This window comes from Homo sapiens, chromosome 3 (assembly GCF_000001405.40).
Source record: "Homo sapiens chromosome 3, GRCh38.p14 Primary Assembly".
In the NCBI taxonomy this organism is placed as follows: domain Eukaryota; kingdom Metazoa; phylum Chordata; class Mammalia; order Primates; family Hominidae; genus Homo; species Homo sapiens.
This window is the reverse complement of record NC_000003.12, coordinates 113,705,575-114,210,508: the sequence shown is the minus strand read 5'-3', so window position 1 is coordinate 114,210,508 and position 504,934 is coordinate 113,705,575. Positions and strand designations below refer to the sequence as shown.

Here is a 504,934-nt window from a genome sequence, read left to right as displayed (position 1 = left end):
CTAGATCCTTGAGGAATCGCCACACTGTCTTCCATTCAATGCTCTCCCTATCAAGCTACCACTGACTTTCTTCACAGAATTGGAAAAATCATATGATCTATTCTAAGCCTCCATTGGCCTGAAAGGGAAACAGTTCATATTCAATCAGTTTGAGGGTCCCCCAATCAATTTCAAGCATAGACATTGCCATCTCATACTCTCAGATTAATTATGCTCTGCAGGACTAGAAAATACACATTCATTATTCTTCTCACCACCATCCCTGTGATGAGGATGGTAGAGTAAAGACAATGAATGGGAAAGACATGTATGGGTGTGTGGGTGCAAACATAACATATACGCATACATATATAAACATAATATGTAAACATAACATTAGCAACATCTCCTTCAGCATCTAGAACCCCCAACCTATAGGTTACAGTACAACTGATGGGGAGAGGTAGACTTAATGGATGGGACTACTTTCAAGAACCTTGTGAGGGAGGAGAAAAACCCTCTCCATTATTGTAGACAAACAGATGCTCTCAAGTTGAGCGAGATGAGGGGGCTCAAAAACATGACATGAACAACTCTTTTTCTTTTTCTCAGACAGAGTCTTGCTCTTAATGCCCAGGCTGAAGTGCAGTGACGCCATCCCAGCTCACTGAAACTTGGGCCGCCTGGGTTTAAGCGATCCTCATGCCTCAGCCTCCCAAGTAGCTGGGATTACAGGTGTCCACCATCATGCCCAACTAATTTTTGTATTTTTAGTACAGATGGGGTTTTACCATGTTGGCTAGGCTGGTCTCAAACTCCTGACCTCAGGTGATCCACCCACCTCGGCCTCCCAAAGTGCTGGGATTACAGACACAAGCCACCACCCCCAGCCAAACAACTCTTAAAGTAACTTGAATTGAGAGCTGTTTTCAATCATTGGAACAGCTGCCAATGTGAAGAAAGAAGCAGAGCAACACTAGGGTTTGTTGGAAGATATTTCCAACAAAATTGACCAGCAATGGAATGGGTTCTTTGCAAGGATGATAGAAGCTCTTCAACACTGGAGAGAAGACTGTGATAAGATAATATAATTTGGACTAGAGTTCTTCTACCTTCAATGCTAATTGTTTATCATTTTGACACTAAAGAAGAGATTTATTTGCCAAAAAGTCTCTTCTTGGCATTACCAGGTATGTATAAGAGTAAATTGCCCTGAGATAGAAAAACAAAAGCACAAAGGAGCCTCACAATGGGCCAGCAGATAGGAGTTAGACTGTACAGCATGGACCAGTGCTCCCACTGGGAGGTTGCCTGGCCAACTCAGGCACAGTATCTTAAGAGGCTGTGGTTACCTGGGCCCAAGCTGAGCTGCTGTCAGTATCCAAAAGGTCCAGTCTTGTGATCTGAAGAACAACAACAGGAGACTCTGGACAGCAGAAAAGGTCCATCCCTGATCTGAGTTCAAAATAAGGGTGCAGTTATAGCCAGGAGTAAGCATGCTAATAAGAAACCCAAGCTATGGTCTTTAACTGTTTTAGATTCCATACCCCTTTGAGAGTCCATGAAAGTTATGGCCCCTCTCTGCAGGAAAAAATGCAATTTGCACAAACATACATCATTGTGCCTATAATTGCAAAGACTTCTTTGAACCCCATATAGTCCATTCAAGAAATACAGGTTCAGAACACAACGCACCATCAATACTTTTTACTGATGTTGATGATGATAGATTGGATTTCTTGTATGAACGAGTGCCAAAAGCCTGATAAATGAACACTGAGGTTTTAATCCAGAAAAATTCTAAAGTAGGAAGAAGTCATAACGTATTTGTCCCTCTCCCTAGTACCTTTCTGTCCAATGGAAGAACCTAGAGATTCCAGAGAAGAGGTAAGGATATCTCAAGATAGCTTTTCTGTGCTCCTAAGGGAGACTAGAGTATAGGCTGAACCCCATGACTCACAAGAATAATCCAAAAGGTCAACACACAAAATTATTTTCAATAAACTTCTCATAACCACAGTCAGGTTGACTATTCCCATCCCAAATTTAATTCCTTCTTTAGGTTGGCCCATGTCTGCTGTGCCCAAACAGGTCCAGAGAGAGTACTTGCCCCATTATCTTCTGTTAAAATGTCTTTGCTTGGCATCTAAACCAATTTAATGTTTTTACTTAAAAAGCAGTAGATATGAAGCGTTAGTTATCTATTGCTGCATAACAAATTGCCTCAAAACTTAGCAGCTTAAAACAACAAATATTAATTATTTATTAGTATTTTTATAGGTCAAGAATCTGGGCACAGCTTAGCCAGATGCCTGTACCCCAAAGTCTCTCACAAGGCTATAATCAAGGTGCTGACCACAGCTGTGGTCTGATGTGATGGTTTAACTAAGGGAGGACTGATTTCTAAGCTCCTCACATAGTTGGTAAAATTCAGTTCCTCACAGTTTTCTGGACTGAACACCTCACGTCTTCACTGGCTGTTGGATGGCCAGAGGACTCCTTCAGTTGATTGACACATGGGTCTCTCTATCATGTTGCTCACAATGTGGCAACTAGCTTCCCTCAGAGTTAACAAGCGAGAGAATGAAAAAGAGCAAGCACGATGCAAGCCACAATCTTTCACTTCCTAATCTCAGAAGCGGCATCCCATCCCTTTTGATATATTATATCTATTAGAAATGAGTCATTAACATTCACCTCACACCCCAGGGGAAGGGATTACATGAGGGCATGAGTATCAGGAGGGGAGAATCATGGAGACCCTCTTAGAGATGCCCTATCATATGTGGATTCAAATTCTGGCTCTGCCACTTATAGTAGGACCTCAGACAAGTAACAGTCTCTCAGCCTTGATTTTCTCCTCTATGAAGTTAAAGCAATAATGCGTAATTTGCAGAGTTGTGATGAAAATTAAAGATAATAAATATAACTCCGACAACTCAATTTAAAAATGTCAAAGCACTTGAATAAGCATTTCTCCAAAGAAGATACACAAATGGCCAATAAGCACATGAAAAGATGCTCAACATCATTCGTCATTAGGGAAATGCGGATCAAAGCCACGATGAGATACCACTTCATAACTACTAGGATGACTACTTTTTAAAAAAGGAAATAATAAGGAATAACAAATGTTTGTAAGGATGTGGAAAAAATGGAAATTTGTGCATTGCTGGTGAGGATATAAATTGTATAGCCCTCTGGAAAACAGTTTGGCTATTCCTCAAAACATTAAACATAGAATTACCTTATGACCCCGCAACTGCACTGCTAGGTATATACCAAAAAGAATTGAAAACAAAGACTTAAACAGATACTTATAAGCTAATGTTGATAGCAGCATTATTCACAACAGCCAAAGGTGGTGTGCTATGGTTTGAATGTGTCCCCCAAAGTTCATGTGTTAGAAACTTAATCCCCAGTGCAACAATGTTGAGAGGTGGGATATTTAAGAGATGATTAGGTCATGGGGCTCAGACTTTATGAATGAATTAATGCTGTTTTGCAGAGTGAATTATCTGGAGAGTGGGTTACTGAAAAAAGAATTAAGCCCTCTTTCTCTCTCTAAGTGAAATAAATCAGACACAAAAGGACAAATATTGCATGATTTCAATTATATGAAATATCTAGAATAGACAAATTCACAGAGATTGAAAGTATATTAGAGGTTACCATGGAATGGGAGAAGGGAATAATGGGGAGTTATTGCTTAATGGACACAGAATTTCTCTTTGAGATGATGAAATGATTTTTGGAAATTGTGATGGTTATATAAGATGGTGAATGTAATTAATGCCATTGAATTGTACACTTTAAAATGATGAAAATGGCAAATTTTAAATTATATATGTTTTACTACAATTTTTAAAAATTACGAATATAGCAGGTGCTTGACAAACAATCATACCATCAGCAGAAACCCATGAAGGCAATCGTTTGAATGCCTTGAACTGTGTGGCCTTGCCAGATATGAGATGTTAAAGAGATTGTGGAGAGGATGAGGGAGGTCAAATTTTCTTCCACCAATAGCTTCTTCCTTGGTTGACATTTCTAGGATACCACATTTTCCATAAATACCTAGCTCTAATCTGAGAAGGAATAGGGGAGAGATTACTATATTTCCTGTGATAGTTTGGGGGATATACGCTCATAGTTTCAGGTAAAACTTACACAAAAGCAAATTTTGCCCTTTTAGATCATCTACTTTTCACCTTAGTTGCCCTCAAGATTTGATGTGATTTCACAACGTGTTTTAAAATTGCTCAGCTGTTCTTCTATAATGGCTACTTACCTATGGCACTCTAGACCAGTGGCTCTGGCCTTGAAGCCAAGTACCCTGGAGCTTGGATCTCAGCTCTGAAGCTTCCTGAGAGAGTGATTTGAGCTGGTCAACCTCTCTATACTTCCATTTCTTCTCTGTGAAAGGAAGATAACAATGCCTGGTTCATATGATATTGTAAGGTATGAATGAAATAATGCATATAAAGGATTTAGAAGTGGCCTGGTACATGTCACAGTGAGAAATAAATGGCAGCTAATATGATTTCAGAGCTCTATCAATCACTTACCAAACCTTTTAAATATCTGTCTGTGGAACTTTAAATGAGGGAAGAATTATTTAACTTTAGTTTCTAAGTATCTGATGAATAAAATAGATCATTTCCCATTTCTTCATTCAAACATTAATGAATGCTTCCTGTGTGAATGCCATTCTACTTATGCAGTCTTGCTTCATTCGTATGATAAAGTGAGGGCAGAATTGGGAGGTGTAAACTGGATAATAGCCATGATTGAAGTCACTGTGAGAACTAGATGAAATTCCTAGAGCAATTAAAATCTTCCAGATTCATTCTAGTGTCCAGTTCACCTTACATTACAAATAGTTTTGAAAAGCCAGTAAGACTGTGCCAATATCTTTAAATAGAGCACACTGATTCCTGAGAATAAAGAAAGAAGCATTGTCATGACTAAGGACTTACGAAGACCAAGACTGTTCTTTCACTCCTGGGTAGGAAATAAGACTCATTTGTGTGCTGTTTAGGACAATCTGTTTGTGCTGTTTCGGATAAGCTAGACTAGAAGGCAAAGGAACACCTGTTCAAATTTTGTGACAAATGAACAGGTAGCCTTTTCTTTAAGATTATAAAGAAATAGCAAAAGAAAGTTGCTAAGTTGAACATATGAACTCACCTAGGTTCTGAGGGCCTGCCATGAGCCTTTCCATCTTAGTTCAGATTTCTCCCACAGGGATAATTTGAAATTATTTTAAAACAGCTATTGTGGTAGCCAGTTTCATGTGCTGATTATTTCATGTTAACTGATTGTAATCAAATCATTGCTTTTCTTTTAAAATATTCTAATACACTATCCATGATTCCTCCCACCAAAATATTCTGAATTAAAGACCATTTGACAATATTTACCCTAACTTTTTAATTTCTTCTCCTCAGAATGCAAAATATGCCTTCTCATACCATAGAGAAAACTCTCTTCTAATTCATTCATGCAATGAATTCAATAAATATTTGTTTATACAACATATAGCTATTGAGTGCCAAGGGGAAAGCAGTGATATATTCTCCCTCCACCCCTCTTAATAAGTATAGAGGTAAAAATAATAAAGGAGGAATGATCATCAAGCTCCCACTTGAATGATTCCAGTGATAGGCAACTCACTATTTACAAGAGTTCAAACTCAGTATTGACAGGTTTTATTACCAAGTTATTTCTAGTTACTTCACTGAGCTGAGTATAGAAGAGGCTTAGTTCTAATATAACATCTGGTAAAGGTCTCCTAGTCAGGCAAAAATCAGGGACCTTGTCAGGCAAAAATCAGGGACATGGCCGGGGTTATCCCAATTCATATATAGAAGAGACATACTTTGGCACAGAGGCAGAATTCTCTACAGTTCTCTCCTGGCTCTAGCTGCTTTTCCACTCCCTTGAGACTTTAAGCATCTCTACACTAGTAACATGGATTTCCAATATAACTAAATAGTGTATACTTCTTTGTTTTGGACTGAAGTATTGAGAAAGGGACAACCACAGTATGTCAAAGAACCCATTCCAACTCATATTTTACAGTAAGCTAATAATTGTCAAGCATATGTTGACAAACTAAAGATGAGTAAGCAAGAAAAATTACTGGACCTTTATAAAATTTCTGCGATTAAAAAGAAAGGAATTTGCTTCCAATTTTGGTATGCCAAAGCAAGGTCCAACCAGACTGATTCTCCTACAGATAACAGCTATAAACTTCGCACAAAATATAAGAAGTAAACTATCTGAAAGCCTTGGAGAGTGAATAACAGCAGGTAGACTCTGGAGGAATGTTAAAACTTGTAAAAAAGGAATAGGCACACGATGAATTTCCCGTTTTTCAAATGGTGTTGAGCAAGCTGCAGTCAGCAACTGAAGGCAAGCTGCAGTCAGCAGCTGCTCAAAGCAGCTAAAACTACTAGAAAATCATAATCCATCTAGTCTGAAGAATGAGAGGACAGTCCTGGGGAAACCACAGCCATTGAAAATTAAGGAATGAATCTCAGAAAAGCAGTCAGAAAGGAGAAGCTCTACATGCTGTGTATAAATTCTGCCTAAATCTCTGGTTGACTCCTGAACCATATCTCTGTGGAGCAAATTCCAACTAAAGACAAAAGAAATGAACTGAGATTTGAGTTGCTACCTAAAAAGCAAAGTTTGCATCTTGGGGGTGCAATCAGGTCAACTGCCTAATAAAACAATGCCAGTGAAATAAATATTTAGAAGAATGCAGCAGAATCCACACCTATACCATTCACAATGTCCAGAATAAAATGCAAAATTACTCAACATACAAAGAATGAGAAAAGTTGACTTGTTCTCAAGAGAAAAAGTAATCAATGGAGACCAACTCCAGGATGACCCAAATGTTGGATTAGCAACCGTTATAACTATACTTGATGAGGTAAAGAAAAACAATCGCAATGAATAAAATGATAGGAAATCTCAGCAGAGAAGTAGAAACTATATTTTAAAAACCAAATGTAAACTCAAGAACTAAAAAAGTAAACATTTAAAAAATTTACTGAATGGACTTAATGGAATTGAGATGACAAACAAAACAATCCTTTAACTTGAGATAGGTTAATAGAAATTTCCCAATCTGAAAAAATAGAAATAAGAAAAAAAATTGAAAAAAATGAACAGATTTTCAGAAACCCATGGGACAATATCAAATGGCCTAACATACATGCAACTGAAATCTTTAAAGGAGAAAAGTGTGAAAATGAGGCATTAAAATTTTGAAAGAGTAATGGCCAAAATTTTCCCAATTTTGGTGAAAAACATAAATTCACAGATTCCACCTTAGGCAATTCAGTTATAAGCAGAATAAATACAAACAAAGCCATACCTAGCAGCATCATAGTCAAACTGCTGAATACCAAAGATGAAGAGAGAATAATTTTAAAGTTCCAAAAGAAAAATATAAACTCAGGATTCTATATTCAGCAAAAATATCCTTCAAGAAATAAAGGAAAAGAAAGAAAATTAAAATAATTCATTGCCAGCAGATGTGCACTGTTAAGAAAGTATAAAGGGAGTTCTTCCTGTCGAAGGAAAATGAAACCAATTTTTTTTTTTTTTAGTCATATGAAACGCATTTTTTTTCTTTTTTTCCAACTTTTATTTTAGGTTGGAACATGTGCAGGTATGTTAACATGGGTAAATTGTATGTCACAGGAGTTCGATGTACAGATAATTGTCACTTCAGTAATTAGCATAATATCCAATAGGTAGTTTTTTTCATCCTCACCCTCCTTCCGCCCTCCACCCTTAAGTAGGTCCTGGTGTCTACTGTTTCCTTCTTTGTGTCCATGTGTAGTCAGTGTTTATCTCCCACCTATAAGTAGGAACATGCAGCATTTGGTTTTCTGTTCCTGCATTAATTCACTTAGGATAACGGCCTCCAGCTCCACCCACGTTTCTGCAAAGAACATAATCTCATTCTTTTTTATGGCTGCATGTCATTCCATGGTGTATACGTACCACATTTCCTTGATCCAGTCAACAATTGATGGGCATCTAGGTGAATTCCATGTGTTTGCTATTGTGAATAGGGCTGCAATTAACATACTCATACAAATGTCTTTACAGTAGAGCAATTTCTATTCCTTTGGATATATACCCAGTAATAAGATTACTGAACTAATTTACATCCCCTCCAGCAGTATATAAGCATTCTCTTTTCTCTGCAACCTCTCCAGCATCTGTTACTTTTTGACCTTTTAGTAATAGCCATTCTGACTGGTATGAAATGGTATCTCACCATGGTTTTGATTTGCATTTCCCTAATGATTAGTGATATTGAGCATTTTTTCATAGGCTTTTTGGCCACTTGTGTGTCTTCTTTCGAGAAGTGTCTGTTCATGTCCTTTGCCCATTTTTCAATGGGATTGTTTTTTGCTTGTTGATTTGTGAAGCAAAATCTTAAGGAAGGAACGAAGCACATCAGAAATGGCAAATATCTGATAAATGTATAGGACTATGTATTCCTCTTAATTTCTTTAGACTACATATAACTGCTTAAAGCAAAAACAATAATAATATTTTGTTAGGGTTTATAATGTTTATAGATGTAATACATATAGTAACTAAAATATACATTATAGGGATGGGAATAAATGAACCTACATAGTTAAAAGAGTTCTACATTTCATGTGACAATATTAATTCTAAATAGACAATGAAAAATTACAGATGTATATTATAAACCCTATAGCATCCACTAAAATGTAATACAAATAGATACAACTAAAAACCTAATTTATCAACTTAAATGTAATTCTAAAAAAATATGTAAATAATCGAAAAAAGAGACCAGTCTAACAGAGAAAATGTTGTCCTCTTTGAAGGAGAAATTTCCCCAAAATGTTCTAGTTTCTTTTGTAATCCTCAAGAAAGAACATTGTATCTCTGAAACTAAAACCAATAATACAGAGAAAGCAATATAAAAGAAGACTTCAGGAGGAATTAAAAGAAACAAATCATTATTGTGATAATTAAAAACAGTCATAAAACAAATAACAACAGATTAACTGAAAGACAAAACTGAAAACACTGAAATTAGAGAAAACAGAAAGGTCAGTGACATCTGTAGGGGGCCTGGGGACAGTACTAGAGGACAACCCTGAGAAATCTTACCTAGAAATAATAAGGATCCTGGAAAGCAGGATTGAACAGGGGAACAAGTTGAGCTATGATGCTTCTCACTGTCTGCTTCACAGGAAGTACTACCTACAATACCTTAAAATAAAAAATAATTGCTATTCACCTTTTTTAAAAGTAAAAGTAATGCCACAGGTAACTCTTAAGTCAGAAAATGGTAAATAATCTGAAAGGTAATAACAAAAGTAATCTGTCTATAAAATCTCAGATTTTATTAATGAAATCCAGAACTTGGGAGAGGAAATATGAAGGAAGTAAATGAATGATAAATTTCTCATCCAACACAGTGAATACATATTTATTTATTTCTAAATAAAGCTATAAAATATAATCTTGTTTGAATCTTACAGTAAAAATAAACTGAAAGGAAACTTTAGGTGTCACTGAACTTCAGAAAATTATTTATTAAAAAAAAAAACTATTTCATCCAAAAATTTGTCTTTGAAGTTAAGGAAAACAATTTAAGAAAAAACATGGGCCGGGCTTGGTGGCTCACACCCATAATCCCAGCACTTTGGGAGGCTGAGGCATGCAGATCACCTGAGATCGGGACTTTGAGACCACCCTGACCAACATGGAGAAACTCCGTCTCTACTAAAAATACAAAAAATTAGCTGGGTGTGGTGGCACGTGCCTGTAATCCCAGCTACTCGGGAGGCTGAGGTAGGAGAATCGCTTGAACCCGGGAGGCAGAGGTTGCAGTGAGCCAAGATCGCACCATTGCACTCCAGCCTGGGCAACAAGAGCGAAACTCAGTTTCAAAAAAAAAGAAGAAGAAAAAGAAAGAAAAAGAAAAAACATGAAGGGGTTTAAGTGATTGTGTGAAGAGTCTTTCAACATGTGCTTAATGGGCATAAGTTTACGTTTTCAAAAGGCAATACTTAATCAACTGTCTTTAAGCATCTGAAGATACTACTAGGCCTAAACAACAACAGAAAAGTTTTTATTTTTAAAAACTTTGAACCCATGGAGGAGATAAATAGGGACAAGCTCCTATGAAAAAGAAAATAACCTATAAAAAAGACAAATTAGTTTCAAACAGGAAAACTAAATACATCACAGGAATATGATTAAATTTAGTAATTATGACAAGCCTAAAGAAAGTATACACGAATACCAAGCATTAGTTGTTCCTCTTCATCTTTCTGAATTATCTGAAATTTTGCTTTGTTATTTCAGAAAATACTGCTTTTTCATTTCCATCAATTGCTCATATCATGCAGTATAATTTACTTCGTTTTCATAACATAAATTTCTTATATGCATTTTCAGTTTTCTCTGAGTTTCTAATTGTATTTCTTTGTTGTTGCTGCTGGTGATACTTTTCATTTATAGAGATTTGTTGTTGTTGTTTTAACCTTCCTCTCACCAATAGTATACCTTGTACTTGCAGGTTCTTAACAATTCATAATACATCTATCTGCCTTCTCTTTGAAGACAACTTTCATGACTTTTCTTGTTTTATGTTATAATCTGAACTGTTTAATTTTAGGCCTTCTAATCAATTGTTACAGTAGAATTTCTTTTTATCTCATTCAGGGATTAGTTCCAATAGTTATTAACTCTCATAATGAGGGGAAAAATAAGTTAGTCAAAACTGACTTAGAACTGACACAGATATTAAATAGGCAGGTAAGGATATTGACATCATTATTGTTACTGTATTCTTTATATTTAAAAAGTTATGTAGAGGCATGCAAAAGAAAAAAAACACATTGAATTTTTAGACATAAAAATCATGATATATGCTATGGTTTGAATGTGTCCCCCAAAGTTTGTGTGTTGGAAATTTAATCCCCAATGCAACAGTGTTGAGAGGTGGGACTTTAAGGGCTGATTAGGTCATAAGGGCTCTGTCCTCATGAATGGATTAATGTTTCTATCACCAGAGTGGGTTAGCTATTTTGAAAGTGGCTTCATTATAAAAGCAAGTTCAACCTCCTCTTGCTCTCACCCTTTCTTGCTCTTCTGCCTTCCGCCATGAGATGACACAGCACAAAGGTCTTTGCCAGATGTCTGTGCCACACTCTTGGACTTCCCGGACTCCAGAACTGTGAGCCAAATAAATTTCTGTTCATTATAAATTATCCAGTCTCAGGTATTCTGTCATAGCAGCACAGAATGGACCAAGACAATATGGGAGATGAAAATGTTGTTGGATGGAATTAATGGCATGTTAGACATCATGGAAGAAAAAATTAGTGAATTTCACATGAAAACAAAAACTATCCAAAATGAAACAGTAAGAATTTTTAAATTCTATATAACAGGTATAATTTTTTGCTAGGCATAGTGGTTCACACCAATAATCCCCATGCTTTGGGAGGTTGAAGTGAGTGTATCCCTTGAGGCCAGGAGCTCAAGCCAGCTTAGGCAACATAATGAGACACTGTATTTACAAAAATATATATTTTTAAAATTAGCTTGGCATTGTGGTATGCACCTGTATAGTCCTAGCTACTTGAGAGGCTGAGGTGGGAGGATCACTTGAGCCCAGGAGTTCAAGGCTGCAATGAGGTATGATCATGCCACTATATTCCAACCTGGGCAACAGAGCAAGACCTTGCCTCTAAAAAAACAAAAACATATTTATATGTTTTGTAAATTAAGTGTAGCGGTGTGTGTGTATTTATTTATCTATAGATACCTATGTATCTATAGCTATAGACAGATTGGGAAATAAAAGCTAGCCAATTAGAAAGAAATAAAACTGTCATAATTTTCAGATAACATGGTAATCTATGTATAAAATCTACACCAAAAAATCTACCCAAAAAAAATCCTACTAGAACTAAATAAGTAAGGTGCAGAATACGAAATCAATCTATAAAAAGCAATTGTATTTCTATATAATAGCAACAAGCAATTGGAAATTGAAATTATAAACCAGGCTGAGTGTAGTGGCTCACACCTGTAATCCCAGCACTTTGGGAGGCTGAGGTGGGCAGATAGCTTGACCTCAGGACTTCGAGACCAGGTGAGGCGGGAGGATTACTTGAACCCAGGAGGCTGAGGCTGCAGTGCCCCATGATTGCACCACTGCACTCCAGCCTGGGTGACAGAGTGAGACTCCATCTCCAAAAAAGGAAAAAAAAAAACACAGAAATTATGAAACAATATCATTTATAATAGCATTAAGAATAAGACATTTTCTTAAAGATACATCTGACAAAAGATATAAAAGACCTGTACCCTAAAACCTAAAAAATATTGCTGAGAAAAACTGAGACCTAAATAAATAGATTTACTTTTGTTTATGTGTTAAAAGATTCAATATAGATTTATATAGAAGATCTATATAACTTGATCTGTAGAATAAATGCAATCCCAATCAAAATCTCTGCAGACTTTTTGGTAGAAAATAAGAAGCTGGTTTTAAAGTTCATATGGAAATATTAAGGAACGAGAATAGCCTGACAAATTTGAAAAACAAGAACAAAGTTAGAGAGGTCTAACATCACCTGACTTGAAGACATATATAGCCACAGTAAACAAGACTGTTTGGTATTGGTGTCAAGATAGACAAATATATTAATAGAACAAAAGAGGAGTCCAGAAATATACCTAGATAGATATGGACACTCATTTTCGATGAAGTTGCAAAGGCAATTCAATGGTGAAAGAATAACTTTGCCAACAAAAGTTGGTAGAAAACATGAAAATTATTATGCAAAATATGAACTTCAACCCATGTCTTGTACTATAAACAAAAACAAACTCAAAAGAAATAATAAATTTAAGATTAAAACCTGATAATACTAAACTTTTAGAAGAAAATCTTTGTGACCTTGGGTTAGGCAAAGATTTCTTATATGAGACATCAAAACACAATCCATTAAATGGAAAGTATTAGTAAATTGTACTCTATCAAAATTTAATACTTATGCCCTTTAGAAGACACTATTGGCCAGATGCAGTGTCTTATGCTTGTAATCCCAGCATTTTGGGAGTCTGAGGTGGGGAGATTGTTTGAGGCCAGGAGTTCAAGACCAGCCTGGGCAACATGGCGAGACCTCTTCTCTACAAAAAAAAAAAAAAAAAAAAAAAATTTTTTTAATTAGCCAAGTGCACCTATAGTCCTAGACACTCAGGATGCTTAGGCCGGGGGATCGCTGAAACCAAGGAGTTTGAAGTTACAGTGAGTTACGATCATGCCACTGCACTCCACCTGGACAACAGAGCAAGATCTTGACTTAAAAAAAAAAAAGGAAAAAGTAAATAAAAGACTATTAGACAAGTTAGTGGGTGCAGCGCACCAGCATAGCACATGTATACATATGTAACTAACCTGCACAATGTGCACATGTACCCTAAAACTTAAAGTATAATAAAAAAAAAAGAAAAAAAGAAAAAAATAAAAATAAATTTAAAAAAGACTATTAGGTGCATAAAAAGACAGACATAGACTGGGAAAAATATATTTACAAAGCATATATTAGATAAAAGACTTGTATTTAGAACGTATAATGGACTCTCAAAACTCAATAATAAGAAAACAAACATCCAATATAAAATGGGGGAAGGATTTGAATAGATACTACACTAACACAAAGATATGGAGATGGTAAACAAGCACAAGAAAAGATGCCCAGCATCGTTATTCATTAGAGAAACGCAAGTTAAAACCACTAGACCTCAGGTCATATCTATTAGTATGACTAAAATTTAAATGACTGGCCATACAAGGTTCAGTAAGGATGTAGAGCTGGAACATTTATGCATTGTTGGTGGAAATGTAAAATAGTACAGCCACTTTAGAAAACTGTGTGGTACTGGTTTATACCTATCACAGGACCCAGTCATTCCATGCCTTAGTATTTATTCACAAGAAAAGAAGCATAAATCCCACCAGGCATGGTGATGTGAGCATGTGGTCCCAGCTACTAGGTAGGCTGAGGCAGGAGGATTGTTTGAGCCCAGGAACTGCAGGCTTCAGTGAGCTATGATCATGCCATTGCACTCCAGCCTGGGTGACAGAGTGAGACCCCGTCTCTAAAAAAATAAAAATGAAAAAGTAGAAATAAAGTAAAATAAAAAGAAGCATATATCCATACAAAGATTTGTGTATGTATGTTCATAGCTGCTTTATTTGTAATAACCAAAAACTGGAAATTGATAAATAATGGGATACTACTTAGCATTAAAAAGAAGTGACTACTGATACAAACAACATGAATAGGAAATTACTAGGCCAAGTGAACAACAAAAACAGTTCCTATGTTACGGATAGCAATCCCTCTGCCAACATGGCCATCCTGCTCAAAATGTGCTCTTGTTGCACAAAGGTATTCCAAAGGTTACCTAGAGAGTCTAGAGTACAACAGGTATATTCCTTCCCTGGTTCTGTATACTTTTGTTTATACAGCCTAAAGTTGCACAGCTTTGAAGTTTTGTGGATGTCTCCTATATTTTAACCAGATTGCTCCTTTTAAGCTTGTGATCCAATCAACCATTCTCTGCCCAAGTCTTAGTCCCACAGTATTGTCAAGCCGGATCTCCCCAACTTCTTCTTATGTAAATGGGTGTTTTATATGTAAGTAAGATATTTTATAAGTTTAAAGTCTTATAATATTATAAATATAAATGCTTTATATTTAACCCTTTGGTATCCTAATTGCACTATTCAAAATGGCAATATACTGGCTACCCCTCCCCACTTTGAATGAACTTTAAACCTGAAAATAAAACTATATAGATGTTCAGTCACAAGGCCAATAACGTTTAAAAGTCAATTTATGTCTTATTCTCTCTATTTGCCATCTTCTGTTATTACATAAATAATAAAGAGTACTATGGAACTTAGTTGCTTTGCTTAGCTAAATTGTGAATAATGGAAATATTTTCATAATTTTATACATTTTACTATGTGATTTCAGACATTTAACATTTTCTCATTTTGATATTCACACTTTTTCCAGGGTATGTCAATCATCCTTGGCTATGCATAGTGAATCAGTACAATATCAGCCAGACATCCCTTACCTAGACTAGGGCTGAATGTACCTAGTCTTCATTTTATGGAGATTCTTTTAAGTATCTCCCAGTTGTTGAAAATGAGACAAAAACTAAACAAAAATAACTTACAGGAAATCACACTCTTCTCCTTAGAATTCAGGTACTCTACCTCAAGAAAATGTTTTACTGGTATTTAGTAGCAGATTTATAAGCTCCTCCATGGCTCCCATCTTCATCCACCTTTATTCTATTCCTCCCTGTTCCCCAAAAGGCCTAAAGTACTTGATAAGCCTCTGGCTCAGCCTCAAGTGGTTCCTTTTGAAAGAAAATCACTGATGAGTAGATTAGAGCTGATTGAAGATACCTGCCTGGGGGAATTTCCTATGAATTGAGAGCAGACAAGCTTCCCGTAAGTCTGGAGAAAGTTGTTTCTCCTTCACTGTTGATGACTAAGAAAAGCAGAATTTTCTCTGAACATTAGTAACAAATGACTTGACAGCAGGAGACTTTGTTTTACTTAAGTGGTTTCAAAAAAAAAAAAAAATCTTTGCAAGATGCCCAAGACCATGTCAGTCTTTCCCATGGAAGGAAGCAATGGTAGGAAGGGATGCAAGACAATACAGCACACTTGCCTTCAGAGTAACAGAAAAAGGCGGGTAGCAAGTCCAAGTTCATCACATGAAAAACTAATGACAGAATGTACCACATTTGTGTAAGATCAGAAAAGTCGGCATGCTCAACACATCTTTGAGATGTTGAGGACAGAAAGCTTAATGGATTCAGGATTCAGGGCACCTGCAGTGGCTCACACTTGTAATCCTAGCCTTTGGGAGGCCGAGGTGGGTGGACTACTTGAGGTCAGGAGTTCAAGACCAGCCTGGCCAACATGGTAAAACCCCGTCTCTACTAAAAATACAAAAATTAGCCGGGCATGGTGGTACACGGTTGTAATTCCAGCTACTTGGGGGGCTGAGGCAGGAGGATCGCCTGAACCTAGGAGGCCAAGGTTGCAGTCAGTGGAGATCATGCCACTGCACTCCAGCCTGGGTGATGGACTGAGACTCTGTCTCAAAAAACAAAAACAAACAAAAAATGGATTCAGGATTCAGAGGGTCCTACTATGGTGTGCCTTCTGAAACATAGCTAGACAAAACCACCAGTTGGATGGAAACAAAATGAGGAAACTGAATCTAAAACACTGACTTACAGGACTACAAAAATCACATTGGCTGTGTTATTTGGGGATATCATTTAGGATATGCCATCATAGTCCTAGAGGTAAGCAGGGATAGCAACTGATTGACACCTTGACCATATTTTATGAATTAAAAATCAGAGCACATGATCAGACAGATGTGAATTTATTTATAGGATAGAATATTTTAAATTAGAACTGACCAAGAGTGCAGAATGTGTAATGACAAAGGAATAAGGAAACAGGAAAATCTAAGTTATATCTACTCAGTGAATGAACATCATCAAAAAAAGCCAAATGAAACTGTTTTATATTTGCAAACTATATGTGTGTGCTCATGTATACTCAAAAACTTTAATAAATAAAAATTAAGATGTTTATTTTAATATTTCCTTTTCTGGAATTTGATATTCCATTCCTCTATGTCTTTAATGTAGGAAGGAATCTAAGTCCCATTATTAAATGCACAAAATCCCTAAGAAGGAGAGATAGCGTTTGGGGAAAAAAATGTGATTAGGATGCAAGGAAGGTATGTTATCTCCTCCTCTTCCTCCCTTACTCTCCATTCATAGGAGGTGGCCATATGCAATAGAAATGCTCTATATCTGCATAGTAGGTGAAATAGAAGTCCAGTATAGCCCCAGTTGACTCAGGAACTGCTCTGAGAAGCAGGGAGAGGGAGCCTTCAGGCTGGAAGAGCAGCCCTTATTTATTCAGGTCAGACGCTGTCTCTGACCCCATGGATAAGCATTCAACTGTTGGCTTGCCTCCATTTCTCATCTCATTCTGGTTGTTGTAGAGCTGGCAACTGTGAGAAATCTAGCACAGTATTTTTCAAACTATATGTTATGAAAGTTCTGTTGTTGTTGTTGTTGTTGTTGTTGTCGTTGTTGTTTTGAGACGGAGTCTCACTCTGTCGCCCAGGCTGGAGTGCAGTGGCGCGATCTTGGCTCACTCCAAGCTCCGCCTCCCAGGTTCAGGCCATTCTCCTGCCTCAGCCTCCCAAGTAGCTGGGACTACAGGCGCCCGCCACCACGCCCAGCTAATTTTTTGTATTTTTAGTAGAGGCGGGGTTTCACCGTGTTAGCCAGGATGGTCTCGATCTCCTGACCTCGTGATCTACCCGCCTCGGCCTCCCAAAGTGCTGGGATTACAGGCATGACCCACCAGGCCCGGCCTTCTTTTTTTGTTTGTTTTGTTTTGTCGCTTTTTTTTAAATTTCCAATCTACCTATAGGAAAGACGAAGTGGGGTAAAAGGGGGCATATAAGCCTAAAATTTAAATATTAAGTTCAACAGAAATAAAAGTATTTTGTCAAATTGCTATAAGTGTTTCTGATACTTACTCTCAATTTTTGTATCTACCTTATCTCAGACCCAGTTACAAAGTTTGCTTATCGCATCAATTGATAAACCACACTTTGATCTCTGGAGACTGTTCCATTGACAATTGGAATAAGTAGACATAAAATTTCATTAGTCAACCTCAAGCTTTAGGATTGGAAGCTCGATGAACATCTGTCATAAAATAGTCATCTGGGAGAGGTAATTGTTGTATGAGCTATTGAAGGCAAGTGTAATCACCAACAGAACTGAGGTTGAAGCAAAGAAAAAGACAGAGAACAATAAGGAGATGAAGAGAAATGGATTTGGAGGAGCACAGAGAAAAAATGTATCAAAATGTATGACCTACTTCAGAAATAAAAACAAGCATTATCAAGGCATTGAGAAATTGACTATACAGACCCTAGCCAGACAATACATAAATACAGAACTTTGGCCCACAATCTACAGCAAGCTACCCAGGAAACCAACCCCTTATCTACAATAAGCAACCAGGGAGCCAGACTGCTATAAATCAGACTTGCAGGGAGCCAGACTGCTATCTTCAGTGACAATCCAAGAAGCAAAACAATAATTTTCATAGCAATTGGTCCCAAGTGGCCAAGACTTGATTAATAACTGACAGCTTCCCTAATTTTTGTCCTCACTTCCAACTTAGGCCCAGTCAGAGAAAGCAAAATATGCACCTCTAACCAATCACAGAGGATAGTCTGCTTCTATAATAGTTAACCCACAGCTTCCCCATGCCACCAGCCTCCAATCAGGGCATACCTGAAGCCTTCCCTTTTTTTCCATTATAAAGCTTCCCCCTCCTCTCTCTGCCATTGAGCCTTTGCCAAAACACAAGTGATGATATCTGACTCCCTTACTATAGCAAACTCCAAATAAATAGCCTTTGCTGTCTTATTTGGTTGGTCTTCATTTATTTCTACAGCATGTTTCCTCTAATTGATTGATCCTCAATGCTCTTATAGAACTTCCTTAAGCATTTCAGAGAAACCAGCACACTCCTAATAACTGGATCCAATTCAATCACTATTTTGGCAGCTCCCTTTCCCTCATGTCCCACAATTTATCCATTGATAAGTCCTCATATATAACCCAATGTATTCACTCTTCCCCATCTCTAGTACTACCAGTGGAGTCCAGGGAGCCGCCAACTTGCTTCTGAGTTACCGTAACAGCCTCCCCACGCCCTGGCTTGCTCCTGCTGTAATCTACTCTCACACAGAAGAAAGAGGTACCTGCATATCAAATACATCATTTCTCTGCTTAAACCTTCAAAGGGCTTCCATCCCACTTAGAATAAAATGCAAACTCCTACACCATCTGGCATCTTCTCTCCCCAGCCTCACCTTGTTCCACCTCTCTTGTCATCCACTACACCCAGCAACACTGGCCTTTTCAAATGTGCCAATCGTGTTCCCATCTCAGGGCCTCTGCACAGCTGGGAATACTCTTCCCACTGACCTTTGCATGGTTGGCTGCCCCTTGTCTTTCAGATATGAGCTTATCTGTCACCTCTTCAGAGAAGCAAAGAAAGCACCAAGTCTACCATAGTCAGCCATTCACTGTCACCCAATTCTACCTCTCTGCATAATGTTCACCATTATCTGAGACTTTCTCGTTTTACTTGGTTTTATTCTCCACCTCCCTGTACCAGAGCAGAGATCTATCGGTCATGTTTATTCACTGTATTCTCTAGGCCCAAAACAGGCCTGTCATAGAATTAATTCTCAATAAGTATTTGTTGAACAAATGAACAAAGGGGTTCATGAATAAATGACTCACTGAACTGCCAGAGACTTTGGACTCTGGTAGGTAAAACTATTCTCTTTTATCATGCCCTAGCTTGAACGTAACTCCCATACCCTATAAGGCCCAAATCAATCCCCCGCTTCTCTGGAGAGTCTTCCTTTTCTACTCAGATGATCTGCCTTTTCCTTTTCCATACACACAGCTCTGACTGTTCAAAAGATTCATTTGGATTTGATCATATCCTACTTTGGGGTCTCCCTTCTAGTCCTGTTAAACTCTTTCCTTGCTTCTTAACTTAGGCAGATGTGCATGTTCTACCCTCCCAAACACATTGCTTTGTACTTCCTATAAAACAGTACCATGACATAGTGGAAACTCAGTAACTAGTTGTGTTGAATAAATTTTTAAATGCATATCAGGTAAAATTAGTATAACTATTGCTAAGCTGTTCAGGGCAGAGCCAACAACAGCATAAAGTCAAAAGAGATCTCAGAGCACTTCCTCAGGTCCACATGGCTTCCCTGTTGGGACAAGCCCATGTTTCCCATTTTCTGTTTATTGGTTTGCTCTGTAAAAAAAAAAAAAAAAAAAAAAAAAAAAAAAAAAAAAAAATATATATATATATATATATATATATATATATATATATATATATATATATATTATCCTTTTTCCTCTCTAGGATGCATTCTGTGCTCCAAAGGCAATAGTTATGCATGGATTGGGATAACATTCACTGAGGACATGCTTATAGGCCCAGTGGGCAGCCAGCCAGCAATTGCAGCTTGAATGACATATTTTTGCTTGGCAAAGAAAGAGCTGCTTCACCACCCCTGTGCTCAAATACCAGTTCACCTGGTTGGTGAAGGCTTCTTGCTATTTTATTGAAATTATACTTCTGCAAACTCATATATTAGTTGCTCCCCTAGAGTTTGGTTTGTGATACTGGCTCTATCTAAAGTATGTAAAAGAGCTAAAATTATGTTTTTATGAGTGAATTTTCAAAAAGAATCAGCAATTCCACAGGTTACTCCGGCTTTTTTCCCCATCTGCTGTGACAGCAGGTGTGATTTCACAAGCCCACTCCCATCAATCATCCTTTCCAACCTGTCTCTGATGCCTGACAAGGTGTTTATGTGCATAACATGGAAACCATCACAAGATCTTGCGAACAAATAAGGCTGCCTTTCAACAATTCTTTGAAGGAAGACTTCCATGGAAACCTAGGTGCTAGGTTCAAGGGTTCAGGCTGGGGAGTCATTCAATTGCCACAGTGTCACCTTCTTCCAGGGGTTGCAAACTCAAAGCCCTTCGGGGCAAGACAGGTACTAGAAAGGTATGAAGCCTCCTAGTGTCAAACAACAAGGAGTGGAGAAAACTGTGACCAAACTGAATGGTGCATGCTCTATCTAAAAAGTATTTGCATTCACTTTCCATAAAAATAGGCTGGCTAAACATAAGTTTTCTACAGGCATAATGTGGCCACCAATTTTCCATCTCTATGCCTTTATTAAGTCAGTTTCCTAGTCTGCGGCCCAAATACTTAAGCTTTTCAAAGGATCTTAGAATTCATAAAATCATGGACAATTGGAGCTGGAAATGATCATAGAATTTATTTATTCCAACTTCATCTTTTCCAAATAAGGGAACTGAGGCTCAAAAGACTGATAAACCAGCCAAAGCAAATGCAACAAGTATATAGCAAGGATATAGACAAAACTCCAGTCTTCAACTCCAAGTCTGATGATCTTTCAGCTACTTGCCATTGCTTTTCCTAATGTGTTGGTAATAATCTTACTCTTGATGTGTGCTTAATATAAATAATCCCTTTAAAGATATATTGCACTGATATTAATAGTAGTAAAAGGATCAAACGATATAGGCTGGATTAAAATGTTAAATCAACTGAATAAAAGAGAATTTAGTCATTAAAGATGATAACCATAATATAAAATGTGTACAAATATTATTTATAATTACTTTACATGGTAAAGATAGACTATAAAATTAAGATTTCAACTATGTAAAATATACGTACAAGTGGACAAAGACTAGAATAAAATTTGCAAAATGAAACTGGCATGATTATGTTGTTATTCTTTTTAAAATCATTGTAATGCTGCTATATTATTCTTTGGAGTGTTTCAGGTAATTCCCTTTGACAACATTACTTAGGGTTCATTTTAATCTTAAGTGTAGCCATTTGTCACTTCCTACAGTCTTCCTTGCTAGCAAAAATTCCACATTTTATTCAGGTGTCCCCTCTTTTCCTTTATGACTCAGGAATGTCCTAATAAATCTGTCAGCAGCAGTGCTCCTATTTCCTTTGCTGCTAATTGATTCAAGTATGGACATGTGATGTAAATCTGGCAAATGAAACGTAAAGAGAACTTGCCAAGGGACTTCTGGGAAAGAACTCCCTTAATGTTAAAAACAAGTCTCATTCTCCACCTCTGGATGTTGCACTGAGAATATGAATACGTGTAGCTGGTGCAGCCATATTGTGAACATGAGGCAAGTCAGCCCCAGGATAAGATCTATAAAAGCAGAAGTGTTGAAATGGGGCTGGGTGTGGTGGCTCACGCCTGTAATCCCAGCACTTTAGGAGGCCCAGGCGGGCGGATTACTTGAGGTCAGGAGTTCAAGGCCAGCCTGGGCAACATGGTGAAACCCCATCTCTACTAAAAATACAAAAATTAGCTGGGTGTTGTGGCACACGCCCGTAGTCCCAGCCACTTGAGGGGCTGAGGCACAAGAATCACTTGAACTTGAGGCGGAGGTTGCAGTGAACTGAGATCTCACCATTGCACTCTAGCATGGGTGACAGAGAGAGACTCCATCTCAAAAAAAAAAAAAAAAAAAAAGGGAAAAAAAGAAATGTTGATCCCTAATGAATTCGTGTGAAGCCATCTGCCTCTGGATTTTTTATGTGAGATAATAAACTCTTTATCATTTCATTCAATTGAGAAGGGGTTTTCTGTTATTTGCCAAAGCCCCAGCCGAAATAATAAACTTGATTCTCCAAGTGCACTTGGATACCTATATGGAGAGGGGAGATGCTCAGGTATTTGCTTCTCTTTTTCTCTTCCTAGGGCACAAGGAGCATGATTGTGTTGAATTATCTAGTGTCTCATTTCACGAGTTTGGTCATAATGAATATGAGGCACAATCCATTTGCCTGAGTTACCTGCTATGGTTCTATTAAGTACCCTAATATGACTAGAACCTTATGAACATCAGCACTTTTATATGGCATTTTTAAAACATAAGTAACAGTTTGAGCCAATTTGAGAGAGACATAGGGAAAATAAGATAGACAAGAGGAGAAAATGGACATTTCCAGGGATAGTGAAGCCATTCCAATAAAGCTGAGTTTTTGAACTCCCAAGAGTTCTAGTGATACCAAATGCCCTTCTTGGATAGTAATATTTGTCCCTTTTCAAACCAACTACTTTGTAATAGGCTGTCATTTTGCTTTACTCTGGGAATGACCACATTTCAATCATGGCAGTGCAGTAGGATATCTGAACATCAATGACAAGATTGCAAAGGAGTTGTGGAAGCAACAAAAGCTTCATTGAATTCAAGATTATTCTCATTAACATACAAAGTCCTACAAGTCCTGTCTGCTGGGGAGAACTGAACTTTTGAAGATTAGACAGTGTAACCCACAGAAAATGGATTGCAGATATACTTTATACATGCTGAGTATCTTGAAAAACAAGATATGAAGATAAAGCTGCTCCTTTGTGCTCTAGGGCAGAGATCAAACCATTATAAAGGCACTTAACCAAGAGAAGCACAGTGTGTGAACACACAAACCCCAACTTACGACAAAAATAATGATCGTTTATTTCTAATCTTAGAGAACATTTTTTAGACATTTGCAAAAAAAGAAAAGAAAGAAAACACATGACCTGTTCTTTGATGGAATGTTGTCAACTATGAAAAAGTTAAAGTGCCTCTACTACTCCTCCATCTTATTCCCCATGATACATGTCCCTAAATGCCTAGAATAAAACAGTTGAAACATGTCTCACCCAGTCTAGAGTCTCCAGGCAACTTTTGAGCCTCTAGATCTTCACTTTCTCAGACATTTCTACTTCCATCATAATAACACTTCCATATCTCTCTCATCTTCCATCTTCTATACACACAGTTCTCTGATTTCCAGGGGGAGCACTAAAAGCCAATGGAAAAAAGGGGATGATTTCAGAAATATGGTGGAGTAGGAAGCACCAGGAATCTGTTTCCCCAGCTAGACACAATTGCACTGGCAGAGTCTGCCTGATGTAATTATTTTGGAACTCTGGAATCTATTGAAAGCTTGCAACTTCCAGGAGAAGCCTTGAATGGTAAATTAAGTTTATTTTGGTCATGTCAGCTCTTAGCATAATAGCAATTACTCATTCTCCACTTCCAGCAATGTGGCATACAGCTATGTCTGAATTCTGGGAGCAGCTTGCAGGAGCCAGAGTGGGCAAAAAGAACCTTGTCCTCCAAATAGAGGGGAACTATGGTCTGATAATTGATTGCTCCTTCTGATCACAGAGATTCAGACAAAGGAGTATGCTACCACGGTTGTTGCACCTCCCCCACTGTTATAAGCCCCTCCCTGTCTGGCTGTAGTAACTTCAAGAAGATTTAGAGCCAGGTGCAGTGGCTCATGCCTGTAATCCCAACACTTTGGGAGGCCAAGGTGGGCAGATCACCTGAGGTCGGGAGTTCAAGACCAGCCTCACCAACATGGAGAAACCCTGTCTCTACTAAAAATACAAAATTAACCGGGCATGGTGGCACATGCCTGTAATCCCAGCTGAGATTGGGAAGCTGAGGCAGGAGAATCGCTTCCATTTTTTAAAAATCTACCTTTATTTTTCTATTTCCACCTTTTGGAAGTCAGACATTAAAGACTAGGACATTAAAAAACAATGCATATACAGGGAAAATTAGAAAGTGACTGCACTTACCTAGGGAAAGGTGCAGATTTAGAAAAGAAACCTTAAATTTGCACGTCAGGCTGATCCTTGACACAGAAACAGCACTTAACATTTTTTTAAAGTAGTAAACAAAACACTAACAAAAAAATATGCAAGCCCTGGAGAAGAGGGAGAATCTGATTTACAGAGTTACCACATTATTAACTTCAAATGTCTGTTTTTCAACAAAAAATTACAAGACACCAGCCTGGGCAACATTGTGAGACTCCACTTCTATAAATAAATAAATAAAATAACATTTTCCAGGCATGGTAGCCTGTAGTCCTAGCTACCCAGGAGGCTGAGGGAGGAAGATTGCTTGAGCCCAGGAGTTTGAGGTTACAGTGAGCTATGATCATGCCACTGCACACTAGCCTGGGTGACAGACCAAGCCCATCTCTTAAAAAAAAAATAAAATTACAAGGCACATGAAGAAACAGAAAAGTATGGCACATTCAATTTTTTTTTTAATTAATCAACCAAAACTATTCCTGAAAGAGTCTCAGTGGCAGATCTACTAGACAAAGACTTTAAAACACCTAACTTAAAGTCTCAAAGAACTAAAAGAAGATGTGGGAAAAGTCAAGAAAACAACCTATGAATAAAATGGAAATATTAGCGAAGAGATAGAAACACTAAAAAGAAACCAAAAAGATATTCTGAAGCTGAAAATATAATAACTAAAATTTTAAACTTCACTAGACAGATTTAAAGGCAGATTTAAGCAGGCAAGAAAGAAATCAGCAAACTTGCAGATACAATGAAAATTATCAGTCTGAGGAACAAAAAGAAAAACGATTGAAGAAAAGTGAACAGAGCCTAAAAGACATAGGAGACACCATCAAGTGAACCAACTAACACACTGTGACAGCACCAGAAAGAGAAGGGCTAGATAAAGGGTAAGGAGAATATTTGAAGAAATAATGGCAGAAAAGTTTCTAAATCTGATGAAAGACATAAACATCCAAGAAGCACAATGAACTTCAAGATGAACCCACACCAAGACTCACTATAATCAAACTTCTGAAATATAAGGACAGTGAATTATGAAAGCGCAAAAAAAGAACTGATTCATCATATGCAAGGGCTCTTTGGTAAGAATATTAACAAATTTCTCATGAGAAACTTTGGCCCATCAGGTAGTGGGACAACGTATTCAAAATGCTAAAAGAAAAAAATACCTGTCAACCAAGAATTTTATATCAGAACAATTGTCCTTCAAAAGTGAAGGAGGTCAGTTGCAGTGACTCACACATATAATCCCAACATTTTGGGAGGCCAGGGTGGGCAGATCACTTGAATTCAGGAGTTCGAGACCAGCCTGGCCAACATGGCAATACCCTGTCTTTACTAAAAATGCAAAAAATTAGCCAGATATGGTGACATGCACCTGTAGTCCCAGCTACTTGGGGGACTGAAGCAGGAAAAGAAGGAGAACATAAGACATTGCCAGATAAACAAAAGCTGAGGAGCATTACCACATTACCACTAGACTTTCCCTGCAAGAAATATTCAAGGGAGTCCTACAAGGTGAAATGAAAGGACATTAGACAGTAACTTGAAGCTGTATGAAGAAACAAAGAGCTCAATAAATGCAAGGACCTTTATAAAAGCTAGTAGTATTTTGCTATCTACATAATTTAAGAGACTAATACATTTAAAAGAAAACAATCATTAGTCTAAAAGCTAACATTATTGTAACTTTGGTTTGTGGCTCCATGTTTTGTTTTTTATATAATTTAAGAGACTAACGCATTTAAAATAATTATTAGTTTATGTTTGGTGTTACACAATATATAAAGGTATAATTTTATGACATTAACAACCAAAAAGAGTGAAGAAAGAATAGTAGAGGACCAGATATTTTATGTTATTGAAGTTAGACTGGTATAAACTCCAGTTAGAGTATTATAACTTTAGGATGTTAAATGTAATCTCCACTGCAACCAAAAAGAAATAGTTAAGGAATATAAACAAAAGGAAATAAGAAAGGAGATTAAACATTTCACCACAAAACATCAACTAAACACACACAAAAAAGAGTCATGCAGAGTGAGATGTGGGAAAGCTATAAGGCATATAGAAAACAAATAGCAAACAACAGAAGTAAGTCCTTCTTTATCAGTAATTTCTTTAAATGTAAATGGATTAAACTACCCAATCAAAAAACAGAGATCAGCAGAATGGATAAAAAACACATGATTGCTGGATATACTGTCTACAAGAAACTAACTTTAGATCCAAAGACACACACAAAAATAATAAAAAAGAGAAAAAGAAAACAAAGATACAATAGGTTGAAAGTGAAAAGATGGAAAAGGATATTCATGCAAATAGTAACCAAAAGAGAGCAGGAATGGCTAGACAAATATCAGACAAAAATGAATTTAAGTCAAAAAATTATGAAATAAAAAAGGGTATTATATATTAATAAAATATTTAATACAACAAGAAAATAGAGCAATTTTAAACATTAACATGCCTCATAACAGACGATCAAAATACATGAAGCAAAAACTGGTAGAATTAAAGAGAAAAATATACAATTCTACATTAATAGTTGGAAACTTTAACATTCCACCTTCAATCACAGATAGAACCACCAGACAGAAAATAAGTAAGAAAATAGAGGATATAAACAACACAATAAACCCACTAGACCTAAAAGACATATACAGAACACTCTACCCAACAACAATGATATGCACATTCTTTTCAAGTACACATGGGACATTTTCCAGGATGGGCCATATGTTAGGCCACAAATTGTGTCTCAATAGATTTTAAAAGACAAATGTCATACAAAGTCTTCCCTGATCATAATGGGAGGAAATTAGAAATCAATAACAGAGTAAAACTGGAAAACTCACATATTTGTAGAAATTAAACAACACACTTTTAAAGAATCAGTGGATCAAAGAATAAATTACAATGGAGGCATAATGCTCTTGAGGATGTGAAGATATTGGAACACTCATGCACTATTGATGGGAATGTAAAATGATACAGCTGCTGTGGAAAACAGTATGGTAGTACCTCAAAAAATTAGAAACAGAATTACCACATGAACCAGCAATTCCATTTCTGGATATATATCTAAAAGAGCTGAAAACAGGATCTCAAAAAGATATCTGAACACCTATGTTCATAGCAGTGTCATGCACAATAGCTAAAATGTGAAAGTAATTTAAGTGTCATCCATAGATGAACAGAAAAGCAAAATGTGGTACAATTGAATATTATTCAGCCTTGAAAAGAAAGAAAATTCTGACATATACTTCAATATCAATGAATTTTGAGAACATTATGCTAAGTGAAATAAGCCAGTCTGAAAAAGACAAATATAGTAGGATTCCACTTATATGAGGTACTTAGAGAATCGCTTAAACCTGGTAGGCTGAGGTTGCAGGGAGCCGAGATTGCACCACTGCACTGCAGCCTGGGTGACAGACGGAGACTCTGTCTCAAAAAACAGAAAAAGAAAAAAAGAAAAAATTAGATGATGATGGAGGGTAGTAAAAAACAGGAAGAAAATAGGTCGAAAAGTTAAGATAGAAGTAGAAAAGGGAGGTAACATGCAAGCACACAGAAGGGTAGATGCAGATATAAAAAACCACTATCATTTATTTATTTCCTTCCTTACTATTACTCTGCTACCTATAATGAGTGATTTGGTACAAATCTGATTGATTGAGAAGCCTCCTTCTGTTATTTCCTGCCATTCTCTTGTAGAAAGGAAGAAAGTGGTGCTCAATATTAGATAATAATAAGTGAGTTGAACTATTTTTCTTTCAAGAACTGTATTACAGCAGCAGAATGAATTCAAACATAAAACCTAACACTTTCTCAGATGGTTCTCATCTATCACCAGATCTCATTGGAGAGGAACAGGGGCTAAGGTTGAGAAGAAATAACCATACTACTGGACCACTCACTGCATTTGCCAACTTTCATTTACACTTTTACAACTTGAGGTCTGATTCCAGTGAAAAACATACTGAGAGGCTCTTGTTCAGACCAGATCAGTATCATGCAGTTTAAGATCATCATGATAATCAAATCTTCCAGTTCACAGTAAGGAATGCCAGTTATAATAAGACATGGAAACAAAATGTTCCTTTATTCATATAGGTCCTGCAAATTGCCTCCCCATAATGCTTCATTTAGTCTCCATACTGTCCTAGTGAGTGGGAACTCAGTGGGGGTTTAAAGTGGTGTACTCAATGGTCGGTGCTCAAGGCAAGGTTTCTTGTATCATTCCCTGGAACAGCATTTCAAAGACAAGAAGAGAATAGTCCCACCACAAACTTCACATCAATTTCCTTTCAAACAAAATCACTGAGTAACCATATGTATCAGAAGCCCACCATCTCTCTTCTCTTGCTCTAGACTTGCCACTTCAAGTTGAAAACATAAAGACTTTCCCTGATGAAGGGCCATTGGCTAGTACATGAGAATGTTCCAGCCATGCTATTGAGATGGAGTTTCTGGAAGGAAGATGAAAAAAATGATCTATATTTTTCTTGATTTCTGCCCAGGCATATCTCTTCTGTAGGCATCTTGGAGTTCTTCCCAGAAGGCATATCTCAATGCCAATCATGAATAAGGGTTCCACTTACTTAAAAGAATAAAATTGTTTGTTGTTGTATGAATGGGAAGTGCCAGATAAAAGGAGCAATTGCTAATCTTCACCTATAGTGAAGTCCAGAGAGAAAGGATCACTTCATTTACCCTGCTTCTCTTCTATTTCCACACCAATCCCTCCCCATTCACCACGGGGGTCAAGGAGTCTACCAGAGACAGCTAAGTCAGAACAGAGTTGACTGCCTAGATGTGTGATTTTAGGCATGTCAGTTAATTTTCCTGTCTCTTGTTCCTACACAGAATTAGAGTCTATATCACTCTTTATCTTCCTTTTACTTTTGCCAAAGGAAGGCACTAAAAACATGCTGAGGAATATCTTGCCAGCATTTACAACTGCCCTTGAAGAGAGAATATGTGTTCTCAACACAGAAAGTTAGAAATAGGGTTCTTCCTACTACATTCACGCATTATCAAGATAGCATTATCATTAGGCACAATGTCTTCAAATGTTAAAGAAAATAAACATAGGATACTGAAACGTGAAAACCATGTTGCTGAAAATGAGTGATATGAGGTTCTTAACTCCTTAGAAGGCCTTTGCTTCATTCTGCTCACATAACAGCCTGACATTACTCCCTGCTTTTATATGTCAGACAAGCCAAGTTTTAGCAGTGCATATTCTCTTGGTCCCCTTATCCAAGGGAAGAAAAGCCTTGGAGTTCACATTCAACCCAGGAGTTCTAGTCTTAGGGCATGTTCAATATAGTTATGTCATATAACTAATACATTTATGCCCAATAAGTTATGGGCAACCTTGGATATGGAACCTAACCTCTCTAACCCTCTGTATTAGTTTGCTAGGGATGCCATAACAAAATTCCACAGGCTAGGTGAATTAAACAAGAGAAATTTATTTTTGCACAGTTTTGAAGGGTAGAAATCCAAAATCAACAGGGTGGCAGGTTTGGTTTCTCCTGCAAGACCCCTCTCCTTGGCTTGCAGACAGATGCCATCTTCCTGTGTCCTTTCCTCTGTGTGCACATTTCTGGTGCCTCTTCTTTTTCTTATAGGAAACCAGTCATATTGGATTAGGGCGTACCCTCCAGGCCCCATTTTAACTTAACTCACACTTCAAAGATCTTACATCCAAATACAGTCATGTTCTAAGGTTAGGGCTTCAACACTTGAATTTTGGAATGACACAATTTAGTCCATAACAGCCTCTATAAAGATGGCATCATGAAGACTGATGTAATATAATTTACAGAATGATTTCTAAATCATCTAAATGATTTCTAAATATAATTATATACAAATGTATTATTAATATTATTATTACTGTCATAATTATTATTCTCTCTGACATATTATCAGTCTTTTGGGAAGTTTAAATTTTCTTCTTTTGGAAGACTATACCATAGTGGTTAAGAGAATTAGGTTGTTTAGATCCAAATCTTGGGTCAGCCACTTGTTAGCTGTGTGACTTTCAGACATTATACTAACCTCCATAAGCTTTAATTTTCCTATCCATAAATTAAGGATGGTAAAAAATAGTACCTGCCTTGTAGGGTTGTTGAAAGGATTAAAAGGAGCAATGCATTAAAATGACTGGCTAAAAGTACATGCTCAATAAATGATGGTTGTTATCAATAGCAGTATTTAGACCTTGTTGATGCTGCTGCCTTCTTTCTCAGCCAGCAGAGGTCTCCATCATAGTCAAACAAGAGCTAGCTTCCCTATAACTGCACCGCAGTTGCCAAGCACATCCACTGTTGGCAGAGAAAACAGCCGAAGAATTACCACACTGACCAAACAGAGGAGAAAAAAAAGAGAGAGAGAACAGGAAATGGTTAGGATGCCACAGTAAAATGTAAGATGAACAGGTGACCATAAGTTAGGATTGTTTATGTTCTACTGCTGACTTTCACTGATATTGTCCTTGGTTGCATCTCACTTTAGCTTGTTCCAAACCAGTTTTAAAAAAGGTATCTATGTATATATCACAGAGAAGCAGTAAGAATGAATTGGCAAATATTTATGAAGTCCTCTGAAAACAAGAAGTGCTGCTAAGTAAACATTTAACATTTCTTACAGTATTAAGCTTATTTCATCCTTATTGCCAGTTATACGCCATGCCTCAGTTTTGCTACCTTTGTAATATGTTTCCTTTAACCTTCTTTTCCCAGACAGGCTTACACCTCCAAGTTCAATTATCCTGTCAATTGTGTTTTAAATTGTACTGATTTCCATTAACCAATTGTGGTATCAATTTGATGATCTGTTCCTTCTGAACTAATCATCTTTACACCCACCAAAATCTGGAAAGGCAATTAAACTGAGGAAGGTGAGAGTTATTCAAGAGAAATTAAAGCATAAAGGTAAAAACAGTGGAAAAACTAAGATTAAAAAGAGCACTGAGGAGAAAATATACATGTACTAAAAAGCACAGTATCCGAGCAGATAGAGAGACAAAGAGGAAAAGAGAGCGAGGTAGAAAACGGATACTGCCTATGCCTACTCCATCCCTCTTTCAGCACCAAGGACAGAACCTCTGAGCGGCTGACCCAAGCAACGCTCAGTTTAGGGTCCCTCCCAAATCCTCTAAAGAAAACGGATACATTCGAAAGCAGCTATGAAACATGCACTAAGGTCTAATAGGGAAGCTGGAAAAGCAGCACTCAAGTAATTTCACCTTAGAGGCAAAAATGGGTGATTTCTTTCTGTTCATTTCATAGTTTCTGAGTCCTGAGAAAGGCAAAGTTTGCTTTGCTTGGGTATGTCTGCTGTCAGTAAATGGCTGCAGGAGCCGAAGTGGTAAACTCCTCGGTCTCCAGAAATCAGAAGAAAATTTTAGGGTAAGTAATTTTTCTTTTCGTTTCTAATTTAGGACATAGTATTTTCCTCAAGGTTATTTAATCAGCTTGGGGTTCTGTGGATCTCTAAAAATATGCATTAAAACTCAATATCCACTCTTATTTAAAAACCAAAGCCCTGAGGAAATGGTTTTCTTTTTCTTCTAAGTGGTTGGACAGCAGAAACCTTTTATATTCCTTTTTCTTTTATTTTTTCCCCCAAAATTGTATCCTTGTGGGCTCTAGAAGCTATATCAAGGAAGAATTAAAAGATAGAAAACAAAAAGCTGTTATTATTTCTAGGATTTGTATGGAAGTTGATTGTATTCCTCTTAAGGATTTTACTTAATTGTAAGGGTCTGTTATTTTAAACTCCTCAATTCAGCACCCTGGCAATTCAGAGCTGAAGGTTTGGAGAGGCACTATTTTCAATGGTCTATTTAAAGTCAGGCTGTTTCTAAGTCAGAATCCAATTATTCCCAGCAGAGATATGTAGTACTTGAGATGATGATTGTGTATGTTTCCTTTGATGATGGTATATGATTTTTAGGGTATTGTTATTTAATTGTGAGACTTCCATTACTTGCTGTAGCTTACTGGGGCAACAGAAGTCATTGCAATTAGGTATTTGTTCCAGTTCATGCATTTAGTTTAATTGAATACCATCAAAATACATGCATGAATAATAATGCAGCAATAGCAAAGTGAAACTTGGATTCTAAACTCATTGTGCATGACTATTTCACTTTATAGGTGAAGCCTTTGCTTACTGATACTAAAAGGTCTGTAAAATATCTGTCCTTAGATAAGAGTGAAGAACCACTGCTTGACATGGCATTAGGATGTCTTATAGTCAAGGAGAAGTAGAGACAATGTGAGAAAGATTCTTACTCGGCACTCATTTATTTGTAGTTGAATATTTTCAAGGGTCTGTATGGCTAGCAGTGAGCAAGGGTATTGAGCAAGGAAAATACTGACAGTATCCAAATGGGTGCCTAATATTAAAGCATCCATACAGAAGGCTATTTGTTATGGAATATACATTAAAGCAAATACCGAACAGTTTCTACTCAATATCAGATTCAATTTCTAATGCATTGAAGTTTGTCATCAATTAATATTTGCTTATTGATTGATTTATTTGCTGAGTTCCCCATTTTATCTCTGATTAGAATGGTAGGATGCTCAGTCTCTAGAGGTTGTGAAGGAAAGTGAGTATGCTCTGCTTTACTAGTCAGGTTTAATGAGGGGAAAAAACTGTTATCTTAGCTACTCAGTAACCAGCAATAGTTTTTCTCTGTACATTTACCAACAATGTAAATGTGCCCAAATACATAAATATGCTATGTATTGCAATCCATTTGTGAATCTTTTTCAGGAAAATAGGCAGCAATTTGCAAGAAGAAAGTAGCATAGAAATGCTAAAGACTATCTCTAATAATAATAACAATGTAACTCCCACTGGCTCTATGAGCAGTGTGCACCTGCATTACTTCACCAAGCCTAGTCAGATGATGTGACATGTTCACATACTCTGAACAAGTGAGATTGTAAAATTAGTACCCATTTCACATTTGTCTGCCTCACCCCAAAAAGTGGCATAGTTAAGTGGCATAGTTAAGAACATGAGCTCTGGAATCAGACAAATCTTGGGTTGAATCAACTCCATCATTTACTGGTTTGTGATCTCAGCAAGATATTTAACCTCTCTGTGACTCACCTTTTTTATCTAGAAAACTTGATAGGATAATAGTGCTTACCTTCTTCATCAGGTTGTTGTGAGGTTGAATGATGATAATGCTTATAAATTTTAGCTATAATTATTAATTTTATCAGGCAATATAGCAAGTCCGAATTACAGCCCAGACCAGAAAAGCTCTGGCGACTGGTGGTCAGGAGTCGTCTGAGTAAAAGATTAGATGTAGCAACAGCCAGAGATCTGTGAAATGAGTGAAGATGTGGTCATGGAACCCTGTTACTGAAGCGTTTTGTTCTGGGTTGAGTAAAATCCATCTCAACTCGGGAATGACAGTTTTGTGGGTTTTTTTTTACTTTGAGACAGGATCTTGCTCTGTCACCCAGGCTGGAGTGCAGTGGCACAATTATAGTTCACTGCAGCCTCTAACTCCTGGACTCAAGCAATCTTCCTGCCTCAGTCTTTCGAGTAGCTGGGAATACAGGCACATGGCATCACACGCAGCTAATTTTTCTTTTCTTTTATTTTTGCAAAGATGGAGTCTCACTATGTTGCCCAGGCTGATCTCAAACTCCTGGCCTCAAGTGATCCTTCCATCTCAGCCTCCCAAAGTGCTGGGATTACAGGAATGAGCCCCCAAGCAGGGCTGGGAATGACTAACGTCAACTTCCATGCTGCTATAAGTATTAAAATGCATGTAAAGTACTCATACTTGCCACACAGTAGTAGCCCAGATGTAGTTGTCTTCATCTTCATTTGTTTTCTTACAGAAAGAGAACAAATAATTAAAACTCTGTAAGTCTTAATGAGGTGCTAAGGAGGAACCCCACGAATGTTTCAGGAAGACTGTTATTCAGCACTGAGGGATTGAACATCAGCAAAGCAGGACAAATGTCATAACTGATGGGGACCTGACAACTCTCTGTTCCCCTGCCTTTTTAAATAGGTTATGCACTCACTCTAAGAGATGCCAGAACAAACTATAAAGACCAAGATAAATCAATACTTTGTAAGGCATTTAAAAGCTCATTAAAATGTGTAAGTAGTGTTATATGTAATGAATCTTAAAAGACTGACGCCAAGAGTAATCTTCTATTTCTCTGCCTTCTCTATTCTTTTACCTCCTATCCACTTTTAACTCCTAACACTGTTTGCTGGACTTTTTCCTCTGCCAAGAGGTTTGACAGCTACCTAAAAATAGTATAGCTGAATGCCAGTGGCTAATTATACAAAGGGAAACCCTCAACTCTGAAAATCAATTCTGAGCCTGATGTTGGAATCACAGTTGCATGGATTTCTGATTTCATATTTATTTTTTCCACATCTGATCTTAGATCCTTTATAGCAGAAGGTGGGTTAAACCGTGATTGTTCAGGTAGTTTCTGATGAGTTGTGGATGTGGGAGATGAAAGCAAAAATGAGTGAGATGCTAGATTACTCTCTGTCTCTCAGCTAATTGTTTCAACTTCCTCCCTGCTTAGATTTTGTAAGCATGAATGCCATCATGAATATCGTCCTGAATGTTTAAGCATGTCATCATGAATGTTGACATGATGACATTAAGAATGTCTTCATGAATGTTTAAGCATGAATGCCACCATGAATGTCAGTCATCATTTCCAAGTTCACTAGATACTTTACAATTGCAGCTTATTTAACTCTTCACCTATTCCCACTTTCCTCTTAACAATAAAAGCAACTATATTTCTAGTGCTATGTGCCAGACATTATGCTAGAGTGATGATTCTTCATGGGGAGAGCAATTTGCACCCCCGCTCCAGGATATGTGGCAATGTCTAGAAGCATTTTTTATTGTCCCAACTTGTGGGGAGGGGTATGCTACTGGCATCTAGTGGGTATATGTAAAGGATGCTGTTAAACCCCCCACAATGCACAGGACAACCTCCTCAACAAAGAATTATTCAGCCCAAATTGTCAGTAGTGCCAAACTTCATGTATATAATCTCATTTAGTCTTCATAATAACCTTATGGAATGGATATGATTATCTCCATTTTGCTGATGAGGAAACCAGCCTATCATTGTAAATTACTTAGAGAGTGATTGAGTTAATGAATTCTCTAGGCTCTTTGCTTCTTCTTACCTGAGACCCGTTTCCTATCTGTTAGCATATCTAACAGAGGGGAAAAGAAAGAAGAAAGCCCAGCTCAGTTCTGTGTTATATAAGCAACTCTGGTTTGAAAAAAAAAAAAAAAATCTAAGCAGGGAGGAAGTTGAAACAATTAGCTGAGGGATAGAGAGTAATCTAGCATCTCACTCATCTTTGCTTTCATCTCCCACATCCACAACTCATCAGAAACTACCTGAACAATCACGGTTTAACCCACCTGCTGCTATAAAGGATCTAAGATCAGATGTGGAAAAAATAAATATGAAATCAGAAATCCATGCAACTGTGATTCCAACATCAGGCTCAGAATTGATTTTCAGAGTTGAGGGTTTCCCTTCGTATAATTAGCCACTGGCATTCAGCTATACTATTTTTAGGTAGCTGTCAAACCTCTTGGCAGAGTAAAAAGTCCAGCAAAAGAGTAACAAGTATCCTAAGGTTTTATGCCTCCCTCTTACGTGGCAGGTGAGAGGAGGCTAAGACATTATTCACCAGTTGCAGACCCCAGAAAAGAGGGATTCTGGCCACTGTGTTCCAAAGTGGCCCAGTTGTGAAAGGGAAGACATTTGGGCCTCAGCCTGCCTTAAAAGTGGGAATATCCTTGAACAATCAGAAAGCATTGTATTTTTCCAAAAGCTCTTGGCAGCAGCGGTGCTATCTCCAGGGTAGCGGCTGCCCTCCTCTGAATAATGAGAAAATTATAATTATTATCAAGAATTATTATTATGTTTTAAAATACATTGAGTGCAAACAGTGTGCCAAGATAAAGGACAATTTTTTTAAACAATTCTCTAAATTCATTCCAAGTTTGTCACCCTTTCCCAAGTATTTGTTCATTTTAACTCTTTCATATTTCAGGCTGAAACATTTCAAAGTGAGGTACAAAATGACAGCCATGATTAGGCCGGTCTCCTAATCAAGGGAGAGCTACAGATACCTGGCTTGAGGGCAAATTCTGGCCACCAAGTCAGCCTCTACTTTTGCCAAGGCCTGAAGAGAGAGTTCCCATAAAGGTCTATATGTACCATGCTTAAATATTTTAAAGTTGTAACCAACAAGCCATTGAGTAAAATGTTTCATCCTCCCACCTTGACAAATACACCTTCGTAACAACATGGAAGGCCAAGTTTGAATTTAAGATTCCTGGACCTTTCAAAATTCCATACAAAATGTGATCATACAGGAGAAGCTGGGCCCCCACCCCTAATCTGCTTCAGGGACCCTGGCCTCTTCTCTCCCAACCTCAGGCTACATAGAATCTATTTGTCTGAGCTCTAACTGAAAGCCACCACTTGGCCCCAGGAACCCTACACATTTATGGCACAGTCTCCCGTCAGAGTGAGAGATTTAGAATGAGACCCGTGATGTCTTGGAAACAGGCTCTGAGCAGTTGGGTAGAGAATTCCCTGAGTGTGGTCTAGACAGGGTTGTAAACTTAGTGGACCTTCTCCTTGGCACTGTGGGAGGTTACAACATCATTCTATAGAGGTTAGAGGCATAACCAGTAGAGGGTGCCTTAGTCCTTTTGGGCTGCTATCACAAAATACCATAAACTGAGTAGTTTATAAACAACAGATATCTATTTTTGACAGTTCTGAAGGCTGGGAAGTCCAAGATCAAGGCACCAGAAGATTCAGTGTCTGGTGAGGGCCTGCTTTCTGGTTCATAGATGGCTGTCTTTTCACTATGTCTTCCCATGGTGAAAGAGATTAGCTAGCTCTCTGGGTCTCTTTTATAAAAGCACTAATCTTATTCATGAGGGCTCTGTCCTCATAACCTAATCACCTCTCAAAGACCCCCACCTCCTAATACCATCATATTGGGAATTAGGATTTCTACATATGAATTTAGGGAGACACAAACACCGAGACCACAGCAGAAGACCAGAGTGGACTCCTCTATAGCACCTCCTCTAGAGCTTGGGGCAAGAGTCACTTTTGCTTGGGTTTCAGGGTTACTCCCTAAGTCACAGGCCTTATGTCTTCCCCTAGCCTTCAGAACTGTGAGACAACAAATTTCTGCTCTTTATAAATTACCCAGACTCAGGTGTTCTGTTATAGCAACCCAAAATGGACTAAGATAGATGGGTTTCATTATTCCCACATTTTACATGGGAAGAATCTGGAGCTCAGAGAGGTAAAGTAATATGCATAAGGTCCCAGAGTTAGGAAGCAGCAGAGCTGGGATTGTAATCCTGCAACAGCTTCCCATCTCACTCAGAGTCCAAGCATGGTACTTTCAATAGCCCTGCACAATCTGTCTACCTCACACCCTCCTATTCTACTCCTGCCTCACTTGGCTCCAGCCTCACCAGACTCCCTCCTATGACTTCTATGTGCTAGCCCTTCCTGCTGGCCCGTGTTGTTCTCACTGCTCAGACTGCTATCACATCTGATAACTGCATGGTCTGCTTCCTGATCTCCTCCAGGTCAAGACTCAATTGCTGATTTCTCCATGAGGAGTTCCTGATTATACTCAGATACTCACTCACATACGCACAATCTTCACCCGTTACTTACCTGCCTCTCTGATTTGTCTCCAATATACGTATCATTATTGAACACACCACATCTTTTATTTATCTTGTTTATTATCTGTCTTCTCCTCTAGAATGGGAGCTTCAAAGGGAAGGAATTAAGATTTTATCTGTTTTGTTCATTGCTCTATCTCCAACTCTCACAACAGTGCCTACTATATAGAAAATGCTCAATAAATATTTGCTGATGCAATAAATAAAAAAATGTAACTAAGCAACCAAGCCCCAAAGAGTCTGATTTTATTAATATTGTTTTCTGTCTCCTCACAGGAAGCCCCTTGGCATCACGCACCTCCCTCTGGGCTATGGCATCTCTGAGCCAGCTGAGTGGCCACCTGAACTACACCTGTGGGGCAGAGAACTCCACAGGTGCCAGCCAGGCCCGCCCACATGCCTACTATGCCCTCTCCTACTGCGCGCTCATCCTGGCCATCGTCTTCGGCAATGGCCTGGTGTGCATGGCTGTGCTGAAGGAGCGGGCCCTGCAGACTACCACCAACTACTTAGTAGTGAGCCTGGCTGTGGCAGACTTGCTGGTGGCCACCTTGGTGATGCCCTGGGTGGTATACCTGGAGGTGAGTAGACTTCAGGTGCATGTTGTCTCTATGACTGTGCTAGTACTTGTCTTCCCTGAGTTCTGGCCTTTGGGGCTCAAAAGACTCCCCAGACAGTCAGGAACTGAGGAAGGAAGGAGAGCTCTCATTCTCCCTGTAATGAGAGAGTTAAAGCTCTGGAAAACAGTCACCATCCTGTCCCTCATCCACATCAGAACCAAGGAGCTGAGAATGATTCTGTTCATGGGTCTCCAGTGTTCAGGTGACTGGATTTGAGTGACGGGACTCTTCCTAATATGGCCTAGAGTTTATTCTCTGTGCCAGACATGTCTCAATGACATGGTGGGCTGGGTGAAGCAGTCCAGAAGACCTCTTCACCAGTGTTTAATGTATATGAGGGTGAGGGTGTGCAGGAGGGATGTGAGGCCAGGAGGAAAAAGGAATTATAGAAAAAAAAAATTAGTGAATGTAAGGGAAGATAGAAAGAATGACCAGCGAACAGATCAGACTTCTTTCGATGGCTCAGTCCCTCTTTGCTCTTTCCTCCTGGGTACCAGTTCTCCATAGACTCTGCTACCAAAGGAACAGACAAAACCCTCAAATGTATATTTTCCATGTGTCCATGAATAGTACAGAGCCTTTGCCAGAGAGATAGTGCAGCAGATCCTGGTGAATTCTTTTGGGGAGAAACATTTATTAAATTTGAAAGTATTTTCAATTGGGAGTGCAAAACAGAGCCAGGGGGTGGTCAAGACAAAACACCCATTTGCTAACAAAGAAATCAGGGTGACCATATCTGTTCAAGAAACAGATATTCTTACCAGGAAAACATGCAATTACTTAAGATATGTTTTTTTAAAAAAACCTGAGTATACTATTAATATTTCTCCTCTGCACTGTGTGTCATTTTAAAGAGGTATCCAATGAAGGATCAAAATGATGCTATGATTAAGAGAAATTAAGATTCATCAAATTAATATCTCAGTTAATATTGATAGTAAAAGTGACAGTTAATTAAGTATGACATATCACGGGAGAGCAAAAACCTTGTACATAGACTGCCTGTGCTAATACCTTTGTTAAAGATGGCTGGGAACTAAAATTAGACTTATGATCTCAAGGGGGAGACATAAAGAGAGAAAAAAAGAAAACAGAGAAATAAAAGGAAAAGAAGAAAAACAACTAGGCTGTGTAGATCTAAAGGCTAAGGGAATACTTGAGGAAAAAATATGCATTTATTCTTCCCAGTTAGGATAATCCTAGTTGGGAGGGTGAAGGGTCTTATAATTATCTTGATTTTTCTGTCAACCCAATTAGTCTGAGTCAACCTTGAAGTCAGAGACTAGATCTTTACTCTTCATCTCCTGTAGCCTAAACATACTACCTGGCACAAAATACATGCTAACTGCTATAACATTTGATATATGAATGATGAAATGAATCTTCTCTGTAATGTATGCATTATATGGGCTATTCCTGCTAATACCATCTGCCTCTCTATCTATTGTTACACTCAGACTTTTTGGGGAGAGGACTTTTGGGGACGAGCTATTTGTTATTTTACATCCAACAATAATGAGCCTGAAAAAATTTCGAAGCATGTGATATTTCTGTTCAAGAATGAGGCGCTTTAGGTGCAACCAGCCAATATGAATTGGTCAATAACTCATAGCACTGTCATCATCTTCCTAAAATGTTTTTGTCCATTTCTATGTGTTCCAAGGAATGTTAAGTCCTCCAGAAGGATGAATGGCAGGAAGAAATGTAGGCAGTGGACCTTCACTCTAATGAGCATTTTTATTCCCTCTAAGATAAAACCAGGCTTTTGGTGTCTGTAACAAAGCCACTCAGGGGCATTTGTTGGCTATGTATTTGTGATTATTTCTAGGACTCTGGTTGGACCATACTGGAAAACATCTGTATGTACTGGTTTAGGAGATAGACATTGTGACTTTTCCACACTAGAAATCCATGGCACCCCTTCTAGCCATACCTTCTGATATACTGGTGCTCCTATTCTACTACTGAGCATAGAAGGGCAGGTGAGACTATAGAAAATGACAGGAAATCTTGCCAAAGGCCTTAAAGAAATCACTGTAGTAGTACATATAGGTTTTCTTCCATGAGAACAGCTCTGATGAAGTTTTTGGTTTCTCCCCATAAAAACCATAATACTATGCCCTCTGTCCAACAGGTTATTTCATGTAGGTATTCAGTGATCAAGATCATAATTTTTACATTTGATCTTAACCAAAAGGCTGAGAAGCAATAAGAGCATGATTTTTAAAATCTATATTCACACAAGGAAGATTCAGGGGAGCAGAGACGTCTCCTCACTGGCTTTAGGACCTCTTTTTGGTCTTACCAATTTGCTTCAAGACCCAGTCAATGTCTTGAAGCGAGTTGGTAAGACCAAAAAGAGGCCCTAAAGCCAGTGAAGAATACAGAGGACCAAGTCTCTCCATCTTACATCAGTCTATACTTTTCTTAATCTCAAATGTTTTCCTATCTTTCCTTAGAGGCAAATGAGGCACCTTAATGAAAGAAAAGAGCACTTTGAGCCCTTAAAATATGGGCTATGAATACATAAATCCATGTTCCTCAAGAAGAAGCAAAGTATTATTCTCACTAACTTGTCCTAATGATAGTACAGTTTGAGTAGCTACTCTACTAATTACTTAATTATACCTAAGAGCTCCCTTTGGAAAAGAAAAGGGTGCAATGTTGACCACCGAGACTGCTGTAGGCTTGAGGGCCCCCAGGAAGATAAGATGTACATGAGAAGAACACCACTTTGGGATCCAAAAGATTCACCAGATTCATAGCCGCATGTGCTTTGATTTGAACACATCCACCTTCTTCGAAGGAAAATTGGCTCATTTTGCCAGACACCAGTATTTATGAGGTAGGAATGTTTTGGCTGTAAATATTGGAAACCTTGATTAGTTGTGGTTTAACTGCATTTAATGTTTTTCAAATAACCAGAATTCTGGAGGAAAAGAATTATTGTGTTGGTTCAGCTGCCCCATGGTGTCATCACAGACCAGACTTTTCCATCCTTCCTCTTCACCATCCTTGGCAAGCTGGCTTAGTTCTTTATCTTGCCATAGCCCCCAGCACCATGGCAGTATTCAAAAATAGGATGGGTAGGGACAGCAGGAAATGAGAGAGAGAGAGAGAGAGAGAGCATGCACTTTCCCTGTAGTAGCTTAAAGCATGTTTCTAAGAGGTTTCACATAAGCTTAATTGGCCAGAACTTAGTCATGAGGCCACCTTTAGCTGCAAAGGAAGCTAAAAAAGAAAAAATGAAAACGTGTGTTTTATTTATAAAAGATGTAGGGGTGGGGAATTGCTCTGACGTAGGCAATAAAGTATCACATTTCCTTTATTGGAATTCACTGGGATGAATGTCATTTCAACACAGTGTCATGCTGTGAGAAAAAGACTCAGAACTTGGAGTCAGAAGACATGGATTTAAGTGCATAAAATGGAGGTGACAACAACATTTTCCACCCTGAGCTGATGTTAGACTCAGCTGTCATCAACTGATAGAGTATTTTGATAACCAAAACTTTTGATCTATAAATATCTCACTTAAGACACTTTTAATTATAAGTTTAAAACAGCTTAACTCCAATTGGCTTAAATGAAAAAACAGAATGCATTGGCTGTCATACCAGGAACTTTATAAAGTCCTCTGGTAGGGTGGGCTGCAGGCACAGTTCCATCAGGGCACCAGCTCCATTTCCCTACAGTTCTCTCAGCTCTGCCTTTTTCCATATACTGACCTTACCTGCAGGCAACAGGCTAAGCTATAGGTCTCACATGTCCACACCACACCATTCACAGCAAGAGAGAAAATCCTTTTCTTAGAATTTCTAGTAGAAGTATCAAGATGTGCTCTGATTGGACTGGCTTGTGGCACATGAGTTCCAGCTTGAAAAATTGATTTAACATAGGTTATATGTTTCTTCTTTGGATACTGCCCAGCGATCTCATAGATTCACAGTGGCATCTAGGGACTATTTATTGAAAAGATAGAAGAGGATAGTCAGTAAGTGGGAACCACAGTCAGCTTTCATTGGTATCATTCTCATCTTTAAGACACACAGGAGCCTTCACTTGGGCATATATAAGGGGGCCCACAGGGACCAGTCACTGACGTGCTTCAGTATTCTCTGTCCTCAAGCCTGGCAGATAAGTTCAGGACAAAAACCAAGCAGGTGACCTCACAGAAGATTATATTTCAGAGGGCTTCTGGCTTGGCTATCTGCTTAATTCAGTTTGCAGCATTTTCTCAACTTTTCTGTACCATCCCAAATAGTTCTGTCTCAGATTTCCTCTCAAGATTTTAATTTCCTGCTTTACCGTCTGCACTCCAGAGCTTCCTCTCCAAGCACAAACTTCTCATTTTGTTCCACTCAGTGAAGCACCTTTTGTGATGTTTAAAACACTTTTATCAGGATAGAAAGGCAGTATAAGCGGCCAGGGGAACATTTGGAATACTAAACTCAGACTACTTGGGTCCCAGTGTAGACAGGAGGAAAAACTTGAGGATTAAGAAAGGTAGTCAAGCAAGATAGAATAGGATGAGTTCAGGCAAGGAAACGCACCACAGAAAAAGCGATCGAGGTCGGACTGTGATGAAAGAAAAGAATAGCAAAATTTTGGGAAGGGAAGAATCTTTGAGTTTTGTAATGATATCGATTATTAAAAATAAAGAAGTGGGTTTTTTTAAAGGAAAGTTTTACCACAGCTCAAAAAACCCCAAATGATAATTTAAGACCTCCCTACTGGAAAACAAAGACAGGAGATTCTCACGATCTCGTCACCAAACTCTGGATTTTGATAAAAGTCATAGAATATTAAAGCTGGAAGGGCTTGGAGATTATTTTTGCCATCATTTCCACAGTGTGATCCAACCACAGGAAATTCCTGGCCATATTCTACTGACATGGTTTCTCTGAGGATGAGTCTTGGAGTCTCATATCCAAATGAGCTCCTCCATACTTCTTATGCACCTAAACTTTGAGCAGCTCTGAGCTAAACGTTCATTAGGGGGTGTGTTAATCCATTTTGTGCAGCTACAACAGAATACATGAGGCTGTATAATTTACAAAGAACGGATTTATTTCTTACAGTTCTGGAGGCTTGGAAGTCTAAGATCAAGAGGCCTCCATCTGGGAAGGGCCTTCATGCTGTCATCCCATGGTGGAAGGTGGGAGGGCAGAAGAGAGGCAAAAGGGGAATGAACTTGTCCTTTTATAAGGAACCCACTCTCACAAAAACAACATTAATCCACTCATGAGGGCAGAGTCCTCAAGGATAATCACCTCTCGTTAGACCCCATCTCCCAACACTGTTGCACTGGGGATTGAGTTTCCAACACATGCCTTTTGGGGGACACAATTTATAGCATAAGGGAAGGAGAGACTGCTTGTTAAAAATACAAACTGTTGGCCGGGTACGGTGGCTCACGCCTGTAATCCCCACACTTTGGGAGGCCGAGGTGGGTGGACCACCTGAGGTCAGGAGTTTGAGACCAGCCTGGCCAACACGGTAAAACCCCGTCTCTACTGAAAATACAAAAATTAGCCAGGCATAGTGGCAGGTACCTGTAATCCCAGATACTTGGGAGGCTAAGGCAGAAGAATCGCTTGAACCCGGGAGGCAGAGGTTGCAGTGAGCCGAGATTGTGCCACTGCACTCCAGCTAGGGCAACAGAGACTCTGTCTCAAAAAAAAAAAAAAAAAAAATACAAACTGTTGGGTCTACCTCGGGTCTACCAAACCAGCATTTCCAGGGCAGCCCTGGAAGTCTAGAGTAAGCCCCAGGCCCCACTCCCACCTTATGTGACTTGTGCAACCAGCTAGTCATCTGCTACGACATTTGGGAACCAATAAGCTACAAACCCCCTATTTCATAGATGGAGAAATGAAGATGCAGAGAAGTGAAAAATCCTTATTTATTATTCTGTTTTGCCCCACAGCAACCCTCCCACCAAGAAATACTCCAAATGTGGCAAACAAAAATGGACTGAAGAGGCTAATTAGAGAAGTACTTCTATCTTTGCCTCTTAGATATTTCCAAATAACTAAAAATTCATCCCTTTAGAGTTGGAGTTCTTAATCTGGGGAGTTCATCAACTTGGATGTAAATAAAACTACTCCTTTATTTTCCCTGAGATGAAATTTAGAATTTCCTTTAATTCCAAATGTAGGTATCAACCCACAGCAGAAGAAATCTTTAGTGTCACCAGTAGAAATCACAGATTTTTTTTCTTAACTTTTTTAACTTTCTTTTTTTTTCTTTTGAAATGGAGTCTCACTCTGTTGCCCAGGCTGGAGTGCAGTGGCGCAATCTCAGCTCACTGCAACCTCCACCTTCCGGGTTCAAGCGATTCTCCTGCCTCAGCCTCCCAAATTTTGTTTAACTTTTTAACCCTCCTTCCTGCACACTGATGATATTTATATTTTCAAACCACATTATGATTGTTGCGGACATCTTGAAACATCACTTATACTCATCATTTCTTTGAAATTATAGGAATTTTGGACCTGCCACTAGATCTTGTTATTTAATGAATTATTAAAGAAACACATATATTTTAAATACTTTGACAATTATATTTCAATAAAACTGATATCCTTTATGAACCACTGTATTTATTTCATGCTTTAAAAACATTCTTCTGGCAAGGCGCAGTGGCTCATACCTGTAATCTCAGCACTTCGGGAGGCCGAGGTGGGTGGATCACCTGAGGTCAGGAGTTCAACACCAGCCTGGCCAATGTGGTGAAACCCCGTCTCTACTAAAAATACAAAAATTAGCTGGGCCTGGTGGCATGAGCCTATAATCCAGCTACTTGGGAGGCTGAGGCAGGAGAATCACTTGAACCCGGGAGGTGGAGATTGCAGTGAGCCGAGATTGTGCCACTGCACTCCAGCCGGGCGACAGCGCGAGACTCCATCTCAAAAAAGAAAACAGAAAAATAAAAAGAAGAAAAGCATTCTTCTGAGAAGGGGATCATGAAGCTAACGAAATCCACAGGATAAAGAATGCTTAAGAAAACCTGCTTTAGGAACAACAATTTCTCAGGATCATTTTATGCTCCCCTTAACCCCAGACCAGTGTTTCCCAAACCAAGACAATAAGAATCACTTGAGGGACTTATTACTCTGAGCGAGGCCTAAGAATCATTTTGTTTAACAAGAGTGTCTGGAGATTTGGGAAATGCTGCCTTATAATCAGTAAATTTGGGGAATGCTGCCCTAGGCTGTGTCTATTGAAAATCAATAGACAATTTCAGTACCTGAAGACACTTTCCTGCTTACTCAACTTCTGTATTGCCACAGGGAGTTACTTACATTCATTAGCAAGTAAGAGTAACACCACCTGGTTGCTGTATAATTCTAAAGTGAGTTATTCATTAGAATGCAGGAGAAAGAATCATGTCTCTAAAAAGCCTCAAGTCAATTTGATTTTTTTCACTTTTTTTTTTTTTTTTTTTTTTTTTTTTTTTTGAGACTGAGGCTCGCTCTATCACCCAGGCTGGAGTGCAGTGGTGAGATTTCGGCTCACTGTAACCTCCGCCTCCCGGGTTCAAGCAATTCTCGTGCCTCAGCTTCCCAAGTAGGTAGGATAACAGGCGCCCACCACCACACCCAGCTAATTTTTGTATTTTTAGTAGAGACAGGGTTTCACCACGTTGGCCAGGCTGGTCTCGAACTCCTGACCTCAAGTTATCCACCTGCCTCCCAAAGTGCTGGGATTACAGGTGGGAGCCACCACACCAGGCCTTTTTTCACTTTTATCTGTTTTAATTTCAAAAATCATTTTGCCTTTCATAATCTTCCAACACTTTGTACCTATCTCACCTTTGGTGCCTATCACATTGCCTCATAGCTGTTTTTTAAGTACTTATCTCCCGGGCCCTCAGTTCACCCATACCCATTCACACATCACTTCTGGTAATAGGCACACATTGTATTCTGAGATCCTGGGAACAAAAACAGGTTTGTTTCAATACACCCGCCCAAGCAAAGTATCAGACATATCTTGGGCACTCATTAGACCATGGCTATAGGGGTAATGGATGGACACACACCAACTCTTCTACCTCCTATGATATTAGAATAGAGTTAAATTGTACACATCTCTGAAGAGGCAAGCCACTATACTTTGAGAGGCAGGAAGAGTAATGGTAATATAAAGGGGTCAAAATCCTAGCTCCTTTTACAAGCTATGTGTCCTTAGGCAAATTACTCAACCCTTCCAGGTCTCCATTTGGCAAATTACTCAACCCTTCCAGGTCTCCATTTCTTTACCTATAAGTTAAAAATCACATTTACCTCTTCAGGTTGTGATGAGAAAATGTGTGAGAATTACCAGCATATTCTTGGCACCTAGATGCACTTTATTGATCCCTTACTATTTGTTGCTTGATATGGAGGATGTCAATAGAAAAAAAAAAATTCATTACAAGTCCCACCAATTAGAGACTCATTTTAATGAGTAAGCTCCAGGGAAGGCTAAGTGATGGCACCTTAGTGGGAATTATTTTAATCAGCTAATCAGATTGTTTTCTTCTTGACTCTTAGCTGAAATCAAGGAGAGAATGAGAATTTTCATGGCAGAATCAGGAGACAAGAAAAGAGGATAGCCAGAATGGGATGACAGGCCATTGGGGGCCTGGAAGCCAGAGAACAGCTTGAGGGCTTTGTCCTTTGGGGGCTAAGCAGGAGGGGTATTAAATAAAACTGTCTGTGTACTTTCACCAACCCCAAAGGCAGCACTTACCACTGTCTCTTGCACTATTCTTTGAACCCTGGGATAGAGGCAATCAGGAGAGTGTCTCTTTCCCTAGAAAGGAGATGATATGGTCTGTCACACAAAAATCCCTGAGGAACACCTGGTTTTCTTCTTTCCCCTAGTATCTACCCACTTCCATCCCTTTTCCAACAACTATCCCTCCTCACCTAACACTTCCCTATAGCAGGGTGTGTAACAACCTACATTCCAATGCTCTGTCTCCCTGTACTAGCCCTGTGACCTTGGACAAAGTGCTTATTCTTTCTAAGCTTTTAGATTCTTCCTCTGCAATGAAGATAATAATCCTCTGTCATAGAATTATAATCGGCAATAGAGGCCACGTATGTAAAGTGCTTTGCAGAACACCAGGCACTTAGTAAGCGTTCAATAAATGTTAGCTATTATTATGACAGATTATGTCAGAGGTCATTTATTATTTCAGAATATATTTTCATGGTTGGGCCCTGCTCTGGGAGCTGGGGGTGCAGCAGCAAACAAGTAAATCTTCCTGCTCCTGTTGGTGTTGGTTAAGTAACAATAACTCCATCCCCTATCAAGTAAATGTATAACTTGTCTTCAAAAAGCTTTAAGAACACATACAATAAAAACAAATTCAGTTTTCAAAGTCTGAAGTTTCAAAGTTATAGAAATTCCTGGAATGGGTCATGTGGGTTGGTAACACATGTACAGTGAATTCTCAATAAATGTTAATTCCTATTAACAATATTAGGATATCATGATGATCTCTAGTATTTTATTGATGAATGCCTTACTTCTCCAGTTATCTTGTAAATTCTTTAAGGATAGGCCCTGTAGTACATTTTGTAAAACCTCTCAACACACATGACATACACTGCTGCAAACCAAGTACTAAGAGCTTCACAAGTATTTGCTCTACAAGTGCATGAATGAATGAATATCCAGCAAACACTGAAGTTTGCTGTTATCCTAACTATCCTTTCTCACCTACTCTAGCCCAAAACACAAACAAACATGTGCTCACAATTATGCCAAAAAGTGTTTTTTTACCCAATTTAAAACATTAACTGCAGAGTAGATATAATATTGAAATAAAATTTAGTATACAAAATCAGCTTTTGCAAGACGCTTTTACAGTATGCAACTGTCCTATGTAATGAAGAAAACCTTCTTTTATTCTCTTGGTTCCCCTAAATCATTGTGTTATTATGACTCTTTAGATCGGAATTCTTATGTCTCAATCTTTTAAAAGCTTTTTATTCTCAGAATTCCTATAAATTCATATTCAGCCTTTATTTATATAGAGCCAATTGGTCAAACTAAAAGAGAGACAGTAAATCCATAACTGGATTTGACTTCTTCACTAGTTTTAATTTTCATTGTTGCTTTTAAACAAAAAATCATTGGTCAGGGTTTCTCAAAACAGTCTGGAGATGACCAAGCACAGGAATAAAATGAGATGCAAAAAAAGAAATAAATCCAATGGGAAGAAGTTATCAGGGACAGGGAAGGAAAGACGGCCTTTTAGGACCTTATTTTATTGGGATAAAACAGAAATGAACACTAAAGTGACCTGGTCATATAAGAAGATCCTTGGATGAGAAAATCCAGATGAAGGAATAGCACTATCTTTATGCACAGTCATTTGGTCAGTATCTGTTTTCTTATTGGGAAGCTACTTCAGAGGCTACTGTACCATTTTTCACTCTTTCTTCCTCTTAAATGGCCATTGGGCCTGTTCAGGAGCGGTATTGTGAATACTCAGCTACAGCCAGAGGCACAAAGCCTGGCAGGTTTCTCCCCGAGAACTAGGGTCCCCAAGAATGACAGCCCACCCCCCCAGGAAAGAAGCTGGTAACTGCACAAAGCCTCGCGGTCCATGAGTGGCCTTTGGTGGACATTTTAAAAGTGTCAATCTCCCTGACACATCTTCCTGATTCAATTAGGGTATGTAAAGGTTTCAAAAATAAATAGAAATATACTAGAGTATAAATGATATTATATAAATTCCTGACTGTAAGCATTACTCAGAGGATGTTATGGAGCTTGAAATACATGTATAGATAGATGCATGAGGTTGAAACCATCCTCATGAATTCTGAGTAGTGGAGAGAATCCAGCCCTTTTCCCCACTTTTGGTTTTTGGGATGTGGGTGGGGAGGGAGAGTGTTGAAGGCAGTCACATTGGCACAGACTTATTTTACATAGATTCCCATAAATGTTGTTTCAGAATGTTTCCAAGCTTTACAAGCTGAAGCCAGATAGATTTTTACTTTGGAGGTAAATTTTATGAAAAATGTGTTCTTAGCTTATTTCTTGAGTGCATGATGAGCTCTCTACTGGGTGAAGGACTTCAGAGAGACAGTTTTGGCACAATGTACACATCGGGTAGTCACCGAAGTCCTTTTACCACCAGCTGAGCATCTATGAGGAAGTTATCACTTAACCACAAGGAGCATTAGTTGCCTCCTGAGTTTGAATTTCAACAGTGATTCTCAAACCTTGGTATGTATAGGAGTGTTTATTTAAAAATGAAGATTTTAGCCCAGCTTGGTGGCGCATGCCTGTATTCCCAACTACTTGGGAGGCTGAGGCAGGAGAATCACTTGAACTGGGGAGGTGGAGGTTGTGGTGAGCCGAGATCGCACCATTGCACTCCAACCTGGGCAACAAGAGCAAAACTCCATCTCAAAAAATAAAATAAATTTAAAAAAAATAAAAAAGAAGATTTACAGACCAAAGAGCCAAAGATTCTGACTCAGTAGGTATAGGAAGGATTCAGAAATCTACATCTTTAATAAACACCCCACTGTGGACCACACTTTGAGAATCACTGGACTAACTGACTTGGAAGATCACTTCCAGCATTAGCATTCTAACATTCTGTGAACTTGTCCTTTCTTTAGGCAACCAGTTTTGGATAGCCTGGCACTCCCTTGATGTCCATCTGCCCTGTGGGAACAACGGTACACAGGGAGTAGGAGTGCCAACATCTACACTAGGCAGCAAAGCAAAGAAAATAGGGCCAACTGGGTTGTCGTTCCTTCACTGGGGTAAACACTAACATCCTTGTCTCTGATACCCAGGTGACAGGTGGAGTCTGGAATTTCAGCCGCATTTGCTGTGATGTTTTTGTCACCCTGGATGTCATGATGTGTACAGCCAGCATCCTTAATCTCTGTGCCATCAGCATAGACAGGTAGGGCTGCAATTCCCCTTCCAGGTGGCCCAAAAGCTGGGGAAGTGGGGAGAGACAGATTGTGCACTTGAGGGTACTGGGGTCACCTCCAAGTAGAACTTGACACTGGAACATTTTCTTTCCTCTCTTTTTCTTTTAAAGTATGGTTTGCAGGTGAGAAGAAACCCCTGCGACAGGTGGGAAATAACGACCCTATAAGCTTTCCTGGCCTTTCTTCTCCTCCAGCTCCCTGAAGAGGATTCTGGTTTTGCTTTTCCACCATCCTTTGGGGTTTTTTTTTTCTTCCTAATAGGAAGGAAAGCTTCCCATTAGGGAGGGGGAGAAGGAGGAAAGGTGAGCTGACTGGGGTTGGTAGGAAATTCTGTTGTTGTTTTGTTTGTTTTTGTTGAAGGGAGAGATGGAGAGAAGGTGGGAGAGAGAAAGAGAAAGAAAGAGGGGCAGGTGTAGGGATAATTTTTGAGGGGGAGAGAGGAGAGAAGTGGGGGAGAAAGGCAATTTTAGAAAGCATGGCTGTGATCTATATGTTTCTCTCATAGAGCTTAGAGAAGCAAGTATAGTATGTTTTTTAAAATTACATTTTGGTTGCTGGGGTGAATTGCTGTGATTTTGACTCCTCTCTCTGTGTGTTCTGCCTGAGTAACATTGCTTTCTATCCCTGAGAGCACCTGGACTCACCACCCTTGCTCTGGGTCCCTCTGTTTCTCCCTTCCCCTCTCCTTTTGTCTTCCTCTCTTCTTTCCCCTTTCCTCTGCCTGAGCCTGAGATTTGCCTGGCTCCCCTGGGACATCACCAGCCTCACTGAGAGCCCTGGGGGAAAGGAGGTCACTTTCAAGCCTATGGCCCTTGCTGCCAGTCAAAAGCCTCCTCCCATTCCTGCTCTGAGTTCTCTCCCTCCCACTTTCCATTCCGCTTCTTCTCCTTCTCCCAGTAATATCATCCATCCACCTCATAGCTCCAACAGGTGACCCCAAATAAGATCTGCCATTTATTGAGAATTTATCACATTGTGCTAAGCTTTGACACACATTAACTCATTTCATCTTCACAATTCTTAGGTACTGTTATTATCTTATGTATTATCTTAGGTACTGTTATTTTATGGTATAAACATTGGCTACCTTCAAACAGGGACCACTGAATTCAGCTGAATACTCTTTGTTCAAGACTCTGTAATGGGCACAGCAGGGAAGGTCACAGGTGATCAGGAGCTAGGTCTTGTAGAAGAGTTTGGGGTAATGATAATAAAGCAAACCAGCTGCAGTCCTCTATGTCTGCAAATAATGCACTCCTGAAAATGTGTACTAAATGTCTAGAAATTACACAAAAGACTTAGATATTAGAGCTAAAAATATTCTAAAATCCCCAACTCTTCACTTTTTAAAACAGCTTTATGAAGATATAACTCACATACCACACAATTCATCCACTCAAAGTGTGTAATTCAATGTTATATTGGTATGTTTACAGACTTATGCAATTATATTCCTTTTTTTTTTTTTCTTTTTTGCAGAGATGAGGTCCTGCTATGTTGTCCAGGCTGGTCTCAAACTCCTGGACTCAAGCAACCCTCCCATCTTAGCCTCCCAAGTAGCTGGGATTACTGGCACATACTACTGCATCTGGACCCCTCTTTTTTTCTTTTTTCTTTTTTTGAGATGGAGTTTCACTTTTGTTGTCCAGGCTGGAGTGCAATGGCACGATCTTGGCTCACTGTAACCTCCACCTCCCGGGTTCAAGTGATTCTTCTGCCTCAGCCTCCCAAATAGCTGGGATTACAGGCATGAGCCACCACATCTGGCTAATTTTGCATTTTTAGTAGAGATGAGGTTTCTCCATGTTGGTCAGGCTGGTCTCGAACTCCCAACCTCAGGTGATCCACCCGCCTCAAACTCCCAAAGTGCTGGGATTACACGTGTGAGCCACTGTGCCTGGCCTACCCCTCTTTTTTAAACACACTCTTTAATGGTATTATTTTCAGCATTGTGGACATGTTCTTTAGCTTTCTTCTCAGTTGGCTAGCCAACCAAGTGATATAAATAAAAAATCATCCAATTAGCTGATTGGTTTGCAGGATCACCAGAGCAAAGTGTGTTCATATTCATTTTTTTGGTTATTGTTCAAAATTCCCACTTCAGCATGTAAAAGGAAATGTGAGGCTGTTGCTACAGAGGGCACAACACTGGGCCAATTGAGGGGGCCTGTGCTATGACCTCTAGAAAAAGCAGGCTGGAGATGCCACAACATAGTGACAGAGAAAGCATTGTGAAGTTCAAGGGTGACTGAATCAGACTGTGGGAATGTGAAAGGGCTTTATGGAAAAGAGGATCATTGTGATAGACTTTGGAGCATGAGAAGGGTATGGGGCAACCTGGGAAGAGATGAAATTGAAAAGGGGGATTGAGGCCAGGCACGGTGGCTTACTCCTGTAATCCCAGCAATTTGGGAGGCCGAGGCAAGAGGATCGTTTGAGGTCAGGAGTTCGAGACCAGGCTGGCCAATATGATGAAAACCCATCTCTACTAAAAATGCAAAAATTAGCCGGACATGGTGGTGGGTGCCTGTAATTCCAGCTACTCAGGAGGCAGAGGCTGGAGAACCGCTTGAACCCGGGAGGTGGAGTTTGCAGTGAGCTGAGACTGCACCATTGCACTCCAGCCTGGGCAACAGAGCAAGAGTCTGACTCAAAACAACAAGAAAGAAAGAAAAAAAAAGGAGAGAAAGAAAAAAAGAAAGAAAGAAAGAAAGAGAGAGAGAGAGAGAAAGAAAGGAAGAAAGAAAGAAGGAAGGAAGGAAGGAAAGAAGAAAGGAAGAAAGAAAGAAAGAGAAGGAAGGAAGGAAGGAAAGAAGGAAGGAAGAAAAGAGAAGAAAAGAAAGAGAAAGAAAAAGAAAGAAAGGAAGAAAGAAAGAAAAGAAAGAAAGGAAAGAAAGAAAGAAAAAAGAAAGAAAAAGAAAAGAGAAAGAAAGAAAGAAAGAAAGAAAGAAAGAAAGAAAGAAAGAAAGAAAGAAAGAAAAAGAAAGAAAGAAAGAAAGAAAGAAAGACAGGCAAGCCATATTGTGGAAAACATTGAATGCCAGGCAGTGGAGGTAATTCTAACTTTTATTCAATAGGCCAAGGAGGCACTGAGGGATTTTGAGTAAGGCTTTACTTCTAAGGGAATGATTTTGATAGTGCTATGAAGGACCAGTTAGAAAGTGCAGCAGAATTTCAGGTAAGGGATCATAGGATCCTAAAATAAATAGGAGGAAACAAGAAAGGAAAAGTAGGGGAAATTTTGAAAAAAAAAACGGCAAAAGGTCTGTAAACACCAACCTCTTGAATATGAAAGATTAGGAAGAGAAAGGAGTCAAACAGAACACAAGATTCCAGGAGAAAGATGCTGTCAAGAAGAGATCACCATGTCGAGACGATTTGGTGCTTTAATGGTTTGGTTTTTAACATCTGGCATAATAGGAACAAGTGGACTATCCAGGAAGTAATGTGATCTGGAACTCAGGGGAGAAGGCAGGGATGTAGTTGGAGATTTAGGGAGGTTAGCACAAAGTTTAAGATTACTAACTTGGAGTCAAATAGACATGAATTCTAATCCTGGCACCGCCCAGTACTAATGGTGTGGCTTTGGCAAATTCCTTAAATACTCTAAGAAGTTGGAAATTGAAGATAACAACAGTACCTAAGAATTGTGAAGATGAAATGAGTTAATGTGTGTCAAAGCTTAGCACAATGTGATAAATTCTCAATAAATGGCAGATCTTATTTGGGTCACCTGCTGGAGCTATGAGATGGATGGATGATATTATTGGGAGAAGGAGAAGAGGCGGAAGGGGAAGTGGGAGGGAGAGAACTCCAAGGAGGAAAGGGAGGAGGCTTTTGACTTTTGGGAGGAGGCTTTCGGAAAGGACGTCAGAGAATGGGAGAGGGTTCGCTTTGTGAAGAGGGAGAACTGTGTAAAGAGAGCCCCCTCAGCCCTCGTAGTTCCTGAGCCTCCTCTCTTCCCTCTTGAGAGTGTGCCTATACACTCCACCCACCTATATTCTTATGCACTTAGGGCTGTGGGTGAGGTTGTGCAGGTTGTTCCCTGCGCAAGGGTGTGGAAATGAAATTCAGCTATCACTCCCTTTTCCAAGCCTAGAGTTGGCCAGAAGAGGGTGCTTTTCTACGATTTGCCAGCCAGGAGAGGGCGCCTTTCTTTAATTTGCACAAGAGCACCATTTTGCGGCCAGCAGCCATGCCTAAAACACACCTCTAGTTTTTACCACTTAAAACGCAACCAACAAGAGTAACTTTGAATTGGCTTCTGTCCCATATAGGAAAACTCCGAGAATACACAGCACTTACCTACCTGAAGGGACCAGCCATGCCTTAGATCCCAAGCGAAAACGAAGCTCCCTTCTTGGCTCATAGTTCTATATGGGCCAATGAATTCTCACCAAGCCTCAAAATGGAGCCCCCTCCTATTCTAGAAATGAAAACAGGCCTTGGAAAAGCTGGGTTCATTATTCTTCACAGCAGTTTGCATTACATTCTGTTCATGTGATGACAAATAGCTGGTCAATTCATTAAAAATGCAGTCATTCACGCAGACCTTTGGTCTTCACACAATGCCAGTCACCAATCTGACAAACTTAACCAAATGGATTCAGTATTTTTTGGTCATGAAGCCCTGATCTATAATAATGCTGTGGAAAGAGATATGAAAGAAAAGGAAATGATAAAAGGGTTTTTGAAAGCAAGTAATACTATTGTCATTAGATTCTTAGGCATAGCTCTGATGCTTGGATTAATGCTGCCATTTCGTTTTTAAAAAGCAGAGTGGGAAGTCCTCGGAGCACAAGCCCCCACTCCTTTAGCTCCTTGCCTCCCCAGGGAGCCAGCCCTCCTCCCATCACATCCTGGGTCCAAACTAACTCAGGGAGAGGGCTGAGAATGTGTCAGAAGAGGAGGACACGACCAAGTGGTGAGAATTAGAGTCCTCCGAGAGGAGCCCAGGAATAATGCAGCCAAATTCATTCACCAGGGAGTTCTTTAAGTGGCTCTCAAATGGCACCCATCACACAGGCAAGCCTCCGCGTCTTTGCAGCGAGCACAATAGGTACCAGATGAGTCACAGGCACCTTGGATTTTTAGTTTGCATCTAAATAAGCACTTTATATTTGCAAAAGGCTTTCCAGTCATTTGCAAAAAGCTTTCTCCTTCAACAACTCCAGGAGGGGAGTCCACAGAACTAAAGATATATTGAGCCCCCTGTCTGACCAAATAAAAGATGGTGAAAAGCAGCCCTCACAGAACTCTGGGGCTCATTAAACCCAGGCGGGGAGTTAGAGTCAGGCCTTCCCACCCAGGCTGGCCTCTTTCCTCCTGGACTGCTAGCTTCCTAAAGAGCAACCCTTGTCAGCACACACACACACATACACACACACACACACACACATCTCCCACCCTGGGACAGGGCTCTGAGATTGAAATCAAATTCTGCAAGGTACTGAGACCTTCAGTAAGTGACCAACCATATAGATCCTGCTCATAGGACCGGAAGTCAGAAGGGGCAACATCCTGCTCATAGAACCAGAAGTCAGAAGGGGCATCACAGTTATCTCATTTAAGTGGAAATGCTAAATGCTTGCATGAAGTGCTGCAGCCTCTTAGCACAGGTGTGGGACTAGAAATGGAATCTCCTGACTTTCCACCAGCACTCTATTACAATAAGTGACACCTTCATTGGTGAAGGTGAGGATGGGGCACCTATGTCTTCAATGCCCTGGCTACCTCTATGCTAATGCTAACTTACATGAGTCTGGAAGCAACAATAATAAAAATAGTTAACATTTATTTAGCATGTACTATGTGCCAGACACTAAGAACTCTTCATTCATTATTGCTAACCTTCACGACAACCCAGAGAGAGAGATGTAATACCCTCACTATATAAATAAAGGTGCTGAGACTAGAATGGGTAGGTGAGCTTGCCGAGATCACACAACTGGGTGGTGCAAGAGTAAGGATTCAGGCAGCCTCTGTCTATTACAGCACACTCCCTTACTCAGAGATGCTGAGGTGCGAGTCTGGCTCTGGGCTCCCTAGCTATAGAGTCACACTGCCTGGCTAAAAATCCAGGCTCTACAGTTTAATAGCAATGTGACCTTGGGCAAGTCAATTAACCTGTCAGAGCCTCAGTTCTCTTATCTGTTTAGTGGAGATAATAACAACTACCTCAAAGGGTTGTTAGGAGGATTAAATGAATTAATATTCGTAAAGCACTTCAAATAGTGCCTGTCACATAGAAAGTGTCATGTACATTTTTGGTGGATAAATAAACAAATTTAATATTACCTGATATCAGGAGGAAGGGGAAGACAACCATAAACTCACTGATATGAACAATCACTGATCCCTTGAGCTAGCACAATAATTATGACAACAATAACAATAATAATACCGTCTTTTGAATGTTTAGTATTAATCACTGGGCACTGTGACTTAAAAAAAAAAAAGGTTTACAGAGAAAATATCATTCAATATTCATTACAGCCTTTTCGGGCAGAAATTATTATCCCCATTGTACAGATGAGAAAATTGGATCTTAGAAAAAACAAACCACTGGCCCATGGCTACACAGTTCAGTGGCAGAGCCGGGATTCAGAGCTGATCAGTCCGTTTCTCATGCCCGCGGACTTAATCACCAAGCACACTGCCAGTGCTGGGGTCAGCGGAGTCATCCACACCAGAAACGGCCCAGGGAGCTAAGAGCTCAGACACAAGGGGAGGGTCCCTGGCTCAGGGTCTGCAGGGGCGGCGCGCACAGTGCGAGGCTGGCAGGTCCGGACCTGGGAATACCGCCGCGAGCGCAGCGGCCAGATGTTCAGAGGTGGCCCTGGGCCAAGCCTCTCTCTCCCGGCCAAGCCCAGCCCAGCCCTCCGGGTGCTTTGGCGCGGCCCTCGCCTGCAGTCGGTCACGTGCAATCGCTCCGAGAGGAAGTCAGAGGCTAAGCGGTCGGCCTGGGTGGGAATGCAGGGTCCCTGCAGGGTTCCAGGAAGCAGGGCGCCGGGCTTTCCCTCTCTGCCTCCCCACAGAGCCTGGAGAGCCCCCAGGTGAGCAGTGAACTTCTCACCCCAGCCGTGCTGGCAGAGTTCTTGCTGCATTATAGTGCCCTCCGATGGCCAATTCCGGTACAGCCTCCCTGTCGCAGTCGGCTTATGACAAGCGGGGGCCTCATTTATTCTAACAGTTTAATCATGTTTAAAAAAGAGCAAGAAAAAAATTACTGTAACAGTGTTAAATTGTAGTCTTGTCTCTTACTTCTTATCCAAGTGAACAAAAATCTTTGTCACAGAAGTTTTCCCTAATGCAGACTTTCTCAAAACCTGTCTAATCATAAGATGCACTTGCTTGTTAAAAATACACATTTCTGTTCTCACTGATATGTGGGAGCTAAGCTATGAGGATGCAAAGGCATAAGAATGATACAATGGACTTTTGGGACTTGGGGGAAGAATCCCCAAGGAGGGGGATTCGAGAGAGGACTTGCATCAGATGAAGGGGAGTGGGGTGAGGGATAAAAGACTACAAATATGGTACAGTGTATACTGCTTGGGTGATGGGTGCACCAGGATCTCGCGAATCACCACGAAGAACTTATGTAACCAAATACTACCTGTACCCCAATAACTTATCGAAAAATAAAATAATTTCAAAAAAGAAGAAACAAAAATGCACATTTCTGGGTTCCACTTCAGAAGTACTAAATCAAAATCTCCAGAAACTAAGCCTGATATTCTGCATTTTAACAGGACCCCCAGGCAATTAACAGAATCGAGCGAATTGAGGAAACTCAGTTGTGGGCGCACGCAGTGCTCTGCAAGCGGTAACCACCCTTGCCATGCTGACTTCACTGAGGAAGCCCTTGTCCCCCACAAGAACTCAGAGAGCTGTCGATGCCCTCGAGAGGGAGGAGGGCACTCAGGAGAAACACACCTCAGAGGTGGGAGACATGGCTCTGCCACAATTTGCTGCAGAACCTTGGGCTCATAACTGACATCCTTGCATCTCTGCTTCCTCCTTTATGGGATAGAGCCAGGGTTCCCTACACTTGTTGGCCCACTTCATTAATGGAGCCTCCAGGGAGTTGCTGAACATTATAGCATATTTAGGAAAGTATATAACTCTCAGTGGTCTGCTGAAGCCGGCTTATCATGGCTAGCGAGAGCTGATTGGCAAAATTTTAGAAACTTTTTGCATCAGTTATTAAAGCTTTGGTGGTAGCTTAAAATAGGCCATGGTGGGAGTATTGACACCACAGAAATTGGCAAATAATACAAATTAGGGCTTTTTGTAAACTACAGAGCCTGTTGTTAGCCATTTACCAGCACACCACTGAATACACAGAAGGGTCAGGCTCTTTTACATCAAAGGACATTATGCAAGTGGAAGGCCTGGAGAAAGTGAGTTACAGTATTCCTTCCCCTCGCTGTTCAGTCATGGCAGCAGCAGGACTCAAGGCTCAGCCCCTCCTCCAAGGTGCCTCATAGTTACCACTAACAGCGAGGCCCTTGTAGACATATTGTACTAGAAGCCCCCGGCAGAGTCTAAAGCTCTGAGGAGAGTCAGAGGCCTAGAGAAACACCAGCTGCTACTTGACCTGCTCTTGTATAAACCAAGGAGGGGATTTAAGAGAGGACTTGCATCAGATGAAGGGAACTAGGTTGTTGTAGCCTCCCAAGAAGTGGGTAGCAGGATCTTAATTTGACTTTATCAAATTTTTCCCTTTTGAGAAAGAAGCCACCTTTGTCATACAGCATGGTGTCAAGGCCAAGTCCTGCACAGTTTACCTTCATCTCAGAACTCACAGCTAACTGTAATCTGCCCTTCTGGGAATGCAAATGTTACTACTCTACAACAAGATGCACAAGAGGCAGATTCGGGCAGTGCTGGCGCATAGGAGCAGGGGAAACACACAGGAGGAGCCTCAGGAAGCCTTGCCCGATCCCTTCGAGCCCAGCATCTGTCCTTCCTTTCCTTAATCCCAGGCCTTGAGGTGCACAACAAGGGTTAAGGAGGCTCCAGGTTCCTTGGAAACTGACAAGACAAAAAATGTTGAGCCATTGGTAGATCCAGCTTATACCTTAGATCCCTGAGCCTGGCCAGGATTAGAAGGGAAGGAAGCCTTCCCCTCTTACAGGAAAGGAGGCCTTCGTGACCCATGAGGCAGACAGTTAACAGTTTCTTATTACTTTCTTTGTACAAGGACCTATGGAAAATATCAAGGTTGTAAGAAGATTTGATCCTGAAGTAACTAAAATTATATGGAGCTCTCTCTCTCCAGCCACGAGGCAAATTCAGTCATGAGGCAAGACAGCTGCATGCAGGAGGGCATTGTAATTGATTTGCATAGAAGTGCTAAGAGTTCATAGTTAGAAGTCTCTGTACATGATGGAAAGAAGTGGGAAGGTGGCTGGAAAGTTCATCTGAGATTAATGGAGGGCAAGATTGAGTTGCCCAGGGAGGAAGAAGGAATGATTAATTGAACAAAGACACCAGTCTCTGACTATTGAAGAGTACTCATTACCAGGCCAGTGTGGCTGGAGCTGTGAGTGTCAGGATCAGTGGGAGGTCAGATTGGCAACGTAAGTTGAGGTCATGTTGGAGAAGGCTGAGCTTGGTTTATAGGTGAAAGAGGAGCCATCAACAGTGTATTCATTTTCTATTGCTGTGGAACAAATTATCACATATTTAGAGGCTTGAACTGTACCCATTTTTATCTTGCAGAGTCTGTAAGTCAGCACTGTGTACACAGTGTAGGTAGGTTCTCTTCTCAGGATCTCACAGGGCTGAAATCAAGGTGTAGACTGGGTTGTGTTCTCATCTGGAGCCTGAGGTCCTCATCCACACTCACTCAGGTTGTTAGGAGTATTCAGTTCCTTGCAGTTGCAGGACTGAGGTCTCTACTTTCTAGCTGACTGTCAACCAGTGCTGTTCTCAGCTCCTGTAAGCCTTTTGCCATCTCCTAAAAAATGACCCTCTCCAAAACATAGCAGTTTGCTCCTTCAAGGCCAAAAGGATAATTTCTCAGTCCCCTTTAAGGGCTCACCTAATTAGGTCAGGCCCACTCAAGATAATCTCCCTTTTGATTAACTTAACCTCAACTGATCAGTAATCTGATCACAGGAGTGATATTGCATTATAGTCACAGGTTCAGCCTACACTCAACGGAGGGGATTATACGTGGCAGAAATCTTGGGGCCATCCTAGAGTCCTGCCTATCTCAGATAATTTTCAGGTGGGGAGATGGGGAGACGTGATGAAATTTATTTTTGGAACCTGGCAGCAGGAGACCAACGAGGAGGCTGTAGCCATCATAGAAATCAGGTAGCAGGAAAGGGATAGGTGGATAAATAAATGGGGAAGATATTGCAATGGATAAATTTACAGGACCTGGAATGTTCCTCCCCCGTCTGACCTCATGGCTGGCTCCCTCTCGTATCACTCACTTCCCTGCTCACTCTGTGTTAGTTTTACCTCCTCCCTGGTTCTCTAACACATCACCCAGTGTATTTCTTTCATGGTACTCTTCATTTTATATTAACATATTTGTTTCCTTTTTTATTGTTCATTCACTCCACTTAACTCTAAGCTCAAAGAGAACAGGGACAATGTGCCTTTTGCACACCTCTGAATACCTGGAATGAGGCCTGGCGTATAGTTGGGACTCAATAAATATTGAATAAAGATTAAATGAATAAATGACCAAGGCTGAGCACAGTGCCTCACACCTATAATCCTAGCACTTTGGGAGGCCGAGGCAGGTGGATTGCCTGAGTTCAGGAGTTCGAGACCAGCCTGGGCAACATGATGAAACCCCATCTCTGCTAAAATACAAAAAATTAGCCAGGCATGTTGGCAGGCGCCTGTAGTCCCAGCTACTCGGGAGGCTGAGGCAGGAGAATTGCTTGAACCTGGGAGACAGAGGTTGCAGTGAGTTGAGATCGCGCCACTGCACTCCAGCCTGGGCGACAGACTGAGATTCCATCTCAAAATAAATAAATAAATAAGCAAGCAAGCAACTTATATGAAAGGGTCCAGGGAGAGTCAAAAGGTCTAAGTACTGGGTCTGGATGTCTTCAAGAAAGGCAGTCAGTGAAACCAGATTGAGAGGTTTGGGGAGTTGGGGAGATCAGTTTTAGACATCTTGAGTTTGAGTTGACTGTGGAACATTTGTCCAGCTAAGTCCTACGGGCAGCTGGAAATGCTGGTGAAGAATTGTCACAAAAAAAACACAAAGATGTCCAATAATAGTAAGGAACTGGGCTTTGGTTATGTAAAAGAATGAAAACTGGATTTTAAAATAAGCCTTCACTGGACATTCCTCATTTCTATTTTTAAAACATCTACTACTTAGAGGAGCTGTCACAATGAAGGTTATAATTTATATTAGGATACAAGCAGGAGGTAAATATCCTCTTTAGGTATGTTCTATCATTGTCTGAAAACCTGCAGGAGACGGTAAAGGCACACAGACCAGCACCCAGAGTGTTCAGAGTGAAGGGTGTGTGACAGTAAGGCCGGTTATGCTGGGTGATCAGGTAGAACCGATAAAGAAGCTCTCCAGCAATCCAGTGATCCTGTGTTAACTTTTTTATTCTTCCCTTTCTGAGTTCATCTCCCTCAGTAAGTTCTTCATTTATCTTATCTCAACCTTTCTGCTATTTTTGACCTTTCTGCTTTTCTCTCTTCCTCTAACTAAATTATATTTCTCATGCTATATGTATCAACCTGATTATTTCTCTACGAACTTCTTTCATCTGGTCTTTTGAAAAGTTCCCCTCACTGGACTTGGTGGCTCACGCCTGTAATCCCAACACTTTGGGAGGCTGAGGCCAGAGACTTGCTTGAAGCCAGAGAGTTGCTTGAGCCCAAGACTTTGAGACTAGCCTGGGCAACAAAGTAAGACCCCATCTCTACAAAAAAATAAAATAATTAGGCAGGCGTGGTGGCGGCACAGGCATATCCTAGATACTCAGGAAGCTGAGGTAGGAGGATCTGATCCCAGGAGTTGAACTGCAGTGAACAGTAATCATGCCACTGCACTTCTGCCTGGGTGACAGAGTGAGACCCTGTCTCCAAAAACAACAACAACAACAACGCAGAAAGAAAAGTACCCCATTCCATCTCACCATGCCTATCCCCTCTCCCCTTGCTTTTTCAGGTACACTGCAGTGGTCATGCCCGTTCACTACCAGCATGGCACGGGACAGAGCTCCTGTCGGCGCGTGGCCCTCATGATCACGGCCGTCTGGGTACTGGCCTTTGCTGTGTCCTGCCCTCTTCTGTTTGGCTTTAATACCACAGGTAACAGTGATGGCTTCATTTCTAGCATCCATGTGATTCACAGCACAGCTGAATGACTGGCTGTGAGTTGTGCTCAGCCCTGCAATTTCTGACCCCCGGTCAGTGTACTTTGCAATTAAATGAGAATGCCACAGAATGCAAAGCTTTGGCCTTTGTGGGTTATAAATAAAATATAAAGCAAAACCTCATCAATTATTGGCACAGGGGGTAAAGTTCTGCCCCAATTAATGAAAAGTCTGGCTCATCTTTATTTTGAAAGAAATGTCATTGTATTCATTTGCAGAAATGTACCAGTTAAAAAAACCAAGATATATATTAATAATTCAGGCAAGGTTTGCTAATAAAAAGATAACAATTCATAACAGACCTACAATGCAAAATAACACATTGTAAAAGTCTTATAGTAGGATATATACTTCTAACTTTTTACTCAATAAGAATAATTTCCAATTCTTCAGAACTAACCAGTATAGATTCCCAAATTCCTGGAGAGTATATTTTCTATTTTTAATATAAAAATTCTGGGTATGATGGTTGGCACATGGTACATCTCCTGGGTGGATGGATGGATGGACAATATATATGTCTGAAATGCTCGGGATTTTAAGCATGACACCAATACCTCAGATGAATCAGTGCCTTCTGTGTTTGTACCATGTCCATCTTTTAGCCTCACTAATTTTTTTTCTTTTTCTTTTTCTTTTTTTTTTTTTTTTGAGACCAAGTCTCATTCTGTCACCCAGGCTGGAGTCCAATGGCACAATCTAGGCTCACTGCAACTTCTGCCTCCTGGGTTCAAGCAATTCTCCTGCCTCAGACTCCCAAGTAGCTGGGATTACAGGCACCCACCACCACGCCCCACTAATTTTATATTTTACCCTGTTGGCCAGGCTGGTCTCAAACTCCTGACCTCAAGTGATCAGCCCGCCTCGGCCTCCCAAAATGCTGGGATTACAAGTGTGAGCCACCGCGTTCGGCCAGCCTCAGTAATTTAACGTGTCGAATGAAAGGTATTAAACCACATAGTAACATGATGGGTATTGACAATATACACTGCGTGCTAAGGAAAAGCTGCTTGATTAGTGTTCCAGTGGTCATCTGGATTTCTTATTTTGTCCATTTGAATTGATTCATTCAATGCCTATATTCCAGGTTTGTAAATGTCTAGTATATATGTACCAGTCACATAGCCATGTGCTTGTGTGTATGCAGATATTATATGTAACATATTACATATAAATACAGGCAAATTCTAACTTTAAGTAATCTTCCAAGTGTCATTTGCTGGACAATGATTTAGAAATCAAAATATATTTTGGAAGATAGGTATAGGCTCTGGAGTAAGTAAAATCTAAGTCCAAACTCCAAATCAAAGTCCAGACTTACTAGCTGTCTCTCCTTAAACAAGTTACTTAACTTCTCTGAGTTCCTCATTGGTAAATGTGGGATAAAATTACAGTGGAGCATACACTTGAGTGAATTAAAATAAGTAAACTTGATCTACATATTTAGTTAAGACATTTTTAATATTTATTTTTATATATGACCCCCTACAAATGAGCCCAGCAATTTCATCTCTAAAATTATATGTTCCATAGGAACTCTACAATATATGATATATTACTATATGTACCATACAACTTATTACTCTGCAGGGTTATAATAAAACCATGTATATCTTTACATGTGATTCAGATTTTCAAGGCAAATTTGGAGTCTATATAATTTTCACTTTATTTATTGACTTTAGAATCTAAGACTACATATAACTCCACTCCAACTTCTTCAGAGAGATTTTTGCCATTAAATGAGGATTAAATTGGGATAACATATGTAAATATGCCAAGCACGTACCGCCTACTCAAGGCTGGCTTGTTTCTCTGCCACAGTAAAGGGTAACTAGCCAACTTATCAACAAATATTTGCCTGTTCAACCCAGGCTATTCTCAAAATATGGTGATGTTATCTTTGCGTTACTGTTTACCTTTCATTACTTTGTTATTTTAACTGAATGACACTTTATACACACAAACATGCACACATTGCCCAGTACAAAGCAACATCCCTTAACACAGCTACAGAGGCTGACTCTGTGGCACTAAAATATCATTTTTCGTGAATGCTAAATGTGCTTTATGAGTTAGTCTGATAACTAAGTCACCTTCTGTAACCTTGTTTCTATATGAAAATGCATTCTTAGTTGGAAATTCTAGTGTGGGAAACTCACCACTGCTAGACCAAGGCACTTCTTACCCTCTAGCCAAAAGCAAATCCCTGCCAACATCTGCTGGGCTGACTGTGGTTCCCCTGACTCATTCTTGGTGGAGGCGGTCTTATTCACTCTCACAGACACACCACACTGGAAACAGTTGAAACAATCTCAAAAGCTGACATTAGACTGAGTTCTCGGTTAATGTCGACATCCAGAGTGAAGAAGAATGATGAATTTGCAGTGTTGTTGCCCCCAGTGAGATCATTATTGTTCCAGAAACAAAATTCAGGAAAGTTTTTTCCAAAAGGATTTTTAAGTATAGAATTGAGAAGGCAGAAAAGGCCTGTGACTTAGTATGTGCGCTCTCACTTCTCTCTCGTCTCTCACAATCGCTCTGTCTTTTACATTTAAGTTTATTAATAGCACTCTAGCAAGCCTTCCAATTATTCATATATTGTGTTAAAGTGTCAGGTTCCATTGTAAGAGCTCAGTAGATATTAGCTGGTGTTATGGTTGTTATTATTTATTGGAAAAGTTTATACATCAAAATGTAACTATACATCTGCAGTCGTAAGAGTTCTGCTGATGGTTTTAGAGATCAGTCGCCCCTTCCTAGAACACAGTTAGGGGATTTAGTAAGTGAAGCTCAGGCCCAGCTGTCCTCCTCTGCCTCAAGCTGACCTTCACTGTACAGCTTCATTATCTTGATAGATGTGGGTTCCTGCAGCAATTCTCTCATCTATAAGGAAGTTCCCAACTTCATTTGAAAGCCCAATATAAAGGACTCTTCTCAGTCATTTTTTCTACACCTTCTGTGGAAAATCAAGGGGGAGAGGGCAGGATCCTGCCAATAACACCTGATATTGGAAGCAGCTGGACTTTCACTAATAAGTGCAACACAAAAAAAGAACTTTCTGGCAGAGCTCTTCTTTTAATGCCATGGGCTGCCACACGAAATTGTGAATTATTAGAGAACATAAGATACAGAAAAGTTGAACTTCAGTCTCTTCCAACTTGGAGTTGCTCCTGTTCTCAGATGAAAGGTCAATATGAGGCAGGGTTTTGGGTGAGAGAGTTCCGAGGCAGGGGCCTGGCTGGCCAGGGTTGCCTTAACTCCCAGCAGAGGCCCAGCAGTCTAGGCAAATATCACATCATCAACAGACCCTGATACAGCAGAGCATGGTGTGCTGGTGCCAAAGGAAACTCTGAAGATGCCTGAATGAGCAGCCCAACCCTTTCATTGCATAGATAAGAAAAATAACTAGTATTTAAATTCCTGCTAAATCAGAAAGCTATTGTGTTATTTTTAAAAATCTAGAATGAATAAGCAAAGAGTGAATAAGCTGATGATAAGAGTTTAAGAAATCTTCAAGGGAGGAGAAACTTAAAGTTAAGAAAACTCTATCAGCTGGCTTGATTTTCCTTTGAAAGAAGGAAATGGAGGAGTGCTATTTATTTGATTTCATCAATAGAACATCTCACCTAGTTTTCAGAGCACTGGAGCTAGGTTGGGGGAGGGGGAGCTTAGTTGCACAAAAAGTTAAGAGAATAGTAGAAGCACAAAATTAAAAGAATAACAGGCCCATCCTAAAATCAGATTCATTGGCACCGCATGTCTTTGGAATCAAGCTGGGGTCAAATCCATCAATGAATTTGAAGTTCATGAATCTTTCAAGTAAACCTGCTCTGAGCCAAGCTGTCCACATCATGGTGGGTCTCAGTTTCCCAAGACAGCCTGCAAAAGCCTCATAGATGCCTTTGTCTTTTTCACCCAGCACAGTGCTTTAAACATAGTACGTACTCCACAAAATTTGTAGAATGAGTAAATAGATGACTCTTCATCATCATCCTTTCTTCCTGAAATGTTGAGATTAGTTGGGATAAGCATCTCTAATCTCAGAGGAGGAGTAACCTCCCCTCCCCCGGCACAGGCCTTCTCCATTATCCTCTGGTCAGTGAGTGCTCATGTGTTTATATAAAATGCTCATTTGTACATTTTGCTCATTTATTTATTATTTATGCACTTGCTCAATAACTATTGTGCTAACAAAACAACACTCTTGCAGTTAAATCATCAAAACAAGGCACCTCATCTCCTGGGGAAGTGTCAGCTTCTGGGGGGCATTACAGCTTTCCTTACCTCTTTGGTACACAGCAGAGAAGGTTTCAGAACTGCTGCTGTGTGGTGCATCACTCTGCCCTGCCAACAGGACACACACCCAGGGCCAGGCCTGCTGGGGGCTGGGGCAGGCCCTACTCATTGGCCACCCACCTCCAGTGTCACTCTGCCTGCAATGGGGACATTCTGGAAGAGGCTGCAATGCTTGATCTAAGAAAGGGAAGCTGTTTGCTTAGATAGGGGAGGAAGGAAGAGATGGCAATGCAGGTTCTGTGATTATATGTGAGAGCCTTCGTTGACTAGGGACCCTGAAATAGCTATATGCCCTCTCAACTCTCTCTTTCAATATTTTTAATGGAGAAATAAATGCTTGCACATAAAACATTCATAAGGTGCCCATGAGATACATACATACTTATATGTAGGTCTCCCTTCTACCCCAGATTACTACATTCTCCCATCTCCCTCCCTAGAAACAAACATTAATATTCTTGCAAGATAATGCTTGCAACAGTGTGCATGTCCATACACAAATATGTTTATGTATGTGTATGTGTATTCATTATTACACAAATAGAAGCATACCATACCCCTATCTGACCCTGACTTTTTAAAAGAAGTAGCTCATATATAAAATTTAGAGGTCAGCCTCCCAGAACCCAGAGTGGGTAGGAAAAGGTAGAAAGTTAGGTGGAGGGACCAACAGGGAATATCCGGGACACCAAGGATGACAACAAGATGGGCAGTGCCACCCCACTGGCCTCTTCTCACACGTGAGACATGTGAAACGCCTCCTTATCACAGGCAGGTTTTAAAACCATAGTCAGATGCTGACAACAGAAAAGCTGACTTCAGAGAAGGAGCAGATCACCACCAACGTGGCTCCCTAGAGATTCTGAAAGACCACGCACTGCCACCCTATCCCTCTCCCCAACTCCATCACCCCCAAATACCAGCAGATGCCAATTTGGTGAACTACACAGAGCCTATGAGCCATTTTCTTTTCTTTTCTTTTTTTTTTTTTTTTTTTTTTTTTGAGAGAGAGTCTCGCTCTATCGCCCAGGCTGGAGTGCAATGGCGCGATCTCAGCTCACTGCAACTCTGCCTCCTGGGTTCAAGCGGTTCTCCTGCCTCAGCCTCCTGAGTAGCTGGGATTACAGGTGTGTGCTACCACACCGGCTAACTTTTGTATTTTTAGTAGAGACGTGGTTTCACCATGTTGGTCAGGCTCGTCTCGAACTCCTGACCTTGTGATCCACCTGCCTCGGCCTCTCAAAGTGCTGGGATTACAGGCGTGAGCCACCATGCCTGGCCCCTATAAGCCATTTTCTAAAGGATGATGACATAGGCTTTGGTGAAACAACATGAAATTTACCTGAATTTTACCTCCTCTTCAGAGAACCAGAGAATTTAGGAGTAGCTTGTAAAGATTCTAGTGGCAAAGATGTCAGTAAAATGCATCACTGGTCACTGAGCACACTCTTTTCGTTTTAGTTCTTAGCTGTTATTTCCTTCCTTCTCCCACAAATATTGCTCCCTATAAGTCTGTCTCCAAATTCCCATTTCAGATGTTACCTTCCCTTTCAGTTCAAAAGGCTCAGGGGAGAGAAATAATAAATAATAAATAAATAAATATTAAGAATAGCTACCATTTATTCTCATTAATTCTCACAACTACTATACAATATTTCTAGGCTTTTTCTTTTAACAGGTAATAAAACTGAAGCTTTGCATATTTAAGAAATGTGTCAGCTGGGTGCAGTGGTTCACGCCTGTAATCCCAGCACTTTGGGAGGCCAAGGAGGGTGGATCACCTGAGGTGGGGAGTTTGAGACCAGCCTGACCATCATGGAGAAACCCCTTCTCTACTAAAAATACAAAAAAATTAGCTGGGCATGGCGGCCCATGCCTGTAATCCCAGCTACTTGGGAGGCTGAGGCAGGAGAATCGCTTGAACCTGGGAGATGGAGGTTGCGGTGAGCCGAGATCGAGCCATTGGATTCCAGCCTGGGCAACAAGGGCAAAATTCCGTCTCAAAAAATAAATAAATTAATTAATTGATTAATTAAAGAAACGTGTCCAAGATCACACAGTTAATAAATAGCAGACCTGAATCTCACACTGAAGGCTCTCTGGCTTCCACCTACCTCAGAAGACCAAGAAGCAGAATAAGGGTCCTACATGGCCACTGCCCTCTCCCCACCAGCCCACACCTGAGGCTTCATCTTCCAAGGCCAACTTTGAGGTTGGAGAATCCCCAACCCTTTATGAAGACTGGCCGGGTGTACCAACAGTTGTTGCTCACAGTGCTGGATGAAGCACAGATGTTCCATGTCACAATGGTAAAGAGGGATGGGGAGTTAAAATTATAGAAAGAACATTGGCTTGGGCATAAAACTGGCTGCAAGAACATATTTTTCAGGTGCAGCCTTGGGCTACTTACTGAACCTCTCTGAGCTTTAATCTGCTCATCCGAAAAGAGAGACAGTAATAATGGCACCTGTCTCATATAACGTTGCCTTAATTATTAGGTGGGATAAGGGGTACAAAGCTCTTGGCTCATCGCCTGGCAGATATTAGTTTGCTTTTCTTTTCTTTTTCAAGATGGGGCACGTTTCAGGCCCATCTTGGGCCTTGGAGGAATCTCAGCATCTGCTATGAAGAAGGCAAAGCTAGAGGGACCTCCCAAGGAGAAATGGCAGGAACATTTCAGGATATAAAGCAGGGACAAGGACCCTTCTAAGTGCACATTCTCCATGTCACAATATCATTACCTGCCTTTTTCCCATCCCACCTCTGACAAGTGCTGGGATTCCCTGAAAAATCAAATCTCTGTCTTGTATTCAGCCGCCATCTGCCCTCCATCCCAGATTCAAAATTGGAGAACTGGCATTCTCAGCAAATAAGGCTTCTTCCTTTCATTGCATTCAAACAATTCTCCAATGCCTCCGCACCAGCAGGCCCTTTTCTGAGGGCTGCATCCCTCCTGGGAGCCTCTGCCCTGTTGCCCTGTAATGCTCTCCCCAGCCTCCCAGGCTGCATGTCTCTGTGTGACACTTGTGACATCCTATGAAAGGGATCATCTGTCTATCTAGACTGTTTGCTCCCTTGAGAGAAGACATGGTGTCTCATTCATCTTTGTAGCCCCAGTGTCTGGCGTATGATTGTTGGTAACTTTTTATTTTAAGCAAGCTGTAAGAAACTCAAAGATGAATTAGACCTTCTACCCTCAAGGACCTGACAGTATACGTATCTGAGACTGCATCCTTCCCACCCCCTGTGCAGCAGAAAGTGCAGGCACCACACGTGACATGGAGCCGTGTTTTATGCTCCTTACTGAGTTCTGATACTTGCTAACTGCTTTACCTTCCCCCTTCTCATCCACAGGGGACCCCACTGTCTGCTCCATCTCCAACCCTGATTTTGTCATCTACTCTTCAGTGGTGTCCTTCTACCTGCCCTTTGGAGTGACTGTCCTTGTCTATGCCAGAATCTATGTGGTGCTGAAACAAAGGAGACGGAAAAGGATCCTCACTCGACAGAACAGTCAGTGCAACAGTGTCAGGCCTGGCTTCCCCCAGCAAGTAAGTACCCTGGAGGGGGTAGAGGGAAGACAACACCCAATCTCCTGACTTCCCAGCCTGTGTCCAGCAGTGCATGATTTTGCCGTTTAGCTAAATTGGAGACACAAATCTGACACCGACTTTGGAATCTGCTAATTTTGGCTGCGCTTTGAAGGTAGGAAATCCAATCTCAAGAAAACATTGATAGTTGCCTCTAGAGCCTGCCTTACCTGGCAAAGTGATTGGAGAGCTCCTGGGCTTGTTCTGCTTCCCTTCAAAGTCTTTCATTTTCCCCAAATGGGCAGCAGCTCAGATGTCCCACAGGTTTTGAAGTTTAAGTGCAGCAGTTGTACCTTGCACTGCTGGTGGGTTCCCAGAACTGACTTTTTGTCTAAACCACTCATGCCAAGAATCACTGGGGTCCATCAAAGCCTTTTTTCCTTACTGGATCTGTCCGTGTGTCAAGGAACTGACAAGCTGGTGGGATAGGGTGCTGATAAAGCATTTTATTGGATCTTTCTAGGCTCTGAAAAGAAATGTCATTGCCTCTGCAATGATCTTCTAATTGCTAGGGCTTTAATTTCTCCTTACCCCATTGTCTGGCACTTAGTAGTTTTCCCACGATGTACTTGAAGCATGAATGGATATATACCGATCACTTGAAATCTACTAGGGAAGGGACAGTGGTAACATTAAACAGCATCTGCCTTCATGGAGCTTAGAATCTAGAAAAGCAAATAAAGCACCCCTCCACTCAATGTTAATGAAGATCCCAGAGCTGAATAGGATGTTTGCCAAATGTGAGGTGAAGACAATTAAGCACTCAATTATGAAGTGCTCTGGAGGTTATAGAAGAGAAAACCCAATATGCTCAGTGATATGGTTTGGCTGTGTCCCCACCCAAATCTCATCTTGAATTGTAGCTCCCACAATTCCCATGTGTCATGGGAGGGACCCAGTGGGAGGTAACTGAATGATGGGGGTGGGTCTTTCCCTTGCTGTTCTCATGATAGTGAATAAGTCTCACGAGATCTGATGGTTTTATGAGGGGGAGTTTCCCTGCACAAATTTTCTCTTGTCTGCTGCCATGTAAGACGTGCCTTTCACCTTCCACCATGATTGTGAGGCCTCCCCAGCCACATGGAACTGTGAATCCATTAAACTTCTTTTTCTTTATAAATTACCCAGTCTCAGGTATGTCTTTATTAGCAGCATGAAAACAGGCTAATACACTCAGGAAAGGGCTCCATAGACAGAGTAAGAATTGAGTTTGATCTTGAAGACAGATCCAATTTGGGTGTCTAGATTAATCTTTGATGACCTAGATAATCTTTTTTTTTTTTTTTTTTTTTGAGACAGAGTCTCGCTCTGTCACCCAGACTGGAGTGCAGTGACATGATCTCAGCTCACTGCAGCCTGTACCTCCTGGGTTCAAGCGATTCTCGTGCCTCTGCCTCCCGAATAGCTGGGATTACAGGTGCCCACCAACACATCTGGCTAATTTTTTTTTTTTTTTTTTTTTTGAGACGGAGTCTCGCTCTGTGGCCCAGGCGGGAGTGCAGTGGCGCAATCTCAGCTCACTGCAAGCTCCGCCTCCCGGGTTCACGCCATTCTCCTGCCTCAGCCTCCCGAGTAGCTGGGACTACAGGCGCCCACCATCACGCCCGGCTAATTTTTTTTTTTTTGTATTTTTAGTAGAGACGGGGTTTCACTGTGTTAGCCAGGATGGTCTCGATCTCCTGACCTCGTGATCCGCACGCTTCGGCCTCCCAAAGTGCTGGGATTACAAGCGTGAGCCACCGCGCCCGGCCACATCTGGCTAATTTTTGTATTTTTAGTAGAGACAGGGTTTTTCCTTGTTGGCTAGGCTGGTCTATAATGCCTGGCCTCAAATGATCTGCCCACCTCAACCTCTCCAAGTGCTGGGATTACAGGCATAAGTGCCCAGCCTGATGACCTACATTATCTCTGATGACCTGTTAAGGTCTTTGATGATGTCAAAAGTATGAATGAAGGTCAGACTCTTAAGTTGAAGTCCCAAGGCTTGAGTGAAACAAGACTATTAATCCCCATGAAAGAGGAGATCAAGACCCAAGGCTGAGGATATGAAAGTATTGCATTCAAAATATTATCATGTCCCATGGCTATCAATGACATGGCTAGACCCACAACTAACTGTTCCTTCTTCTACACCCCCTGCCCAGTCTTCTTGTCTGCACCTGCACCCCATTCAGCAGTTGTCAGTAAGGGCCTGATTTCCATCACATGCCACAGGAAAAATGGTAAGTGGGCCATGTCTGATCATAGAGAAAGAATAAGAGACCTTTTCCCACAATACTGGCTTATCTTGATTCTACTCTCACCCCAGAATGAAACCTTACCCTGATTCCCACACATATATCTATAAGACAAGATCTGAAATTCTTCCTAATTTAAGCTTCAGAATAGAATTCATCAGAAGATATTGAGAAAGCATATGACTATTGGACTTGACCTTAGTGACTGGAGCCAATGACTCTTGCACACGGTGTGACAATGCCATCCAAGGCCACCTGCATTAGAGGAAACAGACGTCAAGGGAACACACATGGACAGAGCAAAAACCAGGCAGAGAAAGGAAAATTTCAAGTGCCATATTTACCACTGAATGTGGGAAAAACCAAGACAACTTCATGGTCACCATTAGCCTTGTTCTTCCAATTCAAGCCAGGCCTGCCTCGCCCAGCTAGCAGAGTGCAGAGTGGAGTCTGGAGGTGTTAGATATGAGAACAGTATTCCTCTCTGAATTCCACATTAGAAATAAAACTTCAAAAATTTGTAATAATTAAGGTCTGAGCTTTGTTCAATCTCAGTATAGTTAATGACTTTCTACACAGGCCTGGTGTGGTAATTGGAGATAATCATTTTAAACGATAATAGCTATGCAGCTCAAAGTTGCCTATGGCTGATCCAAGGTCTAAGGAGGCTTCAAGGCCAAGAGGAGGAAAAATATTGAATACAAAAGAGAGATCAGACAGCCAAGAGACTGGCATTTCCAAGAGTGTGGAGAATTAGGTTCTGTCCTGCCATCTGGGAGTGGAGGGCTCTGCCAGCCAGACCCAGAGGAATCCAGTGTTTCCTCATGTCAGTCATGGAAGTAGTGATCAGGTTTTGCAGACAGAGCTGAAAAATACACTCACCAATATATAATCTTGGAAGAATCATTTTCCTACTATAGGACTGAATTTCCATATCTGTAAAATGGAAACAGGGTATACTAGATCAATGTTTTCAAATATGAGGTTTTTTTGTTTTTGTTTTTGTTTTTGAGACAGAGTCTCACTCTGTTCCCCAGGCTGGAGTGCAGTGGTGTGATCACAGCTCATGGCAGCCTTGAACTCTTGGGCTGCACCCAGCTAATATGAGATTTCTTAGGCAATCCCAAGAATTTGTTTCCCATCCCCTAGTTTTAGAAATAATGCGTTAGAAGTCAAATATTGTCACTTTAAGAAGATCAGTAGGTGCCAGTTTAATTGTAAACATAATCTTGGGGCCGCGTGTGGTGGCTCACGCCTGTAATCCCAGCAATTTGAGAGGCCAGGATGGGCAGATCACCAGGTCAGGAGTTCGAGACCAGCCTGACCAACATGGTGAAACCCCATCTCTACTTAAAAAAATACAAAAATTAGCCGGGCATGGTGGCATGCACCTATAATCCCAGCTACTCAGGAGGCTGAGGCACAAGAATCACTCTAACCCAGGAAGCAAAGGTTGCAGTGAGCAGAGATTTCACCACTACACTCCAGCCTGGGCGACAGAGGGAAACTCCATCTCAAAAACAAACAAACAACAACAAAAAAAAACAAACAAAAAAACACACCATAATCTCTGTTGTAAATAGGCATTCAGATAAAATGAAATATGCTTATTTTAATTATTAGAAAATGCCATCAAACTAAAAACCAAAAAATGTTAAATATGTATTCTCTTAACTTGACGTCATGTTAAGTGAAATAAGCCAGACATAGTAAGACAAATATCGGCCGGGCGCGGTGGCTCACGCCTGTAATCCCAGCACTTTGGGAGGCCGAGGCGGGTGGATCATGAGGTCAAGAGATCGAGACCATCCTGGCTAACAAGGTGAAACCCCGTCTCTACTAAAAATACAAAAAATTAGCCGGGCGCGGTGGCGGGCGCCTGTAGTCCCAGCTACTCGGGAGGCTGAGGCAGGAGAATGGCGCGAACCCGGGAAGCGGAGCTTGCAGTGAGCCGAGATTGCGCCACTGCAGTCCGCAGTCCGGCCCGGGCGACAGAGCGAGACTCCGTCTCAAAAAAAAAAAAAAAAAAAAAAAAAAAAGACAAATATCACATGTTCTCAATCACATATGGAAGCTAAAAAAGTGGTTATCGTGAAAATAGAGAGTAGGTTCATGGTTACCAGAGGCTAGGAAGGAGATGGGGGAGGGGGCGAGAAAGAGAGGTGGATTCAGGGGTACAAACATACAATTAAATAGAAGGAACAAGTTCTAGTGTCTAATAGCACAGTAGGGTGACTACGCTTAACAACAGTTTTTATATATTTCAGAATACCTAGAAGAAAAGATTTGAAATGCTCCCAACACAAAGAAATGATAATTGTTTGAAGTGATGACTAGCCTGATTTGATCATTACACATTGTATGCATGTATCAAAATATTGCATTTGCCCCACAAATATGTAAAATTATTATATATGAATTTTTAAAATCTTCAAGAAAAAAATGTATATTATTCTAGAATTCCTAAGAATACCTCTGTGGACCACCATTTAAAAAAAACTCTAGGCCAGATGCTGTGGCTCATGCTTGTAATCCCAGCACTTTGGGAGGCTGAGGTAGGTGGATCACTTGGGGTCAGGAGTTCGAGACCAGCCTGGCCAAAATAGTGAAACCCCATCACTATTAAAAATACAAAAATTAGCCAGGTGTGATGGTGGGCGCCTGTAATCCCAGCTACTCAGGAGTCTGAGGCAGGAAAATTGCTTGAACCTGGGAGGCAGAGGTTGCAATGAGCCGAGATCATGCCACTTCACTCCAGCCTGGTGACAGAGTGAGACTTTGTCTTAAAGAATAAATAAATAAATAAAAATTTTAAAAACTTAAATTGGCTGGGCATGTTGGCTCACACCTGTAATCCCAACACTTTTGGAGGCCAAGACAGGAGGATCACTTGAGCCCAGGAATTTGAGACCAGCCTGGCCAACATAGCAAGACCTCATTTCTACTAAAAATAATAAATAAATAAATAACACTAAATAGTCTTGAAGACCGCTTGCATTCATTCATTCATTCTGAGTATGTACAATGTGCCAGTTCTGTGTACCTAGAAGACTGCTTCCTTGAACTAAGGAAACCAAAGCGAGGGGTTTTTGTTGCTGACACTGAATAACTTACGTAGAAAACAAATTTACTGGAAAGCTGTCAGGTGGCTCACAGGCTCAATGAGAAGGCTGAAGAACAGCTTCAGAAAGATGCTATTCATGCCTAAGAAATAATCTAGTTAGAAAACCTAACACACTGGACATTGAATGCCACCACTACTAGAGGAGTTCTGAAGTCTCCCTGCTTCACAAGTTCCAGTTCAAAGTCTCAGGTGTGAATCTGCAATTGACTGGGCTTGGTGCATGTGCCTGAGCTCTAGCTGCATGGGAATGGAGGTATGAAGTGAATATCTGGCTTTTATGCCATCAGTAATGGGAGTTGAAGAGTTGAGTTCTGCCTCCTGTTCAAGACTGACACAATAGTCTGATTCTTCAAACATGAAAAGAAGTTCAAGTTGGGCACACACACACCTCCCCCTCCATACCAGAAAAGTTAACATATTTCAGTATTCCATTCTCAGAGGCTACTCATCCCAAACCCATTTTTCCCTATTTCTTTTCTGTTTTACAAAGGAAGCTCAGAGATATTAAATTAACTTGCCTAAAGATACATCTACTAAGTAAGAGAGCTGAGAAGAAAATCCTGGGTTTTCTTTTTTTTTTTTTAATTTCTATTATGGAAGTTTTCAAAAATAAAAAAGTAGACAAATATAACAACCCCCCAGTAGCCATCAGGCAGCCTCAGTCGTGATCAATTCGTGGTCAGTCTTATTTCATCTACAATCCCACCTACGTTCACACATCCCCACTGGATTGCTATGAAGCAAATACTAAACACCGTATTATTTCAACCCAAAATATTTCTGCAAGATCCTCTAAAGAATACAGACTGTTGGCCAGGCACGGTGGCTCACGCCTGTAATCCCAGCACTTTGGGAGGCCAAGGTGGGCAGATCACATGAGGTCAGGAGTTTGCGACCAGCCTGACCAACATGGAGAAACCCATCTCTACTAAAAATACAAAATTAGGCAGGCGTGGTGGCACATGCCTGTAATCCCAGCTACTTGGGAGGCTGAGGCAGGAGAATCTCTTGAACCCGGGAGGCAGAGGTTGCAGTGAACCGAGATCACACCACTGCACTCCAGCCTGGGCAACAAGAGCGAAAGTCTGTCTCAAAAAAAAAAAAGAATACGGACTGTTTTATAAGACACATAACCACAATACCACATCACACTAAAAAATTAATAGTTTTCTAATATCATTAAATGTCCAATTGATGTTCAAATTTCCCCAATTGTCTTGTAAATTATTTTACAGTTGGTTTGTTTGAATCAAAATTCAAATAAGGCACATATTTTGCAACTGGTAAGTATTGTCATTGTTGTTGTTAAAATTTATTTGTTGAAGAAACTGAGTCATTTGTCTTGTGGAGTTTCCCACACTCCACATTTCGGGGCTTATGTCATAGTGGTGTCACTTAATGTGTTTCTCTGTATCACCAGGTCATTCTAACTCAAAAAGGCCAGACTACAATTCTGTGCTACCCTGCTCAAGAGGTTGTTGTGATTATCAAATGTTCTATATGTGGTGGGTGCTGCTTTTTTTTTTTTTTTACTTTAAGTTCTGGGGTACGTGTGCTGAACGTGCAGGTTTGTTACATAGGTATACATGTGCCATTGTGGTTTGCTGAATCTATCAACCTATCATCTAGGTTTTAAGCTCTGCATGGATTAGGTATTTGTCCTAATGCTCTTCCTCCCCTTGCCCCCCATCCCTTGACAGGCCCTGGTGTGTGATGTTCCCCTCCCTTTGTCCATGTGTTCTCACCGTTCAGCTCCCACTTATGAGTGAGAACATGTGGTGTTTGGTTTTCTCTTCCTATGTTAGTTTGCTGAGGATGATGGTTTCCAGCTTCATCCATGTCCCTGCAAAAGATATGAACTCATTCTTTTTTATGGCTGCATAGTATTCTATAGTGTATATGTGTCACATTTTCTTTATACAGTCTATCATTGATGGGCATTTCACTTGGTTCCAAGTCTTTGCTATTGTAAATATTGCTGCAGTAAACATACATGTGTATGTGTCTTTACAGTAGAATGATTTATAATCTTTTGGATATATACCCAGTAATGGGATTGCTGGGTCAAATGGTATTTCTGGTTCTAGATCCATGAGGAATCGCCACAGTCTTCCACAATGGTTGAACTAACTTACACTCCCACCAACAGTGTAAAAGCGTGCCTATTCTCATCCTCACCAACATCTGTTGTTTTCCAGACTTTTTAATGATTGCCATTCTAACTGGCCTGAGATGTTATCTCATTGTCATTTTGATTGCATTTCTCTAATGACCAGTGATGACAAGCTTTCTTTTATATGTTTGTTGGCTGCATAAATGTCTTCTTTTGAGAAGTGTCTATTCATATCCTTTGCCCACTTTTTAATGGGGTTATTTTCTTGTAAATTTGTTTAAGTTTCTTGTAGATTCTGGATATTAGACCTTTGTCAGATGGATAGATTGCAAAAATTTTCTCCCATTCTGTAGGCTGCCTGTTCACTCTGATGATATGGTGGGTGCTTTTTAGTTGTAAAGTCTAAAGCAAATTTCATTTCCCTTAACTTCTCATGGTCCCACCACTCCCTCAGATGTTCCCTTTGTAGGTTTCCCACAACTGTGTTGCCGTCTTCCTTCTTTGAATTCTCTGGCCCTTTCAGGAACATTCAGAAGATAAACAATACCCCCAGAAATGTCAAGATTCCCTCTTGTCACACCTGCAGACCCTCTCTCCTGACCCGGCACATCTGGAGCTGAAGCGTTACTACAGCATCTGCCAGGACACTGCCTTGGGTGGACCAGGCTTCCAAGAAAGAGGAGGAGAGTTGAAAAGAGAGGAGAAGACTCGGAATTCCCTGAGTCCCACCATAGCGCCCAAGCTCAGCTTAGAAGTTCGAAAACTCAGCAATGGCAGATTATCGACATCTTTGAAGCTGGGGCCCCTGCAACCTCGGGGAGTGCCACTTCGGGAGAAGAAGGCAACCCAAATGGTGGCCATTGTGCTTGGTAAGTTTGGGTTGGCTTGAGCTGTGTTGGGTTGGGTTAGGTTGTGTTAAGTTAAGTGGAGCTGGTAGAAGATGCTATCGGAAATTTGATGACAGTAATACTTATCAAATGTTCACAATATAATTGAAAAGTATTTGTGTATAAATGCTAACTCTGGTGGAAATTCAAAAGACCTAGGCTGAAATTTATGAAGCTGAACAAGCCACTTAACTGCGCTGTCCATTATATGGAGCTACAACACATAAATCAAACAATAAGTAAGATAATGATTCAATAAAACTGTCTGGTACATATTGGATATTTAACAAATGCTTAGTTATTTAAAATATTAAGTGATAAAAATAAGAATGCAAAACACTATTGTGATATGGTATGATAAAATCTAGATTACTTTAGGCCGGGCATGATGGCTCAAGCCTGTAATTCCAGCACTTTGGGAGGCCGAGGTGGGCAGATCACGAGGTCAGGAGATCGAGACCATCCTGGCTAACACGGTAAACCCCGTCTCTACTAAAAATGCAAAAAATTAGCCAGGCGTGGTGGTGGGCGCCTGTAGTCCCAGCTACTCAGGAGGCTGAGGCAGGAGAATGGCCTGAACCTGGGAGGCAGAGCTTGCAGTGAGCCAAGATCACGCCACTGCACTCCAGCCTGGGCGACAGAGCAAGACTCCATCTCAAAAAAAAAAAAAAAATCTAGATTATTTTAAATACAGAGTAAAAAAGACTGGAAAGAAATTCACCAATATATCAAAAGTGATTGTCTTTGAGTGGTGGGTGCTTATTCCTTTTTTCCTACTTGTCTGTATTTACCAAGCTTTCCATAATGCATACAATCAAGATTTTTTGTTTTTTGTTTTTTTGAGACATGGTCTGACTCTGTTGCCTAGGCTGGAGTGCAGTGGCACAATCATAGCTCACTGCAGCCTTGAACTCCTGGGCTCAAGCAATCCTCCTGCCTGAGCCTCCCGAGTAGCTAGAACTACAGGCGTATGCCCCCATGACCAGCTAATTTTTTTAATTTTTATTTGTTTTTTGTAGTGACAGGGTCTCATTACGTTGCCCAGGCTGGTCTCAAACTCATGGCATCAAGCAATCCTCCCATCTCAGCCTCCTGAGTTCTGGGTTCTCTGCCTCCTGGGTTCAAGTGATTCTCCTGCCTCAGCCTCCCAAGTAGCTGAGATTACAGGCATGCGCTACCACACCCGGCTAATTTTTGTATTTTTAGTAAAGACAAGGTTTCGCCATGTTAGTCAGGCTGGTCTTGAATTCCTGACCTCAGGTGATCCACCCACCTTGGCCTCCCAAACTGCTGGGATTACAGGTGTGAGCCACTGTGCCCAGCCTGAACTTTATTTAAATAAAGAAATTAAAAATGAATAAATCACAGGTATGCTATAGAGTTAGTGAAGGCAGTTCATCCTGTTCAGTGTCACTGACAAACCCCAACTCTCTCCTGTATCAGGGAGTTTACTAGAACTCCTAGATGTAATCTCCTCAACAGCAGGAACGATGTCAGTCACATCTTTAAGGTCTTCATACCTATCAGTGCCTAGGATCATGTTTTGCATAGGTAGGCATTAAATAAACGTCTGAATTGAATTGAAAAAGAAAAAGACTAGTAAAGAACTACCTAGAGACCCAACTAGAAAACTGATTTAGTAACAAAGGCCAAAGTGAATGAAAGACATTAGCATGCAGTTTTCTCACCTAAAAAAGTTTGGCTAATCACACCTATTTCATAGGGTTGGGTTTTTTTTGTTTTGTTTTGTTTTTTTTGAGATGGAGTATTACTCTGTCACCCAGGCCGGAGTGCAATGGCGCAATCTTGGCTCACCACAACCTCTGCCTCCCGGGCTCAAGCAACTCTCCTGCCCCAGCTTCCCGAGTAGCTGGGCTTATAGGCACGCACCACCACGCCCAGCTAATTTTTGTATTTTTAGTAGACATAGGGTTTCACCTTGTTGCCCAGACTGGTCTTGTACTCCTGACCTCAGGTGATCCACCCGCCTCGGCCTCCCAAAGTGTTGAGATTACAAGCGTGAGCCACCACACCCGGCCTAGGGTTGTTATAAAAAAAAGTAAGTGGGTATGCAAAACTTCCAGCTTAGTGGCTGGCATAAAGTAGACAACCGTGAGTCATTCTCATGTTATAACAAAAGGAGTAAGCAAATCCCTTACCCAGTTTCTCTCTTATTTGGCAACTTAGGGGCCTTCATTGTCTGCTGGCTGCCCTTCTTCTTGACCCATGTTCTCAATACCCACTGCCAGACATGCCACGTGTCCCCAGAGCTTTACAGTGCCACGACATGGCTGGGCTACGTGAATAGCGCCCTCAACCCTGTGATCTATACCACCTTCAATATCGAGTTCCGGAAAGCCTTCCTCAAGATCCTGTCTTGCTGAGGGAGCAGAAGAGGGAACACTCTTTGTACCCATTTCTAGCTGCCAGGCTGTTGGCCCACTCAGAAAGACTGTGCAGTGTCCTCCGGCATGCAGTAGGAAGAAGATTCCTGGAGCCAGGATGTCCCTGCTTGTCAGGTATAACCAGATGTGTCCTCCAAAACAGAATATTCTACCTCCCCAGCTAAAATCTGACTTCATTCTGACAATCTTCAAATGACTGGGGAGCTTCCAAGTGATAAGCAATAATTCAGAAAGAAGCTGATAAAACATGACTCACACAAAATTGTCATCAGAGGCATGATTCATTACACTGAAGGAAAATGAACAGATCTCATCATTCTCAACTTGCAGGGGTCCTTGAAATCAGCCAGTAAACCACCTTCTAGAACAGCCAGTCTGTCTTCCTTCAAACCTCTAATTAACTGTCAGGCTAACCTTGTACTTTTACGGGCCCATTCCTCTTGGTCATTTCTTTCCTTCACTGTATCTGGAACTGTGAATGGCAAGGCCAGTGCTTCTACCTCTCTGTAGAATCCGATGGGCTACATTTGGTGAGGTGAATTTCTCACACCAAGAGAAACACTGTCCCACATTGGGATGGGGGCTTCATTTCAAACTTTGCTACCCTTGTATTTTAGCTTTAGCTAAGAAGGCTTTCTGATTCCATTCCTTTACTCTCTAGAGGAAATCTCAGAGTCTCAACTTCCAGAATCATTCAAGATGGGGATATTTTCTGAAGACGGAATGACACATCCCATTGTAGTTTCACTGTTGAAACTTATGGTTCAGAACATACCTTAGATATGCTTTTCATAACACTACCAAATTTTCCTACCCAGGGCATCTCCATTTCTGCTTAACAGGGACCCAATATAGTGGACCACATCATGACATTTTGGGCAACAGTGGACCACATATACAACGGTGGTCTCATAAGATAATAATGGAGCTGAAGAATTTCTATCACTTAATGATGTCATAGCTGTTGCAACATCATAGCTCAATGCATTATTTACATGTCTGTGGTGATGCTGGTATAAACAAAATGATGCTGCCAGTCGTGTAAAAGTATACAATTGTGTACAGTACGTAATACTTAATATTGATAATAAATGACTATGTTACTGGTTTATGTATTTACTATACTAAACTTTTCACCATTTTAGAGTATGCTTCTACTTATTTCAAAAAAGTTAATCATAAAACTGCCTCAGGCAGGTCCTTCAGGAGGTATTTCAGAAGAAGGCATTGTTATAAGGGATGACAGCTCCCTGTGTGTTATCGCCCTTGAAGACCTTCTAATGGGACAAGGTGTGGAGGTGGGAGACAGTGATATTGATGATCCTGACCCGGTTTAGGCCTAGGCTAATGTGTGTGATTATGTCTTAATTTTTAACAAAGCAGTTTGAAAAGCAAAAAATAGTTTTGAAAATAGAAAAAAATATATAGAGTAAGTACATAAAGAAAGAAAATATTCTTGTCCAGCTATCCAGTGTGTTTGTGTTTTAAGCTAAGTGTTATTACAAAAGAGTCAAAAATGTCAAAAAAAATTTAAGTTTATAGGTAAAAAAGGGACTGTAAGCCAAGATTAATTTATTATTGAAGAAAGAAAAACTTTTAAAATAAATTTAGTGTAGTCTGGGTGTACAGTGTTGATAAAGTCTATAGTAGCATACAGTAATATCCCAGGCCTGCCCATCCACTCACCGCTCACTCACTGACTAACCCAGTCTTAACAGCTGAACTCAGCTTCCAGTCTGCAAGCTCCATTTATGGTAAGAATCCTATATAGGTGCACCGTTTTTTGTCTTTTATATCATATTTTTACTGTATCTTTTCTACGCGAGTTATACAAATACTCCCCATTGTGTTACAATTGCCCACAATATTCAGCACAGTTACATGCTGTCTGGATTTATAGCCTAGAAGCAATAGACTACACCATATAGCCTAAATTGTGTAGTAGGCCATATGATCTGGGTTTGTATAAGTATACTACATGACGTTTGCACAGCAATGAGATCACCTAATGATGCATTTCTCAGAACATATCCCTGTAGTTAAACAATGTGTGACTGTACTCTCAGACTCTGAGACTCACTAAGTAGTGTCCACAAAGTGCCAGCCACTTCCCCAGGTTCTAGATATACAACAATGAATAACACAGCTCCTGCCCTCAGGGAGCTCATTTCCTGCTTTTATATTTGCCCATTTACTTGTCTAAGGGGGGTAGGAACTCACCTGGACTGCCAGAGGACCTCAGGACTGATGGGTGGCACCAGGCGGGGTGGCTGTCCAAAGCCATCACATGGACAGTCTTTGCAAAGTCCTGGTGCAGATCCTAAACGTCACCCCTCCAACAACTGAGATTAAAGGTATAGCAGAAATAATTTGTAAATGTTATTCAAAACCACATTTAGAAGGAACCTGAATATTCTCGCCATTTAACTTCTCACCTACAGAAGCTATTTTTATTGATTGCAGAATCAAGATACAATTTATAGATAATTTATGAAACATCCTGAACTTCAGTAAATTTACTTTTAAGAGCTGTTAGTGTGTAGCCATGACAGATACCTGCTGCAATGCTGTTAAAACTTTATTTATTTATTTTTTTATTTTGAGATGGAGTCTCCCTCTGTCACCCAGGTTGGAGTGCCGTGGCACAATCTCAGCTCACTGCAACCCCCGCCTCCCGGGTTCTAGCGACTCTCCTTCCTCAGCCTCCCGAGTAGCTGGGATTAGAGGTGCGTGCCACCAAACCTGGCTAATTGTTTATATTTTTGGTAGAGACAGGGTTTCACCATGTTGGCCAGACTGGCCTTGAATTCCTGACCTCAAGTGATCCTCTCGCCTCGGCCTCCCAAAGTGCTGGGATTACAGGCGTGAGCCACCACGCCCAGCCTGCTGTTAAAACTTTAAAGTATACTAGGACTTTACAAGGAATCCAAGGCCTCCCTTGCCCTGTCTTTATTCCTCTTGTCCTTAAATATATAATAAGGAAATACACACACTCTCAGTGAGTTGCTTACCTGTTACTCGTGAATGCTTTTAATGCCAGCATTTTTTTTTTTTTTTCGAGACAGAGTTTCGCTCTTATTGCTCAGGCTGGAGTGCAATGGCACGATCTCGGCTTACTGCAACTTCTGCCTCCTGGGTTCAAGCGATTCTCCTGCTTCAGCCTCCCGAGTAGCTGGGATTACAGGCGCCCACCATCACGTCCAGCTAATTTTTTGTATTTTCAGTGGAGACGGGGTTTCGTCATGTTGGCCAGGCTGGTCTTGAACTCCTGACCTCAGGTGAACCACCAGCCTTGGCCTCCCAAAGTGCTGGGATTACAGGTGTGAGTCACCATGCCCGGCCAATGCCAGCATTTTTTAAATGCCTATAATAATGTTTATATTGTAACTTGGTGGGAAAATTCTGTCTGCCCATTAGTTCTTGTACCTTGTGCCACCCAGCTCATCCAGGTTTATGGTGTGAGCTAAGCTGAGACTTGAGATGATTAAAATCTGCAAAAGTAAAAATAGATGATTTCCAGGTTTTTCCATGCAAAATAAACAGAAAATGGATGAGACGGTGGAGTAAAAGATCATAGAATTCCATGTCAAAACCAGAGTTCTAAAGGCATAAACATAAACAACGGGCTGGGCATAGTGGTTTATGCCTGTAATCCGAGCACTTTGGGAGGCCAAGGCAGGAGGATTGCTTGAGCCTAGTAGTTTGAGACCAGCATGGACAAGATGGCAAGATGCTGTCTCTACAAAAAAATATAAAGTTAGCTGGTCATGGTGGCATGCACCAGTGGTCCCAGCTACTTGGGAGGCTGAGGCAGGAGTATTGCTTGAACCCAGTAGATCAAGGCTACGGTGATCCATGATTGCACAACTGCACTCCAGCCTGGGCAACACAGTGAGACCTGTCTCAAAAAACAACAACAAAAAAAACCATAAACAACATCAGTATTGGTATATTTGTGAGGAAGAATAATAACGAACCTCCTGTGTCCTTTTTTCACATCAAATATTCAACCCTTATGATAGCCTTCAGGAAGACAAACTCCATGTTATAGATGAGGAAACTGAAGCAGAGGGAGGTTAAGAAATTTGCCCCAGGTCACACACAGTCAGTAAGTGGCAGAGCATGGATTAAAATGTGTCTCTGTTTGATTTCCAAGTCCAGGCGATTTGCCACTACAGCACATTGCCTCCCACCAGAGAGGTAAAGGGGAACGGAGAAAGAGTGGGGAAGAAAAAGATGGAACAAAGATCCCTGGGGCAGCCTCATCCTACCCCATCCACTTGCACCCCAAACTTTCCTAAGAACCCAACCCAAGACATTAATTTACTTTCCTGCCACATCCAGTTTCTAAAATGGTAGCACGGGAAACTCATCTATTTTTATAGAATCATGGAACAGTTTTTAGAGCGTATTTGGGTCTGCCCTCTCCTTCATTTACAGAAAAGGGAACTGAGGCCCAGAAGTGTTGTCCCCTAGCTGGTTAATGACAGCCTGGCACTCAAATGTGCTGAATCCTAGTTCTGTACTCTTTCTATTTTGCTGCATTCCTAAGGGCCCTATAAAAACGGTAAACTTCATGCAGATACAAAGTAAAAGTTATATTGTCACCTCCACCATTAAACTGCGAGCCACCCCTTTTCTAGATAGTGTCTATTATCCCTAATTCTAGACAACATCTTTTTTCCCGCATTTTCTTCTGATCCAGGAAGAGCTTCCTACAGGAATCCCAAACGAATCTCCAAGCTAGCACTTCAGCCTCTTCATCCTGAGACTCCTCATTCTACCTCCTCTGCCTCTACAGTCCCCACATGAACCCACACACTTACTCTCAGAGCTCACTACCTTCAGAGCCAGCATGGCCAAAAATCCCAGGAGAGAGGTTGGCCTGAATGAAGCAGAGCGGAATTCTTGGGGCAGATCTATTCTGGATCCCAAAGAAGTCTCATAGTTGCTCACACTATTTGGGTAAAATGCAAATAGCATGGAAATCCACGTAGATTACAACAAACATTGAACCCTAGACCTTACATAAATATGTTCTTCTTCCAGGACACAATCCTCTAATACTCTATCCATTACTCATTTTCTAAATCCATCACTTATTCAATAAATATTGATTGATCACCTTCTATGTGTCAGGCATTGTGCTTAGTACTGGGAAACATCATCAAAAAAGACATGGCTGGCTGGGCGCAGTGGCTCACTCCTGTAATCCCAGCACTTTGGGAGGCCGAGGAGGGTGGATCACCTGAGGCCAGGTGTTCGAGACCAGCCTAGCCAACATGGTGAAACCTTGTCTATACTAAAATTACAAAAATTAGCCGAGCGTGGTGGCAAGCACCTGTAATCCCAGCTACTCGGGAGGCTGACAGAGGAGAATCGCTTGAGCCTGCGAGGTGGAGGTTGCAGTGAGCCATGGTCGCACCATTGTACTCCAGCCTGGGCAACAACAGTGAAATTCCATCTCAAAAAAAAAAGAAGACATGGTTCCTGCCCCCAGAAGCTTCTAGCCCACAGTAGAATTTAGGCGTACAGTGATGAACTCCTTGTTGTCTATAAAAAAGAGAATTCATGGTGTTTGGAAACCCACGAATTCTTGAAATTCATGAACTTGGAAGCCCCATATTCAGCCTTGAGAAGGCTTCTTGGACAAGTATTGCCAGGGTTGAGATGTAATAAAAAAGTAGGAAAGGCATTCTAGACAGAGCAGACCTCTGAAGAGCTAAAGATAAGTAGAAGCAAGGACCATGAAAGGAATTTCAAATAATTCCATCTTGCTGTAGAGAAGAGACCCTACGGAAAGGACAGGGAAGGAAAGGGTGTGATCTTGGCAGATCTTTTCCTGCTCTGCTCAAGTGGCAGCTGAGCCTATGGGGGCCCTACTCACAAATGACCTCTAGGTCTTGCCTCCTTACCATCCATGCGGACAATACACACCACAAAACGTCCATCACTGATTTATTTAACTACATCTCTCTGAGTTACACTGGATTTCCACAAATGTAGAATTTAATTTGAATTCCTCCCTTTTTCTCTAAAGGAAGAGGAATGACTAGCTGAATGCATGTGGAGCCAGAGATGGTTAAAATTAAGTCAGTTCAGAGACTTTCGGTCAGAAGCCAAGGGAGGTCAGGCAAAGAGATTTGTTTTCCTGAATGCTTGGGTCAGGACTAAACAAAGAGGCAGGAAGGGCAAGTGATTCATGCAGTACTGGCTGTTTCCTGGAGGTCCTGGCTCCCAAGCCTGTGCTCCGATCATTGGTATCTGCTGACACTAGAAAACTGAAAAAGCTTAATTTGAATAAATACACAGAGAGCAGAGAGGGGATGACAAGCAATTAACTCGATTTCTCATTTCTACCTAATTGTCTCCTCATTACCTTAGGAAGGAGTGAGTTTCCATGACTACCTCATGACACAGAGACTCAGTGCAGGTGATGCCAGTGTCAGCTTAGCTGTCTGCAGCACACATTGGCAGAGGCAGAACCAGAGAGTTCGTGCCAAGCACAAGACCTGGGACCTCTTGTTCCACCCACCCTCACCTCAATTAATCACCCCATCTCCATTATTGTGCATTGACTCCTGCTTTGTGTATAGTCTGCAGGGCACTGAGAGGAGTGAGTGGTGGCTACAGGCCTCCAAGGATACATGTGTCCCAGAGAGGGAGCTGGGCTGAACCCAGGGTGGTTCTGACCACCCTGTGGGAAAGAAAATGAACAGAAATGAGTCAAAGACTGGCATTCTAGTGCTAGCACAGACAAGTTACTTTGGGCAAGTGGTTTAACCTCCATGAGCTTCAGTTTCCTCGTGAGTAAAACAGTGACCTGAAGGCCCGATCTTCCTTTTTTTTTTTTTGTATTTTTAGTAGAGATGGGGTTTCACCTTGTTGGTCAGACTGATCTTGAACTCCTGTCCTCAGGTGATCCACCCACCTCATCCTCCCAAAGTGGTGGGATTACAGGCCTGAGCCACCGCGCCCAGCCACAGCCCGATCTTCCTTACTAGTATATTTGAAGATTAGATAAAAATCACATATTAAAAGCTGTCTTAGTCTATTCTTGCTGCTGTAACAAAATACTACAGACTGGGAAATTTATAAATAATGGAAGTTTATTTTCTCACAGTTCTGGAGGCTGGGAAATCTAAGATCAAGGTGCTGGCAGGTTCAGTGTCTGGTGAGGGCCTGGTCTCGGCTTTTAAGATGGCACCTTGTTACTGAGTCCTCCTGAGGGGGTAAACACTGTGTCCTCGTGTGGTAAAATGGCAGAGGGCAAAAGGCACAGGTAGATCCCTGTAGCCCTTTTATAAGAAGCTAATCCCACCCATGAGGGCAAAGCCCTCATGGCCTAATCACTTCCTGAAGGTCCCACCTCTTAATACTGTTGCATTGGAGATTAAGTTTCAGCATGAATTTTGGAGGCAACACAAACATTCAAACCATAGCAGAAGTGTTTTGTCAACTGTAAAGCCCTACCAAATGTAAGAGATTATTATTATCATTGGTACTCTTGTGATTATTATTTTCACCCTAAGCAACTACTCCTATCATATCTGTCTAGTTCACAGCCCACCCAGAGCCTATTTACTTGGCATAGTGTTTTCAATCTCTCACAGAAAATCTGATTTTTCTGTTGTCTTTTATTCCCTATACGTGCCCAGGATACTTGGCTGACTTTGTAGTCTGATTGTTAGAAAAATGGATAGTACCTAACAGGGCACCTTCTCCTGCTTACACAGTGCAGTGCACAAGTATGTTATGCTCTAATACCCAGGCTGATGGTGGCAGATACTTGCTTGCTAAAGACTAACTTGGGTACTGTGTTCCTCTTCCGGCCAGAAAATGAGGAGCAGAACACATCTATTCTTTAAGACTTTCTGTCTTTGTCCCTTGTGAAATCTGAGCCTGACACCCCTTCCTCTTATTCCATCTCTTCCTGCCTGGGTGCAATGCCTTGGATATGGTGTTATTAGTTTCCTAGGGTTGCCATAACAAAATGCCACAAACTGGATGTCTTAAAACAACAGAAACTGATTCTCTCACCGTTCTGGAGGCTAATCACAAGGGCCTACCCTAACGCAATATTACATTATCTTAACTCGATTATATCTGCAAAGTCCCTTTTTCAACACAGGATCAAAGACCAGGCATTCGGACCTCAGCAAATCTTTTTGCCAGATACAATTCAATCCATAAAATATAGTGAGAGTGGTATGACAGGCAAGAGAACTTGGAATTTGGATGACTAGGGGAAATGTGCAAAGGCTGTTTCATTCAGAATACAAGATGTCAGCTTCCAGCATTGGCGTGTAGTCTGTTTGATGGCCTGGGTCAAGTCTATAAACTTACTAAAGCTCAACTTTCTTATCAGTAAATATGGTAAGTCTGGATTCCTAAGGCTATGATAAGACAGGCTAAAAATAATTCTAGAAGGACATGAATTATCTTCTGAGCCCTAAAAACCTGTAAATATGTTTACTAATAAAAAGTAAACCTGTACAAAGACAATCTGTTGCTTCTGTGTCTTAAAAAAAGGAATTTAATAGCAAACTCATTGGAGTTGGGGAAAGTGAAAAAGGAAAATCCTGTATTTATCCTATTTCATGCAGCACCAGTCCAGACTGACTAATAGTGATGGGGGTATTTTTTCTCTTTAAGAAAAACTGATATAATTGAGTCTTTTATTATGCTTGGACAGATTCCCTAAGACTCCATATGAAAGACTTTCAAGAAGCCTGTAATTTATCACAACCTACAATCGTTGGATTTGAAAGTTGGAAGAGACTTGAGCCCAGTCTGCTAGTAATTGCAGAAATTCTCTCTAGAACATCTCTGACCCATGATCATCTAGCTGTATTAAGAAGCTGGCTCACTTCTTCCTAAGACACATGACAGGTCATCCTTTAGAAAATTCCTCTCTTCATTAAACCCAAATCTGCTGCCTTATAAAATCCACCTTTTGGTTCCTATTCTCTCCTCTAGCACAGAAATCTCTATTCTTTCCTCCTCATCGCAGTCTTTGTGGGATTAAAACAGTTCTCCAAAGCTTCCATTGCTTTACCTCTACTTGATGTAATATTTTCTTACACTATCCATCTTGGTTGCTTTTCTTTGGGTGTAACCATGTTATTAGTATGTCTTAAAATACTAGACCCCAGGCCAGGTGCGGTGGCTCACGCCTGTAATCCCAGCACTTTGGAAGGCCAAGGCGGGTGGATCATGAGGTCGGAAGATCGAGACCATCCTGGCTAACATGGTGAAACCCCATCTCTACTAAAAATACAAAAAATTAGTTGGGCGTGGTGGCAGGCACCTGTAGTCCCAGCTACTTGGGAGGCTGAGGCAGGAGAATGGCATGAACTCGGGAGGCGGAGCTGGTAGTGAGCCAAGATAGCGCCATTGCACTCCAGCCGGGGTGACAGAGTGAGACTCCGTCTTAAAATAAAAATACTAGACCTCAAATAGGACACAATCCTCTAAATGTTGTGTAACCAGTTCAGAGTGCCATGAACTCATTATTTCCCATGATTAGAATATTCAGTTTTTAATGACCCAACTCAAATTGCATTGACTTTTTAGGGCTCATTGAAACTCTGAGAAGGAGATTTGCATGGAGAATGGATAAGTTTAATGAGGTACGCCTTAGGGATCAACACCTATAGGAGACTGAAGGAAGTAGATTTCAGCACAGGAAAGAGTTGTACTATAATGCAGTCACACAGAGAACTCAGACAATCCCACAGGGAGCTCTGTAGAGGGCAGGGCATTTATGGCCCCAGACAGTTATTAAATGGGGGCTGCCTCTGGCAGAAGGCATGCTTAGACAAAGAAGCTCTCTTCAATTGAAAACATTTGGCTGTCAACACTCCCAACAACTGGGGGAACAAATTCCTCAGTAAGATCTTGGTAGCACATCACAGCATCCACTGTAGTCTACACTATATGCCACTTGGCTCTAGTTTCTTCAAATAATAAATGCTAGAAACAGCTTTATCAGGAATCTAGCTGGTATCTCTTCCTGGAGAAGGTTAGTGGGACAAACTGTAGTCTCTGTCACAGCAGCTGGTCTTAGAGCCAAAGTAATTCTCATCATCACCCTTTTCTACGATCTATTCCAGATTCTCCTCACTATTGACTAGCACTCTACTGGTCTAGGTGGTTGTATTAGTCAGGGTTTTCCAGAGAAACAGAACTAATAGGATATGTGTAGATATAGATACATGAAAGGAGATTTATAATGGAAATTGGTTCACACAATTATGGAGGCTAAGAAGTCCCACAATACACCATTTGTAAACTGTAAAACCAGAGAAGCTGGTAGCTTAGCTCAGTCCAAGTTCAAAGGCCTGAGAACCAAGAGAGCTGATGGTATAACTCTGGGCCTAAGGCCCAAGGCCGAGAACCTAGGAAACCACGGCTGCAATCCCATAGTTCGAAGGCCAGAGAACCTGGAGTTCTGATGTCCAAGGACAGGAGAATATGAGTGTCCCAGCTCCAGAAGAGAAAGCAAGCAAATTCACCCTTCTTCTGCCTTTTTGTTCTATCTGGATCCCCAGTTGATTGGCTGGTTCCTGCCCATGTTGGGTAAAAAGGAATCTTCCTTACTACTGATTCAAATGCCAATCTCTTCCGGAAATACCTTCACAGACATACCAGAAATAATACTTTACCAGCTATCTGGGTGTCCCTTAATTCAGTCTAGTTGATAACTAAAATTAGCCATCACAGTGGTGGAGTGGCTCTGAGAGACATGGTGACTTTCTCAAGTTATGGTTGCTGCATTTTATCCATTTACCATCAAAATTAGGCAAAGAGATGTAAAGAGACACCTCAGTGAATCACCCAAGTACGAAATGCATTCTTCCATTTTCCCACTGTACAACATTCCTACCTTCTCCTGAAGATCAAGATTTAATTATCCTTTCCATGATGTTGGTTGTTTGTCTCCTGGCATGAGGAGCTCCAAATGACTAGGTGGAAACCATAATTTAGAGCTTAATGGGATTTTTATGCCCTAGAGGACATATGGGAACAAGGATCTTTACCTCAAAAGGTTAAACATAGCATTACTATATGACCCAGCAATTCAATTTCTAGTTATATACCACAAATAATTAAAAAAAGTATTCAAATGAGTACTTATACACAAATATTCATAGAAGCACTATTCACAATAGCCAAAAGGTAGAAAGAATTCAAATATTCATCAATGAATAAACAAACTGTGGTATATACATATAATAGGATATCATTTGGTCATCAAAAGGAATGAAGTTGATACATGCTACAATGTGAATGAACCTTGAAGACACTCACTGTGCTAACGAAAGAAGTCAGACACAAAGGTCACATGTTGTATGACTTCATTTATATGAAATATTCAGAGTAACAGGTAAATCCATAGAGACAGAAAGAAGACTGTGGTGTCCGAGGTTGGGAGAAAAAGGAAAGAGGAGTAACTGTTTGATGGGTACACAGTTTTCTTTTGTGGTGATGAAAATATTTTGGAACTAGATAGAGGTAGTTGTTGTACGATATTGTGAATGTAATAAATGCCACTTAATTGTTCACTTTAAAATAGTTAATTTTATCTATATGAATTTTACCTCAATAGAAAAAATGTTTAAATTATGAAAAGAAATTTAAAATTAAAAAAGAACAGGGACCTCTAACATTCTATGTTCTGAGATTTGAAAACTCAATATGTTAAGATGGCAACTTTCTACAAATTGATATATAGACAACACAATCCCTCTCAAAATTCCACCAGCCTTTTTCATCACGAACTGACAAGCAGATTGTAAAATTTACATAGATGTACAAAAGACCTAGAATAGCCAAAAGACACTGTTTAAAAAGAAAAGTACCTAGAATAGGTAAATCTGTAGAGACAGAAAAGAGATCAGTGATTTTCCATGCGTGGGAAGAAAGGAGTTGGAGAATGTTTAATCCTTGATTTCAAAACTAACTATAAAGCTGCAGTTATCAACAGTATGGTATTTGCAGTAAGAAGACATATAGACCAATGGAACAGAATTGACAGTCCAGAAATAAATCGTTATATTTATGGTCAATTGATTTTCAGCAAAGACAATTCTGGGAAAAGAAGAGCCTTCCAAAATTCATATGTTGAATCTATAACCCCCAATGTGACTGTATTTGGAGTTAAGGCCTATAAGGAAGTAATTAAGGTTAAACTTCCATTAACATAAGCAGTTACTTTAGTCCAATGCAATGTTTGGCAGGATCCTGTTTCAGTGGATCAAATGCTACATAGGCACTGTCTAGCTGAAGTTGTATGAATAGGATAAGTGTCCATTCGTATCAAAATCACAGGGTGGAATCACATGGTGGAAAGGACCCATTTTGTCATTAAGAAGAATAATTTGCCATTAAGAAGCTGGTTGGTCTTCTTGAGGGATGGAGCCATACTGGAGACTCAGTGATGGTATCTGTTGCTGTCAGGCTGGATCTTCAGCAGTGGCAGTAACTAGATCAGCCTTAGCAAGTGAGAGCACGTGTTGTTGGGCCTATAAATAGCTTCCATCACCACCACTGTTTCTCAGTCATGGTTGTTGTACTTATCCATTTATCATCAAAATTAGGCAAGGGAGTATTCTTTTCTGTCGCCATCATGTAAGAGAAGAGCTATCTTCTCCTGATTAAGAAAGTCAATTAGGCCAGTCACTGCGGCTCACACCTGTAATCCCAGCACTTTTGGAGGCCGAGGCCAGCAGATCACCTGAGGTCAGGAGTTAGAGACCAGCCTGGCCAACATGGTGAAACCCCATGTCTACTAAAAATACAAAAATTAGCAGGGCTTGGTGGCAGGTGCCTGTAATCCCAGCTACTTGGGAGGCTGACAGAGGAGAATCACTTGAACCTGGGAGGCAGAGGTTGCAGTGAGCCGAGATGGTGCCATTGCACTCCAGCCTGGGTGACAAGAGTGAAACTCCGTCTCAAAAAAAATAAAAATAAAGTCAATTAGTCTTGTTAGGATGGTGTCTCCATTCCTTACCCATGGTCCATTAATGTGCCTATTGTGCCAGCACTGATAGGAGCTGGCTGACATCAACTGGCTAAGACATTCTACTTCCCAGGTTGTATAGAGTCAACTGTCCAAATAATTCACTACTGCCTATAAGTGATACATATCTTATCTCAGAGTATTTCTCTCGACAAAGGCACCATCTGATGCTTTATCCATTAGGAAGAATTTCTCTCATCCCTAATTTTCTGGGACACGCTAAGGATGTGGTCCTGTTATATAGCAATAGTCTATTTTTAGCTTGCTACTACATTCCAATCTTACCCGTACATAAATCAAACTCAGCTTTTGCCCTCACTTTATGCTGCCGTAAGTGTGAGCTAAGGGTGAGGCATCAGTGCAAATGTGATGGATGACCTAGTAGTCTGGGCCACATATGCGTGCAACTTATTTGTGCTCTCTGGCTCTGCTAATGCCTGATCCCAAACGTATCATTTCCTTCCTTACAATTGTTGGTAGGCCTGCCTGCCTTCATGATTTGGGGGTCTGTCAGAATTCGCAATGGGCAGTCCTTGCTGTGTGGACCCTTGGCATCCCATAGTTGGGTGCTGTGTTCCTACTAGGAACCAGTAGGGCACCAGGAATATTTATCTAAACGTATAGTTCTCTGCTGCAAATTGCTTGTCTTGCTTCTGAATCCTAGGGGTCTATTTGTGTTTGCCTATTGAGGCCTGCCATAAAATGTACACAGCCTTTTTCTATCAATGATACCTCCTATACTGTAGGCTCTACCACATCATGTGACCAAAATCATCATATGACAGAGCAGCTTGCACTACTGCCTGGTCCTGCTGCAGAGCCCTTTCCTGCTCTGGGCTCTCTCCAAATCTGGTAGACTCATGTTTCAGCTGGCGTATGTGCTAGAGTAGTGTCTCTGAGTGTGAAATGTGCTGCTTTCAGAACCAGAAGACGCTTATTGGTGCTGGGTTTCCTTCTTAGTTATGGGAAATGCAAGTTACAATAATTTGTCCTTTACTTTGAAGTGCATGTCTCAGCATTCCCCAGCCTACTGGACCTCTAAAAATTTTACTAATGTGGAAAGTCTCTGAATCTTTATAGTATTTTTTAAAATCTCCCACCCTTTGGAGTATATGTGTCTAGCCAAGGCTTCCAAAGCCCTTGCCAGTTGTTCACTTGGTCTGATTAATATGATGTTACAGATGTAGCAAACTAATGAAAAGTTGTGCAAAATGTCCATGTGGTCCAGCTTCCTTTGGACAGTATTATATCCACAGATGGGAGAATCTGTATAGTCATGAGGCAAGGCAGTAAATGTAAACTTTTGTTCTTCCCAAGTGAATGAATTTCTGATCTTCCTTACTGATAGGGATGGAAATGAACACATAAACACACCAGATTGATGGCCTCATAGTATATACTTGAGGCCATGTTAAAGACATCACATCTGGCACCACAGCTGCAATTAGGGGCTACCACTTAGTTGGCTGTGTGGCAGTCTACTGTCATCCTCCAGGGTCTGGAGGGGACAGACTGATGCATTAGTGGAGACCATCAGCCCTGAATTCTCTAGATCTTCAATGGTCACCCTAATTTCTGTCATGCCATCTACCGTCATTTTTAAAATTTATTATCTTGCCTTGAGGGGAAGTTTCAGAAGCTCCCACTTGGCCTTCCCCGTTACACTAGTTCTCCAGGGTCAAGCACACAACGATGTTCAGCCAACTGCTACATATGTCCATCCCAATTACAAATTGGAATTTACACATTTGGGAACTAAGAAAACGACCCACCATGAGTCACACTTAAGCCAATGTTACATGTACTACCTGGCTCCCATATGACCTCACTTCAACAGGAGGTCCATGATGACATGGGTCCCTAACAAACACAAACTCTGAGTTGGAGATTCACATGCAGAAAGTTTATCGGAACTTGAGGATCAACACTCACGTAGGATAAAGGAAGACTGGGCAGAAGAGGAGTGGGACTCTGAGTCAGTTGTAACAAGGACTTTGGCAGTCCCATAGGGGTCTCTGGATCTGGGATAGCCCTTCAAACTTGTCCTGGCTTTAGGCATACAAAACAGGCTTTTATATGCCCATATTACTGAGTTATAAGAAGTATCTGTCTCCAGGGAGGAGGCACAACCTAAGAGGGATGGTTCTCTTCAGCTGAGAACCAGTCCTGGACAGGGACTTAGCTGAGAGCCACTGGCCATAAGCCACCAACACTCCCCTCAGCTGGGGGAATAACTGCCTTAGTTTTGATGTAAGACTATAGGCAGTAGACTATAACATCTGCTACATGTGCTCAGCTAAAATTCTCAGATGTTTTCCACTAAAGTTATATTAAACCAAGTCTTGAACTTTTGTATTTTTGTTTGTTTGTTTGTTTTGAGACGTAGTCTCGCTCTGTCATGAAGACTGAAATGCAGTGGCGTGTTCTCAGCTCACTGCAACCTCCTCCACCCAGGTTCAAGTGATTCTCCTGCCTCAGCCTCCTGAGTAGCTGGGATTACAGGTGGGTGCCACCACGCCTGGCTAATTTTTGTATTCTTTAGTAGAGACAGGGTTTCACTATGTTAGCCAGGCTGGTCTCGAACTCCTGGCCTCAAGATGATCCCCCCGGCCTCAGCCTCCTAAAGTGCTGAGATTACAGGCATGAGCCACCGTGCCTGGTCTTGAACTTTGGATGTAGATTTTTGGAACCAATGCTGGATCTTGTATTCATCATCTATTCGACTTGTTGGTTTTATCCTAGCATTCCAGCCTGCTTAGTCACTGAATTTTAATTACAATAGCTACTGTCTTAGACTTCCCTTGAGATTTGAATTATCTCCAAATGGAAGAATATATTAAAGGGAATGTTGTCATGTTATTGAAAAAACACTGAGGCCTAAATCCTAAGGGTCAGAGTCAGTGTCATACGCTATTTGTAGGACTTGCACAGAATATCACATACTCTTTCAGCTAAATATATCGTTGTATCAGTTAGAATATGTCTTTGCCCCAAATATCAGAAAACCCTGACTCAGATTTTCTTCAACAATGAGGTTTATTTTACTCACTCATGAAGAAGTCTATATGAAGTATGAGCTTCAGACTGGCAGATTCAGTGGCTTAGCAGAGTCATCATGGATTCAAGCTCTTTCCATCTCCCGTCTGCTAACTCCAGAGGTTTGCTTTGCTCTCGAGCTGGCTCCCCACCCTTCACCTCCATAAGTAATGATGGAGCCATTCTAGGAGTCATATCTGTCACAACAATGCTCAGTAACTGCAGAACCACTCTTCTCCTCATGTAATTTCTTTGCCCAATACTCCCAAAACTCCCCCTTTTATCTTATTAACCAGGTTTAAATCACAGCAGCAATCCATCCTAGCAAGGTGAATGGAATACCATGATTGGCTTAGTCTTGAATTAATCATTTGCAGTGGAATAGATGTCAATGCTTGTTTATTGCTCTCTAGTTGATAGAATCTATTCTGTTCCCCTTTGTGAAAAGTTTTCAGCCTTCAGGCACCTCTCCCATTTGCTGTAATTCCCAACAGATTATCGCTTTTCTTTGGATGTAGCCATGTTATTCGTTTGTCCTAAAATACCAGACCCCAGGCCAGGTGCGGTGGCTCACACCTGTAATCCCAACACTTTGGGAGGCTGAGACGGGTGGATTGCTTGAGGTCAGGAGTTCGAGACCAGCCTGGCCAACATGGTGAAACCCCATCTTTACTAAAAATACAAAAATTAGCCAGGCGCAGTGGTATGTGTGTATAGTCCCAGCTACTCAGGAGGCTGAGGCAGGAGAATCACTTGAACCCGAGAGGCAGAGGTTGCAGTAAGCCAAGATTGCACCCTGCACTCCAGTCTGGGTGACAGAGCAAGACTGTCTCAAAACAAACAAACAAAGAAAAAATTGAAGGTTGTATATCCTTACGTCTCTTTCCTTTGGCTCCTTAATCTGAAAGTTGGCTGTCATTTTCACCATGTGCCCTAGGGAGCCAAGCTGAGTTTCATCTTCTGTTTCCATGGGAAATTCACTCACACAAAGCAATTAACAAGTTTTAGAAGAATTACACAAGATTTGAGCAGAGCAGGGAAGGGGGGTGTGGTAGATCACTGTCTTCCTGGTTTTGTTGCTCCTATACTTGCTTTTCACCATCTTTCTCTCAAATGTGGCCAGGGAGCTCCTAAGTCTTCTCCTATCTTTGAGGCTGAGACTCTGGGGATCTCTGTCCCTTTCCCTAGTGGGATAATATCAGTGTGCTCCTTCTGCGCAAATACAGTCTCTCTCTAAGAGAAATGTCAGTTACAACTACTTTTTGCACCTAGGAGAAGACAGAAGCAAAATGAACACTAAAAAAAAGTAAGCACTGCTGAACTTCTGTTGACATTACACAACCTTACTTCCTCAAAGAGCAGGTTGCTCCATGTTTGTGCTTCTCTTTACTCTAAGTAATGCAGCCTTTAGCGCTTTTTTGTAAAGCTCAGCTTTAGCCTCCTTTATTCTGTTCTTGAAGGTTCATGATAGTCTTTTGTGTTCAAGCTTATCTATAATCCCCTCCCTTTGCTTTCTGTTCATGTCCTTTTCAAAGCCTGAGCTCTGCAGAGAGCTCCCTGTATAACCACCTCCTTCTTTAGCTGTCTCCCCCTTTATCACTGGAATTATTTCCTATTATATTATAATCAGGATTTTATTGTTTAAATCTCCCACCTCTCCCAAGTCATGTTCTTTTAAAGTCTCACATTGCAGAATCACACCTGTGGTAACTACTCTTTTGAAGTGAAGAGTTAATTTGTGATGCAAATAATTACTTCTTTATCTCATTTTCAAAGAGGAATTTTCATAAACTAGGAGCAAATTGTTTCACACCTTTTCCTCCTTTGTCACTTACTCTCCTTCCCCCTTCACTTTCCTTCTGTCCTTTTCCCCTCTGCTTGTTTCCTGCCTCCTTCCAGAATTGGTGTAAACCCCCTGGGTTTCTCTCCCAGGCTCTGCTTTTGTTGAACTGAAATACTTTCTGTTCATGTATTGGAGTGAACCTTTATCATACCAGGCATACTCACCCACCCGCTGCCTCAAGGAAATCTGGTGAGTGAAGGCAAGTGAAGAAAGCACTTTCATAGGGAATTGCCTGTGTCCGTAACCCCTGGCAGCCGGGCTTTTCCGTTTCCTAACTGTCCTGCTTCTATCGCCTTCAATTAAAGTCTACCTTTTTCAGCTGACAAACTCTAAGGAGTAAATGTCTCTATGCCTCTGCTTCCTCAGGAGTAAAATGAGGGCAATTCTCTCTGTCCTGTCTACTTCACAGAACTATTGGGGAAAAAATTAATGTGCAAAGAAATATACATTGGAAAGCATGATTCATATGTAAAAGGATATTCACTGTGTATGCTTAATCATAGGTATGCTGCCTAAAAAATCAAGGACAGGATTTTTGAACATAAAACTGGGCAGGAATGAATTAACTTTAGGGAGGATTTTGAGCTGGGAACTCTGAGTTTTTTAAATCAAAAATTGTCCTATTCCCACCCAAACAAAGAGAAAGGAAAGGCCAAGGAAATGGGTTTTCGAGAGACAGAAATATCACTGTCTTCTTAACTGATTTGTTTCACTTTTGAAAATATAATAAAGACAAAGACATCTGGGAGACCAAGATGGAGGGCGTGGAGACAAGGGCGGGGCTTGCTCAAGAGTTGCAGAGGAAGGTAAAATGAGGACGCAAAGGTTCTGTAGGATAAGCAAAGTTGTTCTATGTGGAGTAGACATAGAAGGGAAGTTTAAAAAATGCCTTATCAGATAAAAATAAATTAAATTGTGCTTTAGGAAAAGAGAGAGAAAAGCTGTGAGATACTTGTTAGAAAGAAACGATTCAATGAGAAGCTAAAAAGAGGAGTAAATCCTTTCAATCAAGAAGAAAACAAAAGCTTGCCTGGTAATCCCACCTCACTGTCTTTCCACTCACAATTATCGCCACGCCCTGAGGAATTGGAAGAGAAATTTCAAAGTTCTTGAAGTATTTGCTTAATAATGTCAATTGATGAGCAACGTCATGGGGATAGAAACCAGAACACGAGTTTTAATTCATGTTAGGGGGAAAAAAAAAAAGAAAAGCCATAGGGAGAACAAATAAATAGCTGGCTTTTGTTGTGCTTCCCTGGTGATTACACAGGTTTGACCAAACTAACTCCCAAAGGGGAGATAGAGAACTAAGAGAGAATTGGAGTACTCACTGGGCAGAAACCCTAAGTTCTGCAACACTAGATGTGGTCCATGAGATAAAAAATGTCAGCTTCCTGGAAGATCATCTCACTTTTGAAAATATTATAAAATATATCAAAAGCTCAGAATACTTAAAAGAATACCTGTATCTAATAGCTTTATCAAACATTAACATTTGGTCATTTCAAATCTTTTAAAAGAAGGGATACTTTACAAATATATGTAAACTCCTATAACATTTTCCTCCTCCCATGCCCATAAGAAATCCCTTTCTGGCATTAAATGTTTACCCCTTTTTTTTTTTTTAAGATGGAGTCTCACTCTGTTGCCCAGGCTGGAGTGCAGTGGCATGATCTTGGCTCACAGCAACCTCTGCCACCAGGGTTCAAGCGATTCTCCTGCCTCAGCCTCCTGAGTAGCTGGGATTACAGGCACCTGCCACCGCGCCCAGCCAATTTTTGTAGTTTTTTTTGTTTTTTTGTTTTTTTGTTTTTTTGTTTTTTCAGTAGAGATGGCATTTCACTATGTTGGTCAGGCTGGTCTCAAACTCCTGATTTCATGATCCACCTGCCTTGGCCTCCCAAAGTGCTGGGATTACAGGTGTGAGCCACTGCGCCCGGCCAAATGTTTACCCCTTTTCATCGTACTTTATGTTTTGTTACATACACATGTATCTCTATAATATTGGATTTCATGCTTTTAAACTTTATATTAAGCACTATTCTTTTTTATGTGAAACTTGCTTTTATCACATAAATTGATATACGTAAGTGTAGTTCATTTATTTATTTTATTTGCTACACAACCATAGTATTTTCCTGTGATATTCATTTACTTTGTTATCAAATCTTTATTGTTTTGAAAAGCTACAATGAATATTTTTGCATAAGTATCCTTGAGCATGTGTGCTGAACATTCTGTAGAACAGGGGTCCCCAGTCCCTCGGCCACGGACCCCTACTGGTCCATGGCCTGTTAGGAATGGGTCTGCACAGCAGGAGGTGAGCAGCAGGCTAGTAAGCATTACTGCCTATCAGATCAGCAAAGGTATTAGATTCTCATAGGAGCACCAACCCTATTGTGAACTGTGCACATGGGGGTGGATCCCTCATGAATGGCTTAGTGCCAAACCCTTGGTGATCAGTGAGTTCCCCTCTCTGAGTTCTGGTTGTTTAAAAGAGTGTGGTACTTCCCCCCATCTCTCTCTGGAGAGGGAGAATCGCTCTGTCACCCAGGTTGCAGTGCAGTGGCGCGATCTCAGCTCACTGCAACCTCTGCCTCCTGCTCAAGCGATTCTCCCGCCTCAGCCACCCAAGCAGGTGGGATTACAAGCGTGCGCCGTCACACCTGGCTAATTTTTGTATTTAGTAGAGACCGGGTTTCATCATGTTGGACAGGCTGGTCTGGAACTCCAGGCCTCAAGTGATCCGCCCTCCTTGGCCTCCCAAAGTGTTGGGATTACAGGCGTAAGCCACCGTGCTGGGCTGTCCCCCCATCTCTCTTGCTCCCTCTCTCACCATATGATGCACTGACTCTGCCTTTACCTTCTTCCATGATTGAAAGATTCCTGAGGCTGTCCCCAGAAGCAGATGCTGGCACCACACTTCTTGTACAGCCTGCGGAAACATGAGCCAAATAAAATCTCTTTTATAAAAAAAAAATTACCCAATCTCAGGTATTCCTTTATAGCAACACGAAAATGGACTAATGCATTCTCCAAAGCAGTTGCATTAATTTACTTTCCCATTCCCAGTATATGAAAGTTCCCATTTATCCACATTGTATTCAATCTTTTAAATTAACTACTTAATTTGCTAATCTAAAGGGTATGATTTGTTCCTAAACACTTTACAGTTTTATTGCCATTGTTGATGATATACCATTATCTATTACAGTTGCAATTTGCTTATTACTGGTATATAGAAATACAATTTTTTTATATTGATCTTGGATCTAGCAGCATTCAATGACTTTCTGATTAACTCATGTAGATTCTCTTAGATTTCCTATGTAGTCAAATATGTTGACTGCAAATAAGGTCTGCTTTGGAATGTCTTTGTAAGTTTTATACCTTCCATTATTTCTCATCTTATTGCATTGTCTCGTAGGTCCAGTAGAATGTAGAATGGTTGTGACAATATAGTGTAATAAAGTTTCATCATTAATGTTTGTAAGATTTTGATAGATACTTTTTGTGCAGTTAAGAGTATTGTCTTCTATCCATAGGTGCTAAGAGTTTGGTTGGTTGTTTCTACATAAATTGAAAAGCCTTACCCATGCTTCCATCTTAAAGTCTATATTCCTAACATTCTTCCCCCAGATATCAGCATGCCTGGCTTTCTTCCTTCACCTCTTCTACTCAAATGTCATCTATAAAAGGAACACTTTATATAATAGCAACTTGCTCCTCCTAACACTAATTCTGCTAATTTTTCCCCTTAAATGAGTAAGTATGAGAATGCATAAGGTTTATCAAACGTGCTTTCTATTTTCTGTATCTATTACATTGACCATATTTTTTCCTCTTAATTGATTGTATGTTATTCTTAGGATCAATTAATCTTGGCCATGGGGTGAGGGGGAAATATATATATATAAATAATGTATGTATATATATATAATATACATATGTATACACACACACAACATTTTATTTAGAATGTTTAAATCTGTATTTATGAGAAATACTGGTCTTTTTTTAATAGCTTTGTTACAAAAGTATAATAACCTCATAAAATGAATTGAGTGCTTTTCCTCACTATTTTTCTTTTTCTTTTTTTTTTTTATTATACTTTAAGTTCTAGGGTACATGTGCACAATATGCAGGTTTGTTACGTATGTATACATGTGCCATGTTGGTGTGCTGCACCCATTAACTCGTCATTTACATTAGGTATATCTCCTAATCCTATCCCTCCCCGCTCCCCTCACCCCACAACAGGCCCCGGTGTGTGATGTTCCCCTTCCTGTGTCCACGTGTTCTCATTGTTCAATTTCCACCTATGAGTGAGAACACCCTCACTATTTTTTGAAAGGTAGAGATTATCTGTTTGTTGAAGGTTTGTTAAATTATTCTATAAAAATCAACTGGGACTTCTGTCTTAAGGTCAGGGGCAGTGGGCAAAGCACTATGGGGTGAAGCACTTTCTCCTAATGGGACTTTGACTTTGTACTAAGAAAAGAATGGTCAGCCTAGGAACTTCTGCTGCTACCTCACTGTCCAGAACTGGTCACATGACTATCTTTGTTGCAAGAGAGGCTGAGAAATTAAGTATTTTTAGTTAGGCACATTGTCTTCCTGAAAAGAAAAATCAAGATTCTGCTATTAAGGATGACGAAAAAGCAATGGCAACTGGGTAGGCAGCCACCAATGCCTTCTACAATAAAACTATTAGATATGCTGGAATGTTGGGACCTTTCAATCTATCCTTCATGTATCTTAACTGAAGTAAATAGATAAATAAACAAATACACATCTATGTATTCAGAATAAATACACACAAACACACACACACACCTTTGTCTCTCTGGGGTATATTTTGGGTGAATTTCTCAATACTCTCTTCATCTTTCTAATTCAGTCTTCAATTTTATATAGATTAGAGTTTGTTTCATCATTATGAGTTAAATTCTATCCCCTCTCCTAAAAAAATATCTTGAAGCCCTAACCCCCAATACCTCAGAATATGGCATTATTTGGAGACAGAGGTTATCAAGTTAAAATGAGGTCATTAGAGTAGGCATTAATATAATCTGACTGGTGTTCTTATAAAAAGGGGAAGTTTGCAGACAGACACACATGCACACACAGAGACAGAGAAAGAGAGAAGAGAGAGAATGCCACAAGAAGATGAGGGCAGAGATCAGTGTGAAATGTGCATGGTGGTGCGTGCCTGTAGTCCCAGCTACTAGGGAGGCTGAGGCAGGAGAATGGCGTGAACCCAGGAGGCAGAGGTTGCAGTGAGCCAAGATCGTGCCACTGCACTCCAGCCTGGTGACAGAGGGAGACTCTGTCTCAAAAAAAAAAAAAAAAAAAAAAATCATATTAGTGTCCTAAAAACCTTTTATCCTATATTTTTACTGTACCTTTTAAAATGCTACACCTGTTTAGGGCACTTACTATGAATGGAGTTTGCAGGACTGGAAGTTGCTGTTAGTCAATGAGTGAATGATAAATGAATATGAAGGCCTAGGACACTACTGTATACTACTGTAGACTGTAGGCTGTGGACTTTATAAACACTGCACATTTAGGCTACACTAAATTTACAAAAACATTTTTATGTTTATGTCTTCAATGATAAGTTAACCTTAGCTTACTGATACTTTTTAACACATTGGACAGCTGGACAAAAATATTTTCTTTCTTTATATACTTATTCTATAAGCTTTTTTCTATTTAAATTTTTTTTAGTTTAGTTATTACTTGTTAAATCTTTTTTGTTAAAAACTAAGACACAAACACATACATTAGCCTTGGCCTACACAGGGTCAGGATCATCCATATCACTGTCTTTCCCCTCCACAGCTTGTCCCACTGGAAGGTCTTCAGGGGCAATTACATGCATGGAGCTGTCATCTCATGTGATAACAGTGCCTTCTTCTGAAATACCTCCTGAAGGACTTGCCTGAGGCTGTTTTACAGTTAACACTTTTTTTATCAGTCAAATTAGCACACTCTAAAATAACAAAAAGTATAGTACAGTCAATACATAAATCAGTAACATAGTCATTTATAATCGTTATCAAGTATTATGTACTGTTCATATTGCATGTGCTATACTTTTATATGACTAGCAGTGCAGTAGGTTTGTTTACACTAGCATCACCACAAACACATGAGTAATGAGTAATGTGTTGTACTAGAATGTTATGATAGCTATGACATAACTAGGCAATAGGAATTTTTCAGCTCCATTATAATCTTATGAGACCACTGCCATATACGCAGTCTGTCATTGACTGAAACATTGTTATGCAGTGCATGCGTGTACTAAAACTCTGCTGTTGTAGTGCAAAAGCAGCCATAGACAATATGTAAAAGAATGAAAGTAGCTGTGTTCTGGCCAGATGTAGAGGCTCATGTCTGTAATCTCAGCACTTTGGAAGGCCGAGGTGGGCGGATCACCTGAAGTTGGGAGTTCGAGATCAGCCCAGCCAACATTGTGAAACCCCGTCTCCATTAAAAATACGAAAATTATCCAGGTGTGGTGGCACACACCTGTAATTCCAGCTACTCGGGAGGCTGAGGCACGAGAATCACTTGAACTGGGAAGGCAGAGGTTGCAGTGAGCCGAGATCATGCCATTGCACTCTAGCCTGGGCAACAGAAAGAAACTCTGTCTCAAAAAAAAAAAAAAAAAAAAAAAGTATGTAACTGTGTTCCAATAAAACTTTATTTACCAAAACAGGCAGAGGGCTGGATTTGGGCTGGGGTGCATAGTTTGCCCGCCTCTGCCTAGGAAGATAGTCAAGGCCATTTTTCCCAACCTCCTCTAACAAGTCAGGGAGTCACACTCTAGTCCCTGGCTCTGGTTCCCTATCTGTCATAGAATACATTTTGTCTTCTTTAAGGGATATGAAGTGTCAGATGCCACTGCCTGCTCCCAGACCCAGAGCCCAGGAGATCTGTGGCTGCAGCCCCATGCGCTACTTTGCATTTGTTTATTGAAGTCCTAATATGTACTAGGCATTGTGCTGGGTCCCAGAGACATAATAATGAATGATGCAAATATGGTCCTAATCTCACGAAACTTACAGTTTGGTAGTAAAGACAAACATTAAATTAATTCCCGTTTTCTCGAGCTGCTGTTAGTTCACCTCGACCTGTAGTGCGCCCTCGACATGCCAGAGCCAACAAAGTCCGCTCCTGATCCCAATTAGGGCTCCAAGAGGTGGGTGACTACGGCGCAGAAGAAGGACGGCAAGAAACCAAGCGCAGCCGCAAGGCGAGCTACTCCGTGTACTTGCACAAGGTGCTGAAGCAGGTCCACTCTGACACCGGCATCTCCTCTAAGGCCATGGGGATCATGAACTCCTTCGTCAACGACATCTTTGAGCACGTCGCGGGCGAGGCTTCCCGCCTGGCGCATTACAACAAGCGCTCGACCATCACCTCCAGGGAGATCCAGACGGCCGAGCGCCTGCTGCTGCCCGAGGAGGTGGCCAAGCACGCCGTGTCCGAGGGCACCAAGGCCATCACCAAGTATACCAGCGCTAAGTAAACTTGCCAAGGCGGGACTTTCTCTGGAATTTCCTGATCTGACAAAAAAAAGCTTCTTACCAAAAGAAGCACAATGGCCTTCTGTTACCCCATTATCTACTGCAGAGACTGAAGAATGCAACCACACCTGGATGGACTCTTCCACAAGATAAAGCTGGCCTCTTGGTCTCATTCAGATTCCAAAGAGAATCATTTACAAGTTAATTTCTGTCTCTCTGGTCCATTCCTTCTCCCTAATAATCATTTACTGTTCCTCAAAGAATTGTCTACATTACCCATCTCCTCTTTTGCCTCTGAGAAAGGATATATAATCTTCTGTAACCCACTGAGGGGTTGGGGTAATCATTCTGTGGTCCCCAGCCCTGTATATTAATAAATTTGTATGCCTTTTCTCTTAAAAAAAAAAAAAAGACAAACATTAAATAAATATGCACACACATAAGTGTATAACTATGATTACAAATTGGGTCAATATTAAACAAGGAGGCTTTTATGAGAAAAAAATAACAGGAAACACTAAGTTACTGTAGATTGAAGAGCCAGGGAAGATCACTCTGAGAAAGTAAGAAACAAATCTGAGGAAGTAAAAGAGGCCTCTAGGATAGAAATGAGATTTCCTTGAAATTAGTCTGGGGAATATTGTTCCATGCAAAGCAGAGAATATGTATGAAGCTTCCAAGAAGGGAAAAAAGTATGTTAGTTCGAGCTTTTAATGAAAGTCTGAAGGCTAGTGAGTTTAGAGCTGTTGTCCAATACAGTGGCCATTGGCCACATATGGTTATTCAAATCTAGATTTAATTAATTAAAATTAAAATCTGCTCCTCAGTTGCTCTAGACACATTTTAAGTACTCAGTAGTTACATATGGCTACTATATTGAACAGTGCACATGTGGAACATTTCCTTCATCACAGAAAGTTCTGTTGGAGAGCATTAGTCCAAAGCATATATAGAGATCTATAGTATATTTGAAATAATATTCATATGGAATTTTCATTAAATGGAAAATTATAAATGGAAGGCTTTTAAGTATCAGTATACAAACCAGGAAATAGAATGATATCAAATATATTAAAAATAAATGTTCAATCATTGGATTTAAAGTTGATGATGTACTTAACATGGATGTATCCAGCTGTAATACCTGGACCACTGATCAATCTTAGCACAAAAAAGATGGCCCACCATTGTGTACTTCCAGATGGAATAACACATCATCACCTATGAAACAGTCTTGCAAAAAAAATCAAACCTGAACCTGCTCAATCCTTTAGATTAGCACTATCCAACAGAAATATAATGCAAACCACATGTATAATTTTAAGTTTTCTACTAGCCTCATTAAAAAAGTAAAAATGAATAGGTGAAAACAATTTTAACATATTTTTATTGAATCTAACATATTCAAAAATCATTGAAATTATGATTGAAGCATTGAAATTACAATTGATTGATTGATTATAATCAATGTAAAAATAATTAATATTTTATATCTTTTTCTGTTAAGTTTTGGAAATGTGTTGTATTTTTACATTATCAGCACATCACAATTGAGACTAGTTGCAATTCAAGCACTGAGTAGCCATATGGATGCTGATTCAAACAAACTAACAGAAAAAAATTATGAGATGATGGAGGAAACGTGAATACCATCAGAATATTTGGTTATAGTGAGAGCTTATTATTTCTTTTCAGGTATAATAACAGTACTGTGTTTAAGTTTTTAAAGAGAGCCCTTATCTTTTAGATGCATATTGAAATATTTATGAATGAGATTATATAACATCTAGGATTTGCATCAAAATAATCCAGTGATGTCTGTATGGGGAGTGAATAAGAATGCAGAAGACACAAGATTGGCTATGAGCTGATTGGTTGAAACTAAGAAAATGACACCAGCTTTCTGTTTAATGTTACTGTTGAAGAATAGAGAGGGTCTTGTTCATTGAACCCACTACAAATGAGATAATGGAATTAGGATTAGCTGTTATTACTGTCAATCACTTCTGACCCAAGGGGAGGTTATAACAATGGCTAGAATGCTTCCTCTGACTGTGAAGCAGACGTCCAATTGTGGATGATATTTCTGCCACCCTACTGCTGAGGAAAAAAAAAAAAAAAGATTGTGGCTCTAAATCTACTCTGTTATATGAAAAAAATGAAGAAATTTCAGCTACTCTCAGGGAAGAAAATAAATGTTTCCAACCCAGCTTGAATCAGAGTGTTCCTAGGGGAGAAGCTAGTATGGTGGAGATGGCGCTAACCCAAATATGAAACCTCCCAATGGGAAGTTAACACTCAGAGTGAGAAGACTGAGCTACTGTGATCAGTTAACCATTCCCTCATGGAATATCACTTTCTTTCTGGTACTAAACTTTGGAAGTCTGCATTTTGTTTTATCAGAGAAGGCAATGATCCTTTCTTTTGTATTACTCCCATAGACTAGTCAGTCAGCGAATTGTGAATAATGGGATGAATGATGGAAAGATAATCAGAGAGGAAAAAGGGCACTGTGGGAAGAACATGGTCAGATCTGGGAGGAATTTTCAGGCCATTTTATTAGTGGCCTGGAATTTTATTCCCTTGGTAAAGCAAAGCTCTATGCATCTTTTTTATTGAGAGCCAGGGTCTCACTCAGTAGCCCAGACTGGAGTACAGTGGCGTGATTATAGCTCACTGTAGCCTTGAATTCCTGGGTTCAAGCAATTCTCCCACCTCAGCCTCCTGAGTAGGTAGGGCTACAAGCATGAGCCTATTTTTTTGTATGGTAGCTGCACTACAAGCATCCAGCTATTTTTTGGGGTGGGGGATGGTAGAAATGGTGTCTTACTTTGTTGCTCAGACTGGTATCAAACTCCTGGTCTCAGGAGATTCTCTGCTTCAGCCTCTCAAAGCTCTGGGATTATAGGCATTGCACCCTATATATTGTGTTTTAAAGTACCAATTCAACTGTTTTTTTTTATTGTCCCCATAAGTACAGTAGATTCATATTTATCAACCAGAATATTCTTATTTTAGTTGAGAAAACAAGGTGAGAAAGACTTTCACCTTTTCATACCATAGTTCTTTGTATATTCCACTAGCAAAGTGATTATTATGCTGTTTTGTAATGAAGTATTTATTTCATCCACTAAGCTGTGATTTCAAAAGCAAAAACCTTGACATTTTCACCTTTGAATCTCCACCATCCAAAAAATGTGGGGCATAGTAAGAGGCAATACATGTTGAATGAATAGACTATCCATTCAACAAATATTGAGCATCCAAATTGGTGAACAGTACAAAATGGCAACTTTGAAAATCTCCAAATGAACATGTCAAATGTGGCTTCTTAGCTAGGATCTTATCACTGACTTCAAAATCACATTTTAAAAAAAAACTCCAGTAAGTTAAGCCTGACCTCCTCATAAAACATGGCTTTTTTTTTAATTTAAAAAAAATTAATAGAGACAAGGTCTTGCTATGTTGCCCAGGCTGGCCTTGAACTTCTGGGCTCAAGCAATCCTCCTGCCTTGGCCTCCCAAAGTGCTGGGATTGCAAGCATGAACCACCATACCTGGCCTCAATTGATTTTTGAGACAGAGTCTTGCTCTGTCACTCTGGCTAGAATGCAATAGTGTGATCATGCTCACTGCAGCCTCCAACTTCTAAGCTCAAGCAATCTTCCCAATTCAGCCTCCCAAGTAGCTGGGACTAGAGGTGCATGCCACATCACCAGGCTAATTTTTAAATTTTTTGTATATATGTGGTTTATCTTTGTTGCCCAGGCTGGTCTCAAACTCCTGGCCTCAAGAGATCCTCCTGCCTCAGCCTTTGCTAAAGTGCTGGGATTACAGGTGTGAGTCACTGCATCCAGCTGAGACATGGATTTAAATGACTTTGTTATTTTCTAAAATTTAAAGCATATATACAATGCTATCATTAGAAATACTCAACCGAATGTACTGCCCAGTCTGAGTTCCTTTCCTGAACTCTATTTCCAAATGTTGCTCCAAAAAGGTTTTTAGTAAATGGGATGTCATTAGGAAAGGTCTCTACTCCCCTGATTATCTTCTTAGATGTCAAGATTAAATCACTTTTCCCAAAATTGTGTTAATAAAATCAGGACATGGCTGGGTGCAGTGGCTCTATTATGCCTGTAATCCCAGTATTTTGGGAGGCTGAGGTGGGTGGATCACTTGAGGTCAGGAGTTCGAAACCAGCCTGGCCAACATGGCAAAACCCCCACCTCTACTAAAAATATAATAACTAGCTGGGCGTGGTGGCATGCACGTGTAGACCCAGCTACCAGGGAGGTCGAGGTGGGAGAATCACTTGAACCTGGGAGACAGAGTTTATAGTGTGCTGAGATTGCACCACTGTACTCCAGCCTGGGCAACAGAACAAGACTGTCTCAAAAAAATAAAATAAAATAAATAAATAAACAAAATCAGGACATGACTTTGTAGAAACACATTTATTAAGAGTGAGGAGGTTATATTGTTTTTATATTCATTGCAGTGTCTTACCCTGGCCCCCAGGCGACAGTGAGTGAGAAGGGAAGGAGAACAGAAATAATAGCACAGGCTCTTCAAGCAGATATTCCTGAAGTCAAAGTGATTTTATTTTATTCATTTTGTTATTTTATCAGGCAGCCTCTTGAGCCAGAGTAGGCGCTGAAACTCCCTATTTTTACTATTATTATTATTATTTTTTTTAATGGAGACATGGTCTCCCCATACTGCCTGGGCTGGTCTCAAACTCCTGGCTATGAGCCACTGTGCCCAGCCCAGAATTATTTAAAACAGTTACTTGACTGTTTCAGCCCTGTTTCCTCAAATATAAAATGGGAACAATCATACTTCTAGGGTGCTTACAGATTTGTTGGGAACCTTAAGATGCAGAACACTCAGGGCGGGGTGCAGTGGCTCACGCCTGTAGTGCCAGCACTTTGGGAGGCTGAGGCAGGTGGATCACTTGAGCTCAGGAGTTCAAAATCAGCCTGGGCAACATGGCAAAACCCCATCTTGTGGTGGCGCATGCCTGTAGTCCCAGCTCCTGGGAAGGTTGGGGCAGGAGGATTACCTTGAGCCCGGGAGATGGAGGTTGCAGTGAGCCAAGATCATTCCACTGCACTCCATTGTGGGCAACAGAGCAAAAACCTGTCTCAAAAAAGAAGAGAAAGAGAGGCCAGGCGTGGTGGCTCACTCCTGTAATCCCAGCACTCTGGGAGGCCGAGGTGGGCAGATCACCTGAGGTCAGGAGTTCAAGACCAGCCTGACCAACATGGAGAAACCCCATCTCTACTAAAAATACAAAAAAAAAAAAATTAGCCAGGTGTGATGGCGCATGCTACTCGGGAGGCTGAGGCAGGAGAATTGCTTGAACCTGGGAGGCGGAGGTTGCGGTGAGCCGAGATCATGCCATTGCACTCCAGCCTGGGCAACAAGAGCAAAACTCTGTCTCAAAAGAAAAGAAAAGAAAAGAAAGAGAGAGAGGAAGGGAGGAAGGAAGGGAGGAAGGAAGGGAGGGAGGGAAGGAAAAAGAACACTCAAACAGAATTAATGTTGAGCTAATCAAGGCAGCTAAGAGGCAAATTCAACTCATTAATTTGGTCTGTAGTTCTTTCCTTAATAATGAGTAGATAATGAAATGTAAACCACTAACATTTTGATTTTCTTTACCCATAGATACTGTCATGTGGTGATTTTCCACCTTCTGTCATCTCTTAGTGAAACAGCCTTTGCAAAATTATGACAGTGGGAGAATTATGACAGTGCAAGATATCTGACCTAACTGACTCCATCTTGCTTCTAACCACCAAGCTGCCCCTGTTCATTCTTGGGCATGAGGCTGAACTAACTTTGGGAGAAACTTAGTTTATAGTTTAACTTTAAAACAAAGATAATAACAGCCCTTTCCCAAAACAAACCCTCTTCTCGCTTGGGGACCAGGCTGCCTTTGTAAGACTAACTAGCCACAAGATTAGAAATTATGGTTTAGGAGTCATGCGGCTAGACACCACAAGATTCTAAACCTCCCCAGTTGCTCCTAGGGATAACATCACTATCATAAAACGTAAGACTGGTGCTCATGATATTTTGCAGACCTTGTGCTCTGATGCACCAACTGGTGCCACCCAGACCAGTAATCTGGCTCAACCAGCACTGCAATCCCACCTAGGAGCAGGAGACAGTAAGACGAATCCACTTTGACCCCATATGATTTCATCTCTGACCCAACCAATCAGCGACCCCCACTCCCTGGTCCCCTACCTGCCAGATTATCCTTTAAAAACCCGAGTCTCCAAATTTTGGGGGAGACTGATTTGAGTAACAGAACTCTGGTCTCCATTTAGCAGGCTCTGCATGAATTAAACTCTTTCTCTATTCCAATTCCCCTGTCTTAAATCAGCTCTCTCTGGGCAGTGGGCAAGGAGAACCCATTGGGTGGTTACATTAGGTTGGACTTTGATTTGACAGACTACATGAGTAAAGTGAAGCTTTCTAACTCTATGTAGAATATACGTAATTTTGGAGTTTGCTCCTGGTCTATAAATTGCGAGAAGGCAAGTAGGGTTTTTGTCATTTAATCCAGTGTCTGGAGAGCACTTGACACTTAGTTGGCAGTGGATTAATCTTTCTTGACTAGGTGAATAAATGAATTCTAAGTATCAGAGAATTAGGATGGGGAAGACATACACAAATGAGCAAAATCCTTGGTACCAATATATTGGGAAGTCCCTGATTAAGATTGGGTTGTATGTGCTTATCGGCTGGGACAAATTCCATAGACTATCAAGGACCTGTGAGAAAAAGACAGGATCTCCTGATGAGGCCCTGGAAGATGCTCACTTCCTCCCCTCTTCTGATAAAAACCAGCAACCAACAAAAATTATTAAAGTATAATTATAGGAGGGGCATAGGCCAGGGAGGGAATTATAAATGGCATAATATATTGGAAAGGGCTTGGTCTATATATCTTTCTGAGCTGGGTTTGAGACATCTTTTTCCAAATTCCATTATATCCACAGTCATAATAACGAAGTCTCCTAAAATGTATCTACAAACAGAATGGTCTCTGTGTTCAAGAATCACTGTTATCCCAGCAGCCAGAAAGGCTATAGTCACTGTCAGAGTAGCAATAATAATGTCTGTACCACACCTAGTTTGTGAGGTACAAGTTACCAACGAGGCTGAATAGAGGCAGAACAAGAGATAAGGACTCAGAGAAGAATTGGGGTGGAAAAGGAAACCTAGACTCTAGTTCTAGCCTTGCCTCTCATTTCCTGTTGGACCTTGGGTTAGTCACACACTGTCTGGGCCTGGGTTCTGCCTCTGTCAAATGAAGGGGTTGGATAGATAATTTGTAACATTCCTTCTGGCTCTAAAATCATACACTATGTGTTACCAAAGAAGCTTCTTTCTGACAAAGAGAAAGACTAAGCTATTTTTTTCCCTTTCTACGATTTAAACGTCCTTTTGCTTTTCATTTATATGCGAATGTATGAGATTTTAACCAAAACAAAATTAGCATCTCTGGGTCACTCCTCAGCCCTCTTATCATTAAAATGTAGTTCAGATTTCTGAGACCACAAATAGAAAGAGGAATAGTTAATAAGTTATCCCAACTTACCAGTCCTTAATACCACGGAGTAATTATGGGGGTAGCCCAGAGGGCAAATAGGAGAGGTTCAGAGTACACAAAAGTTCAGTTTGGGATAGGCCTCCACCTATTTTTTTTTTTTTTTTTTTTTTGAGGCGGAGTCTCACTCTGTCGCCCAGGCTGGAGTGCAGTGGCGCAATCTTGGCTCACTGCAAGCTCCACCTCCCGGGTTCATGCCATTCTCCCGGCTCAGCCTCCAAAGTAGCTGGGACTACAGGCGCCCGCCACCACGCCCGGCTAATTTTGTTTTTGTATTTTTAGTAGAGATGGGGTTTCACCGTGTTAGCCAGGATGGTCTCGATCTCCTGACCTTGCGATCCGCCCGCTTCGGCCTCCCAAAGTGCTGGGATTACAGGCGTGAGCCACCGCGCCCAGCTGCCTCCACCTACTTTTGGTCGTTGTTCTTGAAGGAGAGCAGATGCTCTGCATAAGAAAAACACAATTTAGGAAGGTCCGGGGTAAAATGGGGAAAATCCTGGGCTTTTGAGTCATAGTGCTGAGTTCAGAGTTCAAATCCTGGATCCCTTGCTTTGTGTCTTTTTTTTTTTGAGACAGTCTTGCTCTGTTACTGAGGCTGGGGTTCATTGCTCACTGCAGCCTCAAACTCCTTGGCTCGAGTGATCGTCCCTCCTTGGTTTCCAGAGTAGCCAGGACTACAGGTGTGTACCACCATGCCCAGCTAGTTATTTTTTATTTTTTGTAGAGATAGGGGTCTTGCTTTGTTGCCCAGGCTTGTCTCACACTCCTGGCCCCAAGTGATCCTCCCACTTTGGCCTCTCAAAGTGCTGGAACTAAGGCATGAGCCATCACACCCAGCCCAATTTCTCCTCTGTAAATTGGAAAAGATAATGTCAACCTCAGAGGGTTGCCATGAGCAATAAAGAAGGTAATGGATGGATCACGAAGTCAGGAGATCGAGAGCATCGTGGTTAACACGGTGAAACCCTGTCTCTACTAAAAAAAAAAAAAATACAAAAAATTAGCCGGGCATGGTATCATGCACCTGTGGTTCCAGCTACTCGGGAGGCTGAGGCAGGAGAATCACTTGAATCTAGGAGGCGGAGGTTCCAGTGAGCCGGGAACACCACTGCACTCCAGCCTGGCAACAGAGCGAGACTCCATCTTAAAAAAATAAAAATAAAAATAAAAAAGAAGGTAATGGATAAGGCACAGACAGAATTGAACAAATTATAATGAAAAAAGAAACGGATAAAGTGATGTGTTAAAGATGGAGAAGTAGAGAACATACTACAGACACATGATGAGAAGAAAATTAATCACACATTCTCCCTTAATTTCAGTGGGGCAGGGGTGAGGGTGCAGACACGGCAAATGCTGAGGGATTATCTTTCCCTTACAGAGCTGATAGTCTGGTTGGAAGATGAGGCTCACAGAACTGAAGCACTGATTAAATCAGATGCCTAGAGCACTGGTTGCTGGTGCCTTTATGAACAAAGGAAATCAGAATAGAAGCCTCTCCTCTTCCAATCTTGAGACTCTAGAATTCTAGAAAAGCAAGTTTTTATGGAAGGTTTGGTTCTTGGGCTGGACCTTGAGAATGGGTAGGATTAGGATATAACCACTTAGGAAAAGTGGAAAAGTCCACGGCAATTGGTTAGGTTCAGATTATGGCGGCCCTAGAAATTCAGGCTGCCAGTTTAGCCTTGGTACAGCAGGAAGAGAGTGGAGTTGAGGAGGACAAGGAGGAGGTGAGGGGCAGGATGGGTGGTAATCTTCCTTGAGTCAGGCTTTAACTGCCTCCTCTGAGTCAGTCACCAAGTCTTGCTGATCCTCCTTGAAATGCCTTATACCCATCCCTTCTATGTATTACTTCATTCATCCAAGGAGTAAGGTTTCCAGCTGATTTGGCTGGAAGCCAGGTGCAAGGAAGTTGAAGTGCAGAACTAGTCTGACTGAAGGAAGATAGTAAATTTGGTTTTAGACACGTTGGATTTGTGGCAACAGGTGAATGTTTAGGTGGAAAAAATATAAAGTGGAACTGACTTTTTCAACATGACTGAACTTTCTACAAAAAACAATGTAAAACTGGAGAGTCTAACCAAAATCAGTTCAAGTGTAAAAAAGAAAAAATTGGACATACTTTGTCACTCTCTTGTCTTTTGAAGTGCAGTTACTATGTGGGAATGGAGTACATTTCCAGTTGGTATTTTCAGCTAGCATTGTGGGGGAACAATAAATAGAATTGTGATGGAAATGTTATTTAAGTTTTGTTGAACTAAAAAATAAATGAGTAGAAAATGGAAAATGCTGGAAAATGTGAGTAAATATTTTAGCTTTTTGGGGGTGTGGAAAACTCATATCCGTTATGTAATTGGATTCTGTGAATGGATTTATGACAAAAATAAATGATTCTGGGAGAGTTCAAAGAAAATATTTTAACTATTTGGAAGGAAAACAGAGCCTCGGAGGGGAGAACAGCTTCCCATCTGTCCATAAAAATTAGAGGAAAATTTCACCAGACCACTGAGCTTGCTATGGTCAGTCTCGAGGGCTAATCAACAAAGGAGAATTCTGAAGATGCACACACACCCTGTTTCTCAATTATTGGAGTATCCCTCACCTCCTCTCCTTTTGATTTCTCTCCCCTTACTTTTATGTCCTTCTTCTTGTGCCTTTTTGATAGCAACTCTAAAGCAGTGGTTATGAAATGGTTATACAACTTTTATTTGAGGCTGAAAGAGATGATTACGTGGTTTGGGAGGGAAAAGGAAAAGGACTGAATAAAAGGAAGTGACTGTAAGCTGTTAAGAAAGAGAAGACTGTTAATAGCAACATCTTGATGTTAAGAGACAAGCTGAAACCATCCAAGGCAGGCAGAGAACAAGGTGATAATAAGAGAAAATGTGTTTCGCAGACAAAGGAGCCGACAGCAGGCGAGAGCAGTTCAGGGAGAGAGGTGAGCATTAGGAATAGTGTGCGGAAAGGAGGCACGGATCCCTCTGAATCACACTGGGAAGCATCGGCCGTTTGAACTCCTTGGCAACTCCGACCTGATCTCAAAGTAGATTGTGAGGAATGAGAACAAAAGGAAAGTTCACTCTGAGTTCCTCTTGTCAGAGCAGGGGAAATTGCTTTGAGGCCAGCACTGAAAGATGATAATGGTACCAAGTAACAGAAAAAAAAAATCCGAAAAACCAAAAATGTGTCAGGTCACCGGGAGCTTGCCTAGCATAAAGTGACATAAAACCACCACTGACATTCTCATAGGTCCTACCACATAGTGTTGTGCAAGTCACTTCTAACCAGCACTCAGTTGGCCAAAATAAGGAAGAGAATGCCTCAACTACTCAGAATATTCGTTCACTTGACAAACAGTAATTGAGATTTCACGGTGTCATCCAGGACTATTGCTATTAATGCTGGAAGGTGCAATAGGAGCTCTTATCTTATGTCCTGTACCAGCTGGTCCTGTGAGGCCAGAAGGAACCACTGGAAAGTGAATACTGGGAAATCGATGCTGACCCTAGAAGGGCACAGGCCCGGCAGAAAATAGGTGGTGAGATTTAGGAGTGCCAAAATGCTAACTAGAAAGAACTGTGTGCATGTTTAAATTCCTTGTTATGGACTGAATGTTTGTGTCCCCACAAAATGTTTACGTTGAAGGCTGGGCGTGGTGGCTCAAGCCTGTAATCCCAGCACTTTGAGAGGCCTCAAGGCGGGTGGATCACGAGGTCAGGAGTTTGAGACCAGCCTGACCAACATGGTGAAACCCCGTCTCTATTAAGAATACAAAAATTAGCTGGACGAGGTGGCGGGCACCTGTAATCCCAGCTATTCAGGAGGCTGAGCCAGGAGAATCGCTTGAACCCAGGAGGCAGAGTTTGCAGTGAACTGAGATCGCGCCACTGCACTCCAGCCAGGGTAACAGAGTGAGACTCCATCTCAAAAAAAAAAAAAGTTTATGTTTAAATCCCAACCCCAATGTGATGGTATTCAGAGGTGGGGCCTTTGGAAGGTAATTTAGATCATGAGGGTGGAGTCCTCATGAGTGGGATTAGTGCCCTTATAAAAGAGACTCCAGGGTGCTCTCTACCCTTCTTTCCACCATGTGGAGACATGGAAAGACAAGAGCAGTCTGCGACCAGGGAGAGGGCCCCTACTAGAATTCAACCATGCTGGCTCCCTCATCTCAGACTTCCAGCCTCCAGAACTGTGAAAAATAAATTTCTTCTGTTTTAAGCCACCCAGTCTATGGTATTTTGTTATAGCAGCTTGAACTAAGACACTCCCAAGAGGAAAGACACAGCCAACTGCTAGTCTTTCTTCTCTAGGCTTAAAATTTCTCATCCATAAAATAGGTTAAATAAGATCCTGAATACCTTCCCTTTCGGCAGAGTTAGAATGGTTCTAGGAGTTATCTGGGGATCCTGCAATGGAGATGGGACAACATGGGCTCTCTTTTTTGTTGTTATTTTTGAGACAGAGTCTCACTCTGTTGCCCAGGCCAGAGTGCAGTGGCACGATGTTGGCTCACTGCAACCTCCACCTCTTGGGTTCAAGTGATTTTCCAACCTCAGCCTCCCGAGTAGCTGGGACTACAAGCACGTGCCATCACACCCGGCTAATTTTTGTATTTTTAGTAGAGACAGGATTTTGCCACATTGGCCAGGCTGGTCTCAAACTCCTGACCTCAGGTGATCCACCCACCTTGGCCTCCCAAAGTGCTGGGATTATAGGCATGAGCCAGCGCACGGGGCGCCAACTGTTAATCTTTCTTCTCCAGGCTTAAAATTCCTCCTGCATAAAATAGGTTGAATAAGATGCTGCATACCTTCCCTTCTGGCAGATTTAGAATGGTTCTGGGAGTTATCTGGTGACCCTGCAAAGGAGATGGGACAACATGGGCTCTCTTAATGTGGGAATCTAAACAGCTGCAGGAACTAGAAACTACAGGTATGTTTTCTGTATATTGCAATCAGTTGTTGAGAAATTTTTAAATGCTAAAGATACCAAAGCCCTTCTTCCAGATTTTAAGCTAGAGGTTGCAAACTAGGCACCCCCATGTTTTGTTTGGCTAGCAGAATATTGTTTAAAAATTGACCCAGCATTTAAAAATTGTGAAATTTCACCTGAAAATCCAGATTTTTGGCTTCTCCTGAAAGACTGAAATATCTGGCAGCACCGGAGCCACAGCAGCAATTAGCTGGAGGTGGGTATCAGCTGTCCCATTTAGCTGGAACACCTGTTCTCTAGTTTGATCATCTCTACCCCTCACATTAGGGTGACCATTTAACTTGGCCAGCACTTTTGAGAATAAAAGGTGGTGGAGGCGGGGGCAGGATGCTGTGTATTTATACCTGAACTAGGGGCATGAAGCAGGATTTTCGGGAGGAAGAGTGCACGATTATGCTAATTCACATTGCTTACACTGGCTTGTTTCATTCTTTGCCCACTGTTATTTGGGTTTTGTGCTCACAAATCAGGGAACCTCGTGAAGAAGCAAGGAAAGAAAAGGTGTAAATTACTAAGAGACACAAAGGTTGAAAAGAAAGTGAAGAGATTAAAAAGGATATTTAAATGAATGCCAATTATACCAAACTTTTAGGTAAAGGCAGAGCCTTGCTGGTGGCTGGCTCAGCATGGAAGTTTGACCTTCCAGGCTCCCTGCCCTACACAGCACTGTCAGTTTTAATAAGCTATAATCCCATAGTTACAAGCAAGACTAATCAAACTGCAGAGAGCAGCCTGTTCCTAATCAGGAAGGCACAGGGTAATCATTTAACTCTGTGGTTTCTTACTGAGCTCCAAGCTGCCTCTACAGAAAAAACACCCTGGATAAGATAGTTGCTTTCCATTCTAGCCTTGACCCTTTGATGGTCTTTGTTTGAAATTTTTATTAAAATGCTGTCATTACTCAAGTATTTGCTTAAAAAATGTTTTAGAATATTTTCCCTTTATTCCAAGGAGTAACAAAATAAACCTCCCCCAAAAGATATAAGAAACCTCAGACTCCAGTTGATTACCTGAATCCACTTGAACTAATCACAGTACCCAAACATTTCAACGCCATTCAGGGTGTGGTTACAGTCCCAAACTGGGAAGGGGGGAGAAATTTGAGGATGTGGAATGGCAACCCATGTTGAGCACCTACAAATACCAGCATGGTACCACGGGACGTGTGCTAGTGCTAGCTATTCCCTACTGGAAAAGCTGAAGCCAAGGCCAAGTTGCAGCAAAGTTCCTAAAGCACCCAATACCCCAAGGCCAGGAGGCCCCTCTCTGCAGTCCCTGATTCTCTTAGCCCCCTCAAACCAGAAGCAAGTCAAAATTAAGAATTTATTTAGTACAGTGGATAACTGTGGAGCTAGAGTCTACCTGGGAGCTGAGTAGTGGTAGGCCCTTAGGCAAACTATTTCTTTCCTGAAATATCTGGTAGGCACTCAGGCAGGCTACTCAACCCTCTTAAAATTCAGTTCTTAAATAGCTGGCTTCAGCTTTTCCTGTAGGGAATAACTAGCACTAGCACATATAGCCCATAGGACAATAGCAACACCTCACAGCCATGCTCTAACAGTCAATAGTTATATATGAAAAGCATTTACCAAGATGCCTGGCACATTTAAAATACTCCATATTGTGATTATTATTTTTATTATGTGCTAGCATGGCCTTAAGGCTCATAATTACATAACTTAAAGAGGTAAGTGATATGGCTTGGATGTTTGTCCCCTCCAAATCTCATGGTGAAATGTAATCCCCAGTGTTGAAGGTGGGGCCTGGTGGGAGGTATCTGGGTACACCCCTCATGAATGGCTTAACACTATCTCCTTGGTGATGAGTGCATTCTCCCTCAGTTCACATGAGATCTGGTTGTTTGAGTCTGGGACCTCCTCATTCTCTCACCATGTGATACACCAGCTTCCCCTTTGCCTGCCACCACAATTGTAAGCTTCCTGAAGCCCTCACCAGGAGCAGATGCTGGTGCCATGCTTCCTATACAGCCTGTAGAACTGTAAGCCAACTAAACCTCTTTCCCTTATAAATTACCCAGCCTCTGGTATTTCTTTATAGAAACACAAGAACAGATTAATAAAGATAGATAAGGGAATCTTCATAATGTATATAATTAAATATCTTTTTGGATTTTACATTTATCATGGAAGCTCTCAAAACAATGAATACAGATAAACATTTTTTTCTTCCAATGAGAAATCTCTACAACATTTCTGGTACTATGGAAATTTAATATTTTGTTTAACAGACCTACTACATTTACAGAAAGCCAAACACAGTAAATTTTTAAAATTAAAAATGTTTTATTGGCTATTGCCTTTAATAGATTTACTACAATAAAGGAAAGGAATATTTTTCTCAAATGTGCTAATAAGAAAAAGACCCAGGAAACTGAACGATATTGGACACAGTTTTCAGTGTTTTAGACATAAATAAACTCATGAATTTCATATGGATTCTGGAATATTTACCACTACTCCCCTAACGATGCATTTAGCATAGAACAAAAATATGAACATTTGAACAAGTCCAATCTAACACATTTCAAAACAATCAGATCTTTGGAAAACTGTTTTCCATAAGTACCCCTTGCCATTCATGGAAGAGTTATGAGGATGCCCATGAATTTATTCATGGACACTCCCATACTAAGAAAAAGAAAACCATGTAGATGGGTAATATAATTTGACTATTTGTTCCCGCCCAAACCTCAAGTTGAAATGTAATCCCCAATACTGGAGGTGGGGCCTGGTGGGAGGTGTTTGGAGCACAAAGGTGGATCCCTCATGAATGGCCTGGGCCATCCCCTTGGTGATAAGTGACTTCTTGCTCTGAGTCTTGTTCCTGCTTTTGTCATGTGATGTGCCTGCTCCCCCTTCACCTTCTGTCATGACTATAAGCTTCCGGAGGCCTCCCCAGAAACCAAGCAGATGCCAGTACCATGCTTCCTGTAAAGCCTGCAGAGCCATGAGCCAATTAAACCTCTTTTCTTTACAGATTACCCAGTCTTGTGGATCATGAGGTCAGGAGATCGAGACCATCCTGGCTCATACGGTGAAACCCCATCTCTACTAAAAATATAAAAAATTAGCCAGGCATGGTGGCGGGCGCCTGTAGTCCCAGCTACTCGGGAGGCTGAGGCAGGAGAATGGCATGAACCCAGGAGGTGGAGGTTGCATAGAGCCGAGATCGCGCCACTGCACTCCAGCCTGGGCGACAGAGCAAGGCTCCGTCTCAAAAAAAACCCCAAAAAACCAAAAAACCAAATTACCCAGTCTCAGGTATTTCTTTATAGCAATCCAAGAACGGCCTAATACAATGGGCTCCCAACACATAAAACATACAGCAGCCACAAAATAATTAGAAACAATGTTAAGTAATGCCCACTAAATTTTGAATAGCAAAATATAGCATAGAAGTATAAAACAAATGTATTTCTTATCCCTACAAAAAAAGGGGCATCTTTTTGGTTTTGTTATTGCTGTTTGTATAAAAACTATGGTGTGTGCATGTGGGTGTATGTGTATTCCTTATAGAAAACTTGAAAAATACAGAGGTAACTTAGAAAGAATTACCTTCCCCTACCAGCCTCAGGATCTCCTGATACCAATTCAATAACCACTTAAAAACCCACAGGCCAAACCTCTCTTTAGGCTCTCAAATATCTCTACTGTTGCCTGTCTCCCAGGATGACAACTAGGGCTATTAAGGCTATGACTCTAATCTAAAACTTTTTGTTCTTCCAATTTTAGAGCTAGACAGTATCTTAAAAGTTCATTCATTCCTATCCATTATGCCTGTCCCTATTTATTCAGCAGGAAGCAGCCATGGAGAAGTTAAGTGAATTGCCCAGGAGTCATATCTGAGCAGGATGGAGACTAACCCTCTAATCGTTAGGCCAGGCAGGGCTCTGTCCAAGTGAACACATTGAGAATGAATCTTCACAAGAGATAGGTCTTCAGTTATTACGTAGTTAGACTATTAATGAGCCTGGAAGGCAGACCACAATGGATCTGTACAACCAGAAGAAAGCAGCTGGGCAAACTTCTGGCTCCTAACAGGCAATTACATTGGCTCTAAAAAGAAGTTGCAAATAGGCCATGTGGTCAAATGAAGGAGTGTGACCTGGGACAGATGATCATCACAGGAGCAATGTTCAAGCCCCACATTCCAGGGATATCCAAGCCCAGTTAAGTCACAAGAGCCATTTCTGATTGGCTGCACTGCCAGGGCAGGGTGGAAGACAAAAGTATCCAGAAGAGTCTCCTGAGAGTATGAGGGTGAACTAAAGGAAACCCTCAAACCAGCCAGATTTCTTCTCAAATCAACAGGCATATGTCCAGAGCCCATTCGTCTCACACCATTTCCCCTCAAGCCTCAATCCAATTCATGGGTCCCTCAGAATCTCATCACTCCCACTTCAAGGCTGTGCCCTCACAGTTAAAGCTTTTGTCTTTGACTAAATGAATCTCTATCAACTAAAAGAATTAGTCTAGAAGTCTTAAAGGTCACAGTTCAATTCTCTCTGATCAATCCAGGTCATTTAAGTCTTTTGAGGAAATCTCTTCACCCTCATGTGGGCAGTTTGGTACAAAGATTCTTTATTTAAGCAGACCTTATATCCAAATATAAATAATTAAAGCTCAGATTATTTCTTCTTCACGTCTTCCCATGTTACAACAGTGGTACAGGCTCAGTGTGAAGAGTGAGACTTGTATTTGCAAGATCTCAAGATGCTTGCCTGTGGATGAGCTCTTTCAACTGTGCCAGTTTGTCACTTTTTAGTGCTTCCCGGATGTAATGGAAAAACCCAAAGTAGTGTTCAAAGTTGTGCATCATAAGCAGGACTCCGGCCAGCAGCTCATTGGTCACCAGCAGATGGTGGATGTATGCCCGAGTGTGATTCTTACAGCAGTAACAGGAACATCCTCTCACCAGCGGGTTAAAGTCCTCCTGGTACCTAAGAAAGAAGTCACAGTGACATTCCAGAAAGTACGGAATACAAGAAATCCACAACCTCAGCTATCTATTCTGCTGGTAAAGTTACCAGTGGTTAATAACATCACTGGCAAATGTTCAGTGCTGTGCACCTGCTTAAAATGGCAATATGGTTAAAAGTTAACAAAGGGCCGGGTGTGGTGGCTCATGCCTGTAATCCCAGCATTTTGGGAGGCCGGGGCAGGCGGATCACGAGGTCAGGAGTTCAAGACCAGCCTGGCCAATATGGCGAAACCCCGTCTGTACTAAAAATACAAAAATTAGCCAGGCATGGTGGCGCGTGCCTGTAGTCCCAGCTACTCGGGAGGCTGAGGCAGGAGAATCGCTTGAACCCAGGGGGCAGAGGTTGTGGTGAGCCAAGATCGCACCACTGCACTCCAGCCTGGGCAACAGAGCGAGACTCCATCTCAAAAAAGAAAAAAAAAAGTTAACAAAGAACACAATGAGTCAGGGAGACCCTGGAGTTTTTCTCTGACTGATGCAAACTCCGAGTCTGGGGTTACAAAGGAGCATCAGAAGAAATTCATGTGGTCGCTCACTCATGTTGAGTATTACTAATCACATTGTAAAAGCACATAATGTTAGGAAACACTTCTAAGTGTTGGACACTTAGGAGAGAAGTGAGTGACACTTCCTTCCCACTTACCACCAGAATTATTATCAAAAGACATGGTAGACTTCTACTTACACAGCTTTTTGCAGTTTACCAAATACTTTCACATACACTGTCTCATTTAACCTTCACATTCATTCTTGGAGATAACTATTTTTATTGTCATTCTACAGATGAAGATAACTATGGGGGTTGAGAGGGAGGGTCCTGGAGCTACCCTGCATGAATTTGATTCCTGGCTTCACAACTTACTTGGGCAAGTCACTTAACATCTCTCTGTGACTTGTTTCTCATCCATGAACCAAAGGTAATAACAGTGCCTATCTCAGACAGTTGTTACAAAGATGAAATGTATTAGTACAGTTAAAGGACTTGAACACTGCTGGGCACACACTAGGCCTAAGCACTGCATAGGTGTTAACTTTTTTTGAGGGGGGAACAGGGTCTTGTTCTATCACCCAGGCTGGAGTGCAGTGCAGTGGCACAATCATAGCACACTGCAGCCTCGGACTCCTGGGCTCAAGCAACCTCCCACCTCAGCTTCCCACCACGCCCAGATAATCTGTTTTAGAGACAGGATCTTGCTATGTTGTTCAGGCTGGTCTTGAACTCCTGGGCTCAAGTGATCCTCCATCCTCAGCCTCCCAAAGTGCTAGGATTACAGATGTGAGCTACCATGCCTGGCCAGGTGTTACCTTTAATCAACTATTAAAAATAAGTGGATTGAGGTCAGGAGTTCAAGCCCTGCCTGGCCAACATGGTGAAACCCCGTCTCTACTAAAAATACAAAAATTAGCCAGGCATGGTGGTGCATGCCTGTAATCCCAGCTACTTGGGAGGCTGAGGCAGGAGAATCGCCTGAACCCAGGAGGCGGAGGTTGCAGTGAGCCAAGATCGTGCCACTGCACTCTGGCCTGGGCAACAGAGCTACACTCTGCCCCCCACAAAAAAAAAAAAAAAAGAAAAAAGTGAAGAATTGACCAGACCAAAGTCACACAGTCAAGAGCAGTGCTAGAATTTGTCTACAAATCTCAAAAACTTAAGTCTAGTGCTGATAATAATAGTACAATTTCCAATTAAATCTATAACATAAAGGGAATTTTAGTAGTAACCATTTATATTACCCTAAAATTTTAAAAACATAAATAAATCATTTGAGAGTCAGTGGATGACAGAAAAAAAAGGGTAAAAGAAAGACAAAAACAAATCTATCTCCTTGGCTATTTTTTAAGAAGTCAAATGCGGTAGACATCACCATTTCTGACCTACAATTAAAGGAGTCCCAACAGAATATGGGTAAGAACAAGGATTTTCACATTCTTTCATAAACTCTCAAGTCTGTACTATCACTAGATAGACATAAGTAAGTCACAAGCCATAGGATCTTCTTTTACGTAAGACAAAAAACCCACCCCAGCACTAAAGTGAGTGCATCAGACTCAAAGAAAAATCACTCACTGGTTCACTGATGATTACCACTTTTGGACAAATACAAAAATTACAAGATATAGGTTCCGTATTCCTAATCTGAAAATCTAAAATGTGAAATGCTCCAAAATTCAGAACTTTTTGAGCACTAACATGATGCTCAAAGGAACTGCTCATTGGAGGATTTCAGATTTCAGATGAGGGATGTTCAGCCAGGTAAGTATAATGCAAATGTTCTAAAACACAACAACAACAACAACAACAACAACAACAACAACAGCAGCAGCAACAGCAACAACAACAACAGCAACAACAACAACAACAAAGAAAAGAAATCTGAAACACTTCTGGTTCCAAGCATTCTGAAGAAGGGATATTCAATTCAATCTGTATCTTAATTTGTTCTTTATAGAGATAAATATCTTACGTAAGATTTACAGCCTGTATCTAACAAAGATGGCTTAGGCACCCTACAATTTAAAACTTTGTTGTTTTATCTTGAACTCCTTATTATGCTCTAAAGGAATACAAGACGCCAAACAATGGATTTGGTTTAATCTTTCTGTCAGCTTTTCTAAAGCAATCATTACCTGGCTCCAGTCTTCTGACAAGACGAAGTCTACAAATTCATCTGAAGAAAATAAAGAGTTTTTTTGAAATCGAATTTGAGAAGGCCTAAATAATACCCAACTATTAATATTTTATGAAATCATAAATTGAGAATTGTCCCATAAACTTTTAACACAGACTAAAATTCAGAAGTCAGAAAGCAAAATCCAAACTTTTAAAAATTTCTTACTTTTTTTCCTTCAGATTAATTTCAAATGATGTTATTTCTTGGTTGCAACCAGTTGTTTCAATTTTCTTTATTTGATCCATACATTTTATTTCTTCTTGTGTTCCATTTTGTTGTAGTACTGAAGGACAAACCAATAAAAAGGCTTGAATGATGATCAGATAAGAAGTGGCCATTGGAAACATTTTATTTTAGTTATTATTTCATGATCTTTGACTCTGTAATTTCACTCCTGAGAATTTATCCTAAGGAAATCACACAAGAAAAGGAAAACAGCAATATGCTCCAAGACTGTCACCGTCCTCTTATCTACAACACCAAAACAATTTAGAGATTCAATAATATCTAAGCAAATTATAGTTACAAGTATATAACATATAATCGTATCATCAAGAAATAATTTAAAAACATTGGTGGCCAGGCATGATGGCTCATGCCTATAATCCCAAAACTTTGGGAAGCTAAGGCAGGAGAATTGCCTGAGGTCAGGAGTACACCACCAGCCTGGGCAAAATAAATAAACCAAAAGTTAACTGTTGGTTGCGTGTGTGTGTGTGTGTGTGTGTGTGTGTGTGTGTGTGTGTGTGTGTGTGGTGGGGTTATCACTATCCCTTATCATAATGTACATGCAAATATACTTGGCTTTGAACTACCTATATTCCAAATAGATTGAAGTAGAACATGGTTTTAATGTATGTATTCTATATGGAGACACTGGCCCTCTAGGGAACCCAGACTACACAGAATTAAATGGCAACCTGAATTGTTCCCTTCAACTCTCTGCTTTAAGAAGAAACATTCTTTGCACAGCAAAAGAAACACCAGCTACTCTACAAAAAGCCAACTGCCTGGAACAGGGACAAGTAGTTAAGGGGTATTTTGGGAACAAATGATAACAAATCTCAGTGTTGGTCCCAGGAGAAAGACAGGTGGTCTTAAGAGGGTAATTTTATCAAGGTCAAAGGTATAAGAGAAGCAACCTGAGCACTGGGCACAGAGCTGTTATAATTTTGTTCCCATAAATTTGCATGCTGATGTGGGAAACCATAATGAAGCTCTCAGCTGGCCGCAGTGGCTCATGCCTGTAATCCCAGCACTTTGGGAGGCTAAGGCAGGAGGATCGCCTGAGGTCAGGAGTGCACAACCAGCCTGGGCAACACAGCAAGATCCTGTCTTTGCAAAAAATTTAAAAATTAGCCCAGCATGGTGGCATGCACCTGTAGTCCCAGCTACTCGGGAGGCTGAGGTGGGAGGATGGCTTGTGCCCATTAAAGTTAAACAAATTAAACTTTACCAAGCAGTTCAAAGGTTTTCTTATAATTTTCATCACAACTCACTCTGAATGTTCTTTTTTCAGGAGTTCAAGGCTGCAGTGAGCCATAATCACACCACTACACTCCAGCCTGGGCAACAGAGTGAGACCCTATTTCTGAAAAAGAATTTTTTTTAAGCCCTGACACTTCAGAAAACTCTTGTCATTTGGGAGAACTGCTGCCAAGTAATTTCTTTGGAATTTTCACTATGTAACTGGCAAAGGACTTTAATTTACTACACACACAGAGTTAATAATACTTTGTTTAAACATTCAAACTATTTCCTTTTTCCTAATCATGAAGAAATTTGGCTTTCTCTGGCCAAAAATGATCTTGTTCTTTACAGAGAACTCAAATCAGGTTCTTTTTAGAGCTTTGCATATTCCTGGTACTGAATGACTAACAGTTACCTCTGTTCTGGTGGAAATAATTCAGTTTGTAAATGAAGATGTGAAAATTTATAGTGTTAATGGTATACCTATCCACATACATTATATTCTGGTCTGTCTAAAAGGACAGTAAAATTGACCTCCTATATATTTAAGAATTTGATCAACTTGATTTATTTTGTTTCCAGGAGTAATTCCATTTAGATTAATGGTTAAGTTGCTTCATAAAAGTATAACATCTGAATGAAATTTTAGTTACCTGTGAGGAATAAAATGAACCTTTAAGGAAGTTTCTGGTCCTATTCAAATGTAAGGTTGATGTGGTTAAGGAAAAGTTCCAAGGACAGCAGGAAAAGGAAAGGAAAGGTCATTTCTGAAGGCCAGAGGGAAGACTGGGCAGGCGACACTCTCCTGAAAACCTACTTCAAGCAACTCCAGCCCAAAGTCTGTATCCTAGCTCCTTTTCTACCTCCAGGTAAGTGTTAGAATCCGAAACTGACTTTCTTAACTTCTGGATAACTAAATAATAAAAGAAAATGGCAGTCCTTCAAAGCAACATTAGCAAAGGAAAATAGCTTTCAAAGCCTGGTGTATTAAAAAAAAAATGCAAGAAGTAACACTAGGATCAGAGGATCATGAGTCTCCCTGTATTTTAATAGCATAGGGTTTGCAAAGCAAAGACAAAAACTCTTTTGTGAGAAAACAAGTTAACTTTTACCAAGCAGTTCAAAGGTTTTCTTATGATTTTCATCACAATTCACTCTGAATGTTCTTTTTTCAGGCTGTTAACAGAGGAGGTTTTGTTTTTCTTGGTTCTTTTCACTATAAAATCACATCCTAATATTGATGAGCTACATGTATAGTATTAAGTACCTGGATTTGTGTGCCAACATGCCAGAGCACACAGATAAGAAACAGAGATGTAGTTTTGTAAAAGACTGGCTTTATATATACATATTTCTGTCTTGTGACTCAAGCCAAAAATTAACAGGAAATGGAAGAAACTTAAGGATAAGAGATAAACTTCAAAAGACTTACGTGTCTCTTCAGGATTCGGCTGGTAATCAAAACTGAAAGTCAGGGCACATCCCCGCTCTGTTACTTGATAAGGGAAAAAACTCTCAAATAAGTCCACTCCTCTTTCAATACACTCGAGCACCTCATCTGGCCGACTAACACCAGATATGAGCCTGTAAAAGTAAGAATAAGAACAGTGACATGAGGACAATGCAAGGAAGGAAATCAGAAAGTCCTTTTAATGAACAAGGCACTAAAAAAATAGTAATAATGAAAAACACCAATCATGGTTAGAGTGGCAGGCAGTGGACAGCAACATGCAGCAGAAAGAACATATGGCTTTGGAGCCAGAAAAACTGGGGCTTGAATCCTAGCTCTGTCATTTATGTATCTGCTGTGTCACTTTGGAAAGATTACTTAACTTCTCTGAGTTTTAGTTATCTAATCTTAAAAACAAGAGCAAATAATATATACCCCCACAGAATTGTTGTGAGGATTAATGAGATATTTGAAAAAGCACATAGTTTCTTTTTTTTTTTTGAGAGGGAGTCTTACTCTTGTTGCCCAGGCTGGAGTGCAATGGCGCAAACTCGACTCACTGCAACCTGCACCTTCCGGGAGTAATTCTCCTGCCTCAGCCTCCCTAGCAGCTGGGATTATAGGCGCCCGCCACCACGCCCAGCCAATTTTTATATTTTTAGTAGAGATGGGGTTTCACCATGTTGGCCAGGCTGGTCTTGAACTCCTGACCTCAGGTGATCCGCCCACCTTGGCCTCCCAAAGTGCTGGGATTACAGGTGTGAGCCACCACGCCCAGCCCATAGTATAGTTTCTGATCCCAGAGAGAAGTTCAATAAAGGTTAGCTTCCTCTCAACTATCATCCTTCTGAACAACCTCCCTGGTCATAAACTAAACTTTATAGCCCTTTATAGCCTATCTTCTATACACTATATAGATTTTTTAGGAGTGCAAAGCTGTGTGCTTTATTTCTTGCTGAAATATTTTGCTTGTTTTAACTGTATTTTGCCTATAATTTTTCATAATTGGTGCAATAAAGACATTTTAATCCACTATATCCCTCATAAGTTAATTTACAAAGCAACTCTCGCTGTCAGGATTTCACCTCTGGCCATAGGATCTAAGAATCTAGTTGGCTTTCTTTATATTTTCTCCATTAATAAAAAGTCTGCACTGTGGAATAAGATGGTGGTTTCCAAGGTACAGGTTGAGCATCCTTAATCCGAAAATCTGAAATCCAAAATGCTCCAAAATCTGAAACTTTTTGAGCACCAACATGACACTGAAAGGAAATGCTCACTGGAGAATTTTGGATTTTGGACTTTCAAATTAGGGATGCCCAACCAGTACGTACTCTGCAAATATTCCAGGATCTGAAAAAATCCAAAATCTCAAGCACTTCTGGTCCCTAGCATTTTGGATAAAGGATACTCAACTTGTAATAGGTAAGGCATTCTGAGACTATTAATGGCACTCGGCCAGGTTTTGCCACTCCATGAAAACAGATGTGGAGATGTACTAAATCAGGGCTGGCTGGCTGCTGCTCTTTTTTATGTTTGTTTTACTACCTATAGCCCCTTTCTATGAACTGGCACAGAAATGCAAAAAAAAAAAAAAGGCTCATGTAATATTAAATAAGCAGAACTCTTACAAATATATGCTGGTTTTCCTGACTACAGTTTCCTTCAAGTGATGTAATGTTTTAGAACTCCTATCCAACTGAAGCTGGCATTTCTACACACTTATAGAAAGAAAAACAATCCAGCTTTCAAATTCAGTAACAGACATCTGTGAGCACTTAACATGAAGAAGTCCAGAAAATGTCTAGAAATACTGGTGCTGAAGTGTTATGTGCACCAGAGTGAAACAAGTACAGGAGAGGGAGCAATGAACACAAAAGAACTAGGTTAAAATTGGGGATCAAAGGCTGGCTAAGGTGATGGAAATACCTTGTTCTGGGTAGTGTTTACACAAGTGTAGACATGTGAAAATTAATTGAGCTGTATGTAAGATTCACGTGCTTTCCTCCAAGTTGTACTTGGATCTTTAAAAAAGTAGTAAAATCGCGCCTGTAATCCCAGCACTTTGGGGGGCCAAGGCAGGCGGATCACCTGAGGTTGGGAGTTCGAGACCAGCCTGACCAACAAGGAGAAACCCCGTCTCCACTAAAAATACAAAACTAGCCAGGCATGGTGGCGCATGCCTGTAATCCCAGCTACTCAGGAGGCTGAGGCAGGAGAATCACTTGAACCCGGGAGGTGGAGGTTGCAGTGAGCCAAGATCATGCCATTGAACTCCAGCCTGGGCAACAAGAGCAAAACTCCGTCTCAAAAAAAAAAAAAAAAAAAGTAGTAAAATTACACATATTATATACTATCCAACAGCTCTAGAGACTATGGAGCAGCACCCCACAACCAAACTTCTTAATATACATGCAGGAAAAAAGCATGAATATTCACATTAAGATAACAAACCATTAAAAAAAATGTGGGTAGCCTAATACGATATCAGCTGCATTCAGAAACTCAGAATTTGTAGCTTCAAATCTTGCAGATCGTCTTTTCTTATCAGCACAAGGTGAATCCTGCAATTTATGGAAACATAAGAACCAATCCTACTAGTGTTGTCAGTCCCCTCAATTTCAAAAATTGACACCACTCACTACCAGCCTCAAATCTAAGAGCTTCTTAAGTTCTTGTTGGTGGAGCTCATCTTCTCACTAGTCATCCCAGATCTGTCCTCAACTTTCCTCAATTTAAACCAGCATTCCATGTGACTTTACACTTGGTCTCCAGGTACCATATTATAACAACAATATTTGTAATTGGCACAAGAATGAGGGGAAACAGTATAATACTTGCTCTCACTTAGGAGGATCAAATAACATAATTCAAATGGCAATTATCCTCTACTCTACATTCTGAAATCAAGGCCAGGACAGCCTTGATGGAAACTCCCCTTACAGTCTGCCTCAGCACCTCAGCAGACTCAGCCCAGAAAGGACATAAACAAAACATCAAAGGCATGCCTATGCACAGACACTATTTAATATACAATCGGCCAGCACTCCTTCCCTGCATCCCTTGAGGCCAGCCTGTGTCCTAACCGAACACTGGCCTTGGCTTGTCCTCCGGCAGCTCTGCAGTGACTGATGACAGCAAGCGTAGTCTAGCCTCCAGGGTTGTTGGATTTCCTTGAAAACCATCCAGAAGGAAGCCACCCACAGGCCGCTTGGCTGTCTCTCGTGCTGACCTCAGCCTCTCTTCCATCACATCTCCACCTTCAATCACTCCAATGATCACACTCTTCTGAAGAACCTGAGGTAAGAAGGATGATATGTTTTTAACCATTTTCAGTATGAGACCTTTGTTTAAATGAACCTTACATGGAAGTCCAATGTATAGAAGAGACCTCAGTGAAGCTGCTGTAGTTGAAGCATTAAAGGGGATGGTGCTCCCTCCTCCCTAAGAACCTTTAAGGCTCTGAGGAACATACTTTGAAAAACATACTTTACCAATCAGGTAAGAAAAGACTGAGGAAAAAGATGCATTCAACATATGCAGTCTTGTTCTGGCTTAGATTAAATTAGATCAGGTGTGGTGGCTCAGGCCTGTAATCCCAGCACTTTGGGAAGCCGAGGCAGGAGGATCACTTGAGCCCAGGATTTCAAGACCAGCCTGGGCAACATAGCGACACCTGGTCTCTACAAAAAATAAAAAAACAAAATTAGCTGGGCACGGTGGCTTGTGCCTGTAGTCCCATCTATTCGGGAGGCTGAGGTGGGAGGGTGGCTTGAGCCCGGGAGGCGAAGGTTGCAGTAAGCTGAAACTGTGCCACTGCATTCCATCCAGGGTAAGAGAGTGAGACCATGTTTCAAGAAAAATAAGTAAATAAATAAAATGTACACTAAACAGGTTCAAGAGGAAAAGGACAAAATAAGAGTTTTAATTTGTGAAATGACTATCCAGGCCTGCTTTAGACTACCTCCAAGTCTCTTAGCTAGAGATAACTTTAGGAACTTAGAAACTGTTGAGACAACTGACTATCTACTCACAAACCAATAAAATAAAGACCACTACTACACACCATCCATTTTAAAAACAAATTCAATGGACCTAATAGCTAAACATAAAAAATATGGTTATACAAGTTTTAGAAGAATATATTGAGTATTTTTACAATCTTGGGGTAAGGAATGCCTTCCTAAACAAGCTAAAGCTTACAGGAAAAGGTTGACAAGTTTGAGTACAAAAACTTGCCAGGCATGGTGGCTCATGTCTGTAATCCCAGCAGGAGGCCGAGGCAGGTGGATCACTTGAGGTCAGGAGTTCAAGACCAGCCTGGCCAACACTGTGAAACCCCATCTCTACTAAAAATACAAAAATCAGCCGGGTGTGGCAGCATGCACCTGTAGTCCCAGTTACTCGGGAGGCTGAGGTGGGAGAATCGCTTGAGCCGAGGAGGAGGAGGCTGCGCTGAGTGGAGATTGCGCCACTGCACTCCAGCCTAGATGACAGGGCAAGGGTCTGTCTCAAAAAAAAAAAAAAAAAAAAAATCAGTAAAACTTCTCTACTAAAGTATACCATTAACAAAGGCAAAGGAGAACTTACTCTTTGGAGGAATATTTAAATATCTACAGCATAAAATGAGCTCCAACCAATACTCTAAAGAAATGAATGACAACCTCATAGAAATCTAGGTACAATACGTAAATATGAAATTCAAACAAATAAATGTGAATGCCCTATACACGTATGAAGAACTACTAAACCTTGTTAGTAAGGTAATGCAAAATTGGAAACAACGAGATACCATTTTTGCCCATATAATAACAAAAAGGTTAAAACATAGATAACAACATAGTAGAGGTGAAACTGTAAGGGAAATGGTACGTACATAACCTGATAAACACAGAGTAAAAATCATTTCAACGTCTTAGGAAGGAAAGTGGACAGCACTTATTGAAATGTCCAGCTTTTATCTATGGATCCTAAAATTCCACTTCTAACAATCTCTCCTATACTCATTCACATGTGCCAAGGTTTATTTACAAAGATGTTTAGAATAATGAAAAACTGGAAACAACCTAAATGTTTATCCATAGAGTAAAGGCTTACGTAGATCATAATATATACACAGTATGGCTTCCTACGCAGCTGTTTAAAAAGAATGCAGTAGATAATAGCAATATATGCATTTATAGAGAAAGAGTTTCAGGATATTGCTAAATGAAAAACAAGCAAATTGCTGAATATATGATCATACTGATGTAATACAGCCATGTATATCTATGTATTAATTATGTGTATGTAATTGCAAAAAATAAGTTTTGCAAGAAAATACACAAATCAACAATGGCTCTCCAGTAGAAGAAAGGGATGGAGAGGAGGCCTGGAACACTGTGAAGAGAGAATCTCACTCTTTAGTTTAAGCAGGAGGGACATAATCAGACTATTCCTCTAGAAAGAACACTTTGGCTGCCGTGTGAAAAATAAATTAAGGGTGAGTACGATTAAAGAATGGAATAGCAGACAACTTTAATGATCCAGGTGAAAGATGAGATGATCCGGACTAAGGCAGTGGCAGTGTGGATGAAGAGGAAAGATAAAACTTGAAACCTATCAGGAAGTAGGATCAACATAACTTGACTGATTAGTTGTCCAAGGAGAGGATAAAGACAAAGTCTCAAATGACTCCTGGCTCCTGTTTTGCAAGTACAGGTAGATGGTGATAAGAGCAAAAGGCAGGGACTCCTAGAAAAACAGTGGATGAAGCAAGATGATTACTCTGTTCTGTGTGTTCTGAATTTGAGGAATCAGCAGGATGTCCAAATGGCAATCTTAATTCAGCCACTGAACCTAAATGAACCTAAAGATAAGGCTATGTGTGATACAAACATGATTGCCCAGGCTAGAATGGCAGACACTTGGCATGATGCTACCACTCTCTACTCCTGATTCCACAGCAGATGTGACTAACAGATGACTCTCTTCTTGCTGCACCCGACCACCTCGGTTGAAACCATTCGCCATCCCTAACCCAGGTAATATATGGAGAAGAAAAGAAAGCCAAAAACCGAATCTTGGAGAGCTTCAATATTGAAGGGCATTCAGAATAAGAGGAGCCAGTCAATAAGACAGGGAGGGAATCATGGGAAAAGATGTATGCAGAAACACAAAGCAGAGAGTTACATAGGCCTGCCTGCTTATACGACTAGCATGACTATTCGGGAAACTCCCTTTCCTGGGTGTAAGAAGCACGATCATATAATTTATTATCTAAAATGGAAGAATGGGGGGGCACTATTAATAATCATGTCAAGACAATAATAAAGGGTATGGAGAGGGACTACACGTTTGACCAATAAATATGCATAAGTAAGGCCGGGCGCGGTGACTCACATCTATAATCCCAGCATTCGGGGAGGCTGAGGCAGGCGAATGAAAAGGTCAGGGGTTCAAGACCAGCCTGGCCAACACAGTGAAACCCCATCTCTACCAAAAAATACAGAAATTAGCCGGGTGTGGTGGCGTGTGCCTGTAGTCTTAGCTACTGAGGAAGCTGACACAGGAGAATCGCTTGAACCTGGGAGGCAGAGGTTGCAGTGAGCTGAGATCGCACCGCTGCACTCCAGCCTGGGCGACAAGAACAAAACTCCATCTCAAAAAAACAAACAAAACAAAACAAAAAAACCCCCACAAATATGCAGAAGTAATATGAAATGATGAGGCTGACTGCAACAACACAGATGAGGGACTTGAGGCTCATCTGACCTTTCTAATAATCATCTTTGTCACACTCGCTGTCCTGCTTTCTACTTACCCAAACATTACTAGTCCTACAAGGATAATGACTGGCTCAAAACAATTACTAGCAAGCCACCAACACTAACTGCCCAGACACACAGCAATGTCCCCACACCAAACTCTTGTTACATATACTGTGAATTCTATTCAGAATAACTATGTTTCCTCTAATTATTTCATTTATATTAACTTTATTAGCCAAATTATATTTTTATTGCTAAATTCAATATAATGATGTTCCTCAAACTCAATGCGCTTGCCATAGTGGGATGTGATCATCGCTCAGGATTACTCCACATACATGATCTCAAATATTAAAATTCTCTCCTCTGATCACTATCTTCTGTTCCCTCATCTCTACTGTTCTCTGAATCCTTTTCCCACTTAATTAACTCTGCTATCAGTATCCCTGATTTACCACTACAGCTTCATCTTCACCCCATCATAACCATTCACCATCAGCAAACATTTACTGAGGGCTTACAATATGTCAGATGAAACCCATTCGCCATCCCTAACCCAGGTAATATATGGAGAAGAAAAGAAAGCCAACAACCGAATCTTGGAGAGCTTCAATATTGAAGGGCATTCAGAATAAGAGGAACCAGTGAATAAGACAGGGAAGGCATTCTGCTGCATGATGAAGATACCCAACTTATACACAGAAATTGAGCTTAAAGAGGCCACAGTTTAATGAAGACAAATGCATAAAGAAATCATTGAAATACAATATGATTGGGGCTAAAATATAGCTACATACTAATTAAAGGGGTAGCAAAGAATGAATTGAATTCCCTGGAACTATCAGGAACCAGTTCTACAGAATGACACATGGCACTTCGGGAGGCCAAGGTGGGTGGATCACCTGAGATCAGGAGTTCAAGACCAGTCTGACCAACATCGTGAAACCTCGTCTCAGCTAAAAATACAAAAATTAGCCAGGCACGGTGGCGCATGCCTGTAATCCCAGCTACTTGGAGGCTGAGGCAGGAGAATTGCTTGAACCTGGAGTTGGAGGTTGCAGTGAGCCAAGACTGCCCCACTGCACTCTAGCCTGATAGGCTGAGCAATAGAGTGAGACTGTCTCAAAAGAAAAGAAAAAAAAAATGAATGATACATGGAATGAAATGAGCCTCATGTGGAAACAAAAGAGGGAATATAGCTAGAGATAAGAAAAGCAGAAACAAGAAACAGTCCAGAAGGAAATCCGTGTACAGAATGAAACAAGCTAATGCCTCAAGGAATTCCAAGCAACTCAGAAAGGTCAGAGTGCAAGTCACAGGAAAAAGTAGCCCACAGTGAGCTGGAGGAGTAGGTAGAGGCCACATCACAGCAGGCTGTCCATGCCATGTAAGAGTTGAAGTGGAGAGTCATTAAATTCTTTTAGGGAAGTGGGCAAGGAGCTCTTGTTTGTGCTTTACAAAGATCTTTTGGATAACAGGGCTGAAAGATGGATTGGATAAAAATGAGAATGGAGGCAGAGAGAAGAATTCAAAGGTAATTACATACGTAAGAGATGATGCAGTTACGGCTTAAGGTGGCAATAAGGAGGGGAAGATTCTAGACATATTTAGGCAAATGGAATCAAGGAAGAGTGAACAGTGGGATATTAAATGTGAATGAAAAAAAGGAGTCTTGAAAAGCTCAAATTTCTTAGCCAGGCACAGTGGCTCAAGCCTGTAATCCCAGCACTTTGGGAGGCAGAGGCGGGCAGATCATCTAAGGTCAAAAGTTCAAGACCAGCCTGGCTAACATGGTGAAACCCGGTCTCTACTAAAAATACAAAAATTAGCCGGGTGTGATGGTGCATGCCTGTAATATCAGCTATACGGGAGGCTGAGGCTGCAGAATCCCTTGAACCTGGGAGGCAGAGGTTACAGCGAGCTGAGATAGCACCACTGCACTCCAGCCTGGGCAAGAGTGAGACTCAAAAAAGAAAAAGAAAAGCTCAAATTTCTGGGCTGAGGAGCTTGGTGGATGCCATAAATGGAGATAAAGTATTGAGGAAGAGCAAAAGCAAGAACAGGTTTGTGGAGATAAAATGATGAATCCGGTCACTTCTGAGTTTGAGGGATATTCTAGTGACATAACCTACCTATAGCCCAGTAATTACATAATTCTGAAGCTAAGTAGAATAATCTTGATAGTATATACAATTTAAGAATTATTCAGCAATTAAAACTAAGGGAAGGCTGCCCAGGGACAACATATAGAAAGGGATGAAAAGAGAAACCTAAGATAGAAACCTAGAGAACAATAATACTTAAGGTTCAAAAAGAAAATAAAAATAGAGAGTAAAATAGACAAAGAAGTGAGGAGCACAGCAGTAGGAGGAAGAACAGAAAAGGTGGTATCACAGAATGTAAGGGAGGCAAGAGTGTCAAGAGAAAGGAGTGGTTAGTGGCACAGCCTTACCTCTGACTCTTCCTGCAGCCGCAGACAGTTATCCAAGAAAAGAAGTGATCGGTCAACAGACTTTCTGACCCTTTTTATGGAAGTTGCTTCCTTACAAGATACTTCTCCATCGGAGAGGCACTGGAACCAGTCTGGCTGAAGGGCCTTCTGAATTGCCATGAACTTGGAAACAGTCATTTCCACTCGTCCTGCAACACTCCACACAGACACAGACTGCCATGGAGCAAAATGATGAGGAATTAGCAAGAGTAAAATGCAAATAAAAATAAAATAATTAAAATGATAAAGCAATAATTCTTCTTTACAACTGCAGAGATGGTGACAATTCAATATCCAGACATGGTGGGTAATAGGATCTTATAGCTTACAGATAATCCTTCAGTGGTCATATAAGACAACTTTTGAGCTACCCACCAAGAATTCTTTGTTATACTTTTCTAACATCTTCTGCTCTCCCCTATCCCACCTGCCCCACCCCTACCTAACCCTTGCTGTTCCTGAATATACCACAGACTTTGATCACACTGTTCCTTTTGACTGACAGTTCCGTATTTCTTTTTCTTTTTTTTATTGATACATATTTGTATAATGTTATGGGGTACATGTGAGACATCTTACATATAGGGCAAGTGTAATAATCATGTCAGAGTATTTAAGTATCCATCACCTCAAGTATTTATTATTTCTAGGTGCTGGAACTTCTACTTCTTTGCCTGGCAAAATACTACGTGTCCATTGAGACACTGAGTTCACATATTAATCTGATCTCCAAACCTCCTGGACATAATCGATCACTCACTCCTCTATGCTCTTACATCAATTTGTATTTATTTCTTTATAGAAATGATAGCACTTATTACACCATTCTTTATTTGTCTGACTAGAGTATCCCAATTCATGTATGTATCCCAAAAGCACAGTCTAGGGCCCTATACATTTTTAATATCTAGTGTTTACTAGACTGAGTTAGATATAGAATTAAAGACTTAAATCTCCTAGTTCAAGAGAGTATATATTAGTAATATTCTATCTTTGAGCTAAAAGCAAAACTACCATTCAACCCAGCAATCCCGTTACTGGGCATATACCCAGAGCAATATAAATCATTCCGCCATAAGGACACATGCATGCAAATGTACATTGCAGCACTATTCACAATAGCAAAGACATGCAATCAACCTAAATGTCCATCAATGATAGATTGGATAAAGAAAATGTGGTACATATATACCATGGGATATTATACAGCCATAAAAAAGAATGAGGTCACGTCTTTTGCAGGAACATAGATGGAACTGGAGGCCATTGTCCCTAGCAAACAAATGCAGGAACAGAAAATCAAATACCACATGTTCTCACTTATAAGTGGGGGCTAAATGATGAGAACACATGGACACAAAGAAGGGAACAACAGACACTGGGGTCTACTTGTGAGTGAAGGGTGAAAGGAGGGAGAGAAGGATAAAAGGTAACTATTGGGTACTAGGCTTAATACCTCAGTGATGAAATAATCTGTACAACAAACCCCCATGACACAAATTTACCTATGTAACAATGTTTACACGTACCCCCGAAACAAAAATAAAAGTTAAAAAAAGGGAAAAAAAAATTCTATCTTTGGTTACCCTACAGATCCCTCTTCTCAGATCAACAAGGACATAGATGGCAGGCCAACATATAGTCGTTTTATTTTATACTAAGGCATCAGAATTACTGGTTAAATGATTCCTCTCTCCCTTACAATTTGGGTAGAAAATGGAAGTCAAAGTATTTTTTTTTTTTTTTGAGACAGAGTCTCGCTCTATCACCCAGGCTAGAATGCAATGCACTGGTGCGACTTTGGCTCACTGCCACCTCTGCCTCCCAGGTTCAAGTGATTCTCTTGCCTCCACCTCCCAAGTAGCTGGGATTATAGGCGTGTGCCACCACACCTGGCTAATTTTTGTATCTGTAGTAGAGATGGGGTTTTGCCATGTTGGACAGGCTGATCTCGAACTCCTGAGGCTCAAGCCATCTACCCACCTTGGCCTACCAAAGTGCTGGGATTACATGCATGAGCCACCATACCCAGCCAAAGTATTTTCTCTAGAATTCAAACTACAAAATAAATAGAAACTTAAAACAGGAGAATGAGTAAAAACAGTGTTCTGAGGGGCACAATTAATAAATATTGCTGACATTAATAAAGTGAGTGCAGGAAAAGTATTTGCGTTTGTAAAGTAGCAGTACACACTGAAGCTTTGCCAGAATGCTGTCCTCAGGGATAATGCCAATGGGGCCACCTCTCAGCCTAACACTTTTAATGAGGTGCTTTTGATACTGTTCTTCACTAGACAAAATCTCTGGCTGTAGACCCAGCAGACAATATTATATTGAGATTCTACTATATATAGTTATACATGTGATAATACTCATCAGCAACTTTCCCCACTCTTCCTGAAGTTGTTAAAAATCCAACAAAGCATGGCGCCGAAAGACTATCGTTTTCCCCTATCATAGCAATTTCTTTTTTTGGCATGTATTTGACCCTCCTCTACCCTCAAATTTTTTTGCAACAATGAAAATGCTGAGGATACAGTGTTCTTCATCTTAACCTCATCCTTAGGCAGCCCTACTCTAAGTCTTATAAACCATCCCATCCCACTATAATTATCGAAATAAGGAAAAGGTATAAGGGATCATCCCAGACAGTGGGATCTGAGCATCTGAGGGATACACCATAGGCTGACTTCCTGGGACAAAGCTGCAGCCTTGGAGACCCTTCTGAAAACACACCTTGTTTGTTACATAACCAGCCGGGCAGGGGCTGACTGGATCGTGCAGGGAGCAGTACAAGAGTGATTCTGGCATGCCTGTATAAACACAAAAAAGAACCCTTGAAAGTGCTTACATCAACAATGACACTGTATTATAGCAGGGAGCAGCTTCGCAATGTGTACTGCTGAATAAAGCAACTCTAAACACTGTCAATAGGTTGTATCTGAACTTGGAATTAGAGAAGGCCTATCAATATGTATAAAAAGATTACTAATCTAAAGAAAGAAATATAAAGCTTCACGTCTAATAAATAGGTACTGAGCTGCTACAAAGGAAAGATGTATCTTAAAGCACAATATACAATGAAAGTATTTAGTGACATGTTGATCTCATTTGACTTTACTTAAAGAATTTACTATCAAATATGCTTATTCCAGGTACCATCCAAGGGGAACTAGCTACCGCAAAGATAAAATGATATGCCCACAAAGTGATCTCACTAATAATAAATCTCAATAATATCATGGGTCCCTAGGGGCAGAATTTTAGAGAAGCTATAGGATGCTGCAAATGGATCCCATTCTTAGTAAGTTTCATTGATTCACGATGACAGTTTCTTAAGTTCTTCAGTCAAAAAGACAATCATTTTTTAAAAAATGCAAAAAAAGTTTAGTAAACCATGTGCCTAAATATCATATGCTAGCCCACATTTTCGTTAAGGAAAATAAAACAGGATTCCAGTGAAAAAAAAGCAAGTGTAAAACCTCTGCAGTTTTTTCACTTTATTTTCCATAATTTCAATTATTACAATTATCTCTAGAAAGCCTACATTAGCTATTTTCATTTAATTATATGCTTGTATACTTTAAAGCTGGTTATTAAAATTGGGCTCAGGTCAAGGAGAATGATATTCCATAAATTCCTCTACTAAAATACAGGGCTTTGTGATAACCAACAGGACATCATGCAGCTGCTCTCAGAAGCAGAAGACTGAATAACCAATGGAAACAGGATTTTCATTCAAGTGAGTCCTAGATACCAGAAAAAGCGTTAGGAGAAAGCGGTGTATAGAAGAACTGATGTTCTAGCTGTCACTGCTAAGCTTTTCCTATAAATAAATAGATGCATACATCTGCATATAAAATCCTATTTCTGGAATAAAGGATAATATTAACATATCAGAATACAGCCATATACAAACGCTTCATCCTCCCCTGCATGTTTGAGGTTCAAGCATGATGAGACTACTTTGGAGCTCACGAATGCCCCATGCAAGTTCTCACCGCTGAGTCAGATACTCAGTGCCTGCAGCATCTGCCCCACACCTGTCTGGGCTCCCACTCCTAACCTGGGTAACTTTTACTCTTCCTTGACCCAGCTAAAATGCCCCTCAACTTCTCTCTCAAGAATCCTTTCTCTGGGTTTTTATGGAGGCGTAAACAAAAAAAAGAATCCGTTTTTTATTCTGACCACCTTGCACATATACCCTAGAGCAGGTTATATGCTCTGCCCTCTGGCCTGTCATGATATCCATACATATCCCTAATCCTGTAAAGCAGTAACCACAATTTTTACTAGAATTCTCTATCTTTATCCCAGCTAGGCTCCAAATTCCATGAGAGCAGCAACTGTTTCCTATTCAATCTTGACTTGCCAATGCCTGGCTCTTAGATGTTCAAATAATACTTATTAAATTTATGAATAAACAAACATATGAATGAAAGATCAAAGAGGTAACAGCACCTCCAAACTCCAAATTAACACATCACAAGGCACATATAAGTAACTTAATTTTTACCTATAAACTTTCCAACTCCTTCTTTATATTCTGTCAAGACTTCATGATGTTCTGCTCTGTAAGCAAAACAGAAAAATACATAACATAATAATGTGTCATTCTGTAAATACTCTGTACAACTGGAGCCCTCTTCTCCTCACCCAAATAAGTTACATCATGGTAAATGCTGTCTTGAATTACACCATTATTCAAGAGTTCTAACTAATTAGGCTAGGTTCATTAGCCAGAACGAAGGCCTTCAACTTGCTAGTGGTTCTGTGAGACATGAAACTGGCAAAGATCAACTCCTTCAGAATACTTGAATTTTCTTCCTTCTCTTGCCCCTTTAAAATCTCTGTTGTTAACACAACGCTGCAGACTATTATGTTAATTGGTCATATAGTAGGCTTTTCAATTAAGTATAAAGTCAGTATATACATTACACAAAATGATCTAACTTTAGTTCTGTTTCCATAAAGTAGTATTAGCAAGTATATGTGCAAAGGCAGAAAAAACTTTGAGGCTGGTGCATGATAACAGCTCCTGAACTCCAAATGCAGCTCTCACAGAACATTCCCCGCCCTGTCACCCCTGGGAGCAGTGGCGACATGGCAGTATGGGACTGTAGGTTTGGAGGAAAAGTGAAGCAGATCTAACATATAGGTCTGGCCTGTGGCTTCCAGATTAGGGCCAGAAGATGTATAATATTTGAAACCTCTCTTCTGATTTCATTATGAAAATCGACAATTTATATATATGAACAAAAAAAAATATTTCTCTTTTTTGCACCTAAGGTAACTAAGCTGCTGCCACAGTTGATACTTGAATCATTGGTTCTAACACTTACAGGGATGACAGCGTAAGCTGAGCCATGGCAGGAACCCCGTGGATATTATGCAGCGTGTGATGGGTGAGGTGTGGGGCGGAGCCAGTCTTGGTATACAGAAGGCAGCCTGGAATATCCATGGTGTGGTCCCCTGTTTTGCCCAGGTTTTTTATTTTTCCTAGGCGACAGCCATTAACTACCTTGGTAAGACTCAGCTTCATCCTAAGGGATTCTTCTAGGTCCTGTCAAGAAAAGAGCATTAAGTATAGAAGGAGCTTCACAACACCTAGAGGCCAAGCATTTTGCAAAAAAAAAAAATCTTCAGGAAAATGAATGATAGCATGCTTATTACTGCTTCCAGTCTAAATATTTTCATAGATATCAGGAACGGGGGAATGGGAAAAGACATAAAGAGAATAAGACATCTTCCCTAAGGTCCCAGAACCACATATTGGCATCAACTAATTTTAAATTTAGTCATGGAATTTTTGTCTGAGCTGATGAAAACCAAACAAATGAAAGAACAGAATTAGAAAGACTAATCATGGAAAGAATGCCATGAAGCCAAGGCTCTCTCAGCCTTGAAAATGTATACAGAGAACAGTAACACTGCTTAGGCCATACTGATTATTGATATAATCCACTTTTTTCTTTCTCCAATTTGAGGGAAGGCTAAGCAATATAGCAATTTTTTCCTAATAATGCTGTTAAGTGAAGAAAAGAGCATCCTGGTGTTTATGAAAATATATGGAAAAATAAATGTCAAAACATAAACAGATCTCTGAGGTCGGATTATTTCCCAATTTGTTCTTATATGGTATCCAAACAGAAGTGAGAAACTGTGTGGAGCATACACGCAATCCATAAGCAAAGTGTCATTACTTTTATAACTGGGAAAGACTAATATGTGTTTAAAGAAAAAAATAAAGATACACTTTCTAACTTCTATAGATATACAGGGAAAAAAAATCAGAAAACATTATCAATTACTTGTTGGGTGCTCCTAAATGATTTAGTATTCAGTGAAGCAAAATACTGGGTTCCACTTTTAAAATGCACTACAGAACTTGATAAGCACACACATCATCGGCTAAATGTCACCAGACATACCAACATTTTACAAATACTTCATTACATCTCTACAGCAAGTACCATATCTTCTGGAATTCTTAAAAACTGGGCCAGGCCCAGTTTTATTAGTTGACAAATGAGCTATCAGAGAGGATCCAATTTTCTTTTCTTTTCTCTCTTTCATTTTTTTTTGGACACAGAATCTCGCTCTGTCACCCAGGCTGGAGTGCAGTGAAGCGATCTCAGCTCACTGTAACCTCTGCTTCTCGGGTTCAAGAGATTCTCCTGCCTCAGCCTCCCAAGTAGTTGAGATTACAGGTGTGTGCCGCCATGCCCAGATGACTTTTGTATTTGTAGTAGAAATGGGGTTTCACCATGTTGGCCAGGCTGGTCTCGAACTCCTGACCTCAGGTGATCCGCCCACCTCAGCCTCCCAAAGTGCTGAGGTAACAAGCATGAGCCACTGTGCCCGGCCAGATCCCATTTTCTTAAGCATTATAGCATACCATACTCTGAAAGTCAACCATTGTTAAAATGTCACCAAATAAATAAGACATATCTATCATTAGTTAAATATATTCAAGAATAAAAACATTACTTTTTTTTAGGAGACATAAATTCTTAAATTTAAATAAAATAGCCATCTTTGTCATTAGAATCTTAGACATAAGAATAACTACTTTCTTAAAAAAAAAGAATAACTACTTTCTATATGGTCTAAGAAGAGATTTTATGCTAAACACAAATTATAAAAACTAATATAAGTGTTTGATGAAAGCCTGGTCAATTTTCTATAACTATGAGATCATTATTTCAAGTTATCACTAAGATAGAAACATACAAATAAGTGTCATTAGAACCCACATAAATGGAGACTGGTAAGGAAAAAAAGGTTATATTTTAATAAATAGTATAAAAGCTATTTTTTTACATACCCTATTGTTACACATTAAAACTGCTAAAACAAGAAGGTTCATTTAAGAAAACTGTAAAACTATACTTATAAGCTAATAAAAGCATACTGTAGAAAATATAAAAGAATTGTAATCTTTATTTATTTATCAGATAATACTGATTTCAAGTGATAAAAATGTATTTTATATTTTAAACCAACAGAGTTCTAATGTGAAATTTAAGACAGACTTTTGTAATCTAAGTAGCTCTGGAGAATTGAAGCAGGGGGAAGCACAAAGATGAGAAATGTACTTCAAAGCTTCATGAATCAATACCTGTTGTTCTGACTGAATATTGAAATCAACCAATATGGAACACTAGATTTCTTGAAACACAAATAAGAACTAATGAAAATTAAACGGACCAGAATTTTTAAATGCTGCAGTAACTTACGCATTTCCTACTATCACATACGTCTGAGAACGGAAGAAACTGTGTTGCCCGAAGCTATTTCAGAAAGGGCTAGAGACAAGAACTTGCTGGCTCCTCCAAAAATTCTATCTTACTCCAAAAATACTCTCTCATCTGAGCTGTGTAAAGTATGTAAAGAGTTTAAATGTACACACATGAACAGTGTTTTTTAAATTAAATTCATATAAAGGCACGAAGAACCTTCATTGGGTAAAACTAATACGTTTGAAAAATGAAGTATAGGATTCTAGAATGTTACTTTTATTATCTCTCCTCATCAAATTTATGCTCTCGTTTCTCCAGTTTATTAATAAATGACACAAATGACTGACAACCAAAGCTTCTGACAAGCATGAGATAATCTGCTTTTCCATGTTGTGTTAACTGAATTCCAGGTAAAAACAACAAACCCCATTGCTTTAGTAAAACTGTGCTTAATATCCCAGTATTGTATAATTACCATTAGACTTTAGAAATACTGAAAATAGTTTATAGAGTTCCATTACTACCAGAGACCCCTACCTGGGAATTCCTCATCACCACATCACCCCTTCTGCCATTTTATTGTAATCAGTCTGAGACTAGGCCTGCTTAGTCATAGGCTTGTCTAGAACCTGGGCCTCCTGCAAAAGGCCTGTATTCTTTTTATTCTTTTTTTTTTTTTTTTTTTTTTTGAGACAAGGTCTCACTCTATTGCCCAGGCTGGAGTGCAGTGGTGTAATCACGGCTTACTGTAGCCTTGACATCCCAGGCTCAAGTAACCTTCCCACCTCAGCCTCCTAAGTAGCTGAGACCACAGGTGCCCAACCACTGCACCTAACTAATTAAAAAACTTTTTTTGGAGAGATGGAGTCTCACTACGTTGCCCAGGCTGGTCTCAAACTCCTGCGCTCAAGTGATCCTCCTGCCTTGACCTCCCAAAGTGTTGGGATTACAGGCGTGAGCCACTGCACCCATCCAATTATGGCTTTTATGTGAGAGTAAATTTAACATGCTAGGAGATGCATTCAGATTTTTTTTTTTTTTTTTTTAGAATATCCTGCAGCATACCATGGCCACTGAAAATAACAAGATTTTTCAAAAGTATATGTGAAATCTATGAAACATCTTTTTGTTTTTTTCCCCTAGAACACACTGTGGAAAGTCATAAAAAGAAAGTGGCTTTGGTTGGGCACATTGGCTCACGCCTGTAATTCCAGCAGTTTGGGAGGCCAAGGTGGGCAGATCGCTTGAGCCCAGGAGTTCAAGAGCAGCCTGGGCAACACAATGAAACCCTGTCTCTACAAAAAATACAAAAACTAGCCAGGAATGGTGGCATGCACCTGTAGTCCTAGCTACTTGGGAATCTGAGGTAGGAAGATCCCTTAAGCCAGGGAGGCAGAGACTGCAGTGAGCCATGATCACGCCACTGGCACTCCAGCCTGGGCAACAGAGGGAGATCCTGTCTTAAAAACAAAGAAGAAGAAAAGAAAGAGAAAGAAAAGAGATAAAAGAAAGCAGCTGTCAAGTTCTTTAACCTGTGCCAACAGAATTACACAGGGGCTCAAAGATTAGCCACCTGCTGCTGCTCCCTCCAGTGCCTTACAGTCTTGTACTGCTTGGAGGGCTGGCTGGCCACTGGTAAGGGATTTAGGCTTCTGCCTGGTAAGCTGAGCCTGATCTTTTCTATATACCCAGCACAGAGCCATCACTCAGGGTCAGGCTCAAACCTATCAACCTCAGAGACTAAACAATAAAATCAGTATGCACAATTATTTACTCTGAGAATCGAAAAAAGCAAAGTGGATCAGTCAGTGGCATGTTTGCCCTATAGAATGCAATACATGAAGCCAAATATGCCATGCAAGCATAGAATCAGAATGGGAAGAAGAAGGTACATAAAGGCAACTAAAAGGAAACCCATCGGTTTTCTTAACACAGTACCCCCATTCACAGTTCTGCTTTCCAGTTTCAGTTACCCATGGACATCCGAGGTCCAAACATATTAAACGGAAAATTCCTGAAATAAACATAAGTTTGAAATTGCATGCCATTCTGAGTAGCATAATGAAATCTCTCACCATTTTGCTCTGTTCCACCCAGGACGTGAATCATCCCTTTGCCCAGCATCTTCACACTGTAGACGCCACTCGCCCCTTAGTTACTTAGGAGCTGTCACATTGATCAGATCAACCGTCACTGTATTGCAGTGCTTATGTTCAAGTTACCCTTATTTTACTTACGACTGGCCCCACAGCACAAGAGTTGTGATGCTGGCAATACGGATATGCCAAAGGGAAGCCATAAAGTGATCCCTTATGAGAAAAGGTTAAAGTTCTCCAACTAGGAAAAGAAAAAAGACTGTTTGCCGAGGTGACTAACATCTACTACTGTGCCTAATTAATAAATTAAACTTTATTATAGGTATGTATAGATAGGAAACATCATACTGTCTGTCTATTGTCTGTCTATCTATTTAGGGTTTGGATCTATCTAATCTATCTATCTAATCTATCTTATCTATCTATCTATCTATCTATCTATCTATCTATCTATCTATCTATCTACCTACCTACCTACCTACCTACCTATCTATCTGGGGTTTGGAACCATTTGCAGTTTCCAGCATCCACAAGGGGTCTTGGAACATATTCCCCACAGATAAGCGAAGATGACCAAACAACCAATCTCAGATTCTCCAAGGTTGGACACAAGGATTCTCTAAGAGTATAAAGGCAGCCAGACCTGGAAGCCCAGACCATTGGCTTCCAAGACTTACCTTTCTCTCAAAGACTTCTTAGTTTCATCCTTGTGTAAGGAAAGAATGAACATATTCTAGAAGTTCCCATCTTTTAACAAACGAGTCTCAAGTGTGATTAATCATCCACTCAGTCCTGAAGGCATCTTCTCTCTTCTTTCTCATCTCCCCTTCCCTCTCATCTCCCCTTCCCACTCTTTCCTCAACTGAAGAAACAACTTTCTTGATTCTTAACTGAAAGTCTGTAATTAGAGGTCCTTTGTAACTCTAAAGGACATTGGCCACCATGTTCTTAGAGGCAGAGATGGGCTCTCCTGTGATATAATGCTTTAATCCCAAATAACTTTAAAGATGAAATTCAAAATCCTCAGCTTAGAATACTGAACCCACTCAGCCAGCTGGAGAGAAATACCTACTTGGCTTTCTCTACAGTGAACGATTTTGGTGCTACATACTCACTTCTGTTGTTTGGGGCTTCATAAAAGTTCCACCCTAATCACAGTAACTCAACATATTAACGAAGAGAAAAATAAGGAAGCAAAAGCAGATGACTGGGTTTAAGAAAAAGTATTAAAATAAACTGCCATGGTCAGTGATTCTGTTTTGTGGGGATGAATGCAAATATTTTAAAATCTGAGGAAAACATCAGAGATGTACTATACTTCAGCTGGAAATCAATATTTTTTTTAAAAAAATGGAATTTTGTCCAGAGCTAGAAGAACCAAGTCTTCCTTTCTTCATTCATTGTTCAGGTTATGGTAAATGTTTTTTATAATTACACTTCTTTTCTAGAGGCTCAAATACAATAAATTGTTACTATGAAGTAATAAAATAGTACACACACATACACATATTCATGTACATATTTTTAAAAACATGCTTTGAGAGTGATTATTTCCTTTTTTGCCAAGGAAAGTTCAAGAAACAGATCAACAGTCTCCAAAATACTAACTAGTTTTTATTTGCCTTTATCATGATCCCTTCCCTTTTCACTTGTTGTGGGTCTGCTCTAATATTTCTGGTGTCACAGATGGCATTCCTGAGAAAGTCTTAAGGAAAAACCCTTAAGAGTGTAAAGACAAATGACAGGCTGTCAGTGGATCTGTACCTTTACAAGGACTAACAAAGATTCCCTGCACTTCTGGCAACACCGTACCTGTCCTAACACTTCCAGTGCGACCCACCACCTCCACTCTTCATTTATCAGGAGAGAATGGATTTTTAAATGTTTCCTAGCTGGATTCTCTACATACTGCCATGGAAATGTCCAAAATTTCCTAAGGCAAAAGATGGTCATATTTTTTGTGAAAGGAAAGCTGTATATATAAGTACACATCAGCATCTCTTACCCCTCTCTCCCACACATGTACACTTTCTATAATCATAGTATATGCATAGAAAAATGACTGAAGGACTTTTAAACAATGTGGTGCATTGAGCTGACTCAGAAATGACACACAGAAATGAAGAACGCTGGCCGGGCACGGTGGCTCACGCCTGTAATCCCAGCACTCTGGGAGTCCGAAGTGGGAGGAACACCTAAGGTCAGGAGTTCGAGACCAGCCAGGCCAACATGGTGAAACCGTCTCTACTAAAAACACAAAAATCAGCCAGGTGTAGCAGCACATGCCTGTAATACCAGCTACTCCGGAGGCTGAGACAGGAGAATCACTTGAACCCAGGAGGCAGAGGTTGCAGTGAGCCAAAATCATGCCACTGCAGTCCAGCCTGGGTAACAAAGCAAGATGCCGTCTCAAAAAAAAGAAATGAAGAACGCTACAATTCTAGAAAACAGTAAATGAAGATTTTTCCAAGGCATTCGGAAATCGTTACACCATTTGGTAGGGGGAAAGAGATAACGACGACGTTAAACTTTGTTGAGTATGTGTGTTAAAAATTCAGAAGTAACTGTTAAACGATTAATGACAGAATGCATAATTTCCAAACTCACTGGAGAGGGAAGTGGGAAGATAAAGAAAAATGAATTAACCTAATAAAAGGCAAGAAAGGAAAAGAGACCAAAAAAAAGAAATAGAAAACACAAAATAAGATGGTAGAATTCCAAATGTCAGTAATCACAATAAAAGTTAAATTAATTTCACATATAGAAAGACAATAATAGCAACTAACATTTATCGGGTATTTACTATGTATTAAGCACTGTTCTTTATATATTCACTCCATTAATCCTCAGATCAAATGCATAATATAGATACCATTATTATCTGCATTTTATGTATGATAAACTGAGGCTGATAAAATCCCCAGCTGGTAAGTGGCAGAGCAAGGACTTTAATTATTGAAGTCTAGTTTTCAGCGCTGTACTCTAATAGGCTGGGAGCTTATTAGAAGTTCCATCTGGTACACAAGCACATTATAATCTTAGTTTCCATTTTGCTATAGTGTTCTTCTTCTTTTCCCTTTCTCCCTCCCGCCTCTAATCCATCCTCCCAGTCTCTGCAATCTTTCTCCATTCTCATACAAATATTTAAACATACTTGCATATGGGAGGGAGTGTTTTGGTCAGGGTTTGCTTTTACAAAAATGGAAACATATTATACTATAATATATGCACTTCTCTGCAATTTGCTTTTCTCTCAAGAATAAACATTAGACGTCTTTCCTGAAGAAGAGACATAAAGCTAACTTACCCTTTTGAAAAAAACTACTTCGTGGTACTGCATAGTTTGTATGAGCACAATTTATTCAACCGCCTTTCAGACAGACCAGTTACAGAGCTGGTCCTAGGATCGCTGCAACAGTCCGAGGGCATAGCTTCCCTAACTTCATTTTCACCAATTTCAAATCAACTTTAGTTTACATTTCCTGGCAGAATGCTTCACATACATTTATTTTTAATCATTACAACACTCCAGTGATTCAGGTATTATCGTCCCCATTTTGCATGAGAAAACAGGGTCTCTGAGTTATTAAACAAGTTGCCTAGGGTCATATAGCCACAAAGTAGTTGAATTCAAAACTCCTGTTCTAAATCTTTACTCTGCTTTATAAGCCCATTTATCACCCCTAAATGGGCTGTCTCTGGAAACACCTCGGCTAAGCCAATAAGCCTGGATTTATCTTTGCTCCATGGGCCATCTCCATGGCCCCAGACCTCCCTAGGCACCTGGCTCAGAGATTGAAGACGGTCCCACCCTCCCATGGGCAGTTCGGAATAAAAACTTCCTGAAAACTCTACCTTTCAGCAGAGGCTAGTCGAAAGGGGCCCTTTTATCTCAGAGGTGTCGGCGACGCTCACACGATTTATGAGAATCTGAACTTACAGAAACCAATCCACCAGGACACCCTGAAAAGGGAAGCAGAGGAGACATGGCGGGAGTACAATCACCGTTACTGCAACACAACCAGGAAGCGTCTGGACGCGACGTGACTCATCCATCTCTAGCAGCTCCCACACCAGCAGGGCAAAGGGGCACTTACCTGCCAACAAACCATTCGACTCTTTCAGTCTTCAGACCCCTCAAACTCCTCACAGTTCACTACCACGTGTTGCAAAATTCTCTGCCCCAAAATCACTGCCTCCAGTGCAGAGCCAATCAGGGAGTACTGCGTCATCACTGGGCGCCAGAAAAAAAGCAAAGCCGACATTCAAGCGAGCCTTGATGACGGCAAGAGCGAGGGACCTCTGCCGTTGCTATGGTAACTGAGCCAACGCGAGCGGCCTGCGCAGAGCCTCGTGGGAGTGGTGGTTCGACGGTGTCCTATGCCTGCTTTCCTTGCGGGCGGAGGAACTACAATTCCCAGCGTGACCCGGAGGCAGCCCGGGCAGAAGGGCGGTTGCTGCAGCTTTGGCCGAGGTTCGGGCTCGAACTTGGAAAATGCTCCTGGCGCCTCAGGGAAGGTCCTTCTCAAAGAAAAGGATGGGGCTGAATCGCTGGAAACGGTTCACAAGGAAGCCGAGTCCCAAGGTGATCCCAATCGAGAGCTTTGGAGGGCGGGGACTTTCCCAAGGCGCGGCGCAGTCAGGAAGCCAGTCGCGGCCCGTCTGTGCTTCCTGCCTCTTCATCCTGAGCTGACACGCCCCTGCCTTGACCGCCCCAAAGCCAGCATTACCCTGAGTGAAATGCTCTAGGAGCTCTGGGGTCTGGGCACATTACGGCTTTGGTGGGCAGCATCGTGGAAGAACTGTTTGTAACGCTTTTCTAAAACCGGAGGTGTCTGCTAATGCCCATCGGGGTGAAAGGAGTTTGCAAACTCCGTTCCCCCTACCTTAAATTTTAGGAAACTTCTCGCACATTTCTTTCTTTTTCTCTCTCTTTTTTTTTTTTTGCAAATCTTGGGGTAATTGATCTTTATTAACGGGAGAGAGCTTCACATTAAATACCCTGCCTATATTCCTGCCCCTTCACTTTTACGTAAAGTATCTAAATAAACTCAGGAGTGCAAATGGATATTGAATACATTAATACTTGATTCACATAGTAATTTCTAAATTCAACCAACTTTCAAAAAATAGATTCTCTCCGTATCTATCACCCATTTGGATGCATTAGCACCTGAAGATAAGAAAAAAATAATAACCCCATTTTAAACTTGAAACATATGTGACATGTGCAAAGTCACAGTTGCACCGTGTGCTTTCCACAGACTACCTTTTTAACAGTCCCCAAAAAGATGCTTAAAATCTAAATGAGAGTACTAAAATGGAGAAGCTTCTCAGCTTTCAGCTACAGAGCAGTTTCACCAGCTGTTTTCACCCTTAAGTTATACTTTCCTAAATAATATTCTGTAGATGTATGTGGCCTTTTTGAGGGCCCCAGGCGATTGTTCTTGCGATTTATTCTAAATTTACCAGCTAAATGCATTGGACATATTCCACATGACAAATATGTTGCCCTAGATACTAGAGGGCACAGACTGAAGCATCAGGGAGACTTGGAAACTGAGGCTGCTGCTATTTCAATACATCAGTTGCATAATGTATTGGATCCAAGATAGGATATAGATATGGACTTGATGATGAAAGGTAAAAATTTAGAATAATTTCTTAGGACTCCAAAAGGAAGGATTTTTGCTGCTAGTGCTCATTATTACTGCCTAGAGAAAAAAAGGTAAAAACATAGGGCTTCTTCAAGTTCAGTTGTATTTTAATTAGATCAGCTCTTTCTTTGTTGCAGTGACAAAATTATTAAGCAGTACAGCTGCGTTAGTTATCAGTAAGATGCTTTGAAGGTAAAGTGTTAGGTAAGTGAAAGAGTATTATATTTTTCCCACCTCCATGTGTCAGTATGCTAGTTTAGATATCCCCTTATTTTATTATTATTATTATTATTATTATTTTAAAGAGTATATTTGAGTAAGAAGCAATTCATGAACTGGGAACGCCAAACCAAAAGAGATTTAGTGCTCCAATGACAAATCATCAGGATATCCCCTTATTTTAAAAACACACCTGAATTTTTAGTGAAGAAGATAACTCTATTTGTTAAGTGACTATTAGAGGGAATTCTGCAAGCTTCTGGGAGTTTCAGAGGTTGAAGAAAGGAAATGTCCTGATAGTTTTACTTCTAATTTCAGATTAATACCTGACTGATCTGGGTGGAAATTTATATTTTCTGCTTTGTAAAACAGTAAAAGTCAGATTGATTAACCCTCGCCCCATTCCCCAGTTTTTGTTGTTGTTGTTGTTTGTTTGTTTGTTTGTTTTTGAGACAGAGTCTCGCTCTGTCGCCCAGGCTGGAGCGCAGTGGTGCAATCTCGGCTCACTGCAAGCTCCGCCTCTCGGGTTCACGCCATTCTCCTGCCTCAGCCTCCTGAGTAGCTGGGACTACAGGCACCCGCCACCACGCCTGGTTAATTTTTTGTATTTTTTTTTTAGTAGAGACGGGGTTTCACCGTATTAGCCAGGATGGTCTTGATCTCTTGACCTTGTGATCTGCCCGCCTTGGCCTCCCAAAGTGCTGGGATTACAGGCATGAGCCACTGCTCCCGGCCAAAACACACCTGCATTTTTGGCAAAGAAGATAACTCTATTTGTTAAGTGACTATTAGAGGGAATTCTCCAAGCTTCTAGGAGTTACAGAGAGTGAAGAAAGGAAATGCCCTGATGGTTTTACTTCTAATTTCAGATTAATACCTGACTGATCTGGGTGGAAATTTATATTTTCTGCTTTGTAAAACAGTAGAAGTCAGATTTTTTAACCTTCAGTTTTTATTGGGCCAAACAAGATCCCTGATCTGGGTAAGATGAGAAAGCCTCTTGCTACAGGCTACTTATGAAAGGAGTAAGGAGAGGAACACACCCTTCTTTAAGCTAAAGATTACTTGGATAATCTGGCTAATTAATCAGTGCTTTTTTTTTTTAATGAGTAGCTTTATATTTAGCATTTCTATATCTTGACTCTTAACCCTAAGGAGGTTTAAAAAAATAGCAGTGCCAGGGTCCTATCCCAGACCAATTAAATCACAATATCAAGGTGGACCTAGACAAGAAATAAAAACAATCAGTGTCCCAGGAAGGCTTCATGTTTTCTCCTCATACTGCTATTCTGTGTCTTTTATTGCTAATCATGCTGAACTTTCTAATGAAATGCTTTGGGGAAATAATAAAGGACACTGTTCCATATGCTTTAGTCAGAAGGATAGATTTAAATGGCAAAGTTGATAAAGATATTGCTGCGTATTGATATCATATATATGTTATCTACAGCCTACTTTTGGTCCTGACAGTGTGGAACACTGGATAAAGGTAAGGATATTTCAAATTTAGAATAAAAAGAGTATTAAGAGTCAAGCATAATCAGATGGAAAAGAAATATGAATAGATCTCCACTTTGCACATACTCTGCTATTTTTATTCCCGTGTGACTATGTAAGTTGCCTTAATTTTATACTTTTTAGTATTTTTTTTCATAATTCTGTTGCCTCTCATGATACCATTTAAGTAGGAATGACAAGAAAACAGGTGTGTAGACTTCGTTTCAAATGCCATGAGTATCACATGAAGAGGATTAAAGGAGTTGTGAAAAGAAGCCTTGGGAGAGGATATGGTGGCCTTCCTCAGATGTTGGAAAGACTGCACTGTAGTTACAATGACCTAGGGACTAATGGGTGAAAACTACGTGTGCATCACAAATAAGAATTTTCTAATGACTAGTCCATCCAAAAGTGGACTGGGTGTTCTTATAGAGATGTGTTTTCTACCACTGAAGCTATTTTAATGGACTCTAACTGGTCACTTAATGTTAGGCTAATGAACAATATGTTTGAGGATTCAGTGAAGGGGAGATTGTGTTAGATAACCTCTGACATCTCTTCCAGGCCTGAGATATGTATTTTTGAGTCTGAGTACCATTTAATTTGAAAGTGCCATTAAATCATTTCAGGTGTGTGCTTCTGCGTGTCAGTTTAGCAACTTGCCATATTCAATTCATCGTGTACCACATGTTTCAAAATCATGCAGCATTTTCCCGGGAAAAGACCATTCTGACAGTATTTTGAAGAGTGATTACTCATCTAAATTGACATGCATCATGAGCACCAGATCCCAGATAGATATAATAGATCCTAGGCCAGATGTAATAATTTTTAAGCATTTATTTATTCAGCTGGTATTTGAGTGCCTACTAAGTACTAGCCCACTGTGTTGGGTGTTGGAGCTAAAACAGAGCAGGTACAGTCCCTGCCCTCCCAGGGTTTACAGTCCAGTGGAGAATAAACAACTTACTAAAGCTCATGAGAGAATTAAAGATGTAATGGAAGTATGTGGTGAGAGGCACTAATTTAAATGGAGTCAGGGGAAGCTTCCTGGCTACTGCAGAAAGCCTAACTTAGATGACGACTAAAGTGGATCTACCATCATGAATGCTAGTCTCTAGGAAGGCCACTCCTCTATCTAGTAAGACTAGCTTGCATGTGAGTGTTGAGAGTCCCAGTGCCAAGTCCCTGCAGGGCTTAGTCACACAGTTAGTTACCATCTCTTCAGAGGCAAAGATTTAACTAAAACAGGAAGATAAAATTTTGCTCTGATTTGTCTGTGACATTGTCCGTTTTCATATAGTTTTCAGCCAGCTTGACTCAATTTTTATCATCTTTTATCATTCCTCTAACATTTCTGCATTGGCTCTGTCTCCATTATGTCATCAAATCTGTCTTGAAAAAAACCAATAAGTCTTTATTTGATCCTGTAATCTATTCTGATTCCTGAACGATTTCTTTTTCATATCTAATGTTTTGGATACATAACCTGGACTCCTTGCCTTTGTATTTTTCTTGTCCTCTTGTGTCCACAGTTATTCTCCTGCGTCCTAATTTCTTACCATTCCACAGAAACTGTTGTCATAAATGACTTCCTGACCAAATCCAGTAGTCTTTTGATAGTCCTCAAACTTTTTCAGGTTACATTGACATAGTTACCATTGCTTTATTCTAGAAATCCTCTCCTCCATGGTCTTTTTGTAACTGTTTTTTTCCTGCTGCTTCTAATACTTCCTTGTTCACTTCTCTGTCTTCTTTTCTTATTTCATTGCTAACTCTGGGTGTACCCTAAACAGTTATAACCTCTGGACCGAAGACTTCAAAGTCCACTTGAGTGGACCACCCTTTCAAAATCAGCTGAGACCTCTTTATGTGAAAGAAGGGGAGAATATATGGAAAGGGTATGGAGTATAGTAAAAATTGAGAAAGGCCTCTCTTCAGAACAGAAAAGGAAGATTTCTCAGTGGCACTGGGGACATGGCTGAAGCAGTTAACCATAATTAATTTTTAAATATATATTTTAAATAGAGATGGGGTTTCACTATGTTGCCCAGGCTAGTCTCAAACTCCTGGGCTCAAGCAATCCACTGGGCTCAGCCTCCCAAAGTGCTGGGATTACAGGCGTGAGCCACCATGCCTGGCCCATAATATTTTATGGTACTAAAAATAGGTAGATCAGATTGATCCAGACTTGGAGGTTTTCTCTGGAACAGCCAAGGAACAAGGGGTTCGAGGATGCAGTAAGATAGTAGCTGCATATCCACACTGAGTAGGAAAGGAAGGAACCCTTTCAAGGACTCAAGTTAGAAGAGGGAGGTGTACAGTGACTAGAAGACTTGGTTAGGTCCAACTTCAGTGTCATAGGAGTAGGGAGAATGAAACAGGGAGATGGATCAGAGGTTGATGTTGGAGAAGGGGTTATCAGTTTGGTTTGAGCAATGGAAAATGTTGTGAACCATGCTTTGTGACATGGTTCGGGGTCACGATGTCAATAGGTTGCTGAAGTGGAATTGAGGGGAAAGCTGTTGGAATACAGATGAACAACCAAACCTCAAGGCTGAGATGTTGGTGATTCATCTTCAGGGACATTGAAATCACCTAGAATCAGGTAGATGGTTGGGTAAAACTGTGAGTCCTGCAGCAACTCACCCAAAATGCAACAGTCCACCATGATTTACAATTTATCCTCATCTTGATGAGATGGACTGACTCATCTTACTCCAGGGCATTCTGTAACTTGATTGAGCTTTCTAAACATTTTAATCAAATCATTTCCCTACTCTCCAATCATCAGTTATTCTATGTGCCATCAGACGAAACTCTATAAATTCCAGATGAGTATTGACAACCCTCTAGCAGTCAACCTATAATATCAATTTATCTGTAGCAGTCCCTATACTGATCCTCCATGACTCCCGTCAAGCCAGTCTCCTTCCCCTCCATCAGACAGGTGTTCCTTTTGCTTTGACTCACGTTGATCCCTCAGCCTGGAATACTCCTCCTCTCTGAGAGGCCAATCCAGATCCTTCCCTTGTAGCTCAACTTGAGATGCCTCTCTAAGTGGACAAATCCCCCTTACCTACCTCCACCTCCTAATCCCATCTTGTACTACTCTTTCACCTAGAATTATTTTGGCATTTATATACACAGATACAGCCTCAAGCATTTGCTTTTGTACAAAGTGATTAAAAAAGAATGGGTAGCTTCAAAAATTTATTACTCACAGAACTATTTATTATATATGAGCATGCAGTATGTCAAGAAGCTCATGTTTGTATCCACTGGTTTTGAGGAAATGAAGGATGACATTGTAACTGCTGTCTCTGCCATCCATGTTGCTAGGCTACAAAGGATCTGTAGTGGACCATGGGATTGATGTCTGCTGTGGGACACAAGGAACACATATTGAGCATTTATAAGATCGTGGGAATAACTGAGATAGTTCCTTTACAAGTAATATGTTTATATATAACATAGTTACTATGATACGCTTTTGAAGGTGTTCAGTTTTTCTTAAATCACCCTGCATTGCTTCAGAACTGTCCTTGAGTTGTTTATTGCACACATGATATAGGAAACCAAAAACAAACAAAAAAAGTAAGCTATTTAAGAACAGAAACTTTTACTTTTGTTTCCACTTAATGCCCACTCCAGTGCTGGGAACAGAGCTAGCCTTCAATCAGGACTTGCTGAAAGAATAAGTTGTTAAATTGCCAAAATGTTTTACTTAAATATAGGGTAGCTCTCTCCTATGTCTTACATATTTATTTTGAAAAAAAATATTAAGGATGTAATGTTTTAACACAAACAAATATAGAGATTATGTATAGTCCTTAGTATCATCCAGTAGTTCTTTCTCCTCAAATCTTCATTTTAAGTGATATCCCAAACACTTGCCTTGTTAAAGCCAAGCAAACATTTGTCTTTATTTCCTTGTCAGTACCAGCCTCTATCCTTCTTTATCCTTCAGTCTTTCTCCTCTTCTCTCCCAACCTCTCTACCCTCCTCTGTTAAGAACCTGTACAAATTCCAACTCAGGTAGGATGACACATAACACATAATTATTTCTTTCACTCAAGGCCTGAGGAACTAAGTCAAGTCTACGAATCTGTTTTTGTTGCTAATTTTTTGTTTGTGGATTTTTAAAACACTAAAGTTGATCAATTTATTTGTACGTTATTTACATATGTGCATATACGAACACATACAGTATATGCAAAATTCATCTTTCTGTCTCAGAATTTAGGAGCCTAAAGGAAAGACCATGTGCCAACCATGAATCTAATACATGACGTATGCTACCAACATAAACTTGCATGCATCAGAGGCTATCAGAAATAATATGGGAAAATAGGTCTCTACCAAGTGACTTCATAAGGAGTGAATGATATTTTCTTGACTCTAACTCTAATGAGATCATGTTTTCTTCTGGCTCATGTCTTTGCCTGTATGTTCTGTTTTCTACATCTTTTTCAAATTACCCTTCACTTTTCAGCTTTATTCCTCTGCTTCTGTCTGACTTAAAGCTAATGTATGAAACGCACAAGAATTTGGATGGAAAAGCCCATGGCAAGTTTTGGCAGAGGTTCCACCAGTCTTTCCATAAAGGGCAGGAGGAAAAGTCATTTTCAGAATAGGTCAGGTGACAATATAAATATCGGAAAGTACAGCTTTTCTGAATAAAGTTTTCATGTATTCATTCCTTTAACAAATATTTATTGGACACCTGTTGAGTGCCAAGCACTGTTCTTGGTGCCAGGTTCTCCTTGAGAAGAAGATAAGAATTCCTGCCAACATTCTACCTGAGGGAGACAATAAGTGATTAAATATACGATAAGATGGTAAGTACTATAGAGACAATCAGAGCAGAGGACGGGGAGAAGGAGAGCTGGAGGAGAGTGTTTACAGTTTCATATAGGGTAGTCAAAGAAGGCCTTACTGGGAAGGTGACATTTGAGCAAAGGCTTCAGGAGGTGAGGGAAGGATGCCTATGCGTATCTGTAGGAGAGCAGTTCAGGCAGAGGATAAGCAAGTACAAAGGCCCTAAGCTGGGAACACACTGAGCATATTTGAGGAGGAACAAGCAAGGAGGTCCGTGAGGCTGAAGTAGAACGAGCAAAGGGAAGATTAGCGAGAGTCTTGGAAAGCTCACAAAGGGCTGCGTGGCAGGACCTGGAAGCGCATTATAAGGACTTTGACATTAATTCTGATTGAGATCAGGAGCCACTGAAGGCTTTTGAGTGGAGTTGTGACACACATTATGTGGCTTTCATTTTAAAGGAGTCATTCACTGCTGTGGTGAGAGGCTATTCCAGAAAACCTGTCAGGAAATTGTTGTGCTTTGGACCAACATGGTAGCAATGGAGGTGATGGAAAGGGGTCAGATTCTGTATATATTTTAAAAATAGAGTCAACAGATGTCCTGATCAATTATATGTGGGGTGAGAAAGAGAGAGATAGATTGGATTAAGGACGCCAAAGTTTTCATCCTGAGGAATGTAGTTGTCACTATCTGAGTTGGAAGAAACACAGCAATCATGGGAGAAAGCAGGTTTCTGGGAGGGGGAAGTTAGGGGTTAAGTTATAAAATAAGTTTTAACATTTTTTTTCTTTTGAGACAGAGTCTCGCTCTGTCACTCGAGCTGGAGTACAGTGGCACAATCTCAGCTCACTGCAACCTCTGCCTCCCGGGTTCAAGTGATTCTCATGCCTCAGCTGCCCAAGTAGCTGAGATTACAGGCTCATGCCACCACACCCGGCTAATTTTTGTATTTTTAGTAGATACAGGGTTTCACCGTGTTGGCCAGGCTGGTCTTGAACTCCCGACCTCAAGTGATCCACCCGCCTCGGCCTCCCAAAGTGCTGGGATTACAGCATGAGCCACCGTGCCCAGCTTTAAAATTTATTTAATTAAATTTATTTATTTTGAGACAGTCTCACTTTGTCACCCAGGCAGGAGTGCAGTGGCATGAACACAGCTCACTGTGGTCCCAACCCTCTGGGCTCAAGCGATTCCTCCTGCCTCAGCCTCTGAAGTAGCTAGGATTATAGGTGTGCACAACCACACCCGGCTAATTTTTTATTTTTTAACTAGAGTTGGAGTCTCACTAAGTGCCCCAGGCTGGTCTCAAACTCCTGAGCTTAGGCAGTCCTCCCATTTTGGCCTTCCAAAGTGCTATGATTACAGGCATGAGCCACTGCACCCAGCCTAATATAAGCGTTTTTATTCTGTGCAGGTAAATAAAAACACTAAGGCAGTTTGTCCACTTCTGCTGTTTCTTCCCCCAATCCTGCAAATTTGGTCATGTTTTTACTAGACTCTTGCTGTTGAGTTAAAACATTCTAGATGGCTACAGTTCAGTGATTCTGTTTATTCCAATTTTATTGAACCTAATATATGATTGCCTAATATGAGATGGGAGATTTCCTTCAGGAGTACTAATTTGCTGAAGTGTGGTTACTCTACCTCTGGTTCATATTCATATGCAAGTCCTAAGGGCATGAAAACTAATAAAATATAATATTTTTTATTTAAAGTAAAATATCCATGTCTCAGGATCCTATCACTAATGCCCTAAACAAAAGTTATCTAAATCTTAATAACTTTTATTCAAATATCAAAATTGTGAACATCTGTTAGAACTTGGTAAAATACTGCAATTAATTTAATATTATATATGAAACCTCCCAGAATATTTGGGGGTAGATGTTTAAACCTCAAGAGTTTCTCCAAAAATGGAAAAATGAACGAATCTTAGTAGGTGGTAGAAAATCAGTTTCTTGAGTAGGAGAGAAATTCTCTAACTGAACAAATTTGTTGTCATCTTTATGGATTTTTTTTTCTGTTATATTGAAGAGAGTGGAGAAAGCCTCAGAGTTTGCAGTGTCAAATGCATTTTTTACTAGAAATTCAGATTTACCTAGAAGTCCCTGGGGCCAAATCACAGATTTGAAAACATCTGAGCAAATAGAGGATCATGATGAAATCTATGCAGAAGGTAAGAGAATGCATTTTCTGCTGCGATGTTAACAATTCTTAAAGCATAACCCATGATGCATTTCAAAGTAGAGAATGGAAGTTTTCTTACTCTTGTTCTTAATTTCCCTTTCTTTCTACTCCCCTGAAACTATTTTACTCTGGAATTAACTCCAATATTACAAGTAAGGATATACTTAAGCCTCATTTTGTTTCCCAAATTAGAACCACATCCAGAGGTAGTTTGATACAACAGCTAATTGGTGAATGCTGTAAGATATTAGTCCTGTGACAAAGATGGTAGCATGTTAATTTGATCAGATATTATACAGATAATTTGACTATAGTCTATAAATCAGTTTTATTCCTGATAAAGAGACCCTAAAAACAGTTTAACCTTCCTATGTCCCAGAAGCATTTACTCTTCTGGAATTTGGTATTTTCGTTACTGATGCCCTGGGGAACTCTACCATTTAGGTATAGAAGGAATCAGGAAGGACCAACAAAGGAGACTGAGAAAGGGAGGCCACTGTGGTAGATGGAAAGTCAAGAGTGTGATGTCCTACAAGCCAACTTCCATTTGGATGACTCATGTCTCCAGTTATTCCATTTATTTCTTCATTTATTCAACACACATATACTCTGTGCTAGGTACAGTTGTAGGCACTGGAAGTACTGGTTATGAACAAGAGAGACAAAGCCCTTGCTTTCATGAAATATACATTTCTTGTGGGAATAAAGAAAATTTTACAGTGATCCAGTAGTAATAAGTCCTTCAAGTTCAGACCTGAGTCAGCAAGGAGCAAGGAGTCAGTTGAACAATGTGATGGGGGAAGCATCCAGGCAGATGGAAAGGGAGCATGAAGTACAGACAGGCATGGTGTGCTGCAGGAAGACCCATGTGGCTGGAGCTTCCCCACAGAGAGAAGCTGGCGGGAGTGAGGAGAAGGTATGTCACATAGGGCTTTCCAAGCCTGGGGAAAGAATTTAGATTTTACTCTGAGTATGACAGGATAGAATTGAAGGGTTTTAAGCAGAGGAGTAATATGACAGTTTATAAAATATATGAAGGATTTAGCAGGGCATGGTGGTGGGTGCCTGTAATCCCAGCTACTTGGGAGGCTGAAGCAGGAGAATCACTTGAATTCGGAAGGCAGAGGTTGCAGTGAGCCAAGATCTTGCCACTGCACTCCAGCCTGGGTGACAGAGCGAGACTCCATCTCAATAAATAAACAAATAATAAATTAAATATAGGAAGAATGGATTATAGGGGAGAAAAAGAGAGAAAAGGGCAACCAGTGGGAGGCTGTTGGTGGTGGTCTGGGTGAGCAGTAATGGTGAGTGGTTTAGAGTGGTTGATAGTACTGGAGCTAGAGAAAGGAGATTGATTCTGAAATTGGCTTGGCTGATCTTGCCCACCCCACCTCCCACCCTGCCAGTAGAGATACCCAATATACTTTAGCCTGTTAAGGGTTTTGAGAAGTCCTGCAGTTGAAAAGAAATGTTTACTTGCCTCATTTCCCATGCTGCCTAGACCATGAACCTCTTTTTATCCTGAAATCTGTATATTATCCTGAGAAACTAGTGATTCACATTAGGAACATGGTTTGGTATATGGATAGAACACCAATGGATAGAACATGGTTTTCAAAGGTTTATATCATTTTTTTTCTCCTATCATAAACTATACTAATATTCTACAAAAGTAGTGTTCTGAGGAACATACTTTGAAAATCTGTGCTTTAAGGTAGTTTGTATACTTCTCATGTGGTCTAACACAAGGTATTTCTACAGTTTAACCCCTCCAAGGGAAGTTTTATTTGTTTTTGGGGGGCACTTCACAGTAAATCCCCATTTACCAATGAATGTTATTTAGTAGGTGTGAATTATTTTGCATATAAATTACTATACACATAAATGTTTGAATTATTATATGCAAGGGCTACTCAGTAAATATCTTCTCCCTTTCTCTACCTTCCCCTGAAAGCCAATGGCATTTGTTGCTAGTATGCTTTTAACACTTCGTTTATATTACTCTGATTTATTTTTTCCTATTTTATCTGTATTAAATGCCTCTTGGCATCATTTAATGTAAACACCCCATTCCCTAAGAACTAACTATGCAATAATGATCATCATAATGATGAAGGTAATGAGAAAATAGACAAAAGAGCTGTTTGATAGTAATAACAATGATGAAAGCTATGCTAAAGCAGGCATTTTCCCCATACCTAAATAATTTCAGGAAATTTTCTTAATAGCATTAAGAAAGAAATCCAAATGGAGGTTAGCTTTCAGGATATCACACTCTTTGATTTTCCTCCTACCTCAATGGCCTAGTCAGCTTTCCTAGTTCCACCTTCTCTCTTCAACCGCTAAATCCTGGAGTTCCTCAGCACTCAGTCCTTGAACCTCCTCTGTGTCTACCTTCCTCCTTTGGTAATTTCATCCACTTCTATGATTTTAAATACAGTCTGCGTGCTGAAAACTTCCACATTTATTTCTTCAGCTTGGACCTCTCCCCTGAAATCCAGAGTATTGTAGCCAATACCATATTTGACATCCCTATTTGGATGTCTCCTAAACATCTCAAACCTAACATGTCTGGGACCGAACTCCTAATCTTCCTCCTCAAGCCTGCTGCTATCCTTGGCCTTCCCCGTCTCAGTAAATGGCATCATCATCCTTGCAGTTGCTTAAGCCAAAAAACTCATAGATTTCTTTCTCTCATGTCCTATATCCAGTCCATTAGCAAGTCATGTCAACTCCACCTCAAAACATTCTTTTCTGTAATCTGACCATTGTTAATACCTCCACTCCCAGATCCAGGCCACCATCACCTCTCTTTTGGATTATTATACTTGTTTCCCAATTGGTGTTCCCTACCTCCGTGCTTATCCCCTATAGTTTATTTTAACTTAATGGTCAAAGTGATTCTCTTAAAATATATCACCTCTGTGCTCACATCTCTCCTGTGGCTTCCCATTGTACTCAGAGTAAAAGCCAAAGTAGCTAGAATTGTGTCAAGAGTGTAAGCAAGGGAATTTCAGCCTCAGGACTATTGACATTTTGGGCTAGAGAATTTTTGTGGGGGCTGTCCTGTGAATTGCAAATGTTTAGCAGCATCCCTGGCCTCTACCTACTAGACAGTAGTATTGCTTCCCCAGTTATGACAACACAAAATGGCTCTAGACATTGGCATAAGTCCACTGGGGGGCAAGATTGCACCTGGTTGATAATCATTGCCCTAAACATTCCCCTAAACCTGATCTGCACATTACCCCTCCAACCTCATCTCCTGCTGTCTCCTCCTCACTTCTCTCTGACCACACTGGCCTCCTTGCTGTTTTTCCAACACTGTAGATACTCCTGCACAGGACCTCTGCATTTGCTTTCCCTCTGCAGAGAATAATATTACCTTATAGATCCTCACTTCTCTATCTTTCTTCCCTTCTTTGCTCAAATATCTTTTTCTCAGTGAAGCTTTCTTTTACCTCCCAATTTAAAGCTACAACACCCATCTTCCATGTCTTCCTGTCCCTGCCTTTTCTCTTATTTACTTATTGTCTCTCTTCCCCAATTGGAATGTAAGTTTCATGATGCTAGGGCTTATTTTTTCAGTTTTGTTCACTGTTGTATTCCAGTATCTAGAACAGTACTTGACACGATAGGTACTCAATTAATATTTATTGAATAAATGAAAACAGTGAATAAAGAAAATCTCTGAAGTAACTGAAATACTTAACATGTTTTTGTTTTATTGTAGCTCAGGAGCTGGTCAATGACTGGTTAGACACCAAACTTAAGCAAGAATTAGCAAGTGAGGAAGAAGGTGATGCTAAAAACACTGTGTCAAGTGTCACTATTATGCCGGAAGCCAATGGCCATTTGAAATATGACAAGTTTGATGGTAAGAACTTACCTGATTGTTCTAAGTTTTAACATCTAATGAATGTGTCTAAGAAGTCTTTTAATTGTTTTGAATAACAAATGATACATATTTAAGTTTTCTGTGTTTTTTTTAGTTTTTATTATTGGTTTTAATTTATCATGGTTAAATGTAAATTTCTTATGCTATATCTTCAGTAAATTCATGGTGTTTTAAAAATTAAAATATTCTATTACAGTTATCCCTAACTAACTGTGAGGAATTAGTTCCAGGACCCCCTGGCCCCCACAGATACCAAACTCCTCAGATGTTCTAGTCTTGTGCGTATCCTCTCGCATACTTTAAATCATCTCTAGACAACTTACAATACCTAATACAGTATAAATTCTATGTAAATAGTTGTTATACTGTATTTTAAAATGTTTATTATTTTTTATTGTTGTATTGTTATTTTTAATTTTTTTCAAATATTTTTGAACTGCAGTTGGTTGAATCCAAGAATGTGGCATCTGCAGATAGGGAGGGCCAACTGTATTTATAATTCTGCTTATGATTAGAATAGCAATTAATGCTGTTTCAGAGTGCCTCTTCCTCATATATCATTGGACTGTTTGATGCAGACTACATTTAAGTACTCATATGTCATTTTTATATTTATAAAATGCTTCTTATTTATCTGTTAGTTATTACTTATAAGGGAGGTTATTACTTTTCTAGTTTTTTTTTCCAGAGGAGAGAAAAACCACTACTGTGCACAGAGCCAGTGTCAGACAATTTATTACTTATAAGGGAGGTTATTACTTTTCTAGTTTTTTTTTCCAGAGGAGAGAAAAACCACTACTGTGCACAGAGCCAGCGTCAGACAAGTTAGATGGCTGACGTGTAAGGATTTATCTAATACACTCAAGGGTCTGAGTATTTTTTCCCTGAGCATAGGGATAGTCATGGTAACAGTGGGGCAGCTCCCCATACATGACTCAGATACCCTTGGTGAATTCACCTGACATCATTCTCCTTGTTTAGGACTCTGCAAAATCCCCAGCTTGAGGATCACAAAACTATCAGCTTGTAAAATTAGAAGAATCCTTCAAGACTAGGTAGTCTGATCTACCCTCCTCGCCAACCCAGATAGAGATCTTCTACAGTGTCCCTAACTTGTAGTGATGTATCCTCTGCCTGAACACCTTCCGGGATTGGGAGCCTACACTTTGGGTAGAGCCCATTCAACTGCTGTGAGGCTCTAATTCTCATAGAAGTTTCCGTTAGTTAGGAGAATTAAGATTTTGTCTTCAGTAACGTTTTACCCTATGGTACAACTAAAATAACATGTTCTCTCTCAAGAACGTTTTATTTTTTGTAGGAGTTGTTACCATATTTGACCACTCATATAGTTCTATGTTTCCAGATTAAATAGCACCAGTACTCTCAACAATTTTTTTATACCACATGGTTTCTAGGTCTTATCATCCTCGTTGCTGCCTTCTGGACATTTTCTAGTTTATTAATGTCATTATTAAAGTGTGGTACTTCAGTACTTCATATTTGTTCTGAAGCAAATATATGGAATCTAATGAAACTATTACTTCTTTTGATATAGTACTAATAGATCTAATTATATCCCTTTACTTAGATTGGTTGATATCATCTAGTGCCATGCCAGGCCTCAATCATCGTATGCTGGTAGAGTTTTTTTTTTTTAATTGAAATATTGAACAAATATTTATGTAACCATTAAAAAGGATATTTACCAAAAATGTTAATTAACATATTATCTCAATAGACACAGAAAAGGCACTTAACAAAATCTAACATACATTCCTGAAAAATGCTTCTCAGCAAACTAGTAATGCAAGAGAAATTCTTCAACTTGATAAAGGCCATTTACATAAGACATGTAGAAAACAAATACCAAAATGATAAGTGTAAGCTTTATCAGGAATTACATTAAATATAAATGCATTTAATTAAACACTCCAGTCCAAATGCAGAGATTGGCAGAATGGATTAAAAATACATATGCTATCTACAAGAGACATATGTTCAATTTAAAGTACAAATAGGTTGAAAGGAAAAGGATGGAAAAAGATATACCATGCAAATAGTAAGCAAAAGAGAGCTACAGTTACTATGTTAATATAAAAATAAGACTTTTTATTTTTATTTTTTTCTTTGATTTTTAATTTTCCCAAAAATAGACTTTTAAAGAAAAAATTGTTACTAGAAACAAAAAGTGCATTTTCTAACGATAAAAGAGTCAATCCATCAGAAAAACATAACAACTATAAATATATATACACCTGACAAAAGACTCCCAAGGTAGATGAAGCAAAAATTGACAAAATTGAAGACAGAAATGGAATTCAACAATAATACAATCATGTGTTGCTTAATGAAGAGGATAAGTCCTGCAAAATGCATCATTAGGTGATTTTGTCATTGTGTGAACATTATAGAGTGTACTTACACAAACCTGGATGATAGAGCCTACTACACACCTAAGCTATGTGAGATAGGCTATTGCTCCTAGGCCACAAACCTGTACTGCATGCTACTTAATACTACAGGCAATGGAACACAATGGTAAGTATTTGGGTGTCTAAACATATCCAATCAAAAAAAGGTACAGTACATATGCAGTATATAAAGGGTAAAAAATGGGACACCTGTACAGGGTATACCATAAATGGAGTTTGCAGGGCAGGAAGCTGCTCTGGGTTAGTCAGTGAGTGAGTTGTGAGTAAATGTGAAGCCCTAGGATATTAAAATACGCTACTGTAGACTTAAAACACTGTATACTTAGGGTACACTGAATTTATAAAAACATATTTTTCTTTCTTCAATAATAAATTGACTTTAACTTACTCCAACTTTTTTACTTTGTAAATTTTGAATTTTTTCTAACATTTTGACTCTTTTGTAACACTTAGGTCAAAACAAACCCTCAAAATTTTTTTATATTCTATATACTTTTTTCTATTTCTGAAATTTTAATTTTTTTTTCTTGTTAAAAAACTAAGACACAAACACACACATTAGCCTAGGCCTATACAGAACCAGGATCATCAATATCACTATCTTCTCCACATCTTGTCTCACTAGAAGGTCTTCAGGGGCAATAACAAGCATTTAGCTGTCATCTCCTGTGATAATATTACCCTCATCTGGATACGCCCAAAAGACCTGCCTGGGGCTATTTTACAGTTAACCTTTTTTGTTTTGTTTTGTTTTAAGACAGGATCTCCCTCTGTTGTGCAGTGGTGATCATAGCTCACTGCAGCCTTGAACTCCTGGGTTCAAGAAATCCTCCAGCCTCAGCCTCCCTAGTAGCTGAAACTACAGGTGTGTGCCACCACACCCAGCTAATTTTTTTTTCCTCTTTTAAAAGAAACAGGGTCTTGCTTTGCTTCTCAGGCTGGTCTCGAACTCCCGGGCTCAAGCAATCCTCCCATTTCGGCCTCTCAGAGTGGTGGGATTACAGGTGTGAGCCACTGTGCCCAGCCCAATTTTTTTTTCTAATAAGTAGGAATAGACTCTAAGATAATGATAAAAGTGTAGTATATACATAAACCAGTAACATAGTTGTTATTATCATTATCAAGTATTATGTATTGTATATAATTGTATGTGCTACACTTTTTTTTGCATAGTATTCTTAAGATTTTTTGAGGGTGCTTTATTTTATTTTAACTTTTATTTTAAGTCCAGGGTACATGTGCAGGATGTACCGGTTTGTTACATAGGTAGACATGTGCCATGGTGGTTTGCTACACAGATCAACCCATCACCTAGGTATTAAGCCCAGCATCCTATTCTCCTGATGCTCTTCCTCCCCCTGCCACCCATGACAGGCCTCAGTGTGTGTTGTTCTTCCCAACGTGTCCATGTGTTCTCATCATTCAGCTCCCACTTTTAAGTGAGAACATGCAGTGTTTGGTTTTCTGTTCCTGCGTTAGTTTGCTGAGGATGATGGCTTCCAGCTCCATCCATGTCTCTGCAAAGGACATGATCTCATTCCTTTTTATGGCTGCATAGTATTCCTCAACGATCTAGAAGCAGAAATACCATTTGGCCCAGCTATACCATTACTGGGTATATACCCAAAGGAATAGAAATCATTCTATTATAAAGATACATGCAGGTGTATGTTCATTGCAGCACACACTCTTCACAATAGCAAAGACATGGAATCAACCCAAGTGCCTATCAGTGATAAACTGGATAAAGAAAATGTGGTACACGTGCTATACTTTTATACGACTGTTAGTGTAGTTGTTTTGTTTATACCAGCATCACCACAAACACATGAGTAATGCATTGTGCTCTGACATTATGATGACTACAACATCACTAGGCAATAGTTTTTCAGCTCCGTTATAATCTTATGGGGCCACCTTCATATACGCAGTCCATTGTTGATGGAAATGTTGTTATTTGACACATGACTGTAGTTAGAGACTTCATTACCCCACTATCTTTGGAACAACTACAAAACATAATCAAGGAAGATGTTCAGTAACATTAGTCATTAGAAAACTGAAAATTAAAACTACAATGAGTTACCTCTACATATCTTAAAATGGCTTAAATTTGAAAGACTGACCATACTGAGTATTAGTAAGGATGTGGAGAAATTGGAATACTTCTACACTGCTGGTGGGAATGTAAAGTTGTGTAACCACTTTGGACAACAGTTTGATAGTTTCTTGAAAAGGTAAGCATTTAGCTATAATATGATCCAATCGTTCCACTCCTACACATTTTCCCAACAGAAAAGAAAGCCTATGTTTTGTGGGTTCTGCATTTCTGGACTCAACCAACCATGGATGAAAAATATTTGGGAAAAAATAATTCCATCTGTACTTACATGTACAGCTTTTTTCTTGTCATTATTCCCCAAACAATACATATAACAAGTATTAACATAGCATTTACATTGTATTGGGTATCATAAGTAATCTAGAGATGATCTAGAGTATAAGGATGGATATAGTTTATAGGCAAATGCAACACCATTTGATATCATGGATTTTTGAACATCTTTGGATTTTGATATTCTCGGGAGGTCCTGGAACCAATCCCCCAGAGATATGGAGGGATGACTGTACACAGATGTTCATAACACCTTTATTTGCAATAGCCAAAACCTGGAAACAATTCAAATGTCTATCAACAAATGAATGAATAAACAATTTGTGGTGTATTCATATGGTGGAATACTGCTCAGCAACAGAAAGTGATAAACTATTGATACACACAACATGAATGAATCTCAAAATAATTGTGCTGAGTGAAAGAAGCTAGGTCAGAAAAAATACAGTGTATATAAGTGTATGATCTAATTTACATAAAATTCTGGAAAATGAAAACTAATATATAGTGGCAGCAGGTCTGTGCTTACTTGGAGCACAGTGGAGGGCAAGGGGAGGAGTGAAAGGAAGAGTTTACAAATCAGCATGAGGACCCTTTTGGGGCTGATGGATATGTTCATTATCTTGACTGTGGTGATGGTTTTACTAGCATATGCATATGTCGAAATTTATCGTAAACTTTAAATATTTGCAGTTTATTATATGTCAATTATACCACAATAAAGCTTTTTTCTTTCTTTCTTTCTTTTTTTTGAAAGCAGTAGAGCTCTCAAGATTGTTTAGATTGAAGTTCTCAAGGTTGTTTAGATTGAAATCTTTTAGATTTGGCAGTGAAGGACTCTTTAGTGACTTGGGTGAGGGCAATTCTTGGTAAGTGGAGCTTTTTTATTCTTAGTTGAAGGTAACTGCTGAGGGCTATACTCAATCAGTTGCCATTATCAGTTACTATTTATTGAACACTCGCAGCTTTGTATTTTTATTGTACTAGGATTCTTTATGTAAATATGAATATAATACTAAAATTAATTTTTTAAAAAAATTCCCTTTTTTGTTGTTCTGTTTCCCCCAGATTTATGTGGCTATTTGGAGGAAGAAGAGGAAAGTACCACCGTTCAAAAATTTATAGACCATCTGCTCCATAAAAATGTGGTAGATTCTGCAATGATGGAAGATCTTGGAAGGAAGGAAAACCAAGACAAGAAGCAGCAGAAGGATCCTCGTCTTACCATGGAGATGAGACATAAGCAGGTGGGAGGGAAAAACAAAATTAAAATGGATAACAGGAAGCAGTCTTTGTGTAACACATTTAATAAGCTTAAATAAAGACATAGGCTTTATTATGAAAAAGGGTGCCATCTGTGGTTTGGTTAGGGAGAATAAAAATAAAATATAAGAACTTCAGAAGAAAAATAATTCTCATAAACTGAGGGTAGGAAACAATTTATTTAAGAAATAGCCAAAAAGAAAAAAAAGAATAATTGATTTTGACCAAGAGTATTGACATAAACCTTATTAGTTTGAATGTGGTACTTCCTATTATAAACACGTAGATTGTGTGTGCTTGAGTTTGGTTTTCAAATTGTAACGTTAATATTATTAATATTCTTGAGAATGTTACAGGATAATTCTTTTCCAGACAACTGAAATTCACTCATTTTTTTATTATAATTTAAAATGGAAGACAGATCTGAATTGAATCAAGTTCAGCTGTTTTGAATTAGAAAAGCATGTGAGAACTTTCTTTTCTCCAAAGGGAATAGTAGGTTCTTGCAAAAAAGACTGGTGTCTCAACACTTTGTAAAGGAGTGCCAGAGAATCCAGAACTAAGACTGATCCGGAATTAATATCTGTACATGTGTGTGCCATCTTTGTATAACACTAAATTTCTGATTGCCGAATTTGAAAATAACTGCTTTAAATTATTCAATGAAGGTATATGTAATCAGCACTGGGGATGTTAGAGAAATGAGTAGAAGTATGATTCTAGTTTGGATTTATGACAAAAGAGAGGAGAGAACGTTCAATAAGCTATATAGTCATTGTCTTATCAGAAGACTTATCACAACTAGTGAGTAAGATAAGGGTAAAGTTAGGTGAAGCAGGAAGGAAAGGACCTTTCCTTTCTCATAGCTACTCAAGCCCTCTAAAGGATTAATAGGTTTGAAAAAAATGAATGTGCTTTTTCATGTTTTTGATTTCCAAATATGATCCAGAATCACTGCTATATTTACATAATAATAATAGAAATGAATAAAGGGTTGTGGTGTTCCTAAAGGCAATAAATCACTGTTCTATCATTCACAGTGTGGCTTCCAAAAAAGTTCTGTTCTTTCTTAAATTAGAATGCAGACATGACCTAAGTATAATAAAAGCAGTAATGTACACCTTGGACAATCTTACAAGTGAGAAATCATTCCTAAATGAGAATCCAGAACTTGGGGTCTGACTCATTAGATTCTCAACTTTTCTGTGATGTGGATCATTCCCAGATTATTTGAGTCATCTTCATCTGACTTCATCTAAAATGTTATATTCATCTTTACCCAGTAAACAGATGAATTCCTCCTTTCCTACCAATAAACAGTGGAGTTCTGGGCCAGCATATTTCAAACTGGTTGTATTCTGAACTTCAAAATGTATTGTAAGGCTTTTCATATCCCTTTCTACTTGAAAGGCCACACTTCATCTTTATTATATTTGCTTTAAGGTAAAAGAAAATCGCTTAAGACGTGAGAAAGAACTGGAGTACCAGAGAATAGAAAAGACCCTGAAAAAATCGGCCTTCTTGGAGGCTCAGTGTCTGGTGCAAGAAGAGAAGAAAAGGAAGGCTCTGGAGGCCAAGAAAGAGGAAGAGGAGATTCAAAGGGAGATGGTGAAGCTGCGGAGGGAGATAATTGAGAGGAGACGCACTGTGAAAGCAGCATGGAAAATGTAAGCCAGTGTGATAAGCACTGTGGGGTTTCTCTGTTTAAGCAGTCATTTTAGAAATGCTCTGAAGTTTTTGAAGTGCACAAACATTCAATAACAAAACATAGAAGAGAAATCACTCACTATTCCACCATCTTAACAAATTAACTAATTTCATATTTCCATGTTCCTCCTGACGTGGTCCCTTTCCATACTTAATTATACAACCATAAAGTACATTTAATTTGTAATTCTGCTTGTTGTAATTAACACATTGCCTGGAGTCCTGGGATGTGTATAATACTCCATTGAGTTCCTATACCATAATTTATGTAATGACCACCTCCCCATACTGGTAAATGTTTCAGCTATTTTGGATTTTTCACCATTATAAGATTGCAATGAGCATCTTTAAGCATAGAGTTTTTTCACTCTTTTGTATTATATTCTTAGAATAAATTCTTAGCATAATTTCTGAGTTAAATGACACAGGTCTTTTTCTGACTCTTGAAACATTGCCAAATTGCTTTCAAAATGGGTTGTTTTGCTGATGATACTTGTTTACTGTATCATCAGCAGCAGGCCAGTTTATCATACTCTTCTCAGCCTTAGGGAGTATCATCATTTTCAATATTTTTACACTTTTAATAGGTATTACATTGATTAGTTTGCATTTCTTTGGTTAGATAATATTTTTAAGGTTGAACATGTTCAGTAATTGTGTCTTATCCTGTTGTGAATTGTGTGTCTTATTTTCTGATAAACATATGGAAAGTCACCACTGCCTTACTACCACTGATAAAGAAAAAGAATATCTGACATAAGAGGAAGATGAAAATAGTCCTCACAGGATGTAGTACTATTATCCATCCTCATGCAGAAAATGAGCTTCATAAGTGAAATAACTAATGTATTTATTCTGAGAAACAGCACTGATGCAGGAACTGCAAAAGCCTTGGAACAGCATGACTGAAGTGTCTGACTACTCGAACTGAGAGGCCACAAAGACCTATTAGATAATCCCTTCCACCCCCATCAGCCTACACAGCTTTCCCCCCTGTGCTCTTGATTGCTCTTATTCTACCCAGTTTAAAACAGCTCAGCAGTGGACATGTGCTTTACTTCTTCAAGTGCCAGGCTGAGGCTTCCTCCAGATGCCATTCCTTTCAGAAAGCAATCACTGGTGTTTTAGTGAGTTCTTTCTAAGGTCAGCCTTGCTTTTCATATTGCTCCCAAGCCCTGGAAAAACTAGGTTGACCTAAAATAAATTGTGAAAACAAGTAACGTTTAATGGTAGTAGGATGCTCTGCTCACAGTGGGCACTCAACAAATGTTCACTGACCAGTCATTTATTTTAAAAGTTAAGATCTTATCCATGGTTACAGTGAGATAGGTAATATGTTCTACTTCTGGGTGGATGAACTGATTTAAACTTTCCAGAAAGCAATTTGGCAGTAAACAACAAGAGCCGTAAAATAGTATTATCCCTTGACCTAGGAATTACAGCCTTAGGAAAACTGCCCTAAGAAAATTATCAGAAATCCAGACAAAGATTTGTGCAGAAAGATAATTTAAACAACATTATTTATAATAACAGACTTTCGTAAATATTGGAGAAATTGCTAAGTCATGGCTGTACAATGAAACAGGACTGACTTTTTTTCTGGGTAGAAATATGGATGGCTTTTATGGGCGTGGTGGCACACACCTGTAACCCCAGCTACTCGGGAGGCTGAGGCAGGAGAATCGCCTGAACCCAGGAGGCAGAGGTTGCAGTGAGCCGAGATCATGCCACTGCACTCCAGCCTGAGTGACAGAGTGAGTGAGACTCCATCGCAAACAGAAAATAAAAAAAAAAAAAAGAAATATGGATGACTTTTATACTTCTCCAGTTTTTCACAATGAGCATATATTTCTTTTAAAATAGATATATATTCTAATGTTATTTTAAAAAATCAGTTTCATGGTATTAGAACTGTATTTCTTTGACAATCACTATCACCTGTCTATAACCATGTAATATAACATTGTTATGGCATTCATAGTTTGGAAAAAGTCAATAACATTTTTATTGTTGATAGGCCTTTTGAACCTATTTGTAAGCTATCTTAAATCTGCCTCATTGCCTAGTTTTAAAGTTATCTCTTTCAAGATGCTTATTAATTTCAAAGGGAAAAATAATAACTCTATACTGGAGAAGCCACCTTAAGCAAGTGATGAAGGTTAACATTACCAATAATACAACATAACACTGTGTACCCTCTGTAACATATATGAGAATGAGTGAGAGAAGGGGTAGGGTACTCTGGCATCTTTCTCCATTTTAGTTTCCACAACTGTGAACTAAAAGTTCAAGAAAGATCAGGTGACTAGCTGGTTTGTGGCCAGAGCTCATGAGTTCTGATTCCTGACTAGGTGCTATGTTTACCACATCATTAATAATATATACTTTATACACATACATATACCTGTGCAGTTAAATGCACTACAGTAGGAAGGCCATAGCTATGAGCTTGTTTGAATTGGTGAGCAAAAGAGGGATGGCCTGGATGAGGAAGAATAGATAGGTGGGCAAAAAAGAGGATGCTCAGAAAGATGAGCAACAAAGTTACTAAAATAATTCTGGTTACTTGCCTAAAGTCCTTTTCCTTTTTAAGTTCTATTTTTTTCTCTTTTCAGCTATTTTAAAATTATTCTAGATTCCATTCCCTCCTTATTCAATAACACCTGATTCTTTTGTTATTCCTCTTTCTAGTAACCTTATAAGAGGCCTTTTAGTAAGAATCTCATTCCTTTCTTGAGAATCCTTTTTTTCTCGTTCTATGGGAGATAATTTATGTCTATATTAGAGACTATCTTGTAGTTGTTAACTCTCAAATTTTGATCAAAGTATGGCTCAGTGTGCAACTCAATAAAAATACTAAAGTATCTATAAGACTTTCTACTTTTCAAAGTACTTTATAACAATTTTATTTCATTTAATCTGTATTTTATAAAGGAATAAAATAAGTCTCCAAAAAAATTACCCTACTATGTAGTTTTAGAGCCAGATCTAAAAATATGTGTATTCCGAAGGAGAATTCAGTGATTATTCTGCTACAGTAGGTTGTAATTGCTCATTTTTAAATCTATTGTAAATATACATGTATTTTTAAATTGTTATTAATAGAGAGAAGAAAAGGCAAGAAGAGAATTCTCAAAATAGTTCAGAAAAAGTCATGTTTCAAAGTACTCACATTCTTCCAGATGAGGAAAAAATGGTGAAGGAAAGAAAAAGGAAATTGAAAGAAGTATTAATCCAAACTTTCAAAGAAAATCAACAGGTGGGAATTGCAATGTCTCTTTACTCAGCATTCTGTAGTATAAATGACAAAGAGCTCCATCAGAGATGGGATAAAATAAAAACTAAGTCCAGTTGAACCTCATCACAAATACCAAAACTGCCCACGCCATTTGTTCTTTGTGCCCAGCTGACCTGGTATGCAGGGCAGTACACAAATCCCCTGTTCTGAGGCTATTCTTTGTATACTCTGGTGGGATCCTGGGAAATTACTGGGGTGAGGGGGGTAAATTGTGGACTTCTTCCTAAATTACCTCTTCAGAATAGCATTTAACTATTATTAACCTTAAACTAAGGTAGCTCTCTGGCAGTTTTTGAAATCTTGGCTTCCACTTTGACAGTTGTAAGGACCATTGTGTTCTGGATTATTCAGAAGATACAAGAACTGGTTACTTGCCTTTTAGTAGCTCTGATCCTAAAGCAATGATACACTTAAACCTGTGCTTTTCTTTTTAATGGTCTATATTTTATTTTACCTTTTCTTCCTTTCTTTCACTTTATCTTTTTGTAAAAATTACTTGCTGATTTTTAATATAAAAGTGAATATCCTCTTCAGGTTACTTAAGCAGTTTTCTTCAATAAAGTGGGATTGATAAAAGTATGAATTTTGGGATTATAACATTTCAGGTAAAAGGACTGACTGGGCAGATTTGTAAATGAGAGGGTTAGATGAGAAAAGATAAATATGTATATTTTACATATCCTACAACACCCACCCCAGGGCCTTAGGCATTGCTGAAATTCAGAGAAAGTTAATTGAATAAATACGTGAATGAATGGATTTAGCAAGAGAAAAGAGAATGTTAGGAAGATACTGAGGGAGCTTGGTAAATGTAGGGATAGACTTACAAAGGTCCTGGAAATCAATAACAGGAGTTTGAATATCATACGGATAACAAACATATGAAGGAAAAAGTAAAGTAGTCAAAGTGATTTTTTAAAAACGATAGACATATTTGATGGTGATATTTTGAACTGATAAGAGGTTGTAATTACTCAGTTATTAACCAACAAAAATTTGGTCAGAGTTTTGGCTTCAGGAAAACAGAAGGAAATGTAGTAGGGAGAAATGTAAGACTTGCAGTTAACATTTTGAGAAAAGTTAGCAAAGGACTTAGATTCTGCATTCTTCATGAGACAGATGGAATTAGTATTCCTCCTATATAATAACAGTTCAGATTTCAAAGAGAAAATAAGAAGAGAAACGAGTATTCAGGGAGTCATCTTGAGAAGACATAAGGAAAAAATACCATGATATATTTCCCAACAAATTAGAGACAAATAAAGTGTGTTTTCTAAAAAATGCTTAAATTGTATTGAAGTCCACTGTACAATCATATATATTTTAGATGGAACTGCCAAATATGAATGTTAGACACATATGCAGTTTTACAAAATTAGTGGCCAATCGAAAACAGATTACTTAGTTTTAAAATATTTGACATGGAAAAGCTGCAAAAATAGTGCAGAGTTTCTGAATAACCTTCACCCAACTTTTCCCAATGTTAACATTTTACATAAGCATAGTATAATTATCAAAACTAGGAAATTAGCATTGGTACACTGCCATTAAATACCATTAACTAAACCATAGACCCTATGAGAATATCACCAGTTTTTCCACTAGTGTTCTTTCTCTGTTCCAGGACTCAATCCATAATTTCACACTGCATTTATTTATTACATCTCCTTAGTCTCCTCCAGTGTGTGACATTTCTTTAGTCTTTCCGTGTCTTTTATGACCTTGCCATTTCTGAAGAGAACTGGTCAGGTATTTTGTAGAATTGTCTCTCGTTTTGGTTTTTTTTATGTTTTCTCCCCCTTGCTTAAGGTTATGCATTTTTGGTAAGAATGCTATAAGATGTGATACTGTGCCCTTCTCTGTATATCCTAACAAGGAGGACGTAATTACTGATGTTAACTTTGATCACTTGGTTAAGGGTGTGTGCTGAGTTTCTCCATTGTAGAGTTGCTGTTTTTCCTTCTCCTTGTCTTTCAGGAGATACTGTGAAGCTATGAAAATATTTTGTTTCTCTGTAAACTGTCACCCATTAAGGTTAACATCCATTGGTGGCTCTTGCCTGCAACAATTGTTAATGTATTTGCCTAATGGTGATTTTGCGTTTCCCTCATTTCTTCTATACTTAATTGAAATTCTTCTAGAAGGAAAACAGTCCCTTCTCCTTCATCTATGTGTATATGTATGTATATGTGTATTTATGTATTCATTCATTTATGCAATTGTTTATTTTATTCAGTATGAGCTCATTGATATTTATTTTATTCTATGGGTCATAATCTAATATTGTTGTTGTTTACTTGCTTATTCAGATTGTTTCAACGTGTCTATTGGGAAACCTATCAAGTTGGCTCCTTTGTTCTTTCAACATGCTTCCATCCTATTTTGGACACTTTCTTTTTTGTTGGCACCACAAGATACTTTATGCTTATCTTGTGTTTTACCTGTCCTCACCCTAGAATCAACCACTTCTACATGGAACTTTGATTCCTTTTGTTGGAAAAACGGTCTTTGGAAACTAAGATCTAGGCACTAAGTGTGTTCACTGCTACTGGAGTGTCATTTTTTTCTAGGCCGCCTCAGCAGACAGAGCTAAAATATATATAAAATATATATAGATATATACATAGATATATGTGTGTATGTATGTATGTATACTAACATACATATACACACACATTATATTTATTTCTGTGTCTATCTGTATACATATTAAAATCCATGAGTTCAGCAACACAAGGGTCATGTTATTCTCCTTTTCCTTATTTGTAACTGACTTCTGTATCTATGAATCTACATATATATGTATATATAAATATATATAAAATAACTGTGAATTTATAATAATATTGTCAAGGATAATCCAGCACCACAGGTTTCAGTGTAGTCTTTCCATCTCGCTCACTTGTAATTTCTTTCTCTGACACTGAGAAACCTGGCTCTCATTATCTCTATTATATTTACTTATTAGGGTAATCCTAGTACACTATAAAAATAGTTTTAGAGGCCGGGCACGGTGGCTCAAGCCTGTAATTCCAGCACTTTGGGAGGCCAAAGCGGGCGGATCACGAGGTCAGGAGATCGAGACCATCCTGGCTAACACGGTGAAACCCCATCTCTACTAAATATACAAAAAATTAGCCAGGCATGGTGGCGGGCGCCTGTAGTCCCAGCTACTCGGGAGGCTGAGGCAGGAGAATGGCGTGAACCCAGGAGGCAGAGCTTGCAGTGAGCCGAGATCATGCCGCTGCACTCCAGCCTGGGCGACAGAGCGAGACTCCGTCTCGATAAAAAAAAAAAAAAAAAAAAAAAAATTTTTAGAATTGCTAACCCATACCACAGTGGGAATAAATTCACTAAAGCAAAATATTGTACGGTTATTTTTGGTTTTAGCTTTGGAGGAATAGTATTCAGTCAAAATATTGTTTTCCAGAGTTACTTAGGTGAGTTCTTTTCTTCCCCTCCCTTTTCAGTGTAATTATGTTATTCATTTGTAATATGGTTAGTAGATCTCTAGATTTTCCCCAGCGTATATGGGGTAACATGGTAAAAATACATCTACCAGCCTCCTCGGGCTCTTACATAGACTTGGTTATAGATAGGACAGTCCTCCAGTAAAGGCCACAGGCATAGGCAAGCCTTCTGGGCTCATTATCTTGGTCCCAGTTAACGTTCAGCTCTAAAGGAGCCTAAAGCTGCCTTGAGTAATGAAACTTGGATACTCAGCAGCCTAGGTATGACCACAGGATGAAAACAGGAAAATGCCTAGCTGCCTTGCAGGGAGTGACTAGATAACTGGAAGCTCTTGTCAGCACCCTCAGAATGTTTCACTGGTACAAACCCTGTAGAAACAGCTGTGTAGAGTATTTGCAGGAAGACTTTAAAGAATCTGTTTTTAGGAGTTGCTATAGTTTAGGTTCCTTTAATTCCTGTAATTGTTTGTGCTTTAATTCTGGATTTTTTTTTCTTTTTTTTTTTTTTTTTTTTTGAGACAGAGTCTTGCCCTGTCACCCAGGCTGGAGTGCAATGGCACAATCTTGGCACACTGCAACCTCCACCTCCTAGGTTCAAGCAATTTTCCTGCCTCAGCTGGGATTACAGGCACACGCCACCACACCCAGCTAATTTTTGTATCTTTAGTAGAGACGGAGTTTCACCATGTTGGCCAGGCTGTTCTCAATCTCCTGACCTCGTGATCCGCCCACCTTGGCCTCCCAAAGCATCGGGATTACAGGCATGAGCCACCACGCCCGGCCTAATTCTGGATTTTATTTGTTCCTCCCAGAGTATCTCTTAACATCTTATTTGGGCCACATTATTTAATAGGAGACTGAGAGAAACAGTGCAGGCTCTCTTATCAAAACTCAAGTTCAGATGCAGCACTATTGATGCATCTTTTCTACACATTTCATGTCTTGTCAAAAACATTTGTTTTTTGTGTAGAAGCTTTCTACTTCCAGCCTATCCCATTTTCTCTTTGATCTTACAGTGAAATCTCTTGGGGGAGATTCAGCAATTCATGTGTCACTGCTAATTAGCAGAAACAACAAAGGATTAACTATAAAACTCTTATACTATTTGGAAAATGGCCTTCTTCATTCTCATCCAGTTCTGAAATATATTTTGGTTTTCTTAATAAGATTAGAAACTCTATGATCTTTGCTGCCTGTGAAAACTGAAGAGAAAGATAAAATATGGGTGACACTAACCTACATCTTAATTATTTGGGGGAAGGTTTTAGTTTGCTTATTTGGTTGGATTTTTCTGTTAAAGAATAAAATAATAATGATCCAAAGAAATCATCATTAAAGTTATGCTTGTGGCACAGCACCTTCCAAAAGTCCACCTCAAACTAAACCAAGGAAATGTAGGGATACTATATATGGAAAAGAAGCCTGGAGTTTTTCTCTGACAGAATGACGAAAACTGTAGTTAAATATCTCATTTATATACCATGATTCCTTTCCAAAGATCTTAGTTTTATCAAGACTGCCTACACACCACTGAGGCAAAACCATTTCTGAGCTGACACATAGCAACCATCCTCTCAGCAATGTTTTCTTATGTTAGGGGAGGGAAATAAAGGAAAAGCCTCTTTAGAAATAAAACGACAGAAAAAGAGAAATGCCAGCACACATAGGAAGATTACTGGGATTCATATAACTCTCCCCTCTAGGTTTATTGCCAAGGGCAATGTGTGGTATATGTCTTGGGAGGGGTTTAAAGCATTATTATATTTTACTTTATGTAGCTAACTCTGTAGGAATTTTCCATCTAAAATGTTACCAGTTTTGGTAAAGAAATTGTTTGTTATGTTCTTTCTTTCCTGACCCTGTAAGTAACCCAGATGTCCCATTCTCACAGAGGTGACAGTGAGGGCCAATTTACCTAAATATTGTGCTAGTGTTTTGCATTTCAAAGTTCCATGAAGTCTTTTTTATTACAGAGGTCCCTATTTTTAAATGTATTTTTTTTGTCTTTCAAAAAAAGTACTGATTACATTTTGATTTTTAAAAATTGAAAAAAGAGACTTTGGCACAAATGAAGCCCATTCCCTAAAATTGTATAGAGTAGAATATTTCCCCCCTAAACACTAGACATTTCAGATGAATATTATAAGGATCTTGAGAGCCATGTGGGTGAGGAATGAAAGACATCACGTCATTGTCTTACTATCACAGTATCCTGGAGGTGAATCAAGCATTTGTCTGATATATTCTGAAGTAAGCTATGTTCTTGGCATAGTTTGTGTTTATGTGTGTGGCCAAGGATGAAGGGTGGGCAGGTAACAGGGATTTTGGTAGAGATGGGGAAGAAGGTCTCTAAGGGACATGAAGAAAGAAGGCAAAGAGAAGGTGATAGGGAGCCGTAGGTCTGCCTTTTCTCCAGACTTGAGGTCACGAGAACTCATGAGTGTTCAGGTGATAGGCTGCACTGTGGTCATTCTTCTGTAAAGAACCCAGAGAATTTTACTGGTTAAGCATTTACTATTTGGTGAGACTAAGGAATTCCTTCTTGAAATTCTATTTCTAGAGTGAAACAATGTAACTATTAGATAATTACAGCAATATTATCAACTGAAACTTTTTAGCAGAATTAAGAACTTATAAAATGGCCTTATGTAAGGGGTACATATTGACACATTTATGGATAACATGATACAATATGCGGTATCTGTGATTTTTAAATACTTCAGAAAAAAAGTTGGTGGGGGGAGAGATGAAATAAGATTGGCAGAATGTTGATAATTTTTGAAGTTGGGTAAAGGTTTATTCTTTGTTTCTGCTTTTAGAACAGTGATAGGGTTTGGGTTTTGTTTTTTTTTTTTTTGGTAAGTTGAAATGAGGAAGGAGAAAAAAATTTAATATAGAAGTAAAATGAGCATCACATATTCCAGGATATAACAGACATAGTTTTTTTGTCTATAGCCGGGGTAGCATTTCACATGGCAGTGGTTGTCAAAGTTTAGGCCTCTAGGCTTTTCCATGGAACCCAGCAGCAAGTTCAGGTCTTAGCACTGTGTTCTGGGAACTGAATGTATTTTCTCTAATGCTATTAGTTATGAGCATATATAGTTGGGGTTGGAGGTTACCATGATTTCCTCTCTTTTCTTTGGGGTAAAATTATGAAAATCAGGAATAGGATTGGTCATGGGGTATTGCTTTTACATTGCAGAATTCAATACTGCACTTCCTACTGGAGATTTATTTTGCCATGACAAAGATCCTCATTTTTTTAAATTATACTTTAAGTTTTAGGGTACATGTGCACAACGTGCAGGTTTGTTACCTGTGTATATATGTGCCATGTTGGTGTGCCGCACCCATTAACTTGTCATTTAACATTAGGTATATCTCCTAATGCTATCCCTCCTCCCTCCCCCTACCCCACAACAGCCCCTGGTGTGTGATGTTCCCCTTCCTGTGTCCCTGTGTTCTCATTGTTCAGTTCCCATCTATGAGTGAGAACATGCGGTGTTTGGTTTTTTGTCCTTGCGATAGTTTGCTGAGAATGATGGTTTCCAGCTTCATCTGTGTCCCTACAAAGGACATGAACTCATCATTTTTTATGGCTGCATAGTATTCCATGGTGTATATGTGCCACATTTTCTTAATCCAGTCTATCATTGTTGGACATTTGGGTTGGTTCCAAGTCTTTGCTATTGTGAATAGTGCCGCAATAAACCTACATGTGCATGTGTCTTTATAGCAGCATGATTTATAATCCTTTGGGTATATACCCAGTAATGGGATGGCTGGGTCAAATGGTATTTCTAGTTCTAGATCCCTGAGGAATCGCCACACTGACTTCCACAACGGTTGAACTAGTTTACAGTCCCACCAACAGTGTAAAAGTATTCCTATTTCTCCACATCCTCTCCAGCACCTGTTGTTTCCTGACTTTTTAATAATCGCCATTCTAACTGGTGTGAGATGGTACTTCATTGTGGTATTGATTTGCATTTCTCTGATGGCCAGTGATGATGAGCATTTTTTCATGTGTCTTTTGGCTGCATAAATGTCTTTTGAGAAGTGTTCAAATCCTTCGCCCACTTGTTGATGGGGTTGTATATTTTTTTCTGGTAAATTTGTTTGAGTTCATTGTAGATTCTGGATATTAGCCCTTTGTCAGATGAGTAGATTGCAAAAATTTTCTCCCATTCTGTAGGTTGCCTGTTCACTCTGATGGTAGTTTCTTTTGCTGTGCAGAAGCTCTTTAGTTTAATTAGATCCCATTTGTCAATTTTGGCTTTTGTTGCCATTGCTTTTGGTGTTTTAGACATGAAGTCCTTGCCCATGCCTATGTCCTGAATGGTATTGCCTAGGTTTTCTGCTAGGGTTTTTATGGTTTTAGGTCTAACATTTAAGTCTTTAATCCATCTTGAATTAATTTTTGTATAAGGTGTAAGGAAGCGATCCATTTTCAGCTTTCTCCATATGGCTAGCCAGTTTTCCCAGCACCATTTATTAAATAGGGAATCCTTTCCCCATTGCTTGTTTTTGTCAGGTTTGTCAAAGATCAGATAGTTGTACATATGTCACATTATTTCTGAGGGCTCTGTTCTGTTCCATTGGTCTATATCTCTGTTTTGGTACCAGTACCATGCTGTTTTGGTTACTGTAGCCTTGTAGTATAGCTTGAAGTCAGGTAGTGAGATGCCTCCAGCTTTGTTCTTTTGGCTTAGGATTGACTTGGCAATGCAGGCTCTTTTTTGGTTCCATATGAACTTTAAAGTAGTTTTTTCCACTTCTGTGAAGAAAGTCATTGGTAGCTTGATGGGGATAGCACTGAATCTATAAATTACCTTGGGCAGTATGGCCATTTTCACGATATTGATTCTTCCTACCCATGAGCATGGAATGTTCTTCCATTTGTTTGTATCCTCTTTTATTTCATTGAGCAGTGGTTTGTAGTTCTCCTTGAAGAGGTCCTTCGCATCCCTTGTAAGTTGGATTCCTAGGTATTTTATTCTCTTTGAAGCAAATGTGAATGGGAGTTCACTCATGATTTGGCTCTCTGTTTGTTATTGGTGTATAACAATGCTTATGGTTTTTGCACATTGATTTTGTATCCTGAGACTTTGCTGAAGTTGCTTATCAGCTTAAGGAGATTTTGGGCTGAGACGATGGGGTTTTCTAGATATACAATCATGTTGTCTGCAAACAGGGACAATTTGACTTCCTCTTTTCCTAATTGAATACCCTTTATTTCCTTCTCCTGCCTGATTGCCCTGGCCAGAACTTCCAACACTATGTTGAAAGGATCCCCATTTTTTATTAATTTTTTTTCTCCTTCCTCATTTCAACTTAAAACTACCTCTCTAATCCCCAGGGACTTCATAGCATCTGTGGGGTCTCCTGCCCAGCCACAGTAGCCCACAAAGGAAAAGAGAAGTTGAGGATTGCTCCCTTTTGTAGCAATAGAGTTTCTCTTCTTTTGGCCTGAGAACAGCAAGGAGTCACTTAGGGGCCTGGGTGTAGAATGTAGCTTTCTTCCTGACATTCCAGCCTTTGCCAACTTCCCTAGACCATTAGTTGCACCAAAGTTAGTTCCATTCAGCAAAAATAAATTGTAAACTTGTTGACATTTTTGTCCTCTTAACAATTCATTGTTTATTTTTCCATGACGGAGAATTTTGATGCAATTATCACTGAGCTTTCTGACAAAAGAGAAATAGCTGAGGAATTTTGATGAGTTACCCACTTCATTAATCAGAACAAGCATCTCTAGTGACAGGGTTAGAATTACAATGAAGATTAGATAGCAAATTGCTGTTCCACCTAACGTCAATCATTCCTAGTGACAGTAGTGTGATTACACTTCAGGGAAGAGCTTTTCTGGCTAACAGAACGAGGGCAACTCCAGTGCAGGTAATAAATTTAGCAGAGCGAGCTGTCATTTCTTCTCTTCAGTGGAATCCTTAACAACCAAATGATGTATTGTGGAAGATTTTGTGGGGAGGACACCATTTCACTTTAAAAGTTTCTAAATTTCACCAGGTAGTATTTTATTTTAGAAATTATTATAGATAGGTACTTAGGAACAGTTCTTCCTTCAGTGACTTTCTGTATTTTATTTACCTATATCAAGCCTTAATTATTACCACAACTATGATAAAGAGATGATGGAAGTTAGGAAAAGAGTGCCTGACTATATTTGAAAATCTAACAGAAATAAAAACATGGTACAAAAATAAATGAACTAGGAAATAAATGGAGGGAAATCAGACTAGTTACCTGGCTAGTTAAAACTTAAGTTCTCCTGGCTTAAACAGAACAACCCAGTTGTGGTTTTAAATCATACATCTTGTTTTAAAAAGCAAAGGGATAGAGCACTATTGTAGTTCCAAAGTATAGAAAAGTAACGAGGAGAAGCAGGCCTGGGAGCATCAGGAAGTAAGCTGGGGGGAGGGAGGAATAGAAAGAATAAATAGTTCAGGTCTGTGGAAGTATGCCACCCTTCTAAATAAAAACAGAACTAGCAACTTTTTCCAGAGAAGACGGAACTGAGTATATTCCTTTCCCAAATATTTTCTTCGAACACATTTATGGGACTCCTGTATACCTGGATAATGTTTGCTATGAATCAAGAATAACTAAGCAGCTATTCTTGATTCACACTTTTTTTTTTAATTTAAATTTTAATGGGATTGGTTTTTTTGAGCAGGCAGGGAAAAAACCAATAGCAAGTCAATTTCAAGAAAGTAGTTGCCATACAGGTTTGTCACTTTGCTCTTGTTAGCTTCTGTGTGGTGAACCTGAATTATAGGCCTTTAAAACTGATCATTTTGGTCTCAAAGTCTCAACATAAGTATTTTTAAAGAAACATATTGACTATAGAATTTATAAACTCAAAATTTCCCCTCCTACATTCAGATATGTTCCTAACCAATGCTTTTCTACCACGGTAAGTTATGTATACAGTTTTCTTTCACTATGAAAGCAGCAAAAAATGTGCCTTTCTTTTTCAGGAGAGATGTTTTTGCCTAATAGATTAGAGTCATCAGGATGCTGGAATGTTTCAGTTTCAGCCTTAGGTGTAACACTAACTCTTTACTTGTGATTTTAGTCATTAAACCTTTCTCTACTTGAAGTTTTAGCTTGGTGAAGTAAATCATAATAATATCTACAATCTTTATTTTATAGTGATGGTTTACAAATTAATAAAAATAGTACACGTAAGATGCTTTGAACTTTACAAAGAAAAGGATTGTCAGAATCAAAGGATACTATTAATAGTGTTATTATTATCAAGATGGATTATGTTTGTTCTATTTCATCATTTGAAATAATCCTGAAGTTAAAATTAGAGATAGCTACACATAGAATATTTTACCAAGTCATTCAAGAGGAATCTCTTAAGGGGATTTGGTAAACAGACACAGAACATTTTCTTTCAACCATGGCACACAAGTTAACACCATTTTTTTCATGCTGTATTTTGTGGAACAGGTAAACAAATGATGCAAAAGGCATACCCCTCAACCTGGCCAGCTGTATCTCTTCTCCCTATTACAACTGAAAGAGTATCCAGTATTCAGCAAATCTCCTTTCCTTCCTCTCTCCCTTCCTCCCTTTCATCCTCTCCAAAAGATCTAAGGTGAAGGTCTAGGACATGTGCCTTATTTGACATATGGAGAGGGCTTTTTAAAGTTTGCCATGGTTTCTCCTAATGAGAAATTATAATGAAGAATATTGTTTAGTTTGTCTAAACAAGAATATAAACTAATACCCTGTTTGGAAAACATTTCTGGCCAAATAGACAATTTCTAAGAATTCTAGTAGATGCTCTCTTATGTTATTGGTCTTTTCATTGATACATCCTCTTTCCCTATAACCTCTTAGAAGTAGAGGTCATATCAAACAATTTTGTGCAGAGTCCCCAAATTGAAACACAGTGATGGTTGCTTAGCAAATGCTGAAATGAAGAAAGTTAAGTATTTTTATAGAGAAAGAAGCAGTAAATATTTGCCTGATAAATCAGGCAAATCCTTGAAACTGGCAAATCCCCCATACTTCCCACAAAGTCACTTTCTATGAGGTTAGTTTTTGTTTTAATGCTCCCCACACTCAGTGCCACTGTCAGATTTACCATTCCCATTTATGAGACCTATTCCCTTCTCTCAGGAGGCTCACAGTCTAGGGGAGAAAAGTAAACTGGTGATTACAATATAGTGTGTTGGGTGTTTTGGCTGAAGAAAGCATAGATTGTTATAGGAACACAGTGGATGGGCAGTTACATTTGGGTAGAGGGATTGGTAACAGGAGGGCTTCCTGAGAGAGGTGACTACTGTAGTTAGGCAGAAAGAAGGCAGAAAAGAGGGACAGAGAAATTAATATTAGGTTGGTGCAAAAGTTACTGCAGTTTTTGGTTATGAAAAGCAATGGCAAAAACCGCAATTACTTTTGCACCAACGTAATATGAACATAGGAAACTATGAAATGGCATGGTTGGTGTCAAGGCCAAAAGCTGAAAGTAATTTGATCTAGAAGGAATGTAAAGTTTGCTGAAAAGAGAGAAGATATAAGCAAGGACTAGGTCTCAGTGATTTTCTTAGACTAGGATCATGAGTTAAGTACTGCTTTGGGGACATCCTTAGGATCAGTAGACCTTGTCTAATTTGCTGTCAAGTGCATGTAGTGGAAGATTATAGGCAGCCTGAACATCTAGTCTTTCTAGACTCACCAAAGCCCTAAAGTGGTCAGTGGTAGTAGCCCAGCTGATTTTGTTGTTTATAGCTGTCTTATTCTCAGGGACCAGAGACTCCATCCTATCTTCATGGAATCTCCCCCGTTCACTTGTGTGGACACTAGTGTGTCAGAAACGGTAGTGAATTAAATGGTTGGTATTTTGAGCTCCAAGACACCTGGCAGGGGGAGTCATGTTGGAAACAAGTTTTCAAGCTTCTCAAACAAGCCCCTTGGTTCATGTCATAGATGTGACTTATTCCAGCTCCCCATGGGACTGGTGGCTTACAATGACAATGAAGTATTTTAGTTTAAGTTGTGAGGCTGAGAATGCCTCATTTGCATGATTGAATATTCCTTGTCATTATTAGCATAAAGGAATTGTGCTTTGTCTCTTCCTTTCCATTAAGACAACAGTTCCTGTATTTGTTTTTAAAAGTGTGAGGGGAAAATCTGAGGAGAGGGCTGTCAGTGTTAGATATTAGAAACACTAGCGCTGATGGGTGGTGATTTTCCTAATATTTCCGCTGCAGTGTCAAAAACGGTATTTCGCTGCCTGGCACAAGCTGATTCTTGATCATAGGATTAAGCTGGGGAAAGCTGGGACCCTGTCTGACTGGAAGATTCAGCTGAAGGTCCTGCGGGCCTGGAGAGACTACACAAGATTCCAGAAGTTGGAGCGGGAGACTCAAGCCTTGGAAAATGATCTTAGGGAAGAAAACAGGTATCATTATTTGTATTGTGAAAATCTAGTATGTTTATCTAGGATATTTCCCTCCTGAAGAATCCACAAATAAACTTTACACATGCCAACTAGAATAATCTTAACCACTTATGAAATATGGTAATCACAGTTTTTCTATGTTACATCTCAAACTAGAAAATTTTACTGAAAATTATAAGTAAACAAAATTATTTAAATGTGCTAGCCGGGAGCAGTGGGGTGTGCCTGTAATTCCAGCTACTCAGAAGGCTAAGGCAGAAGGATCACTCGAGCCTAGGAGTTCAAGACCAGCCTGGGGAACATAGTGAGATCCTGTCTCCAATAAAATAAAATAAAATAAAATAAAATAAAATATACATTGTACATGATCTTCTTTCTTTAATGGAAGCAAGTATTAGGATTTTCCCTTGTGTTCTGGTGTAGTAGCATTGTACCCTGGACCATCTTACAATTCAAAAGAGGGTGTTTGGCTTATATGCCAATAATTCTCATTCATAGAAATCACTGTCTGCACATAAAATGTTAATTAAGGACACAGAGCACATCCATCTGGGAGGGCCAACCTGCCAAAGTGATTCCTCCCACTCTACCATCTTTTGTTCCACACCTTATTTAGAGGTTTTTTGACACCTTTATAACAGCTCCTTCTTATGTTTGTGAATGACACAGAATTCTGCCTTCAAATGAGGCTTTCTTTATTCCATCATCTTAAAATCAAATAATTTTCTTATTATTATTTACAAGTTCAAGTTTGCATTCTTGAATCAAAATCACAGATGTAAAAGGAACCATTTGGTTGTTTGTTTTTCTTTATTTATTCTAAAAAAAAGTGATAAATGATGTGCAGAACGTGCAGGTTTGTTATATAGGTATACGTATGCCATGGTGGTTTGCTGCACCTATTGACCCATCCTCTAAGTTTCCTCCCCTCATCCTCCACCCCTCAACAGGCCCTGGTGTGTGCTGTTCCCCTCTCTGTGTCCATGTGAAGGAACCATTTGTTTACTTAGGGGTTGGGGAGAAATTCATGTTTTTATAAGTAATCACTTCTCTACTGGCAGTTCTGTCATTCATTCAGGATGAAAAATCACATGAATGATAAATGTCAGTATTGTTACATAGAAGGGCATGGTGCCTCTTAAAGTTGTGCAATCCTGTGATAGCATCAGGCCTGGAGACTGGTGCATGGCCCCTTGTCCTCAAAGAACTCACAGTTGAATGGGCAAAACAACATCTAGAGACTGTACAGGTGTTGAGGAGTATTGTAAACTGAATAATACATCTCCATCTGCTGCTGAGAACGTGGCAAGAATGTGTAGCTGTGGCTAAGGAGATTCCTAAAGAGTGCCAGGAAAGGCATTATCAAGAAGATGGGCCTTGATCTGAGCTTTTCATGGTCAATAGGATGTTCCTAGGTAGAGATGGGGAGACTGGGATGATGGCATGAAGCATAGCCATCTGGATTGGCTGGAGATTATCAAGCATGTGGTTGTCAAGTACGTCAACTTCTGAATGGCCTTGAATGCCAGGACATGGAGTTAAGGTAGTCTTTGGTTAAAAAAAAAAAAAAAAAAAGTGAATCCTTGAAGGTTTTTTAAGCAGGAGGGTGACCTAGTCAATCTCCCTTTCCTATGATATGCTGGGAGAAATCTTTGGTGAAAAAAATAGAGGCCAACACAGAAAACTCTCCCATAGTTTGTTTCTAAAATCTCAGGACCTAGTGATTGATACAAGGAATTAGGATGATAGCTTACTCAGAAAGGAATAGCTGGCAGGATTTGTTGGATAAAGAAGGGAAACAGGTTGTAAAGTGGATGCAATGTGAGTGCAGGCATAAAATGAGTGGACACTTGGATGTTGAAGTTAAAAGTGGCCTATGAGATTTACATGCTAGAAGAAACTTGTATAAGGAGAATCTGGAAAATTTAAGATTCCGTTCCAATTAAACTTTAAATATAAAAGCACTAAATAGGGATTTCATAATAGCATAATGTGCCAATTTTTTAAAAAAGATCTTCTCAGAACTTTTTCTTGTATCTGTGAATTATTTTCAGGTGACTATTTTTAAATGTTTAGAATGGATACTAAACATTTTTTAACTGCCAGAGTTAGAAAACATTTAACTTACAATAATTTTTTACTATAAAGCTTTAGAGCAAAAAAAATCCCAGAGCAGGAAGGCACCTCAAGGATCATCTGATCCAGCCCCTCATTTTACAGATGATAAAAGTAAGGCCCAGAGACAGTAAATGACTCAAGGTCACAAAGCAAAGAGCAGCCTCAATGGACACCAAATCCATACTTGTTGAATAATAAGCAAGTCAGGGAACAAATGAAGAACTCAGTTGCTTCCTCTCCTGCAATTTAACTTGATAGGGTTTTGAAGCATTCTTTCTAAATAGACAGCTCAGGGATAGGAGAGAGCATTTATTATCGTGGTTACTCACTATAGAAACTTAGCTCTGACCAGATTGACAAAACACAGGTAATTCTGTGGTTCACTCACCTGGACATTGAAATTACTTATTATGTTCGTTATTTAAATGTCAGTTGTTTTCCTCATCCTCTAGCTCCCCTCGCTGACGTGTGTGTTTGCCACCTCGATTTCCGCTCACTGGCCTGTCCGCCATGAAGGGCCCAGACTTGTGGGCTTTTTTCTTTTGCCCCTTTTCTTTCTGTTCTTCCCACTTTCTCTCTGAAGCAACCACAAATCTCTCTCTTTTTATTCGTAATTTAGCAACCATCTTTCCTTGTTGAGCCTGTGCTGAGTCTCACTTGCAGTCCAAGGAGTCATCCACTTATTTCTTCTAAAAATGCATCTTGCTTTTCCTAATAGGAATTGTGGTTACTCTGTTTTTGTTCATGTTTATTATTTTAAAAGAAGTTATGGCAATAATGTTACAAAATGTCCTTACAATATTGTGATGCAGCTTCAACATGAACAAATATTTCCAAACCCTGAGGATTCATTTAGTAATACAACAAAATTCTAGTATACACACTAAATTAGACCATTTGACATGGTGGTATTGAAATTTGAACTGTATATTCAATTTCCTTAGTGTGTTCATTTTTGAAAGTTGGTTCCAGATCTTCCATTCCTCCTCTCCCCCTTTCTGTCTGCATTTACAGCTAGCCCCAGACAAAATTGGGAAGAAACATGGTTTGTTTTCAACATCTGCACCAAAATCTCATAAATCACTACTTAAAAACTTACTCATGTAAGTGAATACCACCTCTACCCCAATAACTATGGATAAATTAAAATAAAAATTTTAGAAAAATCTTCTGCCAGTCCTTCCTGAGCCCTGCTTCCCAGATTTCTCAATTCTTTCCTGGGCCGCATCTCTGCCCTTCTCTGTATTAACCTCCACAGTCTTTAATCCTGCCTTCTCTTGCACCAGTGCTCTGGGCCTTTCCTGGAACATGCTTTTACCTCTTCCCTTTGTCCCTCAAGCCCTTCGTTCTTTGTTACTGTAATTCTCACTTGATATGTTATCCCTCCCGGGACATTTTTTTTTTATTTTAACAGGCACTGTCTGGAAACAGTGCCCAAAGTGGGAGTGACAGAGATTTGAGGGTACTGTGGCAGGCCAGTGAAAAAAACTGGCCCTTTGGCATTCTTCAGACCATCTCATTCGTTTGGTCATTCATTCGTTCATACTGTTTGATTGGGATAAATTCATTCAGTCAACCAGCTTTACTGATGTTTACTGTATACTAGATCCTCTCCTAAGTCCTGGGGATAGGATGGGGGAACAAAAATATTAAACATTATTGCCTTCTAGGAGTTTTTTATCTAAATGGGGAAGTTAAAATTGTACCCAAATATTTAACACAATTGCAACAGAAGACACCATAAGATAAATACTTAGGAGTGACATGAATGACATCCTTCATTATGATTCCCTGGAGAGCTTTCTAGAAATAGAAATTCATGGGTCCCACCTCCATTATGATCCCCTGGGGAGCTTTCTAGAAATAGAAATTCATGGGACCCACCTTCTGAAAGAGGCAGAATGTGGCTAAGTAGAAAAGGGCATTTTTTAATTTGGATAAGAACTAGTAAACTAGTACATAGGCAGTCTTGCGTAGGAACAGGTCAGGGTGAACCCGCCAGGCTCACCTGGAGGTGGGGAGGAGAAGTGAGGCTGAATTGAAAATAGGCCGTCAGATATTCTCATTTCCAGTACTCTGGATTTCAGTGTTCTTTTGGAAATCATTTACGGAGTGTGCCTGTTAATCATGTTCAATTGTCCTTCCCTCTGCTCACGTGGGTATGCAGGTGAGCAGCCAGAAGCCGCATGGTATCTTCACCTGGTAAACTCCTGATCTCTCTGTCACACAGGCAGAGGACAAGGCTTTCATAGCCTGGCTCGCTTTAAAACTTTAAAACTTTTTAAAACAGTTTTTATCTTCCATTTTGTCCCTGGGGGTACCTGGCACATTATTGAATGCATGAGCTTATTCATTCCTATTCCAGCTAAACCTGCTCATCCCAAATGTAACTGTTCATGTCACTGCTTTTTTATGTTCTGCATCAGATTACAGCACTCAATCAGATCACCAGCTTGTGATTATGTATCATTTTTCATTTGCTTTTAAAACGTTCAAGACACTTTGCAGATATCTAGTAGTCTTGTCCTAAGACAGTGGGTATTACCTTACATGTGAATTTTGTTCTATATTTTCAGGGTTGTTTTAAATTGAATTAGATTCTCAGGAAAAAAACTCTTGTAGGATAGGCAGCATAATAGGGCTTACTGACACTGTTTTTGAGGATGAATCTGGGGCTTAGAAACTCAGTTGCTGTCCCAGTGTCCCATGTCTAGTTAGCATTCTTCTTCTGACTTGTAAGTTCCAAAACATGCACCAGTCACCCAGTATCATTGAGTGTTCATCCTGGGCAGCAAGGTTCATACTTAAATTCCTATTCAAACCTTTTGTATTTTATATTCTTAGATGAGCAGAGCCTGCCTTTCTCTGCATGCAGTTATATATCATTGTGATGATCAATTTATATACTCTGGCTAGAAATTCCCTGATTTCAGATTGCAAGGAAATTGGGATAGGCTATTTTTCATAAGGGAACTCTGCCCTTCCATTTATGATTATCTGGCACCTATGTCTGAAACCATTTCTTTAGGTGAGCATACCAAAGTAAGTTGCATCTGACTAAGGTTTAAGAAATTTAAGTGATTTTTCGCTTTTAGAAATATTTATGTTTTAGTGTTATCTTTTAGAAAGTATAGAAATTGGCTTATATGCAACATTGTCACTCTGCTGAAGTGAGCTACAAGAAAACAGTAGTGGAACTATCCTTGTCTCTGGATCTCTAGCTTCTGTGCTTCTGCCTTTCTGCCTCAAACCACAAATACAGATATCGTAACTACATTTTCTGTTTTTTCTTTTTTACTTTTTTTTTTTTCTTTGACACAGGGTCTCACTCTGTTGCCCAGGCTGGAGTGCAGTGGCACAATCTCGGCTCACTGCAATTTCCACTTCCCAGGCTCAGGTGATCCTCCCACTTCAGCCTCCCAAGTAGCTGGGACTACAGGCACTCACCACCACGCCCAGCTAATTTTTATATTTTTTGTAGAGATGAAGTTTCACTATGTGGCCCAAGTCTCAAACTCCTGGGCTCAAGTGATCCACTCACCTCAGCCTCCCAAATTCCTGTGATTACAGGCATCAGCCACTGCGCCTGGCCAACTACATTTTCATATCCCCGCACAACCATTATAGAGTGGGCTTTAAGCCCTATATTGAACATGCATTTTTTTACTCATTTTCTTACTTTTTTAGTCTTGTTATAGTTACAGAAGTGTTTCTCTCTTTGCCTTTTCATAATGTCCAAATAATCTCCTTGACAGTCAAAACCCCAGTGCTGCTTTTGGCTGTTTGTGCTGTAAAAACAGGAAATTAATACATCAGGTAAATTTCACACTCCTCCTTCCAGAGCAGATTGATGGAAATTGAATTTCACATTAATCAGACACAGCAATGTACATCTTCTATCCTGTAGAAATTTATGATTTTTACTCACTTGAATAAAGTGTTACAGGGTTTTTTTGTTCACTATTTATACACTGATTTTTAGAGCTTTGTTCTTACCTGTGTTGCTATCTGATTTATTGTTATTTCTTCTAAAATTTTTATTTCAAGATTATTCAGTCTCAGATATTTGTTTTCATAAAAGTAAAACATACATAAATGTTTATTACCACCTATATTATACTTTTATTACAAAAACCATCAGTGAGTGAATTTCTAAATATTTATTGAGTACCTATCAATGCATTAGAAGGAAACAATTAAATATAATGAAATATGCTGTTAGCAGGGTTGCTTATTTTTAAAAGAAATATAGAATAGATTAGAAATATCAGAGTATATCTCTTGTGGTAAGGGTAAATATTATTTGGTGAAACTTTTACACACACACACACACACACGTATATTGAGTCACAATGTGACATTTTTTCTTACTGTAGGTTGCAGTCAAAAAAAGGTTTAAAAGTCGTATAAACATTTAAGAACTGTAGAAATGGTCTCCTGACTCACTGAGTTAAGAACTTTATGATTTGCTTGATATGACCCCAAAGAGTCCATGAGGAGACTTAAGCATTATGTATGTTTAACAGAAATGGATATGGAGAACTTATATGAGTCACCTTTCCAAGATACAATCCAGTGTGTGTCTAAACAGTATATTTTGAACCTCAAAGCTGATCCCTGATACTACATAATAAGTTCCACACTCACAGCTAAGTTCTTCAGGATAATAACCATTCACTTATAGATAGATCTCAGACCTCTATGTTTGAATTCTCAACTGACTGCCACCAAATCTCCTAATGCAGATTCCCATTGGGAAGAAAATGTGGCTGGCAGTAACACCACATCCCAACCTCCCCTCAGTCATATTCCCTAACATTTATAAAGTTTCCAGGAATCAAAGTGAGCTCTTCCTTAGGAAGGTGTAGAAAATAAATGAGTTCCATGAGACCAGGGGCCTTGCCTTTGCCCTTTACACATCTAGTGCTTAGCAAGTACCTTCTTGGGGCAGACATGCATTCAGTTCAAGGGTTTGGTAAATGAGTCCTTCTCTTTAGCAGTCCTTTCCCTGACCAGTTCTTCTTTCACAAGATCAACCCTCAGTGTTACTTTGATTTTTGTAAGCCTTTTACTTAAATTATTGACAATTTAACTTGTTAAGTGTTATAATTTTGTTGCTTTCTCTTTCTCCTAAACCTGTCTTTTTAAAATTTTCGTGCATAGCTGAACCTCTGTCTCCCTCATGCATTCATCTTTTTAAAGTCATTACTTGTGTACCTCTTCTTTTTGCTCTTTCCCCTCCAAAAGCTTTCAGAAACTATGGTAATCAAAAACATGTAACATGCCCTTGTGACATGAGAACAGAACAGTTCCTCTTTCTTCTTGAAGGTAATCTGTTGAAGTGCTGACACCTTCTATGAGGAGATCCTTTGCACTGGGGAATTTATAAAGCAATTTCATTTAGCTTAATATAAAATGTTAAGCGAGAGCTAAGATGGAGCATTTCTAGAACCCTTTTGGACTTATGTTTCATTTATATTATCAATTAACAAACTGTAAATGGCTTCTTTATTTTAATGGAAGTGCTTTGTTGCTTAGAAAACAACAACTGGCCACTGAGTATAACCGGAAACAAGTTCTCCGACACTGCTTTACAGAATGGCAGCATTGGCATGGCGCCGAGCTCCTGAAGAGAGAGCTGGCTCTCACAAAAGAGGAAACTAGGAAGAAGATGGATGCACTGCTGCAGGCAGCATCACTGGGGAAACTCAGTGCCAATGGGTTATCAGGCATCAGTCTACCTGAGGAGGCAACAGCCATGGTGGGTCCACCAGTAAAAAATGGACAGGTACGTTGTTTTTCCTGCTTAGTAAACACTTGCATTTGAGGTTTGTGCTTTTATAGCTGGTATGTCAGTCATTGTCAGATTGCTTTGTCTAGGCTATCAGAAGATTAGAGCTGCCTCAATGCACTACCTTTCAGGCAGTGTTTATTTCCTTGAATTGAATCTTCTTTTTATAATCATATATAAACTTTGGCATCATTGGAAGTTAGTAGGGATTTAATATCGAAAGGGCATTTAAAACAACTAAGTAAAATATTCGTTTAGGAAAAGACAGGTAAAGCACTGTCTATAACTCTTGAACTCCCCTTTTTGATCATCAGACATTTCCTTTCTAAATGAGTTTGTGACTTACAAGAGGGGAAATTTAAAATTTTTCTTTTTCTAATAAGAAAAGTCATATGTACTAATTGTAGCAATTTGATAGAAGATCACAGAGAAAAACTCCTATAATTCTGTCATCTATAGATAATCACTAATAACATGTTAAAGTATAGCCATCTAGTCTTTAAGCATATGCAAATTTATCTCTTAATATTTTATTTAGCTTTTAAATTTTCTTTAGTCAGGCCATTGAGGAACTCGTCTGCCAAAATTCAGGAAAAGGAAGGCCATGTTTTTTTTTCCTTCTTAATACTAATACTTACTGTTCTTCTAAAAAAAAAATTACGTTTTCACAATATAACATGAGCATTTTCTGTCATTACATACACTTCTGCAATAGTAGTTCTCAACTGAGAGTATACCTCAGAATCACATCTACTAAAACAGAATTTTTGGGTGTGGGGCAGCTCTTTTTTTTTAAGTTCCGCAAGTGGACGTAATACATATCCCCTGTCTAAGGACTAGTATTCTGTGCCACCATTTTGTAATGGCTACATGATACTCTGTAATGAACCATAAGCTGGAATTTGTTTAGCTCCTGTATTACTGGAATTTAAGTTGTTTCCAGTTTGCCGCCATTGTGAACAATGCTTCAGTGAACATCCTAGTAGCTAAATCTGCACATATCCATAATGCTTTACTTAGGATAATACCTAAAAATGGAATGCATGTTCTATTTTCATCTTATTATTGCTTCAACATTTGTATCTCTTTGATTACTAGTAAGGTTAAACATTTTTATATTGAATATACACTTGTGCACCACATAGCAATGTTTTGGCGAATGACTGACCACATACACAGTGGTGGTCCCATAAGATTATAATGGAGCCAAAAAGTTCCTCTTGCTTAGTGACTTCTTGATGATCTTGACCCTGTGTAGTCCTTGGCTAATATGTGTGTTTGTATCTTAGTTTTTAACAAAAATGTGTTTTAAAATTTTTTTAAAAAACAACCTCTTTAAAAACAGGAAAAAAAAGCTTATGGAATAAGTATATAAAGAAGGAAAATATTTTTGTACAGCTGTGCAATGTTTGTGTTTTAAGCTGTTACTTTATAAAAGAGTCAAAAAGTTAATAATTTAAAAGTTTATAAAATAGAAAGTTACAGTAAGCTAGGATTAATTCATCACTGAAGAAAAAAAATTCTAATAAATTTAGTGTGGCCTAAGTATACAATGTCTATGAAGTCTGCACTAGTATATAATAATGTCCTAGGCCTTCACATTCACTCATCTAGAGCAACTTCCAGTCCTGCAAGTGCCATTCATGGTAAGTGCCCCCATACAGGTGTACCATTTTTTATCTTGTATACTGTTTTTACTGTACCTTTTCTATGTTTAGATATGCAAATACTTCCCATGTGTTACAGTTGCCTACAGTATTCCGTATAGTAACATCCTGCCCTGGTTGGTAGACTAGGGGCAATAGGCTATACCATATAGCCTAGATGCAGTAGACTATACCATCCTGGTTTGTGTAAGTACACTCTACAGTGTTTACACAACAAAATCACCTATTTCTCAGAACAAATCCCCATTATTCAGCAATGCATGACTGTATATATATCTATATATGGATGTAGTAAGATACAGATATATAGTGACTTGTCTCTTCATGCCCTTTGTCCATTTTTCTATTTGATATCTTTTTCTTATTTATAAGAGTTCTTTATATTTTAAGACTATTGATGCTTTTATTATTATATATTGCAAACATTTTTTCCATTTTGTCATTTGTCTTTTTGGTTTAGTTATGGTGTTTGGTATTATACACAGTTGTTTAGTTTTTATAAAGTCAATCCTGTCGGCTTCTTCTTTTATCACTGCTCTTGTCATGTTTAGAAAACCTTGTGGAGAAGAGCTTCTACCCCCTCACCTCCACCCTCCACATAATGCTGTTAAGTACTTAATTCAGACATGTGAAATTAAATTGTGCACTAGAGGGTCCCCAGCCTTGCTTTTTACCCTGATTATTGCTAGCAAGTAGGCTAGTTTTAATTTAAGCTTATTCTCTGAGCAAGGGGGGATCAGGAAGATGCTTGTTGGGACTTATGTGTAACATTTTGGTCCCTTCCCCTAGGCAATGTATCTACCTTTATGGCAGATAATTTTGTCTCCATTGAGACCCAAGACAGACTTCTATCTTAAGAAAGAGCTGTATGGAACCTTTTACCTTACAAAGTGCCACTGTTCTTAAATGAAAAAAAAAAAAAAGTCAGCAGAAAGTATTTTTTACCTGTGCAAAACAGAAAAATTACTATATATATGTAGTAATTTATATATAGTAATATATATAGTAATTTATATATATAGTAATATATATAGTAATTTATATATATAGTAATATATATATAGTAATTTATATATATTTAGACTCAAGGGAACAAAAGACTCCAAATCTCTGAAATCAAGAACAAAAGACTTTATCAAGAAAGGACAGTATTGTTAAAAATGGAGCAAATGATAATAGAGGGCTACAATAGACCCTGTAGAGACTAAGTAAACTAATCTTTTTCCAGCGTGTACAGCAAAACATGACCAAGTGAAAATATAAAATCTTTAGTTAGATGCTCATTAATTATACAGTCATAGGAACTCATGTACTAAGAACACACAAACTGTACCTTGAATTTTTCCAAAATTATCAGTTAGCTAATAGGTGATTTTCTCTAATTAAGTCAGACCATTCACTCCTGCTCTATTAAGTACTATCTGTACCACTAAGCTTTTCCTTCATGTTCTTTATTTTCATGTTAAAAAGTTACCATGATCCAAAAGAAACCCTGTCGCTTTACTCAGGGCTTTGACACAGTCTTGCTAGGTTAATAAGGTGTCATTACCACCAAGTTTAAAAGAACCTAAAACATATACCCTGCTTGATATAAATTGCTTAAGCAGGTGTTCTCATGAATAAGTGTTCACTGACATTACTGAAATAAAAGGTTACTTTTAAAAGTGTTTAACATGTCAGAGTTTCCATATATCACATCTTTCATTTCAGTTGAGTCTATGGAAAGCATTTCTATAATCGTGAAAAATATTTTTGAGTCCCTAAGGATGGGGTCCTGTTAGAACAAGAAGCTTCTGATATTTAGATAGCTCATAGCATTTTTCTCTTTAAGCCATTGCAGATGGCAGAATCAAAAACTTAGACCTTAGAACATGGACTCAAACCATTCTAGAAGAGACACTTTAATATGACATTATTTTGGCCAAGATAGCTGTTTCTAAATAAAAATTCTTGTTTCCTTCCCCTCTGTATAGAACTTGTAATTGAGTATGGTACCTCAGTCTATTAAATGGGATTTATGTAATAAAGCTTTGAAAACTAGTGATATGCTAATACAAAATATTATTAGGTAACATTATTCTTATGTAATGCAGATATTTGCCCAGTGATCCTGAGCTTCCAAATATTTCCCACCCATAGATAGTTTGTAATGCAGATATTTGCCCAGTGATCCTGAGCTTCCAAATATTTCCCACCCATAGATAGTTCAGGAATAGCTGGAAACGGTTAGCTAGGCTTTAACGGGACCTTGATGCTGAAATAACTAAATATCCTATACTATGGCATATGATTAATTTACTAGTGTCAGGAGAGGCATTGAAAGAAAAGAGATATATTATTCATTTGTAAAGATATTCTTTGGTTTTCAGACATTCTCGAGAAAGAATATATCCTTTGCCACAACATCTTCAAATTTCCACTAAAATTCAGAGTCAATTTATGCATATTAAATTCATGTTTTTTATATATAAAATATATATATTTATATATATATATATATATATATATATATATCTGGAGTAACCTTGCCTAATTCACAAATGAACTGTCCAAATTAGAAATTTATAAGAGAAGATTTTTGCTATTACGAATGTCCTGGCCCATGGCAATGGTTCATACAGCTGTAGCCACTCTCCCAGTTTTCTTTTTTTTTGAGCCAGGGTCTCGCTGTGTTGCCCAGGCTGGAGTTCAGTAGCACAATCTCAGCCCACTGCAACCTCCACTTCCCAGGTTCAAGCGATTCTCCTGCATCAGCCTCCTGAGTAGCTGGGATTACAGGTGCGTACCACCATGCCTGGCCAACTTTTGTACCTTTAGTAGAGACAGGGTTTCACCATGTTGGCCAGGCTGATCTCAATCTCCTGACCTTAAGTCATCTGCCCATCTCGGCCTCCCAACGTGCTGGGATTACAGGCATGAGCCACCACAGCCGGCCACTCTCCCAGTTTTCATGGTGAGCAGCAATGCATGTTTTAAGAGTGGTGGCCTCTGAGGTAGCCAGGCCAGGAGCACAGACCACCTTTACCTGCAATACATGGCAGTTGTGCCATTAAACAAAACAATACTGACCTCATAAATGTTGGATTTCATCAGCACAGTCCTTTAAATAGTTGAGCTATAACATGTTTCTCTCTCTCAGGAGACTGCTGTGCCCCCTTTGTGGGAAAAGCCTCCCTTGGGAAGCAGTGGTTGTATGCTCAGTCCTCCCCTGGGAAGAACAACAACAGGCAACTTGCAGGGTTCCCTTCAGAATGTCTCTCTGAGTGCACCTGGCAATAAGCAGCACAAGACCCTGGGTGCTGAACCCTCTCAACAGCCTGGCAGCAACGAGACACTCAGAACTACCAGCCAGAAAGCAGAACCGCTTTGCTTGGGTCATTTCCACAACCGCCATGTCTTCCAGCAACAGCTGATTGAGAAGCAAAAGAAGAAACTTCAGGAACAGCAGAAAACAATTCTCGAGCTGAAGAAAAACCTGCAGCTGGCAGAGGCTCAGTGGGCAGCAGAGCATGCCTTAGCAGTCACAGAAGCACAGAGCCACCTGCTGTCAAAGCCCAGAGAAGAGGAACCAAGAACCTGCCAGATGCTTGTGAAGTATGTCTGTTCTATCAGAACTCGCTGGACTCATTTTAAGGGGTTTTTCACTTTGGGCTCCTGAGCTTCTTTGCCCTGCTTCTGAGCCCCATGATTGTTCCTTTTCCTTGATTTTGCACTCTCAAAGCAAAGAAGCCTAGTTATGACTAGTATATGACAGGCACAGATAGTCAAGGATGCCTGTAAGGATCCAGTTATACTGTTAGCATTTGGGTCACGGCTGCCTTTGAGGATCTCTGTTACTATGCCAGTTAAAGAGAAAAATGCTGTCTTGCTCTATTTCTGGGTTTCTAGCTATGTTAAGTGCTGAGAAGCCAAGTCAGACAACATCAGGTCCACATGGAGCAGCCCCTGGGCTGGCTTATTTCCTAGCTTAAATTTGTAGTTGTTAGGGATAAAACAAAACATCTTTGAGCCTCAAATAAGAGCCCAAGTTTCTCAAAAGCCACGTAAGATGGTTTCAGTTGTGCTTGAGACATACTCATTGCATGTGGTAAATGGTAGGATAAGATGTGGTGACACCTATGGATTTGAAGCATTAGGATGGGAGTCACAGTACCTGACTCACTGTGTAGACTCATGCCGATCACACAACCTTTCCATACCTCATTACACATATTTATGGAGTGGATATAATATGTAGTTATCTCAGAGAGTAGGGATTCATTAAGGTCTGTAAAAGGCTTTGAGCATCTCAGGTCAAAGGAGTTTGAAGGAAACTGGTTAGTAGTCTAAATTCCTTTCCTTTATTTTTTCCCTAGTTCACCTGTTGCTTCCCCTGGGACTGAAGGCAGAAGTGACTCCCGAAATTCTCTTTCTGGACTCAGAAGGAAACCAAAGCAATTGATGACACCGCATCCCATACTAAAAGGCAGGGCTGTCTCGGTGGTGGCCTTGGTGGTTGTTATCTTCTCTCCTAGAGTAGAATGTGTACACTGGGACTGAATTCTGGCAACTCTTGAGGTTTTGAGACTTGGCAGAACCTGACATCAAAAATCTCAGAATGGTAGACATGTGAGGAGTGGAGTACACCAGAGAGCCCCACTACTTTTTTCCTGCCCCTTTTGCCAACCTTTTTGGCATTCCCAGCCAACACACACACAAAAAAACATAGCTGAAAGGTATATCATTTTTCTGTAATTTGAGATTTGGATTGTGAAAAAAAAAGGAATAATTACACAAATGAGAAAACTCTGAGTAACTGCCAAGGACAAACACTGATAAAGGACACCTGTCATTGTACTTTGTTAATGTTCAAATTTGATCAGTTTACAGTAATCCAAGATAAGTTATTATTTTATAATATTATAACTTGTTGATAGGATTTTAGTAATAAAACCTACAAACCAGATATGTTAATTTGATAACATTTTTGATGCATCTAGAAACATTTATTTATTTGGTACAGGCAGGGTCTTCCTGTGTTGCCCAGGCTGGTCTCAAACTCCTGGCCTCAAGGAGTCCTCCCACCTCAACATCCCTAGGTGTTGGGATTATAGGCATGAACCACTGCACCTGGCCAGAAACCCTTATTTAAACTAAACTATACGAATAGAAGCATTCTTCAGAACCCACCTAGTGAATCTGCTAATTGTTTTTACTATATGCTTAGTCCTTCACTGTACTTATGTTTGCATGTGGTGGTTGGCACTTTGACAATTATATTGTGGTTTGTAAATTTGATTTTTTACCTGTGACAAGATTGCTGGTTTAACAAGAAGTAATTACAAATGAAAGACACTGTGCCTGCAGTCAATTCCTATTAATGAAGAAATTGGCAGTCTTTGCATTAACTATCTGCCAGGACAGCAATTTATGCTGTCTTTGCCTATCATTAAGCTTGGTCAGTAAATACCCAGTTAAGTATGATTATTTTTTTAAAATTATTGTTTGGTCAAGGAGTTAGCTATTTTAGAAGCCCAGTCTACTTTCAAGTAGTCTTTTGATGATTAGATCTAGAAAAGATGGGCAAAGGGCATATTACCAGAGACTCTGCTTCTTAGGGGTCTCTTACTTTAATCCCCTAGTCTATTTCTGCCTTCTTAGAGACAATTTCACTCTCGCCATCTGTGGCACTACCATTCTTTTTCAGCAAAGCAGACACTTAATAACTGTAAGAAATAGCCTGGTGAGTTTTTTGTTTATTAATTCTTAAAACTTGGACTTAAATTCTTTTCTCTAAAATATGGCACAAGGAACTGAAAGTAACTATTGGCTGGCTTAGGTGAGCAGAACTTGATACTCCTCCCATCCATGCCCCTCTTCCTATGAAAGCCCCAACTGATTATAGAGTCATATTATCAGACCATCTTGCACATTTGTTTCTTTTGGATCGATATTTAATAGCCTGTCAAGAACAGGAGTCTGACACTCAAATTCATTCAGATGCCAGTTCTCCAAATGCCTGGTACAATTCCATTTCCTGCCCATCTGTATATCCAGGCCTTAAAACTAGATTCAAATATATTCATCGTGACCCCAAACTTTAGTTTGTTTGTTGTTATTCTTATATATACAGACATATGTACAGTGACTTAAGAAAAATTAGCAGATTCAATAGGATTTGAGGAACGATTCTACTCTCAAAGTACTTGTTAGATGTAATTAAAGTTTTCTGCATTCATCAAACATATAATCAAATTAGAATTCTGGTTTCTGGGTTTCATATACTAAAAGTATCATCAAGGCACATTATAAATCAGTAAACAATTATTTTAATAAAAATGTAAACAAAATAATTAATTTATAAATTGTTCCTCATTGCTGAGGATGGGATAATAGGTCTTTAACCTGTAGAGTATATAAGTTCTGTTTATCTCTATATATTTTCTGAGATTGTGAACATTCAACTTACAAGAAAACCCTAATAATAACACTAAATTTTACTATGAAATGGAGACATTTCTCTTGCAGTATTCCTCATATTTTTTCAATATAAAAAATATTAGAACTCTGTTACTATTTTCTAGCTATGGAAGAGAGAGCAATTCAACGAGCTGAATGTAGGCGGATCTTGGCAGAGAAGAAGAAAAAACAAGAAGAAGAAAAATTGGTAATAGATTCAAAATGCAAACTGAGTCAAAAAAGAAGGATTTGTCCAGGTCTTTCTTAAAAAATGAAACCTTGCTTTTTCAGAACTCCTGAGACAATAGAGTTACATCAACTTTGGAAATGGTTTTTTGGCCTAGTGGCCTGAATTCCGTGACAATTTTAGGAAAATAAGGGGGACAGAAACATCAACATCATTAACACAGCAGGAAGAAAATGTTATGAAAGTTGATGAGAGTCAGCAGATTAGAAGATTTACACATAACCAAGATTAGTGTATTATAGGTAGATGTCTGACCTACTGAATTTGCAAAGAGGGATAGTTCTTATTTTCCAAAGTTTTGACCTAGACTATCCAAAGTAAATTTTGTAACTACCAAGAAAAAATAAACAGTTCCAACAATTGGGGGTTTTCTGGTGAAATGAAAGAAAACCTTTTTCCCCCTAAACTGTTTCTAACTTGGAGTTAGTTTTTCACAGATGACAGTAAGAACTAAAAAGTAATCATTTTTTAATGAAAGATTGGTGATCTTATTTATGATCAGTCTTACCTTCCCAAGTAGAAAAGGATTCTTTTGGAGAAACTTTTAAGTTACGTAACTGATGACAGGTTGATTGAGTTTTCTACTTTTATCACAAAATGCAGACTTCTTCCAGAGATAGGACAGGCACTTTGGTAGACGCTTGACTATCCTAAACATAAAAGATCACATTTCTGTTCAAATTGAGGGTTCTGATATTTCTGGGTTCTAATCTCAATCAGGCCCAGTTAAAGGCCCAAGAGGAGGAACGTCAGAAAAGGGAGGCAGAAGAAAAGGAGGCACAGCTTGAAAGAAAACGAGAAGAGAAGAGACTGAAGAAAATGGTTAGTATTGTCTATTTGGTCAGTCCCTGTATCTTGAGGTTTGCTGTGTGTGATACTGTGGCCCTATCCACCTTCTTTAACCCAGAACTTCTATCTGGAATACTCTTCTCTCACCCTCACTTCTTTTCTCTATCTTACTTAGTGAAAAGCTACTCATTCTTCAGATTTCAGCTAAAACAGAACTTTGTCCAGATTAGCCTTTCCTGCCCTGCCCACCCTCCTCTCCACTCAGAATTAGGTTGGGTCCCCCTTTGTGGACTCTCATCAAGTATCTTCCCTTCAGAACATTATTGACAGTTATCATTGTGCATTTGTTTTATGGCTGTTTTATTCATTTCTACATCCCCAACTAAACTGTGATCTCCATAAGGGTTAAGGGAACAGTCTGATGTTGTTCACTATTGTATTGGCACCCAGCAGATATGTGTTTAATGAGTGAATAAATGAATGAACAAATGGAAGAAGAAGTGATAATACACAAAGAAATAATAATACACACAGAAGAAATAAGAGAAAAAGCTCTTACTCTAAGGTTATTAAATTCTGCTTGGGAAGATAAGGCCTAAAAATACAAACGTGTCAGAGACACTGTAGTAGAGTATTTGACATCATGTGCTACATAGACGAAAAGAGATCAAGGGGCCAGACATTGTGGCTCACACCTGTAATCCCAGAACTTTTGGGAGGCTGAGGTGGGAGGATTGCTTGAGCCCAGGAGTTTGAGACTAGCCTGGGCAAGATGTTAAGACCCTGCCTCGATAAAAAAAAAATTTTAATCATCTGGGCGCAGTGACACCTGCCTATAATCACCAGCTACTTGGGAGGCTAAGGCAGGAGGAATCCTTGAGCCCAGGAGTTCGAGGCAGCAGTGAGCTGTCATTGTGCCACTGAGCTCCAACCCGGGCAGCAAAGTAAGACCATCTCTAAGAAAAAAAAAGAGAGAGAGAGAGATCAAGAAAGTCATATAAGGTATGTTTCATGAAGAATTTGGAGAAATTAGAAGTATTTTCATGAAAAGGAAATTTGAATGGAGAATTGTATTAGTCAGGATTCTCCAGAAAAAGAGAACCAGTAGGACATATAGACAGAGGGAGACTTATTTTGAGAAATTGGCTCACGCAATTATGGAAGCTGAGAAGTCTCATGATCTGCCATCTGCCATCTGGAGACCCAAGAAACCCAGTGGTGTAATTCCAGTTCAAGTCTGAAGGCTCAGAATCAGGGGAGTTGATGGCATAAATCTCAGTCAAAGAGCAAGAGAAGACCAATATCCCAGCTCCAGATGGGAGGCAGGAAGCAAAAAGGGGCAAATTCTTCCTTCCTCCTCCTTTTTGAAAGTTCTATTCAGGCTCTCAGCAGATTGGATGATGCCCACCAACATTAGTGAGGGCAATCTACTTTACTAAGGCCACCAACTCAAATGCTAATCTTATCGAGAGACATCCTTAAAGACACATCCAAAAATAATGTTTAATCTAGCACCCCATGGTATAGTCAAGTTGACACATAAAATTAGCCATCACAAGTCCACCCCTTGTCAACATGGCACCCATGCACATCTCCTTAAACCGTAGTTAATCTGCAAATAAAGACAATAGCACGATCATAATTCCACCTAACATGATACAACTATCCAGCATACAACTAAAAACATACTAAACCATTCCTCAGAAGAGGAGGTAAAGTCCTTGTGTGATGTTTACTCTTCTCCATGATATCCCATAACTTAAATACTTAAATAACTTAAATAGCATAAATGATATAATATTAGTAACTTAAATACTGTGATAGAAAGTTACAGTATAAAAGAATAAGAGGAAAGAAAATGCACAAATGTATTCATAGCAAAATAAGGAGAAAATACTCATGACACAGTTTTTGTTTCTACAACTGGTTACATGGTCGTAACTGGTATTTATAAATACCTTCTTCCACTACCCCTCCATATTCCCCTTGCCTTCAGCAAGCACCTCAGCTGCTTGTGATTCTCTACCCAACAGGTGACCCAAACCTTCATTCCTAAAGTCACAGCAACATTCATAGTCCTGCCTGGATTAGGTTGTAGTTTTCCATTTACTCTAATTACAGGACAATGTTAATACTAAGAGACACCCTAACAAATCTCCTGTATTCCAAATGTATTCTTCCTTACCTTCATGTAGAGTAGTAGTTCAGTTTCCCCTTGGCAGGAAGGATCAGTCACCCCAAGCTAGCCTCATAACTCCCTTCTTTGCCATCGATTCAGTGGCACAAGGAGCCGAAAGTGGCCAGGTAGCAGTCAACTTGCAGTTAAGTGGAATCATTATGTCTCTTGGTGAAAGCATTCTTCCCTCTGGAACTAAGACCTCTAGGCTAGTAAAGCATAAAGTCATGGGAACAGGAAGCCAAAATTTTGCTAGTGGTATTACTAGGGGTAATAGTGTACCATTCTCATTTCCATCCCTTGATTCCTGGGCCCTTGAATCCTGGCTATCAGAGAAACCATGCCATGTATTGGATACTGATTAAGAGCATGTACGGACTTCTGAAGAACCTTCCCCAGCCCTGCAAGGTATTGCCACCTAGCTGGTGCTATAACTAAGTCTTCAAAGGGCTATTCCATTGTTCGATCAATCCACCTGGTTCTGGATGGTAGGGAACATAGTAAGGCCAGTGAATTCCGTGAGCATGGGCCCATTGCTATACTTCTTTGCTGTGAAGTGAGTTCTTTGGTCAGAAGCAACGGTGTGTGGAATACTATGACAGTAGATAAGGTGAATCTGTAAGTCCACAGATGGTGGTTTTAGTAGAATCACTGCATGCAGGGAAAGCAAATCCATATCTAGATAGAGTGTCTGTTCCAGTGAGAACAAAATATAACCCCTTCCTTAATGGAAGCAGCTCACTGTAATTAACCTGCCACCGGGTAGCTTCCTGATCACCCTGGGGAATGGTGCCACATCAGGGACTCATTGTTAGTCTCTGCTGCTGGCAGATTGGGTACTCGGCAGTGCCTTTAGTCAGGTCAGCTGGTGAGTGGAAGTCCATGTTGCTGAGCCCATGCATAACCTCTGTTTCTGCCACCATGGCCATTTTGTTTATGAGCCCATTGGGCGATCTCAGGAGGTCAGGATCATCAGTATCACAGTCTTCCACCTCCACAGTTTGTTCCACTGAAAGGTCTTCAAGGGCAATAACACCGGTGGAGCTGTCATCTCCTATGATAGCGATGCTTTCTTCTTGAATACCTCTTGAAGGACCTGCCTGAGGCTGTTTTATAGTTAACTTTTTTTTTTTTTTTTTTTTTTTGAAGCAGAGTTTCACTCTTGTTGCCCAGGCTGGTGTGCAATGGTGCGATCTCGGCTCACTGCAACTTCCGCCTCCCGGGTTCAAGTGATTCTCCTTCCTCAGCCTCCCGAGTAGCTGGGATTACAGTCATGCACCACCACGCCTGGCTAATTTTTGTATTTTTAGTAGAGACCAGGTTTCTCTATGTGGGTCAGGCTAGTCTCGAACTCCTGAACTCAGGTGATCCGCCTGCCTCGGCCTCCCAAAGTGCTGGGATTATAGGCATGAGCCACCACGCCCAGCCAACTTTTTTTTTTTTAATTAAGGAGTACAATCTAAAATAATGATAAAAAGTATAGTGTCATTCTCAAGTATTATGTAGTTCACATAATTATATATGCTATACTTGTATATGACTGGCAACACAGTAAGTTTGTTCATACTAGCTTTACCACAACTGCTTGAGTAATGTGTGGCACTATGAATTAGAATAACCACAGTATCACTGGGCAATAGGAATTTTTCAGCTCCATTATAACCTCATAGGGCCACCTTGGTACATTCAGTCTTTCATTGACCCAAACATCATTATGTAGCATATGACTGTATATGTATTTTATACTTTGGGTTATTAAAAATACTGTGTTATTTATTTTGTTGCTCAAATTGTTTCAGCTTTGGCCACTGGGAGCTCTTTAAGGTTGGCTCCTATTGTCCCTTTGACATGCCCCCATTATTTTGTGTTTTTTGGGCACTTTACTTTCTGATGCTATTCATCTTTTATTTTTTCATTGCCCTGCCCTCATGAATAAGCCATTTCTCTGAGGGTTCTTAGTTATAAATGGTATTTGGAAAGCAAGATCTAAGTACTGAGGGTCTAATTGCTACTGGGTGTCACTAATTCTAGGACCTTGGCAGTTGGAGGTAGGTAATATATGTATGCTATGCTATGTATACACACCTATCTGTAATCATTCTGAATCTATCCATCTGTGTGTGTATATGTACATATATGTATGTGAAACTCTACCTAAATATGAGTTCATACTGATGTTTCTGGCTCTAATCCAGCACTAGAGGGTTTATCCTATGCTTCCCTTCTTGCTTATTTGTAAATGCCCTCTGACAGCATGAAACCTGGCTCCCACAATTCATCTGTTTACTTATTTGTTCAACCCCAGGATAGATGTAAAGCAGTTTCAGAACTGATTACCCAAACCCCAACGAGAAAAAAATTACCAAATACAGTACAGTGTTAATGTACAGTTCCATTTATCTTTAACCTTATGTTTTCCAATTAAAATCTGGGATACATATGCAGAGCATGCAGGTTTGTTACATAGGTATACATGTGCCATGGTGGTTTGCTGCACCTGTCAACCCATCATCTAGGTTTTAAGCCTGGCATGCATTAGGTATTTGTCCTAATGCTCTCCCTCCCCTTGCCCCCCACCCCCCAGCAGGCCCCAGTGTGTGTTGTTCCTCTCCCTGTGTCCATGTGTTCTCATTGTTCAACTCCCACTTATGAGTGAGAACATGCAGTTTTTGGTTTTCTGTTCCTGTATTAGTTTGCTGAGTATGATGGCTTCCAGCTTCATCCATGTCCCTGCAAAGGACATAATCTCATTCTTTCTTATGGCTGCATAGCATTCCATGGTGTATATGTACCACATTTTCTTTATCCAATCTATCATTGATGGGTATTTGTGTTGGTTCCAAGTCTTTGCTATTGTAAATAGTGCTGCAATAAATATACATGCGCATGAGTCTTTAGCTGGAGGCATCATCCTATTTGACTTCAAACTATACTACAAGGCTACAGTAACCAAAAGAGCATGGTACTGGTACTAAAACAGACATGTAGACTAATGGAACAGAACGGAGACCTCAGAAGTAACACCACACATCTACAACCATCTGATCTTTAACAAACCTGATAAAAACAAGCAATGGGGAAAGGATTCCCTATTTAATAAATGGTGCTGGGAAAACTGGCTAGCCTATGCAGAAAACTGAAACTGGACCCCTTCCTTACACCTTATACAAAAATTAACTCAAGATGGATTAAAGATTTAAATGTAAAACCCAAAACCATAAAAACCCTAGAAGAAAATTTAGGCAATACCATTCAGGACATAGGCATGGGCAAAGACACCAATAGCAATTGCAACAAAAGCCAGAATTGACAAATGGGATCTAATTAAACTAAAGAGCTTCTGCACAGCAAAAGAAACTATCATAAAAGTGAATAGGAACCTACAGAAAGGGAGAAAATTTTTGCAATCTATCCATCTGACAAAGGTCTAATATCCAGAATCTATAAAGAATTTAAATGTATAAAAAAAAAAAGAAACAGTCCCATCAAAAAGTGGGCAAAGGATATGAACAGACACTTCTCAAAATAAGACATTTACGCAGCCAAAAAACATATGAGAAAAAAGCTCATCATCACTGATCATTAGAGAAATGCAAATCAAAACCACAATGAGATTCTATCTCACACTAGTCAGAATAGCGATTAGTAAAAAGTCAAGAAACAAAAGATGCTGGTGAGGCTGTGGAGAAATTAGGAACACTTTTACACTGATGGTGGGACTGTAAACTAGTTCAACCATTGTGGAAGACAGTGGTGATTCCTCAAGGATCTAGAACCAGAAATACCATTTGACCCAGCAGTCCCATTACTAGGTATATACCCAAAGCGATACAAATCATTCTACTAAAATAAGTTTTAAGTTACTTAGGTCAGCTCCTATTTTTCCCTAGGTCAGCACCTATTTTCCCCAGCTCCTTGAGTACAGTTTTGTCATTTGTTTTTAATACAATCAGATTCATTTGTCACAGGGTACATTCCATCCTGGAATCCCTGACATTCTGGTTGATTTTGTTGTTTTTCTACTTTAAAGTTCACTCTTGGTAATGTACAGTGCTATGGCTTTTAACAAATGCAGAGTATTATAAAAAGCAGTTCCTTCATGTTACAACTTCCTCTGTATACCCCTCATTTTTTAATTTTTATAGATTTAGGGGGTATAAATGCGGTTTTGTTACATGGATATATTGTGGAGTGCTGAAGTCTGGGCTTTAGTGTACCCATCACTCAAATAGTGAACATTGTACCCAGTGGGACATCCGCCAGCCCCTAACCCCTGGCAAACACGGATTTGTTTTCTATCCCTATGTGTTTTGCCTTTTTCAGAAGTCATAACAGTGGATTCATACAGTGTTACTTTTTTCACTTAGTAAAATGCATTTATGATTCATCCATTTTGCTGCAGGAGTCAAAAGCTCGGTCCTTTTTATCATCAAATAGTATTCCAATAGAACTTCATCTGCATATGCAAGTTATCTATTCCTCTATTGATACTGCTTCCAGTTTCTGGCAATTATTAGTAAAGTTGCTAGAAACATTTACATACAGGTTTTTGTTTGGACTCATAAGTTTTCAGTTCAGTCAGGTGTTCACACCTGTAATCCCAGCACTTTGGAAGGCTGAGATGGGAGGATTTCTTGAGCCCAAAAGTTGATACCAGCCTGGGCAACATAGTGAGACCTTGTCTCTACAAAATAAAAGAAATTAGCCGGGTGTGGTGACATGCACCTGTAGTCCCAGCTACTTGGGAGGCTGAGGTGGGAGGATCGCTTGAGCTCAGGAGTTCGAAGTTGCAGTGAGCTATTATTTTGCTACTGCACTCCAGCCTCAGTGACAAAGCAAGACCCTGTTTCTAAAAAAAAAAAAAAAAAAAAGAATTTAGTTTTTTAAGTTTTCAATTCACTTAGGTAAATACCTAGGAATGTGATTGCTAGGTAGTGTGGTAAGTCAATGTTTAAGTTTATAGGTAATTGCCAAATTCTATTCCAAAGAGGCTGCACCATTTTGTGTTCCTACCAGTGATAAATGAAAGGTCTTTTTGTTGCACATCCTCATCAGCATTTGTTATTGTCAGTTAGGGGGGTTTAATATGTTCTAATAGGTGTGTAGTAATATATCATTGTGGTGTTTATTTGCGTTTCCCTAACAACAAATAATGCTAAGAATCCTTTCATATCTTTACTTGATATCCATATATCTTCTATGATGAAGTATCTGTTCAGATCTTTTGTCCATTTTTTGTTTACTTATTGTTGGGTTTTAAAAGTTCTTCATATATTCTGGACCAAGTCCTTTTTAGATATGTGATTTGCAAATATTTTCTCCCAGTCTAAGGCTTGTACTTTAATTCACTTAACAATGTCATTCACAGAGGAAAGTGTTAAATTTTAATAAAGTCAACCTTATCACTTTTTTCTTTCATGGATTGTGCTGTTGGTGTTGTATCCAGAACTAATCACCAAACTCAAAGTCATTCAGATTTTCAGTTTTTCCTTCACAAAGTTTTACATTTTACATTTAGGTCTGTGGTCTATTTGGAGTTAATTTTTTTTTCTTTTCTTTTTTTTTCTCTGAGACAGGGTCTCACTGTCACCCAGGCTGGAGTGCAGTGGCACGATCTCGGCTCACTGCAACCTCCACCTCCCAGGCTCAAGCGATTCTCCCACCTCAGCCTTCCAAGTAGCTGAGACTACAGGCACACACCACCATGCCCAGCTAATTTTTGTATTTTTAGTAGAGACGTGGTTTCACCAGGTTGTCCAGGCTGGTCTCAAACTCCTGACCTCAAGTGATCCACCCACCTCAGCCTGCCAAAGTGCAGTATTGGGATTACAGGCATGAGCCACCATGCCCAGCCCATTTGGAGTTAATTTTAATGTAAGTTGTGAGGTATGCTGTAATTTATTTTTTATATGGACGTTCAGTTGTTCCAGTATCATTTGTTTAGAAGACTATCTTTTCTCCATTAAATTATTTTTATATATTTGCCAAAAATCAGTTGACCATATTGTGTGGATCTATTTCTGGGCTCTCTGTTCTTTTCTGTTGTTACTTTATGTCTATTCCTTTGCAAGTAATACTGTCTTTGATTACTGTAGCTTTATAGGCATTGTGAATTCTGCTACTCTATTTTTCTTCTTCAGAATGTTTTGGCTATTCTAGTTCATTTGACTTTCCATATGAATCATAGAGTCTGGGTGTCACTATGTTACCCAGGGTGGTCTCAAACTCCTGGGCTCAAGTGATCCTCCTGCCTCAGCCTCTCAAAATGCTGGATTACAGGCGTGAGCCACCACACCTGGGTCACAGGGGTGACCCAGCCTACTGAAATTTTTTTTTATCATGCAAGGGTGTTGAGTTTTGTCACATGCTTTTCTGCATCTGTTGAGATGATCATATTACTTTTATCCTTCATTCTGTTAATATGGTGTATCACATTTATTGATCTGTGCATATTGAACCATCCTTGCATCCCAGGGATAACTCCCACTTGATCATAGTGTATTATCCTTTGAATGTGCTCTTGAATTTAGTTTGCTACTATTTTGTTCAGGATTTTTGCATTTATGTTCATCAGGTATGTTGGCCTATAATTTTTTTTGTAGTATCCTTGTCTGCCTGTAGTATCAGGGGAATGCTGGCCTCATAAAATGAGTGTGGAAGTGTTCCTTTCTCTTCAGTTTTGTTGGAAGAGTTTGAAAAGAATTGGCATTAATTCTTTTTTTTTATTATACTTTAAGTTTTAGGGTACGTGTGCACAACGTGCAGGTTTGTTACATATGTATACATGTGCCATGTTGGTATGCTGCACCCATTAACTCGTCATTTAGCATTAGGTATATCTACTAATGCTATCCCTTCCCCCTCCCCCCATCCCACAACAGTCCCCGTTTAAATGTTTGATACAATTCACCAATGAAGTCCTGGGTTTTTCTTTGTTAGATTTTTAAATTACTCATTCAATCTCCTTATTTGTTTATTGGTTATAGGGTCTGTGGCCTTTGTTCATTTGGTTGTTTATTGGTTAGTAGGGTCTGTGGCCTTTCTTCCCTGTTCCCAGCCTCCTCGAACCACTCAGCTGTGCTGATTACCTCAGTAATCTGGGTAAGGTAAGAAAGAAGTGGGCCTCTTGGGCAGCAGCCTACACAGCTGAGGGAGCTGAATGCTTACTCACTCTCCTCTCACTTTCCTCCGTGGGAGGAATCACAGGCTGTGGGGGTCTCTCTTGGCATTGAACTATGCTGCCTTGGGGGAGGGGTGACCTAGATAAAGTGAAACTATTCTTACCTTCTTCAGTGTGTCCAGTGATGTGCTGGAACTTCACTGCTGGACTTCTGGACTTCCACAAAGTACTCTCATCCATGGGTACTTGTCAAAATCAGTGCTTCTGCGGGGATATGATGGTAGAAAGCTGCTATTCCACCATCTTGCTAATGTCTTTTCTCTATTTATATCTTTGATTTCTTTCATCATTGTTTTTATAGCTTTCCTCACATCTCACATTTTGTTAGATTTGTACCTAACTACTGCATTTTTGGGGCACTATTATAAATGTTTTTTTTAAACTTTCATATTCCATTTATTCATTGCTAATATGGGAACATAATTCATTTTAGTATGTTGGTGTTGTATCCTGCAATCTTGCTAAACTCACTTTTTGGTTCCAGAAGTACTTTTGTAAATTATTTGGAATAGTCTAGGTAAACAGGTTGTCTGCTAATAAATGCAATATTATTTCTTCCTTTCCAATCTGCATGCCTTTTACTTATTTATCTTGCCTTATCACATTAGTTAGGACTTCCAGTATGAGATGGAATAGGCATGATGAGAGAAGACATCCTTGCCTTGTTTCAGATCTAGAGGGAAAGCATTCAGTATCTCACCATTAAGTATGATGTTTGCTGTGGGTTTTCATGAATGTCTTTTATTAGATGAAGGGAATTTTCATTTATTCCTAGATTGCTGAGAGTGTTTATTACAAATTTCACTGAAAGCTTTTTCTGCATCTTTGATATGATCATGTAGTTTTCTTAATTCCTCTACTAATACGGTAAACTACATTGATTGATTTTCCAATGTAAAATTATCCTTGCCTTCCTGAGATGAACTCCACTTGGTCATGGTGTGTTATTTTTATATATTGTTAGATTTCATGTGTTGGTATTTTGTTAAGAAATTGGTTTTTGGGGGGGGGGGTTTGTTTGTTTTTCTTTTTTTTTTTTTTGGAGTCTCACTGTGTTGCCCAGGCTGGAGTGCAGTGGCGTGATCTCAGCTCACTGTAACCTCCACCTCCCGAGTTCAAGCGATTCTCCTGCCTTGGCCTCCTGAGTAGCTGGGATTAGAGGCATGCGCCACCACACCCAGCTAATTTTTGTATTTTTAGTAAAGACGGGGTTTCACCATGTTGGCCAGGTTGGCCTTGAACTTTTAACCTTGTGATCCGCCCACTTCAGTCTCCCAAAGTGCTGGGATTACAGGCATGAGCCACCACATCTGGCCTTTTTTTTTTTTTTTTTTTTTTTTGAGGTGCTTTATCACTATGTTGCGCAGGCTAGTCTTAAACACTTGGGTTCAAATTATCTTGCCTCAGCCTCCTGAGTAGCTGGGATTCTAAGCATGCACCACCACACCAGCCTGCATTTCCTTTTTTTTATATTATGTTTGTCTTGTTGTGGTATTAGGATAATGGTTAGCCTCATAAAATGGGGGAAGTATACCCTTTTTTATTTTTTGAAAGAGAGTATGTAAAGTTGGTGTTATTTCTCTCTAAAATGTTTGGTAGAATTCACTGGTGAAACCACTGGGCCTGGAGTTTTCTTTTTTTATTATTTTATATTAAATTTTTTATTTCTGTAGGTTTTGGGGGAACAGGTGGTATTTGGTTACATGAGTAAATTCTTTGGTGGGGATTTGTGAGGTTTAGGTGCACCCATCACCTGAGCAATATATACTGAACCTAATTTGTAGTCTTTTATCCCTCACCTGGAGTTTTCTTTTTTAAAGTGATTTAAAATAACATATTCTATTTCTTTAATAGATATTGAGCTATTCAGTTCTTTTTTTCTTCTTGAGTAAAACTTGGTAGTTTGTATATTTCAGGAAATTTGAGCATTTAATCTAAGTTTTCAAGTCTCTTGGAACAGAGGTCATAGTATTCTCTTATGACCTTTTTAATGTCTATGAGATCAGTATTGATGTCTTCTCTTTAAATTTTGATATTGGCAATATATATCTTCTCTTCTGGTTTACCTGGATATCAGTTTTATCAATTTTATTTCTTTTCAAAAACTAACTTTTGGTTTCACTGGTTTTCTTTGTTGTTTTCCTCTTTTCAATTTCATTGATTTCTGCTTTAATTTTTATTTCTGTCCTCCTCCTTCCTTAAGAGTTTGCTCTCTTCCTCTAGTTTCCTAAGATATAAACTTCAGTTATTGATTTCAGATCTTTCTCTTTTTCTTTCTTTCTTTAGAGACAGGGCCTTGTTCTGTTGCCCAGGCAGGAATGCAGTGGTGTGATCACAGCTCACTATAACCTCAAACTCCTGGGCTCAAGCAATCCTCTCACCTCAGCCTCCTGAGTAGCTGAGACTACAGGCATGCACCACCATGTCCAATTGATTTTTTAAATTTTTTGTAGAGATGGGGTCTCACTGTGTTGTCCAGGCTGGTCTTAATTTCCTGGGCTCAAGAGATCCTCCCACCTTGGCCTCCCAAAGTGGTAAGATTACAGGCATGAGCCACCATGCCTGGCCTCTCCTTTTCTAGTGTGTGAATTTACTGCTGTAAATTTCCCTCTAAGTACTCTTTTACTTGTATATCATATTTTGATATTTTTATCTTTACTTAGTTCAAAATATTTTTAATTTCCCTTGAGATGTCCTCATTGTCCCATGGGTTATTAAGAAGTTTATTCTTTAATTTTTAAATATTTGAGGACTTTCAGATAACTTTTTACTAGTTTAATTTCTAGTTTTAATTTCTAGTTTAAGTTCCTTATGTTCCAAGAATGTACATTGCATGAAATTGTAAAGTTTTGCTTTATGACCCAGAATATTGTCTATCTCAGTGAATGTTCCATGTGCACTTGAGAAGAATATGTATAGTACTATAGTACTCAGCTGCCATTGGTCTGCTCTAGAAATGCCAAGTCACATTGTTTGAGTATGTTTTACTGTGTCTTACGGTATCTATATCTGTATTCTTACTGATTTTGTGCCTGCTTCTATCAGTTATTGAGAGAGGACTATTGAAGTTTCTAACTAAACTTGAGACTTATTTCTCCTTTCATATCTATCTGGTTTTGCCTCATGTACTTTGAAGGTTTGTTCTTAGGTGCATGTATGTTTAAAAAGACTTACATGGCCAGGGGCAGTGGCTCACGCCTGTAATCCCAGCACTTTGGGAGGCTGAGGCAGGCAGATCATGAGGTCAGGAGATCAAGACTATCCTGGCTAACATGGTGAAACCCTGTCTCTACTAAAAAAATACAAAAATATTAGCCGGGTGTGGTGGTGGGCACCTGTAGTCCCAGCTACTTGGGAGGCTGAGACAGGAGAATGGCATGAACCCGGGAGGCGGAGCTTGCAGTGAGCCGAGATTGAGCTGCTGCACTCCAGCCTCGGTGACAGAGCGAGACTCTGTCTCAAAAAAAAAAGACTTACATATATGCCTTATAAAATTGAATGTCTTATAGACATCATATAGCTATGTCTTGATTTAGCATCTAATTTGATAATCTCATTCTTTTAACTATTATGTTTAGCCCATTAACTTTAAAGTGATTATTGATAAAACTGGATTAAAATCTTTTTTTTTTTTTTTTTTTTTTTGAGATGGAGTCTCACTCTTGTTGCCCAGGCTGGAGTGCAGTGGCGTGATCTCTGCTCACCACAACCTCTGCCTCCTGGGTTCAAGTGATTCTCCTGCCTCAGCCTTCTGAGTAGCTGGGATTACAGGCACGCACCACCACGCCTGGCTAATTTTGTATTTTTAGTAGAGACTAGGTTTTGCCATGCTGGTCAGGCTGGTCTCGAACTCCTGACCTCAGGTGATCCACCCGTCTTGGCTGGAATAGCTGGGATTAACAGGCGCCCGCCACCATGCCCGGCTAATTTTTGTATTTTTAGTAGAGATGGGGTTTCACCATCTTGACCAGGCTGGTCTCAAACTCCTGACCTCGTGCTCCACCTGCCTCAGCCTCCCAAAGTGCTGGGATTACAGGCGTGAGCCACTGCACCCGGCCACAACTGGATTAAAATCTATCATCTTGTTAGCTATTTTCTATTTGTTGTACTTATTCTTTGTTTTTCTTTTTTCCCTACCTTATCTGGTTTTAATTAAGCATCTTTATGATTCTATTTTATTGTGTTTTTTTGGAGTTTTTATACCTCTTTAAATATATATATATATATATTGAGATGGAGTCTTGCTCTGTCGCCCAGGCTGGAGTGCAGTGGCATGATCTTGGCTCACTGCAACATCCGCTTCCTGGGTTCAAGCAATTCTCCTGCCTCAGCCTCCCGAACAGCTGGGATTACAGGCACCCACCAACACGCCCGGCTAATTTTTGTATTTTTAGTAGAGATGGGGTTTCACCATCTTGACCAGGCTGGTCTCAAATTCCTGACCTCGTGATCCACCTGCCTTGGCCTCCCAAAGTGCTGGGATTACAGGCGTGAGCCACTGCACCTGGTCCTCTTTTAAAAAATATTTTTAGTGGTTACCCTAGTGTTTACATTTTTAAAATAATCTCCTTCTACCTGAGTGTCGTAGCATGTACCTGTAATCTCAGCTACTTTGGAGGCTGAGGCAGGAGGACTGCCTGAGTCCAGTAGTTTGAGACAAGCGTGGGTAACATAGCAAGACCCTATCTCAAATAATAATAATGATCTCTTTCCACCTTCAAATAACACTTTACATGTAGTGAAAGAACCTTCTATCAGTATTTCCCAGTTCCTTCCTCCCATTCCTTTTGGTATTGTTGTCATGTCATATTTTTATGTATACTATAAATAGCCAATATCTTGTTAAACTTATTGTTTGAACAATTAGTTTTCTCAGTGGAATTAAAAATAAGATGATTATATTTAACTTTATTTCTTCTGTTTCTGATGCTCTTCATTTCTTTGTGTAGAGCTAAGTTCTTAACCTATATTATATTCTTTATGCCTGAAGAACTTTCTTTACCATTTCTTATAGGGTAGATCTGCTGGCAGTGAATTCCTTCAGTTTTTATTTGTCTGAGAGTCTTTATTTTTCCTTCACTTTTAAAGTATGTTTTTTGCCGGATATAGAATTGTGGGTTGACAGGTGTTTTTTTTTTTTTTCTTTCAACACCTTAATGATGTTACTCTATTGTTTTCTTGCTTGCCTGGTTTCTCACAAGACATCTACTGTAATTCTTACCTTTCTTTCTTTGTGGGTGTCTTATTCTGTTCAGGCTGCCATAACAAAATGTCACAGACTAGGTGGATAAATAACTGAAATTTGTTTTCTCACAGTTTTAGAGGCTGCAAAGTCCAAGATCAGGGTGCCTGCATGGTTGGCTTTTGGAAAGGGGTCTTCTTGGCTTGCAGACAGCTTCTTCTCACTGTGTCCTCATACAGTCTTTCCTTGGTGCTTCTGTTTGGAGACAGAGGGGAGAGGGAGAGAGCGCATGCGAGAGAGAGCAAGCAAGCACACCACGGTATCGCTTCTTATAAGGACATTAATTCTGTCCAATTAGGGCTGCACCCTAGGACCCCATTTAACCTTCATTACTTCCTTAGTGGCCCTATGTTCAAATACAGCCACACTAGGGGTTAGGGCTTCAACACAGTAACTTTAGGGGGACACAAGCATTCAGTTCATGACAGTAGGTAATGTGGGTCTTTCCCTTTAGCTACCTTCAAGACTTTTTCTTTGTCTTTGATTTTTAGCAGTTCGAATATGATATATCTAGGTATGGTTGGTTGGTTGGTTTGGTCTTGGCTTTGGTGGTCTTAAGCTTCTTGGATATATGATTTTGTGTTTTGTTACTGATTTTGGAATATGTTTGCCCGTTATTTCTTCAAATTATTTCACTTACCCCATTCTTTTTCTTTTCCTTATGGGATTTGTTATGCCATTGTTACATTGTTTCATATTATCCCACAGCTCTCAGATGCACTATTTTGTTTTTCACTCTTTTTGCCTTTCAGTTTGTGTAATTTCCATTGCCCTATTGTCAGGTTAGCTGGTTCTTTCCTTGGCTGTATCTTCTAGCAGTAAGCTAGTTGAAGTGCCTCTTTATCTCTATTACCATGTGTTTTTTTATTTCTAGCATTTTTATTTTGAATCTTTTTTTATAGTTTCCATGTCTCTGCTAAAATTACCTATCTGATCTGGAATGATGTCTACCTTTTCCATTAGAACATTTAACATTATTTTTGGAAGTTATTTAAAATTCCCTCTCTGATAGTTCCAACATCTCTGTCATATCTGAGCCTTGTTCTGATGATTGGCTCATCTTTTCAGGGTGTATTTATTTCTTGTCTTTGGGTATGCCTTGTATTTTTTTGTTGAAGGCCAGACCTGTTGTTCAGGGCAATAGAAACTGCAACACGTTGGCCTAGAGTGTGGAGATTTGTACTAATTTAGCCGGGAATTGGGCTATGTTTGAAGCTTGTTGTTGCCGTGGTCACCATTGTTGAGGTTTGTTGCTGTATGCTGTAGACATCAGAGACTTTAATGTCTTCTAGTGACTTTGTTTTTGCTTCCTCTTTTGGTTTTGGGTCTTCCTTTTGTGCTGCTCCCCAGAGAGAATCTGTTGTTTACAGCTTTCTCAGCTGTAATCCACTATTATTATTGGAAGCTTATATAAGTGTGGTGATTGGGTGTGGACGATGGGGAGCATTCTCTGTTCTGATTAAGTCTCAGTGTTTGGAATGCACAGCTTTAAGCACTCAGATAATTTCTGTTCCCACTCCAGTGGTAGAGCTTTTTTCTGCCCCCTTTTTCCCTTTATCCGCAGTGGGTATCCACCACTGTCTCAGTCTGTGACCTTAAAGACCTTCCCTCTGGAGAATAAGGCTTCCCCAACCCCTAAGTGAGATAGGGAGGACTTGTCTGGGCAGAATCCCCTGAATCCCCTTCCCTCAGATGCAGTGCTAATCTGCCAGTGTACTGGGTTGGTTGCTAGGACAGATAAACCTTTTGTTTCCTAAGGAAGAATGCTCTGGGAAGATTTTGCAGTTGCTGCTGTGCCTCTCCCCAGCCAGAACCATGGTGCAAACTTTCTGTGGATTCTCCATGATCTTCTCTGTGAGAGCCTGGTAGCGTTCTTATAAGAAAAGCCTTCAAAGGGATGAGAAGCACCCCCATGACTGTGATCCCCAGGAGCTTCAACCTTCTCATGCTGGCCCACTCACTGTCTGCCTCCATCAGTTCACCAAAATTTCTAGTTTAATTGTCTTACTCATATGGTATCCAGTGGCTTCTGCCTCCGGTAAACAAATGCTTAGGTCCTGTGCCTCCCTGAAGATGCCTGTCTCTCCAAATTTGGGGGTAGCTTCAGATCTCTGATCAGTTCACAAAAAGTCATTAATTTGTTGCATGACCAGCTTTTTCCTTGTTGGAAGAAAACTTATGCAGAACAAGAATGGTGAAAAATACATTACTGACCAAGAGATCATTTTATTTCTCTCACTATATCAAGCCCAAACATTTTCCTTTTAGAAGCTGCAGTTCATAGCAATAGATAAGAAGATTTTGTCACATAGACTAGTTTCCATTTCATTAGTCAACTGGAGCTATCTAAATTGAGATAGGTGCATTTATAGGCTGGCTATACTTGAGTCTTCTTTGAGGACAACTTTAGATATAAAATGCACATGGCAATTGTCTTCTTTTCCTTCTGGACAAAGATGCTCTACACAGTGTGCTTCTCCACTCAGATTTTCATAGGTCTTATTCCTTTTTACCCATCAAGTTCTGCCAAGCAATTCTTTACTTCCTTATATGCTTTATATAACTTTTCCCAGTAAGCAACCTCCAAGGCCATAGTAGTGTTATTCCTCTGGATATCAAAAAGATAGTGGCACTTCTGAACAAGTGCCTTCTGAGACTTCTCTGAATCATTTGTATCCTAGATGTGTTTGGTTGAACTCTGCTTAACCTCTTCTATTTGGGCGGGTATTTTTGCTCATTGAGTGTACCAGCAAATTGTCCAACAGAGGTACCATGTTTTCTAATGACATAGATAAAAAAAAACCCTACTGTTGATATGATAAAGAAAGTCTCTGGGGCAATCATATATATTTCTTTGGAGAGATATTATGAGATAAGCCCAGTTATGTGTGTATAGGGTGCTGTGACACCATTTTAGATAAAGGAACTGGAAGAATTCTTCAGGGATAAGCCCTCATGACAGACCTGTCCTCTATATTCAGCAAGAGGTGGTACAGAGGCAAGACATGGCTACAGCTTAGTGTCCCCATGACCCTGCCAGAAAAGCATGTTGGGTGCCACAGTAAGGTGGCCACTCAGAGGTCTCACAAAGTGACCTTCTGAAAATAATAATCTAACCTCTTCTTAACACCCCCCTGTATGTTTATTAAATGCTTATACTTAACAGGCAATAACTTTTATGGCTATATATACTTCTGATTGATGGACAGTTGAAGTTTGCGGTTGAAAAAATAATTTTATCAGAGAAGACAAGGCAAGATTTAAAGTTTTTCCATAATTGCTTATCAAGCATATTTGCACACTGAACAAATATCTGTAAAGCATTTACTTACGTAGATGTTAGAATGTAGCAATGAAGAAGACAGATAACAGCCCTGCCGTCTGAAAGCTTCTATGCTAGTTGGGGAAAACAGGCCAATAATCAAAGTAATGACTAAAGAAGTAGGGAGAGAGTGGTATAGTTGGTGGAAGCAGTATGGGAAATACCTCTCTGAGGAGGTGATATTTGAGCTCCTGGATGCTGAGGCGGCCTCCACAGTGTCTAGTTGGCGGGGGCATGTTAAATGTGAGATACCTATTGGACATCCAAATGAACATGTCAGATATGTGCTTGGGTATATAAGCCTGGACCACAAGACTGTGTACGCAAGTGAAAAACAAGTCAATGTTTATAATGGTCTGGAAGTAGCTGTAATCAGCTTGGGAGATTGTCTGGATAGAGTAGAAATGAGAGTCCAAGATCAAGTCCTAAGGACTATAAATAGCTATTTAGAGGATAAGGAGCTAGTGAGGTAGAAAGAGAACAGGAGAGTTTAGAATCAAAACACCAAGAGAAAAAAGTATTTCTGTTAGGGGAGTGGTGGGAGTGGTGAATTTGGCTGAATGCTACCGAGTTCAATTAAAAGTAGCACAGATAAGTGATTCTTTGATTTGGAAGCCCAGCAAGCATTCATGACCTAGGCAACAGGGCTTTCAGTGGTGTTCTAGGAAAGGAGCCTCATTCCAGTGGGCTGAGGAGAGAATAGGTGAGGAACTAGAGACCATGAGTACAGATGCGGATCTCCTGAGATCAGAGATAGATGTGGAGCTCATGAGAAAGAGATCCGCATCTATACTCATGGTCTCTAGTTGTTTTTTGTTAGTTATTTTTTATTTTTGGTTTTTTTTTTTTTGTTTTTTTGTTTTGAAGAGGGGAGATACTGGCACATATTTGCATACTGATAGGAATAATCCAGTAGTGAGGGAGAAATTCGTGATGCAGAAGAGCAGAGTATAAATCACAGGAGTGGGTAAGCAGGAATATATTCTAGAGCACAAAGGGAGAGTAGCGTACAAGGGACAGAAGGCCAAGAGTTTTGGGGCAGTGTCAATTGCCCTGTACTTTTTTTTTTAACATAGCTGTAATTTCTGGCTTTTCTCCTAAAGCATACTAGCTGACAAAGCTACACATTTATTTCAGAAAGAAGCCCAGATTTTATATCCCTTTTTAGCCTCAGTGATCTGTGTTCTATGAAACCCCTAGCTACATAGATCCCCACTATAAGTGCCATCTCAAAACAGCATCATATCATGTAATCCTCACAGTAAATCATGGATGCAGGTGCTATTAAAGACATTTTATAAACCAGGAAATTGAAAATGTGGTAATATTAATGAAATACAACCAGTTCTATCGAGGAACCCTTAATAGAGGGAGGAGATACATATTTGAATTAAATTGCTATGTAAGAATACAACATTTTGACTCAAGCAGAACTCATGTTTTTCTTTATATTTTTCCATGGAAGTGTAGACTTTGAAAAAGTCTGGTTTTCCCCACAATTCAGCTGAAAATAATTTTCCTTTTGGAGCTGATTAACACCAGCCAGTAATTATTCTAGGAGGATAGTTACACCATAACTTATCTCTGCATGGGAACAAGTTCTTTTGTCTGAGCCTGAGGGCTTCTCCAAAGGTTATTATCTGCATTAGATGTCTCTCTGCAAGATGCAGCTGCTGCCTTAATGCTACACTGACATTTCAGTGGATGTGGAAGGGTCAGTTTCTGTTTTCCTCCCCACTTAACCCTCAGCTTCCTCTTACTATGCATGAGAAAATTGTTGTAAATTTTCTCTCTGGCCATTTCATTCAACAAGTATCTCAAGTGCCTGAAATAAAGAGTATAAAGCTTGTTTTGGTTTAATGGCTAAGAGAATATGGACATTTCATTTTTCAGAGCTTTCACAGAAATAGGCAGTTTGTATTGGAAAATTAGAGCAATTCTTCCTTCCATATTAGAAATGTTCCATTGCTCTCTCTGTAATGTTTCTCTCACAGAAGGCTCAGGCACATTAAGTAGCTTGCCAGGATCAGCCAGTTCACCACTGCCCTTTTCCTAATGTGAAATCGTATGAAGTAAAGGAAATCAGCTTAAATTAAATGTTTTTGTATTTATGCTGCAAAGATGACGACTATGAAAGCAGTCTTCAGTCTTTGTTGCTCTTGTGTCTTTCACTGCAGGTGTCACTTGCTCCCACTCCCCCTTTCTGGGTAGATTTCTTTTTCTCTCACCTTTACAATAAGCTATTTTTATTAAAAGAGAAAAAAGGAAATAATGATATCTATAGGGTCGATCATTAAGTTTTTGTCATCTTTCTTGGTCACACCCCTGAGGGGTGCAGTTCTTTGAGGGTCATGGAGTGTCTTTTCTCAGTGTATTACCAGGAATAGTTCATCTTTTTCCTTCTTAGAAGAGGGAAGGTAGCTTAATGATGATCAACTATCTTTAACTTGCCTCTGGACTTATTGTTCTTCACTTAAAAAGAAAAATACTAGTAAGAATATTCTTCCAGACTTTTAATGGAGTATCATTAAATCTCTATCCCATAGTTTAAATGAAGTGGCTGTATGGCTGGGTTTTTCATATAATGAGGGGGAAAATCCTGATTGCTCTCCTAACTAGATGTTTTACCTTTTAGTTACTTGGTGAGAGAGAAATTATTTCTGTGAACAATACTGAATAAATCCACGAATATGCATAGCCCTGATTCTTGTAGACTCATGACCAGCTTCTCCTGACCCTCTTAGCAGAATTATTTCCTTTTTTTTAAAGAAAAAGCCCTATTATCCAGAGCTCTGTTATCATGATTAACACACCATTCAATGGTTACATGTTCAAATTAAATTCATTAGCTTTTCATTGAAATGAAACTCATTCGTTTTTTGATCATAGCATTTTGCTTTTTAATCTTTTCCAGAAAGAACTTGAGAAGCAGAAGAGAATTAAGAGGAACCAGCAGCTGGAAGCAATAGCCAAAGAACATTATGAAAGGGTCTTGCTAAGGAAAAAAGGTCTAGAGCCTTGGAAGAGATTGAGAATGCAAAGCAAACAAAACATCCAGGTACACTGTCCCACTGTTATCCCCCAGATTAGAAAATGGACTTTTCCAAATAGGATGGATGCCCAGTTAAGCTTGGGGGAGGGTAGGGTTTGGTGATTTAAAGCCAGAAAGATAAATTAATTGAATGTGTGTATTTGTTTTGGATACAATTTTTGATTTGGTCTTTTAAGGTAGAGAAGGACTTTTGTAATTGAATAGGTTGGAAAAAATGAGAGAAAATGTTTTATTAGAGATCCCCCCAAGGTAAGATGAATAGAAGCTTCTCTCAGTTTGAGTAAGGGAAAAGTTATTACCATAAGGTACATTAGTCAGGTTTCTGCCTGTGATAAAGTTGCATAACAGACAACCCCCAAATATCAGTGGCTTACAGCTCAAGTATTTATTTCTCACTCATATGTCTGTGGGCCAGTTGTGGATTGAGTTCAGGTCTCTCCCCAAGCCTCTCATTCTGGTTACAGCAGCTACTCAGGGCATGCTTTTCACCTGGCAACTGTCAGAGCTACAAAAGGCCAAACCAAATTATGTAAACCCGTTGCTTGTATTATGTCCACATTCCATTGGCCAAAGCAAATCAAAGGGCCAAGCTCAAAGTCATTGAGGAGAGAAAGAGCTCCATCCACTCTACAGGGAGGAACTGTGAAATCACATTGCAAAGGGTATGGGTGTATAATTCTATTAGAGAGAACAGAACAGTAATTCACTCTACTGCAGAGAGATATATGAAATCAGACACCGCAGAAATTTCTAAAATTTCCCTAACAAATTTATCCAGTGCATGCAACTAAATGATTAAAAATTCAAAATAGATAAAATGTTATCTCATCTTTTGGCTCTCAGTCTGCTGAGATGAGTCCAGGACAGGCAGAAATCTCAGGTGCCACAGAGACCTCCGTGGTGGTCATTTTGGCCAATAAATATGACTGCCAAGAGACTCACTTGAGTCAATCACATTCACAGTGCCAGATATCTAGACAAGGCTTAGAAAAATGTGTCGCTGTTTAGAGAGGACTAAGAGAGAAGGCTTTTCCCCTCTTGCCTCTTAAAAGAATATAACAGTTACTTTTAAAAATCTATAAATTCTGATTTGTATGTTTATTTTGATAGAATGATACTCAGTTGAAAAGACATTAAATTATTCATGTTATTTTCTATCAGATGGTTTTGTGGTTTATTGATAATGTCTAAATTTCAATGCTGGTGACAGCTCATTCCACAACACTAATTGAAAGTATTGGCATTTCCTCAATTAGACAGTGGTTAAGTCATGAGAAAGAGAGGTTTGTTGTGGAGTTGCTGTCCAAGCTCCAGGAGAGCAAATTGAGAATGTTGCCAGCTACCCACTCCAAAACTCAGGGGAAGTGAAGTAATGGCTTAGAGGTTGGTTGTTCCATTTCCATAACCAGCAAATCACTGTGGTCTTCAGGGAGCTGGCATTGAAAGGCCATGCATGATGTGAATCTATAACCTCCATAGAATAGGTCAACAGTCAAAGCTTTTAGGACACAGGCTGCATGTACCTTCAGATTATTCTCTACCGACTGCCTAAATGTGTTTTATAGCATCATTTCCAAAGGTGATGTGTTTGTTTAAATGATTTAAAATTTAAGGAATAATATTTCTCATTTAAAAAATTGTCCAGGTGGCAGAAGAACATTACTCTTTGTTCCTGCAGAGGAAATACATGCTGACGTGGTTCCAGCGTAGTCAGGAAAGTCTGGCTAGAAAGATGGCCCAGGCTGATCAATTTTATTCCCAAATACTGCTTAAGAGAGTCATCCAGAGCTGGCTACAGGTAAGGACATAGGGAAGGGTACCTTAAATACATCTCATTGCTCAATTCTATTTAAGAAAACTAAATGAAATCCAGAATGTCCAGGGTCATTATGTTTTTTCAAGAACAAAAGAGTAGTCAATCCCATTCACTGCTTTGAAATAAATGTGAAAATGGTAAATCAGTGTTTTATTAGTGTAAAATCCTAAGCCTGTGTTTGTTTCACGGAGTGTGTATAAACTGTAAGTTATCATTCCATCAGCTTTTGTTTTTATAGTCATTTCTTGTTTCTTGTCTCACAGTGCTCAAGTGATTTAGAAACTTACCCCTTCAATCTTATAACTGTTTCTATTCATGTGTTCTCTTACCATTTTTAGGATACATTATAGAGGATATTTTCTTGGCTTCCAGGTTATCCTTTTCTTTGTATGTCTCTAGTGTCATTTGTTTCTTTTGTTTCATTTCTGTCTTTTGTGCTGTTTATTTGCTCTAATTCTTTGTCAACTGATATTTTTTGTCTCACTTTTATTTCTGTCTTCATCCCCAGTACGTGATTGATCTGCAGGAAGAAGTAAGAAAATTTTGTGTACATTTTCTTCAAAAGAAGATTTTCAGGGCCTGGTTTAACATGGTCAGGGAGGTGAAGATCGATTCTCAGGGCAAGCATGAGATTGCAGCGGAGCACAGTGACAGGTGAGGTTTTGATAGTGAGGAAAATTCACTCTCTGACTTCACAATTGCTCAGCAATATATTCTGCTCCTACAATGTGTCTGCAGAGATGAGCTGGAGGCTAGGAGAGCGGGGAAACACCAGTCAGGGGTGGGAGTCCCGGCTCACCAGCAATGTAATAAACCCCCTGGGACTCCAGGGTTCCATCTTTAAAAAGAGAAGTGGGAGGAGGAGGAGGCCTGCCCTTTCTACCTCACGGAAACTGCCAAGAGAATAAAATGATGTGACCTATATGAAACACACCTAAGCAAAAGTACTGTATTCTTTGTTAGTCAAATATAGTTTTATTTTTTAAGTTCAGTTTCTCTTTCAACATCATTTATTGTGAAATGTACGACAAATATAGAAAAGTGCTTAAATCATACAAATACAGCTTAACGAATGACTGTAAAGTGGACACCCTTTGTTACCACCACTGAGGTCAAAACGTTGAACATTGCTGTCGCACAGGCTCCTTCCCAAGTCTCTCTTAAACTACTCTCCTGACATTTACAATGAACATTTGCTTTTCTTTTTACTTTTCTCCTAAGTATGCAGCCTTCAATGCTATAGTTTTTCCTGGTTTGGAACTTTATATACATGGAATCATACTATATGCCATATTAATATTTAAAATACAGTTATGTTTTATTTAATCCAGTTGTCTTTGAGAAATAAGGTATTCTGTATAAGTAAGTTTTATATTTGTTTTCTAATTTTAAGCATTTGGACAGAATGTTCTTAATTTCATTATGCACTTCCCTTTAAGAGTGGTGATTTGGTGTCATTATGAGCATCAGTTAGTGTGCCGGGTGTATTCAGTGATGCCTCCAGCTTTTTTGAGGTATGAAGACTGTTGTGTGGGTGTATAAAAATGCCCCTTTTCTCAACATTACTCTGTTGCCCGGGCTGAAGTGCAGTGGCATGATACTGCAACCTCTGCCTCCTGGGTTCACGCAATTCTCATGCCTCAGCCCGCCAAGTAGCTAGGATTACAGGCACACACCACGACACCCGGCTAATTTTTGTCTTTTTAGTAGAAACAGGGTTTCACCATGTTGACTGGTGCTGTTTTCTTTTTATTTGCATGTTTGTGCATGGGTGTTTATTTCTGTTCCTTGTAATAGTGTTCCTATCTTATTGCCATGAGGGTGCCTACCTCCACCAAAACCTGTTTGTCCTTGTTTAATTCACAGATACTGGAAATCAGTGGAGTGGGAAAACAGATAAGCAAGTTGATTATAGTTTTGTTTAAATTAAAACAAATAAGCAATAAGTGAGGGCATTCAGAGGACCTCCCTTTGGATAAATGATTTAGCTTTAGAGTTTGAAGTTTAGGACTCAATATCTATGTGACCCTGAACAAATAACCTTTCAAAGCCTCCCTGTTCCTCTCTCATAAAATGAGGATAGCAACAGAACCTATCTATCTATCTTATGGATTGCTGTGAAGACTAAACAGGGTACTATAGTAACTCACTCAATGCACTGCTTGGCCCAAAATAATAACTAACCTTTTTTTTTTTTTTAGTTTAGTGTCATTGTGAATATATTATTATTAAACATCCTTTTTGCCTGCCTATGTTTTCTTTCTGTTTCTCAGCCACTATATACAGGCTGAGAGATTCATTTGGGGCTTTTGCACAAACCATCTCATCTGATAGCAGTAATAACTTGGATGTGGGGAGATGTCATTATTTCCATTTTTCAGGCAAAGAAATAAGCAACAGGCAGGTAGGTGAATTGTCAAGGTATAAAGATAACAAAAGGTTGCTCCCTGAACTCCAGATTAGGTTTTTTGACCCTAAAACATTCTCTTCTTGCTACATCAGTCTTCCTCCCCATTTTTCTAATTCTCCCTCTGTCTTTTTTGTTTGTTTTTGTGTTTTGTTTTGTTTTTTTTTTTACCCTGAGACAAAGTCTTACTCTGTCACCCAGGCTGGAGTGCAGTAGTAGGATCTCAGCTCACTGCAACCTCCGCCTCCTGGGTTCAAGCGATTCTCATGCCTCAGCCTCCCAAGTAGCTGGGATTAACGGCATGTACTGCCATGCCCAGCTAATTTTTGTATTTTTAGTAGAGACAGCGTTTTTTACCATGCTGCCCAGGCTGATCTCAAACTCTAGCCTCAAGGAATCTGCCCACCTCGGCCTCCCAAAGTGCTAGGATTACAGGTGTGAGCCATCTTGCCTGGCCTCATTTTTAGACTATAAAATAGTAAGATAGTCATCCTATTTAGGATTTGAAGTTGTGAAATCAATGTAGGAATCCATGCAATCAACAAGAACCAAATTCTCAGCCAATGTCTACTTGATATAAAAGCATTGCTGTGATTTCATCTCTTCCCACTTTGCTTTTTGTTTACCATGTTCTGGCCCCACTGGCCTCCTATAATGTTTCTTAGACAAACAAAGCTCACTTCTGCTTCAGAGCTTTCACATAACCTGATCTCATCATTTAGCTCTCTGCTTAAATGTCACCTCCCTAACCACCCTACTTGCATCACTGTCTATCCATTAAACTGCCCTACTTCCTTCACAGCACTTAAGACTCTCTGAAAGTATATAATTTACTGTTTACATGTTAAACAGAGTGGAAGCACCACATCTTGCTCATTACTGTGTTCTCAGTATATGACAGCGCTCAGTACATAGGTAACACAGTAAATATTTGGTAAATGTATGAATAGATGAACTTTATTGCAGGAATGACACTAATATTTAAGGTCACCAGTCTTTAAAAGGGGCTTTAACATTAAAAAATTGATATTCAGAGTTCATATTCAATTTTATATGAATGAAATAATACCATATAGAAGAGCTGTGGATGAAAGGAAGGAGAGACATCTATTGGTCTTAAGCCTGACCTTTAAGCTGCAATAACATCGAGAAAGATGATTCTCAATAAGAACATAACTTGTAATCTTACATATCTGTATCACTTCCGGATAATTTTATAAATCTAGCTGAGCTGGATCAGTATTTATAATATGTCTGATATTGTCTTGCTACCATAGTTCTTAACCACAGTATGAACATGAAGTAGGTAGTAATGAAAGTCACAGACCTACACCCCAGAAAATGCATACATGCATATAACATACAACTTTACACAACATGTCAAGGAGTTTATGGGACCCAGCTTAAGAACCCTTACCTTGGTGACTTAAATCATACTTATTATACAATACACCCACATGTAATTATCAAGACATATTTACCAAGCATAAAAAAATACCTAATAACATGGCCCCTGGTGCTCATAATTTAGTAGAAAACATAAAAGATTAGAGAGAAAGAGAGAGATTGAGAGAGCAAGAGAAAGGTTTACTAGAGCCAAGATGAACCAGGGATTAAAGCACCATCTAGTGCCAAAAAGGAGGCAGCCACATAGCAGGAGAACAAAAAAGAAATTAAACAGGTAAATTACAAACAATCTCTAATCAAACATACCCACTGAAAACCAAACAAGCCAGACACAGAAGACTGAAATAAATAAATAATCCTTCAGTGCAAAGGCATAGACATATATCCACAAGAAACAACAGCGAGTTGGCCGGGCGTGGTGGCTCATACCTTAATCCCAGCACTTTGGGAGGCCAAGGTGGGCAGATCACCTGAGGTGAGGAATTCGACACCAGCCTGGCCAACATGGTGAAACCCCCTCTCTACTAAAAATACAAAAATTAGCCAGGCATGGTGGTGTGCATCTGTAGTCCCACCTACTCGGAAGCCTGAGGCAGGAGAATGGCTTGAACCTGGGAGGTGGAGGTTGCAGTGAGCTGAGATCATGCCACTGCACTCCAGCCTAGGTGCTTGAGCAAGACTCCATCTCCAAAAAAAAAAAACAAAAAACAGCAAATGGGGAACCATGACCTTCCCAAATAGATAAATCAAGGAACCAGTGACTAACCCTAATGAGAAGGCAATATGTAAACTCTAACCAACATTCAAAATAGCAGTTTTAAGGAAACCCAGTGATCTTCAAGATAACAAAGAAAAGCAATTCAGAAATTTTTCAGATAAATTTAACAAAGATTTAAAAAGTCAAACAAATCTTGGAACTGAGAAATATATTTGCTGAACTGAAAAATCATTAGATGTTTTCAACAGCCAAATGGATCAAGCAGTGGAAAGAATTAGTGAGCCCAAAGACAAGCCACTTGAAAATATGCTATCAGAAGAGAAAAGAAAAAAGAAAAGGAATGAAGACAGCCTACAAGATATAGAAAATTACCTCAGAAGATCATATCTAAAAATTACTGGTGTTGAAGGGGGACTTGAATGAGAACAAGGGGTAGAAAGCTTATCCAAAGAAATAAAAATAGGAAACTTTCCAAAACTTGACAAAGACATATCCACGTATAGGAAAGTCAGAGAAACCAAACAGATTTGACCTAAACTCTCAAACGTCAAGGACAAAGAGGATCCTAAAAGCAATAGGAGAAAAGAGGCAAATAACATATAATGAAGCTCCAATTCATCTGGCAACAGACTTCTCAGCAGAAACGGTATAGGCCAGGAGACAGCAGGATGAGATTTTCAAAGTGCTGAAAGAAAAAAGAAAAAAAAAAAACCTGCCATCCAAGAATACTGTATCCAGCAAAGCCATCTTTCAAATATGAAGGATAGAGAAAGTTTTTCTCAGAAAAACAAATGCTGAGAGAATTCACCACCACCAGACCCATCTTACAAGAAATGTTAAAGGGAGTTCTTCAATCTGAAAGAAAAAAACACTAACACAAAAAGAAAACAGTTGACAGTAGAAAACCTACTGATAAAATTAAGTACATGAACAAACCCAGAATACTCTAATACTGTAATTGTGGTGTGCAATCAACTCATAACTCTAGTATGAAGCCAGAAAGACACATCTAGCAAAAACAGTAATAGCTACAGCAGCCTGCTAAGAGGTAATATAAAACATGGAAACTAAAACAAGAAAAAGTCAAAATGTTGGGGGATTTCTAAAAAGAAAAGGCAAGAAATTAAAACATACTACCTGAGAAAATCGTTTTGCCACAAGGGAAAACAGTAAGAAAGGAAGACAGGAGTTACAAAACAACCAGCAAACAAGGAAAGAAAAAATTGCCATAGTAAGTCCTTACTTATCAATAACTGAATATAAATGGACTCAGTTCTCCAATTAAAAGACATAGAGTGGCTGATGGATAAAGAAACAAGATCCAACTGTATGCTGCCTATAAGACACCTACTTCACCTGTAAAGACATACATAGACTGAAAGAGATAGAAAAAGACATTCCAAGCAAGTAGAAACCAAAAACACAGCAGGAATAGCTATACTTATATCAGATAAAACTGACTACAAGTCAAAGACTATAAAGAGAAATAAAGAAAGGTCATTATATAATGATAAAGAGGTCAATTCAGCAAGAGGATATAACAATTATAAATATCTATGCACTCAACATCAAGCACCCAAGTATATAAAGCAAACAATAAAGGGAGAGATAACTGCAATACAATCATAGGGGACTTCAACACGCCACTCTCAGTAGTGGACAAATTATCCAGAAGAAAATCAGCAAGGAAACATCAAACTTAAACCAGAAACCAGGCCAAATAGGTCTGACATTTAAAGAATATTTTATCCAGCTGTTGAAGAATACACATTCTTTTTATCAGCACATGGAACATCCTCCATAATAAGACCATATCTTAGGCCACAAAACAACTCTCAACAAATTCAAAAAACAGAAATTGTATCAAGTATCTATTCTGACCACAATAGAATAAAATTAGGAATCAGTAAGAGGAACTTCAGAAGCTACACAGATAGAAGGAAATTAAACAACATGCTCCTGAACAACCAATGGGTCAATGAAGAAATTAAGAAAAAATTTAAAAATTTCTTGAAACCAATGAAAATGGAAATATCATAGATCAAAATCTATAGGTTATAGTAAAAGCAGTAACTTCTTTTAAGAGAGAAGTTTATAGCAATAAACACATCAAAAAAGTTGACAGACTTCAAAAAATAAGTCAACTATGCTCCTCAAGGAAATATAGAAAAGCAAGAACAAACCAAACCCCAAATTATTAGAAGAAAGGAAATAATATAAATCTAAGCAGAAATAAATGAATTGAGACTTTTTCTGACTCAAAATCAGAAATGAAAAAGGAGACATAACAACTGAGACATCAAAAATACAAAGAATCACTAGAGACTATTATGAACACCTATATATCAATAAACTGGAAAACATAGAAGAAATGGATAAATTTCTAGACAGATAAAACCTACCAAGATTGAATGATGAAGAAACAGAAAACCTCAACAAACCACTAATAAGTAATGAGATTGAAGCTGTAATTAAAAAGTCTCACCTAAAAGAAAAGCCCAGGTCCTAATGGCTTCAAACTGCTAAATTGTACCAAACTTTTAAAGAAGAACTAATACAAATTCTACTCAATTTCTTCAAAAAAAAACTGAAGAGGAGGGAATACTTCCATACTTATTCTATCAGGCCAGCATTAGCCTGATACCAAAACCAAACAAGGACATGATAAGAAAAAAGAAAACTACATATCCCTGATGAACACAAATGCAAAATCTTCAACCAAATACCGGCAAACCAAATTCAATAACACGTTGAAAAGAACATTCACCATGATCAAGTGGGATTTATCCCAGGGATCCAAGGATGGTTCAACTTATGCAAATCAATAAACATGATACATCACATTAACAGAACCAAGAACAAAAGCCATATAATTATTTCAAGAGATGTCCAAAAAGGCATTCAATAAAATTCAACATCTGTATGAACAGACACTTCTCAAAAGAAGACATTTATGCAGCCAAAAGACACAAGAAAAAATGCTCATCATCACTGGCCATCAGAGAAATGCAAATCAAAACCACAATGAGATACCATCTCACACCAGTTAGAATGGCGATCATTAAAAAGTCAGGAAACAACAGGTGCTGGAGAGGATGTGGAGAAATAGGAACACTTTTACACTGTTGGTGGGACTGTAAACTAGTTCAATCATTGTGGAAATCAGTGTGGTGATTCCTCAGGGATCTAGAACTAGAAATACCATTTGACCCACCCATCCCGTTACTGGGTATATACCCAAAGGATTATAAATCATGCTGCTATAAAGACACATGCACACATGTTTATTGCGGCACTATTCACAATAGCAAAGACTTGGAACCAACCCAAATGTCCAACAATGATAGACTGGATTAAGAAAATGTGGCACATATACACCATGGAATACTAAGCAGCCATAAAAAATGATGAGTTCATGTCCTTTGTAGGGACATGGATGAAGCTGGAAACCGTCATTCTCAGCAAACTATCGCAAGGACAAAAACCCAAACACCGCATGTTCTCACTCATAGGTGGGAATTGGACAATGAGAACACATGGACACAGGAAGGGGAACATCACACACCGGGGTCTGCTGTGGGGTGGGGGGACGGGGAGGGATAGCATTAGGAGATATACCTAATGTTAAATGATGAGTTAATGGGTGCAGCACACCAACATGACACATGTATACATATGTAACAAACCTGCATGTTGTGCACATGTACCCTAAAACTTAAAGTATAATAAAAAAGAAAAATCAACATCCTGGCCAGGACCAAAATGCCCACTTTCAGCACTTTTATTCAATATAATACTGCAAGTCCTTGCCAGAGCAGTTAGACAAGAGAAAAAAATAAGGGCATCCAGGCCAGATGTGATGGCTCATGGCTGTAATCCCAGGGCTTTGGGAGGCCACTATGGAAGGATCACTTGAGGCCAAGGGTTCAAGACCAGCCTGGGTGACAGAGAAACCCTGTCTTTAAAAAAAATGTATCCAAATTGAAAAGGAAGAAGCTAAATTAGCCTTGTTTACGGATGACATGCTCTTATACTTAGAAAAACCTAAAGACTCCACCAAAAAAAACTGTTAGATCTGACAAACAAATTCAGTAAAGTTGCAGCATACAAAATCAACATTCAAAAATCAGCAGCATTTATTAATATATACACCAACAGTGAACAATCTGAAAAAGAAGAAAACAATCCCACCTTAACTAGCTACAAAGAAAATAAAATACCTGGGAACCACTTTAACCAAGGAAGTGAAAGATCTATATACTGAGAACTATAAAACACTGAGGAAAGAAATTGAAGAGGACACAAACATATAGAAAGATATGCCATGCTCCTGCACTGGAAGACTTCTTATAGTTAAAATGGCAATACTACCCAAAGCAATTTACAGATTCAATGCAATCTCTATCAAAATACCAACAACATTCTTCACGGAAATAGAAAAAAAATTCCTAATATTTATATGAAACCACAGAAGACCCTGAATAGCCAAAGCAACACTAAGCAAAAAGAACAAAGCTCTAGGTATCACACTACCTGACTTCAAAATTTACTACAAAGCTATAGTAACCAAAACAGCTTGGTACTGGCATAAAAACAGGCATATAGACCAATGAAATAGAATAGAGAACCCAGATTTAAATCCACACATTTACAACCAACTCATCTTTGACAAAAGTGCCAAGAACATAAAATGGGGAAAGGACACTCTTTTAATAAATGGTGCTGGAAAAACAGGAGAACTATATGCAGAAGAATGAAATGAGACCCCTTTCTCTCACCATACACAAAAATCAAATCCAAATGGGTTACAGATTTAAATCTAAGTCCAGAAACTATGAGACTACTAGAAGAAAACATTGAGACAATGCTCCAGGCCACTGGTCTGGCCAAAGATTTTTTGTGTAAGACCTCAAAAGCACAGACAACCAAAGCAAAAATAGACAACTGGGATTACATCAAGCTAAAAAGTTTCTGCACAGCAAAGGAAACAATCAAGTGAAGAGATAACCCACAGAAAGAGAGAGAGAGTATTTGCAAACTGTCTGTATAGTTTGGATGTTTGTCCCCTGCACCTCATGTTGAAATCTGATCCTCAATGTTGGACGGAAGTGGAGTCTAATGGGAGGTATTTGGGTCATGGAGATGGATTGCTTAATGAATGGCTTAATGCCATCCTCTGTAAATGAGTGCATTCTCACTCTATTAGTTACGGAAGAGCTGGTTGTTAAAAAGAACCTGGCACCTCCCTCCCCCTTTTTCTTTGCTTTCCTCTCTTGCCATTGGATCTCTGCACATGATAGCTCCCCTTCCATCATGACTGGAAGCAGCCTGAAGTCCTCATTAGAAACAGATGCTAGTGCCATACTTCTTGTACAGCTGGCAAAACTGCAAGTCCAATAAACCTCTTTTTTTAAATAAATTACCCAGCCTCAGGTGTTCCTTTATAGCAACACAAGTGGACTAAAATGCCATCTGACAAGGGATTAATAACTAGAATATGTAAGGAACTCAAACAATAGCAAAAAAAAATCCAATTTAAAAATGGGCAAGTCCATTATAGTGGCTCACATCTATAATCCCAACACTTTGGGAGGCTAAGGTGGGTGGATAGTTTGAGTCAAGGAGTTCAAGACCAGCCTGGGCAACATGGCAAAACCCCATCTCTACCAAAAAAAAAAAAACAAAAAACTATTAGCCAGGAGTCATGACATGTGCCTGTAGTCCCAGCTACTGGGGAGGCTGAGGTGTAAAGGATCTCTTGAGTCCAGGAGGTGAAGGTAGAAGTGAACCAACATCACACTGCTACAGTCCAGCCTGGGCGACAGAGTGACGCCCTAAAAAAAAAAGGGGGGGGAAGATCTAAATAGACATTTCTCAAAAGATATACAAGTGGCCAAAAAGTGTATGATAAAATGCTCAGCATCACTAATTATCAGAGAAATCCAAATCAAAACCACAATGCGATATCATCTTATGCCAGTAAAATGGCTTTTATCAAAGACAGTGAATAACAGATGCTGGTGAGGATATGGAGAAAGGGAAACCCTCACACAGTGTTGGTGGGAGTGTAAATTAGTACAGCCATTATAGAGAACAGAATGGAGATTCCTGAAAAAACTAAAATTAGAACTACCATATGATCCAGCAATTCCACTAATAGGTATATCTCCAAAAGAAAGGAAATCAATACATCCAAGAGATATTTGCATGTCCGTGATTATTACAGCACTGTTCACAATAGCCAAAATATGGAATCAACCTGAGCACCCATCAGTGGATAAATGCATAAAGAAAATATGGTATATACACAAAATGGAATATTAGTAATGAAAAAGAATGAAATCCTGTCATTTGCAGCAACATGGATAGAACTGGAGGTCACTGTGTTAAGTGAAATAAGTCAAGCACAGAAAGACAAATACATGTTCTTACTCATGTGGGAGAGCTAAAAAATGTGAATCTCATGAAGATAGAGAATACATTGGTGGTTACCAGAGGCTGGAAAGGGTAGAGGTTGGGAGGTGGATGAAGAGAGGTTGATTAATGGGTACAATATACAGTTAGATAGAAGCAATAAGGCCTAATGTTCAATAGATCAGTAGGATGACTATAGTTAATAATAACCTATTGTGCATTTCAAAATAACCAGAAGAGAATAACTTGAATGTCCCCATGGTAAATAAAAGATAAATATTTAAGGTGATGGATATCCCAAATACCCTGATTTGATCTTTACACATTACATGAATGTATAAAATTACATGTACCCCCAAAATATGTATATTATGTATCAATAAAAATATTATAAAAAGATAGCTATAGATAGGCTATAAATAAGTGCCAAACCAGTGATCATGAATATGTTTTAGGAGTTCAGGGAAAGAAAGAGAAATGTAGGGAAAGAAAGAGAAATGTAGGGAAAGAAAGAGAAATGTAGGCAAGGATGATCTAGGAAGATTTCACCCAAAGGGGAGAACATTTTTCAGTTAGGGTAGAACAGCAGGAGCTAAAATGCAGACGTCAGAGAACAGGAGTGTAGCCAAAAGAGAGATGTGAATGGCTGAGAATGGGAGACAGGGTCAAGGACTGGGAGTGTGCCCACAGCCGAGCACAGGAAGCTGTAAATGGTGGACTGAATGGATAAAAGCAAGCAATGAAGTAAATCCATTCCTTGGAGCCTTTTTCTTTTTTTCTTTTTTTCTTTTTTTGAGACAAGAGTCTCACTCTGTTACCCAGGCTGGAATGCCATGGCTTGATCTCGGCTCACTGCAACCTCCACCTCCCAGGTTCAAGTGATTCTCGTGCCTCAGCCTCCCAAGTAGCTGGGATTACAGGTGCCTGCCACCATGCCGGGCTAATTTTTGTATTTTTAGTAGAGATGGGGTTTCACCATGTTGGCCAGGCTAGTCTTGAACTCCTGACCTCAAATGAGTCACCCGCCTCAACCTCCCAAAGTGCTGGGATTACAGGTGTGACCCACCGCACCCAGCCATGCCTTTTTTTAAAGCAGTACCTCCACCAACAAAAATCAGCATTATCAAAAATATTAACCAACAGCCATAAAATTAATGAGGACTGATGTGCATTCTGGGACTCCCTCAGATGGTCAAGAGGCCAGAACAAATCCCATCTCTGCCTATAGTTGTGAAAATATAAGCTTAACTACTCTGCACTTCGTTTCAACACTGTAACTCCACACACACACCACGGCATGCTATTCTCGCTTCGTTGCCTTTACTCAAGATGTGCTCTCCTCTAGGAAAGCCTTTTCTTTGCCTGACAAAAATTCAGTTCAGACATCATCTTCAAAAAGGTCTGCTCCTCACCACCAGACTGGGTAGTCCTCTGTGCTGCTCTCCACTGCTGTACCTTCCCACTGTATGGAAACTCTGGTCACCTGTTTCAGCCTCTCCCGGGGCAGACGGTACCTGGCTTACCTTGATGCCCCTAGTGTTCAGCTGTGGTGGACACTAATAAATCCTAAAAGGCCATTGCATGCTTCCCTGTGACAGCACAGACACTCACTTAAACAGTCTTCCATACCATGTTTCCAGAACCTGATGTTAGGGTATTTTTTCTCAACTGATATTCAAGACTGGTTCTTTGTTGTTATTGCTGCTGTTGGAGGTCAGGTTACCAGCAGGCTTTTAAAATATGTCTACGCACTGAGGCCTCAATGCCTGTAACTTTGGCACATTCTGCACGCAATTTTCCATCATTTTTGCGTTGAGGGTTGTGGTTTCTGGATCCCTTGCCAGCATCACTGGTCCTGGCATGGGTACAATATGTATGCTATAATCAGATCAACTCAGGAGTGTGCCTCGTAGCTTGGGTTACTGGAAGCCATTTGGTGCTCTGCTCAAATGTCACCTCCTCAGTTTCCTTCACCACTCAATCAAAAATAAAAATAACTGGCCAGGCACAGTGGCCCACACCTGTAATCCCAGCACTTTGGGAGGCCAAGGCAGGCAGATCACTTGAGGCCAGGAGTTCAAGACCAGCCTGGCCAACATGGTGAAACCCCGTCTCCAATAAAAATACAAAAAAAAAATTAGCCAGGCATGGTGGCAGGCACCTGTAATCCCAGCTGCTTGGGAGGCTGAGGCACAAGAATCATTTGAACCCAGGAGGCAGAGGTTGCAGTGAGCCGAGATTGCACCACTGCACTCTAGCCTGGGCGACAGAGCAAGACTCTTGCCTCAAAGAAAATAAATAAAATAAAATAAAAATAAAAATAACCTATCAATCAATCAGTCACTCTCATTCCCTTTTGTTGCCTTATTTTTTTCACAGCATTTCACACTGTCATAATCCCGATTGTGATTTCCACACCTTTTATACAGCATTTTATTAACATAAGAATTATTTTTATAAAGTTCTTAATGTGCTATAGATGGAAAGCCAACTTTTTCTCAACATTTCACTTTTTTCCTTCTTTATTCTTAAAGGAGGATCCTCTGGATCACCCTTCGGACATGGAAGAAGTTTGTAAAATTTATGAAAGAGGAAAGAGTAAAAGAAGAAAGGCGACAGCAACTTCGTAGGAAGGTAGTTGAAATTCTTCCAGACTTCCAGGTACCTGGAAGGTACCACGAGCTATATCAGCAATCAGATACTTGGTCCTTGAGTAAGACAAGTCTGGTGAACGAATGAGCCAGATTAGTGTAATATTTAGGACAGGAAGCTCGACTAGTCTGTATGTGTGTTATCTCCACCCACCCACACACATACATACATACACCTGGTTTATTCTCTACGAGCTACTTCTTAGATCAAAGGAATTATTTTGAGAATTTTTATTCCCTTCTTTGACTTTTCCTGGATTGCTAGTCATTCACTATAGCATTTATCACAGTGGGATCATCCAAAGGAACATTCTAGAGATCGTCTGTTCAAATATATCCTATATATTTTTAGCATAGTAAACTTTAAAAAGGACAAGTGTTTGCCTGACTGAGCCTGTGAAGAAAATGTGTCCGTATAGCACGACAGGAGTTGCTGATGTGACCTTAATGAAACAGAAATAAACAGGGGTGAGTGCTCGGAAAGGAAGGGCGGGCCAAGGCACTCAGCCTTCTAGTGCAGTAGCATCAGTGACACGCACCCCACCAGACCTCGTCCACTTTCACCACCCCTGAAGGCAGACCATGTATGAAAAGGTTCTCTACACAGCTGCTGCAGAGGACAGCAGCTTATCCTGATTTCAGAGAAACTGAGGCACCAGAGATGCTTCTCTTCCGTGCACCTTGATAAGCATGAAGGACATTCCAAAAGGTAATAGCTCTATCATGACAGTCCAGCAATTCATTAAATTATCTGTTCATGCTCCCACCTGCAACTGCTGAATAATACACTCAGTTTGTCTTCTAGTACTCAGCTCAGTTTGATCTAGATATTGAGATACCTATCTTGAATTCAAAGAATGTTTTCATCTTTAAGATGCTATAAAGACTGATAAAATGCTCTCTTCTATGAATTGTGTTAGAGAATTACCTGCTAGAAAAATAATTTTTCATTATAAAATACACATTTATTATATAACAAATTCAAGTAGTCCATAAATGCATATGGTAAAATGAGAAAGTCCTGTGCAGTCCTGAGATGATTACTCTTATTTGGTGTGCTGAAAATTTGAGTTGACAAAATAAAATTCTGTGGTTTTTTAAGTGAATGTTCTTGTTACTGTCTCATACTTCCTAGAAAGGATATCTAGCTGTACCACCTGCTACACGACTTAAGATACTTTTATCACGGAGGATGTGTGATATGACCAAACACCTTGAATTGAACTTTATTTCTTCTACGACATGGCTGTTCCCACACAGCTTTTCCTTTAATAGGATTATACAGTTGTCATTTAAAAAAAAAAAAAACCTGTGTTTTTCAAGATGAATGGCCACTAAAGAAAATGTAACTAAAAGTAATTCATAATACATCACTTTCCATCAAAATCACTAACAGTTTAAACCTAACTACAGTACATTTACAAAATACTGGCTGATATTAGCACCCGGAAATGAAATACCAATTTTATTATTTTGTTTGTTCTGTGTTTTTTTTGTTTTGAGACAGGGTCTCACTCTGTCACTGTACTTCAGGCTGGAGGTAGAGTGGCCTGACTATGGCTCACTGAATCCTGGACCTCTCAGACTCAGGTGATCCTCCCACCTCAGCCTCTCAGATAGCTGGGATTACATGCCCAGCTAACTTTTTTTTTTTTTTTTTTTTTTTTTGGTAGAGATGGAGTTTCACCATGTTGCCCAGGCTAGTCTTGAACTCCTGGGCTCAAGTGATCCTCTCAGCCTCCCAAAGTGCTGAGATTACAGGAGTGAGCCACCACACCCAGCCACCAGTTTTCTTTAAATGCCAAGCCTGTACATAAGGTTGAGTTCCTTAAGTCAACATGCCAGGCGCATAAATAAATCCCACAAAGCTTAAGTTTTCTACCTTAGCTTTATTTTTGCCTCACCTCAAACATCAACTAGAAATTGAGTCTTTAGCAGCCCATATTCCAATGGCGCCAGCTAGACTTTTTACCGAATACAGAGCCTTCTAAAGAGATACAATGGAAATAGTTTTGATGCTGTTTTTTGCTGGACTATCATGAAAGTATGTTTCAAAATGTTACTGTTAACATAATGCCCCAACAAGCAGTATCCCTGACCCACAAAACTGGAGAAATTGCCACCGGGAACATAACAGTTTAGGGCTAGGGACAGGGCCACAGGATAGAGACATTGAGGGAGCCACAGAGGCAGCACAGGTATAATGCAGGGTTTTCAGAAATCAGAAGACTTCAGGAGACACTCCAAGAAACACCAGCTATTTTCCTTAAAGAAAGCACTTTATTTTCCATTTAAACAACTTGGTCACAGGACGTTATTTTACATAAATGGAAGTAATTTGTAAAATTTCCATGTAAAAGGCCTTGTGTCTGAGTCTGAGGTGATAAGAGGATATGAATACAAGTATATAAAAACAGTGCAAAATGTGCAGCCCACAGCCTCCGGAGTTGGCTTCAGAAATCCCCCTTAATGTTGCTAGACCAGTTACATTAAATATTAAATGTAACACCAGGTAAATATTCCTGGGTTTCCTTTAGTCTAACATCCAACCCAGATATGCAATAAAATGAAAAACTCAAAATCCCTAACAACTCAAACCATCCAATCACCCAGACCATTAGGATCACAATGAGTTGAGACTGCAGGCTCTATACTGTGACATCTCGTCAGTGGCTCCATCTTAAGAAATACAGAATTTTAGTTGCATCAGTAACTAGAATAGACTAGCTCTGCTTTTAAAGCTTTGCCTTTTAAATGTAGATTTCTAGAAGTTCACTTTCAAGGTGCCATCAAGAAGGCTAGGCCACTAAGAAGTCACAAGCCCAACCTAGACATCGCAGCCTCTTAAGACATTTGTCTTCACTAACCGTTCAGTCTTTAACCTGCTGCTGATCCTACAATGAAAACACTTAGTGCCAGCTGAAGCGTGGATGCTTGTCTATCAGCAACATAATTAAGTGTAGCTGATTCTGCAAGAAATTTATATTAGTCACAGCAGACATCCACAGGAACATACTGAATCGTACTCAGTAGTGAGTTTAGGATGGCTTTCCTGCTCCCCTGCATCACCCTTGCAGTGTTTAATACAAAAGGGTGCACATGTCAAGCTGCCGCTGAGAAAACCAGATTCCAAACAGGTGCCTCAGGAAAAGTCTCTTATTATCCATTGCTTGCTTAAGCAACCTCTACTTTTCAAAATGGAAGGTACCAGAATATGGCTACAATTAAGTTAGGTCATATAAACTTACCTAGGTTAAAAAGACCCTTAAGTCTCACAAAACTGTAATTTTTAAACATCCTGGCTAAAACTGTGCTTCTAGATGTTATATTTTTGCTTATACTAGTTGAGCTTTATAATCAAAAGCTAATGTCCTACTCAAAGGAAATACATGTCTATTAAGCAGATGGTCAGTGGTATGTAGAACCTTACTGGCACTGTGTTTTCTGGCAGTGGAAGATTCTAGTACAGAAAATTGTCTCTTGCTAAAAATATTAGAAGTACCAAGGACTATTGCATAAGAGAAAGTTTGTAGCAATTTTTTGCTAGGCAGATGGTACACTTGAAGACAACAATGACTTCATTCACCAAGGAAAACACTACTTAGCAAAGATTTACAATATCCTAAACACAAACACATATGTGGCTGAGGTGGAATAAGCAGCACGTTGTCCCAAAAACACACTTAAGGCTTTACTTTAGCAGCATCAGGGTAACCTATCAAAGAGGCGCTGTTAATGGTCAGTTCATTTCAGGAACGCTCGGCTGGAACCATAAAAGTGCTCCGTGGGTATTGTAAGAAACATTTTAAATATTGAAGGATTTTCTTCTTTCATGCAATCCTGATCCTTAATCTTTCTCCCTTGAATCTTTCAAATCGGTCTGTTCTTCTCCCCCCAGGAACAGTCCACAGTGGTGTGATAATAATCTAAGTGGCCAGATGATAGTAGGTAATTTATTAAACTCCACATCCAGTATGTTCATTAACAGAGACTAAGGACGTGAGATGAGAGAAGAGGACCTGCTTGTTTGAAATCATGTTCGAGGGGCTTGCTCCTCTGCCCAAGAGACTGCTGATTTATAGGTTCACCGGGCAATCCTCCACTGCCGCCACCACCAAATGCTTCCCTGGGACTGATTCATTCACAGAGGCCTTGTCCTTTCAAAGATTCCACAATAAACTCATCTGGCCCCTGGAGAGAACCAAGGCCTATAATGAAACCCCTCAAATAGTTCCAGATCATAAAAGGCTCCAAAATCCTATAAACCAAAGATGTCACAGAGCCTACAGAACACTGCTCATGGATTAGCCCCTTGTTTGCTGCTCCTTTCGGTACAGACGCCTGGGAAGGCTTTTCCCACACAAGATCACTCATCTTTTGACAGGTTTAAGCATTCTGTCAACTGTCCATCATGGGTTCTCAAGGAACTTAAAACAAGTATCTTCGTGCCAATAAACCTGAATAATACACAGAGTCCCTTCCTATCCATGGGAAGGAAGCGGAGTTGGCTCATCCAAGTAACCCTATTAGAGGTAAGTTGTTAAAAAAAATTGTCATCATTCCTAATTCTCCCAAATTATTTTGGTCTCTTTGTACTACTTATCTTCATCACATCACATTACATTTAGATGTTGTGAACAATTTGGCAAGAAGCTAAAATTACTGACTAATGTTTCTATCAATTTGTATGATCAATGGCTAGATAATCAGAGTTGGCTCTACAGCTGACATTCAAAAGCACGACTACCAATTTCTGCCCACACAGGCTATCCTTGACATTATTACTGTCTCTCTTATGTAAAACCTGTATAGAAAGAAATTTGTTATATCAAATCCAACTTTAATTCTAGATGAATATTCAGCTCTGGGCCAGGGAGAAGGCATCACTGTACAAACCCCAGAGTCTGCTAACATCCCCAGGCACAGAGCCTATCATTCGTTAAACAAACCATCTCTGGGGAAAATGACAACAGCCTGAATAAGAATATGGTGACCATCTTAAGGACAGCTCCAATTAATGGCAACAGTAGGGACGGTGCTGGCTGCAGAGGGTGGAAGTGCAGGAAGTAGCAATATTTCCTCTCAACAAATATAAATCTCTTGCTTAAAGCAGCATGCACAGAATGACTGAAAACGCTGGCAATATTTTCCCTATATTAAGCTATAAGCCAAGGCAAATTTAAGGAGTCATGAATTATCTTTGGGATTGCACAACAGTACATGTTCAAAACTAACATTTCAAAAGGGTATTTTCCTCATCTGAAATTCCCTCATCTTAATTCTATAGTAGAACAACCCATTGTACATAAATATTTAATCTTTTATACATTTTCGGTTTTAAGATATGATTAAAGAAACAACTTGTTATTGTCGGAAGAGCCAGGGAAGAACAGTAATCCATTAATAGTGGAAACCACATATACCCTGTTTCTTCTCTCTTAGTGAGATACTGTTATTTAGGGAGGGGTAATTGAGAATTAATGTGCAAGTTAAGTGGGAAGATGTCACTCAACTCCTCAAAGTTCATACCAGAATAATGTGAATGCCAGAAGGCTGATTTTCACAATTTAGTGCTATAACTGACAGCATTTGAAATACATGAAGAAAATAATCGAGCCCGTGATGTTACTCAGCCTTCCTACCAGAAAAGAGAGTAAAGCATCCCCACAGGAGTGTCTGTTCTCCTCTTCCAGCCACAGTCACAAGTGTGCTAGCACCTTACCTGGTGAAACATGGGAAGAGGAAAAACACATGAATGCCTGTTGGAGTTATTTATAAGAAACCCAAGCAGAATTTATAAAATATAAATAGAAGAACTCATCACCTAAACTCATGGCCACACTACATTACACTAGCAATAATTATCTTTATAACTGTTGTCAACTGTCTTTTCAAGATGAGACAACTTAGCATCAATCCATCTGGTCATCTTCTCTGTTTGAGTAGTTCATGTCTAATAAGAAGGAGAAATTCTCATAACTGTACAACAAGGTATATGCTGAAAACTGATTACCCTAATAATATTGGCTTCAATATTCTAGACTATAAACGTTTTTCTTCCATCATAATATTTTCCTAATACTTTGTATTTCCATGGCTCTTGAGTTGTTTTTTAGTGCTTTCCACATCCATCTTCCCTCACGTGACCCTCATGACGGCTCTGTGAGGTAGCCAGGGCAGGCATCAGTACCCCACTTTGCAGATGACCCTGAGACTTGGGAAAGTGACTCAGCTAGGGGTCACATGGCTATTAAGAATCGAAAGAGGGACTAGAAACTATCCTAATCCAACACTCTTTCCTCCATACTAATGGATGGGAATTGCTTCTATCAATTTGTGCATTAGCAATCCACATCCTTCTCAAGTTCAGGCAACTGAGTCAATTAAAAAGGTGACTGGAAAGGAATGGCTCTACTTTTACTGCCTCAGTATAAAAGTCTCTTAAGTTGTGGCGTCAGAAAAATTAACTTCTTCCCACTCCAGTCTCTAAACCTGAGCATGGCCCTATAATGCCTTTAAGAAACTGGGGATAGAAATGGACACTGAAGTGTAAAATGGAAGGGAGACGGAAGGAGGAGCCATCATCCCTCAGAGAGCCACATAGAAGGCACTTCAGACAATGTCCTCGGCAGGGTGGTGGAATGCACGTGTGCCCAGGGTGGAGAACTGGTGCCAGTTCCGCAGGAAGCCCCTATTGTACTGGCCTGTGTCCACGATGAGCCCGCAGAGGAGCCGGCGCCCAGTCTTCTGTCGGAGGGCCTGCTGGACTTCCCGCTCAGTCACATTGTAGCTGATGTTGATCAGCTGGATCAGGAAGATGTAGGCCATGCCTGCTGTGATGATCACAGAGTACCACACGCAGGTGAAGGACAGAGCCGAGCTAGGAGAGGGAAAAAGGCTGTCAGGGCTGCCGTTTTTGTCAAATTCAGAAAACTGTCATCATTCTCACGTTTTACACATTTTTTTACTTATTACTAAAGACTTTGGCATCTTCCCCAACCCTCCGAACTGGAAGATACTCAGAATGCCAATAACCTGCTTAAGTAGGAGAATGTGTGTGTTTATTCTATAATTACTGGTGCCTATTTTCTAGTATATTACACTAGAATAGCAGGGACTGTTTTTTGCATTTTGTACCCTCCACACACCCAGCACGCTGCCTGACATAACAGCGTTCAACACCTGTTTGTTAAATAAACAAGTAATTCGTAAATTACATCTAACTCATGAGAAAACAAAGGCACCAAGGGACTGCTATAAATGTCTTCTAGGAAGCTGCAGGTGGATGCCGAGGAACAGTGCTAAAGTTACTAATCTCCATTCTTTCCAGTCCAATGCTGAGGAATGAAAAGACGATGGACGACTCCCAACCCCAGCAGCCCTGTGCTTACCTGGATGTAGGAACACCGAGACATTCCAAATTCACCCTCCTAAAGCCCAACACAATCACACAAGGTAGGGAAGCTCCTCTCAGGCTCACTAATGAGACAGGCTGCCAGTTAGCCTCTGCCATTTGATGATTTTCCAACATTCGCAAATTAAGAGTTAGTTAGAAATAAGTTCATTCAGAATCTTCATTTGTAAAAGCTGAAGGGACCTCAAAGACTATTAAATCCAAGGACCTAACCAAAAAGATGAGGTGCTGTGAATCGCCTGCACAGAGCAGGGTGAGAAGCAATGGCAGGACTGTATTCCTCGGTTCCCTCGCCTCCGCACCGAGAGTGCACAGACATGCTGTGCTTCAGGACGGGCCTCACCTGCAGCGTTAGCAGAGAATTTCATTCACATGCTGGAGATACTCTCCACACAGTGAGGAAGGAAACTTAATCTGAGGAAGACCAATCTATTCTAATAATGCCCACAGGTGTCTGGTTCTAGGATGACAATGGGGAGATCTGTCCACAGGCTAATAAAAACAAATGCCACAAAGGGATACTTTGTAAAGAAAGCAAGGATTGTTCTGAAAATGAAGAGTGAGAATAAAGAAAAGGGCCAAACCACAGATACCCCAGAGCACTTATGTCAGAGAGGATGATGAAGGGAAGGGAATAAAGAGCATGGGCAGAGGGGGGCCCCAGCATTCAGGGAGGGGGCGCTGAGGCCGAAGCGGAAGAATCCCAAATTTTGCCATGGCCTGGAAATCTTCACAATCTATAAAGGGGCCTAAGGAAATTTTGACCTACATATCACAGTAATCATCAGTGGTGATTAAAAAAAGAAAGAAAGTAGAACAGGAAAAACCAAGAGAGGTTAGAAAGAAAAGCAAGGTTATAGAGATGTCGAGCACATCTCAAAAGGGTCGGAAGCAGTAAATTAAGATTGGACTAAAAAACATCAGAAAGCAGCAGTAAAGTGAGAAGGTTTCTGATCGTTATGACAAAATAGGCACATATGTGCCCTGGGGCTGCTAGTTTTTGTTTATTGTTTCTGTTTCACTGTTGCGACTTTTGAGCCTATGAGTGGTCATTTGACTCTGGAAGTCCCTGATTAGGCCTGGTCCTGTTTGTAGAGAACTAGTTCTTCACTTTTTAAAGGTCAACAATCCTTTTAACAGCACCCTTGAAAAACACACATCACCAATGCACAATTTTGCTGGCAATTCCAGGGATACCCAGCATTTCCATAGCCTGGCCTATGTTTTGATTGAGAACTCCTAACCAAGTAGTAATAGTCCCTGTCAATGGCAACACCCATTACTTCCCAGGGGGCCTCCATACTGTGGTACCCACTGCTCACCTGTAATTTGCATAAACTCCAGGACAATAGAAAAGAGCTGTGAAGACACTTCTGTCTCTACAAATGGTGTCCAAGGTCAGTGTGATCCCATACACCGAGGTGAGCAAGAAGATCAAAAGGGCAAGTATAAATGCTTGATGATTTGATTCTCCAACGCAGCTATTTATCCTCAAAACAGCATAGAGAAATAAAAAAGCAAACACATTTTTAAGAGTTCTTGATATAACTTACATAATAAACATGAAAGCTTTATTTTTTTTGAGACGGAGTCTTGCTCTGTAGTTCAGGCTAAAGTGCAATGGCGCGATCTTGGCTCACTGCAACCTCTGCCTCCCGGGTCCCGGTTAAGCAATTCTCCTGCCTCAGCCTCTCAAGTAGCTGGGATTACAGGCACATGCCACCATGCCCAGCTAATTTGTGTATTTTGAGTAGAGATGGGGTTTCACCATGTTGGCCAGGCTGGTCTTGAACTCCTGACCTCATGATCCACCCACCTCAGCCTCCCAAAGTGTTGGGATTACAGGCATGAGCCACTGCGCCCAGCCAAGACAAGGTTTTAAATAGGGAAAATGTAAATTCCAGTTATTAAGAAGTTCTCTTATTTTTCAATTTTAGGGAATTAAAAACTTGCACCCTGAGGAATGCAGTCTTATATTCTCTACTCTTCGCAAAGTGGAATCATATCGTCAGTTTAAGGACAAGACTAAGTATAAAAAGCAGAACCTGGCTAACAAATCTTCCTAAATATCAATATTACCCAGCTATGGAGATCTAACATTGTCCTCACCATGTTAAGGAAAGGGAGATAAATAGAATTATGAAAACTTAAAAATGCTAAATCAGAAGTATTACATAGTATGGGAAAATTCATGTTAAATATATGAAGAGTAATATAAAGATCCAAAGAGGTTAGAAACATAGCGTAGGGGGAAGAACAACTTGATAACATGCAGGCTCTTTGGCAGGTAAAAACAGTTCTGTGTCATGGCCATTTGTGGGGCAGAATGTAGAGGGAGTGCCTTCTACCCACTGCATGCCAGGATGCTCCAGTGGGCACATATCTGCTGTTAGGTGAGCCTTCTGCAAACCAGCATTTGTAAATGGAACACACACGCACACACACACACACACACACACACACACACACGAATAAGTGAAGACACAGAAGTAGAACATCTAAAAATGAAAACACCTGTTTACTTCTAAAGACAAGGACCCAGAAAAGAGCTGCCCTGCACTTGAGCCATGCACTTGAGGCCCACGCCAATGCCTCTCAGCCTTTTCTGCACCCTCACCCTCTCCTGCATCCCCTTCTGAGGAGGAGGTACGCTACAGGACCAGAATCCTAGACACGAAAAGCATTAATTCATTGATCACGACTGCCTGAAGAGCAATAAACTGCAAACATGCTACTTACAGCATTCATATCTGAATTAATTATAGTCCCTTTAGTTTAGATGTATTTAGTGAAGCTGCAACATTATCTTTAAACATTGCACTTCATATTTTACGGAGCCTTATGTACCTTCGTTTGTTACTGGCCAACTGGCAGGTACAAAAGCCCATTTCTCTGCAAATAATCAAATAGAGAGTTTATCTGGTGGGACCTCGATTCAATAATGTTAAGTGGAAATCATCGGTAGCATCAAAAACGATTAAGTATGTATGGCAAGGGGACAAAAGAGTCACCTAAAAATAGGGGTACACTTTCTTGAGCTTTATGTTTAAAAAGGAATAGCACAGGGAAATATGCTTATACTGTTTCTGATCAATTCTTTTTTTAAAAAATCATTCAACTGTAGATATTTCTCTATTAGAAAGGAAAAGATAAATGAGGAGTCATTCAAAAGAAAATTGAGAAAAAAAAAACCCCACAAGTTTTCTGTTATTCTCCTTCAGGAAATGACTGAAGGAACTAAATTTGTGAAACTCGAAAAACTGATGACTAAGTGGGAACATCACAACAACCCACAAATATCTACAAGGTGTAAAGCTGGGAAGGAGAGAAATTTTGGGATAGCACAAGGGAAGATAAAATGTAACTAGAGTTTTACATGAATTTACACTTTCCAAGTCTCCAAATGTTTCCAACATACCAGACACAATGATGATCCATTCTCCTCACACAGATGCCACATATCCGGCAGTGCCATGCCCGGGCTGGTCGCACCAGCTGGCACTTGGCACACCAGTCCTCCTTCGCTTTGGTGGGGCTTCCAGCTGGCATCTTGGAAGAGCCCTTGGGGTCATCCTTTGTTGTGCGATTGTTGAGACTGCCCGACATGTCTGCCCCAGGGAACCCTTTGGTCTTCTCCTGCCCTTTTCTGCTCAGGCACTCCAGCTGGCTGCTGCTTAGAGATCTGTCACCGCTTGCTGGATTGCTGAGGTAGCCTGGATTCTTCTTGGCTCTGTGCAAGGCTAAGAGTATCAGAAATAACCCGCAGGTAAGAACCGCCAGCTGAACGGGACCCACACGCCCTTTGGGGACCACTTCCTGCAGGAACACATAGTACATGTAGCCCAGAGAGAACAGTCCAAGGCTCAGGAAAAACAGGGTCTGTTCTTTCCTTCTGTGAGTGAGGTAGTAGTACCACAGTGCCAGCACAGGAAGGGAGGTCAAAACCACCACCCCCAGGAGGAAATGCCAGGAAGCCACATGAAGGAAGACAGGCAGCAGGACAAGCGGAGGGATGATGCTGATGTTCACTTTTTTGGCTCCCCTAAGCCAAGGAATTCGGAGGCGATCAGAAATTGTATCCATGATTCTTTCACAAGTCTCTGGCTGTAAAGATTTACATGTAATCCATCTATTCAGAAAAAGCACAAAGAGGAGGGACTTCATGTGGGTTTGTTGAATTAAAAGCTACAGAACACTGAATGCCAAACAGTGGGATAAACGATAAAAGCTACCAAAGACCAAGCATTTTACTTCCTTACTACTAAATTAAGCTTTTCAGATTCACATGTCATTTTTTAAAATAGGAACAAGATGTTTAAAAACTTAAAGTCAAGATTATTTCTCCCCTAAACAAATACATAGGTACAGACACATGCTGCAAGTAATGTTTACATCTTATGACCTGTACGGTCATAAGAATCTCAAAACAAATCACAATCTAGTTATGAGGACAACATGGGAATTTAAGAACTATTAGGTAAGTGACAAAGCAGCAATAATCAATAAACTCTTGTGATCAAACATTATAAGGAGTGCTCAGACTAGCATCAATACTTCTGGGTGGAGTCTTCAGAGGGGTCTTTGTGGAAAAGGTGGGATCTGTGCTCAACCTTGATGTCCAGCTAGCATGTGTATGAATAGAGAGGGAGTAAGGAAGGCCTTCCAGTGGAAAGAAATGTGTGCAGCACATACCTGGCATGAGCCCAGGGAGTAGACTAGTCCCACAGGGACAGGGCTACATAGAGAAGAATGGAGATCAAACTAGTATGAGTCAAATCACTGAACTTGGTGAATGGAATGATATTGGTTGACTGTTTTGCACACTTAGGCTATGCTATGTTCTAAATGTTTATGCCCCCAAAATTCATATGCTGAAACCCAATCCCCAATGCAAGAGTATTAAGAGACGGGGCCTCTAGGAGGGTATTAGGTCATGAGAGCAGAGCCCTGATGAGTGGAATTAATGCCTCTAAAAAAGAGATCCAAGGGAGCCTGTTTGCTCCTTCCACCATGTGAGGACACAGCAAGAAGGTGCTGTCTATGAAGCTGAGGAGACCTCACCAGACACTGAATCTGCTGCTGCCTTGATCTTGGACTTCACAGCCTCCAGAACTGTGAGCAATAAATATCTGTTGTTTATAAATTACCCAGCCTAAGTTATTTTGTTACAGCAGCCTGAACAGACTAGGACAGAAATTGGTACTAAGAAGTAGGATGTTGCTACAACAGATATCTAAAAATGTGGATGCAGCTGTGGAACCGGGTAACGGGTAGAGGTTAGAAGAGTGTGGAAGTGCATGCTGGGAAAAATCCTAGACTATCTGAACAAACTGTCAAGGGTGATTCTGGCAGAAGAGGAGAGCTGCAGAGAAAGCCTCAATCTTCGAGAATCCCTAAGAGGTAATGAACAGAAGGCTCGCAGAAATATGGACAGTAAAAGCCATTCTCATAAGATCTCAGATGGAAGTGACAAACATGTTATTGGAAATTAGAAGAAAGGTGATCCTGGACACTTATAAAAAGAACTCAGTGGAATTGTGTTTGTGTCCTACTGTTTGGTAGAAAGTAGAACTCAAGAGTGATTAAACTGAATATTTGGCAGTAGAAATCTCTAAGCAAAGTGTTCAGGGTGCTGCATGGCTTCTCATAAATGCTTAGGGTAAAATGCAGGAGAGAAATTTTTTTTTTTTTGAGACAGAGTTTTGCTCTTGTTGCCCAGGCTGGAGTGCAATGGCGCGATCTCAGCTCACCGCAACCTCCACCTCCTGAGTTCAAGCGATTCTCCTACTTCAGCCTCCTGAGTAGCTGGGATTACAGGCATGCGCCACCACGCCTGGCTAATTTTGTATTTTTAGTAGAGACGGGGTTTCTCCATGTCGTTCAGGCTGGTCTTGAACTCCTGACCTCAGGTGATCTGCCCACCTGGGCTTCCCAAAGTGCTGGGATTACAGGTGTGAGTCACCGCGCCCAGCCAAAGAGAAATAATTTAAAGACAAAACTCATAATCAAAAGGGGAGTAAAACAAAGATTTGGAAAATTCTCAGCCTGTCTATATTGTAACAAATGAGAAAGCATGTTTGGGAGAGAACAGCAAGGATGTAGATGAGATCAGTATGGATTAGCCCCGTGCCAGTCATCAAGACAATGGAAGGACCCTGAAGGCATTCGGAGATCCTTGGGGCTGCTGCTCCCACCACAAACCTGAAGTGCCAGGGCTTTGAGGGCAGACAGTTTCATAAGAGGGCCCAGGGCACCCATGGGGCTTCAGGGTGTACTGCTGAGTGCCATCTGAAGTCTCTGCTCCCTACATTCTGGTGCACCCTCCATGGCAGCTCCAGGTGTGGCTCCACTGGGCCTAGGTATGCCATAGAGGCCACCCCTCTGAAGGGCATAGGTGGTAAATCTTGGTGGCATCCACAGGGTGCCAATGCTGCAGGCATCCAGAGTGTAGGAGCTGTAGAGGCCTGGCTGCCTCCACCTAGACTTCAAAGGATGCCCTGGAGAGCCTCGGGACCGAGGCAGAGGACTGCCACAGGGGTGGGGCCACCACAGAGAGCCCCCACTAGGGCACTGCCCAGTGGAGCTGTCATTGTGGTGGGGCCACTACAGAGAGACCCCACTGAGGCAATGCCTGCTTGGAGCTGTGGGGACAGGGTCACCCCCAAGAGCCCCGTAGAGCCACAAGCATACAACTCCAGCCTGGGAGAGCTGGAGGCACCTGTAGGAACTCCAACCCATGAGAGCTGCAGTGTGGGCTGTGCGCAACAAAGCTGTGGTGGCGGGGACACCCAGAGCCTTGGGGGCCCAACCGCCAACCCAGTGTGTCCAGAAGGCAGGACATCAAGTCCAAGATTATTCTCAAGCCTTATTAAGGCTTAACATTGTTTGCCCCACTGGGTTAGGACCTGTCAGTAACACTCCTTTCTTCCTGTTGTTCCCTTTTGGAATGGGAATGTCTATTCTATGCATGTCCTACCATCGTATTGTGGAAGCACCTAACTTGTTTGATTTCACAGGCTCACATGTGGAGGAGAACTTGTCTCAGGATGAATCGTATCTTGAAACTCATCCATATCTGATTTGGATGATGATATTCAGACCAGACTCTGGACTTAGACTTCTGAATTGACACTGGGATGAGCTAAGACTTTTGGGGCTATTAGGATGAAATCAGTGTATTTTGCATGTGAGAAGGACATAAATTTTAGGGAGCCAGGAAGTATCTGTGTCCCTCCAAAGTTCATTATGTTGAAACCTCATTCCCAATGCAATAGTATTCAGAGGTGAGACCTTAAGGAGGTGATTAGGTCATGAAGGCACAGCCCTCATGAATGAGACTTGTGCCCTTATAATAGAGCCCTATGAGCTTATTCACCCCTTCTGCCATGTCATGACACACCAAGAAGGTGTCATCTATGAGGAAAAGGGCCCTCACCAGACACTGAATCTGCCAGTGCCTTGATCTTGGATTTCTGAGCCTCTAGAACTGTGAGCAATAGATGTATATTGTTTACAAATTACCCAGTCTCAGGTATTTATTTTATCATAGCAGCCTGAACAAATTAAGACAGGCTAGTAAGAAAAGGTAGAGTTTAAGGAAAGGTAACTTTGATTTTAGACAATTTTTAAAGGTAAGACTAGAACTTAGAGATAACTAATTGGGAATCATACAGAGCAGCAGGCACGGTGGAAACACAGAGGAGAGGGGTACAGAGAGAGCAGAGGAGATGCCTCAGGGGACAGCCAAGGTCTCCAGGGCTAGGAGGGAGGAAGAGTTAGCAAGGTTAATGGAAGAGCTGCGGTCTTGAGTGATGGTGGTTATGGAAACAGCATCATTTCTCCATTCATTAGTGCAAAGTGCTCTATTTTCTCAGTATAGATTTCAGACTAAATCTAAAGAACCTATATTCAAAGACATCCATAAAAAAGACTACACAGTACACTGTCAAGTAAGAACGACAAAGGGTTCACTGGGTTTTTAATAGTCAAGGCTGGTACTAGACTGCAGACCCCAGGGAATGCTTTTCATGGCTGTATTAATGTATCAAGTTCTAAGTCAACAAATTGGCAGTTGCAATGACTTTTTTAACCAGAAATAATTATTAATGGGAAAAGCAAGTTTCCAACATCCCTATCCTTCCCACATTATGACTTCCATTGACAGTGATTTTTAAATATATAATTACTCAGAAAATGGATTAAAACCAGATTATTCACTGTCCGACACCAAATTTTTTCAGTGATGTTAAAAATTCTCTTTTTGGATAGTAATTTCCATCACTTGGAAAATAAAAGCCAAATACAGTATGATCAATCAAGAGTGTTGCTGGTCGCACTGAAAACTGTGAATCCAGGGGAGATACATGCCTTCTGGCTGGAGTTCCTCCCCAGAAACAAGGGGCAAGACCAGTACTAACAGCAGGAAAATGAAATTTCAACCCACAAGGCCCTCTGTGGTCAGGTGCCACCCAGTCCCAAGTAGTCAGTCTCTAAATGCTGAGACCTCTGAGAAGGCAGGAACTTTCTGGAACTATTGTGTTCATTTTAAACTTACAGATTCTGCTGGCTTGCATTTTATTTTATACTAACTTGCCTACTATCCCTTTAAACTGCCTGTTCTCTCCCTCATCTCTCTTTAAACGAAAAATAATATCCTATAAAACAGAGCAGACAGACAGCTGTGCACTACTGCGTAATCCATCTTTCTAAAATCCTCACACTTGACACAGAAGCCAACTCTCATTTTAGATGCTTGGAAATAGAATCAAGAGCAAATTCTAGCATTCTGGGTGGCTAGGTTGAAAGTACACATGGCAGTTCTCAGAAGGGTGATGGGGCCAGCGTCAAGAAATGCTCTGTTCTTACCGATCACACCCTTCATCCAGATCTTGACAATCACACAAACAAGTAGCCACGTGGTTCTTTTCCCCATTCCGATCTATGTACTCGCAGCAGCACAGGGGCTCCAATTCAGGTTCTTCGGTTTTCTTTTTCTTCACAGGCTTCATACTGCCCTTCTGTGTCATGATTTGCACCTGTCACCATGAGGCGTAAGAAGCCCTCAGAAGGTAAAGGTGGAAAGAACACAACTTACATCTCGTAAATAGGTCCACGCCTCTCTCTCTCTGCTTAACCTCCAACGCCTGAGCAATCAAAAATGAGAAGAGAGAGGGGGAGGGGGTCCCGTTTTCATCAGGCTTCTGTGGCTCCGCCTGGCCACACAGGGGGCTCCAGGGTTCTTGGAGGTCTGAGCTGCCTTCACCGCCCCTTCCCAGCCTGGGCAGGCGCCGTCTGGGCACCAGCCGTTCCTATGGCGACAGCCGACCACGCGTCCGGGACAGCCGGGGCGCGGGCGGTTGCGCTCACCTGCGGGTGCAGGCTGGGAGGGCCGAGCGGTCTCCGCTCCAAGCCTGGGCGCTGGTGGGAACTCAGCCTCGGGGCTATAGGGAAAGGCGAAGCATATGCCCGCTAGCAGCGGCTGACACACCAGGCTCCCTGGCAGTGCTCAGGGGTCGCGGTCCAGCCCAACTGGTCGGGCCCCTTGCAGGGTGCGCCTCTCCCGCCCCCGCCAATCCGGAGGACGTGGGCGGGCCTCGCGCACCACCCCGCCAGGAGAATGACCTTGGAAGGGAAGTTACCTGCCCTCTGGCCGGAGGTGCAACTGCAGCCAAAGAGGCGGAGGGGAGATGGGTCGGCTTCCCCGGAGGCACAGACGCGTCTCCCGATCTCTGCTACGCGGAGCCCCGGGCGTGACGGCAGGAGTCTCCGGGACCCGGGCTCCGCTCGGCCGCTCCCTCGCCGCAGCCGCCCACCTGTGACCACAGCCCGCCGCGGCCCGGGCGGCGCGCCCGCCTCCCCGCGCCGTCCCAACCGCCCCTCCGCCCGCCCGGCTCGGTGCGCCAGGTCCACGCGCGCTTCCGGGTGCCCCGCCCCCGGCGCCGGGGTTCCCCGCCTGTCCGCACGTGCGCCGCCCGCCTCCCCGCGGTGCCCGCGGGCGAGGCTCCTCCTCCTGGCCCGCGGCCCTGGCGCCGGGAAGGGGAAAATCGGCTCCCGAGAGCGCGTCCAGGAGGCAGGGGCAGGAGGTGGGTCCCGCACCTCCGGCCTGCCCCGCCACGCCACGCCCCGCCCCGCCCCAGAGGCGGCAGCCGGGCGCCGCCGGTGCCTGCGGGCGGCGCGCCGGTGGGACAGCCTCCGGAGCCCCGGGGTGCGGACGAGGTGCGGAGACGGAAATACGGGAAACCCGGGAACCCGGAGGATTTCCGAACTACGTGAGACCGTGGAGCCGCCAGCCTTCATTCAGACTCCGGCAACAGGCGGTGAGGGAGCTTTCCACCGCAAAATGTTATCCAAGTACCTCCCCCAGTTTCGCTGACCTTCTCTTAAAGGCCCATCACTGCTGCCGGATCTGTTCATTTAGCAACCTGTTCGTTTCATGATTTCTGGCTAGCAGCCTTTACATTGGACCAGCAGGCCTCGCTAGTACTTTTGTTCCAGTCGTCTGTGTATTTGAGATGAAACTGCCCTGAGATGAGAGTCCTTTTTGGGTTTTATTATTGCACAAAATTTCTTTAAAGAGTGTGGGCCCATGTACACGTTTCACTACCGCAGGCTTTCTAGTTTTGTTTTTAAGTAGAAAAAGAAGAAAAACTACAACTCAGAAATTTTCAATTTTATTAATATTCAATTTACGTAACAGGCTCAAATTTTATTAATTGAATTCTGCATCCATACGAATTTAGTCTTAATTTATAAAGCAACTTACTTCGATACTCTTCCTTGAAGTATGTTATAAAATACAACGTTTAAATAAACATCACAAAAATATTGTTTGTCGATCATTTTTGTGACTTTAACAGAGAAATCTTCAAGTTTATAATCCACTCATTCTTGCTTACAGCCAGACACTACATAAATCCTTACCAAAACAAAACAAACCCAGGTAGGTTCACTGTTACCCCTAGGTATGCTTCGTTGGAATTCACCCAGAGAAACCCATTTTCCCTCTAACGGAGTCAATACTTTCATTCTCTACAGGCATCTCAAAAATGACTATAATAATGCCATGTGGCTTTGGGGACTCTGGAGAAAAATGAAACATTTAATTAAAGGCAATAGTTGTTCAAACAGTAAGAATGTATACACAGTTTATATATAGATAGATAGATGGATATGTATTTTTTCCCCAGAGAAAGGGCTCAAGAGACAAAACAGTAAAACACTTCAACTTTCCCTAACTCTTGAAAAAATATCTGATTTTAAGTCAGTTTACAAAGTTCTTATTTTAATGAGCCACTTGTATGGAGACACATATGCATAAAAACTTTTTATGAAAGAGCCAAAGCTTGCATCTGAGTTAAAACTTGATAGTCAGTACACTTGTACTGGGACATACGTGCCCCTGAAGTTTTTATTAAAGAGCTAAAATCTATGTCTGGCTTATAACTTACCAATCAAAACAAGTCACACACATACATAAAGAAGGAAGCCATACATGGTTACTGAAAATACACAAATTATTTTCAACCAGATGTGTCACTTCCACCATGAAAGACTGCTAAGCTGAAGCCAATCTTAGTTCAAGTATGCATTTGATCTGTCACTAAATGCCCAGATTTTAACATAACCTTCTGGTTTTTAAAACTCAGAGGATGGTTCTTCCTTTTGACTGTTGGTATTCTAAGTGAGGAGGCAAGATAATCCCACCTCTGATAGTTACCTTAAGAAAAAACAACTATTTCTTTCATAAAGATACAGCATGGCAGAAGACCCTTTCTGATAATCATCATCAACATGCAGATTCAAAAAGTTTGACTATTAAATTTGCATGCTAAATAAATGAAGACATTATAATCTTTACAGTACACAAACCTGGAAATGTTATATGCCTGAAAACAGAACCTTTAAAATCAGTAATGACATAGAGGTTTCTTCTTATATTGTCCTGTTTATCCTCTTGGTCTTATCTCAGTTACAAAAGCGACCTATTGGACATGTACGGATTCTGTGCTAACAAAGCATCAGACTTCACTGTAGAAATGAGACCATACCACTCAATTCAGGGTGTGTCATTTTCTTTTTGTATCAGAGAAATTCAGTTCTATAATATATTTCATGGTTCACTGAAGAAATTCACAGCTTAAAAATATCTATAAGAAGTGAAAGGATGGATTATTAAGGCCAGCAGAAACTAATTATCAAATAAATGTTACTGAAAGAAATGTTCATATTAGAAATCTCAATAATGAAAAAACATAGAAATGTTCTATGCCAAAATCCTTCATTCGTCTGGTTTTCTTCCAGGTATTTTCTTTAAGTTCCAAGTATCTCTGCGGTTTTAGTCCTTCAGATCACTAGCTTTCAACAGCCATGCCAGTCTTATTCTTATTTAGTAGATCAAACGTTTTCTGAAGCATAATGAGTGAGCTCTTCAGCTGTAAACAAAGTTAATTTTCAAAATCAGATTAATTTTTCTAATCAGATTTGAAAATTTCTGTTTTTTATGCCCAAAATTTACAGTGACACTTAATATAGTTTTGTTTATACTGATGCCCAAATAAAACGTTAAATACAAAATACCTGATTCTTTGGGGTATCTATCAGTATGATTGCTACAGAGTTCTTCCCATTTGCTGGAGTATTGTACTTCTTCCTACTGCTACATAGTCTACCTCCCAATAGGTCCATTAATCAAATTAAGCGTAGTGACAGACTCGTTTTCCTAAAAGATTTCTGAAGTTGCAGTGGTCTCCTCACTATCCCCTAAACAACTCAAGTTTGCTTCAGTGCCTTTGCATGCTCTCATCCTCATGTTCTTCACCTAAAACTTACTCATATTCACACTCTTCATGTAGTTTTCCCCAGTCATTCTGCCTATAAACTCCCAAAGCATTATCCTTACTACTTAACACTTTGACACTGAATTTTGTAATCTTTGTCATTAACAATACACCTGGACATCTCATTTCTCTAAGAAAATTGTGTGCAACTCAAGAGCAGGAATTATGTCTTACTCTTTTTTTGTATTCATTCAACAAATATTTGTTGCTTGCCTATCACATGTTGGGCAGTGTTCTAAGCACTGGATATACAATGGAGAACCAAATAGGCACTGTCCTGTCCTTCATGGAGCTTACAGACTAGTCAGGGATCCAGAACTATTAATAAAACAAATAATCACATACATAAATATATACTTAGATATTTTATTAAGTTTTTGACTTGAGCAGCTGGTGGATGGTAGCATCATTTTCTGAAATGAGACCCACTAGAGAATTAGGTTTTGGATTAGAGGAAAATTGACTTCTGTTTTGGACATAATCAGTTTGGGAATCCTGTTAGTCATCCAGGTGAAGATGCCAAGTAGGCAAGTGACTGTATGAGTCTAGAGCTCAGGTCGAGGTGAGAGATACGGACTTGGGAGTTGCTGCTATCTGAACATTTGTGTCCCCTTCAAAATTCACGTTCAAACTGAATCCCCAATGCAACAGCATGAAGAGACGTGGCCTCTGGGAGGTGATTAGGTCATGACGGCTCCTATGAATGGATTAGTGCTCTTATAAAAGAGCTTCAGGGAACTAAATAGTCCCCTTTTTTGTCCTTCAGTCCCTTCTGCCAGGTGGACACCAAACATGCCAGAACCTTAATCTTGGACTCCTCAGCCTCAGAACTGTGAGCAATAAATTTCTGTTCTTTATAAATTACCCAGTCTCCAGGATTTTGTTATAGTAGCACAAATGGACTAAGACAGGAGTCATTGGAACGTGTGGTTATTTAAAGTTAGGGGTGTGAATAAGATCACCTAAAGGGAGAGTAATAGAGAAGGAAAGAGAATCTAACACAGAGCCCTGGAGCATTTGGGCCAGGAGGAAGTCAGGCAGAGGAGATATTTTTATTTTTTATTTATTTTTATTTTTTGGAGACGGAGTCTCGCTCTTTCACCCAGGCTGGAGTGCAGTAGCATGATCTCAGCTCACTGCAACCTCCGCCTCCTGGGTTCAAACAATTCTCCTGCCTCAGCCTCCCGAGTAGCTGGGACTACAGGCGCCTGCTACCACCCCTGGCTAATTTTTTGTATTTTAGTAGAGACGGGGTTTCGCCAAGTTGCCCAGGCTGGTCTCAAACTTCTGAGCTCAGGCAATCTGCCTGCCTTGGCCTCCCAAAGTGCTAGGATTACAGGTGTGAGCCACTGTGCCCAGCCAAGGAGATGTTTTTAACTAGCAAAAATTAGTTTTACATTTTTCTAAGTGAAAGAAGCCAATCTCAAAAGACCACGTATTGTATTATTCCATGTATATAACATGTCCAGAATAGGCACACCCATAGTAATGGAAATTAGATTAGTGGGTGCCAGGGGTCAGGGGGAGTGAGGGATGGGAATTAACTACTAATGTGTACAGATTTTCTTGTGGGGTTATGAAAATGCTCTGGAATTAGATAGTGATGATGGTTGCACAACCTTGTGAATAAAAACTTTTATTGTATGTAAATTACATCACAAAAAGATTTTTTTATGGTTTTAAAGAAAGCAAGATTAGATACATTAGATACATTTCAAGAAAGAAGTGTTTAGCTCTGTCAAATGCTGACACTGTAGGATGAAGACTGAAAAAAGGTACATTCTTTTTACAAGCCAGATGTCACTGGGGACCTTGGCTCAAGCAATATTAGTTGGGGAAACCATGCGGGAAGAACATCAGGCAGGAGTGAGCTGAAGAGTGAATGAGTGGAATAAATACACACATCCAACTTTGCTCCCTCAAACTCTACTAATAAAGAGATTTTTTAGAAGGCATAAAGCTATAAGGGCAAGGAAAATGGAAAAGGAGACAACAGTAATGCAACTTTGGAAACTGGAAAGCAGATGGATGACTCAGCAGGCCTGGAAAAGCTGAATTCTAAAGTAAAAGTAATGCTGAGAACCAACAAAATTAACCCTAAAGAATCCTCAAAAGGCTCAGGTGTTAATGACCAGGAAGCTCTGGAAGTGAGAATAAAGAGGAAGAGCCAAAGGAAGGATTGCATGAAACTTTCGGCATCTGACCTTTCCTACTACCTAGGCAGAAGTCTGGAATTTTATTTTCCGTGCAGGATAAAACAGAGGGTCTCTGGCTGCCTGGCTTGAGGGACACCAAGGCATTGTTAAGGATAGCAGTACATACCAGAAACAAGGGTAATACAGGAAAATGTATGTACTGAATCCTGGGACCATCCTTTCTGCCTTTCCTTCCCCTATCCCTCTTCCGCTCAGCTCCTAAAACGCTGCAGCCAGCCCTAAATCCACCAGGTTGGAGACTGGAGGAGTCTTCTCTGTGGACACTGACCCAAAGGTGCTGATAACCAGGATTTCTCAGCCAAGAGCCCAGCCAGATCTACAGAGAAGTTTGGGGTACACCAGCCCAATCCATATGTAAAGAGCTTCAGATCCACACAAGAAGATAAGCAAGGGCTACCAAACACTAAAGAAATTCTCTAACCTTAAAGATAGAAATTAAAACGAGGGTGAAGATCTTGATGCAAAATGAGTATGCCAGAAGAAGATTTAAAAAATGTTAACTATCAGTAATATCTTCAGAGAGATAAAGATATGGTAGCCATTAAAAAAAAAAAAAAAATTGCAGCTGGGAGCAGTGGCTCATGCCTGCAATCCCAACACTTTGGGAGGCCAAGGCAGGTAGATCTGCTGAGCCCAGGAGTTTGAGACCAGCCTGGGCAACATGGCAAAACCTTGTCTCTACAAAAACTGCAAAAATTAGCTGGGCATGGTGGCTCACACCTGAAGTTCCAGCTACGGGAGGGTGAGGTGGGAGGTTTGCTTGAGCCCAGGAGGTCAAGGCTGCAGTGAGCCGTGTTCATGCCACTGCACTCCAGTTGGGTGACAGAGTAAGACTCTTGTCTCAAAAAAAAAAAAGATGGCCGGGCACGGTGGCTCATGCCTTTAATCCCAACACTTTGGGAGGCCGAGGTGAGAGGATCACCTGAGGTCGAGAGCTCAAGACCAGCCTGGCCAACATGGCGAAACCCTGTCTCTACTAAAAATACAAAAATTAACCAGGCATGGTGGCACGCGCCTGTAATCCCAGCTACTCAGGAGGCTGAGGCAGGAGAATCACTTGAACCTGGGAGGCAGAGGTTGTGGTGAGCTGAGATTGTGCCACTGCACTCCAGACTGGGTGACAGAGTGAGATTCCATCTCAAAAAAAAAAAAAAAATTGCAACACCACAAAGAAAAGAAATCATTCAGAAAAATGATAGCTCTTTGAAACTGAAAATTTGTTAGCGAAAACTGAAAAACTCAATGGAAGAATTTGAAGATAAAATTGATAAAATATCCCAGAAACAGACCAAAAAGACTAAGAGATGGAAAGAAAAGGTAAGAATATTACATAACCCATCCAACAGAAGGCTGACATCTGAATAACAGGAGTTGTAGAAGGTCAGGAGAGAGAAAATGAGGGAAGGAAATAATCAACTATATGACTCAAGAAAAATTCCAGAATTATAGGCATGAGTTTCCAGATTAAAGAATCAAGAGTGATAATAGCCTCAGAATTCTCAATAGCAATACTGGAACCAAAAGATAATGGAGCAATGCCTTCAAAGTTCTCATCAAACCATTTATAAGCAAGAGAAAAAGTAGAATGAAAAATTTTCAGTTAGGTGAACTCTTAAAATATTTACCTCCAAATTCTCTTCTCAGGAAGCTACTGTTGGATGTGCTCCATTAAAAGGAGGAAGTAAACTAAGAAAGGAAAACACAGGATATAGGAAACAGAAGACACACACAGACAATAGGAACCCCAGAATGATAGCTGTGCACCCGGCATAGAGGGCCACTGGACCTGACTGGAGCCATCAGAAGACCTCATCAATGGAGTACCTACGTGAATAAAGATTCTGAGAGATTTATAAACAGAAAATTAGGGGATTAAATGTCTGCAAATATTAAATGTCTGTAAAGATAATTGGCAATAGTGGTAAAAATACTAGTAAGATAATTATGGTACATTTATACAGTTGAATCTTATGCAGCTGTTAAGGGGGTTTGCTTTATATACTGAGATGGAAGTATCTCCAAGATATATGGTTAATAGATAAAAGTAAAATAATGGACAGTGTATGTAATAGCTACCATTCCTGTAAAAAGAGCTTAATATTATGCATCGAATTTTATTTAGAAAGATCAATAAAAATGAAGTAGATGTATACACACTGATATGGAAACATCTTCAGAATATATTACTAATTGAAAAAAGATATACAACAGTGTATATTGTATACTCCCATTTTGTAAATAAATAAATAAACAAAAGTGACTACATAATAAATGTAATACCCTTGCATACTAGAGACTGGCAGGGGTAGTTGGCTCTAGCAGGGGGATTTTTTCAAACGATAGTAGGGTAAATATTCTCTCATACACAGAAGAGCAACTAATTCATACTGGGACAAAGATACTAAGTACTGTGATGTATCGAGTTGCCTACCTGTTCAAGCATCACTATGGAGTCTCGGAGCACTCCCTTTAAACGATGGGCCTGATCTTTATTCTTCTGAATAGTTTCTGCTCTTGACACCATATCAGAGGCTAAACTGAAAGAAAAATGCCATCTTCAAAATCTGGAGAATAGCTTCTGATCTTTTTTTCATTTCCAGAAATCATCAGAGCCCCATAAATTTGCAAACAAAACACAAAATTAAACAAACAAAAACAGGCTGTTTATGGCTACAGGATAGTTAGCAGACCACAGTCTCTGAAACTGAAATTAAGTTTTCTGCAACTGAAGAATTACTGAAATAATATGGTGAATACAGGTCAGGGGGAAAAAGACTTACTTTAAAGATTTCTCTTCTTGGAGGCGGAGACGGTAAAAGGACTGAGCAGCATGTTCTATCTTTGACAGCTTCAGAAACAGTGTCACATTCAACAAAACTAATAACAACACACTAGGCAGAGCAAATTATATGTTAATCCACACTTTTCCAGACCTAAAGCATTGCTAATGCAGAATATACATGCAAAAGCTTCAAAAATGTGTATTGTCTACACTGTTTTTCATTGTTGTTATTATTTAAATCAATTATCCCTATTTTATTATATGAAATAATTACTTGTAAGTATTAAGTGGAGGTTGAGGAAAAGATGGAAGGTAATTAGAGTGACAATACAAGTCCTTGAATAATCCGAACTCACAGGTTTGGGGTATCTGTGACATCTCTCCCCTCTGCTAGGAATACTAGTCAGTGTTGATGTGAGACCACCAGCTTTGAAATCTACCAGATAAGCTTTTAGGATCTATTTTTGGGTGCCTTTGGCTTAGGCAATTATACGCTCATAATGCTGCCTTTCAGAAAAGGAAATGAAGATCAATATGTAGCTGATCTCAGGTAGAGCATGATGTACCTCTTACTCCCAGTGGAAGTCAGAAAAAAAAAAAAATTACCATTCAGCAAAAATTATTCTAGTTCATCTTGCACAAAGGAAGTATCAAGTCCCAAATATACATTAATGGTGTCATATATAAAATGTTACATGCTAAATGAACTTAATGTATTGGTTTTCACAGCAGCCTTTCAAGTGAATGGTTACATACCATATATATATATATGCAAATATACAGGTGGCATCATATCTGTCTACTTTTTCTATTAAAATATTAACTTGCCCTTATTCACTTTTACCCATCAAGAAGATTTATTTTTAAAAACTTAAGATAGTAGCAAGAAAATCCAATCTTTGAAGTTATTATGGCATTGAAATGGTATACAGATTAATATTCCAACTTTTGAGTAAACATTTTCTGTAAAGTAATGCAAAAGAACACTGATAATATTTGCTATTCAGAACTGTCGTAGAAAACTGATTTAAGCAGAACATAAAAATCTTCCATAAAGCCCAAAGGAACAACAAACATCTTCTATGTTCTGAAATCTATAATTAGACAAAAAAAAGCTAATATTGAAGCTCCAATCCAAAAATTATCACCTTCAATATATCACTAAGTCAGAACCAATTCAATTAAATCTAACATAGTGCCTCAAGATTCATATAGAGGCATATAGATATTAGTGTTCTAAATATGACTGGCTGAGTGGATTCCTATAGAATACCCTGGGATTCAGACATTGTCCCAGTATTTTTCACCATGTAATGCTCATATCACTTGCATCAGAATAACCTGGGGTGTATGTTTAAAAATACTGATTCCTGATGCCTACTCAAGAATTACTGAATCAATCTCTGAGACAGGGGTCAAGAAATCTGCATTTTAGCAAGCACCCCAAGTGATTCTTAGGCACAGCAGAGTTACGTAAGAACCATTTGTCCAATCAAATAGAGTAAAATAGTATTATTGGCACTTCCCCAGCATGTATATATAAATATTCCCTTTAAATTTATGGAACTTCCCATAAAAACCTATGATGATAGAAATTAATCAGATTAGCTAAAAAATAAAAACATCTGTTGAATGAGTACTTTGTATTTCCTCAAATTTAACAATTCTTCTGAAAATCATATATAAAGCTAAAAATCTGAAACCTATAAAATTGCTATTTTTGTAGGCCGGCAATAGTCAAATAGTGGCAATTTCTACACAATAATATACAAATACATTCAAATTCTTTTGGAAACTAGTTAAAGATAAATGCTGAAACAAGCAAAATAAGCATTCACAACAAATACTTACAAAATACTCATTACCACAATAAGAGTGACGTTATAGTTTTCCATTTCCTTTTTCTTTCCTGTAGATCACAAGAAAAAGGCTGCATTAGAATGAGAATTGTGATTACAACTGATCCAAATTTTTTTTTTTTTTTTTTTTGAGAAGGAGTTTCGCTCTTGTTGCCCAGGCTGGAGTGCAATGGCACGATCTCAGCTCACCGCAACCTCTGCCTCCCAGGTTCAAGCAATTTTCCTGCCTCAGCCTCCTGAGAAGCTGGGATTACAGGCATGCGCCACCATGCCCAGCTAATTTTTGTATTTTTAGTAGAGATGGGATTTCTCCATGTTGGTCAGGCTGGTCTCGAACTCCTGACCTCAGGTGATCCACCCGCCTTGGCCTTTCAAAGTGCTGGGATTACAGGCGTGAGCCACCGCACCCAGCCCTCAACTGACAGAAATTTAATACTCATTTGAAAAGAACTGAAAAAGAACTTTTAAAAATTATTTGTAAAGACAAAGTGATTTAGGGTAAATTCCCTGCACCCCTTTTTTTATTTCTGACATCCTGAGTAATATGAAACAAATCTACAAAGAGAAAACTTTCAGCACTCCTTAAAATTTGGCCTATATTGCAAATTACTTTACTCTAAAATTAAACAAGCAATTCAATACAACATGCTTGATAGCTAAGTAGCTAATAATCAATAAGCAAATATCTCTCCAAATAATATTTGAACTGGGCTTACATAAAATGCTTCCCTAGTTAAAAAACAAAACAAAACAAAACATTATCACCTATTCATTGTTACCCAAACTTTTAAATTCCAAAATTAAAGAACCATTAATCTTAAATAGTGGATAAACATAGTCAACACTAAGCTACAAGCCTCAAAGGAAGATCTGATAATGTAAGAGGATGAGAAGTTATGACAGTTTTATACCTCTGAGAGGAAGGGAATAACAGTTATTAAAAGTAAGATGTGTTCAAAATTGAGAATGAAGATAATAAAAGTCAAATGTTATCTTTGCAATTTTGCTGGGCTGGCCCTGACAGTATATAAGGATTAAGAGAGCAGTACACTCAAACGTAGAAATTGAATTTCTATAAATGCTAGGCAGCAAATAAATAAGCAAAGTGGTTCAGAAGTTGGCAGGGTGGTGATTGTGATGGGGGCTGTGGCAAGCTGGGGCGCACTCAGTCTAACAGGGCAGCTACTACTATGCTCCAACAAACTGCTGCCATGAAGGGATTTCAGTGCTGGACTGTCAGATCTGAGTTTTTATATAAAAAGGTCCAATTTTAGCCAGGTGTGGTGGTGCACACCTGTAATCTCAGCTACTCAGGAGGCTGAGGCAGGAGGCTCACTTGAGCCCAGGAGCCCGAGGTTACACTGAGCCATGATTGTGCCACTTACAGCATGGGCAACAGAACGAGACCCTATCTAGAAAAAATAAATAAAATTTTAAAAAAAGTTTAATGTCCAATTCTTAAAATGACACATGGGCCAAATAAAATATATTGGTTATATGCTTGCCATTTTGCAACTGCTCCTTTATACTTATATATTAGTTATCTTAAAGGAAATCAGAGTTTGATAAACATTATCCAAAAAGGAGGGAAGAAAAGGAGACCTCCTGACATATTCTTACAAACAAGAGGCACATTCTGCTTCATATAACTAAAGTAAAAATCTTTCATCTCTGTTTACCAGGTGACAACTACCTGTAATATCCCCTTTGGCACCTAAGCCCACATCTCCAGAGGAATGCTGAGAGGAAAGTTTAGGAACTGTTTCTGCTGTTCGGTTGAAGGTTCGCCTTCTCCTTCGTAGGCCAGTAAGTTTTCCAGGGTCTTCAATGGCCTGATTTAATACAGATTCTTCAATTAACAAATCTGATTCTAAGAAAAAAAAAAACAATCTTTATATAGTGAGGAAAGCTCCTCAACTATAAGATACAATGGGTTTTGGTGGTTATTTTTGATAATTTTCTTTAACAAATTCCTTAGGTTCTTATGACCTAGATTCAAATTTTACACTTAATGAAAAGCTTTAGAGAGTACAGTGACCCCATAATGAGGTTTCATTATTCCAGGAAGAATGTGTATTAATAAATGATGGGCTCATCAGAGCAAATTTGCCATGTGCTATGTTATTAATACATATTAATGTAATAATTTCAGTTATGGAAACAACAGGCTACCCACTTACATTGGATCATTAGAAAGATTTCAAAGACAGATTATGGTACTTCTCAACCTTACAGGAAGGAGTAGCATATACTAGTTCTAATTTTCAACAAAGGTTTACAAGAAAGGAAGCACTCACAAAGAAAATCTGTAAACAACCTATAAACCTCATTTTTGTCATTTGTTTCAAACTTTTCCTCTGCCAGAATTTTTATTAGAAACTTATTCAGTGGCCAAACTAATTTTTTTTGAGTTTCATTTTTCTCTGCTCCTGATGAAGAATTCAATAATGAAATAGACAAGGAAGAAAGGCAAGAAAAATTATCAGCAAACTAGATGATAAGCCTTAAATTACCTTGAGTTGACTGACCACCAGCTTTTCTTCAACTAAACTTAAATTATGCTTGTGTATATATATGTGTATATATATATACACACACGTATATATACATGCATATATGTGTGTGTGTGTGTGTATATATATATATATTTCTCGCATGTATATGTTAAGAAATATCCAAAGAGAACCACCGTATCGTTTTCCCCAGTCAGTCTCTAGTACCCACCTCCAACCAAATCCATACATGTACATACTACCATTGCCAAGTGGGCTGCATAAGCCCAGGAAAGCTGCATCTGACAAGGAAGGTAGCCCCGAGGACTCCCCAGAGCTTAGACAGCACAGGTGTATATCTATGATCAGTTTATGCAGTCTCCTTGGCTCCTTACAGAGGCAAAGGGGTATGAGAGCTCTTAACTGTGTGATCTTGATAAAAGTCACTTAACCTCTCTGTGTTTCAATTTTCTCTTTTAATAAAATGAAAAATAATAATTTTAACTTGTTCTGAGTATGAAATGAGTTAATATCTGTAAAGCACATAGAACTTTATTATGTATGTCTGGGATATAATAAGCATTATGTAAGTGTTTGTTCGGCCAGGCACGGTGGTGCCTCACACCTGTAATCCCAGCATTTTGGGAGGCTGGGCGGGTGGATCATGAGCTCAGGAGTTCGAGACCAGCCTGACCAAGATGGTGAAACCTCGTCTCTACTAATAATACAAAAATTAGCCGGGTGTGGTGGCACACGCCTGTAGTCCCAGCTACTCGGGAAGCTGAGGCAGGAAAATTGCTTGAACTCACGAGGCGGAGGTTGCAGTGAGCCAAGATCGCACCACTGCACTCCAGCCTAGGCAACAAAGCAAGACTCCATCTCAAAAAAAATAAAAAATAAAAAAAATAAGTGTTTGTTTGACCAATGAAAATTAAAAGTTTTGAAATTCCCTAAGTGGCAGAAAAAGTGGGACAGTGGGAACCACTTTCATGGGAGTCTTTCCAACATCATTGACCAGTTTTCTGTTACAAATCTAAATGAAGAATCAATCCATTTTGTTAATAAATCCCATCTTTACAAAAATAGATAAATAAAAAAATTTACAAACCAAGCTGTTTGAAATAGTCCTCCAAAGAACTCCAGGAATTCTTTTCAATTAAAGATTTGACAAGGCCCCATGGCTGTTTTCTGTATTTCAAATCTGTGGAAACTCTAGTAGAATAAGAAGGAAAGAATATTTATTTAAAGAGCAGACTTTAGTTATATTCATGTTACAGTTAAATGTAAGATTGTATTCAGTGGAAAGTCAAAAAGATTCAAAGTCATTAATATCATAAAAGAAAATGTGTTCATTGATAACTTTTATTTAAAAAATTAATGTGTGCTGCTAATAATTTCATCAAATTTTCCTTCTAAGTACTTGCCATTTTACTTATTTCCTTTCTCTAGCCCTAAATTTTATTTATCTAAATAGCAATGAAGGCTCAAAATAAATACTAAATTTTCTAAATTCCTTGTATAAAAAATCTCTAGTGGTCATACACTAGGTGAAAGTAACTACATTAACCAGAGTAGGCCAAGTACATGATGGCCCATCTCTCTCTGTAATGCACCAACATTTCTCATTTCCCACTGCAGCAGAGCCAATTACCGCTCACTGAGCACTCCCCCAAAACTCCCAGCCCCTTTGCCATTAAACAAGGTCACATGACTGGTTCTGGTCAATGGATTGTGAACACAATTCTACAGCTTTCTCTTCCTGTGGCAACTGAAACAACACATATTCTGGATCACGTAGCTCCGGGTGTCAAAGCCTTCATCAAGCGGGGGCCTTAGGTGAGAAGCCCCACTCCTCTGCTCACCCCTGTTGGAAATGTAATTTAAGCAAGAAATAAAACTGTTGTGTAAAGCTACTACTAAGAATTCAGGATGAATAAATTACCAGGACATAATCTAGCCTATCCTAACACATTCATGTACAGCAGCTCACCTTAGCCTGCATTTCTGTTTTGAAGATCGGATGATACAGTATCTGTTCACGGTATAGAAGTAATCATGGTAGGGGACATCATGTGTCAGTACTTCTGAATCTACCAAATAAAATCGTGCTTCCCGACTTTCTTTATACAGTGTCTGCCAAAGTAAGATAAAAAATGTTTGTATGTATATGCTTAATATATGAATCTTCTTGCCAATTTAGAACATGTATATTAGTATTCCTTCTCAAAAATTACAAAAAACATGAGAAACCTATATACAAAGCTAAAAGAGCCTACATGCTGACTCTGTTGTCCATAAATTGAGAAAAAGAGGGCCGGGTATGGCGGCTTATGCCTGTAATCCCAGCGCTTAGGGTGGCCAAGGTGGGAGAATTGCTTAAGGTCAGGAATTCGGGACCAGCCTGGCCAATATAAAAACACCCAGCCTCTACAAAAAAAATTTTTTTTAATAAAAAATTAGGCCAGACGCAGTGGCTCACGCCTGTAATCCTAACACTTTGGGAAGCTGATGTGGGTGGATCATTTGTGGCCAGGAGTTCAAGACCAGCCTGGCCAACATGGCAAAACTTCGTCTCTCTTAAAAATACAAAAATTAGCCAGGAGTGGCGGCACATGCCTGTAATCCCAGCTACTCGGTGGGAGGCTGAGGCAGGAGAATCACTTGAACCCAGGAGGCAGAGGTTGCAGTGAGCAAGATCGCCTCACTGCGCTCCAGCCTGGGAGACACAGCAAGACTCTGTCTCAAAAAAAAAAAAAAGAAAGAAGAAAATATTAGTTGGGGTTGGTGGCACACGCCTGTAGTCCCAGCTACTTGGGAGAATGAGGTGGGAAGATCATTTGAGCCCAGGAGTTTGAGGTTGCAGTGAACTATGACTGCACCACTACACTCCAGCCTGAGTGACAGACTGAAACTGTCTCTTAAAGAGAGAAAGGGACTTACAGAAATTACATTTGCTGCCCCTGTGTCATTTATTTCACTGGCAAATTATTTTTTCCTTTAGGCATGAGGACAAACCACATAATCTCTTATGTGTATTATAAGTTTATAGAGTTTTAAGTGTTCCTGTTAGGTGAACAATTCAAAAATCAATTGAATGAAGTAAGGATCCCACCTCAAAATTAATCAAAGTTCAACGAAACCACCCTTCACCAAAAAAGTCAAGAAGGGTAGTAACCAAACAAAACACTGCTTTTCCTAAACAGGATTTTAAATGGTCATTGGCCAAACCTTTCTCATTTTAACCATACCTTTTCTACCTATCCTGTAAGGGGGTTGGGGGGGCTTCCAAAGTTTTCAAAGACCCTCCAATACCAAAATACCAGACTTTTCTTACGTTTGATAATCTTTTAAGAATTGTTTAAAGGTATGGAAATACGTTCTTTTTAATGATAATGAACAAAACTATTGTTTTGTCCATTTGTTTGCTCTTATAAGCACAACTAGTTCAGATGTTAAGAGATGTTTTCAGACTATTTGCAAATCAGATACTCAGCACAAATTGGCTAAACACACATTCCACTGTAAGACACTGCCACTCTGGTCACAGATAAAGAGCATTAAATAGCTCATACAGTATTTAATTTCAAAAACTCATTCTCTTCCCATGTGTCAAAGCAGCCATCTAGTTATTTGGCCCCTAACTCTTGAAACAATTCTGTAAACCAGATTTGAGTAGTGTTCCTTTTTATGTCTTCTTTTGTTTTTATTTTTTATTTTTGAGACAGAGTCTAGCTCTGTTGCCCAGGCTAGAGTGCAGTGGCTAGATCATAGCTCGCTGTAATCTCAAACTCCTGGGCTCAAGCGATCCTCCTGCCTCAGCCTCCTGAGTAGGTGAGACCACAGGCACACACCATCATGCCTGGTTAATTTTATTTTTGGTAAAGACAAAGTGTCACTGTGTTGCGCAGTCTGATCTCAAACTCGTGGTCTCAAGTGATCCTCCCACCTGGGCCTCTCAAAGTGCTAATATTCCAGGGATGAGCCACCATAACTGGCCTGGTATTCTTTTTAAAAAAATATTTTCTTTGGGAGGTTGAGGCAGGCGGATCATGAGTTCAGGAGTTCGAGACCAGCCCAACCAACATGCTGAAACCCCGTCTCTACTAAAAATACAAAAATTAGCCAGGCATGGTGGCGTGCGCCTGTAATCCCACCTACTCAGGAGGCTGAGACAGGAGAATCGCTTGAACCTGGGAGGCAGAGCTTGCAGTGAGCCAAGGTTATGCCACTGCACTCCAGCCTGGGCAACAGTGAGACTCCGTCTCAAAAAAAAAAAAAAAATTTGAATATATGAAAGAGAAGAAATGAAGTATAATGACCCTCAGGAGCTCATCAACTAGCTTCAGCAACACTAACTCCTCCCCAGTCTTGCTTCCTTTGTCCTCTGTCCCATATTACCTGCCTCTATCACCATCCTCTGCCCAGCTAGATGACTTCTAAAGGAAATCCTAGACATCAATATAATGTCATCCATAATACTTCACTATATCTCTTTATAGATTCTTCCATATATCTCTTTTAAAATAAATATTATTTTCTTTAATACACAGCTGTAATACCATTACTATACATAAAAAATAAACAATTCCTGAAATCTCATAAATACCTTTTAACAAGTGGTTTGTTTGAATTAGGAGTGGGTTGATACGATTCATATGCCTTTTAAGTCTCTTTTAACCTGTAACAGTTTCTCCTCCCTTTTTTCTTGCCACTTGTTTATTGAAACTGTCTTGTAAATTGGTGAACTATAATAGGCATCTTCTCTCTTCCCCCACACATGACTCTTCTGGACACTGACAAAGCAGACGTACCTGCTTTTCAGTGGCAGCAGTGCATTTTCCAGTAAGTGGACTATTAAGGACTATAGTGTAGGTCATCGTTCTCAGCTGATCACCTCCAAGTTCTGCAGTCCAAGGGGTAGATACTACATCTAACAACAACAAACACAAAATGAGTTAGTTCTAGAAACTTAAACAGTATGACATTAAATGAAATCAAAGGAGCTTCTGAATTATTAAAATTTCTATTTTTGACTAGTGCTAACTTCCTTATAACTGGGTATTATAAGTTTAACATTAAAGAAAAGAGAGATTAAATGTTAAGCACTCTCCTTAAATGTGGCATATTCCCCATCTCTGATCCATTTATTTCTAAATTGTTTATTAATATCCTTTTTCCTTTTATTAGAAGATAAAATTAAAAGTTGTTTCATCTGTAAGCTTCCTTTTAAAGTCCTCAGTACCTATGAAGAGAAGTAATGATGCCAGGTTTATCAGAGACGGAACAACACTTTAACATTCCCATCACTGAGGACAAAACTTTAAAATATTTTTGTCATTAAGAAACCATATGACCTTGATATCAACTTACATAGAAATTATGTCAATGTTATGAGAAATCATGTAATGTCAGTGGCTTGTCTGCTAAAATCTTTAGTCACAGTAAGGCAATGGAACATAAATGATTATATAATCTGTCTTAAGAAGACTATAAGATCATATCTCTATGTTTATAGCAAGATCCTGGTAAAAATTCTCTTTTATTTGCTTAGGGACAATATAGTGATTAAATACCCACTTGAACAGAAATATAGTTCTAGAACACAGTGAAGGTCATTTCATGAAGCCAAAAACTTAAAAAGTATAAATAAAAGCATTAAAAACTCTATTCAAAGACATGATTGTATCACCTAATGCCCCAGCACAAATCGACTTAGGCAAGTACTAGTATGTTTGACTGCTATTCACCAATATCCTAAAGCATAGGAGCCTTTATCTAACCCCATTATACTCATCATCAAAGGAAGGAAGTGAGGCTTTAGAATACAGCCAATTTTACTCAACTTCTTTTATATTGCTAGATCTGAGGATTTAATGAGGGATCCTGAAATTGCCTTCTGAGTATCTGGCAAAGTCTTATAACTAAATTAAAAAGGCAAAATCACAAATCATAGAGTCTATCATCCAGGATTTTCTGTAAAATGATTTATTTAGGTATATATAAAAGAAGATATACAACTAATTCTAAATTACTTTTCAGAAGATTACTTTGGTCATATGTCAGCCTGTTTCAGGAAAATGATACAACCAGTCTGTTGTTAATCAGAAACAAAATTTAAAGATGTAATTTAATTCTGCTCTTAAAACTGCACACTACTCAATGAAGCAACTATCAACAAGGATAAATGAAAACTATTTGTCTTCCCATGAATGTTACCCTTGTAGTTTCAGCAATGTTACCAATAAGGTCTACTGAGTATTGCTTACCAGAGCATCACCTAATTAACATCATCTTGAAACAGTCAATCCTCCAATACCTAAGTAAAGCTTATCATAATGTAAAAAAAACCTGGAATGAATTGTAGGAAAAATGGCTAGTACGCAAAAGGACATATGAACCATTTTGATATATAAAAGGCAGGAACTGCAGAATTTTAAAAATCCTTTGATGTAATAAAGTTTTAAAATTGGTGAACGTTCGTGCCCATTAGGATAGCTATTATAAATAATAATCAGTGTTGGCAAGGATGTGGATAAATTGGAAACTTTGTACATTGCTTGTGGAAATGTAAAATGATACAGCCAGTATGGAAAATAGTAGCCACTCTTCAAAAAAGTAAAGATTGAATTACTATATGATGCAGCAATTCCATTCCTAGGCATATACCCAAAAGAACTGGAAGCAGGGACCTGAACAGACAGTTGTATGTCAATGTTCGTGGTGGCATTATTTACAGTAGCTAACATGTGTAAACAACCCAGATGTCATTAATGGATGAACGGATAAACAAAATGTGGTATATACATGCAATGGAATATTATTCAGCTTTAAAAAAGGAATACATTCTGATACATGCCCCAACGAGGATGAACCTGGAAGGCATTATGCTAAGTGTATTAAATCTGTCACAGAAGGACAAACATTGTATTATTCCACTTATGCAAGGCACCTTGAGTAGTCAAATTCACATAGACAGAAAATAGAATGGTGATCATCAACAATGGAAGAAATGGAGCGTTACCATTCAACAGGTATAGCATTTCAGTTTGGAAAGATTAAAAAGTTCTGAAGATGGATGGTGGCAGTGGTTGTACAATAACGTGAATGTACTTAATGCCACTGAACTGTCCACTTAAAAATGGTTAAATGGTAAATTTTATCTTATGTACATTTTGCCATAATTTAAAAATTGATGAATCTAGGCAAGTGGCATATGGATGTTATCATACTATTCATGCAATTTTTCTGAAGCTTTACATATTTTTAAATGTAAGAGTTGGGTAAAAAGACTTAAAACTGAGCTTTAATTAAAGGTAGTGTCGGGGGTTGGGTGGGTCAAGATGGTGAATTAGAAGCTGCTCGTGTGTGCCGCTCTCACAAACAGGAAACAACAGGGTTGATGAACACTGACCCTACTAGCTGATCATCTAAGAAACCATGTCAGAATCCATCCAGGCAGCAAGGGGACACAGAGGGCAGAGAGGAGCAAAGCTGGGCAGCGGCCCCTCTGGGATCAGCACAGAGCCAGGAAAAGCTCCTCAATATGGGAAAGGATGAGTGAGTGAGAGCTCCCTGGAGGATTGTACACAGGCACCTGTGTAAGACTAGTAATGGGAGAATTCCCTGGTTCCCCTGGCCCTACCCCCACACTTCTAAACTGAGGCAGAGAGACACCCAGAGTTTCTGCGGCGACAACTCTCAAGTCCATGGGGACCTCTATAAGCCTTGGACCCTGGAACGGAATGACACCAGTACCATATCCCCAATAGCGGTCACGGTCCTGCCTGGGAGCAGTAAGATTGCTTCACTCCACCTTGCCAGACAAGACTTGGTGCTAGCCTTCAGCCCAACAGTCCCACTTCTGCCTGAACTCAGCTGGCAGCCACAGCTTCCTGTTGCCCCAGGAAACACCTTGACAGCAGGGTAGGTGACTCCCACCCATCCCTGCTGCTGGTAGCCAGACAGGCCATGCCTGCTAGAGTGTCCAGCCCAGTGGTCTCACTTCTGCCTCAACTATGTGGGCAGGCACAACCCCGTGTTCCCCTAGGAAGTACCCAGACAGCAGAATAGGTGACCACATCCAGTCCCACAGCTCCTAGCTGAGCAGGATGTGCAGGCCTGAGTGATGCCCAAGGAGGGAGAAGCCCTCCCTCTAAGATCACTGAGAGAGTGAGATGCCCAGGTTTGCAAGCCAGTGGAGGGGCAGAGTGTAATTCTTGCTGCAGGGTTGACCTGGCAAGCATATGGCCTGTCTGCCAACCATGGCACCTGCTTAAAAGAGCCCCGTGGTCCAAAACACCCAACAAAAGAAACATGGGCACAGAGCCAGTCAAAGGGGGCTCCTCCAAGGCCCAAGAGCCAACCAGGGTAGGGGGTCATCACTTTCCCTTTTCACCCCAGAACACTACTACAAACCATGCCAAAACACAAATGAGTTGTGCTGCAGCGTTAAGAGCCTATCTGCCAGCTAATACTCTTAAACACTACCTACTAGATCACAGCCCAAAACATAACACCAAAATATTCTGCCAGTATACAACACCTGTGAAAACAAAGGTGACACCTGTGAAAACAAAGGGTTCCCACCAGCGCCCCTGCCCCAGCCAGTGCACAAGCACCCCACCATGCCATCCTGGCTGCTGGCATTCATGAGCAGCACAGATCCTACTGCCACCACCCCAGTGAATTGCTTTGGCCAGCAACCCCATTGGAGTATTGTGGCCAGTGGACCAGGAACACCTCCACCCCTCCAGTGCAACATATTTCTAACCTCGAAGGGCCAGAGAACAAAGCTGGGGACACACAAAACTATGTGTTCTAACTCTAGCCCCCCACAGTTAGAGCACACAGTCCAGGAGTTCTGAGCTGAGCCTGGGCCCCCTGAAATCTTCCAGAAGTGAAGATGGTCAACTGAACCCACCTTATTCCACAATCAAACCCCCACAGGCATCAAAGCAAAAAAACCCCATCCAAAAGACAGCAACTTCAGAGATAAAAGGAACATCAGTCCATACAGATGAGAAAGAACCAGTGCAAGAACTCTAGCAACTCAAAAAGTTGGAGTGTCTTCCTACCTCCAAACAATTATACTAGTTCCCCAGCAATGGTTCTTAACCAGGCTGAAATTACAGACATAGAATTCAGAATATAGATAGGAATGAAAATCATTGAAATTCAGGAGAAACTCAAAACCCAATCCAAGAAATCTAAGGAATACAAAAAAATGACACAAGAGCTGAAAGACAAAATGGCCATTTTAAGAAAGAATCATACTGATCTGAAATTTCATAATACAAATTGCAAGTATTAACAGCAGAATAGACCAAGCTGAGAAAAGAATCTCACAGGGCTGGTTCTCCAAATTAACTGAGACAAAAATAAAGAAAAAAGAATAAAAAAGAACAAAACCTCTGAGAAACATGGGATTATGTAAATAGATCAAATCTATGCCTCACTGGCATCCCTGAAAGACAGGGATAGAAAACAAGCAACTTGGACAACATATTCGAAAATATCATCCACAAAAACTTCCCCAACCTCACTAGAGAGGCCAACATTCAAATGCAGGAAATGCAGAGAACCCCTATGAGATACATACAAGACAACCATCCCCAAGACACTTAGTCATCAGATTCTCCAAGGTCAACGTGAAACAAAAAATATTAAAGGTAGCTAGAGGGAAGGGGCAGGCCACCTACAAAGGGAATCCTATCAGGCTAACAGCAGAAACTCTATATTTGAGGGCTTGAGGGCCTATATTCAACATTCTTAAAGAAACTAAGACCAAGAATTTCATATCCAGCCAAACTAAGTTTCATAAGTGAAGGAGAAATGAGATCATTTTCAGACAAGCAAATGCTAAGGGAATTCGTTACCTGCCTTCCAAGAGGTCTTCAAGGTGGTGCTAAACATGGAAATGAAAGACTGTTAGCAGCCACCACAAAAACACACTTAAGTACATAGACCATTGACACTATAAAGCAACTACACAATCAAGTCTGCAAAATAACCAGCTAACAACACAATGACAAGATAAAATCCACATATATCAATATTAACCTTGAATGTAAACGGGCTTAATGCCCCAATTAAAAGGCAGTGGAAAGTTGGATAAATAAGACCCAACTGTATGCTGGGTTTTGTTTGTTTGTTTGTTTGTTTGTTTGTTTTTTGAGACACAGTCTTGCTCTGTCACCCAGGCTGGAGTGCAGTGGCATGATCTCAGCTCCTGGGTTCAAGCAATTCTGCTGTCTCAGCCTCCCGAGTAGCTGAGACTACAGGCAAGTGCCACCATGCCCGGCTAATTTTTTGTATTCTTAGTAGAGATGCGTTTTCACCATGTTAGCCAGGATGGTCTCGATCTCCTGACCTTGTGATCTGCCTGCCTTGGCCTCCCAAAGTGCTGGGATTACAGGCGTGAGCCCCCGTGCCCAGACAACTGTATGCTGTCTTTAGGAGACCCATCTCACATGCAATGGCATCCATAGGCTCAATGTAAAGGGGTGGAGAAAAATCTGGCAAGCAAATGAAAAACAAAAAAAGCAGAGATTGCTATTCTAATTTCAGACAAAACCAAAACAGACCTTAAACCAACAATGATTTAAAAAGACAAATAAGGGCATTACATAAAGGTAAAGGGTTCAATTCAACATGAAGACTTACCTATCCCAAGTATATATGCAATCAACACAGGAGCATCCAGGCTCATGAAACAAGTTCTTAGAGACCTACAAAGAGACTCAGATAACCACACAATAACAGTGGGAGACTTCAACACCCCATTAACAGTATTAGACAGATCACTGAGTCAAAAAACTAACAAAGATAGTTGTGACCTGAACTTGACATTTAACCAAATGGACCTAACAGACATCTACAGAGCTCTCCACCCCAAAACAGCAGAATATACGTTCTTCTCATTTGCACCTGGCACATACTCTAAAAATCGACCACACAATCAGCCATTAAACAATTCTAAGCAAATGCAAAACACCCAAAATTATATTAACCACACTCTCGGACCACAGTGCAATAACAATAGCAATCAATACTAAGAAGATCACTAAAAATCATACAATTACATGGAAATTAAACAACCTGCTCCTGATGACTTCTGAGTAAACAATGAAATTAAGGCAGAACTCAAGAAATCCTTTGAAACTAATGAGAACAAAGACAGAAAATACCAGAATCTCTGGGACACAGCTAAAGCAGTGTTACAAGTTTATAGTGCTAAACACCCACATGAAACAGTTAGAAAGATCTAGAAATAACAATCTAACATCACACCTAGAGGAACTAGAAAAACAAGAGCAAATCAACCCCAAAGCTAGCAGAAGACAAGAAATAACCAAAATTAGAGCTAAACAGAATGAAATTGATATGTGAAAAACCATACAAAAGATCAATGAAATCATAAGTTGGCTCTTTGAAGAATAAATAAGATTAATAGACCACTAGCTAGACTAATTTAAAAGAGAAGATCCAAATAAACACAATCAGAAATGACAAAAGGAACATTACCACCGACCCCACAGAAAAAAAAAAAAAAACCCCAGAGACTATTATGAACACCTCTATGCACAAAAACTAGAAAACCTAGAAGAAATGGATAAATTTCTGGAAATATAAAACCTCCCAAGATTGAGCCAGGAAGAAATTAAAACCCCGCACAGACAAAGAATGAGTTCCAAAATTGAACCAGTAATTAAAAACCTATCAATCAAAAAAAGCCCAGGACCCGATGGATTCACAGCCAAATTCTACCAGACATGTAAAGAAGAGTTGGTACCACTCCTACTGAAACTATTCAAAAAAATTGAGGAGGAAGAACTTCTCCCTAACTCATTCTATGAGGCCAGCATCATTCAGCATCATTCTGATACCAAAACCTGGCAGAGAAACAACAAAAAAAGGAAACCTTAGGCCAATATGTTTGATGAGTATTGATGCAAAAATCCTCAACAAAATACTAGCAAACTGAATCCAGCAGCACATCAAAAAGCTAATTCACCACAATAAAGTAGGCTTTATCCCTGGAATGCAAGGTTGGTTCAACATATGCAAATCCATAAGTGTGATTCATCACATAAACAGAACTAAAAACAAAAACCACATGATCATCTCAATAGATGCAGGAAAGGCTTTCAATACAATTCAACATCTGTTCATGTTAAAAACCCTCAACAAACCAGGCACTGAAGGAACATACCTCAAAATAATAAGAGTCACCTATGACAAACCGCACAGCCAACATCATACTGAATGGGCAAAAGCTGGAACAATTCCCCTTGAGAACTGGAACAAAACAAGGATGCCCGCTCTCACCACTTCTATTCAACATAGTACTGGAAGTCCTAACCAGAACAATCAGGCAAGGGAAAGAAATAAAAGGCATCCAAACAGGAAATCAAACTATATCTATTTGCAGAAGATATTGTTTTTATACCTAGAAAACCCCATAGTGTGCCCAAAAGCTCCTAGATCTGATAAGCAACTTCAGCAAAATTTCAGGATACAAAAATCAATGTACAAAAATCAATAGCATTTCTATACCCAACAACACCCAAGCTGAGTGCCAAGTCGAGATCACAATCCCATTCGTTATAGCAAAAGAAAAAAAAAAGTAAAATACCCAGAAATACAGTTAACCAGGAAGGTGAAAGATCTCTACAACAAGAATTATAAAATATTGCTCAAATAAATCAGAGATGACACAAATGGAAAAACATTCCATGCTCGTGATAGGAAGAATCAATATTGTTAAAATGTTCATAATGCCAAAGCAATTTATAGATTCAATGCTATTCCTCTCAAACTACCAATAACATTCTTCACAGAATTAGGAAAAAACTATTCTAAAATTCATACAGAACCAAAAAAGAGCCCAATAGCCAAAGTGATCCTAAGCAAAAAGAACAAAGCTGGAGGCATCACAATACCCAATTTCAAGCTATACTATAAGACAACCGTAACCAAAACAGCATGGTACTGGTATGAAAACAGACACATAGACCAATGGAACAGAATAGAGAGCCCAGAAATAAAGCCACACACCTACAACCATCTGGTCTTCGACAAAGTTGACAAAAACAAGCAATGGGAAAAAGACTCCCTATTCAATAAATGGTGCTGGGATAACTGGCTAGCCATATGCAGAAGATTGAAACTAGCCCCCTTCCTTACACCATATATAAAAATCAGCTCAAGATGGATTAAAGACTTAAATGTAAAACTTAAAACTATAAAACCCTTGAAGAAAATTTAGGAATGACTGGGCGTGGTGGTTCACGCCTGTAATCTCAGCACTCTAGGAGGCTGAGGCAGGCAGATTGCTTGAGCTCAGGAGTTCAAGAGCAGCTTGGGCAAGATGGTGAAACCTCATCTCTACAAAAAAATATAAAAATTAGCCAGGTGTAGTAGTGTGCACCTGTAGTCCCAGCTACTTGGGGGGCTGAGGCAGGAGAATTGTTTGAGTCCAGGAGGTTGAGGCTGCAGTAAGCTGTTTGCGCCACTGTACTCCAGCCTGGGTGACACAGTGAGACCCTATCTCGAAAAAGAAAAAAAAAAGAAAGAAAATTTAGAAAATACCATTCTGGACACAGGCCCTAGCAAAGATTTCATGATGAAGACACCAAAAGCAACTGCAATAACAATAAAATTGACAAATGGGACATAATTAAACTAAAGAGTATCTGCACAGCAAAAGAAACTATCAACAGAGTAAACAGACAACCTACAGAATGGGAGAAAATATTTACAAACTATGTGTCTGAAAATGCTCTAACATCCAGAATCTATAAGGAACTTAAAGAAATTAATAAGCAAAAAACCAAACAACCCAATAAAAAAGTGGGCAAGGGATATAAACAGACACTTTTCAAAAGAAGACATATATCTAGCCAGCAAGCATATGAAAAAATGTTCAACATCCCTAATCACTAGAGAAATGCAAATCAAACCACAGTGAGATACTATCTCACACCAGACAGAATGGCTATTATTAAAAAGTCAAAAAATAACAGATGCTAGTGAGGTTGCAGAGAAAAAGGAATGCTTGTACACTGCTTCTGGGAGTGTAAATTAGTTCAGCCATTGTGGAAAGCAATTTGGCAATTTCTCAAAGAACTTAAAACAGACTACCATTTGACCTGGGAATCCCATTACTGGGTATCTACTCACAGGAATATAAATTGTTCTACCATAAAGACACATGCACAAGTATATTCATCGCAGCACTATTCACAATAGTAAAGACATGCAATGCATAAGAATGTTCATCACAGCACTATTCACGATAGTAAAGACATGCAATCAACCTAGATGCCCATCAATGGTAGACTGGATAAAGAAAATATGGTACATATACACCATGGGATAGTATGCAGTCATAAAAAATAACAAGGTCATGCCCTTTGTAGCAACATGTATGGAGCTGGAGGCCATTATCCTGAGCGAACTACTGCAGGAACAGAAAACTAAATACCACGTTTTCACTTACAAGTGGGAGATAAACATTGAGTACACATGGCCGCAAAGAAGGGAACAGTAGACACTGGAGCCTACTTGAGGGTGGAGGGTGGAAGGAGGGTAAAGACTGAAAACTACCTATTGGGTACCATGCTTATTACCTGGGTCACGAACTAATCTGTACACCAAACTCCCATGACACACAATTTACCTGTATAACAAATCTGCACATGTACCCTTGAAACTAAAAGATCAGAAACATTTAAAAAGTAGTGTCATATAACTGTAAACAATGATTTAAAAGAATATAGATTTAAAAGACCCCCGAATTTTGGCCAGGTGTGGTGGCTCATGCTGTAATCCCAGCACCTTGGGAGGCCGAGGCAGGTGGATCACCTGAGGTCAGGTGTTCAAGACCAGCCTGGCCAACATGGTGAAAGCCCATCTCTACTAAAAATACAAAAAAATTAGCTGGGTATGGTGGCGGGCACCTGTAATCCTAGCTACTCAGGAGAATAAGCAGGAGAATCACTTGAACCCAGGAGGCGGAGGTTGCAGTGAGCCGAGATCGCACCATTGCACTCCAGCCTGGGCAACCAGAGTGTGACTACCTCTCAAAAATAAAAAATAAAAAATAAAGACCCCCTAATTTTATTTATTTTTCTCACCCGAAAATTTTTAATGTTTATGCTGATGCACATCTGAGTGCTTATCATCAAAGTGTGAAGTAAAAACAAAAAAGGCAGTTTAAGAAAGTTCCAGTGTTTCAAAGAGAGCATTTTTTAAAATGTATATACATGGAGAACATTTCATTATACCGTAAAATAAATGCAGCACTGTAAGATAAAGGAAGACTAATATATATGGAGTTTTGCTCTTTCTCCCCTCTACAGCTGCAACCATCTTCAACCTGCTGAACTTAACTCAATGGTTACAGGAATTTGTTGCTTTTTTTTTTTGGTCTCCTATTCAGTTCACATTTCAGGCTGTTGAGCAGATGCCTGTGATTCTGGAGATTCAAATCACTGGTGAAAGTTTTTTCTCTGTTTCCTCAGTTTTTCAGGAGCTTTTCTTCATAAAATGATCTCCTGCTGTTTGAAGTACCTTCAGTCTTCCTCATCAACAAACACTAAATTCAAAAAGTACCTTACTGAAACTTTTTGGTTCACATCTGATTGTTGGAGTAGGGTCATATCCCACTAAAAACAGTCTCATTGGAATTGATTCACCTTTTACTGGTGCACCATCCATTATTTCATATTTGGTGATGTTTCTGTTTCTGCTGTGGTACTGGGTCCAATTCCTGTGATCTCTTTTTTGATCAGTTGTAACTCCATATGTTGTATTTTTATTCTTACTACTAAGAAGTAAATTTTTCCAACAATTACATGCTTTAAATGATACTTTGACTTACTATATTCAAATTATATATGTAGACAATCTTCAATGCCCACTTCTATCTTAATACAGTTGTTAACATCAGGACAGGTGGCAAGCTGGTGAACAATAAGATCACATTCTTTTACTAAATCTGTCAGTCTTCTCACTATTGTCACTTTAAGAAAATACCTCAAGTGAACACTGGCACCGATGTCAGATGCATATGGCTTTTTAACTTGCATAAACTCAAAATCATAACTTCTTCTCTGAGTCAGTTCTCCAGGTAAGGCTAGTTCTTTCATTAGGTTTATAAATTCATGAGCATTACTCTTGTCATTGTAAAGTTCCATTTGACCTATAAATTCAATTCTAATTCCTTGGTGCTCTAGCCTCTATCCAGGTTGCTTAAAGGCTACATTTACCTTCCCTGAAACAGATTCTCCATTATAAAGAGATGGTGTTTTTCTACTTTGCCATCTTCAGTTTTCATTTCTGTCATTTTCCTGGCTTCTCCATCATTAAAGACATATCAATCTCACAAACTGGACCAAAAAAGCCTTCAAGAAAACTCATTGTCAGCACGGCCACCACATCCCCGCTACTTTACTCCTTTTCACTCAGGAGAACTGTCAGCCCCAGCTCCTTCTGCTCAGCACCCCTAATTTGGAAAATTTAGATCCAGTGGTAGTCATTTGAGTGCTGGAATTAGATTTAATCCACAAATAATTGATTATTTAAAAAAATCATTAAATTCTTAATATTTTTAAAAAGGAGCCTTTGAAACTCGATCTCAAGAAATACCAGCCCAGGTGTGGTAGCTCACACTTGCCCAGCACTTTGGGAGGCTGACGTGGGAGGATCATTTGAGGCCAGGAGTGTAAGACCAGCCTGGGCAACATAGGGAGACACTTGTCTCTATAAAAAATGTTTTAAAATTGGCCGGGCATTGTGGTGCACACCTGTGGTCCCAGCAACTGAGGCTGAGGTAGGAGGATCACTTGAGCCCAGGAGGTCGAGGCTACAGTGAAGTGTGATTGCACCACTGCACTCCAGACTGGGCAACAGAGCAAGACCTTGTCTCAAAAAAAGAAAGAAAGAAATACAACTTTGATTACCAGGTAACAAGTCAGAAGATAGCAGTATGCTTTGCAGTCATGATCAGATTCTCTTTTGTAGTAAAGCTTCTGACTAATTCTAGGTCTAGCCAGCAACATACTCATAACTGTTTAGGTTTAGAAGTAGCTGGAAGCCTTTGCTTTGCAAAGCCATTTATAACATCAGACAGTTGATATAATCATTGATATTGAAGCCAGATATATCAGAAAACAAATGCAGTTGTGTTTCAAAAAGCAAACTTCATTTATCACCAGCATACAACAACGTCCTAATTCCTCCTGGGTCTTTTCAGCCATAAAAATGGCAGTGTAACATTAACAGGTATCCTCTCAAAAAATTCAGGGAAATAATGTATCCAGTTCTTCTGAAATATCAAGTTCTCTAAGTAGAAATGACTAACAAGTAAATACAAAATAGATTCCGAAAAAATATAATAAGTTAAATATTAGCTACTGAGTAAAGAGGAAGATTTATATCTCAGGCATCCCACATTTTCAAAACTGGAAGAACAGAAAAGATAATTTTTTTAAATTACAAAACTCATAATATAATCACAGGAGAATAGCTACTGACTGCAATCTCTTTGCTACTCTATCATCAATAATAAGAACAAAATTGATTTTGGTTCCTAGTATTCATAACAATGATATCATCTATGAATATATAATTATGTCTAGGCCAGGCACAGTGGCTCACGCCTATAATCCCAGCTCTTTGGGAGGCCAAGGCAGGTGGATCACCTGAGCTCAGGAGTTTGAGACTGGCCTGGAGCAACATAGCAAGACCCTGTCTCTACCAAAAAAAAAAAAAAAAAAAAAAAAAGCCAAGCATGGTGGTGCACGCCTGTAATCCCAGCTACTCGGGAGGCTGAGGTGCAAGAATCGCTTGAGCCCAGGAGGCGGAGGTTGCAGTGAGCCGAGATTGCACCATAGCACTCCAGCCTGGGTGACAGAGCGAGACCCTGTCTCAAAAAAAAAAATTATGTTTACATAAAAGTTTCAAATAAAGGAATAATATCTAATGGTTAATAAAATACTTAGATTATAAACTAAATTGCGGCTGGGTGCAGTGGCTCATTCTTGTAATCCTAGTACTTTGGGAGGCTGAGGGGGTTAGATTGCTTGAGCCCAGGAGTTTGAGACCAGCATGGCCAACACGGCAAACCCCTCTACTAAAAAAATACAAAAATTATCCAGGCGTGGTGGCGCATGCCTGTAATCCCAGCTACTCAGGAGGCTGAGGCACAAGAATCGCTTGAACCTGGGAGGCAGATGTTGCAGTGAGCCGAGATCGCACCTCTTCACTCCAGCCTGGGTGACAGTGCACAACTCTGTCTCAAATAAATAAATAAATAAAATTGACTATAGAATAACTTTCTCTTTGACTATGTCAAATGACTCACTTTATATGAATCTCTGCTGCTGCTGCATTCTAATTTTATGTAGCAAGCTAAATCATGTGCTCCCAAAGTTAATAAAATATCAAAAACATTTAGGATAAATTCAGTTTCAAACTTTATTTATTTATTTATTTTGAGACAGAGTCTCAATCTATCACTGGATAGAGTGGCACTGGAGTGCAGTGGCACAATCTCAGCTCACTGCAACCTCCAACTCCCAGGCTCAAGAGATCCTCCCACCTCAGCCTCCCAAGTAGCTGAGACTACAGGGGTGCACCACCATGCCCAGCTAATTTTTGTATTTTTTGGTAGAGATGGGTCCAGGCTGGTCTCAAACTCCTGGGCTCGAGCAATTCACCCACCTCAACCTCCCAAAGTGCTGGGATTACAGGCATGAGCCACCATACCCAGCCCCAAAATAAAACTTTTTAACACATAATCAATGAAATTCTTCTTATGAGGATTTAACCATTAATTTCCAATTAAGAAATTTAACCAATTTCTTAAATGGAACTTTTAAAAATATATTTTCTTTGAAGTAGTCCATAGATACTGCAATCTCAAGTGTACAGCTCCATGATTTTCACAAAGGGAATACATACATGTACCACCACTCTGATCAGGATATAGAACTTAAACCAGCATCCCAAAAGCTCCCTCCCAGTCTTCACCTACCTGACTCTCCACAACAGTAACCGCTATGCTGACTTTATGTCCATAAATTTGTTTGGCCTGGTTTTTATCTTTATATAAAGAAATTATATAGCATGTACTCTTTTGTATCTGGATTCTTTTGCTCAACATTGTATCTGTGAGTTCTACTCATATTGTTACAAGTATCAGTACTTTGTATTTTTTTCATTGTTATATAGGATTCTTTTGTGGGAATATACACAATCTATTCACCCATTCTATTACTGATGGACACTTGAACTGTTTTGAGTTTGGGACCATCATAAATAATGTTGCTATGAACACTGTAGTACGTCATTCAGAGTACAAATGTACCCATTTCTGATGAATGTATACCTAGGAGTGGAACTGCTGAGTCACAGAGAATTCATACCTTTAGTAGTTACTGCCAAGCCTTTTGGCAAAGTGGTTGTTCCAATTTACACTCCACCAAAATTCAGTTGTTTCACATGAAACCATTTTGAATTGAGTTCAACCTAATCGAATTGGTACCTTAATGAATAAATATACTTTTAGTTTTCAAAAGTCTGAACTTAATTGTTGGAAGCATGTGCCTAATTAAATAATTATACTGTTCACATGTGAATTTAACCAAACATTTGAATACCAGTTTATATACTGTCAACATAAAAGCAAAGCATGTCTAATTCTTCCTCCTCACAACATAAATCAGTTTATATATGCTCAATATTCTAAGAATAATAGCATTCTCCCAAATTTATCATTAGGTAAGAACACAAGGACTAACCTATTATATTTCTAGAACTGGCAAATTTCTGCATAAAGCGTGAACTGGTAAAGAGCAATTCAAACATTCTGTCAGCACTGATATGAAAAATACGGTTGATAAAAAGTCTTCCATGAAGATCTTTCTCAGGAACATTTTCTGGAAAAACAGAAACACAAACCAAAAGAGAAGAAATCAAAGAAAGTTTATTTTAAGGCTTTAGGGGGTTTCGTGGGGTTTTCTTTTTTTATTTTGGGCATAAAATGGTTTTTAAATATGATTACAATGAGGAGAACATTCTAGGACACTATTAAAACTCCAAATAGGAATTAAATATATACATATGTATGACCTATAACTATGCATAACAATATATAGTTAACTAAACTACATATAATCAATATTTCAACTGTCAAAACCCAAAAGATACAGAAATATTTCACTTGAATGGTATCAAATGGCCATAATATGTCACTCAAAAGAATATTTCAAAAGGGACAAGGACAATATAGACACATAAGATAGTATCTAACATAGAAATTAGCAACTTCTACCTCTGAATGCTCACTCAGTAAATATTAATTTATCAATGGCTATAATATCTGCTGCACTTAGCTTATCAGCCTGAATAATGTTTCAACTTGACTTAATGTTCACTACCCAAAGACAAGAATGACTGTAATCACAACCTATTTTCAACATCACACATTAAAAGAACTAAGAAATCCTTCTGAAAAGTATTCATCAAAGCTAACAAATGCCCAATGAATTATTACATTTTTTCTGGGAATTTGATAATCATAGTGATGTTGAAAACTACTAGTGACAAATGAAGAAGCAATATCTTGCTCACCTATTCTCATATGCCCTGGAAATATTATATAAAATAGCCCATACTTACATAGTGCTTACTATATGTTAGACATTGTGCTACATACCTTACAAGTATTGACTCATCTTATTCTCACTGCAATGCTATGAGATAAGTGGTATTATCATCATTATTTCCAGATGGGGAAACAGAATCACAGAAATAATTGCCGAGGCTCCATGGCTAGTGAGTGACTGACCTGGAATTTGAACCCACTCCAGCTCCAGAGCACATAAACTTAACATCTATTTTATACCGCCAGAAGGAATTTAACTTAGAAGAACCAAACAGAAAAGAAAAAAAAAAAACCAAGGAACAGAAGCCTGGCATAATAGAGGAAGTAACATAAAGCAATTCAATATGAAATTGTAATGATTTCAGGACCAAGATTACTTACTATTATCTCAAGGATGATGCCCCATCGATACAGAATAAAAATTGCTGCAAAAGCTCCCCATGTTTCAGAAATCAAGCTCTAAGAATGATCTGGGTAAAGCATCTGTCAATATTAGTCAGGTTAAATCAAAGGGCAATAGTCTATGGATCAGAAAAACTCTGCTAGCTCTGGCTTCATCCCCAACTACTGCTGTTTATCCCTCATTGGATGATTTGTGTCTCCCTATTTTGCTAGAGGCATAAAGGACTTATGGATATCAGATAGATATTGATTTGCTTCTCCCTTCAACAATACTCTACGTAGGCAAAAACTCTTTACTGCAGTTTCAAATAATGGCTCCTTCAGCGTAGAAATGAATCACAAAACTAGGCAATTTTGCTAAGCTTTGTGAGGTAACTTTCCAATTAGGCCTGGGAAACAGCTTTTTCTGACACAGAAGTATTATATGTTCACTGTAAAAATAATTCAAATATTCACAAAGGAAGAAAACAACTAAAGGTGATTCTGTTGATCTTGTTCATTTCCTTCACAGAACCTATCCTGACTTGTAGTTATATTTTTATTGATTTATTGACTTGTTATCTTTCTCCTGCTTACTATAGTAGATCAATATACTATCACTAAATAAAATGATGTTTGGTTTAAAGTGATCTGCAATCTCCCTCACTCCCTCTAAACCCACACACACATCCCCAGTCTCCTGGGATGGTTTACTTTTTGTGACCTTTTCAAATGTCACTTCAGTTCATTGACTTCAACCGTCTTCATAACTTCACAACTTTAAAAAAGTAAAAACACAGATTCATTATTTTACCCATTTAATACATATGACAAGTCCAAGATTTTGGAACGTGCTTAGGGAAACCAGTAGGAGCGCTTGATTTGCTATCTAATGATAATCTAATAAGAAAAAAATCGCCATACACTTTAAATAAAACTCCCCAAACAGAGGTCTGAATGTTACATATACCTTCTTACTGCTATAAAGCCAAACAGCCTTTGCAAGGAGCAAAGTGTGATCAGAGCTCCTGTGCAATAATGAATCTATACACTATTATTCTTTATTTCTAGATATGTACAATTTTTATCAGTTTTATTGTTATCCTTTATGCAACTTATAATGTTTCTTTTATAGGATTCTTTTTTTTTTTTTTTTTTTTTTGGAGACAGAGTCTCACTCTTGAGATTAAAAGCGTGTGCCACCACACCCAGCTAATTTTTGTATTTTTAGTAGAGATGGGCTTTCCTCACATTGGCCAGACTGGTCTCGAACTCCTGACCTCAGTTGACCCACCTGGCTCAGCCTTCCAAAGTGCTGGGATTACAAGCGCGCGCCACCACATCCAGCTGAAACTACTTTGGAAGGACCATTCTTATAAAAGAAGCAGGTGAGAAAGAGAAAACAAAAATCCTGGTTTTGGTGCTACTTACCTATTTGGCCACTGGGGGCCAGAGTAGATCTTCCTAAAGTCCTAAATTCAGGTAAACAGCGTATGACTAATCCATGCCCAGCTGCATACTAAAGCAAGAATGGTAAGGACACTAATAAAGCAGTCTCTATGTTACCCTTCATCTTTCCAAATGTCTCCCACTACATTGACTTCAATGGCAAGGATCTTACAATTTTAAGAAAAAGAGTCCTTAAAATGCCTACTTAATAAGTACAACAAGCCTCAAGTAATTTGTACTAAATTTTCCTTTAAACAACTACTTTTATTATATTTTTTGCTTTCTCTTTCTCTTTCCCTTTCTCTCTCCTATTGGTGGTTACAAGAAAGTAACACAATCATAGTGTCTATAACATCTATCCTCAAAACTGAAACATAAAAAGTATTAAATCTTTTTTTTTTTTGAAGAGACTGGATCTGGCTCTTTTGTCGCCCAGGCTAGAGTGCAATGGTGTGATCATAGCTCACTGCAGCCTTGATCTCCTGGGGCTCAAGTGATGCTCCTGCTTCAGCCTCCTGCGTAGCTAGGACTATAGGCATGCACCACCATGTCCAGCTAATTTTCTATTTTTTGTAGAGACAAGTCTTGCCCAGACTGGTCTCAAACTCCTGGCCCAAGCAATCCTCCCACCTTGGCCTCTCCAAGTACTGGGATTACGGGCATGAGCCACCGTGCTCAACCAAGAAAAACCAAAATCTTTTATCTTTCTCAAACCTAAAAGCAGTATAACACACACAATCTATATTTTGGAAGTTTTTAAAATATGTTTTAAAAAATTAAATTTTATATTAAGGAAAACACATTAACATAGTAAACTTACATCTACATAAAATGGTTGGGAAATGGGCTTACATTGACTAACACAATATTATTGTGTGCTGGGTATTATATATAATGCAGTGGAGATGTCTCTTCTTCAACCCTTCCGAGTTAAAGGTGCCCAATTAGGGTAATTCCCAGCCTCTCTCTACCCCTTTAACTCACTCTAACCATAGGAAGTAGATTATTGGTATGGACTGAATGTTTGTGTAGCCGCAAATTATTCTGTTAAAGCCCTAACTCCTGGTGTGGCTGTACTTGGAGATGGGGCCTCTAAAGAAAGTAATTAAGTTAATTGGCCAGGTGCGGTGGCTCATGCCTGTAGTCCCAGCATTTTGGGAGGCCGAGGCGGGCTGATCACGAGGTCAGGAGATCAAGACCATCCTGGCTAACATGGTGAAACCCCATCTCTACCAAAAATACAAAAAATTAGCTGGGCATGGTGGTGGGCACCTGTAGTCCCAGCTACTTGGAAGGCTGAGGCAGGAGAATGGTGTGAACCCGGGAGGCAGAGGTTGCAGTGAGCCGAGATCGTGCTACTGCACTCTAGCTCAGGGGACAGAGCAAGACTCTGTCAGGAAAGAAAGAAAGAAAAGGAAGGAAGGAAGGAAGGAAGGAAGGAAGGAAAGAAACAGAGAGAGAAAGAGAGAGAGAAAGGAAAAGAAAGAAAGAAAAAGAAAGAAGGAAAGAAAGGAAGAAGGGAAGGGAAGGAGGGAGGGAGAAGGAAGGAAGGAAGGAAAGAAATAATTAAGTTAAATAAGGTGGGTCCCAGATCTGGTAGAATTAGTGTCCTTATAAGAATAGACACCAGACACTCTGGAAGGCCGAGGCTAAAGGATCAGTTGAAGCCAGGAGTTCAAGACCACCCTGGCCAACATGAGGAAACCCCTTGTTTACTAAAATTACAAAAAATTAGCTGGGCGTGGTGGTGCATGTTTGTAATCCCAGCTACTCCAGGTGTTCCAGAGGGTGAGGCACAAGAATCGCTTGAACTCGGGAGGCAGAGATTGCAGTGAGCCAAGATCACACCACTGCACTCCATCCTGGGCGACAGAGCCAGACTCTGTCTCAAAAAGAAAAAAAAAAAAATACCAGAGAGTTTGCTCATGTATGCTCTCTCTCTCTCTCGTGTGCGTGTGTGTGTGTGTGTCTCTCTCTCTGTTGTTCCCTGCTCTGCTCCTCCCTCACACTTTGCTCCTCTAACCATGAGCATGTGCTAAGGAAAGGCTATGAGCAGACACAGTGAGAAAGTGGCAAGCCAGGAAGAGAGCCCTCACCAGAAACCAACTCTGCCAAACCTTGATCTGGGGTTTCTATCCTCCAGAATTATATGAAATAAATTTCTGTTGCTTAAGCTACCCAATCTGTAGTATTTTGTTATGGCAGCCTGAGCTACTAATACAGTTAGTAAATGTGGAAGGAGTATGTTGGGTAGGCTTGGCACACCTCTGTCCTTCTCTCTGGATCTAGGTGCCCACAGAAGCTGGTTCTCCTCCAGGGGGGATCGTCCCTCCAGTTGGGGAGGAGATTGAACATTGCCTGTGATTGATAGGTAAGTCCACCTCATTCTTCAGCTCCATCAGCAGCCCACTTATCTTTCACACATACCCACATCCGTTGACTTTGTTACTATTAGTATAAAAGGTGATATTTTGGCCTCTATCTGACTTGCTCTTCATTTTCTTTCCCAATTTTGTTACCACCAGGGTGGTCAAGAAGGACTGCTATTTGTTGAGCCCACTCTAGACCTCATGTACACATGGATTACAATACAAAACAAAATGGATTACAATACAAAATGTGAAAAACATCTAGAATATAATACTCTTGAAATTCAGAAGGCCTTTGGGTCATGATTCTCTTTATCATCATATTAGGATTAAGCTTAATCTCTGCTGGCCCTCTAAAACCAAGTAAGTTTTCTGTTTTGTTTTGTTTTTTGAGACGGAGTCTCACACTGTCACCCAGGCTGGAGTGCAGTGGCGTGATCTAGGCTCACTGCAACCTCCGCCTCCTGGGTTCATGAGATTCTCCTGCCTCAGCCTCCCGAGTAGCTGGGATTACAGGCACACACCGCCACACCCGGCTAATTTTTTGTATTTTTAGTAGAGACAGGGTTTCACTACGTTGACCAGACTGGTCTTGAACTCCTGACCGTGTGATCCACCCGCCTCGGCCTTCCAAAGTGCTGGGATTACAGGCGTGAGCCACTGTGCCCAGCCAAATAAGTTTTTTTTAATGCCATATGGAATATTATTATCATTTATCTTTGTAATAAATTTCAAATATAGAATGTTCCTCTGAAAGTGAATTAAATGGAAATTTTTAAAATTAAATGGAAATTGACTACAGTAAAAACAAATCAAAGTCAGGAGCAATTATGATGAACTTTCCATGCTCTTGCTTTCAAAAAACTCATCCCATTATGCTAAAATATAACCACAGTCAAAAGCTTGCATCTTCACACAAAGAAATTTGAGTATTGTTCTGAGTAACATTGATGAGTACACTTTTTAAAAAATCATTTACAGAGAGAAAGATTTCCTTTCCAGAATTTTTGAGAATCTTCTTTATTTCCTTTTGGAGGCTACCCAATAATTTAAATTAATATTCATGTGAGAATGCATCCCTGCCATAACTACTTGCTTTCATAATTATATACAAAACAAGTTTAGAAAAACCTTGCTAAGCTGTCTTTTTTTAAAAGGAGGAAAAGAGAAAATAACTTGGGCAGTATTGAAGTAAAGTAAAAAGAAAACTGGACAGAGACACCTGGTCATTAACTCAAGTTCTGCATAGTTAACTAGCTGTGTGACTTTAGATTTAGCTCCTGTAGGTCTTATTTTCCCTACCAGGAAAATGAGGGATAGCCTAAATGAAATAATATGTCACTCTACCTATGACGTGTGAGCATATCACACTGCCTGGTATATAGAATGGGCATATATGTTTTTATTAACACCACATTTAGAAGCTAAATGCAAAGAAGCTTTTCAGATTCCAGGCTTCTGAAGACAGTGGGATACGTTAGATTTAACAGCCTCTTTCTCCTATTTTCTATAAGCTCCCATTCTTTTTTTGTTTCTTTATAGGGTGAGACTGTGTCTAATAAAACTAAATTCTCAATCTGCACACCCCTATTACAAAGATAAACATAAAAAGACATAACTGAAATTTAATAAAATTTATAAGAAATTATTTACCTTCATCAACAGAATCTGAAGTGCTGCTTTTGTCCAGAGAAAGATATTCATTTTTATTCAAGTCCAGTGACTTTGATGGCACTCTAGTTAACTTCTTTTCCAAAGTTGGTAAGAGACTCTTTTTGGTCTGTTTCTCATTTTGGGACTCCTCTTTGCCTAATCCCTAAAAGGTAAACAATCCAGTTTCAAAATAAAACACAGGTTTAGCTTAGATTTTGCAGTGAGAACTTTAATATTAAAGATACTTTGAAATATTGAGCTTTGAAGAATATTTACAGCATTTTGTTTGTTATACTTGCATCACATTTCCCATGCTATTAAATGTCGGTCCGTAAAATATGAATAAATAATATATACCATTCTAAAGTCATCCTACACAATAATAAACAAGTTTATGAAAAACACCATATAAAAGAGCTTCACAGATCATGTAAATCACTTATGGAGAAGGGAAAGGGGACAAAGGACAAAAATAATAGAACAATCCATTCTTTGGGGTAGACAAGGGAGAAGAACCAAACCCAGTTAGCTTCCCCAGCCAGTGCCTGCCCCATCATCTCAAGGAAGAAAACTCACCCATCTCTCAAGACCTAACAGGGAAATGGAAAGAAAATGGAGAGATAAAAGTCACATATGAGTACAGTGGGAGAGAGAAGATTAAAACAAATTAACTTCATAGCAAACTCATAAAAACACAATTGGCTTTGCTGCAAAGGGACTAAGAGATTAGGCATTAAAATGTATTTAATATATGATGCTATCTATACTTTCTGAGATGGTTTAATAAAGATGATGTCATCTCTATAATAAATTTAATGTTAGGCATTAAAGTATGATGCTATTGCTATGTTAGTATTCAAGTAAAATAGTACTGTATTATAATCAGACTTAGTGGAATAGTACAAAAAGTCTATATAAACTATACAGCAGAATATTTTCTTGCATTTTCTGTATGTACACAGATGGAAGAGAGCACTTTACTTCCTGTCCCATGAGATCCTTGAGAAGCACTAAGTAGCAGAATCAGCTCCAGGGAGGATACAGGTTTCCACTGGCCACCCAGATAGCAGAATAACAACTGGGACCGAGGACACAATTTATTAAAGGATTATATTGCCCTGGTCAGAAGATTGATTCTTCATGCAGAGATTATTGCTAAAATCAAAACTTGATTTATTTGGGAGTTCCACACTATAAAGCAACGTGCCTATTTAGCTAAACCAGGGGCCCCTTAACAGATGCTAAGTAGAGTACATTTCTCTACAGCTCCACACTTACACGTCTCCTCTTGTTGCAAATTAAGTTCTATTTCCTACTATAAAGAATACAGATAGATATTTATAGGAAAAGTAAGAGTCACTATCTTTCAGTGGTTGGTATCTGGATGGCTTTTATTTCTTTGTATACTCTACTGTATTTCATGAAGTTTTACAAAGAGTATTAATTCTATAGCTTAAAAAACATATTTTCTTGGAAAAAAGTTATTTTTGACTTTTTGTTATTTCCAACTTTGTTAGAAGTGAAAATGAGGCAAAGCAAGTGACATACGATGCTTGTAGATATCTGAGAATCTCATCATATGGCTCTTGAATGCAAACAGAAAAAAAAAGGGCTAAACTTCTATACTGCTTGTATTCTATAACCTGAAAACATCTATACTGAACACCAATGAATGTATGATCGATCTTAAAGCATTAAGTTATTCACTTCCCTTGCACCAGTAGTAAGTCACTAAGGGTCTCTAGATGAATAAGTTTTGCAAGAAACACAAAACACAAAACCAGGCTAAGGTAGATGCATGACTGGTAAAAACAAGTTGATAACATGCTGGCCTTCCACATAAATATATTTTCATTCAATGTTTTCCCAACATTTACTCAGAGGAGATACTGGAAGTTCTTGGGGGAGGGTGGAAAAGGATCATTACTGATCACAGGCAGATTCACCTTCAATTATAACAGCTTATGGTTATTGGATATTTAATGTGTGCTAGGAACTATTCTAAGTACAGTCATACATTGCTTTGATGACAGGGATACATTATGAGAAATGTATCATTAGGTGATTTTATTGTTGTGCCAACGTCATAGAGTGTACTTAACAAATTTAGATGGTATAGCTTACTACACACCCAGGCTATATGGTATAGCTTATTGCTCCTGGTCTATAAACCTGGACAGCATGTTACTCTACTGAATACTGTAGGCAGTATAACACAGTGGGAAGTACTTGTGTATCTAAACGTATGTAAACATAGCAAAAGTACAGTAAAAACACGGTACAAAAGATTTAGAAAATGGTACACCTGTTTATACCATGAATGGAGCTTACAGGACTGAGTTCTGTTGTTCTGGGTGAGTCAGTGAGTGAGTAGTGAGTGAATGTGAAGGCCTGGGACATTACTGAACACTACTGCAGACTTTATAAACATCGTACACTTAGGCTACAATAGATTTACCAAAAAAAAATTGTTTTTTCAATAATAAATTAAGCTTAGCTTACTGTAACATTTTTATTTTATGAACTTTTTTTTAAAACTTTTTGACTCTTGTAAAAATACTTAGGTTAGACCACAAACACACTGGACAGCTGTACAAAAATATTTTCTTTCTTTATATACTTATTCTAAAAGCTTTTTTCTATTTTTAATTTTTTCTTATTTTGTTATTTTTAAACCTTTTTGTTAAAAATTAAGACACAAACACACACGTTAGCCTAGGCCTACACAGGATCAGGATCATGAATATCACTGCTTCCACCTTCACATTTTGTACGACTAGAAGGTCGTCAGGGAGAATAACATGCATGGAGCTGTCATCTCCTATGATAACAATATTTTCTTCTGGAATTCCGCCTGAAGGACCTGGCTGAGGCTGTTTCAAAGTTAACTTTTTTTGTATATAGAAGTAGAAAGAGTGTACTCTAAAATAATGATTTATTATTTTATTATCAAGTATTATGTACTTCTATAATTGTTTGTGCTATACCTTTATAGGCCTGGCAGCACAGATTTGTTTACACCAGCATCACCACAAACATGTGAGCAACGTATTGCATTACCATGTTATGATGGTACCTCACTAGGCAAAGGAATTTTTCAGCTCCCTTAAAATGTTATGGGACTGGCTGGTTGCAGTGGCTGACACTTGTAATCCCAGCACTTTGGGAGCCTCAGGCAGGTGGATCACCTGAGGTTAGGTGTTCGAGACCAGCCTGGCCAACATGGGGAAACCCCATCTCTACTAAAAATATTAAAAAGTAGCCAGGCATAGTGGCGGATGCCTGTAGTCCCAGCTACTCAGGAGGCTGAGCCAGAAGAATTGCTTGAACCCAGGAGGCGGAGGCTGCAGTGAGCTGAGATCACACCACTGCACTCCAGCCTGGGCAACAAGAGCAAAACTCTGTATCAAAAAAAAAAAAAAGTTATGAGACCACCACCACATATGCAGTCCATCACTGACCAAAACATTATACAGAGCATGACTGCATTTTCATATATACTAATTCATTTAACTCTTATTAAAAAAGACCTTATAAAGTATAATCCTCACTTTACAGTTGAGAAAAGAAAAGAAAAGGTTAAGTAATTAACTTATACAGTTAGCAAGTGGCAGATGTAAGATTTGAAGCCAAAGCCCTGCTCTAAATAAAGGAATTCAGCTCTGCCCCCAAACTTGCATCCCAATCAGCAGAACAAAGGCTCTGCAGTAGGAGCACTCCTAGTACTCAGAATATGGTCTCTAAATACCATTCTTCACTAAGAAAATCTATGGTTCATTAAGAAAACGGTCTGGAGCAGAAAACATACAAAATGTGCTTAGAAGATATTGTTGTGCCAGAAAGAAAAGACATCATTAAAGATACTGGTCATTTCAAAAGGCCAAAGGAACCAACTTGAAGGGGCTCCCATTGGCAGAGGGAGCAAACTGAGAATCAAATAATGACTGCAAGTGATTGAAGCACACTGGAATAAAAAACTGAAGTGTTGGCCGGGCATGCTGGCTCATGCCTGTGATCCCAGCACTTTGAGAGGCCAAGGCGGGTGGATCATGAGGTCAGGGGTTCAAGACCAGCCTAGCCAACATGATGAAACCCCATCTCTATTAAAGATACAAAAAATTACCCAGGCGTGGTGGCACGTGCCTGTAACCTGAGCTACTTGGGAGGCTGAGGCCGGAGAATTGTTTGAACCCAGGGGGTGGAGGTTGCAGTGAGCCGAGATCATGCCATTGCACTCCAGCCTGGGCAACAGGGCGAGACTCATCTCAAAAAACCCAAAAAACTAAAAACAAAAAACTGATGTGCTTACAATGATACTTGAGAAAATAAAGGAAGAAACTAAGTAATTGAGTATAATGCCTAGTAGTTAACTGGACCTGCCTGCTTAAAAAGCTTAAAAAGCAGCTATTGTTACTCAAGCATGCTGCTCAGGGGCTCATCTCTCCCTTCAAAACAGATTCTTTCTCCATGCTGTTCCCTTCTGTGAAAGAAAGAAAGAAAAAAAAAAAAACAGATTCTTTCCAGCACACACAGTACTTACCCTGGGGAAAATTCTGCTACTTACAAATTTCTCCATCTTATTATTCTTTTAATGATATTTATCCCCCTACAGACTGATGCCCAGGTAAAACTGCTCGGTAGCTCTGCTTTTTATATAGCTCTGAACAAAACCACATATTTTCCCACATAATCTCTGCTACTAACAGACTTTAAACTTTTTTCCTAAAATAAGGTAGGAGTCTGATATCTTATTTTTAACATTTTGTATACTGTATCCTTATTTATCTTGTATTCTGATTAGGACATGACAGTACCAGATATATTTTAAAAGGGATATCATATACTAACTCCTTTTGATGAATTTCCATCGAATGACTCTGTTTCTGAAACCCGACTAATTGATTCACTGGTAAAACTGATTGACTTGGATAATTTTTCATCTCTCTCCCCAGAGTCATCCAAGCTGCTTCTTCCTGGACTTCTGTAAGAAACACATCATTATAGAAATATAAGGTCACCTCCACACAAATAAATGATTTGGTCTCCTCACTGAGGTCATTTCCTATGATAAAACAGTTTGATAATAAATGGACTACTGTAATATAGCAAATAAATGTTTACTTATAACAAGGCTATCTTCTTAAATTACATGCAAGTTGATATCATTTCTGAAAACAAGATACACTCACATGGGATTCTATAAATCTCAAAAACATTAAAAAATTAACAAAGTACAAATGGCCGTAACAGTAACTAATCAAATGAAAATTGCTCCTTTAAATTTCATTTGTGTACAACCACAAAGCTTGGACAGGTACAGAGTAGATGTTTGAGTTAGATACTAGATCGCACAAGAAGGCAGTTTTATATCTCCTTCCTTCTGACTCAGTCTCAGCTGAAATGGCGAAGCCCTCCCAGAAGTGGACGCTCAAGATGTCTGAGCCTAAGCCCATTGGCCACTCCTGCCTCCTCACTCTTCCCAGCCCTAAGAACAAGGTTTAAGAAACAGCTGTCAAATGATCATATGGCCAAGACTATAATAAATGTCCTGGGATCTGCTTTCCCTTTCTCAAGGAGCAAAAAGAAAGGAAAACCTATTAAATACAATGGGAGCACAACTGATCTAATTTCCAATGCTCAACAGGATGGAGGTGAGATGTGGAAAAACAGAGAGGAAAGGAGGAGGAAGAAGGAAGGAGAGATTGCAAATAAAGAGGAAGAAGATGGAAGAACCGAGGAAATAAAGGTTTGAAACAGATATGCTTCTTTCAGAGACTGAAGAACAGGAAAAGAAGTAGAAGAGAGAATGAGGATCCTGCCACACACTTTCTTAGAAAGCATTCAGGCCGACCGGGCATGATGGCTCATGCCTGTAATCCCAACACTTTGGGAGGCTGAGGTGAGCTGATCATGAGGTCAAGAGATCGAGACCATCCTGGCCAACATGGTGAAATGCCGTCTCTACTAAAAAAAAAAAAAAATGCAAAAATTAGCTGGGCGTGGTGGCACGCACCTGAAGTCTCAGCTACTTGGGAGGCTGAGGCAGAAGACTCGCTTGAACCCGGAGGCAGAGGTTGCAGTGAGCCAAGATCACGCCACTGCACTCCAGCCTGGTGACAGAGTGAGACTCCATCTCCAAAAAAAAAAGAAAGAAAGAAAAGAAAAAAAGAAAGCATTCAGGCCAGGTGCAGTGGCTGACACCTGTAATCCCAGCACTTTGGGAGGCCGAGGCAGGGTGGATCACTTAAGGTCAGGAGTTCAAGACCAGCCTCATCAACATGGCAAAATCTCTACTGAAAATACAAAAAGTAGCCAGGCGTGGTGGTGGGCACCGCAATCCCAGCTACTTGGGAGGCTGAGGCAGGAGAATCGCTTGAACCCAGGAGGCGGAGGTTGCAGTGAGCCAAGATCGCACCACTGTGCTCCAGCCTGGGTGACAGAGTGAGACTCAGTCTCAAAAAAGAAAAAAAAGAAAGCATTCAATCGCCAGAAGAAAACAGCAGCTAGTCAAAAATATTCTTTCTTTCCTCAAAGACTAGAAACTTTTCAAGTTGGCAAGGACCTTAAAGATAATCTAGTTCAGCTGCCTCATTTCATAGACGAGAAAACTGAGAATCAAAAAAATGAAAAGATTTGCCTGAGGTTGCTCGGCTGTTTGGTGACCCTAACTAAGATCCAGATCCTGTTTACCATAATCCAAGGCTCTTTGCATTAGAGTAACTGCTTTTCTATCCAAATCCAGAGCCGGCAAGAGGCTACTAAACTTCTCAAGGAGAACAATACAATGGAAATTTTTAACTTTACAGAAAGCTAATAAAATATACATGTGCAACCATGTAAAAAAGCCTATAAAATACTGATGCTAAGCTGAAAAGATATAAATTGGATCAGCATAAGTAGATTACCTAGATGAGTAAAATTTCTGCACATACTTTGAGACTTTCAAAATATTTCCATTTTAAGATTTGCTATAGAATTTCTAAATAACAGCTTTTAAGATATAATCCACACACCACAAAATTCACTTCATGTAAAGTGTACAATTTAGTGGGTTACAGAGTTGGGCAACCATCACCACTAACTAATTGTAGAACATTGTCATCACCCCAACAAAGAAATGCTTTGCAGTCACTTGCAGTCACTCCCCATTCTCCCTTCCTATCAGCTCCTGGCAACTACCATTTACTTTCTGTCTCTATAAACTTACCAGTTCTAGACTCCATTTCACATACATGGAATCATACAATATATGGCCTTTTGTGACTGGCTTTTTTCACTCAGCATAATGTTTGCTATAGAATTTTAATGTATTCTCCTTAATTGTTTTTATTGCTAACAGCCTCAATTTCCACTGGACATAATGCACTTTTACTTGTAGAGGTTAATAAAAATGTCCACTCTTCTAAATGAATCCTCATCAGTCAAAAATAGTCTCTCTGTACTCTTAATTTCTTTATCACATTATCTGTTACTCTGTTATGACTCTTACCATTATCGACCTTGTATTACAATTATTTGCATTCCACGGTAGGCTATATGCTCCTTCCATTAATGTATTCAATATTTATGGAGTGCCAACCACATGCTAAGCACTATGTTAGGGAATTCCTGAGGAAAAATCATGTTATTGTATCCTTCAAAACACCTACCATATAATTTACTTTACTGTCATCTATAAACTCAGAGATTTCACTAGGTACTTCTCCAGATCCTTAATAAACAGGCTTACTAAAACCAGACTTTAAGTCTACCCTAAGTGACATAGCCAACATTTCCTTATATATCTCATATGTGCTTACCTATTTAGCAAACTATTCTCTGTCCCCACCTTTCACCCCATTCCACCACAAAGAACAAAGGGGCAAATGGCAGCCAAAGATAAATTACTAGAAATTCAGAATTAGTCGAATGTAAAATAATTCTGCTTTGATTAATAATTGATAAATTTTGACATTTCAAAACATTTTGCTGTACCTTGGCTGCACATCCTCAATCGACAGTGACAAGTTTTCCATCTCCTCAGCATTTAAACCTAGCTCAGTGCCATAGTTCTGCTGGAGCAGTTGCCAGAATTCCTGTCTAGTCAGGCTCTAAAGTGACAGAAAAATTACACTGAGCATTGGAAAATATAAAATATAATATCACAGTGATTCAAAACATGAGTTTTGAAGTCAAAAATGACCTGTTGTGCAAAGACTAGATATGGGGCTTTGGTAGTTATTTGACCTTTCTGTACCTCCATTTTGCATATCTATAAAAATGAGTTAATAAAAGCTATCTGGCAGAGTTCATAAAAGGAATAGATAAAATGATTTTAAAGTACATATTATAATAACTACTGAAAATGGGAGGTTAAAAATGTTTTAAATTTTCTTTCTGTAAAATAATTTGTTCAGGCCAGGCACAGTGACTCACGCCTGTAATCCCAGCACTTTGGGAGGCTGAGGCAGGCAGATCACGAGGTCAAGAGATCGAGACCATCCTGGCCAACATGGTGAAACCTGGTCTCCACTAAAAAAAAAAAATACAAAAATTGGCTGGGCATGGTGGCGCACACCTATAGTCCCAGCTATTCAGGAGGCTGAGGCAGGAGAATCGATTGAACCCAGGGGGCGGAGGTTGCAGTGAGCCAAGATTGTGCCACTGCACTCCAGCCTGGGTGACAGAGCGAGACTCCATCTCAAAATAATAATAATAATAATAATAATAATTTGTTCATACTTTCTGGTAATTACTGATCTGCAGTTTGTTTGCTTGTTTTTGAGATGGAGTCTCACTGTGCCACCCAGGCTGGAGTGCAGTGGTGCAATCTCAGCTCACTGCAACCTTCACCTCCCAGGTTCAAGCGATTCTCCTACCTCAGCCTCCCGAGTGGCTGGGATTGCAGGTGTGCACCACCACACCCAGCTAATTTTTGTATTTTTAGTAGAGATGGGGTTTCACCATGTTGGCCAGGCTGGTCTGGAACTCCTGACCTCAAGTGATCCACCCTCCTCAGCCTCCCAAAATGCTGATATTATAGGCGTGAGACATGGTGCCTAGCCTCTGATCTTCAGTTTAGTTCTGCAATCTAACCAGTCTACCATGACCACTGAATCACCGTTCAGCCCTGTCAGCTTAGAACCTGTCCTCTTAATCCATAATGTATCTGAATATTTTAACCACTTTAAAAATCTTATATATCAATAAATTTTAAACTATATTTTCCTAATATATAAAATGCAAGAGTCTGGACTTCAGAATTTTTCCTTTGATTTATCTTTAATAAAGTCCAGCTTGTTCTTTCTTTGTAGGCAGAAATTAACAAATTTTTAAATCATCAAATACAACAAACTCACACATTACCTAGCAAAACAAAAACAGTATTATTATGATTTAGGATAATGGCCTCCAGTTGAAAAATAAAATTAAATAACAATATTATGATAACCAATGGTCTGATGTCTAAAAACATTACAGATAGTTAATTACCTGCTTAAGCAAGGTGTAAGGAAGTAGCATAACACTTGAAGCAATTGTTAGTAAGATAATCTCTCTCATTCATTCAACAGATATTTATTTAGTACCTAACAAATGTGCGTTACTGCACTAGATGCTAAGGAGAATAAACATAAAAACATAATGTAGAAGTTAAGCTCCTGGCCCTCAAACAACTTTTAATATAGTTGAAGAGACATGGGATGTTCTTAAGTTATATGACAAGATATAATATGATCATGCACTAAAGTACTGGTACAGTCAACATGATATGAAAGTCTAAAGGAAGGAAATAGGACTGTGGATTAGTGTGATCAGATAAAGCTTCACATTGGAGAAGTGTTTTCAGCTGAGATAAAGGAAGAATATGGGGAAATGGAGAAATGGGAAAAGTTGAAGAGACGGAAACCAACTAAAAATACAGAATAAATACATGAACATAAGTAACATTTGTTTTGAAGTCAGTAGTCTATCAGCCTAACTGAAATAAAAATTTTAAGTTGCGAAATAGTAGAGATAAATATAGACTTGATGGGGCCACAACACAGATGCCTTGAATTCCTCCCCAGGGTTCCCTACAATAAATACCACTTCCTTTTTCTTCCTCCTTTTTTCTTCTCTGTCTAGTAACTATGGCATCTTTGTTTGTTATGTTATACTAGATGACCTTCATTACATTTCATGGACCTTCAAAGATATTAAGAACAAAATGTCTGCACTTTAGACCACTAGTTCCCAATCTACTGTGCCCAGATTACCAGGATTCCACAAGAGCAGATGATGAAAATTCAGATATTATCATCAGATATTATCAGATAATATTTCAAAAAGTCAAAAATATCCAATTATCTAAAATAAAGCTATTCAAGTTAAGTGAAATGGCAAGCCTCTGTTTCGAGCTGAACTATATTAACCTACAATGGATAACACAGGCTAATAAATTCTCACTGGAAATAATATATATCTAACAAGTAGTGATGTTTTAATATTTATTATTTAATGTATACCCCTTATTTGGTAGACAAAGTCTTTGGAAGCACAGTGTCCATAGAAAAAAACATAAAAAGGACCATTAGTGGTAGAGAAAATTAAGAAACCACTGTCCTTGATATTAAAGGAACATACACGTTTATTTTCTGACTTCCACTCCAAATGAGTCATTTGTTGTGAACTTTTTTTCACAATAATAACTCACACTACTAATTAACTCATTCTTCCAAAGAAATTATCTTTGAAATATTTTAGTGTCTTACTAGGATGGTTAACTTTATAATGAGAAGCAAGCAATATTTCAATATACTTGTGTAAGACTAATCTTTTATAAAAACTTTTCTTAAATAATAGATATCAAACGATTACAAAGGCAGACTAAAGCAAAAAGATAAACCAATGATGAATACTCAGGCAGCTTCCTAACAGCAAAAGAAATGAAACTTATTAGTAAAATACTAACAACAAAAATGTAATTTTATTTGACTACATAAATGTTTTGAATATTGTATTAAATACTAGCAGGAAGTTAATAGCAGGGTAATCACAATATACTTTTCAAGCTAGTAATTTAATATATATAACAGGTTAATGGAAAATAAAATATAACTCATGTAATTCACCATCTTGTAGATTTGCCAATTTGTTAAAAATGACGTTTTCTATAAAGTTGTCCAGTTTTCATAAAAATGTGGTTATTTACAGCCATGTTGAACATTCAAACATTCAAACATATGCCCAGCCTGATATTCATAATTCTTTCAATAATCAGCAGCAAAAATAATCTACCTTAGTAGTCTTCAAAACAACCTAAATTTTAAACACAAGCTGACCACCCACCTGCAAACCAAGGAGAGTCTCTCCCTTTCAGCCTACAGAGTAGTTTAACAAAATAAAGATGAACCAAGCAGTAATCAGATAAGGCTCAAAAGTCAGAAGATCAATTTCTGGCCCAGAAAGCTGTGTATTCTAAGTATGTTGCCATCTCTATGCACAGCAGAGCTCCAAATATTTAATGACAACTATGTAAAAATAATCACTGCTTCAATCTCTCAGTTTTGCTATGAGAAGCTTTTCTAATGTAGTTTAAAGCACATTATCTGTCACTTCCTGGTTGTAGTACCAGCACTCTTTCCAAGGTTGCAGGTCAGAATGCAGAATTGGAAGTTATACCTCACTCTACAGGTTCCTAAGCCACTCCTACAAGAAGAAGATAGGTAAACAGGTTTTATTAAAGGGACAGTTCCTAATTTTCTCTGTTCTACGCACAGATTAGAAAAAACAAAATGAAAGTAAAAACATCTTGCTTATGCTAAATTGATATAAAACAGCTACTGCAATATTATTTTAATCTCATCTTTAAAATTAACTATATTACAGGTTAATTTTTCTTCTCCATGCTAGTAATTTCTATGCAATTCTGGGAATGTCATGATTACCTCTTCATATACTACTTCTCTAGTACTGACGTAGTATTCCTATCAGACTCTTGCATTAATCCTTTACAACAACCAAAGATTCTATCTCTGAGTGCTGTAAATGTAACGTAAGGAAATAGCAGGAAGAGCCAGCTGTTCAGGTGGAATAATTCTACTAAGCACCCGGCACATCTCTCATCACTGAAAGGTTTAAGGCAACATTTTGATTACTCAATAATTCTTTTCTTTGAAAATATTTCTGACTTTGGTGTATTTAGAATAATTCCCTGGCAGTGATCTGGACTATAATAGACAGTACAGTTTCATCTACTAATTCCTATTTATTTCTCAGAAGAAAATTTTTCTTCTAAATAAAGAAGCAAAATTTGCCCTAATTTCTACCTAGTCATTCCATTTAATTTAGTGATGTGTGTAAACAAATCAAAGGCTACTTGATGAACTCCACGGATCAACCTTTTGAGGGATGCTAAAATCTCATCATTTTATACAATGGCAGAATGAGATAGAGTAGAGTGATGCTGAAAATACTACTCATTCAAATGAAGAAAGCCCACTGTGGGGGCAGCTTCCGCTGTCTAAAAGGCAGTGCTTTTAGCATATTATGGTAGTTCTCATTGACTGAAATTGTAACTAAATATATTTACGATGGTGAACAAATAGCTATGAGAAAATATACATTAACTGTACCACAACTGATATTTATACACATTTTTGCTAAATATAAAAATCCTTATACCAAACCACTGCTATGTAGGGCAGAGCTAAATTTAGTAGGCTTCAGAGGGAAAAACAGAACCTAAAACTGAACCCCAAGAAAGCCCAACACACAAAGAGAAAATAGAGGAGTGGCCAGCAAAAAAAGATTCAGGGAAATACCAGAAAGGTAAGAGAAGATTCCAGAAAGAATGTCATGAAAGGCAAGGGAAGAAAGTATTTCAAAATAGAGGGAGTATACAGTGGTATCTAACGCTGCCGAAAGGTCAAGTAAGATGAGCACAGGATGAGCACATGTATGTCAAATGCAAGCATCCAGAGGAATGATGCAGCTTGCCAAACCAGTTCCCCATCACTTGAGCATGTGTGTGTCATGAGAGTGAGGCAGGGAGAGGAGATACAGTGGGGAAGGAGGAAGCAGCCAGGTCATGAAGAGCCTTGTATGCCATGCCAAAGAATATGGACTTTACATTGTCGAAATATCAAAAGCCACCCAGTGGTTTCATATAGAAAAGTAACAAGTTCAGAATTATGATTTTAAAAGACATGATTTTAAAACACTACTATTTGACATCAACCTCAAAGACAGATCAGGTGTTAAAAAGAGATAAGAAGACATTGGTAATGGTTCAAGCTAGAAATGATGATGACCTTGGTGACCAACTAGACACGGCTGGCTGGCAAAGAGGCAAGAAAAAGGATACATCTAGGTTTCTGGCTTGGGTGACTGGGTAGAAGGCGGTGTAGCTCACTGACCAAGGGAAAATAGATAGAGGAGTTCTGACAATCAAGAAGGTAAAAAAGAGGGAATTATATAATACAAACACTTCTATACTGCCATGCTATTACATAGCAAACGTGACAAATAGTTACCAATTTCATATTCATTTTTTTTCCAGGTAGGTCTGAATGTTGCATTTATTAGATTGATAGCACTACTGGAAAACTTTTGGAATTCCAGTAACTCCAAAATAAAAGAACAAGGGGATTTGATAATGTTGCGCAGGCTAAAGGAGAAAGCTGGATGACACTCCTCCAAAAGGTCTCAGTGGCTGACATAGGCTTTGTAAACTGACCACTATTTAGAGAAAAGCCTCAGAGCTGTCACTATCCTAGAGTTGGCTCAGGGAGGCCAACTTATATAAGCCACACTCACGAGCTGATACTAGCTCAGTTGGAAATACACTAATGCACGGTGGGGAAGATTCCTTTCTGGTGATCAGAAATCTTTTCTTCTATCGCCCAGAACACCTGAATACCTTGGAAGTCAGATTAGCAATCAGAAAGTGGCACAACAAGCATGGAATCAGAGCAAAAGTAGACAGCTTTAAGGGACAATTTACTGTGACCTTGGTGGGGCATGATGATTCATCTCTGTCCCATCTCCATATGGTTCTCTATTGATCAAAGTCTGCCTCTGCAACTCTACTTTTCTGTCCTAAGTCCTAAGTTCTTGGCCTACGTCTGACCAAGTCCTCTTCAGACCGATATATTCTTTCTTTTTATACACTAATACTTTCAATCAACTGTTTTAAACCCTTTTTCCCCAACACACCTGAGGAATAGGACACCCTTCTGTCAACCTTCTACTTAGTGATTCCCAAAATAGAAGCTAGAGTAACATGTATCAGAATTTAGACAGCGTATATCTGTATACATTTAAAAAGCTCCCCTCATTACTTTACCCCTGAATCTAACATATGCTATCTTCTTCTGCCATTTGGGAATAAGATGAAAAGACATTCTGTCTCTTTAAGCCTTAAAATTCAAAATAAGTACAGATTTCTGCTCTATTAGACCCTGGATTGAAATATTCACTTTCAGAATATACTCTTAAATTTCCAAGGAGAGCTAGCTTCCCCATAGCCCCCATGTGCTGGCAAGAGAGACCACTATTACCTTGCTAAGATAAAAACAGTACAGGCCGGGCGTGGTGGCTCACGTCTGTAATCCCAGCACTTTGGGGGGCCAAGGCAGGCAGATCACCTGAGGTCAGGCGTTCGAGACCAGCCTGGCCAACATGGTGAAACCCCGCCTCTATGAAAAATACAAAAATTAGCTGGGTGTGGTGGCAAGCACCTGTAATCCCAGCTACTCAGGAGGCTGAGGCAGGAGAATCGCTTGAACCTAGGAGGCGGAGGTTGCAGTGAGCCGAGATCATGCCATTGCACTCCAGCCTGGGCAACAGAGCAAGACTCCATTTCAAAAAAAAAACAACAGTACAAAAGTAAATTTTCTGCATACATCCTGCCTATATTATAATATCTGTAATCCTAAATGCAATAATACAAGAATATCAGTAGGAATATGAAATAATTGATTGAGCCTCAATTTTAAAAATCTTTTAAATTTTAACCCTTGTTACTACTGATAACCTTACATACGAACCCTATTTTCTTAGTAATTCAAGTATATAGAAAATAACATTTCTTTGGCAACTGAGGATGCTTTAGTGTTTCAAGATAATCATTTGTTCTCACCGTACATATTGAAGGTTAAAGAAATTGAATTAAATATACATTGAACTTAGGGTGTGCCCTGAATGCTGTTTCTGAAATATTTCAGAAATGTCTGTGTTTTCCCCCATCCTTTGCCTTTTCCTTGAACTAAGAGAATTTATAATATCTTGTTAACAGTAGTAATTATTTGGACTCCAAATCATTGAAGTTCTACTAAATTGAGTCATTCAAAAAGTATTTATTGATCATCTGTTACACGTAATGTATAATTTATTGTCCAAACTGGCACACTTTTGAGAGTAAGGGAAGCGCAATATTTACTTTGACAAAGGCCTAAACCCAGACAGTTTCAGACCGTACTTGGTAAACCAAACTGTATACCAAACCAGCTATGTGGTAAAGACTGAACTTGTCAGTGGACATACAACAGTGAACAAGACAGACATGGTCCTTGTCTTCAAGGGATTTATAGTTAAGCAAGGAGAACAGAAATAGACCATAGAATTGTAACTGTAATGCATATTATAGAAATACAAAATGTTATAGAAAACTAAAAGAAAGAACCTGACTTCAGGTTTATTAATGAGAACTAGAGTGGGAATAAGAGGGTCACAACTTCCTGGCAGAAAGAATATTTGAAGACTTAATAAAAAAAAAAAAGCAGAACATTTAAGATGACAAGAATGAGAGGGTATATTAAGATGTGGGTGGAGAGGTGGGAAGGGTCTTGATTATGTGGTCCCTACAGAGATTTTTAGGTTTTTATTCCAAGGGCAATGGGTATTAAGCAGGAAGCAAAAATAAGCAAGCATTTTTTTTTAAAAAAAGATAACTTTGGCTGTAGTACTGTTCAGGGTTCGACAAACTGTTTCTGTAAAGGGCCATATAGTAAATATTTTAGGCTTTTTGGGCCATATGGTCTCTGTCACAACTACTCAACTCTGCTGTTGTAGTGTGAAAGGCAGCCATAGAAATACATAAACAAATGAGCATGGCTGTGTTCCAATAAAACTTTATTTATGGACACTGAAATTTGAATTTCATATAATTGCCACATGTCATGAAATATTATTCTTTTGATTTTTTTCAGCCATTTAAAAATGTAAAACTAGTCATTGTGTGCAGACCATACAAAAACAAAGCAGGACTGTGCTTGGCTCTGGTATAGAACACGGATGGGGGCTGGCACAAATGAAAAAAAAGAGCTGAGGAGTGGAGTGGGAAGGGCCTAAAACTTATCTTGAACTATGACTGCACAGTTCTTTACAAAGACCAAGAAAACATCAATTGTTTGTATTAAAGAATGGTGCTGCCATTGTCCTCTGGCCCCACAAATCCCAGATATTCAATGCTCTGTCTAGAGAATGGGAGCTAAACTCACAGACTGTGAACTAAGCTGAAGCGCTATAAATTATGTCACGAATGATTGTAGTGACAGAGTGACAGTTTAAACTCACGTCTAAACATGGATGACTTATGTTTCACCAGGTCAAATATTAGAAATAAACTCTCCTTTCTGGAGCAATGTACCAAAGTAGTTTTTTATTTTTATTTTGTTTTGTTTTGTTTTGAGATGGAGTCTCACTCTGTCACCCAGGCTGGAGTGCAGTGGCACCATCTCAGCTCACTGCAACCTCCACCTCCCAGGTTCAAGCGATTCTCCTGCCTCAGCCTCCCGAGTAGCTGGGACTACAAGTGCCTGCCACCACGCGCAGCTGATTTTTGTATTTTTAGTAGAGACAGGGTTTCAACATGTTGGCCAGGCTGGTCTCAAACTCCTAACCTCAGGTGGTCAGCCCACCTCAGCCTCCCAAAGGGCTAGGATTACAGGCGTGAGCACTGCACCTGGCCCAAAGCAGTCTTATGAAGAGAAAAAGATGATTCTTTTAAAAACATTCTTTTTCAAAGGAAACATATTTGGCTCCAAGTCTTTCAGTCTTGTGGATTTATTTTACTGGAAAAATAAATAAAACAAATGCACACAAACATAATTTTACTATCATTTTATAGTACTTTAATGAAAAATCTACTTTCTAGATTAATTTGCTTTTTTAAAGGCCTTCTCATGCAAGAAGCAAGCAGAAGTAACACATACTTAGATTCCATAATTACATGCAACACAAATATAATATTCTGAACTTAATTTTTTTTTTTTGAGACAGTGTCTCACTCTGTCAACCAGGCTGGAGTGCAGTGGCACGGTCACAGCTCACTGCAGCCTCAGCCTCCTGGGCTCAAGTGATCCTCCTACCTCAGCCTTCTGTGTAGCTAGGACTATAGGCATGCACCACCACACCTAGCTAATTTTTTTTAACTTTTTTTTTTTTTTAGAAATGGGGTCTCTCTATGTTGCCCAGGCTGGTCTTGAACTGGTCTCAAGCAATCCTCCCACCTCAGCCTCCAGAAGTGCTGGGATTACAAGCATGAGTCACCATGCTTGGCCAAAAATATTTTTAATATATATCAAATGTATTATTCAAATTACTTATAAAGTTGTTTTAATAGAATTTTGTAGCTATGCTGTATATTTTATGAGGGTTTTTTATCTTTTTTTAAGAGTATTACACAAGATCAAGAAATTTAACCAATGTGGCTTTATGACTTTAAAAAACTAAAAGGGAAATGAGGCTTACAAAATTATAGATAATACCAAGACTATACCAAGCACCTAGCACTGTGCCTGGCACCTAATACTTCATAAATGGGAGTTGCTATCATTGTTATTATAGATATTTATACGTTAAAAATTGTTCTGGTTGAATTCTACAGTGCTTAAAATTCCATTTAGGATAGTTTTGAAACTGAGATCTCATCTTCAACTTTAAGTTCTGTACAGTAGTTTACACATAATATATGCTTAAACATTTTTGTCTTCTTGTGGAGCAGAAACAGACACCATTCTGTTTATTAAAATGAGAATATAGTGTCCACTTGAAACAGAGTTGCATATTCAACATTAAAGATAACCAAATGATCCAAAGATGTAAAAGGTATAACTACTGTGAAAATGGTGATACCTCCGTGTGTATACATCAGAAACACAGATAATATCAGGATCTTTTCAAAGAAGGGTAAATTTTACTTCCAGCCAGTAAATGCAGTGTTTCTTGGCTATGGTGGGTGGCCTCCAGTATTCTGGAATTCCCTTTCTTCTTCTCACTTCAGAGAGCTTTCTTCTTCATTAAAGTGAAGAACTTAGTTTCTCCCTTGGCTCATCTGTAAACCTGAACTTTATCACTTCCCTGGAGATATTTGTTTTTATAAGGACATATCCCAACTCACATGTGTGTGATAAGCACAAATGTGACATTGGAAGGACATTCAATACAGTATATAACCAAGCATAGTCTGCGATGTCGCTGGTGCCTTGCTAGAATGAGAGAATGCACCTCACGGATTCTGAGCACTCAACAAGTTAGTATTTGGGGTGGGGTAGCCAGGTCCCTATGGCAACACTGGAGTTTTCAGCCAGTGCTAGAATAGAGCACCCCACGGTAATGACAATGAATCTGAAAGTGACCGGCCTGCAGTGGGTGAAGGAGGCTTCCTTGCCAAAGTGCAACCTGGGAGGGCAGCATAGAGCTGAGTTGAGAGCAGCACACAGCTATGCATTGCTCCACGCCCTTGTAGTAGACGACATGCACTGCAGGACCTGCTGCCCGTGGACCTGCCCTGTGAGCATCACCCAGGCCAGGAGCAAGGGCATGTGGCTCTGGTGAAGCAGGGCATCCAAACACCCACAGACACTCAGCAGGGGCTTGGACTTGGGGCTTCCAAGCTAGTCACTTCTACTCCCTTACCATGGGTCAGAGAGACTGGGCTTGGCAAGCCCCCTCACCCACACCAGCTTTTCTCCTCTGTCCCTTCCCCATCTCAGACTTGTAGGCTACTTCTCCAAGGGTCCCCACTCCAGTAAAGTGAAAGCATTTGAGTTGGGCACTGCTTAGGAGAGCCTGTCCTCAGCGTTCAGTTCAAAAGGCCATTCAACATGAAGAGCTCTGGAGGCCAAAATGTGTCTGTCCACTTCAGGAAGGTGCTTAGCTGGGGAGTAGGGAGGAGAGGAGGCTAAGTTCCCACCTGCCAGCTTCAAAGAAAGAAACTTTCTTGTCTGGGTGGAGGCTCACACCAGTAATCCCAGTACTTTGGGAGGCCGAGGCAGGCAGATCACCTGAGGTCGGGAGTTCGAGACCAGCCTGACCAACATGGAGAAACCCTGTCTCTACTAAAAATACAAAATTAGCCAGGCTCAGTGGCGCATGCCTGTAATCCCAGCTACTCGGGAGGCTGAGGCAGGAGAATCACTTGAACCTAGGAGACAGAGGTTGCAGTGAGCCGAGATCGCCATTGCACTCTAGCCTGGGCAACAAGAGCAAAACTCCATCTCGAAAAAAAAAAAAAGAGGCTTTCTTATCTGCAGGAAATCTCTACTGTTCCCCTTAAACCATTTCTTTTAACAGCAGCTTTACTGTGCTATAATTCACATACCTGAAAATTCATCCCTCTAAGTGTACAATTCAGGCGGTTTTCACATATCCAAAGTTAAACAACCATCACCGCTAATTTCAGGACACGTTGTCAACCCAGAAAGATAACTGACTCCATCAGCTGTCACTTCTCATTACTCCCTCCTCCAGGCAATAACTTTACTATTTCTGTTTCTATGAACTTGCCTATTCTAAACATTTCATAAGAACAGAATCCTACAGGATGTGTTCTTTTATGACTGGCGTCTTTCACTTAGCATTATGTTTTCAAGGCTCATCCATGTTGTAGCATGTATCACTACTTCACTACATTTTATTACTGAATGATATTCCACTGTGTGGATATACGTTTTTTTTTAGAAGGAGTTTTGCTCTTACTGCCCAGGCTGGAGTGCAATAGCGCGATTTCGGCTCACTGCAACCTCTGCCTACCCGGTTCAAGTGATTCTCCTGCTTCAGCCTCCCGAGTAGCTGGGATTACAGGCATGTGCCACCACGCCCGGCTAATTTGTATTTTTAGTATAGATGGGGTTTCTTCCATATTGGTCAGGCTGGTCTCGAACTCCCGACCTCAGGTGACCTGTCCGCCTCAGCCTCCCAAAGTCTGGGATTACAGGCATGAGCCACCACACCAGGTCATACATTTTATTTATACATTAATCACTTGATGGACATTTGGATTGTTTCTACTTTTTGGCTATTATGAATAATAAATGCTGCTATGAACATTGGGGTACAAGTTTTTGCAAGAACAGATCTATGGTAAACATTTTGAGGAGCTGCCAAACTGTTTTTCAAAGTGGCTGCATCATTTTACAATCTTTCCAACAATGTACTTGAGGGATCCACTTTCTCCACATCCTCAACAGCATTTGTATTTAAAAAATTTTTTTTCAGCTTTACTGAAGTATAATTAACAAATAGGAATGGTACATATTTAAGGTATACAACTTGATGTTTTGATATGCATATACATTGTGGTCGCCACAATCAGGTTAATTAACATATCCATTGCCTCATGTAGTTATCATTTGCTTGCTTGCCTTCTTTCTTTTTTTGTACTGGTGAAAAAACTTAAGATCTACTCTATTAGCAAATTTCAAGTATACAACACAGTATTGTTAACTGTAGTCAGCATGGTGCACATTTGATCTCCAGTACTCATTCATCTTGCATAAATGAAACTTTGTATCCTTTAACCAACATCTCCCCATTTCTTCCTACCCCTGGCAACTACCACTTTACTCTCTGCTTTGAGTTCAACTTGTATAAATTCTACTTGATAATAGTATATACCTTTTCATACATTGCTGGATTTGATTTGCTAATATTTTGTTGAGGATTTTTGTGTCATTGTTCATAAGGGATACTGGTCCAGAGTTTTCTTGTGGTGATGTCTGGTTTTGGTATCAAGGTAATACTGTACTCATAGATAAAGTTGTGAAGTGTTCCCTCTATTTTTAGAATACTGGGTGAAGGATTGGTGTTAATTCTACTGTAAACAGTTGGTTCACCAATGAAGCCACCTGGGCCTGGGCTTTTCTCTGTGGTAGGTTCTTTATCATTAATTCAATCTCTTTTCTTGTTATAGGTCTATTCAAATTCTCTATTTCTACTTGAGTCAGTTTTTGTAGTTTGTGACTTTCTAAGTACTTATCCATTTCATTTAGGGTAAATAATTTGTTGGCATACAATTATTCATAATATTTCCTTATAATTTTCTTATTTTTATAAGGTTAGTAGTATTGTCACCACTTTCAGTCCTAAATTTTACAATTGTAGTCTTCTTTTTTTCTTGGTTGATCTAGCTAAAGGTTTGTCAATTTTCCTTTTTTTTTTTTTTTTTTTTGGAGACGGAGTCTCGCACTTTCACCCAGGTTGGAGTGCAGTGGAGCAATCTCGGCTCACTGCAAGCTCCACCTCCTGGGTTCACGCCATTCTCCTTTCTCCTGCCTCAGCCTCCCGAGTAGCTGGGACTACAGGTGCCCTACCACCATGCCCGGCTAATTTTTTGTATTTTTAGTAGAGACGGGGTTTCACCATGTTAGCCAGGATGGTCTCGATCTCCTGACCTCGTGACCCACCCACCTCGGCCTCCCAAAGTGCTAGGATTACAGGCGTAAGCCACAGTGCCCGGCCTCATTTTTTATAAAGAAGCAACTTTTGGGCTGGGTGTGGTGGCTCACACCTGTAATCCCGGCACTTTGGGAGGCCAAGGTGGGTGAAACACCAGAGGTCAGAAGTTAGAGGCCAGCCTGACCAATATGGTGAAACCCCACCTCTACTAAAAATACCAAAAATTAGCTGGGTGTGGTGGCAGGCGCCTGTAGTCCCAGCTACTTGGGAGGGTGAGGCAGGAGAATCGCTTGCACCTGTGAGACGGAGGTTGTCTGAGATTGTGCCACCACTGCACTCCAGCCTGGGCGACAGAGTGAGACTCTATCTCAAAAAAAAAAAAAAACAAAAAAAAAACAAAAAGGCCAGGCGCAGTGGCTCATGCCTGTAATCCCAGCACTTTGGGAGGCCAAGGCAGGCGGATCACGAGTTCAGGAGATTGAGACCATCCTGGCCAACATGGCGAAACCCCATCTCTACTAAAAATACAAAAATTAGCTGGGCGTGGTGGCGCATGCCTATAATCCCAGCTACTCAGGAGGCTGAGGCAGGAGAATCCCTTGAACCAGGGAGTTGGAGGTTGCAGTGAGCCGAGATCAGGCCACAGCACTCTAGCCTGGTGACAGAGTGAGACTCCATCTCAAAAAAAAAAAAAAAAAAAAAAACAAGCAAACAAACAAAAAAAAACAACTTTTGGTTCTGAATTGTCTATTTTTCTATTCTTTACTTCATTCATTTCTGTTATAATCTTTATTATTTCCTTGCTTCTTCTTGCTTTGCATTTAGTTTGCTGTCCTTTTTCTAATTTATTTTTTTTTCAAAGTTATAATGTGTGGTTTAAAAGAGAGGAAAGGAAAAAAGACACAAAGCTGGTTACAGGTCTGAGGGAGTCTAAGGAGAGAAAAATAGAAGGAAAGTAAAGAGGGGAAAAATTTAGGGAAAATCCAGTGGCCCAAAATCCCAGTATCCCACCCACAGCCCAGCCCTTGGAGCAGGAGTGAAGAATTAGATCAGTTTTGTACAAGAGTTTTTTAAAAAAATCGAATCACAACAAAGCTGACTTGGCTTCTCTTTGAGCCTCCTGGATCACCGTACGTCTGTCACTCTGGCCAGTCCTGCCTCTTCACAAACACTGATTCGGCTCCCCTAGGCTTCCACCTGTGTCCCAGTCTGGGGTTTCCATGGAGTGTGAACATGAAGTTAAGAGTGAGGCTGCTTCAGAGCCCCCAGCCCATGTGTCCATCCAGACTCCAAGTGGAGTGTAGGGCTCCCAGGGCAGAGAGGGGTGGGAGGGGCAGACCCTGCCCAGGCAGTCCTCACATTGGACAGGGCATCAGATGGCATCCCAAGGGCTCGCCATCCCTTTCCCCCCCGCCCCCCCACCCCAACCCAAGTGGAGGGGGATTAGCTGTCACCAGAGCCGATGTTGGTGAAGGTTTCGGCTCAGCACAGAATGAACGTCAGCGGTGAACCTGAGGGCATCCAGCATCGGGAGCAGGTTGAGAAGGGCTGTGTCGCTGGGGTCACTGAACCAGGATTTGATGGGGATGGCATTGTCTGGATGGCTCCTGTAAGCCCCTAGGGAGTTATCCAGGATCACAATGCTGGAGAGGTCACTGTGGACCACAGAGAGGTCCTTGATGTAGCTGCTCAACTGCAAAGTGCAGTGCTGTCTGTAATATCTCCTCTTAAGGATGCTTCTGCTATTGTCCAGTTTACCTGCCACAGCAAAGCCATAGATCTCCATGCTTTCTGTAAACACCACCAGCTCGTACCACTGGCTCACCACTTCCAGGAAGAAATCCACATGGGGCCTCTTACGTACAAAAAACCGGACAGAATGTTTGTCTATTACCACCTTGAGGATGAAGTCAGGAGGCCTAACAGGCCGGACTGCGGCCTCAGGACCCCATCATGGTGGGAGTGAATAAGTGTCTCATCCAGATCCAGCACCAGGATCTTCCTCCTCACCTGGGCTAGCCAATTCCGGGACACAGGAGATAAGGGGAGGATATCATATCGAACAGTTTGGTACTGAATTACCGTGCGGATCTGCCCCCGCAAAAGGTAAATGAAGAAGCTCCAGAGCTTGGCAGCGAAGGCCACGAACGTGCGCAGTCCCAGCAGACACTGCGTCCGCACCATCCGGATGACCCCGGCACCGCCGGCCCCGGAGGCCCCCACGGCCCAGCTCCGCCAGCCCCCCGGGGGCAACCCCCGCCGAAGGGAGGGGGAACGGGGGCCCCAAGTGGCAGGAGAGAATGCAGAGAGGGGCACGGAGCGGGCGGCTCAGAAAGCCACCCCTGGCGAGGGGAAAGCCCAGCGGAATGGGGAGCTGGGGGACAGGCGTGGGCAGCCCGCGGGGGCCCACATGGACTGGGAGTGGCACCGACGCCTTCGGGGAAGTTGCGGGCCGAGACAGGTCGGGCTAGGATGGGGTCCTCCGAGACCAGGAGGGAAGGGGAAGGATAATTGGGGGAGGGGGCAGCGGGGGAGGTGGCTAGGGAAAAGGGAGGAAGGGAAAAGGGAGGGGGAGGGGAAGGGGGGGAAAGCGGAGAGTGGTCCGCTGCGCCTCTCTCTTTTTTCTTTTTTTTTTTCTTTTTTTTGAGACAGAGTCTCACTGTCGCCCAGGCTGGAGTGCAGTGGCGTGATCTCAGCTCGCTGCAAGCTCCGCCTCCCGGGTTCACGCCATTCTCCTGCCTCAGCCTCCCGAGTAGCTGGGACTACAGGTGCCCGCCACCACGCCCAGCTAATTTTTTGTATTTTTAGTAGAGACGAGGTTTCACCATAACACATGTTAGCCAGGATGGTCTCGATCTCCTGACCTCGTGATCCGCCCGCCTGGGCCTCCCAAAGTGCTGGGATTACAGGTGTGAGCCACCGCGCCCGGCCTCTAATTTCTTAAGGCAGAAATATAGGTTATTGATTCACTATCATTCTTTTTTAATATAGATGTTTACAGTTATAAATGTCATTCTAAATACTGCTTTAGCTGCATCCCATAGGTTTTGGTATGTTTTGTTGTTGTTTTCATCTAACCCAAAGTATTTGCTAATTTCCCTCATGATTTCTTCTTTCACCCATTGGTTATTTACAAGTATTCTGTTTAATTTCCACTTTTTGTGAATTTTCCAAATGTCCTTCGTTATTTATTTCTAATTTCATGCCATTGTGCTCAGAGAACGTATTTAGTATTATTTTAGTACTGTTAAATGTACTGACACCTGTTTTTTGACCTAGCATATCGTCTATTCTGGAGAATGTTTCATGTGCACTTGAAAAGGATATATATATATTCTGCTACTGTTTGGTGGAGTGCATCATAGATGTCTTTTAGTTAGTCTATAGTGGTGTTCAAGTCTTATATTTCCTTGTTGGTCTTCTGTCTAGTTGTTCTATCTCTCATTGAAAGTTGGGTATTGAATTTTCCAACATTTTTTGCTAATTATATATTAAATAAATAGAGATGGGGTTTCACCATGTTTCCCAGGCTGGCCCTGAACTCCTGGACTCAAGCTATCCGCCTGCCTCAAGTCCCCCAAAGTGCTGGGATTACAGGCATGAGCCACCACACGCAGTCCCAAGTTTTACTGTTGAATTGTTAGTTTCCCTTCAATTCTGCCAACTTTTGCTTGTATATTTTGGGCCTCTGTACGAGGTCTATATATGTTTATGATTGTTATGAATTCCAGATGAATTGAGCCTTTATTCTTCCTTGTCTCTAATAATTTTTGTCTTAAAGTCTATTTTGTCTGATATTACTACATTCACTTCTGTTCTGTTTTGGTTACTGTTTGCATGGTGTATCATATTTCTTCCTTTTACTTTCAATCTATTTGTGCCTTTGAATCTAATTTGTCTCTTATATACAGCATATAAGATGGATAGATGGATCATGGTTGTTTTTTTTTTTTTTTTGAAACAGGATCTCACTCTGTCACCCAGGCTGGAGTGCCGTGGCACGATAATGGCTCACCGCAGCCTCGACATCCTGGGCTCAGGTGATCCTCCCACCTCAGCCTCCCAAGTAGCTGGGACTACAGGTAAGCGTCACCACACCCAGCTAATTTTTGTATTTTTTGTAGAGACAGGGTTTTGCTGTGTTACCCAGGGTGGTCTCAAACTCTTGGGCTCAAGCAATCCGCTCACCTCAGACTCCCAAAGTGCTAAGATTACAAGTATGAGCCACTGTGCCTGGCTTGGTTCATGTATTTTTTCATTCTGCCTATCTCTGCCTTTTGGTTGCAGTGTTTAATCCACTTATGTTTAATGGCTATTTTGCTGTTTGTTTTCTATATGTCCTGTGTCATCTTTGTCCCTGTGTGCCACCATTACTGCCTTCCTATATGTTAAAAACATATTTTCTAGTGTATCATTTTAATTCCTTTGCTGCTTATTTTTTATTTTTATTTATTTTCTTGGTGATTATCCTGGGGATTATAATTAACATCTTAACTTGTAACTATAGATCTTGCTTTGATTGAAGTTTCTACTTAGAATTTCAATTATCTAGTCAAATTTAGTTAAGAAAAATAAGAAGGAGCTCTTCAATTCACAAATACACTAGGAGGTTCTTATAATAAGCAACTGCCTCTGGTATGAACACTTACCTTATCTAATAATACATTCTGCCACAACCTAAAGATACTGAGGTAACTTCTATCCCTGGCACCAAAAGATGTGAAGAAAAACTGCAAAGAAAAATAATAGGAGAATTTTAGTGTCATGGAAAATAAAAGCAGATTATCTGTCATGAAAGTCTATGCGGACTTGCTTATGGTTAAAACAAACTAGTAGGTCAACACTGCCTACTTTGTATACTATTTTTATTTAACTTTTTGTTATAATAGAAGAAACACGGGTAGTTGCTATATGAACAAGGTGTCTTTACTAATTTTATCTTCCAATAAACACAATTTTGTCAGTATTTACTAGCAATGGGGACTTGAAATAGGTAGCTATTTATGTTTATCAGTTTAATTGTGGAAATCAATCTAAATAAAATTATGAAAAAATGAAACTTTATTTTATTCTGAACTTTGCGAAGAGATATGAATTGGCTGCCACTTGAGCCAAGTATACACAAAGGAATAAGAAAAAAATACATGTGGATTTCAGAGATAGATTTAAGGATCTTAATTTTTAATTATATCAGTTTTCATGGTCTTCTAAAAACTCCAGAAATACCTCTCTCTGCTAATTATAAAGTACCCATGCTAACACTGCACTTTCCTTTGAATGCTATAAGAGAAAAGTAGTATGTTTCAATCTATAATTCTACATTTTTATTTAATTGATTTTTGCAAAGTCATATTTTAACATAGGCTTTTATAAGAAAATGCAACAAGACAGCACTAAATACAGTCTTCTCAGTGTGTTATCTCTTCCAGTTCCCTAGTTAATGACCTTTCATGGCTCAGCAGTTATCCTTAGGAAGGAGAAAGCTCAGTTCTATGCTGGATTAAGTTATTTTATTAAGTAAAATATCAAACAAATAATATTTTGGATGCTAATGATTTTCACAGAAAGACTTTAGAGTGCTATTTTCTAATTCATTAAATTGAAACTTTGCTATACATTATTCATAAAGCAAAACTTTTTACAAAGAAGATATATGCAGGATCTCTTCCAAATAGAATTATATATATAATATGTGATCTAACAATCAATACATGCTGTTCCCTATTCCCTTTTCTTAGGCCAAATTGTTTTGCCTAATCATAATAACCTTACAACCCTGTGTTCAGATATATAGATTTTAAAAATCTCCTAGTCTATCTCATTTTCACCACTGTGTTATGCTTGCTAATTCCCACTTCTTGTACTATATAGCTTAGTATTAACTTTATCCACTCTCACGCACAACCACCACATTCCCAACTCCTTAAAACGCCCAGCTTTCTGGATAATCTACATAAATTACTACCTTTCTTTTATTCCTTGCTAGATATCCAACTTCAAAAACATATTAATAAATCTTGATTTGGCTGGGCATGGTGGCTCATGCCTGTAATCCCAGCATTTCGGGAGGCCGAGATGGGTGGATCACCTGAGGTCAGGAGCTCAAGGCCAGCCTGGCCAACATGGTGATACCCGATCTCTACTAAAAATACAAAAATTAGCCTGGCATGGTGGTGGCATATGCCTGTAGTCCCAGCTTCTCGGGAGGCTGAGGCTGGAGAATCGCTTGAACCCGGGAGGCGGAGGTTGCAGCGAGCTAGGATCGCGCCACTGCATTCCAGCCTGGGCGACAGAGTGAGACTCCATCTCAGACAAAAATAATAAATAAATAAATTAAATTAAATTAATCTTGATTCAATAATAGCCTTCTTATGAGTTTGGGAAGAGTTCTAGATAATGATACCTCTAAGTCGCTGGGGCATAGAACATATTCTAGAACCCAAAACAACTAAAATTGCTATGATTAGCCTTCCTTTAGTCATAGAGTACATAAAAGGGGTGAATATTTAGTAGTACAGAATTTTTTACCATGATGATGAAAAAATGAAATCATTGAGTTAACATAGTGAGGAAGCTAAGACCAGGGTCTCTGCAATTAAATGAACTGGGTTCACATTCTTGTTCTATCACCTGTTGTTAGTACTGTGAATTGGCTCACTTTTCTTTTCTTTAGTTTTCTCATCTGCAAAATGAGAATAATTATCATAGTGGATCTTTATAAGAATTACATATGAAAATATACGTAAAGAGCTTAAAGCAGTGTCTAGATAACAGTAAGTGTTCAGTAAATGCTGACTTACTGTCATTATTAAAATTTAAATGTTTGATCCTGAAATTCCAATACATATGTGAGAAACAGTCACACATGAGCATAAGAGGGCATGGTCAGGCTGTTCACTGCAGCACTGTTTGTAATAATAAAATATTAGAAAGAAACTAACTGTAAAGGAAATCATGGTATATCCATTCTATGAAATACCATACAGCATTTTTTAAAAAAGAGGTGGGTCTATCTACACGTGCAGACCTACAACTACAAGAGATAATGTTGTTTTTTTAAAAAAAAGGAGAGCCGAAAAACAACACATGTAAGATTACATTTACTTTTTTTAAAAAAGAGCAAAACTATACATTTATATATGCATGCCTGTATGTAAATAAAAAGAAAGGAAGTCTGAAAAGATATATACCAAACTGATAGCATTTGCCTCTAGAAAGAAAATGGAATTGGGGATTATGGGTATGGAATGAAGATGTTAGTTTTGAAACTGTTTGATGATTTTGTTAAAAAAAAGAAAAGGTATATTATGTATTAATTGTAAAACTAAGAATATTTAAGTCTTCCTCTTTCCTTCCTGAACAGTTCAGCCCTAAAGCTATTGGTGGAAAAGAGAAAAGTAGGCATCCACACTAGGAGTGTGGGAGGCAAGAGAGGCTAAAAAAGTAGCCTAAAGCAGAGTGTCAAAACCAGATAAGAATGAAGAGGTCAGCCGGGCACGGTGGCTCACGCTGGTAATCCCGACACTTTGGGCGGCCAAGGCAGGCAGATCACCTGAGCTCAGGAGTTCAAGACCAGCCTGGCCAACATGGTGAAACCCCGTCTCTACTAAAAATACAAAAATTAGCCGGGCATGGTGGCGGGCACCTGTAATCTGAGCTACTTGGGAGGCTGAGGCAGGAGAGTTGCTTGAACCTGGGAGGTGGAGGTTGCAGTGAGCCGAGATCATGCCATTGCACTCCAGCCTGGTTGACAAGAGTGAAACTCTGTCTCAAAAAAAAAAAAAAAAAAAAAGGAAGAGGTCATCCCGTGTGGAGTGTCAGAGCCCAAATGAGTAACAGCCTCCACATATGGGGATGACATGGAGAACTGTATTAGAACAAGAATGGGGTGAAAAAAGTATGGAGCAGGAGCACAAGTCAGAGCTCAAGGAGGGTGACCACATAAAGAGGTAGCTTTTTGTGTGGTGTCAAGTGTCAAAGACCAAACATGGTGAAGAGTGGCCACAAATGAGCATGCCCTACAATGACATGTCAGAACCAGAGCAGGTGAGGGTGGCGTAGTGTTACAGAGCTCATGAAGGTGGTCTTGTGCTGGAGTATCAGAGACTGAGCAGGGTGGGGACAGCAACCACACATAGTGACAAACTGGCACAAGCAGGGAACAGAGGGTGTCCCTGTAGAGGGCAATCTGGCAGAGGGTAAAGCAACTTGGCATGGAATATCAGCCTAAGCAGGATAAAGAGAGTCGGTTTGTTTGTTTTTTGGTTTTTTTTTTTTGAGACGGAGTCTCACTCTGTCACCCAGGCTGGAGTGCAGTGGCGCGGTCTCGACTCACTGCAACCTCCACCCCCCGGGTTCAAGCGATTCTTTTGCCTCCGCCTCCTGAATAGCTGGGATTACAGGTGTGCACCACCATGCCCAGCTAATTTTTGTATTTTTAGTAGAGACGGGGTTTCACCATTTTGGCCAGGCTGGTCTCGAACTCCTGACCGCGTGATCCACCCTCCTCAGCCTCCCAAAGTGCTGGGATTACAGGTGTGAGCCACTGCGCCTGGCCGAGAATTTTTACATGAGAGCCTCTGTGTCATGGTGTGATGGGCAGCAACCTGATTCTAAGTGTCAGAAACCAACTCAGGCAATGAGGCATCCATGTGGGAGAGGGGTGGCAGTGGAGATGAAGATTGGTTATACAAAGGCCCAGTGGTTAAATAAGTAACTATATTAAGGATAATGGGAGCCTGGTTTCTCATAGCCACGGAAGGGAGTTACAAATATGGAAAGGAAGAAAACAAAAATAAACTCTGTGGTGTTAGATGGGACTTGGAGGTCCTGATGTGAATTTATAAATCACGTGATTACATAAATCACGCCTGTAATTTATGTTTTAGATGGATGGATGGATAGATGGATAAACAGATGTATAAGTGAGTGTATATATGTGTATGCATTATGCATATGTGTGTGTGATTATATACATTTAATGTACACCATTATTATACCCCCTTAAAGGGTTTGAAAACAGTGATGCCCCTCCCCCAACTCCATAGCAATGAACACACTGGCTTCTTTCAGTTTCCCCTAAAAGAAACTAGGACTCCTTGGAGAAATGGTTGATCCCAGGGCTGGGGGAGGGAAAGCCTGAAACATCTTGGGCCAGAAAAATAGGTAAATGCTCAAACACACTGAGAATACTCAAAAGGATACTGGAGCCAGCTTGAAGGGGCTCCCACTGACCAAATTTGGGACAATGTGAGCATCAAAATAAATAATGATAGTAATGGCTTATAATTCATTGAATAAGGTAAGAAATCACCAGTTCATACTGACATAAGTAAAGGAATGAATAAATTCAAAGTATGGTAAGAATGGTATATCTGCATAGTTTCAAAATACCTTTCCCCAGGCTGGGCGCAGTGGCTCACACTTGTAATCCCAGCACTTTGGGAGGCCAAGGTGAGCGGATCGCCTGAGGTCAGGAGTTCAAGACCAGCCTGACCAAAATAGTGAAACCCCATCTCTACTAAAAATACAAAAAGATAAGCTGGGCATGGTGGTGTATGCCTGTAATCCCAGCTACTTGGGAGGCTGAGGCAGGGGAATCGCTTGAACCCAGGAGGCGGAGGTTGCAGTAAGCGAAGATCACACCATTGCCTTGAGCCTGGGCAATAAAAACAAAACTCCGTCTCTAAAAAAAAAAAACCTTTCCCCAAAATACTTATTACTACAAAGGAAAACAGATTATACTAAAGTCTGCAGACACCACCTTAATCGAACGTTCAAAGTAAATATGACCAGTAATGGTAGAAGTTAAAATCATGTGCCATCTGATAGGATGTAGTGGTGACAGCAGAGCATCATTTCCATGTATTTCTTCCAAAATTACACAACCTAAATTTAATCACAAGGGAACATCAGACAAACACAAATTGAGAGATATCCTACAAAATAACTGACCTGTAAACTTTAAAAGTATCAAGGACATAAAAGTCAAGAAAAGACGAAAGAGCTCTTCCAGGAAATTAAAGAGCATGATAACTAAATGTAATGTGTAATCCTGAACTGAGTCTGTTTGCTATAAAGGATATTATTGGGATAGTTATGGAAATTGAATGGGATCTAAGAACTGAATGGCAGTAACAGATCAGTGTTAATTTTTCGATGTTGAATTATATTGTGGTTATATAGAAAAATGTCTTTGTTGGAAGTACATGCCAGAATATCTAAGGTGATGGAGGATCAAGGTGAGAATTTATTCTCAATTAGTGCAGGAGCAAAAGCTCTTTGTACTGCATTTGCAAGTGTTCTATAGGGATAAGACTGTTTAAAAATAAAAATAGCCAGGCTCAGTGGTGCACACCAGAAGTCCCAGCTACTTGGGAAGCTAAGGTTGGAGGATCGCATGACCCAAATGCTCGAGGCTGGCCTGTGCAACATGGCAAGACCCTGTCTCTAAAAAAAGAGTAAGATAAAATTTAAAGTGAATTTAGAAGAATCTCCACAAGATTAAAAAGTATAATTACAAAGATTTAATATCATGGTACTAATTCTCTCTCCCCTCCTCCCCCAAAACTCTCCCTGTCTCTTTTTCTCCCTCCCTACCCCTCCTCTTTTTTTCTCTTTCCTTTTTTTTTTCTTTCTTTCCTTCCTCTCCTTCTTTATTCTTTTTCTTTCTCATCACTACACTTCTAATGTCTCTCACACAGGGCCCTAACCAATTTTCCAGGTGGTTAAGAAATATTCTTGATATATCCCCACTAAGAAATGGCAGACATTGTAGGTGAATAATAAAAATTATGTCAGTTAAAGATAATTGCCATTTTTTAAAAAAAGAATACAGTGGTTAGTGTTTATGTGTATGCTGTCCAAATCTCTGTTCACCAGGAGCATTTTTTATTAGTTGCTATTGTGCAGTTATTACTGACTGAAAAATACTCATGGGATTATTAGAGTATTTAGAAATAAGGACATTGTGCTAATGTTACCCTGCCTAGAAATGAAAAATATGAGTGAAAGTTATCTGTAAACTATAAAGTACAAAAAAGTCAGCAGTCATTTAAAGTTAACCACTAATATAACTGCATACAGAATTCTAGTATTAAACATATGTGTATCAGATATTCCTAACTCCAGGAAGAACTGCCTAATTTCCCAACATTGATGATGAGTATGAGGGAGATTTTCTTCACATTATGTAATATAACAAAGATAGGAAAGTTTTCACCTTTTCACTTTCTGTAACTATCTGGATAGCGTTTGGGATGAGTCGAGCAGTTTTTTCCTTGGTCATGAAGGTTATATTCTTTAAAGCAATAGAAATCTAAACACACAAAAAATTTTTTTAATGTATTTTTCAGAAACATACACAATACAAAATGCCAAGTATCCCATCAATCTAATCCAGAATATTCAACTTCACAGTTGAATATTCTTCAGGTTTTTCGACTTGAAGGAGTTAATAAGTACACGCTTGTATTCTCTGAGAAAAACAGGGTAAGCAGTTTGCCCTGCAGTATTCTCCCCCAACAACTCCTCTATCTAACATTAGTATAAAGTTTGAAAAGACATGTGGGTGTTCATGCTCCACATTAACACACAAACAAAAATCAGACAGTCTGTCACTTAAGACATGGTTTTGGCAGCCATTAAGATATATGTTCAAGCTTTTTTTCAATTAAAATATCTTTCTCTAACTATACTGGAGCTCAATGTATTAAATCAGAAAAATATATTATACACTTATATATACAACACGTTTGTATTTACATGCACACTAATTTAGATGCACAAATATATATAAATTTACTTTGGAATCATCTAAAGTAGAGTTTTTGGAAGAACTGTATATATCTCTATGCAATTATTTGTATCAACAAATCAAATGCAAAATGTCTTACTGTAGTTTCCCATCTGAAGATGTTGCTATAGAAACATAGCCAGTTTTCTGAAAGGTATAGTCGTCCCTGAAGCAAAATGTCCCTCTGAAGAGCACAAGCATAATCTATATACACAAAAATAAGATACAGCTTATTCACGAAAATCTGAGAAATTAATAGACCTTATACTATATTTCAACAGATGGAAAGTCATCACTTTTTGTTCATTAGTTCATTCATTCATTCCTTCATCTACTTTGGACACCATATGTCAGATATTTTGCTGTGTACTAGGATTAGCAGAAATGGCTCTTGCCTTCATGGAACACAATGTAAGGGAAGGCAGAAAATAAACAAATATGAAAATAAATATGATAATGACCCAAGTGTAGAGAAAGCTATGAGAGCATAGGCAGGTATGAGGAGGGCAGGGCAGAGAGTGTGCATCAGGAAGGATTCTCCTAAAAAAAACTGATCTTTAACATGAAAAGATCAATAAAGGGTCAGAAGGATCATAAGGGAACAGCACATGCAAAGGCCTTTTGGTAAAAAGAAACACAGCACATTTGAGGAACTATTAGATCTTTGGGCTGGAGAAGCTGGAGAAGCTACATCATGTAAAGTCTCACAAGCCATGGTAGACTGTGGTTGTCATGAGATGCCACCGATGACCTTTAAGTGGAAGGAACAGGAACAGATGTATATATTTAAAGATTACTTTATTCACATTGTGAGAATGAATTATGATAAATCAGTTGGAAGTCCAGAGAAAAGTTGATGGTGACTCAGACCAGAAGGTGACCATAGTAAGAGACAGAGTAGTTAGATTAAGACATATTTAGGAGGTAGTACTGATGGTGAATTGGTGATTGATTAGATGTTAGACAAAAGTAAAGAGGGGTCAAAGATGACTCAGAAAATTGTATACATTTTAAGTCAGTTTCAAAGTTGTTTCTCTCAGCTGGGCTGGGCACAGTGGCTCATGCCTGTAATCTCAACACTTTGGGAGGCCGAGGCCAGCGGATCACTTGAGTTCTGAAGTTCAAGACCAACCTGGCCAACATGGGGAAACCCTGTTTCTACTAAAAATACAAAAATTAGCAATGGTAGTGGGCACCTGTAATCCCAGCTACTCAGGAGGCTGAGGTGGGAGAATCTCTTGAACCTGGAAGGTGATGGTTGCACTGAGCCAAGATCGTGCCACTCCACTCCAGGGAGCGAGACTCTGTCTCCAAAAAAAAAAAAAGTTGATTCTCTCCACCTCACCACTAAAGTCCAGCAAAATCAAGTCTGCCTGCCAAACAAGTTAATACCATACCTTTAAGGTTAAGATCTGGCTCTGTGGAGAATGTAAACTGTACTGCTAAATTATTAGTAATATAAGATACAAAGGGCTGCTATGAGGAGATTTAGCTTAACTGCTAAATTTTAAAACTCTATAAACTAATTAGCAATTTTAGGTAGATGTTGAATAAATCTCAAAATGTTTCCACTTAGTCATGTTAAATGTCTAAGCAAATACTAAAAATTGAGCAAAGTAATTCAGTCTTTCACAATGCTTCCATCAGCAAAACAAAAGTGAGGTGCCACCAAACAGAATTTTCTTGTAAATAATTAAGCAGGTTAGGTTACCCATTAACTAGTATTCATCACTAAAACAGAGATTGGGCTAAAGGTCACCTTGAAATATCCTGAAATTTTTTTCCAAACCACCAAACCATTTTATCAATTCAATGCTTCTCAAACTTCAGATCAGAAATACCTGGCTGACTTACTAAAACACATATTGCGGCCGAGTGTGGTGGCTCACACCTGCAATCCCAGTACTTTGGGAGGCCAAGGCGGGCAGATCACCTGAGGTCAGGAGTTTGAGACCAGCCTGGCCAACACGGTGAAACCTCATCTCTACTAAAAATACAAAAATTAGCCAGGTATGGTGGCGGGCACCTGTAATTCCAGCTACTCGGGAGGCCGAGGCATGAGAATCCCTTGAACGCGGGAGGCAAAGGTTACAGTGAGCTGAGATCATGCCATTGCACTCCAGCCTGGGCAACAGAGTGAGAGTCTGTCTCCAAAAAAAAAAATAAAATAAAAAACACATAGTGCTAGGCCTCTGCCCCAAGGTTTATGATTAAATAGTTCTGGGTTGCGTCTGTGTGTCTAACAAGCTCTCAGGTACTGACAGTGTTGCTAGTCTGTGGACCACACTTTGAGAACCACTGTATTATTTTACATTAACTATGTTCAAAGGCATAGTAACTACTTAGATTATTTAACTGAAGACTATTTGATATATATCAGCAGACTTTTTTGAGTGTTTTTTGTTGTTGCTGTTGTTGTTGTTGTTTTGAAACAGGGTCTTGCTCTGTCGCCCAGGCTAGAGTGCAATGGTGCGATCTCAACTCACTGCAACCTCTGCCTTCTGGGTTCAAGCTATTCTCATGTCTCAGTCTACCGAGTAGCTGGGATTAAAAGCGTGCGCCACCACACCCGGCTAATTTTTTTTTTTTTTTTTTGAGATGGAGTCTTGCTCTGTCGCCCAGGCTGGAGTGCAGTGGCGTGATCTCAGCTCACTGCAAGCTCCGCCTCCCAGGTTCCCAGGTTCACGCCATTCTCCTGCCTCAGCCTCCCGAGTAGCTGGGACTATAGGCGCTGGCCACCACGCCTGGCTAATTTTTTTTTTTTTTTTTTGTATTTTTAGTAGACACAGGGTTTCACTGTGTTGCCCAGGCTGGTCTTGAACTCCTGGCCTCAAGCGATCTGCCCGCCTCGGCCTCTCAAAGTGCTGGGATTACAGGTGTGAGCCACCATGCCCAGCGTCAGTGGTTTTTAAAAATGGACTCCCTAAAATGGATATGTTTTATTGTAATAAATTTATACTTCAATACAATTGATTTTTTTTTAATGGCTTCTTGGCTGGGTGCAGTGGCTCAGGCTTGTAATCCCAGCACTCTGGGAGGCCAAGGCAGGAAGATCACTTGAGATCAGGAGTTCAAGACCAGCCTGGCCAACATGGAGAAACCTCATCTCTACTAAAAATACAAAAATTAACCGGACGTGGTGGTGTGTGCCTGTAATCCCAGCTACTCGGGAGGCTGAGACACGAGAATCACTTGAACCTGGGAGGTGGAGGTTGCAGTGAGCCGAGATCACACCACTGCACTCCAGTCTGGGTGACAGGGCGAGACTCTATCTCAAAAAAAAAAAAAAAAAAAAAGAAAAAAAAGAATGAAGTGGATTCATAGTAGTGCAAATAGCAAATAAAAAAGAGATCTAAGCAAGATTCAAAACAATAATCACAGTCTGTTCCCATTTAAGTTTTTTTCTATATATATAATCCTAAATACATATAGAAATTTTCTGAAATTATACCTAAGAAATTACTAACAGTGGTTATCTCCCAGGAAGAACATTGAAGTGGTCTTGGTTGTAAGGATCACTCACTTTTCACTTTTCACTTTATGTCCTTATGTACCATTTGCAAATTTTATCATGGGACTGTATTACTTCCAATAAGCAATGTTTTTAAAAATTGCTTTAATTCATTATGATATTTATTGAGCTGAGCTGTCTAGAAATTCATCGAGTTCTAGACACTGAATTAAACATTTCCTAATAGTACCAAAAATCTGAGAAATTCATATAAATAAATGTTTTTGTTTTTGTTTGAGACAAAGTCTTGTTCTGTCACCCAGGCTGGAGTGCACTGGCATGATCTCTCCTTACTGCAACCTCCACCTCCTGGGCTCAAGCAATCCTCCCACCTCAGCCTCCTAAGTAGCTGGGACTACAGGTGCATGCCACCATGTCCATCTGATTTTTTTTGCTGTTATTGTTGGTTGTTTTTTTTTTTTTTTTTTTTTTGAGACAGAGTCTCACTCTGTTGCCCAGGCTGGAGTGCAGTGGCACAATCTTGGCTCACTGCAAGCTCCGCCTCCCAGGTTCACACCATTCTCCTGCCTCAGCCTCCCAAGTAGCTGGGACTACAGGCATCCACCACCACACCTGGCTAATTTTTTGTATTTTTTGTAGAAACAGGGTTTCACCCTGTTAACCAGGATCTCCTGACCTCATGATCCGCCTGCCTCAGCCTCCCAAAGTGCTGTAGAGATGAGGTCTCACTACGTTGTCCAGGATGATCTCGAACTCCTGGGCTCAAGCAAGCCACCCGCCTCAGCCTCCCAAAGTGTTGGGATTACAGGCATGAGCCACCACACCCAACCTAAATAAATGTTTTCAATTAAATATATACTAAAACTAAAACTTAGCTCTGTAGTTTTATTGTCATGAGTATATATTAAGCTTATAGTAAAAAATAAAGCACTTTTAAAAGAAAAATGATTAAATTTTTCCTCTTAAAGCCTACTTCAAAAAAAAATCCATGTGAACAATTACACAAATAATGATTTAGCCCTAGAACATTTGTGAAGTTTCTCTATGAGTACATCTGTTAGAAAGTGTATTTTTCTGGAGGTAAATATATATTGAACATCAAGTTTAAATTTTCTCTCCAATTTGATGCACCAAAATCATTGTGAGAAATCATTTATTTTTAGTTATATTTTCTTAGTACTTAATATTCCTCTGTGTGTGTGTGTGTGTGTGTGTGTGTGTGTGTGTGTGTGTGTGTGTGTCTTTTATTTATTTATTTATTTGTTGAGCCAAGGTCTCGCTTTGTTGCCCAGGCTGGTCTCGAACTCCTGGCCTCAGGCAATCCTCCCACCTCAGCCTCCCAAAGTGCTGGGATTACAGGTATCAGCCACTGCACCCAGCCAAAAAAAAAAAAAAATTCTTATAAATCAAAAATCACTCCTCCCTGAATTGCAATTGAGTTTTCCATTGTCTAATTATGAAGATGCTGCTTATCTTTTTTAAAATTTTTAATTATTATGGATACTGAATGGTTGTGTTTATGGAGTAATGTGATATACTGGAATAAGCACATATTTTGTAATGATCAAATCAAAGTAATTGAGATATCATCACCTCAACTATTTATCATATCTTTGTATTAGAAACATCCCAATTCCACTCTTTTGGCTATTTTGAAATATACAATAAATTACTGTTAACTATAGTCTCCCCATGTGATACTGAACACTATATCTTATTCCTTCTATCTAACTGTATTCTTGTACCCATTAACCATCTCCTTTTTATCTTCCCTTCATAGTACCTTTCCTAGCCCTCTGGTAACCATCATTCTACTCTCTCTCTCTTTTTTTTTTTGAGCGGGGGTTTGGGGGTGGGTCAGGGTCTCACTCTGTTGCCCAGGGTAGAGTGAAGTGACACCACCATAGCTCACTGCAGTCTCCAATTCCTGGGCTCAGTGATTCTCTCATCTCAGCCTCTTGAGCAGCTGGGACTGCAGGCACATACCACCACACCTGGCTAATTTTTTTTTTTTATAATACAGACAGGATCTCACTATGTTGACCAGGTTGGTCTGGAACTCCTGGGCTCAAGCAATGTTCCTGCCTCAGTCTCCCAATGTGCTGGGATAACAGGCATGAGTCACCACACCTGGCATCATTCTACTCTATCTCCATGAGATCAATTTCTTTTTAGCTCCCACAGATGAGTGAGAACATGGGATATCTGTCTTCTTGTGCCTGGCTTATTTCATTTAACATAATGTCCTCCAGTTCCATCCACACTGTTGCAAATGACAGCATTTCATTCTTTTTTATGGCTCAATAATATTTCATTGCATTTATGTACCACAATTTCTTTATCCATTCATCCATTGATGGCTACTTAGGTTGATTCCATATCTTCGGTATTGTCAATAGTGCTACAATAAACATGAATGTGCAGATATCTCTTCAATATATTGATTTCCTTTCTTTTGGATATCTACCCAGAAATGGGATTGCTGGATCATAAGGATGATGCTTAACTTGAAAATTATATTCTGTCTAGCATAAAGGCTTAAATTTTATTACATATACTGTCACTTATCAGTTTTCTTTTTATAATGAGGTAATAAAACTTTTTTTTGAAAATTTCTATTTTACCTGCTATCAGCCTCTCTGTATCAGGTAGATGTGTGAACTGTCTTCTGTATTCCTCATTCCTGTCTTTATAGGTGGAACTTGAAATCTGCAACAATAAAAAGATTACATTTCTGTCTAATTGTAATTATAGTGTCCTAGAAAATAAATATCAAGTGGAATTTAAAATCATATGCTTTCTATGCAATATTTTGTATGTCCTTATATAAATAAACATTTCAAAAACACCAAAAAGAAGCAAAGAAGACTTCCAGCATGATGAGATGAGGAGTTTGGCAATCCCCTCTGCAAAAGCAAATATATAACTAGAAAAAAAACTGTCAAAAATAATCATCTCAAACGATGGAAAATGACCAAAGGCATACAATACAATCAACTGAGAAGTATTTGTTCATGAAAATCCACTGAACTTAGGTAAGGATGGTGGAAGTCTGTGGCACTCATTCCTGGGCCTGTTCCCATTACCCTTCTTCCTTCACCTGTTAAGTCTTTGTGGTAGTTCTTTGGGGGTGGGAACAGATCATGAAAACTGGCAGCTATCTTGACAGAGAGGGTTGAGCTGTGATTTGGATTGGAGGCAGAAAATCTATGCCCAGGAGTGAAAGGGAAAACTCTGTACCAATCCAAGCAAGTGTGAGGGTCCAGTACCAATTGGAGCAAGCAGAATGGCAAATTAGCAAGGAGCTTAGAAAGATCTTGAAGGAGAGGAAGCCATAGATGGGCCTGATAAACTAGTCACATATTCCTAGCTGAACAAAAGCTCCAATGTGCGTAACACAAACTAGAGAAAGCCCAAGCTATCCACACATTTCCTGGCCAAAGACACAAGAGGTCTCAGGGGAACATAAAAAACTGGGACAAACTTAAAAATGGCCACATTTTTTTAAATGGCCAGAGCTTTGAATACATTCCCCAATCTACACACAGATCTGTCAATAGAAGGGAAAAGCCTTACTGGCTCTATGGATTTAAGTACATTGAGTACATCATTGGCTGACATAAGAGGTGATCCCTAGGAAGCCAACATTAAAAATAAAAACAACAACCATAATAAACAGAGCAGACACATGCCACAGGACAAACAGATTTCATAAATTTACTCTAGGCAAATTATTAAACAAGCAAACAAAAATCAGCAATGACAACCCATGGGACAGGAGGGAATGCAATCAGAATCCAGAGATGCTGCAATATATTATCTAAATTGTCAATATTCCAACAAAAATTATAAGACATGCAAAGAAACAGGAAAATTTGACTCATACTAAGGAAAGAAAAAAACAGAACAAAAAACAGAAATAGCCTTTGAGGGTCCCCAGACATTGAATTTTGCAGACAAAGATATCAAATCAGTTATTATAAATATGTTCAAAAAACAGAACCATGCTTAAAGAACTAAAGGAAAGTATGACAACAATGACTCAACAAGTAAAGAACCTAAGCAAATAGATTTTTTACAAAAAACTGTAAAGAAACAGACATTCTGGGGTTGAAAACTACAATCAAATAAAAAATTCACTAGAGGGTCTCAACAGCAAATTCAAAATGACAGAAAGAATACGTGAACTTAAGGATACATTAGTAAAAATTATCAAATTCGAAGGACAGAAAGGACAAAGACTTAAGAAAATGAACAGACTCTCAGAGACCTACGGGACAACATCAGAGAAACCAAAATACATGTGATGGGAGTATCAGAAGGAAAAAGGGGAAGATAGAAAAATATTTGAAGAAATAATGGTCATAAGTTTCCAAATTTGATGGAAAACATTAATGTATACATCAAAGAAACTCAATGAATCCCAAGCAGGATAAACACAGAGAGTCATGCTAAGACATGACTCAAACTGCTGAACAACAAAGAAGAAATCCTGAAACGAGCAAGAAAAAAATTGACTCATCACATACAGTTGAAAAACAGTATAATTTGCGGGTGACTCTTCATCATTAACAATGGAGAGAACAGACCTGCTTTACAAGAAATACTAAAGGAAGTCCGAGCCTGGCGTAGTGGCACATGCATCCCTATAATTCCAGCAATTTGGAAGGCCAAGGTGGGTGGATCACCTAAGGTCAATAGTTCAAGACTGGCCTGGCCAAAATAGTGAAACCCCATCTCTACTAAAATACAAAAATTAGCCGGGTGTGGTGGTGCATGCCTGTGATCCCAGCTACTCGTGGGGCTGAGGCAGGAGAATCTTTTGAACCCTGGATGCAGAAGTTGCAGGGAGCCCAGATCGCACCACTGCACTCCAGCCTGGATGACAGTGAGACTCTGTCTCCAAAAAAATTAAAATTAAAATTAAAAATAAAGTCCTTCAAGCTGCAAGAAAATTACATATGATAACTCAAATTCACCAGAAGAAATTAAAACCGCCAGAAATATAAATACATGGGTATTTTTAAAAGACTACATAAATCTATTTTCTCATTTCTCTCTTAATATCTTTAAAAGACATAAGGGTGGGCCAGGCATGACGGCTCACGCCTGTAATCCCAGCACTTTGGGAGGCCAAGGCGGGTGGATCATGAGGTCAGGAGTTCAAGACCAGTCTGGCCAAGATGGTGAAACCCCATCTCTACTAAAAATACAAAAAAATTAGCCAGGCAGGGTGGCAGGCACCTGTAATCTCAGCTACTCGGGAGGCTGAAGCAGGAGAATCCCTTGAACTCGGAGGGCGGAGGTTGCAGTGAGCCAAGATCGTGCCACTGCACTCCAGCCTGGGCAACAGAGTGAGACTCCATCTCAAAAAAAAAAAGACATAAGGGTCTACAAAGCAGTAATCATAACACTGTATTGCTGGGTTTATGGGATAATAACATTAGTTGAAGCAAAGGTTCAATATTTTAGCAGAATTAAATTAGTATGAATCTGAAGAATACTATACTCTCTTGAGCAATCACTAAAAACAACCCTCAAAAAATTTTAAATCAAAAGGAATTAAAATGTCACCTTAAAAAATATGTATTTGACACATAAAGAAGGGGAACAGAAGAACAAAAGGTATAAAACATATGGAACATAAATAGCAAAATGGTTATTTGTAAATCTAACCATATTATAACTACATTAAATGTAAACGGAATAAACACAGAAATTGTCAAACTAGATAAAACATAGAACCAACTATATTTTGTCTACAAGAGACACACACCTTAGTTACAAAAACACAACAAAGTTGAAAGTAAAAGGATGAGAAAAAGATATACCATGCAAACAGTAATCACAAGAGAATCTGAGTGGCTCTATTACTTTTTAGCTGAAATACTGCTAGACTAAGAGAGATTTCATAATAATAAAAGGGTCAATAAATGAGGAAGATAATCATAAATGCATAAACAACAGAACCCCAAAATGCATGAAGCAAAAATGACAGAACTGCAAGAACAGACTATTCAATAAGTTGGAGGTATCAATATCCCATTCTTAATAATTGATAGAATGACTACACAGAAAACCAGCAAGGATATAAGAGACTTGAACATTTTCCACCAACTACACCTAACTGGCATTTATAAAACACTCCATCCAACAACTGCAAAATACACATTTTTTTCAAGCACGGATGGAACATTCTCCAGAACAGACCATATGCTAGGCCACAAAACAAGTTTCAGTAAATTTGAAAGGATTAAAGCCTCATAAACTATGTTCTCTATGAACACAGAATAAAATTAGAGATCAACAACACAAGGACTGGAGCCCAACTTCAAATCATCTTAATCCTTACAAATGGAAAGGACAATTCCAGATTGCTTGACAGCTGTATATGAAAATCCTCCCTGGAAGAACACATCACTCTAGGACTCAAAATGCTGCCACAAAAATAATGGAAAATAGAGAAGAAAGGATAAGAGACTGATAATACAGTGAGGAGGTCTAATACACATGTAAACAAAGTCCCAGGAGAAAATGAGGTAGATGCAATATTTGAAACAATAAAAATTTTTTTTAAAATTTAACATTTGAAGTTTCTGTCCTCAAAGACCCCAATTTCTTCTTTTCTTGTAGTTCTCTAAAATCATTTTCAAAAATAGCATCTTCCTATTCTAAGTGATTTGAACACTTTTTTGTGCATATTTATATATGTAAATACAGTAAAACTCAATAAACCATCTTGCAGTCCAAAAATCCTAACAGTTGGCTTCTAATCAAAAATGGTCTGAACGGTCTCAGTGATTCAGTATCTGTGGCACACTCCATAGCCTCACAAGCAGATTTTTTAATGAGTTTTGGTAGTTGCTATGGTTTGAATATGGTTTGTCCCCGTCAACACTCATGTTGCAGCTTGGTCCTCAATGTAATGGTATTGAGAGGTGGTAGGAACTTTAAGAGGTGTTTGGATTATGAGGGATCCCTCATGAAGGGCTTAATACCATCTTGTGGGAGTGCTCTCTGGGTCTGGATTAATTACCAAAAGAGCAGGTTATTATAAACCAAGGTTGCCTCTCATGCTTTGTCTCTTTCAAACGTGTTCCCACCATGTGATGGCATCCATCATATTATGATGCAACATGAGACCCTGGCCGGATGAGACCACCTGATCTTGAACTTTCCATCCTCCAGAACCATGAGCCAAATAAATCTCCTTTCTATATAAATTACCCAGTCTAGGTGTTCTGTTATAGCAACAGAAAACAGGGTAAGACAGAAAATTGGGACCAAGAAGTAGGGTTGTTGCTATTACAATACCTGAAAATGTGGTAGCAGCTTTGGAACTGGGTGATGGTTAGAGGCTGGAAGAATTTGGAGGAGCAGGCTAGAAAAAGCCTAGATTGCTATAAATGGGTCATTAAGAGAAATTCTGGTGATGGCTTAGAAAACAAGAAGATTAGGGAAAGTCTGAAACTTCTTAGAGATTACTTAAGTGGTTGTGAACAGAACGTCCGTAGAAATGTGGACAGTAAAGGCCATTCTGAAGAGGTCTCTGATGGAAATGAGGAATATCTTATTGGGAACTGGAGCAAAGGTCATTATATAAAATAGCAAAGAACTTGGTGGCATTGTATCCATGTCCTAGGGCTTTGGGGATGGCCAAACCTGAGAGGGCTGAAGGGATTAATGCCATCTTTTGGGAGTGCTCTCTGGGTCTGGATTAATTACCCAAAGAATTTAATTACCAAAGCTATGATTTCTGGAAGAAGAAATATCTAAGCAGCTTTGAAAAGAAAAAATAAAATAGGCCGGCGCGGTGGCTCATGTCTGTAATCCCAGCAATTTGGGAGGCTGAGGTGGGCAGATCACCTGAGGTCAGGAGTTTGAGACCAGCCTGGCCAACATGTGGAAACCCCATCTTTACTAAAAATACAAAAATTAGCCGAGCGTGGTGGTGCATGCCTGTAATCCCAGCTACTTAGGGGGCTGAGGCAGGGAGAATCACTTGAACCCAGGAGGCAGAGGTTGCAGTGAGCCAAGATCATCCCATTGCACTCCAGCCTGGGTGACAGAGTGAGACTCCATCTCAAAATTAAAATAAAGTATCTAGGCAGCAAAGCACTCAACATGCTGCATGGCTGCTTTTAGCCACTTACAGTAAAATGAGAGAGAGAATACTTATTTAAAGACAGAATTTATAATTCAAAGGGAAGCAGAGCATAAAAATTTGGAAAATTCACAGCCTGACCATGTGGTAGAGCATGAAAGAGCATTTTCAGGAGAGGATCTAGAGACTATTTGGAGATTAATATAGCTAAAAGGGACCTTCTGCAGGGGCAGAGGTGCAGAGAGCCTCCACTAGAATAATGCTCAGCAGAAATGTGGGGTCAGGGCTACCAGTGGGACCCCAAAAGGGTAGAACACTGAGGAGAGTGCAATACCTGCCTGGGAAAGCTACAGGCACCAGTGTGCAACTGCAACTCATGACAGAAGTGATGTGGGCTGCACCTAGCAAAATCATGGAGGCAGGGCTGCCTGAGGCCCGAGTTCCATACCAACATGGCACTTACTTTAAAAAATTGAGATATAATTCACATACTATAGAATTCATCCTTTTGCAATGTACAAGTCAGTGATTTTGGTATACTCACAAAACTGTGCAATCATCACCACTATATAATTCCAGAAAACTTTTATCATGCTGAAAAGAAATCCTATACCCATTAGCAGTTACTCTCCATTTCCCCCTCCACCCAGGTCCAAACGACACTAATCTACTTTCTATCTCTATGGATTTGCTAATTCTGGAAATTTCATATTAATGGAACAGACACAAAAGCCCACAATAGTGCAATCAATGATATGCACTCTTGTGGCCCTTTGTGTCTGTAGCCTATCACTCAGCATTATGTAGGTATTCAAGGTTCATCTATATTGCAGCATGAATCATTACTTCATTCTAGCTTATGGATGAATAATATTTCATTATACAAATATACTACATTTTATCTATGCATTCATCAATTGATTAATGTTCAAGTTGTTTCAACTTTTTGCTTATTATGAATAATGCTGTTATGAATATTCATGTAAAAATGTTTATGCGAACATATTTAAATTCTCTGGGGTATATATCTAAGAGAAGAATTGCTGGGTCATATAGTAACTCTGTTTAAATTTTTAGGAAGTGCCAAACTATTTTCCAAAATGCCTGTACCATTTTACATTCCCACCAGCAATGTATGAGAGTTTTAACTTCTCCACATCCTCACCAAATCTAATCTCTATCTTTCTTATTACAGCCATCTGAATGGGTGTAAAATGGCATTCCCATTGTGTTGCAGGAAGTCAGGAACCCCGAACAGAGGGACCGGCTGAAGCCATGGCAGAAGAACATAAATTGTGAAGATTTCATGGACATTTATTAGTTCCCCAAATTAATACTTTTATAATTTCTTACACCTGTCTTTACTGCAATCTCTGAACATAAATTGTGAAGATTTCATGGATACTTATCACTTCCCCAGTCAATACCCTTGTGATTTCCTATGCCTGTCTTTACTTTAATCTCTTAATCCCATCATCTTTGTAAGCTGAGGAGGATGTATGTCACCTCAGGACCCTGTGATGATTGCGTTAACTGCACAAATTATTCGTAGAGCATGTGTGTTTGAACAATATGAAATCTGGGCGCCTTGAAAAAAGAACAGGATAACAGCAATGTTCAGGAAACAAGAGAGATAACCTTAAACTCTGACTGTCAGTGAGCCAGGCGGAACAGAGCCATATTTCTCTTCTTTCAAAAGCAAATGGGAGAAATATCGCTGAATTCTTTTTCTCAGCAAGGAACATCCCTGAGAAAGAGAATGTGTCCCTGAGGGTAGGCCTCTGAAATGGCCGCTTTAGGAGCAGCTCTCTTTTACAGTCACAGCTGTAGGGATGAAATAAGCCCCAGTCTCCCGTGGCACTCCTAGGCTTATTAGGACAAGGAAATTCCCACCTAATAAATTTTGGTCAGACTGGTTGTCTGCTCTTGAACCCTGTCTCCTGATAAGATGTTATCAATGACAATGTGTGCCTGAAACTTCATTAGCAATTCTAATTTTGCCCTGGTCCTGTGGTCCTGTGATCTCACCCTGCCTCCATTTGCCTTGTGATATTCTATTACCTTGTGAAGCATGTGATCTCTGTGACCCACACCCTATTTGTGCACTCCCTCCCCTTTTGAAAATCACTAATAAAAACTTGCTGGTTTTACGGCTCGAGGGCATCACAGAACCTGCTGACATGTGATGTCTCCCCCGGACACCCAGCTTCAAAATTTCTCTCTTTTGTACTCTGTCCCTTTATTTCTCAGACCAGCTGACACTTAAGGAAAATAGAAAAGAACCTACATGACTACTGGGGGCAGGTTCCCCAATACCATTGTAGTCCTGATTTACATTTACCTCGTAACTATTGATGTTGGACATGTTTTCATGTGTTTATTGGGTATTTCTATACCTCTGGAGAAATGTCTATTAACATTTTGGCCATTTTTAATTGGTTTGTCTTTTTATTATTGAGCTATGTAAGAGTTCTTTACACATTCTAGTACAAGTCCCTTATCCAATATTTGCAGATATTTTCTCATTCTGTGGGTGATCTTTTCATTTTCTTAATGAACTCCTTGAAGCACAGAAATTTTTATTTTTTATTTTTCAGAAATGGGGTCTCACTTTGTTGCCCAGGATGGAGGGCAGTGGCTATTCACAGGCACGATCATAGCACAGTGCAGCCTCAAACTCCTGGCCTCAAGTGAACTCCCACCTCAGCCTCCTAAGTAGGTGGGAAGACAGGCACACACAACCAAACATGGCACTAATTTTAATGAGGTCCAATTTATCTATTTTTTCTCCTGTCACTTGAGATTTTCATGTCATATCTAAGAAACTATTGCCTAATCCAAAGTTCATGAAGATTTAAACCTATGTTTTCTTCTAAGAGTTTTAGTTTTAGCTCTTACATGTAAGTCTATGATAAATTTCAAGTTGATTCGTGTATATGGTGTGAAGTAAGGGTCCAAATTCATTCCTTTGCATGTGTATATCTAGTTGTATCATTTGTGGAAAAGACTAATCTTTCCCTCATTAAATTGTTTTGACACTCAAAAATCAATTTATCATAAACTTAAGGGTTTATTTCTGAACTCTCAATTCTACTCCCTTAACACACAAGTCTATTTTTTTCTGTTTTCTTTTTTTTTTTTTTTAAGTTGGAGTTTCGTTCTTGTTGCCCCAGGCTGTAGTGCAATGGCATGATCTCGGCTCACTGCAACCTCTGCCTCCCGGGTTCAAGCGATTCTCCTGCCTCAGCGTCCCGAGTAGCTGGGATTACAGGTGCCCACCACCAAGCCTAGCTAATTTTTTATATTTTTAATAGAGACAGCTTTCACCATGTTAGCCAGGTTGGTCTTGAACTCCTGACCTCAGGTGATCTGCCCACCTTGGCCTCCCAAAGTGCTGGGATTACAGGTGTGAGCCACTGCACCTAGCCCATAAGTCTATTTTTATGCCAATCCACACTATCTTGATTATTGTAGCTTTGTAGTAATCCTCAAAACTGGGAAGTGTACATCTTCCAACTTCATTCTTTTTCAAGATTATTTTGGCTATTCTGGGTCCTTTGCATATCCATAGGAGCTTGGGTACTGCTTGACCATTTTTACAAAAAAAGTCATTTGAATTTTGATAGGATAGTGTTGAATCTGTAGATTAGTCTGAGAAGTATTGCCATCATTAACAACATTAAGCTTCCCAATCCATGAATATGGCATGTCTTTCCAATTATTAATGTCTTTTTAAATATCTTTCAATAAAGTTTTATTGTTTTCAGTATACAAGTATTACATACCCATTTTGGCCGAGTGCAGTGGCTCACACCTGTAATCCCAGCACTTTGGGAGGCCAAGGCGGGTGGATCATGAGGTCAGGAGTTTGAGACTGGTCTGACCAACATGGTGAAACCCTGTCTCTACTAAAAATACGAAAATTAGCTGGGCGTGGTGGCACGCGCCTGTAATCCCAGCTACTCAGGAGGCTGAGGCAGGAGAATCGCTTGAACCCAGGAGGCAGAGGTTGCAGTGAGTCAAGATTGCATCACTAAACTCCAGCCTGGGTGACAGAGCAAGCCTCCATGTCAAAAAAAAAAATTTATTCCTATTTTATTCATTTGATAGCACCATAAATGGAATTGTTTTCTTAATTTCATGTTAAGGATGTTCACTGCCAGTGTATAGAATTACAATTAGCTTTGGTTTTGGAATCAAGGTAATACTGGCCTCACAGAATAATCTGGGAAGTGCTGCCTCCTTTTCTGTTTTTTTGAAAGAGTTTTTGAAGGATTTGTGCTCATTCTTCTTTAAACATTTGATAGAATATACCAGTAAAGTCATCTGGTCCTGAGCTTTTCTTCGTGAAAAGTTAGTTGCTGTTGTTGTCATTTTACTTTTGGGGATCGAGGGTTTCTTTGGTTTTTGTTTTTTCACTAATTCAATCTCTTTCCTTGTCATAGGTCTATTAAGATTTTCTCTTTCTTCTTGAGTCTGTTTCAGTAACAGTACATTCAGTAACATGTATTTTGTGGAAACATGCCTAGTTAATCTAGGTTCTCTAAGGTATTTCAAATGCATATTAAAACCTAATAACATCAACTGTCCTGGAACATTACCAAAATAGACTATATACTCAGCCATACCTCAACAAATTTGAGAGAACTGAAATCAAACAGTGTATATTTTCTGACTATAATGAAATCAAACTAGAAATCAATCATAGAAAAATAGCTCAAAATCTCCAAACACTTGGAAACTAAACAACACACTTCTAGATAATCCATCTAGAGTCAAGGGTCAAAGGGAAAGTCTCAAGGGAAATAAAATAACACACGGAACTGATGAAAATTAAAACCTTAATGTAACATATCAAAATTTGTGGGACACAGCTAAAGATGAGAGAGAAATTTATAGCACTAAATGCCCACATTAGAAAAAAAGGAGAAGTCTGAAATAATCTAAGCATCCAACTCAAGAACTTAGAAGAGAAAGAGTAAAATATAAAATAAACCCAAAACAAGAAAAAGTAAATAAAAAAGAACAGAAATTAGTGAAACTGAAACAAAAATAATGGAGAATATCAATAAAACAAAGAGCTGATTCTTTAAAAATAATAAAATTGATAAAATCTCTAGCAAGACTGACAAAAAAGAGTGAGAGAAGACACAAACTACCAATATCAGGAATAAAACAGGGTCAGCACTGTAGACTCTACAGAACTCAAAAGGATATAGCAAAATACTGTAAAGAACTCTACACATGTAATAAGGCCAGGCACAGTGGCTCACACCTGTAATCTTAGCACTTTGGGAAGCCGAGGAGGGCGGGTCACCTAAGGTCAGGAGTTGGAGACCAGCCTGGTCAACATGGTAAAACCCCATCTGTACTAAAAATACAAAATCCCAGCTACTAAAAATACAAAAGTAGCTGGGAGGCCAGGTGCAGTGGCTCACGCCTGTAATCCCAGCACTTTGGGAAGACAAGGCGGGTGGGTCACAAGGTCAGGAGATGGAGACCATCCTGGCCAACATGGTGAAACCCTGTCTCTACTAAAACACAAAAAAATTAGCCAGGTGTGGTGGAGTGAGCCTGTAGTCTCAGCTACTCAGGAGGCTAAGGCAGGGGAATCACTTGAACCTGGGAGGTGGGGGTTGCAGTGAGCCGAGATCAAACCACTGCACTCCAGCCTGGCAACAGATTAAGACCCTGTCTCAAAAAAAAAAAAAAAAAAATGTAGCTGGGATTACATGCCTGTAATCCCAGCTACTTGGGAGGCTGAGGCAGGAGAATCACTTGAACCTGGGAGGTGGAGGCTGCAGTGAGCTGAGATCGCACCACTGCACCCCAGCCTGGGCAACAGAGTGAGACTCTGTCTCAAGAACAAAACAAAAGAACTCTACACATGTAAATATGACAACTTAGATGAAATGGATTATCAAAAAACATAAACTACCATTACAAATTAAGGAAATTAAGTTCACAATTAAAAATTTCCCAAGGAAGAAATCTCCAGGCCCAGATAGTTTTACTGGAGAATTCTACAAAACATTAAAAAAATTAATTCTATACAATCTCTCCAAAAAACAGAACAAGAGGGAGCACTTCGCAATTCATTGTATGAAGCTAGTATTACCCCAATACTAAACCAGATAGATTACAAAAAATAGAAAATTACAGAACAATATCCCTCATGTATATAGATATAAGAATCCTTAACAAAATATTAGCAAATACAATTAAGCCATAAATAAAAAGAATTATATAACTTGACCAAGTGGAGTTCATTCCAGCATCCAAGGCTGGTTCAATATTTTTAAAAAATCAATCAATGTAACCCACCATATTGACATGCTTTTAAAAATTACACAATCATATCACTTGATATAGGAATAATATTTGACAAAATTCAACATCCATTTGTGATTAAAAACTCTTAAAAAACAGGAATACAGGCTGGACACGGTGGCTCATGCCTGTAATCCCAGCACTTTGGGAGGCCAAGGTGGGAGGATCACGAGGTCAGGCGATCGAGACCATCCTGGCTAACACGGTGAAACCCCGTCCCTACTAAAAATACAAAAAAATTAGCCAGGCGTGGTGGTGGGCGCCCGTAGTCCCAGCTACTCGGGAGGCTGAGGCAGGAGAATGGTGTGAACCCGGGAGGTGGAGCTTGCAGTGAGCCAAGATCGTGTCACTGCACCCCAGCCTGGGCGACAGAGCAAGACTCCGTCTCAAAAAAAAAAAAAAAGGAATACAAGAGAACTTCCTGAATTTGATTAAGAGCATCTACAAAATACCTATAGTTTTAAAAATACCTTAATGATGAAAGCCTTAATGATTTCCTCGCAAGATCAGAAAAAAGGCAAGAATGTCCACTCTCACCGTTCTTATTCAACATAGCGTTGGAAGTTTCAGCCAGTGCAACTGAGTTTTTGGGGTTTTATTTTTTTGTTTGTTTGTTTTTTTTAAGGAAATAAAAGACATATAGGGCTGAGCATGGTGGCTCACGCCTATAATGCTAGCTTTTTGGGATGCCAAGGCAGGTGGATCACTTGAGCTCAGGAGTTCGAGACCAGCCTGGGCAACATGGTGACACCCCATCTCTACTAAAAATACAAAAATTAGCCAAGTCTAGTAGCATATGCCTGTAGTCCTAACCACTCAGGAGGCTGAGGCATGAGGATCTCTGAGCACAGGAGATGGAGGTTGCAGTGAGCCGAGATTGTACCACAGCACTCCAGTCTGGGCAACAGAGCCAGATCTTTTAAAAAAAAAAAAAAAAATAGGCAGCTGGGCGCAGTGGCTCATGCCTGTAATCCCAACACTTTGGGATGCTGAGGCAGGCAGATCACTTGAGGTCAGGAGTCTGCGATCAGCCTGGCCAACATGGAGAAACCCGTCTCTGCTAAAAATACAAAAATTAGCCAGGCATGGTGGCACGCGCCTGTAATCCCAGCTACTCAGGAGGCTCATATGGGAGAATTGCTTGAACTCAGGAGGTGGAGGCTGCAGTGAGCTGAGATCGCACCACTGCACTCCCGCCTGGGCGACAGAGCAGGACTCTGTCTCTAAATAAATAAATACATACATACATACATACATAAAGAAATAAATAAATCTGGAGAACAGACTAGCCGGGGGTAACATAGGGGGTGGCAGTGGGAGGAAAGTGGCTATATTTATAAAAGGGTAACATGAGGAATTCCTGTTGTGATGAAAACGATCTTGATTCTATCCATGTCAATAGCTTAATTGTGATATTGTACTATAGTTTTACAGATGTTACTATTGGGGGAAACTGTTTAAAGGATACAGGGATCCCTATTATTTCTTCAAAAATGCATGTGGGTCTACACTTACCTCTTTTACCAAGAAGTAAAAGAGAAAAAAAGTAAAAGAGGAGGAGGTTGATACAATTAGAATAAATGTGTTAAATTCCAGCTGGGCAGGGTGGCTCACACCTGTAATCCTAGCACTTTGGGAGGCCGAGGTGGGCAGATCACTTGAAGTCAGGAGTTCGACACCAGCCTGGCCAACATGTTGAAACCCCAACTCTACTAAAAATATAAAAATTAGCTTAGCTGGTGGCACGTGCCTGTAATCCCAGCTACTCGGGAGGCTGAGGCAAGAGAATCCCTTGAAACGGAGAGGCGGAGGTTGCAGTGAGCTGAGATAGCACCACTGCACTCCAGTCAGGGTGACAGAGCAAGGCTCTGTCTCAAAAAAGAATTTTTTAAGTGTTAATTCTATATAAGAGGGGAAAATGTTTAAAGCTGATTCAGAGGTCAATACACCACACCATTTTCCCCTTCCTCCAACCACTTACCTTTAGGCCATTTTACTTACTAACATCTTCTCCAGAGAAATAATGCAATTAAAATCACTTAATTATTATGATTTTTTTCTTTCTTTTTTTTTTTTCTGAGACAGAGTCTCACTCGTCACCCAGGCTGGAGTACAGTGGTGTGATCTCAGCTCACTGCAACCTCCATCTCCTGGGTTCAAGCAATTCTCCCACCTCAGCCTTCCAAGTAGCTGGGATTACAGGCGCGCACCACCATGCTCGGCTTATTTTTTTTATTTTTATTAGAAAGGGGGTTTTGCCATGTTGGCCAGGCTGATCTCGAACTCCTGGCCTCAAGGGATCCACCCGCCTTGGCCTCCCAAAGTGCTGGGATTACAGGCATGAGCCACTGTGGCCGGCCAAAATCAATTATTGATCAAAGTATTACTAAGGTGATAGAAAGTCACTCTCCCATGTAGCTCATGGGATTCAGTGTCACTGTTTTCGTTTTGTTTTGTTTTGTTTGTTTTTGAGACAGAGTTTTGATCTTGTTACCCAGGCTGGACTGCAATGGCATGATCTCGACTCACCACAACCTCCACCTACTGGTTTCAAGCAATCCTCCTGCCTCAGCCTCCCAATTAGCTGGGATTACAGGCATGCGCCACCATGCCCAGCTGATTTTGTACTTCTAGTAGAGACAGGGTTTCTCCATGTTGGTCAGGCTGGTCTCAAACTCCTGACCTCAGGTGATCTGCCCACCTCGGCCCCCCAAATTGCTGGGATTACAGGCGTGAGCCACCATGCTCAGCTCAGTGTCACTGTTTTTATGTGCACAGATCATATCTAATAAAGGTTTTTTGGAAAGGCAGGTACAGCTAGAAATTTTGTATTATCTTAGATTTGTTTTTATGTGCTGTTTAAATATCTCATTGCCCTAGATAATCAAAGGGCTATACTTAGGTTGAAGCCTTATTAAATATCCCAGTAACATATCACCATTCTAGTTAATTTCCATATTCTCTATGTCATTTATTAAATATGTTAATTTATTGGTAAAGCAATTTCTTAATAGTTATGTTTTTCCCCAAAAAGGTTTTTTTCATGTTGATATGGTGATCTTTAAAGAAGTATATACGTTTTTAATGAAACATGAGTTTTCTTCCTTTGGCCCTTCTTTAAACAACCATAAGTCAAATTTTACAAAGGAAGATTAGGACAACAGTCCAAAAGCTGGCACTTTAGTCAGGTTTTTGCCCTTAAGTTGTACTTTTAATGACCTTAACAACCCCCATCTTGCAAATCCAATGCCCAACTCTCAGGTTGCACCTAACTCAACCTAACGCAGTAGATCATTGTCCTTGAAAGGCTTCCTTCACTTGCCTTTGAGGACACCACGCTTTTTAAGATTTTCTTCTATCTCCTAACCAAATCTCAGGCTTTTTTGCCACTTTCTGCTCCACCACCTGAAGTTTTGAACATTGGAGAGTCCGCTTCTCTTCTCTATCCATATTTTCTCCCTAAGTGATCTGATCCAGTCTTCATAAGTCTGTCTTTAAGTATCATGCCTGCTCAAAACTTCTCAATTTACTTCTGGCTCCAATCTCTCCCCGAAGATTCGGTAGTATATTCAATAGCCCACCTGACCTTTCTATCCATATATCAAACATGCATCGCCAACTCAGTTACAAAAAAAAAAACTCTTGATTTCCCCACATGCCAGAACCCACTTCTCCCTCAGTCTTTTCTTCCCCTAAATGGCACTTCCATGTACCCAGTTGCACTGACCAGAAACCTAGGAATAATTATCCCTGATCTTTCTTGTTCCCTCACTCACCACATCAATCCCTTCAGCAGGCTATTTGTCAAGCAAGCCAATCTCATTCCAGCCTCAGAGCCTTTCCATAGAACACCCTGCGCTTTCCCTTCCCTTCCAGGATTCACTGGTGTTCTCCTTCTCTCACCCGCCCCCATCATTTAAGCCTCTCTCTAATGGCACTTCCTCAGAGAAGCTATTCCTGACCATCCTAACTAAAAATGCTACTCCCTCCCATGCTATTCTCTACACCTTTACATTCTTTTGTTGTCTTCATAGCTTCTATCACTACCTGACATAGTACATGTTTGTTTAGTTATATGCTGTCCGGCTCCCATTCTGTTGTCAGATCCAGGGTGGTAGAGAGGCTGTCCTGTTCACTTAGAACATTCTCGTGCATAGAAGACACTCTAATAAATGAATAAATAAGACCATTCCTTTCTTAATTCATGTATATCTACCATTGCCACTTTTAAGATCATAATGTCTCTGCTCACATACTCCTTAATTTATCCTGTGAGCAGCTCACTGCAATTCCTGATTATGAAGCCCTTCAACTTGAGTGAAAATCTTTCATGCACATTCTCTTTGAATATTGCCTCTTGCTCATTCTCTGTATTCATCTTCTGAAACTGCTATTAGATTCATAACGGACTTCTCTACTATTTCCTTTACATCTTAAACTGCTCTCTTTCATACTTTCTCTCTTTATCTCTCAGTGATATAATTTGAGGAATTTCCTAATACGTATATATCTTTCACTTTACTGATCTCTCTTTAGTTGCCATTTCCCAAGCCCACTGCATTCTTTAATTACGATTATTTCAGTGACCATATTTTTCATTTCTAGAAGTTGTATTTGATTATTTTTTCAAATCTGCCTGGTGTTCTTGAGAATTTCCTATCCATTTATACTACTTTTAATTCCTTCTATTGTCCTTACAATATCATATGACTTTCGTAGTCTTTATTTGGTATAATAGTTTTATTATCTGAAGTTTTGGAGCATCAAATACACTATTTATTGAATCTCTTTCTGCTCACTTATAGAGTACTAAATCCAAGCCCCAAAACTTCATGAGAGATGGACTACAGTTAGAGATGGATTATAGTTACATATTCTCAGGAGAAACTACCCCCACTCCCACCCTAAGCCCTGGCTTAGACAGACAAGTTTCCTTGTCTTCAACCTGTGGATGTAGTGGATTTTTTTCATCTGTATTTCACAGAGGGTATGGGAGTCAGGCTTTATAAAGAGTTTTCAGTTCCAGCTCATACAAGTTCAAGGTGCTATCTCCTATCTCCTATCACAGCATAGCCATTAAAGCTGAGCAAATTCCTCACGGGTACCTCGGCATTAGCTTATGGGCTTACAACTCTGGTAATCAGTTCCCTCTTTTTTCTTTTTTTTTAACCCCTTAGGTATATTTCCCTCGCTGTTTTGTGAGCCAAGACATTCATTATTAAAAAAAAGTTTGAAACATTTCATCCAGCATTGCTAGGTACCCTTAGCAGAAGAGCATTTAAATCGTCCCCTTCTTGTATTGCCAGAAGTGTTGGTTTTTATTCCTAAAACTGTTAAAAGATATCTAGGTTTATCGAGCAGTATCTAACTATACTTAAAATTTTTCAAATTGGATAAAATGTTTTTTTAATCCAACATAAATTAGAAAATGAGTTTATTCTTTTTTATCAGTCACCAAAGTAAAAATCTGAAATATCCTTTATAAGCTTGAATAAATCCAAGACATGTTGTTGTGGAGGACAACATGATTACAGGAAACCTATTCTCCCCAGTTGCCAAAGTATGTTACAAACATACTAATTAATCCTCTTGGGATTTTTTTAATAGTACAACATTAATTAATCCTTACTATGTATGTATAAAACAGATTTGTGGCAAAAAAAAATCAGTTTTATTCCCCACTTCTCAGTAGAAAAATTTACCTGTTAATAATGTGAGTAGGATAAGTTACTGATAAAGTACAGAATAGGCCGGGAGTGGTGGTACGCACCTCTCATCCCAGCTACCCGGGAGGCTGAGGCACGAGAATCGCTTGAGCCCAGGAGGCGGAGGTTGCAGTGAGCCGAGATCATGCCACTGCACTCCAGCCTGGCTGACAGAGTGAGACTGCACCTCAAATAAATAAATAAATAAATAAAGTACAGAATAAAGGCTTCTGATTTTTTGCACAGTTAAAGAAAACTTGGCCAGGCACAGTGGTTCAGGCCTGCAATCCCAGCACTTTGGGAGGCTGAGGTGGATGGATCACCTGAGGTCAGGAGCTTGAGAACAGCCTGGCTCACATGGTGAAACCCCATCTCTACTAAAAATACAAAAATTAGCTCAGCTGGTGGCGTGCACCTGTAGTCCCAGCTACTCAGGAGGCTGAGGCAGGAGAATCACTTGAACCCAGGAGGTGGAGGCTGCAGTGAACCGAGATCACAGCACTGCACTCCAGCCTGGGCAACAGAGTGAGACTGTCTCAAAAAAAAAAAAAAAAGAAAGAAAGAAAACTTGACTATTATCTAGAAAAATTCAAATATAAATATTTTCTATTAAAACCTAAGTATACTAGTTATTATTTGCATATATGTAGATAATGGTTGAAAATCTGTTTATTCTTAAAACGTTTTAAAACAAAAAAATTTTAAAAAATCAATTCGAACTCTAATCTTTTTTAAAATTCTCCTACTCCATCTTTTTTTCTATTTCCCTTCCTAAATCAAAGACCTGAGGAATCTGAGATCTCCTATCTTCTTTATGCATAGTTTTCAAGATTTTCAAATAAACAATTATTCAAAGAGGAACACACAAAGGACCCCTGAGTAAACTTAATTTTAGTTACGCATTTCAGAAAACTTTACAAATCCCTCCAGTTTAAAAATACAATGATTAGCTAAATCTGCTATTAAAGAAGTATAGGCCGGGTGCAGTGGCTCACGCGTGTAATCCCAGCACTTTGGGAGGCCGAGGAGGGCAGATCACGAGGTCAGGAGATCAAGACCATCCTGGCTAACATGGTGAAACCCTGTCTCTACTAAAAATACAAAAAATTAGCCGGGCGTGGTGGCACGCGCCTGTAGTCCCAGCTACTTGGGAGGCTGGGGCAGGAGAATGGTGTGAACCCGGGGAAGCGGAGTTTGCAGTGAGCCAAGATCACACCACTGCACTCCTGCCTGGGTGACAGAGCAATACTCCATCTCAAAAAAAATAAAAATTAAAAAAATAAAAATAAAAAAAAAATTAAGTATATCCTTTCCAGCCTCAGCCCCGGACCCTACAGCAGCGGAGATGTTGATGCCTAAGAAGAACCGGATTGCCATTTATGAACTCCTTTTTAAGGAGGGAGTCATGGTGGCCAAGAAGGACGTCCACATGCCTAAGCACCCGAGCTGGCAGACAAGAATGTGCCCAACCTTCATGTCATGAAGGCCATGCAGTCTCTCAAGTCCTGAGGCTACGTGAAGGAACAGTTTGCCTGGAGACATTTCTACTGGTACCTTACCAATGAGGGCATCCAGTATCTCCATGATTATCTTCATCTGCCCCGGAGACTGTGCTGCCACCCTACGCTGCAGCCATCCAGAGACTGGCAGGCCTTGGCCTAAAGGTCTGGAGGGTGAGCGACCTGCAAGACTCACAAAAGGGGAAGCCGACAGAGATACCTACAGACGGAGTTTTGTGCCCCCTGGTGCCAACAAGAAAGTCGAGGCTGGGGCTGTGTCAGCAACCGAATTCCAGTTTAAAGGCAGATTTGGTCGTGGACGTGGTCAGCCACCTCAGTAAAACTGGAGAGTATTATTATTTTGCATTGAATAAACGTACAGCAAAAAAAAAAAGTAAGTATATACAATTGACAAATATTTTTAAAGATCTTAATGAATTATCAAAGCACAAAAGAATATTTAATATTAACTAGCTGGAGGGGCTCTAGGGAGGGAGTTGGGGGTTCAGCCCCCCGTCCGGCCAGCCGCCCCGTCCGGGAGGGAGGTGGGGGGTCAGCCCCCCGCCCGGCCAGCCACCCCGTCCGGGAGGGAGGTGGGGGGGTCAGCCCCCCGCCCGGTCAGCCGCCCCGTCCGGGAGGGAGGTGGGGGGGTCAGCCCCCCCGCCTGGCCAGCCGCCCCGTCCGGGAGGTGAGGGGCGCCTCTGCCCGGCCGCCCCTACTGGGAAGTGAGGAGCCCCTCTGCCAGGCCACCACCCCGTCTGGGAGGTGTACCCAACAGCTCATTGAGAACGGGCCATCATGACAATGGCGGTTTTGTGGAATAGAAAGGGGGGAAAGGTGGGGAAAAGATTGAGAAATCGGATGGTTGCCCTGTCTGTGTAGAAAGAAGTATACATGGGAGACTTCATTTTGTTCTGTACTAAGAAAAATTCTTCTGCCTTGGGATCCTGTTGATCTGTGACCTTACCCCCAACCCTGTGCTCTCTGAAACATGTGCTGTGTCCACTCAGGGTTGAATGGATTAAGGGCGGTGCAAGATGTGCTTTGTTAAACAGATGCTTGAAGGCAGCATGCTCGTTAAGAGTCATCACCACTCCCTAATCTCAAGTACCCAGGGACACAAACACTGCGGAAGGCTGCAGGGTCCTCTGCCTAGGAAAACCAGAGACCTTTGTTCACTTGTTTATCTGCTGAGCTTCCCTCCACTATTGTCCTATGACCCTGCCAAATCCCCCTCTGCGAGAAACACCCAAGAATGATCAATAAAAAATAAATAAATAAATAAATAAATAAATAAATAAATAAATAAAATATTAACTAGCTTATCCAAAGCACTATTACTTCTATTAAAAAATCCCAGGTAAGTATGTCATCTTCTGAACACACACAATGAACAATCTCAAAGGCTATTTTCTACTCCCAATAGTTGCTTACTCTATATCGCTAAAAGAATTTGCACTAAATAAATGCATATGTTGCAGATCTTTGTCTGCCTTGCCTCTGGGATCTTAATCCACATGGAATATACTATTACTCTAGCCAAGAAGAAAGTAAGTCTTTTGTTTTAAGAGTTTTTTGGTTGTTTGTTTGTTTTACATTTTGCTATATATTTTTTTACTAAGTTAATGGGCAAAAGCATAAATATTTGCCATTATTTTAAATTTCATTTCATCATTTCACATAATTTTTATTGTTTAATTAGGGTTTAAAAGGTAATAATAAAACTCATTTCTCACATACAGAATTAAATTTTTATTTTATCTTATTTTATTGAGACAGCGTCTCTCTCTGTCGCCTAGCCTGGAATGCAGTGGCATGATCACAGCGCACCATAACCTCAAATCCTGGACTCAAGCAATCCTTCCATGTCAGCCTCCCAAGTGGCTGGGACTACAGGTGCAAGCCACCACAGCCAGCTAATTTTTATTTTGTTTTGTTGAGATGGGGGTCTTACTATGTTGCTCAGGTTGGTCTCAAACTCCTGGCCTCAAGTGATCCTCCCACCTTGGCCTCCCAAAGTGTTGGGATTATAAGCATGAGCCACAATGTCTGGCCCAATATTTTAAAATAAAAAAAAAAACAAATACAACAACTAAGATTCCTATCTTTAAACTATAGAATTGAAATAAAAAATCTGAAAATCTTAAGCCATTGCTCACTATCAACAGCCATAGAGAGTTAATTCTTATTATTTAAATTAGTCTTACTGTCAGAAAGGCACTTATTAGCCAATCTGTTAAACAGCATGAGGTTACTACTGATTCAAGACAGACCAGTGTTGTAATACCATGACCCAATCTCTAATTTTATAGGTGAGGTAACTGAGGTGAGACAGGTTATGCAACATACTCAAGATGACCACACCCTGAAATCACCAGATGCAGAGCAGAGACTCTATTCCAGATATTTTGTTCGCAGTCTCCAATGTGTTCAATTATATCATGCTGCCCTCTAAATTCACTACTGTGGAACAACTGATTTAGCCAGGCTAGAACATATGAATTATTCTACATTAGTGAACTTCCCAGATCCCTGTAGCTTAACTCTGTAAATACCAATACTTTTTAAAGTTATCCATTCTTTTGCTAGAAACCTCTCTAAAGTGAAAAAGCACAACTCTAGGTTCCTTGGGTATTCCAGTGAAATGGCTCTGACATCCCTAATTATTTGCTTACATACCAGGTCATGTGCCTTATGAATACATTCCTGTTATGCTACTTGTCTTCCTTGTGTTTTGTTTTATTTTCATTTGTTTGTTTTAGAGATGGGATCTCACTATATTGCCTAGGCTGGATTCAAACTCCTGGGCTCGAGTGATCCCCTTTCTCAGGCCTCCTGAGCCCCTGGGACTACAGGCATGTGCTACAATGCCTGGCTTGTCTTCCTTGTGTTAATTTTAGACCCCTCAGTGAATTCCCCATCATATTTGTTTTTCTTCAATACCTACTTTATTTGGGGGAGAATGAAGAAAACAACAGCAACATGCTAGAGTTGTGGTAGATGTTGATGGATTTTAAATGGCAGAGAAAAAATGAATTATTTATTTTCCAGACTTTTAAAACACCATTTCTACCAACTACAGTACTATTTAGAGCCAATTTAGCTGCACAGACCTTTGGCCTCCACATTAAAAGGTCCAGGTTTCATTGCACATGCCATACTTTGAGGTTAGTCTTCATCTTGAACTTTGATATCAAATTAACTTTGAATGTTGTTATTTCCTAAGATATAATAGCATGGTTTCATATGTTATATTTTGGACAGACTGAGTTTTAAAAATGCAATTATTTTTCCTTTCATGTCTCTTGTAATGTTTTGAACAAACTTGAATGATGAAAGAGAATAAGAGATATCAGTAAAAAAATTAAAAAATATAAAAACAAAGGTCTGGGTTTCTTCACTTTTTTTGAGTTTCTGCTATCATTTCTTGCTGGTATCTCTATGTGTTATTATCAACTAATTTCCCTACCTTCAATATCCTATTCAGTTTATTTAAGCTTATAAAAAATATAGCAAAAAATAAAGAAACACCAAATGAAGATTTGAGGATCTCTCCTATTACCAGCTATATCAGCATGAACTCTGATTTAGCTATATGGGGTCTTTTTTTTGTTTTTGTTTGCTTCTGAGTTGTTGACAGTTCTGGTGTCTGGGTAACTGACCTGTAGAAAAGTCTGTAAAACTTATGAGATACTGTACTTCTCTTTAGGTCTATTCTATATGAATTCATATACAATGTCCTTAAAATGAAGTGTTTGCAATCAGCTTAGGGGCCCAAACTGAGCCAAAGTAAACCTCTGACACTCTAAATCAGTGCTTCTCAAACTTTAATTTAAATGTAAATCACCTAAAAATCTTGTGAAAAATGAAGATTGTGATCCAGTAAGTCTGAGGTTGGGCCCAAGATTCTGCATTGCCAGCAGATGATGCCAAATCTGCTGGCCCCCATACTACACCTTTAGTAGCAAGGATCTAGAACACATCCCTCTTTTTTTCTCTCCTATTTCTAAATTATCTCCTTCCTTTGCTTTTTCCTTTTCTTGCATTACCATTTTTCTTGCTTTAAGTCTGTCAATAGTAACCACAGTAACTACTTAGCCCTGTAGATAGTCCCTAAGAGTATGAAGGTTCCCCAATCTAAAACATAAGCTAGAAAAAAAAATCAGTGCAGAGGACGGGCACAGTGGCTCATGCCTGTAATCCCAGCACTTTGGGAGGCCGAGGCGGGCGGATCACCTGAGGTCGGGAGTTCAAGACCAGCCTGGCCAACATGATGAAACCCCGTCTCTACTAAAAATACAAAATTAGCTGGGTGTGGTGACAGGTGCTTGTAATCCCAGCTACTTGGGAGGCTGAGGCTGGAGAAGCACTTGAACCCAGGAGGCAGAGGTTGCAATGACTGGAGATCATACCATTGTACTCTGGCCTGGGTGACAAGAGCGAAACTCTGCCTCAAAAAAAAAAAAATTAGTGCAGAAAGGTCATAATACTACAATATTGTCATAAACCTTTTCTAAATATGACCAAAAATAATATAGTCAATAGACATGACATTATTTTTAGGATGTATTGTTATTTTTGTATATTTCTTAGCAATTAAATATTTTCCTTAGAAAATATTTCAAAAAAACTTATAATGTCACGTTTCTTAATAGGAAATCAAACGTTTTAGTCACGTTAAGATTCAATAACTGTTAAGATTCCAATGAACTGAACTGCTAATTATGAACAGAATGATGGTACTTGTACTAATCTTTATAACCTGTTAATGAATCTTTTTTTAGCCTACTCTAAAATTACAAGAAAATCTGCTACCAAGGATACCTAATCCTCAAAAGATGAGATTTATTTTTATTTTTATTTTTATTTTTTTGAGACAGGGTCTCTCTCTGTTACCCAGGCTGGAGGGCAGTGGCACGATCATGGCTCAATGCAGCCTCAACTTCCCAGGCTCAGGTGATCCTCCCACCTCAGCCTCCTGAGTAGCTGGGATGTAGCCTGTAGGCATGTGCCACCACGCCTGGCTAATTTTTGTTTGTTTGTTTGTTTGTAGAGACTGGGTTTTGCCATGTTACCCAGGCTGGTCTCAAACTCCTGGGCTCAAGCAATCTGCCCACCTCAGCCTCCCAAAACGCTGGGATTACAGGCGTGAGCTATCGTGCCCAGCCAAGAGATCAGCTTTCTAATGAACTAATTGGAACTATACATGCCTTACCATCCTACATAATTTTCACTTATAGTTGTATCACACCAGATTCTATCAAATGGTTCATAACTCTCACAGGAATTGCTAGATTTAGAATGAGTCCTTTAATATAATAAATGTTAGCATTTGTAACATACAGAAGTGTTTTTCTTCCAAAAAGACTCTAAGATCTTAATGTGCCTAATCAACAAGCAGTAGTCTCATTTTCCAGTGGGGAAACCTGAAGCACATCCAGATTACACAACCGAATGAACACAATGGAAACAGAATATGTAGCTTCTAACTTTAAAACCATCTTATAGTCATTATACACTATAGGTTGAACACTGCTAAACTTCCTTTACGTACAGGAATGAATTTTTTAAATCAAAATTATATAAAATAGCTGGCTTCTCAGTAACATTCAGAAATATGGTTTCTATATAACATTAGTCTCTTGACAATACAGTGAGCTACAGTGTAAGTGGAATCCACTTCTGTGGTGTAGTTTTCACACAAGGAAACTGAAGCAGATTAATTCCATTTCATCGAACCAGACAACAGTGCATTCTAGTGGTCAAAGGAGAGAATAATCAGAAATGTCTTTGGGACTCTGGACTAAAATTGAAACATCTAAAATCTAGAAGCTAAGAAGGAAATTTTACAAATACTATATGACTCCTTGCAGATTTAAAGAAAATTTGTATTCAAGATTAAAATAAAGACGTAAAAAAAGAAATTACCCAAAAGCTCCAGTCACCACTCCAATTATGTAAATTTGGCCCCTGTTTTTTAACTACCACATTATTCTCTTCCACAGTTGGACTAGGATTTTCCTCTACATCTTCCTGTAAGTCGGTGGCAAGGCTTGAATCCCCTTCATTCATCACCTGGAAACAAATATCAAACTAAGTCAATTATTTATTGAGAAATGGCCATTTTAAAAAGAAAAAAGTTAATGTTCACAACATATACATTAATTTTAAAAGGGCAATATTTAAATGTTTAGAAGACAGTAATAAATACGTTTTTGCTTCAATAGTTCATCTAGTTATATATTTATTTTTATTTTTTTTAAATTCTTATTTTATTTTCTTTAGAGACAGGGTCTCACTCTTTCACCCAGACTGGAGTGTAATGGCCCCATCATAGCTCACTGCAGCCTTCAACTCCTGGGCCAAAGCAATCCTCCTACCTCAGCCTCCAGAAATGCTGGGATTATAGGCATGAGCCACCTCACCCAGCCAAGTTCATACATTTATACATGCAACAAAGATTTTCCAACTACTATTATTTGCTAGGTAGTTTGGTTGGCACTAGGGATGCAAAGATGAATAAAACAAAGTCCTCCATCTCCAGAAGTGCACAGTCTGCTAGAGGAACAATAAATAATAAAAATACAATTTAATGGGAGTGTCCGTTTGTACAACTATTTTGGAGAACAATTTGCAATGCCCAGTAGGAAAGAAGATAGACATATACTGCAATGCAGCAATTTAATATACACATAGAGTCAAGAATGTTTGTTAATACTATGAAAGTGGAAATAACCTCACCGTCCATCAATAGAGAAATTAGTAAATAAGCTCTGATTTATACAAACAATGGAGTTTAAACAAACAAATAAGATGTGCCAGCTGTGCGAGGTGGCTCACGCCTGTAATCCCAACACTTTGGGATCACTTGAGGCCAGGAGTTCAAGACCAGCCTGGCCGATATAATGAAACCCTGTCTCTGCTAAAAATACAAAAAATTAGCCAGGCATGGTGGCCTGTAGTCCCAGCTACTCGGAAGCTGAGGCAGAAGAATTGCTTGAACCCAGGAGGAGGAGGTTGCAGTGAGCCGAGATCACACCACTGCATGCCAGCCTGGGTGACAGAGCCAGACTCTGTCTCAAAAAAATATGGGCCCATCGGGTAATTGCTCAAGTAAGATCACTCATCAGGCAGTTAAAAAAAGAAAAAAGCAAATATGGAATAGGGGAGTAAGGAGGAGTAGCCATTATAAAAGCATATGGGCCAGGCACAGTGACTCATGCCTATAATCCCAGCACTTTGGGAGGCTGAGGCAGGAGGACCTCTTGAGCCCAGGAGTTTGAGACCAGCCTGGGCAACATAGTGAGACCCCGTCTCTACAAAAAATATCAAAAAATTTGCCTGGCATGGTGGCATGCGCCTATTGTCCCAGTTGTTCAGGAGGCTGAGGTGGGAGGATTGCCTGAGCCTGGGAGGTCAAGACTGTAGTAAGCCATGATCAAGCTACAGCACTCCAGGCTGGCCGGCAAAGCAAAACCCTGTCTCAAACAAACAACAAGAACAAAAAAAAAAAAAAAAAAAAAAAAAACAGCTTATGGTGGACCAGGATCCTTAAATATCTCTGCTGCTGCTGCTCCACTTAAGCTTGAGGTTCTTTTTGTTTTGTTTTTTTTTTGAAACAGAGTCTCACTCTGTCGCCTAGGCTCGAGTGCAGTGGCGTGATCTCGGCTCACTGCAACCTCTACCTCCCGGGTTCAAGCGATTTTCCTGCCTCAGTCTCCCGAGTAGCTGGGATTACAAGCGTGCACCACCTCACCCGGCTAATTTTTGTATTTTTAGTAGAGATGGAGTTTCACCATGTTGGCCAGGCTGGTCACAAACTCCTGACCTCACGTGATCAGCCCACCTAAGCCTCCCAAAGTGCTAGGATTACAGGCGTGAGCCACTGCACCTGGCCAAACTTGAGGTTCTTAAACCCTATAAATAACCATTGCCATGGGGGAAGCCTCTAATCACAATGATACTGATTTGAGGCTCTCTAGAGAAAGAAATTTGTAAACATGAGAGGGTAGAGAAGACCTCCTCCACCTGAAGTATATCCAGTAACCTCCAAAAAGAGAGGGAGAAACCAACAAACCTGGATAGAAGGGGAGGAAACATACAACAGCAAAACAAAAACAAACAAAAAAAACTGAAACTGAAGTCCATAAACTGATCTAACAAAACATACAGAATTTAAAATAATTTACAGGATAAAAGATAAAAGACTGGCTTTTGTGCCTCTACAACATAGGTTCTAAGTTAACTTCAACATCAGCTAAAATGCGGCAATTGGCAAATCTTCATGGCTTTAATCAATATTGGGTCTCAAATTACAGTTATACCTAGAGTTCCCACTAAATTTAAACAAGGTATCCCCTACAATCTTAGGAGTTATTCAACATAAAATAGACAACAAATAGGTATGCCTCACTTTAACCATCAGAACTATACCTTTGCCTAAATACTCCACGATGGTGGTATACATTGCCCTGAAATATCCTATTGTGGCCATGGACACTCTGACACAATTAGTAATAAACTAAATTTAAATCAAGTCTTTAGAGCTTACAAATTGGCTTTCAAAGAAGTGGGACAACAGGCTGGGTATGTTGGCTCACACGTATAATCCCAACATTTTGGGAGACTGAGGCAGGAGGATCACTTCAGGCCAAGAGTATGGAGAACAAGCTGGGCAATACAGCAAGGCCCCCTCTCTACAAAAATTTAAAGATTAGCCTGGCATAGTGGTACACACATGTAGTCCTAGCTACTTGGGAGGCTGAGGTGGGAGGACTGCCAGAGTCCAAGAGTTGGAGATCACAGTAAGTTGTGATTGCACCATTGTGCTTCAGCCCAGGTGACAGAGCAAGACTCTGTCTCAAAATAAACAAAACAGTGAGACCCTATGGACCACCACTCTCAATGCCCAGTTAAAATTATACAACCCAATATAAAACAAAACAGGGCCTTCAAGGACTAAAACTTGTTATGTAAGACCTACTTCAGCCAGGCACGGTGGCTCACGCCATGCTGTAATCTCAGCACTTTGGGAGGGAAAGCCAGGTGGATCACGAGGTCAGGAGTTCAAGACCAGCCTGACCAACATGGTAAAACCCCATCTCAACTAAAACAAAATACAAAAATTAGCTGGGCGTGGTGGTACGTGCCTGTAATCCCAGCTACTTGGGAGGCTGAGGCAGGAGAATTGCTTGAACCCGGGAGGTGGAGGTTGCGGTGAGCTGAGATTGTGCCACTGCACTCCAGCCTGGGCGACAGAGCAAGACTCTGTCTCGCAAAAAAAAAAAAAAAAGAAAGAAAGAAAGAAGTACTTTGTGAAAGTAATTATCCCTACTGCTTCTCCATTTAACAGCCCAATTTGGCCTGTTAAATTTGGTAAGAATGAATGGTACCTCATGGTTCATTACTGCATCCTCGATGATGTCATTTTACCCAGGAAGGCCCCTATACTCAACATTGTTGAAATTACTGACTATCCAGTCCACAACTAGTAAATATTTTGCTGTGATAGATTTGGCTAATATGTTCTGTTCAGTGTCTCTTTCAACACCTCCTCAGCCATAGTTGGTCTTCACCTCCAGAGAGACATAACATCTCTTTACCAGGCTAACCATAGAGTACGCAGTCTTGCCATCATACACAGCCTTTACAGGAAAGATCTTAACTGCATCAAATTTTCTCCAGGAGCACAAGTATAACATTCCATTGATGACATCCTCCCCTGAGGACAGTCTTTTGACATACTCACAAAGGAGCTCACAAAAGGAGGATGGGCTATTGTGCCACACATAGTGTAAGGCCTACCACCTTGGTTAAATTTCTGAAAATAATTTGGTCTCTGTCACCCAGGCTGGAGTGCAATGGCACAAACAGGGGTCACTGCAGTCTCAACCTCCTGTGCTCAAGTGATCTTCCTATCTCAGCCTCCCAAATAGCTAGGACCACAGGCGCCACACAACCATGCCCAGTTAATTTTTCTTTCTTTTTTTTTTTTATTTTGGTAGATACAGGGTCTTGCTTTGTTGCCCAGGCTGGTCTCAAATTCCTGTCCTCAAGCGATACTTCTTTCTGCCTTGGCCTCCCAAAGTGCTAGAATTACAGGCATGAGCCACTGCACTGGGCCACAATGGCTGACTTAAATTCAAATTCAAATTCAAATGGTGCAGGTCAGTCATCAAACATCAAGGGTGAAAAAAAGACCTGGAGCCAGTTTTTTCCTGAGGCTCTCTTAAGCCATTTTAGTGCTGCTTGAGAGGCCTGCCTTGCTCTCCCTGGAGACCTTAATTATGTAAGTAAAAGACTTTTTCAGGGCCGGGCGCGGTGGTGGCTCAAGCCTGTTATCCCAGTACTTTGGGAGGCCGAGGCGGGCGGATCATGAGGTCAGGAGTTCAAGACCATCCTGGCTAACACGGTGAAACCCCGTCTCTACTAAAAACACAAAAAATTAGCCGGGCGTGGTGGCGGGCGCCTGTAGTTCCAGCTACTGGGGAGTCTGAGGCAGAAGAATGGCGTGAACCCGGGAGGCAGAGCTTGCAGTGAGCCGAGATTGCGCCACTGCACTCCAACCTCAGGGTGTGTGTGTGGCATCATCAGTTTCTACTCCAACCTCATGGTGTGTGTGTGGCATCATCAGTTTCTACACCTGAATCAAATTTGGGATGGGGGTCCATTCTGGCTTTCTGGGGTGGCTACAGTAGATTCCTGTCTCTCTGACTTATTAGCTGTGTGGTCCTTAGCAAAGTCAATCTCTGTACATCTGTTCCTTAACTCTACAATAGAGGAAATAATTTTATCTCTAGTCTAGACAATAAGCTTATTGAGAGCAGGGATCATGTCTGTGTTAATCACCATCTAATCCCGAACACCCAGTGCCAGGGACATAACTGAATCAGTGACTGATTGGGTTCATGAATATCCAGCTTGACTATTTCATAGTAATGTTTTTCAAATCAAGTGAAATAACACTCATTCATCTGTTCATTCAACAATTATTTGTGTACCTCCACTAATCTGTAAACTATAACGCTCTTCAGAAGATATAGCACTGACCGCAGTTCTCTAAAAGTAAAATACATACACACAAACCAATGTAGAAGGAGGATGGTGTTCAGAAACGCAGGCGCCCGTCCAACAAAAGCGGGGTTTCATCCTGAATATTAATAAGCACGCTTTCCGTTTTGTCAAATAAGGTAGTAAACAAATAAAACTAGACTAGTTGAAATCAAAAACTTGGCTGACAGCACAGTGATTTAAACTATCCGGACCTTTACAACAGGGCTGAGAATGAAAGGAAGGGGGCAAGGCTGGAAAAAACGTTGACAGTGGGTCAGAATCACGACCATGGGGCCTGACCCAAGGGGGCCTGGGGCTGAGACATCCGCACCAGGACATTTCGGGACCAAATTCAAGCCCTCAACGCCCACAGGGAAGCAAATGTCCCCACCACCGCCCGTAGGGAAAGGGCTCGCAGAGGCACAGGAAACCGTTTCCTCGGTAACAACTTTCCGTATTACTCCAAAGAGCACGAAGAAAAGGGAAGGGAGGGATTAACTGTAATCTGAGAAGGTTCAAGCAATCACCGTGAGAAAAAGTAGGCTAAAGCCACAGATGGGAACCTGCCCCAGCGAGGCCCGCGGCTTACCTGACGGACAGTCGGAGCGCCCTCCATCGCGGCTCCCTCCGCCGCCGCGGCACCGCCCCGCGCGCACCGCACCGCACCGCCCCGCGCCCACCTCCAGCGCGCGCTGCGAGTTACAGGCTCCGCGCGCCTCCTCCGCCGGCCCTCCGAGTACTTCCAGCCGCAGCTCCTTGCGCCCTCTGGCGGCCGTGAAGGATTCCTGACGATGGGTGTTACCGGGTTAGCCTGAAGGCTTGTCTTTCTAGGGGTCACAATGAGACTTCCCTATTCCCAACCTCAAACTACTGTGCCTCCCAGGAAATGGCATACCCTGCCCCAATGTGCGAAAAGGTGAATTGCTCGGAAACTTTTTTTTTTTTTTTTTGAGACGGAGTTTCGCTCTCATTCCTCAGGCTGGATGGAGTGCCAAGGCCCCGTCTCGGCTAACTGCAACCTCCGCCTCCCAGTTCAAGCGATTCTCCTGCCTCAGCCTCCCGAGTAGCTGTGGTTACAGGCGCCTGCCACCACGCCCGGATAATTTTTGTATTTTTAGTAGAGACAAGGTTTCACCATGTGGGTCAGGCTGGTCTCGAACTCCCCACCTCAGGCAATCCGCTGGCCTTGGCCTCCCAAAGTGCTGGGATTACAGGCGTCAGCCACCGCCCCCGGCCAGGAAACTCTTGTTCCTTCCAATAAAGGATTGAAGTTACTGATTAACTGCTGTACGTATTGCAGATTCTTGGTTCTGTAAACCAAAAATAAAATGCCGAGGCCCACCCCCAGCCATCTAAATGGACCCCTCCTCTTGGCCAAGAGCGTTCCAAATTTAACCTGAAAATCTAGTTCAGGCCATGATGAAAGAGGGGATTGGACATGCCTCATTAACATCAACACAGACCTTAAGTCTGAGAAGAAATATTTATCATCTATTGCCTCGGACACCTGCTACTTGGAGGCTGCATCTGCATGATAAAACCTTGGTATCCACAACCCCTTATCCTAACCCAGACATTCCTTTCTACTGATAATAACTCTTTTTTCTCTTTTTCTTTTGAGACAGGTTCTGGCTCTATTAGACCAGCTGGAGTGCGGTGGCGCAATCTCTGCTCACTGCAACCTCCACCTCCCGGACTCAACCAATCCTCCCACCTCAGCCTCTCGAGTAGCTGGGACTACTGGCGTGTGCCACCATGCTTAACTACTTTGTTTGTTTGTTTGTTTGTTTGTTTGTTTGTTTTTTGAGACAGGGTTTCGCCATGTTGCCCAGACTGGTCTCGAACTCCTGGACTCAAGCAGTCTGCCCCCTTCGGCCTCCCAAAGTGCTGGGATTACACGTGCAAGCCACAGCTCCCAGTCAATAATAACGCTTTCAACCAATTGCAAATCAGAAAATTTTTTTATGTACCAATGACCTGAAAGTTCCTCCTTCTCGCCTTGGAGCTGTCTCCCCTTCCAGATTGAAACAATGTAAATCTTACATGTATTGATTGATGTATTAGGTCTGCCCAAAATATATAAAAGCAAGCTGTACCCCAACCACCTTGGACACATGTCATTGGGACTTCCTGAGACTGTGTCACAGGTGTGTCCTTAACCTTCACAAAATAAATTTTCTAAATTAACTGAGGCCTGTCTCAGATATTTGGGGTTCAGAGTTCCCAACCAAACAGCTATAAAAAAGACATTCTAAGCCAGGCACAGTGGCTAACTCATGTAATTCCAGCACTTTGGGAGACTAAGGTGGGAGGGTTGCTTGTGTCCAGGAGTTCAAGACCAGCCTGGGCAAAACAGGGGGGCCCCATCTCCAGAAAAGAGAGACAGAGAGAGAGAAAGAAAGAGAGAGAGAGGGAAGGAAGGAAGGAAGGAAAGAAGGAAGGAAGGGAGGGAGGGAAGACATTCTAGAACAATTGAGGAATAGTGAATATGAAATGGCTATTAGAGTTGATGTTACAGGATAATTAATGATTTATGTATACATTTATGGATATTCATTTATGGATAATTAATAATTTTTGGCAGCTGGGCGTGGTGGCTCAAGCCTGTAATCCCAGCACTTTGGGAGGCTGAGGTGGGAGGATCACCTGAGGTCAGGAGTTTGAGACCAACCTGGCCAACATGGTGAAACCCTGTCTCTACTAAAAATACAAAAATTAGTCGGGCGTGATGGTGAGCACCTGTAATCTCAGCTACTTGGGAGGCTGAGGCAGGAGAATCGCTTGAACCTGGAAAGTGGAGGCTGCAGGGAGCCGAGATCAGGCCATTGCACTCCAGCCTGGGCAAGAAGAGTGAAACTCCGTCTCAAATAATAATAATAAATAATAATAATAATAATAACTTGTGGCTATGTTGCAGGGTGTCTTTAATATTAGAAAACTCACACTAAAATATTTAGGAGTTCCCTGTTATCCATGGGGATGTAAAAAAAAAAAAGTATTTAGGAGTGAAGTAGCACCATGTCTGCAACTTGCTTCCAAATGCTTCCACGAAGATGAATACACAGAGAAAACAAAATAGCGAAACGTTAATTATTGGACCTAAGTGGAGGGTATACTACTATTCAGTTATTCTTTTACTGTTTACATATATTTAAAAATCATAATGTAAAGTTGAAGAGATGGAAAGGAGTTGAATCCAGTTCCACAAAATGTCAGACACTGAGTGTATTTCTTTTTTGTTTTGTTTTGTTTTTGTTTTTTTGAGACAGAGTCTCGTTCTGTCCCCCAGACTGGAGTGCAGTGGCACAATCTTGACTCACTGTAACCTCTGCCTCCCAGGTTTAAGCAATTCTCCTGCCTCAGCCTCCTGAGTAGCTGGGACTACAGGCGCCCACCACCATGCCCGGCTAATTTTTGTATTTTTAGTAGAGATGGGCTTTCACCATGTTGGCCAGGCTGGTCTCAAATTCCTGGCCTCAAGTGATCCACCCGCCACAACCTCCCAAAGTGCTGAGATTACAGGCGTGAGCCACTGCACCTGGCCATGAGCATATTTCTTAAATATATATGACATACTAAAGGACAAATTACTTAATAAGATAATCAGTAAAAGACAGGTTTCCATCCTCATTCTGCAAAACTTTGCATAAACTGTGTTCTGTTAAACATAAAAAACGTCACAGAACACTAATATTAAGCAAGGCCACTGTATGATCATGATAGAGTAAGACAAAAAGAAGGCCACTGGGTAATCATGTCTAAACACAGACAAAAATGTGAACATCGTTCGAAACACAGAAATGACTATGTCCCTATGCTGACTAATATGACTGACTGCTGCCTTTTTCCCAATAACAGCTTTAGCTTCACTTTATTCCACCTACCTTCTAGATAAGATGTATTAAGATACCCAATCAGAATAACCACATCTTATTGACAATATGTAATCTGGGACAAAGCTCCACTTCTTGAATCCTCCTCGCAAAATCACTGAACACAAACCCAAATCCTGTAGTAAGACCTTTCTAACACCCTTTCACTGAGATGTCCTCATGGTTCTCCATGGTATTTTTTCACCCTCATTGCAATGAGTCAATAAACACAATGTTGTCTAACTACAGCTATGGTTCTCCTGGACTTTGGCTGAAGAGCATTGATATATTTTGCAGTGAAATAGAACATAAGGTGAAAGTGAATATGGAAGAAAAGTTGTTAGAAGTTTGAAGAGAAAGGAGAAATTATGAAATACTTAGGAGCACAGGTGAATGAACTGACTAATGTTTTAGGAAAACAGTAAAACAGTAGCATTGCTGGGCAACACAAATGCCTCATTGAGATTAATGGTCATGTATTTAAAGTGAGATCACACTAATATGTAAACAGCTCCCAGAAATCCCTGCTTACCACAATCAGGGGAATGCTTAATTAGGAGATTAATGGTCATGTATTTAAAGTGAGATCACACTAATATGTAAACAGCTCCCAGAAAAACATATGGAAAAACCATAGTCAAGTTAAAATTGTTAAAGTATATGTCAGAAAGTTCATGGAAAAGGAAATATCAGTGTCTTTTTTTTTTTTTTTTTGAGACGGAGTTTCACTTTTGTCACCAGGCTAGAGTGCAATGGCACGACCTCAGTTCACTGCAAACTCCACCTCCTGTGTTCAAGCGATTCTCCTGTCCCAGCCTCTGGAGTAGCTGGGATAACAGGTGCCCACCACCACGCCCAGCTAATTTTTTTTTTTTTTTTTTTAGTAGAGACAGAGTTTCACCATGCTGATCAGGCTCGTCTCGAACTCCTGACCTCATGATCCACCCTCCTTGGGCTTCCAAAGTGCTGGGATTACAGGTGTAAGCCACCGTGCCTGGGCAAATGTCTCTTAAAAATATAAAAGATCCTCAGTTTCACTCAGAATAGCATAGAAATTAAAACCACACTGAAATACTATTTTTCACTTACTAGTTTGACAAAAAGTACAGAAATTTGAAAACGCATTCTGCTGACAAGACCGTGGGGATACAGGACTCTTATAATGGAAGTGTAGAGGCTGGGTGCGGTGGCTCATGCCTGTAATCCCAGCACTTCAGGAGACCAAGGCAGGTGGATCCTTTGAGGTCAGGAGTTCGAGACCAGCCTGACCATCATGGTGAAACCCTGTCTCTACTAAAATGCAAAAATTAGCCAGGCGTGGTGGCAGGCGCCTGTAATCCCAGCTACTTGGGAGGCTGAGGCAGGAAAATCGCTTGAACCCAGGAGGCGGAAGTTGCAGTGAGCCAAGATTGCACCACTACACTCCAGCCTGGGTGACAGGGTGAGACTCTGTCTCAAAATAATAATAATAATAATGGAGGTGTAAAGTAATATAGCGAATTTGGCAATAGCTTCAAAAATTACAAAATGCATATACTCTTCAGCAGTACCAACTTCTGCAATTTTTCCTATAGATTTAATTGCACACATGCAAAATAATCCAAAGTTATTCCTAGAAGAATAGTTGGTAGTAAAAATTGAAAACAAATCATCATCAATAAAGGACTGGTTAAATAAATGACAAACCTCCATCCATTAGAATTTGGAATTCTGTGCAGTTTCATAATAATTTTTAAAAGAATGAGGAGGAGCAACATCAACGAAAATGGCAGAGTGGGGAACTTCAAAAGTCTGTACTTCCACAAAAGCAACAAAAAAGGTGGCAAGAGCTGTCAGAAACAATTTATTTGGAAATCTGGAATGTCACCAAAACCTTACCACAATCAGGGGAATGCTTAATTAAGAAAAAACAGCTGAGTCTCAGTAAAAGACTTTTGTGACATTTTATTTTAACTTACCCTGGTACCATCCCCTACTCTACAATAGCCCACATTCCTGGTACTGATTCGTAGTATCAGAGGTAGCAGTACAGACCTTATTCTCGAAGAATTGTTATCTGTTTGCTTTGACCTGTTTGGTGGCTCCCTGAAGGCTCAAGGACTTGTTTGCCTTATTTTATCTCAGAACTCTTCCAAGGGTAGGACACCTGCCTTGGGCAGGTGTTGGTGGGGGAATGTTGGTAGAGGGGGCAGGTAGAGTATTTATTGAAAACATTTGGGCCGGGCATGGTGGCTCACGCCTGTAATCTCAGCACTTTGGAAGGCTGAGGGGGCAGATCACCTGAGGTTGGGAGTTCGAGACCAGCCTGACCAACATGGAGAAACCCCATCTCTACTAAAAATACAAAAATTAGCTGGGCGTGGTGGTACAAGCCTGTAATCCCAGCTACTTGGGAGGCTGAGGCAGGAGAATTGCTTGAACCCAGGAGGCAGAGGTTGCAGTGAGCCAAGACAGCACTATTGCACTCCAGCCTGGGAAACAAGAGCAAAACTCGTCACACACACACACGCACACACACAAAAAAAAAAAAAAAGAAAGAAAGAAAGAAAGAAAAGAAAAGAAAAAATTTGAAGGCAAATATATTACCAGTATCACTTGGGGCAAGGGATAACAGTTCAGGCAAACAATGGACAATCTGAATAAGGGCTTTGAAAAACTCTCACAAATTCCTGGGAATCCAGAAGGCCACATCCATGCCCAAAGCTGGGAACATGCTCAGAAAAGACCTAAGAAGGCCCTAAACTTCCACCTCTGGCTGACTTTTTGCTCGGCTAAGGCAGAGATATAAACTGCCTGGCTGGGTGTTACAGGCATACCCAGCACACACAGAAAGCCAGTCTGCAAAGACTGGAAGATAATTGCTTGTTTCTGTATGTATTTTTCTTCCTCGGTTTTTATTTTTTTCTAATCTGACAGAACAGAGACTTATGTGGCCACATAAAACAAAGAATACAAACTTTACAAAATTAGTTTGACTTGTATGAGGTACCTAGAGTAGTCAAATTCATAGAGAAAGGAAGTAGAATGGTGGTTTCCAGGGGCTATGAAGAGGGCAGAATGGGGCTTTATTTAACTGGTTCAAAGTTTCAGTTTGGGGTGAAGAAAAAGTTCTGGAGATGTGATCATTACACAATATAAATGCACGTAATGTCACTGAACCATACTTGAAATGGATAAAATGGTTAATTTTATCTTGTGTATATTTTACCATAACATAAAAAAGTAGTTTATAAAAGATACTAACAAACCACAAATAAATGCTAAAATAAGCAGCAACAGTAAAACCTGGGGAGGTGTACAACCTGATTTTCAAAGTTGCTGCATTATGCCAGGCACAGTGGCTCATGCCTGTAATCCCAGCACTTTGGGAGGCTGAGGCAGGTGGATCACCTGAGGTCAGGAGTTCAAGACCAACCGGGCCAACATGGTGAAACCCTATCTCTACTAAAAACACAAAAATTAGCCAGGCCTGGTGGTGGGTGCCTGTAGTTCGTGAGGCTGAGGCACGAGACTCTCTTGAACTGGGGAAATGGAGGCTGCAATGAATCGAGATCACACCACTGCACACTGCACTCCAGCCTGAGCGACAGAGTAAGACTCTGTCTCAAAAAAAACAAAGTTGCTGCATTATAATATTCAAAATGTCCAGTTTTCAACAAAAAATTATAAGGTACACAAAGAAACAAGACAGTTTGACCCATATACAGAGAAAAATAATAGAAACAGCCCCTAATGAAGCCTGAGCATTAGGCAAACAAAACTTTAAATCAACTATTTCATATATGCTCAAAGAGCTAAAAGAAATCAAATTCAAAAGAGACCCATGAGAACAATGTCTCACCTAATGAAGAATATCAATAAAGAGATATAAATTACAAAAGGAACCACATAGAAACTCTGGAGCTGAAAAATACAATAACTGAAATGAGAAATTCACTAGAGTAATTCAAATAGACTTGAGCAGACAGAGGAACAAATCAGCAACTTGAAGGTGGGTCAATTGGGATTATTCAGTCTGAGGAGCAGAAAGAAAAAAAAGTGAAGAAAAATGAACAGAACCCATAAGACCTGTAAGACACTGCCAAGTAGACCAACATATACAAAATGGGAATTCCAGGAGAGAAGAAAGAAAGAATATTTGAAGAAGTAATGGCCAAGAAAGAATGAGGAAACTCTTTATGCACTGATATATAAAGATCTACAAAAAATTTTGTCACATTAAAAAAAAGTAAGGTGCAAAACAATATACAGTGCCAAAAATGCATACTCTGAATCTAATTGTGAGGAAACAGACAAACTGAAATTGAGGGACATTACTTGAACTCTTCAAAAACATCAAACTCATAAAAGGCAAAGAAAGACTGAAGTGTTCTTTCATACTAAAGAACACTAAAGATATATAGCAACTAAATACAATGTGCGATTTTGTCTTGGATCCTGAACCAGAAACATTTTGTTGTTGTTGTTGTTATAAAGAACATTACTGGGACAACTGGAAAACTTTGAATAAAGTGTAGGTTACATTATAGTATTGACTCAGTGTTAATTTCCTGTTTTTGTTTTTTGAGACAGAGTCTTGCTCTGTCACCCAGGCTGGAGTGCAGTGGTGCGATCTCAGCTCACTGCAACCTCTGCCTCTTGGGTTCAAGCAATTCTCCTGTCTCATGCTCCGGAGTAGTCTCAAGTGCATACCATCATGCCAGGCCAATTTTTGTATTTTTAGTAGAGATGGGGTTTTTACAGGTCACCCTGGCCTCGAATTCCTAACCTCAGGTGACCCACCCGCCTTGGCCTCCCAAAGTGCTGGGATTACGGGCATGAGTCACCATGCCCATACAATTTCCTGTTTGTTATAATTGTACTATGGTTAGGTATGGGGATGTGCTTGTTTTAGGAAGTGCAGTCATGCATTGCATAACAATGTGTCAGTCACTGCATTCAACAGTGAACCACAAGAAAACAGTGGTCCCATAAGATTATAGTACAATATTTTTACTGTACTTTTTCTATGTTTGGATACACAAATACTTCTCATTGTGTTACAGCTGTCTTCAGTATTCAGCATGGTAACATGCTGTCCAGGTTTATAGCTCAGGAGCAATAGGCTATTCCATATAGCCTAAGTGTGTAGTAGTAATACAGGAGATAGAATTTAGGCAGATAGTAAGGGTAAGAGTCCTCGGTGGAACTCCCCTTTTAACAAAAAGCAGCCACCAAAACATTTCTTTTCTAACAAAGAGCAGCCTGAAAAATCAAGCCGCAAACATAGATAAGCAAGCTAAAAAGCTTGCACAGGTGAATGCCAGCCTCAGTGCCAATAGAAAAGGGCTACCTGGATGCCAGGCATGTTCAACAGGGAGGGTCCTCTTCTCTTTTCTTTGTCACCACGTGTACAGTAAAGAGGCAGGCAACATGGTGCCTGGCCATGTAGAGAACCCATCTCCATAATAAAAGATTAGGGTGGAGTGGCCAGCTTCTTTGCATGCTGTGCAAACCGCACACCTAGTCCTAACCAGTTCTTCGTGTGCTATGCAAATGACACACCTGGTCCGACCAATCTTTTGTGCCCTATATAAATCAGATACCACCTCCCCAAGATCATCTATTCAACCTTCTGCATTTCACCATGGAAGCAGCAACCCATATTCTCTGGGGCCCCTCTCTCTGCAGCAGAGAGAGCTTTTCTCTTTATTTCGCCTATTAAACTTCTGCTCTGAACCTCACCCTGGTTTGTCTGCGTCCTTGTTTTCCATGACCGTGGGACAACGAACCTCAGGTATTACCCCAGACAACAACATCACCTCAGTAGGCTCTACCATTTAGATTTCTTTAAGTACATTCTAGGATGTTGGCACAACAGCAAAATTGCCTAATGACGCATTTCTCAGAACATATCCCAGTTGTTAAGTGACGTATGACTTTGTACACTGATATATTTGATCTAGCTCACCCAAATGTTTCAGAAAAAAAAATTGTGTGCCAAGAGAGAATAATAAATAAAGCAAACATGAAAATCTGAGTAAAAGTTTTATGGGAAGCCTTTGCACTATTCTTGCAACTTTCTTATTTCAAGTAATTAAAAACTATTATAACTCAATAAATAAAGTGAAACCACCCTCCACAGTTGTGTCATTTTTTTTTTGTAGTTGCACAAATGCAAACACAGAATGGACACAGTTGGATTTAGTTGGAGGTTTTGGAGGGTTTCTTGAGACAGGGTCTCTCTCTATTACCCAAGCTAAAGTGTAGTGGCATGATCACTGTTCACTGCAGTCTTAACCTTCTGGACTCAAGTGATCCACCTCAGCCTTCCAAGTACCTGGGGCCACAGGCCCACACCACCCCATCCAGCTAGGTTTTGGGGAGTTTTGTTTGTTTGTTTGTTTGTTTGTTTTGTACAGACTGGGCCTCCCTATGTTGCCCAGACTGGTCTTAACTCCTGGCCTCAAATGATCCTCCTGTTCTGGCCTTCCCTCGTGCTGGGATTACAGATGTGAGCCACTGCACCCAGCCTAAGGTTGATTTTTACCAGGCAAGTACGCTAAGTCACAAGAGAAGCAAGGGAGATAAGTATGTATGCAAGGATTTGGCAATAATGATTGCCCCTGGAGTCCAAGCAGGGTTAAGAAGCAAAATAAGGTCATAAGAGTGTCAAGGCCAATGAAAGTGTGAGGATTAAATGTTTGTAAATCTAGTTGAGATTAAAGGACTGCTGGTGATAGAAGTGATGAGTTGGAAAGATACAAATGGTACTTGAAACTGAGATTGTGGACAAATTGCAGTTATAATGATAAGTTCTATGATATGAGCATGAGAGTGGGTGGCTGACAGGAGTGGTGGTTCAGATTGTTGGGGCAGAGGACAAGGCACTAAGAAACCAGGAATTGAAAGTATAACCTTAGTGGCTATTGAAATCACCAAGTGCAGAAAGAGTAGGGTAGAAGAAAGCGACATGAGCAAGGAGCAAAAATCTTCAATGAAAAAGGGAACATGGATTGTGAGTTTATAGATGACTCCAATAAGAAAAGGCAACTGGTGGCATAGTGTTCTGACATGAAATTCAAAGATAGAGTGTTAGGGAAGAGTGAAGGAAAAGAGTCTGGAAGTAATAGGAAAAAAGAAGACAATCACTTTTTCTTGGGCCCATTGGTGCTCCAGCTACTATAGTTGCATGACAAATCACCCAAAACCTTAGTGGCTGAAAACAATAATCATTCATTATTTCATGGTTTCTGTGGGTCAGGAACCTGGAGCAGCTCAGCTCCTCAGTTCTAGCTCATGGGCTTTCAGAGGTTGCCCTTAATCAAGTGGATATCCAGTCATCAGAAGACCTGATAGTGGCTGGAGGATCCACTTCTATGGTGTCTCACTTACATGGCCGGGCACCTGGTACTGGCTATTGGTTTGGGACCTCAATTCCTCTCCATATGGACATCTTCACAGAGCTGCTTCAGTCCTCATTGCATGGCAGTGCCTTTCCTCAGAGCAGGTAATCCAGGATACCAAGGTGAGGACTACAGTGCCGTTTATGACCTAACCTTGGAAGTTATAGACTATCATTTACACCGCATTCTATTGGGGTCAGTCAGCTCTGATTCACTGAGGGAGGTGACTCCACAGGGCATGAATGATAGAGGCCAGGATCAATGGAGGCCTTATTGATTGGAGGCCAATGGAGGCCAGGATCAAAGAAGGCCAGATCAATGGGAAGTTACAAGTGATATGATGGTGTGGGAGAGGAAACAGACACCACTTGAGAGGGCTTCAGGGAAAGCCGTTTCCTCTCAAGTTTCAGGGGAAAACCAAGTATCAGTGCAAGCTTGTCCAACCCGTGGCCCACAGGCCACATGCGTCCTAGGACAGCTTTGAATGCAGCCCAACACAAATTCGTAAACTTTCTTAAAATATTATGAGAGTTTTTTGCCATCAGCTGTCATTAGTATTAGTGTATTTTATTTTATTTTATTTTAAGATGGAGTCTCGCTCTGTCACCCAGGCTGGAGTGCAGTGGTGCGATCTTGGCTCACTGCAACCTCTGCCTCCCGGGTTCAAGCAATTCTCCTGCCTCAGCCTCCTGAGTAGCTGGGACTACAGGTGCATGCCACCACGCCCGGCTAATTTTTTGTATTTTAGTAGAGGCGGGGTTTCACCGTGTTGCCCAGGCTGGTCTCAAACTCCTGAGCTCAGGCAATCCGCCTGCCTCGGCCTCCCAAAGTGCTGGGATTACAGGCATGAGCCACTGTGCCCGGCCTAGTGTTAGTGTATTTTATATGTGGTCTGAGACAATCCTTCTTCCAATGCAGCCCAGTGAAGCCAAAAGATTGGACACCCTTGAGTTAGAACAAGATGAAGAAAGATTTTTAGAGAATTTTCAGAGAAAACTCAAAGAACTTAGGTTATAGAAGATTTTGTTGGCTGGGTGCGGTGGCTCACGCCTGTAATCCCAGCACTTTGGGGGGCCGAGGCAGGCAGATTGCCTGAGCTCAGGAGTTCACAACCAGCCTGGGCGACATGGTGTTGAAACCCCTCCTCTACTAAAATACAAAAAATTAGCCGGGCGTGGTGGCATGCACCTGTAGTCCCAGCTATTCGGGAGGCTGAGGCAGGAGAATGGCATGAACCCAGGAGGCCGAGCTTGCAGTGAGCCGAGATAGTGCCACTGCACTCCGGCCTGGGTGAAAGAGCAAGACTCCATCTCAAAAAAAAAAAAAAGATTTTGTTCATGTCTGATCCTGAATTCCACAACGCACTAGGGAGGGAGTTTTGGAGTTAAGGGCAGGGCTGGTGGGGAAGAAATGAGTGCTGAGGAAATAGATAGGGTGCTCAGAAGCATGCAGCAGTCCTAGGGTCACCTCTTTATTTTATCCCAAGGAGGCCCAGAGGTGGGCTACCGATGGTATGCCACTTTTTGCCCCTTCACTAAGTAGAGTGTTCCTGAAGTACAGCTCTGTAACTCACATTTCAATATTAGAAAGAGCTTGAAGGAGTTTACAAACTTCACTCTTTCAAATTTGTTAAATGTTCAGTATGACTAGTTTTAGTATAGATCCTTGGGAAATGTCATTGTTAATTTTTATCACTTTTTTCTAGTTTTGCTAACCCATAAATAGTGAGTTAACATATCTTTATAGACCTAATGAAGTGGGTCATGCCTGTAATCCTAGCTTTTGGGAGGCTCAGATGGAAGGATTGCTTGAGGCCAGGAGTTCAAGACCAGCCTGGGCATCACAGCAATCCATCCCTAGGAAAATTTTTAAAATGTGTGTGTGTGAGTGTGTGTGTGTGTGTGTGTGTGTGTGTGTGTGTGTGTGTGTACACATATGTATCTAACTTTGTTCCTTCCTGAAACCCACCCAAATTGCAATAAAAGGAGTTGTGGACAGACAGAACAGGAGAGGAAGCAAGAGCAAGAAACTTGTAAGCTGAAAGGCAGGGGAATGAATTGCAACTGAATTATAAAACTCACTCTCTCTGACCATATTTTTGCCAGACATCTAGTGTCTGGTCCAGGTGCTCAAAGTCTGGTGAGTCCTAGGCTTTCCAGGACTGCCTGTAGGGCTCCTGCCCACTGACTTTCCAAAATGACCTCTAGGACAACCAAGGACCAAGCTGATTTACACCTCAGAATGCCCAAAAAACATGGGAAGACAACACCAAAATACCTGTGACACTGATGATTAAATAAGGAAAGAAGTAGAATTGTAGCTAAAATAAGGACTCAGGTCAAAGCTGCTTGCTTTATTTTTATTTTTTTATTTTTGAGATGGGGTCTCACTCTGTCGCCCAGGCTGGGTTGCAGTGGCACCATCTTGACTCACTGCAGCTTCCACCTCCTGGGTTCAAGCAAGTCTCCTACCTCAGCCTCCCGAGTAGCTGGGATTTACAGGGGCGCGCCACCATGCCCGCATTTTTAGTAGAGATGGGTTTTCGCCATGTTGGCCAGGCTGATCTCAAACTCCTGACCTTAGGTGATCTGCCCATCTCAGCCTCCCAAAGTGCTGGGATTACAGGCATGAGCCACCACTCTGGCCAGGTCAAAGCTGTTTGAAAAGCAGTTATATCCCTAGGTCATCTCCTTGTCTCCATGCTGCTAGGCAATTTTAATTTTCAGATGTATATGTCTCAAAAAATATGCCACCCACCTTACTTAAGAAACAAGCTACTGGAGAAACAGCTCATTAAGAAACCAGTAAAGATAAAATGTGGGCGATGAAAAACAAGCACTAGGATAGAGATGGCATTCCCCAAGTGGTAGATCCCAGAATGACAGCTGCAGACTAGACATAGAAGGCAAGTAGTCCAGATTGGAGCCATGCAACTCAAGAGACAAGCTGATTGAGTGCTGTCATCACCAAGATCCCTATTGCCATTTATCTTCTTTTTAGCTGAAGACAGAATTTCCCTATGAGTCATGTTCAGAATCTTTTGTGTACTTTGCTTGTGAAGTTCCTATTCTCCCTCCATGCTCTGCTGCTTCACCCCACAGATTTCTGGTTTGACTTACTCCTGAGAACGAGAGGTAGCTATGATGGGTTTAGAAGCAGAAAACACAGAACAGTCCATTTTCTCTGACCATATTTTTGCCAAACATCCAGAATCTGGTCCAGGTGCTCAAAGTCTGCTTGAGTCCTAGGCTTTCCAGGATTCCTGAAGGCTCCTGCTCACTGACTTCCCTAAAAAAAGACTGTTTATTAACTCTCCGGGAACCTAACGCCAGATTATGATCAGTTTCTTTTCTCCTGAAAGGCTTTAAAAATCTGATAGTGACACCAGTCACCCTTTGCTTACACAGGAACATAGGTGACATATCTATAAATTAAAACAAGGCACTGATTAACACAAAAATCAGAGTAATGTTTATCTTTGGGGAAGGAAGAGAGTTGCAATTGGTGAGGGCTTCTATGTTACTCCAATATTCTATTTCTTTCTCTTTTTTTTTTGGAGATGAAGTCTTGCTCTGTCTCCCAGGCTGGAGTGCAATGGCGCATTCTTGGCTCACTGCAATCTTTGCCTCCGGGGTTTAAGCAATTCTCCTGCCTCAGCCTCCCAAGTAGCTGGGATTACAGGCATGCGCCACCATGCCTGGCTAATTTTTAAATTTTTGGTAGAGACAGGGTTTCACCATGTTGGCCATGCTGGTCTCAAACTCTTGACCTCAGGTGATCCACCCACCTTGGTCTCCCAAAGTGCTGGGATTACAGGCGTGAGCCACCATGCTCGGCCCCATATTCTATTTCTTAATCTGAGTGATGGGTACATACATATGTATGTTTTTTTTAATTGTCCATGTTAATACTATATATTTTTCTGTAAATAAACATTTACTTAAAAAATAAATATTTTTAAGTAAATAAACAATGAAAGTAATTATGTTTTTATTTAAATGTTGCTTATTGAGTATTGGATTGACAAACATTTTTGTTTTGATTTGAATAGTTTTTGTAGGATAAATATATACAGACACATATATATATATATATCTTAAAAGGAAAAAACCAATATAGAAAAACAGGCTTAGGCTGGGCACAGTGGCTCATGCCTGTAATCCCAACACTTTGAGAGGCCGAGGTGGGAGGATCATCTGAGGTCAGGAATTGGAGACCAGCCTGGCCAATGTGGCGAAACCCCGTCACTACAAAAAATACAAAAATTAGCTGGGCATGGTGGCGTGTAATCACAGCTACTCTGGAAGCTGAGGCAGGAGAATCACTTGAACTTGGGAGGCTGGAGGCAGAGGTTGCAGTGAGCCGAGATAGTGTCACTGCACCCCAGCCTTGGCAACAGAGCGAGACTGCATCTCAAACAAACAAACAAACAAACAAAGCGGGCTTAAGTTAAGTTGGGTAGAGAAAGGGATAAAATTTCCAGGGACTATAGAATGAGATCCACTGAACAGAACAAAGTTTAAGGCTGGTAAAATAAGGATATGTGCAAAATAGAAGCCAGTGTTAGAGTGAAAAGAGAAAAGTACAAACTGAGAGAGTTCCTAGGTCATTTGCTAAGGATATTAGATTTCCAGATTCACATTTCATTAAACTATAAATTATTTAAATACAACTTGTGTCAATTTCTGAAATGAGATGCCTTATATTATCTAATGTTGCACTATAACCTATGGTGTTAAATAAATTAACCTACCTAAATTTGACCTGCCATCTCTCTCATTCCTCTCCTTTCTGCCTCAATGATATCCACCAACCTCTCAATTTTAGCATTGCTATTTTAAGTAAAAATGCTTTGCCTTTACAAATAAATAAGCAAATGTTTTCCAATAAACTATTGATAGCGTAATTAAATTTAGAAATTAATGGCCGGGTGCGGTGGCTCGCGCCTGTAATCCCAGCACTTTGGGGGGCCAAGGCGGGCGGATCACGAGGTTAGGAGATCGAGACCAATCTGGCTAACACGGTGAAACCCCGTCTCTACTAAAAATACAAAAAATTAGCCTGGCGTGTTGGCGGGACCTGTAGTCCCAGCTACTCGGGAGGCTGAGGCAGGAGAATGACATGAACCCGGGAGGCAGAGCTTGCAGTGAGCCGAGATCGCATCACTGCACTCCAGCCTGGGCAACAGAGCAAGACTCCATCTCAAAAAAAAAGAAATTACCAAACATGTTGAGACAATGTTTTCCTTTACATAATACTCTTCCTGAAAATTAGGCATTTTTAGAAATGACATTCTCTATTTAATTGAACCTTATAGGCCACAGGAGTATTATTTAATAAAAATCTCTAGCGAGATTATTAGCAATTTAGCAGTTATAATTCATGGATAAGTGTTAATTCAGCCAACTAAACATAAAAATAGAAATTGTGTTCATTGTGATTAGAAACCCATGCTAAAAATATATAAAATATAAAATGTGTAGTATTTTTTGAGTAGCTACGTTTGTTGGAAGCAGAGGCAAGAATATAAATATTCATGAGTATCTTTCCTTGGATCACACAATGGTGCATTTAAACGTAAGTATAGGCCAGGTGCATTGGCTCACACCTGTAATCCCAGCACTTTGGGAGGCCAAGGCAGGAGGATTATTTGAGTCCAGGAGTTCAAGACCAGCCTGGGAAACCTGGCAAAACCCTGTCTCTACAAAAATACAAAAATTAGCTGGGTGTGGTGGTACGTGCCTGTGGTCCCAGCTACTCAGGAGGTTGAGGTGGGAAGATTGATCATTTGAGCCTGAAAGGTCAAGGCTGCAGTGAGCCATCATCGTGTCACTGCACCCCAGCCTGAGCAACAGAGTAAGGCCTTGTCCAAAAAAAAAAAAGGGGTATCTAGGCAAAATAAAAATGATACTAGGCTGGACATGGTGGCTCATGCCTGTAATCCCAACACTTTGGAAGGCCAAGGTAGGAGGATTGCTTGAGATTGACAGTTGAGACCAGCCTGGGCAAAATAGTGAGCTCTCATCTCTCCAAAAAAATCTTTTAATTAACTGGGTGTGGCAAGTCCCAGCTACTCAGGAGGCTGAAGTGGGAGAATTGCTTGAGCCTGAGGTCCGAGGCTACAGTAAGCCATGATCACACCACTGCACTCCAGCCTAGGTGACAGAGCCAGACTTTGTCTCAAAAAAAAAAAAAAAAAAAAAAGAAAAATTTGGTAGTGTGACTGAGAAGCCTGTAATCCTAGCACTTTGGGAGGCCGAGGAGGGAGGATTGATTGAGCTCAGGAGTTTGAAACCAGCCTGGGCAACATAGTTAGACCTTGTCTCTACAAAAAAATTAAAAATTAGCCTGGCATGGTCGCGTGTGCCTGTAGTCCCAGCTACTCAGGAGGTTAAGGCATGAGGATCACTAGATCCTGGGAAGTCAAGGCTGCAGTAAGCTATGACCATGCCATTGCACTCCAGCCTAAGCAAGACCCTATCTCAAAAATAAAATAAAATAAAAATAAGTACAACCTTTGGAAAACAGCATCTATATGTGAATCAAATTCTAGAATAGAAGAAAGACATTGGAGAAAAAGATGTGGGCCCTCCTGGGCACCATAACAAGACCCTGTCTTTGAAAAAAAAAATTTTTTTTTTAATTAGCAAGAGGTGGTGGTGCATGCCTGAAGTCCCAGCTACTCGGGAGACTGAAGTGGGAGGATTGCTTGGGCCCAGAGCAAGCCCATATCACAAAAGAGAGAGAGAGAGAGAAAGAAAGGAAGGAAGGGAGGAAGGAAGGAAGGAACGAAGGAAGGAGCTGACTTGAATTCTTAATTCTCTCAAAATGAAGGCTGACACATTGAAGAAGCTTTCTATAAAATGATGCAAAAATGTTCAAAATGGGTAGGTATCTTAATGAAAAAATAATACATTCTCTCTCTCTGTCTTTTTTTTTTTTTTTTGGAATACAATGTTTCTTTTTCCTTTTTTTCTTTCTTTTTTTTTTGAGATAGAGTCTCGCTCTGTTGCCCAGGCTGGAGTGCAGTGGCTTGATCTCGCTCACTGCAAGCTCCGCCTCCCGGGTTCACGCCATTCTCTTGCCTCAGCCTCCTGAGTAGCTGGGACTACAGGCGCCCGCCACCATGCCTGGCTAATTTTTTGTAGTTTTAATAGAGACAAGGTTTCACTGTGTTAGCCAGGATGGTGTCGATCTCCTGACCTTGTGATCCACCCGCCTCAGCCTCCCAAAGTGCTGGGATTGCAGGCGTGAGCCACCGTGCCTGGCTTTTTTTTTTCTTTCGAGATGGAGCCTCGTTCTGTCACCCAGGCTGGAGTGCAATGGCACAATCTTGGCTCACTGCAGCCTTCACCTCCCAAGTTCAAGCAAGTCTCCTGCCTCAGCCACCCAAGTAGATGAGACTACAGGTGCCCACCACCACACCCAGCTGATTTTTGTATTTTTTGTAGATATGGGGTTTCACCATGTTGGTCCGGTTGGTTTCCAACTCCTGATCTCAAGTGATCCACCTGTCTCAGCCTCCCAAAGTGTTGGGAGTACAGGCATGAGCCACTGCACCTGGCCCAAAATAATACATTCTTTTTTTTTTTTTTTTTCCTGGAGACAGGGTGTCACCCAAGCTGGAGTGCAGTGGCACCATCTTGGTTCACTGCAACCTCTGTCTCCCAGGTTCAAGCGATTCTCCTGCCTCAGCCTCCCGAATAGCTGGGATTACAGGCGTCTGCCACCATACCCGGCTAATTTTTGTATTTTTAGTAGAAATGGGGTTTTACCATGTTGGCCAGACTGGTCTCAAACTCCTGACCTCACATGACCCATCCGCCTCGACCTCCCAAAGTCCTGGGATTACAGGCGTGAGCCACAGCTCATGGCCTAATACATTCTTAATATATCACTTGAAGGCCTTCTTTTAGTGAGAACTTTCCGGAACAAGACAACCCTATGATTCTGTTCAATATAACTGTAAAAATCACAGTAGTTATTTCTGCTCAGTGAGAATTTTGTGGAAGAGGAAATGTCTTAATTTCAGTTCTCTAGGAACAGAGCCTGAGAATGAGATTCCTGTGAAAGTGGCTTATTGAGGACGTGCTGCTCAGGTGAAACTCATAAGGGAGTGAGGAAAGTAGCAGAGAGAAGGAGAAATAGAAGATGCTGATGTGGGTGCAACTGAAGTTTCTCCTCAGCCTGGTCCCACAGGGAGCGCTGGAGCATCACAGACTGGTGTCACCTTGAGGCAAGAGGACTGGTCTTTGATACCCTCATATTGATTTGGGTGCAGTTGGGTGTGTGGGTGGGGAAAACAGAGGGCTTCAGCTTCCAGGCCTAGCCAGATGTGGCAGCTGCTGTTAGTTGAGGGCAAGTTTCAGTACAAATATGCTGCTGCGAATTCTTATCAGCCAATACTCCATCAGAATATGTGAACTGGCCTGGCAAAGGGAATATGTGCATTTCACCAGCAGGGGCTATTACAAGTAATATTTCTTTTCTTTTTTTTGAGACAGAGCCTCGCTGGCCAGGCATGGTGACAGGCGCCTTTAGTCCCAGCTACTTGGGGGACTGAGGTGGGAGGATCACTTGAGCCTTGACCCAGGAGGTCAAGGCTGCAGTGAACCAAGATGGCACCACTGCACTCCAGCCTGGGTGACAAAGTGAGACCCTGCCTCAAAAAGAAAAAACAAAAAACAAGCAAAACCAAAAACTTATTTGGCAGTAGTTTAATCAAAGTTAATGCCAACAGGTTATGATTCAAATATCAAGAAATATGTTCTATTAATTTTGAAGTACTTACTTCCTGAAGAGGTTTGCATTTGATGATGAATTTCTATATAATACAAGGCTAACATTTACCTTGAATCCTTCTAAAGGTATTCAGTAGGCACTTGTATTTTTTTTAATTAATTTTTTTTTTTTTTTTTTGAGCCAGAGTCTCGCTCTGTCACCCAGGCTGGAGTGCAGTGGCACAATCTCGGCTCACTGCAAACTCTGCTTCCCAGGCTCAAGTGATCCTCCTGCCTCAACCTCCCAAGTAGCTAGAATTACAAGCATATGCCACCATGCATGGCTAATTTTTGTATTTTTAGTAGAGATGGGGTTTCACCATGTTGACCAGGCTGGTGTTGAACTCCTGACCTCGTGATCTCCCATCACAGCCTCCCAAAGTGCTGGGGATTATAGGCATGAGCCACCATGCTCGGCCTAAAACTTTTTTTTAATAGAGACAGGGTCTCACTATATTGCCCAGGCTGGTCTTGAACTCCTGGACTCAAGCAATCCTTCCACCCCTGCCTCCCAAAGTGTTAGGCTTACAGGCATGAGCCACTGTGCCTGGCCAGTAAGCACTTATTTTAACTGATACTAAAACAGTCAGTCCGATTTTTGACTTACAAGCAGGGTTGCTGAAATTTCTGTCATTTGAAAACCACCCTCATTTTTGCCATATCTTTTTACTTCTGTGATTTTATGTACTTAATAGTGTTCTTTAAAAATGAATCACTTTTAAAAATATTGAATAGTTTGGCTGCCTCCTTAAGCAAATCCTTGAAATCATGGATTTAAACTACTAAATGTTGCCTCTATACATTAAAATGCATACTATTCATCTGCCTCTTTCCTAAAACCATCTCACAGCACTGAGGTACACTGTGCAGGTTTCCCTTTGCGGAAGGCTTGCTGCCCAGCTGCCAGGAGTATGGTCAGCATACAGCCTCCAGCTATCAGCTCCTTCTTACTCTACAGTTGCTGAAAACCACCCAATCTGAGATGACATTCTCACAGGTATCTTGAATCTGGGAACCAAGAGAGGCACAGGTGTAAAGGCCAGGCCATTTTAGGCTGATGCATGTCAACTCTGGCAAACTCCAGAGGTTCCGCCTAGGAGTGGACAAGTCTGTCAGGCCTGCTTTGTACTTTACTTATTTTCTGCCCAACCCTGCTTTTGCTCCCTTCCTTTCCAAGTTGTTTATTGCTAGTTAACAACTTGCATCCCAAGCTCCACCTAGATGAGCTCTGGAAGTTCATCTGCTTCCAGAAAACTCAACCTGTAATTCCATGCTTGGGGAAATACTGTCATAAATCATATAAGGGTAAATGTCAAAAGGGCTTTATAAAGACTTTAAAATAAAACATGCAATTTAAAAATTAAGGCCATAAATATGATTTTATGTGCCAGGTGCAGTGGCTCGCGCCTGTAATCCCAGCACTTTGGGAGGCCAAGGCAGGCAGGTCACCTGAGGTCGGGAGCTCGAGACCAGCCTGACCAACATGGAGAAACCCCATCTCTACTAAAAAATACAAAATTAGCCAGACATGGTGGTACATGCCTGTAATCCCAGCTACTCGGGAGGCTGAGGCAGGAGAATTGCTTCAACCCAGGAGGCAGAGGTTGCGGTGAGCTGAGATCGCGCCATTGCACTCCAGCCTGGGCAACAAGAGCGAAACTCCATCTCAAAAAATAAAAATAAAAAATAATAATAAAGGGGCATGATCATGTCTCACTGTGGCCTTGACCTCCTGAGTTTAAGTGATCCTCCCACCTCAGCCTCCCAAGTAGCTGGGACTACAGCCATGTGCCACCATGCCCAGCTAATTTTTAATTTTTTTGTAGAGAGGAGGTCTTACTATGTACGTGGCTCAGGCTGATCTTGAACTTCTGGGATCAAGCAATCCACCTGCCTTGGCCTCCCATAGTGCTGGGATTACAGATGTGAGCCACTGTGCATAGCCAACAAATGCTATTTTTTAAAATGGAACTAAATTATACTCCTTTATAATTATGTTCACAAGCTAAGCCTGTGTATAACAACATCAAAATATGTTGCAGAATTTTGATTCCTTTTTAAAATCTCCTATGTATAGAGAAATGGACAGAAAAAAACCTGTTGGTTCATTCAGTAAAATACCTGAAACTACTGTAATAGAATCCTGTTTAAAATCCATAGGCATTACAGTTATTATTGCTAAAATTTCATGATTTAGGAAAACTTTGAGTGCCAGGCTATTCTGAGTCTAAATGAGTCAGAATACATGTGAATCAGCAGAGCACAGTTTAAGGTAAGTACCAAGGAACATCTTAAAGGATAAATGGTTCTGCAACATCTTATAATGCTGAGATTATGATAAAACTAGTCAACATTTGGGAGAATGCTTATTTAAATCTAAGTCTCTCATGTTACTTTTTTTTTTTTTTTTTGAGATGGAGTCTCGCTCTGTCACTCAGGCTGGAGTGCAGTGGCGCAATCTCGGTTCACTGCAACGTTTGCCTCCTGGGGTTCAAGCAATTCTCCTGCCTCCGCTTCCCGAGTAGCTGGGATTACAGGCACGTGCCACCACGCCCAGCTAATTTTTGTAGTTTTAGTAGAGACGGGGTTTCCCAATGTTAGCCAGGATGGTCTCGATCTCTTGACCCTGTGATCCGCCCATCTTGGCCTCCTAAAGTGCTGGGGTTACAGGCGTGAGCCACTGCGCCCGGCCTCATGTTATTTTTCATAGCTAAGCATGGAATAAAGATAGTTGTTTCCCAAAACTTGCCCCATGGTAAGAATCACTTGGAATGCTTGTTAAATCTATTCCCCTACCCTTTCCCTAGACCAGAGATTCCAATTCAGGTTGGTCTGGGGCAGGGCCTGGGAATCCGTATTAACACAATTCCATGTTTCTTACATTCAGACAAGTTTGGGAAACATCTAATTAAGATGTATAATTATTTAAAACATTAAACCTGTTTCTAACAGCCATCCATTGCTGCTTTAGGGGCTGTGATATGTATTCACGGACACCTGAGTACGTATTTGTATGCAACTGGCTACAGCACTGTGAAGAGACAACAGTTTATGCATTCTATGACTGTGTTCCAAGGACAGACTATTCCCCAAATCCAGGTCAGCTATCCAACAAAGCAAGCTATTGATTGCAAAGAGAATTGAAAGTGCCTGAACTGAAACATTTAAATCTATTACTGCTGCTAGGAAAGCGTAAGTTTAAAAATCAAACAAACAAACAAAAAAACATCATTTTCTTATTAGGTAAAACCTAAAAGTATTTTTTAAACCACCACTATATATTTCTTAATGCAAAACTACTTTAAATAGAAACCTTTTGAGTATAATCGTTACTTGTTTTTGTAAACTTATTAGTAAAGTATGATGTATATACAGAAAAGTGCTTGAATCGTGTACATGAATTTTTACAAAGTGAACTCATCTTTGTTATCAGGACCCACATCAAGAACCAGAACATTATCAGCACTCTGGAAGCCCCCCTTCTGCTACCCTCCTGTTATTTTATTTATTTATTTTTTTGAGATGGAGCCTTGTTCTGTTCCCAGGCTGGAGTGCAGTGGCACAATCTCAGCTCACTGCAACTTCCGCCTCCCAGGTTCAAGCAATCCTCCTGCCTCAGCCCTCCTAGTAGCTGGAATTACAGGCATGTGCCACCATGCCTGGCTAATTTTTGTATTTTTAGTAGAGACAGGGTTTCACCACGTTGGCCAGGCTGGTCTCGAACTCCTGACCTTAGGTGATCCACCCGCCTTGGCCTCCCAAAGTGCTGGGACTACGGGTGTGAGCCACCGCACCCGGCCTACCCTCCTGTTATTAACATTCCCCTCCCCACCATGTGTAACTGCTATCCTGACTTCAAACACCACAGATAAGTTGTTTTTTTTTACATTTTATATAAATTGAATCATTTGCTGTTGTCTGGTTTCTTTAAACATTATGCCTGTGAGATACATGCATGTTGTTGCATTAACTTTCATTTCTGTATAGTATTTCATTGTGCGAATATGCCACAACTTACTTCAGTTCTTCCAAACTGTTATCCAGGTAGTTCCCAGTTTGGGGCTTTTACAAATAGTGCTGCCTGCTGCTATGAACATTTTGGTACATGTCTTTTGGTGAACATATATGTATGCATTTCTGTTGGCTATAGACCTCAGAATGGGATTCGTGAGTCATTAGTTATTCCTAATTCAATTTTGTAGATTCTGTCAGAATAGTTCTCTAAAGTGGTTGTACAAATTTACACTCTTACCAAAAATGTATGACAGTTCCTGTTGTTCCACATCTTCACCAGTACTTGGTATTCTGTCCTTCCCATTTTAGCCATTCTAGTGGGTATGAAGAGGTATCATATTGTATTAATTTGCATTTCCCTGATGACTTGAAGCTGAGCAACTTTTTCATATAATTGGCCATTTTTTGAGGCATCTGTTAATTCTTTTATCTATTTATTAAGATCTCTGCATTTTTTATTTCTTTATATATTCTGGGTATAAGTCCTTTATCAGATATTTATTATGTTTATATTCTTGTTCCTCCCCTCTTTAAAGACTTCTATACAATTTTGGTAAAAATGGTTATCTATTTCCAGATTCATCTTCTTCAACTGTGGCTCAAACTTGAACAATTTCCCAATCACATTTTCCTTCTTAAGAAAAACAAACTGGGCCAGGTGTGGTGGCTCACGCCTGTAATACCAGCACTTTGGAAGGCCGACCAAGGCAGGTGGATCACTTGAGGTCAGGAGTTTGAGACCAGCCTGGCCAACATGGCGAAACTGTCTCTACTAAAAATACAAAAATTAGCTGGACATGGTGGCACATGCCTGTAGTCGCAGCTACTTAGGGAGGCTGAGGCACGAGAATCGCTTGAACCCAGGAGGCAGAGAATGCAGTGAGCCGAGATCATGTCATTGCACGCCAGCCTGGGCAACAGAGCGAGACTCCATCTCAAAAAAACAGAAACAAAAACAAAAAAATTGGCCAGGCATGGCGGCTCATGCCTCTAGTCCCAGCACTTTGGGAGGTTGAGGCAGGAGCACCTCTTGAACCCAGGAGGTTGAGGCTGCAGTGAGCTATGATCATGCCACTGCACTCCAGCCTGGGCGACAGAATCAGACCTTGTCTCTAGGAAAAAAAAAGATGAGTGGATCAGGCATGGTGTCTCACGCCTATAATCCCAGCACTTTGGGAGGCTGAGAGGGGCGGATCACCTGAGGTCAGGAATTTGAGACCAACCTGACCAATATGGTGAAACCCCATCTCTACAAAAATACAAAAAATTAGCCAGGTGTGGTGGTGCATGCCTATAATCCCAGCTTCTTGGGAGGCTGAGGCAGGAGAACTGCTTGAACCTGCGAGGCGGAGGTTGCAGTGAATTGGGATCACACCATTGCACTCCAGCATGGGCAAACAGAGAAACTCCGTCTCAAAAAAAAAAAAGATGAGTGAATCATGCTACCTGTGTCCATGTCCTTTGTCTAGCCAGTAATTTCTCCCTGGTTTTTCTCAGGTTACTTTATCTCATATTAACCAACCCAACGTCTTGGGTCTGAATGAAAAGTACACATGTAAGGAAAAGATACACAGTATGATTTAGTGGAAACAAAGAAACACTAGGAATCAGGAAGCCAGGATTTCGCTATTAAGTAGCTCTGTGACAAGGGCAAGTCAGTTAACCTCCCTGAACTTCAATTTCCTCTTCTACGTAATGAGGGGGTGGGAATAAATGATCAAAATCCCCATTGATCCAACAAGATGCCTTTACTTTCAGGAGCATTAAATCCCATCTGTCTACTTATACCCAAAATTGGTAGTATGTGTACTCTCTGCTCTTTCTCAAACATCTTGTCTCCAAGTCTCCTGATCTTTTTACATGGTATTTCCTTATTTTGCAGAATTTTTTTTTTTTTTTTTTTTGAGACAGAATCTTGCTCTTGCCCAGGCTGGAGTGCCGGTGGTGCAATCTCAGCTCACTGCAACCTCAGCCTCTTGGGTTCAAGCAATTCTGCCTCAGCCTCCTGAGTAGCTGGGACTACAGGTGCGCACCACCACACCCAGCTAATTTTTGTATTTTTAGTAGAGACTAGGTTTCATTATATTGGCTAAGCTGGTCTTGAACTCCTGGCCTCAAGTGATCCACATGCCTTGGCCTCCCAAAGTGCTGGGACTACAGGCAGTGAGCCACCCGGCCCAGAGTAACTTTTCCGTTACTAATTGACTTTTTTCCTGGATTTGTAAGAAGCCTCAGTGGTTGCTAGTAGTGTCCTACCTCTATCTCCTCAACCATGACCACCATTTCAGTGCCCACCAACCTGACCTCCCAACTGCCAGTACTTCAGTTTTTTTGTAGAGGATTTTCTGTGGCCACCAGGACCTGATCTACCTGTATGCATGTGCTGTGTATTGACTCTCCCCATCTTCATGGGGACAGCTTTCAAATGGAAAATCGACAGGAGCTGGTTGTCAAACAAGTTACCCTAGTTTCCTCGCACCCCGGTGGGATAACTGAGATGTGCATTCTTCACTTGTTCCCCAAACTCCCCAGCAGGATTGTGCTCCATAGTCCAGAGTATTAACTTGGTTGATAATGAGAGCTTTAATTGGCTTCTTTCCAGTCTGTCTCAATTCTCTACTTTGCTAATGGTGTTTCCTGATACCATCTCCCAAATAAACTACCTAAACTCAACTGCTTGTCTCAGAGTCAACTTCTGCGAGAATTCAAATTAAGCTCTTAGAACAACTTCAGTAGCGTTTTATCACCCCATTTGAGAAAGTTGATTCCCTTCTTCGTGTTCCTATATTGTAGCAATACAGTGAAGCTAATATGCTGAAGATATTGGGATATTACCTAATGGACAAAAAATTACTGGCTCTATAATGAAGAAGTCTTCTCATGATTTTTAAACTATTTCTCTACATAAACTTCAGACTCAATGGTAATATACAGTTCTTTGACACTGCTTCTTCACTCCTTTGGAAATTGTTAAAAATACAACATTTAAGGAAATAAAATATATCCTACGTACCATAATGAATTGCTACAAAGGATGTTGCACATTGTTATATTGGACTTTAAATTGGCTTGCAAAATCATAAATTACAAGGCTTTAGTTTACTTGTTAAAAACTGAAGAGTACCACTGATTTCCTTGCACTTAGAAGTGAATTTATAGAAACCATTCACTTTCTCAAAGTAAAATTCAGAATGGGATGGGATTCTGTAGATTATATTTCCAAAACATAGTGTGATACAGTTATGGGACTTTTTGCAGGCTATAATGAGGGCTCCAATTCAATTTCATAATCTTAAGTAACAATCTATAAAAAAGGAAGGAAAAAATTTTAAAAGGTCATACCAAAACATTAAGTCAAGATACAAGGTACATATTTTCTAGCAGATTGTGCCATAAAAAAGAGAAAAAGAAAAAAATGTTAATTTAAATCCACTTTTTATTCTTTCACAGATTTTAACAATTATACACAACTTTTAACATAAAGGTAGTGAAATCTCAAGGATAAGGAGGCAATATATATGGCCTCTTCTATTCGTTATTCAGGATGGAAGGAAATTTTCAAAGTACAGTGTGTGAGATTCAACACTGGAAAAATACATATGAAACTTGTTTAATTGGCTCCACTTAGGACCAGACACAGCACAATAAATACAGAACTGCATCATCTTTTTAAAAGATCATTGTAATTTTAACACATTCTTACTAAAGAAATACATACTATCAGTGACCGATCTGAAACTCTGTAACAGGTGAAGGGAGACTTACGATGAATATCTGAGCATAGGTTCGCTAGCATCTTCACACTCATACATAAACATTCTTAAAGGGAATAAGAATGATTTCAAATTCAAAACAACAACAACAACAAAAAAACAAATTTGGTCAAACTTTCTTCATCATACCATTCATTGCTATCACAATCCTAGTTTGCTGGTAGGTTTAAGAAAGGAATAGAAAGTTTTTGAAATCCTTTTAATTTCTACCAGTCTTAGGGCCTCTTGAGTAGGCCACTTTGGAAGCAAACTGATTAAACAGCACCATCAAGTCCGTATCTCAACAAACCATTGCATAATTTCTGTCAATGTTCTCAAAGGTTAAAACAAGTTGTATAGAAGAATACCTTTCCTCAATAGCAGGCCACTGTAAAAACATGTAATCTGCAAGAATTTAAACAAAACTATCCTGAATTCTCTACTGATTGCTTCTTTCCTTAATAGACCAAGAGATAGGCATTACCTAAAAAATTAAATAATAATATACTGAGGCATAAAATAAATACTTTATTTATGCTATCACAATTTGGGTATTTGAAGATTGTTAGCCATGTTCACACACCCTTTCCTCTTCCCAAAGAGGAAGCAACGGTGCCAGCACTATTGGTCAGAAAGAGTTAATGGGAAACTGTTGCTCTCAGAGCTGTTCTGCAATATGCAGACACATAAATTATTATTTTAAACATATACTTAAAAGACGGATAAAATGATTTTTTTTCATGTGACCCAGATTCTGTTATCAGTAGATACAAAATTAATTTCATTCCTATTAGGATGGAAACTGGTATGCTGCTGTGGCCATAGATATTCTGAGAAACCTCTTAAGCCAGTGAACCAAAAACCATATGAAAGAAAGTAATACTTTCTATGATTGGTCAACTGGCTGTTCAAAAATTCAACAAGCAAACAAACATGCAAACATGTGACATATGTCATTATTTTGTAAAAACATAATGCCACTCTGGCCCCAGGAATCACTACAGCCCAGCTGGTCCTTAAAGGTGCAAACAGCCTTTAATTGCTACTAAACATCTTCTCTGGTATTTTACTGCCCATCACACTTGCCACATGATTCTCAGAAGCTTAGGCTTCCAAGATGTTTAAGGAAAATAAACAGGGTGTGATGTGGATCAAGTTTTCAGTGATTGTTTTAAGTGTCATTTTAAAAAGAACTTCCTAGTAATGAAGTATGTAATAGTCCTTGATATTAAATTTTTTCTAGTGAAATAAACTATGCTTTAATAAGACAATGTTGCTCTAAGTTTGACCGCCTGATTTTTTTTTTCTCTTTTTTAGAGGGTACTATTTCATATATTGTGTGAGCCCCACAAATGTCTATTTTAAAAAGAGTATAGTCCCTGGCCAGGCGCGGTGGCTCACGCCTGTAATCCCAGCAGTTTGGGAGGCCGAGGTGGGCGGATCACCTGAGGTCTGGAGTTCGAGACCAGCCTGACCAATATGGTGAAACCCCGTTTCTACTAAAAATACAAAATTAGCTGGGCATGGTGGAGCATGCCTGTAATCCCAGCTACTCGGGAGGCTGAGGCAGGAGAATCACTTGAACCCGGGAGGCGAAGGCTGCAGTGAGCCAAGATCACGCCATTGCACTCCAGCCTGGGCAACAAGAGGGACACTCCGTCCCCAAAAAAAAAATAATAAAAAAAATAAAAAATAAAAATAAAAAGAGTATAGTTCCCAATGGTTTCTCACAAACATTCCTGATTTATACTGGGGGAAGTGATGCATAATTGGAACATTAATCATTATGTTTTTGAAAATTAAATATTTCCTGCAAAGCAATTCCTTTGCAAAATGCTAAGCTGCCAATGAGCTTACCACAATAGAAATTGAGTCATTTCACAAAGTACCTGTTCAAAAGTTATAGAAACCTGGCCTTCCATTCCAAATTCACTGCAAAGAGAGTACATGCAGTAGTCCTGTTTACAATTTAATAGAGATGAGGAAAGGGTACACCTAGGACAAAGAGGGTCATCACCCTACATACAAGTTTACAGTAGTGTAACCAGAATGTATATTTACTATATTCACCACTTCAGATAAAGGAAGAGGGAGGCCCTTCACAACACTAGAACAAAGGAATGTTTGTTTTATATAAGACCTACCAAAAAAACAGGGAAACAAATAACACACATAGGCACTAGTCTCAAAGCTGCACAATAAAGAAGCAAAGGGTTTGAGATGAGAAATTCAGGAAAATATACACATAGGAGCTTGCTGAGGAAAAGGAAATCACAGTTGTAATCTTCAAGGCTTCTAATCTTCAAGGCTACGGAATGCATTCTGCATGTCTTCAAGAAGTTGTGCATAGTCGCTTTTGATCTTTGCCTCACCATCTTTCAGTGGATCCTGAAAGAAGACATTACAAATTCAACTCGCATTTGGAAAATAATTTTCATTACGTATGTTAAGTTACTTTTTTTTTTTTGGAGGCAGAGTCTTGCTCTGTCACCCAGGCTGGAGTGCAGTGGCACGATCTTGGCTCACTGCAACCTCCACCTCCTGGCTTCAAGTGATTCTCCTGCCTCAGCCTCCCAAGTAGTTGGGATTACAGGCGCCCACCATCACGCCCAGCTAATTTTTTTTTTCATATTTTTAGTAGAGACAGGTTTCACCATGTTGGCCAGGCTGGTCTTGAACTCCTGATCTCAAGTGATCCACTTGCCTCGGCCTCCCAAAGTGCTGGGATTACAGGCGTGAGCCACTGCACCTGGCCCAGGTTACTCGTATTTTATATATTTTGAGTACTAGGTTTAGTGAGGGACACTGGTAAACCACAGGCAGGAGGTAAAACTATACTCATTTTCCCTTTTTCTTAAGGATACAAATCCAACCAAACAGAAAGAAAACAAAATTTTAATTTTGCATTTTGCCTGATAACCACATTCAGTGACCAAAGCCTTTATCCTCAACAATGTGCACAATAGTGGGAAATTATGCCGCTTCATATATTAGATGAACATGACTTAATGCATGATAATTAGGAATTAATTTAATCAAAACAGAATTTGCTCAACATCTGGTATTATCACACTGGGATGGAAAAGTAAAATTTAGGCAACTTACTGAGTAATATGTATAAAAGATAATTTAGCTAGGCTTGGTGGCTCACGCCTGTAATCCCAGCACTTTGGGGGGCCGAGGCAGGCGAGTCACAAGGTCGGGAGATTGAGACCATCCTGGCCAACATGGTGAAACCCTGTCTCTACTAAAAATACAAAAAAATTAGCTGGGCATGGTGGCGTGCACCTGTAGTCCCAGCTACTTGGGAGGCTGAGGCAGGAGACTCGCTTGAACCCAGGAGGCGGAGGTTGCAGTGAGCTGAGATCGCGTCACTGCACTCCAGCCTAGTGACAGAGTGACACTCTGTCTCAGAAAAAAAAAAAAAAAAAAAAAGAGACAGACTTTAAAATGTTCCAGGTCTCTAACCCAATCATTCCACTTCTGGGACTCCATACTAAGAAAATGCACAAAACCAACTACACACAACTACATGGTTGTCCACACCAATAACTGGAAATTTTCTTTTCTTTTCTTTGTTTTTTTTTTTTTTCAGACAGAGTTTTGCTCTTGTTGTCCAGGCTGGAGTGCAATGGTGTGATCTCAGCTCACCGCAACCTCCACCTCCCGGGCTTAAGTGATTCTCCTGCCTCAGCCTCCTGAGTAGCTGGGATTACAGGCATGCACCATCACGCCCAGCTAATTCTGTATTTTTAGTAGAGACGGGGTTTCTCCATGTTGGTCAGGCTGGTCTAGAACTGACCTCAGGTGATCCACCCGCCTCGGCCTGCCAAAGTGCTGGGATTACAGACGTGAGCCAATGCGCCCGGCCAACAACTGGAAATTTTCTAAGTGTCTAAGAATAGAAAAATATTACTCTCCAGCCACAAAACAATGCTACAGAAGAGTAATGACATTAAAAAATACCTGTGATGTTAATTTGACACAATAAGCATGTAAATAGAAATCATCATTACTACAGGTATATTTCTTCTTCATCCTCTTTCTATGAATATATAGTTTTTTAAGACAATATTTGGATCAAGTTACATATGGAAGTTTTTTCACTCTGTGCCATAAGCATTTCTCCATGTCTTTGAATATTTTTGACAAAAATGGTAATGCCTTCATAATATCTATCTTATGGACACACCATAATGTACTGTTGGCTCTGTTCATTCTTGGGTGACATTTAAGAAATTTGGTTTAGCGTAGTGGCTCATGTCTGTAATCCCAGCGCTTTGGGAGGCTGAGGCAGGCAGATCACCTGAGGTCAGGAGTTCAAGACCAGCCTGGCCAACATAGAGAAACCCCCGTCTCTACTAAAAATACAAAAATTAGCTGGGTGTGGTGAATGCACCTGTAATCCCAGCTACTTGGGAGGCTGAGGCAGGAAGAACTGCTTGAACCTGGGAGGGGGAGGTTGCAGTGGGCCAGGATCGTGCCACTGTACTCCAGCCTGGACAACAGAGCAAGACTCCATCTCAAAAAAAAAAAAAGAAAAAAAAAGAAAAAGAATTTAATAAACGACCGTGTATATCCGTATCAAAATTCTGATTACTTCCTTTGTTTATTTATCTCAAGGTGAAATGACAAGACTAAAAAGGTGTAAATGTTTTTAAACTCTCAATGTAGTGCTTACCTATTTGTACAGGTTTACTTTCAATCTATAGTGTGAACACACACACAAAATATATATATAATTTAAAAATTTTTATATTACATATACACTCAGAGAATCATTCTCAGTAGGTGGTTAGTAAATATGCCTGGATGTCATGACAGAAATAAATACAATTCAACTGATCAAATATTTTAAAAACAATCTTATACATTTGAGTTCCTACTAATAATTTCATTTAATTATCTATTTTTATCTTGTGTACTTCCAAAAGAACAAGAGGCCACTTAAAAGTTAAAAAATGGCTGGATGCGGTGGCTCACGCCTGTAATCCCAGCACTTCGGGAGGCCGAGGCGGGTAGATCACATGAGGTCAGGAGTTCAAGACCAGCCTGGACAACATGGTGAAACCCCGTCTCTACTAAAAATACAAAAAATTAGCTGGGCGTGGTGGCAGGCACCTGTAATCCCAGCTACTTGGGAGGCTGAGGCAGGAGAATCGCTTGAACCCAGGAGGTGGAGGTTGCAGTGAGCCGAGATTGTGCCACTGTACTCCACCCTGGATGACAGAGCAAGACTGTCTCAAAAAAAAAAAAAGTTAAAAAATGACCTGCAGTACATGATATTTAAAAGAAGTAAACAGAGAAGATGTCATTTCAGAAGAACACATGTGCTAGAGGTTAATAGGCACTTGGAGTAAGGCAACTGTTGCTCAGCTATGAAGTAAGCTCTAATTTGCCTGGCAACTAAGACAAAAGGGAATACACATCAGCATTTATTTTAGACGTGACATACTAATTTTTTTTGTTTTTTGAGACTGGGTCTCACTGTGTTGCCCAGGCTGGAGAGTAGTGGTGGGATCATGGCACACTGCAGCAGCCTTGACCTCAGCCTCCCAGATAGCTGAGACTACAGGTGTGTGCCCCACACCTGGCTAATCTTTTGTATTTTTTGTAGAGACGGGATTTCGACATGTTGCCCAGGCTGGTCTTGAACTCCTGGGCTCAAGTCATCCTCCTGCCTGAGCCTTTGAAAGTGCTGGGATTACAGGCATGAGAACCACTATGCCTGGCTGATATACTAATTTTTATCATTAGAATTCCTATTTGAACATAACTTTGAGGTCTCTACTGATTTTACAAAACCTGAACATGTGTGAAAATAACTGCAAGTTTTACAGCCCAGGTTTGGGACTCAAAATAGCTAGAAAAATTAAAAAGAAGCATTGCACTTTGTGAGGCCAAGGCGGGCAGATCACGAGGTGAAGAGATCGAGACCATCCTGGCCAACATGGTGAAACCCCATCTCTACTAAAAAAATCCAAAAATTAGCTGGGCGTGCTGGCACGCACCTGTCGTCCCAGCTATTCAGGAGGCTGATGCAGGAGAATCGTTTGAACCCAGGAGGCAGAGGTTGCAGTGAGACAAGATCATGCCACTGCACTCCAGCCTCGCAACAGAGTGAGACTCTGTCTAAAAAAAAAAGAAAAAAAGAAGCATTTCCAAATAAAAAAAGTTACAGCAGAAACAAAATATACCTTGAATTTCATGGAGGAAAGTTTATAGAGGATGTCTCCCATGTGCTCACGAATAATGGACCATGTGATTTTATTGTCACTCTGGGCAGTGGTTTCAACAGCTCTACGAGCCATATCATAAAATGCAATCATGTTGGACAGCATCCCTACTGTCTTGTAGAATGGGCAGAACCTAGAATAAATGAAGGTCCAAAAAATTAACAAAAATAAACTCCAAAACAGGTTCATACTTTATATAAAACTACTAGAGCATTAGTTTCTTTATCTAAGTATGCAGATTGCTTATTTATTAGATGATACCTAAGGAATAAAAAAATAATAGTGAAAAGACCAACAACTACTTAACCAGAGTTTTTGGACAGAGATGTCTCAGGATATGGGATAGAAGAAGATATATATTCTTGTATTTATTTTAAGGGTAAATTTTACTTTTCTCTGTTAACATCATCAAGTGGGAGAAACAATGAAACAGTATTACTATAATCTAATGACTCTCTGAGGGTTTGTTTTTGTACAATGCAGTTAAATAAGTAACCCAAATGGTAAAATAACTGAGTTGTAAAGACTCCCTTGTGATAGTGGATTAGGTTTAATGAGTAATAGGAAAGCAGGAAACTGCAAGTTCCTGAAGTTAGTAGTAGCCCCTTTTTTCTTAATGTGTTTGTTTTCATTTGCCCATACTTTTAAATAACAGACACGTGAACAAATATTCAACTTCAGTCACATACATTCGTACAACTTTTGGATATGTTTAAACACCTTTGCATACATAATTTCACGGATACTCCTATTACACCTTTTCCAAAGAATTTTTCCCTTGTTATCTTTGTGTAGGTGGTTCCTAGAAGCTTCGTTAAGTTCCCAGTAGAGCAGATTTCTGGGGCTTACTGATATACAGGCATATTTACTGCTTGCCCTACATTCTGGTAATCCTTCCATTGGCTCAGTTCCTTCTTCAGTCTTATATGGGGCCAAATATGATTTGAGGGAGAAAAGATAACCTGGCATGAAAGGGCTAAATTCTCAAAATTTAAAAGAAATGAGAACTTTAAACAAGCCTCAGTAGTAGCATTGATAATAATGAAAAAAAGAAAGCACTGAGTAGGAGTTGGAGTGCTCTAACAGAGACCTTGGTAGAAAGCAAGCAATAGGACTCTTGGGAAATGAGGCATGAAAGCAGAACTATTAATTATTTAGGAAAAGAGTAATAATTATTTAGGAAAAAAGTAAAAGAAGACAGGCGTGTTGGCTCATGCCTGAGTCCCAACACTTTGGGAGGCCGAGGTGGGTGGACTGCTTGAGCCCAGGAGTTGGAGACCAGCCTGGGCAACATGGCAAAACTCAGTCTCTGCCAAAAAAAAAAAAAAATTAGCTGGGCATGGTGGTGGGCACCTGCAGTTCTAGCTACTCAGGAGGCTGAGGTGGGAGAACTGTCAGGAGGTTGAGGCTGCAATGAGCTGAGATTGCGCCACTGCACTCTAGCTCGGGTGACAGAGTGAGACCCTGTCTCAAAACAACAACGTAAGAGAGTAAAGGAGACATGGGCAGTGGAAAGAAATGAAGAAGGCTTCTGAAGGAGGGAATAATCCCCAGGCTCTGCACTAAGCCACAATTAAATCTAATTATAGATGAATATATGAGTGAAAATACTGTCATAATTGGACAAATGAGCAAATCAAGATAGGGGACATATTAGATCATGTCTACTACAAATATACAAATAAACCAATCTACTAAGTCAGAGTGTATGAGCCTGTATGAGAATAAAAAAGGGTTTTTAATGTGTACTCCTTCACCAAAACACAACAGAAAATCCTCAAATAAAAAAAGGAAATCAATATAGCTTACCTGTCATAAGGAGTATATCCATTTTGTTGTAGGAAATCATCTTTGATAAGTTTTGCTACCTCCAGAGTGATTTTATCTGTTTCTGCCAAAGAAGCCTAGAAGAGAAAAAGATATTTTTAGACATTTACTCTAAAATGTAAGATTGATGGTGGCAATTAATTAACAAGCAGAAACTATTATATAGTTTCCACCATCACCTATTGTTAATAAATTTACTTATAACGGCTTTTTGATTGATGTTCTTTTTAAACTGTGGTTAAAAGGCATGTAACATAAAATTTACCATCTTTGCCACTTTTAATTATACAGTGTAACAGTGTTAGGTATACTCACATTACTGTGAAACAAATCTCTAGAGCTTTTCCATCTTGCAAGTCTGAAACATCCATTAAACAGTAACTGTCCTTTCTCTCCTCCCCCAGCCCCTGGTAACCACTATTTTACTTTCTGTTTCTATAAATTTGACTATTTTAAATACCACATAAAAATGAAATCATACAGTGTTTGTCCTTTTGTGACCAGCTTATTTCACTTAGCATAATGCCCTCAAAGTTTATCTGTATTGAGGCATGTGATGGGATCTCTTTTTTAAGGCTGAATAATATCTCATTGTATATATATATATACCACATTTTGTTTATGGATTCATCCATAGATGGACATATGGGTTGCTTCCACTTCCTGGCTATTGTGAACAGTGCTGCTAAGAATATGGGTCTGGGTACAGTGGCTTACACCTGTAATCCCAGCACTTTGGGAGGCCAAGGCAGGAGGACTGCTTGAGCTCAGGAGTGAGAGACCAGCTTGGGCAACATGGTGAAAACCTGTCTCTACAAAAAATACAAAAATTACCCAGGCGTGGTGGCATGCGCCTCTAGACCCAGCTACTTGGGAGGCTGGGGTGGGAAGATTGCTTGAGCCTGGGAGGCAGATGGAGGTTGCAGTGAGCTAAGATCGTGCCACTGCACTCCAGCCTGGGTGACAGAGCGAGACCTTATCTCACAAAAAAAAATCCCAAACAAACATCGGTGGCAAAAAGCTTGACGTTCTTGGCCAGGCACTGTGGCTCGCACCTATAATCCCAGCACTTTGGGAGGCCAAGGTGGGCAGATCATGAGGTCAAGAGATTGAGACCATTTTGGACAACATGGGGAAACCCCGTCTCTACTAAAAATACAAAAATTAGCTAGGTGTGGTAGGGCGCCTGTAGTCCCAGCTACTCGGGGGGCTGAGGCAGGAGAATCACTTGAACTTGGGAGGCAGAGGTTGCAGTGAGCCAAGATCGCGCCACTGCACTCCAGCCTGGCGACAGTGTGAGACTCCCTCAAATAAATAAATTAATTAATTAAAAATAAGCTTGATGTTCTTTTCTTGAAATACCTCTTCACATCTTGGCTTGCTATCTTAATTATTTGAATTCTCAGTCTTGTTTCATAAAAATCTATATAGCTCATAAATAGTTGAATTTTAAAAACATTACAAAATATTTAGAACTATGAAGTACAGTAAGTATGTACTACTCTATGTCTGAGTGCTATTTTACTAGTATAGCTAAGTTACAGAGCTTCACCCTTTAAATATCACTACCTCAAAAGCCCTAAATTCTACAATTGCCCTAGCAGCTTTGAGAGATAGTATTAGTGTTGCCAGGATCACTAACAGGTAAAGATTTCTTGGGAGTGGAAAATGGACAAGCCCAATGAGTTAACTACATTCTTGCATTATGGATCAGGTCTCCAGTTTTGTTTTTTTTTTTTTTGTAAATCCCTTTTATCTCTAGTCCTCTCTTCAACCACAGGTAAATATTAAACAATGTTTTATGTGTATTATTTGTATAAATTCATGTAAAATATATATTTTATTTTGTGCAAGTGTCTTTAATTATGTAAAACTTCTTACTTGTGTCTTTGGTTTGGTACTTTGTTTTGATCCACCCATGCTGCTGTGCAACATGGTCTGCTGCTTCCAGCTCTCATGTATTTCATCCTCTGTGGTGTGCACCCTCCCTATTTTACCTTCCATCTTTTGCTCACAGTAGAGGACATTCAGATTTCTTCCAATTCCCCACCATCACAAACATCCACTTAAGGACCTGCTTGAGAATTTCTTTGGGGATAAATATCCAGAAACAGAATTGCTAGGTTCCAGGGTATGTAAACAAGTCCTATCAGACTGCTCACAATGGCAGCACCAGACAATCCACCCACCAGCTCCTCTGTCCCCACAACACTGGGCAATATTTGACATTTTAACTAGTATAATGTGATGTTCTCAGTGTTGTTTGAGCAATTCTCCACAGGTCTATTAGTCTTTTGAGATTCCTTTTCTATTATCAGTCTGTTCTTTCCCTTGGCCACACTTCTGTTGAAGTTCGAGTCTTCTTATTAACTTACAGGAGATCTTTGTACATTTTAGACATTAGTCCATCAGTTTTTTTTTTAATTTTTTTAAAAGTATTTTTAAAATTAAAATTTTTCTAAACATTTTTATCTTATTATTTATGTATTTACTTATTTTTTAATAGAGATAGGGTCTCACTCTGTCACCCAGGATGGAATGCAGTGGCGAGATCTCTTTTCACTGTAGTCTCAACCTCCTGAGCTCAAGTGATCATCACACCTCAGCTTTCCAAGTAGCTGGGACTACAGGCCCACACCATCACACCCAGCTAATTTTTATATTTTTTGTAGAGACAAGGTCTCGTCATGTTGCCCAGGCTGGTCTTGAACTCCTGGAGTCAAGCCATCCACTCACCTCAGCCTCCTAAAGTGCTGGGATTACAGGTATGAGTCACAATGCCCAGCCAGTCCATGAGTTTTAGATGTCACAAACTTCCTCTCCCAATGTCACTGGTCTGTTACCTTTAACCAGGGTAGGCCTTTGCTAAACATAAATGCTTACTTTTTATGTAATCAAAAAACTCTTTTTTTTGTTTTAAGGCTAATGTTAAGGGGTTTATTTTAGAAGTCCTTTTCCAACTCTAGATCACAAAGATATTTTCTTAATATTTGTTTTCTATCAAACTGAAAGTCTTACCTTTCCCACGTAAATTATGAATCTATCTGGATTCTAACTTTGTATGTGGAATTAGAGAACAATCCATTTTGTTTTTTTCCTTCAAATAGTAAACAGTTTTCTATCACAGACTGAAACAATCTATCCTCTCCTCCCTTGATTTTCGGTACCATCTTTGCAATATCAATCGTTTATACAATCACAAGTCTATCTCTATTCTGCTCCACTGGTCCGCTGGTCTGTTATTTTACCAATACCACATTGTTTTTATTATTATGGTTTTGTATTCCCCCTTATCCAATAGGGGAGAAGCTCACACTTTACTATTCTTATTTAAGGTTGTGAATCTTGGTGAAATCAAATGAATTTTAGATTGGCGTTACATTGAATTTACAGATTAAAGAGAAATTGCGTCTTTTTTTTTTTTTTTTGAGATGGAGTCTCACTCTGTCACCCAGGCTAGAGTGCAGTGGCGTGATTTCGGCTCACTGCAACCTCCGCCTCCCAGGTTCAAGCAGTTCTCCTGCCTCAGCCTCTCAAGTAGCTGGCATTACAGGGGTGCGCCACCATGCCCAGCTAATTTTTTGTATTTTTAGTAGTGACAGGGTTTCACCATGCTGGCCAGGCTGGTCTTGAACTCCTGACCTCGTTGATCTGCCCACCTCTGCCTCCCAAAGTGCTGGGATTACAAGTGTGAGCCACCACGCCTGGCTGAGAAGTGGCGTCTTTTTAATAAGTCATTCCGTCCAAGAGCATGGACTGTTTCTATTTTCATATCATCTTCTGTTTCATTTATTAGTTTAAAAGTGGTTTTCATAGAAGAAATATATATTTCTGGTTAGTTCCTACACTCTAGTTTTTGTTGCTATTGAGAACATCTTATTTTTACTTTTATTTTCTAGTTGGTACTGCTAGTGTAGAGACATTCTCTTGATCTGTGTTTATCTTGAATCATAACACCCCAGTGAACTCTTATTATTTGTTTCTCTGTTAATTCTGTTATATTTCTAGTATATGAGCATATTATCTACAAACAATGACACTGTTATCTCTTTCTTTGCAACTTTTCTTTTTTCTCTTCTTACATCATTGGTTATGATCTCTGGTATTTGACAGAACACAGTGATGAGATTAGGCATGCTGGTCTTAATCCTAGTTTTTAAATGAAATGCATCTGAAATTTCTCCAGTAAGTAAAGTGGTTTCCCTAGGTCTTAGTATATTACTTTTAACACATTAAGGAAGTTCCGTTCTATTCCTTGTTTGCTAAGATGTTTCTAAAAATTGTAATAAACTTCAAATATTTTTCCACATTAACTGAGATATCCTTTTTCCATTGTATTATTACATTAGTGAATTACAATAGATTTTCTGTGTCTAATATGGACATTCCTGAGATAAACTTGCTTATGATGTATCATTTTATTTTCTTTAATATCCTACTAGACCTCATACACTAATATTTAATATTTTATTAAGTATCTACATTCATACCTACATTCATCAACAATATTAGCCTATAGTTTTCCTTTCTTGTATTGTCTTTATCTGGTTTTGCAGTTCTTCCTGTTTCTTGCTTCTCTTATTGGGCAGATAAGAGAATATTTTTATTCTATAAATAGTAAGTAGTAATACATGTTAGAATGTTAGCTATCTCCTAATATTAACCTTTTTTGGAATAAATTAGGAGATGACTTTGTAACATGTAATAAAAAGAACAAAACCAGACAAAGAACTCTGAGTACTAACTAGCATTGCATACTATCTGAGAAGTCTTTTCATTCTGGCATTTAATTTGCCTAAATTTAATTACACCATCTTTCCTTGAAGAATCCAAGATACAGGCACAAGAATGTAACTCACCTGTTTAAGGCCAATAGCTAATTATTGGAGGAACTAGAAGCCAATCCTTCTGAAACCTAGCCCTAGCATTCCTACAAAAATGTATGCTAACAAATCCTAAATCTACTACCTCTAATTTGGTTGGTGATGGGTATATTCCATTTCAAGATAAAAGTAAATCAAATGTTTCTTTCTCACATACAATATACCCAAAAACCATGCTAAGTACTATAATGAATAGAAAATTTCAATTAAAAATATTTAATAAATATTTATTTTGCTAGGCAAGAATCTGTAATATCCAAGGCTCTATCTGTCCTTGAAACACCCCAGTGTAACCCACAGATCTATCTTCCATGGAATTTAACAACTCACCTTTCCCACAAGCTGTACAATTTCTGCCAGGTCTTCTTCTTCCTGCAGAATTTCCTTAGCTTTCGTCCTCAGAGGAACGAACTCTGTGAAGTGTTTGTCATAGTATTCATCCAAGGCACGCATATACTTGCTGTAGCTGATGAGCCAATTGACAGAGGGGAAATGCTTACGTTGAGCTAGTTTCTTATCTAAGCCCCAGAACACCTGATTAAAAAAAACACACACACAAAAACAGTAATTTTTCTCAAAAAACAAAGTTAAAAAATACCGAAGCATGTTTGTCCCAACTATGCAATTCTTTTTTTTTTGTTTTTGAGACAGAGGCTTGCTCTGTCACCCAGGCTGGAGTGCAGTGGCATGATCTCGGCTCACTACAACCTCCACCTCATGGGTTCAAACAATTCTCCTGACTCAGCCTCACCAGTAGCTGGGATTACAAGCATGCGCCATCAGGCCCGGCTAATTTTTGTACTTTTAGTAGAGATGGGGTTTCACCATGTTGGCTAGGCTTGTCTCGAACTCCTGACCTCATGTGATCCCTGGCCTCCCAAAGTGCTGGAATTACAGGCATGAGCCACCATGCCTGACCCCTAAATATGCAATTCTACAATTCACTGGTCAAATTATACATCGTTTTAGTATATACTAAGTAAAATTAAAACAGAATAAAACTTGCAGAAAATGACAATAATCTATTTCCTTTCATTTTCCAAGTGCATAATACCTACAAATCGAATTTAAAATTTACCTCTATTTTCTTAATACTGTGCCAAATCCAAAAGCAAAAAGAAAAATTAATTTACTCTTTTGAAAATTATTATGGTACAATAGAACCAGAAAAGGTTTATGTAGATCGAATACACACTTTACTTTGATTAAAAACCTCTAACTGGCCAGGCATGGTGGCTCACGCCTGTAATCCTAGCACTCTGGGAGGCTGAGGCAGGTGGATCACCTGAGGTCAGGAGTTCGAGACCAGCCTGGCCAACATGGCAAAACCCTGTCTGTACTAAAATACAAAAATTATCCGGGCGTGGTGGTGGCGCATGCCTGTAATGCCAGCTTACTTGGGAGGCTGAGGAGGAAGAATTGCTTGAACCCGGAAGATGAAGGTTGCAGTGAGCTGAGATCACGCCACTGCACTCCAGCCTGCATGATGGGGGTGAGATTCCATCTCAAAAAAAAAAAAATTTTTTTTTTAACTGTTCTGGGCCAGGCATGGTGGCTCACGCTTGTAATCCCTGCACTTTGGGAGGCTGAGGCGGGTGGATCACCTGAGGTCAGGAGTTCAAGACCAGCCTGGCCAACATAGTGAAATATTGTCTCTATTAAAAACACAAAAAATTAGCCAGGTGTGGTGGCGGGTGCCTATAATCCCACCTACTTGGGAGGCTGAGGCAGGAGAATCACTTGAACCCGGGAGGTGGAGGTTGCAGTGAGCTAAGTTTGTGCCATTGCACTCCAGCCTGGGCAACAAGAGTGAAACTCCGTATCAAAACAAACAAAACAAAAACATCTAAGTGTTTTGATTAAATTTAGTTGCCTATCATTCACAGGGCCAATCCAACAACAACTGACAGTGATTTTTGTAAGGGCAAACATTCACAGATATTCCATGCATTTCTAACTCTGTTCCCTCTTTCCCCATAATTTAAAACTCAAAATTTTAGCAAACGTTAAAAAGCTTGAGAGTTGTACATTTAGCCTCTGACATTTCCTTTTCTCTGATACTGTCAGAAACACAAGTAAATATTCTGTTTTTCCCACATGAATAATATACACATATCACTTTTTTTTTTTAACTATAGCTCTGATTTGTACACATCTTTTATTTGGGCTTCTTTTAATAGCCAAGCTGGCTACCTATCCACTAAAATTCATGTCTTGTCACTGGAAAGCAAATGCTTAGGCAGAAACTGCATTTTCCAGCCTTGCTTTCACCTGGATGTGGCTAATAGAATGAGTGGAGTGACTGTGTCACTTTTGAATCCAAGGTTCAAAAAAGGTGGGTATGCCTTCTCCACAAGGCCCAGCTCCCTTGTGTCAGCTAGATGCAGATGATCACCAGGCTAGGTGACAGTGGAGTCACAAGATGGAAAGAATCCTGGACTCAGAATTATCACTAAACAGAAGAGAGCCTTGGATCATACTGTGAAGTGAAATAACTTCTGGGTATTACACATTTTTGGGCCTCTTTGTTTCTATAACTAGGGTTACTATGACTTAAAGGATAATACTACTCTAATACTAATAAAATTTTTGCTACCTATATTTTCCACTTATATATTATTAAGTTTATTATAAATCCTATGTAAACAGCTAAGAAAAAAACAGACAGTATTAAAGGCTCTGTGTTAAGAGTGTTTCTAAACCAGACTTTACCATTGCCTATCCTTTAGAGACTAAATTAAATACTTCACAACGATTACATTAGATCGCATTAGAACAGCAGGGGCTGCAGAGAGGAGGAAAGGCTCAGAAGTTGACTATACTAGGGAAAGACATACCTGAACGATACCAAGAGTGGCAGATGTAACTGGATCAGAAAAATCACCACCAGGTGGAGAAACTCTAAATTTAAAAAAAATATGGTCATTACAAAAAAAATGGTCATTAGAAATGCTTATGAAAAATAACATATATATAAATGTTAACTTTTTTTAAAGTCGATTTTAATGTAAATAACTTTTTAATGTAAATAACTTTAGAAATGACCTTTGGAAAGAAAATCTTACCTAAAAATCTTAAACAAAAGCCAGTATTTAAGTTGTAAACAACAATAGAAACTACAGAACACCTTCTATTATGAGACATGAGATAGATATTTTATTATAATCAATTTTATTATTCTAATCAAATAGATGAAGCAAGGAGGAAACGCTCTAAGAAAAAAGTATGGCTTTATGTAGTGATCACGAATCTTCACTTTCTTTTTACCGTGATGCAATCTCACCTTATTATGTCTATAATTTTCTAAATTATAAAAATTAAATAAATATCTAAATTAAACATATAAATATATAAATTAAAGTCAAACCTATGGAACCAGGACATGTAGAAATTGCCTAAACATGTGCATCTTCAAAGAGCTCCTTAGGTGACTCTGGAGTGCAACCCTCCTTAAGAACCGCTGCTCCCAGCGGGAGCTAAATATTCTCTCTTTAAAATAAGTGACTTTTTTTCTCTCTTTAATACATCTGTGACTTTTTTCCTTTTGCAAAGTAAATAGTGTGGGTGCTTACGCTCCTACAATGCTGACACTCCCTTCTCTTTCAGGATTTCCAAGACATTTCACCCTGCCTGCTCGTTCATAAAACGAGGCCAGACGGGCACCAAGATAGGCTGGATATCCACTATCTGAAAAATGAAAAGAAATTTTAAAACAGAGTTTCTAAGCCAGCCCCGAAAATCCCATCAGTCTTGTTTACATGATAAGCAATACACAGACTTACCTGCAGGCATTTCAGCTAAACGACCAGAGATTTCTCTAAGGGCCTCAGCCCATCTAGAGGTAGAGTCAGCCATCATACTGACATGATAGCCCATGTCACGGAAGTACTCTGACAGTGTGATTCCTAAATTGGGAAGAATATTATTATAAGTTACAATGCTAGCATATAAAAATCCTGTTTTTTTCCACCCTTAAGAAAACCTTAAAGCAATAAGTACACAACGTAGACTGCTAGTGGCTCCCTCAAAGCTGCTCTTCCTCTTTTTCTGGGCACACACTGAATTGTTTCCTAGCATCCTGTGCACTTAGATATGGCCATGTAACTGATCTCTGGCTAACAAAACTCAAGTCAAAATAATGTGTTCTACGGTCAGGCAAGTCACACGCTCTTCCATACTCTTTCTTCCTTCTGGCCTACTGAAATGGAAAGAACTCCCAGTAGTCTTGGAAGCCATGTGTTGAAAATGGTAGAGCTCATTTCAGGCTGGATCATGGCTCAGAATGACAGAGTAAAGAGTGCCCTGAACACTTGAAATAAACATCTATTATATTGAGCAAATATATATTTGGAATTATTTGATGCCATAGCCTAGCTGGCCCTAATATAATGCACATTTTAGAAAGCAGGAAATGACTTTCTCTATTCTTTGTTGAAATAATTAAGTCTGAAATTAATTTTCAAATGTAGCTTCTCTCTATATATCACATACACACACACAAACATGTATGCATGCAAAAGTAACCCTTAACCAATCAGCTTGGGTGGTTACTTTTCAAAAGTAGCAAATGTTATTAAAATGAGTAATATCTTAATTGTCCAGATTATTCTGCTATGCAGATCAGGTCCTATCCTGTAAATTTAGACAGTAAACCACTTATAAGCAGCTAATATACAGAAACGAGTGTTGGGTTCTAGTTCCTATTCTGTCATTAACCTTAGCAAAATAACTTGATTTCCCAGTGTGGCTTCCTAACCTATTAAAAATGGAATAACGCCTGCCCTATATACTTGTATATATGGCAGATGAAGTGAATTAAATAAATGTCATCTAAAAAGTACAAAGCGCTATGAAACACTAAGATATTAGGAAAAATATATAGTTATATTATAAAAGTTCCAAAAGATTTTGGAACTTTTATAATGCCTTGGTTTTTTTATTTTACTGGTAAAGAAACAGAGGTTTATATAAGTAAAATTAACATAATTAGTGGAAAATTCAGTACTTTCCTATTTATCATATTGCATCTTTCAGAATAAAAAATACTGACTGTTCAGGCATCCATAAAATGGTCTCATGAAGAAAGTCTTTAGGAAACATTACTTATCAATATTAAGGCTTCAACAACACAATAATTACCACATATTCCAATCTAATAAGAACAGATTCTTTCTTATACAAGCATGCTGTGTTTTAAATCTGTGATGAAATGTCACAGATACTTGTGATATTAGAAAGAAATGGCAGAAAAGACAGATACATATGAGTAAGTGAGAATTCTCTGACAGACCTACAGGTATCAGTGCCTACAAGAAAAATATGCCTCAGACAAAATCAAGAGATAAACAAGCTGGGACATATTTGCAACTCATGACAGATAAAGGACGAATTTATTCATTAATCAAAGAGTTTCTGGCCAGGCGCGGTGGCTCAAGCCTGTAATCCCAGCACTTTGGGAGGCCAAGGTGGGCAGATCCCCCGAGGTCAGGAGTTCGAGACCAGCCTGGCCAACATGGTGAAACCCCATCTCTACTAAAAATACAAAAATTAGCCAGGTGTGGTGGTGGTGCATGCCTGTAATCCCAGCTACTCGGGAGGCTGAGGTTGTAGAACTGCTTGAATCCAGGAGGCAGAGGCTGCAGTGAGCCAAGATCGCACCACTGCATTCCAGCCTGGGTGACTGAGTGAGACTTTGTCTCAAAACCAACAAACAAACAAAAAAAAACAACAAAAAACCAAAAAGAGTTTCTAGAAATCAGTATGAAAAACAACTATCATCCAAAAGGAAAATGAACACAAGGCAGTTTTTAAATGGTTCATACACACAAGAAAGATGCTAGTTCATTGTTAAATACAGATTGAACAGGTATCTAATAAAGCAAGAATAGTTAAAATTTCAATTGTCAAATCTAAGTGCTGGGTACATGGTATTCACTGTAACATTCTTTCAACTTTTCCGTATCTTTGATAATTATCATAAGAACGTGTTGAAAAAACTAGCATTGGTGAAGATGTTGAGAAGCAGAAACTCTTGTCCACAGTTAGCCCTTTTGAAGGGCTATCAGAATGTAAAATAATAATTAGCAGCTGTATTGGCAGGAATTTTGCTTCTAAGAAATTACCCTAAGAAATGTACAAAGAGGCCAAGCATGGTGGTTCATGCCTATAATCCCAGGACTTTGGGAGGCCAAGGCAGGAGGATCTCTTGAGGCTAGAAGTTGCCCATCCTGGGCAACATAGTGAGACCCCCATCTCTACAGAAAATAAAAAAATTAGCCAGGCATGGTGGCTCATGTCTGTAGCCTCAGCTACTTGGGAGGCTGAGATGAGAGGATCCCTTGAGACCAGGAGGTCAAAGCTGCAGTGAGCCATGAACATGCCACTGCACTTCAGCCTGGGTGATAGAGCAAGACCCTGTCTCTAAGGAAAAAAAAAACATGCAAAGAAACATGCATGCAAAACATACAAAGAATAGTGTAAAAATATATGTTTAAGGATGTTTTAGTGCTGCCTATCGTAAACGACGATAAAGAATCCAATAGTCCACCAAAAAGATGCCAGTTAAATTGATTATGATATATCCATACAAAGGGATACTGTGCAGCCATTTAAAAGAATAAGGTAGCTTTCTTAAAATGGTAGATGAATATGTCACTGTCTCTTCCTCATAAAACTTACCTCCAAACAAGGAGAACAAGAAATACAGAAATACAAATTTAGTCATTAAAAACTAGGAGACATAGTCCCACAACAATATAATTTAAAAAGTCACCTAAATAAGGTGAAAACCAAATAAGGGTATGGAAAAATGCCAAGAATTCATCTGAGGCCATGCATCTCAGATAAAGCTTCTGCAAACTTGAAGGCACATCTTCAAGTGCCTTGTTTGTTTCCAAACAAAGCAAGAGTGCTTTGTTTGGAACACTGCAAAAAGCTACATGGCCAGTCGCAGGAAGGAGTTCCTTGTACTCAGTTTGGCATCAAAGAGAAGCAGGAAGATAGGGATGAATAAAACACAAGTAGGTACTCCCTATTTTCACTAAATGAAAAGTGGGTGAGACAGAGGAGAATTCACTGTGAATGGTCTTACAGCTGCTGATTTCTGGTATCAGGCAAGAAGAGTAAAATAGCTTTTTTACACAGCTGCATGCCATAATAAACTTCACAAGTTACCATGAAGAATTCCTGCTACCCTGGTACACAGTCACAGCCAGCCCTCTCATCTCCTACAAAGATGAGTAATAGTAATAATAAATATCAGTACAGGATATCTAAACAAAAATAAAATAAGGAAAAAGACAGAAGAGAAGAATACAATGATGGTCAAATAACTTGTCAAAGAATAAATGAAAACTGTGACCACAGTTAAAAAAAAAAAAAAACCCTAATAATGCAGCCTACTACAAAATAAAATCTCAAGGCATATGGAGTAAGATAAGAAGAGATACTTGATGAGCTGAAAGAACAAAAAGAAATAGAAGTGAAGGTTTCATTAGAAGCAACACAAAGAATAAATACCATTTATCCTGTGAACAGACACAAGGCTAAATAAAAAGGAGTAGAGAGGAAATGATGCACATGGAAAATAGATAACAAAAACCTAACATGTCTAGTTGGTATATTTGAAGAAGACAGCCATAATGAAAAAGTTTCAGATGCAATTTTCTAAATTTTTCCAAAATAAAAGACATATTTCATAGATGAAAAGGGCACATTATGTATCCAGAAAAATTTAATGAAACTATCAATATTGGAATATATCTTAATAAAGTTAAGAGACTTCAAATTTAAAGAGAAAGTCCTTTGGGAAAAGAGAAAAATCACCTACAAAAGGAAAAAAAGAGGCCAGCTTCAGCTTTTAATGTCCCCAGCATTTAATACTAGTTCTCACAGAAAGAAATATTGATCAAGAATTTTATACTCAGCCAAACTACTATTAAAGTTTAAAGGCAGTAGAAAAAAAATAAATTTATGAAGAAACAAGAATTCAGAGAACACAGTTGCCATAAGTCTTCTTGAAGAAACTTCCAAAAGTCAAATCTTAGCCAATCAAGAAATGGAGAAATTATAGCCAAGGGACTGTTGGTGAGCATTAACTCCATTTTAATGTAGGTCTACAGCTAATTCAAATATTGGCTTTATGGCTACAGAATAGAATGTAAGTTTTATAAATCCTGAAAATGTAGAAATAAAAGCTGGGATGGAAACGGAACCAAAGATGAAAGGTCATTAACACATGAATTGTCTTATCTTTTATATCCCCAGACAAAATATATTAATTCAAAGCTGATAATTCAAGTTACAAAGGTACAAGTATATTTAAAACTAGATCAATGATAAAACATGTAGTGAAAAAAGGTAGTATAAGATCATTTTACAGTCATTAAAAAGATTGAGACAGCTCTATAAATGTCTTACATTCACTTATTCTGAAGACATAGTAAGTAAATTTTTTTTTTTTTTTTTTTTTTTTTGAGACAGAGTCTTGCTCTGTCGCTCAGGCTGGAGTGCAGTGGCGCGATCTCGGCTCGCTGCAACCTCTGCCTCCCGGATTCAAGCAATTCTCCTGTCTCAGCCTCCCGGATTCAAGCAATTCTCCTGTCTCAGCCTCCCGAGTAGCTGGGATTAAAGGTGGCTGCCACCACGCCCAGCCAATTTTTTGTATTTTTAGTAGAGACAGGGTTTCACCATGTTGGCCAGGCTGGTCTCGAACTCCTGACCTCAAGTGATCTGCCGGCCTGGGCCTCCCAAAGTACTGGGACCACAGGCGTGAGTCACCATTCCCGGCCAAGTAAAATATTTTTTAAAAGCTAGGAATGTGCTTATATGTACAGAGATATTTTAGAATGAAAGTAAAAAGCTCTTTAGAAAAGTTTGGTGCTAGCTTTACACTTAAGAACAGATGTTAACTGCTTTTATTCCAATTATATACTCACCAGTATAAATAGAGGCTTCTCTAGCAGCAACAGGCATATTGGAGGTATTGGCTACCAAAGCTGTCCTCTTCATAATTGACTCTACCTTACCATCAACCTCCATTGTGAGCTAGAGGTAAAATATATATTAGTGAATCTCCAATTTCTAAGGTAACATTTTAGCCCTCCCTATTTTTCTTTTTTTTTTTAAACTTTTGCCCATATTTAATGCCTCTTACAATCAGTGTTCCTAAAGTAATATTCCCCACCACTCCAACCTCTCTTCTCTGCTCCACGGTGCTATGAAGAAGATAGACATTATTTCAATTTCATAAATAAAATAAATATTTTATGAAAAAAGAAATACTACTATAATAATCTAGATCATAAATCACACATAAAGTTCACATCTATAAATGTTTTATTTCTTTATTTCATCTTTCTCTCAATAAGTAAAAACCACCAGACCATAAAAAGAAACTTTCAAGTGTTTGGCTTAAGAATTAAAATTCCTGGCCAGGCACGGTGGCTCATGCCTATAATCCCAGCAATTTGGGAGGCTGAAGTGGGTCGATTATTGGAGGTCAGGAGTTCAAAACCAGCCTGGCCAACATGGTGGAAACCCCGTCTCTACTAAAAATACAAAATCAGCTGGGCGTGGTGGCATGCACCTGTAATCCCAGCTACTCAGGAGGCTGAGGAAGGAGAATCGCTTGAACCTGGGAGGTGGAGGTTGCAGTGAGCTGAGATGGTGTCACTGCACTCCAGCCTGGGCAAAAAGAGTGAAACTCCATCACACACACACAAAAAATTAAAATTCCTTTTCTTGAATATACAGATTAATTACAAATATAATTTTAAAATTCCTTAAAGATCCTTGACGAATGACAGCATTGCTCCAGACCCAACACAAAGCTTTATTAATTGTCAATGAACACTGATGAGTGGTATTTTCTCTAGGATATTATTTGAAGCTTTATACAGACCTCTGGGAAGTCCCGGAGGACTTCAGACATCTCATTTCCTCTTTCACCACATCCTACATAGATGATTACATCACTGTTAGAATACTTGGATAGAGACTGTGATATCACTGTCTTTCCACAGCCAAAGGCTCCAGGGATAGCAGTAGTTCCTCCCTGGACACACCTAAACAAAGAAAACAAAGTATGGATTACTTGACTTGCTAATAGATATTAATAAATAAAGTAGGGGCCGGGCGCGGTGGCTCACGCCTGTAATCCCAGCAGCACTTGTGGGGGCCGAAGCGGGTGGATCATCTGAAGTGAGGAGTTCGAGACCAGACTGGCCAACATGGTGAAACCCCACCTCTACTAAAATTACAAAAAAAAAAAGAAAAATTAGCCGGGCATGTGGTGGGTGCCTGTAATCCCAGCTACTCTGGAGGCTGGGACAGGAGAATTGCTTGAACCTGAGAGGTGGAGGTTGCAATGAGCCGAGATCGCGCCTTTGCACTACAGCCTGGGTGACGAGCAAAAAACTCCATCTCAAAAAAAATAAAAATAAATAAAAATAAAAATAAAGTAGGTAAGGAACACAAAAACACAAGTTAAAGAAAGAAAAAGCACTATGAAATATATTCAATAAACTGGAGAAGAGGGATATATGAAAAGAATAAGATAAAATAAGGCTAGGCACAGACGCTTATGCCTGTAATCCCAATGCTTTGGGAGACTGAGGTGGGAGGACCGCCTGAGCCCAAGACCAGCCTGGGCAAAAGAGCAAGACCCTGTCTCTATAAAAATATTTAGAAATTAGAAGGGCATGGTGGTGCATGCCCATGGCCTAGCTATTCAGAAGGCTGGGGCAGGAGGATAACTGGAGTCCTGGAGTTTGAGGTTACAGTGAACTATGATCTAGCCATTGCATTCCAGCCTGGGTCACAGAATGATAACCTATCTCTTAAAAAGCGAGAGACAGAGAGAGAAAGAGAGAGAGATAGGAGACGGTTTACGCTTTTTAAGCAGTCGTAGAAAATGGAAAGAGCAGACAACAAATTAAGAAAGATTGCTGGGCAGCAGAGAAAGCCCAGTTGATTTTATTTAGGTCAGTGCAAAAATAATGATATCGGTTTTTGCCATTACTTTTAATAGAAATCATCAATTTATGGTGACATAAATCTACTATTTTTTTAAAATTATACCACAATTCTTTATTTTTAAAAAGTTACACATGCAAATAAATTAAATACATCCTTTATGCTGGGAGATCTATTCCTGTGCATGCTTTTGGTTTATTGAGTGACATAATAAATTGCTTGGTAATAATTTATACTTGAATCATTTGAACTTTGTACATCACAAAATCAGTTTACCGTAAAATTATATAATTGGTTACAGAGAGGCTTAAGCCAAAAATAGACATCAGTTGAAAGCTACAGATATTGGAGTATTTACTTCTTTGCCATGAAACAGGGCATTTTCCCCCTGCTTTGTCATCTGAATTATTTAATAATTTTAAATCTAGAAGTAGATCCAGCATCAAACTTAAAGTTAGGTATTCATGTTGCTTGCTTCTCAGTTTGATTTATCCCAGGCATGGAGTTTGGGACTAAACTGATCCCCTGGATCCCGTGATGACTACAGAGATTTCCTTCACCAAAAATCAGATTAAAGCCTTGTTTCTGCAGAGCTATGAGTACACTACAGCACTTAGAAGCACATTCTGTACTATTTTCTTTCCCTCTTCCAAATGTTATCCCAGTTATTTGGGTGGGGCTTCTGTCTTGGTTCCCAGTCTAGAATAACTTAAGAAACATGGTGGCCGGGTGCAATGGCTCACGCCTGTAATCCTAGTACTTTGGGAGGCCAAGGCAGGTGGATCACTTGAGCTCAGAAGTTTGAGATCAGCCTAGGCAACATAGTCAAACCCGGTCTCTACCAAAAATACAAAAAATTAGCCAGGTGTGGTGGTGCATGCCTGTGGTCCCAGCTACTCAGGAGGGTGAGGCAGGAGGAGGATTGCTTGAGCTGGGAGGCAGAGGTTGCAGTGAGCTGAGATCATGCCACTGCACTCTAGCCTGGGCGACAGAGTGAGATCCTGTCTCAATTAAAAAAAAAAAAAAGAAGAAGAAGAAGAAACAGAGTTACATTGTTTTGGTACAGATTTTCTTCAGAAAATTTAATTTTTCCAGAAAAGTTTCAGAAATAATGCTTTCTGTGGGCAACCATGAAAAAAGTAAATGTTTTGGTACAGATTTTCTTCAGCAAATTTAATTTTTCCAGAAAAGTTTCAGAAATAATGCTTTCTGGGGGCAACCATGAAAAAAGTAAATCTTCAATGGTTTGAATTTATAATAAGTGCTAGCAATAGATAAAAATATTTAATTCACCATTATTACTCTAGATAAAATGTATTATAGTGTTAAACACATAAGCCCTTTATCTATAAAGATAATAAAAACATAAGCACATATAATAACTCTGAGGGAAAATCGTGGGACACATCTCAAACTTACGGAAAAAGGGCATCAAGGACTCTCTGGCCAGTCAACAGAGGATGATTGGCTGGCAGCTTCTCAGTGACAGGTCGAACTTGACGTACAGGCCATACTTGCACCATGGTGAACTTCTCCTTTACACCTTCAAATTCAAGCTCCAAGACAACATCCTATAGAAATACAGTAGGATTTTAGTATGGTCAAATTTGTGAACATTTCTTCCTTCAAAATCAAAGTAACCCGATTCTCCTTGGGGTTAGGAAGGTGATACATGTAAGTGCAAAGGGAGATTTATACTTTTTATTATAATTAATTATATATAGTCTTAGCTTTTTTTTTTTTTTAACCTGGTGCATTTATTACTTTTTTAATAATTACAAACAAAATTTCTGAGTTAGAAAGGAGTATATCAGACTTGTGACTGTAATCCCAGCTTCTCAGAAAACTGAGGCAGGAGGATTGCTTAAGCCCAGTAGTTCCAGCACCCCAGGCAACATAGTGACACCCCATCTCCTAAAACAAAAAAAAAAAAAAAAAGAAAGAAAGAAGTATATTAAGCAACAAAGAAATAGTTAAATATAAGTAAAGGCCTGTAATCCCAGCTACTTGAAAGGCTGAGGCAGGAGAATCGCTTGAACCCAGGAGGCAGAGGATGCAGTGAGCCGAGATCGCGCCACTGCACTCTAGCCTGGTGACAGAGCAAGAGTCCATCTCAAAAAAAAAAAATTAACTGGGCATGGTGGCATGTGCCCGTGGTCCCAGGTACTTGGGAGGCTGAGGTGATAGAACTGCTTGAGCCCAGCAGGTTGAGGCTACAGTGAGCTATGATTGCACCACTGCACTCCAGTCTGGGCAACACAGCAAGACCCTGTCTCAAAAAAAAAAAAAAAAAAAAGAAAAGAAAAAAAGAGAATTCAAATAATCCATTATATAATAATAATACTAATTATTTTTATTTTTTTGAGATGGAGTCTCGCTCTGTCACCCAGGCTGGAGTGCAATGGCACGATCTCAGCTCACTGCAACCTCCGCCTCCTAGGTTCAGGCGATTCTCCTGCCTCAGCCTTTCAACTAGCTGGGATTACAGGCGTGCGCCACCACGCCTGGCTAATTTTTGTATTTTTAGTAGAGACAGGGTTTCACCATGTTGGTCAGGCTGGTCTCGATCTCCTGACCTTGTGCTCTGCCCATCTCGCCCTCCCAAAGTGTTGGGATTACAGGCGTGAGCCTACATGCCCGGTCCCATTATATAATTACTATGTGAATATTGATACACCATTAAAATCAAAGTCTATTCTATGCCTAAACAACTAGGGCTTTAAATAAATGTAGCATCAGTTAATATGGTAGAAAACTGTTACATTTCTTTAAAAAGAAATACTATGTTCTGCTTTTTCATCCCTAAATCCAAGTTAAAAATAAACAAACAAAAACTTTCAAAAATTATAGGAGTTACTCAAAACTTATGTATTAAATATCAATTCTTTAATTACTTAGGGCACTAAAACTGGGCAGCTATCATATAGAAATAGAGGCACTCTGCAGGATAAAGTTCAAATGATACTTACAGAGGTATCATAATTCCCAGGTGGAGCAATGTAAGTTACAGTTCCTCTGTTTCGTGGGGGTAACATGATTTTGTGTTTGATAAGCGAGTTCTCACTGACAATTCCATAAATGTCTCCGCCAGTGATATGACTACCAACCTAGAGATAAATGTATTTGCTGTTTAATTTGCAAATAAATGTCAAGTAGACTTGCCCCTGCTGCTATAATTTAAATCAATTACCTGACTTATCAATAAAACATTAGTTCTAAAATCCCATGAAGTAGAGTTAAGAAAAACTTTAAACTATCCTTCTGTAGTCTATTTTTATTTGGACTAAGAGTACAATGTAGTTTACTAAACATTCATTTTATATTCTTTCAATAACTTCAGAAATTCTTGGTTACACAGACATACCCGTAGGTTTTTGCAAGGTGTAAAGTCCCATTTGATATCTCTGCTAAGAGCAGACACGTTTACTCCTCTGGGGATGTAGATGCTTTGGGTCTGACTGCTGATATCCGACAAAGGTCTTTGAATACCATCAAAAATGGCTCCCATAATGCCAGGACCAAGCTCTACAGAGAGGGGTTTACCAGTGCGAAGTACAGGATCTCCAACAGACACACCAGCTAAAAACAGCAGCTAAGGAAAACCTACTATGAAGGTTTAAAGACACAATTAACAGGAAATACCACAGTTTAACAAGGAAATGCCACTCAAGAAGTGAAAACGGAAGTTCCCAAACTTTCTCAGTTCACAGGATTCATAGTGTTTTCAGTAACTTCTTTCAGTGTCCCAGGACAAAAGATATATCTAACACTTGCATTTATTAAACAGTTATGTCTAAACAACCTAATATGTATATACGTCCTAACAACTGAGTAGCAATTTGAAAAAATATATGCATAAGTTGAAAGAAAAAATAATATTAATTTCAGTCCTAAATATCCATAATTCTCATGAATGTATATGCCCTTGGGGAACTATATAATTTTCCAATCTTGCAATCAGATTGGAAACTTGTTCCATTTTGATTGTCACATGATACCTGCTTTTGTAGCTTAGCAACTGCCAAAAACTCAGCTTTGCAAAGATATGACATCATTGACAAAAATATAGTACAGCAACATAATGAAACTGTTTATTATCTCAAGCTACTAGTTCATGTGGTGTCTGACAATATGTCTAACATTCCTGTGTTTGCCTCAAAAATTTTAAATATCCTGGCACCACATGAGTTTGCTGCAGCTTCTCAGAATGACTCTGCAAAGTTTGGGAACCACAGGGCTAAAAACAGAAGCAAAACTCCCTCATTAATACATTGCTTCACATATGCTGCTGAGGAATATCAGTCCCCTAATAAGGGTATTAGTACTTGGACAAAACCTAAAATCTTAAGAATAAAGTTATTTTGAAAACATACAAATAAGAATAAAATATATAAATAAGCATAATGAGTCCACTTTATTCTACACATTTGTTGACAGGAGTAAAATCAGTACAACTTTTCCTGAGAGCAATTTAGCAATATTTATCAAAATTCAAAATGGGTAAGTCGTGACCTAGGAATCCAACTTCTGTGAATTCTTACTATACTTACAATGTAGCACTGTTTATAACAACCAAAAACTAGAAACCAAAACTTCTATCATTAAGACATTGATAAGTAAATAATGGTACATTTATATGATGGAATTGTTATATGGCTGTAAAAAAAAGAACCAGAGTTATCATGAATTCCTCTAGAAATCTCTCTAAACTATGTATTTTCATTTCCAATTTTGATTATGAAAATTTTCAGAACAACAACAAAGTTGAAAGAATTTTACAGTGGACTCCCAGTCTCTACAAGCTAGGTTCTATATTTAACATTTTACTATATTTATCACATATCTATTTATCTTCTAGAATACACATACTTTTAAGTGAAAAAAAGCAAGGTGTATAACAGTACCTAAAATATGCTATCTTGGGAGGCCGGGGCAGGTGGATCGTGAGGTCAGGAGTTCAAGACCAGCCTGGCCAAGATGGTGAAACCCCATCTCTACTAAAAATACAAAAAATTAGCCGGGCATGCTGGCACGTGCCTGTAATCCCAGCTACTTGGGAGGCTGAGGCAGAGAATTGCTCAAACCTGGGAGGCGGAGGTTGCAGTAAGCCGAGATCATGCTACTGCACTCCAGCCTGGGCGACAGAGTGAGACTCTGTCTCAAAAAGCAAACAAACAAACAAAAAAACCATATATATATGTATATATATATATATGTGTATATATATACGTATATATATACACATGTATATATATATATAGAGAGAGAGAGAGAGAGAAAGGAAAGAAAAATACAAATATTTGTATTTGCTCATGTATGTAATTACTAAACTAGAAGGATATAAAATAAAGGGAGCTATAAATGTGGTTCCATGTGTGCATGGAGGTGTGTATGTGTTTTGATAAACGGCTAGATACAAGACAACAAAGGCAAGGAGGGTTGTCACTGTTTACATTTTCATTTATTTTAAATCTTCAAGCCATGAAAAAGATTAAACAGATTAAAAGATAAAAGTAAAAATAGAAAAAATATTTCTGATTAGTCACAATTTCATAGCTACAAAAACTTCTATTTTTATTTAAAATTTCTAGATGATTTTGTTTTAAATTGGCACCTAGTACTATAAAGAGACTAGTTATCTGCACGCATGTGTTTTAGAATGGCAAAAACGTCGTACCAAATAAATCTTGATTAAATACTCAAAGAATTAATGCTGATTTTGAGAATCAAAGTAAAACACATATAGAAGCACTAAAAAAGTGGTTCTTCTTCACTAGGCTTAACCCTTTATTTTTCATAGAAAATTGAAAATAAATACTATGTTTAAAAGCCAAAATTATGATAACCAAATAGTAAAGCTTTCCTAGTAATAAAACTGAAATGTAATATGTCACTCAGTGCTATCAAAAGAATGGTGACCGTTTTATTTGTGGACTTACTATTTTAAACTGAAATCATAATTAGAGAATTTTAACCTCACAAGTCAATATTGTTATTCTGTTTACGCTTTCTTCTACAATATGCGTCCCAATGAAGAAAAAATTCACTTGGTCCCCCTTAAGTTCATGAATTACTGAAGCAGTAAGAGCAATGAAAGTTCAGAAGATACTAATTTCTTAAAATAAGAGTACCAATTCATAGTACTTTTCTCTCTTTCTTTAACATACTCCTGCATAATTCAGGTCTCTTCACAACACCAGCATTTCATGCTTCTAATATCATTAGTTGTTGCTGCTTTGCTGCTTCCACCTTTGGCTTAAATCCTCAATTTTTTTTTTCTTTTCTGAGATGGAGTCTCACTCTGTTGCCCAGGCTGGAGTGCAGTGGTGCGATCTCTGCTCACTGCAACCTCCCACCTCCAGGGTGCAAGCGATTCCCCTGCCTCAGCCTCCCAAGCGGCTGGGATTACAGGCGCCTGCCACTATACCCAGCTGATTTTTGTATTTTTATTAGAGATGGAGTTTCACCATGTTGGCCAGGCTGGTCTCAAATTCCTGACCTCAGGTGATCCACCTGCCTGCCTCCCAAAGTGCTGGGATTACTTTGTGTGAGGCACTATGCCTGGCCTAAATCCTTAAATTTTGAAATATAGAAAGTGGCAGGAAATTGAGCCAAAAAGGATACAAGTTTCTTCATACACCTGAATAGTAGCCATGTCACCCTCCAATCGAATAATCTCTCCAACCAATTCGCTGTGGCCCACTCTCACCAGCTCATACATGGCTGCACCCGCCATGTCACAGGCTGTAACCACTGAAGAGAACAAAAGACTATTTTGATGACTTAAGACTCTAGTGCTCTGTGAATAGTCACAAATAATTAAAACACCCAATAAACCCAGTATTGTGCCTCTCTCATATATTCATAAGAAGGATAAAAACCTACTATGGAACATACTGGTAGTTTCACATAGATATATATTTTAGTGTATAATATAAAGAGGTAAGCCAAAGATTATTTATTTACATAATATACATGAAAACTTTTCAAACATTTCAAGTTCTGCATGGCAAACTTACCTGGTAGGATTCAGGTATGTTCTGAGAGTTGCTATGATACATGGAGTGAAGGCTTTGGAACAATAAAAAAAACTTTTAAAAGTAGAAATTGGAATAAATGGTTTGGCTAGTAGTATGGTAGAATGCCACACAATTATCACTTCGCTGTGCTGTTACCATTTCCTTTGAGAGACAGACCTAAAGCAACATGTTTACTTTCTAATAACTTATAGCAGTAGTTCTTAAAACTCTTCTGGGACATGGACCCTTTTCAAAAACTAATAATAGCTCTACTAGAAAAACTCACACACACATCTACAAAATTTTTTTCATAGGCCGTAAGGATATTTATAATCAGTCACCACCATTGGGTAAGAAATTGTCAATGGAATTCCATTTACTGAACTTACTATTTTGGACCATGTGGTCTAGTAAGCAAAAATTACTTTTCTAGCAGGGAAGGAAGGTTGCCATATTTTTAGACACGTGTAAGAATAAACCAATTTTTAATATTTAGCCTTCTGATACAACTGATTAGAACTATGTTATAGGTAATACTTCAGTGGAAACTATTAAAGCTTTATGAGTTAATTAACCTGTGTAAAAACAATGAAGACTTATTCATTCTATAAATATTTACCTCTATGCCGACTACTTAAGAATTAAGATGCACTGAAATACCAGAGATAATGAAATTTAAAAATCATATTTCATAAGCCAAAAAAGGATGCCATTGTTCCATTACCTTATTAAGTACTTAAGAATTAAAAATTGCAGGAGGCAAGGGGAGGGAGAGCATTAGGACAAATACCTAACGCACGTGGGGCTTAAAACCTAGGTAACAGGTTGATAGGTGCAGCAAGCCACCATGGCACATGTATACCTATGTAACACACCTACACTTTCTGCACATGTATCCCAGAACTTAAAGTAAAATTTAAAAAAATTTTTAAAATAAAATAAAAATTGTTTCCAGGAGCAGTTTACTACACAGTTTCACAGAATATTTTTTCCTAAACTCTCTGATGTTCTTTTGCCTTTTCTCTAAAGGTTCTTGGGTTTAGTCTGTCCATCCTGAAGACCCTTATGATCATTGAGAGGACAATTATTTCTCTGCATGGCAAAAGATACTGATAACCTTTTAATGACCTGCCAATGAAATCAAGCTCAAACACCAAGTTCTTGGGGGAGAAAAAAGAGGCACAGTGACTGACAGTCTTCATTTGCGTAAACATCAAAAAACTGTCATCACCACTACTCTAACTAGAACAAGAAAAAGACTATATAGCATGAGGTTTTAAGGATAATACATCACTGACCAGGTTTTACTTAGAGAAACTGTGACTGTGAATCACATTGTGTAGTGGGAGTATTCAATAACAAAACAAATACTGGCGTAAGATTTATTATTTAAAAAGCAGCACTCCATGTTTTGGCAGAATGGACATAAAGTTTGGGTCCTAAGACTTCTTTCCCACAGGTAGTTAATAATGTGACACTTAAAATAACCATTCAAAAAGTTTCATAAATGCAAAGGGCAAAAGCTAATATTGCTGAGAAATGCTCTGAGCGTTTGAATTATTAAAGTTCAAAGCAAATTAACATTTACTGAATGCCTGCTATATGCAAGGTATTACATATTAAAAGCTATAAACTTCATAGTTTATTTACCTCAAATTTAACAAAAAATTAAGACATATAAAACTGAACACTGGTTGAACATTTACATAATTATAAACAGGATATCACAAAGTAGTACCTCAATAATTATAAAATTTAGATAATCAATGCTAGATGAGCCCTTATGACAGAGATTCTACTTCGGTCTTATAGTCACTATGAGATCGCCTAAGGACAAACAGAATTTATGCAGGTAAACAGAAAGTTGTATATTTCTATGTAAAATATTTTGAAAAGACATTAATCAAAGTTAGATATCCTTATTTTGAGATTATGATGTATTACTTACCAGGTCCTGAGACCCCATGCACATAACCAAATGTGCTTTCTTTATCTTCATCGAGTATTTTGGGTAGCTTGGAAAAATCCATAATGTTAGTTTACCTATAGTAAATAAATAAATAAATAAGTTATAATTATAAACCGTAAAGCAAAAGACCCAAAATATAGGTAGTCCACTAAGATGAGACCACTCTCATCTTTGGTGTATTCTTGAGTTATTATACTTCTTCAAAGTAGAATAAAAAAATTCCTTTTCTTAATTTAAAAAAAATTTTTAAGAGGCTCTCTGTCACCCAGGCTGGAGTGTGGTGGTACAGTCATAGCTCACTGCAGCCTCAGACTCCTGGACTCTAGCGATCCTCCTGCCTCAGCCTCCCAAGTAGCTATGACTACAGGTGTGTACCACCATGCCCAACTAGTTTTTTGTTTGTTTGTTTGTTTGTTTTTTTGAGACAGAGTCTAACTCCACCACCCAGGCTGGAGTGCAGTGGAAGGATCTCTGCTCACTGCAACCTCTGCCTCCCGAGTTCAAGCAATTCCTGTGCCTCACCCTCCAGGGTAGCTGGAATTACAGGTGCACGTGACCATACCTGGCTAATCTTTGTATTTTTAGTAGAGACAGGGTTTTGCCACGTTGGCCAGGCTGGTCTCAAACTCCTGACCTCAAGTGATCCACCCACCTCAGCCTCCCAAAGTGCTGGGACTACAGACGTGAGCCAGCCACTGAACCCAGCCAAAATTCCTAAAATGTAGTTAAAAGTACCCTATTCCTGGATGCTGGATGGTTTTATCACAACTGAATTATATCTCTATGTGAGGTATTTCATAGGAAATATCGATAACTATAACAAAAAATGTGAAGTCTTTTCAATAACTTATCCACCCCCACAACAAGCCCATCCTCAATGACCTCTCTGACTTATCCAGCTACTCTTTCACTTAATCATGCTGCAGATACACACTGAACTCTTTGTCAGCTCTCAAAAACACAAGCACATTCTACCTCAGGGCCTTTGTACAGGTTGTTCCCTCTGCTTAGAATGTTATTCTCCAAGGTATCTGCTCCTACACCTCCTTCAGGTCTTTTTTTCTAACACAGTCTGTCTCCGTCGATTTGGCAGGAGTGTAATGGTGTGATCATGGCTCACAGCCAACTCAACTTCCTGGGCTCAAGAGATCCTCCCACCTCATCCTCCCTAGTACCTGGGACCACAGGTGTGTCCTACCACACCTGGCTAATTTTATTTTCTGTGAAGACAGGATCTCAGTATTTTGCCTAGGCCGGTCTTAAACTCCTGGACTCAAGTGATTCTCTGGCCTTGGCCTCCTGAAGTGTTGGGATTACAGGTGTGAGCCACCATGTTCAGCACTCCTTCAGATCTTTACTCAAACATCACCTTCTCCATGAGGCTTCTCTGTCCATTTATTTAAAACTGCAACATCCTTCCTCCTTCCCTATTTTATACCATAGCACTTTTCACAATGTAACAAATGATATATTTTACTCTTTAAAAGTATTTATTTATTACCTATCTTTAAATTTTAACTATGAGTGTTTTTCCTTTTTTCTTTTAGTGGAACACACAGAATAGTTTAAGAAATTCATTTCAACCTCTTTGTTTATTGATATACAATTTAAAAAACAGGAACTATCCAAGTTCACATTGAAAACTGGTAACAGATGCCAAAGGAGAAAGTTTATTTGTGACTGCTGATCTACCTTAATAACTATTACCAATTTAATGAGGGAGATGAAATACATGTACACATGAAAAGCTAAATAATGTCCAAAATTAACCACAAAGAGTCATAGATCAATAAGTGATAAAGTACCAAATAATATACCCTTATTTACTAAAAGTTCAAAGATTAGAATGTTTAGAGAAGATACCTTGAAGGTCAGGTAGAATTTGCACACAGTAGAAAAAGAAAGGTAGCAAAGACACTGCAGAGGGTAGCGGGGGTGCCAATAACAAAAGAATGGAGAAAAACATTCAGGAATAGTGAACAGACCAGCCTGACTGGTATAAAGACTATATTAGAACAGCAGTGAGAAATAAGGATGTAAGGGTAAAGACTGATTTGTGGATCTTGAACTGACTGCCAAAATAACAAGTGGACTTTATCCTATAAACACAAGGAAATCACTGAAGATTGAGGGAGAACTATTATGAGAAGAATGGTGTTCAACTACTTTAACAGAATTAAAGTAGGGGAGGCAGGATAAGTCGAAGAAGCTCTGGAAATACGTAAGGCTTGAATGTCAATGGAATTCCATTTATTATATGTTTACAGAGCTTTTGAAGCTTTAAATAGCTATATAGCAAAACAAAATGACTTAAATGCTCAATTGAGGTGCAAACACCACCTTGGGAGCACAGGAGAAACTGATTCCAACTTGCAGAAGTGTACACCAATGTGGATGAAATATAGTGAACAGGGAGCTGTAAAGTAAGTTTTTGTTTTTGTTTTTTTGAGACAAGTTCTCGCTGTCACGCAGGCTGGAGTGCAGTGGCGTGATCACGGCTCACTGCAGCCTTGACCTCCTGGGCTCAAGTGATCACCTCAGCCGCCCCCGTCCCCACCCCACCCAGTAGTTGGCATGACAAGCACACGACACCACATCCAGCTAATTTTTACATTTATTGTAGAGACAGGGTTTCACCATGTTGCCCAGATTGGCCTCAAACTCCTGGGCTCAAGTGATCTGCCTGCCTCGGCCTCCCAAAGTGCTGGGATTACAGACATGAGCCACCGCGCCTGGCAGAAATTTATTAGGATTTTTGGCTTCCTGAAAATACAGTAGAAGAAGCCATTAAGAGCAGGCATGGGACTGTAAAACATTGGAATCTAAAGAGACAGAACAAGACGTTCTAGAAACTATGAGATAATACGGGGGAAAACAGAAAGAAGATTTAAAGACAAACATATTTAATTGGACAATAGGTTGGGAAAAGTCTTCAAAGAAGTAGTGAACAAGTGAATGAGGTGAAATTTCAATCTTCAGAAAATCAAAGATTTTCAAAATCAGAGAAGAAACTGACAATCATACACAGTCTAAGTTCCTCCCCACATATGGGTATTTCCTCTATAGCATTCATGATACATGGTCATCTGCCTATTAAAGTGGAAACAGCATGAGATCTTGGGTCAGCAGACTTGGGATCACATCCTGGTCCTACCAATAACATGCTGCAGAACATCTTGGACAAATCAAAATCTCTTAATATCTGCATTTGAAAAACAGTAATAATGCTACCACCTACCCACCAGACTTGCGATTGCATTACAAATTTCCTTAAATGTTCCTTGTGTCTGGGTGCAGTGGCTCATGCCCATAATTCCAGCACTTGGGGGGGCCGAGGTGGGCAAATCACTTGAGGTCAGAAGTTCGAGACTTGCCTAGCCAACACGGCAAAACCCTGTCTCTACTAAAAATACAAAAATTAGCTGGGTGTGGTGGTGGGCGCCTGTAATTCCAGCTACTCAGGAGGCTGAGGCAGGAGAATTGCTTGAACCCGGGAGGAGGAGGTTGCAGTGAGCCAAGACTGCACCACTGCATTCCAGCAGGGACAACAAAAACAAAACTCCATCTCAAAAAAAAAAAAAAAAAGTTCCTTGTGAAATGTAATACGCTTACAAAAATGTCATCAGTTACACTATTTGAATATAGGTCCTGAATTTGGAAAAAGCCATTCTGTTTTTAGAAATACTATCTCACATCCAACCTAAATCTACTTCCCTTAACTTCAATCCTTTGGCCCTATTTTTTCCAATTACTATAGCCACACAAAGTATGTTTCCTCTCCAAGCACATTCTCTTTAGTGCCTTCCATTGTCCCTCAAAGTATAATCTTTTCAGATCCCTCACTCCTGAGACTACCCTTTTCTAGAAGTATTTCACAAGGTCAATATTTCTTTTAAATAGTACAAATAAAAAAACGTTCTACATGCTGTATGAGTGAGTACTGAAGAGTACTACTTCATCTATTCTGAATGCTGCTTTTTTTTTTTCTTTTCTTTTTTTTTTGAGACAGGGTCTCACTCTGTCACCCAGGCTGGAGTGCAGTGGTGCAATCTCGGCTCACTGCAACCTCCACCTCTGAGGTTCAAGCGATTCTTGTGCCTCAGCCTCCTGAGTAGCTGGGACTACAGTGTGTGCCACTATGCCCAGCTAATTTTTGTATTTTTAGTAGAGATAGGGTTTCACCATGTTGGCCAGACTGGTCTTGAACTCCTGACCTCAAGTGATCTGCCCACCTGTAATCCCAAAGTGCTGGGATTACAGGCGTGAGCCACCGCACCCAGCAAATGCTTCCTTTTATTGAGAGACAAATGCCACGGTTTGAAGACTTTGAATTTATAAGTTGTGTCCTTAGGCAAATCAAATTGTTTCATCCTTTTGAGCCTCAGTTTCATCTGTAAAATCTAATGGGGTTTTTGTGAGGCATCTAACAGTATGCCTAACAGAAAAGTAATACTGATGACTACTAATTTTATTCTATTAATATAAGCTAAGATTGCCTTTTTTCTAAAGTGTCCATTTCTAAAGTGTCCAGTGATTCTTACCTCGCTACCAAATCTAGTTGTTCTTATCTTGAACCAAATCTAGTCTCTTAGCTAGTTTTTTTGGAGTTCAGAGAATATACAAGAGCATACCAAGAAATTTCCCTGTTTACGGTAGACTGCTATAGCATCCTGTTTCTTGTTCACAATCTGGGATGGGGTAGATAGTTCTTATCTTGAACCAAATCTAGTTGCTTAGCTAGTTTTTTTTTTTTCCTAGTTATCAGGTGCATTTTATCATAACTTTATTTTCTAAGACCAACTGTATTTTTTTTAAGCATTGATGATGTGCCAGCTGCTGTATTATAGATGGAAAATATAATGAAGTAAGACACAATCTTTCCCCCAAGGATCTTCTGGCATAGTGGAATGAAAAGACAAACAGGTAGTTCTTATAAGGTGACATATGTGCTCTCTTAGAAGTACTATAGGCTGGAGATTTAGAAGAGCATAAAGCAATGGCATCTAACCTAGAGTTGGGCAGGATGAAAGTCACTTAATAGGAGGTTAAGCTGAGACTTGGAGGGATGAACAAAGAGGCATCAGAGTATCTAGTAAAGCTTCCCTACAGATGGTTGAAACCTGTGGTTCAGGACGGTATTCTAAAGTTTATGAGGGAATAATGATGTCTGTTCTGATTTTTTAAAACAAGTATTTATTTACATACTTTCCCTTTAAGACTTAAACAGTGCATGCCTCCAAATGTATGAGCAATGATTAGCGGAAACCAAATGGGTTTGTTCATGATCCAGCAGTCTTGTGGGTTTAGCAGTCAGCTGGAAAATCCTAGCCAGCATGAAAATTTTAATGATTCTATAGTTTTTAACTCTAATTTTTAGGCACATATTATTTAATTTATGCCAAAGACGGCACACTTTAGGAAGTGACATCATACTAATAAGAGAACCTAGAGTCCTAGTGATAAGTCTACAAATTTACTTAAAGATAATTGTCACTAGATCCATAAATTTGCATTAATTTGGTGAATATTCTTGTATTAGCAAACCAAGATGACTGTCCTTTTTAAAAAGCCAATATTGGCCAGGCACGGTGGCTCACACCTGTAATCCCAGCACTTTGGGGGGCCAAGGCGGGTGGATCACGAGGTCAGGAGTTTGAGACCAGCCTGACCAACATGGTGAAACCCCGCCTCTACTAAAAATACAAAAAAATTAGCCGGGCGTGGTGTCGCGCACCTGTAATCCCAACTACTCAGGAGGCTGAGGCAGGAGAAGTGCTTGAACCCAGGAGGCAGAGACTGCAGTGAACCGAGATCGCACCACTGCACTCTAGCCTGGGTGACAGAGTGAGACTCCATCTCAAAAAAAAAAAAAAAAAAAAAAGCCAATATTAAGTGGAGAAAAAAATGATGATGATTCTGATTCTGAGTAATTTAATCTTCTCTACTCCATAGTGTTTATACAGAGAGGTGGTTGTAAATACATCCTGAAATCTGCTCTTACCACATCTTTCATAATAATTATGAAAACACGAGTTTTAAAGTGTAAACTTCCAAGCATTTTTGTCCATTTGGTTTTTTTTTTTTTTTGAGATGGAGTCTTGCTCTGTCGCCCAGGCTGGAGTGCAGTGGTGCAATCTTGGCTCACTGCAAGCTCCGCCTCCCAGGTTCACGCCATTCTCCAGCCTCAGCCTCCCGAGTAGCTGGTACTATAGGTGCCTGCCACCACGCCCGGCTAATTTTTTTGTATTTTTAGTAGAGACGGGATTTCACTGTGTTAGCCAGGATGGTCTCGATCTCCTGACCTCATGATCCGCCTGCCTTGGCCTCCCAAAGTGCTGGGATTACAGGCGTGAGCCATGGTGCCCAGCCCCATTTTGATATTTTAAAATATTTACATTTTAATCTGCTACAGCAACATGGATCTTTTATATTTCCTGTGCTCCTCCCTAGAATGTTCTTTTCTCCAGGATTCATTTCTTCACATCATTCATGTCTCTGCTCAAATATCCCCAGTCCAAAAGCACTCCCATAGTGATTACTGAATAACTAACAGCTGTCAACCCTTCAAGGTCAGCCTCAGATGCAGAGTGCTGCCTTGCCTGCATTCACACCACTTGCAGGGCAGTGTGCACCTGCTGAATGGACACAATGGAGGTACAAAGGCCCAGCCATCTCAGCCTGATGCAGGATACTCTCACAAGCAACAATCACTCCAGATCTCTCCCACTAGGTAACTGAGGCTCTGAGGGACTTGCACTGCATTTCAACTTCTTCCTCTGCCCAACTCTGCTTCCACCCACTTCCTTTCAAATGTATTGATCCAGGTAAACATCGAAGTGAATAACCACTCCTCTATCTACCCCATCCCAGAATGTGACCAGAAACAGGATGCTATAGCACTCTACCGTAAGCAAGGAAATTTCTTGGCATGCTCTTGTATATTCTCTGAAATCCAAACAAGTTTTATACTCTACTTCATCTCATACAATAAATTTTATAAGAAAAATATGTACCTTATAAATATATACACTTATGTATCCATAAAAATAAGAAACTGAAAAAACTAAAGAAAAAAAGAGGCCGGGCGCGGTGGGTCATGCCTGTAATCCCAGCACTTTGGGAAGCCGAGGCAGGCGGATCATGAGGTCAGGAGATCGAGACCATCCTGGCTAACATGATGAAACCCCGTGTCTACTGAAAATACAAAAAATTAGCCGGGTGTGGTGGCAGGCACCTGTAGTCCCAGCTATTCAGGAGGCTGAGGCAGGAGAATGGCCTGAACCCGGGAGGCGGAGCTTGCAGCAAGCGGTGATCACGTCACTGCACACCAGCCTGGGCGACAGAGCGAGACTCCGTCTCAAAAAAAAAAAAAAAAAAAAAAAAAAGAGAAAAATATGCAAGTGTTTTTTCCCCACAGTGAAATAAAAATTACTCATCAGGTAGACATACTATGGTGACCTGATGACTGAATAGGGCTAAACATATAGCATTTTGGTAAGCATGGTCATACAACATACTAATTTGTTTATAACTCTTCTTTATTATCTGTGAATAGTTAAAAATATCCCATTAAAATCTTCTGCTTCATCATTGAATGCTTACGCCTCTCAGTGAAAAATAGGCTTTTAAAAATGTTAAAACAAACTCCTAGAACACCAACTTTCAATAAGCAAATTATACTGCAAGTTAGATTATATTCAAAGTTAATTTTTTTTTTTTTTTGATGGAGTCTCCCTCTGTTGCCCAGGCTGGAGTGCAGTGGCATGATCTCGGTTCGCAGCAATCTCCGTCTCCCAGGTTCAAGCAATTCTCCTGCCTCAGCCTCCCGAGTAGCTGGAATTACAGGCATGCGCCCCCACACCCAGCTAATTTTTTTGTATTTTTAGTAGAGACGGGGTTTCACCTTATTGGCCAGGCTGGTCTTGAACTCCTGACCTTGTGATCTGCCCGCCTCGGCCTCCCAAAGTACTGGGATAACAGGCATGAGCTATCACGCCTGGCCTGAAAGTTAATTTTATCCCAAATCTCTATAAGGTCCAAACTATGATATGATTTAATGCTACATAAAATAGCTTTACAGGCTATTTAATAACTCCTTCTTAAGACAATATACAGCTATTGATTTTCTTTTTTTTTAAGACAGAGTCTCAGTCTGCTACCCAGGCTGGAGTGCGGTGGCACGATGTTGGCTCACTGCAATGTCCACCTTCCGGGTTCAAGCGATTCTTGTGTCTCAGCCTCCCAAGTAGCTGGGACTATAGGCACGAGCCACCATGCCTGGCTAATTTTTTGCATTTTTAGTAGAGACGGGATTTCGCCAAGTTGACCAGGCTAGTCTGGAACTGCTGACCTCAGGAGATCCACCCGCCTTGGCCTCCCAAAGTGCTGGGATTACAGGCATAAGCCACCGTGCCCGGCCTATACAGCTATTGTTGTTCTCCAACATTTAAAAAATAAAAGCATGAGGCCAGTCTCGATAATTCATGCCTGTAATCCCAGAACTTTGGGAGGCCGAGGCAGGTAGGTTACTTGTGGTCAGGAGTTCAAGACCAGCCTGGCCAACATGGTGAAACCCTGCCTCTACCAAAAAATACAAAAATTAGCCAGGTGTGGTGATGCAAAACTGTAGTCCCAGCTACTTGGGAGGCTGGAGGAGGAGAAATGCTTGAACCCGGGAGGTGGAGGTTTCAGTGACTGGAGATTGCTCCACTGCACTCCAGCCTGGGTGACAGAGTGAGAGTCTCAAAAATAAATAAATAAATAAATAAATAAATAAATAAATAAAAGCAGGAATACTTATTACATACTTTGATGAAAGCAGTGTGGTATACACAGATGCACTCATAGAAAAATCAAATCAATGATTATATAAAAATGTTGCCTTTAGCTGTTTTGACTTCAACTGTGTTTAAGGATAAAAAGTAAATGCAACTTACAACTAAGATTCTTTGGTTACAAATTATAGCAGTGCCCCTCCCTACCCAATTTGTGAAAGATTTAAACAAAAACCAAAACCCTGTGGTAGAAGAGGAAAAATCCAGAAAGGCAGCATAGGCAACTGATCTGAGTTAATGAGTCATCAGCCTCTCCCCAACAGGCACTGCAGAACACTGCAGTGGCAAATAACACCAGAGGAAAAAATTTTTTTCCTATAAAGTCCACTCCAAATTGCTGCTGGTTAATGCAACTGGTAATTTCATTATTTCAGAAATTATTCTTTTTATTACCAAAGTCTTGGATGATATGGCTGTTGGGGGCAAAGGGGAGGTGATATATAAAAGTTAAACACTAAGATTCCAAGGTAATATTTACTCACATACAAAATCCTGGGGCACTTCATTGATAATGAAGCATTATTTTGATGTAACACTTGTTACATTAGAGTGTAATGAAAAAATACATTCTATCTAATTGATTAAAGACTATCTCTGGAAATCACAGATTTTTTTTAAAAAAGATTCAGAAGAATCTAATGGATTATAACCAATTACTTATTTTCACACACTGTTAATCTTTTTAGAGAAAGGTATCTTAAATCTGTTTAATATTTTTATGTTTGGTCAGAAAGTTATAGAACAGGTGGAATTCCAACAAATAACATTACCTGATCATACTTTTAGAGTATAGTGCTAGTCATTTTGTGACACTCTCTATTCATCTCCTTCAATCCACCTACCTAGCAATCCTATTAGAATGGCTTATGTGGCAGATTTATTTCACTATGTATATTTAGTTTCCTGATTTTTCCTTGCCAACCAAAAGCCAACTTTGTTCAAAATTTGTTAAGCCTATTATTGTAATTCCAGTTCCCTCGACTGCTTTGGAAATAAGCACATAATAAATGATGTTCTAACCATAAGAATTAAGGCAAAATCTGTTGGAGACCTTCTGGAAATAATTTCTTTGTTCTTTTAAAAGATGCAGGCAGCTGGGCACGGTGGCTGTAATCCCAGCACTTTGGGAGGCCAAGGTGGGTGGATCACATGAGGTCAGGAGTTTGAGACCAGCCTGGCCAACGTGGCGAAATCCCATCTCTACTAAAAATACAAAAATTAGCCAGGCATGGTGACGTGCGTCTGTAGTTCCAGCTACTTGGGAGGCTGAGGCAGGAGAATCACTTGAACGTGGAAGGCAGAGGTTGCACTGAGCCGAGATTGCGCCACTGCACTCCAGCCTGGGCAACAGAGTGAGACTCCATCTCAAAAAAAAAAAAAAAAAAAAAGATACAGGCTATGAGAAACAATACTCTCCTTTGGGATTTGGTCATCTGCCTGGGACATCTGGAACTGCGGCAGCCATATTAGGACCTTGAGGGAGCTAAGCAGGCAGCCCACCTTGCTAAGGATGACAAAATAGAAAGACAAAAGACATCTGAGTCCTTGTTGCCTTTATTGGCACACTCAATTAACCAACACAACAAGAAAGGACTTTGAAAAATAAATATTTTTATATTGTACATATTTCATAGTGCTTTTTAAAAAAATAAACCAAAAGGTTAAGAATATACATAAGGTCATCAATGAAGTAATCCATAAGAATTACTAAGGTGGACTACAATGAAATGTGTAGACAAAAGCAGGAATCAAAGAGCAGAGAACAGCAAAGTCACAGATGGCAAACTGGACTAACAATCAGGAAAAACTTATTCTTATTGGAATAAAATTATCTGAGGACACACACACACTCTTCTATTTTAACTGTATATCAAAACTAAGGCATTCCTGAAAAAGAAATAGTGAAGATAAAACGCTAGGGTGGACACTTAAACTGGGAATGGAATTTAAATTGTGTCAGCTAAACACACTTACAGTTCATCAACAAGCTTGTCCAGAAATGATTTTTATGTCACTTTTAGAAATGGATTACTTTCCAGCCAGGCACGGTGGCTCACATCCCAGCACTTTGGGAAGCCAAGGCCAGTGGGTCACGAGATCAGGAGTTCAAGACTTGCCTGGCCAAGATGGTGAAACCCTCTCTCTACTAAAAATACAAAAACATTAGCTGGGCATGGTGGCAGGTGCCTATAATCCCAGCTACTAGGGAAGCTGAGGCAGAGAATTGCTTGAACCCAGGAGGCGGAGGTTGCAGCGAGCTGAGATTGAGCCACTGCACTCCAGCCTGGGCGACAGAGCAAGACTCCAACTAAAAAAAAAAAGTAGATTCCTTTCCCTTCAAATTTTTACAAATAAAATTGTGCAATATTGGGTGAAACAGTAACAAAATACTGTATTGAGTGTACAAGTTCCACAATATCAATGTATACGCTAGAAGCCTATGGTCAATGGTAAAACTGATGTACGGATTCAAGTATCCCTGCCCTCAAAGTGCGTATTATATCATTTTCCTACTTCCTCCCTTCCATATGGCATAGTGTCTTATACAGCAGTAACTCAGTAAAATGTTCTGAAATTAAAAACAGATAACATCAGGCTGGGCGCAGTGGCTTACACCTGTAATCTGAGCACTTTGAGAGGCTGAGGCAGGTGGATGAGGTCAGGAGTTGGAGACCAGCTTGGCCAACATGACAAAACCTGGTCTCTACTAAAAATACCAAAATTAGCCGGGCATGGCGGCGTGTGCCTGTAATCCCAGCTACTCGGGGCGCTGAGGCAGGAGAATTGCTTGAACCCAGGAAGCTAAGGTTGCAATGCGCCAAGATCACGCCACTGCACTCTAGTCTGGGCGCCAGAGCAAGACTCTGTCTCAAAAAAAAAAAAAAAAAAAAAAAGACATAACATCAACTACTATTTGTTAAGTACATATCACACTCCAGGCATTATGTTAAAAAAAGCAAACATCTCTTTAATTCTTAACACTAGTCCTATGAAATAGGTATTATTTGATTAAGAAATAGGGGACAGAACTAAAGAGTGATGATGCCCAGATTTGGTCTGGTCACAACACCTAGGTATGTAATAAATAATTCAAAACACCTTACTTCGACAGTAGTTTTCACCTTTAGCTATTAGGCTGCTGCAAAAGTAATTGCTGTTTTGCCATCGAAAGCAATGGCAAAAACTGCAATTACTTTTGCACCAACTATACCATTTTTAGAAAAGAAAGCCATGTGTCATGGACTAAATGTGTCCCCCCAAAATTCACATTTTAATTCCAACCCTCAATGTGATGGTATTAGGAAGTGAGGCCTTTGGTACATAATTAGGTCCTGAAGGTGGAGCCCTCATGAATGGGATTAGTGCCCCTCTAGAGATGATCTCTGAGCTGGATGCAGTGGCTCATGCCTGTAATCTCAGCACTTTGGGAGGCTAAGGCAGAAGGATTGCATGAGTCCAGGTGTTCAAGAACAGAATAGGTAACATAGTGAGACCTTGTCCCTACAAAAAATTAAAAAATTAGCTGGGCGTGGTGGTGTGCACCCATAGTCCCAGCTACTTAGGAGGTTGAAGTGGAGGACTGCTTGAGCCTGGGAGGTTGAGGCTGCACTGAGCCATGGTCGCACTGCTGCACTCCAGCCTGGGTGACAGAGCGAGACTGTCTCAAGGGAAGCGAAAAAAAGAAAGAGAGAGAGAAAGAGAGAGAGATGATCTCTGCTCTCTACCATGTGAGGATACAAGAAGATGTCCATCTACAAACCAGAAGGAAGCAGGCCCTGACCAGACACAGGATCTATAGGCACCTTGACCTCGGACTTCCCACACTCCAGACTATGAGAAATGTTGCTGTTTAAGTCACATAGTCTATGGCAATTTGTTACAGCAACCAAACTAAGACTTTTTTGTATTATTTACTGACCCTATGTAAAAACGCAAGCACAAGGGAGAAGATGAAAAAAAGGTGACATAATGGGACATTTTGTGAATACAAACTAAGGAGTAATTAGTAAAACAAGAATTGATTGTTCCTAAATTACCCATCTCCTTTTTTTTTGAGATGGAGTCTTGCTCTATCACCCAGGCTGGAGTGCAGTGGTGCGATCTCGGCTCACTGCAACCTCCGCCTCCTGGGTTCATGCGATTCTCCTGTCTCAGCCTCCCGAGTAGCTGGGATTACAGGTACGTGCTACCACACCTGTCTACCTTTTTTTTTTTTTTGTATTTTTAGTACAGATGGGATTTCACAATGTTGGCCAAGCTGGTCTTGAACTCCTGATCTCAAGTGATCTGCCCACCTCGGCCTCCCAAAGTGCTGGGATAACAGGCCGAGCCACCGCGCCCGGCCACTCATCTCTCTCTCTCTTTTTTGTTTTTTGAGATGGAGTTTTGCTCTTGTTGCCCAGGCTGGAGTGCAATGGCACCATCTCAGTTCACTGCAACCTCCACCTCCCGGATTTAAGCTACTCTTCCTGCCTCAGCCTCCCAAGTAGCTGGGATTACAGACATGCGCCACCACACCTGGCTAATTTTGTATTTTTAGTAGAGATGGGGTTTCACCACATTGGTCAGGCTGGTCTTGAACTCCTGACCTCAGGTGAACTGCCCGCGTCGGCCTCCCAAAGTGCTGGATGAGCCACTACGCCTGGCCCCATCTCTTACAGAACTAAGATTTTTAAAAAACATAACATTGTATTTTACTAATACCTAGCTTTATAACACAAACATAACCAACTAACTATATTAGCCAAAAAAAAGATAAAACATCAATGTGACTACAAAGTAAATGGACATATCTAAGAGGAAAATGGGCATATTTGAGGATAATCAGAATATTAATGCCCACAGACTCGATACAACTTTGCTACTATTAAAAATAGAGAACAGAAGTGGAAAATTTCTGGTCAATTATTTTAAGTTCAGAACAACAAAGCTACCTGAAACAGAATTTGGGTAAGAAATTCCTGCTTTTTTTTTTTTTTTTTCAATTAAGACAGGGTCTGGGTCTGGCTTTATCACCTATGCTGGAGTACAGTGATGCAATCTCGGCTCACTGCAACCTCAGCTCACTGTAACCTCCACCTCCAGGGCTCAAGTGATCCCCCCACCTCAGTGCTGGGATTACAGGCATGAGCTAGGATTACAGGCATGATTACAGTGCTGGGATTACAGGCATGAGCCACTGTGCCGGGCCTTATTTTTTTTATTTCTTAAACTTGATAAACTGAAGGGGGAAAAGTAATTGTAAAGCTCACATTAATATCCCACATTTGAATTTTTAGGAAATTTTCCTGATTTCAGGTTACAAAGAAAAAACAAGACATCAAAGAAGATCCTATTGATTTAAAGCTTAACTTACCTATGATGCAAACAGCCAAGAAGACAGCCAACAATATAAATAGAAAAGAAAGCATTTGTTACACATCTTTCTTTAAAATCTGTTTTCAGAAGCAATATGCTTATAATTTTAAAAATACCTAATGAAAGATCTCACCATTTGAATATGATTGACATTATTTCCCAATTAATTTTTTTTACATAATTGTAATCAATACTAGCATAAAATTATTTTACTTCAATTTTTCTATGCGCTACACAGTCTTTGTGTCATCTTAAACTGTATACTATTCCATTAAATAGATACCATACTTTACCTAACAACAATAACTCTCTCTACTGCGTACCAAGACTGCTTCCTATTTGGGACTGTTATTAACATTTTGCTAATATACTTTTTTTTCTTTTTTTTTTGAGACAAGGTCTTGCTCTGTCACCCAGGCTGGAGTACAGTGGTGCGATCAAGGCTCACTGCAGCCTCAATCTCTTGGGCTAAAGCAATCTCCTGCCTTAGCCTCCCTTACTGGGACCACAGGCATGTACCACCATGCCCAGCTTTTTGATTTTTATGTAAAGACAAAGTCTCATTCTGTTACCCAGGCTGCTCTTGAACTCCTGGGCTCAAGTGATCCTCCCGCTTCGGCCTCCCAAAGTGCTGGGATTACAGGTGTAAGCCACTGCACCCTGCCACTTTAATTCAATTTAACTTACTGACTAGGTAAAGTCAAGGTAAGACAACCACCTAAGAATTCATGCTGATGTCTCACAACAGCAATTCTTACAAACACACAGATCCCTATCTAGAAGTTAACACCATATTTCACCTAATCTAAGATAATATCAATTTTAATAAACTCCTTTATTTGATGTACTACTAAGGAAAAAAACCTGACAAATTATGGCATTCCAGAAATTGCAGGACAGGCACTAATTTCAGAGCTGTTAAAAATATGGGAGAAAAATGTCCTAGAAACAACAAAATATGGTATTAGAACTAAATACAGTACAATATTTATATACACGAGAAGTGAGACTTGCCAACCTCAATAGAAATAAAGTGAAGACCTAAGAAACAGGAAAACAAAAGATCTCTGAACTCGTAGAATGACAGTCTTAAAGCTTCTGCACATGGCAAAAGACCTGCATACAGTCTTAGGACTCAATTTATGCACAATTAAAAATTATTACCTAATACTTTGGATCACTGCAGATTTAAAGCAGCAAATCATTAGAGAGCTACTCTATAAGAATACATGGAAGGACTGGGTGTGGCGGCTCATGCCTGTAATCCCAGCACTTTGGGAGGCCAAGGTGGGCGGATCACGAGGTCAGGAGATCGAGACCATCCTGGCTAACACAGTGAAACCCCGTCTCTACTAAAAATACAAAAAATTAGCTGGGCGTGATGGCAGGTGCCTGTAGTCCCAGCTACTCAGGAGGCTGAGGCAGAATGGTGAACCCAGGAAGCGGAGGCTGCAGTGAGCCGAGATTGCGCCACTGCACTCCACAGCCTAGGTGACAGAGCGAGACTCTGCCTCAAAAAAAAAAGAATAAATGGAAGGTAAAAAGGAAAGAGATGTTAATTGACTAATGGTAATAAGAATGACCCATAACCATCAAGAAAAGGTCAATTTGGGTTTATTATTTTCTAGGAAACATGGGGAAAAAATTGGTAATATGCAACCACGCCCTTAAAGATGTTCAAGCCTTTTGACTCAAAAACTGTATTTCTGAGAATATATTTGGCATGTGGATAAGGACTTATTTATATACGTGTTTATTGTTATACTGCAATATTAGAAAAACCTTTAAAATCCAATAATGACAACATAATGTAGTATTAATTTATCTGAAATCCTACAGTATTCCCCCCCCACAAAATGTACTTAATAATAATAATGAAATTTCTTATGTTAAATAGTCTACAATTCCAAGTTCGTAGTGCCAAGGACTGTCATCAGCAAACTCTCTTCCTGAATCCTGAACCTTCATGGTGTATTAGCACTGCAATGACTGGCTTTTGGATAGGCTTTTGTCAGATAAACTGCCTATGAAATGACTTTACCATTTTTTTTTTTGAGATGGAGTTTTGCTCTTGTTGCCTAGGATCGACTGCAATGGCGCAATCTCGGCTCACTGCAACCTCCACGTCCTGGGTTCATGTGATTCTCTTGCCTCAGCCTCCCGAGTAGCTGGGATTACAGGTATGCGCCACCACGCCCAGCTAATTTTGTATTTTTAGTGGAGACAGGGTTTCTCCAAGTTGGCCAGGCTTGTCTCGAACTCCTGACCTCAGGTGATCCGCCCGCTTTGGCCTCCCAAAGTGCTGGGATTACAGGCGTGAGCTGCTGTGCCCAGCCAACTTTACCAATTTTTTTCAAAATTCAGGCAATCATGCAGGAAAATTATCACCTTCAAAAGAAGTCAAACTAGAAACTGTATGACTACTTTAAAAAGGCAATTGCTTAAAATACTTAGAAACTTTTTTTTTTTTGAGACAGAGTTTTGCTCTTGTTGCCCAGGCTGCAGTGCAATGGCGCGATCTTGGCTCACCACAACCTCTGCCTCCCGGGTTCAAGCAATTCTCCTGCTTCAGCCTCCAGAGTAGCTGCGATTACAGGCATGTGCCTCCATGCCCAGCTAATTATGTATTTTTAGTAGAGTTGGGGTTTCTACATGTTGGTCAGGCTGGTCTCGAACTCCTGACCTCAGGTGATCCGCCCGCTTTGGCCTCCCAAAGTGCTGGGATTACAGGCGTGAGCTGCTGTGCCCAGCCAACTTTACCAATTTTTTTCAAAATTCAGGCAATCATGCAGGAAAATTATCACCTTCAAAAGAAGTCAAACTAGAAACTGTATGACTACTTTAAAAAGGCAATTGCTTAAAATACTTAGAAACTTTTTTTTTTTTGAGACAGAGTTTTGCTCTTGTTGCCCAGGCTGCAGTGCAATGGCGCGATCTTGGCTCACCACAATCTCTGCCTCCCGGGTTCAAGCAATTCTCCTGCTTCGGCCTCCAGAGTAGCTGCGATTACAGGCATGTGCCTCCATGCCCGGCTAATTATGTATTTTTAGTAGAGTCGGGATTTCTACATGTTGGTCAGGCTGGTCTTGAACTCCCGACCTCAGGTGATCTACCCACCTCGGCCTCCCAAAGCGCTGGGATAACACGTGCGAGCCACCAAGCCCAGCCGAAACTTATTTTTAAAACTTTACAATTACCATATTACTCTCGTTACTGAGCAAATTTTGATGGCTTTGCCAAAAAAAAAAAAATCATGAGCAGCTAAACTAGCCAAATGTAAGAAATGTAGGCATTTGAGACTGACACACATACAAGGAACAAAAAAGAGACAGCATCAACAGTGTTGTACTAAAAATGCTATTACACTTATAAAATGATGCTGTCTAGGTACGGTGGCTCATGCCTGTATTCTCAGCTACTTGGGAAGCTGAGGTGGGAGGATCACGCTTGAGTCCAGGAGTTCAAGACCAGCTTGGACAACACAGTGAGACCCTGTCTCAAAAAAAAAGAAAAAAAAAAAGAAAAGAAAAGAAAATATGTCTATTTTTTTTTTCTTTGAGACAGAGTCTCGCTCTATGGGCAGGCTGGAGTGCAGTGGCGCGATTTAGGCTCACTGCAACCTCCCCCTCCCGGATTCAAGCAATTCTACTGCCTCCGCCTCCCGAATAGCTGAGACCGCAGGTGTGTGCCACCATGCCCAGCTAATTTTTGTTTGTTTAGTAGAGACAGAGTTTCACCATATTGGCCAGGATGGTCTCGATCTCTTGATCTTGTGATCTGCCTGCCTTGGCCTCCCAAAGTGCTGGGATTACAGGGGTGAGCCACTGTACCTGGCCGATGTCTATATTTAAACGAATCCATCCTGTCATTTGTTTAGTTTTATTTTTTATTTTTTTGAGATGGAGTCTTATTGTTGCCCAGGCTGGAGTGCAATGGTGCGATCTCGGCTCACTGCAAGCTCCAAACTCCCGGGTTTATGCCATTCTCCTGCCTCAGCCTCCTGAGTAGCTGGGACTACAGGCACCCGCCACCACGCCCAGCTAATTTTTTGTATTTTTAGTAGAGACAGGGTTTCACCATGTTGGCCAGGATGGTCTCGATCTCTTGATTTTGTGATCCGCCCACCTCGGCCTCCCAAAGTGCTGGGATTACAGGCGTAAGCCACCATGCCCAGCCATCCTCTCGTTTATTTAATGGATGGAATAGAAGAGGACAAAGGTTCATAAACTGTGCTCAGGTATATTAACCCAATGTTTAGAAGAGAGTGTTACATAAATAGGTTCACATTTAATTCAGGAATTCATAAAATCTCTGCAATAAAAATATATCCTAAAGCACAAAGGATAAAAGAAGAAAAGAATGCTGCCTAAGATAGGTGAAAAAACACCTCACAATCTGGATTTAAATAATGACTATAGTCAAAAGTCCAGACATTTTCAATTCAGAGGACAAGAAATCTGTGTTTCTAACAGTTTACCTAGTATACTATGATTAACAACCAGGGTTTATTTAACTAAACTAGTTGTGGGGAGAGGAGAAGTTTTCAATAGTATGATTTACTAAGAAATTAACTGCCTGCTCCTCTGGTATGTGCTCAAGGTCTCTAATATTGCTTCTTAATAGCACTTACTACTCTTGTGATTAAAAAATGTGAAAGAAGCTGTTCAATGTCTGTCTTCACTTCCAGACTATAAATGCTAGAAAAACAGGGACCGCCTCTGCTTTGTTTATTGAACACCCCAATTATCCAGTAAAATGCCTTGGCACATAGTAGGCAATTACTAAATATTGTTCAGTGACAGTACTGGCAAGGGTGTGGGGGGAAATAGAAACTCTAATCGTTGAGTGAAAACTGATAAAACCCTTTCAAAGTACACTGAATACACATTTTGGCCTAATGCTTGATGGCCAAGATTTTTAAAATATTCAACTGACGCCAAAGCTGAATCCAAATATTACCATCACAGAATGACCTTCTAAGATCAAAAATTATGATTAAATATTCTTAAATATTAAGAAAATATTAAATTAGATTCAATTTATTAAGTTATAATTTTATTAATAATTTTAATGGTCAATTTGTTCAATCTTGTGAATGGTAGAACACATATAATTCTATAATGAACAGATAAAATTTAATCCCTATTAATCTGCCTAGTATTATTATTTAAAATTTTACAAAATTTATTAGCTCAAAAAGGCTCTACTCCAACACATATATGGACAACTGGCTTTTGACAAAAGTGCAAAGGCAATTCAGTGTAGAAAGCATATTGTCTTTTCAACAAGTGGTGGTAGAACCAACGTATACATAAAATGCAAAAAAAAAAAAAAACCCGTAACTATATAGAAAAATCTAAAAATGGATGGTAGACCTAAATGTAAAACCTAAAACTATAAAACTTCCTTTGTGACCTTGGATTTGACATAACGCTAAAAGCACAATCCACAAAAGAATAAAATGGTAAACTGGACTTCAAATCTCTGCTCATCAAAAAACATTGTTAGAACAAAAAGACAAGGTAAAGACTGGGAGAAAATATTTACAGACATAAACCTGACAAAGAACTTATATCCAGAATCTACAAAGATCAAAACTCAATAATAGGAAAACTCAATTAAAACAGGCAAAAGATTTGAACATTCACTTAACCAAGGAAGATAGATGGCAAAGTACATGAAAAGATGCTTAAGCTCATTAGTCACTAGGAAAATGCAAGTTAAAACCACAATGAAATGCCATTCCACAGCTATCAGAATGGCTAAAAGTTTAAAAGACTGACAAAGGAAGTGTTGGTAAGGATGTAGAACAACTAACACACTCACATATTGCTAGTAGAACTGTAAAATGGTACAACCACTTTGGAAAACAGTTTGGCAGTTTCTTAGAAAGTTAAAATTACACTTACCATATGATTCAGCCATTCTACTCCTTGGTATTTCCCCATGAGAAAGCTTATGTCCAAAGACTTACATGAATGTTCATAGGACCTTTATTCATAATGGCCAAAAAGTGGAAAGACAGCACAAATATCCAGCAATGGGTGAATGGATAAACAAACTATGGTATATCCATAAAATGGAATAATAGTCAGCAAGGAAAATATGAATCATCGATACATGTAATGCAAACTAACTATAATGATAGAAAATAGATCAGTGGATGGTTAAGGACAGGAGGTGGGGAGGTATGGAAGGACAGGATTAAAAAGAGGAACAAAGAAACTTCTCTTGGGTGTGATGGATATGTTCACTATATTGATTACAGTGCTGGCTTCATGTGTGTATACATATATTAAAACTTATCCAACTGTATACTTTATGTGCAGATATGTCAATTATATATCAATAAAATTATTTTTTAAAAAGCACAAGTTATTGCCAGCATGACTCCTATAAAGGCATGCTTCCACAGGACACATGTTCACTTTTGCTTTTATTTGTTGACTAATAGAGTATTTCTTTTCTTTTCTTTTTTTGAGACAGAGTCTCACTCTATCGCCAGGCTGGAGTGCAGTGGGTGTGATCTCAGCTCACTGCAACCTCTGCCTCCTAGGTTCAAGTGATTCTCCTCCCTCAGCCTCCTGAGTAGCTGGGACTACAGGTGCACACCACCACGCCCAGCTAATTTTTGTATTTTCAGTAGAGATGGGGTTTCACCATGTTGGCCAGGATGGTCTCAATCTCTTGACCTCGTGATCCACCCACCTTGGCCTCCCAAAGTGCTGGGATTACAGGCGTGAGCCACCAGGCCCAGCCAACTAATATAGTATTTCTAAAGGACTATTTGACCTATGCAAATTTGTTAAGAGAATTTTAACCCTAGAAACAGCATAGGGGCAACAGATGAAAACTTAGCCAAACCAGTTTTTTGTCTGTCTATTTAGAATAAATATATGTGGCTCTGGATAAGGCTGTGTGGGCACTCTCTGGTCCTGCCAAGTTTAACTAATTCTGGGAATTTCCACAGTCACTTAATAGCTCAGGAGTGTAGAAGTCAGATATGCCTCTTAAGTACTTTATTCATCTATATTTTCAGAATGGGGCTAATGGCATATCAGCTTACAATATGTTGAATGAGAATTTAGGAAAATATTAACTCCATCTTGAACACACTTTCGTGCCATGAGGCATAGAAGGGTTTGTTGTCCAAGACTCAGATTAAGCTCTAATAATTTGGACATCAAAGTTGATATGGCTCAATGGCTCATTTGGAGGGTGGAGGTATAGGGAAAGTTATTTTCTGTTGCTTTATACTACTCTGAGGTAGAATTAGCTCACAATAAATAACTGTTTCTGACAGCCTGTTTATCTCTATTTACAGCTACTTTCCAAGCTGTCCCTATACCCAGTAGAGTACCTTAGGGAGAATGAGGTGATATTTAAAACACACACACACGCCCCACTGTACAATAAGCAGGTACTACAGGGCCATATTCAGGCACTGCAGGTATACTACGTTGGGACCTGAGAAGATTCTGTATTTTAAGTGTCTATTTTGGATCACATTGAAGAGTTTGGTGTCAGTCAATCTGCTTCTTAGATTCATAGAGATACTTTTTCCTTTCTTGAACAAGTGAAATATTGGGCACTGAAACCAAGTGTGTTATATTCAAAATAATTTGTGGATTTTATAACTCATCTAAATAAAGCTCCTCGCTACCTCATTTTGCATTACCTACGACTAGGACTCACGGATTATCAAAAACTCACTTTTCACAAGAAAGGACCCAGCTATTCCTCTATTTAGCTAGCTACCACACTCTTAATGTTCAAATGCAATCTGATTCACTATTTAACTATTTGAACACTCTTACATAATTGCTTTGGTACATAAAATCAGCAACTTCACAATTATTAACAATTACAGCATTTTACTTTTTCAACAATATCTATTCAAACTTCGATTGATAGAATTTCAATGTATAAATCACATTAAGGAGTATTTCAAGTTATATCTAAAATACTTACTGTTATTTGAAAGTAGTAAGTCCAAAGGTCACACCTCTCATACTGACATTGTTACATTAATTCCATATGATAGTAACTTAAGCTATTACATGATGGTAGATCACACACAATTCAGGGATGCTAGAAATGTTAAAAGCACACCTTCCAAAGACCCAAGCTAAATGGCAGATTTTGGCAAATTACTAAGGACAAAGGTGAACTTCTGAACATCCCTAAATTGGAGAGCAATTTGGCAGTGCCCACCAAAATTCAAATTGTACTTACCTTTGACATGGCTAGTCCATTTCTAGGAATTTATTGTAGATGTACAAAATGTTCTATTAACAAAATATTAACTATAGCACTGTTTCTTAAGCAAAAGATTGGAATGTCCATTAATATGGAGGCTGGTTAAATACCTTGTAATACTATGACAGGCTACATGTTTAGCGGTATTATGGCAGCAATCTCTGGAAAGTGACTCCCTGGGCTCTAATCCTGAGCCCTACCACTTATAAACTGTGTGACTGTTGGACATTTAATCATCCCGTGCCTAGTTTTCCTCATTTGTTAAATATAGAAAAATAGTGCCTATCTCATAGGTTGTTATGAGGCTTCCATGAGTTAATAAAACTAAAGTATTAAGAAAGCATTTGGATCAGGAGTAAGCTCTCAATAAATGTTACATATGATGATGAGGGTATATTAATACAATTGAATACTAAACTATCATTAAAAAGAATGAGGCAGTTTTAACTGTATCAATGTGAAAAGATCTCCAACGTAATACTCAAGCGAAAAATGTAAGGTCCAGAATAATACGAAGAGGTGCTACCATTTGTGGATAAATATATGGGGGAAGAAAAGAATAAGGATGAGGGGAGAGAAAACACACTTGTATGAATATATAAATTTTACCATATTTGTACATGTATTACCCATTCAACTGAATTAAAAATATTGTTGGATGAGTAAATGAATGTTAAAACAACTGAGCCAAGTAAAACTATTATATATTGCACCTAATTGACTGAGCAAATAATAGCACATATTATTATTACATATATATTTTTCTGAGACAGGGTCTGGCTCTGTCACCCAGGGTCTGCAGTGGCACGATCTCAGCTCACTGCAACCTCTGCCTCCCAGGCTCAAGCAATCCTCCCACCTCAGCCTCCCGAATAGCGGGAACTAGATGTGTGTGCCACCACGCCTGGCTAATTTTTTTTTTTTTTTTTTTTGTACAGACATGGTTTTGCCATGTTGCCCTTCAATTCCTGGGCTCAAGCAATCCGCCTGCATCGGCCTCCCAAAGTGCTGGGATTACAGGTGTGAGCCACTGCACCCAGCTGGCAAATATATATACGGTCCTTATGTGCTAGTTATTATTCCAATCGCTTCTATTATTCACAACATCCAATGAAGTTAAATACTCTTATTATCCTTATTTTAAAGTTGAGAAAAATGCAATGCAAAAAGACACAAGTAACTCCTCCAAAGTCACACCACTAGGAAGCAGAGCCAGGATTTGACTCACACAGTCTGGTTTCCTTCATCTCTTTGTTATATTAATACTACTCTAAAATTATTTTTATTTACATATATCCCAACTCTTGTAAAAAAAACTTTGGACAGCTTACATTAAAGCACATATATGCAATTAATAAAACTGGTAATGAAAAGGGGAAGTAATACCAATGTGAGAAAAAAATACAGCTACTTTAAGTATGCAACAAATCCAACTCTAAAGCATCTGCTATTTTCTGTCTAGGCTTTGAATGATGTATTCTACGGAGATACTTTTAAAAGGACAGAAATCAAGTATTAAACAATTATAAGTACTTTTTATTTTGCTTCTTTAAAGAAGTTCTTGTTTAAAGTTTTCTTAAGGCAAGTTAATCTTGTAATCCAGTTTATATGCCAAAACCCAAATAGGGACTTTTCTTATGATTCTGTCATATGATTAAGTCAGGTGACAGATCCCACACTTGTGCAATGTGCTCTACACTCTAAGGCAGAAAGCGTGTCGATAGCACTGACTATCCATACCAAAAATAACATGCCAAATTTGTAATCCTATCTAGTAGTCCCTATCATTTTTTGGTACATTTTTCTTTTCTTTTTTTTTTTCTTACTTTTGAGACAGGGTGTCGCTCTGACGCCCAGGCTGGAGTGCAGTGGCACATTCGCAGTTCACTGAAACCTTGAATGCCCCGGGATCAAGTGATCCTCCCACCTCAGCCTCTTGAGTAGCTGGGACTACAGGTGCATGCCATCGTGCCCAAATAATTTTTTTAATTTTTAGTTTTTACTGGTAGAGGGGGGTCTTGCCATGTTGCCCAGGATGGTCTCCAACACCGGGCTCAAGCGATCTACCTGCCTCAGCCTCCCAAAGTGCTGGGATTACAGGCGTGAGCCACCATGCCCAGCCTGTTTTTCCTAATTACAGAAACACTTCATGTCCACTGTAAAAATAAAAACATATAATGTAAAGTGTAAGGAAGAAAGTAAATCATCTTAGTGCCCATTGTTTCCCATAATCCATCATATACACAGACATGTACAAACATGTAGTTTTATATAAATATGTTACTATGGATATTCTGTCTCTTTCCTTTTCTGCTTATTTCCTCTTTCCAACGGTGACAACCAGGTAAAAATATACAAAACTCATGGTGTTTTTCAACTGGTTTTATAAAAAATGAGTTATCATTACAAATGTTTCTCTGTACTTTGTATTTTTTTTTCTTAAGATACATGATGGCCTGGGCAATAAGGTGAAACCCCGTCTCTACCAAATATACAAAAAATTAGCCAGGTGTGGTGGTGCACACCTGTAGCCCCAGCTACTCTGGAGGCTGAGGCGGGAGGATAGCTTAAACCTAAGAGGAGGAAGTTGCAGTGAGCCAAGACAGCACCAGTACACTCCAATCTGGGTAACAGAGCAAGATCCTGTCTCAGGAAAAAAAAAAAAAAAAAGACACATGATAGAAATCCTTTCAGAATGTACTTGGAAATCCTTTCTAATCACCAGTAGATTTAACTCCTACCATTTAATCACTTCACAACATTCCATAAAATGCCTCGGCCATAATTTACATAACAATACCCCTATTAACAGGCATTCCCTTTGTTTCCACGTTTTTTGCCACTACTAACATTGAAAATTGAAACACTGTTGCAGCTAACACTCCTGTAAACTCTTACTGGTGCTTTTATTTCTAAGGAAAAGATTACATGGAGTTAGACTGATGGGTGGAAAATACATGTATTCTCAGTATTAACTGATGTTGCTTGATTGTTTACTAGGAAAAACTCTAACACTTCACATCTCCGCTAGCATTTTATGAGATAATCCTTCTCCACATATCCCTGCTAGCAGTAGGTTTACCACTTAATTTTTGCTTGTCAGAGAAATAATATTTCATTGTTAGTATATTGATTACTAGTAAGGTTACACATCCTTTACTGTTTGTTGAATGTTTGGATTTCTCTTCTGTGAACTTCTGGTGACATGTTTTATCCATATTTTTACTGGGTGAACTTTTTCTTAATTGGAAAGAGTTCTTTCAATGGTTAACTCATCTGTTACATATATCTCAAGCCTTTTTTTCCGCCTGATTTTGTCTTTGGTCCTTTATTTTTGCCACTAAAGAATCCTTCGTTTCCATGCAGTCTCATGTGTCTATCCATACTTTTATGACTTTTAGGTTTCCTATCTTGGTTTAAAAAACTACATCTGGATTGTTTGTATAAAGGAAATTTAGGAGATTAATATCTTAAATATTTTATTGTTTACATTTAAGCCTCTAATCCATCTGAAATCAGTTTTTGCATCTGTTGCAATGTATTGGATCAATTATATTTTCTTCTAGATGAGCAAGTTGTATCAGTTAACATTTATGATATATATGTGCCCTTTTTCACCATTGGATTGAATTATCCCTTTGAAATGTGGTAAATTATCTTATATACTGAGATTTACTCTGCTTTTTAAAATTCTGCTGCACTTATATACTTAAAATTAAAAATATATTTACACACCTATAAAATTAAATAACTTACTCAGCTACCTGGATGAGACAAAACATTTTCACTTAAGATATCCAAGTAGTTAAGATGAAAGAATTATTTAGGTGCCTTAATTTTCCATATCAAATTAAGAAATATTTTGCAATGCCTACTGACATTATGAATTCAAATATACAGAAGGTATAGTAATAAATTTTAATTTTTTCTTTAATGCATCAATCTAGAGATAATTACTTATTTTGATGCATTTCCTTACAACTTTTTCCATATGTATATACTATTATTATTATACATATGCTCTTTTTTCAATTTTAAAGGTATTTTCCAATTCAATTAGTCTTCTCTATTGTACCTTTAAACATTAAAAAAATTAAACTAAGAACTAAAAACTTATAAAGTCTGGTTGCTTTTCATTGCTCAAGCACATCTGAAACTCTTCTATATCATATCATATACCACCCATTTTATTTTCAGTGAAATAAGCTTAATTATTTTTCAGAAAAGAAACAAAATGTGGCATGTTGCAGATAAAATTTTTTTAAAGGCTTACCAAGAGAACAGTTTCAACAGATAGCATTAAGATCCAAAACTGAAATTTTTGTTGTTAGTCATAATAATACCAAAAATAATAGTGATTTTTAAAACCTTAAGATATAAGAAAGTGTTTCCTTCTAAAATTTAAATCTGAAAATACTTATGATATACCATTAATTTTTAAAAACAGCTAATCACAGTTGTAAATTTATTAACTAGAGCTAACTACAAAGAAATATACAGAAAGAGGAGTTTCAAATGTAAATAAATCATTATTCTAAAGATCACTTCAGTAGTTTCAGGTAAAAATAAATATGTTACTACGAAGATACACAACCACTTCAGCTGTCTTTATATATACATACACACACATTGCGTACTTTATATACTACAAATATTTACTCTATATATAGTATATACATAATATGTATATACTAAATATAAATGAATACACTTATAAAAACCAAAGTCGCTATCATTTCACCATAGGGAAAAAAGAGAATAGCAAAACTAATATTCTCTTCAGAAATTATATGGAAAACATTTTTATTGCTCACATTTCATTTATTTAAAATAAAGTTACTTAGTATAAAGAATAAATTCATTCCTAAATCAATAAATCCATTTGTTATAATAGACAATCAACATTAAGGAAAAGTCAATAAACTTAATAAAATCTTTCCTTAAGACAAATGAGTAATTTTTTTTTTCAGGAATAAAGTGATTCATAAACTCATGATAGCTATACTTACTGTTTAATTTGCTGATATTTTCCATTGCAAAACTACTAACCCTTGTGAATCATGAATTTAAGAAGGGAAGAATTTTACTCTAGTTTATGTCTCCATTATGTTCTCTACATTTCTTTGTCTATTTCATATAAGGATAAAAATAAGATATAAAAACACTTAATTTTTTTAAAAAGACAAAATTTTTAAGCTTATAAGCATTAACTCAAAAGTCCCTGCTCTACAATCTGTACAATTTTAATATACTTCTATAATCCATTGCAGGAATAAAAACTTCAAAATTGAAGAACTGCCTCCTTAAATTTATTCCATACATTAATGATTACAAGCTTTGGAAAATCTTTATATAGAAAATATTAAGACACTGCAGTTGCCCAAATAAGGGACTTTATCTTGATATTTTTCAGATAAAATTAATAAATCTGTTTTAGAATCTTTGCTACAAGTACACTTTTCTTGTTCCCCCATTTTTTGGGTAATAGCTTCTTTTCAAATTCTACTCTCTTCTTCATGCCCCAAACCTGCTGCTCACAGGGACATCAGTCAATTCTGTGGGTTGTCTTAAGTCTTTAGAAATTCAGTATATAAAATCAAAGTAGTTATCAGTAAAATTAATTAAAAATTTTTTTTACAAAATATGTTCTAGGCATTTTACATTCATGATCTAACTTAATAGCACCATCTATAGATTTAAACGTGAGAAAACTTAACCTTACTTAAGTACACTGTCCAAAGTCACACAGTTATTAAGTGGTAGGGCCAGAACTTCAACTAGGTCTCTATGACTGGGAAATCAATTCATGTAAAGTCTGAGCTACACTGCTTTACCATTTTACACACCACTTAGTTTTTTTTGTTTTTGTTTTTGTTTTTTTTGAGATGGAGTCTCACTCTGTTGCCCAGGCTGGAGCGCAGTGGTGTGATCTTGGCTCACTGCAACCTCCACCTGTCGGGTTCAAGTGATTCTCCTGCCTCAGCCTCCTGAGTAGCTGGCACTACAGGCGCGTGCCGCCATGCCTGGCTAATTTTTTTAATTTTTTTAAGTAAAGACAGGGTTTCACCGTGTTAGCCAGGATGGTCTCGATCTCCTGACGTTGTGATCTGCCCGCCTTGGCCTCCCAAAGCACTGGGATTACAGACACCACTTAGTTTTTAAGATATTTTCACATAGATTACCTAGGGTTTATGTCATAGGAAGGTTCCTAAGTATCAAACCTGAACCCCTCCCCAGCATTACGTAAAAGGACATATAACTAAAGTGGCAGAGCTGAATGAAGATCCTCTGACTTTTAGTCTAGTGCTAGTCCACTTATAGATCACGCAGAGCCACTTTTTCATTTAGTACGATTCATTCCTCTTCCCTTCTCTCCCATATTTTGATGATAACCATACTTATTAGTAAACAAACATGCTGTGAAAATAAGTTGGTCTCAGCATTAATAAAGTCCATCTGAGGTTTTTATCTATTGTATTGACCATGAATTTGGAAGGTTATTACCAGTTTATATTTAAAAGCTAACATTTAGTGCACAACTTTAGGAAGAGCTATGATCTGCAAAAATTAAAGTGGTTTAATTTCTTTGTCTAATTGCCCAACATTCATTCAATAAATAATTTATTGAGTACCTATCAGGTACTTCAGTATTCTGGTGCTGAAGACACAATAGTATTATAGTTCACAGTCCTGAGAGCTTTATGATTTGCTGAGGAAGAGCCCAGGGAACAGGAATTAAATACAATGCTAGAAGTGCAAGTAGAAGAATAGAAAAGATGATGATGATGATTAGTAGTAGTCTATAGGACTGAGTGGCTACCTCTGCCCATGGGGAAGAAAGCATTCTTAGTGGTGGCAAAAATCTATAAAGGCACTGAAAACAAGAACTCAGGAAAAGAAAACCAGAAGTGCCAAGGGCCCTAAAATAAAACCAAACCCTTATGCTTTATTTAATAGTGGACTATAGCACAATTCCCTAATAAATGTTAAGATTTCTACATGTAACACTCATAAACTGATAAGGCTAGTCTCAGAAATGTTTTCCAGGCTTCCAATCGTGTGTGTGTGTGTGTGTGTGTGTGTGTGTGTGTGTGTGTGTGATCTGTGTATAATGTCAAAGCTTTTTTTCACATTTAACCTTACTAGCAATGTAATCACCAATTCCCACTACTAATCTACATTTCATCAGTGGTCTAAGTTATTGCTTTCACGAGTTCCCTAAAACTGGGGGAATTGTGAAGTAAAACTGCAGACTCATCCAACCACTTTCATACTGACATTTTCCCCTCTAGTAGTCAATGCTTCTAGCTGGTTTTCTCTTTCACATTTTGGTCTCAGCCAGACAGGACTAGTTAGGACTTCCAGACCACATAAGGAATTCTCCTTACGTGGTGCAATGTCACCTGGTCACTGAAGTAACACTTCCTTTTTTTCTTCCCCTCTCCTCTAGAGATCAAGGAACCTTATTATGGAGAAAATTAATGGATAAAACTACATATATATATCTACAGCAGGCATGATGACATAAATATATCAATACATTAGTCTATTGTCCAGTATGGGTCGTAAGTACGAAATGCTAAAATGGTAAATCCACAAGAGATAGTAGTAATCTTCATTACTTGGGGAAAGCAACATCTCCGAGGTTATGTTTTCTACTAAGGAGCATCAATAAGCTAGGTTATGTATTTTGCACTTACTATAAAAATACTTTGTTAAACTGCTGCTATTGTAGAATTTTAACTTTTTATTCTCCTTAACAAAATAAGACCGTTTATTGTATAGAATTTGGAAGACACAGAAAAACAAAAATAAATCAGTCACATCCACCAAAGATGATTCCATCTTCCTCATTTTCCAGCAGTCTTCTTTAATTACCTTAGTTAGAAAACTACAAGATTTAACTGAGCATATAATTTTTCATATTAAGAAAGGTGTAATTTAAATTTTAAAAATCAAATTTGTAATATTCGTAAGACCTTCAATTGAAAAGCAGCATGGAATTTTCTGAGTTTGCAGTATAAATAAAAGAGTTTAACCACAAACTGAAAAACATTCTTCCCTAAAGCACATTGTTTGGGATCAAAACATTGGTAATAATACATTATGGACGGAATGGGAGTACTTGGGTTGGACAACACCTGTATTTTCAATTGGACAACAATTTCTGTATTTTCACAAAATACTATTCATCAAAATCTGAAGAGGGCACCGGGAGTTTTACAAATGGGGAAAGCTAAAGAGGGATACAAATGCTACTTAACCTAAATTTACCACAAAGCCGATCAAGGAATAGATTGGGAGTGCCAATTCAGTAGTATTTTAGGGGAAAATGACAAAAAGGGAAGGATTGACGGCAGAAAACATGTGCAGACAGCAACATCTCGACTTGATTCTACCTTTAAGCATATGGCCAAATCAATTTGGTTTAACTATTTCCAACCCAATCAGTTTCTTATTTCGGTTTCAGGGAACCCTACTCACTCTTCCCTAAACCAGCCTGGGCCTCCTGCACACCACAACACCACAATACCATCTTTCAACGCCTCCTCATTCAATCGAGACTGTCGCATTACTAACACCTCCTGTTTTGAAGACAGTATTCCTTCAACTGTCCTCTCTGCAGAGAAGAAAAAGTAAAAGCCCTTCTTTTACTTTTCTAGTCCCATCCGAAGCACGTGAACATCTACGGAACCTTCCCTGCAGGTATGTCAGATAAAATCCTTAGAATCACTGAGAAAGCACATTCGGAGGGAAGCTTCACAGTGACTCTGCAGTGAGGGCCGTATCAGTGACAGTCCCTCCCAAGCCTGTCTCACCGGAGACGCCTCTGCCTCCAGGGTTTTTGCTACCTCCCCGCTCCTCAGCCCTGAGCTGAGGGTAAGGACAGTGAGGACCTTTGCCAAAGAATGGGCTTTAAGGAATGGGACCTAATGTCTACTGCAGACCCTGTGAAATGGCTGAAACAATCTGCTACCCGAAGCCCCAAAGGCTCTGAGTAGGGAACCATAATGGCCGCACTCACTTCCAACCCTGGGAAAGGTGGACATCTGAATCCCCAAGTAGCGGGAACGACCACACTTGGGGGAGCGGGGGTTAAGGAGAAATGAGCTCCTTGCCGGTGCAGGGTGACAGCGGGGAGGAAGCCTCAGGCAGAAAAGTCGCCGTTCACACTCTCCCTTCTCTCCTTCCTCTGCCTCCTTCCACCCCCTCTATCCCCACCACTCGCCAGTTACCGGTCGCCGCTCACCTGCTGGGGCGCGAGGTGCAGAGACTGTACCGACCGAGGACCCAGAGGCTGTCACCACGGAGGGGAAGTCCTCAGCTGCACAGGTTGGGGGGGGGGGGGGGGGCGGGCCCAACCAGTCACATGACGTCGAGCTCCGCCCTGCCTCCTCCATCCCAGCGCTCTACATCTCGGGGGGCCTGAATTTTTACGGATCCCTTGAATATTAATTTTCTTGGATTAAAGAAATAAAAGATAAATTTTCACAAAGAGTATGTTATAAAGTACAATGTGGAAAATGTGGACAGCAAGAGTTAAAGCGCATTGCTAAGGAAGTGACGTTCACGCCACAATCGAGGGACAGGAAATGGCGGTGGCGTTCCGTCCCTCTGGAGTCCGCCGGTAAAATTCCAGGCTCTGAGGTTTGGGCCAATCACGTGATCTTAAAACTTGAGGCGTGCTGGAGGGTAGCCAATCTATCTGGCCGATTGTTAACTACGTTTGTTTTAAAACACCTAACTTAAACTTGAGCTTTCCACAGATTTCTTTACATTTAGAAGAACTAACTTTATAAAACCCTACTAGGAGGCAACAGCGTTTGAAGGTCACTCTGGAGACCACAAACTGGGAAGAACGGGGCTGAGAAAAACTATCTTGCGGATATGGGACAAGAGAGGGAGGGGTGGAAAAATCTGGATTTTACCGCCAGGGCCTACCGAGCCAGCCCCACAAGCAGTGTCGTAAGCGGGTGGGAGGGAGGAGCATGACCCCAGAAGGCCCAGTCCAGGAGAAAGATGGAGGTTCCGGAGTGGAGGGGGCAGGGTGCGCGGAGGCGAGCAGTGCGGCTGCGCGTGAGGCGGCGGCGCGCCGGCGCGCGAGGGGCGGGGTGAAAGGTCACAGCGCGGCAGCGGGTCTGGCTGGCGGCAGCGGCGGGAGGGAGCCGAGAGACCCGAGTGCACGTGTGGAGAAGCGGCGGCACAAGCGCGGCGGCGGGAGACACTCCCGCCCCCACCAGACTCAAGCCCTCACTCGACTCTCGCGGCCTTCGTTGCTCGCACAGCTCCCTGCCCAGGCTAGGAGGCCGGCTTGCGGGGTTGAGTGGCCCGAGCTAAGGGTGCGGAGACCTAAGGGCGGCGACTACGACGGCGTTGATATCGGTGGTAACGACGGCCTCAGCAGGCGGGGAAGATGAAAGGGTGAGGAAGGGCAGCCGGGCAGGGCCCGGCCGGTGGGGTAGAAGGGTCCGGGCCCATGTAGAGGGGGAGAGCCGCAAAGGCGAGGAGAGATTCAGGGCGAAGACGGGCGGAGGGAGATTTCTCTGCTTCTCAGTTCCCTCGGCTCCCGGAGGGGGCGGAGGCGAGGCTCGGGCTGTTGGCGGGCTGAAGGGCCAGCGGAGGCAAGACCCGGGGGGCTTCAGGGTTTCGGTTCGGAGACGAGTGTGGGTTGTTGAGTGGGGAGAAGCGACCGAGTGGGGCAACATGGAAAGGCTATTGTGAAGCGCCCGGGGCCTCCTTCCCGGGAGCGGACCGCTGAGCCACGCCGGCCCGCAGCTCCAGGTGGAGTGGTTTGGTTGTCTTCCACCTCCAGACTCAACTCTGGAACTGCGGTGTTTGACACCTTTCAGTTTAATTCACGCTTGGGAGCTGTGCAGAACCTTCTGGAGGAAGAAGAAATTGGAATAAAGAGCACGGGGATGAGTATTAAGAGCTAGTGACTCAACTAGATTTGGGTTGGGTCACAGCGAGTGGAGGAGGGGGAGAGAGCGCGATCACTGTAGACTTGGGGTGCCAACATATTTAAGGAAGTATAGGGTGGATCAGTAGGTGGAGCTGTTGCTTCAGTAGTTCACTATTGCCCCTGAGTGCTGAGGCGGTCCTGGGTAGTTCTACCACGCTGCTCCTTTCAGGTGATTGGCAAAGTTAATGTTCGGTCTTTCACCGTTTGCCTCTTACGTAAAATTAGGAATTATTTTGGATCGACTGGTTAAGTTTTTATGAAATGTCTCCTTACCATTAAGTTGTATAGTTTTAATGTATTAATTACGTAACATTTTTCCGAAGCATTGTCTCAAGCCGTTTTGGAGCTTGTCTTTACCCTCAAAGAGATGAAGCTCATAAACGTTAAAAAGCTCTCTGCGATGCCATAGTTTGTTGTTGTAAGTCGATTAAGAAGTCGTAACTATGTTTTAAGTTAACGAAGTCATTCCAACTATTCAATAGCACTTTTGAGGATGAAATAAAAGTCACTTTCAACGTAATCTCATACTGCCCCAAACAAGGACCTAAATATTACCTCTGTGTATCGGTATTTGAGGTTCCTGAAGAGATTCCAAGAAAGTTTAATTTGGTCTTAGGTCTGTAACATGTTTCCTTACTTTAATTTTCCTTTAAATACTGGATATTTATTCTAATGTTGAATTGTATGTTTTGTACTAATAATCTTTAAAGTTTAAGAACCATGAACTATTCACAGTACCTGCATTGTTTCACATCAAGTTGTAAAGAGTTCCAGTTAGGGAAATATAATTGACGGGTATAGGAAGTATTTGCTCCACTTGAATCATGATCTTGGAAGTTTGGCTATTTCAGATACAATCCAACATATTTGGAGAATGTTGTTTTTCTGCTATACTGCACTCCTTTTGTTTTGTTCTTTTCATTTTTTTTTTTTTAATGAGGCAGGGTCTGGCTCTGTTGCCCAGGCTGGAGTGCAGTGGCGCTATCTCGGCCCACTGCAACCTTTGCCTCCCCAGCTCAAGCAATCCTCCCGCCTCAGCCTTCCGAGTCGGTGGGACCTCAGGCGCGCACCACCACGCCTTGCTAATTTTTTGTATATTTTGTAGAGACGGGGGTCTGACTATGTTGGCCAGGCTGGTCTCAAACTCCTGAGCTCAAGCGATCCACCCACCTCTGCCTCCCAAAGTGCTGGGATTACAGGTGTGAGCCACTGAACGCGGCATATACTGCACTTCTTGAACATGGTTGCTGACTCTTACTCATTTTTGTACTCATTGTCAGGCACTCAGTACTTGTTTGTCATGTTCTGTTAAGTAAGAAAAATGAGGCTGAAGAGTTCCCAGTGTTGAAATTGCCATGGATTTACGAAGGGGTTGCCAGGAAATTATTCTGTATGTTTAGATCCAAAATCTTCAATCTAGTTCAGTCTCCATAGGCTGTGATGTTCTTTCTGATACATAACTTGGCGATAGAAATGAAGCTGAACAGTCATATTATTCACAATCTACCTTGAATTAATATATTCATGGAGCAATTATCTCTGTTTAAAATGGGTATTTACATGTAACCTGATGAAGGCAGATCCCTAGAAATAACTGGCCGAATTTAGAGGAAACTTACAACTATTGAATCTGTACCTTTATGCCAGTAACTATGCCAGTGAAGTTCCTATTACTTCTTATGATTGGGAGCTTAGAATTGTGTTCTTTACTGTAAACCTTTAAGATGATTTCACAGGAATAATCCCTTTAACTTAACAAATGAACTAACTCCCAGATGAGATGAAACTTTTTAATTTTTTTTGCTTCTAAGTCTGTATTTAAGACACTCAACAAATGAGTTGTGTGAATCTTACTTGTGCTTGTTCGGATACTGAACCTACAACAGTATAGGTTTAAAATAAGTTAAGCGCCTTGAGTTCCAAAACTTGTACCACAGTGCACAGTGTGGTCGATTTTAAAGTCCTGACTCTTAATTTGGAATGGCCTGTAAAAACGAAACAGTGGTCCTGGTTATGTGGCTTTTGTATGAAATTTTATTTGCTAAGTATTCTATTGTATATTGAGGTAAGTAAACAGTAAATTGAAATATCTAAAATTGGAAACTGCGGAAGTCCCAACACGAAGCCAGTCAAATATTTAAAATTGTACACTGTTGCCTATGTTGCCTATCATATTGAAACTTAAAACTTAGCTGGTTTTTCTTCATATTTTTACCATGAGTATTTTTATTAGTAGTAGCAGTAGGACTTTCCATTGTATTGGCATGTCTTTCCTCCATAGAAGATAAATTTCCGGTTATTAACTACTGAATGTAATTTATATGCACATGTAGAAGTTTGAGATATACTAGGAAATGTTGCTTACTTTTGAGGTTGGCTGTTTTTATGAACCAGGGACATTGTAGTTTGAATTTGTGGGTGATATTTTTATCTGTTCTTCTCTAGGGAAGGCGATTTCAAGCAAGAAGGTATGCCACAGATAACCATGACTGAGGTGGCAATGTAATTAGGCAGTGTAATGGAAAGTATAATAAAACCAAATCATTTAGCCTTCAATTGTAGTAAAGAGGTGCAAATTAGTTCTAATAAAAAATGTCTTTAACAAAATGTGAATACGTGACTAAGATGGGAAAGTAGGTAGCAGTAATATAAATATGGAACAATGTTGACTACTAATTGGAATAGTAAAGGGAGCCATTTTACCAAATAAAATTAAAATGTAAGATTCTGCAGTCAGAAACAAAACTTTAAAAACTCCGAACAGTGGTTACCTCTGACAGCATATGGACTGGGAAGGGGCAAAAGGAATGCTTTTTGCATCTCAGCATAGTGAGACCTTGTCTCTACAAACAATAAAGCAGCCAGGAGAATCACCTGAACCTGGCAGGTGGAGGTTGTAGTGAGCTGAGATCGTGCCACTGCATTCCTGCCTGGGCGACAGAGTGAGACTCTGTCTCAAAAAAAAAAAAAAAAAAGCCAGGCATGCTGGTGCAAGTCTGTAGTTCCAGCTACTTGGGAGGCTGAGGCAGGAGGATCACTTGAGCCCAGGAGTTCAAGGCTGCAGAGAGCCATGATCTTGTCACTATATTTCAGCCTGGGCAACAGAGCGAAAACTGGTCTTAAAAAACAAAACAAAACAAAACTTTTTTTAAAGGTTTATTGCTGTTTTGTTTTTCAGCAAAACCAAAAGCTAGTCAGGCTGACGTAGCATTTGACACCTTTTATAAACCTACAGTTTATACTTCTTCCTTCTGTGAAACAATTTGTGGTTTGTTGATTGAGATAGTGAATTTTAACAAATACTTTGTAATGTGCCCTTGCTGTGTTGAGATGAATTCATATAAAATATAACCTTACACCATAAGTTTTTTTAAAAAATCAATGTACTGTTCTCTCTAATATAAAAGAAAAATAAAAGGGAAGTAATTTATAATAAAATTTATTTCAGTATTTAATGATGTGGCACAACTATGCCATAAAGCATAAGATCAAGTGTTTGCATCTATCTGTAAATAGAATCATCGTGTAATTTAGAAAGTATGTCTGCTGCCTATACAGTTGTGTGCATTGTTGACTCATGTTGTGTTGCCATTAGTGGTGTAATTTCTTCCTGAAATTGCAGACAACTCTTAGGAAAGCTCTAAACAAAGAATAATCAATACTTTCTGAGTTGGAAAAGATTTTTTAAAGTCACTTAGTAGTCCAAGCACTCATCTTATTGAATCAAGATATATTCCCTGTTTATCATAATTTCAAAGATCCTTACTTCTGTTGTGTGAATATTATTGCACATGTGATCAGTAGAGTGGGAAGTGTTACTGGGACTCCTAATTTTTTCTTCCAGGTATTGCTTATGGCTTTCAGCTGTGTGATATCTGAAGCGATACTCTTTCTCAATTATTCAAATGATTGGCCTTCATCTTTTTTTAAATGCAGCCTGCAGTAACCAATAGAATACCAGTAGTAACCAGTAGACACATTCTTCCCATCGTGAACGTGAGAGCTATATTTAAGTCTATTCAATGCCTAACTTAATGGCACAATTTTATTGTTCTGTCTAGTACAGTCGTGACTAGCTACAGTTGGCGATTGAGCAGTTGAAATGTACCTTGTGGTCTGTGGCACAGTTGCCATTTCCCGGGTAAGATGTCTGCAGTCTGTGTACTGAGGACCTGGAGCAGGAATGCTGGGCAGCTGATTTGTTTCACTGTTTTCCAACATGTAGTAATGTTCATGTTTTGAAGCCAAATTATGTGTGTTTCTTTGATTATCCTTCATTCAAGTATAGTCATCCACATAACTTTCTGAAAACAATTAATGCTGTATGTGGACAGCTTGTTCAGTTCAGATTCTCAGACACTGAAGAAGGGATTAGAAAAGTAACTGTTAATGTTATGTAAAAGAAGGAGATACAGTGTCTCAGTTTGATAACATCGGTAAAGTTCAAAGTGATAAAGCTTCTGTTACCATCGCTAGTCCTTATGATGGAGTCATTGAAAACTCTAGCATAGTCTAGATGATATTGCCTATGTGGGGAAGCCATTAGTAAACATAGAAACAGAAGCTTTAAAGGGTACTGTTAATTTGTTTTACCAAATTGATTATTGTCCACCTTTTGTCATTGGGTCTCAATTAAAAGTGACCTTTAAAAAAAAAAAAAGAAAAAATGTGCCTTGTATGACAGAACTAAATTTTAAATTTTAAAGTGTGAAAGCTCGGATTCTCAGCTGGGTACTGTGGCTCACACTCGTAATCCCGACACTTTGGGAAGCCAAAGCAGGAGGATCACTTGAGCCCAGGAGTTCAAGACCAGCCTGGGCTATAACATAGTGAGACCTCATCTCTACAAAAAAATAGTAATCATAATTAGCTGGGGTATGGTGGTGTGTGCCTGTAGTCCCAGCTACTTGGGAAGTCAAGTTGGGAAAATCACTTGAGCTTAGGAGGTTGAAGCTGCACTGCATCGAGGCATGATAATGTCACTGCACTCTAGCCTGGGTGACAGAGGGAGACCCTGTCTCAAAAAGAAAAAACTCACAGTTATTGGTCCGTTTTTATGTTTGAAACAACTTAGATATGTGGATCTACTGCAGATTTTGTGAAATGTAAATACAGATCAAATATTTCTAAGGAAAATGAGTAGTTGAATTGGGCCATGCTGTAAGTGTAGTAAACTGGATTTTAAAGACTTGGAATAAAAAAAATTTTTAAGGTAAAATAAGTTTTATTTTGACTACATGTTGAAATGATTTCTTCCCCTTGTAAATGTGGATGCTAAACTTGAATGAAAAAAAACTTCTAAGGGAAAATAAGTTTTATTTTGACTACATGTTTAAATGATTTCTCCCTCTTGTAAATGTGGATACTAAACTTGAATGAAAAAGTTTTTAAGGTAAAATAAGTTTTATTTTGATTACATGTTGAAATGATTTCTTCCCCTTGTAAATGTGAATACTAAACTTTTTTTTGTTATATCAAGGAAGTCTTCCCAAGATATTAAACATTTTAAAATTTTGTATGTCACTTGTATATCTGTTGGACGGTCCTGTGCTAAACCCATAAAAAAGCCAAAGTTGTATAAAACAGGATCTTTTCCCTTAGAATCTACTTCCCATCCCAGATGGTAGATATTTCTAAATGTTTCAACTTGTGGGCCAACAGAAAGTTTATGGCTGTTTATACCTCTGTGTTGAAGGATTTTGAGGCGAATCTGGTTTTTTGGTTAAAGTGTTGCCATTCAGTCACTTGGTCTGCTGTGAAAGGGTAGGGAAGAGATAATTGGAAGTATTCATCTTTCTTGAGCTAGTGCAAGCTATATTCTGCCTCTGTCAGAAACTTGTTCTCCAACTCCAGAGGCTTCTTACCTCAGTCCCCTATAGTGCTGTAGTGAATGCTTGTTCATAAAACTACCTGACACACATCCTTAATTACTTCTTTTGGATAATTTCCTAAGAATGAATTTTCTGGATCAAAAGGTACTGACATTTTTAAAGCTCTGGTGTTTCTTGCCAGTTGACCTCCAAAAAGATAGTAGCAATTTATTCTGTCAGCAATGTATGAGAATGTCCTTCTCTTTCCAAGGGCTAACGAAAGGGAAGGGCACGTGGAAAAACCTCAGGAAAACATATTGTGGCTGACATTTCAGCCATGAATGGTATAAATTTTCTTTGCGATGCGTTCAATACATTTAAATACATTAAAATGATAGAAATAACTAATAGCTTCCTTACAAGTTGTCTTTGAGTAAATATTCACATTTTGCTTTAACTCTACTTTTACTTTGCTGATTAGGTGATAAACGGCATTTCCTTTTTTAAAGATTTGATGATTATTTAGTGAAGTTTGGACATATACCATTTTTACTGGTCATTTTGTGACGTAAGTTGTTTATAACTTACCCAGTTATTAATTGGGATGATGATTGCCTTAACTTCAAATTGTAAAACAAAGATGATATTCTTTAGAGAGTAGGGGTGAGACATTAGGGCCCAGGTCATTTGAAATAAAAATTTTTAGAGGTGAAACTTGGTAAACAAGGATAAGCAAGGAAAATATTTTGTACTTAGGAGCACTTCAAACACTTCTTTTTCCAGAAAATTAGGGTATATTTAAAGGTATGTTTGGGTTCCCCTGCTTCTAGTGTATATAATTTGTTACTTATTTTAAAGGAAACTTACTATAATGCAAAAAGCATTGAACTAAAAGCAACCAAGTTTTAGTTTTATGTACCACAAATGATAGCTAGCAGTAGGGTCACTAATAAAGGTGTTTCAACCTCTGGGCCTTGGTTGTCTTTTAAGGGAATGGCTTGAATCTGAATAGGAATGGCCAAAGATTCTAGCTTGTGTGCCAGTTCTATTTTGTAGGTATCTGGGGAAGCAGAATTAACAGAGATTAAAATAGGACATAAAGAATACATAGAAAACTAAATTTCTCTATTGGATGAACGGTGGGCTCTTCATAGATTGTAGAGGTAGTTCTAATTTCTTATGGAAAGTGATGCTGTCTCTTTTGGATGTGTTGAATTTGAGATTCTTGTAGAGATCACCAGTAACCAGTCAGAAATATTGGCTTGGATTCAGAGATTTGGAAATAAAAACATTAACATTTAGATGGCAGTGAAAGAAAAGCCATAAGCTGGCAAGGAGCTTTCTTAACTGAATATGTGGATGACAGTGGAAACAATTTTCCACAGAATAATTTGATTCTTTTTAGGTTATATTCTTGAGCAGATTGTGCCCATGTGTGTATTTAGCATTAGTAACCGACCATATAATTGCTGAGATTTTTATACCTCTGATACTTGCAGGCATACAGTTTGGAGAGCTGATCCACCCCACCTTCGCTTTTTTCAAAGAAATAGAGTCAGGGTTTTGCCATGTTGCCCAGGCTGGTCTCGAACTCCTGGACTCAAAGGATCTGCCCACTTTGGCTTCCCAAAATGCTGGGATTACAGGCCTGAGCTACCATGCCCAGCCCCTTTTACTTTTAAAATTACTGCCAAACCTCTAGATCAGTAACTGCCAACTAGGGCAACCCCCCACCCCCTCTTCCCAATTATTGGTAATGTCTGAAGACACTTTTGGTTGTCCTAACAGGATGTAGGAGAGTTCTGGCACCCAGTGGGTAAAATCTAGGGATGCTGCTGAGTATTCTGCAGTGTACCAGAAAGGCCCTTTACAACAAAGAATAATGTAGCCCCAAATGCTAATGTTGAGATTGAGAAACCCTGCTGTAAAATCTAGGTAAGATGGAACTTACTAAAAGTAATTTAGTAATTCCCTGAAATAATCTGAGATCCTGCCCTAAGTCTTATAGTTTTATAGAAGAGGTAAGATACAAGAATAAATGTTTGTAGCAGGGCAGAGGTGCCTTGTAAGGACAGAAACGGTAATATAGTTCATATGAGGTAGAAATCTCAGTGGGTGACAGGTTAAGACCTCATGAGCAGTTAGTGTTGAAACTGTGTGATAAATTCTGAATGGGCTTACTTTCAGGTTGAAGGAATTTATTTTCCAGAGGAATCACTCTTTCATGTAATTTACTACAGGGTAAGAGTTTAGAAACATTACTGCTAGCAAAGAAAAAATTACCTCCCTTCTAACCCCTTGACATTTTTAAATCAAAGGACCATTTGATCCTAACTAAAAGATGCTTTGAGTTTTATGCAAATGCACCTTTATCAGTATACGTCAGAAAAATGTTTACCAATAGATCTCTCTCCCTTTTTTTAAAAAGTGACCTTGAGGGGTAAAGGTCATTCCTTTGACAGAAATTGTTGTGACTGATCTTGTGCTACAATGGAAATTAAGAGACATAGGCTTGATTCTGGCTTTATCCATAACTGTCTGTATAACTATAGGTACATTTGTCTCTTGGGGGTTTAGTTTCATCATCTGTAAAATGAAGGGGGAGTAGATCCAGTCCAGATCAAATACTCTGCACAACAAATGAACAGGCAGTTAAAATTATGTGCCAAGGTACTCTTAATACTCACTAAAAGTATAAACAGGCTTTAAGCTTTCTCTATACTTCATTTTCACTTTTTGTTATATAACTTAAAAAGTCACACTTTGAGCCTGGTGTGGTGATGTGGTGCCTGTTGTCCCAATAGCTCAGGAGGCTGAGGCTGGAAGATCACTTAAGCCCAGCAGTTCAAGGCCCCTGGGCAATATAGTGAAACCATCCTTCTTAAAAAAACCACTTTTTACCGAGACCCACTTTTGTGGAGTCATATCCCCATCTTGTGGCCTTTCAGAATATTGCTACTAAATGTTTTTACAATTATGAGCATAATTGGCAATGGGTTGAATAGCTAAAAACATTTGCGTCCATAATATCTGACATCGCTGTGCCAAAATTTAATGTGCATTAACTCATCACACTGCTTGATTTATAGGCCAAGGGTAAAGTTTTCTTACTAGCATAGTCTAACCCAGAAGTTATGTACGTGAAATTATAATCTTGTGGCACAAATTAATAGCCGATGGGAGTCTATAAAGAGGCAGATAAGTAACTGCATTTTTCACATTTAAGGACTTAATATAAAGTATCTGTAGGCACTTTGGCAGTAGCGGTTTCTTATTTACATCACAGTCTGTCCCACTTTTCCTTAGTCTAAAAATTCTGGTATGAAAATGCCTTGGGGTTTGATTGTTATGAATCTGAAAAACAAGAAAAAGCACATCACACCAGTTTACTTGAGCTGAGAGAGTAATTTAGTGTATTTAATAACAACTGTCTTCAATTTTCTACAGGTAGGGCTGTAAACTCTACTGCCAACAGGAACCACATAAAGTAGATCAGTAAAGCAAGAGAAGCTGCAATTTGAGACTTTATGTAAAATCGTTTCATTTAAATATTAGCATCGAACTTAATGTAAAAACCAGAAACAAAAAGGAAAAACTGTGAATCAGGCCAGGCACGGTGGCTTGCGCCTGTAATCCCAGCACTTTCGGGGGCCGAGGTGAGAGACCAGGAATTCGAGACCAGCAGTTGGAGACCAGCCTGGCCAACATGGCGAAACCCTGTCTCTACTAAAAATGCAAAAATTAGCTGGGCATGGTGGCGGGCACCGTAGTCCCAGCTACTCGGTAGGCTGAGGCATGAGAATCGCTTGAACCTGGGAGGCAGAGGTTGCAGTAAGCTGAGATTGAGCCACTGCACTCTAGCCTGAGCTTCTGAGGGAGACTGTCTCAAAAACCAAACAAACAAAAAACCTGTGGGTCAAATAGTTGTGACCACATGGCTGATTTAACTCTTAGGCTGGCAATTTGTGTCTTATATACAGAGTAAAGGTCTTAAACTACTGATAAATTAAGATAGTCTACATTGTTACATCATATTACATTCTTAACAGAAGTAAGCAAACAATTCATGATCCGTTGTGATCATATAGGATAGTTTTTCCAATGACCCGTTCTCTATGCCCATCCTTAGCCCTTGTTTCCCTCAGCAGATTTCTCAGATTTAGGAATTTACGCACATGCCGTGGGAAATTTAATTTAGATGGGTGTTAAATTTGGATGATGATTTACATAACAAGCTTAATTACAAAAGTAAAGCTGCCAAGGTGGAATTTGAGAATCTGAATTTTTAACTGGCAAGATGATTCTGGTATATAACCAGGTTTGGGATCCATTCTTTGATTTTGTAACACTACTCACTCTCCAGGTTTTTTCCTCCCTTCTCTTGAACATTGTTTCTTGGACATCTTTGTAGGTTCCTGTTCTTTTACGTCTAAAATTCAAGTGTTTCTTACATTCTTTTCTTTGACCTTCTTACTACAGACATCCTTGGTAGTCTCATATAGTCCCATAATCAAAGGTTATATGCTATGAATTAGTTATGTTTCAGGAAATAGCTGTCAAAGCAATGTGTTATAAAAGAGAATTCTTTCATTTAAAAAGTCCAAGTGCATTTCCCTTTACTACCTAGTTTTTATTTAACATTAGCATTGCTTCAGTCTCATTGGGTAACATTTAGACTGCATTATATAAATCATTTTTAAAATTGCCCATTCATACCTTAAAAGCGTTTGACACTAGTTTTGATGGAAAAAAAAACTATCAGAACATGTATTTATAGGTGTTTATTCCAAAAGCAAAGATGATAACAGACTGTCTGGACACTGCTGAAATTTGGAAGAGTGATCTGGTACTTAAATGGAAGGCTCACTCATTCAGCTCTCATTCAATTTCTGTTCTATATAAACTGAAGCCTTGTGCAGCTGGGGATTGAGAAATCGTGTTTTAAATGTTTGAAGGTCTTGCCTCCTTTTACTTGTTCATATAGTAAGAAATAAACGAGGAATCATTTACTTTCTACTTTGAGTTTTAGTATCAAAAATAACATGCCTGGAAAGTACTGCAGTTTGTTGTACCTTATATAATGAGTAATGTTTGTATTTTATTTAATTTTTTGTTAGGGATTCTTTTTCAGCTTTTATCTTAGATCCAGGGGGTACATGTACCGGTTTGTTACGTGGGTGTGTTGCATGATGCTGAGGTTTAGTGTACAATTGATCTTGTCACCTGGGTAGTGAGCATGATACCCAGCAGGTAGTTTTTCACCTCTTGCCCCTCCCTCCCTTCTCCCTCTTCTAGTAGTCCCCAGTATCTGTTGTTCCCATCTTTATGTTCATATGTACCCAGTGTTCAGCTCCCACATATAAGTGAGAACATGCAGTATTGAGTGTTCTGTTACTTTAATTTACTTAGGATAATGGCCTCCAGCTGCATCCATATTGCTGCAAAGAATGTGATTTTGTTCTTTTTTATGGTTATGTAGTATTCCATGGTGTATGTGTGGAAATCTTTAAACATTTATGAAATGAAACAGTAGAATGAGCCCCATCAATCAACTACAGTAAGTAGGATCGATTCCCATTTTATTTCATCTTTGTTTGACCTATACTTTTCCCTTTTCCTTTTTTGCTGGGGCACTTCCAAAAGAAACTCTAGATGTAGTATCCTTTTCCAAATCTCTAAATACTTTAATATTTAATATGAATATTTTTTCTGTCTTTTTTTTTTTTTTTTTTTTTTTGGAGACAGAGTCTTGCTCTGTCACCCAGGCTGGAGTGCAGCATCGTGATCTCAGCTCACTGAAACCTCCACCTCCCAGGTTCAAACGATTCTCCTGCCTCAGCCTCCTGAGTAGCTGGGATTACAGGTGTGCGCCACCACACCTGGCTAATTTTTGGTACTTTTAGTAGAGATGGGGTTTCGCCATGTTGGCCAGGCTGGTCTTAAACTCCCTAACTCAGGTGATTCACCTGCCTCAGCCGCCCAAAGTGCTGGGATTACAGGCATGAGCCACCATGCCTGGCCTTTAATATCTTTAATATGAATCTTTAACAGAGAAGGATTTTTTAAACAATTACAATACCTTATATTATCTTATGATCTGATATCCAGTTTGTACTTATTTTCTGTCTTGTAAATGTCTTTTAAAAATAGATTTTTTTTCACATTAGAATCCAGAAAGGTTCACAAATTGCAGTTGGCTGAAATGCCTTATCTCTTACGCTAATAGTTCCTCCACTAATTAAAAAAAAAAATTGAGTAGTTTTAGATTTTTAGAAAAATTGCAAAGATGCTATAAAGAATTCCCAGTTTTCTCATATTACTAACACCTTACATTAGTATGATACCGTGGTAAGAAAATGAAAAGACAAGCTACAATTGAGATTAGTTGCAAAATCATCTGTCTGATAAAGGACTTGTATCCAGAATATATAAAGAACTCTTACAACTCACTAAGACAAGCAATCCAATGTAAAAGCAGGAGTACAAAATTAGTGTAAAAAATTCTAGGTTTATTCTCAGGGCTAAACCATGGGCAAGAGATTTAAAGAGTGATTTTACAAAAAAAAAAAAAAATGGCTAATAGCCATACAAAAACATACTCAACATCATTAGTCAGTAGAGAAATACGTCCAATGAGATATCACATCACACCAGTAGAATGGCTATTAACAGAAAGGCAATAAAAGGTATAGAGAAACTGGAACCCTGATACATTACTGATGGAAATATAAACGTCACAGCCACAGTTTAGAGGTTAAATGTCTGAAATGGGTTTCACTGGGCTAAAATCAAGGTGTTGGCAGACAGAGTGATTTTAAATAGTGTCCTTCAAAAATTATTATCTATCTGGAACCTCAGCATGTGAGCTAAGTTAGAAATAGGGTCTTTGCAGATATAATTGAGTTCATATGAATTAGAGCAGGTCCTGAATGTAATGACTAGCGTCCTTATAAGAAGAGTAAAGGAAACAGACACACCACAAAGACAATGTGAAGATGGAGGTAGGCTGCCCCAAGCGTGGGGCCACCGAAGCTGGAAGGGGCAAGGAAAGATTCCTAGAGTTTTGAGAACATGGCCCTGCTGACAGCTTGATTTTGGACTTCTAGCCTCCTGTACTATAAGAGAATAAGTTTGTTGCTTCAAGCCACTGAGTTTGTGGTAATTTTTAAAGATAGCCCTAGGATACTAATACAGTAGGATTGTGTTTCTCCTAGAGGCCCTTGAGAAGAATCTTTCCTTGGCTCTTCCAGCTTCTATAGGCAACCTGCATTCCTTAGCTCCTGGCTCTTCCTTCATCTTCAAAGCCAGCCATAGAGCATCTTAAAATCTTTTTTGTCTGAATAGTATTCTGTTGTCATATCTCCTCTGTTTATTAAGGACTTATGTGATTATATTAGGCCCGTCTGGATAATCATGGTTGATCTTCACATCTCAAGATCTTAATCACATCTGCAAAGTCTGTTCTTCCATGTAAAGTAAGATATTCAAGATTCCTGGGATTATGACATGTACATCCTTTGGTTGGGGGTGAGGGGCATTATTGTACCTACCACAGACAGTTTTTTTAAAAGCTAAAAATATTTGTCATACAACCTAGCAATCCCACTTCCAGTTATCTACCAGAAAAAAAACTAAGGCGTATGTCCACACGCAGACTTTTATGCAATATTCATAGCAGCATTATAATAGTCAAGATGCACATACAGCCCAAATATCCATCAGCTGGTGAATGAATAAACAAAATGTGGTATAAACTATACCAAAATAGAATACTATTCAGCAATAAAAAGATCAGACTGCTGACGTGTTAAAACAGAGGTGAACGTCAAAATCATGCCACATGAAAGAAGCCTAGTGCAAAAGATCACTTTTCTTGTGTGCTTCCATTTATATTAAATGTCTAGTAAAGGCACATTTGTAGAAAGAGAAAGTAGATTTAGTGGCTGTCTAGGGGTAGGAAAGGGGATTGATTGCGGATGCACCTAAGGAATTTTGAGACTGTAATGAGAATGTTCCAAAACTGAATTGCAATGATAGTTGCACAACTTTATAGTAAAAAAATCACTGAAGTGTGCACTTAAAACATGGCTTTTATGGTATATAAATTATACCTCAAGAAGGCTGCTTAAGGAGAAAGAAATGAGGGGGATTTAAGAAAGAGGGAGTTCATACACCTAAATGTAAAATGTCTAGAGAAAACATAAAAATCTTTGTGATCTTGAGTTAGGCATATTTCTTGAATACAACTCAGAAATAAATCCATGAAATAAATTTGTCAAAATGTAAAACTTTCCCAAAAACAATAAGAAAATGAAAAAAGCCATAGACTGGTAAAAATTCTTTGCAACATACATAACTTACAAATGACAAGTATCCATAATACACCCAAAACTCAAGAAAAACCAGTTTTTAAAAAATTGACAAGAAATCTGAACTAATTAATTTATCAAAGATGATAACATGAATGGCAAAGAAATACATGAAAAGATGCTCACTTCATTTATTATTTAGGGGGATGCAAATTAAAAACCACAATAAATTGTCACTACATACCTGTTAGCATAAATTTTAAAAGTTAACAATGCCAAATGCTGATGAAGATTCAGAACAGTAGAACTCCTATACACTTAAGACCTAGCATTCCCACTCCTAGGTATTTACTAAGAGAAATAAGAACTTATGTTCATACCAAAACTTATATGTAAATGTTTATAGGAATTTTACTTGCAGTTACCTAAAATTGTAAACAACTGCTCTTCAACAAGAGGATAAATTTACAGTACATCCACATAATGGAATACCATTCAGCATTAACAAGGAATGAGCTATTGATATGCACAACACCGGGGTGAGTCTCAGACATTATGCTAAATGAAAGAAACCAAACAAGCAGCTATGTATTTTGTGATTCCATTTATGTGACATTCTTGAAAAGGCAAAACTTTGGGGAACAGAAAAGAGATTTGTGGCTGCTTGGGAGTTGAACTTTAAAGGGTCATGTGGGAGGTTTTGGGAGTAATTAAATTGTATATTTTGGTAATGGTTACATGATTATATGTATTTGTAAAAACTCAGAACTATACACCAAAAAGATGAATTTAATTTTATGTAAGCTTTAAAAAGTTTTTTTTTTTCTTTTTTTTTTCCGAAAGCCAAGGAATCAATCAAAACTGATGCCCATAAAAGGCAGGAAAATGAAGAACAGTTAATACTTGGTACAAATAGAAAATTGCAAGCTGATGGACTTGAATCAACTAAATCAGTAATTCAATAATTACATTAAATCTTTTTTTGAACAGTCTCACTCTGTCACTCAGGCTGGAGTGCAGTGGTGGCGATCTCGGCTCACTGCAACCTCTGCCCTTGGGTTCAAGCAATTCTCCTGCCTCAGCCTCTCAAGTAGCTGGGACTAAAGGCACGCGCCACCACACCTGGCTAATTTTTTGTATTTTTAGTAGAGACAGGGTTTCACCATGTTGGCCAGGCCAGTGTTGAACTCCTGGCTTCAAGTGATCCACCCGAGTCAGCCTTCCAAAGTGCTGGGATTGCAGGTGTGAGCCACTGTGCCTGGCCCATTAAATCTTAATGGACCAGATACTCCAATTGTCAGATTAAAAGAATAAGATCCAACTATATGCTATTTACACACACTTTAAATATAAGGACACAAGGAAAAGTAAAAAGAAAAAGGTAAAAGATAGAACATGAAACTTTGATTTGAAGGAAGCTGTAAAGCCAGGCCTGGTGGCTCATCCCTGTAATCCCAGCACTTTGGGAGGCTGAGGCAGGTGGATTGCTTGAGTTCAGGAGTTCAAGACCAGCCTGAGCAACATGGTGAAATCCTGTCTCTACCAAAAATACAAAAACAAAACAAAACAAAAATAGCTGAAAGTGGTGGCATGCATTTGAGGTCTCAGCTACTTGGAAGGCTGAGGCAGGAGGATCCCCTGAGCCCGTAGGCGGAGCTTGCAGCAAGCCAAGACTGTGCTACTGCACTCTAGCCTGGGCAACAGAGTTGAGACCCTCATCTCAAAAAAAAAAAAAGAAAGAAAGAAAACTGCGTATTAATGAACAAAGTAGACTTTAAAACAAGGAGTATTGCCAGCAAAAAGGATATTTCAAAATGATAAAAGCGTCAAATTATCAACAGTAGTCCTAAATATTTGTGCACTTTCTAATTTGAAAATACCTGAAGCTTTCTTTTATTGATTGAATGAAACAGCAGAAAGGAAGAAACACTTCCAAACTTTCTTTGAGGCCAAGATAACCCTGATAAGAAAACATATCAAGAATATTACAAGGGCTGGGTGCAGTGGCTCACGCCTATAATCCCAACACTTTGGGAGGCCAGGGTGGGCGAGCCTATCACTTGAGGCCATAATTTCAAGACCAGCCTGGCCAACATGGTGAAACCCCATCTCTACTAAAAATACAAAAATTAGTTAGGAGTGGTGGCACATGCTTGTAATGACAGCTGTTTAGGAGGCTGAGGCAGGAGGATTGCTTGAACCCAGGATGCGGAGGTTGCAATAAGCTGAGATTGCACCGCTACACTCCAGCCTGAGCAACAGAGGGAGACTCCGTCTCAAAAAAAAAAAAAAAGAAAAGGAAAAAAGTGTATCAAGAGTAAGCCTTTTTGAGATACCATGTGAACAAAGACTTGGAGTTAACATATACTGCAGCCAAGGATGGAGAGGCCATCAATTGACAGGAAAAACTGCAAGCAAAGCAGATTTTGGAACAAAGATTTGAAATTGTTTGCAGTATGTTCACTTTGAAGTGTCTGCTGGAGATTGCTTGGATCTAGGAATGTAGAGTTCAGGAGTGAACTATAGGCTAGAGACAGAAATTTGGAAATTGGCAGCATTAAAGCCACACAACTACAAGATTGAATGAGATCACCAAGAGAATAATTATAGAGAAGATAACCAAATGCGTCCATATACGAGGCCGTCATAAAATTGGTTCTTTTTCAGCTTCCGCATTTATACACAAGCATACTTGATGTTTTAGCCATATCAAACTGACTGATTTTCGGACTACATCACTGCTGTTTTGTTCATGTTTTATTAGACTGCATCTCTTGCCCTTCCACAGGATAAGCTAGTCGTTCTTCAAAATGTTTCCCATTGTCACCTTCATTCTAGTATTATTTTTGTACTATATGTACATACACTGTTAGTAGCACATTGTATATACCTGTCTTTCCTACCAGATGTAAACACCTTTGCATTCCAGATGCATAACACATAGATACTCAAATATTTATTGAAATATAATTGATTTATGCTTTAGGCAACTCTATTATGTTCATAAGAACTTTAGAAAAATTTAGATTGACAGAATTTTTTAAATCTCCATTAGGTTAGTTTTTTAATAGAGAATTTGGACTTTTAACTTAATTTTTTATAGGTTATTCTAACTAAAACCTTTTTGGTTGTTTACATTCAAGTAATGTTATTTTCTTGACATGTCTACATATCCCTTATGCTTATGCCTTTTTTTTTTTTTAACTCCGTGTTCCTTGCTAACTTATATTTACAAGTTGATTATAGTACTTTGATATATTTAGAAAATCCATGTCTTAAAATAATTTGGAGCTAAGTGATCAGGATTACAGAAGTATTCCATTTCAGTCAGACATATCATGTTAATGAGAGTTAAACTATATTTGAAGCTCAGTTTTGCTGACAAGGTTACATTAAGTGAACATTTTGAAATTTTTCTAGCATATTTGTTTCTTGCAAAAATCAAATTAATTTCTCAAAAACAGCTTAATTTTTCCAACAGCTACCAAACAATACTTAAATCTCAAATTTGTTTAAAGCGTGTATATACATATATATAACGCGCATAGAAAAATATTGGAAGACTATCAGCAAACTTATTTCTGGCCATATTATTGCAGGATATTTTCCCTTTCTACGTCATTTCTATGGTGTGCTTTAAAAAAAAAAAAGGCATGTATTTTTTTAATTAGTTAGGGGAAGATTAAGCTGCCTATTTCCTAATGGTTCAATATTGTTTTCTCTATTTAGGCTTTATCTGGCCACCCTAATGGAAACTTTTTTTAGTAGTTAACTTTTATTAGACTCATTGTAGCACAGTGCACTATAACCACTTTTTCTTCTTGTATGAAGTCAAGAAATACCTGGTATTATTCTTTGAAAACTGTAAGTATGCTTGAAGCCTAGTTACTACCTACAAATGATTCCTAAAGTTTTAAAAACCTCAAGTTCTTTCATTTATACTTTAGAAGCTTGACTTTGTAGGTTCTTAAGTTACTATTATTGTTGATACTTCAACTTCATAATGTAATTTTAAATCACTTTTTAAATACTAAGACTTTTTTTTAAATGAGATGCTCTAAATTAATACAAACTGTATATAAAAAAATTACTACACCCAACTTGTGGCACTATGGTAAGTTAAACAGGAGACAGTGTAGGTAAGATGTGATCCCTGTCAGCTACTGCATTTTTAAAGGATCCTATATTTTGGCCAGGCACAGTGGCTCACGCCTGTAGGCCCAGCACTTTGGTAGGCCAAGGTGGGCGGATCACTTGAGCTCAGGAACTGTAGACCAGCCTGGGCAACATGGTGAAACCCTGTCTCTACAAAAAATTCAAAAATCAGCTGGGCGTGGTGGCATGTGCCTTCCTCAGCTACTCGTTAGGCTGAGGTGGGAAGATCACTTGAGCCTGAGAAGCGGAGGCTGCTGTGACCTGTAATTATGCCTGGGCAACAGAGCAACCCTGTCTCAAAAAAAGAAAAATAAAGGATTCTATAGTTTACAGGATAACAGTATCCACAGATTTTTCTTTCTTTCTTTCTTTTTTTTTTTTTTGAGGCGGAGTCTTGCTCTCTCGCCCAGGCTGGAGTACAGTGGTGCGATCTTGGCTCACTGCAACCTCTGCCTCCTGGGTTCCAGTGATTCTTCTGCCTCAGCCTCCCGGGTAGCTGTGACTACAGGCACGTGCCACCACACCGGGCTAATTTTTGTATTTTTAGTAGAGACAGAGTTTCACCATATTGGCCAGGCTGGTCTCAAACTCTTGACCTTATGATCTGCCCACCTTGGCCTCCCAATTTTTTTTTTTTTTTATGTGAATGGTAGATAGTGGGGAAAGTGAGCCCAGTAGATTTTAGTCAGAAAAGTGTTATGAAGAGGGGGAGTTCTGTGAATGAGATGTAATCTACTTAAAGAAAACATGAATTTCATACAGGGAATTCATTATAGTTGTCAAATACTTGGGATGAGAAAAGACTATACTTAAGTGACTAGAAGTTGGAAGAGACTATAACAAGAAAATGTCTATTTTTTTATTTTTACTTTTTTAAACTTCCTATGGTGCTGAGGGGTTTTTTAAATATATAAATCTCTTACCCTTTTACTAACATGTTTGTTTATTTAATCTGTGTGGTTGCTAAGAAACTATGTTCAGATTTTAGGAAGACATACAAGACATGAAAAGATCATTGGTTGCAACAAATAATACAGATTAGTGGTATAAAAAATAATCAAGGCAGGAAGGATAAAGTTCCAAATGAGCTAAGCCTTTCAAAACTGCTAAGTATGACAGAAACGATGCTTTATGCTGTCTTTTGTGTTCTTCATACAGACTACTTAAATAGGGGGTAAAAGTCTCTTGTTTTTGCCTCTAACTCCTTACCAAGTAGAATGTTCTCCAAACTGGGCATTATAGAGTAATACATCTTAGAGAACTTTGTACTATAAGATAAAATATTACATCATATTCCTCTCCAGATAAATCAAATTTAGAAATTTCTTTTTTTATCTGTAATTATTGCTGTTTTTTGTTTTGTTTTTGAGACAGTCTGTCACCCAGGCTGGAATGCAATGGTACACAATCATAGCTTACTGCAGCCTCGACCTTCCAGGCTCAAGCAGTCCTCTCACTTCAGCCTTCTAAGTAGCTGGGACCATAGGTGCACGCCACCACACCTGGTTAAGTTTTTTTAAAAAAATTTCTTACAAAGTTTTGCTATATGCCCAGGTTGGTCTTGAACTCCAGGGCTCAAAGGATCCTCTCACCCCGGTCTCCCAAAGTGCTGGGATTACAGGCCTTCATGCCCAGCTGTTTTTTTTTGTTTCTGTTTTTGTTTTTTTGCATTTTAATCTAAATTTTAACATTTCAAAATACAGTTTTTAAAATTACAATTTCTACTACAAATTAAAATCCTTTCAAGCATGTTTTTGTATATGTTAACAAAAGTCCGTTGTTAAATATAGTTGAAATGTGCTTTTTCTCTACAAAACACAATATGCTACAACATCTTTTTGGGCAAATAATACGGATGGAGCAAAAAAATTGTAGAATGCTGTCAGGTTTGCCTTATCACATTTGATCCACCTTTAACAGTATTGAAGTTCACTTCAGCTATTAAAAATTCTTTGTTTACAGCTCTGCAGGCAGAATACCTTTGATACTTTGTTAGAAATTGGAACTGAAAATTTTTCGCTTTAATCTTTTCCATGGACCCAATTGTTTTGATTACAAGTGGTTTCTTAGGAATGCTCCTTTTATTAGTCCTTTCTCATGCTGCTAATAAAGACATACCCGAGACTGGGTAATTTATAAAGGAAAGAGGTTTAATTGACTCACAGTTGCGCAGGGATAGGGAGGTCTCAGGAAACCTATAAACATGGTGGAAGGGGAAGCAAACACATCATTCTTCACATGGTGGCAGGAAGGAGAAATGAGAGCGAAGTGAAGGAAAGCCTCCTTATAAAACCATCAGATCTTGTGAGAACTCACTATCACGAGAACAGCATGAGGGCAACCGCCCCCATGATTCGCCGGGTCCCTCTCACAACATGGGAATTATGGGAACTACAAGATGAAATTTGGATGGGGACACAGCCAAACCATATCACTCCTGTTGCTTTCTTAATGGATAGTTTTCATCCTGGGGTGATTTTCAAGATGGTGGATTCCTTTGTTTCGTTTCCAGCAACTCTGGTTCTGAAAATGGGGTATGTGTATCCAGGAATGTGAATTTTGCATATCACCTCTGTGACTCTGATGTAGGTAGTTCATAGACCACGGTTTTCATGAATAGAATGTGCATGGTATTGCATACCTCCATTGTTTTCTTAGAATAAATTACTAGAAGTAATAAGATACTTGGGCAAAGGAACTGTAATTTTACCAGAAATAGGTGTATCTAAATTTTTCTGAACTATGAACTACAAGGAAAATTTTGACACTTGCAGAATGTTATTCTGGCCTTTGTAGTAGTCGTTGTGTACCATATTTGTCCCTGAATGTATGTAATTATATGAAAGCTATGAGTAGAATTTGTATTGAATGACTGTCAAAATTTGCTTATAAATGATAATTTGCTTATAAATCAACTCTGAAAGAGTTGGATTTATCAATCATGTAAAAAAGACTTGGTACCCCTTTCATATGTTCATATTAACAAATGGGGCTAATTATGTTTTATTGAGTACATTTTGATTTGTTCCAGTAGCCGGATCGAGCTGGGAGATGTGACACCACACAATATTAAACAGTTGAAAAGATTGAATCAGGTCATCTTTCCAGTCAGCTACAATGACAAGTTCTACAAGGATGTGCTGGAGGTTGGCGAGCTAGCAAAACTTGGTATAATATAGTTTTTTTTTTGTCCTCCCTTCTTTTCTTTCTTTTTGTTCTTGAACCCTAGTTTTTTATAGAGCAGAAGAAGTTAACTAATTTAGTTTGTTTATTTTATAAGTGAGGAAATGGGAGTGGTCTAGGTTGTGAGAAAAATCTCAGAGAAATCAGTTGAATAAAACAGTTGAATTTTAAAAAGAAATGCTTAGTGTTCTTAGTGTATACCTGTGTGTTTTCACTTTAAGCTATACTCTAGAGGAGGCTTAAACTTCCTAAGATGGCATAAGAGCTTTGAGATCATTGATATTCATGAAATAGTTGATGAAATTTAATGTTGATAGGAACAGTGTAGTCCTTTAAAAGGGAAAAAGATTAAATGTGTTATTCTGTCTGTTCAACATTATATCTTTATGTTTTCCTTGGCAGCCTATTTCAATGATATTGCTGTAGGTGCAGTATGCTGTAGGGTGGATCATTCACAGAATCAGAAGAGACTTTACATCATGACACTAGGATGTCTGGCACCTTACCGAAGGCTAGGAATAGGTAAAAAATTGTGGTTTTTTTACTTCTTCAGAGAAGCATAAACATATTATTTGTTAATGTGTCTGACCTAGTAAGTTAATTTGGGTCTTTTTAAGGAATACTGAGAAAGGGTTACTGAATTATGTAAAATATGGTGAAAAATAACTAGTGTTTATTAACATAATTCTATTGGAAGCCCTACATAGATTTGCTGTTTACGTCCCCTTCTGCTTTTTCTGTTTTTCTTCTACCCGGAAGTGCTTGTTTAAAAAGGTTAGTCTTCTGCTAACAGTTTTAAACATACGTAGCTATTGTAGAGAGAGAACACAACTTTGGAAAATAAGGATATCTAGTGTATACCTCATAAATTCTTTTAGGACTCAATAAGTAGTTCAGATGGCAAGTGGATAGATACATAATTTAAAGGTTGATTTATGAAGTCACGTGTTTGTTATTTATTTTATTAACAGGAACTAAAATGTTAAATCATGTCTTAAACATCTGTGAAAAAGATGGTACTTTTGACAACATTTATCTGTAAGTAAAATAATATTTAATGTTCTTATCAAAGGGGTTTAATTGGCAGGAGAAATCTTTACTAGAAACTTTAAAATCTGGTCACTTATTGTGCCTTTGGAAACACTGTGGAAGTAGTTGTTACAAAGTATTCGAGTAGTTGTTAGTTTTGTTTAGTTTTGTTTTATTAATAATAGTAGATTAGGAACCTGAGATAGAACACATTGCTTTATTATATTAGGATGAGAGCACCAAAGTCACAGGGATGAAATCAGGATTAAAACTCAGGCCTTCAGAATTCAAGACTATTAATACTACTTTTCTCATGCAAAACCTTGTGTGTTTTGTTCAAGGCTATGTTGATAGCTTTGAACATTGTAGTAGATCATTTGTAGTAGAGTTTAATAATCAAAATCAGAGATTACCTAGCTGAGATTGTACTTGAATCTCAAGAGGCTGTAGATAAAGAGTTATGACTAAGATCACAGTCATGGATGTTCATAATTTAGTTTGGCCATGTGAGAGATTGAATTATACAGTGTTATTTTGGGAGTAATTGAGAAAGCTTGCGTTTTTAATTTTTAAAACATACCATGTATTTTATCAATCAGAAGGAAGATATATCTTCAAGCTTTGAGACCCTAGTTTTTTATTTTTCATCATTTTTTTTCTGTGTGTTAATAGGGCCTTTTAATAATTTATCCTCTTACAGTGAAAAAATTTTGATAGCTGTGGTACTTTTCCCTTTGTTGACTACAAGAATAAACACTGAGCCTTCTAATCTCAGCCAGCTGTCTTACAAATGTAAAAATTAGATTAAAAGTGTAAAATTGTCATCAAAAGGTTTTAGGTAAGCATGCCTAACCCTTGTTGATTACTGGTAGTTGTAAAGAGAATGTAACAGATGTTTGGAGCTATCTGTGGAGAATGCTTAAAACTTGATGAAACCTTAATTTTAATTTTTTTTCTGATACTCTCTTATATCTCAGGCATGTCCAGATCAGCAATGAGTCGGCAATTGACTTCTACAGGAAGTTTGGCTTTGAGATTATTGAGACAAAGAAGAACTACTATAAGAGGATAGAGCCCGCAGATGCTCATGTGCTGCAGAAAAACCTCAAAGTTCCTTCTGGTCAGAATGCAGATGTGCAAAAGACAGACAACTGAACAAATTACAAATGAACTTTCTTGCACTTGCTTGTCGCCAAATAAAAGAGAGGCCCATTGATTCCTCCCCCACCCCAACACTTTTCTTTTAAAGCTTTTCTCCCTCCTTGTTCTTGTTTTTCTTTCTTCCTTTCCTTTTCTCTGAGAGTTTTAATACTTTCAAGGACTTTAAAAAAATAATCATGTTTGAATTGTTTTCTCTTATTTTTGTGAGGTGGTTTGAAGGAAGGACAAGGTAGATCTGTTTAGTTTTGCAGTTGAAGTTAGATGGTCCTAAACATTTAATTGTCAAATAATTTCAAATTTAATGTCCTGCTTTCACATTGAAGGGCAGAGCCTACAAAACATTGTATATTTCAAAAGACAAAAAGAAGCAGCAGCAGTATCTTGTTCTCTAATTCATAGACAAGTTGAGTGTGTTTGTGGTACTTTGGGTTTTTAAACACTTTGGGATACTAATCCCTAGACATTGCCTTCACTCCACCTTTAGTCCTTCTGAGCACTCTCTCGGGAGTTGGAACATTGTTATCCTTGTAAGAAATACTAAGCTTATGTTGATTTTTAAGTAATTATATCTTCTCTTCTTGCTGGTGGGTGGGGCAGTTTGGTTTAGTGTTATACTTTGGTCTAAGTATTTGAGTTAAACTGCTTTTTTGCTAATGAGTGGGCTGGTTGTTAGCAGGTTTGTTTTTCCTGCTGTTGATTGTTACTAGTGGCATTAACTTTTAGAATTTGGGCTGGTGAGATTAATTTTTTTTAATATCCCAGCTAGAGATATGGCCTTTAACTGACCTAAAGAGGTGTGTTGTGATTTAATTTTTTCCCGTTCCTTTTTCTTCAGTAAACCCAACAATAGTCTAACCTTAAAAATTGAGTTGATGTCCTTATAGGTCACTACCCCTAAATAAACCTGAAGCAGGTGTTTTCTCTTGGACATACTAAAAAATACCTAAAAGGAAGCTTAGATGGGCTGTGACACAAAAAATTCAATTACTGTCATCTAATGCCAGCTGTTAAAAGTGTGGCCACTGAGCATTTGATTTTATAGGAAAAAATAGTATTTTTGAGAATAACATAGCTGTGCTATTGCACATCTGTTGGAGGACATCCCAGATTTGCTTATACTCAGTGCCTGTGATATTGAGTTTAAGGATTTGAGGCAGGGGTAATTATTAAACATATTGCTTCTATTCTTGGAAAAATAGAAGTGTAAAATGTTAATAATACAAATGTCACTGTGACCTCCTCCACTGAGAGGACTGGTTTATGCCAGATCATTTTCCGGCACACACGGAGTGGCTTTGACAGATTGATAACTTTGTAAGATGGGAGACATCTGAAATATTCATGTTTTCCTTTTGTAGTCCCATCTCCACTATTTAGAAATGTTCTCAGACTTTAAAATAATGCACAGGGCTTGAGCTTTCTGTCATTTGACTTTAAAAGGAAGTTTCATTCATATTTATCCTCTTATGTAAAATTGCGGTATAAAGTCTCATTTCCAAATATGTTAAATGACAAAATTATTTTATAAAATGTTTATGCACACTTTATAACCTTAAGTTTTTATTTGAGAATGTGAAAGTACAAAGTGCAGTAGACTTCAACAATCTTGAGTGCCAAGAATAATACAGAAAAAGAAGACAGTTGATGAATGAGTTTATAGGGTTCTAATCTTAAGATGGTAAAAATGTAGAAAGACCTTGCTGGTTTTTTGGGGGTATTCGTTTCTTAAACAATCCAAATCTAAGCTTAGAAGAAAAGTTTAGCGTTAAGCACCTTTATCTTCATGAATAAGCTTCAGCTTGCTCTTGGCAAGAGAAGAGTGCTTGAGTTACAGAAGGCATAAGTAGTTTGAAGAATGCAGCAGCCTTTTTGTAAACTTCCCAGATATCAAAATAGACTTTGATATATAAATGGTTTTCTGAGATGACACTGCCTCTATTTCTATAACCATTTCACCTGGACTATCTAATCAGTCCTATGAATGTATCCCTAAATGTGGTTATTGAAAACCTAATAGCTGCCTCATGACAAGTACATGTTATTTAAGGAGGAAAAAATATTAAATTTTGAATTGAGTGTGTAGGCTCCCTATCATTATATATAGAGTTTCTTTTTCCACGGTAGTCAGTGACTTAACCTGAATTGTAAATGTTTGTAAAGGGTTAATTGTCCTACATCAAACTTAGTTAAATAATTCCATCCACTTATGGAGGAGGAGGAGAATGTGGAAGAGGTAAAAAGCTGGGCACAAGTTCATATGCCTATGAGTCAGTAAAGACTGAAGTAATGTCCTATGTTGAGCTGGTTATTTTGATATATGATAATAATTATCTTTGAAGTAGAACAATTCTGTTAACTGGAAAATCACAGGATATATCCATCATATTTTTCAGGACAGATAGTTTTTACTGTGGGGCAAATAGGTTAAAATTACACTATGTTAGTTGCATTTAGGTTTTAAAGCAAAGAATCTGTAGAGAAATCTATGCAATATATAGTTTGTCCAGATTAGCTTTCATTTGGGGAATGAAGTTCTGAAATATCTAAAGCAGTTTACTCATCAATTGAAAAGTCCTCCAAAAAGAGAACTATTGGGAAACCATGGTGTGGTGGTGGAAAAGAAAAGCTCCCTCAGTTTTTTGGAGGGAATAACTTAAAAAAATACTTAAATGGCTAAGTTTACTTGGTGCAGTTAAGAATTAAACTTGTCAATTTTAACATTGCTGTTACATCTGAAATAAACTTATGTGATGTTCTGGTAGTGATCTGTGATATCTGTAAATGTCAAAACTGTATTGTTGAATTCTGCAGCCAGCAACCGTACATACTCATTGTGTAGTGTTTCCCTTACTGCTTTTATTTACTTTCACATTTAAGATCTAATTTTAAAATCATTAAAATAGGCCAAGTGTAATTAAGGCATCCTAATTCAGATCTTCTGTGACTTGCTAGGTACAGTGCCCAATATCTACAATTCAGTTCCAATGAGAGGGAAAAAGTAAGATCCAAGGAACTGTCTTGCTGCTGTATTTTTAATGTAATTATTAGAAATACTTGACACTTTAGGCTGCAATCTAGTTAGTAATGTTTATTGGCTACAGACAACATATTCAGGTGTTTTGTTTTTCTTCCTTGTAAGGAAGGAGTACGGTAGTTCAATGAGTTGGGAATTGGCTTTTAAGCTTTTTATCAAACATGAATTTAAGATTTTTTCTTTAACAGAATTCAGTATTTAATATTTCTAGTCAAAATTGTTATAATTAGATTTTTGCTTTTTTCATTTAAGAAGCAATGAGTGATCCTTGTCTAGTGTGTCTCAGTTATTACTGTAGTTTAAAACAACAAACAAGTATTACCTTCCACAGTTCTGGATCAGGAATCTAGGAGCTGCTTAACTGGGTGGTTCTGTCTTGAGATCTCAGAAGGTTGCAGTCAAGCTGTTAGCCAGGACTGTACCATCTTGAAGCTTGACAAGGCTAGAGGAGCCATTTCCAAGATGTCTTGCTTACGTGGCTCTTGGGCTTCTGTTCCTCACTGTGTGGGTATCACACACAGTGCCTGATGCTCACGTGGCTCTTGGGCTTCAGTTCCTTGGGCACCAGTTGCCTGGTGGACAACTGGTATGTGGCTTCCCCTAGAGCAGGTGATATAAGAAAGTGAGCAGAAACCATACTTTTTTATGACGTAGCCTCAGGTGACATTATTTCTGCCATATTCCATGAGTCACACAGACCAACCATTGAATCAGCTTGGTATAGTGTGGGAGGGGACTGCACAAGGATGTGAATACTGGGAGGTGGATATCATTGGGCCCTCTAGGAGACTGGCTATCACTGCTCAGAGAAGATGCTGGGCTTCGTTGACTCCCAAGGTCAGGGTAGTTTTGGTTAGGTTGTGTTTTATTAGTCTCTAAAAGGAGTAGTTTTCTAAATGAGGGTTATAAAGCACTGCACTTTACAGTTATTCGGGATATAAAAGAAATAGTGGGTCTAAAGGCTGTGCTCTTGTGGTTGGGTTTTCAGTGGGGAGGGGAGACTAGTCTGTCTCAGACTGATGCTGTTCTCACTGATTTGAATATTTCTGGGAAATTGGATACTACAGTCACAAATAGGAACAGTAAGCCTATAGAAGTTTTTCAGGGAGTAAATATTTTCTATGGCAGTGTCCTGAATTGGTTCTCCCTTGCAAGACTGAACTGTAGGAACTTAGTCCTAGTTTATGATACAGCCAAGTAACATAGTCACATGGGAAAAAGAGCTTGAGTCAGATTTCTTAATGTGTGTTGTTAACTTGGTAGAACATTGAGAATTATTTAAGTCAGAGAACGATCTGTTACTGGGGCAGAAATTCTCAACCTTTTCAGTTCTCCAAAATTTAAGATACTTGATTTCTTAGGTAAAATGTTTTTGTTTTTGTTTTGGAGACAGAGTCTCGCTCTGTCGCCCAGGCTGGAGTGCAGTGGCGCGATCTTGGCTCACTGCAAACTCCGCCTCCCAGATTCAAGCAATTCTGCCTGAGCCTCCCAAGTAGCTGCGACTAGAAAGCGCATGCCACCACGCCTGGCTAATTTTTTGTATTTTAGTAGAGATGGGGGTTTCACCGTGTTGCCCAGGCTGGTCTCAAACTCCTGAGCTTAGGCAATCCTCCTGGGGCAGCCTCCCAAAGTGCTAGGATTACAGGCGAGCCATGGCGCCTGGCCAGTAAAATGTTTTCTATCTAGAATGAATCAAGGTATTTTCCTTGCTCAGTAGCTTCTAGAATAAGAAAAAAATAGCAGCAAGATCTGATTCAGAAATAGTTGGGAGCAGAAAGTTAATATGAAGGAGTTGCTACTTGTTAACAGCCTAGAGTTGAGATCTAGAAGAATTATTACCTTTTTAAATTTGTGATGAAAGCTTAAATCCAGCATTTGGGAAGTTACTCTATTGGCTGAACTATTTTGGAGTTTGTAAGCTTTGTATTAGATATTCCTGATTTAACTGAAACTAATTTGCCACATAGCTTTAATTTCATCCCAGTTTTACTTGTTTTACTGTCCTCAAAAACTCAAGACATCTGAACTCAAAGGATCTAAGCAGTATAAATTAAAGCACATGTTGAATCACTGTAGCTTTCGTAGGACATCTGATTATAATGCTTTTCTTTGTTTCTTTGTCCATACTGAACTTGTCTAGTTTATCTTTGAGAAACATTTGCTAGTATCAAAAATCTTCTGTAAAGATTTGAACAATCTTGAATTCTCCTTGTCACTAGCCATCTCTTCCCCTAAAGTATAATAAAACTGTCAGGTACTATATGTGTAATTGCTTATGCAGGTGAAATTTGAATACACAAACAGTAAATCCCAGTTCTCTTAGTAAGATGAAGGCTTTGTTATAGCACCTTTAAAACAATTTTATAACATCCTTCATTCTTATCACTTTCCTAAGTAAGAAACGATCTTCCTTTAGTGGATATAAAAGTTGTACATTGTTTCTGCAGATTTACTGGGTGCCTACTATTCTGAACTCTAGGGATACAGCAGTGAGCAAGGCAAAAAATATCTGTGACTTCTTTAAATAAAGGTAAGTAAAATTCTAGTTTAAGCAGAATTCATGTCTAAGTGCAGGTCATCCTATTTACTAAAATGAATCAGCTCCTTCAAGGATCTTGATTTTACCTTAATTTTGAATTCCCTACATTGACTTGTTTTCTCTAACATTGGCTCCAGTACAAACAAAAAGCCTTAATTCCCATAGGAGAACTGAGACTTACAAGTGGGAAAGGGAGTGCAAAACAGATACAAGTTCAGAATTTATACAGCAGAAACAATCTAACATTGTAGAGGTTCTTTTTTTTTTTTTCTTTTTCTTTTTGAGACGGAGTCTTTCATTCTATCACCCAGGATGGAGCACAGTGGCGCAATCTCGGCTCACTGCAATCTCCGCCACCTAGATTCAAGCAATTCTGTCTCGGCCTCCTGAGTAGCTGGGATTACAGACAGGCACCACCATGCCCAGCTATTTTTTGTACTTTTAGTGGAGACGGGGTTTCACCATGTTGACCGGCCTCTTCTCGAACTTCTGGCCTCAGGTGATCCTCCCACCTCGGCCTCCCAAAGTGCTGGGATTACAGGCGTGAGCCACTGTGCCCAACCTAACATTGTAGAGGTTCTGATTCCATCATACGTAGCTTGTGTCCCTGGACTCAATGTAGCTTATCTCATTCTAAATGGCCTTTTTCATGCTACAGTTTAAAAACAGACTAGCTCCGCTCTGGTGACAGCTAGAGATCATATCATCAGACAAATGAGTGACCTACTTCACAACTTGACCTTTTGCATCAGGATCCAAAGAGTAAATTCTTTCCTTCATCATTTTAGTTTCTGATTAACAGTTCTTCCCCAGATGATGTACTAGGGGGACTTGATTCAGTTTGTTTTACATATAAGCAAATCTGTATGACCTTGGTTACAATTATCTGCAAGTTTCCTGATTGTCTTACTTGCTTTGTTATAGTTACAACAGTGCTAACTCCTTCAAGTGTAACTTCCACAACTGCTCAGTACCTACTAGCTTGGTCTTTTCTTGCCAAACCTTTCTTCCCTACATAGAATTGTCTAGAGTCCCTTCACAGCAAATGGAAGTTTAGCCTATATAATGTACCCTGGGACAAGTTTAGAATGTGGATTATCACCAATCATTGACATTTAAAAAAAAAACAACAACAACAAAAGGTGCTCCTTGTAACTTGCAGGGCATAGTACACTGCCTTATGTGAAATTTGGTCATGGAATGTACTCATAAGAGATAAGTGCTGACAGTTAAAAAGATGAGTATGGCCCTTCCCTGGAGATGCTTAACAGTCTAGTAGAAAATAAACATAACATTTTTTTCAATTCCCATGAGATACTATGTTGGCATGAGAGGCATATTTTTACAGAATTTTGAAGACGACTTATTTAAATTAGTTTTGAGTTTTGGTTCTATTACTACAAACAAAATGAGTAATTATTGTGTCATATGGTTATTTAGACATCTAAGAGTGAACAAAAATGATAAGTGTGCTTAGAGAATTAAATATCTCCACTGAGGCATGGTAGCACCACAGGAAAGATGTGTCCCGTAGCAGATATGAGATAACTTAGCTATTGGAAATAATCTAGGACTAAAGTAATTGATCAAAACAAAAACTGGGGGGAAATAACTGAACATGTAGCCCAACTCCAGAGCTTTGCAAATTTATAAGCTTAAGTGGTGGCTCACGCCTGTAGTCCCAGCACTTTGGGAGGCTGAGGCGGGTGGATCATGAGGTCAGGAGATCGAGACCATCCTGGCTAACACGGTGAAACCCCGTCTCTACTAAAAATACAAAAAATTGGCCGGGCGCAGTGGCAGGCACCTGTAGTCCCAGCTACTCGGGAGGCTGAGGCAGGAGAATGGCGTGAACCCTGGAAGCGGTGTTTGCAGTGAGCAGAAATTGCACCACTGCACTCCAGCCTGGGGAACAAAGCAAGACTCCGTCTCAAAAGGAAAAAAAAATATATGGTCAGATTTAACGTATGCATTTAAAAGGACAAAAATTCTGCATTAAGAACTTGGGAGAGGGGTTAAAAAAACTCAAATTTAACTGTTTAAAGAGCTCCTAAGAAAAGCATTGCGATATTTTGATAAAAGATCAAAAACATTCTAATAGACAATTTTTTAAAATATGGCTTTACTTTTGCCTAATGTTGCATTGGGTTCATTCATTACAATAAAACTTATTGGCCGGACACGGTGGTTCACGCCTGTAATCCCAGCACTTTGGGAGTCTGAGGCAGGTGGATCACCTGAGGTCGTGGGTTCGAGACCAGCCTAACCAACGTGGAGAAGCCCCGCCTCTACTAGAAATACAAAATTAGACGGGCATGGTGGCACATGCCTGTAATCCCAGCTACTTGGGAGGCTAAGGCAGGAGAACTGCTTGAACCCAGGAAGCAGAGGTTGCACTCCAGCCTGGGCAACAAGAGCGAAACTCCGTCTCAAAAAAATACAAAACTTACTGAGAGCTTACCATGTATCAGGCACTGTGATTGATGCTACCATACAACATAGTGCTTATAATTAACAATACTGTAATATATACTTAAAATATATTTTTATTAATAATAAATACAACAGTGCTTTTAATTAACAATACTGTAATATATACTTAAAATATATTTTTATTAATACTTAATAAAAATATTTTTTAAGTATATGTTACAGATAAATCTTACATGTAAGTTTTTAAATCACAAAACAATAGAGGCTGAGAGGAAATTTTGGGCATGATATGTTTATGGCATTGTGATGGGTTCATGGGTGGATACTTATCTCCAAACTCCTCAAGTTGTATACTTTAGATATGTACAGCTTTTTTGTATGTCAATCATACCTCAATAAAGTGCTTTTTTAAAAAAATTAACCAAAATAGACCATATCTTGGGTTATAAGTCAAAATACTAGCACTTTGAGAAGCCAAGGTGGGTGGATCACCTGAGGTCTGGAGTTTGAGACCAGCTGACCAACATGGTGAAACCCTATCTCTACTAAAAATAAAAAAAATTAGCTGGGCGTGGCAGCTTGGGAAGCTGAGGTAGGAGAATCACTTGAACCCGGGAGGCAGAGGTTGCAGTGAGCCAAGATCAAAAAATTAGCTGAGCATGGCTACTTGGGATGCTGAGGTAGAAGAATCGCTTGAACCCGGGAGGGGGAGGTTGCAGTGAGCTGAGATCGTGCCATTGCACTCCAACCTGGACAAGAGCAAAACTCAGTCTCAAAAAAAAAAAAAAAAAAAAGGTCAAAATATATTTAAGAAGCTTAATATCTAGAAAATAAATAATCTGAAAATTAAACATTTCTAAATCATGTCTAAGAAGCTGTTGCAAGAGAAATGAGAATATTTTGAACAGAAGGAAAATGAAAATATATCAAAAGCTGCAGCAAGCAGCTAAACATGCTTAAAGGGTAATTTACAGCATTAAATGTGTATGGGAGGAAAAATATCTTAAATAAAAGATCTTAAGTTTCCATCTTAAGAAACTAGAAAAACAAGAACTAGTTAAACCTAAAGTAAGCTGAAAAGGAAAAAATAAAGAGCAGAAACCAATGAGATTGAAGACAAAACAACAAACAAAGCAACTGCCACTTTGAAAAAATAAGATTGATAAACTTCTATCTAGACTGACCAAAGAACAGAGAAGACACAAATTACTGATATCAGTAATGGCAGGGGACAACACTACAGAACCTAGAATAAAAGGATAATCAATTCATCCAATACAACAACTTAGATGAAATGGACATATTTTTTGAAAGACAAATTACTAACGTTATTTAAGAGGAAAGTCTGAGGTTTGTAAAAGTTAGACAGTCACCATATGACTCAGCAACATATACATCAGAAATGTCCACATGATAACTTGTACATGAGTATTCATAGCATTCATAATAGCCAAAGGGTGAGAACAACCCAAGTGTCCATCAACTATATCCACAGAAAGAGCTATTGTTCGGTCATAATAGGTGAATTGTATGGTGTGCAACAATATCAGTAAAGCTGTTTTCATAAGAAAAAGAAATAGGAAACCTGAATAGTCTCGTATATATAAAGGAAATTGAATTTGTAGTTAAAATCCTCCCTACAAAGAAATCCCAGGCCCGATGGCCTCTTTTGTGAATTCTATCAAATATTTAAGGAAGATGTGATACCAATCCTACCTACTCCAAGAAAATAGAAAAGAATACTGCATAACTCATTTTATGAGGACAGCATTATACCAACACTAAAACCAGACAAAGACATTATAAGAAAACTATAGACCGATATCTCTCATGAATTATGACTGGAAAATCCTTAAGAAAGTATTAGCAGATCAAATCCAGCAATATATTAAAAGGATATATTATGATCAAATAGGATTAGTCTCAAGAATGAGAGGTTGATTTAACAATTGAAAACTAATTTGTGTAATTTATCATATTAACGATCTTTAAATTATTATCTCAATAGATGCAGGAAAAAGGTATTCAACAAAATTCAACACCCATTCATGATTTTTTAAGAGTTAGAACAATATAGGAATAAAAAGGAATTTATTTAATCTGAAAAAGTTATCTATAAGAGCTTTCACCATACTTGATGGTGAAAGACTGAATGCCTTACCACTAAGTTTGGGACGAAGGCAAGGATGGCTGCTCTCACCATTGCCATACAATATTGCAGTGGATTTCAGTAAGTGCAAAATTGTATATTAGACTAGCCAGTCCAATAAAACAAGAAAAGTATGCAGATTGTAACGAAGTAAAATGGTTTTATTTACAGATGATTAAGTAGAAAACATTAAGATTATCTTTTTTAAAAAAAAGCTACTAGAATTAATAAAGGAGTGTAGTAAGGTCACAAAATACAAACATCAGTTGTATTTCCAGCAATTAAAAAATTTGAAATGGAAAATTAATAATATAACAATGTAAAAAGATTTAGAGATACATTTAACAAAATATATGTAAGACATGTATACGAAAAGTTATAAAACACTGCTGGGAAACATTTTTAAAGATCCAAATAAATGCAGAAATATAACATGTTCATAAATCTCAAAACTCAATATTGTTGTCACTTGTCCTCATATCAAATTATATATATCTCAGTCAAAAACACTGAAGGCTTGTGTTTTCCTGTTTAAATTGATGAGCTTAGGTCTACATGGAAACGTGAAGAAAAGAGTTAATACGATTTATAAAAGGAAAACACAACTGGAGGACTTAACACTACTTGACTTTAAGACACATAAAGCTGCATAAAGACAGTGTGGTGTTGGTGTCAATGCCCACAAATATATCAATGGAATGGAATAAGAGTCCGAAAATGCATCAGTGAATATATGGTCACTTGATTTTTGTCCCAGATACAAACAATTCAGTGGAGGAAAGATAGTCTTTTCAACAACCAATGTTGGAAGAAATGGATTTTCCAATAAAATGTATAAACTTTGATCCACACCTCCACGATATGCAAAAATTAATTTAAAATACAGAATGAATCTAAATATAAAACTGAAAAGCATCTAGAAGAAAAAACATGAGAAAATCTGTGTGACCTTGTGTTAGTCAAAGATGTCTTAGTTATGACATCATAAGCATAATCCATAAAAGGAATAATTGATAAGTTGGATTTAAAATTACTACGTGAAAGATAAGAAAATGAAAATACAAACTGGGAACTGGGAAAAACCATTTGCATAGCATATATCTGAAAAAGGTTTTGTAATCAGAATATATAAAGAACCCTGGAAACTCAGTAAACAAAAAACAGCCCAGTAAAAATGGGCAAGACATTTGAACAACACTTCATCAATTCATATAAATGGCTAATAAGCACATGTAAAGATGTGCAGCATCATTAGTAAATAGGGAAATGCAAATTAAGGTCATAATGAAATATCATTATGTGCCTATTAGAATGATGAGAATTTAAATAGACTGATCATGGCCGAGCGCGGTGGCTCATACTTGTAATACCAGCACTTTGGGAGGCCAAGACAGGCAGATCTCTTGAGCCCAGGAGTTCAAGACTAGCCTGGGACGTGGTGAAACCCCATCTCTACTAAAAATACAAGAACTAGCCAGGCATAGTGGTGTACACCTGTAGTCCCAGCTACTCAGGAGGCTGAGGTGGGTGGATCACCTGAGCCCAGGAGTTTGCAGTGAGCCGTGATCACACCACTGCAATAAAGCCTGAGCAAGAGAGCAAGACCCAGTCTCAAAAAAAATAATAATAAGATGAAAATTATTAGACTGACCATATAAAGTGTCGCCAAGAATGTGGAAAAATTCAAACTCTTATATACTACTAGTGGGAATATAAAATAGTACCCAAACTTTGCAAAGCAGTTTGGCAGTTTTTTTAAAAACAGTAAATACAGGCTGGGCATGTTGGCTCCTACCTGTAATCTTAACACTGGGAGACTGAAGGAGGAGAATTACTTGGGTCCAGGAGTTGGAGAACAGCCTGGGCAACATAGCAAGTCTGTCTCTACAAAAAAAAAAAAAAAAAAAAAAAATCCAGGCATGGTGACATGCAACTGTAGTCCTAGTTACTTGGGAGGCTGAGGTAGGAGGATCTCTTGAGCACAGGAGTTCAAGGCTGCAATGAGCTATGATTGTGCCACTGCCCTCCAGTCTGGGCAACAGAACAAGACTCTGTCTTTAAGAGGGGGGAAAAAACAGTAAATACACTGAATGAAAGAAGATAGACAAGAAGAGACAAAAAGGGTACATATTGAATAGTTTCATGTATATAAAATTCTAGAAAATGGAAACTAATGTATAGTGACTGAAAGTACATTAGTGGTTGCCTGGAGAATAGGATAAGGCCAGAGGAGGGAATTAATTAGCATGAGGTAATTTGAGGAGCAAGAAAAATATGCTCATTTTTTACTGTGGAAGCAGTTTCACAGGTGTATACATATGTCAAAGCTTTATCACATTGCACATTTTATATATGTTCAGTTTGCTGTAGGTCAATTATATCTCAGTACAGCTATAGGAATATCATGTTGTATTGCAGTTTCCTTTATTGAGCTTCACAGATATTGCACTTTTTTCAAATTGAAGGTTTGTGTCAACCCTGCATGGAGCAAGTCTGTCAGTGCCATTCTTCCAACGGCATGTGCTCACTTCATGTCTCTGTATCATATTTTGGTAACTCTTGCAATATTTTAAACTTTTACTAATATTTTTGGAGGGAGTTTGGAACTATTAACCACAAAGAATAGTCTTTCCAGGCCAGGCATGGTGGCTTACACCTATAGTCACGGCACTTTGGGAGGCGGAGGTGGGCAGATCACTTGAGCTCGGGAGTTTGAGACCAGGCTGGGCAACAGGGTGAAACCCTGTCTCTACTAAAAATACAAAAATTAGCTGGGTGTGGTGGCACATGCCTGTAGTCCCAGCTACTTGGGAGGCTGAAAGGTGGCAGGATGCTTCGAGCCTGGCAGGCAGAGGTTGCAGTGAGCCGAGATTGCGCCACCACACTCCAGCCTGGCAACAGAGTGAGACCTTGTTTTTAAAAAAAAAAAAGTCTTTCCAGTGTTTGAAGTTGAAGGTGTAAACCCATTGGAGGATATTTCAAAGCATGATATATGTCCCATGGAATATAATAAATTGTGATAGATAACGTAGCATAAGAAGAAAATAATGGATTTCACAGAAAAGGATAATGTATCTATATTGGTGTCATATTGCTCTTTTCAAAGACAAGGAATACATATTTAGTTTCTAGCAGGAAAGCTGACAAGGATGAACCGTTATTGCTGAACCGTTCTCATTGCTGGTTATCCAAATGTCATAGTAATTTGAGTGCTTTATTTTATTATTTATTTAAACTGTTATTTTAGGTTCAAGGGTACATATGCAAGTTTCTTATATTGGTAAATTGCGTGTCATGAGGGTTGGTGTACATATTGTTTTATTACCCAGATAATAAGCATAGTACCCCATAGGTAGTTTTTGGATCCTCACCCTCCTCCCACCCTCTACCCTCAAGTAGGCTCTGGTGTCTGTTCCCTTCTTTAGGTTCGTGTGTAATCAACGTTTAGCTCCCACTTATAAGTGAGAACATTCGGTATTTGCTTTTCTGTTCTGTTGTATTTATTCACTTAGGATAGTGGCCTCTAGCTCCATTCATATTGCTGCAAAGGACATGATCTTTTTCTTTTTTATGGCTGCATAGTATGCCATGGTGTGTATGTGTCATATTTTCTTTATCCAGTCTATCACTGATGGGCATTTAGGTTGAGTCCATCTGTTTGCTATTGTAAATAGTGCTGTGGCGAACAAAGGTGTGCATGTGTCTTTATGGTAGAACAATTCACATTCCTTTGGGTATATACCAAACAATGGGATGCTGGGTCAAATGGTAGTTCTGTTTAAGTTCTTTTTTTTTTTTTTTAATTTGAGATGGGGTCTTGCTCTGTCGCCCAGGCTGGAGTGCAGTGGCGTGATCTTGGCTCACTGCAACCTCCCCCTTCTGGGTTCCAACGATTCTCCTGCCTCAGGCTCCCGAGTAGCTGGGATTACAGGCGCATGCCACCACACCCGGCTAATTTTTTTACTTTTAGTATAGACAGGGTTTCACCCTGTTGGGCAAGCTGGTCTTGAACTCCTGACCTCGTGATCCACCTGCCTCTGCCTCCCAAAGTGCTGAGATTACAGGTGTGAGCCACCGCACCCAGCCCTGTTTAAGTTATTTTGGAAATTGTCAAACTGCTTTCCATAATGTCTGAACTAATGTACATTCCCACCAGTAGTGTATAAGCATTCCCTTTTCTCCGCATCCTTGCCAGCATCTGTTATGTTTTGGCTTTTTAATAATAGCCATTCTAGGGCAAAGTGAGGTGGCGCATGCCTGTAATCCAAGCATCTTGGGAGGCCCAGGTAGGCAGATCACTTCAGTGCAGGAGTTCAAGAACAGCCTGGGCAACACGGTGAAACTCCGTCTCTACAAAAACTACAAAAATTGGGCTGGTGTGGTGGTGTGCACCTGTAGTCCTAGCTAGTAGGGTGTCTGAGGTAGGAGGATCCCTTGACCCCAGGAGGTTGAGCCGAGGTCACACCACTGCACTCCAGCCTGGGTGACAGAGTAAGACCCTGTCAAAAGAAAAAAAAGTCATTCTAACTAGTGTGAGATGGTATCTCCTTATAGTTTGGGTTTGCATTTCTCTAATGTTTAGAGATATTGAGTATTTCTTCATATGCTTATTGGCTGCATGTATGTCTTCTTTTGAAAAGTGCCTGTTCATGTCCTTTGCCTGCTTTTTACCGTAGTTTTTTTTTTTTACTGTTAATTAGTTTAAGTTCCTTGAAGATTTTTGATATTAGACCTTTGCCAGATGAATAGTTTGGAAACATTTTCTCCCATTCTGTAGGTTGTCAGTTTACTCTGTTGATAGTTTCTTTTGCTGTGCAGATGCTCTTTAATTTAATTAAGTCCCATTTGTCAATTTTTTGTCAAACTTTTGTTAATATTATATTGGTTACGGTGATATGTGATCAGTGATCTTTGACGTTGCTATTGTATTTGTTTTGAGGCCCCACAAATTGTGCCCATATAAGATGGTAAAATTAATTGGTAAATGTGTGTGTTCTAACTGCTCCACTGACCGGCAATTCCATCATCTCCCTCTCCTGAGGCCTCCCTGAAACACAGCAATATTGAAATTAGGCCAATTAATAACCCTAAAATGTCCTCTAAGTGTTCAAGTGAAAGGAAGGGTCACACATCTCTCACTTTAAATTAAAAGCTAGAAGTGACTAAGCTTAGCAAGGAAGGTTTGTTAAAAGCCAAGATAGACTAAACGCTAGGCCTCTGGTACCAAGCAGCCAAGTTTTGAATGCAAAGGAAAAGTTATTGAGGGAAATTAAAAGTGCTACTCCAGTGAACACATAAATGGTAAGAAAGCAAAACAGCCTTATTGCTGATACAGAGAACGTTTTAATGATCTGGATAGAAGATCAAACCAGTCACAACATTCCCTTAAGACAAAGCCTAACCGAGAACAAGGTGCTAACTTTCTTTAATTCTATGAAGTCTGAGAGAGGTGAGGAAACTTGCAGAAGAAAAGTTGGAAGCTAGCAGAGGTTGATTCATGAGGTTAAGGAAAGAAGCCATCTCCATAACATAAGAGTGCAAGGGGAAGAAGCAAGGGCCGATGTAGAATCTGCACCAAGTTATCCAGGAGATCTAGCTATGATCATTAATGAAGGTGGTTACATTAAACATCAGATTTTCAATGTAGACAAAACAGCCTTCTATTAAAAGATGATGGCTTTTAATACTTAATCGCTAGAGAGGAGAAGTAAATGACTGGCTTCAAAGCTTCAAAGGACAGGCTGACTCTCTTGTTAGGGGCTAATGCAGCTGGTGACTTTCAGTTGAAGCCAATACTCATTTACCATTCTAATGATCCTAGAGCCCTTAAGAATTAGGCTAAGTCTACTCTCCCCATGCTCTATAAGTGAAAAAATAAAGCCTGGATGTAAACAGCACATCTGTTTACAGCATGGTTTACTGAATATTTTAAACTCATTGTTGAGCCTACTGCTCAGAAAAAAAGATTCCTTTCAAAATATTACTGCTCATTGACAATGCACCTAGTCATCCAAGAGCTCTGTT

At 39.6% G+C, this 504,934-nt stretch overlaps 7 protein-coding genes, 1 long non-coding RNA gene and 5 pseudogenes across 69 annotated transcripts, besides 22 other annotated features; 5 read left to right on the top strand and 8 right to left on the bottom strand.

The window, feature by feature from the left end:
* On the top strand, positions 11,102–82,929 carry DRD3 (dopamine receptor D3). Of its 4 annotated transcripts, none has more exon segments than NM_001282563.2 (8): positions 11,102–11,236; positions 31,733–31,852; positions 38,482–38,786; positions 50,642–50,754; positions 62,952–63,094; positions 70,813–71,009; positions 79,109–79,391; positions 81,597–81,857. In NM_001282563.2, coding segments are annotated over 6 exon segments (1,203 nt in total). In that variant the 5' UTR covers positions 11,102–11,236; positions 31,733–31,852; positions 38,482–38,516; the 3' UTR covers positions 81,794–81,857.
* Positions 55,192–55,701: an enhancer, noted in NCBI's record as "OCT4-NANOG-H3K27ac hESC enhancer chr3:113873655-113874164 (GRCh37/hg19 assembly coordinates)". NCBI's record gives its function as "activates a minimal SCP1, AML or CMV promoter by ChIP-STARR-seq in primed H9 embryonic stem cells {active_cell/tissue: H9 hESC(primed)}" and the evidence as "EXISTENCE:reporter gene assay evidence [ECO:0000049][PMID:30033119]".
* Positions 55,702–56,211: an enhancer, noted in NCBI's record as "OCT4-NANOG-H3K27ac hESC enhancer chr3:113873145-113873654 (GRCh37/hg19 assembly coordinates)". NCBI's record gives its function as "activates a minimal SCP1, AML or CMV promoter by ChIP-STARR-seq in naive and primed H9 embryonic stem cells {active_cell/tissue: H9 hESC(naive and primed)}" and the evidence as "EXISTENCE:reporter gene assay evidence [ECO:0000049][PMID:30033119]".
* Positions 57,569–58,102: an enhancer, noted in NCBI's record as "OCT4-NANOG-H3K27ac-H3K4me1 hESC enhancer chr3:113871254-113871787 (GRCh37/hg19 assembly coordinates)". NCBI's record gives its function as "activates a minimal SCP1, AML or CMV promoter by ChIP-STARR-seq in naive H9 embryonic stem cells {active_cell/tissue: H9 hESC(naive)}" and the evidence as "EXISTENCE:reporter gene assay evidence [ECO:0000049][PMID:30033119]".
* Positions 99,089–99,590: an enhancer, noted in NCBI's record as "NANOG hESC enhancer chr3:113829766-113830267 (GRCh37/hg19 assembly coordinates)". NCBI's record gives its function as "activates a minimal SCP1, AML or CMV promoter by ChIP-STARR-seq in primed H9 embryonic stem cells {active_cell/tissue: H9 hESC(primed)}" and the evidence as "EXISTENCE:reporter gene assay evidence [ECO:0000049][PMID:30033119]".
* H2BP3 (H2B histone pseudogene 3) lies at positions 106,881–107,262 on the top strand (annotated as a pseudogene).
* QTRT2 (queuine tRNA-ribosyltransferase accessory subunit 2) lies at positions 122,087–153,772 on the bottom strand. Of its 8 annotated transcripts, NM_024638.4 has the most exons (10): positions 153,645–153,772; positions 153,403–153,510; positions 145,052–145,272; positions 144,226–144,281; positions 142,446–142,522; positions 139,671–139,883; positions 133,567–133,766; positions 130,452–130,603; positions 127,715–127,832; positions 122,087–124,836 (listed from the first exon to the last, which is right to left on the bottom strand). In NM_024638.4, the coding sequence occupies exons 3-10, from the start codon at positions 145,249–145,251 to the stop codon at positions 124,605–124,607; spliced, it is 1,248 nt and encodes a 415-aa protein (NP_078914.1). In that variant the 5' UTR covers positions 145,252–145,272; positions 153,403–153,510; positions 153,645–153,772; the 3' UTR covers positions 122,087–124,604. The 8 variants fall into 8 exon arrangements, with proteins under 8 accessions (NP_078914.1, NP_001243764.1, NP_001243766.1 ...); NM_001256835.2 differs by lacking the exon at positions 153,403–153,510; NM_001256837.2 differs by lacking the exons at positions 142,446–142,522; positions 153,403–153,510 and having other exon boundaries at positions 145,231–145,272.
* Positions 151,224–151,723: an enhancer, noted in NCBI's record as "H3K4me1 hESC enhancer chr3:113777633-113778132 (GRCh37/hg19 assembly coordinates)". NCBI's record gives its function as "activates a minimal SCP1, AML or CMV promoter by ChIP-STARR-seq in primed H9 embryonic stem cells {active_cell/tissue: H9 hESC(primed)}" and the evidence as "EXISTENCE:reporter gene assay evidence [ECO:0000049][PMID:30033119]".
* Positions 153,832–154,241: an enhancer, noted in NCBI's record as "active region_20268". NCBI's record gives its function as "activates an Ori minimal core promoter by ATAC-STARR-seq in GM12878 lymphoblastoid cells {active_cell/tissue: GM12878}" and the evidence as "EXISTENCE:reporter gene assay evidence [ECO:0000049][PMID:35858748]".
* On the top strand, positions 153,896–246,372 carry CCDC191 (coiled-coil domain containing 191). 12 transcript variants are annotated; one of them, XM_047448643.1, is made up of 17 exons: positions 153,896–154,132; positions 156,874–156,912; positions 163,827–163,918; positions 167,668–167,806; positions 173,723–173,901; positions 175,361–175,584; positions 178,730–178,883; positions 191,641–191,831; positions 199,488–199,737; positions 204,547–205,001; positions 205,763–205,872; positions 207,971–208,053; positions 208,813–208,914; positions 229,716–229,859; positions 231,499–231,651; positions 232,178–232,323; positions 245,150–246,372. In XM_047448643.1, the coding sequence occupies exons 3-17, from the start codon at positions 163,898–163,900 to the stop codon at positions 245,352–245,354; spliced, it is 2,556 nt and encodes an 851-aa protein (XP_047304599.1). In that variant the 5' UTR covers positions 153,896–154,132; positions 156,874–156,912; positions 163,827–163,897; the 3' UTR covers positions 245,355–246,372.
* LOC105374048 (uncharacterized) lies at positions 191,825–208,820 on the bottom strand. The gene is made up of 3 exons (XR_924347.4): positions 208,601–208,820; positions 197,629–197,737; positions 191,825–194,660 (listed from the first exon to the last, which is right to left on the bottom strand). It is a non-coding gene; the product is annotated as an uncharacterized LOC105374048 (long non-coding RNA).
* Positions 204,725–204,774: an enhancer, noted in NCBI's record as "active region_20267". NCBI's record gives its function as "activates an Ori minimal core promoter by ATAC-STARR-seq in GM12878 lymphoblastoid cells {active_cell/tissue: GM12878}" and the evidence as "EXISTENCE:reporter gene assay evidence [ECO:0000049][PMID:35858748]".
* Positions 205,005–205,134: an enhancer, noted in NCBI's record as "active region_20266". NCBI's record gives its function as "activates an Ori minimal core promoter by ATAC-STARR-seq in GM12878 lymphoblastoid cells {active_cell/tissue: GM12878}" and the evidence as "EXISTENCE:reporter gene assay evidence [ECO:0000049][PMID:35858748]".
* Positions 224,648–224,697: an enhancer, noted in NCBI's record as "active region_20265". NCBI's record gives its function as "activates an Ori minimal core promoter by ATAC-STARR-seq in GM12878 lymphoblastoid cells {active_cell/tissue: GM12878}" and the evidence as "EXISTENCE:reporter gene assay evidence [ECO:0000049][PMID:35858748]".
* Positions 224,778–224,857: an enhancer, noted in NCBI's record as "active region_20264". NCBI's record gives its function as "activates an Ori minimal core promoter by ATAC-STARR-seq in GM12878 lymphoblastoid cells {active_cell/tissue: GM12878}" and the evidence as "EXISTENCE:reporter gene assay evidence [ECO:0000049][PMID:35858748]".
* On the bottom strand, positions 225,854–226,488 carry ATP5PBP8 (ATP5PB pseudogene 8; annotated as a pseudogene).
* ZDHHC23 (zDHHC palmitoyltransferase 23) lies at positions 231,001–262,608 on the bottom strand. Of its 33 annotated transcripts, none has more exons than XR_001740081.2 (7): positions 262,319–262,608; positions 261,546–261,823; positions 256,099–256,809; positions 254,003–254,170; positions 251,971–252,146; positions 250,909–250,988; positions 232,082–232,189 (listed from the first exon to the last, which is right to left on the bottom strand). XR_001740081.2 is itself a non-coding variant. In XM_047447891.1 (7 exons), exons 3-7 carry the CDS (start codon positions 261,704–261,706, stop codon positions 249,776–249,778), a joined length of 1,230 nt encoding a protein of 409 aa, XP_047303847.1. In that variant the 5' UTR covers positions 261,707–261,823; positions 262,047–262,120; positions 262,319–262,608; the 3' UTR covers positions 247,136–249,775. The 33 variants fall into 33 exon arrangements, 25 of the variants coding, with proteins under 25 accessions (XP_047303841.1, XP_006713625.1, XP_047303842.1 ...); XR_924119.2 differs by lacking the exon at positions 232,082–232,189 and adding an exon at positions 247,136–249,789; XR_007095657.1 differs by lacking the exon at positions 232,082–232,189 and adding an exon at positions 247,136–249,457 and having other exon boundaries at positions 254,003–254,161.
* Positions 261,914–262,013: a silencer, noted in NCBI's record as "silent region_14613". NCBI's record gives its function as "represses an Ori minimal core promoter by ATAC-STARR-seq in GM12878 lymphoblastoid cells {active_cell/tissue: GM12878}" and the evidence as "EXISTENCE:reporter gene assay evidence [ECO:0000049][PMID:35858748]".
* Positions 262,364–262,863: a silencer, noted in NCBI's record as "silent region_14612". NCBI's record gives its function as "represses an Ori minimal core promoter by ATAC-STARR-seq in GM12878 lymphoblastoid cells {active_cell/tissue: GM12878}" and the evidence as "EXISTENCE:reporter gene assay evidence [ECO:0000049][PMID:35858748]".
* Positions 262,364–263,078: a biological region, named in NCBI's record as "H3K27ac hESC enhancer GRCh37_chr3:113666278-113666778".
* Positions 262,578–263,078: an enhancer, noted in NCBI's record as "H3K27ac hESC enhancer chr3:113666278-113666778 (GRCh37/hg19 assembly coordinates)". NCBI's record gives its function as "activates a minimal SCP1, AML or CMV promoter by ChIP-STARR-seq in primed H9 embryonic stem cells {active_cell/tissue: H9 hESC(primed)}" and the evidence as "EXISTENCE:reporter gene assay evidence [ECO:0000049][PMID:30033119]".
* Positions 263,335–382,317, bottom strand: GRAMD1C (GRAM domain containing 1C). 6 transcript variants are annotated; one of them, XM_011512930.2, is made up of 18 exons: positions 382,230–382,317; positions 365,860–366,006; positions 340,918–341,002; positions 334,922–335,025; positions 334,249–334,344; positions 327,677–327,757; positions 309,363–309,478; positions 306,237–306,369; positions 301,389–301,551; positions 294,671–294,808; positions 279,677–279,795; positions 276,856–276,998; positions 275,974–276,077; positions 274,067–274,243; positions 272,366–272,423; positions 270,513–270,623; positions 270,164–270,269; positions 263,335–265,111 (listed from the first exon to the last, which is right to left on the bottom strand). In XM_011512930.2, exons 2-18 carry the CDS (start codon positions 366,001–366,003, stop codon positions 265,031–265,033), a joined length of 1,959 nt encoding a protein of 652 aa, XP_011511232.1. In that variant the 5' UTR covers positions 366,004–366,006; positions 382,230–382,317; the 3' UTR covers positions 263,335–265,030. The 6 variants fall into 6 exon arrangements, with proteins under 6 accessions (XP_011511232.1, NP_060047.3, XP_005247604.1 ...); NM_017577.5 differs by lacking the exon at positions 382,230–382,317 and adding an exon at positions 371,573–371,721; XM_005247547.3 differs by lacking the exons at positions 274,067–274,243; positions 382,230–382,317 and adding an exon at positions 371,573–371,721.
* VPS26AP1 (VPS26A pseudogene 1) lies at positions 290,114–291,365 on the bottom strand (annotated as a pseudogene).
* On the bottom strand, positions 324,281–325,411 carry CTDNEP1P1 (CTDNEP1 pseudogene 1; annotated as a pseudogene).
* Positions 359,740–360,321, top strand: RPS10P4 (ribosomal protein S10 pseudogene 4; annotated as a pseudogene).
* Positions 371,509–371,708: a silencer, noted in NCBI's record as "silent region_14611". NCBI's record gives its function as "represses an Ori minimal core promoter by ATAC-STARR-seq in GM12878 lymphoblastoid cells {active_cell/tissue: GM12878}" and the evidence as "EXISTENCE:reporter gene assay evidence [ECO:0000049][PMID:35858748]".
* Positions 379,462–379,611: an enhancer, noted in NCBI's record as "active region_20263". NCBI's record gives its function as "activates an Ori minimal core promoter by ATAC-STARR-seq in GM12878 lymphoblastoid cells {active_cell/tissue: GM12878}" and the evidence as "EXISTENCE:reporter gene assay evidence [ECO:0000049][PMID:35858748]".
* ATP6V1A (ATPase H+ transporting V1 subunit A) lies at positions 398,453–463,474 on the bottom strand. 3 transcript variants are annotated; one of them, XM_047448306.1, is made up of 16 exons: positions 463,396–463,474; positions 441,945–442,032; positions 431,674–431,768; positions 429,331–429,459; positions 426,071–426,285; positions 425,676–425,813; positions 424,126–424,277; positions 421,634–421,796; positions 420,669–420,777; positions 415,515–415,637; positions 415,305–415,419; positions 414,570–414,633; positions 412,063–412,266; positions 406,832–406,926; positions 404,984–405,155; positions 398,453–401,174 (listed from the first exon to the last, which is right to left on the bottom strand). In XM_047448306.1, exons 3-16 carry the CDS (start codon positions 431,753–431,755, stop codon positions 401,082–401,084), a joined length of 1,854 nt encoding a protein of 617 aa, XP_047304262.1. In that variant the 5' UTR covers positions 431,756–431,768; positions 441,945–442,032; positions 463,396–463,474; the 3' UTR covers positions 398,453–401,081. The 3 variants fall into 3 exon arrangements, with proteins under 3 accessions (XP_047304262.1, NP_001681.2, XP_047304261.1); NM_001690.4 differs by lacking the exon at positions 441,945–442,032; XM_047448305.1 differs by lacking the exons at positions 441,945–442,032; positions 463,396–463,474 and adding an exon at positions 445,885–446,323.
* Positions 463,208–463,943: an enhancer, noted in NCBI's record as "NANOG-H3K27ac-H3K4me1 hESC enhancer chr3:113465413-113466148 (GRCh37/hg19 assembly coordinates)". NCBI's record gives its function as "activates a minimal SCP1, AML or CMV promoter by ChIP-STARR-seq in naive H9 embryonic stem cells {active_cell/tissue: H9 hESC(naive)}" and the evidence as "EXISTENCE:reporter gene assay evidence [ECO:0000049][PMID:30033119]".
* Positions 463,517–463,886: an enhancer, noted in NCBI's record as "active region_20262". NCBI's record gives its function as "activates an Ori minimal core promoter by ATAC-STARR-seq in GM12878 lymphoblastoid cells {active_cell/tissue: GM12878}" and the evidence as "EXISTENCE:reporter gene assay evidence [ECO:0000049][PMID:35858748]".
* Positions 463,944–464,679: an enhancer, noted in NCBI's record as "NANOG-H3K27ac-H3K4me1 hESC enhancer chr3:113464677-113465412 (GRCh37/hg19 assembly coordinates)". NCBI's record gives its function as "activates a minimal SCP1, AML or CMV promoter by ChIP-STARR-seq in naive H9 embryonic stem cells {active_cell/tissue: H9 hESC(naive)}" and the evidence as "EXISTENCE:reporter gene assay evidence [ECO:0000049][PMID:30033119]".
* Positions 464,237–464,356: a silencer, noted in NCBI's record as "silent region_14610". NCBI's record gives its function as "represses an Ori minimal core promoter by ATAC-STARR-seq in GM12878 lymphoblastoid cells {active_cell/tissue: GM12878}" and the evidence as "EXISTENCE:reporter gene assay evidence [ECO:0000049][PMID:35858748]".
* Positions 464,260–494,051, top strand: NAA50 (N-alpha-acetyltransferase 50, NatE catalytic subunit). Of its 2 annotated transcripts, none has more exons than NM_001308445.2 (5): positions 464,260–464,567; positions 486,417–486,550; positions 486,968–487,087; positions 487,537–487,603; positions 488,572–494,051. In NM_001308445.2, the coding sequence occupies exons 1-5, from the start codon at positions 464,560–464,562 to the stop codon at positions 488,747–488,749; spliced, it is 507 nt and encodes a 168-aa protein (NP_001295374.1). In that variant the 5' UTR covers positions 464,260–464,559; the 3' UTR covers positions 488,750–494,051. The 2 variants fall into 2 exon arrangements, with proteins under 2 accessions (NP_001295374.1, NP_079422.1); NM_025146.4 differs by having other exon boundaries at positions 486,414–486,550.
* Positions 464,680–465,416: an enhancer, noted in NCBI's record as "NANOG-H3K27ac-H3K4me1 hESC enhancer chr3:113463940-113464676 (GRCh37/hg19 assembly coordinates)". NCBI's record gives its function as "activates a minimal SCP1, AML or CMV promoter by ChIP-STARR-seq in naive H9 embryonic stem cells {active_cell/tissue: H9 hESC(naive)}" and the evidence as "EXISTENCE:reporter gene assay evidence [ECO:0000049][PMID:30033119]".
* Positions 464,927–465,076: an enhancer, noted in NCBI's record as "active region_20261". NCBI's record gives its function as "activates an Ori minimal core promoter by ATAC-STARR-seq in GM12878 lymphoblastoid cells {active_cell/tissue: GM12878}" and the evidence as "EXISTENCE:reporter gene assay evidence [ECO:0000049][PMID:35858748]".
* Positions 494,052–504,934: the final 10,883 nt, after the last annotated feature.

Bases quoted from the DNA above. Each gene is read 5' to 3' on its own strand.
- DRD3 (NM_000796.6), top strand. From the start codon at position 38,517: ATGGCATCTCTGAGCCAGCTGAGTGGCCACCTGAACTACACCTGTGGG. The intron at 50,755-62,951 runs GTAGGGCTGCAA...TTGCTTTTTCAG, and splicing joins TGTGCCATCAGCATAGACAG to GTACACTGCAGTGGTCATGC. The intron at 79,392-81,596 runs GTAAGTTTGGGT...TTGGCAACTTAG, and splicing joins AATGGTGGCCATTGTGCTTG to GGGCCTTCATTGTCTGCTGG.
- QTRT2 (NM_001256835.2), bottom strand. The intron at 144,282-145,051 runs GTAAGTGTTAGA...TTTTGCTTACAG, and splicing joins CAGCTTACGCTGTCATCCCT to AGCAGAACATCATGAAGTCT. The intron at 133,767-139,670 runs GTAAGGCTGTGC...TTCTTACCTCAG, and splicing joins GGCTGCAGGAAGAGTCAGAG to GTTCTTCAGAAGAGTGTGAT.
- CCDC191 (NM_020817.2), top strand. From the start codon at position 154,043: ATGCTCCTGGCGCCTCAGGGAAGGTCCTTCTCAAAGAAAAGGATGGGG. The intron at 156,913-163,776 runs GTAAGGATATTT...GTTATATTGAAG, and splicing joins GTGTGGAACACTGGATAAAG to AGAGTGGAGAAAGCCTCAGA. The intron at 208,054-208,812 runs GTAATAGATTCA...AATCTCAATCAG, and splicing joins AACAAGAAGAAGAAAAATTG to GCCCAGTTAAAGGCCCAAGA.
- ZDHHC23 (XM_047447882.1), bottom strand. From the start codon at position 261,706: ATGACACAGAAGGGCAGTATGAAGCCTGTGAAGAAAAAGAAAACCGAA. The intron at 256,810-261,545 runs GTAAGAACAGAG...TTTTCTGAATAG, and splicing joins CTGGATGAAGGGTGTGATCG to ATGGATTACATGTAAATCTT. The intron at 252,147-254,002 runs GTGAGCAGTGGG...TCCCTCTCCTAG, and splicing joins GGAGTTTATGCAAATTACAG to CTCGGCTCTGTCCTTCACCT.
- GRAMD1C (NM_017577.5), bottom strand. From the start codon at position 371,599: ATGGAGGGCGCTCCGACTGTCCGTCAG. The intron at 301,552-306,236 runs GTTAGTATATGA...TTTACCTTTTAG, and splicing joins ATGGAAATTCATCAAAAGGA to GGATTAGGCAAAGAGGAGTC. The intron at 274,244-275,973 runs GTTTGTAAATTT...TTTTTTTCTTAG, and splicing joins GGACTATTTCAAACAGCTTG to AATCAGATTTGTTAATTGAA.
- ATP6V1A (XM_047448306.1), bottom strand. From the start codon at position 431,755: ATGGATTTTTCCAAGCTACCCAAAATACTCGATGAAGATAAAGAAAGC. The intron at 426,286-429,330 runs GTATCCTTTTTG...TGCTGTTTTTAG, and splicing joins TCAGGTGTATGAAGAAACTT to CTGGTGTGTCTGTTGGAGAT. The intron at 421,797-424,125 runs GTAAGTTTGAGA...TTCTTTGTTTAG, and splicing joins GTCCTTGATGCCCTTTTTCC to GTGTGTCCAGGGAGGAACTA.
- NAA50 (NM_025146.4), top strand. The intron at 487,088-487,536 runs GTAAAAAATTGT...TTTTATTAACAG, and splicing joins TTACCGAAGGCTAGGAATAG to GAACTAAAATGTTAAATCAT. The intron at 487,604-488,571 runs GTAAGTAAAATA...CTTATATCTCAG, and splicing joins ACTTTTGACAACATTTATCT to GCATGTCCAGATCAGCAATG.